Here is a 576,716-nt window from a genome sequence, read left to right as displayed (position 1 = left end):
TGCCCTGTGGAGCTGCCTCTGACCCTGCGGCCAGGCTGGTGGAGGACACATCCCTGCCACAGTCGGGAGTCGGACTTCCAGCAGGGGTGGCCACCTCAACAACTGCACCCCAGCTGGAGGAGGATGTGCAGGCAGCAAGAGCCAGGCCACGGGCAGAGGCACAGCAGCAGCAGCAGCAACAAGGTGGGAGCCATGATGGCTCGGGGCCTTTGTCATCGGAGAGGCAGGCATCGGCCAGAGGGCAGGGGGACCCAGGCCGGGAAGCGTCTTCCGTGTGGCAGCGGTTAGGCCATGCCATAGATGCGGAGCGGCAGCGGGCAGAAGAGGCACGGCTCACGATGGTCAGGGCGGAGAACTCCATGCGGAGGGCCCTGAGGCGGGCCGAGTGCCTCGAGGCAATTCGCAGGGAGTTGGAGGAGAACATGTCGTCCCTGCGTACCCTCGGGGCCATGGAAGAGGACCGCCTCCGGGACATTGAGCAGGAGTTCGATGATGCCCTGGCCCGGGAAATCCAAAAGTGAGCCGTCGGACTAGCCCGCTGCCCTTGTAAATAGTTAGTGTTAGGTTTCCTTTGGTTTTTTCTTTATTTTGGTTGTGCTTGGACAATGCACCACGTTTCTGTATATAGTTTTTCATTAGGTAGTATTTTTGATAGGTTTCATTTCTTTAGTTGGGATCATGGACCCTGGATTGTTCATCTGTATATAGTTCACTATTGAATTCATCTCTTTCTTTTGGATTTCCCCATGGAGCAATGGTTTTCACTTTTTTTTTTTTTTCCTTGGATTTGCTTTGTTGGACTGTGACTTTGGACACCTTTCCTTTGGATTATGATTTATTGTTTTTCATTATTTTAAAGACATTCAGCTTTTCTTTTTTTTATTCCCATTGTTTGTTTGATTTTAATTCCATTCATGTTGCGTTTAATACATTTGTTTTCTTCATACTTCGATGTGTGGTATTATCTCATTGGTTTCATGCATGTCATGATATGGGTTTTCACATTCACTTGCAACCATTGTGTGTGTGTGTGTGTGTGACGGACATGTGTTCATTTACATACTTGCCATTGGGGTTGTATCATGTAATTACCTTTTCTATGTGGGTGGATGCAATACTTGGTTGGGTCTTTGGGCTGGGGAGGCTGGTCATAAGGGCCATGATTGAGGATCGTCATGACCTGGGGCAGGGGGACATGAGTGGGGGCCTGCTGGCAAGTGCCCTGCACTGCTGGGGGGTGGGGGTGCTGGGGGACATGAGTGGGGGCCTGCTGGCAGGTGCCCTGCATTGCTGGGTGGTCGGGGTGCAAGTGGACAAGTTGCAGGCCTGCTGGTAGGTGCCCTGCACTGCTGGGGGGGTGGGGGTGCAAGGGACATGAGTGGGGGCCTGTTGGCAGGTGCCCTGCACTGCTAGGGGGTGGGGGTGCTGGGGGACATGAGTGGGGGCCTGCTGGCAGGTGCCCTGAACTGCTGGGGGTTGGGGGTCCTGGGGGGCATGAGTGGGGGCCTGCTGGCAGGTGCCCTGCACTGCTGGGGGTGGGGGTGCTGGGGGACATTAGTGGGGGCCTGCTGGCAGGTGCCCCTCAGTGGTGGGGGTGCTGGGGGACATGAGTGGGGGCCTGCTGGCAGGTGCCCCTCAGTGCTGGGGGGTAGGGGTGCTGGGGGACATGAGTGGGGGCCTGCTGGCAGGTGCCCTGCACTGCTGGGGGGTTGTGGTGCAAGGGGACATGAGTGGGACATGAGTGGGGGCCTGCTGGCAGGTGCCCCGCACTGCTGGGGGTGCAAGGGGACATGAGTGGGACATGAGTGGGGGCCTGCTGGCAGGTGCCCCTGACTGCTGGGGGTGCTGGGGGACATGTGTGGGACATGAATGGGGGCCTGCTGGCAGGTGCCCCTCAGTGCTGGGGGGTGGGGGTGCAATTGGACATGAGTGGGGGCCTGCTGGCAGGTGCCCCGCACTGCTGGGGGTGCAAGGGGACATGAGTGGGACATGAGTGGGGGCCTGCTGGCAGGTGCCCCTGACTGCTGGGGGACATGAGTGGGACATGAGTGGGGGCCTGCTGGCAGGTGCCCTGCACTGCTGGGGGGTGGGGGTGCTGGGAGACATGAGTGGGGGCCTGCTGGCAGGTGCCCTGCACTGCTGGGGGGTGGGGGTGCTGGGGGACATGAGTGGGGGCCTGCTGGCAGGTGCCCTGCATTGCTGGGGGGTGGGGGTGCAAGGGGACATGAGTGGGGGCCTGCTGGCAGGTGCCCCGCACTGCTGGGGGTTGGGGGTGCAAGAGGACATGAGTGGGACATGAGTGGGGGCCTGCTGGCAGGTGCCCCTCAGTGCTGGGGGGTGGGGGTGCTGGGGGACATGAGTGGGGGCCTGCTGGCAGGTTCCTTGCACTGCTGGGGGGTGGGGGTGCAAGGGGACATGAATGGGGGCCTGCTGTCAGGTGCCCCTGACTGCTGGGGGTGCAAGGGGACATGAGTGCGACATGAGTGGGGGCCTGCTGTCAGGTGCCCCTGACTGCTGGGGGTGCTGGGGGACATGTGTGGGACATGAGTGGGGGCCTGCTGGCAGGTGCCCCTGACTGCTGGGGGGTGTGGGTGCTAGGGGACATGTGTGGGACATGAGTGGGGGCCTGCTGGTAGGTGCCCTGCACTGCTGGGGGGTGGGGGTGCAAGAGGACATGAGTGGGGGCCTGCTGGCAGGTGCCCTGCACTGCTGGGGGGTGGGGGTGCAAGGGGACATGAGTGGGACATGAGCGGGGGCCTGCTGGCAGGTGCCCTGCACTGCTGGGGGGTGGGGGTGGTGGGGGACATGAGTGGGGGCCTGCTGACAGGTGCCCCTCAGTGCTGGGGGATGGGGGTGCTGGGGGACATGATTGGGGGCCTGCTGGCAGGTGCCCCTCAGTGCTGGAGGGTGGGGGTGCAAGGGGACATGAGTGGGACATGAGTGGGAGCCTGCTGGCAGGTGCCCCGCACTGCTGGGGGTTGGGGGTGCAAGAGGACATGAGTGGGGGCCTGCTGGCAGGTGCCCTGCACTGCTGGGGGTGGGGGTGCTGGGGGACATGAGTGGGGCATGAATGGGGGCCTGCTGGCAGGTGCCCCTCAGTGCTGGGGGGTGGGGGTGCAAGGGGACATGAGTGGGACATGAGTGGGGGCCTGCTGGCAGGTGCCCCGCACTGCTGGGGGTGCAAGGGGACATGAGTGGGACATGAGTGGGGGCCTGCTGGCAGGTGCCCCTGACTGCTTGGGGTGCTGGGGGACATGTGTGGGACATGAGTGGGGGCCTGCTGGCAGGTGCCCCTGACTGCTGGGGGACATGTGTGGGACATGAGTGGGGGCCTGCTGGCAGGTGCCCTGCACTGCTGGGGGGTGGGGGTGCAAGGGGACATGAGTGGGGGCCTGCTGGCAGGTGCCCTGCACTGCTGGGGGTGGGGGTGCAAGGGGACATTAGTGGGACATGAGTGGGGGACTGCTGGCAGGTGCCCTGCACTGCTGGGGGTGGGGGTGCTGGGAGACATGAGTTGGTCATCATATTGCAACGTGACATGTGGCTTGGCTGGGTGGCATGCCCATGGTGGATGGGCTGCCTGCGGGACATGACCAGGGGTACAGGGTAGTCCCCTGTGGTGTGGGCTGCCTGCAGGGGACGTGGAGGGGGTAGAGGGGACAACTGGGAGGATCCACACTGCCAATTCACGTGTAGGACTCCCCGCGCACCCCTGAAATACACGTACAGGCCAATCGCGTGTGAATCTTCCCGCGCACCCCTGAAATACACGTACCCAGGCCAATCGCGTGTAAAACTTCCCGTGAACCCCATACACGTACCCCACTCGCACAGGCCCTTGCGCTTGTGTAACTTCACGCGCACCCCAGTAATACACATTCCCGCTTGGCGTTTGCTGTTTGGCAGCCCTGTAAACTGGTCCAGGGTTAGCGCAGCCCTTTGCAATGAATTGGGAATTTTGATGGCTTTTCTTTGCGCGAGTGCGTTCTTGGTGGCGTAACTGGTGATGTTGCAGGGTCGCTGCGCCACGGCTGGTTTTGGAGGCTAAAATCCATGAATATGCTGTGCGCGGAAATCGATTTTAGCGCACGCGGCTGGCGCAGACATTCGCACGCGCACACTGTGCGCCAGCCGCGTGCGCCACTTTTTTGTGCGAAATTCTATGAATTATCCTGTCAATTTGGTGGGTCCAAGTCTTGAATCTGGATAGGAACTTTATTGTTTTGAGTTTCCTTGGGCAGATTTCCTTGTGTTTTACTCCATTCGTCTAGGTTTTTTTGGCTTGGTGTATTGGTGTCACCAGTGCTCCAGATAAGATTTTGAGGTGGGAGTATTTTACCCTCTATTTTTAAAATTTGAGAGTAAATGTGATTTTAAGAGAGTAAAAATGACTTTTCTCCTTCGCAAGAGAGTAAAATGTATGCGACATCCACCCGACGTGTGAAACTACTATATGGAAAATCATTACTATGCGGCAGCTTTCTGCATTGTGAGAGAATACACCTTTCATTATTTCTGGCCATTTGATCTCTCTGTATACATTTAAATTTTGAAAAACTTAGCCAATAATATAGTAAAGCATAAATGAATTGTATTCTGAGATTCAATAGCAGAATTGTCTTTTGATGTTTAATGAAAGTCCTAATTTCCTGGAGCTATTACTACCTAATGGTATGCCAATGTTATGATACAACAGTGTCATATGATATGTTATGATACAACAGTGCAGAGAGGCAAGGACTCCATGCTAAATACTATATGTAATCTAGTGGTCAAATGGTTATTTATATAGCTCTTTAGGCAAAGTGCTGTCCATAGAACATATTTATCACAATTACCACCAAACCAAAGTCAATACTCCTTTATCGACCTCGAAAGGATGAAAGGCTGAGTTGGACTTGCCGGGATTTGAACCCGCAACCCACAGATCACGCAGAGATTGCAGCAACAAGTGCTCAACTGGCTGAGCTATGTTATTGGCTAACATCCTTCAGAGGTTGGTTAACTGAGTATCGACTGAGGTATAATGATCACAGTACCTAGATGTATGACGAACCATTTATGAAGCGCTAAATAAAATTAAATACCTATCTGGATTATGACAGGGACAGGTTTTGCTGAGTTTCTCTTTCAATTACCAATGTAACTTTCATTTGTTTGTTTTTGAACAGTGCTTGCACTTTCTTGAGAGTCAGGTTTTGGATGTTTTATTTGTTCTCTTGAAGAGTTGAGAGGCTAGAACACCTGTGATCAGTGTAATGACAATTACTCACCCTTGTGCAAAGACTCTGCTGCCACTGACCATTTATAGTAATGTACCCCATTGACTGCAAGGTTGGATGGATGCAAACTAGCCTGTGCGTAGTCATCATTTTACACTGTTTTTATAATTAGATTGTAAATTAAATTAGTGTAAAAATGATCTGCCTTTGCATGATTATGCACACAGCACCGGAACTCTGAAAAATGCAATTGTGCAATACTGGTTTGCTTTCACTGGAAAAAAAGCATAACTTGTTAAACAAAAAAAAAGAAATTCTCAATTGCAACTTAGTTTTCCATCTTATTAATTATAAAATCCTAAAATTCTAGGAAAACATGCGCAGTGCTCTGAAGCTGAATGGAAAGAAACCTTTCCTTTTATCAGTGTGCAGGTTATTTTTTTGAAAGGCTTCTGAGAAATACATTCTGTTTCAGAGGTGGCTTGCAATTACATCCATGTAGATAAAAAATCACAAGAAACCTTCTGGTTTCTGTCATGTAACCTGACCTTCACACTGCCCTCTGCTATAAACCTGTGTCTAAATGTACCCAGGAAAATAATAAAGCTGGCGTTTTTACAAGATTTGCATGCGTAAAAAGGCCTGGTACACGCCTTATCTGGAGCCCTGGCTGTCACCCCCTGGATCTCTGGGCTGGTCTCCAAAATCAGGTGTTTGTGTTTTTCCCACCAGATCATTTTTGGCAGTATTGCCCCACTCCTGGGGTTTCCCAAAATGGCATCTGACCGGGGTCGATATATTTCTTCCTTTTGATTTATTGTGTTGGGCTACATTTTGCTGATTGTACTCCACCCCTTGTTTGTGATAGGTCGGCGGTTTCATTGGGGAAACTGTCGCTCCTTCAAGAATTTCTGCGTCCGACAACTCATGTGAGGATGTTGACATCTGTTTCGTATGTTTGTGGAAGAAGATGTCTAAGAGCCCAAGTATTATTCCAGGTGGTCTGGTGAATTTTGTCCGTTCGCAGAAGTTGCTAGACCCTGGGAAATATTCTTTACGCAAACTTGTTGAGGGTACAGAATTGGGCCCCTGGGCTTCTGCGGCCTTGCTCGATTTTGTTCGTTGACATAGGGTTTTAACGGTAAGGAGTTTGTTCTTCTTTTCCTTTTGGTGGCCCTCCCCGTCTTTAGACCTCTTTCTTTTTCAGCAGGTATGGGATATTTTGGCCAATGTCTCTGGGAAGGTAGGCTTTTACTGCGAGCACCGGAGGTTCCTCTTGTTGGCTAATTCCGGCCATAGAGGTATCGGTTTCATCTTCAGTGGAGTATTGACATAACCATTTCCCCCGTCGATACTGCCAAGTTGTTAAGTTCCTGGAGATGGATGTCCAAATCTGACATGGCCAAAACTGGGTGAATTTCAATTGAAGTTTGTGTTGACTTAAGAGATGAAGTTGAGTTTTTGGGACCCCCATGCTCCAGTGCAAGAGGAGGTTCCTGGCCATCTGTTCGTTTAGCTTCCTTGTCAAGAAGATGTAGTAGGGGTTGGGTCACGTCCCCTGCCGTTGTAAGCAGTGTTGAATTTCCCAAGCTGATATTTGTAGCTGGAGTTGGCCCGAGCGGCAGTGGGTTTTGCAGCGCTTCCTCCCGGAAAATAAATGTTTAAGCTTGGGTAAAGCTGTGAGGAGGGGCCGGAGTGGCCCTGTTATGCGGTGTATGGGCAATCTTATCTCTGTTTCCGGAGCTCGGATGTATTTTGTGCTCCCCCCACCCCTCTCCCCGTGTGTCACTTTATCACAGAGCGGTTTAGGGGGGGGGGGACGTTTGATCCACTACCGGGTTTGGTAGTGTTCCCGCTCGTGATCCCAAGGTGGGTGAAGCTGAGGCGGGTTCAGCCCACATCATTGCTCGCGGAGTGATTGTGGGCAATGAGGTGTCAACATCAAAGGTTTTGTGCAGATGGGTGGATTCCGTACCTTGGAGTTTGCAGCTGGTGTTTGCAGAAGGGCAGGTCTCCATGCGTGCAACGGTAAGTGGCGACGCACTTTCTAAACGTTCTGAATCCAGCTCCACTTTGTGTAAAGGGCCTGTCGCGTCTTTCCTCAATGGTCTGCTACGTAGTGGGCTCAGAGTCTCTTCCTCCTGTAGTAGATCCGAGACCGGGCCCACCATTGCCGTCATCGCCGCAGAGACTGCAATGACTACAGAACTCTGCAGCAACTCTGCGCCCACTCTGCGGCCTTGTGGGGTTTATGAAGGTGTCCGCCCACAGAAACAAAGCTAGTAGAGACTCACGTCCTCAGAGTCAGCTACCAGCACACTTTTTATATACTACCCTGTATCTACGACCAAAACAATATATCTGCCCTGTAAAATCACCTGTCTCAGTGACATGTATTGTCCACCAACACCAGTCAGTTACCACTACCTTGCCCACTTATGTGTGCCACCTAAGTTTCGATCGCTTCGTCGACTGTTTCTGTTTTGTACGTTTTCCTGATCAAAACACACTGTACTCTCAATAAATAAATACAAATGCATTCTGATACCCCATCTTGGGGAAGACATGGGGCTCTAGAACATATCAGTGAGGAGATTTTGAGGTTTTAAAATTATTGTACTTACAGGTGGTTTATATATATCACATATTGTATGTAGGTTGCTTTCCGGAACCTAAAGGGGAATGTAGAGGCATAGAGAATGTAATGGGTGGGACACAGTATTCAGAATTTTAAGGAGACAATGTTGCTTTCGTACTCCGTATGTTCCACCGTAAGTCTGGAAGACCACTTGGACTAGATGCCACTGAAGTAATTCAGACTTCCTTCCTGAGAGCACAGCTTGCATGGTAATAAAACCTGTCAGGCCAAGGGCTCAGGCAAAAAGGCAGAACGCACAGCGGAGCTAGAGTGAAGAAACAAACCAGGCAAATATTACATACCGTTTGTTGATGGCAAAAACCAACCCCTCTACACCCTCCGTGACCCACAAGCTTACCTGTGTATTCCTTTTTCCTGTGGAATACCTACTTGTGATAGAACACAAGACCGGATGTGGGCGAAGGTCAGATGGCAGCTTTAAGAGAGTGCCAAGGATAGTGTCACTGATGTCCCAAAATCCAATAAGTGATGCAAACAGCAGAGCGTCCCAAAATCCAATAAGTGATGCAAACAGCAGAGCGTCCCAAAATCCAATAAGTGATGCAAAGAGCAGAGTGTTCCAAAATCCAAGGAGTGATGCAAACAGCAGAGCGTCCCAAAAGCCAAAAATAAACCAAGCCAAAATGTCACCAGCTGTAAGCAGTCAGCACCGTTCTTCCAAGTGCAGAAAAACAGGTTTCAGGAAGAAAAGACGTGGTGTTTACTTTCTCAAACACCTGAATGCAGGGTATTTCCTTCTTTTTCGAAGAGCGGGTAGCCAGGAGCGGGTAAGGGATACAGGGTTAGGAATCAGAAAGGGAGCCGGGAGCCAGACATGAGAAGCGGAATCCCAAAGACAGTCCGGTACGAGTTCTGTGGTCGAGCAGGGGAAGGCAAATCAGACGAGCGCCAAAACAGAATCAGAAACCAGGCAACGGGGTCCAAAGGGTAAGCAGAAGTCAGCAACCAGGTACACAACAAATAGGAAAACTTCTTCCGAGAAGCGCTGCACGCGTAACACAACGGTTTAGGAGCACCGGCTTTCTGGGGGCGTGACTAGACATAGGAAGTGGATTCGAAGGAGGCGTGGAACTCAAGCAAAGGAAAAAGCGTTCCAAGGGTTCCTGCCAAGCGCAAGTCCCATTGGGAGATGTCGTTTTTACCGGCGATAACGCCGGCGTTGATGTAATTGCCAGGACAAGCACCACGGGCTTCCCCCATGGGTATGAGAATGCCGTAGGAATCTGGGGGGCATGACAGTACCCCACCTCAAAGATGGGCTTCCCCCGGGTCGCAATCCACGAGACCGGAGAAACGCCCGCAAAAGACGCAGAGCATGAATGTTGGAAGCAGGCTCCCAGGTACGGTCTTCCGGGCTGTAACCTTTCCTGTCTACTAGATAACGGCGAACACCCCGGACCACTCGTGTATCTAATATGGCCTGTACCTCGTATCCCTGTTCACCCTGAATCGTAATGGGAGCTGGATGATCGAATAGTCGCGTACCAACAATGTAAGGACGTAATAGGGAGACATGGAACACGGGGTGGATTTTCTATCTTGAAGGTATGCCCAAATGATAGGCGGCTGCGTTAATGCATTGCGTGATGGGATAGAGACCCACGTAACGAGGGTTTAGTTTACTTTTGCCCGGTATATGAAGATGCACAGTGGATAGCCAGACCTTATCCCCTGGACGATACTCCGGGGCTGACCGGCGGTGCCTATCAGCATGTTTTTTCATGTGATCCTGTGCTTGATGCAGATGTTGAAGCACAGTGGTGCGGATAGACAGCAAAGATTGGGCCGTTGCTTGAGCTGCGGGCACCTGTGCCACCGAAGGAAGGGCGGACGGTAAAACCCGCGGATGTTGGCCATACATGGCATAGAAGGGAGAACAGCCAACCGACGCGTGACAAGCATTGTTGTATGCGAATTCCACAGCCCCCAATACGGACAGCCAGTCCGACTGGTATTGTAGACACAAACATCGAAGGTACTGCTCCATGTTGGCATTAAGTCGTTCTGTCTGTCCGTCTGTCTGAGGATGGTATGATGATGACAGGCAAACGTCGATGCCAAGAAATCGGGTGAGAGTCAACCAAAAGCATGAGGTGAATTGGGATCCACGGTCTGAGATAAGAACCAAAGGAAGACCGAACAGACGAACCACCTGTTCGAAGAATAACTTGGCCAATGCGGGAGCAGAGGGGACGCCTTTACAAGGGACAAATCGAGCCATTCTGGTGAAAGTGTCTACGACCACCAAAATAGTGGTTAGCCCCTGGACCGGTGGAAGCTCTACCACGAAATCAAGTGACAGTGTGCCATGGGCGTGGCGGGATGGGCATTCTCTGGAGAAGCCCTACAGGTTTCCCAGGTTCCGATTTACATTGTGTGCATACGGCACATTTTGATACAAAATCTGGCACATCCCGTTTCATATTGGGCCACCAACACCATCGGAGGAGTAGTTCGAGTGTCTTGGTTTGCCCTGGGTGGGCGGCTAAACGAGTATCATGAGACCAGCTTAGGGCCTGCAACCGAGTCTGGACATCAGAGATATACAGGCGTTCCTGTACATATGGCAGTCCTTATATCAAACGTGCTTGCAACCCTTGAAGAATCGTTCCATGGTCCGCTGTCCAATGACGGATCCGTTCTAGTAAGGAACTGGTCGCAGCACAAACACACATAACAGTGTTTTTTGGCAAAACAGGAAGGACTGCCTCTTCAGGGGATGCATCAACTCCGATGCGAGAAAGCGCATCGGCTTTGCCATGCAAGGGGCCAGGCCAATAGGAGACGGTGAAATTGAACTGTGCAAAAAACAGATGCCACCTGATTTGTCTAGAGTTGGTACATTTCACCGTAGACAGGGCTTGAAGGTTACGGTGGTCCGTATAAACAGTAACAGGATGCCGTCCGCCCAGTAGGTGGTGTCGCCACTCCTTAAAGGCAGCTCGTATAGCCAGTAGCTCTCGTTCCATTATGGTATAATGCTTTTCCGGGGAAGTCAATTTTCTGGAAAAGAAGGCTACGGGGTGTAGTTGTCGAGTTGTGGGACATTTCTGAGACAAGATAGCCCCAAGGGCAATGGCAGAGGCATCAGCCTAAATGATGAAAGGCAATCGGGGATCTGGGTGTAACAGGACTGGGGCCGTAGTAAAAGCCTCTTTCAGGGTCTGGAAGGTGACCTGGGCCTGAGTGTCCCAACAAAAGGGAACTGAGGGGCTGGTAAGGCATGTCAACGGGGCTACAGTAGACGAAAATGATGCAATAAAACGTCTATAAAAGTTAGCAAATCCTAAGAAGGATTGCAAACTCTTAAGCGAGGTAGGAGTAGGCCAGTCAAGGACTGCTCGTATCTTTGCATCATGCATGTGAACGCCCTGAGATGATATCACGAAACCTAGAAATTCCACAGAGGAAGCGTGAAAGACACATTTTTCGGCCTTCGCAAACAAACCGTTTTCACGAAGACGGAATAATACCGCCCGTACTTGCTCCTCATGTTGCGATAATGTTTCGGAGAATATTAATATGTCATCCAGATATATCACAACAAAAACATCCAACAGGTCTCGGAAGATGTCGTTGACGAAGTGTTCGAATGTTGCGGGGGCATTACATAGGCCGAACGGTATCACTAGGTATTCGAAGAGGCCGTATTTGCACTTAAAGGCCGTCTTCCACTCGTCGCCTGCGCGCACCCTCGCCAGATTGTAGGCCCCCCTCAAATCCAATTTCGTAAAGATTTTGGCGGTGGTGAGGCGATCGAATAATTCCGAAATGAGGGGTAATGGATATTGATTTTTTTATGGTCACCGCGTTGAGTGCACGGTAATCCATACAAGGGCGGAGATCCCCCTCCTTTGGGACAAAAAAGATTGGGGATGCAGCTGGAGAACGGGAAGGTCTTATATGACCAAGTCTTAAAGACTTCTGAATGTAACCCTTTAAGTGTTCCTCCTCAGGTCGTGCCAAGGAATATATCCGACTGTGAGGGAGAATGGCATAGGGTACCAAATCAATCGGACAATCATATTCCCGGTGAGGCGGGAGTTGTTCAGACAAACCCTTGTCAAACACCTCAACCAAATCCCGATATACGAAAGGTATCTCAGGTGCCGCCTTAGTGGTTGTGTTAACAGTGTGCGTGCTTGATATTACAGCCATGCATGGAGAGGGGAGAGGCATCCCCTGAACAGGAAAGCAATCCCCCTTACACAAGGGAGAGGAAAAAAGTACTGTTTGTTTCACCCAATCAATGATGGGGTTATGTTTTTGCAACCAAGGGAGGCCCAAAATAATCCCAAATTGAGGTGCAGAGATGAGATCGAAAGACAGGTATTCAGTATGCCCTTCCGCCGTACTCATTTGCAAAGGTTGTGTTTGTTTGGTGACATGACCCGAAACCAGACAGGAGCCATCTACTGCATAAATAGCTTCTGGTTTATCTTTAGGGTCTACCGGGATACCATAGGTTACTGCCACTTGTTCGTCCATATAATTACCTGTTGCCCCGGAATCTATCATGACTGGACTAGAAAAGGTTTGAGAGTTGGGCAATAGAAAGGACGTATCCAAGTATATGTGTGTGGCAGCTGGACAGAGGAGTGAGCCATTGGAAGGCTGACCCGTCACATCGGCTCGATTTAGGGATGGGTCGTGGCGTTTCCCGCCCGTTTAGCAGGGCGTTTAGGACATACACGAATGAAATGTCCCGTCTGTCCACAATACAGACATAGATTGTTTTGTAGTCTTCTCTCTCTCTGCCTTTGAAAGGGGACCTTTCACTGTCCCAATCTGCATGGGTTCTATATCCCCAGGGACTGGGGAGGGTACCAGTTCAGGTTTACCAGGGCGTAGATCAGGATGTCGGCGTTCTCCACGCCTCTGTTGCAGACGGGCATCTACCTGCAACACCAAGTCAAGCAAATCAGAGAATACTGAAGGAACAGAGGGGACAGCAGATAATGCATCCTACATTTCGTCTGACAAACCCCTATAGAAGACCGCTGCCTTTTTCTGTTCAGGCCAAGAGGTTTCTGCAGCCAACTGATTGAACCGGGCTAAATACGCCAAGAGGGGTTGTTTACAATTGGGAAATGCCAAAGGACGGCACAGAAAATGTAGACGACATTGATTGATGAATGTCCTATACGTTTTGGGGTCTCCCGTGAAGCGTTCTGGTGGGGCCAATGGAAAGGGACCAGGTAGTACCACCGGAGCTAAACCGGCTTGGGGTGTCAGAGGAACGGGTGGCGGTGCAGGAGCGGGAGCATCCCAAACTCCTCGTCCGCAGGCAAGGGCTGCACAAAGCTTTGCATGACATCCATTTGTTGATGCAGAGAAGCGTGTGCTGCTGCCATGTCTGTGCGGAGCGTGGTAAAGGCCTGCATCATAGCAGCCATAGGATCTGCATTAGGATCCATCACAGACAGGCACCAATGTTAGGCTCCATCTGTCGTACTCCGTATGTTCCACCGTAAGTCTGGAAGACCACTTGGACTAGATGCCACTGAAGTAATTCAGACTTCCTTCCTGAGAGCACAACTTGCAGGGTAATAAAACCTGTCAGACCAAGGGCTCAGGCAAAAAGGCAGAACGCACAGCGGAGCTAGAGGGAAGAAACAAACAAGGAAAATATTACATACCGTTTGTTGATGGCAAAAAACCAACCCCTCTACACCCTTCGAGACCCACAAGCTTACCTGTGTATTCCTTTTTCCTGCGGAATACCTGCTTGTGATAGAACACAAGACCGGATGTGGGCGAAGGTCATAGCTTCGATCGGGCTATAAATGCACATATGCTTTTTACAACTCCTCTTACTACTTCTCAACTCAGACTATAGTCTTGCAAGGTGTGTTCATCGTCACAGTGCTTTGAGGCCAAACCAATGGCAGAAGGCGATATAAAACTGCCAACATAACATAACATAGCATAGCATAACATATATCGAATCCAGGTTTGGACAGGGTTGCCAGAAACAGTAGTCTTGTAAGTTTACATGATATATTTTGATACTTCTTTAAGTCCCCTTGCCATCCACTGCATACAAGAATGGAGAAAAGAACCACTTTAGTGTGCAACGCAATGCCTGTGGTTTACTACAAGAAGTATTGGCAAACAGCCTCACAATTACCCTAGGCAGATTGGAATACATGCTAGTGGATGTGTATTGGAAATAGTAGTGGCCAAGGAAGGTGACCCTCAAATAGGTGGTGTGAATATCTGTGCCTCGCAAGGACACTAAGTAGGGTGGAATACTTGCTGTTAAGAGATTACCAAAAGGTTTGTGGGCCACTATATCCCTGAGACTTTGCGATTTCCAAGAAGTGCTCTGGCTGTTCTGTGGCTGAGAATATGAGTTTCAAGATGCAAGCCAGGCATTTTAGCTTGTAAGAGGGATTGTTAAGACCTTCGGCTAGGGACCCTGGAAATAAATGAACAATATTCCCACAGTTTGAATCTAGAGACACTTTGAGTTGCCCAGCACATACACTTCACCTAGTGTCACAGCCGGGGGATCAACAGACAGCTCACAGCTCAGACAGCTCAAACCAAGGTCTTACGGTTACTTTCATTAAATACCAGAATTGCTAAGAGATCAGTGGCAAATGAAGCAGTGTTGTGGGAAATCAAAGTAACATAAGTAATCAATGGTCCGCCAGACATTCGTTCTGTTTCTTATTCTCTGCCAACTGGCGGTCAAACAGAAACTCGCATTCTTAAGTCCCCCAGAACAGCTGACTCGGTTATTGCTGTTTGATGCTTGGCTTCCGTTGTAGTTGCCAGGATGTTGTAACTCTCTGGAAATTGATCCAGTATCCCTACCCTTAGTGGTTTGAGATATCTGCATGCTGGCCAGGCAACAGACTGCTCTTGTTCAAGCCAATGATCGCAGTACAGATCACTGTGGACCCTGGGATCATCAGGCTAAACCCCATAGCTGCTGGTTGTAGACCCTGCCGCAGTCTTTACCATAATTTGGGTCTCTACCAACTTCTTAGCATATTTCCCCTTGGCTATTTCCCACTCCTTGGATCTGGTCTTTTCCTCCTTTCCCTTCTCGTGCTTCCCCCTCCACCTTTCCTTCTGATTGCTTTGCCAAACTCTGCTTGCCTTCTCTCACTCATTGATACTCACCTCTTCTCCTAAGCTTTCGTTGGTGTCACCTCAGGTTCTCCTCTCCTCTTAAGAATTCTTGCCACCACTTCCTTGCTCTTATATTTAACCTCTTCCTATTTCCGGCTCTGATATCTTCTTTCTACCTTCTCCTCCTCATGGATTCTCACACTTTACTCTCCACCCCTCCATCTCACTTCATGCTTAGGTATCCTTGAGATGGGACTATTTTTACTGACACAATCTGGGAACCCCTTTTGTATTTCCACGGAACTGTGCCGAGTTAGCAGGCCCTCTGCAATTAACTGAATATGTTGTGCGTTAAAATAATACATGCATTTGCTACAAGATAAGCAATTACCAAAACTGCATCTATTAAAAAACCGTCAAGTGGCTGTTTGCTGCACCAGACAATGTTTTGGTTACCTTTCCGAGGGGCCACTGGAAAACACAATTGAACTCTTATCAGATAATGTTATAAAAATTATAAAATGGTTCTAAAAGTCAAGAAATCTACGCTGACTTTTATGACTATGGGGAGAATTTGGCAGCCACTTTTAATTTTCCACATGGTTTTGCTAAGGTATCCATACTCTCCTATTCCAACAGTACAGCCAATTCCACTCTGTGTGCAGAAACCATCAGCATCGTATCACCTACATAGCACTCAAGTGGCCTTCGACCTGTGGCTATCCTAATTTCCAGTCAACAATGGGACATTTTTATCATGTGAACTGTGAAAATATCAGTACGACGTCCAATCAACTTCGTTTTTTGTTTTTTTTTAAATTTATTTTTTGCGGCCTTTGTTGCACCTGATTTTTTTTTTACTGCCAAGAAAACATTGACAATATGGGGTGGGTGTGTAGATGGATATAAGGTGTAGGTGGGTGCGGGGACTAAATTGTAAATGGGTTTGAAGGGGAGTTTGGGGGGTAACACTGGCCCAAAAAACAAAAAAAAAGTTTTTGTGGCAATAAATGCTGCGAAATAAAAACAGGTGATGGAATGACATGGAACCAAAATAAAGGCCGAGTCAATATTTACCTACTAAGTAAGACCTTATTTATACAGCCGGATGCCTTTCAAAGGGTTGTATTTGGAAATGCATGTACATGTCAATGGACCGTCAACATGGCAAAGATAGATTTCTCCTGAAAATGCATTTTCACTCTCTACCCTGTGCAAATCTCAAATAGGTTTAACTATATAAACGTTTACATAAGAAACCTTTACTCCTGTGTTAGCCTACAGCTGCGCACAGCTGAGTCTGCTGCTGCAGCTGTCTCTGCACTTACTGTATTCAAATGCCTGCATTGTGCTTGTTGGAAACATAGGAATCAGAGCAGAGGACTAGAGAGGGGACTTCTCCTCGCAGACACAGGCAGCCATTGCGGAATGGTACAGGTTTCACTACAACGACAACACAGGAATAAGAGATGTAGGTTTTCATTGTTCTTAAATTCATTTGCGTGGTTTGGGATTCTCCATGCTAAACCGACAGATTTCAGACACAACTAAATAGAGAACTGTATTTGAACAATGTATTTATCAATACATTTCACTTTCTTTGTATTTTTTTTTTTTTTTCAAATTGTTGTTTATTAGTTCGATCAACAAACTTTTACAACTTTCATGAATCAATCATTTTGTATATATATACAGTTAAAAAGAACATGAATTATTGCTATCATCTTTCCCGTTCATCAATCCACATTATTTTGGCATATACAATTTTATACAGATATGTGCACATTTAAACGATGGTTTCTTAAAATGCTCCTCTTGTAATAGATTCCAAGATCTATATTTTTACCAACTTCAATTTTCAATGTGCAACATAGATATGAGTGCTAGCACAATGTAGTTAAAGCTTCATATTTGGTTTTATATGAAGTTTTACAATTTGATACATTATTAAGCGTCATTAACTATGTTTTCTTTTTATAGCTCTTCGTCACATAACAAATGCAGAATCAAGAAGAATTATCATTGATGTGGTAAATTACATGCAGTTTTAATGATAATTGATATATCTGCTAGGCTACCACTGGTTCTTTTTGGTAAAGGTTCTCTAGTTCTTGATTTATACTTTGTAGGAATGTACATAAGGATAGTATGAAGCTCGTTCTAGTCCCCCACATACAAGCTAACCATATCCATTCCTTACCTGCCTCTCTGGAAGGACACATGTTTTTTCAATTGTTAGTGTTCGTGTTTTACTAAAATATGGGCAGACTGTAACCAAATGTTTTAGAGTTTCTTTGGTTGAACTATCTTTACAGAATCTGCATCCCAACTCCGCCACTGCTCTCCAATAAGAACTCCAACTTTCAATCCTTTCAAGTGTTAAGGATTGATTCAGTTTGAATCGTAAGTAAGTTTCCCTGGCTTTATCACAGGGAAACTGGATTATATAGGGTTTATGGGGACGTCTTGGGGAGCAAAAACAAGCTGCTTCTTTATATCCTTTTAGTTCCGCAATTTGAGCTAGAGTTTTACACCAGTCATTTTCCATCATACGTAATTTTACATGATTCGGTCTCAATTCTAAGTCTACTGGTTCAAGTGCTATTTCATCCAGTAGACTGATCATTTGTGAATAGTATGTTGTGAATGAGGATTTTTCGGATCTGATCATTAGTTTACCCAGATCTTCATACAAACAATTAGGAGGGTGGTATAGCATTTTTGCGAAGTTGGACAATAACCGCCAGTTTCGACGTGCGGATAGTGCGGTAAGGCCAAGTTCTTGTCTTAATACCGGGTTTGGAGTGGATTTGGCCAGACGCAAAGCCCCCTTCCACATACCACCTTGAAGTTGATCAAGATAGCTGTTAATGTTTACAATACAAGTGTCCAAGGTAAAGAGAATAACTGATTCCACTTTTAATAGATAGAATTGTAGCAGTGGCAACAATGAAAATTTACAAAATTTTAGATACACTATTCGCATTTGTGTGGCAAGAGGAGCCGCTTTCTTTTGTAGTGACTCTTTCCACATTATCAAGGATTCAGAATCGGATATAGTATATCCTAAATAACGGATAGCGGGCACTATTGATAATGGAAAATTTTCAATTGTCCAATTTCTAGTATAATTTTTCCTCTTAAGGTTTCTGAATATCACTATATTAGATTTTTCAACTTTGCATTTTAAGTTATGTGTGTGACAGTAAGAGGCAAATAGGTCTAGTTTGATTTGGAGGCCTTTGGGCGTGCGGTCAAAGATTACTATGTCGTCGGCACAGGCTAACCAGTGTATTTCTAGATGCCCCAGCCTTGCCGGATAAGATATCTGTTTGTGCCAGATGTCATTGAGACCACATAGATACAGATTGAAAAGCGTTGCCACCAAGTTACATCCTTGCTTCACCCCGACCTCAATTTTTATTGGATGCGTTGTAGAACCATCATTATTCACTCTTACCAAATAGGTGGTTTTTGTGTGCAGTTTGGAAATTAATTGTATTAGGTACCCAGGTATTTTCATATCGGCCATTTTATTCCAAAGAAGTGCACGTATTACGCAGTCAAATGCGGAGGTGAGATCAATTGATGCCATGTATAATGGTCCAGAGTCCCTTATTTTATGCTGAGCTAGCAGATGGGCCATAATAGTTGCATTCAACGGTGTACCCATTCTTGCACGAAAGCCAATTTGGTATTTTGACAAAACTCTAAGCTGCCTGATGACTACCTGTAGTTCTCCCAAGAGCAGACTGGCAAACACTTTCGCCGCAGTGTCAATTAATGCAATCGGGCGAAAGTTACCAGGCTCTGATCTTAGTCCTTTTTTATATATGGGGACAATGATGGAGTTTGGCCATGAGACGGGAATGATGGCAGTTTCTAGAATGTTGTCAAACAATTTCTTATAAATTTTGGCCCACAAGGCTGGATTTTGTTTAAGTACACATGGTGGGATGCCGTCCGGGCCAGCTGCTTTAGAGTATTTTAAGTTTAATATTGTGGACTCAATGCTCGAGATATCCCATCGCGCAAAAGAAGGCGCGGCTAAAGACAACCATTTATACTCGATTTTTGTGAAGGCTATGGGGAGAGCAAATTTGTTTTCAAAAAAAGTTCTCCAGACCTGTGAAGAGATCATTGTAGACTGACAGGTGGAAACTGTCAGTGTTCCAGCTCTAAGTAAGGCCCAAGTTGCTCGTCGGTCTCTGTGGCAAAGTGTGTTAAACATTTCTTGATTTAACTTGTTATGGGTAAAATGTTTATGATCTCTGCATTTATTCCGATAGGTGTTTAGAATTTTTTTTTTTTCACTCTGAAAAGCTTCCCACGTAAGAGGAGCTTTCCGGATTTCACGCAGAGCTGCGTGTTTTACTCTTTTAGCTTCATTTATGAATTTGGAGTATGGAGGGATAGATTCAACATGAGAGTGCAGCGTACGTGACGGCAATAAATTTAATACCCCTGTTATTAATCCCGGTAGGATCTCAAAATCAAGATTTGGAAAATTTCGATGTTGGTATGATGTATAATATAAGGAAAGGCGTGCAGAGATCATATCATTTACCTTATCGCACAATTTAGTTGCCCATCGAATAGACAAACCTGGACGATCCCCTTCCAAAAATTTTTGTTGGATGTTCTTATCTAGTGCAGTTAATTCTAGCTTTAGGTTTAGTTGTATCATGCAGTGATCACTCAACCCAGGATCATGTATTCTAATCTTGTCGGAGAGTACTTGCAAGCCCCGAGATGTTGCAAAATAATCAATGCAAGTCGCAGTGCCCCCTCTTCGCCAGGTAAAATACTGATCACTACTTTCAAAGGGAATAATATCCAGTTCCCATGATTCGAGAAATTCGTTCCACAATCGCCCTCGGTGTCGCGCTTGGTGGGAAAATCTACCATTAGGCACGTTGTCCTTAGCTTGTATACAATACGCATTGAAGTCCCCCCTACAACAATGTCACATGTGGGATAGAGTGTTAAAACTTCGTCAAATACTTTGTTTAACTCCTGAAACACAAGGGATTGGTTACACATTGCTGGATTGTGATATAAGCATACCATAAGAGTAGGAGCAAGCTGGAAACCCTTGAGCATGATGAGTGCAGCTAGAATTGCTGTGGCATTAAATACATGTAACACATCTACATTTAGATTAGTATTTAAGCAGATTGCAAGACCTCCATATGGTCTGCCACTTGTGCCTCGTTTTGCTTTTGATTGAATAACGGTGTATCCGTTCAAGAGAAGTTCATGCTCACACATTGTCTTTGTGGCATTGCTAAACCATGATTTTAAATTGCTGAAACCACATGAATTCCAAGACAAGATAGATATGAAAGAGGACGGGTTAATGGGGAGTGTTATTCATGGCGGGATTCAGCGTGTTTTGCAGGGCAGCTAGCCATGACCAGTCCTTGGAGGAATTTGATAAGCTCACTAATTGGGCAATTACCTCTGCATTCACCCCATTCTTAACAAGTTCAGGGGCTAAATTGGGCACTTGCTCCGACGGAGATATCAAAGGTGTTTCATTAAATGAGATGGCATCATCAATCGAATCGAATGGATATGGTATTAGGCCAATTGAGCGCAAATCTTCTGTGTATTGCAGAACAAGATTTGTAATAATAGCTGATTGCACCTTGCACACCATACGATGGTTTTGTATTGGCGGCAAGGTGATCCATTCGATATCAGTCGTGTGTAAGGTGCGTAGGCCTGGAATGCGATTAAATGCTTGTAATAAAGCCGATCGATTTAGTCGCTTAGTACCATTCTTAACCATAATTATTTCCCATCCTATAATTGTGGTGGACTGTTTATTCATGTCCCCGTCTCTTCGCTACGTTCTCTTGGTAGTTGTATAGCTATTTCATGATGATTAGGGTTTACAATGACTCCCTTACAGTCTTGCAGAGGTGAAAACTTCTTACAAGACTTTCTATCGTTGTCAAGATTTTGGAGCTGCTTAAACTCATCATTTGATGAGACAGCCGCAGGCGCAAGATTTTGGAGCTGCTTAAACTCATCATTTGATGAGACAGCCGCAGGAGCTGGGTCCAGATTCTGTTCTGACTCGTATGCAACAGAGGCTGTCTCTGATGTCCTTCCTTTTTGCGTGGACTTTTCATCAATGAGTTTAAAAAAATTGGGAAGTTGCGTCTGGGACGATGAGTGGATTTTTTCGTCAGTAGAGACATGCAACTTTTGTAATGGCAATTTTTTTAGGTGATTATTAGATAGAGTTCCTCTGGATTCAGATCCGTGTCAGGGATTATTAATAATTCTGGATTCGATGGAGGTATGGATGAATTACTCTTAACAGTTTTTTTCATAGTTTTGGGCTTTGGTTTGGGCTGGGTCAATGAGTCTTCTTGTACACCTTGGGAAGCTTTTTTCCGGTCAGCTTTTCTTTTCAAAGCACGGAAAAAGAGTCTTTTATCTTTCTGTGATATGAATGACCGCTGGGGAGGGGGGGATAAGATTTCATCATTTACATCTAGGGTATCAACCGGAGCAGAGACAGCATCATCGTTGTTTTCTAATAAGGCGGTCAGGGCTGAGGGACTGTTTGGATGTAGATCCTGCTCCCCCTCCATGCAACTAGCGGAAACCTCCACTTCTTTTTCCCCAGGTTCAGTTTGTATAAGCAGTAATAACTGTTCCAACTTGTCACCATGTGATGCAACTTCCATACATAATTGTGCATGCGTGAGTATTTGACAAGAGCTCGCGGGTTTTTGAGCAATATGTGTTTGCGCAAATGAAACCGGAAATGTGTATGTAGGACAAGGAATATTCTTGTTAGTAGGTTCAATTAGGGAATGATCTAAGTCATCCGTTTGTGTAGTCACAGAGCTATTTTTAAGCTCAGCAGTTTGAGTCTGCTTCTGTACCTCAGGTCCTCGTCTAAGAGTATCAGCAAGTATAAAGCCCTCCAGTTTAGAAATTTTTAGTAGAATTTCAGAGTGCTGATTTACAGTCCCTTAATTCATAATGTGTGTACTCGTGGCCACGATCTAATAGGTTGAGTATTCGTGTTAGTACTGGATAGGATGCTTCCAGCGATCGCATGTCTTCCGTGGGTTCTAAGATGTCAAAGCCTAATGGATGGTTCGATGTTTTTAAGTCGGGTGAATATGTGAGATCAATCACTGGTTCAATATTGCCACTTTGAGGATGGGTTGGAGACGATGGCCGGGAGCTAGAGACAGGGAAGATGGAGGGCTGAGAATCATGTGCCAGGGGTGGTGGTGAGCCGTTTATGTCCTTCCTATGTACCACATCTTTGCAATGTATATGGACATCAGCTTTTGCACAGGTGGAATAGGAGACAGGCGTGGAGGGCCCAACAGAGAGCCATACTCGTTTTTCAAGGGCGGCAAGGACTACTGGAGCTAATATAGAGTTATCAGATGGAGATGAGGGGAGATCCTCAATGGGAAGTTCCGGGTCAGGAGAAACAATGTCCATACGCATGCTCAAGAAGCTTTTGCGAGAAGGTTTGGGCACGGGCGTGCTAGGCAAAGATTCTATGCCTGCAAATGAAAGCTCATTGGAAGACTTTGCAGGAGCTTGAGCATGCGCATACGAAAATGGGACCTCATGTTTAATTAGGTCTTGATCAGTAATGGAGCTCCAGTGTGCCGCGAGACCAGTAGTTTCACTCGGCCCTGGAGTAACACTATTTGCGGTTTCCTTTACAGTTTGCATTTTTTAAATATTTTTTCTTTTTTTTTTTTTTTTTTTAAATTGAGATTTTTGGCTGGAGGCGAAATTAGAGGTCGACCGCTACGCAGGCATAAAACCATTAGAACCTTTTGTGCTCCGTTCTGAGGGAGAGCTCATTTCCAGCACCCCAAGAGGAGTAAATATTGATTCCCCCGAAATGGGACCTTACATATCCGAAACACACAACACACCACCTCACCGCCTAACAGCCCAACAGCACTTAGAAGGCACTTCGGATGCGCGCGCGTGATGCGCGCGCACCGGAGTAGTTATAGGAAGTGACGCAGGGTGAAGGGCGGGCTGGGAGGCGGCGAGTGGGTGGAGACTGTAAGTGCTGCAAAAGAGAGAAAGAAAGAATCCAAGTAAGTATAAAGGGGACGTGCTCTATACAGCACAGTGAGCCGCGGTGGAGCCGCGGCACCAAAATAACAGTCCCAAAGTCCAAATGAAGGAATTACTTGTGACTGAATCCAAGGTGATTGTAGCTGGTCAGTGTTGCGGCAACAGTGTTCTTCCTCTCGCGGACGGCGAGTTTTGCAGGGGACAGCTAGGCAGGCTTCCAGACAGCAGCCCAACACAGCCCAACAGCACTTAGAAGGCACTTTGGATGCGCGCGCGTGATGCGCGCGCACTGGAGTAGTTATAGGAAGTGACGCAGGGTGAAGGGCGGGCTGGGAGGCGGCGAGTGGGTGGAGACTGTAAGTGTTGTGACTGAATCCAAGGTGATTGTAGCTGGTCAGTGTTGCGGCAACAGTGTTCTTCCACTCGCGGACGGCGAGTTTTGCAGGGGACAGCTAGGCAGGCTTCCAGACAGCAGCCCAACACAGCCCAACAGCACTTAGAAGGCACTTCGGATGCGCCGAAGTGCCTTCTAAGTGCATTCTAATTGTATTTTCATAAACCTGCAGTATAAATGGTGCACTCTTACACAATTCAGAGAGTCTAGGTGGTTTGAAAGTTTTTATGGAAGTGGTATGTAATTTAAGGAATTTGAATCACGTTCATTTAAATTTACAGTATGAACTCAGAATGCATTTCACATACTCAATATTGACACCGATTTAGGGCGATTGGGGTATACAGTAGACATTTTAGGGAGACTGTACACTACCTAGTATCTCTGAAATGTCCACGAGTATACCACATTCCCTTAAATTGATTAACACATTTTGAATGTTTGATAGGTACATTTAAAGTAATGGATTGTTTTTATGTTTGTAATTACATTGCAGAATCATAATCTTGGAACGTGCTCATCCATAGCAATGGGGGCCTAGGCTTCAATGTTTTAACATGTAAAAGTATTGATTAGCATACCTTACAATGAATAATCAGTTTGTACTGGAATTAATATGATAGAAGCAGAGTTGCCGCCTGGCCCCCGGTTGGGCGTGGCACCTATTGCCAGCCGTGCCTTCAACCTTTTCATGCTAAGGCTAGAAATGCAATTCAATTAAACGCAGGTCCATAAATGTGCCAAGAAAGAAATGCTTGGCCAGATTATTTTTGGCCCATAGTGGCACACTCACGAAAGATCACAGATCGCTCAGATTCAAATATTGCGACAATAATACATTCATGCATTTTTCTGAAGCTATGGAATTACGTCAAGCATCTAGTGATCATGTGAGTGTGCCAGCTACAAATCTTTTGAAAAAAAGCCGAGTTCATTCCAGGGAGATGCGTTATTTTAATATTTTGATTGGTGACCAGATTCATTTTGTTAGTTACCGTTGCTATCATCGTACAGCTAGAAGCAGATGCAGACCATTTGGATGCAGGAACATTTCTATGTTGTTGCAATTTCTTTTGCCCGAACAGCCTTTAATCAACCTTTTAGAGATTCATGTGTTTTTGCTAATTGATATATTTGATTTATAGCGCGCCTATACACAAGTGTTTCAAGTATTAAGGTAGGATTTTAGATGATGTGTTCACTGAGCTTTTTAAGAGTGCATCATCTTTTTCTTTTTACTGTCCTATGAAAACGGATTTTTACATTATTCAGTGGTGGTTTGCAAATCATACTATGTTTTTACTGTTGCTTGAATATGGAATTTAAATATTGTGTATTGGCGGTAATACTGCCAAATAAATTAACTAACCCAGACATAGATTTCTAGTGGTAGTTATCACCAGGCCTAGACTGGTGCACCGGGACAAAGGGACTTTCCCCGTAGGCCTCGGGGACATATTGCCTCTTCTCTTGGGGGAAGGATACATAATCAAATCATGACATCCATCCAGGCCAGCCTGCGTGTGGTTCGCTCATCGCTGACTGCATGATTCTACCTGTGGTTTGGTTCTGCACATTGTGTGCGGCACTGGGCATCATTGAAAGTGCACGTGCCCTAGTGTGTTGGCATGCGCAGGTGCGGCCTGGGCTGTGCTGAAGTGCCAGCGCTCCGGTAACGACGACGAGGAGAGCTGCTGTTTGCATTGACCATTCGACACTGACTGCAGGCAGCAGGGTTCCGTTCCAGACAGTTACACAGAAAGGTAAGCAGTAACTTAAGTCTGGATGGATTGTACTATGCATTGCTCTGTGAGCGACTGCCCTTATACATAAGACAACTATCACTAATTGGGCCATTTGTGCAACAAAAAAAAAGCGTTTTCTCTCTAGCACCTGAGAGACATGTTGTCAACACTGTGAAGAGAGAGAAAACACAACTTACTGTTTGCTTAACCTGAGCGACTAGGTAACTGTCCCTAATCGGGCGTCACACACCGGACCAGGACCCTTGCCCTTAGCCTAGGATGTAGTGCTCAATTAGAATGTTTTTTCTTTATTTCCTAGAATTCAGATTGAGCTGGCACCCAATCCGTCTCTCACCCCTTTTTACAAATACCGCGGGTCACAATGGACCATGAACCAGGCCGGTTGTTGGGAATAACATATTTATTTATTTTAGATTCAAAGAAAAACACACAATTTTAATATTGGGCAGCAATCACCAATGGGGTGATAATTACAATGTAAACTGATGAAATACACTTGGTTGACCTTCTACTAGAACATATACAAAGCACAGATGAATAGGAGAAATTTTACTGTTCAGGTAGATAGCACCCGAGTTAAAATTTCCCCCTGCAATGCTCCCTCAAACCCCAAATAATCAAATTTTGAGTGGATAGAAAGGAGCAGTAAGAAGTCAGAGATACTAAGCAGCAAGCAGAATTAAAATACGACCTTCCCTCACGAAATAAGAGACAAAACGGACTTTAAAACCCTTTGCAGTTGCATAAAATGACACTCGAAAATTACTGAATATTTAATTTAATGTGCGATTGAATGAATGCGATAAATATGAGTTCTAACAGTATCAGGGATGTAAGAACACTAGCAACTACAGCCAAAATCAGATGCACAGAATTTGCATTTTCTAAATTATGCAGGTTTAAATGTCAAACGGTTTGAGAAATGGGTGAAATAGACACAATCGGAATGCGGTTTTTAGGCTGGGTGATAGATGCACATCACAGGGACAATATGGAAGTGAAAGAGTGACTCTAGCTGAATAATTGGATGAGATTTTCAAGGTGAAAGGAAATTCAGTTTAAAAAATAAAAGCAGTTAAAAGAGAAAATCGGTTTAAAACGAAAGAACAAGTTTCACTTAAACTAGATTTAGTGGCTAGATTGTTAAACTAGATTTAGTGGCTAGATTGTTAAAGAGAGACACGGTACGCTACAAGTTTAATTTGCAAGGTTAACCTTTTCACCCCGCGTTCAGCTCTATGTGAGAATTAATGAAATTATTCAAAATATGACTAAGGACTTAGACAAGACAGAAATGAATGAATGAAAGAATGGAGCTAACGCTTGGAGATCAAGGACAGGATGCACAGAGAATTCGAACAGTTTTAAAGTTATCAGGGTATTGATGGGATTACTAAGAGAGCGGAACAAAGACAAAGTATCAAATAGGGTATTGTATGTGTTGCTATGGGATGGGGAAATACAATCAGCGCTTGAGTTTGGGATTTGGGACAGCCAACCGGGTTTTTGGACTCAAAGGATCTGGTCACTGCGGCAGACTCTCCTGGCAGAAAACAGCTGGACAAAGGTCTGGTCACGGCACAGCGGCACCGGATGGAGCGGGTAGCAGGGCAAGCAGGTGGAACTGGAGAATCCCAAAGCGGGTTCAGCCACCTTTCCCCTTTCTCCCTGAATTTTGTTATGGGGTTTAGTTCTGAAGGGTGGTTCTGCCTGGATAGGAGGGCCTGAACCACCTATCACTTTCCTGGCAGTGGAGTCTGGAATCTGCAGGGTGGATCTGGAATGTCTGGATATGCAGGCACTGGAAATTTCAGAAGAGTGTGTCCTTAGTCTCTTTGAGCATCCTCCTTTTATAAGGCGGGTGACATCACAGGATATTCTGTGGGGCAGAACTAAGCTAGACCTACCTCTAAGAATTGGATAGGTCAGCCTATGTCATGTCACCTCCTCCTTAGAGGCAGATTGAAATGAAGGAGGGGACTGAGTTTTATGGGGTTTGTTTTATGAGGTACAGATCCATCCCACATTCACTTTTGCCAAAATCAGTTTAGGACATAAATAACACATTTCTACAGAAGTGGCGCTTCCATAAATCAAATAGGCAAATTATATATTCCACACAGAGCATAACATCCCAACTCCCAGGTCTGTATGACATTGTTTCGTCCTTCTAATAATTTTTCGCCATTTTTGGTGGGAAATATTTCACTTACAATTCTATAACTTTATACATGTGTACATATTATCATAGAGCATGTTTGCATTAAATTTTAGAAGTTTCACCATGGATACTTTGCCCATGAATTACATTTTTCCGCTGTTTGCATCCCATACATGCTATCGACAGCCACAATATCTTGTTTTAAAGCCACAAAAATTACATTTAAACTGTTAAACCTTTACATTGCTGCTTGGTCCGGTTGCAGAGATAAAAGTCTTAAAGTTTATTAATTAAAATAGTCTTTTGAGCCAGCTGCCCAGCATTATCTCCCAAATAAGGGCATAATTTCCAAGGCTGTTCTGGAGTTGGCTGTGAAGCCCCATAGTTAAAGTTGAGGGGAGGTGTTATTTGCAATTTCACACCTAAGTGTCCTGGAACTCTATTGTAAAAGGCTAGAGCCCAGACACAAAGTCTGACGAGCGTGTGATATACTTTCTCTTGGTCTATTCAGAGTTTCCAATGGGCTGGCTATTTGGGGGGCAGTAAATTCTGTTCCCAGAAAGCAAATGTCCTTTGAAGCCAAGGGCCTAAAAACCTGTTCCACTGGTCTCTAAGCCATTTATGTATTTACTTATTTATTTTTTCTGAACCAGAAGCAAGTCTATCGGAAATAAATATCCTACATATATTTAAACACAAACCCCCCTCACCTTTCTATGCAATGACAGGGCCTTAGTTCAACAATTTACTTTTAAACAGACATTTTCTTGTTGCAAAAACACATTTCACATTTGGGTTAATTCTGCTGGGATGTCATTTTCAAATGCAGCCTTCTTACATCCGTTTTCTGAATCTTTCCAAGGCCCCAGTGATGTTTCTAATACAGAGGAGTCTGGCCAAGTCAAGGGTCCAATTAAACTGATGTAAGCACAGAGAAATAGGGCTTCTTTTGAGAGTTCTGCTGTGATATTTGGCTGCGATGTGAAGCCTTTTTCCTGTAGGCTTGGAGTAAAGTTGTTTGAATTCACAGATTTTGCCTGACACAGCCTGACATTCAATGAGGAATGCCCCTTTTTCTTTGTTGGAGCACAACCTGAGTATGGATGGGCATAGCTGGGTCTCACTGGATCAGAACTATGTATTGTTCAACAGATGAAAAAGAGCATCAGGCTCCATCATTTTAATCCAAAATATTTCCTTTTTCATGGGAAATTTTGGAGCTAGCAGCCAAGCAGCGCTGCTTTTCAACTCTCTTCTTTGGTGCACATCAGGAAACACACTTGCAGCCTTTCTTGGTGTGTTCCCGGCTCCATCTTCCCCATATGTGCTTGGCAATGACAGCGCAGCCATTATTTTGGTGACTGCAAAACGCAGTTTTTAAGGCAAGGCGATAGTGCTCAACATTGCCAGCGCAGCAATTTTGCTGGTAACTGCTGAAGTGCAAATTGGTGACAGAGGGGAATTCTGCTGGGTGGGTAAATGTACCCCAACCCGTAAAAGCAGTAAATGTCCCTATGGTGCGAGTGTGCTTACCCTAGCCGGCGGTGGTGTGTCGCCAATCTAGGTGAAAGGATAGGAAGAGTAAGCTGTCCCTCTCTAATCTAACTTTCTTTTTTGAAATGTAATGTTTTTTTTAAAGAAAAACTAATACACACTTAGAAACACTATCATTTTTTCTAACTCTGCATTAGGTTTTCTTTTTAAAAAACATTGCTTTTCAAAAAGAAGGCTAGATTACAAAGGGACAGCTTTCTCTTTCTATCGTTTCGCCTTATACATAAATCATCAGACTGCGGTGCCCATGAATTCGCAGGTGCCTGTGGTAATGACTGAAGTTCCTTCCGACTCCGACTCCTTCTGTAATTTGACTGCAAAGGGAAAACGCACTGCAAGAATGGCACCTTATTACTGCCCATCTGCTTGTCCTTTAACACGCGGGCACACAATATCCTGGAGTTATGTTGTAATCTGCACATTGACATCAATCGGATGGCTAGGCCAGGTGGTGGCACTTAAACTGCTCTATGGGATGCATCCTCGTCCCCCAAAAAGCAGAAGACAGTGCTTTTTTGAAGCGTAACACAGAGGTCTGCCTCCTTGAAAATCTAACAAAAGTTTCTTTTCTTTTTTTTTAATACTGCAGGTTGACACTAACCGGGCTTTAAAGTATTATCAATCAGCCCCATTACGAGTTGGGCGGTAAGTGGTCAAATTGGTGGTAACTGAGTTTCTCAGAAAATCGGCAGAATTGGTCGAATTACTGCGGCGGTAATTCCGCTGCGGTAATTCTACAAAAAAGCCCCATCTGGTCCAATTGACCCAAAGTAAATGGGGAATTATACCGCCACCACTACTTGTAATCAAATTCCACTTGACCAAGTGGCAGTAACGCTAATTCCTTAGGGCAACTTTTTTGGCAGATTTACCGCTATATTTCTGCCTATTTCGTAATGGCGCCCTATGATGGTAAAAGCCATAGCTGAGCTTCACAGGCCCTAGGTCATTCCCCAAGTCTGCTTCTTTGATGTCTTATCTTTTGTTATTGGGCTGGAGCAGACATAAGTGTGAAATTGTGTGTACTAATGACCGCTTTCCCTGACAATGAAAAGAAAAGACCTTGGCCGTGAGGCCAGCGGTGCGGGCTGCACACCCTAATACCACAATGAAGTGGTGTAATTCAAACAATTAAAGTTCCTCAAAATTAGTTTCTTTTTCAAAGTTTTTAATTAGATGTTATTTGCAAAATATGCCAGTCTTGAAATTACTTCTTGTGGCAAAAATATCACATATACGGCCTACACTTTTCGGGTTGAAACCATTCCTCCGGGCCTATGATTAGACCTGCTTGTATGTTGATTGGTCACATTAACATCACACTGCAAATGCAAAACATTAATATCATCAAAAAAGGAATAAAAAAAATGGTAAAGTAACCGTACGATACAGCCGCATGGATGTTGCAACATTCACATTTCCAAAGCATATCAAAACAGTGCATAATACAGATGAAAAAGCACTTCTCCAGCATGGGGTCTGGCATGGATTCACGTGCTCATGAATATTCCCCGTCGTCAGGCTGGGAATCCTCGGTAAAGAAAAAATCATTATCAGTTTCGTTTCTGATCTGTCTTTCTTAGTAGTAACCAATCACTGAAATCTGGGTCATACTGCCCCCAGCCAATGACTGCCCTCTCCCTAAGCCCCGCCTCTGGCAGCCATCCTCAGATTTTTACCGCACGCTCAAGTGTTGGGAGTCCTCGTGCTTTAGCTCTTGAGTTTTTGCTGCGTTTACCCGCTGTTTCAGGAGATTTTCTAATTTTTTCGGTTTAATCGAGACTCAAGCTCCACCGTTTCTACTTCCGATAACGGGGACCCGTTTCGGAATTCTTCTACGCCCCTCAAGGGTGAAGTTTTCGTCGAGTTTACGCTTCTTGGAGGATTCCGGAAGATCTGCAGCCTACCTCAACGGACATGGCCCAGGACAAGGGAAGCTCGACGCCCGGATCCAAGCTGTTCAGGTGCTGCCCTGGATGCGGATTACAAAACGTTTTCAAGGAGGACGAGCATTCGCAATGCCTCTACTGCCTTCATGAGGACAAGACGCACGTGGAGAAGGACTGTGCGTTCTGCAAGAACCTTTCGGAACGGACCAAACAAGATCGTCGTTCCCCCCTCGCCGCCTGGCTGGAGAAGGGCACAGCAGGTGAGAAGGCGAAGAAAAAGTATGAGCAGGCTTCTAAGTCCTGTGAGGGCGCCCCGGCGACGGGGTCCCAACAGAAGGCCAAGCACTGCGAGTCCGCAGGCACCTGGAGCGCCGAAAAGTCAGGCTCTTTGGCTGCCAAGCAGGGCATGACTTCCCCGGCACGTTCCACCACGAGCCAGCGCTCTGGTTCGGGGAAGAGGAAGTCCGAGAACCCAGGTACACTGCTGGAGCGGCCCCGGTCGATCTGGAAAGGGGAGCGAGGCGCTGACCCTCCCCCCAAGGTGAAGGCCCAGGACGTACCTAAGGTGGTGAGGGCCTTGATCCAGCTGGCAAAGCCCTCTATGGTTGCTGCGACCCTGGCGAAGCCGGCTGAGACTACGCCAGTGGAAACGGCCACTGGGCCCAGAGTATCCCTGCCACCGTGGAGGGAATCCTCTTTCCAGCCCATCGTTAAGACCCCCGTGAAGTCCCCGGCGGAAAAAGAGGGGGGGGGGCAGTGGCCATTACAGACTCAGAATCAGCCTCTGAGGAGGAGCTGGTGGAAACCGAGAAGGGCCCCAACGAGAGGTTCATAGGCCTCAACGAGAGGTTCGAGAAGGTTCGATCCCAGGGGGCGGTCCCCGCTGACGTGATTGGCGACGAAGAGGGCCCAGTGGAGCGGCCATCCCGTCCGTCGCAGCCATTACCCGAGCCCCAGGATAGCTTGGTGGCCATTTTGTTGGCGATCCAATCCTTAATTACCGAGATAAGGACGAGATTACCACAGACCCCGACGGAGGATCCAGAACCAGGCCTGTCGGGAAACCCTCCGAACAAGCGGAGGAGGGTCCACCCCTCTCCGCCCTTCGTGCCCGCGAGGCCTGTGGACCCCTCATCCCCCTTGCCGGACCCTAGAGAGGATATGGCGACGGATACAGCGACGGGGACGGACGACGACGGCGGCGATGACACAGCGGACATCCCGTCACCACCCCCCTGCGGGCTTCTCCAGCCGACGAAATTGGCTCCTTCCACGCCATAATAACCAGGGCATCCGAGCTCTTCCAGCTCTGCCCAGAAGAACAAAAAAAGGAAGGGTTTCTTTACCAACGACGAGAGGCCAAGAGAAAGACTGTCCTCGCGGTGCCTTTGCTCGATGACATCTGGGACGAGGGGCTTGCTGTCCTCAAGAACCCTTCCACGACACCCGCCAAGAGGGACAGGTATGAGAAGAAGTACCGAGTCCCTGATGCCGCTCCTTTGTGCCTCAGGGCCCAGCCTACGCCGGACTCTGTCCTCTCGGCAGTGGCTAAGAAGAAAGCAGCGGGTGCGGCGGCTTCAACTTCCACTTCCCCGCCAGACAGCGAGGGCAAGAAGTTGGACTCCATGGGACGACGAGTCATCTCATCGGCGGCGATGACGATTAAGGCGGCCAATGCCTTAGCGATCATGGCCCGCTACGACAGGGAGCTCTGGTTCAAGGTAGCTCCCCTGCTAGACTTCCTACCTGATGACAAGAGGGCGGAGGCCCTAGAAATTCTGCAGGAAGGCGAGGTGGCATCGGATCACGCCATAACGGTGGCAATGGACATTGCCGATACCGGATTTCGCCAACTGGGCAACAGAGTTTGCCTCCGACGACGAGGATGGCTCAAGGCGACAGACTTTCGCCAGGACGTCTAGACCAGAGTGTTGGACATGCTGTTCGACGGCAACAACCTTTTTGGTAAGGCGGTGGACGAGTCTCTACAGGCCATGATGACCGACTCGGAGACGGCCCGGGCCCTAGGGGTGCTTCAACAGTTACGGCCCTTTCGGAGCTCTGGAGGCAGACAGGGTGCCTCCAAAGGATCCAGCGGTGGCTCCTCCACTTACCGCCAGGCGGCCTGCTCCTTTTCCCAGGAGACCTACAGAGGTCGCGGCAAGCAAGGGGGATCCCGCCGTTGTCACCAAGGAGGCCAAGGCGGCAAGGCCGCCTCCAAGCAAGACTGACCCGGCAGTGTCATCGGGCACCCACCGAAGCACCCCGGTGGGAGGCCGGCTGACTAAGTTCGTCAGCGTGTGGGAGTCCATCTCCACCGACCGTTGGGTGTTGGACACCCTGGCCAATGGGCACTTGCCTGAATTCCAAAAGAAGTGCCCTCGCATTCCTCCCGCGGCCAGGAAGGAGAATCACGTCCCTCAACTGCTGTTGGAGGTAAGGGCGATGCCCAAGAAAGGTGCCATCGAGCTCGTCCCCAGGAGGCTCCAGGGCTCCGGAGTGTACTCAAGGTACTTCCTCGTCAGAAAGAAGACAGGCTGTTGGTGCCCCATCCTGGACCTGCGTCGGTTAAACAAATAAATCAAGGCACAGAAATTCAGGATGGTCACCCTCCAGCACGTGCTGGGACAGCTGGAGGAAGGCGACTTCCTATCGTCGTTGGACCTGGAGGATGCTTACTTCCACATCCCCATTCTAAAAGGGCACAGGAAGTTTCTCAGGTTCGTGGTTCAGGGACGCCACTACCAATTCAGAGCCCTACCGTTCAGATTAAAGTCGGCACCCAGGATATTCACCAAGTGCCTATTCTACCCCTACCTGGACGACTGGCTAATCCGGGCAAGGACAAGGGAACTCGCCGTCGAACACACAGCGAGGACCGTCCGGTTGCTCACGGAACTGGGGTTCGCCATCAACTACCCCATATCCCACCTGGTTCCATCGCAAGTAGCACTGTTTCTGGGAGCGAAGCTCGATACAGTGGGGCAATTGGCCTCCCCGTCGGAGGAGAGGACCAAGACCATCCTGGGTAAGGTGCGGCGCCTGTTAGCCACGGACGTGGCCAGGGTGAGGTCCATCAAGTCCTTTCTCGGGATGATGTCCTCATGCATCTATCTTGTACCCCTTTGCAGACTTCGGATGCGTCCGCTACATGTGTTCCTCGACGCCCGCTGGTTTCAGGTGACGGGCTGCTTCGAGGACAGGATCCCTCTCGACGAGGAGTTCCGTCGGACGATCATATGGTGGGGAACCCGTGCTCACTTCACTACAGGCACGGACTTTCAAACCCCGGCGTTTCAGGAGACGGTGATGACGGACACCTCTCTGGAGGGTTGCGGGGCCCACACCGGAGATCTCCACGCAAGAGGCCTTTGGCTCCCGGAGGAGAGGTCTCTCCACATCAACATTCTGGAGCTCCGAGCAGTGTTCTGGGCGCTCAAGTCGTCCTTCCGTCCCTCAAGGACAAAGTGGTGAGGATCTTCACCGACAACACCACCACGATGTTCTACATACGGAAGCAAGGGGGCACCAGATCCCCAGCCCTATCCAAGGAGGCCCAGGATCTGTGGCACTGGGCTGTCAACCAGGGGATGTTTCTGGTTCCCTTCCACTTGGCAGGAATAAAAAACACCATCGCCAACTCACTCAGCAGGGAGCTGCGCTCGTGCCACGAGTGAGAACTACGCCAGGATCAAGTGGATCGGCTCTTCCAACGATGGGGTAAACCCCAGATCGACCTGTTTCGCGATGAACTCCAAGTGCCAGAAGTTTGCCAGCAGGTTCCCGCAGCCAAGGAGCATGGGCAATGCTTTCTCGTTCCCCTGGGACGGCCTGTTTCTTTACGCGTTCCCTCCGTTTCCGTTTCCGTTGCCGTCGCCTCATTGTCATGATCTCTGCTTCCAAAAGGTCAGGGTTTTCCCAACTCCCTTGGAAGCAGATCCATAACCCAGGTTCCGAGTGCCAACCAGTCCCAATTGGGACCTTTTGGACCCAGTCCTGGCGCCAGTGGCACCAGGCTCATAAATATGCCCAGTCCCAGCGCTGGAAGCGCCGGGCTCATAATGCTTGGGTGGACTTACCTTCAGCAGACCATGCTGCTTACTTGCCTGCCAGTTGAGCCTCTGATCCTCTTGTTTGGAACTACTTTTCCTGTTGGGTGGGGCTGGAGCCACTCCCTAGATTCAGAACACTGGAACTCTTCTGGAAGGCAGGAACTCTTTTCTTACCAGGAACTCTTTTCTTACTTAGGCGTGGCTGTGGAAGGAGACACCTAAGCACTACAGGAGGCTATTTAAACCACACCCGGTGGATGAATCTTGCTTTGCGTTATTCTGCAACCTCTGCAGCAGAACGCTCATCGTGTCTTCTGCATCCGGTCCTGGGCCTAAGGAAAAAGGCTTACCATCCTGAATCCAGTCTTCAGCAACACCTATAAAGACAAGAAAGAACAGGTTAGCATTCCGTCATCTGAAAGGCAAAGGCTTACCATCCTGAATCCAGTCTTCAGCAACACCTATAAAGACAAGAAAGAACAGGTTAGCATTCCGGCATCTGAAAGACAAAACAAGGTGCGTTTAAAGACATTGGGGAACTTTAATACTCACGTGCCATTACTCCTTTCCACATCTAATCCAGTGGGTATTCCGGCACCCTGCAGCCGCTCCGAACTCGTACCTGCAAAATAAAAAGACAGTTAGAGCGCATAGTGAAGCAGGCAACAAGCGCTTACTTACGTGCTTCCAGGCGCTTCTATTCATCACACGGGCTCCATCTTCAACTCACTTCAGCCCGTCATCCGCCATCGCCGGAACCCTGCAAAACAAGAGACATCATTACTAAAGACTTTAAAGACATTTGAATGACTCGAAACTTACCGTTCGTGCAGTAAACGACGGACAGCAGTCCTCTGAAGTCAAGAGGCCTGCGCTACCTATCCAGTGAAGAAACTGGTTACAGCACCCTGCCCCGAGGCAGATGGAAAGCTCGGCATTCACTTACCTAAGGTGAGAGCGTTAACCTTTGGGGGTCTACAGGAGAGGAGAAGAGGAAAGAGATAGGGACACCCCAATAACCCCAGTTCATTAACCCCATATTTTCTATCTGCAGACATCTTACTCTACACGTCAGGCATACAGTGCACAGAGGTCCAGCCCAAAGAGCCAACCGGGTGCTACACATCACCTTTGAAGATACGGTAGTCGCCCAGTCAAGACCGGCGCCTCTGCGAGAATCAGGTGAGCGTTACACTCATCAACCAGCTCAAGAAGTCCAGGTGCAGAATGATCCTCGTTGCACCGGCGTGGCCGAGGCAGATCTGGTTCCCGGACCTTCTGGACTTGTCAACGTCCCCACCAGTCAAGCTGGCGGTGGACGCGGATCTTCTCTCCAGAGAAGGAGGCGCCATTCTCCATCCCGACCCACAGTCGCTGAACTTGCAGGCCTGGCTCCTGCAGCACTAGAGATTGGAGGGTACGATATCCCGGCGGACTGATGAGAGGTTCTTGCAAAAGCCAGGGCGTCCTCAACTCTCAAGTGTTACGGTCATAGGTCGAAGAGGTTCTCTGTCTGGTGCCGTGCACAGAAGATTAACCGTCTGCGGATTACGGCCCCTCAAGTACTGCCGTACCTACTGTCGCTGGCCAAAGCTGGACTGGCTCACGCCTCCATCAAAATACATCTGGCTGCCATCTCCCGATATACAAGGTCTACGGGACGGGCGTCCTTATGGTCTCATCGCCTGGTGAAGGAATTTATGAAGGGACTATTCCGATCGTTCCCGCCGGTGAAGGCTCCTGCCCCGGCTTGGGAACTTAATGTGGTGCTGACCAGGCTCATGGGGGGGCCCCATTCGAGCCTATGCATTCGGCGCCTTTGAAGTTCCTGTCATGGAAGACAGCGTTCCTCGTGGCCATCACCTCCGCGCGACGAGTGGGAGAGATCCAGGCCCTATCTTGGAAGCCTCCATACTTGACTTTTCATGACACGAGGGTGGTGCTGAGGACGCACCCCTCCTTCATGCCCAAGGTGCCGTCGGACTTCCACCTCAACGAGCCCTTGTGGTTACCAGTTTTCTTCCCATCGCCTTGGACGCCGGCCGAGAGGACTTTGCACTCGCTGGATGTAGCTAGAGTGCTGAAGTTCTACCTGGACCGCACAAGGAGTTTTCGGAAGACGTCACAACTGTTTGTGAACTTTGGGTCTGTGAATCAAGGGAAGGCTCTCTCGAAGACTTCCATCTCCAGATGGCTCTCCGGCTGCATCATGCACTGTCACCGGCCATCCGAGAGCCCATTCGACCAGAGCGATCGCTGCTACCACGGCGTTCCTGTCTGGTGTGCCCCTGCTGGACATCTGCAGGGCTGCTACGTGGAGGTCGACACACACCTTCACAAGATTCTACTGCGTCGATCGGGACTCCAGGGCGGAGTCCAGGGTCGGCCAAGCAGTGCTGCGCAACCCGTTCGCCTAAGGTGAGCCTGGTGAGGAGGTAAGAATTGCTTAATGTTGAGTTTTGGATGTGATGCTTAATGTTGAGCCTTTGCCACCTCCCGTGGTTGCGCATGTGTATACTGCTATGTATTCTCTTATTCATGAGCATGTGAATCCATGCCAGACCCCATGCTGGAGAAGGAACAAGTTACTTACCTGTAACTGTTTTTCTCCAGCATGGGTCTGGCATGGATTCACATGCAAACCCTCCCACCTACCCCTCTGCGGCTCTTCACTTGGTCATACTGCCACTTTGTGTGCTACCAAATCTGAGGATGGCTGCCAGAGGTGGGGCTTAGGGAGAGGGCAGTCATTGGCTGGGGACAGTATGACCCAGAGTTCAGTGATTGGTTACTACTAAGAAAGACAGATCAGAAAAGAAACTGATACTGATTTTTTTCTTTACCGAGGATTCCCAGCCTGACGGGGAATATTCATGAGCATGTGAATCCATGCCAGACCCATGCTGGAGAACAACAGTTACAGGTAAGTAACTTGTTCCATGTATGTAATGAACATAATGTCATACGTTACCCCAGTTCCAGTCAAGTAACGTGTGCGACGCAAATCGCGTAGATATACGAAAATGAAAGTAGAAAAGAAAAAGAAAATGACAGAAAAAAGGTACAAAGAAAAATGAATGCAGTGTATAATTACATATTCCATTAGACACATCATTATAGATTCTTTGTCGCCAAACAATTGACTAGAGCTACATCACTAACCTGTAAATGGCACTGATGTTTAGACTAATGTAAAGTTTCTCTGGCGGTAAAAACCGCGTGACTACTGAGCGATCGGCTTGCGTATCTATAGGGAAATTAACCGTGTGTATTAGGCAAACGTATATCTTACCAATACGTTGTCAAAAAGCGATTGTGTGCTACTGCAACATTAGTTTTCGTGTAGACTTACTCGAACTCAGAATCCTTGGACCCGCTGATGCCGAGCGCGTTTGCGTGCATGCACAGCACAGTCCCTGCTATGTTGTCAGAGGGTAACCTAGGTAACCGTTGCTCAGTGAACGTCGGCCATATTGTAAAGTGTAAGCTCGGTGAGTAACTCAATGCTGATCGGACGGCCATGTTAGCATGGCACAAAGGTGAAAACAGTCCTGTTAACTGTAAATAAAAATTTGCTGTTTGTGTTGTGAACAGTACCGCATGTGCGAGTATGGCTAATGATTATGAAGGCACACAGGTTACAAAAGGGAGTCCTAGATTACCGAGACATCATGCCTTGGGTAACGCCAAAAATACAAAATGAGTGTCAATTCTAATCCAGAAAACCATAAAGGCGCGTACAAAAGGAAATGACAGGAGGATAAATTGAAATTCTATTAAGTACTTATTAAAAATAAATTATTGTAAATGCCACTAGATCAAGTGATTACTAAAAAAATATACAGTAAAATGAACTTAAAAAAACGAAATTACCAAAAACAACAAGCTGAAATTCACACTCCAAGTCATAGTGAAAGGGTAAAAGTACATCAGAACTTGACAATGTAATGTAGACAAACGGTTTGAAAACCAGTTGAAAGATTCAGAAAAAGCAACTCAGATCCAACTCCTCATTCATCCCTTCTGGAGCAATGGATCCCATTCTTTCAATCCACTGCGCTTCTCTCTGAGCTCTCAGTTTCTTCATATTGCAGGTTTGTCCTTTGGTTGGTATGACTTCTAGCACAGCAAATTTGAGTTGGGCAACTGTGTGCCCGTTGTCATGGAAGTGTCTGGCTACTGCTGATGTTTTGTTGTTCAGTCTGATGCAAGATTTGTGCTCATTCATATGGACTCTTACTTTGCGTGCGGTTTCTCCGACATAGTACTGGGCACAAGGACACTTAATGGCATAAATAACATTCTCTGATAAGCATGTAGCATGGTGTTTCAATTTGATTTGCTCTCCTGCTCTGGGGTGAGATATGTGAGGCCCTTTAATTAGATTGTTACAGTTCCCACAGCTCATGCACGGATACGTGCCTGGATGTTTATCTGATATTCTCTGCTTGCCAATTCTTTTGTTGTGTGTATCCACGAATAGATTCCGTAAATTGTTGCTTTTTTGATAATCTAACACCGGGGGGGTTGTAAACAGTTCTTTAGTTCCATTATCATTATGTAATATACCCCATCTTTTGAGGATGCTGTTTTTTTATTGTCGACTCTGTGTGGAATACTTGGTTACAAAGACCAAATCTGGACTTTCTTGTTTTTGTTTTGTGGTTAGCAATTGCGTACGGTCATGTGTGTCTATCTTAACTCTTGCTGCTTGAAGATCTTCCTCTGTGTAACCTCTTTCCTGTAATTTCTTATGGAGTTTGTTCAATTCAATGTCACATTCCACTGAGTCACTCACAATTCTTTTGATTCGCAACATTTGTCCAAGTGGTAGATTACACAGAATACTGGGTGGGTGAAAACTCATTCTATGGAGCAGATTGTTTCTATCGGTGGGTTTAGTGTATAATGTTGTAGAAATTCTTGAGTCTGTGATGATTATCTGTACATCAAGATAGTGAACATTGGGATTGCCTACTTCCATAGTAAATTGTAGTCGACTGTCGATGCTGTTCAAAAAGACCAAAACATTCTTAAGTTCTTCACGACTACTGACCACACGCCAAAAACTTCATCAATGTAACATATCCATTTTTTAAGGTGGTCCTTACATTGTGGATTGCTAATAATATGAGTAGTTTCAAAATCATACATGAAGCTATTTGCATATGATGGTGCCATGGTAACTCCCATGGCCGTACCTGAAAGTTGGTTGTAGTATGCGTATTCGAAACATGAGTGGGTTGCGATAAACTTCAAAAGTAACATCAGGAATTCTTTATTCGCTCCTATGGGTCCTGCTTGTAGCAGAAGTTTCTCAACTGACTAGCCATGTCTATAGTGAATAAAGGATCATCAGGTGTTAGTGTAATCTGGTCCAAAATTTGAAGAAAATAGGTAGTATCCTTTACATAGGTAGATGTTTGCTGTACCTGAGGCTTGACCTCTGAACTGTGGGCAATGCCTAATAAATATATGCTGCTGGTAAAAGTAATGGCTGGGGACATGGGTTTCGCAATTGTGAATGTGTACTGGAATCCGATTGCCATGTCGGACGAGTGCTTCTTCAATGACCTAAATTCAATTCTTGACCTGGTAGCGGTAGCACCAAATGTGAGAGCTTTGGTGCTGGCAGGCGATTTGAATTTAAATTGCCTGGGTGAGTTAAGCAACCGCAACAAAGGTAGATTTCGAAGATGGTCATCGTTGTTCAAAGCGAGGGGCTTGGTGGTTCTTAATGGGGCATTCAAATCTGATATCCCCCCCGGTCTCGACATGGCAAAAGGGTGAAAGTAACTCATAGACTACATTTATGTGAATGAAGGCCTGTGGCCCGCAATGACGAATTTTGAGGTTGTGAAATCTGATGCGAGTGATCCTAATATTCTTGTGGCAAAGTGGGCTTACAGTTCAACGCGCGGCCCTGTTATTGGGGCATCAATGAAAGGGAGCTGTGTGGTGAATGCGGGGGGAATAAACTTTGATGGTCGGAGACAGAAGTATGCCAGCTTGAGCGGTTGCTAAGACTAGTGCTGCTAGATTTTGACATACAGCCTGAGAATGTGGCAAACGTCCAGTCCGACGTGTTCCTAGTATTTCAACAGCAAAAAAAGTGTAAAGAAAGACCGGTGGGGGGTGTCTGTACTTCTGCTCTCTATATGGTAGAAGAGAGGCACAGAGGACCCCAGCCAAGATTCTCTAGTACGGTAGCAATGGTCGAGCAATCAAGGCCTAGCTTCTCAGGAGGTGATGCAGGCTGGTTCTTAAGTACAGTGTAGTCCCCAAGCCCCCACAAAGGAATGTCCACACACTGTATTGGTTAGAACACAGTCTTTATATAATCAATATTCAAGGTTATGTACACTTATCATAATAACTCACTTTGTACTTAGGAAAATCAACCATGGCAAATATATACAATTCTAAAGTGGTACCACCCTTTGTATTAGATCTCATTAAAGTGCATCAACAATACTGTAACAATGTCACACGGATCAATAGAGTGAAACCAGCAATAGAGAGAGGAGAGAAAATAAGATGGTTGAGCAATAGGCAGAATACTGGCCCCTACCACTAGACACAGTTCTGTGTGGAGATCCCCCCCACCTGGGCAACCTGTAAAATAAAGATATAGCACACCCCCAGTCCATATATTGTTCTGCAAGTCTTATTCCCTCCTATAATGTTTTTACCCCCCCAATGTACCTGGTGGAGTCGAGTTCTTCGAAGAGGCGTCGACAGATCTTTCTTGAGCGACCCACTTTCAAGCGGGAGTCACGATCGTCGAGAGGCGTCGAGAAGCGTCGAGGAACTCGGTGTTCGGCGACGGGGAATCGACGGCCCTTCTTGAATGCCTTCCCTTTCAAGCGGGAGACACGGGGCGTCGAACGTCCGTCGACAAACAGGGTAGAACGGCGTCGATGAGGCGGCAGCTTCGTCCGAGCGGTGCTCGTCGGCGTCGGAGCGCCGGCATCCTGCAAGGCAGAGGCGTGCGGGGCACCTCGGTGACAATAGTTCTGGGCCGCAAAGATTGTGGAGACAGAGGCCCAGCAAGGGCGTCGAGTCGTTCGAGTCTTTGTGGTCTTCGGGTGGCGGGAAACCCACCGGCAGGTTTCTCCTCGGCGCGTTGGTCGTCCTCGACTTTCTCCGGCAGGATAAAGCGGTCGACGGTGCGGACGAGGGAGTCCTTCGATTCGAATGTTCTTAGGCAAAGGAGCGGACGGCTCCGGTCGTCGGCGGCACGGCGTCAAGTGGTTCCCACGGCTGGGCAACACAACTTCGACGGGCCTCCAGCGGTTACACAAACCTGCGAACCCTGGTCGACGGCAATGGACTTCGACGGCGGCGATGTCCGGGTGCTTCACTTCGATCTCCTCGGCGGTCCCGTCTCGGGTCGGCAGCCTTTCGAGGGTCTGTCTTCCAGGGCGCTTCGGCAAAGATGGAGCGGTGCTCGATGGTCCCTCGGAGCACGGGAAGAGGGCGCCTTACCAGGTCCTCTCTCGGGTCAGTCTTCGACGATTTCGGCAGCCTTCGGATCGGTCGAAGCAAATGCAACAGCAAGTCTTCTTCTTCCAGCTGGGCGTAGAGGATCAGCAGTTCCAGTTACTCTTAGAGTGGAGACTCAGCTCCAGAACGCTTCTGAACGCTTCTGAACGTTCTCTGAACCTTCTGAACAGTGGTGAGAGGTCCCCAGATATACTATTCTGTCTCTCATCCACACTGCTGGCACACACTCAACAGCCAATCATACAGAAGGGCATTCATGCAGTCAGTCTTCCAATCAGGCACACAGTGCATTCAGGCCACACTCCTCCCTTTCAGACACTCACCACAAGGAATGTGGATTGGGACAAGTACCCAGCCATTCAACACTACACACTGCATTCAGGCCAGTTTCGGGCAGGGCTGTCTCAGTCTTTGTCTCTCATGCCAGAAACCAGACAACCACAACAAGGAGTGTATATTGGTCACACACTCCATTCACCCAGGTCCCACCCACAGGAGGTACCCACAACATACAGTCACTGGGAAGGCTCCAGTCAGTCTAGCTGGGCCTTCACAACAACACCATATATGGAACTTCCACCCAACAGCCAGTCAGGGGGAAGGGACAGAGTCAGGGCTTCCCAGGACTTTGGGAAAACAAGGTAACAGGCAATAGAGAGCAAGAGGCCACAGGGGCCATCTTGTTTCCTATCAGGAATCAACTGATCCCAATGGCAGGGCCTGGGTATCCCAAAATGGAGGACACCCAGAGCACCTGTCAAATTCAGCATGGAGCTGCCACCAGCCCATACCCTGCTCTGTGGGCCACCCACAGGTGCCCAAAAACATACACTAGGGGCACAGGGTTGTACCCCTACCCATGGGTGCCATAAGGGTATCCCATGGGTCTGTTCACCAAACCAAAAGAGAGAGCTGCACTGCCAGGAGTCCCACATGGACTCCTGGGCAGAAAACATGACAGAACACACGATAAAAAGCAGTAAAGGACAAGGATTCAGAGGCCCTGTCCCTCTGATGCATTTCCAGCATCACAGTAAGTCCTCGCTGCCCTCCCAACACCCCCATGTATAGAGTGTTAAAAGTAAAGAAATCACAGCCCCGTGCGGATTTGAGAAGAGCCCAAAAAGAACCTGCCCACCTGCGTAAACAGCTAGTCACTAAATTAAGAACCACCTATAGGAACTGGTCTAAACAAAATCGCTCTGCCTTGTACCAAGAGGATGGTGCAAACACGTTAAAGATCCTGGCCAGCACAAATATCGCAAAAATGCGGTTGTTGCTCCTCAATTGGCCCTACAGGCCAGTCCAGTCGCTACCCATTCTTGGGGGGTGTATTTTACTTCCCTGTATGCCTTACCTGTGACTACTTCTACCCAGGGGAGCTTGCGCTACTTGTTGGACTTTCATTTGAAGTTTGAGCTAGCGGATATTTTATATTTAATTAATACTGCTAGCAATTCAAGAGCAAGTGGCCCGATGGGCTATCTAATTTCACCCTCAAAGAATACCCGTAATTATGGGCGTCAAACCGGTTTAAAATCTTTTCACTTATAAATGTAACCCAGTCCTTACCAAGTTCATGGACCCAGGCAATCACTATCCCAATTTATAAAAAGGGGGATAGGCAAGCCCCGAGTAGTTACAGACCCATTTCGTTACTGGATGTCTCCTGTAAACTGTATTGTCAGTTAATCTTGGGAAGTTACAGTTATGGGAGAAGGCAAAAAACCTACTTGATCCCCTTCAATCGGGTTTTGTAAAGGGCCTCGGGACCATCCCTAATATAATCACCTTGAATATGTTACAGAGCCAACAGGCAGAGTGAAGGCAGCCACTATATATGGCGTTCAATAACTTTAGCGCTGCCTTCGACTCAGTTGATCGATCCTTATTGTATCAAAAACTACAAGCATATGAGTGCCCGCCGTCGCTTATGGCCTTAATAATCTTGTTTCACACTAAAACATCTATGAGAGTGCAGATTACTCTTGATGGTAAGCTTTCCCTGGAAATCCCAACGAAACGGGCTCTAAAGCAGGGTTGTGCCTTGGCGGCATTTTTATTTAATTTCTTTATTATTGACTTGGGCCATGAATTTATGAATTGTAATAACGATGCCCCAAGGATAGGTCTGCAGAAAATTCCGTATTTGTTATATGCAGAGGATCTTGTTCTGCTCTTACCGACCCCGCATGGCCTTCAACGTATGTTGTTCCGATTGGGTGATTATGTGGCTGCCAATAATCTGGTAATTAATATTTCGAAATCCCAAACTCTGAGCTGTACTGCCAGTGCCGGAGCCCGGGGTCATTGCCCCATCTATTCTTGGGTCTTGCATGATGCTAAGTTAGTAAATGTCACACAATATGAATATCTTGGGGTCACTATTAAAAACAGACAGGTTATGAGTGATGTTGAGGCAATAGCGCGGAACAAACTACAGCAACTAATCTCACAGTCCCGTATTTTGATGTATACATTTGGGAAATTCTCCCTGAAACATATCATACTATTCTATAAGATGAAGGTGATACCAATCATTTTATATGGTGCAGAGGGAAGAAAACTGGGGAAGCAGCAGTACTGGGATGCTTTGGAAGCAACATATCGGAGGCACGTCCTCGTCCTTCCAGCATCCCGATAGCGATCTTGAACTTGGCTTGGTTTCCCTTTATGCTCAGGGACAGTGGTGACAGTGCGCTTTTCTGCGTAAATGCATGGTGGGGTCAAAGAGTGGACATATCCTAGAAACAATAAGCTATAATCTGCTTAAATCAAGTAATAGCTTCCCAAAGACATGGAGAAAAGAAGCCGTGAATAGTCTGGCCGAAGCCGACATCCCATTAGATCTGTTAGTTCAAAATCCTAGCCGAGCGAAGGTGAAGATATATCAAGCTGACTGGTCCAGGAACTTATCAAGGTGCTCCCAATATAAAGACTTCAGTATCTGGCTGTTTGGTATGAAGCGTTATGGTTTGACATCACCATTTTTATTGAAATATCCATCATCAAAGGTCTGTTCTGATTACTTAAGACTGAGACTTCATCTGTGGAGTACGCGCAAGGTCCTCTGTAAATGGAAACTGTTGACAAGTGATCAAAACTACTGTAGATATTGTCAGGCTCCACAACAAAGGGAGACACTACAACATCTGGTAGTTGAATGTAGAGCCTTGATTGAAGTATGGGCGAGATGTTTTAACAAAGTGTTTTCGATTCATTCAGATCTTTAGAGCGATCAAATTTGGCAAATGCTGTTTGCAAATACACATGTGACGGTGCAGATTGCTCTAGTTCAATTTTTACGCATAATATTACCATGTATAAATGAAAATATTTACTCTAGAAAATGGAAATGTTTAGTATATACTAACCAAGATGGGTTATTTTGGTGTTTTATTTTGATTGGTATTCATTGTATTATGTAAGATATTAATGTCATTGTATGTATTTTGTATATTAATTTGAAAAGTTGTGCGCAACTAAATCAAATAAAAAAAAAAAATTATATTCGCTCCTATGGGTCCTGCTTGTAGCAGAAGTTTCTCAACTGCCTTCTGCCCTAAATCGTGTGGGATGCTAATATAAAGACTAGCCACGTCTATAGTGAATAAAGTATCATCAGGTGTTAGTGTAATCTGGTCCAAAATTTGAAGAAAATGGGTAGTATCCTTTACATAGGTAGATGTTTGCTGTATCAAAGGCTGAAGAAAATAATCTATATACGTCCCTAAAGGTTGTAGAATGCTTCCTGTAGCTGCTACGATGGATCTTCCTGGAGGATTATTGAGCTGTTTGTGTATTTCAGGTAAGGTATACAAATGTGGCATTTTGGAATAGGATGTCCATAGATAGGCCTTGGTCTTCTATTCTTTTATTGGCATTTGTAGCACCGTGGTATAGGCAGACATGAAGTGAGCTAGAGTAGTTGCTCTGGGGTGTGACAGTCCAGTTCGAATGCAAATAGTGAATGCGATATTATTCACGTTTTTGTGGTCTGCGTGCTGCAAAAGAACTGGAGTGAGTCTACAGAAATCAGCAAATGTGTTGTACAGCAGTGGCGTCAAAAGCGTGGCTCAGCTGGGAAAACGTGATCACAACATAGGTGTGCAAATGTTTAACACTCTTTCTATCAAGAAAGAGGCCACGCCGCTTACGAAATGCAAAGCAATACATGGGTGCATGAATATGTCAGTTGATTCGCCCAGGGCAATAATAATGTATGTGTACATTGCCTGGATAGGCGGTGGATGCCCAGTGACCACGCAGCCTGCTGGACCCCCCTGTGCCCCCAATGTTCCACAGGTGCCTTCTTCATGAACATAGGGACACAATCTGTCCAAAGCCAGCATGTGGCTTATAGGAGCATCCGTGAATATGCATACAGTTTTCATATGTTGGAAAACTTGTGTACAGTGAATTACAATATGGAAATTATTGGAGGCAAAAGCAAGGTGTGTACAGTGTATGTAAGACTGGACAAATTGCGCGGCGCAATGCAGTGCGAGTGACTAGCCTCATGCATAAGACATCAGACGGCGGTGCCCGTGACTTCGGTTCCCCATAAGCCTGGAAGTGTTTTTGTGCAGGGGAGTGGCATGCAGGTGACAGGTGTTGTGGATGACAAGTATGACATGACAGAAAAGACAGTAATGACAGTCACAGGAATGAGGAGACTGAAACCAGGATGTGAAGTGGAACAACTTTGGCCACAAGCTTTATTTTAGGACCAGCCATGGTGCAAAAGATCAGGTGAGCAGGGGGCTCTACTCCCAATTAGGGCCTGCTCGAGGTTGATCCCCGCCACCACCCTGAGGGGATGCTGACCAGCGTCCTCCGGTCCCCCTAAAATAGGAGCTATATTTTATGTACAGCCCCTGGCAGCCAGGGTCCAGAAAATTTTCCTGGTGAAGACATCCATGCCTTCAATGAACAGGTGGACCACGTCACTGCAGTTTATGGCCTGGTTGTGCACCGAAGTCCCATGTATAATGAATTTGAGGCCTGAGAAAATGCAGAAATTGGCCACTGCTTTATTCAGTTTGCACCTAGATATTTCCATGGCCTTGTTGCACTCTGCTCCATGCCAATGCTGGCGCGGGATGATTTCTGACATCATCACTTCTGTTCGAAGTCTTAGCATGTGAGCCAGGGATCTGAGGGAGGTGCAGATTTGGGCCAGGAGGAGCTTCCTGCCCAGTTGAGGCAAGTCATTGCCCCTGAGGTGGATGATGAGATACTCAGGGGTACGAGAGCATGCCCCCAGCAGGCCGGCCAGTTTGTCGTGGAGGTCTCCCCAGCGCATGCCAGGCTTGCCCCCACCAGTAAGTGATGGTGTCCTGGAAATGCATGCCAACCTGGGTTTCCTCCAGCCATCTGCTGGCCCTGGTGATGAACGAGTGGCCCACGATCCAAGTCGTCTGAGACGGGAGGTTGCCTGTGATCACAAGAGGGCAAGAGGGAAAGGGGGAGGGAACTATTAGATCAAGTCTTTCCAGATGTATCTTTTTGTAAGACCCTGATTTCCAGCCCCCGATTCCCTTTATTGCTTTTTCTTGCAACCCTCCCATCCAGGCTGAAGTGGCTGCTCCTATCCTAAAGGAGTGGGATCCAAACTCAGTAGGATTCCACCCTATAGCTATAATAGTCTTCTTGAGTACAGACCTCAACTGAAATCTACTGAGGGCAGACCCCTTTTTGTGTGAGAGCAATTGCCCTGCCCCCCGGCCGGGTCGCTTGCTCAAAAAAGCCCTTGTGGTGCAGATGGGGACGTATTCTGTTTCCTCAATGCAGTAAAGGTTGATGAGCCTCCCTTTTCCCACTTGGTCGGTTTTGGATCTACAGAGTTTCACTTCCATGGAGTCCTTCCCCAGGTGGATGTCGCCTACATCCAGCCCTTCCTCTGATCCTGTGTTTTTGGAGGCTATCTCGCTAATCCTGAAAGCCCCAAAGTAGTTGAGTGTGAAGGCTGCTCTAAATAGGGTGGTCTCGTAGGCATTGTTGAATACTGCAGGGAGGGTGTCTAGCAGGATTTTTAATTTTGCAAAATTGATGGGGCGCCTGGTGTCTGAGTTGACCCCTTCCAGCTTGGACCAACCCTTGAGTGCATATCTGGTTAGCATGCCGTGGGTGGGGTCGGGTGCCCCTACTAATCTAGTGTAATATGAAACTGCTGCCAGATGGGAAGAAGCCCATGCCTTCTTTTTGCTCTGTTTGAAAGCCCACTCCATAAAGTCATTGACGTGGCTCTCCTGGATATCCCTAATGTTGGCGACTTTTGTGATGTTTCCAAAATCCGTCAGGCACTTGTTCTACATTTTGGCTGTTTTCTGTGCCGGTGCCTTTTTGGCCAATTCCCCTAGGACACCTTTTGGCTCACCTGTTGGAGAGTGGTGCCGGGAAGGGCAACCCCCCCCTTGCCCGGGCCCGGGGGGCGGGGTCGAGCTGGAAGAGGGCATCTCATGGGAGAGCTGTGACTGGCTGGCTGTCGGGGGCTGACCTGGTTATTTCCATGATGGCCCAAACCTCTTCTGCAACTGCTGTCCTCATGGCTTCTGCCTGTGGGTTTAGTGCCCTGAAAGTGGAGAACTGAAAATGGGACAGAGCGTCAGCGGCCTTGTTATCTTTGCCTGCAATGTGCCGTCCAATTATTACAATGTTGTTTTTGAAGATGACTTTTGGCATTTCTCTCACTGCTTTTAGTAGCAGAGGGCAGGATGTAGAGCCCTTGTTTAAAACATGTATGACAGCCATGTTGTCTGACCATGTGACCAGTTCTGTGTTGGCCAACAGGTCCCCCCATAAATAGAGTGCCAGCCATATGGGGAATATCTCTAGCAGTGTGATGTTCCTGGTTCAGCCCCGCTTCTGCCAGCAGGGAGGCCAGTGGCCAGCGCACCACTTGTTAACAAAACATGTCCAAAAGCCCCTTCTGCCAGCCGCATCTGAGAACAAGGACCTTTTGTCTGCCTCATTCATGGGCTCGCGCCATATCACCTGGCCATTGAAATTGTTAAGAAATGAATCCCACATGGCCAGGTCTTGTGTTATTTCCTTGCCCAATCTGATGTGGTGGTGTGGCTTTGTAACCCCCCTCATTTTTAGTTCCAGGCTCCTGTGGAAGACCCGGCCTTGGGGCATGATTCTGGTAGCAAAATTGACCTTCCTGGAGAGGGATTGCATTTCCTGCAGGGTCGCCTTGTCCCTGCCTGTCATCAACCTTATTGTCTTTAACGGGTCCTTTATTTTATCTCTGGGTAAGCGGCATTCCCCCTTGGAAGAGTCAATCTCTATTCCTAGGAATGACAGGGTGGTGGTGGGTCCTAATGTCATCTCAGGCGCCAGTGGGACCCCTAATGCCTGCATGGTTTCACTGAATTTTTTGATGGATGTGCTGCATAGAGGAGACCATGCTGGGCCAGTGAAGAAGAAATCGTCCAGATAGTGTACCATTCTGTCTCTGGGCATGGCGTGTTGGAGTGCCCATGGTAGGAAAGAACTGAACTGTTCAAAGTAGGCACACACGATGGCGCAGCCCATGGGGAGGCATTTATCAAAGTAGAATTTGTTGTCAAAAAGCACAGCCACTGGTAGGTGCTCTTGTGCATGGGCAGCAGCCTGAATGCTGACTTAATGTCGGCTTTTGCCATGAGAGCGTGTCTACCTGACAGTTTTACTAGGTCAACCGTGTCCTGCACACAGCTGTAAGAGACAGCAGCCTCAGTGGCCGGGTTGCCTTTATTCAAGGAGCTCCTGGGTGGGTGTGATAAGTGGTGGATCATCCTAAACTCCCCCTGCTCTTTTTTGGGCACAAAGCCCAGGGGTGAGCATAAAAACTCTGTGAAGGGTGGGTGTTGGGAGGGTCCCTCTTTCCTACTCAGTTTTAGCTCTTTAACAATTTTTTCTCTTATTATGCGGGTTAGGGATGAGGCAGATTTTAGATTTATGTGTATGATGGGGGATCCAGGGCCCTTGAATGGGATCTGAAAACACTCTTTGAAGCCCTGACCCAAGAATATTCTAGCTGCTGGGTCGGGGTAGCTCTCTAACATTTTTAGTAGTTGGTCAATATTTATTGGTAAGGCCCCCATCTTATAACTAGTGGATGTTTTACCCTCTGTGACTTTAGGGCTGGGCCTGGAGGGAGAGGCTTTTGTGCAGTTATTGCTGCTGTGGCCTTCATTGCATGTGCTGCATTGGTTCTTGTATCTGCACTCAGTGCCCTTGTTGCAGGACCCTCTATTGAAGTACCAGCAGATCCCCGGGGTGCTCCCTTTGGCCCCACCAGTGCTGCGGTTGCTGAACTGCCCTTGAGTTTGAGCCATTTTCTGCCCCCCTAGGGGCGGTCTTCGAAAGGGGGGCTTGCTTTTGTTAGCATGTGCACTGTCCTGTTGGTGCCTGCGCTGGTTGTGCTGCCTGTTTCTACCCCTCCTGTTACTCTGATGCTCCTGGTCTTTATTACTCTGAGCACTCCGAGCTGAGTTTTCTTTTAAGACATGGAAAATGTACAGTTTTGGGTCTTCCTCCTCCCAGTCCAGATCAGGGAATCTCTGCATCTCCTTCCTGAACTCCCTATCGCAGTTCATCCATGATTCCCCCCCAAAAGTATTGTGAATCTCCAAAATTCGGTGGTTGTAGGCAATCGGTGCAGCACCCTCCTCTGGGAACTTCTCTAAAATGATTGTTGACAAGATTTGAAAAGAGGCCTCCCAGTTATGGATATTTTTTTCCAAGGTAGGCCTCTTCGCTCTCGCTTCCTCTTCCTCATCCTTTTTGGAAATACCAAAACCTAATTCTTCATATTCCAATAGGCAAAAAATATCAATGAATTGCTTCTTCCAAATCCTTTTCTTAATTTTGCGCTCAATGTGCCATGCAATAGTCTTTTTTTAAACTTCTATTCATGCTTTTGCCGGCTGTGCGCCTCCCATATTTAGTCATTTGTGGGCTTGGGGACACACTATCATTGCTAGGCCCAACCCATGCATTAAGGTGGCCATGGACATCCTCGCCCCCAGAATCAGACTCTGTATCCGTGCTGTCACTCTCGCTGCTGGAGCTGCTCGATTAATCCCCGTGCCTCTTCTTTCTCCCAGCACCCCCATCCTTGTGCCATTTTAAAAATTGTTCTAACATTGACCCCAAATCATTGCTTTTCACAGTATCTGATTTTGCTTTTCTTTTGGTGCCGGGGTGGGTGTCTGAAGAGGCGGGCATGCTGCAGACATCAAGGCGCTGCTTGTTCCTGGCCGGCTGTTATTTTTCTGCTGGCTCATCATCGCCGTAGTCCTCATCCTCAGGTGCATCTGCGTTGTCAGCGTTGAAACTAGTGGATGCGAGCTCCGCCATTCTTTCCTGCACCACGTCCATGTGATGGACTGCTTCTGCTGCTTTACCCCATTCCAAGAGTAGTGTTTCCTTCAGGGATACGGTGTCGGCCATCTCTTTCCTCTTTGGGCCTCTGTGTACTGGCTTGTATTAGGCAGTTCTTGTGTTGCCCACTCGTTGTGCTGTGTTCCTGCATGCTTTCAGTTCCCAAGACTGCCAGGGTTATTGTTCCACAATGTGATGGATGGCGCCTTTATTCTCCTAAAGGTACCTTTTGGTAGCTAAAATGATTGCTCAGTGTCTTCCTGCTTCCAACAATTTGCGCTTCTCCCCACGTTGCGCCCTGTAGGCGTTCTAATAACTGCCTGCCGGTGCCGTAGTTTTGGAAAAGCACAGCCCGTAAACTACACATTGGGCCTGCTCTGCGGTGGGGTCGCCTGGATGCAGGGGTATGTAAGGCTTTTCGCTCCCCTTAGTTTGGCTTGTTGTTTGTGCCCTACTCCACTCCTCCTGGAATGAAATGCTCACTTTCTGCTCAGCTGACTTTGGTAAAGTGATATTGTGCCAATGCAGAATGTTCTGTGTCACAAAAAGAATGCTTATTCACACTGGTCGAGTTTTTCCCCTCTCGAGGGTGCTCTGTGTTGACCTGCTTCCAAATTGGAGCCTTTTCGCTTTCTGCCTCTATCCGCGGGTTTGCCTGATTCCTTTTGTTTGGGCAGTGTCACCACGGTTGCCCGAGCGCTGCTGCCAGGCTTGCAGCGGTGTCGGAGGGGCCGGGGGGGGGGGTCAGTTTTTCCACTCTCCTCTGGGGCCGCACTTGGTTTTTATGCCGTCTGCTCGCTTCCTCTATTTCGGTCCGTTTCTTGAGTCGGACCGTTTGAGCCCCAGAATGTCCTTTTGTTCCTCGCACTGCGCAGCGGTAGTGTTAGCCGGTATTATTCTTTCTGCACCTGTGATCTCGCCTTGCAAAAGAAATTCCTGCCGGCGGAATGAAAAAGGTCGCTGGGGCTTAGTCCCCTCTTTCTCTACCTCTTCTCGTGCGTGCGCTGTCAGAGCTCGATCGCGTCTCCCTTAGCCAATCTTAGATCTGGCAGTAGCCGCCCTTTGACCTCCGTCTGCAGAACACTGTTCCTTGCTCCGTCGAGGCCTGCGGGGCTGGGAAGACTCAGGCACAGCAAGGATCCATTAATGCTGGTATTATGTTACCGAACAAAGTAAATTTGTCCTCTGCTGCCTGGAAACGTCTGCTGCTCCACTGCGTTCGGCGCACTGGTATTGAAATTGCTCCTACCTGTCTGCACAGTGCATTTTCAGCCCATACTGTGATTTTTTAATTTAGATGGACCCTGCTGCTATAATCGTTCCTAGATGTTTGCACATTGCATTTTTAGCCCAAACTGTGATTTTTTGTATTTAGATGGACCCTTGCTGCTAAAATTACCTCTGTGAGCACGTTGCCAGCGCTTCCCATATCATGCCCAGCTTGCCACACTCACGCACTTTACTTAGTTTATGTGTGCTAACATGTGCTGTCCCTTTGCCTGCATCATAGCGCTGCGACTATCGCGCCACTATCTGCTTGCCCTCCCTAAACACAGGCACTAGTGCCCATTCTGAGCTTAGTCCTTATATATGGTACCCCTACCATTAGCTAGCCCACCTCCACATAAATTATGTATCGGCCAGCTACTTATACAGTCCTACTGAGGACTATCCTACACTTACTCATCACAATAGATGTTAACATACCTCCCTCTCTGCCATCCTTAGCGTCTGCGACACCCCCGAACGATCCAAAAACTTAAATGAAATGATCACTAGACCATGCAATCTCTCCCAAAGAAACCTCAAGCTTCGTGCCAGACTCCCCAAAATTTAAAAACCCACAGCCAAATCTCTAGACCTCCTCTCTAATAACCTGTCTAGAAACCTAAGAATCGCCAGCCTAATACCAAAATATCTTCACACAACTCGACTAACACTCAGCACCCACTCCAGCTCAACAGCCGACTCTATGGAGACCCTACCACCTGCCAAACACCCCCCCGCAATACTGCGATACCACCCACTGAGCCCACACTGCCAGGTATAAGAGGAGCCTTAATAAATGCCCGGTCTCTGGTGGCACATGCTACAGAAATAGCCGACCTCATCACAACTGAAAAAATGGACTTCCTCGCCATCACAGAATCCTGGCTCCATTCAGCAGCCGGCCCAGCAATTATGCTAGCTACTCCTGAGGACTACAATCTCTTAAGAATAGACCGCACTTCCTCTCGAGGCGGTGGCCTAGCCATAATTGCAAAAACTAGCCTAGCACTTAGACTTGCTCCTTCACTAAAGGTAGACTCTTGCGAACACCTAACCGCCAAACTATCTACCTCGACTACTCAAACCATATCTATCCACCTTATCTACAGACCTCCAGGCCCACTAGGATCCTTTGAAGAAAATCTCACTAACATCCTTTCGGATAACCTCAAAAATACATCACCAAGTCTTCACCTAGGAGATTTTAATCTTGGCTACAAAGACCCCTCAGATCCTAATGCCACACAGATCAATGATTCCATTGAGGGATTAGGCTTCGCCCAAAAGGTAGCAAGCGCCACTCGCACTAAGTGCAGAACCCTTGATTGGATAACGGAACACCATTGTGTAACATCCATCAATGCCATAACACCCATGCCATTGTCTGACCACCACCTGATCTCTTTCGCCTTTGAAGTCACAGCCCCCCATCATACCATTAGTATAGCTCCTGCTATTCCCACAAGGAATAAAAAGAACATTACAGCTGACAAACTAATTCCTCTGATCATCCCTACCTTGAATTCTCTCCCTGACTCTGCCGACCCACTTACCTTGGTCGGAGACTACAATAAGGTAATGTTATCCGCTTTGGATACCATAGCACCCTTGAAAATCAGAAAATGCAAACAGAAAAAACATGTTAATTCATGGTTCTCTCCCCACCTAAAAGTCCTTAGACTTGAGAAACGTAAATGTGAACAGATATGGAGATTAAACCCTTATGAAACTAACAAAAACAACTTTACAAAACTAGCCTCCCTATACAAAAAAGAAATAATCCTTGCTAAACAAGAATTCTACAATTCACGTATCACCCAAGCTAACTCTAATACAAATGAACTATTCACAATTCTTAAAGAATTAGAAACACCTATCCAAGCACCTGACACCTGCCTTAAGAATCCCTCCTCCTCGCCTCCAACTCTAACAACATTACGGCCCCTGTGCCCTCTAACTCCTCACCCCTCACCCTGTCCGAACTACCTATACCCCTTTCAACTTTAAGAAAGTATCCATTCTAGAAGTTGAAAAAGTCATCTTCATAAAAGATGCTGCTAGGGACATCTCCCCTTTCATAACTAAACTTATAAATGCCTCATTCTCTTCCGGTACCATCCCTAACAATTTAAAACAGTCGTGGGTCCTCCCACTTCTAAAAAAACCAACACTTGACCCAACCATTCCCACTAATTATCGTCCCATTACGACAGTGCCATTCCTGCTTAAAATTCTGGACAAGGTAGCGTACCTCCAAATTCAACAATATTTGGAATGCAACCACCTCCTAGGAGTACGTCGGTCAGGTTTTAGACCGCAACACAGAACGGAAACTGCACTGATTGACCTTAAAGCACAAATACACCCTGAGAGACAATGGTAACACAGCACTACTTCTGCTGCTCGACCTCTCGGCGTCATTTGACTTGGTTGATCACAAGACTCTCTGCCACCACTTAGGCTGGATTCAATCCTTCTTAGATAATAGCACCATGCGGGTCTTCGCACCTTCAGCAGCCGCAGACCCTATTACTATCACTTGTGGTGTGCCTCAGGGCTCATGTGTTTCGCCTACTCTGTATAACATCTTCACAAAGCCCCTTTTTGATGATCTAGATGGCCTGGGTATCACCTACACTAACTATGCAGATGATACACAGATGATTATGCCAAGGATTTGGTCTTTGTGAACAGAGTATATCTCATCATCCAGGCATGGATGGCCTCTTATGGACTATGCCTGAGTGATGATAAAACGGAACTCCTCATTCTGGGCACCACGGCCAATCTCAATAAATTAGGCCATCTATATTCTAACTTCACCATAGACAACAACAACATCCCAGTAGCCAAGGAAGTGAAAACTCTTGGCTTCTACCTAGACTCCACTCTCACCTTCAAAAAACAAGTAAACTCCATGGCCTCGGCCACCGCTTACACGTGCAAGTTAATTAGAGCAGCTAAGCCATTCCTTACACCTAAGAACTGCGTTACTCTAGCAAGAGCCTTGGTATTATCTAAACTGGATTATTGCAATGCCCTATACATAGGCTGCAATAAATACATTACCAACAAGATCCACATCTTACAAAATAATGCTTTAAGAGCAGCCCTCAACATTCCCAAGAAAGGCCACATATCTGACTTTAGAAGATCTAACAACTGGCTATCTACTAAAGATAATATGGCCGGCCCCCAGTACCTGACTTCCAGATTCCGGAGACATTCTACTAATCGGCCTTCTAGAACAGCCAATACTAACCTACTTCAAGTGCCTAGATTCAAACGTTTGAAGACTGGTGGTAGTAGCTTCCCGGTCAAAGCTGCCCAAAACTGGATCCCACTCCCACTCCCACCCCCTTAATGAGAAGACCTGCCCTACCCATGCTTCAGATCTAACCTCATCCAATGGATTAAGGAGCATGACATTTGACCCTCGACCACACTGCCATACCACTGTCCACTACTGCGCATAATTGTATATATTGTACATAACTGTTGCTTGATGTTCTCTGCTACCTTTTGCTCATTTGTATGATATAAGCCAGCACTGTTTATCAATATTTTGTATTGCAACGCACAGCAATGTAACCGAAGCTGAAGAATCTTCTTTTCCTTCGTCTGCGCCCTAATACCATTGGGTCTGGTGCGCATTATAAATAAATAAATAACAAATAACCGTCCTTGCAGCCATCCTTGCTGCTGTCGCCGTAGATGGAGGGGGGAAAGAATGAGATGGGCTACCTTGCCCCTGCCAGATAAAGGCAAAATGTTGCCTGGGGGCAAGGCAGCCCCTCTTTGAAATTCAAATGTCCCCGCTCCACATCCGCCCAGATGGGAAGGGGGACCCTTGATGCGAGGTGACAGAGGGCAGGGACTACCTGTTGTCACCTGCCCCCTTCACCTCGCTTTCCTGCACTGGCGACTGGCAGTCTGGATCCCCTTTGTCTTGGGGACCCAGCTGCCCGCCCCCACCATGTGCATGCTAAGTGGGGCAGCACCTGAAAGGTGCTGCCCCACCAGACCTGGCACAAACCTCCCAGTTTACGGCCCCGGGCCTCCCATCCGGGGGGGGGCCGGATTTACTTGTGGCTTATAGGAGCTTGCGTGAATATACATACAGTTTTCATATGTTGGAAAACTCGTGTACAGTGAATTACAACATCGACATTATTGGAGGCAAAAGCAGGGTGTGTACAGTGTACGTAAGACTGGACGGATTGTGCCGCGCAATGCAGTGCGAGTGACTAGTCTCATGCATAAGACATCAGACGGTGGTGCCTGTGACTTCGCAGGCGCGTGCGTAATGACTGAGACGCTCCTTCCAGGTTCGACTATAATATGACCCTGCCACGGGTGCTGCGGCAGTTGAAATTCATGATGAGCCATAGATTGCGCCTTTTACAGCCTCTCTCTTAGCATACACGAGAAGGTGATGGGGGAGTAAACCACACTACAATAATGGCACCTTTATTACAGGCCCTTTGCTCGTCCTCCAACCCGCGGCCACACAATATCCTGGAATTATCTTCACAGTGACATCAGGCAGATAGCCAGGACTTCTCTCAGCAAGTCTTTGACGCAGGCGCCTTCCGATAGGTACAGCGGTCACGTTGAAACTGCTGTTATCACTTCAGGAAACAAACGGGAGAATAGTCGAGTAAAAATAATTATTCACCGAACCCTATTTATTAAAAAATGTAACAAATAAATGGACCCTTTCACCCTTAATATATTTAGCACTCGGTGAAAAATAGCCCTGGGCTGGTGGGGAAAAATATTTTCAAGGCTTTTTTGCTGCAGGGCAGATGACTACGACTAGGGCACACGTTACCCTTGTGCAAAAATGCCTTGAAAGAATGTTTCTGGGTGAAGAACTCAGTAGCGCCAAGATGCTTATCCTCGTTGAGTGTTCGTGCTTGATATGTTATACACATTATAAACAGCAGCGTGGATGTAGTTTATTCAATTATTCAAATATAAGTGAACTTTCGGCTGTCTTGTGTGGCTGTAAATGTATATTAGAAGCAAAGATTCAGAAGGTAGCAAGCTGAACTCTGTGCAATGTATTGACGTTGTTACGTACGAGGCAATCCGGTATTTGTTGCATTCTGAAATTCAAGATGGTTCTGCAGATATTTTTGGGCTTAGAGCTCTGCAAGTGGTAGTGTGCAAGTAAGTAAAATGCTTAACCCCAAAGGCTTAACCCCAAACCAGCCTTTTCTCTGTTGATATTTGATATGTTTGTTTTCCAACTAGGCGACACACGGCAGCATTCTGAAAAGGGTTAGGTATTTTATGAACAAAGCAGGGTGCTCAAAGTAAAGGACGTTTCTATTTTCAGGTTTGGGGTATAATGCTGCACTTACTGTACCTCCCACCCAGAATTCGACACTAGGGAAGATTCTTGCATAACAGACTTTCAAGTGGAATAAACACGTGTTTGATAGAGTTGTTTTACCTGGAGGGTTAGGGTAATGTATGGTAGAACCTCTAGGCGCCAGAAAAAAATTCTCAGTGAAACTCTCACTGAGATTTTGGAGACGCCTTATATGTAGTAAACACTACTGCATGTGTAAAACTTACATTTTCTATTTCTTTAGTTCAGTCTTAATCCAACCTGTTAGGTTGTATCCAAATAATGCTCTTCATCTGTTCTTTTGTATTTTTCAAGTAATAATTTTATTAGAACATGTTTTACTCTAACAGAGACCCCAGCCGATGCATTTCGGACATACTGTCCATCCTCAGGGCGGGTTCTAAATTGTATGAACAGACAACGGATTATATTCACCCTCAATACAAATTTAGTGAGTATCACACTGTACCACAGCTATTAAAAACTCATACCTGTGTTGACACTTTTCTTGGTCTAAGAAAACATACTCCTTTTACATTTCAAAAGGTCATGTGCAGTCATCTTGCTTTAACAGCGCTTTAGTTCACAATACCATTTTCAAAGAGTGTTCATCCCTTATGTGTTCCTAAAAATGGCTGCAATGTTAAAGAGAGCTTTATGTATATTTTGTATTTAGTACTCTTAAAATCACTTATAATTACTACTAGCATCATGAATTATAGTTGTTGTGTGTATGCAGTATACTAATGTGCTTAAAAGCATACCTTTCTTCAAGTGTGAATCACACTTCTCTGTTTGGTGCAGCACTGCAAGCGCGTGGTACACTGCTGGCGTGTTCTGAACTAGCGCAGGTTCTGTGATCGCAACGTGTCTGGCAACAGACCTGTAGGAGGAAGTGCTTGCAGTGAGATCAATATTCTTTTGAAGATTTAAAGGTTATTCAACATCTATATGCTCAAACGATCCTCATAGTGCCTACCTTCGTCTTTGTATGTCGTGCTCGTAAACTTCAGTTCTGCCGCGGCGTTCGTGTTGCCCATGGTTACACGTCGCTGGGAACTGACTTTCCTGTTTATACCTGCTATTCAATGCGTAGAATGTGATGACATATGCGGACATGTTTCTTTTCAATTCAATGTGTTTATGCATTGCGTTTGAGATGCAGTTGCCGCGTTCCCAAGGTTAGGCAACGCTGCAAGTGGTGTTTTGCTTTTTCTAGGTGTAACATCAGCACGTACAATCTTGATGACGTATGCAGAGTTGTCTGCTTTGCTATGTGATGTTACTAGCATTTATGGGTATCGTAATTACGGCTGCCAGATGACCACGAGATCATGTCCTGCCTACCGTGTGTACAAATGTATGTTAAGTATAACACATATACATTTCAATTTCTAATGTTGCAAAACAAATGTGTTTCATTCTGAATTAATTCTTGAAAAACATGGATTAATAAACGCAACCAGTTCCATTATCTTTCTGTCATACTCAGATACAGAAAAACCAATTATGATGCCTTTACCTCATACTTGCCAATAAATTCAACATTATGAAAGCATACTTTATCCTTTGAGTTATACCAAACCATCTGGGCATCATTTTTGAGCGTCAATTTTAAAGTGCATTTGTCCGCATTTCCTTTTCTTGCCTACAGATAGGAGTGATAATATTCTTTTCACAGACAAATTGCTGGACAAAAATGTTCATCATACTCAGTTTGATCCCAATTCCATTCAATATCGTGAACATGTCTTGGCTGTCTTTCTGTAAGTTATTCAACATTTTGAGACCAACACACCGTATCTTTAGGTGTACCTAACAGGTTATCTAAAACAAGACTTTCTTTAACGCTGCCATGAAAGTACACATGTGAAAAGCACTGTCGTATTTATATTGCTTCTGGTTTTAGACTTTGCGTGCTGATCAACGCATTTATTTGGGGTGGTATCAAATGTTATGATGGATTTGCTGCAGCGTCCGACAGCGTGTTATTATCCTTTGTTTTTATAGAAAGCTGTGTAGATTTAGTTCTTCGTTCAAACCCACTGGGGCTACAGAGTCTAGTCTGTGAATCCAATACGCTTCCCGTTGTTCCAATTGTGTGCCAATGCTCATTTGCAGATATTTACTGTGAACCACTTCCAGTACCTGAAAACGAATCTGCGATATTTGATGTTTGTGTAAGTTAAAGTGTCTAGCCACTGGTGAGTTCCTATTGTTAGTCCTTATACTGGACTTGTGCTCATTCCATCGTAAATTGACTTTGCGACTTGTTTGGCCAACGTAGGTGAGTGTACAGGGACACTTTATGATGTAGATACACTTTTGAGTGTCGCAGGTTGCATAGTCTTTTACTTAGATTTTTTTCTCCAGTTTTAGAATGCGTGATGATGTTTCCTTTGACATTATTCCAATTGTTACACGAGAGACAAGGATATGTTCCTGGGTGCTTACTTATTTGTCTTATTGTTGTCTCAGATAGTGTTTTGACAAGAAGATCCTTGATGTTCTGGCTTCTTTTGAATGCAAAGATTGGTTGCTCAATAAACTGATTTTGAAGTCTTGTGTCATTTGATAACATTGGCCAATGTTTCAACATTGATTTCTTTATCCTTGTAGTTTGCGTGCTGTATTTGGCTACAAAGATTCAAGGTTTTCTGGATTCAGGGCTTTAACAAACTTTTGCGTTCTTGTGTGCTTGCTTTCAATTTTGCTTTATTCAATTCTTCATCTTGGTAACCTCTAGATTTGTATTTTGTTGAGCATCGCTTCTGATTCAATCTCCCTCTAGGCACGCCACTAGGACAATTTTTGGCCTAGTGCTAAATGCACTTGCACAGTTGACCTTGCACAGGTGCAACATTTCAGTAATTCCTCTACAGTGTGATGTGTCTGCTTTAGGATACAATCTGGTGTCTTGTTTTAAGCACTGTGGTCTTGGGGATAAGCACTGTGCTTTTGGGCATCTGGACGGCCAGTTACGGGCCACACACAAGTTTAAACTACGAGGCTACTTTCTCTTGGGATTGGTGAGTGAAGAGACTTAGAGGCTGATTCACATAGCGTTTTCCAACGGGATAGTTCCATTATAAAATGCGTCTGTGAATCAGGCCCATAGGGCCTTCACATTTGGGGCATGCACCCCAAACTTCTTCACCTCCAGCCCTCCACATATACTCAATGTGCTCCCTCAGCCACACTGTTGCTGAAGCCATCCTTCAGCCACACTCGGTGCACCTTTACTAAATCCACTCACTCATCCACACTCATGCCCTCATTGAGGCGGTTACCATGTCACTCAGGGCAATCGCTGAACACAATGACAACAGTTCCCCTATCCAGCCCACAGTACTGGTTGTGGCCCTCCTCACACACGCATACGTCACTGCCCTTGCCTCTTTCCACGCTCACATGCTTTTGTCACTCGTTAGCCTCATGCGCTCTGAACCAATTATACAGCGTTTCATAAATAGCCCACCGCTTGGCTATCCGCCAGTGATTGACTTACCTTACTGATTTCCTGCGCTCATCCTCACCCACTCTCGTCATCAGTCCTGGCACAACGTCACCCTCTCAGTCATCATTAATATCTTTACTAGACATTTGTGCTGATTGACTATTTAAAAAAATGTGTTTCGTTTTTGAGAAGAAAGTATGTATTAATGCCAAAACAACAATGTAATCATGTACCGTGACTACACATCCACCCCAAGTTTTGATATTTTGGATGTATGGTGCTGAATGAGGCCCCAAACTCTTAATACGGATTTCAGGTTTTATTTTAATTTTCTTTATTGGTCATTTGTTAGGGGCTTGTACAATTAGCAACACTGTTTCAAAGTGCCCACAGGGTACAGACAAATATTGAGACTAACAGGGAGGGGAGACAAACCTACTATGCATTGTGAGTGTTCAGAACGTGCAAGTGCAGGAGTGAGGGGGGTAGGAGAGAGCCCTGTTTTTGTGCAGTTGTCCGCATAGATAAAAAGGCTATCGGTAAGGCATCTGGCCATTTCAGGTTACTATGTGCACAGAATTTGGCTATCTTATTCTTTAGTATGCCTTTATGGCGTTCAACAAGTCCGTCACTCTGAGCGTGTCTGGCTGAATGGAACCATTTATCAATCTGTAATCCCGCGCATACTTGCAGGATAACAGCAGCGATAAAATGTGGACCATTAGCAGACTATATGACTCTCGGCAAGCCAAACCTAGGAAAATATTCCTTAAGCATGACTTTCGCCGTTGGCATTGCTGTGGCATCTCTTAGAGGAAAAGCTTCGACCCATTTACTAAAGGCACAGATGATTACCAAAACATATTTATGATTCTGACAACGCTCCATTTCGATGAAGTCAAAATGTATGACCTCAAAAGGCATAGAAGGAGGACCAAAGCTACACTTTGGTGTCAGTGTTCCTTTACCAATATTATGCTGTAGGCATACCATGCAACTTTGGACAAAACGCTAAGCAGTCTTTGGAATATTTACATTAAACCAGACAGGTTCTAACAATTTACAAATCTTTTTGGCACATATGAGTTGGACCATGAGCCATTGTCACCATAGCAGTAAAATAAGCATTGTGCAGCATCCATTTTAGTTTTTCAGTGTCTACCCAACAACCCTAATCATCTAAACGTGCTGGACCCTCAGCCCACTGTTTAATTTCATCTGGAGTAGCATCAGCTTGAATTTCTTTTATGCAATCAATTCCTTAATTTATCACACAAGTGTTAGTGACCCCTTTTGTTGGGTCCAGCACATACATTTTAGAATGTAAGTCAATGTCAGTTTGTTTGGCTATTCTGTCAGCAAAAGCGTTTCCTTTTCCTACATCGTCTGTTGTTTTCTGGTGTGCAGTGCACTTCATTATTGCTAACTGTGTAGGAAGCGCAAGTGCTGAGAGTAGCTGAACTATCAAGGTGCCATGTTGTATCTTAGTTCCATGGGAGGTCAAGAAACCTCTCTCTGCCCATAGTCGACCAAAGTTGTGAACTACCCCAAAGGCATACTGGCTGTCCGTATATATGTTCACACTAAGCCCTTTGGAAAGTTCACAAGCCCTGGTCAACGCAATAATCTCTACAGCCTGTGCAGAATTTTGCAGAATTACAACTTGTCACTGCAAACAGTTTCTTGCGGAAGAGGCAATAGTTTGGCCGGATTTAATGAGCAACATCTCTTAATTTTAATATGCGGTGCAAATAGAATCAGCTTGTATCTTGTTAATCGTGCTGATGTGAGATCTTGCGTGTGCGTTCTGTTTAATAGAACGTCTACAGAGTGAGGTACCATCACGGTTAAGGAGTGACCCAGAACCATACCCTCACTTTGTTTTACAGATGCAGTGACAGCAGCAACAGCTCTCAAACATCTCGGCAAAGCGCATACAACAGGGTCCAACGTGAAGGAAAAATAACCGCACAGTGTATTCTTTCCCCCATGTTCCTGTGTCAACACAGCCAAAGCGCATCCATCACATTCATGCACATACAATACGAAGGCCTTTTCATAGTTTGGTGTGCCCAAAACCGGTGCTGAACACAACGCAGCCTTGAGCAGATCAAAAGCTTTCTGGCAATCCATATTCCACGGTAAAGGCAAAGAAATGCCCTTCTTTGTCAATGCCAACATAGGTTTTATCATTAATGAAAAGTTAGGGATCCACTGTCTACAGTATGAAGCCATGCCTATCGAGGCTCTGACCTCTTTCTGTGTATTTGGGGCAGGCATGCTAGAGATGCTTTGTATCCGTTCAGGTGTCAGTCTTCTCCCCTCCTTTGACAGGAGATAGTCTAGATAGGCGACCTCCGGTTGACAATATTGAAACTTTTTTAATGGCCCCTTATGCCCATGTTCTGCTAGATGTATAAGCAGCAACATGGTGCCCTCCTTGCAAGCAACTTCAGAATCCGCAGCTAGAAGAAGATCGTCGACATACTGCAACAACGTTCAGGTGGAAGGCAATTCAAGCATATCAAGCTGTTCCTTCAATGCTCTACTATAAATGCTTGGACTCTCAGTGTACCCTTGTGGCACACGAGTAAATGTAAACGAGCGTCCCCCTAAGGTGAGCGCGAACAAATATCTACTGTCAACATGTACAGGAATACTAAAGAAGGCGTTCTTTAAATCCACAACACTAAAATGAGTAGCTTTAGCTGGAATCATTGTCATTATTGTAGTCATAGCAGGTACAATCAGAAACTGTGGGGCAACAATCTTAATGGCACGCGAATCAATAATGAAGCAGTAAGGAATCGCATTATCCCCTTTCATATACACGGGTAAAATCGGACTATTACACACACTCCCTGCAATTTCCTCAATCACACCAATGTGTACAAAATCAGAGACAATACTCTTCAAAGCCTGCTCAGTTTCAACCGAAATCTTATATTGCGGAATACGTGGTAATTTAACACCAGGTTTCAACACAATTTTAACTGGTTCAATTTGTAAAATACCAACGTCATTGTCATTAACTGCCCATAGACATGTCAGAACTTTATCTAATTCAGATGGTAAAGCTCTAGACAAAAACTGTAAAACGAAAGTTTGTTGAGGTGAAATCGTTAAATGCATCCATCCGGAGAAAAATAAATTACAGCATTCAATTCTTTGAACAAATTTAACCCCAACAAATTTTTGCCACAATCTGTCGTCAAAAGAAATGGACACAAATCAGTCCCCAGTGCAATCGGCACCGGCTGAGAGACCAGACTAACCACTGGCGTACCAGAAAACCCTACATAAATGTTGTTCAGCCCTGACAGAGGAATATCTGGAATCCGTGAATGATCAATGGAACACTTCAGTGCTCCTGTATCTATCAAAAATTGATGCTTCCTATTCCCCACCTGCATCTCAACGTAGGGCCCTTTCTGATCAACGGGAATAGGTACTGGTTCCAGACTCTGCTTCAGACTGTCCTAGCGGAACAGTATGTCATCAAATGCGAGCTCCTCAGAAAAATAACCAGTCGAAGGATTATCAAAAATGTTCCCACTATTGACACTATGTTGCTGAATATCCTGTGAAGATGACTGTTGATTCTGAGTGAACTGACTTCTACTAGGACCCCCTATCCCAGGACGGCTTCTGGATCGTCTACCCATGGTACCATATGCGCTATTCGATCTCTGTGCTGAAGGATCGGGCACTGTGCTCGCCAATGACCTTCCTATCTACAATATGCACATTGGTTCATGTATATAGGACCCAGTTGTGCATTACTCTGTGGTGTAAACTGGCCTCTAAACTGTTTATTCCCACCTCTGGCCCCTCTAACAATCTGTTGCAACAGTACTTTAGTTTTCAAGTCTCCCTTCTTTTTCTCCACCCTTTCTTTCTCTGAATTAACTCTATTTTCATAATACTGAGCATATGTAATAGTTCAGATTGTGATTTTGCTTGCCAAGCGCTCTCAGAAGCCATAATTTGTGATTGGATTTCAGGCAACAATCCGCGCACAAACTTGTCTACAAACAGCCTTTTTCCTGACTCTGTACAAGTCTTGACCACTGAAGTCTGAAAATACTTGTTCAAATCAATTAAAACATTCAGTAGCACCTTCAGATTTCCCTTGGATGCAAGCTGTAAGCGTGTCCCAAGCTATTCTTCTTTCTGGAACCAAGGTTTTCAATTTAGCTACTGTTCCCTCTAGCAACATCAATATCACCTGTGGCGTTTTCTCACCAGCGTTCCTTTCCCCATCTATTCGCACCAAGTTAACCCATGTATCACCCATCCCTGCCTGATCATCTACAGTTCTAATCTGTTTCCATAAATCAGCAGGTAGGATGACCGGGAACATCAAATCTATATCACCTAGCGTGAAAACTGATGAATGCAAGACAGATTCAATTTCTTTATAAAATCCTGTTGGATTGTTCTTAATATCTGGAATTGTTTGTCTAATGGTATTCACTTCCTGTCTAGAAAATGGGACATGCACAAACTGTGAGACATAATGTGCTTCAATAGTAGTGGCTGCTGCACCCGTTGCGCCGTTAGCTGGAATTGTCGGAGGAATCTACCTCATTGGCAATTGTGAAGTAGGCAATTCTGAACGTTCATTAAGCAACAAAGCAAAATCAAGTGACAAAGTAGTCAAAGCAGTATCGGGCGAAAATGCTCTCTTATAAATTACCATCAAATCTGCGGGACAACAAACCTTTCTCCTCATAAACTCATCTTGTAGATACTCTACCATCACCTTTAACACTTTCCTTTGCATTGCCGGAGCATGCTGACTAAACGTGTCATGCACTTCAATGGTAGAAGTTGAAACATTCGAAATCCAACTAAGAGCGTCTCTTGTGCAAATGCGCTTTTCTTCACTCATTTGTTTCTGCACATATGAGGCTTCCAATCTATTTTACCATCTAATTCATCATTCTGTAACCGATCTAGCTCCCTTTTAAACTCAAAAACCTTCTCAACATGCTTATGTACTTTCTCTGCAGTGCCCCTTGAATGGGCAAGGGCTTTCAAATCCCTCAACCCCTGTGGGACATTCATGTCCGTCAAATCACTCCTAATATCAGCTAAGTGCGTTCCCATCCCGTCTGTCAAAATAGCCTGTTTGGGAATACTTTCTTGGACAGAAATCGCAACTAAAACAGCTGATTTCTCACTGTCTTCTATATATTTCTTAGCCCATGTATACAATTCTCTTTTTCTAGCTTTGGATATTGTGCTACGAGTTACTATTCTTGAATCAGCACTTGCTCCTTCAATCACTACAGGTGGAGCAGAACCACTTGGAAAAGAAAATTCAGACAAACCTTGTTCAATAGGTAGCGAAGACACTACCGCTGGTGGTGGAGACGGAATTAAGGGAACAGTAACTATCTGTAATGGTGGAGGTGCAGGAGGAGCAATAACAGGAAGAGGAACAACAGCAGGAAGAAGAGGAATGACAACAGGAGGAGGTGCAACAGCAGGAGGAGGCACATAAGGAGGAGGTGCAGTTGCAACAGTTCTACGTTCATTTAATAGCTTATTAATCAGCTCATCTGAGGTATGAAAATCCTGAGACGGATATATTTTCTGTACTCCAAGTTGAAAAGCCATATCCATACTTGTAATGGATTCTGACTGTTTCTGTTGATCGTACAATAATGCTTTTTCAGTAATGGACATGTGTCTACGTGCATGTTTTTCTTTAATCTTAAATTGCTGCATAGCTTCCTTTCTCCAATCTTTAATTACATCAAATGCTGCAGGCCTAGCCTTTTTCTTCAACAATACAGACTCTAAATACTCTGTTAACAATTTCAAAACTACCATAGACTGGCCACTGAAGTTCGGGAGCATGTCTAGTTTGTCTGTGCCAAATATCATTAAATACAATACTATTTAGGCTGTAGTTAAAGTACATTAAACAAGCCGGAGACCCAACGGGTGACGCCGGTTGACTTCGTCCCAAAGATTGTCTATCTCTGCGGAATAAAACCCTGAAACAGGAAGACCATTTCCCAGGCATGTCAGATTACTGGTGTTACCTGGTGTCGTTTGTACTTATAAGAACAAATCTGCAACCAATATCAGGATTCTTAGGAATCGGGGCACGACTTACCTGATTTCAAACAAAGGAGGTCCGATCGGATTACAAAGGATCGACCTGGCTGGCGATTTCGGCAAAAATACCAGCCACGATATGGGGACCCTCGTCAAGATGTCCTCTCGAACTGTTTGCTCACCGTTCAGGGATCGGATTGTGCAGTACTGTTGAGGTGTCGTGTCTCATACAAAAAGGGGACCCTTTTCACACTCCGATCCCGGTCCGGTAGCCACGTCCTTGCCCAGCGAGGTGACATCAATATTGAGGGTCCCTATTCGGGCACTATCTGATTGATCAGCAAGGAATATCAAGGCTTAGTACCACCAAAAATGAAATCCGCCAATCACAAAGTCAAAGTTATAAATATAACTTTTATTCTGTACAGATACAAATATGAAAGCAGATAGCTATCTGGCTCTCAAGCACCTCACAGTGTGTACCAGCAGACACCGTGAGGGGAGAGAGTCCTGAACATTACAAAGCATGCCTTATTTATACCCAGTCCCGGTCATTACCCAGCCCATCTCCAAACTAATAAGTTACAAAATAGGGTCCATGCCCAGTTCATATGGCACATTTGAATATTGGTTTACACTTTTGACATGTTGTCTTGCCCTTAAAGATACAATGCTGGCAAACTTTGTTGTAGTCAGATGTGTGGATCTTTCCTTGTTCACTGAGCTTCAGGGTAAGTCCTGTTCCAAGAGATGTGCACAAAGGATTCCTCCCAAAGCACACTGCTTTAGTTACTTTGCATTGTGTGCCATTGTTTGAAGGAGGATGAGGCTGTGGACACAGATAACACTTTGAATGGCAGTTAATCTTAATAACAAGGTGTCCTGGGGCAAGACTTGAGTCTCACTGTCATGGACCCAGTTAAGGGCCAGGGTCTAAGAGCAACAATGGACAAACAAACAAAAGACATAAGAACCAGAATCCACCCTTACAGGAGACTTCTGTGCCCTATTTGCAGGAAAGCAGCCTTAAAAACTACATCAACCAGACTTCCCTTGGCCAAGAACTACTTGGACAAGCCCAAAGGGTGCGGGGCTCGTGTGAATGTGTGCCCAAGAACATCCATAGCACAGGGCTTGTGCTTGAACTCTCGACTGGAGAGGACGTATTCCGGAGAGCTCTGTGTATGGTGATCAGCACGAGGGGCAATCTTCCATCCAGGCCCCTCACCTGAAACAGATAAGTAATACTTGCATTGGGGGGAATCCATCAGCATGGGGGAGAGTGCGCAATGCTGCAACGCAGCAATGGAAGACCAGAGCAATCACTGAAGGTGGCCTGGGGCACACGGAGGGGGGCACTGCCAATGTTCTACTGTCCCACGGCTCCAAGGAAGCTAAGTGAATCCGATATATCCCGGCACCGAGCATCAGCCTGGGCAAACCGCACGCATAACCCGCTTGGCATGGCATGGCATGAGCGCAAGAGCAGTGCATGTGTTTTGCATACAAATTAGCCATGTGGAGAAACTTGCATTTGTACAGTGCGGCTATGCCGCAATTCGTCACGTGCGACAGGCAGCATACATTTAAGCTCATAAGGAGCAGGATCGCTCAAGGGTCTGCGACATTGGTGTTTAACAATATATACTGGTGCTCTGAACTGCAGCTTGGAACGTGACTCTTGCTGGCACCATCTGAAAAGGGACCTTGGGCAGGCTTGGGGAGCACTGTTGCTCAGGATTACCTGTTAACTTTGGAGAGAAGTCTAAATCTGTTGCAAAATCCAGAGCCAGTGACATTAAGTCACTGCTAGGCATGCAGGACAAGAAGAAATATGCTTGGGAGATTCATGCGGAAGTCCATTCTCCCCTCTCAAAACAGCTCATCCAAGTCCTTCATTCACTAAGGAGGACCTTATGGAGATGTTACAATTGCAGAAGTCAGTAGTAACACAATATTGCAAGCCTGGATACAAGATGAAAATGGGAAAAGCATGATTCAGGGCCACCATGAGAAAGGGTGACGCACCGTGAATCAATGAAGTCCATAAAAGTCAAATCCAGCATTGGCCACAAGAATGTGATGGTGAAACCAGAATGTATCAGGACAGACTCCTGCAGAAGTAGGCTGTAGGGGACGAGGGGCAGCAGGGTAGAAGAATCGAGCAAAACAGGCAACGCCTGTGTGCGAGAAGGGGGGAGCACAAAAGAACGAACATTGCGGGGGGACCAGAGGGGGTGGGGATGGCCTGTGGGGAGTAAACACATGTTGGTGCATGCTTAACTGCTGTCTGAGCAGGTGTTCAGGCCATGGATCCTTCTGGTCCGAACAGGTCCAAACAGGAATTGCCCTTTTCTTTGTCTGCCCTTCGTTTTGGACGCCTGGTCGAGATACACACTTGATCTAAGAGCAGGAAGGAAGAGGCAGGGCGAAGAAGGTGGGTGGTGCTTAGGCCAGGTGACCTAGATCCACTTGCGCCTGCTCCCCATCTGCAAAGGAAAAGAGGCTGGAGGGCTCCTTAAGTAGGGAAAAAGAGTGGCAACCAGGAAGGCACCAGGTGGGCGGGGCTTGCTAAGTGGGGGAAAAAAGAGCGCCAACCAGGAAGGCACCAGGTCGGCGGGGCATAGGCCAGGTGACTTAGATCCACTTGCACCTGCTCCCCAACTGCAGCACTCGCTGATAGAGGCATGGTGCTTCTTCCACCCAGGGGTGAGAGATTATAATGTCTACTCTGCTGTTCATTAGAGCTTCTCTAGATTTGGTCTATCTTACCCTGCTGTATAGGCACCCCTGGAAGTTCAATGACTCTATACTGACGGATGTAGCTTTGAAAACACATATGGAAGAGCCTATAACAAACTATTTTTGGGATAATGATACCGGGGAACTAGATTTTCATACTATATGGGATGCTGGGAAGGCTGGGATTTTGGGGGGTCATTATAGGGCAGTCAGCAGCCTAAGGGAGGGTCCAAAAACAGCAACAGGTCACATTGCAAGGAATAGTCTAAGATAAGGAGGAAGAGCATATAACGACAGGGAGTCAGTAGTCCCGCAGAGAACTCTCTATAGCTCGGCAGGCCCTGGAGTAACATCTGACGGAGATGGCTGCTCAATCGATACTCCAGACAAAACAATACTTTTATTTCAGAGGTAATAAGGCTAACAAATTATTGGCAGCTAAATTAAAAAGCGTGGCCACTCACAACTACATTGGGGCCTTGAGGAATGCAGATGGGAAACAGTTTATTATAGAGGAGGAAAAGTTGAAGGTTATGGAGGATTTCTTTCGTAGGGCCTCAGCCCCACACCAAGGGAATCAAGCTCACATTCAAGATTTTATTAGCCAAGCACAAATTCCCCAGATCCCTGTGAGGGAAGCACTGGAAGGTGCCATAACTGTTCAGGAAGTAGCTCAAGCAATTCACACCCTCCCTACAGGTAAAGCCCCTGGCCCAGATGGTTTCACCAACAGATTTTATAAAACGTTTGCAGGCCCTCTGATTTCACAAGTCGGTAAGCTATTTAACTCATTTTCAAACTCGGAAGGTATCAGATTCCATGGCGAAATCAGCAACAACCTTGTTGCTGAAACCTGAGTAGGACCCAGAGGATTGTACACCATATTGCCCCTTAGCCCTCCTAAATACTGATGCAAAAGTATATAGTGCAATTATGGCTACCAGATTAGGAGAGGGTCCTCCCGCAGATAATTAACAGTAATCAGATTGGTTTTATTAGAAATAGGGGTGCCCATGACAATATTCGGTGGGTGGTGAATCTAATTGCCCTAGCCCCACGAATCCCAGGGAGACAATCCATCTGTTCCTTAGACACGCAACAGGCCTTTGACAGCATGTCATGGGACTTTCTAAAGGCTCTTTTGCCCGCATATGGATTTGGCCCATCCTTCACTAAGCCGGTCATGACAAACTTCCAAATCCCATCCACTAGCATTAAAGTCTACGCTCTCAGGTCATCATCACCTTCCCTGGACAGGGATGCGAAAAATGGCTGTCCCTTGTCCCCCTTTGTTTTTGGATTAGCGATGGAGCCTCTCCCACAGATGATACAAGGTAATTCCTGCATCTTGGGACCAATTTATGGGGGGGGACACACATAAGGTGGCAATATGTCGATAATATTATTTGCTTTCTCCAAAATCCGCTAGCCTCACTTCCAGCACTCCTTGAGCTACTGCAGGGATTCTCTTTGATATCAGGCTTTCCAATTAATCACAGGAAGTCAGTGGGGATGGCGATAATGGGACCTCCAGAAGTCCTTCAAACTTTACAATCCGCTTTCCCTTTTAGGTGAGCAGACAGGGAAATTACATATCTGGGAGTTCACATCACTAATACCTAAGGGGCCAACCTAGAGGCCAACATTCCTGCACCATGTAAGGAGAAAAAAGATATGCTCCAGCATTGGGAGGCAATCTCGGTGGTTGGGACAAATCAGTGCAGTCAAGATGACGATACTTCCGAGACTCCTGTAGACCTTCCAGGCCTTGCTAATGACTATCTCAGAGCAAGATTTATTAGCAATGCAGAAAGCGGTGGGTTGATTCATTTGGTGGGGCAAACCCCCTAGAATTCCTTGTAAAGTACTTCTTAGGTTTAGGGGGGCTTAGGGTTCCCATCTATTCAGCGTTATTTTTGGGCGGCTCAGGTTGCGCCGATGTTGGAAAGGACATCGGATGAAAGGTGGCCGAAATGGAAGACACTGGACCAGGTCAGCTCACCTTACCCTTTGGCCCACCTCCCGTTCCTCCCCAAATCTGCAAGGGGAACCCGGCAGAGCCTCTTGGAATCCACTAGCTCTAACTTGGGTCATTGGGATAAAGCTTGCTCTCAACTAAGTTTTAAATCGGAATTGGGTCACCTATCCCAGGTGTTGCAAAATCCAGAGTTCTCCCCAGGCTTTGAGAGGAGGGTATTCACACAATGAGTCAATTGTGGTTTTAAGGTTGAGAGATCTATACAAGGAGGGAATACCACTTACATTTACAGAATGTAAAGAGAAGTTTAACTTGTCTGAAGCAGAGCATTTCAGATATGTTCAACTCAGACACTCGGTGTCAAATAACTAGGTCAAACAAGCTGGTTGCCGACCGCCTACAGGAATAAAACTCAGGGCGCTGGAGGGCCAAGAATCATGTTGTTAGTGATTGCTAGAAAGTGCTTCTGTTGAAGATAAATTACCGTATATGGCACGCTGGGAGAGAGAATTGGGGATAGACATTTCAGAGGAATCCTGGCAAAAGATTTGGCCTCAAGCCCATAAAAGCTCCTGCTGCACCTTAATCAAGGAGGGGCCATTAAATTATGCTTTTGTTAGTATATGACCCCACAAAGGTTACATTTGATCCACCCAGACTACTCGGATAGCTGTTGGCAGGGGTGTGGGAAATTAGGGGACCTTGCACACATGTGATGGCACTGTCCAATCATGCAAACGTATTGGTAAGAGATTCGCTCAAGGATATAGGATATTACAGGTAGAGCGGATCTGATATCACATTTGTTAATGGCAGCAATGATAAACCGTGCACTCTTCTGGAAGACTGTGGAGGGCCCTTGTATCTCATATTAGTGGGTAAAGATGTGGGAGATCATAGCCATGGAAAAAACTGCCCACATTTCAGATTGAATGGCAAGATTTTCCCACACCTGGGCCCCCTTCTTTATTTTGTTCAAGGGAAAGAACATATGTTTTTTCGGCTGCATATCTTGAAACACCTATTTTTAGAATTAACTATGCAGCAGAGAGCCGGATGGTTTGTATAAGGTGGTGGGATGACTCTTTTGGGAGTGTTAAGAGACTGGGAGTGATGGTTCCTGGATGAGTCAGCGTTTCTTGGAGTTCACAAGGCGGACTTGGTTTACTCATGTGACTATAATATATGTTTTTTATTTTAATTATTTAAGTTATTATTCCTTATTTGCGGGCTCTCGTTACAAAATCTTAAATTAAATGTCTGTGTTTCTTTAATTTGACTTACGTTGTTATGGCATTGACATTATGACATGTTCATCGAGATTTCAATAAAAAGACAACTTGGGGGGGAAAAAAATATGTATTTTACCTGCGTGCCCTACCCAGCACAGGAATAGGATGAAATGTATTAGGGATGCATGTTGTCTGGGCACCCAGTGTAACATTGATAACGTAAATTTTCAAAAGGATAGAAAAGAATCAAGATGAAGGAGAATAAATTGATAAATTTAATAGTGGATGAATTAGTTTATCTCATGTGTAACGTCCCAGGCCCCTCTATCATTGAAGATCTACTTTGAGAGATCGTGAGCTTAATTAAAACATCATTTTAAGCCATATATGCTTAAAACATGTTTTAATGCACTCATTTTGACTAATTTTATTCAACATTTTCTTGGGGGGGGGATGCTCCCGATCCCCTCATGAAAGCTTGGGTTCACGCGCTGTGCTCGATCGTATTACGAAACATGGGCTACTTTGGAAAACATTCAAACTATTACATTTCTGTTTCACTATGTACATCTTTTTATCTTTAAGGTTTTTATTGTGCAAATTCCGATTTTGGAAAATGGTTCGCTGAAACCTCGCCCACATGACATGATTGGTGGGTAGAGGTAATGAGGTATAAGCCCCTCTTCCTAGCAGCTTCACACACATTAGATCTTCTCAGGCAGGCAGGAGGGGGTTTTGGAAGCTGATCTCTCAGAGTGCGATTGGATATTTCACACTGCATTCACTCTCATATTTTCCTAATGTGGCAGCCTTATTTTATATTGAATGTTAAATGTATGCAAAGGGGCCCCCAACATTAGCACTTAGGTGTCTTCTGCATGCAATTTTAAACATTCACAAGGCAGTGGTGAAATGGAAAGAGTAAAGTGAGGCAAGCTCTCTTTTGCACTTTCATTGTCCTCTCCATCTTGGGAAAAACTAAGCACTGACTGCAAAGTACGTTTTGCAGGTGGCATGGATGGATTTCTGCGGAATCTGCTTGATTTTCAGCAGGTGCTAAACCAACGCGTATTCCATAGGAATCCATTTGCTTCGCGCCTCCATGAAAATGCCATGCAGGCATGAAATGAAATACACTTATGAGATGGAGGAGGAATGCCCTTGCTTTTACGCCTCTATTTAACGTATCAATGGTTGTAAAATGAGGGAAAGGGTACTTTATCATTTTCTTCTCCTTCATCTTGATTCTTTTGCGAATTTACTTTATCAATGCTACGCTGGTTGTTTACGTATATAACGTTTTGTGCTTCGCGTTGTCTAGGATGCATAAATAGCACTATGATTAATGTAGCATTTTATGACACTTGGAGGTTTTTGGCTCTCCCCGATGCTCTTATTTGGTAATTTCAAATGATGGGGGAAAAACATAAAAATATAATGTCTGTGCATGATTGCATATAAACATACATATTTTTGATTTAGAAGAGCATTAAAATCGAGGTGTGTGTGTGTGAACATGTTTTTTCTGCTTACCTCAACTTGCTGAGCAGTCTGTTAGTCCTTTGTCACAGACATCTGGGCCCAGAATGTATTAGGAGGTGGTGTGGTATCTAGTATGTCTCGATGTGTCCACAAATGTGATAGGTATGTGGTTCTGTGCAGCAGCATAGCGGTCTGAGGGTATTATAGATGTGAATGCCATCATTATCCACGTGTAGTTAGGATGTTCATTAGCATATTATGTAGCTTCTTATTCCTCATTGTTCATGCATGGTAGTGTATCTTTTTGGACATGCCTGGGCAGCCTCAAACCATGCAATGTTGTCAGTGGGCATATCCTGCGGTCATTTTCAGTGGTAATTGACAAAGAACGTGTGCATTATCCATGTGAAGTGGGTGAAATGGATGGCTGCAGGTAACTGGGTAGAGGCTGAAGACATGTTCTCGGCAAATTGTCCATTTTGCATATCTGTAGGTTTGTTGATGTGTGCTATTACAAAATACACCCACAAATTCACTGTAGAATCTGTTTACGGGGCATTATGGGTACGTTTATCTTACTGAAACCTTTTACAATTCAGTAAAGTAACTTAATTTAAAGAGACTTTACGGTTACAGAACAAAAAAAACCCTGCAAAATTCCAGTGCACACAGGAAATTTGATAAATGTAGTCAATAGGACTCTATGGGAATGGGGATTAACAAAATTACCGGCGCGTGACTTCCCGACCGCCGGACTTGCAATAGCCCGGTGGCACCGGGAAGTCAGGCACTGGTAATATATATGTACAGGGCCTGCGGCAGTGGCCCTGTTTTTATATTTAAGTTGCTCATCCCATGGGAAGAGTACTGTTTGGGCGGCTTATAACTTCGCCCCCTCTGAACGAATCCTCCTGAAACTTTGCAAAATAAAGCATATGGCCACGTCCGATTGATCCTGTGAAGTTTAGTGAGGTTTCGTAATGGGGGGCTCAAAGTTATAGGAAGTTCCCAAATGTTTGGTTTTTCCCATAGACGCAATGGAAAAAATATACTGCTCACTCCTACAGCCCAAACTGCTGGACGGATTTTCACCAAATTTGTAAACCCGTCCACTCGTTTTATTTTTTTTAAACGACCAAAAAGTAGCTAAAAGAAATGTGTGATATCTGGGTTCGGTCTGCGGACTCACTTCCCTGTTCGATCTGCTGACGGCCTCCGATTGGCCTAGGGGACGATGTGAGGTCTGCGGACATCGGATGCACCCGCTGATTCGATGGCAAAAAGCGTGTAGTGCGTCTGGTTTTTGGGAACGCCCACCATGTTGGCTTCACAGACATCCACTAGTGTCTGCGAACATCGCAGTAAAAGCATAAAGAAAAACACAACATTGCACTTGTCAAACTTATCAAACAATCTTTTGGGAGGTGAGGGTTGATGAGGATGGGATGGGATATGGCCTTCATCAAAAAATCAGGTGCTTTTCTTCCTCGATATCTGCAAACAGCCCAGGACAGTCCTGTGATGGCTGCGGACATCTTGGATGTTTGGGGGCCTCTGTCTTATTTGTGCATTACGTAGTTGTTGAAAAGCAGGTTCAAATGACTTATAACTTTGGCGCCACTGAATGAAACAGTATGACATTTTGGAATTTCATTGTAGACCTGATTCTGGATGGTTTAGGAAAGTTCACCGTCCATCGAGTTACCAGGGCGTGGTAGTTGACTTGAACCATCTTTAAAAAAAACTCCTCCCAGGCCCATTTTCCCCATAACCTGAAACAAGGACCACTCCAACCGGTCATGCCTTTTCTGCGTCTAGTGATAGAAGGACCGATGGAGTGTCTGTCTTCTGGGCTTTTTCCACTAAGCGCGCCACCCTCCTGATGTAATCAGCCGGTCCTCCCAGTACGAATCCCGATTGATCCTGGTGGATCAATGTAGGTAAGTACTCCTCTAGACTATTTGTCAATAATTTAGTATTGATTTGTGCATCCACGTTATTAAGCGCTATGGGCCTCTATGAGGTGCATTCAGAGGGATCTTTTGTTGGGTTTAGGTATGAGGGTTATCTTAGCCACCGCCATGGAGGGGTGGAATGTCCTGTTGTTTTGAAGGTGTTGAAGAGTTGTGTTAATCGAGGAACTAGCAGCGTTGCATATGTTTTATAAAAAGCTGCAGTGTTCCCATCCGGACCCGGTGCCTTGTTTGCGGTTAGCTTCCCTATCGCCCTCTTCCTCTGTGATCTCCTGGCCTAATCATTCTTGAGTGTCTTCCCCAGTTTGTGCAATTGCATTCTCTCAAGGAAGTCCAACTGCTATTGGGTCAGAGGGTTCTTAGAGGAGTACAGGGCTTCATAGTATCTAGCTAGGCATTCTTTCATATCCTCAGTGCGTGTGTGCCGCTCCCCCCTCTTGTCTTTTATGGATGAAATTGCCTTCCTAGCCCCCAGTCCCTTCAGTAATCGAGCCAGCAGTGCGCCCGCCTTATTGGCTTTCTCCTAATATCTTTGTCTGACAAATAGTAGTGCCCCTTAAGATTTTTTAGTTCTGAGGATACTGAATTGCCCTACCGCCCGCCTGTAGGCCTTGAGTGCGTTTCTCGTGGGAGCTTCTCCCGCCCTTTTCCTTGCCTCCTCCACCTCTTCTAGCTGGACCTCTAGAGCCTTCATCTGCTTCTCCCTTTGTGCTCTTGCCGCTATGAGTTCCCCCCTCATGGTAGCTTTGAATTTGTCCCACCTGGTGCTCTCACCCGTGTCATCACTTTTATTAAGCTTGAATAATTCCTTGATCTTTCCTCGCAGCTCCTCCCGTATCACTGGCTCCCTCAACAGCTCTCCTGGCATTTTTCCACCCCCATACCTCTGCCATTCGTCGCTGCAGAACCATTCTCATGGATACTACCTTATGGTCTGCTATCCCCAGGGGGCACAGCTCCACTTCCTCTACCCTGCCCAATAGGGTAGCAGATACCCATATATAGTCAATCCCTGATTGTGTGCTGTGGACTCCCGATACAAAGGTGTATCCCTCCTCCTCCTCCTCCTCCTCCCCCTTAAATCCCCTCCACACGTCCCTTTGTTCCATCCTTTCTTGTAGTGTTGCCCCCTCCAGCTTCTCCCCGCCTGATCTATCTCTTTCCCTATGCAATGCCATGTTGAAGTCACCCATAAGTGTCCCTTTGCGAATTCCTCCAGCACCACTAAGATACTTCTCAGGAAAAACTCCTGCCCCAATGCTATGGTATAGCCTGTTCCCATGTGTTCCCCTCTTATTATTTTTATGTATCTTCCACCCTTGCCCCTTTTGATCACTTTGACCCTAAAGTCCAGGTTATTCCTCAGGGCCACTGCTACTCCCACAGTTTTAGTCGGGCCTGATGCACAGAATATTTGGTCAAAGCCCCTTAACTTCAAGCGTGACTGGTCCTTTTTCAGGAGGTGTGTTTCTTGTAAGGCCAGTACATCAGGCCCTATCTTCCTGGTGAATCTCTGTAATTCCTTCCTTTTAAACCCTCTTATATTACGAGTTAGCCATTTGAATTTGTGGCTAGGTGGGTTTCGCTCCTAGATTTCCTCTTGACCGCTTCCCATATTACCTCCTGCCGAGTACCCCGCCATTGCTATCTCCCTTGATATTCCTAGTACCTCACCCCCTGGGTCTTGTCCTTTGATTTTCTAACCTTACCGCCCCAGAAGTTTCTCCCCTGTCTGCCCCCTGTGGCCTCTCTTCCTCCCCAACCCCCAACAACCTCTACCCACTCCCATCTCCAACTTCTGGATGTAGACCTGTCCTCCTCTCCTGCTACTCCATACTCCCCGACCCTCTGGGCGTGTGCACCCTTCCTGACTCCATGATGTTTGATCTCCCCAGCTCCTGCACCCTTTTAAGGATTTCAATCGGGCAACACACACCTTGGTCTCGGCCTAGTATGCAGCGCACAACTGAAATGCTTATTTTTTTATATTGGATTCAATATTGAGATGGTACACCAGTCATATCACACCCTCTTTTCAAATACCCCGGGTCACAATGGACCATGAACCAGGCTGGTTGGTAAAATACAATATTTATTTATTTATTTTAAAATTCAAAAGAAATCCTACCATTTTTAATATGGGGCAGCAAACACCATTTGTGTGATAATAACAATAGGAATGTAAGCAATGCACTTAGTTTAACCTTCTATTGACAGATATACAAAACGCCAGGGAATAAAAGCACTTTTTTGATTTTAGGAAAGGTAGCACTCAAGTTAGGATTTCCCCCTGCAATGTTCCCTCAACCCACAAATAATCAATTCTGAATGGATATGAAGAAACAGCAGGATCAGAAATAAGAAGCTGAGAACGGAATTGAAATCCGACCTTCCCTCCTCAAATAAGAGTGAAAAATGGATTTGAAACCCTTGCAATGTTAAAAATGACACTCGGAAATGGATGAACAAAATTATGAATGTGTGTATAAACCTTGAAGCAGATACAATTCTTCACTAAAGCAACAATGTAAAGGTACAAACAATTGCAAGCAATGGATTAGCAAGAGCACACAGTTCGAAAAAAGAGTGGAAGATTTGAAACAGTTGTCAATTGAAATGACACTTTGGAAACTTTGCAAAGTTTTCCTTGCAAAAATACTAAAACAGTTTCTTTGAAAAACGGGTGAAATATTGCAAATATCGCTGCGGTTTTTAGGTAGGGAGATAGATACATATCACAGGTGTATTATAGAAATTAAGTCTCTAGCTGGTAAATTGAGTATGTTATGCAAGATCTAGAAAGGTGCACTTTGAGTCAAATCAAGGCGCGGAAATTGGAAAGGTAATCAGCTGTGGCAAGAACAGTTTTACTCTACACTAGAGTATTCAGGCTAGGCCACGAAACAGGGACACAGTAGCCACCTCAGCGCCCAACCCTGGCAGAACCAGTCCGATCACTCCAAATAGGACTAATGGCTTAGGACTACACAAGGCAAAATTACTAAATTACTAAAGAGATGGCGCTAGCACTAGAAATCAAAGGCAGGGTTGCAAGAGTGATTCTAACAGTTTGAACAAGTTTTCAGGATAAGGAAAGGATGACTTAGAGAGTGAGATAAGGACAAATACAAGATAGGCTACGGGTTTCTATTGATACTCACAGTCCACTTTAGTTTAGGATTTTTGGACCGTCAGCGTTCTGGTCACTACACAGATCTGCTCTAACAAAGGACAGCCGGACAAAATCAGTGGTACAGGATCAGCTGGGCAGGGACTGGATACTAAATGATAGTTCTGGTCATAGGATGGCACAGGTACTTCTGGATGCAGTTATTGCGCCGCAATTGGTGAACCGCAAGCCAGGCTTGTCTCAGGAAGCTTCCCACAAAAATACCACTGCTTCTCCCTTTGGGTATTGGGATTTTAGAATTGAGGCCTTTCTGGAAGGGTCAGCAGTGCTTGGCCTGGTAGTTGGATCTGGAATCTGGATCAGTGCAAGATGAAGGAAACAGGAACAGGACACCGTGCAGGAAGATAGCCTGGAGTCCTGTCAGGGACCCTTTATATAGAGCATAGTGACATCATTGACTATATTGCTGGGCTGGCTTAGCTAAGCATGCCTTTAAACAACTGGTCGGACAATCAATGTCGGTTGCCTCCCCTGGGTTGTACCCATCTTATGAGAGTGTATTTTATGATGGAAAAAGACTTCCCACAGACCTTTTTGCCAAAAATGTGTCATATCAGTATTTACCCTTTTGTACAATGGTGGCACCTTAATAAATTGCATAATCAGTTCACATCTTTTATGTAAAGGACAGCCGTCCAATCCTGCAATCTGTGAGACGTTATTTTGGACAGTTACTACTTTTTGATCATTTTAAGCGTTAAAAGTTCGGCCGAAAACTCCATAACTTTATACATATGTGGGATTGATCATAAGGTATGTAAGTATAAAAAAATTACATTTGGGACATGTATACTTTTCTGGTAATCTGCAATAATTTGTTGCTCTGTTCCCTATGCAGCAATGAAACCTATGATGTCTTAAAAGAAAGGCCATAAAATTACTTCTAAACAGTGAAATATTTACATTTTTCCAAAGTCCTGCTGCAGAGATAAAAGTCTTTAAAGTTTATTTGTGAAATAGTCTTTAGAAGCAAATGGGAGTCCTTTGTCTTGCCCTGGACCATTTCAGCTGCCCCCAACTGTCATTTCCTTCAAAGCAAGGTGGGGGTTTCTCAGCTTAATTGAAGGTTCTATTGCCCCTTCACTTGACAGGTTAGTGTCCCAGGACTGGAGCACAGACGAATGTCTGACGAGCTTGTGAACTTTCTTTGTCCTGGCCCATTCAAAGTATTTCAAGCTGGCAATTATCACTTTCATGTCCTGGAAGTTTATGGCATGCCTCCCTTAGGAAGATTCAGGGCTGGCACTTGAATAACTGGTTTTTTTTTTTTTTTTTTTTTTGGAATCTTGCCCATGTGCTTTAATCTTTATTTTCTTATTTTGAGTCTTGAATTAAAACAAACCTGTGGAATAAAAAAATAGCCTATTATTATCAGCCACAAACCCCTTCACATTTCTAGGTAATGGCAGGCTTTCCTTCAACAGTTTACTTTTTAAATAGGCAATTTCTTTTCTTCAGTCAGCAAAGCCCATTTTTACACGTGTTGAAAACTGGTAGCATTTCTTCCTTTAAATTCGGTTTGGCATCTGCCTTTCCAATATGGTTTACACAACAGTCTGGACAAGGCAAATTGACATGTGTACATACAGCTCCGATTCCTTTTCAAACAGTGATTTTGATGCTTTTTAGCCAAAGTTAAGCGCTTTTCCGTGTTTGATGCAGTACAGCTTTTGTTTGTTTTCAGGTTTTGGCTGGCACAGCCTGTCATTCTGGAATAATGCTTGTTTTTGCTGAGGGACAGTGGGGATATGCATGGGCATGGTAGGACTTAGTAATCACAGTGGCTTTAAGGAACAGTGGGAATTAGCGTCAAAGCTGCTTTTTTTTTTTAAAGGTGAAAAAGGGTTTCTTTTTAATGGATATTTAGGCTTTTGCAGCAAAGCAATGCTGCTTTTTCCACTTTCTTCCTTTTATTTATTTGTGGGAACCCACTGGCAATGTCCTTTAATGTGCCCCCTGGTTCCATCCTGCCCGATGTGTGCTTGGCAGGATGGTGCAGCCATTTTTGTTGTTGTTGCAAAACACAGTTTTGAGCCATGGCGCTCACAGGAGCCAGCACAACCATTTTGTGGTTGTTTCTGCGCAAATGCAGCTTAGTGATGTGGGGCAGTGCCATTGAGTGGGTCATATCCCACAACCCTATGTTAGTTATAAGTGTCCACCACCCCCTTAGTATAGATGCTAGTGGGCTGTTTTTGCCCCCCCCCAATCCTCCTTTGCCCAACCGCTTTTGGACTCCTCTCCTTCCCTGCGGCATCAGCCCTGCAGTGTCGTTCTTCTTCTACGCCTTTCTCCCACTGTAACCCCACTTTCACTGTCTAGGCGGCCTCATTCTGTTCTCGGCAGCTGGAGACCCTTCATCCTGCTGATCTTGACCCAAGTCCAACTGCAAAATATCTGCTTCCTCCTGGAGGATGAATATGCACTTTTGTACTTCTGCCCACTCGAATACTAGGCCGAAAGGGAAGGTCCACTTATACCTGATCCCCCGCTTGTTCAGGACTTTGGTTATGGGGCCCATTTGGTGTTGCTTGATTAGTGTACTGCTTGCCAGGTCTTGGTATAAGGCGATCTGTTGGCCCTTATATTTCACTGGCTCTTGTTGCCTTGCTGCTCTCAGGACCGCTTCCTTTTGTCCAATCCTTGCAAACGCTGCTAGGACATCCCGTGGTCTTGCGTTGGGATACTTGTTCTGTCATCCCACTCTATGGATCCAGTCTAGTTCTATTGTGTCCGGGTCGGTTCCTCCTAAAATATGTGAGATAATTCTCTGGGCTACTTCCTTTAGCTCCCCATCCCGTACTGTCTTGGGCAGGAGTTTCAGTCTGATAATGTTCCTCCGGGACCTGTTCCCCCATGTCCTCCATTTGTTCTGTGTTGTGTCATTTAGCCTTTCTATAGCCTTCCTGTTTAATGTTGTTTCGTTATCAACCTCCTGCAGTCCCCTTTCAATTAAGTCTGTCCTTTCCCCTAGCTGGGCCACTTCTTGTCTCATCTCTACCAGAGCTGAGTTAAGGTCCATGCACATTAGTTGAAATTGCTCTTGGAATGTCTTGGCTAGGGACGCCTGCAGGGTTAGCATTTCCCCATGGAAATCTTGCCTTTTGAAGGGTGCCACTGTCTCTGCCTCTGTGGGGTTGGTGCGGTCCATTGGGCAATCCTGGTTGTTTTTACCCAGCTCCCTGGGATTCAGGGGCGGCCGCATGGTTGGGAGTGTGCCCAGAGCTTCCCCTGTGCCAGTCCCTACTTTCCTGGCCCTGCTTTTTGCTTTGGTTGACATTGCACTCCTGCTGCTTGCTTTGTTCCCCTTATAATTTTAGGCATTGTGCTGTGGCCTATGGTATGTGCCCTAATGCTATATTCTGTTCCTCACTTATTGGGGTGGCACCACATACTGGGTTCTGCGCGCCTGCCTTGTTTGGTTCACTGAGAGTTTAAGCACTCCAGAGTGGCCCGGTTTGTCTGAACTTCGGGCCTTCTGCTCCTGATTGCCCCCAGGCCCTGGTGAGACCTTCTTTGCTCTCCTGTGGGTTGCAGCTGGGCGTGTGTGTATGCCACTGGTGCTCCGTGTCCCTCAGAGCTCTGGACATGCCTCCCCCAGCGATGGCTAGTCCTCGGTTCTCCCTTGCCTCCTCTGCTTTCCATCTGTACTTTTTATTATTTTGGTCTGCTCCTTGGGGCCTGTCTGGGGGCTCCGCTGTCCTGCGCAGCTCTCTCCCAGCCTCCCATGGGCCAGGGCTATGCAACGGACCTCTGGATGTATTGCATGGGTCCGGGTTTAAAGTTGGCTCCCCTTGGCTAAGCCTGTGACTTTCCACTCCTCCCGTGGTTGTGTCCGACCTCCGGAGGGGCCGTGGTCTGTGCTTCGCTGTTCCGCCCTTGGCTGTCGGCGACCTCTGGCGCTGCTTCGCTGGACTTCTGCTTTGGGGCGCGGTCCTCACCTTCCTCCACCGCCCTCTTTCTGTTGGACGTTCCTCTGTACCTCGGTAGTCCTCACTTCCCTCGAGGTCCGTTCTGCTCTTTGGCTGCTGGGGTGCCAGAGCCTTCCTCCGGGCTATACGGATCCTTTATCTGGCTTGGTTTTCTCTCCGGCCTGCTTAACTGTCTCCTCAGCCTCTATTCCCGTGCGCTCCTAGCTGTGCTCGGCTACCTGAGCTCGTGTTTCCTTCGTCACCAGCATCCTCCAGGGATGCTTGACCTGGGTACTCCTCATTTAGCCCTCCTGCCTTCAATTTGGGGTGATGGAATTGCTTTTTTATTCTTGCGTCAGCACTGCTAACTCGTGTCAGTGGCCATCTTGAAGTCTCAGCAATACGTTTCTAATTCCTGCAACCTTAAAAACGTCCTTGTAATGTTATGGAGCCAGAAGGGGTGGGGGGCATGGGGTGAAGGAGCGTAGTTTGCACAACTTCAGAATGAGTTTGCTGAAAGGGCAGAACCTGGTAAATATGTAGTCTGGCAGAGGTCATGCATGCACACATTTGGGTCTATGGCAGCAGAAAGATTAAATATGCCACTTATTGTTTGTAATGTCGGTGTATGATTATTGTTTGTGTAAAAAGGGAACATAAAAATTGTGTTGTCCCCTGTGTTTTGGGTGCTGCCACCTGCTTCCAGGTATGTCCATGTACACAGGATATAGTTTGCAGACCTTAATTTATGTTCAGAGAGGAATTATTAACAACTGCTATACACAGCTGTAACATTATGAAATATTTTGAATCATAAAAACCATTGCAATTCAGTGAAACTCGTTAAAGGGACATTGTCGTTACAAGTAAAATCCAAAAACCTAAGAAATTCACCAGCCACCACCATGCACTGCTAAGATTAACATCCAGGACATCAAAGATGACATCACAAACAGCATCATTGATGACATCACTGATGACATCAGATATCAAATCAATTCTGATGGAAAGTCCCTACAAGGGAATGTTGCTAGGTGGATCGGGAGACCTCTCATGAACTACTCCAAATATCAAAAAATGTAATAATTGAAACTAAAACATTATTTTGAAGTGTTTTTGTTAATGCACCAATCTAATAATACATACCCATAGGCAATTGCTGCAGAATCCACCATTGAAGTACAGGATATTTAATGTGGTAATATTGGACAGTAAATTCTTAAATCTAAGCCTATCAGAATCTTGACTAATGTTAAACTTGGAATAACAGCAAACAATACAAGACTTACTACACACATGTGTTCGTACAAACAATACGTATGAAGAGCATCAATGCATATACATTTGAGGCACATACAGGGAAACTCAAGTAAAGAGGAAAGAAACGCCATGACCAGGAAATAACAATAAGATTAGAGTTCATCATCATGTATAAAAATGAATTGTGTGTTTGGGGCCTGCTTATTGCCCCATGTATGTGCACCATGAGCTCAGGCCAAACCCTAAGGAACTTACCTTAAGAACATATGACAAGTTTAACGTCTAGATATATAGCACCTTTGAATTTTAAAATTCTCACTGTCACTGAACAAAAACAACCAGCCCGTATATGCAATGTCATCAGTGATATCATCAATGATGCCATTTTTTATGTCATCTTTGATGTCCTGGCTGTTAATCTTAGCAGTGCATGGTGGTGGCGTGAGTTATGGTTTCACAGCTTACCATAACTGGCGAATTTCCTGTTTTTTTCAATTTTACTTGTAAACACAACATCCCTTTAACAACGTTTTTTCTCTGAATTTGATAGGTTTTTATTAGTGGTTTTTATTAGTGAAACTTAACCATTACATCCCTTTATCAATATTTTTTCTGTGAATATATATAAATACCAAATACTTATTCTATAGCCCTTCATGTCCAATTCTGCCCACTTCTAAGAACTGTAATAAAAAGTGCCATTATTAGTCAATTTAATAATACCCAATTTGTCACTCAGATTATACTCAGTTTATCACTTGGAAGGATGAAGAGGTGAGTGGACTGGCCTAGAATTATAGCTTGTGATGTGCATTCCGGCCACACATCAAAGCCAAGTGCTTAACAGATGTGTTATCCCCCCGAAAACAGCAAAAACAGCCATGAATATTGACCAGACGAAATAAAGTCCGACCCGGAACTTCAGGATATATAAACCGGATCCTGCATTTTAGGATATGTACAAAACCTCTTAGTGAGCAGCTGGATCAAGTAGAAACCATAAAGAAATATTCAAGTTATGACAGGCAACCCTGCCAGAATGTAAAATACATGGGGCAGCAGAGGCCTATTACAGCAAGGGTGGGATATCTCAAGTGGTTGCACATCAGCTTATACTTAAAACTGTGGTGACATTCAGATTTCGAGACTCTGGCTATAGCTTTATATATGGGATAAAGTATCCCCTACTGTATGTTATAACAAGGAAAAATGCAGGTCACCAATGAGTTCCGTGATCGACTAGAGGAACATGGCCGAAGACTGAGTTCGTTTATAATGTTACGGGAACTCCGGCATAACTTGCAATATCCTTTCCATGTATGGTAGGGGATATTTTATTCCTTGTAATACATCACCATATACTGTTAAGCCCTTTAATTCTTGGCCTCTTGCTTAACGTAATGCAAGAGATCTTCCAGTTCCTGATTTATATAAACAATGTAGAATATGTTTGGATTGAAAAAATAACTAATATGAAGCTTCTAATGTGTTACTCAAAAATATTTTAAGCAGTTTAATAAACTGCCTCTGAAATAGCTGATAGCATGAAGATTCAACTGTCATCTGTTAACCTACAGCCCTGCCCAGAATAAATATACTACTTGACACAGTTTTTATCAGATGTCTGTAAAGTGTCCCAGAAAGCTATGTCACAAGAACGGAATTTGATAAGCTTGCCATGCTGTAATTAAGCGCTGTGGTGCAGTGACAGCGGGAATTCTACTCTCTGTTCGCTCAAACTGCAGGCATTGTGACATCACAACTTAGCTGTAATAACTGATACAGAGCAATAGTGATGTCACAATGGTCATTTAATAAGAGATATATTCAAAGGCATTTGTACTGGTATTGCACGCTTTCCTGTGTTGAATGGAGCTAAGTAACCACAATGAAAATGCAATTGATCCAATAAAGTCATTCCTTAAACTTCATTCATAGCAATTCATGAGATATGTGAAAACCCATAAGCCAGCAAATGGACCCAGCAGAATTTCATCAGATGTCCTGCTCATTAGCCAATTAGAAGAAAAAAAATCACTGTTTACATATATTTCACGTAGAGAAGCCTTCTTCTGTGGGTTAGTGCAGTCATGTTGCATTGAATTATACAATCTGTAAAAGTAATTTTCCATACACCATTTTTTAAACAAGAAATGTGAACTTTCGAACAAAGAAAGCATGGCCTTGAATTGCTCTACTCTGGATGCATTATGTGTTCCATCAAAATGTCACTTGGAAAAGATTTAATTGCTTTCATAGGGCTAAGATGCTGTTGCACTCCTTATGCACATTTTGATATGACTAGCCTAGAAGCAATATAAAACACAGCTTCATTCACCAGGCAAGTCAACATACAACACGTGCACGCCCCATTTGCAAGACATTTTTTGATTTAATAAGCAAATGGAGAGCTCTGTTTCTGTAATGCATCTTCTGATGCCCTCACAGACCATAAACGTGCTAAATCTCAATGACAGCATGAAGGAGCCAATGGTATGTCCTTCTGTGGCAAGGCCTCTCCATCCAGAAGGAGAGAAGCTTTATTTTTAGAAGAGTGTCAAAGAGCACTAAAATAAATCTTGTTTCCCCTGAAGAGTTGTTGGGAGTTTTGGAAGCTGCAATGTGTTGAACAATATGAAGTTGTGCAGAAATATTTATCAAGTGATCTTAACCCCAAAAAAAATTGTGGTTGTGAAATGCTTTCCGGACATGGGTGTATACCTGGACTGTAAACTGTTGGAGGAGCGGACCTGGCATGGTAGTCAACCAGGTGGAAGTTGAAGAAGTGCTTAAAAGGGGTACAGACAAATACATTATTTTGTGAATGCGGGGCTAAATATGTTTGTGGAAAATCACCCTGACCAAGACGCAATTTATGTTGGTTGTGATACTAAAGGTATACCAAATTGAGTTGGAACTTTCTATTAATCAGTTGAGATGTTAAAGGTATACCAAATTGAGAAAGAACTTTCTGTCGACAAGTTAAAGCTGCTAAAGGCATTTGTGGCAAATCATCCTGACCAGGACAATTATTGTTGCTATTGATGAACTGAAGAATTGTGCAAGGAAGGGAAAGAACTTTGTATTTACTGAGTTGAAACTTTCTGTTGACAAGTTGATGCTACACCAAATGGAGTTGGAACTTTCTGTTGACAAGTTGATGCTACACCAAATTGAGTTGGAACTTTCTATTGACAAGTTGAAGTAGAAACGAACTGTGGATGAACATTGTTGTAAATCAGGATTTCCTTGTTTTCTTTCCTTGAACTGTGAGAACGAATCACATTTGAACTTGGGGAAGTGGAATTTGCTCAGGTTACAAAGAGAGACGTGGTGATATTACAAATGCAGTCATTGTTTATTTAGAACGGTAGGTATTTCCTTGTTTATTTGCTGTATGTATAAGTGTGAGGGACAGATATCCTTTGTAGGAGCTTTTCCTTTACTTTATTTGAGGCAGGGAAATCCTTGTCAGGGTAGGCATAGTGAGGTGTTCATCCAACCTTATTTTATAATAAAATGGCATTTGTTGAGAAATCATCACAAAGTTGGCCGCCTCACATTTCTGACCCCACACAAGTGCAAACTATTCAAATTAGGCACCTGAGACAATGCATTAAACTGAATAATGTTTCTTCTAAAAGAATGTTCTCGATGCATTTTCACTAAGCCTTTCAATCAGACTTCATTACATGTCTGAGGATTCTAAGGATCTCTGTTCTCCCCTCTTTTGTAATATCATTGAACATCTATTGTCACAACTATGCTGATGACACAGAACTAATTTTAAAGCTTTCCAGCAATGCTCCACCTTCTGCCAATGTTACAAACTGCATCCAGAAATTAACCTCTGCATGGCACAAAACCACCTGCTACTTAACTCCTCTCTGGTAACATCTCTCTTTTCCCTGCCATTTAACAAGCACTCATAATTCCTCTTTAGCTCTCAACCCATCACCACGAGTACAAATTCTTTCCACCATAATATGGTTCGCCCCAGCCCTACAGATAAGGGGTCTAATAGCCAATTTTACTATATAAAAATAGGCAGTCGCCCCAAAAATAAAAATAGGAAGTAAAAATACTCTGAATAAAAAAAATGGGAAATGCACACCTTGGAGCTTGTGCCCCTGCATTCACCCAAACAGATTCATGGATGTGTTTGGCCCACTAGTTGCTGTAATACCACAGGAAGAAACGACTAGAATTATGGAAGAGGTCAAATGTATCTTTTAATATACATGAATAACTTGGTGCAAAGAAGTATTTCTCACAAAATATTTCTGTTTTGCAGTTGAACATATTTTAACTCGCTTATACAATGCTCCCATTGGGAACAGGAGTCATGTTTTTACTCCTAAAAAAATGTACTCCCAACTTTCAAAAATAGGGACTAAAATATTCCTACTTCAAAATCGTAACTGTAGCACTGGTTAGCCCTCATGTTAGACCCTGTAATCATTTTGTCACAGCATTTGAAAGTCAGAGAATAGAAGAATTCTTCCTTTCCTGGCACTTCCCCAGAAATACACTGTCAGCAGCGCCATTGTTATATTCAGACTAGACTATGCAAATATCTTGAGGCTCAGGCCTACCTAATTGCAAACTTCAGAGAGTCCACAACGCTGCAGGGCATACACTATGTCAACTTGAATAATGGTAGAAAATCTCTAGTCTTTTTCTCTTTGCATTGGTTCCCATTACATAGGAGAATTGGCTCTAACTTGCTTTCATCACTTTCGAATGGATACACAGAACTGGCTCTACATTTTTGCAGCTTAAATTTAAAAGACACAGACCTAATATAAAGCTTAGATCCCTCTCACGCTTGACACTTGTTCTCCGCGTAAGTTAAAAAGAAACTGTGAGGCTCATCCTTCTCCTGTTTAGCCACCAGCTTTGGCACATTCTCCCTAAGTACATCAGAGCCATCCCAGTTAACTCAAGCATTAAAAATAGCCGTAAAAGCCTGGGTGTTCCCATACGGCAGCGAGCGCACTCTCATGCAACTCATTCTTATCATGGTGTCCCTTCAGAATTGTCTCAGGATTAATGTTTTTTTCATCTTGCTTTGATGCTTAATCTTGGAACCTCCTATCTGCATTTACAGGCACACAATTGAATTTAGAGACCAATCTGAAAGCTCTGCACTTAATGATGGTGCACCTTTCTCTCTACTAGATTTTCTTTTTCTTTTTACCGTCACCTTTAGTTACTCCTCTCAGACTTAACAGGAGCTGGCCAATCAGAATCACTGGAACATGGGCATTCTCCAGTAATAAACGCTACTCGTACCAAGCCGCCATTTCTGTCTTTCAGCTAGTTCACTGGCTGCCTATTCCTGCCCTCTGCCATCCCCTCACACCTGAGTTCCACCACTCCCCCACTCGGACCCCAAGGATGTGGAAATCCTACTGCACGAGTATTATGATCTTGGGACAGAACTTTTCTTAACAAATTTTGTCCTAACAAGTAGACCATGAAGAGAAACCACTTCTATTGTTTGGGGCCTGCTACATGCTCTTCTGCCCACTACGTAGCTGCAGAGTGCCGCCTCGTTATTTTTTTTATTGAAGATAACCTTTGTGCTTTATATTACATTGTTTACATTTCCTATCATGATTACGTATTGGACTGACAAATGTGCCATTGTTTGATAATCCATTTGGTTACACTGATAACTTATTTTCAGGAAAGCAGAAGTGAATTAACAGCATTCATGGATCCTGCCAACAATATCTCATGTGGAGGAGGGGCGTGGCAGGTCAGACCTCAGTATAGAACAGCTTTCTGCTTGCATGACGCATGGGTTGCATTCTATCCTTTCTATGAAGAGCCCAGTTAGAGGATGGAATGTGGATCCGTGAGGTCTGAGGGGTTCAAAGACAAATACAGCGTGTGTCGGTTTTAGGTAGAATCCTGTGCGTGTCACACACTCCCTATAACTTGCCTCCACAACTGTGGAAATGTCTGCCTCAGTCCCATACAGGACGCCCAAACCCCCTATGCCACAGCTGGCACGTGCCAAAATCTTCTAGATTGATTTACCACAAGCTCTCTTAAAATGCCACAACAAAGAATCCCTAACGTTGCTATATGTCAGGATATGCACCCCCACTATTCCAGACAATTGTAGCCCAATCACTAACCTGCCTAGTCTGTCCAAACCTTGGGAAAAAGGACTTGGGTATCAACTACAGACTTTTATTGGGCTACAATCATTCAAACATCTTCACCACTCAATCTACTTTCTTTCCTAGTTATGGCACAAGCTTAGTTAGGTTTCAGGGACGATGCTTGAGCTATAGTTGCCAGGGGCATTGGGATTTAATTGTTCATGCTAAACCTTTTTTACTTCATGCCAAACCTTATTTACTTCATTTGACAACATGGATCATAATCTATTGCCTAACACTTGGACCAAGTGATCCATGGTTGGCGCTATCCATAACTGGATCAGTTATGTTATACGGTATGATTGAAGTAGAATGGAATCACAGAAGTCACACTTAAAAGTGTGATATCATTTTAAGCCTTTGTTTGGTTTACTGATGCAAAAATGTAGGCATTCTTAATAATAACCTGTTAGTTCTATCACACTTTACATAGTACATTTCTATATAAAATTATTACTACGCAAGAACCGAAATTAATACTTGTTGATTGACCTCAGAATGATGAAAGACTGAATTGATCTTTCCAGGACACAAACCTGCGACCTGCAGATCACACATAGGTATCAGCAGTGTGTACATAACTGTTTATGCTATTTTATCAGCTACTAGCAGAAGCACCCATTCTCTGAACGGGTTCTTTAGAAAGACATGTTAACACTCATCAATTGTTGAAAATGAATGATCCTGTAGGTCGCTGTTCATCCTCACCATGGCGTGGTGCATTTCCGGTTGAGAAATAATAATGTTTACTTCCCTTCCCAGTGAACATGGTTTACGGCTTCGTCGGCAGGCACAATCTCGTAAAAAATACTCCTACGTCCCGTCCCCTTTCCTCCATACTTTTGGGACATCTCTCTGTCCTGTGGGACGGGCCCGGAGCACTTTGTAAAAAGCATCCAAATTTTTCCCAAAATTTGTCCCTCTCTTTCCTGCGCGGGTACCGGCACGCGGCCGTAACCCCACCCACCTTGGCTCTGCCCCGCGCATCGCCCATCAGTCCTTTTCTCCGCACGATCAGGGCCGAACGCACTTGCATCCTCGGAAGATTTTCTTCCTTGTTTTGCTTTCTGGCTCTCGCTAGCGTTCGTTTACTATTCTGTCTATGGGGGTCATTCCGAGGTTGGAGGTAAGGAATTACCGGCACCGGTAAGGGTGCCGGTGCCGGGAATCCCTTACCTCCGTATTCCGAGGTCCCTTTGCGGGTCCTTCCTTACCTCCTGCTTTTAGCAGGAGTAAAGTACGGGACCCACAAAGGTACTTCGGAGGTAATTACGGTACCGTAATTTACGGTGCCGTAATTACCTCCTTCCCCATTCCCATTGAGCCCTATGGGGCAGAAATGGGAGAATGGACCGGTAATTACTCCATTCACCATGCCGGATTTGGGACGGTTTCGGAGGCAACCATGGAGCTAATTACTCCATGGTTAGCTCCAAACCCGGAATGAGGCCCATGTCTTTTTAAATTAGATTTTCCAGACTGTTCATCGTGTCACCGCCGCTTCGCAAGGGTGGATCCCCGTCCTCTTTGTTTAGAGTGTTTGGGTCCGGATCACCGTTGGGACTCCTGTTTTTACTGTGACTCCCTTTCGGTCTGGGCACTTCAACGTCGGTTGGAGCGGTGGGAGGAGGTGTTCCGACAAACTCCTCCTTCTCATTTTCAGACGTTCATCGACGAGAAGAAGAAACGCCCGGTAAGTTCTTTACTTTTCAGAGCACCCCGACCGGGGGATACCTTCCCAGGTTCCTCTCAGAGCACCCCGACGGGGGGATACCTTCCCAGGTTCCTCTCGGGCCGGGAGGGGCGTTGATCGCTCTGTTACCGGGGTTCGCCCTGAGGTGCCTGTCGGGCCTAATAATTCTACCAGAGTTTTCTCCGAAAGGGGCCTGTGTACACCGGCGTACGCTCCAAGGCCCCTCCTGTGGGGGCTGTTTGTAGGCCCAGTTCTACTGAGTCGTGGGGTACCGGAGCTTGCTCTGAGGCCTCTCTTTCGGCTTCTCTCAAAAACAAAACCAGGGTGCGCCCCGAGGCCTTGGCTGGGCTTGTGGTTACCGAACGGATGTTCGAGGCCCGTGCCGATAAGGCTATTACCGGGTCTAGGTCCCTCTTACAGAGGCTAAGGCTACCAACAGTTCTGAGGGGCCGGGCAAGGCCCTGTCGGTGAAAGCGGTTGCTCACCGTTCCCGCTCTTGTGGTGACACCAGATCTGTTGAGTGGGCAAAGAAGCAAGGTTCTTCGTTTACCGGCACTGCCGAGGCCCTTCCTTCAAAGGCTCAGTTGGCGGTTGGTATGTCGCAGAAACATTCCAGGCCTCATAGTACCGGCTCTGCCGAGGTTCCTTACGTTAAGGCTAAAATTAAGATCCCTGATCCATCGACGGGGACCCCTGCCTCACTTCCTCATGTGCCGCAGTTCCCCTCAGATGAGGGCAAAATGGCAGCCGTTCCCGCCACAACCACGGCAGCCATTTTAGGTACTACCCCTACAACTACGCCATCGGCCCCTGGTATAGGGTTCGGTCCTTTGGGTGAACCTAAGGTTCCTTGTGTGCATCCTTACCGTCCGGTTTATGATTGGAATGCCCGGATGCCTCTTCTGCACAATGTTTCGTTGCCCGTGGGGGCGGCTCCTTTGATTTATGTGGATACGCCGGTGGAGGGGCCAGTGTGGCACCCTTCTCCGTTACATCCCTGGATTTGTCCACCTCATGAGAGGCCTCCTCAGGTTCCGAAACAATCTCCTGAGGACGCCTTTTTCGGTAAATTTCAAGCGCTTATGCGCACCGAACCCATGAGGGAATATTTCAAAGGGCTTTTCAAGGAGATATGTCCACCTGCAGAAGGACGTTCTGGCCGAGGTCCAAAGAGTCTGGGAAAAGCCACACTTGGGACTTTTTGTCAATAAAAAAATTGACGCGAGGTACAGGCTGCATTCTTTGGAAGAAGTGGCCTTGTCATCTTGTCCGCCTCCCTCCTCCACAGTAGTGGCTGCGGCTACGTTGCAATCCAGACCTGCAGCATCCTCTTCCACGACGGCTACTCAGGTCTTGGGAAAGGAGGACAAGCTCCTGGACTCCCTAGGGAGGAAAATCTTTGCCAATTCGGCCTTGCAGCTCAGGCAGGCCAATGCAGAATTGATTTTGGCGGGAGCTAACATGCAGATGTGGAAAGGTCTGTGGGAGTTTGAGGAGCACATTCCGGTCGAGAAGTTGGAAGACTTCAGAGGTGGCCTTTCCGATGCCAGGGTCTTGGCCCAGGATCTCCTGGAGGCTGCGGCTCATCACGTAGACACCTCGGGTCGGGGCCTGATGCTTGGGGTTGATACCTCGCGGCAAGCGTGGCTGCATGCCACTAAGTTTTCGAAGGAAGTGCAAAACAAGGTACTGGACCTTCCATTCGATGGTAAGGAGCTTTTTCACTCTTCTACTGATGTAGAGCTCACCAAAACCAAGGATAGAACTCAGACGGCTAAATCATTGTCTGTTTTGGTCAAAGCTCTTTTCAAACCACAGAGACCGTTATCGCAGAGTCGTCCTTCTGGTTTCAGGGGCTTCCTCGACCGCAAGTCTCGCAAAGTGGATACTCCTGCGGGGAATGACCGCCGTAGACAACATGGTACGTGGTTTTTCTCCTGCTCCTCAGCCTCCTCCTCAGGTTCAGGTGGCACCGCCACCGATAAACCTGCCAAATGAGGGTTTCCCGTGCTCGCACGAGACCCCGGTGGGAGGGCGCATTGCGTCTCATTGGGAGGCGTGGCAGACCATCACAGAAGACAGATGGGTCTTGTCATTCACTCGAGCGGGCTTCCGCTTACCTTTACCCCCTACTCAACCCTCCTTTTCAGCTGTCGGGCTCACCCTCCCTCCACGCCGAGGTTCAGAAACTCCTGGACTTCAGGGCTGTGGAACCCGTTCCCCTTGGGGAGCGAGGGGAGGGATTCTACTCCCAGCTGTTTACGGTGCCCATACCCAACCAGGCTGGCCTGCGCACCATCCTAGACCTTTCCCAGTTCAATCTTTTCCTACCCCAAGAGAAATTCAAGATGATTACGCCCAGCCAGATACGCTCCTCTTTGCAGATGGGCGACTGGCTCAGCGTTGTGGATCTTCAGGACGCGTACATGCATACCTGATTTGGGCTCCACACAGGAGATACCTCCACTTCTCTTTGGGAGAGGAGCACTTCCAGTTTCGGGTGCTTCCTTTTGGCCTCAGTTCGGCGCTGCTTGTCTTCACGAAGGTGATTGCGGCCTATCTTCGTCTTCAGGCTATCCATGTGTATCCTTATTTGGACGACTGGCTTTTACGCAGCCCTTGCCAGTTGGCAGCAGCGGGCAATCTCCAGTCTCTCCTTCAGCTCCTGTTCCATCTGTTTCCATCTTGGGCTGTCAGTGAACTGGCGGAAATCCTCTAACGGTCTCTCAGGACCTGATCTTTCTGGGTTTTCGTTGGAACACGATCGACTGCAGAGTGTACCTGACCAGGGACAGAATGGCGGATCTGTTGGCCACGTGTCAGATGTTTGCGCAGTCGGAGAGCATGTCGGCCTGGTGGTTCCAGAGGCTTCTGGGCCTCATGGCTTCGTGTGTACTTCCTCTTACTCGTCTCAAAATGAGTTGGACCCAGATGGCCCTTCGGAATTCATGGCGTCAGGCAGTGGACCCGGACTATATGCGGATAATGATTCCGGATTCCATGAGAGTGGACCTGGATTGGTTCTCATCTCTCAGCAATCTGTCTGGGGGCGCGGAGTTTCAGGACCCGGTCCCTATGGTGACGATCACGACGGACTCCTCCCTCCTCCTTGCAGGTTACCGCGACGTTAGATCTCCTTCAGGTCTCGGACCTTTGGTCGCCTCAGGACAAGCTCCTGCACATAAATCATTTGGAGCTTCTGGCGATCTTCTTAGCGCTCAGGGCGTTCAGCCCGCAAATTGTCAACAAGGTGGTCCGCATAAGAACGGACAATGTGGTGTCAATGTATTACATAAACAAGCAAGGGGGAACAAAGTCCCCCCCCCCTCGTGGACCTGTCCATCCAGATTTGGGAGTGGGCCGTGCTTCATGGGGTCTGGCTGCTTGCAGTGCACATCCCTGGCCAGCTGAATGTCACAGCGGATGCCCTCAGCCGGCGGACAGTTGTCAGCTACGAGTGGGAGTTGAAGGCGGAGGTCCTCTAATGGATTTTCTCGCGTTGGGGCACACCAGAGGTGGACCTCTTCGCCACGGCGGTAAACAAGAAGCTTCCTCAGTATGCCTCCAGAGGGGGGCTCGGAGCCTCCTCTCTGGGGGATGCTCTCGAGATTCCATGGCACATAATGAGAGATTACGCCTTCCCGCCTCTGCCTCTAGTTCATCGAGCAATTTGGAAGTTGAAGAACTCTGTGAACTGTACTGTTCTCTTCTACTGATAGCCCCATGATGGCCGGTTTTGGTTCTCAGAACTTCAACACCTGTCGGTGTATCCACCGATCAGGTTACCAGTAACTCCCGATCTTCTTCACCAAGGGGAACAGCAGATGTGGCACCCCTCCCCACAATCGCTCAGCTTGGCGGCATGGTGCCTGAGTTCAAGTCTTTAGAGCATTTGAGTTTGTCTGCGGATAACATGCGCATTATCCAGGCAGCCAGGAAACCCTCGACCAGATCTCAATACAAGAGTAAATGGCTCAGGTTCTGTCATTGGTGTTTGGAGAAAGAGTTGGATCCGAGGGTGGCCACGATTGACACGGTGCTGTCCTTCGTATCCTCCCTAGCAGAGTCAGGGGTTCATGTTCTTTCTTGCAGGACTTATCTCTCAGCGGTTTCCGCTTACCTTTCTACAGACCTGTGTTCTTATTCTGTAACTAACCCGGTGGTGAAGAGACATTTTGCTGGCTTGACACGCCTCTACCCTCCGGTTTGTATTCCGCACCCGCCTTGGGATCTAAATGTAGTCCTGACGGCGCTGTGCCATAAACCCTTTGAGCCAATGGCTACGGTTGACCTCAAGTACGTGTCCTGGAAAGTGTCCTTTCTGGTCGCCGTTACGTCAGCGAGGAGAGTGAGTGAGCTCCAGGTATTGTCGTGGAGCATCCTTTCTTGGTCTTTCACAAGGACAAGGTAGTCCTTCGGACAAACCCGGCTTTCCTACCGAAGGTAATGACCGAATTCCATCTGAATCAATCGATCTCCCTTCCGGTCTTTTTTCCGAACCCTGCCTCAGAGGCTAAAAGGGTTTTACACTGTCTTGATGTCCGAAGAGCTCTTAAGTTCTACCTGGACAGGACTTCTGAGCTTCGGAGTTATTCTCAACTTTTTGTGACCTTCGGTAACCCTCAGGGCAAGCCGGCGTCTAAGGCATCTATTTCCAGATGGATTGCCGCCTGCATCACGAAGTCTTTCACCGTCCAAAAGCTGAAACCTCCTAAAGGTATTCATGCACACCTGGTGCGGGGCAAGGCAGCCGCGGTTGCTTTTCAGAAATATGTTCCCTGGGAGTCCATCGCTAAGGCAGATACTTGAGCCTCCCCATCTGCTTTCTGCAAACATTACTGCCTCGATATGAGCTCTAGAGCTGACGCTCAGTTTGGTCAGGCTGTGCTAAAGAACCTGTTTCAGTAAGGGGTATTTCCATCCACCCATAGTTCCTGTAAATAGTGCTTGGTAATCTCCCACAAGTATGGAGGAAAGGGGACGGGACGTAGGAGTATTACCAGGTTACTCACCGTAGTGATCACCTTACTCCTAGTCCATAGTCCCCTTTCCTCCATACGCCCGCCCGCCGTCCCCTCTATTAAGGTTCCTGTTATTGCTAATGGGTATTTGACCCTGCGATAGAAAAGGACTGATGGCCGATGCGCGGGGCGGAGCCAAGGTGGGTGGGGTTACGGCCGCGTGCCGGGCCCCACGCAGGAAAGAGAGGAGGGACACATTTTTGGAAAAATGTTGATGCTTTTTACAAAGTGCTCCAGTCCCGTCCCACAGGACGGAGAGTTGACCCACAAGTATGGAGGAAAGGGAACTATGGACTAGGAGTAAGGTGGTCACTACGGCGAGTAACCTGGTAATTTCACCTGATGAGGCAAAAATGTTTGTTTTCTTTCCCGTTCAACATGGTTTTCATCATTGTAAGCTTGTCTAGAAACAACATTTGTTGTTTCCCTTCCTGGTGAACATGGTTTACCGCTTCATTGGCAGGCACCATCGCACATAAATTCTCTGGAAAAGTAATTTCACCTGATGTAGCAAAAAAGTGGAAACTTATGAATGCTACCTGCCTTCACCTCTGCCTCGCAGGTTAATTTGCCTCTGAAACACTTTTTCTTTCCCTTCCCGGTGAACATGGTTTGCGGCTTTGTCAGCAGACACCAAACCGACAAACAAATTTAAATTTTTGCTGAAATCCGGTGAAAGGGGTGGGGTGTTCAAATGTCATGCAGCCATTAATGTCCGAAAGGTCCCAACAGGTAACTATGCAATATTTGGTTCAGATTGGTGAAACAGTGTGGAATTGTATAAGGAACAATGCTTCGTCCAGCCACAAACCACAACATTTTAACTTTTGGGGAAATCTGGGGAAATGGGTGGGATGTCCAATGGTCATGCAGTCAGTAATGTCCACTGGGCCCTAACAGGTAAGTATGCACAATTTGGTTCAGATTGGTGAAATTGTGTGGAATTGTATGAGGAACAACACTGCACCAATCTACAAGCCCACCAACCCATTTTGAATTGTGCTGCAATCCGGGGAACGGGGTGGGATGTCCAAATGTCATGTAACCAGTATTGTCCAGAGGGTCCCAACAGGTTATTATGCAATATTTGGTGCATTTTGGTGAAATGGTGTGGAATTGTATAAGGAACAATGCTTTGCTAAACCACAAACCCACAAATCCTGCCACAAACTCAAATGCACATTTTGACTGTTATATATAGAGATTGCTTCTTAAATGTGCATACCACCAGGGCCATCTTAAGTTTTTTTGGGGCCCTGGGCATGGACATCTTTGGGGCCCCTCTCAATCAAACCAAAGGAATTAAGTGATCAAGTATATCTGGCGCCCCCCACTCCCCACCGTGAGCAAAACCCTGCCTTGCAGCATTCCAAATAAGCATGTTTACTCCCTTTACGTCCCCTTAGCCTCTTCATTCTTGCTCTAATCATTTTGATAAACAAGTAGCATTTGAAGGCCAACATTAGCAATCTACACGAGGTTACTTCTGTTCTAGTATGGAAACAGGATACTTTTTATCAGTAGCATCCGGGAAGGTATGCAGCCTGTAGTATTAACGCAGGACTGCATGTAACCCAGTATAGGCAGAGAACTCAATTTAGCTGCCTCAGGGAATGCAAAAGTGTTCAAGCATGGATAGAGTAGACCAATTGTAAGGAAGGAGAAAGCTACACATACCATAGCATGGATAGCAGAGGCAGATTAGAAGCTACCAGGAAGGTGCCTCTATCCAGACAGACTGAGATTAGAAGTGGGACATGGTTTTCGAATAGTGTTGCCATTAGAGATCAAGGGAACACGTGCCTGTGGTGTGCAGTATATCAATGCTCACTATTATAGTGGAAGCAACCCTATAGCCAGTGAAACCAAGAGTGAGGCTTTTATGAAAATCATACCCTGAACAGGAAATCGCACTGAGGGGTTGACAATTTTGAAAGGTTTAGGGACTGGCAACACTGAGAGGTTAGGCAATACAAGATTAAATGAGATGCCCAGGATCACATATTGCTTAAGGGGTGAAGCTGGGATTTGTGCCAACTCTGTAATTTCTGCATTTGAACACTTTCTTTTCCAGCTCTTAACATGTACTAAAACAATCTTATTTCATAGACTGACTTGCAAAGTACACAAATCACATTTCCAAACCTGACAATTTTTAAAACCAAAATATTACAGAAGGGTGTTACACAAAATGGGAATGATTCTAGCTACATTCTATCCATCATCAAGGGAAGTATGCAAGTACCAGCATACCAATCGATATGATTTAACAGATTTGATATAGGTATGTCTTTTGTACTTTTAAGCTTTAAATACTTCCAAAACAATGGCTTGTGAAATTGTCATTCATAAACGTGCAGACAAATCTTTGACTTTTATACAAAAAGCAAAAAGTTGTTTGTCAAACAAACAGACCTTAAAATATGATTGCCCAATGCCTACACCATCTGGTCTGCTATCTCCTGTTTACCACCCCTTCCTCTCAAAGGGCCTACATAAGAAGAAAGATCAAGTAATGAGCTAAACGATGCCATCAGCATGCAAGAAGGCAAACCTCACATAAGACAGCACAGTAATGCAAGATATATATGATTTGATCAGGATCACTGTATCTCTGCTGGCAAAGCCAGGATACAAACATGAACACTTTGGTTTCACAGTTTTTATTCAGCTTTTGGACTAATCATTTATGATCATCTTTGGAGGGGATTGCCTAGGTTTTAGAACGCCCCATCTGAACAAACCAATTTCTAGACCTTCACCATATGAATGACATGTTAGTTTTTATATCAACCCCTATCTGGTGCAGGAACATTGCTTGTAATAGCATCTCTTATGCTGCAAAACCAAGTACATATGCAGGTATGTTTCTAAACTTCAGACATTGGAAAGGTTCAGCCAGCCTTGCTGCAATGTGCTCTTCTAATCTTTCATATGAACACACATCTCTGCAATGCGTGCTTAACACACTGAGCTAACGTCTGAACCATTGTGGCACTCAATTTATCAATATGGATTTCAACTTTGGCTATTGCACACGATCAACATAATTCCCACAAGAAGGAATGAATGCTACAGAAGTTGTGCAGTACGGAACACACAAACTATGTATTCCACAGTGAACACAGAAAGCATTACATGATTAATTGATCAAGGCAGAATGTACTTGTCAAAACAGACAAACAATAGGTTTAGCGCCTCAGGAGCATGCCATAAAATCTCCTGGCGTGTGCTATTTAAGTTTGGTGAACAATGGAATCTTACTTTCGATCAGGCAGCCTTGTGGGCTCCGCCTCCAAGGTGGGGGGCCTGGGCCAGTGCCTCTTTTGCCCTGCCATAAACACGTCTCTGCATACCACAGCATCTGGAACTGCCTTGACTCTGGGGGTTACATGTTTTATCAGTGTACCAATTACAGTGACAAGAGGTATGAGAAATATGACATGGTGCACTTGATAACATGTTTGGTAATAGCGATGTTACATTTTGTATTAAAAAAAGGGCTGAAGGTGACAGGAAAGGGTGCTGGGTAGATATTCTTATCTTTTGATCAAACAATATACTCTGTTGTGAGAGGGTAGCTGACCAATTTCAAAAGCTGAACTCTGACACACCTGTACATTTCAGGTTCAAATCTCAGCTGGGTTCATAAGCCCTTCATCCTTCTGAGGTTGATTAATGCAGTACCATTCAGTAACACCTATTTTTACAGTGCGTAGACACTGTTTCAGAAAGGTTTGCTTTGACTAATGAACAAAACAATAAGTATTAAAAGGTTAAAGAATGATCTGCGAGGGTCAGTCCGTTTGGATCAAAGAACCGCATTGAAAATGCTGAGGACTAATACAAGTATATAATGTTGTGATGGTTCCTCCCCTGACTAAAGGAAACTGCATGTAGTGTGTAAACCGGACTGCATTATAACTAGTTGCTGGGTTCAACGAGTGACCAACTATAGCATTCAGGGAGAGTTTCTCTTAGCTAATACTGAAATGTCCATATAAGAAAAGATTTCTCCAAGTCTTGCATGATTATTTTACTTTTAAAGAACTACTACCATTTGCCTTTTAGAAATAAGAACTTTCTTATTTGCCAGGCAGGGACATGGGTCGTGTGTGTGATATTGGAAGAAGATATCAAAGTGGGTCTGTCAAAAGACAAATGAAATTGCAACGTGAAAGGGCCTTAACAGAATGAAAAATAACTTGTATCTCCCAGGCTAAGGACCAGATACCAGAAAGTGATCAATCCCACGAGGGAGAAAGTATCCATAATGATGAAGTAAAAGAATGTGCAGTTGACGATCAGGACCCTCCATGTTCAACTCATGCTCTTTCATTGGGCCAATCATCCAAATGTCAATCCCATCGTCACTTACATCTTGACGGTAATACAGTAGACTATCTTAACAAAGTGGGTACAATCATGGAAAACAGCCACAAACATTTCTTCTGATCCAGGAATATGGAGAGAGATTCTAACAGATGGTGAAATTGACTTTCTCGTTAAAGAAGGCCCACCAGTGATTTAGGCTAGTGGTCTTTCAAGAGATGGTGATAGTCTTAAATCTGTACTTATCTGTGTTCTCTCCAATGGTCAACAATGTTTTCAAATCTATCCATGCTCGAGGGAGAAGAAACAAGCTTTATTTTGTGTTCCTTGTTGCTTGTTCTCAAAATAACATCCTACACAAAGATCAAGCTTGTGTCTTCCTATTGGATACATGGTTCGCAGATTTAGTGCTTATTCAAAATTCATGAAAACATAGAAATTCATGAGCAAAACTAACATCATTTGTTTTCATATCTGCGGTGGCAAAATAGAGCAGTTTAAAGGAAAAGGGCATTGACCGGGCAATGCAAACTGCAGTGATTGCTGAGGTCCAGTAATGGAAAGGATTGCGAGAGTGTAAACCTGGACATGACTCTCTTTGTACTTTGCAAGAACCTGTCATTCAGAGGCAGTAGTTGTCTCATTGGTAGTCTGGACAATGGAAACTGTCTTGGTCTTCTGGAACTTTTAGGCAAGTATGACAATTTCCTAGGAGACCATTTAAAAATAAATCAGCAATCTCAGGCAGCCGGAGAAAAGACAGTACATTTTCTTTCAGGCAAAAGGAATTTTTATCACTATGTAGCAAACAAGTCTACAGAGAAATCTGAAAAACAGTATAGAAAGCAAAGTATTATGCATTGAACTGTCATAGAGCAAACAACCATAATTTTGAGAAACACAGAATTTGACATGCCATCAAAAAGATGGACAATTTAAGAAATATTCATTAAGTTTCTGGAAAATGAAAACAAGACTGATTTTGACATTGCCTTATTATGATGCTCTGTTTTATAGAAACTCAACATTAGTCTTACAGACTGTAGAGCACAAAGCTGTTCAGGCTGAAATTCTTTGTAAAACAAAATGTGCTGTTTTCTCTCTTTGAACCTCTGTGGAGTCCATGCTGCCGAAATATCTTCTGAATGTGTGACGTATTTTGAAAGTATCAAAAAGCCATGTACACCTTTCAGTTGTAGTCCAGCTAGATGGACATTATTAATGAAGAAATGAAGATTACCTTCAAATCAGAATCTCAATCTAGGTGGAGGGAAAGACGTAATGCTGTAAATCCAGTTGCCAAATAATTGCCATCTGTTATTAAAGCACTTGCGAGAGTTCAGACAGCAGTCAATTTAACACAGATGAAAAGGCTGAAGCGAAATCATTGCAGTTTTACTTTTCTTCGTTTGTTTCAGTCTTGATGTCCTGTATAGGGTTTAAAATTCTTGTCTATAGATAACGTGAAGAGAGTATTACAGCAAAAGCAGTTCTCACTTTCCAAGTCATTGCATCTAGGTAAGCAACCTGTGTCTGATCTTCAAATTCTGTGAATCATAGCCAAAAATACTGTATGATGCAACATTAATTGCAACAAATTGAACCTTCCTAGCAGAATTTGCGCTTGACGGGTAAAGAAACAGAAAACAATGTCTGATGAAACACCAGAAAATCCATTACCTCCTGGAGACAAACTTGAAACACTGGAAGTAGCCACTTTCCGTAGAAATGTGTTTTACAGAGTGGTTGATAACTTGGCTGTAGAAATGAGCAAGTGCTCAAAGTCAGCAGAACAGATTTTGTGTGCTATGGAGCATTCACTAAATGAATCCAAAATCTGTTCACAGCGAAGCAAACAAGTTGCTAGAATTTTATAAGGAGGATATTTCAGAAAAACTCATAGATGAACTTAACCATCTGTGCAGTGTGGGGTAAATGCTTCTTAATCCCAAAGATTTTAAGAACCTGATCCTCTACGTTTATTGAACACAATTTACACAGAAAATGTATTTCCACAGGTCTTCAGCTTTTTCTCACAATACCAGTTTATGTTGCTAGAGGGGAACGTTCCTTTCACAAACTCGCATTAATCAAATGACATATGGTCAACAATGACCCAAGAGAAACTACATAGGCTGTCTATGCTGTCAAATGAAAATTCACTGGCTTCCAAAATGTACTATAAAAAATGATACCTTCATTTACACAGAAGGAATTTGGGGTCAAAACTGGTTGGGATGTGTACATATATGAAACTTTTGACATATATGGAGCTGTAATCAAAGTTACTTCGGAAAAACCCTATCAAAAATAATATGCATGCAAATATATATTTATGCATATGATACAAAACTAAGTCTGGAATAAACCTTTGTTGAGTAGAGAAACATGGATTTGCTTTAGTTGAATTGCAGTCATACTAATAAACCATATTCAGGTTCTTCCATAAATTCAAATGGAGATTTTTTGCTTCTCTTGTTTGCGGGGCTGCTGGCCAAGTGCAAAATATAAAGGGCCCTCACCAATTGTTTGCCCTGCGTCACCTCACCCTGTGACAGCTCTGCCACTCCCTCTTCTGGAACAGGTTGGCTGTATGTGTTTTTACGGAACACACTCTGTGACAATTTTTCTCACAATTTTTGTACCATTTTTTTTCCAGCAACAGCAGGGAAGATCCCCATAACCCATTCATCTAGACTTTTCTCCATGCAATATTGCCTTACCCGAAACTACTTTTTATGTTTTTTGAGGGACAGTGAAATAAACAAAGTGCAGTAAAAATGTTTGGTGATACGTATTCCGTAAACAGACTGGATACCGACAGGTTCATGTGTCTGGCTTCCAATGTTGGGTGATTCTTATTCGGTAAAAAGACAGGATTATGCGTGTGGCTTCTTTGTCCCATCAGCTTGGGGGTTCTGTGTTTGGCTGTTTAATCACCATTCCCCAATAACTGCTGCAGAGGCAGTTTCTTTCCTATGGTGCTGGCCACTCAGTTGGTGTCAGGGGGTGGGAAGGTGATACTGCGCCTTTCACCCAAATTATGGAATTGAATGGAGTTTATTGGAGCCAAAAGAGTTGCAAAGAAAATGTCGCCTGAGTGGAGTGACTGGGGTCGAAATGCAGCAATCTCCCAGGTAGAGTCAATATCCAAGAGGGTGCAGGTTCTTAACTGAAATCTACCCCCCGTTCTCACTACAGAGCTGATATGTCCTAAATATAACAGTCACAAAGATAATAGTTTTCGTGTTCACAGTTTTTAAATGTATAAGCAAACATGTTTTCTTTGCGTTATAACTGCAGGTTAGTGTTTACACAAACCATTAGTAATACACATAGTGAAAAGGGTTCAATGTGTTTTCCTTGTAGCCACTTTACCCATTTGCACTTTAAATGTGCAGTTTTCACTACATCCTTTTTCAATTATTTTCTTTAAAATGGGGGTTCACCCAAACCCCGTCTAACAGCCCTACTGCCCACCAACCCCAATCCCCTACCACAAACACACAACATATATATATATATATATATATATATATATTTGAAATTCTGCTAAAACAACTGCAGTGAAAACTGCAAGTTTAAAATGCAAACGTGCAAAGTGGCTGCGAAGGAAACATGGTATACGAGCGATAAGATGTACAGTGTACCCTTTTATAACGTGTTTTATTAATTTTGGGCGTCGGCAAACGCTAAGTTGTACACATGTTTAGAACTTTTAAAATAATTAATGTGTATGTTGGGCTTATGCAAGTAAGCATGAGGATTTTAGCAATGAGCAACGCTTTGAGGCCAGGTATGTGCAGGGTGGGAGAGTGAGCGGGTATGTGTTAGGGTGTGTTGGTGGGGCTAGGTTGGAGAAAGTTCTGGTGTGTCAGTTGGGGTAGACCTAGGCGAGCTAGGGTGTATAAGTTGGGGTAGGCTAGAGGTAGGTAGGGTGGCTCGGACTGAGCAGAGATTAGCTTGGGTTAGAGGAGGGGGGTAGGTCAGAGTGAGCAAGGGTGAGTTGGATGGTGGGGATTGCTGGGGCAAGCATCTAGGCCAAACTGTGCTAGAGTGAGTAAGGATAGGCCAAGAAGAGCTAGGGTGTTTGTTGGTAGGCTACAATGATCTAAGTAGGTTAGGGTGATCTAGGGTGGGTGGGTTTCAGTAGGCCAGGATGGCCTAATATATGTGGGTATGGGGTAGACCAGGTGAGCTATGGTGAGTGGGTGGGATAGGCAAGGCGGTGGGGTGGAAATAGGGTCTGGTGTTGGTATAGGCCAGTGTGAGATACGTTGACTGGGTTGGGGAAGCCTCAGTGAGCTAGTGTGGGTGGTAGGTAGTTTGAGTGTGTGGGTGGGTGGTCCTACGCTAGGGTGTGCTAGTGTAGATGTCTGAAGGCCACGCTTATATTGTTATTTTATGTTGATTTATGCCATGCATCACTGCCATTTGTATTGTCTCCAATCACTGTTTTGGTTCTGAAATGGAAAGTGGGATGGGGTGGTTGGGGGAGAAAGACGGGAAAAACAGGCATTGTGCTCAGCAGTTGTGTGTAGGACCAGGAGTAACTGGCGCCTGTGCAGGTGTGTTTTCCAGATGTTTTGTTGTGTACACCGGAAGCGTATTATTGCTATATGTGAGACATCCACTGTTTGATTTGTCATGTGGTTGAGTTTTTGGGGTGTTTGTGAGTTCATTCGAGAGAAGGGCAGTATTTTTTTTTTAAACAATTTTATTAGTTTTTCAAACAAACAATACAAACCAAACATGCAGTGCATATATCAACAGACCAATTGTACATTACCTAGTCCTGATCACTGCTTCCCTTATCCCACCCCCCATTCCAAGCCTATTACTTTCCCCATTCTGTTCTTGCATCTTGTGGTGGGGTCTCCCCTTCCATGGGTTCTGTCGGGTCTTGCATTGACCCAAACAACTCCGCTATTAATACTTTCCAGGCCATCAGGGTCTCTGTCTCCTCCTCCCCCCCAGCACTGCTCGCTTCTTGCCATACCATGGTTTCTGCCTCTGCCCATTTTTGCAGATCTTTCCACCACACCTCTACTTGTGGCTTGTGGCATGTCTTCCACCCCATAGCAATTCTCCTCTTTGCAAGCACATATGCTAGATCTTTTAATTTACCCACATGCTTAAGTTTCTGTGATCTGGAGAACCCCCCAACAAGCAGGCCCACACTGTGTCCACCACAATCTTGACCCCCCCCCTCTCCACTAGTTTTTGTGCGACTTCACTCCAGAAGCGCTCAATAACCGGGCATGACCAAAACGTGTACCATACCCGCCTTCTCCTTATCACATTTTGGGCATGCTTGCCGTCCTGCATTTTCAAACCTAGATATCCTCTGGGGTGTCATATACGCCCTATGCGTGACATACAGCTGTATCTGCTTTAACCTTGCATTCCTCGACATCTTCTTATGGTACCCCTGGGCTCGTTCCCACATCCTGTCCTCCATCGGGGCTCCTACTTCCGCTTCCCAGTCTTTTCTCAATTGTGTTACCTCCTTCCCAACTTTAGACATCATCATCTCGTATATTCTAGATATTTCATGTCCCCCCTCACTTATATCATATATTATATCTATGGTAGCATCCGGTTCTTCCTCCAGTACCACTTCGGGCCATGTTCTTTTAATTCTTTGCACCATTCTGTGATACGTAGTATACTGACCTGTGTGTAACCCGGTCTCCTCACCCAGCACCTCAAAATCTATGATAGACCCCTCACGCCAGATATCACCCATTGTTGCTAGCTCGACCGGTTCCCAGTGGTTCCTGATTATCATCCTGAGCTGCTTTTCTCCCCCTGTCAATGCAACTTCCATCCTAGTATCATCATCTTGGGACGCACTTCCATTTCTGTCTTGGGCAACCACATCATCTCTTTCAAGTAAAATGGGGCACAATCTTGGCCAAACAACCTGGATTCGGAGGTCACGTCATCTGAGAGCCATTTGGCAACATATTGCAGTTGGCTTGCTACATAATAGACCTCATAATTAGGCAGTTTTATCCCCCCTTTCTCATAAAAATTCTGTAGCTTCCATAGTGCCACCCTGTTTCGCGTGCCATGCCACAGGAAATCCCTACACACGCTATTCAGTTTAATGAAGAACTTCTTGGGTATCAGGTGTGGTATATTCCCTAAGTAGTGCAGGAGCCTAGGTAGGACCACTATCTTTAGCATTACCCCTCGTCCCATCATTGCTAAGGGCAGCTTCACCCAATATCTCATGCTATTTTCCATTTTTTTAATGGCTACCTCCGTGTTGTGCCTATGCTCCTCTTCCACTGTGTGGTATACATCTATCCCTAAATAAAGAAATGTACTAACTGCCCATGGTATCTGTAACACCGGTAACTGTTCCATTAGAATCCCCCTATATGCGCCCTGTGGGAACATGCTAGATTTCTGAGGGTTCACTGCTATACCGGACAACCTCGCATATCTCACCATCACTTCTAGAATGTATTGGAGATTTTCTTTTGGGTGCCGCAAGTACAGCAGCATGTCATCCGCATACAGGGAGATCAGATGTCGTTCCCCACCCACAGCAATGCCTATGATGTCATATTGTTGTCTCAAGTATATTGCTAGGGTTTCCAGGGCCAATATGTAAAGCATTAGAGACCACAGACATCCCTGTCTTGTACCTCTGCTAAGCTGCCGTCTTTCCGATATCAGTGCTCCCGTTTTAACTCTGGCCAGCGGTTCACTATAGAGCATTTTCGCCCACTGTATATATATCCTGGTCCCATCCCATAGCCCGCCAGGGCCGCCAGCAGCCATGGCCACTTGACCAAATCAAAGGCCTTTATTGCGTCCAGAGTCACAATTGCCATTTCACCCTCGCTCTCGCTCCCAAACTCAATAACTCGTTGGAGTTGTCTATGATTATTGGTTATGTTCCTATTCGGGACATAACCCGTCTGATCAGGGTGTATTAGTTTACCAATAACCCTCTTCAGTCTATTTGCCAAGACCGCCGTCAATATCTTGTTGTCTTGATTCAACATCGACAAGGGTCTATAGGAACCGCAGCTATTAGGTTTGGGAAGCAGTATTATGATCGCTTCTCTAAGTGACTCTGGCAATCTTCACAACTGGAACGCTTCGTTCAACATTTCTAACAGTGGGAGAAGCACTTCTTCTTTATATACTTTATAAAATTCACTTGAGAGTCCATCAGCCCCCGGTGTCTTACTAGTGGGCAACTGTCTCACCACCTCCTCTAGCTCCTCCAGGGTAATCGGTGCGTCCAGCTCCTCTCTTTCCTCTGCACTTATCTTGGGCAGTCCTATATCCTCCAATTTTTCTGTTATCGTCTCACGATCACTCTCCCCATCATCTCCATATAGTAGCCTATAATAGTCCACAAACTCCTGATTAACTCCCTCTTGGGTGTCAGCCACACTACCGTCTTCCCTCGTTATTGTTCTAATCGGGGGTCTGGGAGTTTCGCTCTTATATAACCACGCCAAAAGCCTTCCTGGCGTATCCCCTCCCGCATGCTGACTCTCTATATACTGACCCGCGCATTTCTGATGCAGCGCGAGTATCAATTCCATTTCTGCCTTAGTATTACTTCCTCCCCTCAGTGCCTTTTCCAGTTCCCCTTCTGTCTCCCAAAGGTCAGCCAGGATCCCCCTTTGCAGACCTTTAGATTTTGCTATGGCCATCCCTCTCATCACAACTTTAAAGGCTTCCCACAGTATGCCCGCCGAGTCCACACTGCCAGTATTCGTTTCAAAATAGTTTATAATTTCCTCCCTCATATCCTCCCTAAAAAAAGGGTCTTTCAGTGCTTCCGCTCGGAGGCGCCATGTCGGAATCCTTGCTCTCGAGGGGCGGTATTTCCATCCGAGGATCAGGGGCGAGTGGTCCGAAAGGACCCTTGCTTTATATTCTACTTGTGTACATTCTGTTATTACCTCTGATGTAGCAAAGATATAGTCCAAACTGGTGTGCAACTGCTGCGGGGCGGAATAATGCGAGTATTGCCTTTCCTGGGAGTGTTTCATCCTCCACCCATCTCCCAGACCAAAGTCATCTAGCAATGTCTGCAGCGCTTTAGCGGCTGGGGCGGGTCTATCCATCTTTCCATCCGATCTATCCACCCTAGGGTTTAGTACACAGTTAAAGTCCCCTCTCCAGATTACCGCACTCCCCATACACACGCTAAGATTTGTGCACATTGTTCTGAAATATGCTGCTGTATTCTGATTTGGGGCATATGTATTTACAATGCTTATCTCCCTGTTTTCCACCAATCCCCTCAGTATAACCATGCTCCCGTCCATCTCAGCTATCTCCTGCAACAGCTGAAACGGGACATGCGGCGCCACCCAGATAAGCACTCCCCTAGCATAGGCAGAATATGATGAGCCCACCACAACTCCCTTCCATTTCTTAGCAATCATCTCTGTCTTATCCCGTGTCAGATGGGTCTCCTGCAGTAGTGCAATGTCTATCTTTTGCCTCCACAGGTACAACATGACCTTGTTTCTCTTTAAATAGCTATTTAGCCCCCTGACATTCCAAGTAATTATTTTAAGGTCCCCCATGGCCTATTAGAGTTCCACCCCGCCCTCCACCGGTGCAGTCCAGATCTAAGTTCCATCTCAATCTATATAGGCTCGGTTCCCAATTTGAACTTCCCTCAACTAAAAACACACCAAACTCCTCACTCTCCCTCCCTCCCTTCCCATCCCCAACATCACCCCCCCGCCCTCCCCCAACTGTTGCCCAGCTCCATCCCTGGATCTCAGGCACCCCCGCATCTAGCTCTTTCTGGCAATAGCCTGTACTCGCAGTTCAGCAGGGTGAGGTCGCCCTAGTGGCTATCCTACTACTACTACTACTACTACTACTTGGGGGGCAGGGTGCCTTCGTCCTACTGCTCCTATCTTCTTCAATTCAACCAAGCATTGCTACTCAATTTAATTATGTGCTCAACATTCTATATTCCAGTCCATTAAGTTCAACAAAATCAAGGATATCATAGCATAGTTTCAACATTATCCGTCCGTGCCCCTCTATCATCCTCTCTATAATTGTCTCTACCGGGATACCCCGCTCTGTTGTCCAGTCATTATCTCGAAAACAAAATGTCGAATTACAATAATGTCGAAACAATAATGTCGAAAACAAAAATGTCGAATTGTTTTTTTTTTAATTTACATGTTTTTTTGGGGTTCCGGTGGTAAAAAAAAGGGGTAAAACATAAAAAAAAAATTAAAAAAGGGGGGTTGGGGGGGAACCCCCCCATTTCGAAAAAAAATCAACAAAAAAAAGAAATTCGACATTTTTGTTTTCGACTTTATTTTTTCAACATTATGACTTTCGACATATTTGTATTCGAGATTATGACTATAAACCCCCCGCTCTGTCATTTCAGTATGCATATAATATCCCCTTCACTTATTGTGCTCCTCATGGGCCTGCTCCGCATCTCGTTCCGGGCAGCCCTGTAGGTCCTGCCATGTTGCTGCGTCCTCTGGGGTGTCAAAAAAGAACATTCTGCTTTTGTGCAACACTTTCAATTTTGCAGGTTACAGCAGCATATATTTGATTCCAGCCGTGCGTAGCCTCCTTTTGACTGCCACATAGCTGTACCGTTGCCTCTGGACTAACATTGTGTAGTCAGGATACGCCATGATAGTGGCTGAAGCTCTTTCGATCGTTCCCCCTTTACGAAAGTACTCCAAAATCTTCTCGCAATCTTTATAGTTGAGTATCTTTGCAATTATTGCACAGGGAGGGGCCCCAGGCTTCGGTTTCCTCATGAGGGCTCTATGTGCGTGTTCCACTGTAAATCCTTGCGAGAGTTTGTCGGCCCCTATTTCTTGTAGGATCATGTTCTCCACATAGTCTGTAGGGTCTTGGCCTTCTTCCCCCTCTGGCAGGCCGACCACGCGGATGTTATTCCTTCTCGCCCTCCCTTCAGCTTCCTCCGCACGGTTCTCCAGGTTAGCTACCTGCTGCTTTAGTATGTGAACCTCCTTTGCATTATTGGTGCTGGTATCTGTGTTGGTTTTCACCGCACTCTCCAGGCTACACGTTCTGTCTGCCAGCGCACTGACATCTTGTCGCAGCAGGGTAACTTCTATGCCCACTGCATCTATTTTAGCCTCCAAGGAAGTTCGCAGGTCTGTCATCGCTATCCCCCATGAGTCTCTCAACTCCGTTATAGCCGTTAGTATTTGGCGGTTTTCAGTCGCCTGGGTACTCTCCGCGGATGCGGTCGCGCCACTGTGCGTCGTCGCTGCAGGAGACTGCTGTATCTTGGCAAATATTTCCATCGTGGATTGCTTGCTCTTGCTCTTGCTCCTCTCCCTGTCATCTTGCGATATTAGTTATGTGTCTGAGGTTACTTAACCGTGGTGTGGCAATTCTGCTTCTGCTTCTTCGTCTTACTGTGGCACCAGTGAGTCACTTCTGGCCTGGAGCCATTGTCCTTGATGAGCCCTTGTATAAGTTTGTGTGCGTTAAGTTATATCTTTGGGTGGGTTATGTCCTCTCAAGTTTCCAATTGTCCTTACTGCGGCTTGTAAACTGCTTCTGGCTCCCAGCAGGACTAACCGTTTCTCGGGCACATAGTATTCTGCGCTCCACTGTCTGCATTCACTGAGGTTACTCCAGTGTCATCAATAGCCTAACTCATCCTTGTAGAACATGCTCTCCAGTAATAACCCCCAGTGCCCAGCTCATTCACTCCTCAGGGCCGTTTGCTTGTTCTTTTTACCTCCTCCTCCGTCTGCAGCACATGCACTCCATTTTCCACAGATAATATCCAAGGCCAGCACCTTTGTTCCAGTATGTGCCCTTAAACAGATCAATAAGGCACTGTTCCCCAGCTAGTTGTGCATACAGGGCAATAATCCCCTCTGTTATTATGACAGGAAAGGAGAACACATGATTTTATTAGTTTTTACATTGAGGTGCTGTAGACCCATATTGTGCATCTCGCTCCAGTTCTTGCTCTGCCCTTTGTTCGTTTGGGCAGCGTTCTCGCCTCCCAAACCTTGTATCCGGGAGTGCAACAGTGTCTCGGCTACGGCTGCTCCAGCCCAGCAATTTCAAGTGGCTGGCAGCAGGAGGACTGCGCTGGTTTCCCAACACAGAACAGGGCCTGTGTTTTTATAACCATGTTTCCCATCCGCCGGCCGCTGGTTGTGCCGCAGCAGAGGCGCTCCACGCGGTCCGCTCTGGGTTCGCCTAAGCCTCACGGATCCCTGGTCGGCTCCATCATTGCTACAATTGTAGCCGCATGGAACACTTTGTTTCTTATTCAATGCCCGCCGCCGCTGCTCTCAGACCCCTTCGCATCGCAAACGTTGTGTTCACGGTGCCATGTACTTCCATTCCTAGTGTGGCAACGGGCTCTATAATGCGAGCGTGTATCTCCCCGCAGCCGGCCTCGCACAACACGATCCTCTCCTCCAGCCTTCACAGTTCACCGTTCGGGTCATCAAGCTTGTGTTCTTTGTTAGCTGCCATTTTGCGCCCCAGCCTTTCGGTGCAGCCGCCTTCGAACAATGCTTCTTTTTGTCCCTATTAAACCTCCGATTCGCTTGAAGTTTACAGTTGGTGTAGAGCACACGTTCCGACGTCCCTGCTTCTGTTTATGGATGCCGTGAGTCGTTTTTAAGCGTGTTTTTCAGCGGATCAATCTCGGATCACCAGGAGCAGCTCTGTGAGATACGTCCTACTGCATGGCTAGCTAGCCATGCCCCCCGAGAAGGGCAGTATTTGAACAGGTTTTCTCTAGCCTTCTGAGGCATGTATGGTCAGAGTGTGGTGAGTGAGGGTGGTTGAGTTGGAATTTGTCAGTCAGTTTTGGGTATCTAGTTGTAGTTAGCCACTGCACTCAGTTCAGTGATCAGATTTGTCATTCGTAGAGCTTCCACCTTCACACTGGTATGAGGAGCACGTAGTTTCAATAACATGAAGTGGCAAGGCTTGTCTGGGCATGGAGGGACAGGACATGGAAAGGCTGATGTTGCAAAGGCATTGTTTGTGCTGTTCATGTCTGTTTTGAGCCATGCTTGTGTCTAATCTCACTGGGATAGGGCTAGGCCTATTAGCATTTTATAAGTTCTCTCCATTCTCTATCATATGTGCTTCTGATTGACAGCTTCTGTGACTGGCTGGGCATTGTATGGCTAAGATATGAACACACTCCCAAAGAGTGGTGATTGATATCTGACTGTTATTAGTCAGCTTCTAGCCTGGAAGGTTAACAGGTGAGTTTTTAGTTGTATCTGGAAAGTCAGATGAACTTCAGTCATCCTGATTTCAATGCGAATCATGTTCCATGGTTTGGCTATGAGGTCAGAGAAGGCCGTTCCTCTGTATTTATTTTTCTCATAGGGCCTCATTACGAGTTTGGAGGCAGCCATGCCCTTAATAATGGCATGGCTGCCTCCAAGCTTGGGTCCGGGTTCCTTGAATGAGGAATTACCGGGCCATTCCAACCTTGGAGGACCCGGTAATTCCTCATTCAAAAAACCCATCCCCATTCCCATTGAGCCCCCATAGGGCTCAATGGGACTGGGGAGGGAGCTAATAATGGGCCCGTTAATAACGGCCCGTTATTAGCTCCCTGGTCCCCTTGCGGGACCCGCAAAGGAGGTATGGTCTGACCAGACATTCAGAGCGGGTCCCGCAAGGGAACCTCGTAATAGGGTGGAATGGGTTTAACGGCACCATTTTCGGTGCTGTTAAACCCATTCCGCCCACCTCGTAATGAGGCCCTTAGTGTCTTGTTTCTGTGACAAGATAGTGGTAGGTTGTTATTGGTCATCTGGGTGATTATCACATTTATTGAGAGCATTGTCGGAAGTTGGGTGTCTGCATACTTACTGTGAGCTTGGTAGACCAGGATTAGCTTGAGGATAGGGCCAGGTGAGCTTGAGCGGGCAGGGATCAAAGGCTTGGGTAGGTGGACATTGGCCAGAGTGAGCTACGGTAGGTCAGGGTGAATAGGTTGGTGGGCATAGGCCATGATGAGCTGGGTTTGTAGGCCAAGGTTTGCTAAATTTGCCGGGTGAGCTAGTAGGCAAGGGAGTTTTGAGTGTAAGTCAGGGAGATTTAGGGTAAGCAACAGCGAGCTTAGGAGGGCTGGTAATTGCCAGCTAGTGTTGGTGGGTGTAGCTTGAGGGGATTAGCAGGAAGGAGCTAGGGAGGATGGGGCCAACAGCAAGGGCATTTTGGCATGTATGCATGGAGTGCGTTACACATGCAAACCCGGGAGAAAACGTTTTGCTAGTCTGAAAGAGCTCACTGGGTTTATGCACCTGCTGAAGTGATCTTTATGGATTTTACAAATCACAGGTTTAAACTTTGGATGGGTAGCTGAGTAGTTTAACAAGCCTGCCACAGAGATCTCCACCACCTAAAAAAACAATACAGACACTGTTTCCTTGAAAGTGCAGGGTCACAAAATATGTTTATGCTCATCTTTAATTTCTGCACCATAGTACAAACCGACAACAAAACTATCAGCGCGTACCACGCCAGATTATGATGGCTAGCCGTATCATGTCACTTTGAGGACGTCAACAAAGAGATTGGGCGCCAGAAAATAAATGGTTTGCAGTCTGAAAAGCTGAGGCGTATAATACCGAGTGAGAAGGGCATACCCCTGGCAAGGATATTAGAATCCGGACGTCAAAGGGAACTCTACCACAGCAGGCCGGCCCGCATGGATCTACGTGATCCGACTGCGGCTAATTTTTCCGCAGCCTTAAAGTTTGCATGAGAAATGTGCTAACCACCAAAGGTTTGCACATTTCCCATGCGAACACACATACACAACCCCTACATACCCATACCCGCACCCACACCCACAACACACCCATGACCCACCCCCCACACACACCCCCAACATAAACATATGCTACTTACCTTTTTCTTCACACTGAGTCCCTGCAGCGGCAGTTCCCTTTCACTTCTGTGATCGGGAACCGGCGCCGCAGGGTCCTTTTCTTTTTCTTTTTTTTTACGGGGGCTGCAGGGGTTTCCCCCGCAACCCTACTGTAAAGTAAAGTGAGCGGGGTGTTGCGGGGGACACCCCCGCAGTCTTTTTTTTATACTTACCTACAATGTTACCACCAAAGGTTCGAACGTTTGGTGTTTGACCCTTTGGTGGTAGCATTTTTAGGTCTTTTTGTTCATGCAAACTTATAGGTATGATAAAAACGTACAATACCAGCCCACATGTGTACCACACTGCAGAAGCTCCAATTCCCTCCAACACCCACAATTGCTCAAATTTCCAGCCGCCCGCAACCCAGAAGGGAGGACAGGGAGCTGAAGAATGCCCCCACATCGTGGCCAAGAACACCAGGCCTGCATGACTGCTGTTGGAGTGGCGGGCAACGCCACAATAAGAGGAACTTCCCAGCACAAGGGGCCATGCATAGTGCATGTGGCCGCCTTGTTCACTACGCAAGGGTTTGCTGGTCATCAGGCCCACCAACTCAGAACAGAGCCCCAGCACCGGATGACAAGAAAAAGAAACATGCCAAAGCCTGCCGGATTGAGGCTGAAGACAGCTCCTCCTCCAGTTAATTGGAAGATGAAGGAGACAGAATTGCAGCAATGGTCGAAGTGAAGCACACCAAGAGAAGGGAGAAGGTCCACCTGTTATCTGCCTTTGAGCAAGGGAGAAGACTATCTAAGAAGAACAGGCCAAGATGCCTCGTACAAATTCACGGGCAAGACACATTAATGACCATCGACAAAGGGGCCTCGGTCAATGTCATTGTTACGCTCACCTGGTCTCTGCGGAGGCGTTGGGGCACGGTTGCAGCCCTCCCTGAACTTGAATCACCCCCTTCAGGCCTCTCCCTCAGTAGAAAAGCTGTGCGCGGTGGTATGTGGTAATACTGCTCTTGCTTGGAGATAAGTGTGTGAGTGCGCCAATCTGTGACTGTTGTACCTCTCAAACCCTTCACCCCAAAATACGGTTTCTGTGAGCATACGCCGGCCCATAAAGCTCACCTGTGAATTATGGAAGATAAGCTCTCTGTCATGCTACTTCTGGCAGGGGCGCATCGAATGGGATCTAGTTCCTTCACTGATCCCTGATAAGGATTAGTCCAGTCCAACTGCGACAATGCTTCTCCTTATGATTGGTAAGTCTTTCTTGAGCTATTGTGATACTGTTCGTTCTGTTTAATGTCTTTATATGCTGCTCCTATTTATGCCCGCAATAATGTCTCTCTTGTGTTTTCTTCCCTAAGATGGAAATGCGGCGTCAATGCAGCTGTGAGACGCGAGACACGGCCGGATGGAAGATGGATGCTACCGCAATGTTCGACAGCAGGTAAGTGATGGTTTAAGGAAAGCGCGAAGTATGTCGAAGCGCAACCTTAAACTGACTGTTTTTTTATGTCTAACCTTGTCTTCTGTTTTTCCTTGCAGGCACTGCTGTCGACGATGGAGCTTGTCGTGCTGCGGTGCCAAGATGAAGATATCGGTGTTCCGGAAAGTGGAAAGATGAATACTTGGTTCGCCGAAGAGATGTACAGGTAAGAACAGCTTTCCCCAGTTGATAAGTATGCTGGCAGGAAGCAGGATGTCCAGGAAGCAGCATCTTCAAAGGTAAGTCTGACCTCAGGCGACAGTGAGCGTTACGCTGCTTGCAACTGCATAATAAGCGAAGTGTCTGTCTTGAAGATCGGGGCAGCTTATATAGCTGAGATCGTGGGCACCCCCATTACGGCCAGTTTACCAGCCACACCCTGCCACTCCTAGAGAGTGAGCACGTGCAAAGACAATCCATTAGCAGCCACACCCAAGAATACACTTGGGGCTGCTTAATGGCTGGAATGTTCAAGGTTAATGCATCCTGCTTAATGGATGGAATGTTCAAGGTTAATGCATCTGAAGTGCTATGTCCATAACAAAAGCTTTTTGGTGTTAAATGGATGTTCTTGTTTACTTTTGTTCATTAGCCTGGTGCCAAAGGCACCAGGACAGTGTCCACCCAGGTCTTCTGTGCATGCGACCCCTGCATGCCTGTGCCCCTGTCTTCATGACCATGACAGTCATGCCGGTGGGGACATTCAAGCAGACTCACTATTATATGCCTATGGCTGCAAGCCACCTCTACCAGTCGTAGGGCCGTTTTATACAAGACCGGGCAGACAAGACATGAAGATCCAATCCAAAATCTACATTGTCAACGCCGGTATAGAGTGTTTACTCAGCTGGAACTTGGCAGAGAACCTGGGGTTAATTTGGTTCATCTATGATGTCACCGACTGAGACTACATAGAAGACCTACTAGCAAAGCACCCCAACCTACTCCATGGACTAGGGTGTCTGAAGGGGAATATCAACAAGCTAAATATTGACACAATGGGGCAACCTAAAGCACCGCGACACAGAAGAACGACTTTCCACATACTAGGCCTGGGTGTGAAGGAACTGCAAGAACTAGAGAAGGTGGACATTGTGGAAAAGGTGACTGGCCAACGGCGTGGGTCCCCCCAATGGTAGTCCACAAAAATGCTGAAGCAGCCAGGAAAGGTCTGCATGTGCATCGACATGCAGCTGCCGAAAGCGGCAGTCATCCACGAAAGGCCCATCAACCCTACTGTCAAAGTAAAAAATGCTGTGCTATTTAAACAAAACCGAGAGAATCGCAAAGACACAGGAATTGTATTATTTCAAAGCAAAATGCATCTTTATTCGGTGCATTGCAAAATGTCACTAATTACTGACAAGCAGCAAAAGCAATCACTTTCTAGCGTATGAGAGCTTCAGTAATCCCAACCCTCCTGGCTTCTCTCTAGCTATGATGTACTCCCACACAGCCGGTTCTCTAGCCCTAAGACTGTGATGAGTCTGCTCCCTTCTCTCTTAACCTCTGTGAGACAGCCTCCTAAACCTGAACCTACTGCATCTCTCTCCAAATCTACTGACCAGAGCAGCACAGGTATACAGAGCCACAACGCATTTATTGTGCAATTGTGTGCGTAGAAAGCATTTTATTTCAAACTGCGTGCATACTATATTATGTGCCTACTATGGCTACGTGTGCAAATTCTATAATTTCAGCATAGAAAGTATAATAGTACTGTACTAGTTCATGGTGACAAGTCTCTACATTATTCGAAGAACAGCACATTCCTGTCTCTTCGCACAGCAAGACGGTCTCATGCAGAAACATAAACCAGCATTTCTCCACAAATAGCAAGGTCGTCTCTAACAGTCTGCCAAGAATTACTTTTGTTATGAAAACATCTACACTGTGTGTTTGACATTTCTTTACGCACACAGCTAAAAGCATAATCGTCTGGACAAGACACATAGCAGAACTCAAGCGCCTAGAAACACACTACTATGTGCTATACATGACAAGTGTACATAATTCTTCATGGCTCTCAGCAAATATTGAACCATGATAGCTTAGAACAAAACTATAGTGCTTAAACATAGCATAATGCTAAATAGATGCCCATATGAATGCATGTATGAATGGATTAATACATGGATTAATAAATGTATTATCTCATGCTAAACTTATCAAAGATATATGCAGTTTAACACTACCGTGGAAGAGATTGTGGCAGACCTGATGGGATCAAAGGTCTTCTTGAAACTAGACTTAAATGCTGGGTACCACCAGCTAAAGCTGCATAAAAACTCAAGATACATTACCACTTTCTCATCGCACCTGGTGCTTAGAAGATGCAAAAGGATGAACTTTGGGATCTCGTCCATGGCGAAGATGTTCTAACAGACAATTTATTCAGTGCTCTAAGGCATCCCAGGGGTGCTAAATGTCGCTGATTGACATTTTGGTCCACACAAACAGCAAAGCGAAACATCTACACAGGCTAGCAGCTTTCCTGGACAGATTAGATGATAACGGACTGACCATCCACAAGGAGAAATGAGAATCCCTGTGGGAGAAGTTAAACTTTTCTGGCTATGTATTTAATAGCAAAGGGGTGACCGCCGACCCCCTCAAGGTTGCAGATGTCCAGGTGGCAACACCACCCACAACGCTTGCGGAAGTACAAAGTTTCTTGGGCATGGCCACTTATTGTGGCAGATTAATATACAATCTAGCCACAATATCTGAATCACTGAGAGAATCACCCACGCCAACCACCTAATGGAAGTGGTGGAGCCCCCTCTGTCAAGAGGCTTTTGAGCAGATCAAGGACTCGCTGTCTGCCAGCACTACCATGGCATGCTATGATACCACGATAAAGACAGAGTTATATGTTGATGCAAGTCCAGTCTGGCTGGGAGCAATCCTAATACAGATTTCCACACGGGTGAAACAAAGCCGATAGCATATGACTCTTGAACACTGATGCCCACAGAGCAAAGACACTCCCACATCAAGAAAGAGGCAATTTTTGTCCTATGGGGTGCATACATTTTCACCTTTACCTCTGTGACTGGAAATTCAAAGCCTACACCTACCTCAATCCCCTAAACCCCATTTTCACAGGCTGAGTACCACACCCACCCACAAGAATCAAAAAGTGGCGTTTACGCCTCCAGCAGTAGCTATTTGACCTCATCCATCAGGTTGGACCAGACAACCCAGGTCATTTTCTATTAAGGCACCCTTGTGCTGCAAGGGTGGTAGAGGTTAAAGAATTTACAGAGACGGAAGAGCACATCTGCCAGATCGTAAAAACACCATGGGCCTCATTACGACCCGGGCGGTAAGGGATTACCGGTAAGGGCACCAGTACTGGTAATCCCTTACTGCCCAATTCCGAGGTCCCTTTGCGGGACCCGCAAAGGGACTTTGGAGGTAAGAACGGTACTGCAATTTGCGGTACCGTAATTACTGCCTTCCCTATTCCCATTGAGCCCCTGGGGGCTCAAATGGGAATGGGGAAGGGCCATGGTGAATGGGGAATTACCGCCCTTGCAAACCTTGGAATGGGGCGGTAATTCTGCCATTCACCATGGCGGAATCGGTAGTTTACCGGTGGCAACCATGGCGCAAATCGCGCCATGGTTACCGCCCGGGTCATAATGAGGCCCCATGAAACTGAAAGCAGTCAGAATCGCGGACCAGAAGCGACCAACACTGACCCGTGTTGCAAACTAGTGAAGAACGCAATACTAACAGGGGAGTGGAACTCCTTTCTACAGAACAACCACAACCGCACAGCAGAAGACAAGGACTTTTTAGCAGGGGCATCACAGTCTGAAATGAGCTATCCATTACAACCGATGGCGTGATTCTGAGAGGCACACGCATCCATTTACCACTCAGCCTGCAGGACAGGATTGTTACTCTTACAGACGAGGGATACTCTGGCATCGTCGGGACCAAAGCCTGGATACAGAAGAGTGTGGTTCCCACAATTAGATGCGAAGGTGGAGAGAATTGTACTCTCGTGTCGCCCATGTCAGGTGACCAGTGCATCTCTGCAAGAATGGATTTCTAAACTTTGCTCTTGTGAACAGATTTTTAGGAGGCCACCCTTGTTTGTGAAAAAGTGGACACTTCTGGGAAGATAGACCAAATCGTGGTAGCTTGGAGCGCAGTCAAGGCTCAGTCTCAGGAGGAGTGAGGGTGATCAGAGGTCCCTGATGAGCGCATACAGTACGACACCAAAGCCTCATTCATCCATTCATAATTTGCTCACATGCATTCATTTTTCAGAGTACAAATTGAATCTTGACAAATCTGAATTTCTCCCTCTTGATAGCTCTATGAATTCTCATAATATAGATGCTTTTAGGATGTCATTATGCACTAAAAGTATCAAAATATTTTGGGATTATTGTTGCTAGTAGTATCCCATATGATGTGGATTTTGTGTTATCAACTATTGCAAATATGGTTACTAAGTGGTCTTACCTGGTGGGGCAGGCTTGACACTATTAAAATGATGGTTGCCCCAATCATTTTATACATGTTGTCTATGGGTCCCATTTCCTTCCCCAAAACATTTTATAAAAAGATTGATTCTAGTCTCCTTAAATGTTTATGGAACAAAAAGACACAGAAAATTACATTAAAAAAAAGTAAGCTCCCTTAAAACCTAGGAGCTGTTAAATTCCCAGACGTTTAATCCTACCACAAAGCTTTTGTTTTTGAACTATTTATTTTATATTTACACAATGAAGAAGAATCTATTGTCTCCCCAACCTGGTTCAAGATTGAGTTGGATTGGTTTTCTCCTTTCAGAATATTAGATGTTTTTTTAAGGTGGAGAGCTCCGGCTTGTACGAAATCCTTTTTATAAAATATCCTGCCAGAACCAACGCAGATATCTGCAAACTTCATAATATCGTGGCGGAAGGTGTAAGGTATAAACCCTGAAAAGGCGAGACGCCCAGAGTGCCGTACGACGAAGAAATCCATGTCGGACCCTGCAGCTGCTGTGGAGCTGCAGCGTGGCCACTCAAGAGCTCCACGCGTCTTCTACTCTGGCCTGGGCTCCTGAGGACAGCGTGCAGGCCGAGTGGGGGAGGGGCGCCAAGACCGTACCGGGGAGCCGCAGATCGGCTCGCTGCCACCCTCTCCTCTGAGGAAACACCCAAGACTGCCAGCCTCCCTCATGTAGGGGAGGCTCTGCGAGCCGCGGCGGATACATTTACGGCCCGGATCCTGCATTGGCGGCTAAAGGGCTGCCCAAAGACACAGACGGGCGGCGACACTCCACGCCTGCTGCAGACGGGTCCACATACACGGCGAACTCTTAAATTCAGTAGCGCCTTCCCGTGCGACTTGCACGCGATTGGACCCGTGGATCCCTGCGGCAGGAGAGGAGCAGAGGCAACACCACCAAGTGAATGCAATGCCGCGAGGGTGCACCCGACTCTGACATCCTGGTGCAGGCCTGCACTGCGACTGCGGGAGGGAGAGGCTGGACGGCTGGTGCCTTAAGGGTAACAAGAACCCTGCACCCCATGGAAGAGGGGAGGACATACAAATACACTGCCAGCACTGCCCGGATACGGCCATGAGGGCCAGGTGCAGTTATTCCCCTATGCTGCACGGCCACCTCGGGGGAGTGAAATTGGTGGCACCTTACCGACTGGTGGCTGGGCGACACACATTGCGGCCTCCACCAGCGACCCTCTGGAGGCAGTGGGAGTCCGCTTGCAGCGGCCCACAATCGAGTGCCGCTCACTGAAGCTAGCTGGGAGCCATATCTGATCTGTAACGCATCCTGCGCCACGTCAGGGGCGACGGCATTGCCCTCTTTATATACACCTACCTCTTACTGGGTACTAAGGTACTAGACTCCTAAATGTGGGAGAGCACAGTTCACGCCGAAGTGGTAATCGACACACATGGGCCACACCGAGAAGAAGGGTGCAGGAGGGAAAAAACGGCCCAATGGACTCCTTCGCTTGCTCCCAGCAACTAGGTGTGGCTGGAGGACCGCCACAGACATCCGACAACCTTGAGACAGATCCTGTAGATCGCCTGGCTACGGTGGTGCAAAATGGATTCATGTCGGTCAACGTCAAGCTGGACGACATAGTGGCGACAATTGGATCCTTGAAAGCGTGAGTGGAAAAAGAGAGTACGCGCATTACGGAAGCGGAGAATAGAATAAGCACGAAGAGGACACGATAACATAACATGGCCGCGATATAGCCCAACTCAAAACGGACCTGCGCAAAACACAAATCAAGTGCGAGGATTTGGAATCCAGATCACGCAGAAATAACATTCGGATAGTCGGGGTTTCGGAAACGTTTGGCAAAGGCTCCATGGAAAGACAGGTAGAAAATTTGCTTAAGACGGTCCTCGGGACGGAGTCCCTCTCAGACCACTTTCTTGTCGTGAGAGCTCACCGTACACCATTGTGGCAAGGCTCCTAAATTAAAGGGGCAGGGACACAATACTCCGATTATCCAGGGAGAAAGGATCGCTGCAATTCGAGGAAAACAAAATACACATATATCCAGACTTCTCGGCAAACCTACAAACACAGAAAAGGTCTTATGTGATGGTCAAGAAACAGCTGAGGTTATGTAATGTGCCATACGCCCTAATCTTCCCTGCAAAAATGCGAATTAAACACGGTGGAAGAGCCCACTTCTTTAAAAACCCCTCAGATGCAATGGCATATGTGGAGGCCTCCATCCCACTTCCTTCCGCTGATCGGGGGATAGACCAAAATGCGAGGCCAAGATATGGGGAGGAGAGAAGGGACCTGCGCAGGGAGATTATTTAAGGAACACTAACACTGTTGGTCTGGAATGAACTTCATTGTTTATCGAGCCGTGAAGCCCCCATTGAGGGCAGCCAGATGGCTACAGTAGCTGTCCCTCTGGAAAGGTCCAACAGCTCAGAAGTAAGCCCACTGGGCAGGTTATGAGTGTTATGGGGCTGCATCGTCAAGTTCGGGGAGATGGTGCAGGTGGGGGATCAGGGTATACGGAAATGCTTTACTATGTTGAGCTATGGGGCGAGGGAGGGGGGAAAAAGAGGGAAAGTTGCAAGCCGGCCTTGCAGTTGATGAAGCGAAGTTGCTCTGGTTTTGAGCTTGGTATGAAGGTTAAGTGGTCTCGCAGGTACGGTTGCTACTCCCGTCATATGAACACTGGAATTGGTTGATGCTATGGCTGGTAAAGACACTCATAGGACCTCTGGCACAGATGGGTTGAGAATACCACTCCTGTACTGGAATGTAAGAGGTCTAAACAACCCGATGAAGGCCAGGAAGGTTGGAAATGATGTTGCTAGACATTGCCCCCCAGATTGTGATGCTACAAGAAACTCATGCAATGGGTGCCGCAAAGATGAATATAATGCCCAAATGGGGAAAGACACGATATTATACAAACTATTCGTCTCAGTCAAGGGGAGTTATAATTCTCCTACACCCCTCATTAGGGTTCCAGGTGGCGGGACATAAGGTAGACTCGCTGGGAAGGTATGTGCTGGTATGGGGGGAGATAGCTGGTAAACAAATCACATTGGTTAACACATATGGCCCCAACATTGACGACCCAGACTTTTACTTAAATATATATGAAACCCTAAATAAACTCGACGCATCGTCCATAGTATGAGGGGGGGATTTCAATATGGCCCTTGACCCGTTGACAGATAGATCCAGCACGAAAATGAGGACACCAACCAAAATGGCACTAACACTGGGTCAACTACTTACACAAATGACATTGATAGATGCATGGCGCACATTACACCCAGATGATAGGCGATACACCTACTACTCATCCGTCCATGACAGTGAATCACGTATAGACTACTTCTTTGTGTCGCAGGGCCTGTCTGAGACATTGCATAGCTGCAACATCCTGCCCCGTACACTGTCTGATCACTCCCCTGTAATACTGGAGCTCAAGCTGAGAGACGTTCCCAGGCCTGCTAGGAGATGGAGAATGCTGAGTGGGATACTTGGTGACCCATGCGTAGTGGAGTCCCTACGGGAGGAAATAACAGAGTTTTTTACTAATAATATTGGGACGGTGGCACGGGCTCCACGGTATGGGAAACCTTCAAGGTCTGGGATAGGGTGGCACTTATCTCGAAATCCATGGGCCTCTTGAGGGGAGTAAGAAGAGAGCTTGAAGGAGTGGAAAACGGCTTGAATAGTCTTGAGGAAACTTATAGCCGCACACATGATAGGGCCATTCTGGCCGAGATTCACAAATCCATTAAAGACTTTGACGATCTAGCTGCCAGAGAAATACAATACATGGCAGCCCCGGCCAGGGCACGTAGATATGGCAAGGGCAATAAGGAATTTACCTAATTTTATCAATCACTATATTCAAACAGAGACAGGAAAACTACCGCTGAGATTAAGACGTACTTAGCAACACTGGGGCTCCCAAAACTACCGCTTGAAAACAAAATGGCTCTAGATCAACCGATCACTGCGGAAGATGTGAGCGAGGCTATCATGGGGCTAGCATCGGGCAAAGCGCCGGGCTCCGACGGGCTAGGGGCCGAATTCTACAAAGAGTTCAGTACGGAGCTAGTTCCCATAATGCTAGAGACATGGGAGGAAGCCCTAGAGGGAAACATGCTACCCCCGACAATGAGAGAAGCATTTATAAATGTGCTACCCAAGCCCCGACGCCCGCCTAACTACATGTCATCATACAGGCTCTTATCGCTCATTAATGTTGAAGCTAAGATATTTGCTAAGGTATTGGCGAACCGAATGCTGCGCCTGGTCTCCACATTAGTCCACCCTGATCAGAATGGTTTTATTCCCCTAAGATCTACTGCGCTGAACCTCCGTAGACTATTTGGTATTATGGCGCAGATAGATCCAGGCAGAAGCGCAGTCGCTGTGGCCCTAGACGCCGAGAAGGCATTCGACTCCGTTTCGTGGGTGTATCTCCTCACGGTGTTGGAAGCATTTGGGGTGGGACCCGCCTTCATTAGATTTGTCCGGCTACTCTACACCGCTCCAGGTGCCAGAGTATGCACCAACAGAACCATCTCCGACTTTTTCCAATTAGGTAGGGGTACACGGCAGGGGTGTCCCTTCTCGCCCATCTTGTTTGCCTTGACTATTGAGCCCATGGCAGCGGCTGTCAGACTGAGACATGGGGATAAGGGAATAAACATGAAAGGCTCCATCCAGCTAATTTCACTCTACGCTGACGATACACTCCTATATGTCCACGAACCAGAGAAAAATATAGCGCCCATTATGACCGATATACATGAGTTTGCAGAATACTCGGGATATGTCATCAACACATCTAAATCGGAAATATTATCGCTCACCCCCACCACTAAATTCCCAATAAGCACATGCAGACTCAAATGGTCGGAACAGCACATCAGATACCCTGGTGTGCTAGTATCTAGAACCAGACACACGCTTTATGCAGACAACCACGAACAGGCACTACAGACTTTGGGCACCAAGCTACAGATTTGGGCACACCTCCCCATATATGGCAGAATAGCACTACTCAAAATGATAGCCCTCCCAAAGCTACTATACTTCTTTGTAAATATACCCATATGGCCGGGCAGAGACTTCTTTTCAAGATTGCGGTCATTGGTAGTCGCCTTCCTATGAAACGGGAAAACGGCAAGAATCGGGTGGGAGAAAATGACAGAGCCCTATAACACCGGGAGTATAGCGGCCCCAGACTTTGAGCTCTACTATCTTGTCGCTCAGGCACAGTTTGCGAAGTACTGGTACGAAGAGTCAGATGAAACACCACACACGGGTAACACCACACACGGGTAGAAACACAAACTATATCTCCTGCAGACATCAGGTCAGTTATATTTAATCCACGACACAAAGACATATGCGATTATGACCCGGTCAGCTGCACGGTCTGGGCCTGGGGCGCGCTTTTTAAAAGATTAAAGCTGGACACTCCATATAATCCAGAGGTCCCCTTGTGGAACTTTCCGGGTATCCCCCCAACTTCTGATACGTGTATCCAGGAGGCCTGGGACCCTCATATGGAAATGAAGGTGGACAATATGTTCATAAATGGTAAATTCGCTACTAAAGAAGACTTCACGCGAGCAATGGGCGGTGGGCCCCTCAAAATACTACAATACTACAGGGTTAGAGCTGCGTTTCAGAAAAGGTGGGTGATGTTTCCAGATGAGCCCCCCCCAACACCCCTGTACACAACTTATCACCACGAAAGCTGGGCTGGGTATATCCAAATTATATGTGGCAATACAAACCCACAACCCTACAATAAACCGGTTCAAAGACAAATGGGAGGCAGACCTGCAAATGCCCATCCCCGAAGATAAATGGAACAGATACTGTGCACTCACGAAAAAAGTTTCTTTAAATGCGGGGCTACGCCTGATCCAATTCAAACTCCTTAATAGATTGCACTACACGCCAGCTAAGATGGTAAAATTTGTGGCGGAATACGGGGGGAATGCCCCAAGTGTGGGATCCAGAGTGCTGGCTCCTTTCATATGTACTGGGAGTGTCCTGCGCTGTTGAGATTCTGGGGAGAGGTGGTCGAGATACTGTCAGAAATCATGCAGATACCCCCACAGTTAACTCCCCAAAAATACTTATTTGGAGACATCGACAAGTGTTCGGAGAAAACTAGGAGATTATTTAATGTTTCATGTGCGGTGGCGAAGAAATATATCCTTCAAGCCTGGAAAACTGCTACACCACCAACCATGACCACTTTCCTCCGTGAACTGACAAATACCAATGAATGTGAAGAACAATATGTTTTGACATTGCCTGGGGCAAGCCGACCAAAAGACATATGGGGCCCCTTCCGCACGTATTTGTGTGAAATGCTCTCAGATGATGGAGTGTCCATGTAACACTAAATGTAAACGTTTTACCTGTTGACTTGTATGTATTGATGGGATTGGGTTGCTGTAACTGTTGAGACCACTGTTGAACAATAAAAAGAGTTTAAAAAAAAAAAAGAATATTAGATGTTTTTAACATGACTCTTGGCCCGGCTTAAAAAATGTCCCCACCTTGCACTATTTTAACATCACCTGGTTAAGCCTACTTGTCATTTCTTTTGACATTTTGGATCAAGACCAGGTTGGTCTATGGTTTTATAAGAGACCACATTTCAAAGTGGATTTTAATCTTATTTACAGGTGGTAGAGCAAAGGTATCTCTTGCATTCATACATATTTTACTAAAATACTCTGATCCCCTTCCAGACTCTAGCCTATATCTTAAAACTGGATGATTTAGATTAAACTTCCTATCAAGAGGCTGTTAAAGTAATTACCTTATGATTGGCAAGTCTGCCACAACGAACCTCTTCTATGCAACTTCAAAATCTTCCTGGATACGTTTCCACTGAGGCTGCAGAGTTGTATACATTTCTAATTTCTGATTCGAGCGTGTTGTCTGCTGATCACCTTGTCAAAAATGGATGGCTCAATGACCTCTCTGGTCAATATACTACCATGTTTTGTATTTTAAATAGGGCATACCTTACTCATCATGTTTTTTAGATTTTCTCGCAACTTGACAAACTTGTGCTGATCTTGCAAAGAATGTACTGCTGATTTCAAACACTGTATTTTTTATTGTAAATTTGTATTCTCAATGTGGGGGAAGATTTTGACAACAATACAAAAATGTTCCATTTTACTGCTCAATGCAATCTTGACAATTTAATTGCTAGATCACATCTTTACTCTGATTTAACCAATATTCTCTCTCCCAGGTTATTCCACTTTCTGGTCTGCATTGGTTTCCTTCTAATATCTTCTAATTGGAAAAGTTTTGATCACTTATACTATGCTACTTGGTGGAATTACATATGGTACATCCACAGATTGGAAACAGGTTGTGCCATCTCTCTATTTGATATCCAAACATGTGATCAAAAGTAGAATGCGTTGATTGAATATCTTAATGCCTCCTCAGCTGACTCTTTAATTTGTTACTTCAGTTTTCGTTTTGTTTGTTTTTCCCTCAGCTCTTGTGTCTTGTTTTGTCCTGTCGGTTTATTATTCTATTGTGTTCTTGCAGTCCTTTCAAGTTTATATCTCTCATCTATTGCTTAAATAAATTCTGATGTTACAGCTTTGCAAATTAATTTTTCTTGACATCATTAATTAGACGTTTACTTTCTTGCATTTATTGTAACCTTGATACACAACTTAATTGTCTTCTAATTGTTAACTCAATTTGCATATTTATCTTGGATTATTTGACTGCCAATTCTTATAATTGTTGTTAATTGCTGTATTCTGTATTTGTTCATTATAAACACTTAATAAAAATTACTTAACAAAAAGAAGAACTTGAGACCTGTCTCCTTCAAAGGTTCAAAAGGGCCCAACTAAAAAGAGGACAACACCACGGGGAGTTTCCAACATAGAGATGCCTCACATGCCAGAGGACGAAAGACAGAAAACTCCTAAGCCGGTTTTCCACAAGATGCTATCCCAATTTCTAAAGACCCAGTGTTCCCTAAATGCTCTAGGCCACCCACTGAGCCCAAGGGATGACTCTGCCAGCCCTTTGTCAAACCCATTGTATAGGAATTTCAACACAGAGGGAAAAACAAAACACACTCTAATGCTGATAAACCAAGCTGTTCACACCAGCCCCTGAAAGTATCCCAGTGCCTCTCATAACACTTGCGTGTAGCAGGCCGTCAATATATCTGTAATGGCCATTTCACTTGAACGGAAATACCAGGGTTCATGAACCCCTTCATCTGAATCTCCATATCGTCAAGTAAATTGCACTCCTCTGGAGCCCCCTACTGTCTGCTCAAGGTGGGAGACCAATAGGGAATTCTACACACTGTTGCCACTGCTAGTTCCAGAAGCACCAGAAGCCACCCTCTCTGTGGCTAATATAGTACCAACAGAATTATGTCTGCCTGACTTGACCCAATCTTCCCCAGTACCCTTGGATTCAGAGGAATTCTGGAAAATGCATTCAAAATCCACCTGGGCCATGCCAAACTCAGAACATCCAACCTCATACCACCGGGGACAGAAATCTGGGAAATATTCTCTAGCTGAGGTGTTTCTGTAGAGGCAAACAGATCCAAAATCAGAGTCCCAAACCTGTGGTATAATCTCTGGGATGACATGGCCTAAGGATGTCTCCTGGGAGCCTGGGAGCAAGCAAAAACACTGCTGAAATGGTCTTCCAATGTGCTGTACACCTCCCACCCTCTTACATGAGCCACATCTAAGACTGCTATGTGACCTTCTGCCCAAAGCCCAATCTCCACTGCCAACAACCTCAGACAACTGGATCCTGCACCTCCATGATGATTGATGTAAGCCACTGCAGTTTAATTGTCTGTTCTGATCAGAACAGTCCTGCTGGTCACCACCTCCGTAAACAACTGAAGGGCCCTGCCAATGGACGATTTTTCCCTCCATTTCCAGAGTGGGACTTCTCAATTGGCTCTCACTGCTACTGGTGCGCCAAATGTTGACGGGTAGCCCTCCAACCCAACCCAATAGTATTGGTAGCAACCATGATCCTGTCCACTAGACATAGACGTTAATCCCTTTCTTTCAACTGGAATTTACCAACCACCACCTGAGCTTGTTCATCGGCTCTTTCAAGATAGGAATCCGTTCCAGAAACTGAGAATATGTGAAACCCAGGGTTGTAGGTGCAATCTTGCGTAGGGCCCCAGAAACTCACAAGAGGCCATATTTCCTTGACCCGTACAAGATCCCTGGCCGAGGTTGACTCACACCAATTACTCCCTTGAGGCATTTCTGCAGATTCTCTGTTCTGACCTCTGGAAGGAACACCTTCCCCTCTCTTGCAGCGAAAATGGGCCCTACGAACGTCCGGTGCTGTCATGGTTCCAGGTGGGATTTGTTTAGAATTATCAGGAAACCCCATTCCTTCAGCACATGACAGGTCTTCACCAGCATTTGAAAAGTTGCCCTGGCTTCCGACCTGACTAGCGAGTAGTCTTAATTAGGGAACAATTGTATCCCTTCCAAAAGTAGCTAGGTGACTATTGGAGACAGGAACTTGGTGAATACCATTGGGGCAGATTTGAGACAAAAGGGTAGAACCTTGAGCTGAAAGTGCATCCCCATCACTGCAAATGGGAGGAATTTCTGATGAACCTCTCGGATTGGGACATGGCAATAGGCGTTTTGTAAGTAAGTCGATGGATGCCAGACAATCCTCTTTGGTAATGAATGACAAGATCTTCTGTAGAGTATCCATTTTGATCGGGGCCCTGCAAATACATTTTTTTAAGCCTTTTATGTCCACAATCATTCGTAATTTGGTCTTGTCCTTGGGCGCCAGAAAGATAATTGAGCAATACCCCTGCCTCTCTTCCTTTAAAGGCACACTCTGTATGGCCTCTTTCTCCAGCAGCCCCTGTATACCCTGGGTATGGATTCAGAATTTTTACTAGCTGTGTATTGTTATTCTTGATAAAAACCGTAGCTCCACAGACGAATTAGTACACAATCGAGCAAAGGTCAAGATACTTTTATATCAGCAGGGTTGGATCTCTACGTTGGAGTCTGTGCACTCCTACCCCTTGCTAAGTCACCTGACATTGTTTTTGTTGGAATCTGATTCTATCAAAGCAGATTTGGGATCAAGCATCATGTTACTTTTGCAACTTGGCCAGACAGTGTGAATCACTCAAACATTGGTTGACAACAGTGTAGTGTATTCTCAAACCTGAGCGTTTGTACTTAAAGAAACTTTTTAGATACAATACTGGAAGTGAGGACAATCAAGTGTGGTCTACGTGTTTGGCTGGGCAAACCACCTCAATTGTAATCGCAGTCACAGGATTCTTAAACGTGATGCATTTGTATGTATTTTCTTATGATTAAGGTTCAAGATGATATTTTATGATTTTAGTTCTTTTGAGTGTTTATGTTAATATTTGATGAAATGTGAAAATATGATGAATTTGATTAAGTTGACGGTGAAACGAAATGTTTTAGTCTTTTTAGGTATATGAAATTTCATGTTGGGCCATTTTATATTCTATACTTCAGTTTCTGTGTAATGCTTGTAATGTATGCTGGTATCTTCACTTTTTACTTGTATTGTGCAGTATTAAATGTTGAATCCATTTTCAACCATATAATTAAAAAAAACATTAAAAAAATAAAATACCCTGGGACAATGCCTTCCAAGTCTTGTTGCTGTACCATGAGGATGGTGACCATACTGTTCCTGAGGGTACTGGGGGCTGAGAAAATTCCAGTCTGTAATCCCATGTGACTGTCCTGATGGACCAGACGTCACAGGCAAACTCCTGCCATATATTTGCAAAATGTAGTAGTCTGCTCCCCACTGGCCCACAGTGGATGTCAGGACTTGTGTGGTCTGTGGGAATTTCCTCTTAACTTCGTTGAAACTAGGCCTGTCCGTGGACTTGTGACTTGCTCTCATCCTGTGCACTTCTCTCAATTTAGCCTTCGAGTATTGTGAGGATTTTGAGCCTCCTGATATATTCTCCTTTTTTCTGGAGCCTGTCTGCACCCTTGTTCACCTTCAATACCTTATGGACTTTATCTTTCCGGGTGGCGCCAAATAGCTTACTGCCTTCAAAGGAAAGCTTTAGTCCAATAGCCAGCTGTGACCCGTCAGTACACCAGTCCCTTATGTGCACATATCTTTGCCGAGAAATGGCAGAACCCATAGCCATAGCCGCTCCTCTGACCCCAACATAGGAGATGTCTGAAAGTAGCTCCACTTGCTTAGCATCTCCCTCAAATCGAGATCAAATTACTGCCTTCTTCAATAGCTTTGTAAAGCCTCTTTAACCCCGTTTAGCACTGTCCCTGTTGTGCAGGACACATAGGTATTGGCACTAAGGATCAAAAAGGCCCCTGAATGGTCCTTTTAGAATGCTGAATCTGCCTTTTTGTCCATAGGGTCCTGGACCACAGCCGCCTCTGCTGCCATCAATGACCTTCCACAAGACTAAAAAGGATCAAAACCAATCCTGCCGGTTCCGGCATTGACTTCACCTCGTCGCTTAATGGATACATTTTGGACATGAACCTTGGCATCTGAATGTGCTCCAGATCCTTCCGCTCATCCTGGATCTTCTCCCTGATGACTGAATCCAGGGGATGCCCCAATTTAGGGAGATGCTTGTATTAGCGAATCTGGTGATTTGCTGATGGACCGGGGACCTAGTGGCTCCAAAAAACCCCATGTATTCCAATACATGAAGAAGTATCTTGGCAACTTCCTCTCTGTCAATGTACTTCCCCGTAGGGTCTGGATCTATTTCTGATGAAGAAGATGCAGTGGATCTTGCGCTGGATGAGGATTTATTTATTTATTTATAACGCGCCAGAGCCTGCAGGCATCAGGGCGCACACCAACACCATGACAAAAATAGATAGGACAGAATCAAGCACGAGGTTAAGTCAGGATGAAGATGACGTGGAAGAGGGAATCCACCTCCTTCTGGCATGCCTCTTTTCCTGTAGAGCCTGCTTAACAACCAGCTTGACTTCCTTTTTGGATAAGCCCTTCCTCTTTTTTCTTATGGGGCTTCGAGCTTTTACTCCTCTTTGGAGGCGTTCCTTCCAGGGAAGAGAGGCCATCCTCTTGTTCCCTATGTCTCTTCTTTTCTTTCCTTTGCAATGAGTTCATTATGCCTTCAACAGTTATGAGCCATTGAAAAGTTGTCTCAAACTTTATAGTCCTCTGCAGGCTCACGCCTGAGCTGTCTAGCATTATGCCCCAACCAAGATAGCCACTGCCATCTGACAACAGGGGTGGATCCACTTCCTGGACCCGTCAATTCAATGTTCTGGCTCTGCATTGGGCCCAGGGAGTACTCCTTCCTCTCTCAGCCGATGCCCCGCCTCCTTACCGGTGCGCAGATCAGCTTTCCATCTCTGGACAGGGCTTGTTCTACTGCCAGGATCACTCTCGGCCTGAACCAGGAGAGGAGGGGACAGCAATCATTGACTTTGAAGACCAGGAGAAAGGAGGATCGCTGGAATATAAGGTACGTTTTATCCACCTTCTGGATCCTGTCCGGTGGACAGGAATTAAAAAAACTAGGGATTGTGGATAAACGGGAGGAGCATATACGTGGAGGAGCCGGGAGGGATAGGAGTAAAGAGTACAGATTCCATGCTGTTTAAAAACAAGCAAATACATTTGTGTTTGTGTATTTGCTTTTACCTTTAGTGCTCTGTGAGATTTTTTGTTAACTTAGATTTCCTGCCCGCGGCCGCTCCCATGATTTTGACTGTATTTACATGTTTTTATTGTTGTAACATTTTTTCTGTTCTTTGATGGGAATTTATATTTCCAAATAAAGATTTTATCATTCACTCTCCCACTCCCATACACATTCATGTTTTTTTACATGTAAATGCCTGGCGCAATGGCGCAATCACACACTCCTTGCTGTACAGACACACACACATTTATAATGCCTAGAATTGTCACCAGCCATCTTCTTGAGACGTGCTGGGTGGAGAGGATAACCCAGGGACAATACGTTTGTCTTGAAAGCAAAACAGCACCCAACACACGGTTCAAATCCTGTTTTCGTGCCTAGAGGTTGGTCTCCAGCACTAATGATACAAAAGATTAATTAATGAATCCCCTTGCTCGTCATAGTACTTACAAAGTGACATGGACCAGCTGTGGGACGGCTCTGCTGCTATACCCATGTGTTTTGTTTGCTAATAAACAAAGTAGGAGAATTCTGGCTAATCCAGCCGCTTGTTTACCTCATTTGGAGCGTGGCATGACAGACTCTGCAACAGTGTTTACATAGTTACCAACATGATCCATTCTAATCTGTAGGTGCTTATGCAGTCCTTGTTTCTTTGCATTCTGGGAGTTGTAGTCCGAGTTTTATAATGGGACCCCAGGAAATACAAGTCCCAGAATGCAAAGACAAAACAGCACTTACAGATTAGAGTGGGTCATGTTGGCAACTATGTGATTCCTGTCGGAAATGGGATCCTCCTCAGTTTCTAAGGACTGCGATGAGGAAGCTGGACTTAAAGGTAGTGTGCGTGATTAACTTAATGGAGCATGGGAAGAATGTGCTCTGTCAACTTTGGCTTCCAGTGACAGCTTTGCTCTAGTACTCGTTTATCTCTGGACTTAGTGGTAATGTGTGTTCTCAGCATTACTGAGGCAACGTTTTGAGTTTCTTTTGCTGTGGGACCCCCCCTTTATTTCGCTTGAAGCAAATATCCCCACAAGAATGTGAACAATATCAGCAATTGCCTATTTTGCAATAAAACGCATCAAAAAGATATTGGCAATTTGAAAAATACAGCTGCAAACTAGCCAGGTTGCAGATCTAATTTTGGTGATCTGTATTGCAATTATTAAATGGTGGCAATGCCAACAATTTAGGCTTTTGTGTTGGTATAGGAAAGGCACTTTCCAGGCACTGCAGCAATGGTATTAAATGGCCATTGATGGGAGCAGGTGCAAAATGGTGCGAGTACCTGGGCATTTTATAGTAGTGTCCAACAAATGCCTACTACTTGCACACAATCCAAAACTATTGGCTATGACAATGCTTGTTTTTAACAGGATTTCAATAAAGGATACTGCATAGTGCTCATAAATCGAGTGGCTGCTAGGCAGACCTGATTAAGCCATTTGTATTACACCAGTGGCGGGTTTAAAGCTCAAATTAAGTAATTAGCTCTCAGAAGACTGCTTTGACAAAACACTGGCAGGCACTTCCAGTGCAAAGTTTGATTAAAGCCATCTCAAAGAGTTCCCATGAGGAGTTATTTTGGGCAGGGGGGTTTGGGTGGGAATGGCCATAGAGATAGCATGGCCGTTGGCAGTCAATGGGTGTGCACATAACCAAACAACACGTTTAAGCTTTGGGTCTGATCTGACTGTAATGCAATAGTTTCAGCTTATTACCACCCAATAGCCAAAACTAAACAGGAGTAAAAACATGATGCTATTTTGGCAGAGAAAGTGCCAGCATAGAACTCAATTACTGTTTCCACCAGCCTCATAACCTCTCCATGCCAAAAAACATGCATTAGTGTGAGCGAGTGATGTTCGTGCTGGAATTAATGCACAGGATTCCCATGGAATCCACCTGTTTTCAGCACCTGTTGAAATCGGGCGGATTCCAAAAACAGCCATAATAAACGCTTCTCGCAAGTGTGCATTGTGGTAGGCATTTACACTTTTTGGACTCAGAAGAGCAAAAAAAGTAACCTGTTTCTGCCAGGTTTAACACGTTCTTTTTTTATACCTAGTAGTGCAAATGAACATAGTTTCCTGAAAGGGAACAAAGTGCACAGAAGTTCGTTTTAGGTGGACCTATCATGCAATTGACCATTTTTAGAAAATGAATGCAAAATGGAAGAAAAAGAAAACAAGAAAACAAACCAAGAAAACATGAAAAAATCCTATAATTTATGTGTAAAATGTGAAGTCCAAGTTGTTGTTATAGGGCCACATATCTGCAAATGGACCAGTTGTACACGCTTCAAAAACTAACACAAACAGTGATTTGCTCGGGATCACACATCGTGATCATGCTGAGAAACCACAAATGGAGCCGATGCATCCTGTATTCAGTTAACAATTTAGTAACCGACAACACATATATTTCTATAGTAACAATAACCCGGCCTAATCACATCCCTGACATTATCTGAGCCGTAGTATTACAAAAGCATTTATAAAGTTTGAAGACTCAATATAAAGTAATGTCCATTTGTATTGTGTGTGAAACGGTTACATAGCACCTTCCTCATTAGGGAAATCTTTACCCCCCATTACTCCTTACCTCTATATGATCGTTCCTTAACCTTTTAAAGTCCATAATACATGGACAGTCATATAGTGATCTTCACAGTTTAGGATCATTTAGTTTCCCTTTCGAAAATATTCGTAATGAGTGGCATACTAACCAAAGGGATGACAAATATCTATTAAAGATGCACACAGTATAAGCCATGAATTAATATGAAAGTGAGAAGACAACCAAATGGATCTATGAACAGTTGTGACTAATGGGATAGGTAGTTAATTTGGCGATTGTTTGTAATCACATTTCTCTGCCAAAATAGGCAGCGGGTGCGTAAGGGTAATACAAAAGGTGGGAGGTGGAAGTTGGGGCAGTGGGGGTCTCCCCTCACATATATTGGCAACAAAATGGATTAAAAGAACAAATACAGGACTCTCAATATGGCACCCGGCGTGAGAGGACGTGCTTGAGGTCTCTCCCAGCCGGGCCAACTAACAAAGCACCTCAACAAGCGATCCGGTAGCTGCAAAGCAGTAAAAGGAGGCCTCCCCCTATATGTCCGGTGTGGGACGCACCCACAGATATCTGGCCACTGACGACAGCCCCGGGAAGCAGTCCAACCGATGCGTGGTGCAGAGCGGAGCTGCACGGGCCTCACATCCAGGTGCTAGCGCTGTGCAGACATCTGAGGCGAAGCAGGCCGAGGGCGGTCGCCACACAAGCAGAGTCAGGAGAGGCAGCCGTTAGGAGAGAGGGCCGTCTCTGCGGCTTGGAACAGTGGATCCCGCCGGGGCTAAAATAGGCACCGGCGCTGCTGGCCCCCCCGAAACAGGATCCAGAGGGCGCCCTCCCCGGTGCATGAGAGACTGCGCAGACACAGAGCAGTACACCCCCAGTGGGGCCGCACAGGGACTTGGAGCGGTCGGATCGGGTGCGGCCCCTCCCCAGAGCCGGAGCACAAGCAGTCCCCACAGTGGCAGATGGGCATTGAGACCAGGGCCAGCGACGGGCTACACAGCGGTTTGAAAGCGAATCCTCAACCCCTGCCATGGTGCCACGACCGCAATAAGTAAGTCTACAGAAGCTCCCATTGCGCGGCAGCCAGCTACAGCACATACCTCCTGGCCCCCCAGGATAGAACGAAAGCAGATAATCCAGCTGCCATCCAGAGAGGCGCAGGGGGCACACCAGCGAGACCCTCAGAGCTTCCTTGTGGAGTTGTGTCCCCATTCTTCGCACTGGCAGCGGACTAACCACCAGGACACAAAAGGGCAAAGAGGGTGGCATTCCCCCTCCCCATTCACTGGGACGCAACAAGCTATTCGCTATTGCCTGCAGAAGGAAGGTTGGAGCCGTAGCAGGGGAACCAAGGGAACCACCCAACTTGGGACTGCGATCCCCACTGGAAGTGGGGGGGGGGGGCTGGTGCCCTCAGCCACGCGAGGGACTGAACAGAGGACCAAATCAATGACCACCATAGTCCATCCCGCATTGTATAGGTGATACATGAGCAGCGTGTTGTGGGGCACCCAGTGATAACCATAAAGAGACTCGGGGTGGGGGGGGGGGGGGTTAGGGGGTTGGTTACGGCGGACTTGCGTTCAACCAAACCAAAACAGGATACAGAGCTTCAACATAGCTTCAATGTCCAAAACTAGAACAAAGCCACCAAGTTTGACCCAACTGCCCCCTCCCACCCCCGCCATCCCCAAAGGAAACAGCTTTGGAGCACAGAGAAAACAGATACACTAAGCAGAGAAAAAGTGGATCCACAACAGACAAGAGATGGGGATGACACCATGACTAAGAAGGACATGCAATCCTGTTTCAAAGAACTGCAAGACCAATTCTTAATGTCCATACAAGAAGAATTTCACACCCTCAGAGAGAATATGAAACAATCCCTGCAAGAGGTGAAGGTGGATTTGGCGAAGGTTGAGGAGAGAACTGATACACTGGAAAGGACGGTCCAGAGATTGGAAGAGGAAACCAAGAAGTCAGATGAGACTCTAGAACAGCTGGCAAGGGCGACAAATAGCCTCAAGCTGGAATGTGAAGATCTTGAAAACAGGTCTCGAGGGTCTAATGTACAAATACACATTTTTATACAAAGAAACCATCGAGGACAAGGACCTTCAGGCGACAATCTCACAACTCTTCGCGGATGTACTAGGCGAAGATACCCAACCCCAGATAGGAATAGACAGAATTCACAGGGTGGGACCAAAATGCTCGCCAGAATCGGGGACGAGACCCAGAGATGTCTTGGTAGCGCTCTCGAACTACACCCAAAAGGAGCAAATACTGAGAAGGGCAAGATTATCTGCTCGAGTCACCGTCAACGGTCATGAGGTCCAGCTCTAACAAGACCTGGCACAAGTGACTCTCTTGAAAAGAAGGCAAATGGGTCCGGTGGTCCAGCACCTTATTACCAAGCAAGTCAAATACAAATGGACCATTCCATTTGGATTGCTGTTTATGTGGGAGGGGGTCCAATGTAGAATTGTGACGTGTGAGGAGGGGGATCAGCTGCTCGGAATACCGCAGGCACGAGGGGAGGAGCCACGACAAACGAAGGAGAGCTTAATAGGCCCGAAAAAACAGAACTGGAGGACCATCGAGAGGAAAAATAGGGGAAGGAAACGACAATAAGCATAGCTTGCCCGCTGCAGCTCAAGAATGCATTAAAAACCCAGTATCATGAGAAGAAACGGAAAGATACAGGATAGGAGGAAGAGAGAAGAAATAGACGGCAACCGGATTACAACCACACAGAAGAGTCCCGGGCAGGGCAGAAGTTGACCCATTGGGAGGTCTAGAGTGGGGTTTAGGAATCCCCACACATTACCTGAGATGTGCCAGGGGCGTGGAGCAAGGATCTGCACAATCCGACGCGATTAGTTACCAGGCCCCCACTCAGGTGGGAAGGGAGGGAGAATTTAGGGGGGACGAAAGGGAAAAAGACTCTGCGGGTGGCATGTTATTGAAATGGCAGTTCAAATTCCATCAGGCACCAACCAAAATAAAGGACATCACATGGACAGAACCAATGTAAGAGGGATCAAGATCCTGACGCATGACGTTAGGGGGATGAATACCCCAATCAAGCGGAAAAAAATTGAGAGGCAAGCATGGAGAGAGGACGCAAATATTCTACTGTACCAAGAAACCCCACATTAGGAAAAAAGATGAAGCCAAAATTAGGATCAGAGGCGCTTCACAAGTATATCAGGCGAATGCAGAAGAGAAAAGAGCCAGGGTCCTTTATAGCCTTACAGGACAGTCTTGGGGCAAAAGTTCAAAACAGCGTGGCGGATAAAGAAGGGCGGTTCCTGTTTCTGAATGTACAAATAGAGGGAACAGAACTCACCCTAGCGTTAGTTTATGCACCCAATACAGGCCAAGACAGTTTCCTAAGGGAAACCCTCGTAATACTGGAAAACTTCGTGACAGGTGAGATCAAAATGGCAGGAGATCTAAACATTGCTTGGAATCCGGCACAGGACAGGAGGCCAGGGGCAAGATCATATGCGCACTCCCCACCTAAAGCCCCGAGGACAATGATGGACACACTGGCGTTACATGTTGTCTGGCGCTCCAAGAGCGGGGATGCACAAGGATTCACTCACTACTCATGTCCACAACTCGCAATCAAGAATAGACTACGTCTGGACCTCCACAGGTCTGTTGGAGAAAATAGAGGACATAAATATGGGCCCAATTACACTGTCCGATCATGCACCAACTGTCATATCGCTTAAAATTAGAAACCAGAAGGGAAAAATGTGGGCATCGAAATTCCTGAGAGACATTCTACAAGATCACACAATGGTAGACAAAATCAGAAAAAGTAGAACTGTACTTCGCGGAGAATGACACAGGCGAGACCGGAAAAGCCATGGTGTGGGATGCCTTCAAGGCAGTACTAAGGGGGGAACTGATAGTGCCGAAAGCACTTAAGGATAAGCAGTGAAAAAAGTGGGAAGAGGACATAGAAGAGAAACTCAGTCACCCAAGCTGAGTTAACGATCCATCCGACTAGGAAGCTAAAGACATCCCTGAAACTCCTGCAAAAGCAGCATGCACTGATACAAAATAGGAAAGCCGAACTGGCGCTCCTGAAAGTGAAGCAGAGTTACTATATTAGCGCTAATAAAGCAGACAAATTGCTATCTGGACAGCTCCAGGACAAAACTTGCAGGATGATTGTCGCCCAACTAACGGATGAAAATGAGCACTTGACCAATGAAGAAATGGGAGGCATAATGTCAAGATACTATCAAGCTTTATACAAGTCAGAAAGGCCAGAAAAGCCAACGCAGCAGGGGTTCCTGAGCGGGATTACTCTCCCCCAAATCTCGGAGGCGGACAGAGACCTCCTGGACAGAGAAATTCAATTAGAAGAGGTCGTCCAAGCGATAAAAAAACTGCCAAAAGACAAAGCACCGGGTGCAGACGGGTACATGGACGCCTTTTATAAAAAAAAATTCAAGATCGTTGGCCCCCAAATTAATGGAACTCTTAGAATGGAAACAGGGGTGACAACCAAATCGATGAATGAAGCAAAACTAGTGGTATTTCCCAAACCAGGGAAAGATCTGGCTCAACCAGGATCCTATCGACCAATTGCATTAATGGATCTTGATGCTAATCTGTATACCAAAATCCTGGTGGATAGGCTATCTAGACTACTACCACTCCTGGTGGACACGGACCAGTCGGGTTTTGTCCCCAGGAGACAAACTGCTGACAACACCCGTAGGGTGAGCCATATCATAGAAAATGTCGAACACACCAAGACCCTGGCGCTCCTGGTCTCAATCGACACAGAAAAGGCATTCGGCAGGGTCGAATGGTCGCAGCTTTTCTCCACAATGCAACAAATGGGATTTGGACGCCAATATTTGAACATGGTAAAATCCAATTATAAGTGCCCTTCATTGAGAGTAGCATTGAATGGCGTTCTTTCAACACAGATCCCCCCTGACCAGAGGGACAAAGCAGGGGTGCCCTCCGTCCCCGCTATTATATGCTCTGTTCTTGGAGCCCATGTTAATCAAAATAAGGGAATCCCAACGAATAAGAGGAGTGATGATGGGAGGAGTGAAACACAAAATCATGGCATTTGCTGACGATATGCCTTTTGCCCTGAAAGTGCCAGGAATATCCTTCCCAGCCCTCCTCCAGGAATTGGACGAGTCTGGAAAGGCTTCGGTCCTAAAAATAAACAGGAACAAATCTGAGATATTGAATTTAACGGCTGATCCTACGCTAGTGAACAATCTGGCACAAGCAACTCGCCTGAAGATAGCTCACCAGGCCATCACCTATCTAGGGATTAAGCTGTGACCATCAATCAAACAATACTCCTACCTCCCGTCCCCTTTCCTCCATACTTATGGGATATCTCTCCGTCCTGTGGGACGGGACCGGAGCACTTGGTAAAAAGCATCCACATTTTTTTCAAAAATGTGTCCCTCCTCTCTTTCCTGCGCGGGGCCCGGCACGCGGACGTAACCCCGTCCACCTTGGCTCCGCCCCGCGCATCGCCCATCAGTCCTCTTCTCGGCACGATCGGGGCCAGACGCACTTGCATCCTCGGAAGACTTTCTTCCCTTTTTCCCTCTCTGGCTCTCGCTAGCGTTCGTTTACTAGTCTGTCTATGTCTTTTAAACTAGACTTTCCAGACTGTTCATCGTGTCACCGTCGCTTCGCGAGGGCGGATCCCCATCCTCTTTGTTTAGAGTGTTTGGGTCTGGAACACTGTTGGGATTCCTGTTTGTACTGTGACTCCCTTTCGGTCCGGGCACTTCAACGTCGGTTGGAGCGGTGGGAGGAGGTGTTCGGACGGACTCCTCCTTCGCATTTTCAGGGCTTCATCAACGAGAAGAAAAAACGCCCGGTAAGTTCTTTACTTTTCAGAGCACACCGGCCGGGGGATACCTTTCTGGGTTCCTCTCGAGCCGGGAGGGGCGTTGATCGCTCTGTTACCGGGGTTCGCCCTGAGGTGCCTGTCGGGCCTAATCATTCTACCAGAGTTTTCTCCTAGGGTCTCCGTAAGGGGCCTGTGTCCACCGGAGTACGCTCCGAGGCCCCTCCTGTGGAGGCTGTTTGTAGACCCAGTTCTACTGAGTCATGGGGTACCGGAGCTTGCTCTGAGGCCACTCTTTTGGCTTCCCTCAAAAACAAAACCGGGGTGCGCCCCGAAGTCTTGGCTGGGCTTGAGGTTACCGAATGGATGTTCGAGGCTCGTGCCGATAAGGCTTCTACCGGGCCTAGGTCCGAGGTCCCTCGTACAGAGGGTAAGGATACCACGAGTTCTGAGGGGCCGGGCAAGGCCCTGTCGGTAACAGCGCACCGTTCCCGCTCTTGTTGTGAAGCCAGATCTGTTGAGGGGGCAAAGAAGAAAGTTTCTTCTTTTACCGGCAGTGCCGAGGTCCTTCCTTCGAAGGCTCAGTTGGCGGTTGGTATGTCGCAGAAACATTCCAGGCCTCATAGTACCAGCTCTGCCGAGGTTCCTTACGTTAAGGCTAAAATTGAGACCCCTGACCCATCGACGGGGACCCCTGCCTCACTTCCTCACGTGCCGCAGTTCCCCTCAGATGAGGACAAAATGGCGGCCGTTCCCACCACGACCACGGCGGCCATTTTAGGTACTACCCCTACAACTACGTCATTGGCCCCTGGTGTAGGGTTCGGTCCTTAGGGTGAACCTAAGGTCCCTTGTGCGCATCCTTACCGGCCGGTTTATGATTGGAACGCCCGGATGCCTCTTCCGCACAATGTTTCGTTGCCCGCGGGGGCGGCTCCCTTGATTTATGTGGATTTGTCGGTGGAGGGGCCGGTGTGGCACCCTTCCCCGTTACGTCCCTGGATTTGTCTACCTCATGAGAGGCCTCCTCAGGTTCCGAAACAATCTCCTGAGGATGCTCTTTCGATAAATTTCAAGCGCTTATGCGCACCGACCCCATGAGGGAATATTTCAAGGGGCTTTTTAAGGAGATCTGTCCACCCGCGCCTCTGGCTCCACCCGTTCCGCCGGCGCCTCCCTTGCCCGTGGTGCCTCTCCCTGCACTTCCGCCTGTGCCACCATTGTCCCCAGTGGACAAGGCAGTGCCTGATACGGCTCAGCAGGATCCTGACCTGTCAGATGACCCTCAAGGCGATCAGGACAACAAGGACCTTCCCCGCTCTATCAGAGCTTTCCATGACCGGGTGCTGGACATGATGAGTTTCTTAGATGTTCCGGTGCCCGAGGCACCTGCTCTGCAGGAGGGCGTGCTTTCTGGGGCGTTCACCTTGTCTCCTTTGGAGCGTACCGGCCTGTTCTTGCAGAAGGACGTTCTGGCCGAGGTCCGAAGAGTTTGAGAAAAGCCACACTAGGGACTTTTTGTCAATAAAAAGATTGACGCGAGGTACAGTCTGCATTCTTCGGAAGAAGTGGCCTTGTCGTCTTGTCCGCCTCCCTCCTCCACAGTGGTGGCTGCGGCTACGTTGCAATCCAAGCCTGCTGCATCCTCCTCTGCGACGGCTACTCAGGTCTTGGGAAAGGAGGACAAGCTCCTGGACTCCCTAGGGAGGAAAATCTTTGCCAATTCGGCCTTACAGCTCAGGCAGGCCAATGCAGAATTGATTTTGGCGGGAGCTAACATGCAGATGTGGAGAGGTCTGTCAGAGTTTGAGGAGCACATTCAGGTCGAGAAGTTGGAGGATTTCAGAGGAGGCCTTTCCGATGCCAGGGTCTTGGCCCAGGATCTCCTGGAGGCTGCGGCTCATCACATAGACACCTCGGCTCGGGGTGTGATGCTTGGGGTTGATACCTCGCGGCAAGCATGGCTGCATGCCACTAAGTTCTTGAAGGAGGTGCAAGACAAGGTTCTGGACCTTCCATTTGATGGTAAGGAGCTTTTTCACTCTTCTACTGATGTAGAGCTCACCAAAACCAAAGATAGCACCGGGACGGCTAAATCATTGTCTGTTCTGGTTAAAGTTCCCTTCAAGTCTCAAAGGCCGTTGTCGCAAGGTCGACATTCCTCTGGTTTTAGGGGCTTCCTCGACCGCAAATCTCGCAGGGTGGATACTCCTGCGGGGAATAACCGCCGTAGACAACAGCGTACGCGGTTTCTCTCCCGCTCCTCAGCCTCCTCATCAGGTTCAGGTGGCACCGCCACAGATAAGCCTGCCAAATGAGGGTTTTCCACGCTCGCACGAGACCCCGGTGGGAGGACGCATTGCCTCTCAATAGGGAGGCGTGGCAGGCCATCACAGAAGACAGATGGTCTGGTCAGTCGCTCGAGCGGGTTTCCGCTTACCTTTACCCCCTACCCCACCCTTCAACCCTCCTTTTCAGCTGTCGGGCTCACCCTCCCTCAAGGCCGAGGTTCAGAAACCTCTGCACCTCAGGGCTGTGGAACCCGTTCCCCTTGGGGAGCGAGGGGAGGGATTCTACTCCCGGCTGTTTACGGTGCCCAAACCCAACCAGGCTGGCCTGCGCACCATCCTAGACCTTTCCCAGTTCAATATTTTACTACCCCAAGAGAAATTCAAGATGATCACGCCCAGCCAGATACGCTCCTCCTTGCAGATGGGCGATTGGCTCAGCGTTGTGGATCTTCAGGACGCGTACATGCATATCCTGATTTGGAACCCACAAAGGAGATATCTCTGCTTCTCTTTGGGAGAGGAGCACTTCCAGTTTCGAGTGCTTCCTTTTGGCCTCAGCTTGGCGCTGCGTGTCTTCACGAAGATGATGTCGGTGATTGCGGCCTAACTTCGTCTCCAGGGTATCCATGAGTATCCGTATTCGGACGACTGGCTCTTATGCCGGGGTGTGCCCCGAGGCCTTGGTGAGGCTTGGTGCTACCGAACGGATGTTCGAGGCCCATGCTAGTAAGGCTGTTACCGGACCTGGGTCCGAGGTCCCTCGTACAGAGGCTAAAGCTACCAACATTTCTGAGGGTCTGGCAAGGCCTTATCGGTGAAGGTTGTTTCTCACCGTTCCTGCTCTTGCGGCGACACCAGATCTGTTGAGGGGGCAAAGAAAGGAAATTCTTCTTTTACCGGCAGTGCCAAGGTCCTTCCTGAGAAGGCTAATTTGCCGGTTGGTATGTTGCAGAAACATTCCAGGCCTCATAGTACCGGCTCTGCCGAGGTTCCTTATGTTAAGGCTAAAGTTAAGACCCCTGATCCATCGACGGGGACCCCTGCTTCACTTCCTCACGTGCCACAGTTCCCCTCAGGTGATGACAAAATGGCGCCCGTTCCCGCCACGACCGCGGCGGCCATTTTGAACGCTACCCCTACAGCTGCGTCATCGGCCTCAGGTGTAGGGCGGGTTTCTCGGCCTTGTGCGCATCCTTATCGGTCAGTTTATGACCGGAATGCTCGGATACCCCTTCCGCACAATTTTTTGTTGCCTGCGGGGTGGGCCCCTTTGGTTGATCTGTCCATCCAGATATAGGAGTGGGCCATGCTTCACGGCGTCTGGCTGCTTGCGGTGCACATCCCGGGCCAGCTGAATGTCACAGCGGATGCCCTCAGCCGGCGGACAGTGGTCAGCTACGAGTGGGAGTTGAAGGCGGAGATCCTCTCATGGATTTTTTGCGTTGGGGGACACCAGAGGTGGACCTCCTCACTACGGCGGTGAACAAGAAGCTTCCCCAGTATACCTCCAGAGGGGGGCTGGGAGCCTCCTCTCTGGGAGATGCGCTCGAGATTCCATGGCACAACATGAGAGCTTACGCCTTCCCGTCTCTGCCTCTAGTTCATCGAGCAATTGGGAAGCTGAGGAATTCTGTGAACTGTTCCCTTCTGCTCATGGCCCCGTGGTGGCCGGCCAGTTTTTGGTTCTCAGAACTTCAACACCTGTCGGTGTTTCTGCTGATCAGGTTACCAGTAACCCCAGATCTTCCTCATCAAGGGGAACAGCAGATGTGGCACCCCTCCCCTCAATCGCTCAGCTTGGCAGCATGGTGCCTGAGTTCAAGTCTTGGAGCTTTTTAACTTGTCTATGGATAACATGCGTATTATCCAGGCAGCCAGGGAACCCTCGACCAGATCCCAGTACAGGAAGTAATGGCTCAGGTTCTGTCGTTGGTGTTTGGAAAAGCAGTTGGATCCAAGGGTGGCTACGATTGACAAGGTGCTGTCTTTCGTGACCTCCCTTGCAGAGTCGGGTGTTTATGTTCTGTCATGCAGAACTTAACTTTCAGCGGTTTCCGCTTATCTGGCTATAGACCAATGCTCTTATTCTCTGAGTAACCCAGTGGTTAAGAGGCATTTTGCAGGCTTGACACTCCTCTACCCTCAGGTTCGTAGTCCGCACCCGCCTTGGGACCTAAATGTAGCCCTGACGGCGCTGTGCAATAAACCCTTTGAGCCAATGGCTACGGTTGACCTTGTACGTGTCCTGGGAAGTGTCCTTTCTGGTAGCCGTTAGTCAGCGAGGAGAGTGGGTGAGCTCCAGGCATTGTCGGCGGAGCATCCTTTCTTGGTCTTTCACAAGGACAAGGTAGTCCTTCGGTAGAACCCTGTTTTCCTACCAAAGGTAGTGACCGGATTCCATCTGAATCAGTTGATTTCCCTTCCGGTCTTTTTTCCGAACGCTGCCTCGGAGGCGGAAAGGGTTCTACACTGCCTGGATGTCCGAAGAGCTCTTAGGTTCTACCTGGACAGGACTTCCGAGCTTCAGAGCTCTTCCCAGCTGTTTGTGACCTTCGGTAAGCCTCAGGGCAGGCCGGCGTCTAAGGCATCTAATTCCAGATGGATTACCGCCTGTATCACGGGATCTTTCACTGTCCAAAAGCTGAAACCTCCTAAAGGTATCCATGCACACCAGGTGCGAGGCAAGGCAGCTGCGGTTGCTTTTCAGAAGTATGTTCCCTGGGAGTCCATCGCTAAAGCGGCTACTTGGGCCTCCCCATCTGCTTTCTGTAAGCATTACTGCCTCGATATGAGCTCTAGAGCTGATGCTCAGTTCGGCCAGGCTGTGCTGAAGAACCTGTTTCAGTAAGTGGTATTTCCATCCACCCATATTTCCTGTAAGGAGTGCTTGGGAATCTCCCATAAGTATGGAGGAAAGGGGACGGGACGTAGGAGTATTACCAGGTTACTCACCGTAGTGATCACCTTACTCCTAGTCCATAGTCCCCTTTCCTCCATACGCCCGCCCGTCGTCCCCTCTAATAAGGTTCCTCTGTTATTGCTAATGGGTCTTTCACCCTGCGATAGAAAAGGATTGATGGGCGATGCGCGGGGTGGAGCCAAGGTGGGCGGGGTTACAGCCGCATGTCGGGCCCCGCGCAGGAAAGAGAGGAGGGACAAATTTTTGGAAAAAATGTGGATGCTTTTTACTAAGTGCTCCGGTCCCGTCCCACAGGACAGAGAGATGTCCCATAAGTATTGGGTAAAGGGGACTATGGACATGGAGTAAGGTGGTCACTACGGTGAGTAACCTGGTAAATCTACGGGGCCAACTACCCTCGACAACTCCGCCGCCTGAAGCAAGATCTGGCAAAATGGAACCCACTCAACATTTCATGGTGGGGTAGACAAATGGTGGTGAAGATGGCAGTCCTTCCAAAACTACTTTACCATTTTCAAACACTCCCAATACGGATCCCGAGAGCCTTCTTCAAAACGCTGAATAAGATGATGACATTTGTTTGGCAAAATAAGAGACCCCACGTGGCAATGGCGACCCTAACAGCCCACATACAAGAGGGCGGATTGGTGTTCCTGCATTTCAAGAGGTATTATGAGGCAGTGCAATTGAAGGTCATCAGGCAATGGGTAAACCAGTCCCCCCAGCTTGTGTGGGTATGCCAGGACTTTGCAGTGGCAGGAGCCCCCCTGTACAACCAATTGTGGAATCCTAGGAAGTACAGACATCCAAACACGTCTATCAGTGAAGTAAATGGAGCATTTCTGGAGGCCTGGGACGGGGCGCTTAAAAGGGGAGCCCTAACCACAATTCCATCCCTATTTACACCTATGTTTGGCAACCCAGAGTTTCCCCCCGGTCTGCACAGGCAGGCTTTTAATAGCTGGACGGAAGCAGGATGCACCATAATTAAAGATATGTACAAGTATCAGAAAGTGAGGACGTTCCAAGAATGTATGCAGGAATTGGGGTGCAAGCCTATGGAATACTTCCAATGCATGCAACTCCTGCACTGGCTTCAACTCCCCGACATCAGGGAAGCGGCTACTAGACAACTCACGAACTTTGAAACGTTTTTGACAACTGACCCAGGAACACAAAAACTGATTATCAACCTTGTACGCTCATCTGAATTCACATGGTGAAGAAGTGGTATGGCACTATATGAAGAAATGGGAAGTAACACTTGGGGAAACTATATTGAGACGGCAATGGCGAGACATGTTGAACAAACTTCCCCAAACGAACCCGCTCCATTCATCTGAGGGAAATGTGGCAGAAAGTAATACTCCAATGGCACTATATACCAACGAAACTTCATGCTATATTTCCCACCGTAAGTAGCTCCTGTTGGCGTGGATGCCGCGCAGCTGGATATTGGCATCATATGTGGTGGAGTTGCCCGAAGATCAAATCGTTCTGACAAGAAATAATAGAACAATTCAACGCAATGGTTCCAGGGGCGGATAACCTAAAGCCAAGGACATGGCTCCTGGGCATGTGGGATCTAAAACAAAGGGATTTTTCGAAAACCCAACAGAGAGGAATTATGGCTTTGGTAATAGCAGCTTGGACGATAGCCCAACATTGGAAGAAACCTCAACCACCAACAATATATGATTGGCTCACAAAAGTTTGGATGTTTGTGACGATGGAATAGGTGACTTATAAACTGCAAGGCAACCAAGAGGCTTTCCGAACGGAATAGGGCAGTGTTCTCACTTACATGCAGAGTGACTTTATGATTCAATGGTGTCCTCATAACATTAGTATTCTTGACATTTTGTAAGGAAAATAGAGGGATGGAAGCCCCGAATGTAAATAGTTGAAAGGAAGAGAAGAAATGTACAAGAACTGTCGTTGTTCACCTGAAGGGTCTTGGGGGAGGGGAGGGAGTAATGGGAGGGGAAGGGAATGTTATTTGAGGGAGTTGATGTATGCTGTTGAAAATCAATAAAAATATGGCAAAAAAGAACAAATACATTGTAGAATTTGTATTTGACAAATTCTACTTGATAAAATTACATAGAACTGTGCCTAATTTCAGTTAATAGAATACATTGAAGTCAATTAACAGCAACATCAGCGTTGATATATATGAATGATTATACTTCTATTATTGTCAATGCAGGAGTAATATGGATGGAGACAATCAATATTATTCACTGAAAAAACTTTGTTAAAGGGGCGTTATGGTTACAAGTAAAACCGAAAAACCTCAGAAATTCGCCCGTCATGGTAAGCTAAGCAACCATAACTTGAGCCACCAACGTGCACTGCTAAGACTAACACCTAGGACATCAAAGATGACATCACACAGGTCATTGATGACAGTTGTATGAAACCCGATAACTAGGTTCAGCAATCACTGTCATTCCAAGGAAGCAAGTCATGATGAAGTATCAGTCAAAATGCAATCTGACCAAAACAACTCCCATGCAGACTCGGAGCAGAAGAAACATGACCTGTCAGAGGAGAAACTGAGTCCAGTCCATTGCTTGTCAAAGTGGAAAGAAGAAAGTTGTTCAGCGACAGAGAGGGCCACATGCCAGGAATGCAGAGCAGTGAGGACTGAAGGCATCATCAGGCTGGACACCAAGTGAGAGAAAGATCACTGGAGAACAAAGTCACAAGTAAGTCTGCCGAGGGTAGTGGCTTTCCCACATTCCAAACATCCATGCCACAGAGTTCAATCCCAATTTTTTTCTAGCTGTACACTATGGGCCTAATTCATGGAATGTTTAGTGCTGTGCAAAGTGACTTTGCACAGCCAACAAACACCCTGATTCACAGAGTGGTGCAAAGTGTATTTGTGCAGTACAAAATCACTTTCCACTGCAAAAATACACATTGTACTGCTCTTTGAATCAGGGTGTTTGTTAGCAGTGCAAAATCACTTGGTACCAGTGCAAAGTCAGTTTGTAACGTGCTATAAATTCCATGAATCAGGTCCTATGTGTTTTTTTCCTGTTACCCTTTTTTTTACTGCTATGCTGCAGACTGCAGTGGTGGTGCATGTGTTTTTACCAGTCTACTTCATGGGAATTACTCTCCTTTTGTTCTTACTCACCAAATGTGTGCTTGACTGTCCATTCATGGAAAGACTTATAGTCCGAGAGAGACGAGGAAAATGAGGAGTGATTTAGTGGTGCGCAGGTTAACTGGTCCATGCTGGTCGTCGCTCTTACAAGGAACTGTGTTTCTATGACCTCAATTTACAAACACGTTTTTCAATGGGGGTTTACCATTGAAAAGGGCTGTTGTAAATCAGGCCATATGTCTTTTTAACCGAATGAGTGTTTACTTGATCATTGTGTGCAACTGTACCTGTAATTTATGTGAGAATGCATTATTGGAGCATATGCATGTTTGGGGGCGTCTTGTTCTTAAATATACTCTCTCCACTCTTCTGTTTCAACCCTTTGTGAACATCATACCTGGGACACTACTCTAGACCATCTGGGTAGGGGTTAGTGGGCTTAGGAAGAGTGATGTGCACTAGCTGGCACATGCAGCTCAAGATGCAGCTCTTGGCATCTGCTCTTGAAGTGTGTGTGCAGGTTCCTATCCTAGGAGGATTCCAGGAAATCCATTCTTAATGAATAGGTAAAAAGTAATAGCACAGGCGAGGCTTACCAAGCCAAATAATCAAAGCCATTCGAAGTTGCAAAACTAGAGTAGTGCAGCTGCTTCCTGATGCAAATTATTTAATTATTTGCATAGGCAGAAACAAATGTAAAACTCACACTTAAACCCTAAACATGTAAACAGTTTCCTTGTCTCTTACACAACACCTCGCACTGAAACCAGACTAATAAAATACTCGACAAATGGGATCTATACTTAAGAGTCTACAGTTAAATCTGTCCTCCTTACTTGCTGCAAACTGGCAGAGGCGGCATCTGGCAAGTGCAAAGAAAAGACTCGTACGTTCAGTAAAATATCTTGACTGAGCGCCTTTCAGATTTTCTTAAAGAACAGGGTAGCTTTTGATAGCAAAAAAGGGTAAATTCTCGTAATGACGGATGGTTGTCTCCAGATAACATAGACCGTAGCATCATATTATTTACGAGTTTGAAGGTGCAGTAGAAAAGGGACCGTAATTCTGTTACCGCCACTTTTTTATCCGTTCTGGAATTACTGATATTTTTACCCCACCGCCAATTTCCGAGTTTGACCTAGAAGAGGAGGATTTACCGCCAGCATCATGCTTGTGGTAGGGGAGCCCCGTGGTCAGAACCTCCCTGTAGGCGTGATTCCCCCGGCACACACAGTAGGCAGTGTATCTCGTCTGGGCTCCACGTGTACTTTCTTTGAGCCCACGTGATCTGCCTCTTTTGTTAGCAGCCGCACGCGACAGTTACATCACGCTGCCACATGCGCAACTTAAAAGAGGACACCACACTCCTCCTTTTTCATAACAAACAAATAACCCCACCACCTTCATCCGGCTCTTCGGCACACTCTGCCCGGGGACAAATCCAGCCGCGTGCTTTCTCCTACTCGTTTGAAAAAGCTGGCATTTCTGGTCACTGTTGTTTTCCCATCGGATTCCGTCACCATCAACCCATTCAGAGTGACCACGTCCATAGGGCTTGGTTCATATGTTAGTGACAGTTTCTCTTGGGGACGTCGATTCTTAACAATCACCTCATCTCCTGGGGGCCAACGGCTACTGCCGAAGCCCCCGTCTCATGCTCTTGCTCTCATTCAGGCACCTCCTCTCTTCTTTCACCTGAGCATCGTCAATAACAGCAGGCTCCCTGTCATTTGCATCGGGCAGCAGGCCCCTCGGGCCTCTCCTAAACATGGCTTCAACAGGGGCCATCCCAGTCGAGCAGTGTGGAGTCGCTCGATACTCCCGAAGGAACTGTTATAGTGCTCTTTGAAGGCATTGACCCTGTCCGTGGTCGTTTCAGAACACCTTGTTGAGCATTCTCATGAATTACGCCGCCTCGCTATTAGCACAGGGCCAGACTGGGTGACTTTCCTGTGGTGGACCCCATATTCTTTCAGGAACTCAGCAAAACTCTCGCCTTGAAAAGGCAGTCCATTGTCTGAGCACTAAGTATGCAGGAGGCCATTGGTCAAAAAGATTTTGTCAAATGCCACTGCCACGTCATCAAATGCCACTGACTCCACAAACTCCACTTCTAGGTACCTAGACCACTGGTCCACCAGGAAGTGGACATCTCGACCTGTGGATCCAAAGTCTGCGTGTGCTGCCTCCCATGGCTGTGATTCTCAAGGCATCGACTATTAGGGGACCTTCTGCACCGGGGAGGCTACCTGGCACCATACACAGACCGCCAAAACTCCTCCACTCTCCTCTCCAAGGCTGGGAACCAGACCATTAACCTTAGCCTGGCCTTCGTCTTGGTCATCCCCTGGTGAGCATGGTGCATGAGCTCAATTACCAGCTGTACCATGTGAGCGGGCACCACCATTTTGTCTCCTCGCAGTAGCAACCCAGAGTCAGTGAACGTTATCTTCTACAGATCCTGCATAGCTGTTCCAGCGTCATCTGAGCCTCCTGGGTCCTGTTACCTAGACTGTCCAGCACTGATTTTCACTCCCCTTTTTGCAGTGCGATCCAAAGGATCCTGAAACATTCGTCCCTTTCGGATGCCTTTTCGAGCTCCTGTATGGGCGTTGAGTTCCGGGTCGCCACCTCCACGACAAGCTGTACGTGCTCCTCGGCCTCTTGGGTACTGGACAGGTGTCCCTCTTCACTGAGGGTCTTGGAGTGGCGCGACAAATAGTCCTCTGCACTGTTCACCCCTGGGCAGTATATCGGGGAGATCCCATATTCGAGCAGCACCAGCATCCATCGCTCAATCGTGGCAGTTGACTTGGACGATGATCGTGCCATGATTGGTAGCAGGTGCTTGTGATTCATTATGACTGTCACCGGCCTTCTCAGTAGAGTCGGAAATGCCGGCACCCCCAGAGAACCGCCATGGCCTTGCGTGCAATCTGTGAATATCTCTGCTCGCTGTTGTCCGAGCGCGACTGATGTACGCTATGGGTCTTGCTTCCCCTTTGCCGTCTGTCTGCATGAGGACAGCTTCCAGGTCAAACGGGCTAGCGTCCACCACCACCTCTGACAGCACCACCACCTCTGACAGGAGTCCAGGGTCAAAAACGCCATAGTGTCCTCCACCGTAAGGGCCCCTTTCAAATCCTCAAAGTCTGCTTGCTCGAGGGGGCCCCATTGTCAAGTAGAGTCCTTCTTCGTCATGTTCCTCAGTCGCTCTGACCACGTGGCAAGGTTCTTAATGAATTGGCCACAGCAGGTGGTGACCTTCCTCATGTCGCTACGAACCTCTGTTATGTTCTCTGGGGCCCCTGCTTCCATGATGTCCCTGACCTTGCGGGGATCCGGAGACACCCCCCTTCCTTGAACATGAATCAGAAGAACTCGATGCTCTTTCGGAGGAACTTGCACTTTGCTCGATACAGCATCATACCCAGAGTCTGAATGAATCCTCACCAGCCGTGTCATATGCTCCACCTCAAATTTGGCAAAAACCAGGATATCGTCACTGATATTTAGGACACCTTCCAGGTCAGCCATATCAGGCTCTGAAAAACCTCAGTGGCTGATGACACACCGAAGCTGAGGTATCGATACAGCCCATGGTGTGTCATAAATGTCATGATGTAATGATATTCTGGATGTAGCACAACCTGGTGGTACCCCACCCGCAGGTCCAGATTCGAGAAGAATCTTGCACTTTTCAACTCTGCAATTATATCGTCAATAGTGGTGGTGAGGTGCCTCTCCTGCTTGCTGGGGAGGCGCATGTCGACGCAAATCCTGATGAAGTCCAGTTGTTTGGGCTTACCTGGCAATCATGATGGGCGACACCCATGACATCGGGCCTTCCACCTTCTTGATGATGTCCAGGTCTACAAGGTTGTCCAATTCCTTATCCACCAAGTCCCTTGAGGAATACCGGCTGAATGGACCCAACGATGTGTAGCCACACAGGCTCACCCACCATCTGTCCAATCCCTGTGAACACCTCCCCAAACCTCTCGAGGACTGCTTATCTATCCTCCACATACACATTGTAGGCAAAACTGACAATGCTAAGTGCTTCGGCCCCCGCACAGCTCAAAGGGGTATTGGTGCTCAGGTCCATCGCGAAGAAACGCGCCTTGATAGACGTGTTGCCATGCTTGACCTTCCATACAAAGGTCCCTACAAGCGGGATGGACCTGTCGCCCCCGAATGTGAATATGCACACCTTCGGACGCTGCAGGGTTGGGGTTTTTCTCAGCGACTAGTAGTGTACCCTGGCCATGACATTGACCGAAGCACCTGTGTCCACCAGCACTGGAACTGGCGACCCATCGACCTGCACCATGCACTTCGGCTGCCTCCTGGCCCTTGCGTTCTGGACACTCACACTAGAGATGAAGAAAATGTTTTCATCGTCCTCCTCCCCCAGGTCCTGGACGTTTCCACCCTCTTCCTGATCCACCAGCGCTACTTTTGGCCAACGTTGTTGTTGGAAAAATCCAGCCGGAACTGGCCCCCTCTGGATGACCACGGTCAGCAGGGCCCTGCACATGCAGGCATAATCGTTCATCGTGCCACATCACCCACACGCCTTGCCCTTAGCAGGGCACTCTACAAGATGCAGCAGATCATATCCGCACTTCAAGCATGATTTGTGCCCCCAGGTGACAGTGTCTCACTGCTGCGTAGCAGGCTGACACACCCCTCTTGCCCCTTGGCCACAGCCAATGGCACACACCTCTTAGGACCTAGCAGGGCAGAATTGCAACATCCATTCTTGACGCCTGCATCTCCGCCACCTCATGTCACCGTCCTAGCTCCAGAATACGGGGCAACTTGAGGACTGGCTCTCGAAGGACTTGACCTCAGAGTTTCCCTGACACAAAGCCCTGAATGAGTTGGTTCCGGATCATGACCTGCTCATTGTCCCACAAACATGCTATTGCCATCCGCCAGAGGCATCCATAAAACCCATCCAGAGATTCATCATCCTTTTACCTGGCACTGCACATTACAAATCTCCCGTAGTCCACATTTGCTAGAGGCGTAAAATGTTGCGTAGCGCATATTTCGTTACAGCATATGAAGCATCCACAGGCTCCAAGGACTGAAATATCTGGTGCACTGCCGACCAGCCGAGTACAAAAGCGTCACTACCTTACTGTCCTTATCAGTCTCTCCCGTGGCCATGAAGTAGATGTCCATCCGATCAATCCAGGACATCCAGCGTGGACCCAGGCTCGATTGTGCCCATGTGACGTCAAACTCAGGCATGGGTGTCAGCGCACCTTGTTGGCGTGGGACTCAGGCGCCCGCTGGCACAGCTGGCCGACCTTCCATAGGCCCTCCATCTGCCTGTGCTTCATCCCCCAGGCTGGTGGGCACACAAGCACCCCTTTGGAACATAATAGCTGGAGGCGGATAACCAGCACTGAAAATAGTGAACAGTCCAGAGTCAGCTCCACTGGAACCGTTCTTCCTTTTCACCTCCTTTTGCACATCCACCCTTCCACACAACAGAAAGGCTGTATTAAATATTGAGCACAACCAAGAGAGCAGGTCCTCCTCAACTGCACCCAGTGATTCACACAAAGTCACTTAAATCATCAGTGCCTCATCAGCACAGAGGAAGCAGTCACAGGGAAACTAATTAATTAAATGCTGGAGGGTGGCAAAGGGGAACACCAGCGCTGTGTGGTCCTTCTCCCTGCACTACCATCTGTTGTCCTATTTCTTTTTCTTTACTATGAACGCGGCCTTCAGATTCCCCTCACCAGTGATTCAGTATCCACGTGACCATGGGGTATCCAAAAATTGAGCGCAGGAAGCGCAAGTGTACTCCTTTCAAAGCTGCAACCTCCCGCACCACATGCAGCAAAATGATGGCAGAAACCTTTGTACACGCTGGCTCTGCGGCCTGAGAGGCTAGTAAGTGAACCGTTGCCTCCTTCTCACTGTCTGTGATAAACCTATTGGTAGGCATCCAGTTATTGTGCATACTGGCGGTGGCTCTGTCAATAACCGGCTGAACAGCCATACAAAGGGTTAATTCTAGCTTGCAGCCGTCAGGAAATGATTGATAGAAGTGGTGTCCAATCAGACTCTCTCTGACAATGTTATTCTGACTACAACTGTTTTCTCTTTGTTTTTTTTGGACGTGTGGTTGCTAGGACACGGAGGAGCTGGAGAGCCTGCATGACGGTTACGAATGGGCTTATTAAAGGAGTTGGAAAACAAAAAATGCCAAGTTGCGCCGTTGCGCTTTTATAAGGCTTTGTTCGTTTGAAGAGAGAGCGATTGTCTGTTTCACCAAGTTAAAAGAAGTTTTCTGTTGCCATTGTTCCGAAGAGGGGGGAGACGCGCTAGCAGTTATGCTGGAGAGAGAAACGCTCGAGAGGACAAGGCATTTCAAAGTAAGTCGGACTGTTGTGTATCCTGTCAGCTGTGACCACACTGACGAAAGTCTCCACGACGCCCCTTGACTCGCTGAACCAATACAGCGCAGCGTCGGGAGACCTAGGAAGAGAGAGTCCTTCAGACGGCGAGGCTGAGCCGCAACGACAGCTAAAGGTAGCGGAGTCCAAACGGTCCGCCCGAGAGCTGTAACAGCTGATCGTACGATCGCGTCGGGAAGACGCTGCACGCCCATTGCGTGTTAATCCTAAAGCAAGGAAGAAGAAGGTATGTTGAAAACTGAGGGCATACGTATGTGCATAGACTTTTAAAAAGAAATCTGTTGTTCAGCACAAACCAAAGAAAGGGAGTCTGTATAGATACTGAAGTGACAAAAGTGAAAGCTAATGCCTGACTCAATAAAAAATAGACTGATGTTATAGAGAAAACTGGAGACAGACTATTAATAATATAACAAGAACTCTGGTGAGGTAATGAAGAGCAGTTAATTAACAATATAGAAAAGACAAGGTGGAAGGAGATGTAGAGGCTACAAAGTGAAAACTGGAAAGGTCTGCCAAGAGCGAAGAGGGGAGATGAGGTTCAACTGAGGATATGTGTAACAGTGGGCAAGACTGTGCATAAAAGAGTTTCACAGAAGGAGTCATAGAGTCTGACGTCACTCAGAGACATTTATACTGAATTCAGAGAAGAATTAAAGAGAGAATGAAGACAACCCTCTGCCAACATAAAGAAACTGTCGAGAAATTGCAGAGACTTACCTGAGTGTGAGCCAAGTATAGGGCAGGAAGAATATAGCTGATCCAAGAAGTCTGAAGAGAAGAAAACATATCCTTTTTCCTAAGAGAAAAGAAACAAAGTTACAGTTAATAAAAGTTGTTTCTGAAACAAGTGACCACTTACTTTATGGCTCAGTGTGCTTATTCGTTATCTGAACAAGGTCAGTCCTCACACCGTCACATGGCCCAGCTGGTCCATATCAGGCTGTGCAACCACCTCGCTGCCAGTGTGGTAGGGGAGTCCTGTGGTCGGAATCTCCCTGTATGGGGTGAGCCCCCTGCATACAAAGACACAGTAGGCAGTGTATCTCGCCTGAGCTCCACGGGTGCTCTCTTTGAGCTCACATAATCTTCCCCTTTTATTCGTAGCCGCATGCGATGGAGTTACATCACTCAGCTCAGTGCGCAACTTAAAGGCGACACCACAATGCTGGAGATACATCCTCAACTTTAAGGCTAGAATTGGCGGAATTACTCCAGCGGAATTATTGTACTCAGTAATTCCACCAAAATTCCCCACGATTACTATGGAATCAAAAAACGGGGATTCACACTGCACTTCCACTGCTCGTAATCTTATGTTATGCCTGCGAGACCGGATGGTGGTAGTGGTAAATGAGTTTGCCAGTAATTAGGCAGATTTACTGCCTAATTATCTCCAAACTAGTATTGAGCCCCATTAATATGTGCCCACAAATCGGAAACACTCAAACTCACTGTTAGGCAGAATCATATGCAGTACCCTTTGGGAACACCACACACAATTAAGACTACAAGTGACAGTACAAATTCACCTTTGGTACAAACCTGTACTACACAGTAAAGTGGTACCAATGGCTGAGCAGCCAGACTTATCTCAAGAGTAAAGTGAGCAGTATTAATAGACACGCAAAGGACAATAATTACTATGGTTCAAACAATCACTGATTCAAGGTTTCTGAGTAAAAGACTATACATTTATTTACACATCAGTTGTAAAACAATTCACTAAAGTATGGCAGCAGAAAATCACAATCTTAATACACTACACCACACTCAATGAATTCTGGACAAGTTAAGCTCAAAAAGAAGTGTGAGCAAAATGGCACTCCAGCAATTTAAAAGGGAGGGAAAGTCAATGTTATACAATATTAAGCAGCACCATCAAGTAAGTAAGCAGGGCAATCTAGAAAAGGCTACTACAGTGAGGAAATCAAATCAAGAAGCCTGGGCCAAAGTTAATGGTTCGGAGTCTTTGCAGAGGATCACAGAGCTCAGAGTAGTTTGCGGTTCAGTCTTTGCCAAGAGTTCGGAATGAAGTTGGTCGGAAGAAAAGTTACTTTAAAGAATAGAGAAGGACAAGCCCTCGGATTGGCTAAAGATTTCAAACACTTTCACCGCGGTCGGATGGAACAAACTACTGGGTTAGCACAGTACCTTTAGAGCAGAAGAATGCTGTAGCTGAGGCAGACATTCCTTGCAGGTCCTGCAGGCTCACGGTCCCTGAAGAGACTGTTGGACTGACAAGAAGGACGAAGAGGAGGGTCCTGCACTGCCCAGGGAAGAAACCAGCAGCTGAGCAAAGCGGTGAATAAAAGGTGTGCTCCTTAAAACCCAAGCAGGGTCCGATCCTCCTGGCTACCCGGTTCACTGTAGCTGTGCACAGCAAATTTGACCAGAGGGAGGCCTGGCTTGCAGTTTGGCAAACTGGTTGGGGCCACCAGCTCAAGGGAGAAGATTCCTTGCAGATCTTCCCTGTCGTCGAAGTTTGGAGATTTGGACCCGCAGCAGGGCTTCACCGGGAGGTTCAGTTGTGGTAGAGGTCCTCTTCGGTTCTCTGGATCGAGTGGCGACGCTGCCTTCCTAGTCCCAATGCAGGTTTCCCCCATTCACAAAGCCTGGCTGTCAATCACACAGCAAGGTGGCTGCCCTGGTGGGACAGTCACCACAGCCAATCATACAAGTGCGACATGGGTCTCCAAGGAGACCTTGTGCAGGGAGTCTCAAACCCCTCCCTCACATCCTGTCGCCCTCAGATTTCAGGCGCCTAAGTAGGGCTTCTGTGCAGAAGCCTGCCAAAGGACGGCGAACAAAGGAACCAAACCTGGTTTGGCACGCAGAGAAAACACGAGAAAGACCTTTACAAAAAGAAATGCTGAATAAACCCAGCCGGAACCAAATAAAAGTAAATGGGGTCCAGCGGATTTGAGTTCGAGGCTACTAACTTAGCCTAAAACAGTACCAAGACTATTTAAATGGACCGCGGTAGAAAAAATAGGGTAGATACCACTGCCAACAGCCAAATCTTAAAGAAAGGGGAACAAAATAATGTTCCATTAGAGACAGACAAAAAGGGTCAACTATTACCCCTTTCCAGTACTCTATGGAAGATATTTTGTACTGGGTCTGTGAATTTAAACAGACTAATAAAGTCAATGGCAACTTTACATGTTCTGGGTGATGGTAGTCAGTCCCAGAAAATGGAGTTTAAAGTGGGAAGTGTGAAAGACAACCCTGTGTCACTGCACTAAAGGTGCTGTGTAACACACAGTAAAAGATAATGCCCATGGAGTAGGTGAGGCTCCACAGTCTATGAACGCAAAAATGTTAAACACACACAGCAAAACACATGTAAGAGTGGGAAAAAAGGCTCACATTCTTATCAGGTGAAAATAATAAATCCTAGACATCCAGCAAAGCTGCTGATAGACTCAGTAGGTAAGGGAAATTAGCCATTCTGGAGAATCCTCCTGAACACTCACCCATCAGATTCTTCAGCACCTTTAAAAGTCTTGTGTGTCAAGAAAGGATGTGTAGGTAGTTAAAATAATCACAAAAAGTGAAGTTATCTATACATTTGTCAGTGATTTACTCTCAAAGTGTTTTTTTAGGGAGATGGGTGGTCATTTTATTGTTTTACTGTGAGATATAGTTATATGTGGTGTAAACGAGCACAAGTGAGCTGTCTGGACAATTATGGGAACATTGGAGCTCATTAAGAGACTTGATGAAATCATCACATGAAAAATTCCATCTAGGAACAAGTTCAACTTACAAAGCTTTTCTGTTTGATTGAAGTACCTAATTCCCTGGTTGTGTAAGCAAAACCTGAGATTGTATCATCTGATCACATCGTCTGATCATATGGGGGAGCAGCAGAAGAAGAAATGTGGTAATGTTCCATCGTCTCTTTGGAATATGGATATAAGCTTGAATTATCTCACTATCGGGGGATATTGTTAGTAGCCTTGCACTTCTTTGATCTGAGGATACTCTCGGGATAAGAGCGCCATACAGCATTGCTCACAGGCCACCTCAGCTAGCTTCAGAGCGTATGCCTTTGTACATGTTGTAAGATCGGTATTACCCAAGTTGACTGAAAAAAATTGTTTGAATGAGACATTTGATTGCAGATTTGATCGAATACGATCATTGTGATGAAATCTCCAATTCGAACGGCATTAAAGCAAACAAGTGGAGCGGGGGCTGCGGGCAGTGTCCCCTGCACCCTTGTTCACTATAATGTCAGAGGGTTTTCCGGGGGTGTCCCCTGCACACGACCGTGTGAAAAATGTAACCAAAAATAATTGAAAAAGGGACCCTGCGGCATCAGATCTGACCCGCATTAGAGTGATCGATCCGATGCCGATGCTGCAGGGGTGCAGGAGGAGCGATGGAGGCGGCAAGGAGAAAAAAAGGTAGGGGAAGTGGTTGGGGGGGTTTGGGGTATGGCATGATTTGGGTTGTTTTGCCAGTCAATTCTGCTGCAAATCTTTACACTTCGGTCAAACAACCCAAATGCGTATGGTCAATGCCTCATACCATCAGAATTTTCCCATATGCTGGGAATCTTAAAGGCTGTGGTGAATTTGTTTGTTTTTATTCTGATGAAGTGAGCGACCATCCGAAATCCTTTGGAATTTCCATCAAAGCCCCATCATATATACTTTCATTGTAGGAAACCCAGCGTCAAAACCAATATTATCAGCAGTTTCAGAGCAGCCATAGATTCAGTTCTTGTTACACCCAATTGTAATTCAACTGGGAGAATGGGTGCAGAATTCGGTAATCCTAAAACCATCTTTAGGAATACATTTTCGGCAGTAACAAGTTTAGAGAGAAGCCAATGACTTCATATCCCTGCCCCATAGGCTGCTGCTTGACCTGCCTGCATTTTATAGACTAACAGAGTGGGGGAAATGTTCCCGTTCCCAAAGTTATTGGCAATTTTCACAACTGCAGATGTACTGCGTGTTAGGGATAGCTTACTTTTCTCAATATGTTATGTTAATGTTAAAGGATATTTATACCGTGCATTGTCACCACCGGAGTGGTCCACTGGTGCTCTGTAGACTCTGTAAGGTAATAGGGTAGGGTGGGTTAGTAGGGCATAGCGGGACAAAAGGTAGAGCAAGAGGTTTTTGATTTACTGTTGGCAGCTTCAGTTTGGTTAGCTCCGTTCACGGAGCATGGGTGTGGTTTACGGATCATTAGACTCCCATGTGCTGTTGTGCAAGACTGTTGTTGTTGCAGTGTGGTTAATTGCATGAGGATTGTTGTGCAAAGACGTGGTAGCATTTGTTTAGCGTTTGAGAGGTGTATGCAGAAAAGAGTGTTGAGGTTTAGGGGTTGGGATAGTGGGGCTTTTATTACCTTGTTGCTTTGAACATCCATCACTCGCCGAGTCTCTTATCATGTTCTGCGCATAATGCCGTTTCTCTGTAACTGTTTGGTTGGCTGCTGGTAGGAAGGTGTTTCCTGTTTTACTGGGTGCCAGTTAGTGCTCTTACGTCTGCTGCCTGAGTGTCTGACTTTAGGCAATGCCTACAGTAGGTGTTGGTTTGGGGTTGCATATATCCTAGGTTCCCTCCTTCCTCTGCTTCTTCTTGCATGCACGCTCAGTGTGGCTTATTTTATTTTCAGGGGTTGTCTTTGTTTTTCTACTCGTTCCTGTCTGATTGTGAGCTGAAGGGCCACGTTTTACGTGATTTTCGCAATCTTAGGTGATCCTTTGTATTACGTATTTCTTTCGGAAGGGTGTTCCATGTTTTGGCTGCCAGGTGGGAGAGTGAAGATCCTCCATGTTTTTTTCTTGTGTATGGTTTTGCTTCCAGGCGGATGTCAATGCTTGATCTGAGAGTTCTTGGCGGTAGGTAGATTGTTATTTTCTTTTGTAGGAGTTCTGTTCCTTCGCCGTGAATCACTCTGTGCGTTATACATATCGTTTTGAACGTAATTCACTGTTTGATTGGCAGCCAGCGCAACCTTTTTAGCGCTGGGGTGATGTGGTCCCTTCATGAGAGTTTGAGGAGAAGTCTGGCCGCTGCATTTTGGATACTTTGCAGTTTCTTCAGCAGGTGTTCCGGCATTCTGAGGTAAAGGCTGTTGGCATAGTCTATTCTAGACATTATCAGTGCAATGATGGTCAGTGCTTTATGAGCAAAGAAGAGGAATGGCAGGATTCTTTTTATTGTGTGTAGGAGAAAAAACAGTTCTTGATTATTGCATATACTTGTGGTTCTAGTGTAAGCACGTTGTCAATTAGGACTCCAAGGTTTTTGAGTATTTTCAATGGTGTGGGTGTTGTTCCTAGTTCTCTGGGCCATGGTATATAATGGTTATTTTTCTGTTTTTTTTAGATAACCATGAGTTCTGTTTTGCCAGGGTTGCGTTTGTGACTGTTTGTGTTCATCCAGTCATAGAGCTCTTTTAGACAGTCTTTTATAGATGATTTGTGTGTCATCTGCGTAGTTGTAGCAAGTAAGGCTGTGTTTTTTGATGAGCTTGATTAACAGACTCGGGTAGATGTTGAAGAGCAGTGGGGATAGGGACGATCCTTGTGGTACTCCACAGTCGGTGTCTCGTGGACAGGATTTGAAGGGTCTTACCCAGACAGTTTCCATTCTATCAGTTAGGAATTATTTAATCCAGAGTAGAGCTAGAATGGCTATTCCTATTTCTTCTAGTCTCTTGATGAGGATATCATGGCTGACTGTGTTGAACACTGCGGAAAGTCAAGTAGTATCAGGGCAGAGTTTGTGTCGGAATCTGCCTTTGTCTTTAGGTCATCCCAGATACATAGGAGTGCTGTCTCTGTCCCTCTCGTGGGTCTAAAGCCAACTTGTGCCTGGTCCAGCAGCTGTTTTTTTTTGGCATGTTCCTATGTTAGTTTGTGGACGTAGGTTTCTATAAATTTTGCTGGGTAGGGAATGTTTGAGATAGGTCTGTAGTAAGAGAGGTCTTCCACGTGGCCTGTCGTGTCCTTGAGGAGTGGTTTGATGTACGCTGATGTGACTGATCGTGGTACTTCCCCTGTTGTGAGTGACAGGTTAAAGAAGTTTCTGAAGTTTCCCAATGGTGTGCCCTGCGTGAGGATTGATTTGTAGATGGCTGCAGGGCATGGGTCTATGGGGGAGCATGCTTTATTGCTATGTCTTACTAGCTTGACTAATGTCTCTACTGATATTTGTGGGAAGTGTTGGAGGGGTGGGTTGTGCGTTTTGGTTGACTGTTCTGCTTTGTATGATAAGATTGATTTTGCTGATTTTATTCTTGAAGTGGTCTGCAAGGCCGTTGCATAGTTTTTGTGAATGTACCGGTGCGTTGTTGCAACCCAGTAGGTTCCTCGTTTTGTTTGTTAAACAGTTCTTTTTGGGTGTTGGTGGCTTTGGTGATTCGGTTGTCGCAGTATTTCTTTTTTGCTTTTTGAATTTCATTTTTGTAAGATCGGATTTGTCATTGGTAAAGTGATTTTTTTTGTCTGGTCGCATTCTTTCCTCCATTCTAGCTCGAGCTTCTTGTTGTTCCTTTTTATGGAACTGAGGAGGGGCGTAAACCATTTTGCCATTACTCTCTTTCGTGATGGGGTGAAAGGCTTTTCTGGGGAGATGCTATAGATTGTTTTGGTTGGCAATCCATCTAAACTGGCTCTATTTTTTTCATCAAGGTCATTTTCGTCTAGGGTAGTGGTCGATGCTTTGGTGAATTCAAGTTGTTCTGTTAAGTTGCTAGCTTTGATGATCTTCCAGTTTCTTTTTACGGTAGTTGGGAGTTTTTAGGGTTGTTCGGTTGCTTTAGTTGGTAGAGTAATCACAAATGCACTGACGAGGAGGTCGCTCCAGAGTATCTGTATCAGTGGTGCAGTGATTGCGTCATGCGTGTGCCCTGCTGTGTGTGTTGCTATTTTTTTTTTAACTTTGGTTTTATTAGCATTTTCTGAATACAACAAATGGGCCATGATGGACCCTTAAAAAAATTGAGAACCCAACTCCCTCATCCCCCACACCTCCCCACCCAACCCTGACCCTCCCCCCAAATAAATTGCCCCTTCAAACCAATAACTAAAAGAGCTTCCATAAGACGTCTTTTCCCTGGTGCTTGGGTGCTGAATTGTTTGTCGCCATCTCCGTCGGCTGTATAGCGTCTGCTGCGCCCCAGACCGTAGGTCACCCCTCCTAGAGTAGGCACCACACATTCCCCAACCTACCCCCCCCCCCGCACAGTAACATTAAATCTCCCATCCCCACGTCTGTTGCACCCCATACCAGTTTGCTTGGAATGCACTTAAGTCATTGTTAACCATGGCTGTCAATTTATCCATGAGGAACATGTTCTTTAATTCATTCAACCAATCGTCCTTGGAGCGGGTCACCGGGCTCTTCCATTTCTGCGCCAGGGCCACTCTACCCGCCCTCAACATTGTTTCCCACATTCTTGGGTACATGTGAATTTCGGCTTCCTCCGGGGGGAGGCCTTGCAGCATCGTCAGCGGATTTTGTGGTAATAGTTCCTCCGTCACCTCCGCCATCCAACCCCTCACATATTTCCAGAACTTCTGGACTACTGGACAGTGCCACCACATGTGGTCCCTTGACCCCACCTGTCCACATCCCCTTGGACATTTGGGAGACAGCCCTGGGAACATCTTTGACAGTTTCAATGGGTCCCTATGCCACCCTTGCAAAATCTTAAAGTTATGCTCCATGTCTGATGTAAATAAGTTCCCATGAAACGCTATTTTAAATATCCTTGCCGTCCTCCGAAAGGGTCTCTCCTATTAACTCATTCCAAAACTTGCGAAATCCCCCCCTCTCCACTAGATTATTGGTGTTCAGGATTTTGTACATCTTGGACACTGACCCCTTTCTCGTCGTAACTGTGTCCAGTAATATTAGGAGTCAGTTTTCTACTCAGATTCTGCCCCCATGACTGATCACAGAGAATGCCCTTCAGCCGGAGGTACTCGAAAATGGAAATTGATCCCCGCCCAAGAGCCTCCCTCATTTCCTCATACGAGAGAAATTCACCCTCTTTGAACATTTGCCCTGCCCATTCCAATCCCATGTCGGACCAGGATTGGGCATTTCGAAACCCCCTACTTCCGAGTTTAAAGGGGTGTCCCCAGAGTGAGGTAATCGGTGAGGGCCACAAGGTTAGGTGAGCAGTCAAGGGACTCTCTTTCCAGACCGCCCAGAGTACTCCAAGGGTTGGGTGGACCTTCAACCTACTCCGGATGAGCCTGCTGGGGACCCACAAGAGATTGCGTATTTTAAGGGGGTGGGCATCCATATCTTCCAGGTAAGACCAATAAGTTCTCATCCTTTCTTTCATGTGTTCCACCAGGACTCGCAATTGGGCGGCACGGTAATAGAGAGGAAAATCTGGTAACCCAAAACCCCCCTTTTCCCTGGGGAGAGTCAAAGTAGCCCACCCAATCCTCAGGGTTTTCCCCTGCCATATAAACTCTCGTACCACTTTCTGTAGGTCCCTAAAGGTTTGGTCGGGGACAATTGTTGGGAGAGCTATGAAGAGGTACAGCAACCTAGGCAAGATATTCATCTTTACCGCTGTCATGCGGCCATACCAGGACAAGATCATCCCTCCCCATTTCCTCAAATCTGATGTAACCCCTGCCATTGCGGGGCCATAGTTGGTTGGAGCTAACTTAGAAAGGTCCCTGGTAATGAGAACGCCCAGGCAGCGAACGGAGTCCTTCCCAACCATCACTCCCTTATACATGTTCAGGGGATCCAACCTCGGGTCCCTAGCCCTCATGGGAAGTATCACTGACTTTGCCATGTTAATTTTCAACCCCCGAAAATTGCCCAAAAGTGGTCATCAATGATAAGAGAGGGGAGACCGAGGAGTCAGGCTGCACCAGATATACCAGGATATCATCTGCAAACAAAGATAGCTTGAACTCCACCTCGTCTCTCTTAATCCCTTGGACATCTGGGTGGGCTCTCAACGCTATGGCCAGGGGTTCCAACGTAAGGACGTATAAGAAGGGGGAGAGCGGGCATCCCTGCCTCGTCCCCCACGAAAGGGAGAACGAGTCAGATAGCACACCATTCACTTGGACCCTCGCCTTTGGGGCCCTACATAGTGCGGCCACCCAGTTCCTAATGTTTACCCCAAAGCCCATTCTTTGGAGGAGTAATTCCAGGTATCTCCACTCCCCCCTATCGAAAGCTTTCTCTGAGTCTAAGGAAAGCAAACTCGACTCCAGGTCCGACTCTTGGGCATAGTGGATCAGATCTATCGTCTTACGGATATTGTCCGAACCTTGCCTCCCCCTGATGAAGCCCACTTGATCCCCGTGGACCAGTGTTGGCATTATCGCTTCCATCCGCTTCCCCACCACTTTGGCTAGGATCTTTACATCGATATTAAGAAGCGATATGGGCAGGTAAGAGGGGTATTCCGTCGGGTCTTTCCCTTCCTTAGGCAGCACCACTATTATAGCCCCCATCATGGATTCTGGCAGGATTCCCCCCTCTATCACCGCATTAAACACTCTCGCTAAATACAGAGCAAGGGTGGAGTGGAACCTTTTGTAAAAGTATACAGTGAAGCCATCCTCACCCGGTGAGGTCCCCCCCTTCATCCCGCTAATCGCTTGCTCCACCTCATCCTCCGTTACAGGCCCCTCCAAACCCTCCGCCACCTCCTCTGTCAGGGCCGGGACCTTAATGGTATTCAGAAACCCCTCAATCTGGGCGTCTTCCCCTTTATATGCAGACGAGTATAACTTTTCGTAGAATCGACTGAAGGCCTCACCTATACTTGGGGTGTCATAGACCATCGACCCCCTATCATTTTTCACTGCTTTTACCATTTTACTTCTCTGGACCTTTCTCAATTTCCAGGATAAAATAAGGCATCCCATAGTGTGTGCATGCCTACCTCGCCATTATCGTTCAATACGAAAAAATCCACTATGGCATCCAAGATCTCCTGAGCCAGAGCGTCATCCTTCAGCAGGGAGTCATTACATTTCCATCGCCCTTTACGAGGACCCCGCCATCCACCCACTATGGCAACCCGTACCATATCATGGTCAGACCAGGGGACAGGGTCGACCCTGTGGTCCGAGACGTAGGGGGACAGGAGCTCATCAACCAGGATGTAGTCTTTTCTAGAATACGATTCATGGGTTGCAGAATAGTATGTGAAAGAGGGATCTCCGGTCCTGGAACTCGGGATTGTGTCCGCCAGACCCAGTTCTGCATTAACCTTCTGGAAGGTTCGGGCCATGGCTTCATCCGCCGCCCTAGTAACCTGAGATCCTAGCCGTTTCCTGTCAGTGGATGGGTCCAGGACCATGTTAAAATCCCCCCCCCCACCACCACTGAGCCTTGTACAAATAACTTTAGCCGGGCCCCTATTTCCTCCCAAAATTGTGCCTGGCCTTCGTTTGAACTATACACCACAACAAGAGTCAGTGGGGAGCCCTGTAGAGACCCTCTAACCATTAAATACCGGCCTTCCGGATCCCTCATTATGGGCTCCTTGTCGAAGGCCATGTCCTTAGCTATTAAAATGGCTACCCCTCTCTTTTTAGTCCTGTGCGATGCGCAGAATACCACCCCAATTCCCCCCCCCCGCATTTTGGGTTCTTTTCCCCCGTGCGTCTCCTGTAAAAAAACAAAAAAGGTCAAGGTTGGCCCTTCTAAATTCTCTGCAAACCAAGGACCTCTTGGTAGGGGTGTTCAAGCCCTGCACGTTTAGGCAACCCATGCCCAGGGCCGGCAGACACTCAGCCATTGTCTAAGTTGCCTTTTCTCTCTATCCGCACCCTCACCGCACCTTTGTCTAACAGCTCTTGATGTTTTTCCCTGTGCCCCCGAACAACCCCCCTCCCTCCTCCCCAGGTGGGCCTTAAGCTTTTCCCCAACTGCCCCCCATTCCCAACCCCAAATTCAACAGCCCCAACTCCCTCCCATCCCCCCTCCCCACACCCTGGCGTCCAGCCAAGTAGTACCACCATCACAGGGGCTTGGCCGGACCACCAGTATACCCACCCCTGCTGGGCTATCATTGACGTGTTCACCACTGTGAGCCCCTCCACAAACCCGACGCCCCCTCCGAGATCCCCTTATACTTGCTGTTCAGGGAGACCTCGATCTTGCATGGACCCCCGGATCCTCTCCTCTTTTCCATTATTGGTCAGGACGGTATACCCTTCCTCCTCCATGGTCGTTCTTTGTCGGTGAGGGAGTATTCATTTTTTTAAAAATGTTCTTGAGCTTGTCTTTTTTCTTCTGTTTCCCGCAGATCAGGCACTACTCGCCCCCTCCGCAATCGACCCCATGGGTCCCCTCCGGGGGGCCGGCTCCGTTACATAGTCATGGATAGCTCCTTTTATATCTTCCTCGGTGACCAAAGTCGTACGCTGCCCCATATATTCGAATGAAAGGGAGAAGGGGTAGCCTCATCTATAGTCCACACCCTTCTCCTTCAGCAACTGTGTTAGGGGGCGGCACATTCTACGCTTAGCCAATGTGTACGCTGAGAGATCCTGGAAAATTGAAACTTGCGCGTTGTTATAGGTGATCTCCAGGGCCTTCCTAGCCTCCTCCAGCACCTTAGCCTTCTCCGTGTAGTAATGGAACCGGACCAATATGGATCGGGGGCCTCCCGCTCTGCCCCCCGCCCTATGAACCCGGTCAAACATCAGCTCCGTTGTCATCCCATCCGCGAAGAGTAGATTGATAATGTTTCTCACCACTCAGCCCAACTCTCTCTCCGTTTCACCCTCCGTTTCCGGGACCCCAGAAATTCGAAGGTTATTCCTTCTTTCCCTGTTTTCAAAATCGTCCAGTTGCCTGGCCCTTTCCTCATCCCTCTTCTCCAGGGCCTTCATCCTCAGGGCTATTTGCACTTCCTGAGTCACAGAAGTTTGATTAGTTTCCAATTGCAACAGTCTGCCCTCCACTTTGCTCACCCTCTGGTCCATTTGTTCCATTTTTTGGGCAATGTCTGATCTCATGTCCCTGATTTCCTGCAGGACTGCCTCAAAACCCCTTTCCATTGCATAGGCTGACTGTGACGTGGACTCCAACTGGGCCATTCCGCTATCTCGATCCAGGCCTTTACTGCAGCTGCTGCCCTCCCAATACCGATACCCAAAGGGTTTTACGCCAGCTCATCCGGCCACCTCCTGTGCCCCACTGCCGGATCTACCTCTGTCGAGGGGAAGCAGGAAGCAGACAGCTATCAACCAGCAGCTACCGTCGATGAGTCGGACCGTCCTCCGGGGTCACATCCATCCCTGGGCAGCCACCATCAACAGGCGGCGCCCACACACCCTGTACACACCACTGCAATATTCCAAGGTCCTCTGCGTACTCCGGGGGGGGAAGAACCTCTCACCTCCACCCGAGGGCGGGCACACGCCACACCAACCACGGGCGGGGGCCTCACGCCCTTTCCACACCACTGGGGGGATCCAGTGCCTTCTTCTTCCTCCGGGGGGAAAACCACCAGTCCGACCTCCCGGTCCTCGCCAGGGGAGAAGACACCCCCCCTCCGGCACTCTTGCGAGGGCGCTCGCTGCGGGCGCAGGCCCCGGGGCAATCACCCCCACGGAGTCAGCACACCCACTCTCCACACCCCCACTGAAGCCTTTTAATAGTCACAGGCCTCGTGGCCATCCAGGAGCCCCCCTTCACTCCCCAGGCCCCGACACCCCTCCCACGTCCCCAGTCCTTTCAAGCGTTCTCTCGCGTGAGGATCACCGGGTGAGGGACCACAGGGGGAGGGCCCGGAGGGCCTCCAATCTCCCGCTCCTCGGCAGTTGTACCTGCTTACCTTCAGGCCCCCCTCCCTGTCCAAGCTGATAGCCACCTCGGGGGGGGGCTTGCACTACTCTGCCGCCCCGCGGGGCCTTGTGTGCGCCGGGCCCGACACTCCACACGGCCGCCTCCTGGCTCTCGCGTCTGCGCTCTCCTGCCCGGCCCGGATGTCTCCTCCCGCCTCGGGTCCGGGCCGCCCAAAGCTGCTCTCCCCCGGACGGGGGGAGGCTCCGCTCCCGCTCCACCAGCAGGCCTTGGAAATGATCCTCCCAGCGAGGGGAGACTATCACGCCTGCGGGAGCCCGCCGCCCTGGGCTCGACCGGCTCCTCCTACGCCTCCTGGCTGCCGAGACTTCCACCGCCTCCCGCCAGGCCTAATGGCCACCAAGCTCTGGCTTCCAGGGGTCCCGGGGTACTGCTCTGGCAGTCGGGGGGGCCCCCGGAGGGGTTACGTCCCAGTCCCGCAGGCTTGCGCACGCTGTGGGATTCTCGGGGGGGCTCACACCCCTTTCTGGCCCAGCTTCAGCGTGAGCTCGGCAATCAGGCAGCCATAGCCTGTGCGCCCTCTGGTGGCCTCCATGTGTTGCTCTTTTAACTAACTGGCGTAGTTTCATTGTGGTGAGTTGCTCTGTTAGCAATTTTTGCTGGTTTGTGTTTTCTTCTTCAAACCAGATGTTGAAGTCACTGAGGATTATCAGATGATGTTCATGTTTGATGGCTAGGTTGGTGATGGCTTCTATAAAGGTGCAATGAATGCTGCATTGTATGTCATTGGTCTATAAATCAGTATTAATTTGCAGTTTGTTTTGGGGTTTACAGTCAAGTGAAAGATAAGGGATTCACAGCTCTTGATGTTCAGTGGTTCATCTGTTTTTAATATCAGGTGTTCCTTGTATGCTACTGCAAGCCCTCCTCTTTTTTTCTTTCCTGTTTGTTTGTGAGCACTTGAAATTGTCGGGTTGGCAGCTGTGAAGTGTTATTTTTGTAGTTGTCATCTAACCATGTTTCTGTGATGAATAGCATGTCAGTACCATCTTCGCAAGCAGGTCCTAGATCTCTGTGGTGTGCTTGGACATCGATCTTGCGTTGATTAGTTTGCAGTGGATTTTATGGGCGTGGTTTTGCTTATTTGTTAATATCAGCTTTGTCATGTGATTGCTGTGTTTGTATGCTCCCATGTTGGTCTCATGATGTGATGGTGGTTCTGTGGCGTCTGTTTCATCGTTGAGTAGGTCTGCTAGGTTGTGTGTTGGGTTCTTGATTTCTTCTGGTTCCTCTTCTATATTTTATTGTAATTGATGAAGGTGTCCCTGTGTTTTTGTGATGTATTGGGTGAGGGTGTTGATTTTGTTTTAATTCCTTCCGGGAGATTCTGGTCTTTTGCTGCGTGGTTCTGGTATATTATTGGTATGTCTAGCATTGTTGGTGTTATTGAGTTGGGAGGAACAGTGTTAGGTATTAAGACTTTTCTCTTCTCCTGATGTTTGTTATGTTGTCTACTGTGTTTGTGGGGGTGTGTTCTGCACTTGTGACTATGGGCCTCATCACGACCTCGGCGGTAACGCCGGCGGTATTAGCGCGGGGGCTATTAGCGAGACCGCCATAGCCCCCGGCGCTAATAGCACGGGATCATGAGTTGGGCGGACTTGGAATTCCCCATTCCCCATTGAGCCCATTCGGGAATGCTCCATTCCCCATTGCGCTCAATGGGGAAATTTCGCGCTCATACCGCCGGCGGATTTCCCGCCGGCAGTATGAGCGCGAATTCTCTGCGGATTTCACACCAGCTCAGAGCTGGGTTGAAATCCACCGAGGCACTGATTCGGCGGACCCTTAAATCCGGCGGTAATAGCGCTACCGCCGGATTTAAGGGGTACCGCCGAGATCGTGATGAGGCCCTATGTCTAGTTTAATGCGAGACGTGGTGTGATTCTGTTTTGGTTTATTCCTTCTCCTGTTTTTCTTTTACGTTTTCCTATTTTGTTTGGTGGCATATTGCAGTCTTTAGCGGTAAATTGGTTTAGATGTTTGTTTATGTTGCAGGGGCGGTGGCCACGTGCAACACCTTGCAGAGTTGGGGTTGTGACAGTCCTTTGCTTCCTTGCGTTTATGAATATAGTTATAACGGTGTGCTTCGAGTGGTCTTGTGGCTTGATTGGGAAAGTAGCGGGGGAGGAGCTACTGGGGAAGTCCTTAGCCTACATCTAAGTTGTCCTGGGAAAGTAAGGGGGAGGGTTCCAGGCTTGATAGGATTTTAGATTTGTTGTGGAGGCATCTAGCTAACTCAGTGGAGGGGTTCTGATTGTCAAGTACAGTATTTCGTGAGAACACACCTAGATTCGAGTTACCTGGATAGTGGTAAAAAGGCCTAAGTTTAAACTACAGTAACTAACAAGAACAATCTATATTTGAGTTACCTGGATGGTTGGGAAAACACCTATGTTTCAAAGTACAGTAGTTAACAAGAACACACCTAGATTTGAGTTGTCTGGATAGTGGGGAAAAAATGCCTGAGTTTCAAAGTACAGTAGCTAACGAGAACACACCTAGATTCGAGTCACCTGGATAGTTTGAAAAAGGCTTATGTTTCATAGTGCAGTAGCTAACAAGAACACACACAGAATAATGTTTCTTCCACAGGCGTCTAGTGTACAGGTATGGATGTATTAGAGTGGTGTGCTATGCGTTTTAGAGACATGGTCTTTGTGTTGAGAGATTAACAGATATAATTTGGAGGTTATGGGCTAGTGTGGTAGTTGGGATAGTTTCTTTGGAACTGAGTTGGCTGTTGCTTACCTTGTCAGTTGCTGCTGGTTGATAGCTGTCTGCTTCCTGCTTCCCCTGCTGACACTTGCAGACACTTCCTGGAGCTGCTTCTTTAGGTCCTGCCATTTGCATTGGGGCCCTTTGCCAGATGGGGCTTCAACAGGCAGGGGCTGCCCTACAGACGGTTGTGTTAAAGGCCTTTGTGCCAATCAGGGAGCGCGGTGGGTCGGGAGGCGGGAGCAAGGAAGGGAAACAAGGAAGAGGGACTGGGAGACAAACAAGGTGCTCAGTGCGCAGGGGCTGCTAAATTTAAAACAGTGGGTGCAGGCTCAAATTTATGTAAGAAGTGCCCAGGTGATTAGACTCACCTCCAGCCACCAGTGGAAATGGTGAGGTTGGCTTTGGCAGGCTAGTTACAGCCCGTGTTTGAATCCCACAATAGTGGCTGTCCAGTCAGGGAGCGAAGAGGGTCGGGAGGTGGGAGCAAGGGAGGGAAACAAGGAAGAGGGACCGGGAGACAAACTAAGGTCGACGGTGCGCAGGGGCTGCTAAATTTCTAAAAAAAACTGTGGATGCAGGCTCACATTTACTTAAGAAGTGCCCAGGAGCTTAGCCTTACCTCAAGCCACCAGTGGAAAATATGCAAACTCCATGTTCATCAGGTGGCAAACCTAATTCCCAGACAACCAAATGATGTTTAACATCTTTACTACTCCCCTCTTTAACATGCTGGCTAGTGAGGGCACCCTGTATGCTAACTATGCTGATGACACTCAGTGTCTGATCCGCCTTACTGGGCTCTAAACGCCAAGAAGACTGAGTTGATGATTGCTGGGACCGCTGGCCAGATAAGGAAACTTGAGGATGAATATAAGGTGTTTGACATCGCTGCCTGCATAATGAAGACAGTCAACAAAGTGAAGACCCTGCGGGTGGTACTGGATCAGGAGCTCTCCATGAAAGCACATATCAGTGGCCTGGTATCTAGCACAGGCTACTACTTGAAATTGTTGGCCCAAATTAGGCAGTTCCTTAGTAGACCCAATTGTGCGGCGATTGCGAGAGAAATTATTGAAGCCTGCATTGACTACTATTCTAGCCTTCTGCAGGGCGTTGGAAAAGGGGAACTGGCAAGCATCCAGGTCATTCAAAATAACGCAGTGAGAGTGGTGGAGGGTCTCAAACGATCGGACCATGTCTCTACTGCCTGAAAGAATCTCCACTGGCTCCCTGTGGAAAAGAGTGATCTTTCAAACACTCTGCATTACACACCAATGTCTCCACAGAAATGTCCCGAGATATCTCGCTCAGAAACTGGTCTGGCTGCCAGAAAGGAGGGTCTTGATCAAACAACTCAAACCTTCTGCTCATTCCCAAGGCAAGACTGACCATAGTCGCACAGAACTCCTTCGCCTACACAGCCCTGAGGCTATGGAATGGTCTTCCACATGACCTGAGGGCTTGTAGTAGCTTTCTGAAATTCAAACGGGTACCCAAGACACTGCTCTTCTGCTAGCTATCTCTGCCCAGACATACCCTGCCTTCTCGTCCTTATCTGTTTTGTTTTATATGTGTGCGCTCTTATGCCTACGGGCCCTGCAGATACGCAATACAAATAAAATAAATACATAAATAAATGTCACCTCTCCAATTACATCTTGTTTAATAGTTAATAATAATGTTTTGATCTTCCTTTTCCCATAAGAGCAAACCACAGATTTGATATAGATTATTTTCAGCCCTTTAACATTACAATATGCATTAGATGTATGACATTAACCAGGTATTAAGCTCTGCCCATGCTAAACTGTATATGCTTTTTTTGTGTATATTTTACCATTGCACACATACTCTTCATCTATAATCTCCAACTGTTCCTATTTTTTATTTATTTGGTATTTATAATGCACCTATACACACGTGTTATGAGGCGCAACAAGACGGGGTGGGGATGGCAAAAACTAAATGGTCCTACTAGGCCTTGTGACATTTGGGTCATGCAAGTGCAGTAGCAAGAAGTTCAGGGGAGAGGGGAAGGGGGAAATGCAGGTTAGGGCAGAAAGGGACCATGGGCTAAGCGAGTGCCAGGGCAGGCCAGGTGGACAGAGCCAGGGGAACGCAGAGAGTGCAGGGGAGGGAAGGTCCACATTCTAGGTGCGAGGTAGGGGGCTAGAAGGGCTCAAGTGGTGTAGGCACAACAAAGCAGGTGAGGGGGAGGGGGGCTAGAATGGCAAGTGCAAATTTGACAAGGTCAGGGGAGAACAAGTGCAAGGGTAGACTGGAGGAGGAGGGCCTGGTGCCCTGTAAGAATCTGAAGGAACTAGTCCGCCAGTCAAGCGGCAGAGGGGGACATTAGCAGGGGAGGGAGAGAGGGAAGGAGGAGAGGGAAGGAGGAAGAGAAAAGGAAGGTCTTGAGAAGCTTCCAGAATTTAAGAAGATCCGGCTCAAGTCTGAGAATGGCAGAGAGGCCATTCCAGAGGGAGACAAGTGGGAGACACCTGCAGGGGCAGGGAGGCCATTCCGGAAGGATGCACCTATGCTATGAATGTCCCCTTTAGCAAGTCCAGTTTTATCAGACAACAGTACTCTGCATGCACTACAGGAATGAATAGGCCAATGCTACATACGGGACGAATGAAACTGCATTTCCCAGACTTCAAATAAGTGTTGTCTAGAAAATCGAAACAGGCTTATGTGAAACATCAAGGCATGGTGGCAATTTTCTCATATTTAAAATCCAAGTGCCATTTGATTTTTGTCCTTTGGAAAAGTCACAGATTTTCAGCTGACTGGTGGAACTAGGGAACTATGGGAGCTGGGGTCTACCACTCACTATGGCCCTCATTACGACCCTGGCGGAATTCGGAAAACGATGGCGGAAATGCAATACCGCCATTGAATAGCGCTCGGTGCGACTATGACCCGTCACCGCAAAGTACGAAGCCATTAGCGACACCGTAGTGAACGCCAACGCTAACTGCACCAAGCACGCGCGCGCGCGCCATGCCAAACCGTAAACACCACCATGGCGCAAGGGTACGCTAATTCCGACCCTAGCGGACATGTACCTAACGCCATCAAGCATGGCGGAATGTACCATTCCGCCATGGTGAGAAGTACGGCATCGCGAATCAACCGTAAACGGCCCCACTGAGTGCCTGTACACCGCTCCCTGCCCACAAAGTACAACTCCCCGTAGGTGCAATGAAGTCACAATGCAACCATTGAAATGTACAAGTCACCCATGCATGCCATCGAACAAATGAAACACAAGAGGGGCCAATGGGAGCTGCAGGGCACAGATGGCACGAATACAGAAGCCATCCCAATGGACATGACCACAGTCCCCCACCAAGAAACGCACGCAAACACAGGCACCTGTGACCAGCAATATTCCGAAAATCACATCATTCCACCAGTCCACCTGGCTGACCGGCATCTGTTACACAAAACCCAATCCCCCGCCCCTGAGCATGACAACATTCAAACAGTCATATTGGCAGCCCCCATCCCTGACCTCACGGGCTTCGTAGGCAAACGCGCCCAGTACAGTACCACGCAACTAAACTCCGAAGCTGGAACCCAATGCAGATCTCCTCACAATACATCGCTCCCCAAATAGGAATATGCCACATCACTTGCAAAGAAGAACGCTACACGGGCCAAATCAGAATAGAAATTTAATGCACAACAAAATCACCAAGCCCATACAGCCATCAGGCCATGAACTCCAAAACACATTTCACCATTGTGGGCTGCATCCGCAAGAAATGACCAGCCACTACTTGTGTGACGCCCTGTTCCATCATGGTACACAGAGCCACATTCACGTACGAAAAGGCAACATGGAAGCGCACACAACCGCAGGGCCGTCCCAATGGGGAGGCACTAGTCCAGCTGAAAGGCCGAAATGTTGCTCCGAGCCACCAGTACTGCGTAAGGGCATGTGGCCCATTGGCGATCGTCCCATAAGATCGTAATGCTGCTCCACTGATTAACACGAAGCAGCAGGTGTCGGGAGTAAAACCCATCTGCAGGAGTGGCATACAGATGGCAGTGGCAAAAGGGGAGGAGATACCTGTCAACCAAAAGAAAAGAAAAAGAACAGAATGGCCATCAGAACTACATTCGAACAACTCACTTCAATGATCACACTAAATCCACAGCCATATGCATGCTAGCCCACTCCAAAGGTTCATCACCACCCAAAAACCACTTGCGACTCATAACTATCTATATCGAGGTGTAAACACCATCACAAACGAGTGTACCTGTGCATGCGTCTGTCAAAACAGAATCCATCAGATGGGATTGGTAACGTGCATGGACACAAGTGTCTGAGGGCGCGTCGAGACAGGGAGGGCTCAACAAGGCCAGATAGACGATGGTCCCACTATGGCAGCCCTGCATCACATAGCGTAGGGGAGGCGGATAGATTCCAAGAAGCCCTGTACATGGCAAACTCTGTATCAAATCACCTGCCCATGCATCATTCCCTCATCCCGGGATTAAAACGCCTGAATATTTACTCACATAACATTAGAAATATCCATTGAGTCTGTGCGTTATGCAGCCTGCAAAATCCACAGTGCCCCAGCCCGTAATTCCAGTGTTGAGAAGTAACATGTATTTGGGAACGTCCGGCCTCATCGCCCACGTCGCTATTGCGCATCCCAAACTATTCATATCAATCATTGCATCCTCGCCATGGCCCCTGTCTCAAGGACATTGAACAATAGTACGTTATATTTGCAGTCAGACCTGTGGGCATTTCCTCGCCGCTAGCTGAAAACCGAAAGCGCCGCCCTTCGAATTCCTCATTTGCAACATCACGTCGAAGAGGCATCTGTGGCCGTTTGAAATCACTAATTAATCCATCGAGTGCGGCTGTGTGTGAAAATGGCAACTGCCTTCACCCACAAATGGGACGCCCCGCCCGTCGTTGCAACTCGGTACAGTGATGCATGAGGGTCCACCGTTACTCGAGTACTACGTTCCACTGACCCTTCACAAGTCTGTTCGCGACTGCACAGATAGTATGTGAAACAATGGGACCACAGCAGAATGAACATATCAACCAATGTTACACGGCCATCGGGTACAAATACATGATTGCAATAGCAAGATGCCATTCCCCGAATTGCAGCGTTGTGTGCGGGACGTGCTCGGCCAAAGGGGAGAGCAGTTTGCACAGGTGGAATGAATCACCACAGGTGGAGGCCATACAGCCTGAAAACACATAAATTGCACAGCCAGTCTCCTCCCACAACCACACCGAAATGCTACCGGCAGGACTCGCGATGTTGGCCCTGGGGGACATGATAGCACTGCAAGTACTCCAACTCCAAGAAGAAGACGAACACCAACTACAACCGGCCGCACGGAGGAGACGCAGGAGGAGGAGGAGGGCAAGGCAGGGCCAGCAAGGGCCGCCAGCACAGCCACTACCACCACGCAGGCAGCCCGCAATCCCACGCCTCCGAGCACATCCGTTCAACCTCACTGATGAGCAGATCCACACCCTCTACCGTCTGGACCGGGACACCATAGCCGCCATTGTGGACATGACACAGGCTGACCTTGTCAGCATGATAGATAGCCCAACCGCCATCCCACCCCTACTGAAGGTGGTGTCTGTACTCCACTTCCTGGCCACAGGCACCTACCAGCACACAGTCGGACAGTTGCATGGCATTTCTCAGCCACTGTTCTCACGGACACTATTGCAAGTGCTCGATGCCCTCCTGCAGCACGCAGACGACTACATCTCCCTACCACGCTCGGAGCAGGAAATTGCCAACACAAAAGTGGGATTCCATGCACTTGCCGGCATACCGGGTTGCATTGGTGCCATCGACTGCACCCATGTGGAATTGGTCGTCCCACATGCCATGGAGGCCCAGTACCGCAACCGAAAACAATTTCATTCTCTGAATGTACAAATGGTGTGTGACTCCAACAGGATCATTACACATTGTTGTGCCAGATTCCCTGGATCAACCCATGATTCTATGGTCTTGAGGAACTCTACAATACCACGCTACATGGAGCGACACGCAGGGAACAGATCCTGGCTACTCGGTGAGTCTCATTACATGCATGATAATGTGGGGTATGTGATTCGGCAATGACCTGGCAGGAAGGGGGGGGGGGGTGTGCGTACGTAGCAATGGCATTCCACATCATACGTTTCTCGTCCACATACAGGTGATGCTGGATATCCACTGAAGAGATGGCTCCTCACACAAGTCCGGAACCCACGGGACCAGCATGAGGAGGACTACAACCATGCCCACTCACGTACCCGTGTAGTCATTGAACAGGCATTCGGCCTACTGAAGGGTCGTTTCCGCTGCCTCAGCAGGTCTGGCGGGGCACTCCTGTACCGCCATGTGAAGGTTGCAAAGATGGTGATGGCATGTGTCATGCTCCACAACATGTGCGTACGTAGAAATGTGCCCATGCCCCCTGACGCAGAACTGCAAGCACCTGATGATGGTCATGATGAGGGTGGGGTTGTGGCAGCACCTCAAGGAGTCTGCGAGGCACCGGAGGGCCGTGACATTCGTCAGCATCTCATTGATGTATGCTTCTAGCACTCACGCCTGGTGGCTGATACATGGACACGGGACTCGTGCGTGTGTGTCTGGGACATGCACAATATGGACTGTACGCCTATGATGGCCTAGTACACAAAGATCAATGTCCACACATCTCATTGGTTGATCATGCACTGTTTATGGCATATGTGATATCATGTTGTACACCCTATCGACCCGCCACCCAAGTGAGCCCAACACACCCCCTCCACCCTCCTACCTCCCCCCCGAACACCAGTGTCCACAGATGCTCATTGTCAGTGGGCAGTCGCTATTGCAAGCCCCCTCTGCGGGTATCAGGGGCACCCCTGCCTGTGGAGCGCAGGTTCCTCCCAGATCTACGTTGGGGGCTGCCCTGGACGGAACTTGCAACGGATGATGTCTCTGCCTGCTCACGTCCATGCATGTCCCTAAGGGTTTGCGAGAGCTCAGTGAGCACACGGCGCACTGCGGCAAGTTCGGCACATACGTCCTTGGACGTCGCATGCAGTTCCCCCCTCAGGCTCTCGGTGCTTCTCTCCATTTGGACTCCCAGGCTCTCGGTGCTTCTCTCCATTTGTGCCCTTAGTGTCTCTGTACCTCTCTCCATTTCTGCCCTGAGTGTCTCAGTTGATGTTTCTATGTCTGCCTTAGTGCCCCCACATTCATCGGCATGGTCCTTGAGGAGCGTGGCCAGTTGCAGCTGTTGCACGATTAACTGGTCGAGGGACTGTTGCCTCTGCTGGGCCATGGCCATTTGCGGGGGTGTCACAGAGGGGCTGTTGACCTCATGTTGCCTTGCCACAGGGCTTGTGGGGGATGGCCAGTCGTCGTCTTGTGGGTGCCCCTGCGTGGTATCCTCATGTTGTACGGGATGGGACAGACAGGGGGATTGGGACAGGTCATGGATGGATCTGACTTCGACATCCCCGTCTTCTGTGTCGGAGCATGCTGCCATCAATGGGGTGTCACCTATGGTGCTGCTGCCACCAGAGGCAGTGCCTTCTGTGGCATCCGTTGGGGGACCTGTGGTGGTGGTGTTGTGGGCATGCTGGCTGCTGGGGTGCCTGTTGATGTTCCCTCCTCTGTGCTGCCACCTGATTTGTGCTGCTGCCGTGTCTTGATGCGTGCAGCTGAGGTGGAGGGTCTTTGGCCGTTGGTCTTGGCCCTCTTTGCAGGTGTGCTGGTAGGGGTGTCCTGAAGCTCGTCGTTTGGATCGGACCCTGTGGTGGAGTAAAGGAGGGCGAGGGTTATTGATGGGTCTGTGGGAATTGGAATGGCATTGTATCACATGCATTGGGGTGGTACCTGAGGGTGATTTGGGTCGGGGCCTTGGAGGTGCTTTCATTTGTGTGTGGAGTGAGGGTGCAGTTGTTTGGCAGCCTGCAGTTAGGGTGTACCTGCTGCACGTGTAGTGCGTGTTTTAGGGTTTTTTAATTATTTATGTATTTATTGTGGGTTTTAACGTGCGCTATCAGGCCGATGTGTGTGGACGTTCTCCTGGACATGTGTTTCTGTTGCACTATGTGGACACATGGTACTTCACATGGATGGACTTTGTGGATTTGGCATTGTTTTATCTGGCCCACCTACCTGAATCTTCGGATGTCTGCACTCCTTTCTCCATCCCTCCGACTCCCTCTATGCTCTCCATTCCGATGGTGGAGGCACAGATTTCTTCCCAGGGGGTCAACTTGATGGGTGATTCAGGACCTCCCCCGGTGGCTGTGGCAATGTTGCGGTTGGCAGAGAGTATGCTGCGGACGCGTATCCGCAGGTCGTCCCATCGCTTTCGGCATTGCTGTGGGGTGCGGGGTGCGGTCCCCACCGCACTTACCCGCTGTGCCACCAGAGCCCATATGGCCTTCTTGTTTGCAAGTGCCGTCCTGGTCATTTGTGTGCAGAAGACGACGGCAGCATTCTCCTGGAGGGTCTCTGTTAGCACGGTGAGTTCCTCACGGGAGAAGTGGACCTGCCGCTTGCGGTCGCACGCTTTCTTCGCTACTTTTCCCATTTTTCTTGGTTTCGCTAGGGTGGATGACGGGTTGGGGTGTGTCTCAGGGTAGTGTTTTTAGTGGTTGTGTGGTTTTAGTGGTTTTATAGGTGTACGGCGGGATGTTTCCCGTTCCGGGCCCATGTTTTTACTTCCGTTTCCGTATATTTCCGGTCACCGTACTTTCCGGTAGGCGCACACTGCGGTGTCCGCTGTGATGGGTGGCGGTATTGCACCTAGGGCGCCGTACGGCGGCGGTGTGGGCCGTTTTGGGGTCATTTCCGCCATCGCGGACTTTGCACTTCCGCCATGCCGTGGTGCTCGTGCCCGATGGGTCGGAATGGGCCGCACTTTGCTCCTTCGTGCAATGGCGGAAACGCTATTTACGCTGTGGCGGTCCGGTCAGTCACTTTCCGCCAGGGTCGTAATGAGGGCCTATGTGATATTGGGCCTGGAGGAGGAAAAAGGTGGGTCCCCCATCTTGGTCATTTCACTAGCAGTCAGGGAAACAATATGCTGACATCTAAACCTAGGAGATATAAAAATCCCAGAGACAGAAGTCCTGACAGGGAAGGTCACCTGGGAAGGGGGGTCGATCATCAAAGAGTTTAAACAAGATGTAATGAAACACACTTTTGGCCCGTGCACAAGGAAAGAGCCTTTGGGAAGCATACAGTTTTTAGCCACCCCTAAATAATCCTTTTACTTCACTTATGTCTGCAAAAAGCCATGGTCTCCCAAATAAAAGATAGTTTTTCTGTTCACTTAAAAAAAATTGTAGTGGAACCAGTGATTGGTTGCACATCTCACCACTCCAAACCTCCTTTTAAAATACCTAAGCCAGCAGGCACAGTACAGGATAATGATCCACTGCACTGTATCAACCCTCATGTTTACAGCTCCAAGACATTTCTTTCACATCATTTTTATAACTGTGCTAATCAGCGGGCTATTGCGCAAGGGAAACGATGTATGACAACGCAACCCGTTGGCAAACCGCAACCACACTGTCCCATTGTCTGCAAATGGCTAGAATTCTGCAATGGTTGAACTTAAGAGAAATGTCGAGTCACGTTCCAGTTGGGTCAGGCGGGAGCCCAGTGTCAGGTTCTTCGCCCAGCCTTGACACGCGCAGAGGCAGCACAAGCTCCTACCTCTCCGTTCGGTCTTGGCACCGGGGATCTACAAAAACCAAAGGCCACCGCAACCCACCGGGGAAAGAGGGTTAGGGTCCGTTGGTTGGATAGGTTGACGGTTTCAAGGATATCCAGGAAGAGGGTTGTGGATGGGGAAGGGGCGTTTAGGTTAAACATGCTCCTCGGCTCCTGCTGCTGTTCTCCTGGGTGTGATGGTTGGTCTCTGCCCTTGCATTCATCTCATGCCACACTACGGGTGTCACGGTATTAGTTTTATGGCGGTACGATAACCTTCTTGCCAAATGACGGTATATCATGGTTATTGCGGTATAGCAGGTGGAGTTAACCAATCTTAACAAATATTTTCTAAAAGGTCATACATTGTCAGATTTATCATCACAAACAAAACCAGGCACCCAGTGTAACGCTCACCTGACTCCCACGGGGGCGCTGGCATGGTTCGCGCTGCTGTGACCTCGTCTAAGGTGATGCGCAGGGTTCGGAAGACGGACTGGACCGGGCCCCAGATCTGGCTTGTCTGAATCGCAGAAGTATCCTTCTGTAGGTGAGAATAGGGGGTTAACAGTCTGCGGGGTAATGCAATCGGCCTCCCACTTACCCCTCTCACCCTCCTCAAAACCCTTCTGTGCTTCCCCGTAGCGTCTCACCTTAGGGTCTGAAGCTCTCCATCCTGCTTCTGATGCAGGGGCGCGTTGGTATCCAGTTACGTCACTGGATTTTCGGATGGGTGAGAACCAAACTTGCTTGGCTTCCAGGTAAGTTTTTCTATAAGTGGTTCCCCTTGTGTTCATGCATTAATGTTCTAATGCTAGTGTCTTTTTCCCCATAGGGGCCGGGGTACGGAATGCCGGGGAACAGGCACCGACCCGAGGTGAGCGGTGAAATCCTTGTGGAAATCAGGTAAGTCTTTAATGAGTGTTTTGGTAATGTCTTTTCATTCACTCATTAACGCTGATGTCTTTTTCCCCTTAGGGGCGGGGGTCCGAAAATGCCTGGATGCGGCGCGGACCCGAAATGAAAAGGGAATGACCCAACAGGTAAATCTTGACATGGAGTTTTAGCTTCCCTTTTCCCTTCTTTCTCTCACCTTTGTTCTTGTCTTTTTCTCCCTAGGCGCGGGGGCGCGACTGCAAATCCGGATGGTCGCTGCTGAAAATGGAGGCGCCCTGTAAAGGTGAGTAGAATGCGGCGCTGCAGCGATCGATGCGATGTGCTTTTAAAAATAAATGTCTTCCTTTTCAGGATTGTCGGCAAAATGTCTCTGGGATGCAGATTTAGCAGGTGAGGCCTTTTCCTTCTTCTGTTCTCTTGTTCCCTTCGTTTGCAGGTGATTCAGGATGCTGGCAGGTGTGGCAGAAGTCAAGATGCAGGAGCAGACACGGTGAGCGTCCAGCTGCTAGATGCAGAACAACGCGAAGCACATGTGGCTGATCGGGTGTGGTTTAAATAGCCTTGGAAGAAGTTCCTAGAATGTGTCCTTCCTCCAATCAGGTATGTATCCTTCCCCGACCACGCCCGGGTGGTAAATGAGTCCCACAGGTAAAGTAGTTCCTTTCAGGCCTCAAGGACGCCAGGGTTCTGCAGCATGGTCTGCATCAGGTAAGTGCACCCAAACACTTTCATAATGAGCCTGGCGCCTATGGCGCCAGGACTGAAGTTTGCTATGAGCCTGGTGCCATAGGCGCCAGGATGCTGTCCAAAGGGCCCCTATAAGGGGTTGCTGGGACCTTCCCCGGGGACTTGATGTCTGCTTTCGGGGACGCAGGGCCTGAGCCGGCTCCCCGGGAGCGGGCATCGTGACACCCAGGGCCAGAAGTGGACTTTTCAACATACTTTCCACTGAAATGCCACCTCTTGCTTCCACCAAACACAAACACACGTGTGGAGAGGAGGAGGAGGAGGGGCTGCTGCGACTGGTAAAGCAAACTGAATAGCTTTTCTTAAGTGGTCATTTAGGCTTTTAGCTCCTCACTGGCTGCTGGTGAAGATGAACATGTTGCCATCTTTATAACCTGCATGCCACAGATCAATGGGTGCTGATGGTAGTATACGCTTGTGTGCATACACACGCACACTCTCTTTACGTTACAGCCTTTAGTTTACTTGCGGGCCAAAAGGTGTTCAGTAATCACGGACATCTTACCCTTTGGTATGGCAGCAGGGAATAACCACAGAGATGAGTGAATTTCGCAGTGTGACTTATATGTAAATTCAACATTAGAAACAGGGAAATCCCCCATTGTCATATGTTTAGCAAACATTATCCATTATAAATATATAAACCCCAAAGCAGCCAACCCAAAGTAAACCCTCTTTCCTTCTTGGTACGGTATTTATTCTTCCTATTGGTAACATACTGATTTTGTGTCTTGTCGGACACGTGTGGTGCTCCAACTGAAACTACTTGGCAGATGGCACATCCAACAGTGCAAGACCAAGACTGCACAGCAATTGCTTACTGCAGCCTTTCCAAATCAGATTGAAAGCACAGTTAACGGTATAAACGGTGTACCGGTATAAACACTGTGACGGTTATTATTGTTCATTTAAGTGGTTGACGGTATCTTTAACGGCATACACTTATACCGTTACATCCCTATGCCACACATGGTTGGTCTCAGCCCTTGCATTAATCTCATGCCACACATGGTTGGTCTCAGCCCTTGCATTAATCTCATGCCACACACACACAATAGCCCAGGGCTACACAGAAGCCTTTTACCTGGAGCTTCTAACCAGGTACTCTGCAAATGGGCAATACCCTCTAGAGGGCTTGAGGCTGAACTGAAGCCTTTGGGCCTCATCCCGAGTCTGGCGGTAACCCTGAAATGCGGCAGTAGCGCTATTACCGCTGCATTTAAGGGTCCGCCAGGATCATGGCTTTGGCGGATTTCCCCCCAGCTCCGAGCTGGAGGTAAATACGCTGCAAAATTGCTGATTTTCGGCACGATTACTGCAGGCGGGAAATCCGCCGGCGGTAATAGCGTGAATTTTCCCCATTGGGCCAATAGGGGAATGAGGAATTCTCAAATGGGCCCAATGTGAAATGGGCAATAACCCTTCTGCCAAACCCGTGATCCGGCGCTAATAGCACCGGGGGGGTTTGGCGGTAGGGCTATTAGCGCCGGCGCTAATAGCGCCGGCGTTACCGCCCACTCGTGATGAGGCAGCGTCTAACCAGATGCACAGTGGGCGGGCTGAACCCAAGGGTACACTGCCAAGACTGTGGTTCATGAGGGGGCGTGGCTTGATGGCTATGTGAGGGGACGTTCCTTGGAGGAGCTCCCGATGATCCGATTTTGATCCTGGTAAGAAGTGATGGTTTTCGGCAGACTTTCGAGTCCACGGTGCATCCAAGGGTGCATGAAAGTGGGGGGCACATGGTGAGTGCCCTCCCCACCAGCGAGACTGCATATCCACAGAACTGGACTGCGAAGAAGGTGGCGGTCGCGCAGTGGAAGGGCAGCACCCAAGATGGCCGCTCGTGGACAAAGGGCCATAAATGGTCCGTGGAGCTGAGGAAGACAGAGCCGGCCGGAGCGGGCCCAACTAGAGGGACGCATCGCATGCGTCTCTGACTGGTGGCAAGAACATAAGTGCGGGCCCCCACTGAGAAGGCCCTGGATTGTGGCGTGCCAGCAGAGCGAACCCGAGTTCAGCTGAGACTTGCTGAGGAGGGGCCGGCGAGCGGACCCCGCAAGGCGCTCCGCAGCGCCGGAGACACAGCTGGGCGCGTGTGCCCAACCAACACAGCAGGATGTCTTCCAAGGTGGTGCGACCCCGGATCAAGCAGCCCACGATGGGGGCCTACGCCAGGTCGCCCCCGGGCGCGGAAGGGGGTAAGAGCAAAGAGGCCCCTGCGGCGGCGACGGACCCACCGGGTACTATCCAGGAGGTGCTGGCAGCAATTGCCGACTTGAAGGTGCCTTGGGAAACAAAGTTGGGCCTGGCCATGAAAGAGCTGCAGGAGGGCCTAGACCTTAAGATCGGAGCGGTCCAAGAAGAGGTGAACCTGTAGCGACAGGACGTGCGAACGATCACGGAGCGCACTGGGGAACTGGAGAAAGAGTTGTCCCCGACCACGGAGGCGTGCAATGCACATGCTAAGGAGCTTCATGCCCTCGTGCAACGAGTGGGCAATCTGGAGGACAGAGCAGAGCAGGCAGAGGGGCGCGCCAGGCGCAACAACATTCGCATAGTGGGTGTTCCGGAAGGAATGGAAGGACCGAACCCCACGGAATACGTTGAAACCATGCTCTTGCAGGAGATTACAGGCGGGGAGCTGACCCAGGGGTTCGCGGTTGAAAGGGCGCATAGGGCCCTGACCAGGAGACCAGCCCCAGGAGCCCCCCCGCGGCCGTTGATCGCGAAGATCTTGAACTATCGTGACCGCGAAAAGGTTCTAGAATTTTTCCGGAAAGGAGGTACGATAGAAAGGGGGTCAGCGAAAATAACGGCGTATCCGGACTATACGCTGCTTGTACAGCGTAGTCGAATGAACTTTGGATCGGTGAAAAGGAGGCTTAGAGAAGCAGGCCATCGCTACATGTTGCTCTACCCCGCTAGGTTAAAGGTGTTTTATAAGAATAGATCCCTCTTCTTTGAGACGGACTGAAGCGATGGAGTGGCTGGATATGCAGTATCGACCTCAGGAACCGGATGTCTAGACAGAAGCGGCTGGAGATAAGTGGCACGTTGCTGAGGCACCCGCGAGGCCATAGTTATGACATTGGGACTGGAATATAGAACGATATTGTGCTTGTGGGGAGGAAGTCATGGTATCTGCCGGCGGGTCCCGTTGAATGCACTTCTCCTAAATAGATGACTCGGAGCTCCTAGGAAGCACCCTCTGAACCCAATAGTAGTACACTTAGTTAGGTCACTGTTAGATAGGTGACGCCCCGCGGGGTCCTTGTCCTCGGATACGAGACAGGTCCAGACGTGGGTAGGCCTGAGATCCAGGGATGGAGCTGGGCTATTGTTGGGGGTTGGTAGGGAGGGGGAAGGGGGGGAGTTGTGTGCAGTGGTGTGAAGTTGGGGGAGGCAGGGGGGTATTGTTTGTGAAAAGAAGGGAGAGAGCCAGAAAACGAACTAGCACGGGGAGCATTATGGGAAAGGATGCAATGGGGATAGTCCGACCAGATGGCATCGGGTAATCTCAGAATTTTGACCTGGAATGTACAGGGGCCTTAACAGCTACCTGAAAAGTGATTCTGTACTTAAAGAGGATGCGTGTAGACATAGCCCTGCTGCAGGAGATTCACCTTACTAGGGAAAGGCTGGAGGTGGTCTGGAGAAAATGGAAGGGCAATGTTGTGGGTGCGGCGTACTCGGCGTACGCTAGAGGGGTTATCACTTGGATGGCGCCGCATGTGCCGTTTCGGGTGCTTGAGTCTACGGTGGACCCGGAGGGTAGAATGGTGGTGGTAACGGGTCTCCTGGAAAACGGGGAAGTGCATATCATAAATTTGTACGCCCCCAATAACGACACAGCGGCTTACTTTAGGACCCTCTACAGGAAACTTGGCCCCCTGGCAGGGGGTACGGTTGTGTGGGGGGGACTTTAATTGTACCGCGAATCCCAGAATGGATAGGTCCAAGGACAGGGCAGGGAAAACGGCACCGGCGACCAAAGCGCTGGGTACCTTACTGAAAGACCTAGGCCTAGAGGATGTGTGGAGAAGGCTGCATCCCACGGATAGGCAGTATTCACACTTTGCAGCGCCACATGATTTGCACACAAGGCTAGATTACATGTTTGTAACAGCCGAGATAGTGAGAGACATAGAGGGAGATGAATACAAGGCCAGAGTACTATCTGACCACTCGCCCTTGCTGGTAGAATGGAGACACCAGCCCCCAAGACCGCGGATCCCTACATGGAGACTCAGGTCCGACGCTCTGCAAGACGAGTGGTTCCGGCAGGGTCTGAGGGATGCCATCGAAGAATGCTTTGATATAAATACGGGAAGCGTACGCTCTGTAGGCACACTGTGGGAAGCGTTTAAGGTGGTGGTGCGTGGGGTAGCCATTTCCAAAGCTAAGGGGCTACAGGGGGGTATGGAAAGGGAACTCCAAGAAGCGGAAAGGGAGCTAGAGGATCTCGCACGTTGTGAGAACACCGCTCATGATAACAGAACCAAAGTAAAGGAGCTACAGTTGTCCTGCAGTTTACTCTGGGATAGGCTATGCAGACTCAATTACAGGAAATATACGGAGAGGATACACGCAGGGGGCGACAAGCCGGGCAGACTGCTCGCTTGGCTGTATAAGAGTGAGACCCCCCGCCCGGTGATCAGTGAGATTAAGGATGAGAGAGGTTGCATCTGCAACACCCTGGAAGGGGTAAATGAGGATTTACTTAAGTTTTACAGACACTTGTATGAGGACACGGGGGAGGATATGTGTCAAGACATACTGGACACATTGGAGGACATAGAGCTGCCCACCCTGGATGACCTAGAATGCGCGGAGTTAGACGCACCTGCCACCTCGGATGAGCTGGAGGTGGTGATTCAGAATCTGCCCACTTGCAAGGCACCTGGTTCGGATGGGCTGCCTAGTGAGTTCTACAAAACATACAAGCGAGAGCTGCTTCAGCCACTGCTTGCCACTTTCAACGAGGCCTATGAGCAGGGGGAACTCCCATTGTCCCTCTGCGAGGCTGTGATCATCCCACTCTTGAAACCAGGCAAGCCGGCCGAGGAGTGCGGGTCTTACAGACCGTTGTCCATGCTTAACCAGGACAGCAAAATACTTACGGCAGTGCTGGCTCATAGACTGAAGAAGGTGATTGGGAAACTGATACACCCAGATCAGACGGGATATGTTCCAGGCAGGAACATCACCGATAACCACAGGAGGCTACACCATATCATTGACCAAACTGAGGAGGACACGCGCGAGTTGGCCATAGTGTCGTTAGACGCGGTCAAGGCCTTCGACTCGGTACGATGGCCCTGGCTGAAAGCGGTCCCGAAGGGGTACGGAATGGGACCTGGATACCTCAGATGGGTCCAGTTGTTTTACAGCACCCCGATGGCGAGAGTCAAAACGGGGTCCACAGTCTCAGATACCTGGCAACTTTGCAGGGGGACCAGACAGGGATGCCCCTGGTCACCCATGCTATATATACTGGCATTAGAGCCGCTGGCAATATGCCTGCGACAACAATATGGGGAGGTGGGCATAAGCGCTGTCAGTGGAGGGCACCTGATATCACTATATGCGGATGATATGCTCCTTTATTTGCGTTATCCAGAAGAAAATCTGCAGTATGTGCTGGAGGTAATAGAACGGTACACCACCCTTTCGGGCATATCGGTGAACCCTAGAAAGTCTAGTCTGTTTCCTTTGGGCAGATATAGAAATGTCCCGGTACAGAGGCTGCCTGTCCTGCCAATACCATGGCAGCCTGTGACATTTAGGTATTTGGGAATAAATATTTACCACAGGGTTGAGGCAGAACACAAGCATAACACGGAAAAAGCGATAGAGGGGATCAAGAACAGCATGGTATTTTGGTCTAGATTGCCCCTGGCCATGATGGGGAGGGCGGCCTTGCTCAAGATGGTGGTCCTGCCTAGACTCTTGCACTTTTTCGTGACTGTCCCGTTTTTGATACCTAGGAGCCTATTCGTGAAACTTCACAGCGTGTGTAGGGGTTTCGTGTGGGGCAACTCTAGGAATAGGGTTGCTCTGTGGAAGCTCCAGAACCCATGTGACAAGGGGGGGATAGGCTTGCCTAATTTTGAACTCTATTACCTGGCGGGGCAGCTGCTGTATGTGGCCAGGTGGCTTTCGGCTGAAGACTCGGCGGAAGCTAGGCTTCTGCGTGGAGACTCAGCCCCATACTTTCTGATGGAAGTGGTGTGGTTGCGCAGAGACAAACTGGTGAGCAGGGGGCGGCTACTGAGGCTGGGCTGGGAGAGCTGGCACAGGACATGGAAGGTTGGGGGGGATTCGGAGCCGTACTCCCAGCAGGCCCCTTTGGCGGTGCTGTGCGGGAGCGACTCTCAACTACTTGAATCGGATTGTAGACACTGGGAACAGGTAGGCCTGGCCACCCTCGGGGACATATGGCAGGAAGGGGAGGCATTGGACTTTCAGAGGTTGCAGGAAGAGACGGGGTTGCATGGTGGCCAATATATAACCTACGCTAGGCTTGTGAAAAAGACTAGGGAAAGATGGCCTGAGACAGTGCTAGCGGAAGACCCTGATGCCTCCCTGGAAACTATGTATGATGTATCGGAGGGCGGTCACAAAATATCGAGGATATACGAGCTCCTGCGAGTAAGGGCAGGGAAGGAGTTGCTTCAATTGAGACAAGATTGGGAAGAGGAGATGGGAGGACCCATGACAGACGGGCAATGGGAATGGGCCCAGAGGTACCATAAAAAGGTGTCCCGGAACGCGAGATTCCAACAACTTCAATTGTACGTTACCCACAGGGCTTATCTGACTCACGGGAAGATTGCAAAGTTTGGGGGACCAGCTACGCAGCAATGTCCCAGTTGTGGGGAGGTGAATGCGGGACTGCTACACATGTTTTGGGCTTGCCCGGAAGTGCACAGATTTTGGGATGAGGTTAAGACGAAACTGGCTGGTGGGGGGATGGTGCTGGATGTGGAATCGGCCTGGTCATGCATGCTTGGGTTTTTTCCTAGACCCTGACATTCAAAACACATAAGCAAGATGAAGGACTTGTCTTGTGTTTTGGCCAAGCGCAGGATTGCCATGGACTGGAAGGCGGCCCACAGACCTAGGGTGGAGCTATGGTGGGCGGACCTCTTGAGGTGGGCGGAAGCTGAATCTGTCGTCTGGTTTGAAGCGGTCACTAGGGGGGCCGAGGAGGAAGTAGGGCCCTTGCTGGCCTGGTGGCAATTGGTGGCCTCTATGGCAAACCCTCACCAGGGTAACAACGGAACAGAGGACTCGGATGATGACTGCTTAAGTATTGTGCTACCCGATGATGCTCCTGTAAATGACATGTGAGAACCGGCTCTAGTTCAAGTGGGGGGGCGGGAGTTGGGGAGTTCTAATGAAAATGTGTTGGTCTAATGATGCTTTTTATGTATTGAAACAGTTGTAGTGTGTTTGTTTGGCTTCAGAATAAAATAAAAATATTTAAAAAAAAAAAAAAGACTGTGGTTCGTAACTTGCCCTGCATTAATTAATGCCTTGTAGGTATGCCCAACAACAAGCTGAAATTGCATTAGACTTCACAGAGTTCGTGCAGTAGTTTACATTACAAAGAAAAGCTACTTAGCTGCATGTTTCTTTCCCACGACTTCAGGGGCAAGCTTGTGCTGGCAGGGAAATGTTCTGAGAGGGAGCCGCTGGAAAATACCCAAGAAATGGTGAGCATGCGCAGCGGAAGCGGTCCCGTTGAGCCTTTACTAAAGCTACGTTTGTTTTGCCTTTCATGCGATCACTCGATCATGTGTGCAATGGTTTGCTGCTTAGGGTTGCTATCACCATGAGCCTGCTGTTCATGGATTTCTGCTATCCTTACACTGCCTGCCCACATTAGACTCATGCAGGTTTCATGCAGTTTTAGTTTTCCCCAGTTTGGAACACTATGCTGACTGTAGCAGTCTTAGCCGTGTACGTTAAAACATACACACGCTGTTAGTTGTTAGTCTGCAATGACACGTGGCCAAAATGCATTTCGGTTTTACTTCTCCGTTTTGGTGAGCCGGGCCTGTGATCTGTCAGGCTGGTGAAAGCCCCACTGTGGCTTGCCTGCCAGAGCGCTTCAGAAGCAATCCTATCCCTCAGAGAGACAGTATTGCGTGTGGAGCCTCACGGACGGGGCTTGCGCATGCACATATTACAGGTTGTGGCATTCCCATTGCTGGCAGGCTGGTGTGCATTACTCAAGCATCAGTCTTTTATCTGTTTCATTTTGTACCTGGGTTGTTGCTGTGTTGTGATTTGCAGAAAAAATTGTGGCCATTTAACCAAGCCCTCCCAACCAAAATGGTTAAGTAAAGTCACCCCTCTTCTTAAAAATGTGCCTTCTAGTGACAATTGTCACATCTTCTCTCTGTGGCAAACTGAAATATCAGTTTTGCAAGAGATTTCTTGTGAGGCCCTCAGCATGAACAGCAAATAAAGCACCCTCTTAAAGGGTGACTTTTTGTATCCTGCTGGTTGAAAAGCACAGGTCTCCTCTCCAATCTATCACGTACAAAAAATAACCTGTATGTGTTTAACAGGAGAGCAATTCTCCCCTTGTTAAATCTACATAAAGCAATTTAATGCTGAATGGGGGCAGGCCAGTCTGAAATTATTTGGCACTCCAAAGATGCCCCAGCTGTGCCTTTGTCACAGATCAGTGGATGTGGTAGGGGTGAAAATGTTTATTTGCTTTTAATACATTACAACATTATAGCCATTCTATTTGAATATTAATGTTTTATCTCTGAATCATACAAAGAAATTGTTACTTAGTGAGTTTGTGGGCTTAACATTGAAATCTTTTCACTATAATTGAAAAGATGCTCTGGAGAATGTCTTTGATTTCTAGGATTTGCCCTCCAGCCCCTGTCAGGAAGGTGGGAGAGGTTGCAACATCATCCAGCTATGTGCCCACACACCCACTACTCCACAGCGCAGTGACCTTAATGGGCAATATAAGGGAAGGAAAGCACAATCTGTTTACATTTCTAGCACTTGGAAAAAGAAAAAAGGCCATGCTTCCCACTTGGAAAAATAAACAGCAATTTTTTTCACTTGCTCCAGATTCGGGGGGATACATCATATTGTAATCCCCCCTGCTTAAAATTGTCACCCTTGTCCCCCCATTTCCTACACCCATGGTGGGAAGGAAGTGGATGCTGATGCAGGCAGAACCTATCGGCAGAAAATTACAAAAATAAAATGCTAAATGCACAATAAATGCGCATTTGGCATGGTAAAAATACCAAATCCCATTGTATCGAACGGGGGTCGCGTGGGTGTCCCCCACTACCCATGTTCATTATAATGGGATTTGGGGCGGAGGGGGAGTCACCCGCATCATAAAGAAGGAATGCAGAGAGGAAAAATAAAGTAAAAAAGGAAAAGCATTCTACAACGGCAGTCACTATCCATTTTAGGGGATGGGACATATACGTTGCAGGGGGAAGTGTGAGAGGAGGATCAGATGGGGACTTATACGTTGCAGGGGGAGGTTTGAGAGGAGGATCATCTACAAGAGAAGGTAAGTGGCAACAACTAAGAAGTGTGGAGCGGAGGTCGCAGCTAGGTGGAAAGCATGAATCGATCATTTTGTTATGCAACATTTTCTGCTTTGCATAATTGCACTGCGTTCATTTGTGTTACGGTTATATCATATATATCTCAGGCAGAGAGACCAAGCGGGCATGGAAGCCTGATGAGCAGGACTAAATGACTGAAGTGGGAGTGTGAGGTGGTTAGAGTGTGCAAGTGGAAGAACAGTGCATATAGCCCTACAGAGCGACCCATATCTATTACTATGCCCTGATCCGGCAGTAAGAGATTTCCTGCTAAGGCTTCAAACAAACCAACTTCAGGTCCTCGCTATTACGGGTGTCCAACAGGGCTTAGTTTTAAATGATAGGACCTGCCGTATCTGTAAGAATCCAAGCACCCTGGAAACTGCCAGACATGTTCTTACCTCTTGCCCCAAATTGGGTCCACTATATATGAATTTATTGGGAAAACTTGTCCATAGTTATGAGAGTATCGTCGGGGATTCCTTTTGGGTCTACTTTCTTAACTCATCTACAATATCTTCCCAACTTGCCCTGTACAGAGTGTGGATTCAGGTTAGAAAAGTATTGCCACCAACTTAATTTAGTTTGGCTGAATCGACTAGACCTGTTTTACTGTTGTTGAAATTGATTTACATGGTAATGTGATAATGTGCTTTTTAGATATGTGTACACCAGTGTAATTGTATTAGAGATATTAGAGATTCCTATTTTATATATGTAATTTTTACATGTATTCTTGCAGTGTGAAGAAATATGAAGTTTTATACTTTTGTAACTTTGTATAATTATGAAAGATGTTTTTTTATTGTTCTGTTTTATTACCTTTTCTGGAACACTGTAATGTTCTGTGTAATGTTTTGTGTAAAGTTCTAATATTTGGACTAAATCACAATTTATTATCATTATTATTATTGTATGGTTACAATATCACTGTAATATGATATACATTTGGATCACCATATGTAGCGTTAATATCAGTTTGTATAGGTCCATATTACCAAATTACAATGCATGTAAGCATTTGCACTTACCTTGGCTTTCCTTCTGTTACGGTCATCTCGAGGTTCCGGACCAGGCAATACAAGCTGCTCATGCTTGTTGTTGGTTTACCCCGGCCGTCCTGCTCCCAGTCCTGTGTCAGAGCATGCATATGCCATTTCTCCCTATTTGTATTCTAATGCAATAAGTTCGGTTTAAGCTACTCAATAGCCCAAACTAATAATTGCACAAGTTGACAGACTGCAGTGCACAGAAGTGCACATGTCGTCCATCCACTCTATGCCAATAATCAATAGGGCTCCTAGTTAAACCCTGATCTACCCTGGAATGTCAAATAGTAAAAATAACAAATTGATCAGGGTGACCGAAAAAAACTAACACACTCTAGTATTCATTGAGTCATAAAGTAAAAGTCATTCCTTTTGGTTAAACGAATCAATGTTAGTTTTAACCATGTACATTTGTAGTAGGGCAAATTTCAACAGGACAAACAGTGGTGAAAGATCAGTGCCCATATATTATGGAGTGACATTTCAGTCCATACATTTTGTACTAGACGGGCATACAAAAAACAAGGTCCCATGTGACATTCTGGGATCAGATGATCTGGTTCATACAGAACAGTGTTGGTGTAAATCAATTTACAATAGTGACAGTGTTTATGTTAGACACTGAGAAGGATGTCGAAACAGAAGTGTTTCGGCCAATCGATAGCTGGTCTAATGTGCTGAGGAATGGATGGCCTTCATCAGTACAGAAGAAGGACTTTTAGAGATAGAGTCCTGTTTCTCTCTGAGGGGTTGTGCAAGAGTGTATATGTTCATTCGAATAGTGATTCATTAATTCAACAGGGCATTTATTTAATGCTAATTGCTGATAAAAGAGAGAAAAGGCCCCTCTATGTCAAGGGGTAGTTTTTCTTACCGTGTTTACATGATTTCACACAGTATTTGTCAAAATATCCACTTTGTAATGACTGGTAGATGAGAGGCTGTGTGCTTTGGTCTTCTTATTTCCCGGATCTCTATGGAGAGTTGGTGAAAGTAAGTTAGGGTGCATAGCTTCCTAATGGGAGGGAAATAACAACTGTGTCTTTGGTCTACAATGATATTGGATAGGAGAGCATTAATTATTCATCTACAGAATTAGAAAGTGACATAATCATGATCACTGACGAACCGAGATAGTCAGGACGCCTGTGCGTTTGTACTTCTTCTTGTAGTCTTTTTTGTCACACTAATAATGTGTGTGTCTAAATTCTTACCATATGTCCCAGACTCTGGGAGATATTGTGTTGACCATATGGTTTTGTTAAGTGACAAACAAATGCTGGGGTGGAATCTCCTGTCGTTGTAGTTCACTGTAATGAAGTAGAACACGTTATACAGGTAGGGCTGGGCCCATATTTCTGGTCTCACACACTCGATGTTGTGCTGTATCCTGTACGTGGTGACAGGGAGATTAGCCCATGACAAATATAGTGCCAATAATAGCAGACCTTTTTTTCCCTTTAGACACTCCCGAGTGTACTGACAGTGTCTGTACTGTGCATGGAAAATGGTGTACATTCCATGACAGGAGGTTTAGAAGGAACAAAAAGGAGGAACACAGATGGGAAAGATCTGGAAAACTAAGATAGCAGCAACGATTTAACATGGAGAGGAAAGGGAATTGTTGCAGTACAACAATGTAATGAGAGGACAGATTGGGAAGACTGATCATATGCGATGATGAGAAGAGAAATAAACATCCAGCGGAAAGAACCTGAGAAGGTTACAGAGATCAAGGGAGAAGATGGCTGTCTGGTTCTTGCGCAGGGGCAGCACAAACCCCTGCCTCCCCATAGGGTATTGGCACCTGCACTTTAACAGTTCACAGGCCACCAGAAACCGTTGCGGAAAGAGGGTTAGGGTCCGTTGGATTGGATAGGTATGGGGAATTAGGGTAACTGAAAATAGGGTTAGGGAGAGCAAATGGATGGGAAGGGGGAAGTGGGGTAAATGCTCTATGACTCCTTCTGCTTCTCCTCCAATGATTGCTGTAGAGCCTCTGTGCAGATGAGGCTATGAACTGTGCACATCACCCTCATTCAGTTGCTGCACCAAGTGCCAATCATAACCCATACTATGGTGAGAACAACCGACTTACATTACCTCATGCAAGATCCATTGAGTGTTGGGGAATACCTTGCATTACTTCATGCAAGATACATTGTGCATTGAGAAACTTGCCAGGAAATTGCATTACCTCATGCAACTATACATTGGTGTAAAACAACAGCAGGTCCTTGCTTTTCTCATGCAAGACACTTAAACACTGTGGGCAAATCGTTGCTCTACCTTATGCAAGGTACATGGGATTATGAGCATTTCAGTTTCTGTAAAACCTAACAAGAAAATCATGAACTGAACCTTGCATTGCCTCATGCAAGGCACGTCGATATGCCAGTGCGTTTACATGTAAATACAACATTGGGAGACAAGGCTACTTACTTAGCTGCCTCTGTCTCCTAGGTGATCAGAATTGTCCACTCTGTGTTGTCACAGCGTTCTGCAGCTTCTGCAGAGCTGCAAACAAGCTGTGTTCTGTGTGCAGCTTGTGCAGCAAACAAACTTTGGAAAACAAAACCTCTGATTAGTATTGGCTCCTGCTTATGCCAAAGAGTTAATGAGCTGAGGTACTCCACAGCGGATAACTCTATGAATGTGCACGCGCTCTTGAGTAAAGTTTGCCAAGTTATCATGCGACAAGAGCAGGGCGTTGAATATAAACTGGCACTTGAGGTTGCAAACATTAGGAAATCATGAAGCGGAAGGACTGTGTTGCTTATCTGTGTGACACGCGGGGCCTGGGATTGTTAGGCCTTGGCTTGGGCCCACGATTTAAAAAGGGAGCAGGCAAGGACCTGCAAAGTCAGCCTTTGTCCCTCTTATGCTGGTAATAACGGTTGCCTAGTCTCCAGCTGGTATTCTTGCCCACAAATCTCCAGATCCCTTGAAGGATTGAAATCTGGAGAAACTATATACACTGCAAGAGACCTCACATCCTGCAACAGTAGTACAAAGGTCAATGCCGACCAAGAAAGAAAAGCAGGGGACACGTGAAACCACTGACTGTGAGTGACTTTTCTTTGTTCTCCAGGAGAGAGAGTCCCAGTGAAATGAGTGACGGGATCACTGACTATGGTACGCATGCAAACTGGAATTGCTCGTTTTCAGTTTTCTTGTAACATCCTCTCAATCTTGTACCCTGTCGATGTCAAGCCATGTGTTAATTTTTGTTGCAATATAAACGTCTTTGAACCATATCCTGTGAGTTCCAAGTTGTCTGTTGAGAATCCTAGGTAGTAAATGGTGTTTGATATATTACTTATTTTTGGTTTGTCCATATTACTTTGTCTGTAGAGGAGCAGACTTATGCATGCACAGGAGATCCTACCCCCTACCTCCCCTGTATTGGAGACATGAGACTGTGCCCTTTCTAACACCATGTGTTGTGAAGGAATATGAGACCAAGCTAAGAAACTGAACTGATGACGGCATAAGAAAGTGTGCACAACGTCCTAAAATACTGAATGAAAAGGATGTATGGTTCCTAGAGGAGAAATGATGAAGTAATGAATCAAATGAACCTTACAAGTGTACAAAAAGATTACAAGTTAGAAAGTGCTGCAGAAATCAGAAGTATAACAAATGTAAATACGCTGAAACGCAAGATAGATCAAGTCATCATATAGGCTAGCTCTAAGTAGTAAATGAAATGCAGGGAGAGGCGACATTGTACAAAAACTGGGCATTTGTATCATGAAATATTTAAGCAAAAGATCTAAGGAAAGAAAATGGAAGGCTGTGTCTCAGTAGAATCGCAGGTTATTGGAGCTGGGTTGGGAGACTGTCTGGCCTAAATCAAGAACTGAGAAGTCAAGGTCAGCTATCTACGCTTAAGAGGAACGTGTGCGCGGAGGATGATTCTACTCACGTTAAGGTGCAAAAAAGAATACAGAAGTTGCCAAGTCTTAATTCATTAAAAAAATTGCATAATGAACAGAATCATTGTCTCTTGTCACTTGAGTCAAGGCTGGAAATAGGGCTTGAACTTGGAGTTCTAGACAAGATAGCGGGTGCCCTCACTCCCCGTTGCATTCCTAGGAAAAGAATACTTTTTAAGGCCAAGTACAAAGAGAATTTCATGGCAGAAGGCATGGGTGATAAGAGATGTTGGTCTAATTGTGTGGTAGCGCAACTCCATGGGCTATCTACTTGCACCTAGGTCTTGGTTTACGTGCTGCTAATTGAACCGAATGTTCCAGACATGGCACAAGCGTGCCATATTAATTCATATGACGAAGGACCTTTAAAGCTTGAGAAACCAATGAAACACTGTGTAACTGATTTCTCTTAGAATGACACGTTTGAAGAGGTAGTCACACCTGATATCGGACAGCCAATAACAAACCGAGCTCCATTATGATTGTATATGTAGAAGTGTCCCTTAACCGTGTGATATCATTCTGATGCACAAAGAGAGTATATAATTGTTTTTCAGATGGAAACCGCGGAGAATAAGTGAACGTCCGTTGATGTTAATTGTAAACTCCATGTTTTAGATAATTGCTAATAAAACAGCAACTTGCCATCTTCTTAAGTTTGTCCGGTTATTTGGACTCAGAAGTATTCTGGTGTAATCCCATCCAGTCACAGATGCACGTTCCAAGGGCCATAAGCTCATGTCTGCTGTAAATTAGCGGCTCAATGGACCATAAACTGCCTCTTATTTTATTGCATCTAGTCTGCTTCAGATTGGACCACTGCATCTTGGGTTTGCTGTCTGAGTCGGTCATTTGTTCTTTGTTCAGTGATTAGGGGAGATATTATGTTTACCATCAACCCATGAACCAAAAAAAGCACACACCAAAAAATTCCACCCAATTGAAAGACTGTCTTGGGGTGAGCGACATGGACCAATCACAATATAATGACCATTCCATTGCGTTATGCAATGATCAAGTCATTGCTGCCATTGCACTGGACAGGCAGCAATGCATGTGTCAAGCCAGACCCAATAATTGATCACTTGAATAAAGACTGGCTTGTGGATGCCCCTACACCAGGGCTCAACATCCACAGTGAAGCAGTTAGCAGTCTGCTTCCCGTACTTACTTACTCTGCCTCACTAGGACCTTCTGGTTGCAGATGGAAAACCGCCCTCCCATTTCGCCTCACTTATCCCCACACTCCTGTCACTTATGCCTGGTCTAACCCCTCACCCATTTCTTTGGTAGCTGCAGCATCTCCTAATCCTTACCATGCATCTCACTCTGGCCGTGGGGTAATGCTGAGATACTGATTAGTTCATAATTGACCCAGACATCCCTGTGTGGTTGCAACACTGATGCATCTGAGGAGTATTGCCTCGAAAGGGCCACACATATCCTGACATCTTTAAGAAGGCTTGTGAAAAATCATTACCAATCTGTTTGAACAGCATGCCAATGATGATGCGTACCCATTTGTGATACAGAGGAATGCAAAGACAAGAGGGAGAGGGGATTGGCGGAATCGAAGTTTGACCAGGATGATTATTTAGACTAAGAAGCCTCTGAAGGGGCCCCAGCCAAACATGGCTGTCGATTATGGGATGCTGGGGCACCCTGTGCAAATGACAGAGGAAAAAGGCTGCCTTCTCCTACCCAAGGCCCTACATAGGGGCTTCCGTGCAGTGCAGGTGAGTGGAAAGTGCCTTGATCCCTCTGGGACTTTAAAAAAATATTTCCTGGTGTTTTCTGTGAGCCCCCGGCTCCCCCACGTTGCTGCTGCGTCCTTCTGCTCTCCTCCCGCCTCCCCTCCTGCACACCTCCCCTGATTGGCTTCCCATTTCCTGGTTCCTACTAGGCCCCGGCAATTCACCGTGCACGCCACTTTTGCTTCCGGGCAGTGCAGGTGAGTGGAAAGTGCCTTGATCCCTCTGGGCCTTTTAAAAAATATTGCCTGGTGTTTTCTGTGAGCCCCCGGCTCCCTCCACATTGCTGCTGTGTCCTTCTGCTCTCCTCCTCCTGCCCACCTCCCCTGATTGGCTTTCCACCGAGGTCTTAAGTGACTTCTGCAGTGCAGCTCTCTGCCCAGCAGCCCCTGCAGCTATGGGCACCAAGGCAAAGGGCGGCTCCAACAGAGGCGGCTCCAGATCATGCCTTCTGGTGTCAGCAGGGAAGCCAGTGGCCAGCTGTCAACCAGCAGCTACTAGGACTAAGTATGGTAAGAGTGGCCTAGGTAGGGAGTAGAGCAATGACTCTACCCTGGAAGCCTAGCCGCTTAGCAAACCTATCTAAAACACTGTAATTATTTCCACTGCCCCCCTAGCTGCCACTCTGTCAATTCTAACTGCATTTAGTATTGTGCTCAACTGCTCTACTAGGCATAGGCCTCTTTCCCACTATACAGGACTCTCAAATCTAGCAGTGCTTAGTTTTGAACTCAATTGTTTGCTTAGTGTTGTACTCAACTGCTCTGCTAGACCTAGGCCTCTCGCCCACTATATTGGACTCTTAAATCTAGCTGTGCTTAGTATTGTACTTAATTGTTTTGCTTAGTGTTGTGCTCAACTTCTCTGCTAGGCCCAGGCCTCTCGCCCACTATACAGGACTCTCAAATCTAGCTTTTGTTAGTATTCTACTCAATTGTTCTGCTAGGCATAGGCCTCTCTCCCACTATACAGGACTCTCAAATTTAGCTGTGACTAGTGTTGTACTCAACTGCTCTGCTAGGCCTTGGCCTCTCTCCCACTATACGGGACTCTCAAATCTAGCTGTGTTTAGTAATGTACTCAATTGTTTTGCTTAGTGTTGTACTCAACTGCTCTGCTAGGGCTTGGCCTCTCTCCCACTATACAGGACTCTCAAATCTAGCTGTGCTTAGTATTGTACTCAATTGTTCTGCTAGGGATAAGTCTCTCTGCCACTCTACAGGACTCTCAAATCTAGCTGTGCTTAGTATTGTACTCATCTGCTCTGCTCTGCTAGGCCTCTCTCCCACTATACAGGACTCTCAAATCTAGCTGTGCTTAGTGTTGTACCCAATTGTTCTGCCTAGTGTTGTACTCTGCTCTGCTAGGCCTCTCTCCCACTATACATGACTCTCAAATCTAGCTGTGCTTAGTATTGTACTTACTTGTTCTGCTTAGTGTTGTACTCAACTGCTCTGCTAGGCCTAGGCCTCTCTCCCACTATACATGACTCTCAAATCCAGCTGTGCTTAGTGTTGTACTCAACTGCTCTGCTAGACCTAGGCCTCGCTCCCACTATATGGGATTCTCAAATCTAGCTGTGCTTAGTAGTATATTCAATTGTTATGCTTAATGTTGTACTTAACTGCTCTGCTAGGCCTCTCTCCCACTATATAGCGACTCTCAAATCTAGCTGTGCCTAGTGTTGTACTCAGCTGCTCTTCTAGGCATAGGTCTCTCTCCCACTATAAAGGACTCTCAAATCTAGCTGTGCTTAGTATTGTACTCGGTTGTTCTGCTTAGTGTTGTACTCATCTGCTCTGCTCTGCTAGGCCTAGGCCTCGCTCCAACTATACAGGACTCTAAAATCTAGCTGTGCTTAGTATTGTACTCAATTGTTCTGCTTAGTGTTGTACTCAACTGCTCTGCTAGGCCTAGGCCTCTCTCCCACTATACAGGACTCTCAAATCTAGCTTTGCTTAGTATTGTACTCAATTGTTCTGCTTAGTCTTGTACCCTACTGCTCTCCTAGGCCCAGTCCGCTCTCCCACTATACAGAACTCTCAAATCTAGCTGTGCTTAGTATTGTACTCAGTTGTTCTTGTTCTGCTTTGTGTTGTACTCTGCTAGGCATAGTCCTCTCTCCCACTATACAGGACTCTCAAATCTAGCTGTGCTTCGTATTGTACTCAATTGTTCTGCTAGGCATAGGCCTCTCTCCCACTATACTGGACTCTCAAATCTAGCTGTGCTTCGTATTGTACTCAATTGTTCTGCTGGCATAAGCCCCTCGCCCACTACACAGAACTCTCAAATCTAGCTGTGCCTAGTGTTGTACTCAACTCCTCCTCGAGGCATAAGCCTCTCTCCCACTATAAAGGACTTGCAAATCTAGCTGTGCTTAGTAGTATACTCAATTGTTATGCTTAGTATTGTACTCAACTGCTCTGCTAGGCCTAGGCCTCCCTCCCACTATATAGTGACTCTCAAATCTAGCTGTGCTTAGTAGTATACTCAATTGTTATGCTTAGTATTGTACTCAACTGCTCTGCTAGGCATAGGCCTCTCTCCCACTATACAGGACTCTCAAATCTAGCTGTGCTTCGTATTGTACTCAATTGTTCTGCTAGGCATAGGCCTCTCTCCCACTATACTGGACTCTCAAATCTAGCTGTGCTTAGTATTGTACTCAATTGTTCTTCTAGGCATAGGCCTCTCCCACTATACAGGACTCTCAAATCTAGCTGTGTTTCGTATTGTACTCAACTGCTCTGCTAGGCCTTGGCCTCTCTCCCACTAAGGACTCTCAAATCTAGCTGTGCTTAGTATTGCACTTACTTGTTCTGCTTAGTGTTGTACTCAACTGCTCTGCTAGGCCTAGGCCTCTCTCCCACTATACAAGACTCTCAAATCCAGCTGTGCTTAGTGTTGTACTCAACTGCTCTGCTAGGCCTAGGTCTCGCTCCCACTATATGGGATTCTCAAATCTAGCTGTGCTTAGTATTGTACTCAATTGTTCTGCTGGCATAAGCCCCTTGCCCACTAAACAGAACTCTCAAATCTAGCTCTGCCTAGTGTTGTACTCATCTCCTCTGCTAGGCATAAGCCTCTCTCCCACTATAAAGGACTCTGAAATCTAGCTGTGCTTAGTATTTTAGTATTGTACTCAGTTGTTCTGCTTAGTGTTGTACTCAACTGCTCTGCTAGGCCTAGGCCTCTCTCCAACTATACAGGACTCTCAAATCTAGCTGTGCTTAGTATTGTACTCAATTGTTTTGCTTATTGTTGTACACATCTGCTCTGCTCTGCTAGGCCTAGGCCTCTCTCCCACTATACAGGACTCTCAAATCTAGCTATGCTTAGTATTGTACTCAATTGTTCAGCTTAGTCTTGTACCCCACTGCTCTGCTAGGCCTAGGCCGCTCTCCCACTATACAAAACTCTCAAATCTAACTGTGCTTAGTATTGTACTCAGTTGTTCTTGTTCTGCTTTGTGTTGTACTCAACTACTCTGCTAGGCCTAGTCCTCTCTCCCACTATACAGGACTCTCACATCCAGCTGTGCTTAGCTTAGTATTGTACTCAACTGCTCTGCTAGGCCTAGGCCTTGCTCCCACTACACAGGACTCTCAAATCTAGCTGTGCTTAGTATTGTACCCAATTGTTCTGCCTAGTGTTGTACTCAACTGCTCTGCTAGGCCTAGGCCTCTCTCCCACTATACAGGACTCTCAAATCTAGCTGTGCTTAGTATTGTACTCAATTGTTCTTCTAGGCATAGGCCTCTCCCACTATACAGGACTCTCAAATCTAGCTGTGCTTTGTATTTTACTCAATTGTTCTGCTAGGCATAGGCCTCTCTCCCACTATACCGGACTCTCAAATCTAGCTGTGCTTAGTATTGTACTCAATTGTTCTCCTAGGTATAGGCCTCTCTCCCACTATACAGGACCCTTATATCCAGCTGTGTCTCAATCACCACCTGATGTCGGGCCCCCCCGCTGTCCAGTCACCTCAGTTCTGGGTGCTAAATTATTACTCCCTTAAACCCAGACCTCCTCTAGCTACCAGGGGTCCCAAAACCAGCCACTCGAACATCCGTCCGAGACTGTGTGAAACATGGCCCTCGCCCTCCCAAGCCCCATTGGAGCGATAAGCATGCCTTCCATTATTGATCAATCCACACCAGTGAAACCTAGTCCTAACTTCCCACCAACACCATGAGATTTATCGCTACTCACCGTAACTGAATCCTACACCACCCGACAGCCGAAAGCCCATCTCACCACGCCAGAAAAGGAAGACGAGATAGAGAGCAAGATCGTGTAACAATGGCCACGGACACACAAAGCCAACAGCACCCAGCAGAAGCAGCCTCAATTTCAGGAAACACCCCACCTTACATGGTCAGAACCAGAACAAACTACTTAAGGGAAAAATCCTTACATCTTACACCCTACCTCGCAACAACCACGGAACGTCGATACCTCAACAACACTGACACCTCGACACATACAAAGATTCCCCCAAAACACCTGGAAAAAATAAAGTAGCCCCCAATAAGAGAGTGGGATGATTCCAACCCCCTTACCCCATACATCACAAGATCAGAGAGGCACCATCGATATCCACAACATACCAGACAAGACAACGAAGCCCCGGTAACCAAAAACCCTACCATTAACCTAACAGACCGATTCAATGAAGAAGAAGCCATCGCGGATCTTCAATCAATCGTCATCACCGGAGAAGCACCACAATTGAACAGCCATGCCATCAACCTAGTGGACCGCTTCAATGAAGAAGCAGCTGTTGCCGTTCTTCATCTAATCAACATCAATACGAAACACCACGACGGAACAACTACAAACCGGAACAAGGAACGACCAATTAACAAAACCACACCAAGAAAATCCACTGTAATTTAATAAACGCACCGTCAATGTCCAAACATTAAACCGAAATATATGACCTCCTATCTGACGGAGGTATCGACATCCTATTTATCACTGAAACATGGCTAGACGACAATTACAAGATTACCTTCAACAACTGCCTGCCGGAAAACTTCAAATGCATCCAAGCAAACAGGAAAAATAAAAGAGGGGGGGGAATGGCAATCATCCACAAGGAACACCTCGCTATCAAACTGGAAGATCCACTAAATATCGATAAATGCTCATCTTTAATACTACCCCTATCGGTAAACCCCAAAATAAACCTGATATTCATACTGATTTATAGACCAACCTACGGTACAACCTTTGTAGACGCCTTCATGGAAGCAATCACCATCCTAGCCATCGAGCACAATCATCTGATCATCCTCGGAGATTTGAACATCTTGTTCGATGAAGAAACCACAACCACACAGAAATCTTTAACCGCCTAACTAGCAGCAATGAACCTACTACTAGTCAGAGGAGGGACATTCTCTGCAGGGCATACACTTGATGCAGCCTTCACCAATAAAAAACTCATTACCACGGCACCCCCAATTCAAATACTCTGGAGTGACCACCTCATCATTCTATTCATAATCACAATGGCCAATTCAATAAACAAGCAACAAGACAGACCATCAATCAACATGAAAAGAAACTGGAGAACCATACAAAATTCAAACCTAACCCAACTCCTGGAGCTCAGTAAACCACAAGCAACAATTATGGAAGAAGCTGGCCTGGACAAAAAAGTAGCTTTACTCCACACCTGGATTGCAACAACCCTAGACGACATCGCAAAAGTAAAACCTTCCACTGCCTCACATTAAAAAAAAACAATGGCAAAATGGTTCACCTCACTTCTCAGCGCCATGAAAAGGAAAAAACTGAAAACTAGAATCAGAATGGCGGATCAACAACAACGCTGAAAACAAACAGAAATTTCCGCAACAGATCCATTCATACAGAAAGGAAATGCACAAAACGAAGAGGAAACACTACGATAACCGAATCTTCAAAGCACCAAACACCCAAAAAGATCTCTTCCAAATCATAAATGAAATAAAAAACCCACCTGGATGCAGCAACACGCCAATTCCATCGACAAAACGTTGTAATGACCTAGGAGACCACTTCAAAAATAAAATCATTACCATCCAACAAACCATACAAAACAGACCACACGATCCCACTACAGACCCCACCTATCCTCACGAGGAACATCCGAACATACTATCAGACTTTCCAGAAATATCAATGGAGACTTTCGTCAAACTGTTAAATCAAAGCAACAAATCAGGCTCTCCCGAAGACCCAACCCCCCCGGACATATATACAAATCTAATCTCATACAAGGAACTCCCAAGGAATACCATAGGAATGTCCTCAACCTTTCGATCACAACAGGTAAAGTACCACAGGCCTTCAAATCGGCGTTCATCAGGCCGCTACACAAAGACCCAGCAGGAAATGTAGAGGACTTATCCAACTACAGACCCATCTTCAATATCCGGTACATATCCCAACTGCTAGAAACGTACGTTTACAAAACAACCCAAGAATTCATAGAAGAGCACTGCCTACTAGACCAGACACAAGTTGGCTTCAGGCCAATGAGAGGAACGGAATCGACTCTCCTCTTTATATGGGATGGCCTAAAAACAAACACAGACTCGGACAACAATACTGCCTTGATACTTCTAGACCTATCCACAGCATTCGACACAGTCAACCACAACATCCTCATAACGGGATTAGAAGGACTGGGAATAACAGACACCACCCTATTATGGATCAAATCGTTCCAAATAAACCAAACAGAAACCCTATGGATGAAACCTTTCAAGTCCAACCCAAGAGACTCCACATGTGGAGTATGCCAAGGATCATCTTTCTCCCCGCGCTTATTCAACATCTACCTATACCTATTAATCAAAATCAAAAGACACAGCCTCTCCTGCTACAACTACGACACACAAATAATATTCAAAATACAAGACTCCCAAGAAGAGAACACAACACTAGAGAACTGCCTTTGTGATATATTCTACTGGATGCACTTGAACCACCTCAAAATGAACCCAGGAAAAACAGAGATAAAGATTGTCACAAAAAAATAAGGAGACAACAACTACATCCCTTGGCCAAAAGAACTCGGTACGACCCCAGTACCATCATCGATTGTAAAAAAAACCTTGGGTTCCAGATGGACAACAAGCTCACTCTAGAGCCCCAAGTAATCGCTCTACTCAAGAAAGGCTTCTTTCTCCTGCGAGCGGCAAAAAGCATCAGCCCATTCCTATCATTCACCAACAAAACACTTGCCATCATAGCTCTCGTCATGTCCAGAGTAGATTATGCCAATAGCCTATACCTGGGTATGCCTGAATGACTACTAAGAAAACTACAATGCATACAAAATGCAGCAGCGAGACTCCTTCTCAAACTACCCCGAAGAGAACGCATCACACTGGCACTAAACATACTACACTGGCTACCAATAATACAAATAATACAATTCAAATCAATGTGCATCATGTACAGAGCAATACACAACCAAGGTGCTGAATTCCTCAGGGATAAATTACGCCTACATCAGCCAACAAGAACGCTCAGATCAAGCAACAACATCCGCTTGGAATTGAAACCCTACAACAAAAGAAAACTTGGAGGATCCTCTTTCTCTCACCAGGCTCTGAAAACTTGGAATAACTTACCAAAGGATATATGAAACACAAGAAACCACCTACTAGCCAGGAAACTGCTTAAATACTGGCTCTTCAATGCGTAACCAAAGACCACCCATAAGAACACACACACTGCTAAAACATCGATGGATGTAGAAACCAATCTCGGTTCCCAATAAGCAATCGAATACAAACAGATCCAAGGGAACGTATTCCACGACTCATCATACGGTACAATGAGAGATATGCACGAGAGGAGGACAGTGAATACTGAAGATCTGGTCAGAGCTGTGGAAACTCACAAGCGACACACTTGGAAATGTGAATGGTGGCATGTGCTATGTCTGGATGGGATTGTGGATGTAGGCTTGTGACGGATCTCAATTGGATGGTGGATGCTTTGGCATGTGCCACAACTGCATGGAGTTGTAAGGGTTGACAAGTGACACATTTAGAGTTATGAATGGTGGCATGTGCAGCATTGGATGGAATGTTGATTTTCCCTCTCCCCCATTAGGCAGGACTCCAAAGTCTGGATGTGCCTATGTCTGTCCGTTTTATGCTGAAGCCCACCCACTGTGGAGCCTAGACCTTTCTCCCACTATGCAGGACTGTCGTATCTAGGGATGGCCTTCGTCTTTGCATGCTGTATGATGAGTCTTAGTTTATTGTGAAGTCCAGACCTCTCCACGAAATAGCGGGGCACTCGAACCTAGGTGTGGTATACGCACCTGTTCATTGTATGCTGAAACTGAGCCTACTGTGGGACCAGGGCCTCTCAATGAAGGACGCGTGAAATCATGGCATTTAAGAATACTGTGAAGATTAGTTCCTAACTCACTCAAAAAGTCACACAACCACCTCTCGCACCGCAAGCCGCATGCACTTCACCACACCACAACACATAAGCCGCTCCAACAGCACACAAGGACTGAAATCGATCCGATACTCGCACCAGAGCTCAGCACATGGTGTATACCGAGTTGAAGCTGCTGACAGTACACCACCCCTCTCATTATCCTACTCCCTCTTTGCCTTACTAACCCATCCCGCCTTCTCTTTTGCAGATCCGCCAGAGCACCTGGGGACCAACTCTGTTGGTGACGGTGCGCGGTACAAATACATTTAACATTTAACATAGTCTCCAGCTTTACAGTGGTATATGCATTTTTGTATGATTTTTAAAGCACACTGTCACCTTACTGTTTAAAGGTGCTGAAGACCATAAGTACTAAAGCTTAGACCTTAGCTGGAAAAGGTAAGATGTATATGCTTTCCTGAAGGTGAGATGGTGAGTAATGGTTTAGGGTGGGGGGAGAAGGAAGGTAGTTGAAAAGTTGGGGTTCAGTCCCTGAGAAACAGAACCTTGCTGGCTTTTCCTATGGAAGGGTGGAATGTAAGAAGAGCAGGAGAGGAACGTAGAGCGTGTGAAAGAGCATAGTGACATTGTCAAAAAGAAAAGAAGGGTCTAATCTGTGGGTGATGCAAATTGATTTAAAAAAGACTCAGTTAGAGCAGAAGCCAGTAGCCTACTCTGGAAGATATTAGAGCTATAACTATGGTGATACAGTGTGAATTCGGATAGTGCTTTACGCAGAATACACAGTTGGTAGAAGCAAGATTTGTTCACTGCATTGATTTGGGAAAGCAAAGAAAGGGATTGGTCCATTTTGAAATAAGAGTTCTTCAATAAGGTGCAAGCATTGAGTTATGGGACCATAAGTGAGTCCAGAAATAAGCATTGTAGAGTTTTGGGAGGATAGCTCAGGGGCAACGTGCTAGCCTTGGAAGCAAAACGGCACGGAGCATCCACCACAGGTTCGATCCCTGGGTCCGCGCTTAGAAAACTCTGGGTATTAAGCACGTTTTATAAAACATTTTATTGCTTTTTTTAAAAAACAGGTAGCAAGATTAGTGCCAGCAAAACAACACCTCTGCCAAACATTAATATCACTTGATCGTCTAGATTCTAAGCATTAAATATATTTAGATGATCTCTTAACTGGCTTCATCCCATTTGTTTCAAATTTACTGGTATTTTGAGGTGCAGCCGCGTGTGTTGTATATTCCCTTTTCAAGTGACATACAACCGTCCACATCTGATAGACCATTTGTCGTATTTGGGATTTCCGGGTTTCCCACACATCATGGCAATATTGCGTTACATCAACATGGACAAGAATATTTTTTTGAATCTGTTATAAGCAATTTCACCCCCAAACCCTAACAGTAACAACTTCGGGTTGTAAGGTATGACTTCCCCCATGACTGTTGCCAATCTGTCAAGAGTTAATTTCTATAAGGGGCGTATGCATGGGCATTCCCATATTACGTGATAAAAAAGTGACATCCATAGGCTTACAGCGCAAACATTGCGGATGGGCAGCCCCTCCCACATTTGAAAAGCAACGTGCATGGGTAGTAAATTCTATATAGAATTTTAAAGTGGACCAGCCAAAGTCTAGACGAGATTGTTACCTCACGGGGGATCATCAGAGCCTCCTCCTACTCCTCAGAGTCCATGGAGCCAAAATCCCACTTCCATTTACCATCGTGATTGGACAGCTCCTGGGTCTTGAAAGATTTTATGGTTTGGTATAATATGGAGGTAACTTTTGAAGTTATCAGCTCTGGTATCATGTTCATCTCAAGGGGAGAGTGGGATATCCTGAATATTTTGCACCTGCTCGTGTAGAGCATGTGTGAGCTGAACGTAATGATACCACTCAGTATTGGGTAAGCCGTATATGTTTTGTAGATCGCAAAAAGAAATAAGGCTACCCTCCTTTAACATATTTTTTAGAGCCAGGATTTTGCAGAAGACCCACACTTTAAATATACCTATCTTTGTCATTTCAGGTAGCATCACATTTTTGCCACAGCGGTTGTGCCAATGTGATATTGCCAGCCCACCAGATACCTTTTAGTTACATCCCTCCATATCCATAGAAATTGTTGGTTATGTTGCAGCAATTTCACTTCCCCGGGCGTAAAGAACCTGGATCAACGTGGCTCCTTTCATCCATGCTCATTCCGCCTTAATATCTGGTAGTTGAGGGTCACCATGCAACCAATCGATAGCCGTCACCAATTGGCTAGCCCATTAATAATGTCAATACTCCTACGTCCCGTCCCCTTTCCTCCATACTTATGGGACATTCCTCCGTCCTGTGGGACGGGACCGGAGCACTTTGTAAAAGCATCATCATTTTACAAAATGTCTAGTCCTTCCTCTCTTTCTATGCGGGGTACGGCACGCGGCCGTAACCCCGCCCATCTTAGCTCTGCATCGCCCATCAGTCCTTTTCTCCGCCTGTTCGAGACTGGACGCACTTGCATCTGCGGAAGTTTTTCTTCCTTTTTTCCTCCTCTCGGTCTCTCGCTAGCGATCGTGTAGTAGTCTATGCCTTTTAAGCTAGACTTCCCGAATTGTTCTTCGTGTCAGCTGCGCTTTCGGTCCGGGCGCTTCAACGTCGATTGGAGTGGTGGGAGGAGGTGTTCCGACCCCATGAGAGAGTGTTTTAAGGGTCTCTTTAGGGAGATATGCCCGCCTGTGCCACCAGTTCCACCTGCGTCTCCGGTGGTTCCGCCGGTGCCGCCTTTGCCTGCAGAGCCTCCCCTTCTGCCCTTGCCTCCTTTGTCCCCGGTGGACAAGGTGGTGCCCGACTCGGTTCAGCAGGATCCTGACCTGTGGGATGATGTGCAGGGCGATCAGGACAGCGAAGACCAGCCCCGCTCTATCATAGCTTTTTACGACCGGGTGCTGGACATGATGTGTCTATTGGATGTCCCAGTGCCCGAGGCACCTGCTCCGCAGGAGGGCTTGCTTTCGGGGGCGTTCACTTTGTCTCCTTCCGAGCATACCGGCCTGTTCTTGCAGAAGGACGTTTTGGCCGAGGTCTGCAGAGTCTGGGAGAAGCCACACTCTGGACTTTTCTCAATAAGAAAATTGACCTGCGCTATAGGCTGCATTCTTAGGAAGAAGTGGCCCTAGCATCTTGTCCGCCCCCCCTCCTCCACGGTGGTGGCTGCGGCCACTTTGCAGTCCAAGCTTGCAGCATCTTCTTCTACGACGGCTACTCAGGTCCTGGGGAAAGATGACAAGCTTTTCGAGCAGCTACGGAAGGCCAATGCAGAACTGGTGTAAGCGGGGGCGAATATGAAGATGTGGAAAGGTCTGTCGGAGTTCTTGGAGTTCATTCCGGTCGAGAAACTGGAGGACTTTAAGGCGGGATTGTCGGATGCCAGGGTCTTAGCCAGGGTCTGCTGGAGGCCGCGGCCCATCACGTCGATACTTCGGCCCAGGGCCTTATGCTTGGAGTGGATACCACTCGGCAGACTTGGCTGCACGCCACCAAGTTCTCAAAGGAGGTGCAGGACAAAGTGTTGGACCTGCCGTTTGACGGCAAGGAGCTTTTTCGTTCCTCAACGGATGTGGAGCTGACCAAAACAAAGGACAGCTCCCAGACCGCCAAGTCCTTGTCCGTCCTGGTAAAACCCCCTTTTAGGACTCAGAGACCGTTGTCACAAAGCCGGACCCTCCTCTGGTTTCAGGTTGTTTCTAGACCAGAAATCCCATAGAGTGGATACCCCTTCAGGGAATTCCCGCCGGAGGCAGCAACAGACTCGGTTTTTCTCCTGCTCCTCAGCCTCCTCCTCAGGTTCAGGTGGCAACATCACCGAAAAACCTGCCAAAGGAGGGTTCTCCGCGCTCGCACAAGGCCCGGTTGGGAGGACGCATTGCGTCTCATTGGGAGGCGTGGCAGACCATCACTGAGGACCGGTGGGTCTTGTCAGTCGCTCTGGTGGGCTTCCGCATACATCTACCTGCTACCCCACCTTTCAACCCTCCTTTCCAGCAGTCGGGGTCGCCCTCCCTCAGAGCCGAGATTCAGAAATTGCTGGACCTCGGAGCAGTGGAACCCATTCCCCTAGGGGAACGAGGGGAGGGCTTCTACTCCCAACTCTTTACAGTGCCCAAACCCAACCATGCTGGCCTGCGCTCCATCCTAGACCTTTCCCAGTTCAATCTTTTCCTACCCCAAGAGAAATTCAAGATGATCACGCCCGGCCAGATTCGGTCCTCTTTGCAGATGGGCGATTGGCTCAGTGAGTTGGACCTTCAGGATGCATTTATGGAATCCACACAGGAAATATCTCTGTTTCTCTGTGGGAGAGGAGCATTTCCAGTTTCGAGTGCTTCCTTTTGGCCTCTGCCCAGCGCTGCGTCTCTTCACGAAGATGATGTCGGTGATTGCAGCTTTTCTTCGTCTGCAGGGTATCCATGTGTATCCGTATTTGGACGATTGGCTCTTATGCAGCCTTTGCCCGGTGAAGGCCGCGTGCAATCTGCAGTCTCTCCTCCAGCTCCTGTTCCATCTCGGGCTGTCGGTGAACTGGCGGAAGTCTTCCATGACGGTCTCTCAGGACTTTTCTGGGTTTTCGCTGGAACACGATCGACTGCAGAGTTTACCTGACCGGGGACAGAATGGAGGATCTGTTGGCCACGTGTCAGATGTTTGCGCAGTCGGAGAGCATGTTGGCCTGGTGGTTGCAGAGGCTTCTGGGCCTCATGGCTTCCTATGACTTGGCCTTACCTCTCGCTCGTCTCAAGATGAGGCGGACTCAGATGGCTCTTCGGAGTTCTTGGCGTCAGGCTGTGGATCCGGACTCCCAAGTTGATATTGATTCCGGCTTCCATGAGAGCGGACCTGGAGTGGTGGTTGTCTCTCAGCAACCTGTCGGTGGGTGTGGGTTTTCAGGACCCAGGCCCGATGCTAACGGTTACAACAGACTCCTCCCTTCTCGGGTGGGGTGCAACGTTGGATCTCCTTCAGGTCTCGGACCTTTGGTCGCCTCAGGACAAGATCCTGCACATAAATTATCTGGAGCTTCTGGCGATTTCCCTAGCGCTGAAGGCGTTCAGGCCGGTCATTGCCAACAAAGTGGTCCGTATCCACACGGACAATGTGGTGTCAATGTATTACATCAACAAGCAAGGGGGCACCAAGTCTCCCCCTCTTGTGGACCTGTCCATCCAGATTTGGGGATGGGCGGTTCGTCATGGTATCTGGCTGGTAGCTGTACACATCCCGGGCCAGCTGAACGTTACGGCAGACACCCTCAGTCATCAGACAATGGTCAGCTACGAATGGGAGCTGAAGGCGGAGATCCTCTCATGGAATTTCCAGCGTTGGGGCACGTCGGAGGTGGACCTCTTCGCAACATCGGCAAACAAGAAACTTCCTCTGTATGCCTCCAGAAATGATCTGGGAGCCTCCTCTGTGGGAGATGCTCTCGAGATTCCTTGGCACAACATGAGGGCCTATGCTTTCCCGCCTCTGCCTCTGATTCATCGGACGATTTGCAACCTGAAGAACACGATAAACTGTTCTCTTCTGCTCATAGCCCCTTGGTGGCCGGCCAGGTTCTGGTTCTCAGAACTTCAACACCTGTCGGTGTGTGCACCGATCAGGCTACCGGTGAGTCCCAATCTGCTTTACCACAGGGATCAACAGTTGTGGCACCCCTCCCCACAATCGTTCAGCTTGGCGGCATGGTGCCCGAGTTCAGGTCAGTACAACATCTCAACCTGTCTGCTGATAACATGTGCATTATACAAGCAGCCAGGAAACCCTCGACGAGGTCCCAGTATAGAAGCAAATGGCTTAGCTTCTGTCATTGGTGCTTAGACAAACAGCTGGACCCGAGGGCAGCTACGATTGACACTGTGCTGTCCTTCGTATCCCACCTAGCAGAGTCGGACATTCAGGTTCTGTCATGCAGAACTTATCTTTCGGCGGTAGCCGCCTACCTATCCACGGACCAATGCTCTTATTCTATGTCTAATCCAGTGATTAGGAGACATTTCGCGTGTTTGAAGCGCCTTTATCCCCCGGTTCGCAAACCGCACCCTACGTGGGATCTGAATGTGTTCCTTACAGCGTTGTGCCATAAACCGTTCGAACCAATGGCCACGTTAGACCTCAAGCACCTTTCATCTTTTTTGGTTGCCGTTACTTCAGCAAGGCGTGTGAGTGAGCTCCAAGCTTTGTCAGTGGAGCATCCCTTCTTGGTTTTCCACAAGGATAAGGTGTTCCTACGGACAAATCCTTCTTTTCTGCCAAATGTGGTCTCTGATTTCCATCTGAATCAGTCAGTCTCCCTGCCGGTCTTCTTTCTGAACCCTGCTTCAGAAGCGGAAAGGGTTCTGCATTGTTTGGATGTTAGAAGGGCTCTTAAGTTCTATCTAGATAGAACATCGTAATTTAGGAGCTCTTCTCAACTATTGGTGACCTTTGGTAATCCGCAAGGTAGACAAGCCTCTAAGGTGACTATCTCCAGGTGGATCGCTGCTTGCATTACAAAGTCTTACACTGTCCAAGGGTTGCAGCCTCCTAAAGGTATTCATGCACACCTGGTGCGGGGCAAGGCAGCTGCAGTTGCCTTTCAGAAGTATGTCCCCTGGAAGACCATCACAAAAGCGGCTACATGGGCCTCGCCATCGGCATTTTGTAAACATTATTGTCTTGACCTGAGCTCCAGATCCAGTACGGGGGAAAGGGGACTATGGACTAGGAGTAAGGTGGTCACTACGATGAGTAAACTGGTTATTATTGGGCAGTCTGATGCCCCCTTCACACACCGAGCACTGTAGTGTAGTTGGGGCAATTCAGGGCTGCAACCCCCCCCCCCCCCCCCCTCCACTGAAGCTCTCTGAGAGCCGTATTCACTTTATCAAATTCCGCATTAGGCACTAGCGCCTCATTACAAGTTATCTGGGGTGGTAATAACGTGCTGGTATTAATGTATACTGTTATATTACTGCACCGGCCAACTACGAGTTTGCCAGGAAGGTGGTGGATTGACCTCTAGCTAAGTGCTGGAGGTATTTCTGGCACCTTACTGGCAAAAATTCCTGGTATTACCGGCACCCATATTACTGGTGCCACCAATAGCGGCAAAATCCCCAATGGAGTGCCATTTGGGCTCCATGAAATGGGGATTTACACCGTCTACCACCACTCATAATCTGGCATTAATACTGCCGGACCGAGTGGTGGTAGCGGTATTTCCGTTTTCAGATATTCCAGCAGATTTATTGCCGGAATACCGGCAAAGGCATAATGAGGCTCTATGTGTAGAGAGTTTTGGGAAATCTGTGTATATCTAGCAAACATCAGCATTTTGAATAGAGCGGCTCTCGCTAGCAATGTGTTCGAAAAAGACTTGCAGTGTTTCACATCATGAGTGAATCCTTCCGTGACGGGATGTCGGTTAGGTGTGAGACAATGTGAGTGATCCCCACCTACTTATATATGCCCAAATATTTGAAACCGTCTTGCAAGTTATAATAGGGGTAATCTGTCATGGCCACCAACTCCACCTTGCAAACAAACACCCCCTCATGCAGTAGTCAGATGTTGCCTGGCCATTCTAAATCTAAAATCTATGGAGGCATAATAAGCTGGGGTCATGCGTGGAGCAAGTGGCATCTATCTCATAGTGCTTTGGAAAGTGGGAGGCTGGAGACTTACTAGTTCCCCCAAGATGGCAGTTAGATTAGCCAGAGAACCTAGATGTGCATCTTGGTCGAGTTGCTGAGAGTGGCTGGCCATGTAAGCCATGCCCAGCAAGAAATGTGTGCTTCGCGTTCTTCTGCCTTGGTAGGCACCGTGACGCTTATCGACGCGCCACCTGCAAGGGAGTAAAAGCATGGTTAGCAACTTTCATAGACCCGAAAACTGAACCTGGCCCCCCTGCGCTTATCTTAGAAGTCCCGGAGTTCATCTGGATCTGCCTCATCAGCACTTCCACATTGTTCAGCTTCCTCGTTCCTCTTCTTTCTCTTTTTTCAGGTAGTATATTGGCCAGGAATTGGAGTGCGCGCCTCTCCCCTCTTTTTTTACATGTAATTTGTGGAGATCCGGACACCAGAGGCTGCAGCACCGGGGACATTTTTCCCTACAGTGGAGAATCATAGTTATGGTTTTCCCCCTCCCCCTGCTAAGGGTAAGATGTGTGCTCCTGGAGGGGAGTCTTTCTTTGGTCACCTGAAATGAACTAATGATTTCACTACAGCTCCCATAATTCTTAGAGACTGCATTAGCAATTTAATTGGATTCACCTGAAGTGAAAGGCAACACAGCCTCCCTGAAGAGTGTTGGGACACGAAAGCGCTAGGAGGAGGAGAACAGCAGCCCAAATGCAGCATAAGGGATCCAGCCCTGTGAATATTTGAAGGAAGAGAACAGCAGTACCATGCAGCATAAGGGATTTAACCCTGTGAATATTTTTGCAACAATTGGGATCTAACCCTGTGAATATTTTTGCAACAATTGGGATCTAACCCAGTGAATTGGACACTTTGGGATTTAACCCATTTATTCTTTTTCTTTTTTCAGGTAGTATATTGGCCAGGAATTGGAGTGCGTGCCTCACCCCTCTCTTTTTTTTTTTTTTTACCTGTTATCCTACAAGATTCACTCCAGCACATGGAAACCTATGAACAGCAGCCTGCACATATTCAGATAATTATATGCTAGAACTGCACACCGTTAAGGCAGCATTCAAAAGACCGTTATCACATGCGTATCGAAACCACTCCATAAGGCATTACATTGTGCCATCAGCAGCCACACTGCTTCTGCTAATTTAAGGACTGCCACAGCCACTCTGCTGCAACTGCTTGAACTTACCATCACTACCCTAAAAGTAACACATTACGGCGCTGCAACGCCAACAGAAGACATTCTAGCTGCATTTTCCAAGCTGCAGCCGGCCTGGGCTTGGGCTGCACTCAAGTAACTGAGGCACAGCATATTCCTGCAAGATTTGGCACTCGTGCCGCAGTAGCAGGACGGAGAGCTTACCAGTTCAATACAACAGTTGAGCAGGATCCCAGAGGGACACGAAACCAGGGGGACTGAGGGAGGTGGGGAGGAGTGTAAGTGCAGGAGTTAACACCTGTTCCCATTCACTAGGTGCAGCTGCACATGCAATACAGATCCACGCCTGCTGCAACACAAGTCCCGAGGCTCCTGGCACTCCCACAGAGGCAAGGTAAGCATAACAATGCGAAGCCAAAAGTCAATTCCTCTGCCCGAGCGCCATGGAGACCTCAGACATGGACCAGTTGACCCAGCTGTTAGGGGAACTACAAGCCGAGGTACACTCAGCTCGAGCAGAGACAAATGCCCTACAAAGGGAATTAGTGGTCAATAGAGACTGTACCGAGGATCTCGCCTGACAGCTGCTACTTGCCCACATAGGACAGTCTCCACTGCCTGGTAGCAATCCTCAACTTCCTCCGGTAGCTCATGTTCAAGTGATAATGCCTATTACAGTTCCGTTGGCCCCTCCTGAACTCTTCTCTGGGGACCCCAACAAAATTGCCGTCTTCATGAATCAGTGTCACTTGCGTTTTCTCTGCTGGCCAGGGGTTTTCCCTACCGACCAATCGAAGGTAGCCTTCGTTTTCTCATATCTTGGTGGTTGGTGAACCGGGACGACCCCCTACTACGCAATTGTCTTGGATTCCTGCAGAACTTGTTCACCCGTCACACTCGAGGACACGCTTTGGATAACGAACTGCTGTCGCTCCGACAGGGTAATCAAGACCTTTTAGCTTGCATAGCTACCTTCAATAGGCTAGTCGCAGAAACCAATTGGCCTGATCAGAAGAGAACCACCTTATTTTACAGAGGCCTCCAGGGGGAGTTAAAGGATGTTTTGGGTCAAGTGGTCAACCCCCTTGAGTGTTGCGCAGAGTACATCGATCTGGCAGTGCAATTGGACCATCGGTTACAGGATCGCAAGGCTGATCGCGCACGTTCGGTGGGAAGAACGTCATATGTTTGTGCCAGAGAAAACCCAGCACGTCATCCCGAGAACCGTTCAGAACCAATGCAATTAGGAAGGGTCCGAAGTCTGCTTACAAAAGCGGAGAGGGAGAAAAGAAGGCAACAGTTGTGTTTATATTGCGGAAAAGCAGGTCATTTCTTGCATGACTGTCCAGTGAAACCACTGAGGAAGACGGTTGGAGCCTTGGAGAAGGAAGAAGGTGAAGGTTACTTGGAAAACTCCAACGCCCGCCAATTGTAGAGGTCAACTTGTCGAGCAAAGAGAAGGAGTCTTGGACCTTGCATCTAGTCGTTCTGTGATCCTGACTTGCCACCCGCAACCTTCCAGAATGCATGCCCTAGAAGCATACTTGGACAGCAGTGCAGTTGGCAACTATATGTATCACAACTTGACAAGACGGATTGGGGTTACTATTTGTTCCAAGCCGGTAACTGAGAATGTCACGGCTGTAGATGGGACCCAGTTGCCCTCTGGACCTGTGACTCAATGCACAGAAGAAGTCACGCCCCAGTTCCAGGTCATTCTCGGAATACAAGGAATTGCCATATCTCCACCTTGTATAGGAAATAATACAGATGTATTCTAGTACACACTGAGTCCACTATTCTTGAAGCATTTGCATTAATACAGGGCAGGAGAATGTTTTATTTCCCATAAATATAAATAGGCCATCCGCATATAGTGATAACTTTTCTTCATGTCTCGTTGGCTACCGGATTCCAGTCCATGTCGCATTCGATCTGAACAGTATCTCAAGCAGTTGGATAACCAAGGTGAACAGAAGAGGGGGAGAGCAGGCATCCCTGTCTGGTTCCTCACTCTAAGTGGAAGGATCTGGAGGTTGCCCTGTTAACTCTGACCTCTTCAACAGGTGTTACGTGGAGCAACTTAATCCATCGGAGGAAGGTATCCCTGAATCCCATTTGTTACATGACTTCCCATGGGCATCCCCATGAAACTGAGTGAAAAGCCTTCTCGAATTCAACAGAGGAGTGGAAGCGGCGCCTGGAGGGTAGAAGCTTGTTCGATCACCAAGTGGAGACACCGGATATTCATGCGACTGCACATTTCCAGTAAGAACCCATACTGATCTGAATGCACCAGCAATGAGATAATCTTTAGTAATTGATTGGCACACACCTTAGCCAGTACCTTGGTCTCCCCATTAATGAGGGAAATAGGTCTGAAGGAGGACCATAAGTTAGGGGGTTTGCCCTTTTAGGAATAACCACGATGCTGGCCCGATGTAGATCTGGGAATAGAACACCAACATCTCTACTATCACGGAAAAGCAGGAGTATAATCGTCCGGTTACCCGTTTCTTCCAGAATTCCATTGGAAACCCATTAGTGTCTGGAGTTTCATCAGAGTGAAGTTGTGAGATTGCATCTGTTATTTCCTCCTCTGTAATCTCGGTTTCTAGGTCCAGTCTCTTTTGGACAGAGAGTTGAGGGAACATTACATTATGTAGTAGGTCTGAGTGCACAAGCAGACCGGCTCGGTGGGGGCGCAATACAACCCCTTGTAGTAGTCTGAAAACACCTCAGCTATTCCGATGTCATCCAAGATCCGTTCACCCTCACCATCTGCAAGTTCCCTAATATGTCTACTTTCTTTGTCTCTTTTCAGAAATGCTAGCATTTTCCTTACCTTATCTCCCGCCTCATACATCCTACTTTGTTTATCCCAGTGGGCCTGTCGAGCGATGTCTAGAGAGAGATTGTGAAGTGTCTCTCTTGCTGCGAGAAGCAGCCTGTGCGTTGGGGGGGACCCCGATCTGAGAATTTCCTCCTCAATCCTTTTGGCATCACCCTCAACAAGTTGCATTTGCGTCTTATGTTTTGCCGCGATTAGAGATATTGCCTTCCCTCTAATTACCATCTTATACCCTTCCCAGACTGTCTTGGGGCAGTCGACAAGCCCATTATTAGGAGTAAAATATTCCTGTATTTTGGTAGTTATACTCTCTATTATATTGTGAAAGCTAAGATAACTATAAAGATGCCATTGTGACTTTTATGTATAGGTCTGCTACCCTTGAGTTCCATGAGAAGCGGTGAGTGGTCCGATATTCCTCTTGCTAGGAACCTAATCGATACCAGTCTATGAGTGTTTTTCCAGGGAATAAAGAAGTAGTCAATTCTAGACATGGATGAGATGGCTACGAGTGGAACGAGAAGCCTCTGTCTTGTGGATGCAAAGTCCTCCTTGCTTCAGTCAGACCCATTGCTGAGGTGAAAGTGTAAAGATCAGAGAGTGAACAAGAATTTCTACCTCAGAGGTGTATGCAATCTGTGAGGGGGTCCATAACATTGTTAAATTCTCCACCAAGGATCCATAGGTTCGCTTAGTGGGTGATTAGTACATTTTGGATATTGTCTTGGAGTTCTATTGACCATGGCGGAGGGGCATAAACGGCAATAGTGCCAAAAATGTCATGCCGTAGCTCTCCTTGCCATATGGGTCTCTTGAAGAAGCTCCACATCTGGTGTATATCTGTTGATGTTTTGTAATACAAGCCCCCTTTAAATGCTGCAGTTACACAAGCCTTTCAGATTCCGTGATGAGAGCTTTAAGTTTCTTCCTTTATTGTCATCCCCATCTAAGCGGCCTGGCAGCCATTTCATATAGGCATGTAATAGCCGGTTACAACCAGACACACCTCCAGAACCAACATTTTCCAGCAGAGGTAAAACTGGTCATATTGATTATATATGGACCTGGCTAGCTGGAAAGGGGCAAAAAACCTTCAAGTCTACACAAGAAGCGAAAGTAACCATAAAGATGTATGTCTGTCACTTATCACCCAAATCACAGGCACGTATGTCCTCTATTTTACCAACAACAGAAGGAGAGTAAAATGTGGGGACCCTGACATAAAACAAAATCTGACAAAAGAATACCAAGAAATCTCCCATTACTGGAAAAGGTGCTTAATTTGACCAGTGTGGACGATCAGAGCATTTTAGACCCAGCCTCAAAAATGTCTGTAGTATTAGCAGCGTATTTTATTAAATCTATAAAAGTTGTGGCAGAACTGCTGGTGATGAGAGAGATACCTGGTATGATGGGCAATGTAGGGACGCAAAGACCATGCTACTGCGGAAGGGATGGCAAGGTATAGAAAAGGATACAAGATCTTCCTTAACAAGAAGAAAACCAATCCAAATTGCTTGAGACCTGGGAAGCCCTTAACAAGGCAGCCCATGAGAAAAGCTCTAAAGATTTATGGAGGATAGTTTCTGAAGGAAATCGACCAAAGAAGAATCCAATTTAAGCAGCCATAACAGAGAACAGTTGGCTAGGGCATATTGTGGGTCTCTACTCAGATAATAGATCCTTTTCGATCAGCAGAAAGCACTAAATCTGGTCGATATCAATCCAGAGATAGCTCCATTCGAATTAACGATTGAGGAGGTATTGGAAGCCATAGGCATGCAATCTCAAGGTAAAAACCCTGGTTCTGACTCTTTTATTGGTAGATTTGTACATGAGTAAGCCTGGTGTATGGGCACCATATCGTCTACTCCACTTCATTAAAACCACCCTCCTGACAAGTAGTGGAGATAGTCCCACTTCTTTATAAAAGGGAACCCTGTTATACCTCAGAATTACAGGCCAATATCACTAGTGGATGCCAGCAGTAAATGGTTTGGTAAAATCTTCCAATCCAATTGAGAAAAATGGGCAATAGAAAGCAACGCCCTTAGTCATCCGCAGGCCTGTTTCACTAAGGGGGTGAGTACCATAAACCGGGCATTCTGATTATCCTTGATCTTGAAAAAATATGTGAACATTAATAGCGGCAATATGTATCTACTTTTCGTAGACCTAAAGGAGGCCTTCAACCGCATTCCAAGCACTCTATAATAATAACAGAGTCTCCCCATGGCTGCTAAATGTCATAATAGAGCTTTATGAGAAAACGTTAGCAAGAATAAGATGGGCATTAGGGGGAGAAAGCACTAAAACGTTCCTGGTTAGCAAGGGGGGTAAGACAGGATTGCATCCTGGCCCCCCACCTCTTTAAGTTCTTCCTTGATGGAGCGTTGAGGGAACTCCCATTTAACACATTGGATGTTCTCGTTCTTGGTAGTGACATAATTAGTATCATATTCCTTGCTGATGATGTTGTCATCATGTCTCATACACTTTTGGTCCGTGAAATATTGGCAGACCACTCTATCAACTTTTGTAAGTGGCAAGGCCTGGGAAGGAACACTAATAAAACAAAAATGATGAGATGTGGTAAAAAACATGAGCCCAGAACACAAGCAGATATTATCGTTCATGGTGAAAACATAGAAGAGGTCGCCCACATTGACTACTTGGCTGTCAGAATTTCACAGGGCGTGTTATGGAGGGATCACATCAATAAGGCAAACATGAGATTAGGCAGAAAGTGCAACTTTATATTAAACGTTTCCAAAATGTTTGGTAAACATCTATATTTTGAGTACACCTCTGGTTCTGTGACTCACTTATACAATTCAGGGTGGGTTTAAAATATTTTCTACCTTACTAGAATGTTCTTTCCTTCAAGTGGTTCAGACATGTTAAAATGCACCTGCTTTTACTCACTTTAGAGGATCTCTGGTTTTCACCTGAGGTCATTAATGGAAACACCAGATAAATTGTTATTGGTGCTCACAGGGACTTTTTATTAGGCAGATATGTAACCAAGTGTTTGTATTTATCCATGGACTACGGGTATCTATCAAACAGACTCATTTGATGGAAGATTACTTGGGTCTCATTGGCATTGTACAGATGGCCAAAGTCAAGGCCAGGTGGAAAAAGACACTGGCAGATACACGCACTTTTTGTCCTGGTAAATTAGAATCTGTGCCACACTCCCTTTTTTAGTCCCACAGACATAGAAACCTGACAAGCCAAGGTATTCCGTGCATGATTGAAGGGGAAGAATTGTGCAAAGGGCAAGTGCAATAGATATTATTGTTTCTGTTTCTATTTCGACAAGGCTTAGAAGATGAGAGAGAGATTAGTAACAATGGATCCGTAACATCACGCTGAGGCTGCAAAAGGTGGCAGATGTTAAGGTCCCTCCTCTACTGCTGCAGGAATTAATTATGAATGAAATAAGTGCTAGTACACAGGAAAACAATTCAGTGCAAATTCATTTTAAAATTATTACAATGTATCTGAACTTTATACGTTTTATAATGACTGTAATTTGTACACTGTATTGCGGAGGATTTGTCAATTTTAATCCCTATGCACAGTTTTTCTATATAGTAGTATGGTTATATACCGAAATAGAATAACTATAACCAGGGCTCAAGTCCTAAAAATTAAAGTGGGGGGACTCCTCAATAAATGCAATGGGATGTGACGTAGCCAGAAATTAGCATATTGAGGTGAAACATGCAATTTTATTGAATTGGCTTTGCATGACCACCCAAATTTCACAGGACGAATGGCATTTGCCTTTTCATAAAATCACCAGACACAAAACCAAGAGAGGATATTTTCTTCTAATAGTGTTTTTGAAAACGTAAAAAATGTGTTCATGTTTTAAACTGCAAGAACCAATACAAATGTTTTCCCTGGGACTTGCATTTCCGAAATAGAACGTTTTACCTTTTAGTTTGTTATTTTTCATCACGTTATATAGTGCAGTGGTGAAGTGTCTGGCCTACAAATCTGACGACTGTGCTTCGATACCGTGGTTGGCTTTAATGCATGAATTCAAAGATGACATTCAATGTTTCTCTTTTTAGCTGGGGGGGACTGAGTCCACCCTCTGAAAAAAGTGGGTGGACTCCGTCCCCCCGCGTGTACCCTCGACTTGAGCCCTGAAATAACTAACTAGTAATCAGAGGCAATATCAATAATGAAGCAAAAGTGTCTTGGGTCGCCTGGTGCAGAATAGGACTCCTTTGATGCATCAAACGCTGATTTCCATTGAACAGGGTTTTAGATGATAACATGGCAAACAATGCAGCTTTGCAAACTAATAAAGCTACAGCGTAACAGCTCATGTGCGTAAACAGTAGTATTTGCACTTCCCTTGTAATTGTTTATGCAGTTTATGAGAAGCCGGGGTTGCAGATTAAAAGGTGGAGGTCAGAGGGGAATTGGTCGAGATATGGCTGGGAGCAGTAAAGAGGTACTGATGGAGATAACAGAGGCAGAAATGGAGTGAAGAGAAATGCAAAGAAGGAAAATGCAGGAATGGTGGTAAGGGAAGGAGAGAGATAGTGACTGAAGTGAAACAATAATAGATGCTTGTTAGAGAATCATACTAGAGGGGAAATGGAAATTGGAAAAGATGGCCGTGAGAAGCAGAGAAGGTAAAGCCTGGGGTGGGAGAATGGGACACGAGGTAGAGATGAGTTGGGAGAAGTAGACATGACCATGTGAAATGGTCCATCAGTACCTGCTGTCTATTGCTCCAATATTGATATTTCCTGTGATTAGAGAACTTCATGTATCGGAAAGGAAACCTGTAGCACGTCCCCACTTCACAAATCTAATTACTGAGCGTCCATTGATTATGCGTTTTTCTCCTCAACTGCACATCCCCAAAATGGAAATGTGACCCTGCTTTATTTGACTGCACTACGAAAGGAAAAGGCGCCCGGTCACCATCTGCCAAATGCTTATCTTGATCGGCAATTCAGTCTTGCACTAGTAATAAAAATTATTGATATCTGTTTCCTCCTTGTTAGAGCTGCAATAAAATATATTACACAATTTACCACCCGCAGAACGATAGAGGGCCAAGTTGGTCCTGCCTGGCTTTATTTCTGTGTCTTGGAGACGGATTACAGACATCAGAGGCGAGTGCTGAACCCGCTGAGCAGTAATTGTTAACTGTAGGAAATCTGAATTCTAGGCGAAGCAGCCATTGCGGCGTAGCATGCATTGTTGCCGCTTCCCTTGCACTGGCCAGCTGTCGTAGCATCTGAAGTCAGGAGGCAGTGGCACAAAGGCAGTGCGAGTTGTTGAGCAGTGGGTGTTTCTCAGGGTAGCATTGCTGAACCACACATGATGGTTATTGACAACTTACTGAACACCTAACTCGACTAGATCATTCAGATGCCCTTTTTTCCCATGTGTTCATTTGTACAAATAAGGGAGTGTTTGGGGGCATTCAAAGGCGCATCCAGTATTCACGAATGGGATGGGCTCTTAAATTAAAGGAATTACCCAATTTGATCACTTTGAATTGATCGTATGGTACATGTGGACGAATTCGGCCAGTACTATTCGATCGATTCGAAACAATCAAATTGGGTAATCACTAACAAACATGGGGAGCGGGTGTTGCCGGGGTGTCCCTCGTTGTGCATGTTAGGAATTGATGGCCGTTGGGGCTAGCAGTGGTGTGTCCCGCTTCTGGAGGTTTGGAGGCATGCGTAGGAGGGACGGAACTGGCACCGCAGCATCAGAAGAAAACCGGGCAACAAAAGGTAAGTAAGGGGATGTATTGAGGGCTGTGGGGGGTTAAAGTTTGGCCGGATTTGGCCGCAGCAAAATTGTCTTTACCGCCGAATGGACCACCGTCAATTCGGCCGCGTAGAATTCTGCCATGGCGAAATCGTATACATCCCTCTTAAATGCCCTGAAACAAGGGCAGTGGTGGAAGTGTATGAAAAGAAGTAGTGGAACTATGTTCCCTGCTGATCTGCCCTGCTCCCCACAAACCCAATCACCACGGCCTATTCCACGTACAATCCACACCACCAAATAATCAAACCTGTTGTTTTAGGGAATGTTCAGTGCAGTGCACTGAATTGCAAGTTTAATCTTCTTCCTACACTTTTATTTTAGAACAAAACCATTCCAGAGCGGTTTCTTTTTAAAATAAAAGTATAGGAACAGCAAAACATAACATAGAAACACAGAGGAGCACTGCTCCCAACCGCTCACGCCCACTTCGACCACTGAGCAAGAGTTATCATCCAACATCTTTTGAAACAGGCGCAGGGGGAGGCGCAAATCATGAGAGGGTCATTTCTGACCTAGTAATGATTTTATTTTGATAACTGCGAGTCTCTGTGAAATATGCTCACAGCAACCACGTGGTTGCTGTGAGCTTGTCATAAATTAGTGTCGGGAGCGTATGGAAGGGAGCTGGACAGCGGATCTTTGTGCTACAGTCCAACCGCTCCAGAAATGCACAGGTCACCATTGTGAATAAGGTGACCAGAGCATACTCTGCACTCCTTTCATTTGTGCTGCTTTTTGAGAGTCTGGCCTTATATTTCTACGCCTCCTTCAGCTTTATAAAGTCGGCAAATGCGTGAATCTACTTGTACCTTTTCTAGAAACAATAATCTCTGTTGTCGGGAATACATTGAAACGAAAACACATGAATAGTCTTGCAACACCTCAGTTAGGGAATCTTTTAACATAGGCTTGACAAGAGCCAAATACCTGATATCATTTAACGTTTTTTAAATAGTAATTGTTAGTTAAGTGATCCTCATTACAACACCTGCCCAAGAAGGAGTCCTCCTTCAATTCTTTAATTCTGAAACTCTGCCAGGCCCGTTGTTCCTTAATCATGAGCTTAATTTATCATATACATAAAAGACAAACATCCCTTTCAAAATTTTGCACAGCACCCTTTCCTGTTAAAAAATAACAAGTCACGTATATGATATGTTATCGAACATTTATCCTGCGCCCATCACCACCGTAGTGGTTTTAGGGTTACTGGCGTTGTCCGAAAGGTGGCATATTGTGACCCTTTTAGGGTGCTGCCAGACTGTAGTTCGTAAAAAAGGAAGCAGAGGTTTGGGGAGGAGGTGATAGGAAAGAGAAACTAAGCAACACAATGAAAAAAAATGAGATGAAATACACACACCGATTCATGGAATAATTAGCGCGGCGCAAGTGGCCAAAAACGTGCGATTCGCAGTGGAATAGCGAAAATCGCAGTGCAAGTGCGAAAATCGCACGAAAAGCAGCGCACGTCGATTCATGGAAGTCCGTGCGCGAGAAAACCAGCGGATGTGCGATAAAAAAGTGCGCGGCGCACGTTGGCGCACAGGCCATCAAACAGCGTGCGCCAGGTCACAGCGAAAATCGCACAGGCCACAGCGAAAATCGCACATAGCGCGGCGCACGCAACAAAAGTAGGCGGAACACGGGGCGTACCACTCGGAATGGGGAACAACTTGCCAAAATGTGGGCGTCACGGGGGAAGCACAGGGTACAAGTGCGCGGAACGCCCACACGCTCGCCTACAACACGTATTCATGGAATAGAATAGGGCAAAAAAGCGCACGCTCAAACCAGCGCACAGGCACAAACACGACCGCCACAAGAAAGCAGGCGGTAGCGTCTCTGCGCCTGGAAGAAATGTGCGCCAAAAGGTGCGCCAACAAATAGCACCTATATACAGCCATGATGAATGCCCAATACTGTGGCCCTCCAGGACAAATGACGTGCAAAGGGGTACCCACAAACACAGACACGCGCTGACAGAAAAAAAACGTGTGCGTGTATACCGGGGTGCGCGGGAAGTCTCACACGCGAATTGGCCGGGTACGTGGATTACAGGGGTGCGTGGGAAGTACCACACGCGATTTGTCAGGGTACGTGGATTGCAGGGGTGCGCGGGAAGTTCCACATGCGATATGGCCGGGTACGTGGATTTCAGGGGTGCGCGGGAAGTTCCACACGCGATTAGGCAGGGTACGTGGATTTCAGGGGTGCGCGGGAAGTTCCACACGCGATTTGGCCGGGTACGTGGATTTCAGGGGTGCGCGGGAAGTTCCACACGCGATTAGGCAGGGTACGTGGATTGCAGGGGTGCGCGGGAAGTTCCACACGCGATTTGGCCGTGTACGTGGATTTCAGGGGTGCGCGGGAAGTACCACACGCGATTTGGCCGGGTACGTGGATTTCAGGGGTGCGCGGGAAGTTCCACACGCGATTAGGCAGGGTACGTGGATTGCAGGGGTGCGCGGGAAGTTCCACACGCGATTTGGCCGTGTACGTGGATTTCAGGGGTGCGCGGGAAGTACCACACGCGATTTTGCCGGGTACGTGGATTGCAGGGGTGCGCGGGAAGTTCCACACGCGATTAGGCAGGGTACGTGGATTGCAGGGGTGCGCGGGAAGTTCCACACGCGATTAGTCAGGGTACGTGGATTTCAGGGGTGCGCGGGAAGTACCACACGCGATTTGTCAGGGTACGTGGATTTCAGGGGTGCGCGGGAAGTTACACACGCGATTTGGCCGGGTACGTGGATTTCAGGGGTGCGCGGGAAGTTACACACGCGATTTGGCAGGGTACGTGGATTTCAGGGGTGCGCGGGAAGTTCCACACGCGATTAGGCAGGGTACGTGGATTGCAGGGGTGTGCGGGAAGTTACACACGCGATTTGGCTGTGTGCTCCCAGGTATTACCTCTACACCCTCCACGGCCCCTGCAGGCAGCACACACCACAGGGGACTACCCTGCACACCTGCTCATGTCACCCACCACCCCCACCCCCCAGCAGTGCAGGGGCATCCTCCACCAGGCCCCCACCCATGTCTCCCACCACCCCCACCCCCAGCCACCAGGGGCAGCCTCCACCAGGCCCCCACCCATGTCTCCCACCACCCCCACCCCCCAGCCACCAGGGGCACCCTCCACCAGGCCCCCACCCATGTCTCCCACCACCCCCACCCCCCAGCACTGTGGGGCACCTGCCAGCAGGCCCCCACCCATGTCACCCACCACCCCCACCCCCCAGCAGTGCAGGGGCATCCTCCACCAGGCCCCCACCCATGTCTCCCACCACCCCCACCCCCCAGCAGTGCAGGGGCATCCTCCACCAGGCCCCCACCCATGTCACCCACCACCCCCAGCCCCCAGCCACCAGGGGCAGCCTCCACCAGGCCCCCACCCATGTCTCCCACCACCCCCACCCCCCAGCAGTGCAGGGGCATCCTCCACCAGGCCCCCACCCATGTCTCCCACCCCCCCCACCCCCCAGCAGTGCAGGGGCATCCTCCACCAGGCCCCCACCCATGTCTCCCACCACCCCTACCCCCCAGCAGTGCAGGGGCATCCTCCACCAGGCCCCCACCCATGTCACCCACCACCCCCACCCCCCAGCCACCAGGGGCAGCCTCCACCAGGCCCCCACCCATGTCTCCCACCACCCCAACCCCCCAGCAGTGCAGGGGCATCCTCCACCAGGCCCCCACCCATGTCACCCACCACCCCCACCCCCCAGCAGTGCAGGGGCATCCTCCACCAGGCCCCCACCCATGTCACCCACCACCCCCACCCCCCCAGCCACCAGGGGCAGCCTCCACCAGGCCCCCACCCATGTCTCCCACCACCCCCACCCCCCAGCACTGTGGGGCACCTGCCAGCAGGCTCCCACCCATGTCACCCACCACCCCCACCCCCCAGCAGTGCAGGGGCATCCTCCACCAGGCCCCCACCCATGTCTCCCACCACCCCCACCCCCCAGCCACCAGGGGCAGCCTCCACCAGGCCCCCACCCATGTCACCCACCACCCCCACCCCCCAGCAGTGCAGGGGCATCCTCCACCAGGCCCCCACCCATGTCTCCCACCACCCCCACCCCCCAGCCACCAGGGGCAGCCTCCACCAGGCCCCCACCCATGTCTCCCACCACCCCCACCCCCCAGCAGTGCAGGGGCATCCTCCACCAGGCCCCCACCCATGTCACCCACCACCCCCACCCCCCAGCCACCAGGGGCAGCCTCCACCAGGCCCCCACCCATGTCTCCCACCACCCCACCCCCCAGCACTGTGGGGCACCTGCCAGCAGGCACCCCACCCATGTCACCCACCACCCCCACCCCCCAGCAGTGCAGGGGCATCCTCCACCAGGCCCCCACCCATGTCACCCACCACCCCCACCCCCCAGCAGTGCAGGGGCATCCTCCACCAGGCCCCCACCCATGTCTCCCACCACCCCCACCCCCCAGCAGTGCAGGGGCATCCTCCACCAGGCCCCCACCCATGTCACCCACCACCCCCACCCCCCAGCAGTGCAGGGGCATCCTCCACCAGGCCCCCACCCATGTCTCCCACCACCCCCACCCCCCAGCAGTGCAGGGGCAGCCTCCACCAGGCACCCACACATGTCCCCCTGCCTCCAGGTCCTGACGATACTCAATCATGGCAGTAATGGGCAGCATACCCAGCACAAACACCCAGGCAAGGATTGCATCCACCCACATAGTGAATGCAATTACATGATACAACCCCAATGGCAAGTCTGTAAATGAACACATGTCCGTCACACACACATACACAATGGGTGCAAGTGAATGTCAAAACCCATATCATGACATGTATGAAACCAATGAGAAAATACCACAAGTGAAAGTTAAAAAAAACATGTATTAAAGATGAAAAATAAGTAAACAAATCAAACATACAACAATGGGGATAACAAAATAAATGGTCCATGTCCGAGAACAAATGTAAAAATAAAAAAAACAAAGTAATCCAAAAACAAATGTTGTCCAAAGCAATATCATGTGGAAGGAAAATAATGAAAAACCATTTCCTCATGGTGAACACAATAATTAATAAAAAAAATGTTTCTTCAAAAAGCAAACTATATACACGAATATTCCAGGGTCCATGAGCCCAACACCATAAATGAAACCTACTACTACCTAATGAAAATAATATATACAAAAAAGTGGCCATTGTCCGAGCGGTCCAAAAAAATAAAAATTAATAAAGGAAACCTAACACTAACTAACTAAATAACTATATACAAAGGCAGCGGGCAAGTCCTGCGGCTCACTCGGTGATGTTGCTGGCCAGGGCATCATCGAACTCCATGTCGATGTCCTGGAGGCGGGACTCTGTCCTGGCCCCGAGGTCTCGCAGGGATAACCCCATGTCCAGCTCAAACTCCCTGCGAGCTTCCTCCAGGCACTCAGCCCGCCTCAACGCCCGACGCATGGAGAACTCCGCCCTGACCATGGTGAGCCGCTCCTCTTCCGCCCGCTGCCGCTCCGCACCTATCCGTTGGACCAACTGCTCCCACACGGAAGACACCACCATCCCAGGGTTGCCCTGCCCTCCGGCCGATGCCTGCCCCTCTGATCTTGATGGCCTCGAGCCATGATGCCTCCCACGTCGAGCCTGCTGCTGCCTCCGACGCCACTGCCTCTGCCAGCACGACGGCATCCAGGCTGATGGAAACCACCGACGCCGTCGTGCACATGCCCTGCCCGATGATGCTGTCACATCTTCCATCTGCTGGGGTGCAGTTGCTGTGTTGTCCACCCCTGCTGGACCTCCGACTCCCAACTGTGGCAGGGATGGGATCCCCACCGAGCTGGCTGCATTGGTCGGGGCAGGTCCACAGGGGGCCCTGGTGGCATCTGGGCTGGAAGACGGCAAGGAGAACGACTGGTGTATAGCCTGCACAGAGGAGGAGAGGGCCGCCAGATTGGCCAACACATGCAGGAAACCCCCGAACATGGCCGATCCCAATTGGGCCACGTCGGCACGGTGCACTTCGTGATGACGTGCGTGCTCCTCCTGGGAAGCACGCACGGCATCACGAATCACAGCCGTGCGCATCGCGACCCCAATCAGGACCTTCTCCACACGGCCAGGGGTTCCCACGTCCGCAGGTGGAGGGGAGTCAGGTGACATGGACATCCCCTCTACCTGCGGACGGGCCTGGGACGGGGCATCCCTGCTGGTGCATGGTGGTGCACTCACAGGGTCAGGGACAGCGACATGCATAGGCCCCTCCACGGTGACCTGTGCTGCCTCCTGCCCCTGGCCCTGGACTGCACCACTTGCACCAGCAGGGATGCCCCCACCAGGCCCCATGTGTGCCCCAGTGGCGGCCTCCTCCTCCTCTGTGCAAACCACCAACCTGGATGGCTCCTCACCGTCTCCCACCGTAGCAGGCCCCTGTGGGGGCTCACCCACCCCTTCCGCTGCAGCCGTGGGGGCATCCCTGCCGCCTTGCTCCACAGCGCCGTCTCCGCCCTCTTCTTCATTAGCCGCTGCGTAGAGGGAGACAAAGAACACAAGCATCAGGGCACTGTACAATGGTCCCCTAGACAGGAAGCAATAGCAGATGAGCACCACTGTCAAAGTAAACTTCCATCATGTCCCTCCACAACACATGGGTCAGTCCAGGCAAAACACACACAGTAACCGGCATGGTGCATGCCATGGACATTTCCATGCATGTCCAATGGACTCTTGAAACATTCAATGATATGTAACTCACATGCATCATGGCTATCACATGCACACACTTCACCTCAGTCACATCCATCTGGCCCCAAACACACCAAACACAGCGGATACAAGGGTAATTTGGCTGCTTCACTGAATCTGTGCATTGTTACACATGTGTCATGCATCCATGGCATGCACAAGTCACAGACACGCAGGTCAGACACACAGACATGGCTACCATATATGTACCTGGCATCAGCACCCATCCCTCACCCCCCCCATGTCCAGGTACAGAGACTGGCATGCTCTCATGTTCAAAATCTGCATAGGGCTCCCCATGCGGCATTTGAACACATGCAACAACCATGTGGGTCACACATCACTGGTCGCACATGCATTACCATGATGTCCCTGCACACATACATGCATACATGGCCTATGGCACACATACAGGCAAGTATCATAGAACCAGCACACCGCAACATGCCCTGTCTCACACAGTAATGCTTGGACACTTACCGCTCAACTCCAGACGGGCCTCCCTCTCAAGGATCTGGGCGTGGAGCGCTGGGCGTACGCGTTCCAGGACCCTCATATGGATGGAACTCATGCGGCCCCGGCCCCCCTCCACGAGGCGCCGGGCCTTCACAAGGGTCCTGGACCTCAAGTCCTCCCAGCGCTTCTTGATCTTCAGGACGTTGCGGGTTGCCACCCCCTCCGCGTTGATGGCAACCACACAGTCGGCCCAGATCCTCTCCCGTCCTTCCTTGCTGGCGCGTGACGATCCAAAGAGGGCATCATACTGCCCCAGGACATGCTCCACCAGGACACCAACTTCGGTGGCAGTGAAGCTGGTGCCCCTCTGCCCCTCTGGCCGGGGGTTGCCACTGGTGCCAGATGTGGAAGTGCCCGACATGGCAACCCCAGAGGCAGGTGTGGGTGGGCAACTGGGTCCTGGGGCTGGGCTGTGGAGCGATGTAATCCCAGTTGGGAGTCTTCAGCTCCAGCAGGGGTGGACACAGCAACTGGACCCCTGCAGATGGCTGATGTGCAGGCACCAAATGGCAGGGCACGGTGGCAGCAGGCAGGCAGGCAGGCAGCAGCAGATGGCACGTGGGAGGCTGCTCGGGGCACTGGGGGGCAGTAACTCGGCCTTCTGGGCAGGAGCGTGGTCTTCCGTGTGTTTTCGCGTGGCCAGCTTGATACGGAGTGATTTGGCACGTGAAAATCCTGCACGTCCACGTGAAATCCGAGGAAAGGCCCTTAGCGCGTAAGCGCGTCAGCACGCATACGCGATTCTATTGGACCAGAGTCCCTCAGCGCATAAGCGCGTCTGTGACGTGACCCGCACGGGTGTTCCCCACTCAGCACGTGATGACGGAGCACACGTGGAAATACTGCACGTCAGAGTGTCATCGCGTGTAATTGGACAAAAGTGCGCGTACATGCGATTGGCCTATGTACGCGTATTTCATGGGTGCGCGGGCACTTACACACGCAAGTACGTCAGCGCACCTGTATCCCGTGGTGCGTGGGAATTTCCACATGCTATTGGACTGGGAACTGGATTCCAGGGGTGCGCGGGTCACACGCTCGCCTAGAACACGCGCAAAGCATACATTTGCGCACTTTAACAATAACAAGCTCAGACGCCAGGATGAACATACCGTTCCTAGCAGCAGTGGCAGTGGGCTACCAAAGGAGGAGGAGGAGGATAGTCAGGGCCAGAATATTCACACCCAGAACCAGCCTTTTCGGGATGCCTGATGACCAGGTGTATGGGAGGTACAGGTTTCCACCACACATAATACTGGACCTGGTGAGTGAGTGGGAGGATGACCTCACATCACCCACCCTGTGCTCCCAAGCACTCAGCCCCCTGGAGAAGGTCCTCAATGTACTGCACTTCTTAGCCACTGGATCATTTCAGCGGACAAGTGCCATAGTGGGTGGGGTGTCACAGGCCACCCAGTCACGCTGCCTACACCAGGTCTTGAACATCATCACTGCACGCCCATCAGTCCGCAGGCACATATACCTGCCCAGAACACCTGCAGAAAGGCATGCTGCCGCCCTGGATTTTTACGGTGTGGCACGATTCCCCAAAGTGCTAGGTGCCATCGACTGCACCCATGTGGCTCTACGTCCCCCCAGGGCATCTGAGCACATATATAGGAACCGCAAGCACTGGCATTCCATCAACGTGCAGGTAGCATGTAATGCCAAGGGAATCATCACCTCAGTATATGCCAACTATCCCGGGTCCACCCACGACAGCTTCATTTACCGAATGTCCACCCTAAGCCGGGACCTAGAAGCTGGGCGGCATGGCGATACATGGCTGCTTGGTGAGTATGTATGCCACTGCACATGCATGCATGTTGGATACTGAGCAAGGTCACAACCCCACCAATGATACCAATCACCACCTCCACAGGGGACAGTGCCTACCCTCTCAGCCCCCACATGATGACGCCAATTCGGAACCCCACCACGCCACCCGAGGTAAGATATAACACAGCCCACATTACGACCCGGGGCATAGTGGAGCGCACATTCGGAGTGCTAAAGTCACGCTTTCGCTCCCTTGACCATTCTGGCGGGCAGCTGTTATACGCTCCCCCAGTAGTGTGCAGGATCATAGTGGCAGCATGTGTCCTGCACAACGTTGCAACACGCCGGGGCCTGGCCGTGGACATGGTGGTGGCCCCACATCCCCAACCACATGCACAGCCGCTGCGCATGGGAGGGGAAAGGGCACGGGGGAGGCAGCCCGTACACAGCTAGTGGCTAATTACTTCACATAGAAATCACACCCCTGTGGAGTGCACACTGCCCTGGCACATTCCATCTGACAATCAATGATGACTCAACCTGACACTGATCCTGAATGTCTGGAGAATGAACCGTGAATACCATATCAGCCTGAGATTGTTCACCTGGAAGTGTCACAATGTGTGCATCCCTACCCACACAGACACCACCAATGCAGTTTTGTGAAGTTACACATTCAAGCAGCTAAAATGAATACCCACTTGCAAAATGCAACAAGAGGACAGTGCCATGTCAGCCAACCCAACCCCAGCACCGCCACACGACACACCGTGCCATGTCATGCTATTTGCAGGTAAACAAAGTAATCCCCACAACATGACACTAGTGTCACTATGTACAGTGTCCCTATTAGAAACCTGCAACACCTGAAATGCTCACAGCAATGCCGGACCAACAACATACTTGAGCACGTACTACCATTAACATGACATCACAAATGTTACATATTAGTAGTCTCACCACCTGGAAATGCCTGCACTCCCACCACTACCAACTGTGCAGTGTTGGCGCCATGTAGAGTTGTAGGTGCACTGCTGCCAACATGGACCCCATCTCCAGACTAGAGGTCCTTGTGTAGACATGAGGAAGGGACCTGCAAATTGGGAGGTAGACACAGAAGATGAGTTACACATCAATGCAACATGCAGTGTACAACACAACAGCAATATGCACTAGGAATGTATACACAGTATTGACTACAGACTGCCCACACAGCTCATGGGAGTCCAACGTCACTGTGTAATTCACTGTCACTTGGGCACACCCTTTGCAAGCCCATGGAAACGGGAAGCAGGAGGGGTGTGTGTGACTCAAACCCAAGCATCTGAACCAAATACATTACAAGCCTGCATGTGCCCAGCCACAATGCAGCGTATGCCCACAGGAACCACGGAAGCCAACAAATCGTCCCAAAAAAATAGGGAATAAAATAAATAAAAATAAAAATAAGAAACAATCAAAAATGGCCATTGATGGGCCCGGGGGGGTTGGGGAGGCCACCCAGGAGGTCCGAGGACAGGATGCACACCAGAACCCACCTGCGTGGATCCTGGGAAAATAAAACACCTCCATGGGCTCATGGCCCACACGGCTACCCTGTTGTGGGAGTATCACTGCTGTCGCTATTGTCACCCTGTGCAGCTGCATCCGGAGGTGGTTGCACTATGGGAGGCAGCCCACGCAAGGCCCTAGTCTGCTCCTCCATGGCTGCAAGCATGCGGGTGTGGTAGGTCTGGTTCTGGAGGATGAGTGTGCGGAGGTCCCCATGCAACAACTCACGGGATGCCCGGACCTCCGCCCTCGTTGCCTGCATCTCAGCTGAGAGCGTACGGGTGAGACGCTCCAGCTGCTGTTCTGTCCTTTGGTGTGTTGAAGCCTCAAGCTCAACAAGAGTCGTCCTGAGGTGAAGGAGCTCCTGCCTCAGGGCTTCCCTGTGGCCCTGGGACTCAATGGAGATGGCCTCCTGCAGAGTCGCCAGTGCCGCCCGCCTGTCCCTGTTGGACCCCAACATGTCCTCCCTGTGTGACTGGCAGATGGAGTCGGTTGCCTGCTCTAGTCGCTCCATCAGCCTTTCTGGGGGGACAATGGAAGTGGCCACCCTATCCATGGCCTGAGCCATCATCTCGGATGATGCAGCCTGTTGGGTTGCCATACCGTAAATGGATTGCTCCCATGCGGTATTGCCAGGTGGCGTACGGCCACCACGTCGGCGGGCACCACACCTGTCTGGGGCAAGGCGAACTGCGCCTTGCTGTGCCGGCACTGCCTGAGGCTGCAGGACTGCATTCCCCCTCTGATCTGCTGGCCCAGGAACAGGATCAGATGTCGCGGAGTGTGACCCTGCATCCGTAACCACCAAAGGCGTAGCTGCCAACACTGACATCCCCATGGAGGGTTCTGACCCTGGTGCAGGTGGGTGAGACAGAACAGAATCCCTCCCTGGAACACTCACCTGCGACGGCACGTAGGTCTCATCCGAATCAACACCTGAGTACAGCTCGGGGGAGGTGCAGCCAGAGACACCCCTTGAGAGCACGACCTGCAGCACTTGTGGGTTCTCCCCCACCACCACACCACGTCCCTCACTGGTGGTTGGTCGGCCCTCGGACCCCTCCTGGGTCTGCACCATCTCCACAACCCCAGCAGTATCAGGTGCGTCTTCCCCTGCAAAGACATGAAAACAAAGAAATGGAAACAGGCATTAGCACCATGGCACACAATGAGGGCTGAGAAGCAAGAGAACCAGTACTTGATTGACACATGTCCCACATGACTAAAACCCTCCCATGCATGCACCCTCACTGCGTATGAAGTGCAGGCAAATGGCACACACTGATGACACCAAAATGGAAGATGAACACATTTTCTGCATGCTGCCTGGCAGTGGCATCACACATTGGCCTGTGATTGCCAGGTGAAACACACATGCCATCACACAGATGGCATGTACCATTGCTATTGAGTGAAGATGGAGAGGAGGGCAGCACCTATTCATTCAGTCCAGTTCCCGCATGTAATCGCTTTTCTAATTCTAACAGGTCAGATTTTTCACCTGGAGCTGCCAGTCTGAAATGGTCCGATTGCACAGGGACATGTGTGTACAAATGATATCCAGGTAACAAAGTCACTCCACTTTACCATAGCCATGTCAGACATGTGACTAGTGGACAGCGACATGCCTAGTAAAAGTGGGGGAATGCAAACAATCTGACTGAAAGAACAGTGAAAAATAAGCAACTATGTTGTGGCAAGGTGACACTTCAAGGGCAACTGGCGTGCAGTTGTGTCTACTGTTGGCAGAAGGGATACTGCTATGGCCAAATGCAGCTGCGCAGGAAGTATTGCATGAAGCACATGGCTGACCCATACGACTCAGGCGCACACACTCTCACCTGGCACACAAACAGAAGCCCTCACACACACACCATGCACATGGATGACACACACATGCATGTGCACTCACCGGACAATGCCTCGTAATCAGCCAGATCTCCCACGCCTTGGATCTGTTCCTCCGTGACGTAGGTCCCAGCGACTGACTCATGTGGAGTGAGTTCCATGTCTACTACTGGAGACCCACCTCCAGTCACTAGAGTTGCGGCATGACTTGAGGCCAGCTTACTCTTTGCCCTGCGCTTTAGGTCATTCCAGCGCTTATAGCAATCATTGGCTGTGCGCCTCACGATTCCAAGGGCACTTACGATGTCCGCAACGGTCTGCCAGTGTGCCTGGCGTTGTGCAGGTGTGGTCTTGGATCCTGCAACAATGACCATCTCGCTGTCATGTCCGGACACATACTCGACAAGTGCATTCAGTTCATCCGTGAAGCTGGGCTTCCTGGACGGGCCGGACTGTGTAGCCGTGTCTGGGGCATCAGCCTGTGCCGGACGAGCACTCTTCCTCTTCCGCTTGGAAGGTGGTGGTGATCCTGAGTGTCCTGCGCCGCTCTGGACACTAGGGGCAGGAGCCCTGGTGGACTCTGTATCAGGAGTGTGGGATTGCACACTCAGCATGGGAGTTGGTGCAGGCATTGGCTCTAGTGTGATGGTGTCAGGGGGAATGTCAGCAGCATGGACTAGGACCGACACTGTCCTGGCTGGGTGTGTGAGGGCTGGGGTGGATGGAGCCGCAGCTGCCCCTGCAGCCTCTCCGCCCTGCCTCCTTGGTGCAGCAGATGACCTTGCTGGCCCAGATGCACCTGGCATGGTGACATCAACGTGCACCAGCGCACGTGTCATAGGCCTGCTGACCTGGAAGTCAGCCATGGAGTCAGCCAGATCTGGTGCCACAATGGGCTGGTCCAACAAGGGCTGAGCATGGATGGTGTCAGCCACATCAGCCTCAACGGGAAGGGGGGGGGATTATGGGTGCCCTTGACTGGTCCTCCACACATGGGGGGACAGGCTCACCCTGCAAGTAACGACCACGTCCCCTACCGGATCCACCACGGCCACCACTTGTGGCTCTTCCACCTTTGCCACCCTTACGGAATCCTCGCCTCCCAGCCATGGCACTGATGTAAATGTGCGTATGGGAGTGGCTGTAAACTATTGTCCTGGGCAATTGGGGGTCAAAGGGGTTGGGTACCAGATGGTAATTGTACCCTAGTGCTCTAGCAAGGCTGAATGTAACCCCTGGGGAAAGATGACGGGTCACGCTACGCACAGGAGCCCCAAAAAAGGGAGATGACGTGCACGCAACCCCTCCTAGACCACGTGTGCAGAAAGAAAAACCTGCACTACGCTGTGGCACCCAGTAACACAAGAATGAACGTATGCGTGTCACACGCAGCCTAGAATGACCTCTGAAGGGGTAGGCTACACACGGGGCAAGCACAGATGTTAGATACGTGCGTGACTCACCGTCTGCCTGGTAAACGAGCGTGTAAAAGGAGCACGTTTGGTTGGCAACACCCCCGCCAAAAGAAGATTTGTACGCTGTCTGAGGAGACAGGACAACAGTAGAAGGGAACACTGTTTGAGGGAACAGGCCCAGGTAAACCAGTAAAAGCGAAAAAAGAGAAAAAGCTGTCAGAGGTAACAGGGAATACGAACTTGAAACACCGTGAAGTAAATCGCGTGTGAAACGACAAGAAGTACAGAATTCACCCACTCGCTCTCCACGAAAAGCACGTACAAGGAAAACGTGTTCTACACGTACCTTTTATACAGGCCCACACGTCCAGCGTCACTTACGCGGCGTGTATGCGCTAGGGCCATTTCCACCAATTACATGCTTTGTCACTTCTGCGTGTAGGGCCATTTCCACCAATCACACGCTTTGTCACTTCTGCGTGTAGGGCCATTTCCACCAATCACACGCTTTGTCACTTCTGCGTGTAGGGCCATTTCCACCAATCACACGCGATTACACTCTGACGTGCAGTCTTTCCACGTGTGCTCTGTCATCACGTGCTGTGTGGGAAACACCCGTGCGGGTCACGTCACAGACGCGCTTACGCGCTGAGGGCCTTTCCTCGGTTTTCACGCTGACGTGCAGGATTTTCACGTGCCAAATCACTCCGTACCAAGCTGGCCACGCGTACGCACACGGAATACCACGCTCCTGCCCGGAAGGCCGAACTACTGCCCCCCAGAGCCCCGAGCACGCTCCCACCTGCTGCTGCCTGACTGCCTGCTGCCCCTGCACTGCTGGGGGGTGGGGGTGGTGGGAGACATGGGTGGGGGCCTGGTGGAGGGTGCCCCTGGTGGCTGGGGGGTGGGGGTGATAGGGGACATGGATGGGGGCCTGGTGGAGGGTGCCCCTGCACTGCTGGGGGGTGGGGGTGGTGGGAGACATGGATGGGGGCCTGGTGGAGGGTGCCCCTGGTGGCTGGGGGGTGGGGGTGATAGGGGACATGAGTGGGGGCCTGGTGGAGGGTGCCCCTGCACTGCTGGGGGGTGGGGGTGATAGGGGACATGGGTGTGGGCCTGGTGGAGGGTGCCCCTGCACTGCTGGGGGGTGGGGGTGATAGGGGACATGAGTGGGGGCCTGGTGGAGGGTGCCCCTGGTGGCTGGGGGGTGGGGGTGGTGGGAGACATGAGTGGGGGCCTGGTGGAGGGTGCCCCTGGTGGCTGGGGGGTGGGGGTGGTGGGAGACATGAGTGGGGGCCTGGTGGAGGGTGCCCCTGGTGGCTGGGGGGTGGGGGTGGTGGGAGACATGGGTGGGGGCCTGGTGGAGGGTGCCCCTGGATGCTGGGGGGTGGGGGTGGTGGGAGACATGGGTGGGGGCCTGGTGGAGGGTGCCCCTGCACTGCTGGGGGGTGGGGGTGATAGGGGACATGAGTGGGGGCCTGGTGGAGGGTGCCCCTGCACTGCTGGGGGGTGGGGGTGATAGGGGACATGGGTGGGGGCCTGGTGGAGGGTGCCCCTGCACTGCTGGGGGGTGGGGGTGATAGGGGACATGAGTGGGGGCATGGTGGAGGGTGCCCCTGCACTGCTGGGGGGTGGGGGTGATAGGGGACATGGGTGGGGGCCTGGTGGAGGGTGCCCCTGCACTTCTGGGGGGTGGGGGTGGTGGGAGACATGAGTGGGGGCCTGATGGAGGGTGCCCCTGGTGGCTGGGGGGTGGGGGTGTTGGGAGACATGGGTGGGGGCCTGGTGGAGGGTGCCCCTGGTGGCTGGGGGGTGGGGGTGGTGGGAGACATGGGTGGGGGCCTGGTGGAGGGTGCCCCTGGTGGCTGGGGTGTGGGGGTGATAGGGGACATGGGTGGGGGCCTGGTGGAGGGTGCCCTGGTGGCTGGGGGGTGGGGGTGGTGGGAGACATGGGTGGGGGCCTGGTGGAGGGTGCCCCTGGTGGCTGGGGGGTGGGGGTGGTGGGAGACATGGGTGGGGGACTGGTGGAGGGTGCCCCTGGTGGCTGGGGAGTGGGGGTGATAGGGGACATGGGTGGGGGCCTGGTGGAGGGTGCCCCTGCACTGCTGGGGGGTGGGGGTGATAGGGGACATGAGTGGGGGCCTGGTGGAGGGTGCCCCTGCACTGCTGGGTGGTGGGAGACATGGATGGGGGCCTGGTGGAGGGTGCCCCTGGTGGCGGGGGGGGGTGGGGGTGATAGGGGACATGAGTGGGGGCCTGGTGGAGGCTGCCCCTGCACTGCTGGGGGGTGGGGGTGGTGGGAGACATGAGTGGGGGCCTGGTGGAGGGTGCCCCTGGTGGCTGGGGGGTGGGGGTGGTGGGAGACATGAGTGGGGGCCTGGTGGAGGGTGCCCCTGGTGGCTGGGGGGTGGGGGTGATAGGGGACATGGGTGGGGGCCTGGTGGAGGGTGCCCCTGCACTGCTGGGGGGTGGGGGTGATAGGGGACATGAGTGGGGGCCTGGTGGAGGGTGCCCCTGCACTGCTGGGGGGTGGGGCTGATAGGGGACATGGGTGGGGGCCTGGTGGAGGGTGCCCCTGCACTGCTGGGGGGTGGGGGTGGTGGGAGACATGGATGGGGGCCTGGTGGAGGGTGCCCCTGGTGGCTGGGGGGTGGGGCTGGTGGGAGACATGAGTGGGGGCCTGGTGGAGGCTGCCCCTGCACTGCTGGGGGGTGAGGGTGTTGGGAGACATGGGTGGGGTCCTGGTGGAGGCTGCCCCTGCACTGCTGGGGGTGCAGGGGGACATGAGCAGGTGTGCAGGGTAGTCCCCTGTTTTGTGGGCTGCCTGCAGGGGCCGTGGAGGGTGTACAGGGAACACCTGTGAGGACCCACCCAGCCTAATTGCGTGTGATAATTCCCGCACACCCCTGTAATACACGTACCTGGCCAAATCGCATGTGAGAATTCCCGCGCACCCCTGTAATACACGTACCCAGCCGAATCGCGTGTAGAACTTCCCGTGTACCCCTGTAATACACGTACCTGGCCAAATCGCGTGTGATAATTCCCACGTACCCCTGTAATACACGTACCTGGCCAAATCGCATGTGAGAATTCCCGCGCACCCCTGTAATACACGTACCCAGCCGAATCGCGTGTAGAACTTCCCTTGTACCCCTGTAATAGACGTACCCAGCCAAATCGCGTGTGATAATTCCCACGTACCCCTGTAATACACGTACCTGGCCAAATGCCATGTGAGAATTCCCGCGCACCCCTGTAATACACGTACCCAGCCGAATCGCGTGTAGAACTTCCCGTGTACCCCTGTAATACACGTACCCAGCCAAATCGCGTGTGATAATTCCCACGTACCCCTGTAATACACGTACCTGGCCAAATCGCATGTGAGAATTCCCGCGCACCCCTGTAATACACGTACCCAGCCGAATCGCGTGTAGAACTTCCCGTGTACCCCTGTAATACACGTACCCAGCCAAATCGCGTGTGATAATTCCCACGTACCCCTGTAATACACGTACCTGGCCAAATCGCATGTGAGAATTCCCGCGCACCCCTGTAATACACGTACCCAGCCGAATCGCGTGTAGAACTTCCCGTGTACCCCTGTAATACACGTACCCAGCCAAATCGCGTGTGATAATTCCCACGTACCCCTGTAATACACGTACCAGGCCAAATCGCATGTGAGAATTCCCGCGCACCCCTGTAATACACGTACCCAGCCGAATCGCGTGTAGAACTTCCCGTGTACCCCTGTAATACACGTACTCAGCCAAATCGCGTGTGATAATTCCCACGTACCCCTGTAATACACGTACCTGGCCAAATCGCATGTGAGAATTCCCGCGCACCCCTGTAATACACGTACCCAGCCGAATCGCGTGTAGAACTTCCCACGCACCCCTGTAATACACGTACCAAGCCAAATCGCGTGTGATAATTCCCGCGCACCCCTGTAATACACGTACCTGGCCAAATCGCATGTGAGAATTCCCGCGCACCCCTGTAATACACGTACCCAGCCAAATCGCGTGTAGAACTTCCCGTGTACCCCTGTAATACACGTACCCAGCCAAATCGCGTGTGATAATTCCTGCGTACCCCTGTGATACACGTGCCCTGGCTAATCGCGTGTTAAACTTCACGCGTACCCCTGTAATACACGTACCCTGGCCAATCGCGTGTAGAACTTCCCGCGTACCCCTGTAATACACGTACCCTGGCTAATTGCGTGTATAACTTCACGCGTACCCCTGATATGCACGTTACCCGCTTTGCGTTCCTTGTTTGGCAGCCCTGTAGACTGGTCCAGGGTTAGCGCAGCCCTTTGCGATGATTTAGCGATTTTGATGGCTTTTCCTTGCGCGAGGGCGTTCTTGGGGGCGTTACTGGCGCTGCTGCAGGGTCGCTGCGATACTCTGCGCCACGGCTGGTTTGGGAGCCTAAAATCCATGAATACGCTGTGCGCGGAAATCGGTTTTAGCGCACGTGCCTGGCGCAGACAATCGCACGCGGACACTCTGCGCCAGCCGCTTGCGACACTTTTCTGCGAAATTCTATGAATTACCCTGACAACAATTGGAATGAGTGGGAGCGAATATGGTTGTTAAAGTAGAGATGCATGTTTCTCAAATGTGTACGTTCTTGGTAAGCACGTGTTTAGGACTCAGGAGACTACAGCTCAGATTAGAGCATAGATGCAGTTAGATGGCAAGTGGTTGCGTAAGCAAAACATAATTTTCTATGGATCAACGTATCGTTAAAAATAATGTATTCTTAACATACCACCAGCATAAACGGAGCGAAGACCTCATTCTGAATTAATTACTTGGACAGGTAAGTAATGGATAAAATCTAAGAGATTTATCCATATTCAACCATATTACCATCTAACCTGGAATAGTCTTTCCAAAGGCATATCTCTATGCCCCGAGCATAGCTGGGATAATCTTCTACCTAAAATAAACAATTAGCGGCAAGCATGAAAAGCCATGCTATGCATTATTAAAGCTCTTTACTGTTAGCACTGATGCCATCATTTTGAGTTTAATTTTTTTGATAACATTGCAGATGATCTAAACTGCTATCACTTTGAAAATCTAAATCCTCCAGCATTGGATTTTTCTTAGATTCAAATGCTGTTTGAATGTTCCCCATCGTCAGGCTTGGAACCTCTGTAACATTAAGGCAGTTTACATTTAAATTGGAAAATGCAGTCACTTTAAAGTTCTCTTAGAGACGTTTCTGGTCATATTTTCCCAAGGCCAGTAGGCAGAGACACTGAGCCATCACTGCTTCTATTTTGCTGTAGTCACCCCGAGTGGGACGGGTATGCCCAGACGTGGGTCCCGTGCCTGCTGGGCCTAGAGACCCAAGCTACTCCTCGCTGATGAGGCGGAAGCATGTCTGGGGATGCTTGTGTTCTCGTGCAGAAGGGATGTGACCAAGCAGTTCAGGCTGGACTGTCCCTTTTGGGATGGGACCAAGCCTGATTTCCATATGGTCTTTTCCCTTTTGTAATGGCTTGGCAGGCAAAGAACAATGGTCTGGAGGGTTGCCCAGAGCAATGCCAGGGGTTAAGATTAATTCTAAACCATCCAGCCGTCACCTCTTTTGTTTTGCTTTTTTAATATTCCCTGTCGTCAGGCTGGGAATCCTCTGTAACATTAGGGCAGTTTACATTTAAATTTGAAACTGCAGTTACTTTAAAGTTCCCTTAAAATCATTGTGGGTCATATTTCCCAAGAGAAAATAGGCAGAGACTCTCTTAGGTCCATCTATGGAGGCCGTATTTAGATGTTTTCACATTCAATTTTGGGAAGCCCTGGTGGTTGGGATTGTTTTTACACCCATGGTGCTCCCCTGTTAGGCAAATGTTTGCTATCTCATTTCAAGTTCGAGGCATGTTGGAGGCTTCCCCTTCACTCCACCCTGGCTAATCCTAAACCAAGGGCTAAGAAAAGCCTTTATTGAAGGCAGGCTCGACCTGCCACTTCAAGAACATCTACGTGGAAGACCAGCATGTAGAGTTTATATACTGCCTGTGACCAGAACATGACGTCAATTTGTGTTCTAGCTACCATTCCTTCTCAAACAAGAACCTCCGGGATTGACATAGAAGGTTGGTGACTTGGATTGATGAGGGTTCTCTGGGCTCAGACTCTGCTTCCGTTTGGAGTCATGCTTCGCTCTGCCATAGCACGCTCCAGCACCATGCTCCCTCTTCTCAGAGGTTGAGGTCTCACAAGGAGGTTTCCTGTAGGAAGAGTTAAGTGAACATGCCACCCACACTCAATCTCCGCAGGATGAGGCAGTAAACTCACCTAAGCCACCACATAAACCTTAGCATACAAAGGCTGCAGTGACAGCTTTGTCGATGTTTCTGTTGACGATGCCCTTAGCATCTGTTACACTCATCTACGAAGACGACGTCTCGGTTGACGCTAACTTTGTAGGCAAAGCGCAGCAAGTCTGCATCCATTCCGTTTACATCCCCGTCCTCCACTAAGTTGACGGTCTCATTAGTGACTGTGTTGACCACAGCTTTGTCCACCACTACCTCATCGACGACCAAGACTTCCACCTTATAGACAACGAAAAGACCTTCATCAACGACAGTCACCACTTCACCGATCACAATCTTCTGCTATTTCTTTTTTCTGATGCCCGCCCAGAGGCGGCATCCATTTCCCCCAGCACTCCTCAACGTAAGCATCCTCGGTTTACCCTGGCTACTTATGTTCACCTGACCGTTCGCATGTGCCAAAAGAATTTCTAAAGGGGCCTGTGTTCAGTATTCAAAGGGTCAACACTAGCAAACACACCTAATAACTATATGGTGCAACACACTCCCATTCAAACAAAAATAGGAGATGAAGAATGAACTCTGAACTATGAAAATCCCTTTACAGACCCTGTAAAAATGGACAGGTTCGAGGAAAAATACAGAACCATAGCCTACACCTCAAAATATCTACAAACCTAGCCCAGCACGGATACTATGGACCCCGTAGCTGCTCGAACATGCACTGCCAACCCTTCTTCCTCATGTTCTGTTCCACCTGACAAAGAAAGGAGGCAGCTGGGTTCTTTTGGTAAGCACATTATTTTCACTGCAGCCATGGCGATTCAAGCTGCCAACTGCTTGGCCATTCTGTCCTACTATTCCAGGCAAGGATCTCTTAGGCAAAATGGTCGATGATACACTCCAGGCCATCAAAACTGACACTGCCTGATCTTCGGGCACCCTGCCAGCAGGCCTTTTATTCAGGAAAGTCTTGGTTTTTAAGATCCACAGAGACTTTAAACAGTCTTATCGATCGCAGTCTTATTGATCTAACAAATACCTATCCGGAGACACCTACAAGAACAAGTCCAGGCCCTACAGGGCAACCAACAGCGAAGCGAATCCTCTAAGAAAAGGGGTCAAGCTGATAATTAGGCCTGAACAGACAGCGAGCCCACCTCCAACTCTTAGCACCCTGCAAGAGGGTGTCTTTCCCAATTCTTCACTGAGTAGTCTGAAAACACCACAGACAAATAAGTACTATCCTCAATCCAGCATGGACACAATCTGGAATTTCAAAGCCAATCGTCCGACATTCCTCCAATGCGACATTCCTCCGACGAAAAAGGTGCAACACCATCTTTCTACTCTTCAACACAGAGTTCTCTCCAAAGGAGCCATAGAACGCGTTCCTTGCACCCAGTAGGGATACAGCGTGTATTCAGTATTGCGCCAGAATAGCAGGAAAGGAATGCTGAATGAGTGTTTTCAGCATATTTGGCATATGTAAAAAATGACAAATCCCAAAATGCTGAACTAGGTCAGCGGGGATTGCGGGGGCGTCCAGCGCTCTGCTATTTCAGTATTATGGGGTTTCGGGTTTGTGGGGTTGTCCCCTCCTACATTAACGGGAATGCAGGGGACAATTGAACACATTCCGAAAATATTTTGTAATTTTTCAAATTCAAGCTTTTTGGGATGCAGTTTTGTAACGTAGAACTGTTTATTCCAGATGTTTCCTGGTACAGAAGAAGTCAGGTCGTTGGAGACCAATTCCAAACCTTCATATATTGAACAAATTCACATGTTCACAGACTTTCAGGATGGTTACCCTTCAGCACATCATCACTCAACTTCAGCAGGGAGATTTCCTGTCTTCATTGGACTTGGAGGATGCATACTTCCACATTCCAATTCACCACGGCCACAGTAAATGTCTCTGGTTCACAGTAGCAGCCCGTAACTATCATTTTAAAGTGCTACCTTTCCGACTTAAGTCTGCCCGAGGGTTTTCAAGAAGTGCCTGGCCACTGCCCACCTTCATTGGGGAAGCATCCACATATAGCCGTACCTTGACAAGCGGTTGATTAGGGATACTTCTCTTCCTCAGGAAACATGTCATGCTACAACGATGATGCACTATTTGTCCTCTATTGGATTTCTGTCAAGTACTGCAAGTCCTGCTTTGCTCCATTCCACCAGATGGTCTTCCTGGGGTTAGAACTGGACACTGTTTCCTGCATGGCCACCTCGTCTCCAGACAGGATTGCGGCCCTCCTAGCAAAGACCATCTTGCTCTCTCGGAAGCAGGGGCCTCAGTCGTTAAAATCCCTCCTCGGGATGATGTCTACCTGCATCCCCTTGGTACAACACTGCCAGATCCAAATGAAACCTCTCCAAATAATTCCTGGACACCTGTTGGAAGCAAGTCTCTGGCAAATGGGACTCAGACGCCCCTTAACCCTCACCCTGGTGGTCAGTGCCTGCCAACCTCATCCGGGGTGCACCATTCCACCCTTCTGCACACTAGGTCACAGTTATCACCAACACTTCAATGGACGGCTGGAGAGCACCCAATGGCAGCCATCATGCCAGAGGCCCCTGGTGGTCTCCATCCGCCAACTCAACATTATTGAACTGAGAGCTGTGTTCTGGGTTCTGCACTCCTTTAACCTCCATCTTCAGGGGAAGGTGGTTCGGGTGTTCACGGACAATATCACCACAATGATTTACATACGTAAACAGGGCAGCATCCAATCACCTCTCGTCGAAGCATAAGCCTAGTTCTTCTCCACATGGGCCCTGGCCCACAGGATGTTTCTGTCCCATTTCATCTGCCAAGCACCCGCAACTCGATTGCCAACTCCATGAGCAGCGAACTGCTCTCCTGCCATGAGTGGGAGCTCCTCCAGAACCAGCTTCATCTCGTCTTTCAGAAGTGGGGTGTTCTAGAGATGGACCTCTTTGCCACCATGGAGAATGTCAAGTGCAGAGCATTTGCCAACAGGTCCCCCCAAGCGGGAAGCCTGGGGACGCCTTCACGTTGCGATGGATGGACAGGTTTCTCAACACATTCCCTCCATATCCTCTCATCCCGAAGGTCCTGCATGTTTTCAGCCAGCAGCAATGCTGACTGGTCCTGGTGGCCCAAGACTGGTGAGACAATTCTGGTGCTCGGAATGCCTCAGCATCTCATTGGCACCTCCAATCTGTCACCTTCCTGTCTTCAACTTCCTTTCCAGGGATAAGGGGGTGGTCCTGCGCCCTGACCTAGCGTCCCTCAACTTGATGATTTGGCTCCTGCTTTCCTAGAATTCGGGCCACAACTTTGCTGTTATGTTGTGGATAAGGCTTGCAGACCCTTCATGGGCTCTTGCTAGGACAAGTGGAAGCATTTCATGAATTTGTATATTGCCAATGAAGTAGACGCTTTTTGCTCCCTACCACAGGACATTTTACCATACCTTCTGTCCTTACCCCTCAGTGGTCTTTCGCATTCCTCCATTAAAGACATCTGGCGGCACAATCTCCAGTGTTGCCCGCACATCAGCCACACATATCTGCGGACCCATCGCTTTGTTATAGAAAGGTATTTCCCGGGCTTTCCCACCTGTGTGGATGCCAGACCCAGCATGGTAGCTGAACGTTTTTCCTTCCAAACTAATGGGTCCTCTCATCGAGCCCTTGCACGAGACAGATATCAAGTTCCTTTCCTGGAAGACTTATTATTTGGTCGCCATAACTTCTGCCAGAAGACTTGGGGAGATCTGGGCTTTATCCCACAACCCAACCTACCTGGTGTTCTTCTGCAAGGTTGTTCTGTGGACGAATCCTACTTTCATGCCTAAGGTGCCTAAAGTGCCTTTGTCTTTCCATCTTAATGTGTAAAAGCAAAAGAGAAATATCGAGGCTGAGTACCACAAAAGGAAATACACCAAACACAGGCTTATAAAGATTCTCAGATCTTTATTCAAATAACTGTACAGTTTACAAAGGAACAAAGTATCAGATAGCTATCTGGCCCTCAGTACATCACAACGAATACCAGCCCTTTCGGTGTGAGAAGTGAGAGGTACTGGACTTCTACATATCCTCATCTTTTATACAATTCTCAATCGCATTGTCCAGCCCCTCTGCAAGTTAATTATTTTTGGACTAGGGATCGTGCCGAGTTCGCCTATAGTTAGTCCAACTATATGCATGTGGATTACATCTAGTTTATAAAACAAGTCACAATGGCAACAGTGAATCTCAGAATTTGACATTAAGCCTTAGTACATGTTTTATACAATGTAGTTCACCAAGTGCTCACATTCAGTATTTAAACAACATTGTATTCAATGTATGCCCGCGGATCAGTCTTGTTGGCACGATTAATCCTTTGATCTTCAGGTCAAACATAGGACATGATCTTATTACACGAACCAAACATTTAGCCTACAGGCAGTTTAGGCATTAACCTGTTAAAGGTCAGGACAGCTAAAATTACGAGGAGGAGAACACTGTCCACCATTTTAGAATACAGAGTGACTTTGAGGTGGAAATCAAAATGGCGGATGTTCCCAAAATGGCGGCTAGGTCGATCTAAGGTCGGAACCTTGCAAAGCGGATTTCTTCGCAGAGCGACTGGGCTTAGGCCAATATATACAATAAAGGAGGCATAATATGATATCCCGTTTAACAAATGAACCCTTAATCCTGCCTGTCTTTTTTTTTTGCCTCTGGCAGACTGCTTGCTGGATTCGCTGGACTTCATGCAAGCTTTGAAGTATTATGTCACCTGCATCAAGCAACTTCTGAAGTCATCTTAATTGTTCATAGATTTTAGTCCCATCGCAAGGGCGAGCCACTGTCTAAGCCCCCCATCTCCCGATGGTTGTCATCTTGTATTTCCTACTGCCACTGCTTTGCTAACAGACCACTTCCTGGTCAGCATAGGGTATACTCCACAAGGGCCGTTTCTTTAACCTGTGCCTTCATCACTGGTGTCCCACTGTTGGAAATCTACAGAATGGCCCCGTGGCGGTCTTTCCAGACCTTCACAAGGTTCTACTGGGTCGACAGGGTTTCCAAGGAGTAGTTCAGGGTCAGACAAGCAGTGCTCAACATCTGTTCACGTGAGGTGAGTTTTCATGAAGGTGACCCTCTTGCCTTCAGCCAGTTTTTGCATGCTTATTCTATGGTTATACTACTTTATAATCTATTCAAAAACAGCATGTGAGTCGATGAAAGAACAAATGCTGGAGAAGGAACAAGTTACTTACCTTTAACTCCTGTTTTCCAGCATTGAAATCTTTCATAGATTCCCATGCAACCCTCCCGTCTACCCTGCTCATGGCCCTTTGTCCTTTGCTGTTCAGCTGGAGCTAGATGTCAACTGATGCAGATGAGACCAAAAGAAGAACTAAACAAAATAGAGGGGTTCAAATTCCACTCCACGTCCTCAGTGATTGCACCTATTGTCGACCCTGCCTTCTTTGTACAACACCCACAGGTTACCTACCACACAGAATGTAAAAACCTGGCTCTAAGATGTGTGCTGTCTGGTTTAAGTATTAATCAAAGGGTTTGGTGAGGGTGCACACAACTGTCCTGGATGCTGAGTGAAATTATTTGTTTGTTATGTTATCTTCGACTACATGTTTGGTTTCCACAGTACTCTGGATCGTAAAAGGGGTGGGAGAGGAGACTAGTCGGTTCATTCGGTAGCCCTTTCTGTTCCTCATGCCCCTACCCTTTTCATTCATCTCACCCAGTAGTATTCCTAGGAATGGGAGGAGGAAGAATCTGAACGAATTCTGTGCAGCAGGAAATTCACCAACCACACTATCCTGTGCTAAACATGTACCATGGGCTAGTTCCGTTTCTGTGTTTTATGTGTATGTTATTTACACTTAGCCCCTCAAGTGCTAAGGGCATATATTTTCATCCTGAATTACATAGGAAATCATTGTAAACCCTGGCCCCTCCCACACACACTAGAGGTGCCGCTATTTAAGTAACAGTTCATTTACGCTGTGTGGTTCACACTGACTTACTCTTGATTGAAACCTGGCGAGAGATATAACATGCAGAAAGTAGTCACAAAGAGCAACTCTAAATCACTCTTTATTTAGTTATTCGTAGAGTAGAATAGGCCACTTCAGTTAACCACACAAACCACAGCGCCACCTAGTTGCTATCCTTGGAAGTTCACCTCCAGTTCAGAGCCACAAAACAATGCTTTGCGGGCGTGCATGTTAGCTGAAAGCTTGCATTATTCACTCCATGTGAGCCAATTGTCATTACCTTATAGGACGTTGCTGTTTTATAGATAGCTGTAGCAACTCAAGAGATATAACATTGATGGTATTCAGTTACCCATCGTAACTCGCTGTGAATCAAGTAGGTCTCTTCAGGTTTAAGCAAAGGATGAGTCGGAAACACCTCTTTATGAATTGCCTCCCTTAAAGACTGCTGCGTCTGCTTCCACAGTGCTAATATGACTGCCCCTTCAGAGCTAGAGTAACTTATTTTATAAGTGCCGGACTTTAAATAAATATTTTTATTGCTGAGAGGAAGGGTATTTCCCAACAGTGCCTCAACAAGATATATAACTATTAAAAAAATGTAGCACAATGAGTAGAACCAAGGCCTTCTGCTTTATCCCTGCAGCAAGTGAAACCAGGGGCAGGATCAGGCGAGCGCCGGGCCACTTTTTGCTGGGGAGACCATCAACATATCACAACAATATGCATCCGGAAGCCATAAGGGGAACGAAGCTAATAGTGGCTCTGATGGTCCTCCTCACCTGCATCTCTCTGACATATTACAGTCTACAAACAAAGCACTTATTTTCAAAGGTATTTATGTGTTCACCTTATTTTGATTGTTGCTTGTATTTTGATGTAATTGTAATGTATTTGTGCACACATCGCCCATTCGCCAGCCTCCTTTCCTACTTTTTGTAAATGTTCCAAGGACTCCAAATTAAATAAGCCTCTTTATGGAATTCTGAAGCAGGGGCGAATTGTCAGTGCACTGGGCTGAACCTGGACCAGCGTTAATACACTATTCCAAATATGATGGCTTAATGCCAATTACCAGAAAAGAAAGCCACTGCTGTGCATGGTAAAAACATGAGGGCCGACTTCAAAGGGGTCAGAGTGCAGTTTGTAACTGCACCATCCCCATCTGACAAAGCGTTACCAATGTGACAGGGGGTTGTCGAACCTCCTTTGCTAGACTAGGCATCCTTGGTCTCATGAAGTCCTTCACTCCCTGCCTCTTGTGCTGTTTCTCAGTTTGACCAGCACAGCACATTGCTGATGACAGACTTTGGTGCTGGTATCACTACCAAGCCCCTGTTATGGAGTTGTGTGTTGAGTCTGTTAATTTCTGGGAGGGTCTACTTTCAAGTGTCTACTGTTGAAGCGTTATTAGAAGAGAACATAGAATGAATGAGTGGCTCAGCAGCTGAAGACTGCAGCTCGCTACTCCTACCAATCCCAGTTCCGCCACAGTCCTCATGGTCCCCAGGCTCGGATTAGCGTATAGGGAAATAGGGCAAATCTCGAACCAAAAATGCAAACTGCTAGTGTGTGGCAGTTTGTTTGGTCAAAGTGGGCCATTTTGATAAGTTCCTTCACCATGCAGCTAGTAGTTTGGACCAGTGTTACTGAATAAATATTCTTTAAAATGCACAATTTGCATCACATTTTATCAAAAAACTCCTCCATGGGTACTACTCAAATGGTCTTCCACAAAAGAAATGAATTGCCATTTGCCAATGTGGTGTACATTTTCATTGGTTCCCGAGACAATTGTATGCCCCAGTCCGACCCTGATGGTGCCTTGTCTTTTGCTAGTACTTTTCACTACTATCCTATGCTGATGAGTGTATTGTAATGTTTGCCTCACTCCTGGCCTCGACCACTCAACTCCTCCTCTTTGAAAACTTCAACATCCACCTGGATGCTTCCTGTCCCTCCTCTGGACTCTTTCGCGACCTCTGCGACTGTCTTTCTATTCTCCCTCTGGCCAGGCTTACTCTGCAGGGCACACATTGGATGTTCTGATCTCCTCAGACCTGCCCCTCTATAACTATCTACAACTCCTCTCTCCTGGAGTGATCACTTTCTCCTCTCATCTCTCTCTCTCTCTTCCTTAGGCCGAGCCAACACACACTCTGCCACCCACCTTCTCGGTTATTCGACCCATGAAGCATGTGTCAGTTGAGGCTTTCGCCACCACTTTCTCTGCCCCTCCTGCACCTCTGGCTGACTCACATCCTGTGACAGCCCTTTCCATGCTCCACTCCTCTATCTCTGACACTCTTGACGTACTTGCCTCGTCATGAGGATATGCTTGAAGCCCAAAGCCAAGTGCAACTCCTGGTACGACTCAGACCTCGTCACCCTTAAACCTGAGTGGAGGGTGGCTGAGAGGAAATTGCTGGCATTGTGTGCATCCACTGACAAACTGGCCTGACGCCTGCTCCAAAGGAAATATCAACTCTCGGTCCTCACTAAGCAGAGCGCTCACATCCAAGCCTGCGTCTCTGCTGCATCTAACAACAAATCAGCCGATTTCTTTAAAATCTGCAAGGAGCTGGCCAATCCTGCTGCAGTCTCTGCTTCTCCTGTCCCCTCCCACACCCTTTGCACGGCCCTGGCCTCTCATTTCATCTTGAAAACCCAGGACATCCTGTCCACCCTCTTGTCCTCTCCTCTCTCCTCTACCTCTGGACTCCCTGCGGCCACCTCTCTTCCTCCCTTCTCTGCCTTTCCTCAGTTCACCCCTCACAAGGTTTTTAGACAAGTCTGATCTATGAAAGTCTAATCGAACCAGGTTCTTCCCTTTTCTTCTAAAGCCATCATGGACCACTTTGACAACCTCGCTCCAGCCTTGGCCGATTTCTGCAATCACTCATTCGCCAGTGGAACCTTCTTTTCCCCCCCTGGAGCACTCTCTTGTGCACCCTCTTCTCAAGAAACTCTCAGTCGACCCCCCCAACCCTCCATCTGGCTAACTATCGCCCGATCTCCATCACTCCTTTCCTGGGCAAACTCTTGGAAAAGCTGGCAATCTCCCAGCTTAATCTTCACACTGAATCTGTTGGTTCTGTCCATGACCATCAGTCCAGCTTCAGAGAGCAGCCAGAAGCATGGAAACTGCTCTCCTGAAAATCCATGAAGACCTGCTCCCTAACCTTGATTCTAATCACCTCTCTGTCCTCATCTTACTCAATCTTTCATCTGCTTTTGACAAGGTCAACCATGCCATCCTGCTCAACTGGATCTCTGATAACCTTGGTATCACTGATCAGGCCCTGGCCTGGCTGACCTCTTTCCACTCGGACCTACCACTCCAGGTCCAACTCGAGTCCTTTCTCTCTCTTGCTCTCTCTAGATGTGGTGTTCCTCAGGGGTCTAACCTTTCTCCCTGGCTTTTCAACCAATACCTGTCACCTCTCGCCCCCACCACATTGCCGTTCTCTTCTCCAACTTTCAGTGCTATGCAAATGACGCTCAGCTAATTTCCAGGCTCCCCTCTGCCGCCTCTTCTCCCTCTCTCATCTCGGATTGCCTGTTTGCAATCCTGGAGTGGTGTGCCACCAGTGACCTCTGCCCGAATGCCAGCAAGAAGGAGATCCTCCTCATCGGCTCACCTGCACCTTCCTTTCCTGTCACTCTCTGGTCAGCCTCCATTGGCCCTCTTCCTGCTCCCACCTGTGAGGGTAAGAACCTCAGGGTCATCATTGACTCCACACTCTCTTTCTCTCCTCATATCTCTGACATCTCTAAGAAGTCTACCAGCTGCACCTCCTCAGAGGTATTCTTCCTTTCCTCACCGTCCCCCAGAAATTCACTGTCTCCAGAGCTCTGGTTCTCTCTGGGTTGGACTATTGCAACAGCCTTCTTTTAAATCTGGCTGCCTCTACTCTCTGCCTTCTGCGAATCATCCAGAACACGACTGCAAGACTTGTCCTTGGCCTCAAGCCCAGGGATCGTATCTTTTCAGCCCTGATATCTCTCCATTGACTCTCAGTGGCTGCAAGGAATAAGTTCAAGACCCTCTGTATTGTCGCCAAGGCCTTCTGGGGTCTGGGACCGCAGTACCTCCAACTCTCTCTGCAGAAATGTCTTCCTACTCGAGCTCTCCGATCCTCGACCTCCAACTCCTTGAGGGTCAGTCACTTTTCCAAGCAACAAGCTGGGGGTAGATCTTTCTTCGGCTGGCGCCTCTCTCTGGAACAGCCTCCCTGCCTCCCTGCCTCTCTGAAACTTGATGCAAACCATCTCTGGTTCCGGAAGCACCTCAAGACCTTCCTCCTTGCTTCTGCCTTCTCTCATCCTCTGCCCTGCTGATCGCCTGTCTGATTCTGCACTGGTCACCTGGCTGCGCTCTGAATTTGGTCCCAGGTCCCTGACCGCCCAGGTGCACACCCACGCTTCATCCTGGCAACCCCTGCACTTTGGTTCTGTATCTTTAACCCTACAGTCCCTTTATCTGCACTTATTTGACACCTGCTGTCGGCACATATTCTCGCACTTACCACCTGTTTGGCTGCACAATCTGTTATTTTTACCCTTTGTACTGCACTCTCCCATCCTCCTCCTCCTCCCCCAGCACTTTTCCCCTCCCCCCACCCTGCAATTATGCGATCTCAATGCCACTAGGCCTTGTAAGATTGTTGTCTTTTGTCCTCTCTCTGTTTCCCCTCCCTTTCCTCATCACGCCTTGAAACACTTGTGTATAGGCACGTTATAAATGCAATATCATATCATGATTGTCTGATAATAAATGACAATTTCCTGCTGTGGTGTGACAGTAAATCATAATGCTTAAGGATTTTGCATTCACCATTCACTGTTGTAAAAAGGGATGCAGTAAATTCTTCAAACAGTAATCTTTTTTTGTTTCTTAAAAAAAATGGTTTGAAAAACTGTTACTCATAATTCATAATCGATAGGAATAGGTTTTTTTTTAGGAGACTTATGGTACTTACTCATATCTTTATGGTGAAAATATGGCCTGACAACATTTGGAAAGTAGTAGAGGTAGCTATTAACCAAATGACATTGGACCTAATTATATTGACAATTGAAGAAGTAGATAACTCATTACAATAATGATATCAACAGATATCTTTTTCACAAACTAATTTAGCAATGTTAATGAATCACCAGGAATTATAGATTTCTTACATAGGATGTTTGAGAGTTAAGATATGGAAGTAGAGAATCAAAAAATCTGAAAATTCAGATGGGGCACTCTAGATTATAAAATGGACATATTATGCAGTTGATTTGAATACTACTAAAAAAATCAGAACAAGGGTAGACACCAATATATTTAAAAGGTACCACCTTATCTTTGGGTTGTACTTCTTCAGCTATCTTCAGCACTTTTTCAGATTAATTAAGCGAATCAGTGAAAAAACACTAGCCTTAACTAATTGTGGAAAATTAAATACAAAAAATAAATACAAAAAAATACAAGTAACGATGATCAGGAAGCCACTACAAGACTCGTTTTTACATCACAAGACAAATCAGACTAAGCAAGTAGAAATCCACCAATTAAGGGTGAGTGAACTTAAAGAGAAACTAGTAATTAATATGTCCCATGTTTTATTGGCATCTTTTCAGCTTCGCACCATGGGGAAAGGCTTATCATTTATACTACTCTAGAACATACAAGTTCATCTCTTATAGAGGAAATTGATTTATTCTAACTTTACCGAAAGTTGAAACTTAAAACATTCTTTTCCAGATTAGATTCAGATACACAGCAAATGTATGAGGACACATGATACAATGAGCCTAGAACCAAAAGTACATTTAAACCCAATAGGCAAACACATTGTCACATAGTGTTTTCACTAAGCCACTCTTAGTGATTTCAAATGAAGTATGCAAGAAATAAACCGACCCATTGATCACAAAAAGAGAGTGAATCTTAAAACAATTATGGTGTAATCATTCAATTATCATTAAACTAGCTAATAAAGGAGGAGCATTTGTCATTATGAATAACAATTATTTTTTTAATGAAGTATTAAGACAATTGGGTAGTGTAGATACATACATGAAACTTGAGGCTGCTCCAATAAGCTCTGTAAAAGAACTTACTGAGGAAACTTTAGAACAGATGATAATACATTGATCAACCGTACAACTAAACAATTTTCGATGACCTAATATAAATGAACCCCTATTTCTTACATTCTACCTAAGATACACAAACGTCTAATTAACCACTAGGAATGTCAATTATTGTAGCAAAAGAAAATATATTAGAACCTCTTTTGACACACATTAACACTATCATACAAACCATCATTCAAACAAGTGAAACATGTCTTGTAGATACAATCCATTTTTTTAACCAATGATTAAAGATGTACCCTTCAATCCAGATCAAGAAATTATGTTTACTATGAATATAGTTGGTCTGTATTCATCTATTCCACATCAGGAAGGTATTGAGTCAATGGGTGTCTGGTATTGAAAACCCAGCAAGTAGGGGCTAATACAATTTTCGTTTAAACACTACTAAAACATATTATGTTAACCAATATATTCTATTGCTAGCACCTAGTTTTCATGCTTATGATATAAGGGTATCCCTTATTGTCAATGTTTACATTATAAGAAAATTATCTCAGAAACACAGAAGTTACACTTGAAAAATATGAACATTAGTGCAGAATTGAGAGAATGAGGCTATAATGAACAATTATTACATTCTGCATTGGATAAAACTGAACAAATTAACTTATGCAAGAGGAAGTGATTCCCAGGTGAAGTCAAACAAAGTCTGGTCACCGCTCTCTGCAGCTTTCCGCGGTTGGAGGCTAATTATCTATCCTCTATTCTTTGCCTCTTCTCTTTATGTTCCTGTTCTCATTATTTCTAGCTCCAATGCGACGCTCAACAGCTGCTCCAACTTCCTTTGCCGCAGCACGCCTAGTTTACTCACTTGCTGGTTTATGCTTATTGACCATCATAATGCTTGCTCCATTATGCTTCTCCCATTTGATTGCTTCTGCCTCTCTGATACTGTTGACATGTCTGTTTTAAATTCTACTTCCTGTAGTACTCCCAAAGCTGTTTCTTATCTTTTTGTAATTATTCTAATCGTCTCTATCCTCTGCTCTAATTACCCTTGACCTGTTAATACTGCTCTTTGGAATGCTGGCTCCCCTTGCAACAAATCACACTCTGTTTTAGATACATTTCTCCATCTGAACCTATACTTTTTGTATATTAGTGAGACATGGGTCTTTTCTTATAATACTGCTATTCCTGCATCTCTTTCTACTCCCGACACAGTTTTCGTTCACACACCTCGGCCCTTGGCCCTTGGGGGTGTAACTGGTATTTGTTACTGCTCACCTTTTGTTTCTTTTTACTAGTTCATTGCCTTTCACTTACTTCTTTCTCTAAACCTAAACCTTTGACTTTTTCACTTGTCTATCGTTGTCCTAGTCCTGTGGGATCTTTCTGTGATCATATTGATATTTTGCTTTGTGCTATTTTACCCTATTCTACTCCATTTATACGTCTCTGTGTTTTTAATCTTCATCTTTTCATTTCCCACTCATTTCTTCTGTTTCTTTCCATTCTTGACTCATATTTTCTTTCTGCCCTCCCTACTCCTCCCTCTCATGTATCTTGCTCTTGTCTTGATCTTATTTTCATTTCATCTTTATTCACAAGGTATGTTTCTGTACATCCTGTTTACTTTTCTGATCATCATCATTCTTTTCAATTCTTACTTCTCTCCTCTCACCTACTTCTGCTTTTCTCTCTCTACATCTCTTCTCTTGCTGCTATCACTATGTCTTTTGGAATATCCTCTAATTTCTATCAGATGATATCCAGCTCCTTCTGTCTTTCTCCTCGTTCTCATCTTCTATTCATAATAACCTTACATCTTGTCTTCTAGCTATCAAATCATGCAGTTCTCTTTTTTCCCGCTAATACTATTGCCTCTCCTCCTGCTTTCTTTGTTTAATTTCCCCCCTCACAACTACCTATTTCATCTTCTGCTCATAATATTGGTCTTTATCTCAATACTGACTTATTCTTCCCTCATCATATTTCTATTTCCTCATATGCCTGTCGCTATCATCTATTCAACATTCGCAAATCCCACCCTTTTCTTATGTTTTTTTTGCCACTAAGCTTTTGATCTCCTCACTTTTCATGTTGATTTTATTGCTCTGCTACACTCTTTAGACTTCCAGCCTCAAGATTGGCTCCTCTAAAGTCTGCCTTCAATGCTTCCATGTGTCTCTTAAACCTTCTTTTCCCTTGTAATTCAATTTCTCTTGACATTTTCTTGGCTGGCTTTCTTTTCACTCTTGCCATAAATGTAACTCTCTCCCTTGTTTTCTAATCTCTCTATTTATTTATTTATTCATTTATTTATTACATTTATTATATGCCCAGATCCTGAGGTATCACGGCGTATTTACAGACACGAACAAAATACAATCTTGGTGATGAACACAGCATTGGAACAAGAGATACAATTTACATTTCTACATTATATACACTGGCGATACATTTATGTACAGTGGATGCGAGGAATGGGCCTGGGATGTGATGTGCTTGGGAGTATCTAATACTGGTTGAATAACCGCGTTTTAAGTAATTTTTTGAAGAGCGGGAAGGACGTTTCCTTCTTGATATTAATCGGTAGGGCATTCCAGTGCCTGGGAGCAAGTACTTTGAAGCTGCTGCCTCCTGCTTTTTCTCTTTTAATCCTTGGGATTTCAAGGTTTTCTCTGTTGTTAGATCTGAGGAGTCTTGTCTGGGTTTTTTTGGTGATAGTGTTAAGGATGTATTTGGGGGCTTTGTTGGCGATGCATTTATGGGAAATGCTGAGGGTTTTGAAGAGTATTCTGGCTTTGATGGGGAGCCAGTGATTTTTGTCTCCTAATATTAGAGATATGATCAGATTTTTTTATGCCTAAGGCAGCTCGGAGAGCTTTGTTCTGCATGAGTTGTAGTTTGGAAAGGTTAGTGTTGGAGGTGCCAAGGAAGAGGACGATGCAATAGTGAAGTTTAGATAGTATGAGCACTCTTGCTAGTGTAATGCAGTTTTCAGGTGTCAGGAATTTGCTACTGAGAGAGATAAGTTTGGCTGTGTAGGCGGTAGAGGACGCTAGGGTGTTTACTTGCTTGGACATGGTAAGTGTCGCATCCAGGTAAACCCTGAGTGTTTTCACTTGTTTTAGTACTGGGATTGTGGTGCCATCGATGCAGAATGTTGCATAAACAGGCTGTAAGGAGGCTATCTTGGAAGATGATCCTAGTATGAGCAGCTCTGTTTTATCGTCGTTGCGACATAGGGCCTCATTACGAGGCCGGCGGTAGCCGTGCCCTTCTTAAGGGCACGGCTACCGCCAGTAATGATTTTTTACCGGGCACATGGAATGGTCAATTACCGGGTCATGCCAACCTTGGCGGACCCGGTAATTGCCCATTCCATGGGCCCGGTAAAAATGAATCCCTATTTCCATTTGAGCCCCATAGGGCTCAAATGGGAATGGGGAGGGAGCTAACAACGGACCTGTTAACAACAGGCCCGTTGTTAGCTCCCTTATCCCCTTGCAGGACCCAGAAAGGACGTCTGGTTTTCCCAGACGTCCTTTCCGGGTCCCGCGAGGGAACCTCGTAATAGGGCCGAGTGGGTTTAACGGCACCGGCACCATTACCGGTGCCGTTAAATCCATTCCCCCCACCTCGTAATGAGGCCCATAGACTGTTGTTGGCCATCCAGTTTTGGATTATTGAGTAAATCTTATTGATGAGTATGGAGTCTTGCTCATGGTTACCTGTTAGGGGTATGAGGATTTGAGTGTCATCTGCGAAGTTTGTGTAGATGACACCCATGGCATCCAGTGCTGCGAAAGAGCAGCTTAGTGTAGGCATTGTACAGGGTAGGGGAAAGGCAAGAGCCTTGAGGGACACCTAATGGGACTGGTGTGGGATCTGCTGCTTCTTTACCAATGGCGACTCTTGAGGTTCTGTCTGCGATAAATGATTTAATCCAGTCTGTGGCATGATTGGATAGGTTAAAGTTATTGTTTAGGGTGGCACAGAGTTTGTCATGGTGGTCAACCAGCTCAAAGGCTGTGGAGAGGTCGAGGAGCATTAGTAGGCAGAGTTTGCCTGATTCTTTGGTGGCATCCATTTGTATCTTCAAGTCGAGTAGGGCTGTTTCCGTGCTATGGTTGCGACGGAACCCTGATTGTCGGTCTCCTAGTAGTTGATGGTGTTCTAAAGGGTTTTGAATTTGGGAGTAAGCTATTTTGCTGATGATTTTCAGGAGAAATGGGACGTGGTTATGGGTCGGTAGTTGGTAGGGATTGAGGGGTCCAGGGTCGGTTTTTTGGGGCGGGGTGTTAATCAGGCTTTTTTGATACTAGTGGGGACAGTGTTAGAGTTAAAGGAAGCATTGACAAATTCAGTTATGACTGGTGATAGGGTGTGGCACAGAGTTTGACTAGATGGGAAGGGAATTGGTCTTCTATGCAGTTGGAGGCTTTGAGTTTCGTTATGGTGTCTAGTAATTCTTTGTTGGTGACAGGGGTGAATTGAAAGGGGTTTCCAGTAGGAGTGATAGGACTGTTTGATGCAAAGGTAGGAGGCTTTTTTTTTCTTGCAAAGGAGCATTTTTTTGCTGTCTATTATTTTTTGTAGCGGTAAGATTTCGGAGGCTAGTGCATCTTGTATCGTGGTGCACCAGGTTTTGCTGGAGTTATGGGGTACTGTCACTTGGCATGGGTTCTCGAGGATGGAGAACAGTTCTTTGCTATCAGAGTTAGCATTGGTTATGCACTTGTTAAAAGCGTTAGCTTTCTGAGAGATTATGGCCGATTTTATATTTTTTGTTAGCTATTATGAACGCCTTTGCTGATTCGTTGGTATTGGTTTTTCTATGTAGATGTTCGAGTGATCTTTTAGTACGTCTCATGTTAGTCAGGTTTCTGGGATTTCGTGGTAATGGGAGCGAGTGCGTCAATAGTACGGGTGAGACATTGTTAATAGCAGTCTGCTAAGTAATCTGGATTGTTCGTATTGGGAGTGACATTGGCTAGGGCCAGGTGCAGAATGGGGGAGAGGTTTGCTGTGAGTTTTTTTGAGATTTCTGGTTTCGAAGGTGTCTGGTGCTTTAGGGCTGGTGGGGACAGTATTTTTAAATTCCAATGTGAACGTGATACTGAAGTGGTCCGACCATTCTACGGGAAGGATGGACTCAATGGTGACTTGAGAGTTGAGGGAAAGGATCCAGTCCAGCGTTCTGCCTTTGGAATGGGTTTATTTGTTTATCAGTTGGGTGAAGTTCATTTCTGACATGGCTGCATGAAAGGAGGCAGCGTCCATGTCAAGTGGGTCGTTATAGCCTAGATTGATGTCCCATAGGATAATGCACTTAGTCTTGGGTTTTATGAGGGGCGTGACCAGTAAGAGGATGTCTAGGTTAGGGTGACTAGCTTTATTAGGTGACCTGTATACTATTAGAAAGTTAGTGGTGGTTTTGGGGTTGGGGGAGAATTTAACTAGTAAGATTTCATAGCCCTGTATTTGCTCCAGTGGGCACTCTCTAACTTGTAGCGAGGTTCCGGCTATTAGAGCAACTCCACCTCCTTGGAGGTTGTTCCTGTCTGTTCTAAGGATACTGTCCCCGGGGGGGTATGGCGATGGCTAGAAGGGGGCCTGCGGCAGGGTGTAACCAGGTTTCGGTGACTGCTAGAATGTCATGTTGTTGATCTATGATGAGGTCGTGGATTTCTATGGCATGTGCCTCTAGGGATGGAACATTGATGTGAGCGCCTCTGATCGTAGGTGAGGGCACGAGGAGGGGTGTGCTTACTAGGTTCGGAGGTTGAGTCAGGGTTTTGAATTCTATGGATGATTTAGTTTGTTTTTTGGAGAAGTCTTTGAGTGATCTTTTATTTGGAATGACCATTGTTTTGGTGCCGGTGTCTTTGGTTACAGAGGGTCTGGGTATTTGATGGTAGGAGCTGGTTCTGGCTCTAAGTCTATTGCGTCTGGTGATCCCCAAGGAGAGTATAGTTTGACGGATGGTTTTATTTCAGTGGCTAGGAGAGATAGGCCCATCTAGATTGGTGTCATTGGTGCTAGCGATTTTGTGTACACTTCTAAGGGGAAATGGGGGGAGGTATGGTAGAAATGGGGTGGGGCAGGGAATGGGGTGGTGACGCTGACAACCTAGTTTAGCAAGGCCATCATTGACTGAGATGAAGAGTCGTCCTGTGCAGGGCACAGAGTGGGGCATTATACAAAATGGGAACATGATAGCGGTTAGGAATGATGACATTCTTGGTCGTGTGTAGTTGAAGGCAGGTGTATAGCAGAAATACGACAAATAAGTCTATTTTTTCACTTAGGTAGCACAAGACTTTGGTGGTGGCTTACTCAGTTGTACAGGCTTAAGGTGCAGGTGGCAGCTGGTGACATATGGTGAGGTGACAGACTTTAAGCAAGTGGCAGGTAGGGGTGAGGCAACAGTAGCTGGCAACTTACTAAGTTGAGGGCAGAGTCTGGGGTCAGAGTAGCCATAATAATGATCGCTATAAGGATTGTTAGCAACAGTATTTAGATAAGAACAGATAATTGATGTCAATACAACTCTAAACAATGGTGGTATGAGGTAATACTGAATATCTACACAACCTAGGTTGCAGCATTCATTAGTAAGTTAAAACAATTTAACATTCAGCATACGGAAGGCTAAACAACATGAATTCCACAGGAGGCTGTGGATAGGAGTTGGAGGTAACGTGGTGGTTGGTTTAGAGCTAGCTTGGACTAGGATCGCTCTTGAAGACAATGGGGCTGCTATAAGTGAGGCAGCGTGAAGCAGTCGGTTGTGGCATCAATAGGGCTTTCAGTGTGCAGGTCTGTGTTATAGTGTCAATCAGAGTTAGACAGGACAGGAATGAGCAGGAGGTTCAGGTTAAGAAATATGGCGCTTTCTGGAGTAGCTAATGGGCGGATTGTAATTAGCGCAGCAAATTGTTTACAGGTGTGTCTAGATGAGCGGGCAGCTTACCGGCATCTATGCAAACTAGTGGGTAGCTGGTGCTGGTAGGGCAGGGTTCGGCCTCGGCAGCCTCGAGACAGGCTCCAGACAGGCAGAGATCCTTATGGTGTTGACTGCTGGCGCGTGATTGGCCCGAAGTAGCTGGTATTGGCCAATGAAGTCACGCGTGCCGGTCATATGGTGAGAAGGAAGGCAATAAGGGTCCGGCAGCCATCTTGGATAGGGAATTCGATTTCGTACAACTCTTAAGACATAACTTCTTCACATAGAAAAACAACTATGATTACCTTTGTGTAGTTTTTAATCATGCACTTTATTGTACTGTAAAGTGTGTTCTCTGTTCAGCTTGTTGGCGTAAAGCGCTATGTAAGTCACAAATAAATACAAAAAAAATTAATTATTTTGTAGGAAGACAGATTAGAATTTCACCCGAAATGCGTTGGGCAAGGACAATCTCCAAATCCATTCTTAGAGAGATTACCAAGTACTTTATGTTTAACAGCTTTGATTTATAATGTTCAAATTTATAATGTTGTATTGATTCACTTTTGAGAACTATGAGTTCAGTTATATAAATGTATTTGTGAACACATGGAGAGATGTTTTTTCATAAGAACGGATTAATGAAACCAATGTTTAACTTTATATCTTTTCACTACATTGTATTGTTTGATTTAAATGTTTGATATGAGGAATGGTTACTGCACATTCAAAATGTATTTAATAATTCTACATTCATATATTAAGTGACATTCTTGTGGTTAGAAATGTATTTGTAATGGTTTATATTGAATAGAGTGCAACACATTTTGTTTGGATTTGTGATGTATAGTTCTTGGGACCTTCAATTCTAGGAGAACCTACTTCTTATCATCGGACTTGTCACCAAAGTGTGTATGTCATTTAGAAAACATACACTTTCTTGAATATTTCTGAATTATCTTTGAGACACTAGCTATGCACTTTGTCAACCATTACATTGAAAACCAAGTGCTACAAGTGCTACATGTTCAGCCATTTTGAACTTGCAAACATCCACTGCCATTGTGAATGCATTAGATATTCAACATTTCCATACATTCATAATTGTATCTTTCTTTTCCACCAAAGCTGCAAAATTTCAGGTATTTTTACAGAGATTGCGCAGAGGACCCTCAAGCGAAGGTGGAGGTAAAGATCGCCGTTACTGAAACTGACTTGGAAATTACTGAAATCTTTAATGAAATTAATAAGACGATAAGCAATGTCCCTTTTATCCATTTGAACCGCACGACAAGTGCCGAAAAGAGCAAGGTGACGATATTGGACCCCAAAGACAAGTATTGCATTGGTGATAACCTAACAGTTCAGATTGATGTCTATGATTTCTCTGGCAAGAGAAAAGAATATGGAGGAGACTTTATAAGAGCCAGAATTTACTCTCCAGAAGTCAAAGCAGGAGCATCTGGTATCATTGTGGACTTGAAGAATGGCTCGTACCATGTTCATTTTACTTTATTTTGGGAGGGTAAAGTTCGAGTGTCCCTGCTGCTAATGCATCCCAGTGAAGGGGTGTCGGCTCTCTGGAGGGCAAGGAACCAAGGTTATAAGAATGTGTATTGGATGGGAAAGTTTGTCAACGGAACACGTGATGTTCAAACTGAATGCGGATTAAAATTCCACACCATGGAAGAGTTGTGTGAATACCCAAACCACTGCGATGGCGAAATATTTTACTGCATAAAACCTGAGCATGTACCATGTAATGAGCTAAAAGCGATGGCAGCCAGAATACGGCTAAATTCCTACCTGACCGACTTGGAAAAAACCATCTTTGACAAGTAAGGAGACTGGTTAATGTGGTGGCTTTTGTGCAATGCCTTGTGGGTCCCATGAGGCTGGTGTATGATAATGGCACATAAATACTTAATTGAACTTTGTATACTCATATTAAACCTATTCTCACTGAGGAGACTGTTAATCACAGCAACATTTTTTCGAGGGGATTGGGTCCTCCGACGTATTCCATATCTCTGACATGTAATCACCACAGCTGTGCTGCTTCGGAAACTTTTTTCGGCGTCTGCGTCCTGCGTCAATGCGCCGTCGTCGAGGGCCTCCCCCGACGTCCGACGTCATCCGATGTGATAAGTAGGACGCACGACGCCCGTAGCCTCAGTTCCGTTTTTTCCGCGAACGTGTTGCTTCGTGATTCTCGGTTCACGCCTCGAATCTTTGGAGTTCTGTTCTTCGAACCTGTTAGTTTTGTGCAAATCCTTCGTGTGAAGATGTCTTCTACTTTGTCTTCGACCCCGCGTCCGGGTTTCAAGAAGTGCGGGGAGTGTGGGTCCAAGATGTCGGTGACGGACTCGCACGACACCTGCCTCTGGTGCCTCGGGGAGGCCCACGACACGGATGACTGTATCGACTGCCAGTCGCTCACGTCCAAAGCCTTACGCGAACGTAAGAAGAAGTTGTCGGTAGGTCGGGTGTCCAAGCCCAGGAAGTCGAAGTCTGCGGGGCTTTCGACGGATGATTCGAGGGGTGACTCTCCGCGTCATCGTCGGAAGTCTCGTGGGTCTCCTTCTAGGAGTCGGTCTCGCCACTCCTCAGCCTCTTCGAGGCGTTCTCGGAAGCGCCGACACCGGTCGTCTTCCAGGTCCTCCTCGGAGGACTCTGCCCGGCACGTCGCTTACCCCACCAGCCGTGCGACGCCGGAGGAATGGGCTTCCTTCGGGAAGAAAATGCTGGCGATTCTTGAGTCGCAGGGTACTAAGCCGTCCGCGCCCCCGAGTGGGGTCGGTCGTGTGAGGTCGAGAGACACCGCTCGCATGAGTGGTCGGCACGAGTCACGGGAGAGGTCCCGTTCGGACAAGGAGACTTGTTCTCGCCGTACCCGTTCCAGGTCCCGGTCCTCGACGCGTTCGAGACCGTGTGCACCTGTGAAGTCTTCGAGGAAGACATCGACGTCTGAGGCGTCGAGGGCGTCGACAGGCTTTCTCGAGGCTCCGGCTTCGAGGAAGTCGTCGAGGGACACGCTCGGGGCTCCGGCCTCGATGCTGGAGGCGCTGCGTCTGACGTCGACGCCGATTTCCTCGGCGCCGATCCTCTCGGCGCCGGCGCCGATTCGCTCGACGCCAGCGCCGATTCGCTCGACGCCATCGACGCCTTTCGTGTCGGAGGTACCCAGTGGCACGGGAGAACCCCCTAGGAAGGCTCTGGTTAAGAGCAAGCACTCTCGGGTGCCTTCTTTTCGCCACCTGGACTATATTTCAGAGGCGGATGAGGATTCTGATGGCCTGGTTCCTAGTCAGGTTCCAGATGAAAGTGTCTCGGGCCATAGTCAGTTTGACGATTTGAGACAGTCACTGCATGATGCCAGTGGACTGGACACCTCTCCGGAGGTGGAGTTTTGTAGACCTGAGCCTGGCTCTCATGCCGATTCCTCGTACCGGCGCCTTATGGCTAGGGTTTCTGAGTACTTGGGATGGTCTGCTCCCCCAGGGGAGTTTGTGCAGGATGATCTGACGGACATCCTTGATGTTGGTCCCCCAACTGACCCGGTACTGCCGTTCCATATGGCTTTACAGAGAAGGGTGGCGGCGGCTTGGACTGCTCCTGAGAGTCTCCCGGCGGTGGGCAGATCCTTGTCACGAAAATACCGTCCAGCCAGTAGCGACCCCTGCTACTTGACCAGGCACCCCACTCCGGAGAGTTTGGTGGTGCAGGCAGCCACGGCCCCGGCAAAGCAGGCGTCGTACCCTACCATCCCTCCTGATAGGGACGACAAACGTTTTGATGGCTGGGCGAAGAAAGTGTTTTCTTCTGGTGGTATGGCGCTTCAGGCGGCCAACTCCATTTGTGCCTTGTCTCGTTTCACACACACTCTGTGGAACTGTGTTGCGTTGGCGGCTGAACATATTCCCGAAGGGGACGAACGGGATGGTTTCCTTGCTATGGTCCAGGATGGTAAGGATGCCATGTGTGAATCTGTTCAGTCGGGTTTGGATTTAGCTGAATGCGTCAGTAGGTCCATGGCGGCGAGCACCGTGATACGCAGGTTTCCGTGGTTGCGGAAGTCGGGATTTGCTCCTGATGTGCAGTCCCGGCTCCTCAACATGCCCTTTGACGGTGAACACCTTTTTGGCAGCAAGGCTGATGAGAGCCTTGAGAGGTTGCAGACCTCAAAAGCTGCAGCGAAGTCGTTGGGCGCTGCAGTTCGCCAACCTCCGCCTTTTCGTCCTAGGGGACAGCAGTGGAGGGGTGGTTCCTTTCGCTATTACACATCCTTCAGTAAAGCGAGAGGAGCTGGCAGTCAAAGAGGCCACCGCAGGGGTACCAGAGGTGGACGACAGGGTACCCGTGGTGCCAAGGCCGCTCGGGCAGTTGCCTCTTTGCCCTCAGGTAACGCCGCAGCCGCTCCCACTCAGTCGTGAGGCCATGTCCCATGGTTCGCCGGTTGGGGGAAGGCTGGCGCAGCATCTTGTAGAGTGGCAAGCCATTACTTCAGATGTGTGGGTTCTGGAGATCATAACCCACGGCTACTGTCTTCCCTTTCGGCACAGGCCTCGCGACAATCCACCGGGGAACCTCTCTTTGCAGAGTCCGGATCCGCTCCTTGCGCAGGAAATTCAAGCCCTGCTGGAGAAAGGCGCCATAGAACTGGTGCCTGTAGCGGAGAGGAACAAGGGATGGTATTCCCCTTATTTTTTGATTTCGAAGAAAGACGGGGGATTGAGACCCATTATGGACTTGCGCGGTTTGAACAAACTCCTCAGGAAGGACAAGTTCAAGATGGTTACTCTCTCTCAAGTCCTCCAGGCCCTTCAGCTTCAGGACTGGTTGGTGTCACTCGACCTCAAGGATGCTTACTTCCATGTGCCGATCCATCCCAAGCACAAGAAGTACCTGAGGTTCGCGGTTGGCGACTCGCACTTTCAGTTTCGGGTCCTGCCGTTCGGATTGACCTCCGCCCCGAGGGTTTTCACCAAGCTCATGGTGGTGGTGGCAGCGCATCTCAGGCAAGGGGGGATTCACGTCTACCCCTACCTGGACGATTGGTTGATCAGGGGGAGCTCTCCCGAGCAAGTCCTGGATCATCTGTCCGTCACCTGCCGCTCCCTTCACAGGCTGGGCTTCTCCCTCCAATTTAAAGAAGTCCCATTTGACGCCAACACAGCGGCTCCAGTACATCGGAGCAGTGCTCGACACTTCCCTGGGGCAGTGTTTTCCTCCCCAGGTGAGGGCTCTTCACATTCAGCAGATGGTGCTCAAGTTTCAGCATGCCCAGACGCTCCCTGCCTTCGAGTTCTTGAGGTTGCTCGGCCTCATGGCATCCTGCATTCTTCTGGTGCCAGAGGCTCGCCTGCGGATGAGATCTTTGCAGTGGGCACTCAAGACGCAATGGTCGCAGTCCTCCGGCAGGATGTCGGACCCGGTTCAGGTGCCGCCCTCGGTCGCCCGGGATCTTCTGTGGTGGGCCGTCGAAGGCAACTTGATGAAGGGGGCTCCATTTTGGCTTCCCTGGCCGGAGGTGACGATCGTGACGGATGCATCCCTCACGGGATGGGGAGCTCATGCCAACGGGCTGACAGTCAGCGGTCGTTGGTCTCCGTCGGAGTCCAGACTCCATATCAATCTTTTGGAGCTGAGGGCCATCAGGCTAGCCCTGAAGGCTTTTCTGCCGACTGTGCGAGGAAAGAGTGTCCTGATCCTGACGGACAATACAGTGGCCATGCACTACCTCAACAAAAAGGGGGGGGCAGGGTCACTTCCTCTGTGCAGGGAGGCGATGCAGCTCGAGTTCTGGGCCATCCAGCAGGAAGTTTCGATCTCGGCAGTTCATCTGGCCGGAGACGAGAACGTGACGGCGGACACTCTGAGCAGGCAGAGCGCAATCTCTCACGAGTGGGAGGTGGCTCAGGAGATTCTCCTGGAGATCTTCGCCCTTTGGGGGACCCCTCAAGTGGATCTCTTCGCCTCCAGTGTCAACCGGAAGTGCGAAAGGTTTTGCTCGTGGGAATTTCCTCCAAAAGGAGCCTTAGGAGACGCGTTCGTGGTGGAGTGGTCATTCCCGCTGCTGTACTCGTTTCCTCCAGTCCCCGTCATCCCGCAAGTGCTGCGGAGGTTACGGAAGTTCGGTTCCCGGATGATCCTCATTGCCCCGGCGTGGGCTCGGAGGACGTGGTACCCGGACCTTCTCGACTTATCCATCTGCCCTCCACGTCGTCTTCCCTACCGAGACGATCTGCTCTCACGGGAGGGGGGTCAGGTTCTCTATCCAGAGGTCAGATCCCTCAACCTTCACGCTTGGCTTCTGAAAGGTTGAGGTATAAGGATTGGGACCTCCCGGAGGACGTGATGGAGGTGTTGCTTTCGGCCCGAAGGCCAGCAACAAAGTCTCTGTACCGTTGCCGTTGGCGTAAGTTCTGCGACTGGTGCAGAGTTCAGAATGTGGATCCTTTTGCATGTGACATCCCCATGGTTCTGTCCTTTTTGCTTTCTTTGGCCCACAGGGGCTTGCAAGTGGGTACCGTCAAAGGTTACCTGGCGGCGCTGTCCATCTTTAAGCGCTCGTCTGAAGAGTGTTCTTACTTTAAAATCCCTTTGATTTCACAGTTTCTGAAAGGGCTCACTAATGTGTTCCCTCCGTCACCTTTCCTGGTGCCCGGTTGGGATTTAAACCTTGTTCTTAAGTTTCTTATGGGTGCTCCGTTTGAGCCTTTACATTCTTGCCCTTTGAGGCTGTTAACTCTGAAAACTGTGTTTTTAGTTGCGGTTACTTCCGCTCGCAGAGTGAGTGAGTTACAGGCACTTTCAGTTAAGCCTCCCTTCACTGTATTTCACAAGGACAGGGTTGTCCTTAGAGTTCGTCCTTCTTTTCTTCCGAAGGTAGTGACGGAATTTCATTTGGCCCAGAAGGTTGTTCTTCCGCATTCTATCCTCCTCCGCATCCTGGTAAGGAAGAGGAGAGGCTCCATAGGCTTGATCCTAGGAGAGCTTAAAGCTTTTATGTTTCACGCATGTCAGAGTGGACGATCAACTCTTTATTGGTTACGCTGGAAAGCGTTTAGGGCAAGCTGTGACGAAACAGACTTTGTCTCGCTGGATTATTTTGGCCATCTCGGAGTGCTACCGCTTGGCGGGTAAGGACCCACCGGCTGGCTTGCGGGCCCATTCTACCAGGGGTATGGCTGCGTCTACTGCCCTGCAGAGGGGTGTTCCTATTCGCAACATCTGTGATGCAGCCACCTGGGCTTCAGTACATACATTTGTACGTCACTATTCCCTCGATTCCATCCGAGCACAGGATCTGGCCTTTGGCAAGGCGGTCCTTTGCTCTGCTATTTGATTGGCTATTCTAAATCTTGATTCTAAATTCTTTCCCTCCTCCTTGCTCTGGTACTGCTTTGGGAGTCTGTCATAGATATGGAATACGTCGGAGGACCCAATCCCCTCGAAGAACAAGTTACTTTCTTACCTGGTAACGTTCTTTCGATGGGATGGTCCGACGACGTATTCCATATCGCTCCCGCCCTGCCTTCCCCGCTGCAGAATTTCTTTTGCGATTGCAGCTTACGTTCCGCAAGGCTTTGTGTCTGACTGGCAGTTGACTAGTGTCACACGTTCTGGGGGAAAAAACTACAACTGAGGCTACGGGCGTCGTGCGTCCTACTTATCACATCGGACGACGTCGGACGAGGCCCTCGACGACGGCGCATCGACGTCATCGACGCAGGACGCAGACGCCGAAAAAAGTTTCCGAAGCAGCACAGCTGTGGTGATTACATGTCATAGATATGGAATACGTCGTCGGACCATCCCATCGAAAGAACGTTACCAGGTAAGAAAGTAACTTGTTCTTATTTCACTGCAGTTTTATTTTTACACAACATGTTAAGTGATGGGGCGATAATAGAAAGATAATGCTATTGTGGTTTGGGCCAATTTGGAAACTATCTACCATAGTTTTGGCAGCTCCATAAATACATGTTAGAGTTGCAAACAACTCTGCAATATACAATAAAGTGCATTGCAAGTTGGTAAATTCTACGTCCATGCGTACCAATCTGCTTGGACTATGCGTGGGATTATTGAAACTAAAGGGTTATTATGAGTATGGTGGTACATTGAAAAATAGGGACTATTTCAAATACTGCCATATTTTATTGACTCCTTATGGGTTTTGAGGTACTCACCTCATGAAATATATTTTGATCTCATTAGGAAAACAAACTCATGCCAGGGAAAGCCTTGATGAACCAACAAGCAGTGACCTGTGACTATTCACAGGCCACTGATCCAAAGGTTTGTTGGCATGTAGATTTTCATGAGTCATGTTTGGGGGCCAGCGACACCTGCCCCAAAAGAACCCCTGTACTCATGTCCCCGCACTCCACCCCAGGCCTCCCTTGCATCCCCAACGCCTTAAACATGTTAAACCTCTAAGATTTTCAGTGCAAGATTGATATAGATGTATGATGGGGTTTAACCTTCCCCAGTAATCAGTGGGGGGATGCTAGGCCCCATGTAGGACCATGGGGCATGCATAGGGCCCAGTGCGGGAAGGCAGTAGGGAAAACCTCAAATGTTTTTAGATGAATCTCTAGAAAATGGAAAGTTTATTGGACCTTGCACAAACTAAAATTCTAGTTGTTCGAGTTCCCTCTCAGCTACTTTGCCAAGTGCATTGAAATACTGATTACATATTAGAAGGATTTCCCTATAATTGTAACTCCTCCCGAAAGGATGAGGTTACAATGTGTTTGCCCACTTATGTGCCATAATAGATGCTTTAGTGCTCCCTTTTCCCTTTTGGGATATTCTCAAGGCACAAGGACCAGTATAGCAATAACATATGCCGTCGCTGTGATAACGTGAGTGTAGAGACACTGAGACATGTCCTGATTGAATGTCAAGATACTCGCTTTAACAGGATCAAAACGCTATCAAGATTTGCTGACAAAGCATTGTGACTGGAGACCCAATCTTTTTGTGACCCACAATGCTCTGGACATGAAAGACTTTTGACATGGGCAGTGATAATTCTTCTACGCAACCTCAGCCTCTTAAAGTGAGACTATGTATGAAGGGGTGAATCTTGGAAATTCATACCTTTCCTTGCTTATTGTGTGCCTGTTTCTTCTATCTTTTCTTCTTTTAGTATGATTTTATAGGACCTGTAGGCTTAAGCACACATTTTATGAATTGATATCTTTTTGTTTTAACGTAAAATTTGTTTTATTTGTCTTGACCGAAACACAATAATAACACATGTTTTAAAAAAGATAGAACAATGCAGGGGATGAACTAAGTGAGGGCATATGCCTCTATTATGCTCATATTCTCACCACCTTGGTGGAGGATGAAGCACAATGGGCAGAAAGGCATTTACTAACCCTCTACACATTTTCCGTCATACCTCACAAAGGGATACTCTGCTTTTGCAGGTCTCAGACCCAATCAAAATCTTGCCCTCTGAGTCAAAGATTCTTAAAAGTGAAAGAGTCAGGCAAATCATACTGATTCATGATGATCCTAACGATATGAACAATTTTCCGTCCTTTTTTATCCATGCCCCAAATTGCTATATCAATGGGAAGTATTTTGTACTATGTCTTCATTTCTAATGTCCAGGTACACAAAGCATTGGTATGAGTTTCCCGGAAACGCCCAGGTACACCCAACATTGGTGTGTGTGTGTGTGTGTGTGTGTGTGTGTGTGTGTGTGTGTGTGTGTGCATGTGTGCATGTGTGTGAGTGGTTGTGTAGGAGGGGGCAGGGTGGTGAGTGTTTCTGTGTGGGAAGGGCATGCAAGATTGTGTCAGTGGCATTAGTGTGTTTTGTCAATAAGTGTGCGATTGAGTGTGTGTAGGCAATATGTGTGGGCGGGCTGTGTTTGCAGGGTTACTGTGTGGGAGGACAATTGATGGGGCTGTGTGTGTGTTTATGAGAGCAGTACATGTGTGGGGGCAATGTGTGGATGCAGTGTTTGTGCGTAGGAAGTGCAGTGTTTGTATGCAAGTGCGTGTGTGGCCAGTATGTGTGTGGGGGCAGTCTGTTTGGGGGGAGCAGATTGTGATTGAGGGGGCAGTGTGCGTCCCCGCAGGAAGAAGTGTGTAAGTGGGCAGTTTATTTTGTGGCAGTGTGTGGGTGTAGTGTGTGGCAATGTTAGTGTATGTTGGCAGTGAATTTGAGTTAAGTGTGTGGATGTGTGGAGGTCAGTGCATGTGGGGGCAGTGTGCATGTGAGGGAAGTGTGTGTGGGTGTCTGGGGGCAGAGTTAGTTTGTAGGCACACTGTATAAGGGCAATGTGATTGGGCCATGTGTGTGGGACAAAAGGAACCAACGAAACCAAATGAAGCCCCACCAAAGGCAGAGGCCCCCGGCCGGACCGTACACGGAACTCCAGAAAATGATGGACTACATGTGGGAGGATTTCACTGCCCTCCATTCCAAACTCAACGATATGAGTGGAACATTAAGCTCTATTAAAGCCCGGATGGAGAAGACCGACACCAGAGTGATAGAGGTAGAAACCAGGGTCAGCCTGGCAAAGACCATATCGGTGTGCTCCGAGCTGAAGTGGCCACTCTTTCCAGACAGGTCCAAACGGTCAGCAAAAAGAATTACGACTTGGAATCACTGTACAGGTGTCCCTCAAGACAAAATAGACGGCCCTATGGAGGAATACGTGGAGCGCTACCTTCTCACTCTACTGGATTTCCCTAAACTCTCGCCTCAGTTTGCAATTGAATGGGCACACTGATCCCTGGATGCGAAGCCCAAGCCAGGTGCTCGCCGTCACCCCATCATCGCACGACTTCTAAATTACTGAGACAGGAATGCTTTGTTACGTGCTGCAAAAACCAAAGTCGAACTGCTGCTCGGCTCCGCCAGGATTTATCTATACCCGGACTCAGTAGCTATCCAGCAGGAGCGCTAAACCTTCCTAGCCATTAAGAAAAAACTACGGGAGCTGGGGGTCAAGTATTCCATGCTGTATCCTGCAGAACTGCGAATCAAGCACGCAGACTGAGTTTTCTTCTTCACTATCCCAGAGGAGGCTTCCAAACCCCTTGATGATCACTTCCCAGGCTGACAGAGGACTCGTGTCACCCCTGCAAACACTCCTGTTCTCTCCTATAGGGGGAATTCTCCTTCACTTGCCCATGTGACCGGCAATGAGCTTGTCCGCTTGTCTACTCTCTACAACAATTCAACCTTGTTGGAACAATTTGAGACTAGTTCCAGTTCCACCCACGGTCTCTACTAGCCTAATCCCTGTTTTTTGAATTGTACACCACACTTTGCTTAGTTCATGCTCGCTCTGGAGTAACGGCCGTTGTAGGTGCCTTTCCCAGGCTTACTACGTGTGAGAGAAAATAAAATAACCACCCCTGTCGGGGAAGGAGGCACTGAGACACGGCTGCAAGCGTTCAAAGGATGGTTTATTTCTCCAGCTAGGAAATAACCCCCAAAAAAACCCCTTCCAAACATTTACATCATACTTGTGTATATATATCAATTAAAGTAACTCTAACAAAAAATGCTAAATGGACCCGATTGGCCAGGCGGTGTGGTGCTGTAGGTGTGGGTGGCATATCTTCCTTCTGGTTGGATATCTTGTGCTCCACGCAGGTCAGGGTCCGGTCACTGTGGTCACTACCTAAGCTAATATGTTGCATTCGAAAAACACTAAATAACAAATTATCTAAAACATTTTATGCTACTTTTCATATTTCTACACAAGTTACACATAATAATTGTCAGTACAATTGGGTCATTCGGGGCTTTAATTAGAGGCCTTGACCTTTATTGTGCATGTAAAAGAATCAAGGTGTGTTTCACATATCTCCTAAACTTCAAACCTATTAATATGAGAAAAAATATATATTGTAGTAAAATGCTTAAGGTTAGTAGTGGGTGTGTTGGGTGGGTTTCGTAGCACAGGGGAGGGTCTGGCACTTGAAAGAAATACCTTACAGGGAGCGCAGGGTCAAGATGGCAATAAATTGTTCTAAATGGGGGTGGGTGGCTTGCACGTTTATGGGGGCGAACGAGCAGAAAGTGCCTAGCTCATCCTGGTTCACATGCTGGTTCTCATGCTAGCAGTGATCTCAGAGGAAGAAAACTGTATCATATTGGTTGTTGCAACTTTCTCCGGCTTCTGCGTGAGAATGGGAGCGCAAAGCTTTTCTTTGCAGGGGGAGTGCAAGGGTGGGGGCCAGCCAGCTGCCTGCGCACCTTGTGTGTGTGTGTCTCTGTCCTTGGCTGCTGCGGTGGAAGGGGAGCTGAGCATTGCTGTACTATCGCAGTGAGGCCTGTTTACCCAAGATGGAGTCGAAAGGGGGCACAAAAGATGGATGCCCCGTGTCCTGCTCAGTAGTCCCATCTATGTAGCAGTCAACCGTGGTTAACTTTACATAAGGGCAAGGGGCAATGCCACTACCGGAGGCACGTGGTCCAAGCCTCGTACTGAGGAGTGTACGGCACGAGGTGGCCTGGGGAACCCTCACTCCCATACATACCCCCCTTTTGTTACATCTAAAGTAACAAACTATTTATCTCGTTATTTCCGTTCTCCCTTCGGTAGTGCTCAGCCTCATCCCAAGCGGGTGTACCCTTTATTGGCATCCATGCTTTGCACACACTTTTCAAGCTGTTACCTCTTCTTGCGTATTCTTCTGGGGTGACCATTAAGTATATCCCAACATCCCTATCTAAATCTATCCAAACCTCGTCATACCACAGCAAGTTCTTTGGTTCTTTAATGATAGTGTGATGTAGATTATCGACCACGTCCCCATACTGCCTATAGATGGCAGTCATTCTATACTGCGGTGTGGTGTATTCTCCAGTTTGTACTTGGGCATCTATCATGGTAGCCACCGTTGTCTGTCAGCCCACTGTTACCATGATCATCGCTGAATTAGGCATATTATTTTCACAGCATCTAAGTCCCAGTTGGCACACACAGAATATTAGGAGAAGAAAGACAATAATGGGAATGAGTATCTTCGCTGCTATGTTCACCCATGAAGGTATCCAGCTGAACAGATTGTCGAACCACGTGTTGTTGTCTGCTCCACCTTCTGCTTTCATTCTTTCTCTTAAATTATGCAGTGCTGTTATCACGTGTGACAGTGTCCCGTTATCAGCATCTGAAGTAGGTACGAACGTGCAATACGCCCCCCAATTTTTTTTTCAAACACCACCGTCCACTGCTGTGATAAGATCTAAGACATATCTGTTTTGCATCGTCATCAGGCGCAGTGCACGGAGCTCTATTTTTATGATGTTGAATCCTTCTTCAGTGTCGTTAGCCAGCTGGATGAGCTCCCAGCGTGTTATCTGCAGCCATTTCGCGTTTGTCCTTGCTTGAACGCCTCGTGCTAAAAATGATGCAAAAAATGTCTCTGCAGATGAGAAAAGCTTGTACTGCTGCGGGATTTCAGCAAGGAGTTCTCACGATTTGGAGGTAATATAATTGGATCTTTTGCTGCGTGACAACTTAGTTCTCAATGCTTCCTCTGACAATAGTTTGTATGCTGGGGGCTCCGTGATTGTCTCATCGGGCGCTGTCGATGGTTCAGCCGATTGCCCTGCTGCCGATATGTCAGCCGATTGGCCTGCTGTCGAACTGTCAGCCGAAGGCCTTGCTGTAAACTGAACCTGGCTCTCTGGTATCACCATTAGTGCTGAGTGAAGTATGGCTAGGGCACAAGTTCCCCTCCAGGATGCTGGGAGATGCAGGTAAGCTCGATTGCCACAGATCCAGTATATGTCCTTTAATGCAGCAGTGCCTTTTTTCATATATGGTATTATTAAAGTCTTATTGCACTGCTGTGCTGTTCCCATATTCGCCTTCCCTTCTCCATGGAAGCAACGTTTGTGCGGTATTTCCCTTTGAATCTTTATGGGTCTCTCCAGGGGTGTGACCCATGTCAGCTTGGTGATATGCTGTGAGCAGATGGCGATGCACGTTTCTTTTGCCCACTCGTATGTTTCGTCTGGCAGCCCTCGTTGCCGTTCGGATTGACCTCCGCCCCGAGGGTTTTCACCAAGCTCATGGTGGTGGTGGCAGCGCATCTCAGGCAAGGGGGGATTCACGTCTACCCCTACCTGGACGATTGGTTGATCAGGGGGAGCTCTCCCGAGCAAGTCCTGGATCATCTGTCCGTCACCTGCCGCTCCCTTCACAGGCTGGGCTTCTCCCTCCAATTTAAAGAAGTCCCATTTGACGCCAACACAGCGGCTCCAGTACATCGGAGCAGTGCTCGACACTTCCCTGGGGCAGTGTTTTCCTCCCCAGGTGAGGGCTCTTCACATTCAGCAGATGGTGCTCAAGTTTCAGCATGCCCAGACGCTCCCTGCCTTCGAGTTCTTGAGGTTGCTCGGCCTCATGGCATCCTGCATTCTTCTGGTGCCAGAGGCTCGCCTGCGGATGAGATCTTTGCAGTGGGCACTCAAGACGCAATGGTCGCAGTCCTCCGGCAGGATGTCGGACCCGGTTCAGGTGCCGCCCTCGGTCGCCCGGGATCTTCTGTGGTGGGCCGTCGAAGGCAACTTGATGAAGGGGGCTCCATTTTGGCTTCCCTGGCCGGAGGTGACGATCGTGACGGATGCATCCCTCACGGGATGGGGAGCTCATGCCAACGGGCTGACAGTCAGCGGTCGTTGGTCTCCGTCGGAGTCCAGACTCCATATCAATCTTTTGGAGCTGAGGGCCATCAGGCTAGCCCTGAAGGCTTTTCTGCCGACTGTGCGAGGAAAGAGTGTCCTGATCCTGACGGACAATACAGTGGCCATGCACTACCTCAACAAAAAGGGGGGGGCAGGGTCACTTCCTCTGTGCAGGGAGGCGATGCAGCTCGAGTTCTGGGCCATCCAGCAGGAAGTTTCGATCTCGGCAGTTCATCTGGCCGGAGACGAGAACGTGACGGCGGACACTCTGAGCAGGCAGAGCGCAATCTCTCACGAGTGGGAGGTGGCTCAGGAGATTCTCCTGGAGATCTTCGCCCTTTGGGGGACCCCTCAAGTGGATCTCTTCGCCTCCAGTGTCAACCGGAAGTGCGAAAGGTTTTGCTCGTGGGAATTTCCTCCAAAAGGAGCCTTAGGAGACGCGTTCGTGGTGGAGTGGTCATTCCCGCTGCTGTACTCGTTTCCTCCAGTCCCCGTCATCCCGCAAGTGCTGCGGAGGTTACGGAAGTTCGGTTCCCGGATGATCCTCATTGCCCCGGCGTGGGCTCGGAGGACGTGGTACCCGGACCTTCTCGACTTATCCATCTGCCCTCCACGTCGTCTTCCCTACCGAGACGATCTGCTCTCACGGGAGGGGGGTCAGGTTCTCTATCCAGAGGTCAGATCCCTCAACCTTCACGCTTGGCTTCTGAAAGGTTGAGGTATAAGGATTGGGACCTCCCGGAGGACGTGATGGAGGTGTTGCTTTCGGCCCGAAGGCCAGCAACAAAGTCTCTGTACCGTTGCCGTTGGCGTAAGTTCTGCGACTGGTGCAGAGTTCAGAATGTGGATCCTTTTGCATGTGACATCCCCATGGTTCTGTCCTTTTTGCTTTCTTTGGCCCACAGGGGCTTGCAAGTGGGTACCGTCAAAGGTTACCTGGCGGCGCTGTCCATCTTTAAGCGCTCGTCTGAAGAGTGTTCTTACTTTAAAATCCCTTTGATTTCACAGTTTCTGAAAGGGCTCACTAATGTGTTCCCTCCGTCACCTTTCCTGGTGCCCGGTTGGGATTTAAACCTTGTTCTTAAGTTTCTTATGGGTGCTCCGTTTGAGCCTTTACATTCTTGCCCTTTGAGGCTGTTAACTCTGAAAACTGTGTTTTTAGTTGCGGTTACTTCCGCTCGCAGAGTGAGTGAGTTACAGGCACTTTCAGTTAAGCCTCCCTTCACTGTATTTCACAAGGACAGGGTTGTCCTTAGAGTTCGTCCTTCTTTTCTTCCGAAGGTAGTGACGGAATTTCATTTGGCCCAGAAGGTTGTTCTTCCGCATTCTATCCTCCTCCGCATCCTGGTAAGGAAGAGGAGAGGCTCCATAGGCTTGATCCTAGGAGAGCTTAAAGCTTTTATGTTTCACGCATGTCAGAGTGGACGATCAACTCTTTATTGGTTACGCTGGAAAGCGTTTAGGGCAAGCTGTGACGAAACAGACTTTGTCTCGCTGGATTATTTTGGCCATCTCGGAGTGCTACCGCTTGGCGGGTAAGGACCCACCGGCTGGCTTGCGGGCCCATTCTACCAGGGGTATGGCTGCGTCTACTGCCCTGCAGAGGGGTGTTCCTATTCGCAACATCTGTGATGCAGCCACCTGGGCTTCAGTACATACATTTGTACGTCACTATTCCCTCGATTCCATCCGAGCACAGGATCTGGCCTTTGGCAAGGCGGTCCTTTGCTCTGCTATTTGATTGGCTATTCTAAATCTTGATTCTAAATTCTTTCCCTCCTCCTTGCTCTGGTACTGCTTTGGGAGTCTGTCATAGATATGGAATACGTCGGAGGACCCAATCCCCTCGAAGAACAAGTTACTTTCTTACCTGGTAACGTTCTTTCGATGGGATGGTCCGACGACGTATTCCATATCGCTCCCGCCCTGCCTTCCCCGCTGCAGAATTTCTTTTGCGATTGCAGCTTACGTTCCGCAAGGCTTTGTGTCTGACTGGCAGTTGACTAGTGTCACACGTTCTGGGGGAAAAAACTACAACTGAGGCTACGGGCGTCGTGCGTCCTACTTATCACATCGGACGACGTCGGACGAGGCCCTCGACGACGGCGCATCGACGTCATCGACGCAGGACGCAGACGCCGAAAAAAGTTTCCGAAGCAGCACAGCTGTGGTGATTACATGTCATAGATATGGAATACGTCGTCGGACCATCCCATCGAAAGAACGTTACCAGGTAAGAAAGTAACTTGTTCTTATTTCACTGCAGTTTTATTTTTACACAACATGTTAAGTGATGGGGCGATAATAGAAAGATAATGCTATTGTGGTTTGGGCCAATTTGGAAACTATCTACCATAGTTTTGGCAGCTCCATAAATACATGTTAGAGTTGCAAACAACTCTGCAATATACAATAAAGTGCATTGCAAGTTGGTAAATTCTACGTCCATGCGTACCAATCTGCTTGGACTATGCGTGGGATTATTGAAACTAAAGGGTTATTATGAGTATGGTGGTACATTGAAAAATAGGGACTATTTCAAATACTGCCATATTTTATTGACTCCTTATGGGTTTTGAGGTACTCACCTCATGAAATATATTTTGATCTCATTAGGAAAACAAACTCATGCCAGGGAAAGCCTTGATGAACCAACAAGCAGTGACCTGTGACTATTCACAGGCCACTGATCCAAAGGTTTGTTGGCATGTAGATTTTCATGAGTCATGTTTGGGGGCCAGCGACACCTGCCCCAAAAGAACCCCTGTACTCATGTCCCCGCACTCCACCCCAGGCCTCCCTTGCATCCCCAACGCCTTAAACATGTTAAACCTCTAAGATTTTCAGTGCAAGATTGATATAGATGTATGATGGGGTTTAACCTTCCCCAGTAATCAGTGGGGGGATGCTAGGCCCCATGTAGGACCATGGGGCATGCATAGGGCCCAGTGCGGGAAGGCAGTAGGGAAAACCTCAAATGTTTTTAGATGAATCTCTAGAAAATGGAAAGTTTATTGGACCTTGCACAAACTAAAATTCTAGTTGTTCGAGTTCCCTCTCAGCTACTTTGCCAAGTGCATTGAAATACTGATTACATATTAGAAGGATTTCCCTATAATTGTAACTCCTCCCGAAAGGATGAGGTTACAATGTGTTTGCCCACTTATGTGCCATAATAGATGCTTTAGTGCTCCCTTTTCCCTTTTGGGATATTCTCAAGGCACAAGGACCAGTATAGCAATAACATATGCCGTCGCTGTGATAACGTGAGTGTAGAGACACTGAGACATGTCCTGATTGAATGTCAAGATACTCGCTTTAACAGGATCAAAACGCTATCAAGATTTGCTGACAAAGCATTGTGACTGGAGACCCAATCTTTTTGTGACCCACAATGCTCTGGACATGAAAGACTTTTGACATGGGCAGTGATAATTCTTCTACGCAACCTCAGCCTCTTAAAGTGAGACTATGTATGAAGGGGTGAATCTTGGAAATTCATACCTTTCCTTGCTTATTGTGTGCCTGTTTCTTCTATCTTTTCTTCTTTTAGTATGATTTTATAGGACCTGTAGGCTTAAGCACACATTTTATGAATTGATATCTTTTTGTTTTAACGTAAAATTTGTTTTATTTGTCTTGACCGAAACACAATAATAACACATGTTTTAAAAAAGATAGAACAATGCAGGGGATGAACTAAGTGAGGGCATATGCCTCTATTATGCTCATATTCTCACCACCTTGGTGGAGGATGAAGCACAATGGGCAGAAAGGCATTTACTAACCCTCTACACATTTTCCGTCATACCTCACAAAGGGATACTCTGCTTTTGCAGGTCTCAGACCCAATCAAAATCTTGCCCTCTGAGTCAAAGATTCTTAAAAGTGAAAGAGTCAGGCAAATCATACTGATTCATGATGATCCTAACGATATGAACAATTTTCCGTCCTTTTTTATCCATGCCCCAAATTGCTATATCAATGGGAAGTATTTTGTACTATGTCTTCATTTCTAATGTCCAGGTACACAAAGCATTGGTATGAGTTTCCCGGAAACGCCCAGGTACACCCAACATTGGTGTGTGTGTGTGTGTGTGTGTGTGTGTGTGTGTGCATGTGTGCATGTGTGTGAGTGGTTGTGTAGGAGGGGGCAGGGTGGTGAGTGTTTCTGTGTGGGAAGGGCATGCAAGATTGTGTCAGTGGCATTAGTGTGTTTTGTCAATAAGTGTGCGATTGAGTGTGTGTAGGCAATATGTGTGGGCGGGCTGTGTTTGCAGGGTTACTGTGTGGGAGGACAATTGATGGGGCTGTGTGTGTGTTTATGAGAGCAGTACATGTGTGGGGGCAATGTGTGGATGCAGTGTTTGTGCGTAGGAAGTGCAGTGTTTGTATGCAAGTGCGTGTGTGGCCAGTATGTGTGTGGGGGCAGTCTGTTTGGGGGGAGCAGATTGTGATTGAGGGGGCAGTGTGCGTCCCCGCAGGAAGAAGTGTGTAAGTGGGCAGTTTATTTTGTGGCAGTGTGTGGGTGTAGTGTGTGGCAATGTTAGTGTATGTTGGCAGTGAATTTGAGTTAAGTGTGTGGATGTGTGGAGGTCAGTGCATGTGGGGGCAGTGTGCATGTGAGGGAAGTGTGTGTGGGTGTCTGGGGGCAGAGTTAGTTTGTAGGCACACTGTATAAGGGCAATGTGATTGGGCCATGTGTGTGGGACAAAAGGAACCAACGAAACCAAATGAAGCCCCACCAAAGGCAGAGGCCCCCGGCCGGACCGTACACGGAACTCCAGAAAATGATGGACTACATGTGGGAGGATTTCACTGCCCTCCATTCCAAACTCAACGATATGAGTGGAACATTAAGCTCTATTAAAGCCCGGATGGAGAAGACCGACACCAGAGTGATAGAGGTAGAAACCAGGGTCAGCCTGGCAAAGACCATATCGGTGTGCTCCGAGCTGAAGTGGCCACTCTTTCCAGACAGGTCCAAACGGTCAGCAAAAAGAATTACGACTTGGAATCACTGTACAGGTGTCCCTCAAGACAAAATAGACGGCCCTATGGAGGAATACGTGGAGCGCTACCTTCTCACTCTACTGGATTTCCCTAAACTCTCGCCTCAGTTTGCAATTGAATGGGCACACTGATCCCTGGATGCGAAGCCCAAGCCAGGTGCTCGCCGTCACCCCATCATCGCACGACTTCTAAATTACTGAGACAGGTATGCTTTGTTACGTGCTGCAAAAACCAAAGTCGAACTGCTGCTCGGCTCCGCCAGGATTTATCTATACCCGGACTCAGTAGCTATCCAGCAGGAGCGCTAAACCTTCCTAGCCATTAAGAAAAAACTACGGGAGCTGGGGGTCAAGTATTCCATGCTGTATCCTGCAGAACTGCGAATCAAGCACGCAGACTGAGTTTTCTTCTTCACTATCCCAGAGGAGGCTTCCAAACCCCTTGATGATCACTTCCCAGGCTGACAGAGGACTCGTGTCACCCCTGCAAACACTCCTGTTCTCTCCTATAGGGGGAATTCTCCTTCACTTGCCCATGTGACCGGCAATGAGCTTGTCCGCTTGTCTACTCTCTACAACAATTCAACCTTGTTGGAACAATTTGAGACTAGTTCCAGTTCCACCCACGGTCTCTACTAGCCTAATCCCTGTTTTTTGAATTGTACACCACACTTTGCTTAGTTCATGCTCGCTCTGGAGTAACGGCCGTTGTAGGTGCCTTTCCCAGGCTTACTACGTGTGAGAGAAAATAAAATAACCACCCCTGTCGGGGAAGGAGGCACTGAGACCCGGCTGCAAGCGTTCAAAGGATGGTTTATTTCTCCAGCTAGGAAATAACCCCCAAAAAAACCCCTTCCAAACATTTACATCATACTTGTGTATATATATCAATTAAAGTAACTCTAACAAAAAATGCTAAATGGACCCGATTGGCCAGGCGGTGTGGTGCTGTAGGTGTGGGTGGCATATCTTCCTTCTGGTTGGATATCTTGTGCTCCACGCAGGTCAGGGTCCGGTCACTGTGGTCACTACCTAAGCTAATATGTTGCATTCGAAAAACACTAAATAACAAATTATCTAAAACATTTTATGCTACTTTTCATATTTCTACACAAGTTACACATAATAATTGTCAGTACAATTGGGTCATTCGGGGCTTTAATTAGAGGCCTTGACCTTTATTGTGCATGTAAAAGAATCAAGGTGTGTTTCACATATCTCCTAAACTTCAAACCTATTAATATGAGAAAAAATATATATTGTAGTAAAATGCTTAAGGTTAGTAGTGGGTGTGTTGGGTGGGTTTCGTAGCACAGGGGAGGGTCTGGCACTTGAAAGAAATACCTTACAGGGAGCGCAGGGTCAAGATGGCAATAAATTGTTCTAAATGGGGGTGGGTGGCTTGCACGTTTATGGGGGCGAACGAGCAGAAAGTGCCTAGCTCATCCTGGTTCACATGCTGGTTCTCATGCTAGCAGTGATCTCAGAGGAAGAAAACTGTATCATATTGGTTGTTGCAACTTTCTCCGGCTTCTGCGTGAGAATGGGAGCGCAAAGCTTTTCTTTGCAGGGGGAGTGCAAGGGTGGGGGCCAGCCAGCTGCCTGCGCACCTTGTGTGTGTGTGTCTCTGTCCTTGGCTGCTGCGGTGGAAGGGGAGCTGAGCATTGCTGTACTATCGCAGTGAGGCCTGTTTACCCAAGATGGAGTCGAAAGGGGGCACAAAAGATGGATGCCCCGTGTCCTGCTCAGTAGTCCCATCTATGTAGCAGTCAACCGTGGTTAACTTTACATAAGGGCAAGGGGCAATGCCACTACCGGAGGCACGTGGTCCAAGCCTCGTACTGAGGAGTGTACGGCACGAGGTGGCCTGGGGAACCCTCACTCCCATACATACCCCCCTTTTGTTACATCTAAAGTAACAAACTATTTATCTCGTTATTTCCGTTCTCCCTTCGGTAGTGCTCAGCCTCATCCCAAGCGGGTGTACCCTTTATTGGCATCCATGCTTTGCACACACTTTTCAAGCTGTTACCTCTTCTTGCGTATTCTTCTGGGGTGACCATTAAGTATATCCCAACATCCCTATCTAAATCTATCCAAACCTCGTCATACCACAGCAAGTTCTTTGGTTCTTTAATGATAGTGTGATGTAGATTATCGACCACGTCCCCATACTGCCTATAGATGGCAGTCATTCTATACTGCGGTGTGGTGTATTCTCCAGTTTGTACTTGGGCATCTATCATGGTAGCCACCGTTGTCTGTCAGCCCACTGTTACCATGATCATCGCTGAATTAGGCATATTATTTTCACAGCATCTAAGTCCCAGTTGGCACACACAGAATATTAGGAGAAGAAAGACAATAATGGGAATGAGTATCTTCGCTGCTATGTTCACCCATGAAGGTATCCAGCTGAACAGATTGTCGAACCACGTGTTGTTGTCTGCTCCACCTTCTGCTTTCATTCTTTCTCTTAAATTATGCAGTGCTGTTATCACGTGTGACAGTGTCCCGTTATCAGCATCTGAAGTAGGTACGAACGTGCAATACGCCCCCCAATTTTTTTTTCAAACACCACCGTCCACTGCTGTGATAAGATCTAAGACATATCTGTTTTGCATCGTCATCAGGCGCAGTGCACGGAGCTCTATTTTTATGATGTTGAATCCTTCTTCAGTGTCGTTAGCCAGCTGGATGAGCTCCCAGCGTGTTATCTGCAGCCATTTCGCGTTTGTCCTTGCTTGAACGCCTCGTGCTAAAAATGATGCAAAAAATGTCTCTGCAGATGAGAAAAGCTTGTACTGCTGCGGGATTTCAGCAAGGAGTTCTCACGATTTGGAGGTAATATAATTGGATCTTTTGCTGCGTGACAACTTAGTTCTCAATGCTTCCTCTGACAATAGTTTGTATGCTGGGGGCTCCGTGATTGTCTCATCGGGCGCTGTCGATGGTTCAGCCGATTGCCCTGCTGCCGATATGTCAGCCGATTGGCCTGCTGTCGAACTGTCAGCCGAAGGCCTTGCTGTAAACTGAACCTGGCTCTCTGGTATCACCATTAGTGCTGAGTGAAGTATGGCTAGGGCACAAGTTCCCCTCCAGGATGCTGGGAGATGCAGGTAAGCTCGATTGCCACAGATCCAGTATATGTCCATTAATGCAGCAGTGCCTTTTTTCATATATGGTATTATTAAAGTCTTATTGCACTGCTGTGCTGTTCCCATATTCGCCTTCCCTTCTCCATGGAAGCAACGTTTGTGCGGTATTTCCCTTTGAATCTTTATGGGTCTCTCCAGGGGTGTGACCCATGTCAGCTTGGTGATATGCTGTGAGCAGATGGCGATGCACGTTTCTTTTGCCCACTCGTATGTTTCGTCTGGCAGCCCTCGAAGCCCCTCAGCTTTGCATTTAATCGTTTCATCATGCCACTTGTCGTCTGCATAGCTTTTCCCTTTTATGATGAAAAATGGCTCTTGAAGGCAGATTACTCCTTGTCGTCTGCTGGTGCATGTTTGTTCGTTTTCCAGTTTTTCCATGGCGACTGTGTGTGCCTGAAATGTCTTTTTTATTCTACACAGCCAAACATTGGGCCTCAGACAAGGGTACTTTCTGTGGAACTAACATTTTTGGGGTTCCAGTTGCATGAGGAATAAGTGAGCACACGCAGCAACTTTCATTACTTGCTTGCTTTGCTGCGGCGCTCATGTCTGAATACCATTTATTTGATTGGTCAGGGTGTCGGGGGTCCTCTATTTCATCTAACCCCAGGTTATGATAAATATATCTGTTTTTTCCTGCCCCCCTTTTTCTCCTCCTTCTTTTGTTTTTTAATTGGGTACCAACTTGTTGATATTGCAGCGGGAATATTCTGGACCATGCATCATCAATGTTGTTCATGGTGACGTGTGTATTCAGTAGCGGTTTCTGGTGCCGTGTGTGTGTGTATGCTTGTATTTCTGGAGTTAGTCAACCAATAGTAATCGTCATTTACATTCCATCCAAGCTCTATTTCCTTAGCCATAGTATTACTCAACAATGGAATAGCAGTTTTGTTTATATGCAATTGTTCATAGGGTGACGTTGTATTTATACTATTCGATTCAACGTTATAAGTGTCCTTCAAAATGGTTGTTACTCCAGTCCATATTAGTTTAGACCCTGGTTTTGTCATATTAGCCCCGCTCCCCCCTTTGTTCATTTCATTTGCCACAAATAAAACAACATTATACCAAATAAAATAAAACATAATTATTGCAAATAATATGGCAGCATATTTTATAACGCATTCCACATTACTTAATCTACTGGCCCTAGTGGCATCCCTATTTCTATCTAACATTTCAGCCTGCTCAGCCGTTTCGTCGCATTAGCTCATGTTGAATCTATGTGGGCAAGACAAATTTGTTAAGTCATCATGAAAAGAAACATATTTGCAATTGTTCATTCTTTTTCATCTTTTTGCTGAATTAGGCATTTAACAATTTCTTTCCATTTATCATAAAAATAATGATGAAAAATAGAAAAAATAACACTATTCATATGAGATTTAAAAAGAAAAAAGAGAGAGAGAAAGACAGAATATATTTTAAAAAAATTGCTTTTTCGCTATTCTTTCCCTGTCTTAGTTGCAATTTTCATCATTTCAGACCGTGTTAATGATGCCATCCACACATTCTGTTTCATTTTGGGGGAGTGCGACACTGTGCGCCCTTCTCACATCTGAGAGGTCCACCCAGTATTTCAGTTCCTTCACTTTAACTGCAGTTGGGGTGCTGTACACCACTGTGTATGGACCATGAAATCTTGGTGAATTCCACCTTCTTACAAAACTTCTAACATAGATGTGTTCCCCTGGCATTAAAGGCCCCTCCGGGCTATCTGCTGCCGGCATGGAGGTGTCTGTTGCTACATCTTCAGTAAATGGCGGAGCAATTTGTCTTGCTATGCTGCGTACTGCGCGCGTTAGCTGTGCTAGGTATTCCTTAAACTCTTCCCCCAGCACTGTGGCAGCCCTGTGTGCATCAGACGCCCTCCTAACAGGAGAGAGCGGCATGTGCATTCTTTTCCCCGTCACAATTTCGTGCAGGCTTAAATGGTGATCCTTGCATGGTTGATTTCTGAGTTGGAACAGTGCTAGGGGCAGACAAAATACCCAATTTTTTTTCAACGTGCTGCATAATTTCGATAAATTGCTTTTGAGCAGCCTGTTGATCCTCTCTACAACTCCATTGGTCAATGGATGATGAATCGAACATAGTTTATGTTTCACTCCCAGAAGGGAGGTTACTTCTTTGAAGAGATCATTCACAAAGTGCGTGCCGTTGTCTGAACGGATCACGTCACATATTCCCCACCGCGAGAATACTTCTCGCACAAGGAACATGGCAGCACATTTTGTATCAGGATGGGGACAGGGGCCCGCTTCCACCCACCGTGAAAAAGGGCATACCACCACAATCAAGTATCTCGCTCCATTACATCTTTCTCCCATATTGGCGTAGTCGATATGTAGTTCTCTGAATGGACCTGTAGGGCGTGGCAAAGTGCCACGCAGGGTTCGTAATGTCATTCCTGAATTATAAGTTTGGCATGTAGTACATTCAATCACAAATTTAGACAAGTATTCGTGCAGATTGGGAACAAACCAATCCTCCTGAATGTCTGAGGCGATGTGTTGTTTTGCTACGTGAGCTGGGAAATGCAGTTGTTGGAACGCTACTTCTAATAATTCTACAGGCATCACTACCTTGCCTGTCGTTTCCTGTCTCCAAATGAGATCTGTGGCTGATTGTTTACATCCTCGTTTGCCCCACAACTCATGCTCTTCCGGTGGGGCTCTTCTCTAGAGTTCTATCAATTGTGCTATGGGCGTGTTACTGTATGCTTCTGCTGGTGGTTCTGCTGTGGCTGTTTTTACAACGTACTCTAATGTTGGTGTCTTATTGAAGTACGAGGCCTCCTTCGCTGCTGTGTCGGCTGCCGTGTTCCCCAATGAGACAGCGTCTGTGTTATTGGTATGGGCTTGGCATTTAACCACCGCCACTACCGATGGCTCTGCTAAAGATTCTATTAGTTCATTTAGTAACGTGGCATGTTGTACGGGGGAACCCTCTCCTTCGCCAGCGTGATAGCCCTGAGCGAACTGTGGTGGTGACGTAAACTGAGTCTGAATATATTGTTACGGCACAATCTTTGGCTGTGTAACGCACTGATTAGTGCAGTCAGTTCGGCTGCTTGTGCAGAGTAATGTGAGGGGAGGCGCTTTTGAACAATCACTTCGTATGTGTCTTCTTCCATGCGCACTACTGCCATCCCCACATGTTTCTCTCCTGTCTCTGAGTTTATGGATGCTGACCCGTCTATGAAATAGATTTCTCCTTCTGTAAGGGCATTTTCTCTTGCTTTGGGAATGTCATCGCCCTCTCCCTCATACGTGCTACAATCGTGTTCCTGTAAATCCTCAGTTGTGCATGGCTCTGTAATGAATGTGGCTGGGTTCACTGTCTTGCATCCGACCACATGTACATTTGGACTGGATATTATTATTTCATAAGCAGATGCTCTGTTTTGTGAGTGTAGATTTTGATCTTTCCAAGATAGCAAATAATGAGTGTTCCGCATATAGCGTCGCTGAACATCCCATTACGATCGTGGCACTTTTCTCAATGGCGAAGGCCACTGCAGCGAGGGCCTGTTCGCAAGCGAAATGTCCCTGCATTACTGGGTCTAATATTCCACTGTAGTACGCTAATGGTTTGTGGCCTAGCGATATCTTTTGTGTCAAATACTGCTGTCATCAATGTTCCATTGCTGTGTGAAAACAGGAAAAATTCCCTTTCATAATCTGGATTTGCAAGGACTGGGGCGTCTGCAATAAGGTCTTTTAATCGAGAGAATTGGGCAATTGTCTCAGGTGTCTATTTTATTGGAGCCTTGTTCTTCTGTGCTTCCTTCAGTGCTTGTAGCATTGGCCGTGTGTATGCTGCATAATCGAGAATCCATGCTCGGCAATAGTTACATATGCCAATAAATTTCTGCATGTCCTTCACTGTTTTTGGTATGATAGTGTGTCGAATGGCAGCAGCTCTGTCTGGTAGTATTCTTTTTCCATCTTTAGATATTTGCTGGCCGAGATATACAACATCTGCAAGGCAGTATTGTAACTTTCCTTTGTCCACCTTGTATCCCTTGGCAGCCAATACGTTAAGCAATGTTATCGAGTCTTCTCTACACTCTTCTGTTTTGCTGCAGACGAGTAAATCGTCTACGTACTGTATAATGTGCTCCCTACATCTATGTTGCCGATGTCTTCTCGTAGTACTCTGTTAAAAATGCTTTGGCTCTCGCAATACCCCTGTGGGAGTCTGCGGTGTTCATAGCTGCTGTTTCCTAATGTAAAGGCTGTAAGGTACTGCGACTCTGTTGCGAGTGGCACAGAGAAAAAGGCATTTTTCAGATCAATGACAGTGAAGCAAGTTGCCTCTTTTGGTATACTGCACAATATTGATGCCGGGTTAGGCACTAATGGGAACTCTTTTTGGATGACGTCATTGAGTGGGCGGAGGTCCTGGACCATTCTCCACGCCCCTCCTTTCGCTTTCTTAATCAGAGAAATCGCTGTGTTGCATGGGGAAGTTGATGGCACTAAGATACCTTGGCTTAGAAGTACATTCACTGTTTCTCTAATACCTTCCTCTGCTTCTTTGGATATTGGGTATTGTTTCACTCTGGGTGGGAGGGCACCTGGTTTCAGTTTTATCTTTAAGGGAGTCACCTCATGCAACAATCCCACATTGTGTGGCCCTGTAGTCCAAATTTCAGGTGCTACCCTGGCCATGTCTTCCTCAAATATTGTCAGTGGGGCCTTTATGTTAGCCATGAGTGGGTTGTGTATTTCTCTATATTGGATCATAATGTTACATGGTATGCTTATTTCCATTATTATTTCTCCATCCCCCTCATAATCGGTAAACAATTCTTCATCAATTATATCTTTTAGCATTATGTTCGGCTCTATGCATAGCACACTTCTCCATTCGCGTCCCTGCGCGTCCAGGCCTATGACCACTATGCGTTTGTTGGAAACTTGAACTGCCTCAATGTCTATAGATATAATTGTGCCTGGCACTACATCTGTTGGTGTGATTGGGCGGAATATGAAGTCTGATGGTATTCTCCACTCTTTTTGTGTTATTTCAGGCACTACTCTGGCTAATACCTGTATTCCATAGACGAACATGTCCATGTCAATGGGGATCCCTCTTACTGCAACTTCCTTTGTAATCGTGCTTATTATCAGGAGTGCTCGTACGGGGCATACCCCTGGCGTCGAGCACACTATCCCTCTTTCAGTAAAGGCTATGGTCATGTTTAACTTACTGAGCAAGTCTCGTCCCATCAAATTGATTAGCGCGTCTTTGTAATACAATAAGGGTGCTCGCGCGGTTTTTCCTCCTACTGTTACATCAAGATCTTTTGTGTAAGGAACTTTTAAAATAGCCCCAGAGAACCCCTGCGTCTCCAAATTTCTTCCCGAGAGCTGAAACCGCCCTTCTGTGAGACATGTTTTTTCTGCTCCAGAGTCTACCATAAAGATAAACTGCTTGTTTCCTATCTCTGCCGCCACTAGTGGTTCCTCATTTGCACTTTGTGTGGTGCATAGGACTGGACACGCGAGTGCTCCCTGTGGGCTGTCCTAGTCTTGGTATCTTTGCTGACCTGGCACTGAAAGAACGTTGTCACCTACGACCGTTACGCCACGGAATGGTGCAGGGGCACCGTTTGCAGCCGCTGCAAAAGGGTTATTATTTATGTTCCCTACTGAGTTTTGTCTTTGCCATGGGCTGTAGTGCGTTTTGCTGTTGTAGCTGCTGCTGCTGTTGTGGGGCTGGTTGTCTTTGTTGCATTTGGGGGTCATAGCAGTACTGATCTTGTTGTCCCCCTCTCCCAATTGGAGCTCCACAAGGGCTACCTGGGTGTGGGCAGCCCCACCCTTGTTCATTGTTCATGGGCTGCTGCTGCTGAAAATACCCTGAAGGTCACATTCTACAATCTCGTGAATAATGTCCCCATCTTCCACAATTCCAACATGACCCCTGTTGTCCTCCTCTTGGTCCTTGCCCACCATACCCTCTGTTTCCCATTCCTCCATATCCTCCCCTCTGCCCACGGTACCCACCTCTTCCTTGGGCCAACCTGTTCTGCCACTGTGATCCTTGGCATGGCTGTTCCTCTCCGTTCCACTGTCCTTGGTCCTCTCCAACCCACTGCGCTGCTATCCCAATGTGTCTTCCTCCCGCGTTTTCCTCTCCTTCGTTTCCTCTGTCTGCGGTTACGCTGGCAGTAAGGGCGGCAACCTTCACTAATTTCGTCGGCAATAATTTTGCTTCGTCTGCCAGCCTCTTTTGCGTGACCTCCTTTTCTTTCTCTTTTATCCTCCTCAAATGGTGTACAATTATGCTCTGAATTTCAGGCCACCCTTTGGCTTCGATCCCAGCTATTTTGTCCAAGGCCTTCTGCACCTCTTTCGGCAACCCCTTTTTAATGATAAAATAAAATAAAGCTGTTGGTTGATTCCATGCCGTACCAGTTTCGCTTCTCCATAAGTCTTGCACTCGCAAAATGAATTGCGCAGGGTCCTCGTTCTCCTCCATCGTGCACTGCATCACTGCATGTAAGTCTGGAACGTCTGGAAATGCACGCCGCAATGCATCCCACACTTGTGCTCTAACATTATTGAATGGTGATCCATCGTGGCGATCACAGCACATTGTTACTCCCGGGAACCCTGCCCTTTCCCAGATTGTGTCTGCTTGGTCCCCGATTGCTGATACTAATAAGCTTTTCACAACACCTATAGCTAACGGCACGCCTGCCATGTTTTTCTCAAATACATGTATCCACTTACCTGCTCCTCCCGTCAGCGGAGGAGGAGTTTTAACAGGTTGTTTTTGTCCATCTGGGCCCACGGAATATAGTTTGGCCTACCTGCCCCTTTATGAATCAGTGGCATTTGTAGTTTCTGTTTCTTTCCTGTTTTGCTCGTTCTCCCTTTTTTCGTTTTACTTACTAGTATGTTTCCTGTCCTCCCTGTTCGTTGTCTTAATCTACCTTGCCATAATGGTGGTGATAGTGTGTCTGTGTAACGGCAGTTTGGCAGTGGGGAACCTTCTGCGGCAGCTGCCTCTTCGTATTCATCTAAATCATCCCATACTTCTTCTATCTCTGACTCTAGCTCGTTATTATCCTCCCAGTTTTCCTTGGGTTCGCTTCCTTGTCTTTCACCCAGATCTCCACTTTGTTGATTCTCCGGTGTGTTTGGGCGTATAATTCTTACTGGCTTGTTATTCAATTGGAACAGGAACTGTCCTGACTGCCACTCTTGTTCTTGTCTTTGCTGTGATGACGTCCCTTGCGATGCTATAGATTGTCCTGATAACAAGGCTGCTGGGGTTGCATTGCTTACTGCCCCTATCGGGGGTACCTTCCCTCCCCATGGCAACATTTGCCCTTTGTCACATAGAGCTCTTAACCGCGTTATTTCCATTTGTGCGTGTGCTAGCTGGCGATTTAAATCGCCTGTTAAACATGCTATGTCCACAGGAGGCACACTTTTGGGGCCGTACAGGCCTCCTTTGTCATATGGTGGAGGCTCGGGGGCTGTTGCCCCGCCCTGAGCAGTGGGGGTGGGTGGAATATACAGAGGTTCACTAAACCCTACTGCTGGCCTGGTCATTAAGAGATAGATTTTTGTTACTTAGTTCTCGGTTGTAGTTGTTGAGCACTCCCCTTTTGGTGTCCCGCTTACTTCTTCAGGTATTTTCTGCTTTTCTATCATTCGGCTTGTACCTACCTCTGCCGTGGGGGTAACTTCCTCGAACATTCGCCATAAATCTAATACTTCTCTCCGGTTCTGTAACTGTTTCCCTTTGTATCGTGCTGGCAAATGTGTTGATACTAGGTCCAACACTCTTTTGTCGAATGACCCTCCTTCTGGCCAAATTGGTATAACCCCATCTCCTTTTATCTCAGTGATCCACTGATCGTGATACTTCTGCATCCTGTCACTATATAGTGGAAGGTGCTGGCAAATATGTGCCAGTGGCGTTACTCCCCCCATGGCAATGCTTCTTTTTCTTTCTTGTGTGTTCTGGTACCCTTGAGTCCCTTCCCACCTCTCACTTGATATGCCAGTTACAATATGTGAACAATACGTTCTTTATCAAAGCTTGCAATTATGGTATGTCACATTAGCTGTTCTTTCTGAGAGGTGTTACCTGGTCACCTCTCACAATTTATTTCTTTGCCTATTATTCATTAATCAAAAAAGTTACTTGTACTGAAATATTTTAGCGTGTTCAACGAAACATGTACACAAAGCAGACCGACAAACATATAATTATGCAACATAGACATGCACTGCCTGCGCGCTTTTGTTCTTTCCCTATTACCGTTACTGTCCCTGATTTTTCTTCTTCCCTATTCTACCTACTATTTCGCATTCACTCCCCACCTCTTTCACCTTTATTATGTCTCAAGATTTCTTACTTCCACGGAAAAAGAATATTCTAAAAACTACTCCGAGTCTACTCAATATACGAGACCCCTACTATTTTTCCTTTATCTCTATTCTGCACTTGGTCGGGACAAATGCTACGCAGCGCCGCCTTCTACCCTGTACAGGCTAGGATACCACTTCTCTTCTTCTCACTTCTTACAACACCTAATGGCCATATAAAGGATAGATCAGAAAAGCCTCACCGTCACTCACACAGACCCTATTCTTAACTACCTTCCTTTTGTTTGCTAATTCCCTTCTTCCGGTATTTCCCCTTACCTTCCTTTGGGGTCTTTGCAACCGGGACTCCACGTGTTCAGTCAGGTACTCCGAGGGTCGCCGCTCACGGCCGGACCTCGCTCAGGTCCGTCCCCCAACCAAGCCGTGGCCTGCCTTGGCGAGCAGCCTTTTCGATCGGGTATTCGTCAACCGGGAACCCTTGACCCTTTCTTCTTGGTGTGCACAGTCTGGTCAACCGCAGAGGCGATGGTTTTGCTGGGGGCACCCTGGATCTCGCTGCCGGGCGGTGCAGGCCTTGAGGCACCTCTCTAAATCACGTTGCGGGGTCACCAAAAATGTAGGTGCCTTTCCGCGGCTTACTACGTGTGAGAGAAAATAAAATAACCACCCCTGTCGGGGAAGGAGGCACTGAGACCCGGCTGCAAGAGTTCAAAGGATGGTTTATTTCTCCAGCTAGGAAATAACCCCAAAAAAAACCCCTTCCAAACATTTACATCATACTTGTATATATATCAATTAAAGTTACTCTAACAAAAAATGCTAAATGGACCCGATTGGCCAGGCGGTGTGGTGCTGTAGGTGTGGGTGGCATATCTTCCTTCTGGTTGGATATCTTGTGCTCCACGCAGGTCAGGTCCGGTCACTGTGGTCACTACCTAAGCTAATATGTTGCATTCGAAAAACACTAAATAACAAATTATCTAAAACATTTTATGCTACTTTTCATATTTCTACACAAGTTACACATAATAATTGTCAGTACAATTGGGTCATTCGGGGCTTTAATTAGAGGCATTGACCTTTATTGTGCATGTAAAAGAATCAAGGTGTGTTTCACATATCTCCTAAACTTCAAACCTATTAATATGAGAAAAAATATATATTGTAGTAAAATGCTTAAGGTTAGTAGTGGGTGTGTTGGGTGGGTTTCGTAGCACAGGCGAGGGTCTGGCACTTGAAAGAAATAGCTTACAGGGAGCGCAGGGTCAAGATGGCAATAAATTGTTCTAAATGGGGGTGGGTGGCTTGCACGTTTATGGGGGCGAACGAGCAGAAAGTGCTGAGCTCATTCTGGTTCACATGCTGGTTCTCATGCTAGCAGTGATCTCAGAGGAAGAAACTGTATCATATTTTTGTTGCAACTTTTCGGCTTCTGCATGAGAATGGGAGCGCAGAGCTTTCCTTCGCAGGGGGAGTGCAAGGGTGGGGGCCAGCCAGCTGCCTGCGTGCCTTGTGTGTGTGTGTCTCTGTTCTTGGCTGCTGCGGTGGAAGGGGAGCTGAGCATTGCTGTACTATCGCAGTGAGGCCTGTTTACCCAAGATGGAGTCGAAAGGGGGCACAAAAGATGGATGCCCCGTGTCCTTCTCAGTAGTCCCATCTATGTAGCGGTCAACCGTGGTTAACTTTACATAAGGGCAAGGGGCAATCCCACTACCGGAGGCACGTGGTCCAAGCCTCGTACTGAGGAGTGTACGGCGCGAGGGGGCCTGGGGACACCTCACTCCCATACACCGTCATCGGCTCACGCACAGGCCCCAGGCAGAGCTGCTGCAGTTGCAGTTGGGTTGATGTTCTCTTGAGGTTTCACCCGTCTGATTGAGAGAGGGGTGAGGGTGGGGGTTTGAGGGCAGGGTAAAACGATTTAAAAAACTGCTTGCCACGCGACCGAGGACTCGAGATCCAGTCCGTTTTCTGGATAACTATATTAGTATGTCATCCCTTTGTGTCTGGCTGATAACCAGCGAAGCATATTTCGACCTGGGCATGCTTTCACAGATATGAACCTACCGTCTTGATGGCGGATGAATGCATTGGTTTTATGAGCTGGAATATCAGGGGGCTGGGTAACCCGACTAAAATTCGTAAATTACAACTGTATGTGGAACGCCACAGGGTGAAGATACTTTTTCTACAAGAAACCCACTCATTGGCTAAAAGGTGCGAAGGGTTCGCTAGATCATGGGGTGCCCAGTGCTACTACACTCCCTAATCCATCCAAAACCAAGGGGTCATGACCCTTATCCACAGGTCCCTCAAATGTGTACACAAGGTAATGCATGCTGACACCATGGGATGCTATCTCTTGGTATTTGACTCTCTCCTCGGAAGAGAAGTGGTTCTCCTTATCCTCTATGGTTCCAATGTCCATGACCCCGAATTCTTTTCGCACCTTTCCCCCCTGTTGCTAGAGTTCCCCCTCATTCCCATTCTCTGGGGCAGAGACTGTAATACCATTGTCGACGTTGACCTAGATCGGTCCGGCACTAGGCCTCGCCAGCTCACCAGGGCCGCTAAAGCCATCATCGAGGTGCAGTCACAGCTGGTTTTGGTAGACGCATGGAGGCTGGCACACCCTGACTCTTGTGTCTTTTCCTTTTACTCCTCTGTTCACGACACACTCACTTATTAACAGATGGTTAGTCTCTAATATCATTATGAGAAGTATTGTCCAGATGACCATCCTTCCTAGACCCTTCTCAGATCATAATGCACCAATTCACAACTTGCACCTACTTAATTCTGCAACCTACTACTTCCTTGTGACCTTTACTTATAGCCATAGAGCTAGGGTCCTGCTCTGCACTAGCAGAAGTATCCAACCACTCTTGACTTATAATAGTAATTTCGACTTTAACCTGATTTGCTCTAGCATATCTGGTAGGCCATAGGCAGCCTATTTCTGCACAATATTAGCAATTTCGAATCCAGCCTATGCCTGCTTTGCTGTAGCATAACTGAAACTGCCTTTTTTGCATAATATTAGCAATTTCGAATCTAGCCTATGCCTGCTCTGCTGTAGCATAACTAAAACTGCCTATTTCCGCACAATATTAGCAATTTCAATTTTGGCCTACGCCTGCATTGCTCGACCAAATTGAATCTACCCTCCTCCTTTCCCTATTACCAAAACTGAAACTAGCTATCTATACCCATCTCTGCCAATTCACAGCTCTAGCCAAACCTGCTCACGCCCACACACCTGCAACTTTCTACTATGCCCAACCTATAGCCACCTAATCCGGCCTTAGCCCAGCAGCCCAGCCAACACGGCTCTCCTAACTATGCTCCCGTGGCTCATCCTCACCATGTTCCCTTTCTGTTTCATGAACAACAATATACCATGTAGCAGCAATAGCTACATACCTTACTATAATGGACCAGCTAAACTCGGCTGCCCAAGCACCACCCCATCCCCTGTCCCACACCCTTCCTACCCACCATACCACCTTTCCCACACACTGTTCACCAACACCACACTACTAAAATCAGCGCCACACCAGCTAACACCCTACCCAACACCACCAACCCCACTAAAGATGACTACACTGTTACCAACCCCAACCCTCCTAATCTACCAGGATACCGCCCCACAACCAACCCCACCTTCCCTGACCGCAATAACAGACGGGGCACTAGACTCCACACCACATCTAGCAAACTGCCCATAACACCTATGACCAAAGCCACCGACAAGAATAGTACGAATGCCCCAATACGGCATCTCTAAAAGGGGCACTACTCAATGTCAGATCCCTAGTTGCTCACCCCGCCGAAATTGCTGACATCATCCTTTCAGCAGATCTCGACTTCCTTGCTACTACAGAAACATGGCTACATGAAGCAGCAGGACCTTACCTAACTCTTACCATTCCCGACAACTACTCCATCCTTAGAGCTGACAGACCTAATGCTCGTGGAGGAGGTTTAGCAGTCATATTCAAATCCTCACTCGACATCAGATCCATCACTTCCCTCCCACTAAAATCATGCGAGCACCTCACCATTAAAATACAAACCACCCCTAAGAGCACAATTACTCTGCAACTAATATACAGACCCCCAGGTCCCATAGGTACCTTCGAGGAAGACATTACCTCCCTCATAGCCGAGAACTCTAAGCCCCACTCTCAAAATATCATTCTAGGAGACTTTAATCTAGGGTACAACGACCCTAAAGACACTCCTGCCGCCTCCCTGGCTAACGCCCTATCGGAGCATGACTTTACTCAAATTATCACTCTATCCACCCAACAGAAAGGCAGAACTATCGACTGGGTCGCGGCCCATAACTAATATCACCTGCAAAGCCCCACAACCTCTGGTATGGACTGACCATTCCCTCAAGCAGCGCCCCCACCCACTAGCCTGCATGACTAGAAACAAGCGCAACATTACTGCAGAGACCCTTACACCTCTGGTTCTCACCCTCCTAAACACGCTCCCAGCCACTGCTGACCTCAACCTTCTAGTCAACACCTACAATGACGCCATGACTAATGCCATTGACGCCGTTGCCCCACTAAAGCTACGCAAAGGTAAACCTAAAGCTCATCTAAACTCTTGGTACACACCTGAACTCAAAACACTCAGAAAAAATAAAGCCAAGATGGAAACCTTATGGAAAACAAGCCCCTCAGTAGAAAACAAAACCAATCTCATGACCATCTCCTCCCTTTACAAGAAAGAGATAATCCGCACCAAAAAGGAAGCTTATAATGTTAGAATAACTAATGAACTATCCTCTGCTAAAGAACTCTTCACCATGCACCAGCATCCAAAATGCCTTGGCCAACAAAATCACGGGTCTTCAAACCAAAATCGAGACTAAACAACTGCAACTCTCCAACAGTAACGACTCCACACCTAGCACATCCGCCCCGTCCAATATCACAACCAGTTTCACATTCAAAATGGTTACTATACCCGAACTCCAAAAAATTATAGCATCCCTCAAACCGTCTGATTGCAAAGGGGATAGTTGCCCTGCCCAGATCATCAAAGATGCGGCGGGAGACCTAGCCCCCTTCATCTCCAAACTTATAAACCTATCCTTCTCGACTAATTCTGTACCTAACAACTTGAAACAGTCATGGGTTCTCCCTATGCTAAAAAAACAAACCCTCGACCCTGCCATTCCCACTAATTATAGGCCTATCACCACGGTCCCCTTCCTGCTAAAAATCCTTGACAGAGTTGCCTACCTGCCAATTCAAGATTACTTAGAGTCCAATCAATTGCTTGACCTGCGTCAATCTGGCTTTAGTCCTCAACATGGAACAGAAACAGCCCTTGTTGACCTCAAAAGTCAGATTGACGACATCAAGGACAAAAGCAAAGCAGCTATCCTACTCCTCTTAGACCTCTCAGCATCCTTCGACCTGGTTGACCATAAAATACTCTGCAACCACCTCTCATCTGCTGCCCACCTTTCCCCTCTGCTGTCATGTGGATACAATCCTTCTTAGCCAACAGAACCATGAGGGTCTTTTCATCTGCGGCTGCAGCAGACCCCATCCCCATTAGCAGTGGTGTCCCACAAGGCTCTTGTGTCTCTCCCACCCTTTGCAACATCTTTACAAAGCCTCTCTTTGATGAACTGGACCATCTGGGTGTCACCTACACTAACTACGCAGATGACACCCAGATACTCCTCACCATCTCTGGCAACTACAAGATCGACGCCACTAGGATTAACAAAATCTTCTCTATCATTCAGGCATGAATGGCCACGCATGGCCTCTGCCTGAATGATGAGAAGACCGAGCTCCTCCTAGTCAGATCTCCCAACAACCTACAGAAACTTAGCCCCGACTACTCCAATTTCATCATCAATGGCAATATCATCCCAGTCGTTAAAAACATGAAAACTTTAGGCTTTTACCTTGACGCCAATACCAACCTCTCCAAACAAGTCAACATGACCGCCTCAGCCACCGCCTACACTGGGAAACTAATTAGGGCTGCAGACCTTTTCTATCTACGAGTAGTTGCCTCACACTGGCCAGGGCTCTCATTCAATCAAAGCTTGACTACTGCAACAGCCTCTACCTAGGTGCTAACCAAGACATAATCAATAAACTTCAGGTTCTCCAAAACAATGCGCTGCGAGCAGCACTAAACATCCCCAGGCGACAACACATCTCCTACATAAGAATGTCTTGCAAATGGCTATCCATTCAAAATTGACTTAAAAACCCTCTGCCTTACCCACAAAGCCCTAAACCACCTAGCTCCCCCCATCTCACTAACAAACTCACTCTGAAACCTAGCACTAGAATCACTAGATCCTGCAATACTCTCTGCCTCACTGTGCCCAGATTCACCACTAAAAGAGCTGGTGGCTCCAGTTTCTCGGTCCTTGCCCCTCAAATTTGGAACACCCTGCTGCTGAACATCAAAACGACCAATTCCTTCCAACTGTTCAGGAAATGAGTCATTAGTTGGTTACTGGATAATACCAATCCCAAGTTAGACTAAGCACAGTTCTAATTGTATATATTGTACATACCATACAAATGTTTAAACTGCATGCGCTAACTACCATTGCTTGTATATATTGTATACTGTATATTACCGCTTAACTGCATAACTTATATATATCGTACTTCTGTAACCTGTAATTTGAGCGCCCTTTTACTCCTGGGTCTGGTGCGCTATATAAAATAAATAAACAAACAAACTCACTCCTCGGTCACAGTCTCACTACAATGGAGTGAGGGCACTGGAGGTACGCGTACATGGCGACTGAAACCACATGCCCTGTTAGATACAGTATTCAAATCTGAACTTGGTTCCAGCATCAATGACTTCTTCACACTGAACACAAGGACTATAAAGACCCAGGCCACCCTCTGGGAGTCATTCAAATCCTACATTAGAGGTATCGCACTATCCAAGGAGGCGGGCATTCTTAAAGCGATCGGTAGGTCCATTGTAGCGAGCGAGGCGCGCCTTGCTGGGCTCGAGACCCATTACACTGAGATCCCCTCTGTGACCATGCTAGGTGAGATAGGCACAGGGCTGGATACCTTCCGGGAACAGGCCGAACTTGAACAAAAGTTCCTTGACGACCCCTGGTTCGCTCGGAATTATGGGGAAGGGGAACGCCCCGACCACCTCCTAGCCAGATTAATCCACCAAGAAAGGGAAGCGCCCCATATACCTGCCATTGAAAGAATGGACGGCTCCGTGGCTCTTTCATTTTAGGAAATCAACTACGAGTTTCGTTCCTTCTGCGAAGGGCTCTACACCAGTGCTGCCCCCACGGTAGACATCGAAACCGTCTTGGAGACTCTGCTGCTCTCGATGCTTTCTGTAGAGACCAGAGATACCCTGAACTGACGGTGGAGGAGTTGTCTAAGGCGATAAACTCTTTTATCATCCGTTAAGGCACCAAACCACTGAATTTTACAAATGCTATAAGGCTCACCAAGTTCCCCGATTACTTGATGTCTGGCAGGAGGCCTGTGAGGTTGGCAATTTCCCCACCGCCCCCCTGTATTGGAGAGGCGATCATCACAGTCTTACTTAAGCCCGGCAAGCCAGCTACACAATGCGGTTCCTACCGACCACTCTCCCTCATCAATTGTGACGTAAAAATATTTGCCTAAGTACTGGCCCTCCGGCTGGCACCCTACATGTCATTTGTAGTCCAACCAGATCAGTCCGGGTTTCATACTGGGGCGCTCCCCCTGCCTTAACCTATGCCGTCTGTTCAATATTCTTGCCTGAATCGACCCAGATACGCAGGCCGTGGCAGACTCATTAGATATGCAAAAGGCATTCGACTCAGTCTCTTGGTTGGTCCTGGAGAAATGCAACTTCGGCCCCCATTTCATCTCCTGGGTGAAACTATTATATGCGTCCACTATGGCTAGGGTCCGTACCGAAGATCGGTGTTCCACCCAGTTCGAGATGGCTGGAGGTACTAGCCAGGGTTGCCCCTTCTCACCTTTAATATTCGCATTGGCTATTGAGCCCCTGGCGGACCAGATCCGTCAGTTCCACGCTCACAGAGGTATAAGACTTTCTGGGGTTCCCAAGATTATCTCCCTCTACGCGGATGACGCTTTACTATACATCCGCTTGCCCGAGGATAATCTGGCCCCTATAATGAACAACGTCATCCTCTTCGGGGAGCTGTCCGGTTTAAAGGTGAACGGTGGCAAATCAGTACTGTTCCTGTTGACCGATTGCACCACTGCCTCTGTAGACCGTCATAGGTTTACATGATCCCAGGCAGAAATCACTTACCTTGGGGAAACGGTCACACGTCACCGGTTTCCTTTATACAACCACAATTTTGGGAATTATCTCACTTCTCTTTCCCGTAAGGCAGCCGACTGGGCCAAACTACCGATTACGCAAGCCGGGAGGGTAGCCGTTGTCAAAATGATCGTCTTACCACAACTCCTATTCAGATTTCAGAACATACCGCTTTTGCCAGGTCACAAGTTTTTCACATCACTGACCCGAACCATTGACGCTTTCCTGTGGCACTTCTGCGCTGTCTGCCTGAAACTCGAAACATTAGCTATCCCAATTGCGCTGGTTGGGTTTGGGGCCCCTGACGTTGAGGGATACTGGATTGCTGTGCAAGCTCACTTCTCAGCATTCTGGTTTGACTCTGAGGGAGTTCCCCCCCACATTAAGTTTGACGCCTGGCGGGTGGCGAGCTGGATGTCCGATCCTTGGTTCTCCCCTCCCTGAGCCTCAAACTAGACCCCATGGACCCCACAGGATCCACGATGGTTGCATGGAATAAACTCTGGAAAAGGACGGGCATCACACACCCGTTTCATGGTGACTTTGCCATGGATAACTATCTCCCTGGCTCCCCAAGTATGGAAGCCACAACAGTTCATCACTGGGTCATACTCCTACGTCCCATCCCCTTTCCTCCATACTTATGGGACCTCCCTCCGTCCTGTGGGACGGGACCGGAGCACTTTTGTAAAAAGCATCCAAAAAAATGTTTTTTTCAAACATTTGTCCTTCCTCTCTTTCTGCGCGGGGCCCGGCACGCGGCCGTTACCCAGACCACCTTGGCTCCGCCCCACGCACCGCCCATCAGTCCTTTTCTCTGCTCATTCAGGACTGGACGCACTTGCATCCTCGGAAGATTTTCTTCCCTTTTTTCCTCTCTGGCTCTCGCTAGCGATTGTGTACTAGTCTGTCGTTCAAACTAGACTTTCCAGATTGTTCATCGTGTCACTGTCGTTTCGCGAGGGCGGATCCCCATCCTCTTGGTTTAGAGTGCTTGGGTCTGGATCACCGTTGGAACTCCTGTTTTTACTGCGACTCCCTTTAGGTCCGGGCACTTCAACGTCGGATGGAGCGGTGGGAGGAGGTATTCCTCTTGGGCCGGGAGGGGCGTTGATCGCTCTGTCACCGGGGTTCGCCCTGAGGTGCCCGTTGGGCCTAATAATTGTACCAGAGTTTTCTCTGAGGGTCTCCGTAAGGGGCCTGTGGATACCGGAGCCCGCTCCGAGGCCCCCTGTGGGGGCTGTTTGTAGACCTAGTTCTACTGAATCGTGGGATACCGGAGCTCATTCTGAGGCCTCTCTGTCAGCTTCCCTCAAAAATAAGACCGCGGTGCGCCCCGAGGCGTTGGTGGGGCTTGCTGTTACCGAACGGATGTTCGAGGCCCGCGCGGATAAGGCTGTCACCGGACGTGGGTCCGAGGTCCCTCTTTCAGAGGCTAAAGTTACCAATGTTTCTTGGTGAAGGCTGTTTCTCACTGTTCCCGCTCTTGCAGCAATACCAGATCTGTTGAGGGGGCAAAGAAGGAAAGCTCTTCTTTTACCGGCAGTGCCGAGGTCCTTCCTGGGAAGGCTGATTTGGCGGTTGGTATGTCGCAGAAACATTCCAGACCTCATAGTACCGGCTCTGCCGAGGTTCCTTATGTTAAGGCTAAAGTTAAGACCCCTGATCTATTGACGGGGACCCCTGCCTCACTTCCTCACGTGCCGCAGTTCCCCTCAGGCGATGACAAAATGGCGCTGGTTCCCGACACGACCGCAGTGGCCACTTTGGGTGCTACCACTACAACTACGCCATCGGCCTCAGGTGTAGGGCTTGGTTCCTTGGGTGTACATAGAGTCCCTTGTGCGCATCCTTATCGGCCAGTTTACGATTGGAACGCCCGGATGCCTCTTCCACACAATGTTTCGTTGCCTGCGGGGTCGGCACCTTTGATTTATGTGGATACGTCGGTGGGGGGGCCTGTGTGGCATCCTTCCCCATTACGTCCCTGGATTTGTCCACCTCGTGAGAGGTCTCCTCAGATTCCGAAGCAGTCCCCGGAGGAGGCCTTTTTCGGTACTTTTCAAACGTTAATGCGTACCGAACCCATGAGGGAATATTTCAAAGGGCTTTTCAGGGAGATATGGCCACACGTGCCCCCGGCTCCACCCGTTCCAACGGTGGTTCCGCTGGTGCCCCCCTTGAGTGCGGTGCCTCCCCCAACCCTTCCGCCTTTGCCCCCATTGTCCCCTGTGGACGAGGCAGCGCCTGACACGGTTCAGCAGGACCCTGACCTGTCGGATGAAGCGCAGGGCGATCAGGACAACGAGGACCTGCCCCGCTCTATTAGAGTTTTTCATGACCGGGTACTGGACATGATGTGCTTCTTAGATGTTCCAGTGCCCGAGGAACCTGCTCCGCAGGAGGGTGTGGTTTCTGGGGCGTTCACCCTTGTCTCCTTCGGAGCGTACTGGCCTGTTCTTGCAGAAGGACGTTCTGGCTGAGGTCTGCAGGGTCTGGGAAAAGCCACACTCTGGACTTTTTGTCAATAAGAAAATTGATGCGAGATACAGGCTGCGTTCTTCGGAAGAAGTGGCCCTGTCGCCTTGTCTGCCCCCCTCCTCCACAGTGGTGGTAGTGGCCACTTTGCAATCCAGGCCTGCAGTTTCCTCTTCCACGACGGCTACTCAGGTTCTGGGAAAGCAGGACAAGCTCCTTGACTCCCTTGGGAAGAAAATCTTTCCCAACTCGGCTTTGCAGCTCATGTAGGCCAACGCCGAATTGGTTTTAGCGGGAGCTAATATGCGGATGTGGAAAGGTCTGTCGGAGTTTGCAGAATTTTATCCCGGTCGAGAAGCTGGAAGACTTTAAAGGGGGTTTATCCGACACCAGGGTCTTGGCCCAGGATCTCCTGGAGGCTGCGGCTTATCACGTAGACACCTCGGCTTGGGGCCTTATGCTGGTAGTTGATACCTCACGGCAGGCGTGGTTGCATGCAACTAAATTCTCAAAAGAAGTGCAGGACAAGGTGTTGGACCTTACGTTTGATGGGAAGGAGCTCTTTCATTCTACAACAGATGTAGAGCTCACCAAGACGAAGTATAGCACTCAGACAGCTAAGTCCTTGTTGTTACTTGTTAAGACTCCTTTCAAAACCCAGAGACCGTTGTCGCAAAGTCGACCTTCCTCTGGCTTTAAGGGCTTCCTCGACTGGAAATCTCGCAGAGTGGATACCCCGCGGGGAACAACCGCCGTAGGCAACAACGGACGTGGTTTTTCTCCCGCTCCTCAGCCTCCTCCTCAGGTTCAGGTGGCAACGCCACCGATAAACCTACTAAATTAGGGTTTTCCGCACTTGCACGAGACCCCGGTGGGAGAACGCATTGCGTCTCATTTGGAGGCGTGGCAGACCATCACAGAAGACAGATGGGTCTTGTCAGTCGCTCTGGCTGGCTTCTGCTTACCGCTACCCCCTACCCCACCCCTCGACTCTCCTTTTCAGCTGTCAGGCTCGCCCTCCCTCAAAGCCGAAGTTCAGAAACTTCTGGACCTCAGAGCTGTGGAGCCCGTTCCCCTTGGGGAGCGAGGGGAGGGCTTCTACTCCCGGCTGTTTACGGTGCCCAAACCCAACCAGCTGGCCTGCGCACCATCCTAGACCTCTCCCAGTTCAATCTTTTCCTACCCCAAGAGAAATTCAAGATGATCACACCCAGCCACATACGGTCCTCCTTGCAGATGGGCGATTGGCTCCGTGTCGTGGATCTTCAGGATGCGTACATGCATATCCTGATTTGGAACCCACACAGGAGATATCTCTGTTTCTCTTTGGGAGAGGAGCACTTCCAGTTTCGAGTGCTTCCTTTTGGCCTCAGCTCGGCGCCGCGTGTCTTCACGAAGATGTCGGTGATTGCGGCCTATCTTCGTCTACAGGGTATCCATGTGTATCCATATTTAGTCGACTGACTCTTAAGCAGCCCTTGTCCGCTAGCAGCAGAGGGCAATCTCCAGTCTCTCCTTCAGCTCCTGATCCATCTTGGGCTGTCGGTGAACTGGCGGAAATCTTCCATGACGGTCTTGCAGGACCTGATTTTCCTGGGTTTTCACTGGAACACGATCGACTGCAGAGTGTACCTGACCGGGGACAGAATGGTGCATCTGTTACCCACGTGTCAGATGTTTGCGCAGTCGGAGAGCATGTCGGCCTGGTGGTTCAAGAGGCTTCTGGGACTCATGGCCTCGTGTGTGCTGGCTCTTCCTCTTGCTCGTCTCAAGATGAGACGGACTCAGATCGCTCTTCGGAGTTCTTGGCGTCAGGCTGTGGACCCGGATTCCAACCTGATAATGATTCCGGCTTCCATGAGGGTGGACCTGGAATGGTGGTCATCTCTCAGCAACCTGTCGGTGGGTGCAGGGTTTCAGGACCCAGCTCCTATGGTGACGATCACGACGGACTCCTCCCTCCTGGGGTGGGGTGCGACGTTAGATCTTCTACAGGTCTCGGACCTCTGGTTGCCTCAGGACAAGCTCCTTCACGTAAATCATCTGGAGCTTCTGGCGATCTTCCTTGCGCTCAGGGCGTTCAGGCCGATCATTGCCAACAAGGTGGTCCGCATACGCACGGACAATGTGGTGTCAATGCATTACATCAACAAGCAAGGGGGAATGAAGTGTCCCCCCCTTGTGGACCTGTCCATCCAGATTTGGGAGTGGGCCGTGCTTCATGGGGTCTGGCTGCTTGCAGTGCACATCCCGGGCTAGCTGAATGTCACAGCGGATGCCCTCAGCCGGCCGACAGTTGTCAGCTACGAGTGGGAGTTGAAGGTGGAGGTCCTCTCATGGATCTTCTTGCATTGGGGCACACCGGAGGTGGATCTCTTTGCTACGGAGGTGAACAAGAAGCTTCCTCAGTATGCCTCAGAGAGAGGCTGGGAGCCTCCTCTCTGGGGGATGCTCTCGAGATTCCATGGCACAACATGAGAGTTTATATCTTCCCGCCTCTGCCTCTAGTCCATCGAGCAATTTGGAAGCTGAAGAACTCGGTGAACTGCTCCCTTCTACTCATAGCCCCCTGGTGGCCGGCCAGGTTTTAGTTCTCAGAACTTCAACAGCTGTCTGTGTATCCGCTGATCAGGTTACCAGTGACCCCCGATCTTCTTCATCAAGGGGAACAGCAGATGTGGCACCCCTCCCCACAATCGCTCAGCTTGGAGGCATGGTGCCTGTGTTCAGGTCTTTAGAGCATCTTAACTTGTCTACGGATAACATGCGTATTATCCAAGCAGACCGGAAACCCTCTACCAGATCCCAATACAGGAGTAAATGGCTCAGGTTCTGTCATTGGTGTTTGGAAAAGCAGTTGGACCCAAGGGTGGCTACGATTGACGCTGTGCTGTCCTTCGTGTCCTCCCTAGCAGAGTCGGGTGTTCACGTTCTGTCATGCAGAACTTACCTTTCAGCAGTCTCCGCTTAACTTTCTACAGACCAATGTTCCTACTCTCTGAGTAACCCCCAATGGTTAAGAGGCATTTTGCAGGCTTCACACGTCTCTACCCTCCAGTTCGTAGTGCGCACCCGCTGTGGGACCTAAATGTAGTCCGGACGGCGCTGTGCCATAAGCCTTTTGAACCAATCAATGGCCACGGTGGACCTCAAGTACCTAACCTGGAAAGTATCCTTTCTGTTTGCCGTCACGTCAGCGAGGCGGGTGCGTGAGCTCCAGGCCTTGTCAGTGGAGCATCCCTTCTTGGTCTTTCACAAGGACAAGGTAGTCCTACGGACAACCCGGCCTTTCTACCGAAGGTGGTAACTGAATTCCATCTGAATCATTCGATCCCCCTGCCGGTCTTTTTTCCGAACCCTACTTCAGAGGCAGAAAGGGTTCTGCACTGTCTTGATGTCAGAAGGGCTCTTAAGTTCTACCTTGACAGGACTTCCGAGCTTAGGTGTTCTTCTCAACTTTTTGTGACTTTTGGTAACCCTCAGGGTAAGCAGGCGTCTAAAGCGACTATTTCTCGGTGGATCGCCGCCTGCATTACAGAGTCTTTCACCGTCCAAGGGCTGAAACCTCCTAAATGTATTCATGCACACCTGGTGCAGGGCAAGGCAGCTGCGGTTGTTTTTCAGAAATATGTCCCCTGGGAGTCCATCGCTAGGGCAGCTACTTGGGCCTCCCCATCCGCTTTTTGTAAGCATTATTGTCTTGACATGAGCTCGAGAGCTGATGCTCAGTTTGGTCAGGCTGTGCTGAAGAACCTTTTTCAATAAGGGCTATTTCTATCCACCCATAGTTCCAGTTAGGAGTGCTTGGGAATCTCCCATAAGTATGGAGGAAAGGGGACGGGACGTAGGAGTATAACCAGGTTACTCACCGTAGTGACCACCTTACTCCTAGTCCATAGTCCCCTTTCCTCCATACGCCCGCCCGCTGTCCCCTCTAATAAGGTTCCTCTGTTATTGCTAATAGGTCTCTGACCTGGCGATAGAAAAGGACTGATGAGCGATGCGCGGGGCGGAGCCAAGGTGGGCAGGGTTAGGGCCACGTGCCGGGCCCCGCGCAGAAAGAGAGGAAGGACATATTTTTGAAAATATTTTTTTTTTGGATGCTTTTTACAAAAGTGCTCCGGTCCCGTCCCACAGGACGGAGAGATGTCCCATAAGTATGGAGGAAAGGGGACTATGGACTAGGAGTAAGGTGGTCACTACGATGAGTAACCTGGTTAATGAGGGCTTCACCACTGTCTGTGACACGTTCACCTTGGGGACCTTTACTGAGTGGCCAAACCTACCAGATTCCCTACGAGTATTGCCCTCCCATTGGCTTCACTATGCGGGTCTCTGCTGGGCCCTCACAAGCAGATGGCCGGAATTCCCCTCTATCCCCCCGATGATTCCTTCTTAGGTGAGATTATGTTGGGCACCTCCAACAGGAGGAGGGTCTCCAGACTGTACGGCCTCCTTCAAGACAGGAAGCTCCACTTGTGGGTGTGACTCGGAGAGGTGTGGAGTAGGGATCTAAGCATTGAAATAACAGGTCAACGTTGGGAGTACATGTGTGGCCGCACCCGGGAAGTATCTTTTAACTCTAGATCTAAACTAATCCAGTTTAAAATACTCCACAAATACCTTTATACTCCAGCTAGGTTACATCGCATGTCAGCTGATCACTCTCCTGGATGTCCCAGGTGCAAAGCAAATAAAGCAGTTGATTTTCTTCTAAATAATCATACCATTATAGAGACAAAGTTAAGGACATGCTTTAGTGTCTGCAATTGACCCATTTACTTTGTATTTGTATTTATTTGAAGAACAGGGATGTCAATTGTAATCCAAAATGACCTACATTAACACATTTACATATGGCAGAAGCATTCTCACAAAGGGTGCCTGTACAATAGCATAAAGATGCGAACAAGTAGTGAGCCAGTTTAGGATTATGTGATGTATGGATGACTTACACACTTGCAGGCAGAGCCCTGGGTGCTTTAGGCCCTGAGAGCTTTGTTTTGTAGGCAGGACCCCAGTGGGTGCATGGGGACATCTTCCAAAGCAGGATGTGAACAAGGGAACGAACCTCCAGACAGTCACATGTCCCTCTGGGAGCCAGTCACAGTGTTCAAAATGGTTTTCACACTTACAGGCAGACTCCTGGGTGTTGTAGGCCCAGGGAGCTTGGTTTTGTAGGAAGGGTCCTGAGATGGTGCACAGGGTCCTCTGGAAAAGCAGAATGTGGCAACTCATTTTGTAGTCAGAAATGGCTCCTATATATCGCTGTAACGTGACAGGAGATTTGATGACACATTGAATAGGCTACTGGTTATTTGTCTGGCATAGATGTAAACTTCCACAAATTCCATTACTTTTATTCATAATAAAATATGTTGGATACATAGCTGTGGATGAAGAAACAACTATGAAATGAAACCTTAAAAGTTGCAGACTACACTAAAACGGGGGTGAGGGGGACATTCCACTTAAAACACTGTAACATGGCTTGCCAAATTGTCATGGATCTCATCATTTCACTTTTTCTGGTGATGTTTTGTTCTATTGTTATCTTTTCATGTCAATTTGGCATATATATTGCATGGGAATTAAAAATGTATCCAGATAGAGGTTTCGTCCTGGGAATAATCTGATTTTATAGGAAACATTTTATTAACATGATAAAGGGCCTCATTACAAGTTTGGCAGTATTCCGGTGGTAAATCTGCCTGAATACCGCTAAATCGAAATACCTTAACTGCCACTGGGGCCAGATGATTTATCCCTGGATTACAAGTGAAGGCAAGCGTCCCCAACCAGCACGATCCTCCCCGCAATGAGAGACAATGAAGGACTCTCCCAAGTTGGGAATAAAGCCAAGACAGAGTGCGGGTGAGCTTAAATGGGAGTTTATCAATCAGAATAGGGCATGCAAAGAACTCTGCAAACTCCGAGAGCGCTCTGTCTGACAATAGCAAAGACAGGCGTATATATTTACAAAACACGTCATCAGAACCTACATACTATAAGGGGCACAAGTTCAATGGGATTGGGTGGTGATGACTAGCTATAGGCGCTGCTGCGATGTGGTTGGCCTTGGCTGGAGGACGTCACTGGTCAGCCTCGTGGGTTGGGCTGGGCCTGGCGGGTCGGCTGAGTTCATCCGGGCGGTGTTGTTGTGCCATTGTGGCCAGTGTCAGAGATGAATGTCTTTTCCTGACTTATTTGCCCTAGGCCATGCACACCGCAGTCATTCAGTCATTACAATATTATCTTCTTTAGTAAATCTTCCAATAGGTTATTCTACAGGTTAATGCAACACAGGAGGAATGCACCGTGTGAGGGGTCTGATGGTCATTCGTCAGGGCATGGTTACCAGTGTCCTGTTGACCGGTGCCATAGGTTGAGGGGCTAAGCTTCAGGGCATGGGACGGGCGGTACATGCCTTCCTGTCTTGTTAGATGTTGTTATGAATGTGCCGCTGTGTGTTGCCACAGTATTGGGTGTCCTGATTGCACAGGGCCATAAGTCTAAGATGATCTGGTGGGTTGTGGGGTTTACGAGGGGGCGCCTTTGGATTTGTGTATTCAGGCAGAGGTTTACTGCTGTGCTGTAAATAATGCAGGTGGCGGGCCGTGGCCTTGGGTGCTGCAGAGGGGACTACAAATCTTTGAAGCGGCTCCAGTCTGGTTGGGGGAGGTGGAGCAGCGCGGCGCGGGCCTCTGTTCTCTTGTTTGGCAGTCTTTGCAGGGTGGGAGGGGGAATGGCCTTGCACATATTCACAAAAGGTATCTTCCTCGTGTGTTGCCGACTTTAGGTAAAAACATCACAAACATTTGAACACTCTATAATACTTATTTGAATCACTCGGAAACGTACATTTCAATTTTACTAAATGTGTCTCAAATATATCCAGTCTGAGCACCTTATTCGTACACTATGTTTTACCAATCACAGCATTTAGTTATATGCATATACATTTTGCAGTAAGTGAGGTAGTAGCGAGGTTGGTGGAGCACATAGAAAATGGCTCGCCACCGTACGTGGCGGTAGTGGCACATAAGGGAGTTAGACATATACGCATGACAAGTGTATTTGCGCGCGTCCTTCACATGAGCCCTCTGTATGATTACATTCGCCTTCCCTTGTACTGTAGCAGCATTTGCTTCGGTTGATTGTGCGGGTCCACGGGGTGTAAACTTCTCATAAATGCACATAATGAACAATCCCCTGGAAGGCTTCTTAATTGTTAGCACCCAACTGCAGTGGTGGGGGTTCTTTATTGCTATCATCAGGTGAGCATGCATTCTACCATGTTTATATATTTTACAGGCATCCTTAATGGAAGAAGCTTTGTGGAGAAATACACACTTTACAAATAGTCCTGGCATTAATATTTGGGAATTTTCTGCTTTCATCCGATGACCATGTTACAGTTCTCTCCATCACCCAGGCCTTGCTGACCAGGTCATGCTGGGGGCAATGATGCACTGCGGAAGGTGAAATGTTACAATGTTAATGTCTTACGCTAGCTCATGTCCGTCTTGTTTGTGGGAACGGGCTCACAGCGGATCTGCCAGGGTGCTGCGGCAACAGGGATAACTGAAACTCTCCGAGGGTGGGGGCCGCGCTACAGTGCGCTAAGCTCACACCATCTTTATTAGACAAAATGGTTTCTGAGGCCTAGCTAAATTCAATACGTGTGGGCAATGTCTTCAGCAGGTGAGCCATCCACCACCTGGGCCCTGGTGGTATGGAGGGGACGCCCGATGAGCCATGGCCCTCACCTGGGATGGGGATGTAGGCAAGGGGGGGTCTTTTGGACCACTCCTCCCCTACATTTCCCCCCTTTCGTTACTTAAGTAACAAATACTTTAAGTCTTCCAGTCTCCTACATTCTGCTTCGTCCATCACTGCCTCATCCCATGCAGGTGTGCCTTTTATGGGCATCCATGCTCTGCACACCCCCCTTAAGCTCTCCCCTCTTCTGGCATACTCATCTGGGGTACAAGTCAGGTATATACATCCGCCATCTCCCGCCAAATCTACCCACACCTCCTGGTACCATTCTAGTACACGGGGCTCTCTAATGGTGGTGTGCCACGCCTTATCTATGATATCCTTGTCGTGATAGATAGGCACTAGCTGATATCTTGGTGTGTCATCTGTTCCTGTTTGTACATGCACTTCCTGCATGTTTTGCATGGTACCACGGGTGTTGCCCATTGTCACCATCATCATTGCACCATTCGGTACTGCGTTAGCACAACATCGAAGACCCACCTGGCACAGGCAAAAAATTAGAAGGAGGAATACCACAGCTGGCATCAAAAATTTCACAGTTGTTCCAAGCCATGAGGGGACCCAGGAGAAGATGTTATCGAACCACGTGCTGTCTTCTGCTCCACCTTCCATTTTCATTTTTTCTCCTAGGTTGTGGACTGCTTCGATCACATGGGACAGGGAGCCGTTCTCTGCGTCTTCAGAAGGTACGAAAGTGCAGCAGGCACTTCCGATTTTTCGGCAAACACCTCCATCCATTGCCGTCAACAGGTCCAAGACATACCTGTTTTGCATGGTCATCAGCCGCAAAGCTCTTAGTTCCACTTTGATTACGTTGAACCCTTCTTCAGTGTCATTTGCCAGCTGAATCAATTCCCAGCGTGTTATCTGGAGTCATTTTGCGTTTGCTCTTGCTTGGACACTTGAAATGAGTGAGGCAAAGAATGTTTCTGCGGAGCTAAATAATCGATATCTGTCTGGGATCTGAGCCAACAGTTCTGATGATGCCTTTGATATGTAGTTTGATGCTCGTCTGTTACGGGTCAGCACCTCTTCCTTGTTCCCGGAAGACAGGACATACATTTGTGACTCCGCAGTCGGTTGGGCCGCACTCTGTTGTATGCGTTCCTGTGTTCTTTTGCTCCCATTGATGTGGCTTTCTGGTATTACCATTAGGGCTGAGTGCAGAGTGGCCATTGAGCAGCTGCCACTCCATGACGGAGGGAGGTGCAGGTATGCCTGGTTACCGCATACCCAGTACGTGTCCATCAGGGCCGCTGTCCCTTTTTTCAGATCTGGGATGGTGAGGGTCTTGCTACAGTTCTTGTTTGTCCCCATGGAGGTTTTCCCCTCTCCTTTAAAACATAGTTCATAGTCTATTTCGTTCTGTAGTTTGAAGGGTTTTTCAATGGCGGTTACCCAAGTTAGTTTTGAAATGTGTTCCTTCCATACTGGTGTGCATGTTTCTTCTATCCATTGCAATTTCTCTGGTGCCACACCTCTCAGTGCTTCAGCTTTACACATTACTTCTTCATCCTTCCACTTGTTGTCCGAAAAAAGTGTCCCTTGTATTACAAAAAAGGGTTCCTCCAGACATACCACCCCTGCCGTCCTTGGATAGCAAGTTTTCTCGTTCTGCAGCATTCTAAAAGTAACTTCGTGTGCCTGGAAGGTGTTCTTAATCCTGCATAACGTGAGATGAAGGAGACATTGGGCGTCTATAATTGGCAACTCTTTGGGTAGCAATACTTTGGGTGTACCTGAAGCATGAGGAATGAGGGAGCAGACATAACAGCTCTCATTTGTTGTTTGTTTCGCTGTGGCACTCATATCCGAATACCATTTATTTGTCTGGTGGGGGTGTCGTGGGTCTTCCATTTTATCCAGTCCTAACCCATAGTACTCATCATACTTCCTCCTCCCTGCTTCCCTTTTTCGTCTGTTATTCTTGTTCCTCATGTACTTCCCAGCCTCCTGGGCGAGGGACAAAATAGATCCCCCTTTCTCATTCCCGCCCCCCTTGGCCCATGCATCATATAATATTTCGTGTGTTGCTAGCATCTTTTCCTTTTCGTCCTTGACGTTATCTTGCAGGTCGTTTAATATGGGGGCAGGTTGGCTGGTGGGGGCGTTATACAACCACGATATGGCAGACGGGTTTCGGTCATTTAAACTGCAAGCATTGTACTTAGACATCTTTGGCGGAGACACTGTGCTATTTTGCATTCCACACTGTAGCCCTTTCTTTTCTGATATGACAGCATTGGATGGTGTGGTATGATAACCCCATACAAGTTTAGTTCCGTCCCATACCAAAAAATCACCTTCCCTAGTATTGACACTTGCAGTTGTATTGGTCCCAATAGTGCTGTTAATCCCAGTGCTGTTAATCCCTCCCCCCTCGTTCATCTCGATAGAGATGAACGCTATAAACCAATATGTAACCAGGCCAAACATTATTATAAAAAACAACGTAATGCACACAGATAATCCACATTCATACGAATATCTGCATCTCTCATTTAATAATTCTCTCACTCTACTAAATCTATCCGTTGCAGGCTGCCCGTTAGATGCCCTGGTAGCTCCTGTTTGAGATATAAAAGTGCATTAAGTGCATGCATGTAAACATTTTGTTGGCACTATCAGTGCCAATATATATTGACAGGGAACGGAAGCGGGTAGGGTTTGTAGGGACCGGGATGCACAGACAAGGGTGTAAACACTTCATAATTTGATCACTTCATTAATTACATAAAAGTCCACAAGACAAAAAGGAAAAAAAACCTTTTTTTTTTCAGTAATATCTTAAAAATGCAAGTCTACTTATCAGCCATTTGCCCATTCGGGTGCATTACTGTCACACACACACACAAGTTCATATTCAGACATTCTGCACAGTTGCATTATTTGCTGTTGTCTGTGCCTCCTCATCTACCTCCTCCTGCACATTACTATATGCTTTTCGTACATCTGTCAAGTGTACCCAATATTTCAGGCCCTTTACTTTTACTGCCGTGGGCGTGCAGAACACTACCTCGTATGGGCCATGGAACCGTGGTGCATTCCATCGACGCACAAAACTCCTGACATAAATTAATTCGCCCGGCATCAGCTGTAGCTGTTGTTCAGGCTCCGTGACAGACCCTGTTATGTTTCCATCCTCTCTAGTGAAGGGTGGAGAGAGCTGCTTTGATATTGCGCGCGCTGCCCTTGTTAATTTCTTCAAATAGTCTGTGAACTCTTCTCCCAATATCGCGGCGCTCCTGTGTGCATCTGAGTGTTCGCGCAGTGGGGAGTGTGCTGTGTACATTCGTCTCCCAGTCACGATCTCGTGCGGGGACAAATGGTGGTCTTTGGTTGGCTGATTTCTCAGCTCAAATAGCGCAAGGGGCAGACAGTAAATCCAGTTCTTTTTCAATGAAAAGCATAGTTTTGATAACCTTCCTTTTAACAGTCCGTTCATCTTTTCCACTACGCCATTACTTTGAGGATGATAAATCGAACACAATTTATGTTTTATTCCCAATAATGTAGTAACTTCCTTGAAAAGCTCATTTACAAAGTGAGTGCCATTATACGAGCGAATCACGTCACAAATTCCCCAGCGCGGGAACACCTCCCTCACTAGGAATTTTGCAGCGCTTTTGGCATCAGGTCGTGCACATGGGCCTGCTTCTACCCACCTTGAGAACGGGCATACAACCACGATCATGTAACGTGCCCCATTACACCTTTCTCCCATGTCTGCGTAGTCAATATGTAGCTCTCTGAATGGGCCAATGGGTTTTGGAATTGTTCTCCGGAGCGTGCGTAATGTAATTCCTGAATTGTATATCTGACATGTTGTGCATTCCAGCGTCAATCGAGATACGTGCTCCTGGAGACAGGGCACGAACCATTCTTCCTGTATTTCTGCTGCGATGTGCTGTTTGGTATTGTGTGCAGGGCAGTGTAGTTGTTGAAACGCAATTTCCAATAACTTAATTGGCATTACCACTTTCCGTGAGTTGTTTTGTCGCCACAGTAAGTCTGTCGCCGACTTGCTGCACCCTCGTCTTGTCCACATCAATTTTTCGTCTGCACTAGCTCCTTCCTGTAATTCTAGTATTTGTGATATAGGCATCATGTTGTAGCCTTCTGGGAGCTCTTCGTTTGTCCCGTAGACAAGTGGTGGTAGGCTGTGTTAGTCCCTGTTTATGCTGCCCATAGGACTCCATGGAGATTGCGGCAGAATTACTACCAGTTGGAATTGTGACAATTTGGCCATTTTCTGGCAGTATGGCAGTGGAATTAGCTCAAGCATTTTGCTGGAGGTTTTTCCTCCACCTCACCATCAAAGTTGTAGTACATTGGCGCTGTAATACGCTGGTAATACGATGATCAGAAATGGCTCTTATAGATCATTGTAATGTGACAAAAGATTTGATGACAGATAGAATAGGCTACTGGTTATATGAATGGCATTAATGTAAACTTCCACAAATGCCATGACCCTTATTCATAATAAAATATGTTGGATGCATAGCTGTTGGTGAAGCAACAACTATAAGATAAAACCTGAAAAGTTGCAGACTGCACTAAGGCTGAGAGGACATTCCACTTGAAACACAGTAACATGGCTTGCCAAATTGTCCTAAATCTCATAATTTCACTTTTTCTGCTGATGTTTTGTTTTGTTGTTGATATCTTTTCATGTTAATTTGTATTATATATTGCATGGCAATTAAGCATTTATACAGTTAGAGGTTTCTTCCTGGGAATAATCAGATTTTATAGGTAATATTTTGTTTACATAACGGGCCTCATTACAAGTTTGGCAGTATTCCTGTGGTAAATATGCCAGAATACTGCCAAACTGAATTATTGTTACCACCAATTGGGCCAGATTTACTGCCAGATTGCAAGTGGTTGTAGGCGGTGTTAGTCCCCACTTATGGAGTTCATGGCACTCCATGGGGATTGCAGCGGAATTACCACCTCTGGCAATTCAGCTGATTTGGCTGTTTTTTGGCAGTAAAGTGGTGACATTAGCTCAAGCATTTTGCTGGAGGTTTTTCCTCCACCTCCCCACCAAAGATGTAGTACAGTGGTGCCGTAATGCAGTGGTAATGCAGTGGAAACTGAGTTAGCAATGCAATACTGCAGTATTTTCCTGTACCTCCGTACTCGTAATCAGTCGCAAAAATTCTATAAAATTGAGGAAAACAAGCCCAGTTAATGTGTAATTTACAGCTGTAAATCTTTTTAAAGTTTTCATGAAGGCCAGCAAAACATGCTCATATTAGGTCGCTTGATAACCAGGCACAGCAATAATATAACCATTTTATAAAGTGCATCACGCCATATTTATCCCCTTATGATAGGAGCATGTATTAACCAATGTAATCTTTCCAAAGTTTTGACTTTGGAAGGATAAAGTGCTGAGTAGGCCCTGGCAAGATTCAGTTTTGCGACTGTAAGCTACACACATATGCCCAATACTAATGCTTAACTAGATGAGCTATGCTTATCCATGGCGATGATGATCTCAGACTAATGCTTAACTAGATGAGCTATGCTTATCCATGGTGATGATGATCTCAGACTAATGCTTAACTAGATGAGCTATGCTTACGCACGTTGATGATGATTTCAGTGCACAGAATATGGTGCACCCTCAAAGAGGATAGTACCGATCATTGGTTTAAGTTGCGGTTGGCCTGTAATCAATGTGTCCTGTTGAAAGTTCTGCACAGAAGTGTGTTGTCACTAATATTATGGATTTGCTAATTTGATGCAAGGTCATCTGTGTTTTCTCATCATTATGAAGTTGTATTCGTTGTTGTTAGAATGCTCTCATTAAGAAAAGTTATTCTTATAGTATGGAGGAATGCTTTACGGCACCCAGATCTTCGGGTTTATTATTGCAGCACTGTGCATTATTTGATTAATACATGGTTACTCTTTGTCTGGACATAGCGCACAAAGTCCATGGGCCTCATTATAAGGCTGGCGCTCCCATAATGAAGGGGGCCGGTACGGGACCGGCCCCCTTCCTTCCGGGAGAGCCGATTACGAGCTTCCCATCGTGGGACACGGATAGCACGTCTGGTAAAACCAGGCGTGCTTTCTGGGTCCCGCTAGGGGAAGAGGGAGGCAATAACGGGCCAGATGTAATCTGCCCATTATTACCTCCCTCCCGATTCCCATTGAGCCCTATGGGGGCTCAAATGGGAATGGGGATGGGTTCCTGCAAGGAGGAATTACCTGGTCCTCCTATGACGGAGTAACCCGGTAAGTCCCCATTGCAGGAACCCGGTAATGGAGCCCGGAACGGAGGCAGCCATGGAGCTAACCGCTCCATGGCTACCTCCATTCTCGTAATGAGGCCCCATGACAATAATGTAGCGTTCAATACATGTAATCCAGGCCCAATCCTGCTGCATTGGTCACTGCATCAATTAGGCAATAACTACCTTGCGGTGGGTGATAACGAGTGGCAGCCACCCGCCAGCCCAAGCTAATGCCCCGAGTGAAACAAGGGTGATTTCCAAGGGCTGTGATTTGATTTCCAAGGGCTGTGGGACAGTTAGTTGCCGGTATGCTCCACCCGAAAGACATTATTGGCATTAGCATCCTGGTGAAATATTAGGGCAGCTAATTCTATTTTCCTGGTTTCTTTGGGTTCAAAGGTCCCTCCTCAGCAAAAAAATAAATTGCTGCAATGGAAAAGCACAAAGGGAGTTGGAAGGAATAGCACGTTCTCACTTTCCATGGTAGTCGCTGACAATGCAAGGACTGTGACGGACGGCAGACACTGGGATGTGAAAGATAAGTCAACACATCTTATTACTTAATGTGGTTAGGGAATGCAAAGTGAAGTTAAGGAAGCTCAGCTGGACAAGTGGCCACTATACCTGTGTCTGATTGGCATGGGCGGCCTCCGATATGCTAATGCACCGTGATAGGGATTTCATTTACGTTCTGGTTCATGCATAGTTGTTTTTATTTTGTTCGTGGTAGCTGTATAACGAGAACCTAGGCTAAATGAGTAATGGAGTACTTGACCTAATTACAGAGGTGTATTTAACAAAGAGGGATAGGTATATAATAACATGACAAATGCATTCCTCGTACATACAAGCCTTTGAACTGAAACCTGGTAACTGGTCTCTCACAAGCATTTGTCAGTATTATTGTATTCATTCATTTACTGTGATTCAGTACACATAGAACATTACACAAACCATTATAAAAGACAAATAATGCATTTTCAACCAAAATAAAAAAAAAACTAGTCAATTCTAAAAAAAATGGTTCAGACATAATTGATCTATACGTAAACATGATTAAACATCTTCTACAATATGTCAAACAATAAAAACAAGAGAATTTGTTTTTTTCCCCACATATTCGAAGTAATCTCTCCCATTTTCAAACTGACTTTCAACCATACTCTGTAAAGATGTAGGGTTCCACTATTAGAATTCGAACAATATAACCAGAAGTCACAGCCTTTTATTAATTCATATGAGTGAACACACGTTTCATAATTAGTCATGTAGGTATCCTAGGACATTCAGTCCTAACGTGGTTTGGAGCTTCTTGGATGTGCTTCAATTTGCATATCTGGCAATATCTCCTATTAGCCGGAACACTGCATCTTGAGGCAACAATACTGAGAACTGGCATGTGTTTAATCTGGAAAAGCAGTAGGAAATGCCGCAACTTCACGCAGACATAGACAAGCAAGTACCAAAGTAACCGGGACACCTAAAAGCCCAAAATAAAAACATGCGTGGACACGTCAGACCAGAATTTAATTCAAACTGCAGATCTGCCTGGGGAGGCGGCTCAGTCACCAATTACTTTCAGCTGCCCACTGGCAGGGTTACCATAGTAACAAGTGGAAAAACCATTCACATGGACAGGCAGCCCTCACACCAACACAGACATGAACAGGCTCGCTCTGCTGCTAGGCGCCCCGTTCCTCGTGCATTGAGCACCAAAGAGAACTTCCACCAGCTTTCTCATGCTCTACAGTTCAAGCTGGGACTGACTATAAAGAACTAGAGGCAAAATAACAGGGGAGTAAATGCAGGACTGAGGAAAGCCTTCAGGTCCAGTTACCTGCCAAATCTTTTCATTGAAGTAGGATGTAAAGCCCCAACCACATTTGGGCAGGATGAGGGATGAGATTGGGTTTTCACAGTAGCATTGGAGGCCTTACCACTCTGCTGTGGGAGGAGTCACTGCTAAAATATCACTCAACCCCTATGTCTGCCTGCCATTGATGCAACAGGGTACAGCACCCAAATTGGTACCCACATGGCAAGCACAGCAGACCTGTAAGAACCATGTCGGTTTCAAACATGAGATTAGGGAACCGCCAAACCCAAACACACAAAATACTAGAACATAAATGAGACATAGAAAATTGGACAGTGACCACGTCCACAGGCCTATCCTGCCCTAATGACTGTGACCGTAAGAGACTTAGAAAATTGGACAGTGACCACAGGCCTATCCTGCCCTAATGACTGTGACCGTAAGGCTCCCTGGAGAGGTGTTTGCAGTCCACACATCCAGATACAGTGCTCCTTCCATCAATATGGTGGGGTTAGAGAGACGGAAATATGGTTATCTGAGTACCCTCTGCACCGGTCTACCATGCTGAGGGAAGACTTCTCAAATGTTGCTCCCGCCTAAGCTATGCTCAAGCTGCCACTGATGCAATAGGGGGCAGTGCGACCAAGTGAGTGGGAAGTCCGCCAGAACCTACAATAAGCCATGTAAATTGTAAACCTGAAAGGGGGGAACCACCAGCCACCATACACAGAATACTGGCCATGTACATGAGATATAGCGAATAACACCATGACTGCAGTCCAATTCACTCACTCTGACCCTGATGCTCTTCGGGGGAAGTACTTTGGGGGGTGAGCATCTGCGAACCATACATTGTCATGCAGTTCTCCACGCTCTAATGACTTCTGATGACTTCTGCTGCTCAGTCCCAGTGCTATGTGCTTTGCAGACTCACGGAGAGTCAACTGCAGTCCCCTGCAAACCTGGGCACCACTGGTGCTCAGCCCAGAAGAGCCTTTTGCGGTCCATACACATCATGCTAGGGACTAACCGCCCCTTCCAAAATCCAAACACAGCAGGGACTGAATGGGAAATAAAACATATGCTCATACCTTCAACGCACACCAGTGGCTTCAGAGTTTCTGGAAGCAAGCGTCTCCGGAGCCGCCCATTAGCTTGGGCACCCCTTGTGCTCTGCCCAATGGAGCGTCCCATTGTGCACTTACTCACCAGACGTGCGGCTGCCCACCCCTCCAAAGGTCCAAGCCCAGCAGGGCATGAGAGGGCAATCACAAACAGCATTCCTAGACACACACAAGTCCAGCAATGGCGGGATCACAAGCTTCAGGAGTTCACTGTCCAGAAGAGCAGAAAGCAAAACAGGAGGATCATGGGACAGATTAGGTGCTTTACAACCCGGGTTATACACGTGAGAGGCTAAAAGAGAAAAATAAAATGGGAAAGGGTTCTGTCCAAAGGCAGAGAGCCTTGAGAGAGTAAGTAGTGTGATGCAGAAGAGGGTCGTGGAGATGATGCCATCTTCCTCAGCTTGTTTTTCATGATAGACATGCATGTACATTTTTCCATTCAATCACTGTTCAATATGTTATACCTAGAAAATGAGGCTTCAAACATGTGAAAACTGTGTGCGCATGATGTTGATGACTGATCCACACCTCAAGCATGTCTCCTATCTTTGACCATAACGCAGAGCAATGCAGATGCTGCTGCTCAGTGCATCTCAAAGCTGTTAGGGAGCAGGTCACCATTCCTCTTTAAGCTGCAAGCAAGAAAGGCATGTCAAAGAAATCTTTTAGCAGACACTCCTCTTTCTAACCAGTGCCAACAATTCTGTTTTAGCAGTGCCCCTCAAGATCACTGGGAAAAGGATAAGAAAACGAAGACTGTAAAACATCACTGTTGTATTGAATCCTCCTATTCCATGATACTCTTCTTGACCCACAAGGCATCACCATCATTCAAAGCACAGATTGAAAACGGAGGACTGTGCTCCACCATTGAATATTGACTTCAGGTGTGCCCAGACCTTCTTTCCACACGCCACCCTCTCCCCCATCGGATCATGAGACATTTAGCTTGGCCATTCTTAAAGTGTTTCATGAGACCATTGCTTTAGGGAAACCTCTGAAAAGTCCAGTTGCTCCCTCCAAGGAAAGCTCTGGCCATGGGAAGGCCACTACCGAATGCTCTATGGCTTGGATCCCAGTTCCCCCCCAAAATAGCAGCAGGCCACTGGAGCCTCGTACAGAAGCACCGGGTGCTTTCAAAATAGCATTGTGCAAACTGGCTTCTTCAATGTCGATGCCATCAGTTCTGCTACCTTCAGTTCCATCAGAGCTAGATTTTGATAATATATCTTGTCATGTTGTCATGGGTGCCCACGTTCTTTAAAAACTGCAGAAATAGTTTTGAGGAGTATAAGGAAGAAACTGAAGAGAATGAAAGTATCCCTTACAGGTTCAAGCCTGCCTCTTCGGGTATGGTAACAACTATTCCTGAAGAGTTTCCACAATTAGACATTCAAAAGAGTCACTTCTATAACGAGTCCACGACTCTGCAAGGTGTGTGCTCTTGAGACCTGTCCAGATTCTGAGATTGGGACCACAGACAACTCTTCTTTGCGGTTTGATTTTTACTCTTTTGGAGCAGCGGCCTCTAGATCTGTGTACACTCTGGGCCTGATTGCTCTTTCTGAGGAGGTGAAGTGAAGGCTTAAATCATCACTGATAGTAGGGCAGGCCCGCTCCTGTCCCAACTGTGAATAAGGATTTTACACAAAAATATAGAGTGCCTGCAGAGGACCCACTCTTTCCTAGCTTCTACCATACCACCAGGAAGCCTAACGGTTCGGATGGCAATCAAAGTGTCAAAGCCTAAGGCATTTACCACAAACACCGCCAGAAAGGTTGTCCACGAGTTTGGAAGCTTGGGGGAGAAAGGTGTTTGTTGCTGGAAGCCTGACGTTGTAGAGCCTTAATGCATCCGGCATCTGGAACAAATATTCTTGGCTATATGGGAAGCAGTTGAGGTGGGAGGCAAATATTTGGTATGGAGGGAAAGTCATGCTTTATTGATACCGAAAAAAAAGATTTAGAAAGACAGAGCAGACTTTCTAAATGTAACTGTCATGCCCCTGTCCCACACGAGTGTGAAGGGGCTGACAGGCGTGGCCAGGGCGGGCAGGGGAAGGCAGAAGTTGCCTGTCAGATTGGTGTTTGACGGTGTGTATTTTGTGGAGAAGTGTGGAGGGGTCTGGGGAGAAGGTGTCTGTGTGATTGTGTATATTTATATTCACTGAAAAAACTTTGTTAAAGGGACGTTATGTTAAGTTGGACTAATAAAAACCTATGAAATTCAAAGAAAAAACTTTGTTAAACGGATGTTATGGTTCCAAGTAAAACCGGAAAACCCCTGAAATTCGCCAGTTATGGTAAACTAAGCAACCATAACTCATGCCACCACCGTGCACTGCTAAGACTAACACCCAGGACATCAAAGATGACATCACAAATGTTATTGATGACATCACTGATGACATCACATACCTGGGCCCTTTGTTTTTGTTTATTGACATATATAGGCCAGGTGGTTTTTGTTCACTATCATACAGAATAATACAATTGAAAAAGGTGCTATATATCTAGACGTTAACCTTGTTATATGTTCTTTGACTACTTTCCTTAGGGTTTGGTCTCAGCTCATGGTGCACATACATGGGGAAACGAGCAGGCCTCAAACACACAATTCATTTGTATCCATGAAGATACACTTTAATGTCATTAACATTTTCTGATGATGCAGTTTCTTTCTTCTTTACTTTAGTCTCCCTGTATGTGTCTCTGACTTGTATGCATTGTGGTTCTTAAATGTATTGTTTGTACCAGCACAAGTGCTGTAAGTCTTGAATTGTTAGCTAGTTATTACATGTTTAACATCACTCAAAACTCTGATCCGGTAGCATTCATTATCGCACTATCCAAATTTCCAAGATTACAAATAGTGTACTTCTATGTTGCATTCTGCAGTCATTGCCTGTGTTTATATACGATTAGGTTTCTGTATTAACGACAACACTCCAATACAATGATATTAGATGAATACATTATTTAATAGACTAAGTAGTTCATGATAGGTATCCCGATCACCCCTGACATCTTGTTACCAACAATGTAAACAAATCTCCTTGTAGGGACTTTTCATCAAAATATATTTCACATGTGATGTCATCTTTGATGTCATCAATGACATTTGTGATGTCATCTTTGATGTCCTGGGTGTTAGTCCTAGCAGTGCACGGTGGTGGCGAGAGTTATGGTTGCTTTGCTTACCATAACTGGAAAATTTCAGGGGTTATTCTTAGTCCAACTTAACCATAACATCCCTTTTAACAAAGTTTTTTCAATTAATTTCATAGGTTTTTATTAGTGCAACTTAACCATAACGTTCCTTTAACAAAGTCTTTTCATTGAATTTCATAGGTTTTTACCAGTGCATGCTTTTTTCCTACAACTTACTAATATCATACTTACCCAATATAGGAATATTTGTGTCCAATTTCCAAAGTTTCACCTTAAAACTCTGCCATTTCACACCATCTGGAATAATTTTTAACACTTCTATACACTTCTTGCAACTATTTCAACTAGTTTTGCATCCGTAGAAGTCTACGAACATCTGACTTCTTAGCGGACCTTCCGGACAGTGTCCCATGACCATACGCTGGCGCGGGGCATGATGATGTGTCTGAGAACCCGTCCGCACTTCACGATAAGATCTCTGCTTGGCGGACAGTTCGGAACTGCATTTTCTACTGATCTAGGAACTTCCAACTTCAAAATTTCCCTTGCGCAGTTCCAACACCTATTCCTACTCATTATCCATTAACAAGCTAGTACACAGTACATACTTTTAGCAAAACTGCTATTTATCTTAAAATGGCATCAGCTAATGCCATCCCTCCTCCCCAAGAGCCACCACCACTGCTGTAAATAAGGAGCATGAGAAACAGTGCCCCCTAACTTAGAAATAACACACACGCAACATTTTCCCTTGTCCACCTACCCCTTCATATTAGTGTTTGGTTGCTCTTCCCTCATTTCCCTCCCCACCTTTTGTTCTCAGCTCTCCTGCCAAAAGAAATACACCCCAGAACAACAAACGACATATTCCTTTAGGAACCACGTTTCACAGTTAAAAAATAGAACTACAAAAAAAATGTATAGACACCATCTACTTTATATTTCTCAGTAAAGTACATAGACTAAATACGTTTTTCCAACATTTCCATTTGCATTTTGTGCTATGCTAATGGGAATATTGTGGCGTTCATCCTCTGTTCCAGGGACTGGAATGGTGGATACCAACCCAGCAGCCCAAGTTATCAGCCCAAGCAAAGCGAGGGTGGATAACAAGGTCTCTGGACTATTATCCCCCCATTCCAGCCACTGAAATGGAGGTTGAAGACAATTAGCACCCTAGGTTCCCAAAGCGGGAACCCGGGGTGCTAAAAAATAGGATTTTTCTTCCAACACCGGGACGCCTGCGGCATCCAGGTGTAGGAAGGAAAATCCTTTTCCAGGATGGCCACCATGGAAAGGGAAGGTGAGGGTTCCATACAGGGCCCCTCTTCGCTTTCAATAGCAGCCTGCAGAAGGCAAAAAGAGAAACCTATGACCATATTACCACAAGCACATTTTTCTTCCCTTTCAAATCTATCCTAATTTCGAATAATTTTACCACAAAGCCAGACCCAGGTGGACATGGCCACTTTAATCCTATGTTTTGTCCCTTGTGGTCATGGCCAGTAGCCAGATTGTCTGGATCATGACCTTATTCCATGACCCGGACCATCTGGCCACTGCCCATGGCCACAGGCTACCCCTCAGTCACTAAAGGTATACTGCTATTTTTTGTAGCTACATTAATGGAACTGCATGAAATTTTGCATGTATATTGCTGGGCTGATGAGTGTGTATGCAAGGTGTGGTGGGATTCTGTCAAGAGGGGGCAAAATTAGAGGGGGTCCCAAAATATTGTAAAGGCTTATAAATGAGGTGCCATATGACAAATCTACCCTTAAATTGGCAAACTGATAATAGATCTAGATTTACATTTTATTGTGACGTTTGGTAGGATTTTGTCAACAGGGGGCAAAATTAGAGGGGGGGTCCCAAAATATTGTAAAGGCTTATAAATGTGGTGCCATTTGACAAATCTACACAAAGGTTTGCAAAATGATTATAGATCTAGATATACATGTTTTTGCAAAGTTTGGTGGGGTTTTGTCAAAAGGAGGCAAAATTAGAGGGGGGTCCCAAAATATTGTAAAGGCTTATAAATGTGGTGCAATTTGACGAATCTACGCACAAGTTTGCAAAAACATTTGAAATCTAGATATAAATGTTTTTGCAAAGTCTATATGTATTTTGTGAAGTGGGGGCTAAAATATATGACTTGTATGTGCATACATTTGACACTTTTGAAAAAATAAAACATGGGTGGGTTTCCAGGAAACTTGTGTAAGGAGCAGCATGGTTTTGCAAAGGTGCCTGTGTTTTATTTTTTAACAAGTGTCATAATGTAGCTACAAAAAATTGTGATATACCTTTGGTGACTGAGGTGTAGCCTGTGGCCATAAGCAGTGGCCACATTTTCTGGGTTATGAAATAAGGTCATAATCCGGACAAACTGGCTACTGGCCATGACCACGAGGGACAACACATGTGGTTAATGTGGCCATGTCCACCTGGGACTGGCTTTGTGGTAAAGTTATTCGAAATTGTGATAGGTTTGAAAGGGAAGAAAAATGGGCTTGTGGTAATATGGTCATACGGTGTTACGCTCACCTGGTCTCAGCGGAAGCGTTGGGGCACGGTTGCAGCCCTCCCTGAACTTGAATCACCCCCTTCAGGCCTCTCCCTCAGTAGAAAAGGTGTGAGCGGTGGTACGTGGTGATGCTGCTCCTGCGTGGAGATAAGCGTGTGTGAGTGCGCCAATCTGTGATTGTTGTACCTCTTGAACCCTTCACCCCAAAGTACGGTTTCTGTGATCATACGCCGGCCCGTAAAGCTCACCTGTGAATTATGGAAGAAAAGCTCTCTGTCCTGCTACTTCTGGCAGGGGTGTGTCGAATGGGATCTAGTTCCTTCACTGATCCCTGATAAGGATAAGTCCAGTCCAGCTGTGACTATGCTTCTCCTTCTGATTGGTAAGTCTTTCTTGAGCTCTTGTGATGCTGTTGGTTCTGTTTAATGTCTTTATATGTTGCTCCTATTTATGCTCGTAATAATTTCTCTCTTCGGTTTTCTTCCCTTAGATGGAAATGCGGCCTCAATGCAGCTGTGAGACGCGAGACGCGGCTGGATGGAAGATGGATGCTATTGCAATGTTCGACAGCAGGTAAGTGGTAGTTTAAGGAAAAGCGCGAAGTATGGCAAAGCACAGCCTTAAACTGACTGTTTTTTGATGTCTAACATTGTCTTCTGTTTTTTCTTGAAGGCGCTGCTGTCGACTATGGAGCGTGTCGTGCTGCGGTGCCAAGATGAAGATTTCGGCGTTCCGAAAAGTGTAAAGATGAATACTTGTTTCGGAGAAGAGATGTACAGATAAGAACAGCTTCCCCCAGTTGGTAAATATGCTGACAGGAAGCAGGATGTCCAGGAATCCGGATCTTCAAAGGTAAATCTAACTTCAAGCGACGGTGAGCGTTACGCAGCTTACAAGTGCAGAATAACGCAAAGTGTCTGTCTTGAGGAACGGGGCAGCTTATATAGCTGAGATCGTGGGCACGCCCATTAGGGCCGGCTTACCAGCCACACATTGCCACTCCTAGAGAGTGAGCATGTGCAAAGGCAATCCATTAGCAGCCACACCCAAGAATACACTTGGGGCTGCTTAATGGATGGAATGTTCAAGGTTAATGCATCCTGCTTAATGGATGCAATGTTTAAGGTTAATGCATCTGAAGTGCTATGTCCATAATAAAAGCTTTTTGGTGTTAAATGGATGTTCTTGTTTACTTTTGTTCATGAACCTGGCACCAAAGGCGCCAGAACAGTGTCCACTCAGGTCTCCTGTGCATGCGACCCCTGCATGCCTGTGCCCCTGACTTCATGACCATGACATAGGGTTCTCTTTTCGTCTTCTGCAGGCTGCCATGGAAAGCGAAGAGGGGCCCTGAATGGAACCCCACCTTCCCTTTTCATGGTGGCCATCTTGGAAAAGGATTTCCTCCCTACACCGGGTCGCTCATGTCCACTGTACGTGTTCCTCTGATATGTTTCTTTTGGACCCACTAGGTGGCCACAGTCTTTGGCCGTACCTACTATACATGTCTTTCAGGCCCACTAGCTTTGGCTTTTAAAAAACTACCTGGCCAGTAGTCATAGCTTTCAGTGATGCAATCAGTGATGTCATATATGATGTAATTAGTGATGTCACCAGTAATGTAACCTATGATGTCATCATTGTGGTCATATGCTGTAGAGCAGGGGATCTGAATTTAAGGTGTCCTTGCCTGAATTATGTGCTGAAAATCAGGGGTTTTGTTGTTACATTTTCACCTTAATGTCCCTGTAACTAAGGTTTTTACCCTGAATTTCAAAGCGTTTGTAACAATGTATTGCTCAGGTTAATGTCCCTGCAACTACATTTTCTTCAGTCAATTTCAAAGTCTTTCTATGCCAATGTTTTTTTATTGGCCAGTAGACATGGTCTTCGTCCATGGCCAGGAGCCATTACTTTTGGCTGTGTCCACTATATATGTTCCCCCAATATGTTTATTTTGGACCTGAAAGGTGGCCACGGCCTTCGGCCATGTCTTCTGTGTATTTTGAAACACTACCAGGCTACTAGCCATGGCCTTCGGTCGTGTCCACCATACATGTTTCCACAAAAGGATTGCGAGTCAAGCTTCATGCCCAAGTTGTTTTGAACCTGGTCCACATCTGTCCAGTGATTTTCGATGTGCGCTGGAGTAAACATTTTCCTTTTTTGTCTATGGGGAGATGAATGGGGACGATGGTGAAAGTGAATTCTTTTGTTCTACAGCATGGGGTCTGGCATGGATTCACATGCTCATGAATATTCTACGTTGTCAGGCTGGGAATCCTCAGTAAAGAAAAAATCAGTTTCAGTTTTGTTTCTGAACTGTCTTTCTACTAATAACCAATCACTGGTCTCTGGGTCATACTGCCCGCCAGCCAATGACTGCCCTCTACCCAAGCCCCTCCTCTGGCAGCCATCTTCATATTTTTACCGCACGTTCAAGTGTTGGGAGTCCTCGTGCTAGCGCTCTCGAGCTTTTACTGCGTATTGTGTTTTTTCAAAGAATTTTGCTCTCATTTTTCGGTCCATTCGAGCCTCAAGCTCCACCGATTCTTCTTCCGATTAACAGGGACCCATTTCGGAATTTTCTACGTCCCCCCCAACGGCGAATTTTCATCGAGTTTTCACTTCTTGGAGGATTCCGGAAGATCTTTGAGGCCTACCCCGCGTTGTCATGGCCCAGGACAAAGGAGACATGACGCCTGTTGGATCCAAGCTTTTTAGGATCTGCCCTGGATGTGGATTACAGAATGTCTTCAAGGAAGAGGAGTACTCCCGGTGCCTCTACTGCCTTCACGATGACAAATCGCACGTGGAGAAGGACTGTGCGTTCTGTAAGAACATGTCCGTCCGGACAATGAAGGATCGTTGTACTCAGTTCACTAACTGGCTGGAGGGGAAGAGCCCAGCAGCAGGTGAGAAGAAGAGGTCCGAGCAGTCTTCTAAGACCTTTTGAGGTCGCTCCGGCGACTGGGGCCCAACAAAAGGCTAAGCACTACGAGTCCGCCAGCACCGGGAGCGCCGTTGGTTCGGGCTCCTTGGCTGCCAGGCAGGGCGCAATGTCACTGACGCCATCATTCAGGAGCCAGCACTCTGGCTCTGTGAAGAGGAAGTCGGAGAACCCGGGTAAGTTTTTGGGAGAAGACCTGGTCGATCCCGACAGACAGCAAAGAGGGGGGCTAGGCGGTGACCCTCCCCTTAAGGTGAAGGGCTCAGATGCGCCCAAGGCCCAGATTCACCCGGCGAAGGCCTCGATTGAAGGAGTCGTGGCGACCCTGGTGAAGCCTGCACAGGCTACCCCAGGGGAGACGACCTCCGGGCCTAGAGTTTCCCTACCACCCAGGAGGGAAACCTCTTTTCAGCCTATCGATAAGACCCCTGTGAAACCCCGGGATAAGAAAGAGGGGGGAGGGCACGGTTGCCCTAATGGGCACAGATACCACCTCCGAAGATGACCTGGTTGATGTCAAAAAGATCCTGGACAAGAAGTTCGAGGAGGCCAGGTCCTACAGGAGGGATCCCGACGAGGCAGACGTAGAGAGCAACGGTGGGGCCAATGAGGAACCGCGGACGAATCGGAGGACCCCGCGCCCCAGCCTTCGCTCCCGACGCAACCGATGTAACAAGACAATTCAGGAGCAACCTTGGTGGCTTTGCAGGCCCTGTGTATCGAGATAAGGACAAGGTTGCCCTTACCACCAGCGGACGATACAGCGGCGCCTGGACCGTCGGGGAGCCCACCGAACAAGCAGAGTCGAATCCATCCTCCACCTCCCTTCCAGCCTTCACCCCCATCCCCTCCTCCGAGAAACGGAATGGGGACGGAGACGGCGATGACGGGATGGACAACGACGATGGTGACGGGACGGATCTCCCATCACCCCCTGCCCGGGCCTACCCGCCTGACGAAATTGCCTCCTTTCACGCCATGATCACCAGGACATCGGAGCTTTTCCAGCTATGCCCCAAAGAGCAGAAGAAGGAATGGTTCCTCTACTAACGATGGGAGGCCAAGAGAAAGACCATCCTCTCAGTCCCCTTACTGGATGACATCTGGGACGAAGGACTGTCCCTTCTGAAGAACCTGTCCACGGCCCCTGCGAAGAGGGACTGGTACGAGAAGAAGTACCTGATCCCGAACTCCTCTCCTATTTCCCTTAGGGCACAGCCGTCCCCAGATTTGGTGGTCTCTGCATCGGCCAAGAAGAAATCAGCAGGGGCGACGGCATCAACTTCCACTGCCCCGCTGGACGCCGAGGGGAATAAGCTGGATGCCATGGGACGACCGGTCATCTCGTCGGCAGCCATGACCATCAAGGCGGCCAATGCCCTCGCAATCGTGGCACGCAATGACAGGGAGCTGTGGTTCAAGATCGCTCCCATCCTGGACTTCCTCCCAGATGACAGGAGGGCAGAAGCCCTTGAAATCCTGCAGGAAGGTGAGGTGGCGTCGGACCACGCCATCACACTGGTCACGGACATCGCCGACCAGGGCTTTCGCCAGATGGGCAACAGCGTTTGCCTTCGCCGGCGCAGTTGGCTCAGGGTCACTGATTTCCATCAGGATGTGCAGACCAGGGTATTGGACATGCCCTTCGACGGGAGCAACCTGTTCGGCAAGGTAGTGGATGGGTCACTGCAGGCAAGGCGGACACCGAGATGCCCCGGGCCCTGGGTTCTCTCCATCAGCAACAGCCGTTCTTTCGGACTTCCGGAGGCAAGTCTCAAGGTGCCTCCAAAGGATTCGGCGGCAGTTCCTTGTTGTACCGCCAGGCAGCCCGCTCCTCGTCACAGGAAGCCTACAGATGCTGTAACAAGACAGGAGGACACCGTTGGAGGCCAAGGTGGCAAGGCCTAGGCGAAACAAGACTGAACCGGCCGTGATGTCAAGCCCCCACCCGAGCACCCCAGTGGGGAGCCAGCTGGCGAAATTCGTCGGTGTGTGGGAGTCCATCTCCACCAACCGTTGGGTACTGGATGCCCTGGCCCACGGGCACTCCCTGGAGTTCCAAAGAAAGTGTCCCTGTTTCCCGCCTGTGGCCAGGAAAGAAAACCACATGCCACAGCTGCTTCTGGAGGTACAAGCAATGCTGAAAAATGGCGCAATAAAAATCGTCCCAAAGAGGCTGCAGGGCTGCGGTGTATACTCGTGGTACTTCCTCGTCTGAAAGAAGAGCGGCGGCTGGCGGCCCATTCTAGACCTTTGCTGCCTCAACATATACATCAAATCCCAGAAGTTCAGGATGGTCACCCTTCAGCACGTGCTTGGACAATTGGAGGAAGGCGACTTCCTGTCGTCGCAGGACTTGGAGGATGCTTACTTCCACATCCCCATATGCAAATGACATCGAAATTTCATACGATTCGTGGTCCAATGGCGGCACTACCAGTTCAAGGCACTGCCGTTCGGGTTGAAGTTGGCGGCAAGGGTCTTCAAGTGTCTGGCACCGGTGGTGGCGCGGCTGCGCCTGCAGGGGATCCACGTATACCCCTATCTGGACAATTGGCTCATCCGAGCAAGGTCAAGAGAACTCACCGTCGATCACACAGCGAAGACCGTCCGCCTGCTCACGGAACTGTGATTATCGATCAACTTGGCAAAGTCCCACTTGGTACCGTTGCAGGACGCCCTATTCCTGGGAGCCAGACTCAACACAGTGGCACTGTTGGCTTCACTGTCTGAGGAGAGGACGAAAGTCATCCTGGGCAAGGTACAACGGCTGTTGACCATGGAAGTGGCCAGGGTGAGGTCCATCAAGTCCCTGCTCGGCATGATGTCATTGTGCATCTACCTCGTAGGTCTGTGCAGGTTGCGGATGCGGCCACTACAGGGGTACCTGGATGCCCGTTGGATACAAGCGGCGGGCAGCTTCAAAGACAAGATCACCCTCAATGAGACTTTCCGCCAAGCGATCCGCTGATGGGGCACCCGCGCGCATCTAGCGGCGGGTATTGACTTCCAGCCCCTGGAACATCAGGAAACGGTGACGACGGACGCCTCCCTGAAGGTATGAGGGGCGCACACCGGAGATCTCCACGTAAGAGGCATTTGGCTCTTGGAGGAGAGGTCACTACACATCAACCATCAACGTCCTGGAGCTCCAAGCAGTGTTCTGGGCCCTCAGGTCTTTCCTCCCGTCCCTCAAGGGCAAGGTGGTGAGGGTCTTCACCGACAACACCACCACGATGTTCTACATCCGGAAGCAGGGGGGCACCAGATACCCAACCCTATCCAAGGAAGCACAGGATCGGTGGCACTGGGCCGTGGCCCAGGGGATGTTCCTGGTACTCTTCCATCTGGCAGGAATAAAGAACACCATCGCCGACTCGCTCAGCAGGGAGCTGCGCTTTTGCCACAAGTGGGAGCTTCGGCAGGATCAAGTGGATCTCCTATTTCAACGATGGGGCAATCCCCAGATCGATCTATTCACGACAGCGACGAACACGAAGTGCTGGGGGTTTGCCAGCAGGTGTCCCCAGCCAGAGAGCATGGGCGACACATTCTCATTCCTCTGGGACGGCCTGTTCCTGTATGTGTTCCTACCATTGCCGTTGCTGCTGCGACTCATCAGTCAACTCAGACAGTCCCGGTGCAGGATGATCTCGTTGCACCGGCGTGGCTGAGGCAGATCTAGTTTCCAGACCTTCTGGACATGTCAGCATTCCCTCCAGTCAAACTGCCGATGGACGCAGATCTTCTAGCCAGGGAAGGAGGAGCCATCCTACATCACGACCTGGGATCGCTGAACCTGCAGGCCTGGCTCCTGCAGCACCAGAGTTCAGAGGGTACGATATCCCGGGGGACTGCAAGGAGGTGCTTGCAAAGTCCAAAGGCCTCGACTCTTAAGTGCTATGGACACAAATGGAAGAGGTTCTCTGTCTGGTGGCGTGCACAGAAGATCAACCCTCTGAGGATTACGGCCCCTCAAGTGCTGCCGTACTTGCTGTTGCTGGCCAAGGCGGGGCTGGCTCACTCCTACATCAAAATCCATCTGACGGCGATCTCCCGCCACACCAGAACTCCGGGGCAGTCGTCTCTGTGGTCTCATCGCCTGGTGAAGGAGTTCATGAAAGGACTGTTGCGCTCGTTCCTGCCGGTGAAGGCTCTGGCCCCGGTGTGGGAGCTCAACATGGTGCTGACCAGGCTCATGGGTCCCCCATTCGAGCCCTTGCATTCGGCACCACTGAAGTTCCTATTGTGGAAGACCGCGTTTCTTATGGCCATCACCTCCGCACGACGAGTGGGAGAGATCCAGGTCCTCTCATGTAAACCCCCATACCTGACATTCCACGAGACAAGGGTGGGGCTGAGGACACACCCCTCCTTCATGCCCAAGGTGCCGTCTGACTTCGATCTCAACGAGCCCTTGTGTTACCTGTTTTCTTCCCGTCGCCTTCGTCGCCGGCTGAGAGAACTTTGCACTCGCTGGATGTGGCTAGAGCGCTGAAGTTCTACGTGGACCGCACAAAGAGTATTCAGAAGCCATCACAGCTGTTTGTGAACTTTGGACCTGTGAACCAATGGAAGGCCCTCTCAAAGGCTTCCGTTTCCAGATGGGTCTCCGGCTGCATCATGCACTGTCATCGTTTGGCAAACCGACCGTTGCCCGGCCATCCGAGAGCCCATTCAACCCAGCGATCGCTGCTACTACGGCATTCCTGTCTGTTGTGCCCCTGCTGGATATCTGCAGGGCTGCTACGTGCAGGTCGACACACACCTTCACGAGATTCTACTGTGTCGACCGGGATTTCAGGGAGGAGTCCAGAGACGGCCAGGCAGTGCTTCGCAACCTGTTCGCTTGAAGGTGAGCCTGGTGAGGAAGTAAGATGCTTAATGTTGAGTTGTTGAAATGCTTAATGTTGAGCCTTGCCACCTCCCTTGGTTGTGCATGTGTGTACTGCTATGTATTCTTGTATTCATGAGCATGTGAATCCCTGCTCGACCCCATGCTGAAGAAGGAACAAGTTACTTACCTATAGCTGTTGTTCTCCAGCATGGGTCTGGCATGGATTCACATGCGAACCCTCCTTCCAACCCCTCTGTGGCTCTTCTCTTCGTCCTACTGCCACTTTACATGCTACCAAATCTGAAAATGGCTGCCAGAGGAGGGGCTTGGGTAGAGGGCAGTCATTGGCTGGGGGAAGTATGACCCAGAGACCAGTGATTGGTTATTAGTAGAAAGACAGTTCAGAAACGAAACTGAAACTGATTTTTTCTTTACTGAGGATTCCCAGCCTGACGACAGGGAATATTCATGAGCATGTGAATCCATGGCGGACCCATGCTGGAGAACAACAGTTACAGGTAAGTAACTTGTTCCTTTTCTGTGATGTCATCATTGTGGCCATAGACTGCAACAGGGGGTGCAAAGTTAAGGTGGCTTTATCTGAATTTCAAGGGGTTTGGTGCGTTAAGTTTCTCACCTTAATTGCTCTTTAACTAAAGTATTTTCATTGAATTTCAAGGGTTTTGTTATTCCATACATTTTTTGGCCGCCTCTGGCCACGGGTTTTGGCCATGCCCCCATTATATTTTTGAACACTACCAGACCACTAGCCAATGCCTTTCGCCAGGGCCAATGCAGTATTTTTTAAAACACTAATAGGCCACTAGCCATGGCCTTCGGTGCATTCCCTTTGTTCTCCACCATAATGCCATATCCCCCATAATGCCATTTTGTAGGGCATTGTAAAGTCCTTTTCTTATAATATACATGTATGTGCTCTTGGGCTTTGAAACTGGAATGGGCCGAGTTAAGCTGGTCCTGAGTTTCCCAATGTGCTGAATTTCAAGGGTTTTGTTGTGTTATATTTACTAACCTTAACTGCATTTTAACTTTAGATTGTTCCTTGAATTTCAAGGGTTTTGTTATTCCATAGTTCTCTTCTGCCCCACTGTCCATGGCATTTGCCCATGGATATTATATATTTGAAAACACAAATGGACAGTACCCACTGTATAATTGAAAACGCAAATGGGCCACTAGGCATGCATGGCCACTAGGCATGCATGGCCAGTGGGCAAGGTCTTACACAAACGGGCCACTAGCCATGGCCCTCGACTGTGCCCACTGTATATTTTAAAACACTTGCAGCAGTTGTGGTAGTGCGGTATCTATGGGAAAATAAATGGGGATTAGGCCGATACTGTGTTTTTTTGTTTGTTTTCTTAATAACTTTTTTTTATTGTTCAACAAATCTTTCCAAATATGTGCAGTATGGGGGACCCCAGTGTATAAAATTGTCTGCAAAATTTGAACCATATTCATCGCACAAGTCGAAAGTAATTAGCAATTTATTTTTTTGGGTTCAAACTCACCTTAACTAAAATGTTTTTATAATGACTTTTTTTGCCATAGCCGCGGGTATAATTATATTAGGGTTTCCTGTTTTCAGTGCTTTTTTTTTTTTTACTTCAGGGTGTGTTTTTCTAGTGTTTTCAAACCTTTCTGAATGTGTGTTCATCAGTGTATTCCCATGTACCTCCTTCAAAGAATCATGGATAACTCTTTATTCCAGTATAAACACATCAATGTTATTTTATTGTTCCATTGTGTGCATAATTAGGGTAATAGCTATCATGACCAGTTCCAAGAATAACATATGCCCAGGTTTGAGAGGTTGACCTCGAAATCCACCCTAATGCAACAATCGATCAAAGACGTTCATCAATCACAGACAGATTTTGACCTGTTTTGACCGCAGTATTGTTATGTATAAAAGATGGCCGGTTTTGAGAACTCACAATTGTTTTGGGCAATGTGCAATGAGATGAAATTGTTTACTAAGGATCACACATTTCGGTTAAGCAGCGAGCTACAAGCCCCAGTCTCTTGGTGACTGTTGTGATACATCGCACAGCCCCAACTAACCGCAGTTAAGCATCACGGAAAAGGGGAAAATGACTGGCTTCAAGAATAACATATTCCCAGGTACTTAGTGCCCCCATTGCAAAAATCAAAAGCTGGCATCCATGAATATACACAGTAAGTGAGCATATATCTTAAAGAGAAATATCCAAATGTGGTTCAATTGCCCTTCCCTTTGGAAGAAAGTTTGCAAGAAAAAATAGCATTGGTATTTTTTTAAAAGTAATGAACACCAGAAAAATAACCTGAGAGAGGAAATTGTCAACAAATAAGCTTGCAAAATATAAAACATGCTCACCTTTTAAACCCAGCAATCTGTAGTGAAATATTCCCAGAGAACAAAATCGCAATACGAGACAAGTGCTTGTGGTCTTGTGACTAAGCATCTGCACTGGGAACATGACAACCTGAATAAAGGTTACGCTCTCCCCCCATATGTGTCCTTTACTCGTGCCCTGATAAGCAGCCACAATCAGGGGAAAATAACTAGACCAGTGTCCAGGATTTCAACCTGTCTTGCCACATTCTGGGTAATTACTCATGATTTATTTGCCCCCTCATAATTTCCCGTTCTCACCCCAATGGCTGGCTTTCAACAATAGTCTGCTTTATATAGATAACTTGAAAAAAGTACACATCATAGTGTCACTCAAATATATAAATCCTTATAGAACTAAGTTAGGCAAGAAGTGTACAACTGTGGCAGTATTCCCCCATTCTTGACTGGGAGAGTACAAATACCAGAAATCAATTCAGCAAAAGGCAAAATAATGGTCTCTGAGTGCAATACTTTCACAGACTGAAATTAGCACGTTAAAAAAAAAAATAGATGCTGTGTGTTTTCTTAGTGAGTCGTGAGATATTAAAAACTAAGAAAACACACAGCATTCGGAACTGTGGACTGTCCCATATCCATGCAGTGACCGGGACAGACCCTGTTTAGCTTCAAAGTGAACAAGGTGCCTGACCATTCAGACCACGTTGCCGTAAGTGGCCTTTTTACTTGTGCTCATTTGTTAGGCCATATGGCCTGAGGGTGCCATCCGCTACCTTGCATTGAAGCCAAGCAAGGTCAGTCGCGGTTACTCCCTGGATGCCTATTGGGCCAGTGAGTTTTCATAAGAAAATAAGTGGGCACCACTGGGTAGATACACTTACAGTCAGGTATCTATGTAAATCTTCATGCTTTAACAAAAATAAGAAGGAATCGGTAAAAACTCACAGGAGCTGGCTATGATGAGTCTGGAGACACCCTGACTCGAGAACAAGTGAAGCAGTAGACTAGATAAAAAACCTAGTCACACAGCCGCTCTCCGTTTACACCCAACCTGGGTCATATGTTTCCAAACAAGTTGATTCAATCATTTCGAGTACACTTCTCCAACTTTATCAATTGTGTGCAAGTTCAAATGAATTCAGAGTCTTGATTAGAGTAATGTATGTTTTATCAAAGAAATATCAAAAAAATGATCACTAATACAATCTTAGTGAGGACGTGGCTGACACATCTCAAAATATGAGTAGAGTGTTAAACTCCTTCTTCAGGGCAAGTCTTTGCTAGTGTGGGTAAATAATAATACGAAACATAGAATATGGCATAATGGTAGAATAGCATCCAGTGAGTAACATAAAGCAATCAACAATAACGCAGTCATTGAGTAAATCAATACATGGAAATGCATACAAAAGTGAAAAAATAATAATTACATACGTTTGCACGTCACACGTTCGAGCTCCAGGTCCTGGTGATATGTAAAATCTGACAGTATGTGCTAATGCTTAGTATTTATTCTTAAGATCTAGTATACAGATGTTGCAGTGTCGATTTTTTTCTTTCTTTAACTCAGTTTTGATTATTTAATTTCTCTGGGGTGTACGAGAGGGCTTTTGTAGGGCACAGAGTATTCAGCCTAGGCATAGAGGCTCACAATCCAGAAACAAAAAATTCATGCAAAAACGAGGCAAGACAATATAATGAGGTATGTTGCATTGTATATGAAAGTTGTTTGCAGTCAGAACATATATTTAGAAAACTTGTATAGTACAAGAATAATCCAATTATTTATTCATTTACAATCCCAAAATATTAATATTGTTAAAAAGCACATACAGATACATTTACTATTTCATCATATTTACATAATAACCACATGTTGCACAGGTTTCAGCATCTCTGCTCGTATTAGCTAACTCAACCCTTCCCTTCCTTATTCACAGACTAAATGAGTCACCACGACATGTTCTGTTTGAATAACATTTACTAATAAATTGCTTACTACACCCCTTCCTATAAATGGCATATATGGCTCATATCTACCCACAGTGTATATACATTGTACATTACACTTAACTATATATCGTCCAGAAAATAGTTCAACGTGACATGTTTCTTCTTCTGTAGGCACACACACGTGGAACGTTCCTCTGGAACAAATACCTATTAGATTGTTATTGACGAAGGTTTAACTTGCAAATGGCCATTCAACCATTTTAATCTGAACATAACAATACACATTGATATTATTTGTCACTCCTCTTATTCTGGGACATAGTTTCTTGATATTCTAACATGAATGAAATGTGTAACTAAGAGCATTCTTCGTTACCTTCTGATTAGGACTACCACTACTTAATACTTCAAGGAACTTTTTTCATTCCAAAAGATTTATACAAGTCTTATTTTCTGTGGACAGCAAACATTAATTATTTTGTTCAAAGTTCAGGTTGCATTGTAAGTTATACGCAACTGAAATATAGTATATAGTGATTGGAAGCAATCCAATGACATTTGCCGTAACATTTTGAATCTAAATTCCTATAAGTAGAACTATTCATACATTTTGTCTTATACAGTGAGAAGACTAGAGGCTAAGCTATCAGACAAAAGAATACCCCGCCTTATGCCATTAATTAGCAAACCTATTTAGGATAAACAAATGAGATTAACCATATGTGTTGCGGTATAGCAGTTGTGCGAACAAATTTTATGACTAAGTTGTGTCAGCACCATTATATTACATTTCTAATAGTTAACACGGCAGCATCGATGATTAGCATCAAAATCAAACATTTTGCCGCAGGGATTTAAGTACAAGTGATTTGAGTACATCTGAAAAACACATTTATTTAAGAATATTGCAAGTATTGCTCAGACCCTTATGCAAGCAATGTAAGTAACATTTGGAATTAAGCTAAGCATGATTGCCCGGAATTGAAAATTGGTGTAACCAGTAATGGAATGCTCTGTTTTCTAAGGAGATAGAATATGAACTTGTTGCAACTTTACTCAGCTAAATAGGAGTTTTAACTGTTTCTTACAAGTAATGACTTGAATACGTATTAATTGACTATTTTGTTTCCTCTCCTTCTAATCCTGCCGATCACAAACCCTAATTCTCTGTCTTTAACATTTTTGAACATCAAGCATTTTGTGCTATTACTATGATGACTTCTTTGAATCTTTTTTATTTATCTTAAAACATATATTTATGTTTATGCTTTGACTTTAGATTGATTTGAATGTGGAATTTACAATGATTACTTTATAGCAATGACAAATATACCCGGTTTTGAAAAAGGCCTAATGGTCGAAACACATGTAAACTAATAAGGGCACAACCAGTCAAATAAGGGTGGAATCAATACATTTGGTATAAAACCAATTTAATTGTGTGATAAATGTTTGGCACAATTTCAGGATACAACTGCATAAATCTTTCTAGATGAAGGAAGGGGTACTCCTTCAATGTACTCCTGAGTGCGAGTAACACCACCATTCATTTTTGGGTGATTACATTTTGGTGCAAGAAGTCAACCCCAAATAACCCAATTTTTTGGCAATAAGTAAGGGTTTTCATTCGGAAAGATCCATATTTGGTTTGTTGATCCGACCACCTTCTATGTTGGTATGTACTGCAACTCCTTTATTTATCTATATTTTATTTGCTTTATTGAATTGTTATAAGACTCCAGTCATGGGCAATGGCGTTTATAGGTGCCTAGTGAGTACCTTTCCTGACTCTTCACAATCTCAGACCTCTCCCCCATCATACAGTCTGAGTGGATAGTGGATCATGCAGTGCGCTCTTAACTTGTTATAAGGTTTTACCCAAAAAGAACAAAAATCACTATAAACTTGAGTCAAGCAGACTCTACAAAATTACTAATCTAAGAATTGCTGACTAAAACTAACAATATGCACAACATCTCAATTTAGTAGAAATGGCCAGGGCTCTGAATGTCATTGTGCTCAGTAAGGGTGCTTTGTATTTTAAGCAAAGCACCAGTCGTGACCTGTGCTCAGTGGCGTATTTAGGCTTTATGCTGCCCTATGCCTGAATAAGTGCATCCGCCGCCTCTGCCAGACTCTGCACCTTCACCAGATTCTGCCCTTTCAACAAACTCTGTCCCAAGTTGTCCAAACTACGCCCCTTCACCCCCATTGTGTCCCTCATTGTGGCTACATAACATTATAAACGTTTTAAGGTTTCAGGGATTATATTACAGATATATTGCTTCCTCTCTATTAATTCAAGCCTGTCATCTTCTATGTTATGTTAGTAGAAAGAATGTTTTCACATCTCTGCTGCCCAAGATTTAAAAAAGGCAGTGTGTTCTACAGTTGAGTGCACTAGAGGTAATTGTTGCGGATAATTGTCTACTTTCGGTTACGTCTGAAAAAAATCTTTTAGAGGAAGTGATAAGAACATAATCTGTCTGCCAACTGGATACAAGTGAGAGAAGGTTGGAACAAGGAATTTTGGTTTCAATGCTAATATCTGGTTTCTCTAACAAATTGCCTGCTGTCACCCTATGAGAAGCCCCTAGACTGATCGGTAATATCAATGTAACATAACTATATTTCTACATCCGGTCTTGTCAAAAGGTAACGTCTACATGTGAAACACCCTGCTCAACCATCTCTGTGATAACCTGGATATCACCGATCAGGCTCTGGCCTGGCTGACCTCTTTCCTCTCTGATCGACCCTTCCAGGTCATACTGGGGTCCTTCCTATCATCCATCTACCTCTCTGCCTGTGGTGTCCCCCAAGGGTCTAACCTCTCACCCTGGCTTTTCAACCAATACCTGGCAACTCTAGCCCACTGCATTGCCATTTTTTGCTCATATTTCCAGTGCTACACTGACAACACTCTACTCATTTTCAGGCTGCCCTCGGCCAACTCCTCTCCCTCTCTTACCTCTGATTGCCTGAATGCCAGCAAGATTGAGATCCTCCTCATCGGCACACCTTCTGCATCCTTTCCCCTCACCCTCTGACCGCCTCCCTTGGCCCTCCTCCTACCCCCACCTGCGAGGCTAAGAACCTTGGGGTCATCTTTGATTCCACACTTTCCTTCTACACCACATCTCCAATCTCTCTAAAAAGTCAAACTTCCTACTGCACCTCCACAGAGATATTCTGCCCTTCCTCTCCTTCCCCCAGAAGCTCACTGTCTCCCAAGCTCTGGTACTCTCTAGGTTGCACTATTGTAACAGCCTCTTTCTAAACCTGCCTGCCTCTACTGTCTGCCCTCTGCAACTAATCCAGAACAGGACTGCAAGACGTGTTCTTGGCCTCAAGCCCTGGGATTGTATCTCTCCAGCTATGAAATCTCTCAATTGGCTGCCAGTGGATGCAAGGATTAAATTAAAAAACCCTCTGCATTGTCCGCAAGGTTTTCTGGGGCCTGCGTCCAAAATACCTTCAGCTATCCCTCTGCAAATACCTCCCCTCTCGAGCTCTTCGCTCCTCTACCTCTAACTCCCTCAGTGTCAGTCGTTTTTCAAAGAAACAAGCTGGGAGTATATCTCTGTCTTCGGCTGGGACCTCCCTCAAGAACAGCCTCCCTGCCACTCTAAAACTTGAGGAGAACCATCTCCGGTTCTGGAAGCACCTCAAGACCTTCCTCTTTGCTTCTTCCTTCGCCCCCCTCTCCCGTGCGGATCTGTTCTCTCCTAGCACCGTGCACCTAGCCGCCCTTTGTCCTCCCGACCCAGGTTCCTGGTCACCCTACCACCCTCTCACACTGCCTCCGGGCCACCCCTTGCACTGAGGTCTGTATCTGCACCCATACAGCCCCCCCTTTTTCTTCCTGTACTTATCTGACCTACCCTGTCTGCTACCTTAAACTCAGCACTTGCCCCTTGCTGGCTGCACTACCGCTTTTGTTGCTTTTTTAAATTTATTTATTATTTATTCTGTTCTCCTTTTCCTGCGCACTTTCCACGTCTCCCCCTTCCTTGCATTTTTTGACCTCCCCCATGCACTTGCACGTTCTCAATGTCACTGGGCCTAGTAAGATCGTTGTTTTGATCTCCCCTGTTGCCCTCCCTTGCCTTTTTGCGCTCTGAAACACTTGTGTATGAGCGCAACAGAAATAAAATATCAATTCAATTTAATTCAATACAGACACTTTTAAAAATGTTGAATAAAAATAACTCCACCCCCTTCTCATGGTTACAGCTCTGGTGTTAGCAGGAGGCAAAATGGAAATGAAGCAAGTTTCCTGCTGCAGCCGATGCACCTCCAATCGCTTGGGCTGGAACACCATTAAAATGTGGCAAACTAAGTGACGTTTGCAAACTCTGCCTGGGCATAAAAACCTCAGTAGAGTAAAGACAGTTGGACACGGGTCTTGGATTCTTTGGCTGTTCATTCCCATGGTGGAGTAATGGATACCGGCGACACTGAACATTCATGTGTGGGAAGCAACAGCATTCAGAATTCCTCATAGCTGCACAATGAAGGCACCTTTAATAACAAATGAAGTGGGACATACTGTTTACATTATTACTGTTTGTGCAATTGTTCAAAATACCCAACTCTCCAAGAGTAAAAGTGAGCAATGAATCGCGAGTTCCAGCACAATATTACCTTTTTGGGTGTAGTTTTGGCCATGGGTCTTGCAAGCTTAACTTTAAGGTAATTTAAACTGTTCGTTAACTCTGTAGAGTTGGTTGGACTGTACGATACATAGGAACATTTTGAGATTTGTGGGTATAGACTTAGATGTCCTGCTTTCGTTTGAAGAACTGTTTCACGTTAAAAGTCCTACCTTTTATTTAAAATATAACTTATGTAAAGATGACTTATAAACATCACAGTTATGCATTGTGTGACATACCTTTCAGTTGGTTCTCCTGGTAGGAATGAGCGTGCAGCAGAATGACATCAAAGACACATAATAAACCCAGCAGGGATGCCATTTGCCTGCTTAGCACTAAGCAGCTTCTGTAAAGATGGCTGAATGGATATATTTAAGGGACACCTTTATAGCTGTGAAACAGTGTGTAACTTTGGTACACAGTTTTTGTTCTCACCCCTCTATGGCTGTGGGTATCCTTTCATAGGTTTCTTGATGTACTTGCGCTTTCAGATTTACTCTCTGCCATTTTTACGTCTCTGTGATGTATTTCATGCTTGCAATTTTTGTGCTGCCACAGACCTCTGAAATGTGGGGCTGGGGAGGGAAATTAGTACTTGCTTCTGAACATCATTTTAGTGCCACCTGTGGGAACTCTGTATTTCACACTCAAGCATGCGCGTGCGTTTAATATCTTTCAATGATGCATCGTTGTTAACCTTTACATTTCTGAAGGGGAACACCCTCATTTTTGCAACTGTTTAAAAAATGCATGTTGTGTATTTGAATATAAAAGTGATTGCTTAACAATGTGTATGTAAGTATTGATGTATTGATTGGAAAGAACTTCAAAAATAATGTGAACTGACATCAATAAAACTAATGAGGTTTTAACTGTTTTGCATGTTAAGAGCATTTTGGGAAGGATGACCAAAGAGCTTTATATCTGTCATATATGTCTGTGAGAGTTGCATGACGGAATCACTAAATACCTAAAGCATGCTGCGTTTGGTATGAGTTTCCTTTTTTAATTTTTAAAACTAAATCACCCTAACAATAAAGCTTTTGTAAATATCAAGCATATGTAAAAGTTTGGCCATCAAAAACATCAGGTCTCTGAATGGAATGACTGATAACGGCTGTGCATCAGCCAGACTCTGAGAAACAACATTGGCTTTATGTTTATGTTTAAAAAATGACAACCAGTTAATAAAAAATTAACTGCTATAAAATGCAACTCCTCTGGCAATCTGCTGCTCGGGGCCTGACCCTAGTCGACCTTGTTGTAAATACATCTATACCTGTGCTAGGCTAAATAGATGCATGAAAACTTGAATTATCTGAATGTTGGTTTTTATGCCGTTCTGAGAACTTTTTAACGTTTTTGTGAACTTTCCTGCAAATGTGTATTTTCTCTCACAAGGGCCCTACAAAAAGAGATGTCTCCTGCAATCCCCCACAGGGCCATATAACAGACACCAATGAAATACTGGGAACTGGTAGGCTTAAACCTGTTTTAAGGCCCAGAGAACCTAAGTATGAGTTGATTCACTTGTGATGAAAATAAAATAAAATAGATTTCTTCCCAAAGAGGACTCTCGACTTGAGTCTACACGGCACATAACATTCCCCCAAAGAGTAAACTAAATAAGGTCAGCAAAGAAGTGCTTTTGAGGTTGGACGGGGGATGGGTTGTGGGGCGGGCTAGTGTAACATACTTGCGTGCATGCTTTGGGGAAGGATCTTCACGACTACTTAGGAGGCCGATGAGAAGGAGAGGATTAGGAGTGCTGTGGGGGGAGTGAGTGGATCCAGAGTGGTGCTGTGAGTGAGCATTCTGTGTAGGGCCATAGTGGCACTTTGGGTGAATTGTTTTGGCCAAATGTGTCCCCCAGGAGTGACTCATGAATATTCACTGGTAAATGAAACGTCAAAGCAGTGACCCACAAATATTTGCTGGTCACTTCTGGGTGGGTTTGTTTGGGCTTATGTGGCAGTATTTGTTGCATCTCTTAATTATCATCCATAAAGAGAGAGTATGGCGCTTGATGCAAGAATAAAGTGAGCAATGGTGGCAAGGCATGTGGGTTTGGGGGCAAGGCTCTATAAACATTGTGTTTATGTTGATGAATTCTGTGCATTATTTTAACATGTTTGAACCTTTTTGTCTCCCTTTGCATATAAATCTGAAGCTCTAACAATGGAGTAGAAATTAAAAAGAAGTTTGAAATCATTGATGTTATAAATTGCAACAGTAAGTGCCTATTTTTCATTTTGTCAATTATTTTACCTGCAAAAACATGTTCACACACTAGTTGTTATTTTGAGTAAACCATGCAGTATAATTGTTAACATCTCACCATACTACCTAAGGCTATATAGATCACATCAAACGTATAACCCATACATGGTGATACTGTGCTTTGCTTTTTCAAAGATGCTGGATTACGGCACATGGTCCTGGATCGATCGCCGATTAAAAGCATTTCATGTGCTTTGTGCGGTTTCATCAAAGCAATATAACACTTAGTTCCTGAGTGTTAACTTTGCTTTGATGAAAAAATGTATCAAAGCACTGCGTGCCCCCCCAGGCACAGCTACTGTTGGCATGGCACCACCAGCCAGGAAGCCCCCGCTCGGCCCTCGGTCGGGCTGCGTACTGAAGACTGTGTGTCATTTGAACTAAGCCACAATAACATGAATGGTTTGGGGCTTGCCTGGCAGGGATGTGTGAGGAGCGGAGCTGGCTGAGCATGCTCGTGTCATACAACTTGTATTTTGCAAATTACGGCCCTGCCTCGGGAGGGGGCAGTCGCCTGCCTGACTCCTTGCGGAGCCAAGGGGCCTGTTGTTGCTAATGTAGCAGTGCCAGGCCAGGTCCGGCAAGCGGCAGCTAATCATGACACATCCCGCTCCCGCCGACCCAGCACTTGGCATGCCCGTCATGCGCATTGGGTGTGCCTCTGTGCTCGGTGCAGCCAGCTATCAAACCTAAGCACATGCTCGGAGATGCCAGAGGAAGTGGAAGTGTTGATGTCATGAGCACGAGGAGCAGAGAAGCACATGAGTGTGTGTGAGCAGCAGCAGGCCTAGTCAACATGGCACACATGCTGCAGTGCAAGGTGACAGACGAGTCGTTGATCAAGCCCTATTCGAGGAGCTGCTGCTGTTTGGCTCAGCCTGGCGAGGTGAGGAGACTGACTGTGGAGAGACAGACACACTAGAATTTGTGCATGTGGGCCGGCGTGCAGTAAAGTAAGTAAATGAAAAAAACATGTTTCATTTTATAATGTATACATTCTGTGTTGTGTAATCCCCCTCCCCATCTAATCCAGAAGAGACACATGATGATGCAGACTTCATTGCAACAAACTCAATTCTGTACTGCTTAACTACCCAGGGATTGTAGTGCTGCAGGAGGCAAATGTCTGTGTCCACATCCTGCAAGCCAGTCACAGTGAGGGTGGGGAAAAATTCGGGCACGTTCGTATTTCACTTTTAGTATTAGTCAGATGCACACATGCAGCCTGTAGCGTAATCCAGCTCCTCTACACAATTGACTTCCCTTCCAGGCCAGTGCCTTTCTGCTGGTTCCCACTTCCCAGGCCCTGGCATGGAGAGAGAGAGATCACCTCTTGTTTAGCCGATAGAGGAGATACTCCTCTTTTGAATGCCTCTTCTGCAGGCTCTCTGTCTTCCCGTGCCATTCCCTTACTGTGGCTACTATCTATCGGCCACCTGGTCAGATTTCTTCCTTCCTTTCTGAGTGGGCGGACCTCTCCTCCTCACTCCTGGCCTCAACCACTCAACTTCTCCTTTTTGGAGACTTCAACATCCACCTGGATGCCTCCTGTCCCCCCTCTGGACTCTTTCGCGACCACTGCGACTCTCTCTCACTCACCATTCTCCCCTCTTGCCCAACTCATTCTGCAGGGCACACTCTCGATGTTCTGATCTCCTCAGACCTTCCCCTCTCTGTCCCTCTCTCCACTCCTCTCTCCTGCAGTGATCACTTTCTCCTATCCTCCCACCTCACCCTCGCTACCCCTCAGGCCAAGTCACCTCCTGCACTGCCACCCACCTACTCGGTCATCCGACCCATGGAGCGTGTGTCAGTTGAGGCTTTCGCTGCCACCTTCTCACCCTCTCCTCCCCCTTTGGCTGACTCTCACCCTGACACAGCCCTCTCCATGCTCCACTCTTCTTTATCTGATACTCTTGATATCCTTTCCCCTGTCATGAGAATCCGCTGAAGCCCCAAGCCAAGTTTAACTCCTGGTATTACTCAGACCTCGTCACCCTAAAATGCAAGTGCAGGGTGGCCAAGAGGAAATGACGTGCTTCATGTTCATCCTCCGACAAACTGGCCTGCCGCCTGCTGCAAAGGCAATACCGGCTCTCCGTCCTCACCAAGAAGAGAGCTCATAATCAAGCCTGCATCTCTGCGGCATCTAACAACTCGGCTGAACTCTTTAAAATCTGAAAGGAACTGGCCATTCTCCAGCATTGGATCTTTCATGTATTCACATGCTTAGAATATTCCCCGTCGTCAGACTGGGAACCCTCGGTACACTTATAAAGCTATTTTCCATAGGAAAAACTTCGACACTTTTGTGTCCTATCTACATCGTTTTGGGCTGCTTACGCATGCCCCAATAGGATGTAGCAGTATAAATGCCCCGCCCCCGCAGCTCCCTTCAGATTTCAACCGCCTTCCAAAGTAGTGGGATCACCTCGTGTCTTCTACTAGGTTGTTTTGTTGTGTTTTTTTCCCAGTGTCTGGAAAAGCTTGTGCGCTACATGCGTGCTAAAGAAAGTGTATGAGGGAGATGGCCATATGGACTGTATATATTGTCTACACCCTCACCACTCGGCAGACAAGTGACATCTGTAAGGGCTTCTCCCAGAAGACTCTTAAAGACCGAAGTCGGCGGTTGGTGGCCTGGTTGAACGAGGGAGCAGGTGCGCACCCGCCTTCGGAGGTAGGCTCCACGCGTAGCTTGCCCTCGACAACAAAATCCTTGGGGGCCCCCCGCCGTTCAGCATCGGCTGAACCCCCGGTGAAGAAAGCACGCCCTGCGGAGAAAGGGTCTTCGGAAAAGTATTCCGCAAGAGAAGCTTCACTGAAGAAAACCTCATCGTCGTCCTCATCGAAAAAGGAGAGGAAGGAGAAGTCGAGATCCTCCTCAGGTGATCATCATAGATCATCCTCGAGTCAAGAGTCTGAGAAACAAAGGTCGAGTTCCAAAAAGGCGGGAACGCCTCCAGGAGCTGCGCAGATACCACCGTCGTCGACGGGAGGACGGTCGTGGTCTCCCTCATGACCAATGACACAGTTGGTTTCGTCTGCCGCTCTGCCGCAGGTGGTGGCTACGACGACTGGCCGAAATTTAGCCTCGTCGACGGAGGGTCCACAGGAGGCCTGGCGGCCGGAAGTATACAACCCGGTTTTGCCGGAATCCTTCCTGCAGTAGGAGGCGGCCTTGTCCATATCCTCTGTGGACGACGAGTGTGAGCGGGTAGCTGGACCTGCAGAGCTGGGGTTACAAGGGGTTAGCAAGCTAATTCTTTTGAGCGGGACAAGTATCCCGGTTACAACCCCGCTGCTTAACCCTCAGACCGTTCTATCTCTGGAGGTTCTGTTTACATTGCAGACCTTATTAAGGAAATTGGATGAGAAGTTACCTTAGGTACCAGCTCCGACGATACTGGGCATCGACGAGCCCGGTCCTTCCCATCGACCAGCTCCGACGGTGTTGACGGCAATACCGGCCCGTGAGGGCCTCCCATGTACACGCCCAGAGGAAGGAGAGCTGCTGGACTCAGAATCAGACAGGAGGTCCATATCGGATATTTCATTATCCCCCTCTAGGGATTCAACCTGGGAGTCGGAAGCGGAGTTCGAAGCTCCAAGGAGCCCAGCTCAACCGTCGCCCCCGGATGACATTGGTTCTTTCCATGCCATGATGAGTAAGGCTTGTACCGTATTCGGATTGGACCAGGAGGAGGAGAAAAAAGACTGTTTTCTGTTCGACCATATGGGGAAGAGAAGGAGGTCAGTGTTCTCAGTCGCCATCCTAGATCATGTGTGGCAGGAGGGTCTACAGACGATGCGTCATCCCTTCTCGGAGCCCACAATAAAAGGTAGACTGGAGAAGAAATTTAAGGCTCCAGAATCCACTCCCAAATGTTTATCCTCCCAACCAACCCCAGAGTCGGTGGTGTCAGCGGCTGCGGCGAGAAAAGCAAGGTCCCAGCACAAATGCACGACTCCCCCGGAGAACGAGGCCAGGAGACAAGATGCCTTTGGCAAGAAGGTGTTGTCGGTGGGTGCAATGACGGTGAAGGCGGCCAACTCTCTGGCTGTAATGGCCAGGTATGATAGAGGGATGTGGCACCAGTTGGCACCCATACTAGAACATCTCCCAGAAGAACACAGGAAGGCGGCGATGTTACTCGTCCGAGAGGGGGAATAGGCCTCTAATCATTCTATAAGTATCGCTGTGGACCTCGCAGAAACGGGGTTGTTCTACGGAGACAGGCGTGGCTTAAATGCACCAACTTAAGACCTGAGGTTCAATACAAGGTGCTGGATATGCCTTTTGAGGGAGACCTTTTTTTCGGCGAAAAGGTGGACAAGGCCTTAAAGGGCAAGAAGGAGGACTCTGACACGGCGCATTCTCTGGGTGCCCTCCAGAGTGGAAGAAATGTTTGTTTGTTTCGCCCCTTTAGAGGAGCATCAGGAAACTCCCGATTCTCAACATCAAGGGACCGGGCTTTCAATAGGCCGGCATACTCCTCGCAGGGCTACAGGTGGGCTTCTCAGACCACGAAAAGACGCCAAGACTATCAGGCCTCTAGGAAGAGGACGGGCTACTCCTCGTAGTCGAAAGATAAACAAGCCAAAGACCAGCAGTGACGGGCGTCAGAACGTCCTGAGAGGCAGGGTATTGTATTGTGTTGACGAATGGGAACAAATAACTACGGACCAGTGGGTTTTGGACACTGTAAAGTTCGGGCATTCCCTGCAATTCAAAAGCAACCCCCTGCATGTTCCACCAGCTTTTTCGGCTCAACCCTACCTGAGCGTGTTGAAACAGGAGGTAGTGCTTATGCTACAAAAAGGGGCGATAGAATTGGTACCTGAATCACAGAGGGGTCAAGGTGTGTATTCCCGATACTTCGTAGTGAAAAAGCGCAACGGAAAATGGCATCCCATTCTCGACCTTCGAGACCACAGCAAAACGTTGAAAAACCTAAAATTCAAGATGCTCACTCTTCAGGAAGTGATCCGATCTATTCAAGAAGGGTACTTTCTGGCGTCGCTGGACCTTCAAGAAGCATACTTCCACATACCAATGCGTCGACGACACAGAAAGTTCCTAAGATTTGTGGTCGGGCGGATTCACTGCCAGTTCACAGTGCTTCCTTTTGGACTAAAATCCTCCCTCAGGACGTTCACAAAATGTTTAGCTCCATTTGCAGCATGGTTGAGGAAGCAAGGGCATCACGTTTACCCGTATCTCGACGACTGGTTGGTGAGGGGATCGTCCCTATGGCAACTCAAGCAAGTTTACAGGCCACCATGCAGCTTTTACGACGACTAGGATTTGCAGTAAACTTCGAGAAGTCCTCGTTGATTCCGTCGAGAAGCTTGGTGTTCTTGGGTGCACAGTTCGAAACCCAGTCAGGGTTGGTAAGACCATCCGTCGATCGAATCCACAGACTCAATCAGCTGGAAAAACAATGGAGGGTCAATACCAAAGTATCGGTGAGGAGATATATGTCGATACTGGGCGCTATGGCGTCGTGCATCCCTTTGGTGAACAACTGCTGTCTTTTCATGAGGCCAATTCAAGAGTTCCTGGCGGACCGATGGACCCAGATCCAGGGACTTCTGCAGGCTCTCTGTCTTCCCTTGCCATTCCCTTACTGTGGCTACTATCTATCGGCCACCTGGTCAGATTTCTTCCTTCCTCTCTGAGTGGGCGGAACTCTCCTCCTCACTCCTGGCCTCAACCACTCAACTCCTCCTTTTTGGAGACTTCAACATCCGCCTGGATGCCTCCTGTCCCCCCTCTGGACTCTTTCGCGACCACTGCGACTCTCTCACTCATCATTCTCCCCCCTCTTGCCCAACTAATTCTGCAGGGCACACTCTCGATGTTCTGATCTCCTCAGACCTTCCCCTCTCTGTCCCTCTCTCCGCTCCTCTCTCCTGGAGTGATCACTTTCTCCTATCCTCCCACCTCACCCTCGCTACACCTCAGGCCAAGTCACCTCCTGCACTGCCACCCACCTACTCGGTCATCCGACCCATGAAGCATGTGTCAGTTGAGGCTTTCGCTGCCACCTTCTCACCCTCTCCTCCCCCTTTGGCTAACTCTCACCCTGACACAGCCATCTCCATGCTCCACTCTTCTATACCTGATACTCTTGATATCCTTGCCCCTGTCATGAGAATCCGCCTGAAGCTCAAAGCCAAGTTTAACTCCTGGTATGACTCAGACCTCGTCACCCTAAAATGCAAGTGCAGTGTGGCCGAGAGGAAATGACGTGCTTCATGTTCATCCTCTGACAAACTGGCCTGCCGCCTGCTGCAAAGGCAATACCGGCTCTCCGTCCTCACCAAGAAGAGAGCTCATATCCAAGCCTGCATCTCGCGGCATCTAACAACTCGGCTGAACTCTTTAAAATCTGCAAGGAACTGGCCAATCCTGCCGCAGTCTCTACCTCTCCTGTCCCTTCCCAGGCCCTCTGCACGGCACTGGCTTCTCACTAAAACTCAGGACATCATGTCCTCACTCTCCTCCTATCGCCTCCCTCCCTCCATTCCCTGTTCTTCCTCTGGCCCTCTGCAGCCACCCCCCTCTCTCCTTCTCTGCCTTTCCCCTTTTCTCTGCAGACAAGGCTAGACAAGTCCGATCTATGAAAGTCTTGTCGATTCTCCAAGCAACGAGTTGTTGGCCGATCACTCTCTTCGGCAGGGGCCTCCCTCTGGAACAGCCTTCCTGCCTCCCTGAAACTTGAGGAGAACCATCTCCGGTTCCAGAAGTACCTCAAAACCTTCCTCTTTGCTTCTGCTTTCTCTACCCCTCTCCCCTGCTGAATTCCTGGCTGAAACTGCACTGGACACCTGGCCACCCTTCTGATCTCGGGCCCAGACCCATCCAGTTGCACACCTGCACTGCCTCCCTGGCAACCCCTGCACCTGGGGACTGTTTTCTGTATCCCTACAGTCCCTCTACCAGCACCTATATCTGCACTTAACTTGCACTCGCCACCAGCTGGCCGCTTTTTATTTTTCTTATTTATTCTACTATCCCATGTACTGCACTTCCTCTCTCCCTTCCCCCACACACTTTTCCCTTTCCCCTTCTCTTGCACTTGTGTGATCTGAAGACACCTGGCCTAGTAAGTACATTTCTGAGGAATCGTTCCCAGCATCTGGATCCTCTGTGTATAATCTCACCCGTGCTCCCTTCAGGTGCCTGTAAAACAACAGATATTCCGGTTTCATTTCCCCATATCTTGTAACTTTGCCATTATTTGCTGTTTGGGCATCATGCTGTTTCCGACTCGTCCCATGCACAGGGAAGTTAGTGCCCCTTTCTTTATCCAGTGAATGAAAGTACGATCCGTCATGTATGCAGTTATCGTGACAGGACATTTCACTGCATGGCAGGCACATTGGAGCGCAGAGCTTTGGGGTTAAGTGGTTTTCCCAAAACAGGCAGGTAGATTTTGGGCTTTCCTTAAATGGGTGGAAAGTTTGAGCATTGACTCGTACTCATTAACTAATTGCAGTGAAGCGATTTGTCACTTTGTTTTTCTGTTTCACAAGAAACAGTGTGTGCAGCCGAAGTATGGATAACAATTAACAAACACCCCTGGGATGGTTGCATTTCCAAGGGTATTCTGGTGGTACTTGAAAATGGATGGCCTAAATCACATACTGGCCCCATGTTCCTTCCTCAGAGGCATATAGTGTGTGCAACATATCCTCAGTTGTGGTCCCGAGTATCAAAATGGTTTCTTCAAGTAGTTTCACACCAATCATAGACCAAATAACCAGAAATGTAGGAATTTTCATAAAATAGCAAATGTGTTGCAGGTCCACAGATGATTTCCTTGGAATATAAATACGATTTGGAAGATCAGGACGTCTGACTAAAGAAAATACGTGCACGTGCATATTAATCCTCTTAACGCTGGAATGTGCATGTGTTTCCCCTTTCAGCATTGTTTACAACTTATTTTGGTGGAATTAAAAAGGCTGGAATGTATTTGTTATTTACAACAAGATCAGCACTAGATGATCATCAGTCTGCATGACTGCAGAATATAACCAATTTAAATTCCAAAGCAATGCCTCCAATCATTTAACAAGCTTTTCAATAGCTTTTTAACAACTCCTTGACCTTTCCTGGGCCTTTATATGACCTCACTCGGGGTGCCGTGATCCACTCTACTTCAAAATGCCAGTAGCTGGAAGCTGCGGGTCTGCAAAAAAACATGACCTTCGTGCCACTGCCGTCCCAGGCCTCTGAAGGGGCTAAAAGCATATGTATTTGTGCATATTGCATTTCAAAAGGTCATTCTTTCACACTGCCTGATCGTCAGTGTGACCGCCATGGCAAAACAGGTTTATTTTGCCTCTTTGCAGCCCCCACCGTAAAATATGCTTTCAATTAAATCCCCTTTAAATCATGGTGTTCTCATATCTCCCCAATGTTTAACAGCTGCCCCCAACTATGTGATAGCACAGTATGGCAAACTGTAAGTGATTTCAACACAGCACTCCAACTAAGTCAATGCCTAGCGTGAGATGCCCAGCTGGAACACTTAATTATATATTTTTATGTCTAAAGTTCTTTTATTTCTGAACGGTGTACCCTTATATGACGCCCCTCTCTTTGAATCCCCCCCGGTCTCACTGAACCAAGAAGTAGGTTGTTTTGCAAAGTTAAAAGATTTATTTGATGGATTGAACAATATATATATATCACACTTTTATGAATTTGAACAATATCTAGATATCACGCTATTAATATTTATATAATGATCAGCGTTGGGTGATATTACAATAATCAACAATCTTTAATCAATAGGAGTATGGATGATAAGAATAATGTAGCATAGAATAAAACTTTGTGTGGGTTCAATGAAATGCAATGATAGGAATTAATGCAGCACAGAAATAATACTTTTGTGTGTTCAATCAAAGCAATGTAATCACTCTTTCCCCCTGATAATACTCAATCCCCCCTAATATGCAATATAGAGATGGAAGGAGAGAAAACAGGTTTCAGGAATAAATACACTCAACAAATGCAAGTTCAATCCCAATTCCCCCCCAGCAAACATATGGAGAAAAACAAATGATTTTAAAACAGGTCAATTGCTTTTGAATGTGATTTTAAATGAATGGGAAAAATGCTAAAAATGGATTTAATTCTCTAAAAATGGATTCAGAACTCGTGGGAGCCGCTTTGTATAGGTTCAGGTAGACACTAGCAATGATGATTGAATGACTGGCAGATTGGAAACTGAATTCAGAGGTTGAATGCAAAGAAATAACTGTTTTACATGTGGTGAAATTGAGCCCAATCGCGGCAACTTTTTCCGCATGCGTTAAGCGCGATTGCGGCAAAACTATAAGGAGTTCGAATGCGGTTTTGGATTCGTTTGAAAGCTGCGGATGATTTTGTTTCTAGCATGTACGGTTCAAAAATTAGAGGTTTTAGTAAAGGTCGATTTTTCTCAAAAAGAGTCAAGATTTCAAATGAGAGATGCGCTGTTGAAGATTACAAACAAGGAATTCTTAACACTAAGGGAGGCTATGAAGATGCGAGATATCAACGGTACAGCCACCAGTCCAGAGGTCTGATCTTTGCCCGCTGCGACACTTGCCTTTCTTCAGCAAATATATATTAGCGCAAAGATGATTTATCACTACAATTATCACAGGATTATATGCATGAAAGAAGGATTCAGGACAAACAAGAGAGGTTCTACAATGCAGTCTGGATATGATAGAATGGGTTGGATAGGATTACTTAAGGATAAGAAATTGGCTATGGACAATTCTATGCTAAATACTCACAACTATGGTTTTGGAATAGGCCCGTGAAAGATCTGGTCAAGGGTTTTGGACTGGAATCTGCTCGCCACCGGACAGGATTCAGGGCACCTAGTTCTGCTTTCAGCACGGCACTCTCTCTGCACGGCCTCTTGGACTGGATCTGACGGGTTGGGTCTGGATTACAGCTCTGCTGTACTGGTTTGGATCTCTGGGTTCTAGCAAGAGTTCTTGACAAGAAGCAGAAAAACAGCACAGCCCGGGTGTTGAATTGGTTGTGCTCCTTGGAAGTTTTGGGGTTAAAATCAGGTTGCAAGATTTTAAAGGCCAGCTGAGAAGGGTTCAGCTTTGGATTGGGCCTTCTGCTTCAGAGTTCTGGAGTCTTGATCTGGGTTCTGGAGTCTTGATCTGGGTTCTTCCTGCAGAGCGCTTCACCAGTAAATCAGTTGATGGGTGAATGTGTGTCTCTCTAGGTCCTCAACAGTCCCTATTTATGTATTTCCCACAGGGGTAGGTAGGCTGATTATACTATGCCCAACCCTCTAAGAAGCCTACTGGTTAAAGTCTTCCCTCTCTCCTGATTTGAGAAGGAAACAGTGTGTCATAATGTCTCATAGTGATGTTGCAATTTACAATCCAGGGAAAAACCTCCCCTTTGTTCCTACACAGAAAATCTGTTTTTCATATGAAACATATTTCCAATATCACCAACTTGCTAATAATACATATTTACATTACAGATTAAATCAGGCACGTATCTGTCCAAGTCCCATCTTCCTAAGAGTTTCGGTTCACAAATGACAGTTTCTCATGCTTTCGGTTGGTTACCCAGTGTCAGATCTGTACAAATTCTTCCAGATACAAGCACATAACATCTGGGCATACTCCTGTGGAGTTTCATATTTTTAGCATTATCACAACTGCTACAAAGTCAACATTTTCGTGGTTCAGTCTCTGAATGTCGCACAGATTCCAGAGTAGTTTTAAAACATGAGCAGAAATTTCATTTTTAACACTATATTTACAGATCTATACCAATTCTGTTCAATTTTCTATGAGTCTTTATCAAAAAGATATTGTCTGTGCTCTCCGAATAAACAAAACTGTCTCCGCCAAAAGGTTTTGGCTGGGCCAGAGCAGTCCCAGGCTTCTTCCTGCCAGCAGTTGTTTTCTGTCACACCCAAATTTGCATTTCCTTTCTTTCAAGGAAGTCTTTTGTTTCTTGTCAGAGCAACAGGCTAAAGTCCCCTCTCATTTCCTTTCACACCTTTCTGCCAGTTCTTCAGCAGAGAGCAGGAGGAAGATTCCTTTGTTTGGGGAGAAACTGTGGAATGTCTTTGAAGCTCAGTGTGGCTGGCTTTAACTTACTTTTAAAACAATGTTTAAAATAGTCTTCCTCTAAAATACAATTTACATTTTTACAAATATAGCCACAAATCTCTTAATTCCAGCCTTTTTAAAACATAGAGATTGAATTGTCACCCTATTGCTTTTGATGGGAAGTCTCTTCTATTCCACACTTTGATTTTAAGGTACAAGTTTAAATGACAGTATAAGTAAATGCCGGCTTCTGACACAGGCGAGCGGCGGTACTGCACCCATTTTTAACATATTTTTCCAAGCAAGCATCTTTGAATGTGGATTTTCTTCTGATAAAATATGTTTCTGCTGACATTGTGCTTAGTTGACTTCTTTAAAGTGATGTTTAACACCCAACAAGGATGTTGGATCTTTTGTGATGTTTGGGAACCATGATTTTTGCACTTTCCACAGTCATGGAAAAACAGATTTTTAAAGCATTTCTGGGTTTTCCTTTGCAATGCAGCACTGCTTTTTCAAGTAGTTTCATTTTCCTCTGTGGGCAGCCAAATGATAGGTTTTTGCAGTGTCTTCTGTGTTGCCACTGACATAGGCAAAATGGATTGGTGGCCTATTTTTCAGGTTTTCCTGCACACTTTCAGAGATTTTTAGCGCAAAGATCTTTTTGGCAGCCATCCTGTTGTTTTGATGAACACAGCACACAGTGATGTTGCAGGGCATAGACTAGTGGGATTAAACATCCCACAAGCCCCCCTCTTGCGATTTGGTGTTGACCGTCCATCAATGGGAAATCGCAAGACTGGGATGTCAGTCTCATTTCTTTTGGTTCCAAAATGGCAAAGTTCATCATCTTTTCTTCCATCAGGGGTGGATCGACCAGTTCTCCTCAACCAGTCCTGATGTGAGTATTGAGCGATACTCGGGCCCCTTGGATCTTTCCTTCCGGTCCCTGGGTAGTCCTCTTTGGTCTTAGTTTTCATGGTTTCCAATCCTAGGATGACAAAGTAAAAAGCATATTTGTAGACATTTCCACACCACTATTAATGTAGTGGGGCGGACACATACATTTTGACAAATCAGGACACATTTTTCTATCGTAAGTTATGGACTATATATGGAATATTTTATAGTTGGATTCTAGGGAGCTGGTGTGACCCCCTCTGGGGTTCCAGAAGACTCCTCCAGTTGCTGCAGAGTGTGCCTAGGATGGCAACACTTTAGTTGGTTAATATGGACCCACTGATCTCCCCCCTCTGCCGAATTGCCTTTGGGGATGCAGATTTTGTAGGCTACTGATGAGATTTTGTCTACAATTTCAAAAGGACCCGTCTAGCTAGGCAAAAAATTGCGCTGTTTGGTCTGGTTCCTTTGGAAATTGTATAAGTAGACCCAGTCACCTACATTGTATTCTTTTCTAGTAGTCTTTAAGTTATAGTGGGTCTTCATGCTGTCTGCAGATCTCTCTAGATTTTGCTGAGCATAGGCAAAAGCACGTTGAAGGTGTTTTCTTAGATTTTCAACATACTCATGAGTTGTGGAGGCATTGATCAGTGTCTGCTCTGGGGTTCTGTAGAGCAGATGCTGGGGAAGCACTATCCTGCTTCCAGTCATCAGCTCAAATGGTGACATTTTAGTTGCAGATGAAGGGGTAGATCTGATGGCCATTAGGACAAGAGGTAAACGAATATCCCAACTTGGCCCAGAATCTGCCACAAACTTTTTTAATATGCTCACAATTGTTTTATTGTATCTCTCCACTGCACCACTAGAGGCTTGCCGTTAAGCAATGTGTAGCTTCCTTTTGACCCCAAGTATCTCCCACATCTTTGTCATTACTTTGCTGGTGAAGTGGCTACCTCGGTCTGACACGATCCTTTGGGGTAGTCCAAAACGCGAAAAGATGTGGTTGATCATCAGGGCAGCTGCTGTTTCTGCCTTGCAGTTTGGGGCCGGGAGACATTCCACCCATTTAGTAAACAAGCATGTCACGGTCAACATGTACTTGTTCCCCCTAGAGGAGCGAATCACAGGCCCAATATAGTCGACTTGTAAATTTGACCAAGGCAGTGTCACCCCCCTCTTTTGGAGAGGCGCACTGTGTTTGAGGGATGTTGGCTGAAATTATGCACACACAAGACACCCCTTCAAATATTGGTCAAGGTCCTGCCCCATGTGTGGCCAGTATGCAACCTCTCTTAAGATTTCAAGTGTTGCATGAAACCCCCTATGACCAGCTGTGGCCGCATCATGGGCGTGACCTAACATCAGGCTTCGGAATAAGGTAGGGACCAACCACTGATCATGGCCAGCTAGGGATCTCCTTACCAACAAACCGTCTTGGCTTCGGAACATTTTTGGACATTTCATCAACACTCTGAGATCCTCTTTCCCTATGTAATCGGTATCCGTCAGGGAAAAGTTCTCAGGGTCCTCAATGTGTTGATAAAGCTTAACCAATTATTGGATCCCCTTTTTGAGCTGTAATCAAATCAGCATCTGGGGTCTCCTTACGCCACTGTGCAGTTGAGAGTTCATTGTGAGCATTTGTCTGGGACCTAGAGATAGCAGTGACCTGGATTTCTCCCAACAGGGACTTGATCTCTAGTAGATCCCCTTGGATGGCTCTGGTTTTGGCCAGCTGATCAGCTAAGTCATTTCCAGTTTTGTCTGGTCCCTCTACTTTGGAATGACCCTTGATCTTTTTCCAGCAGATGTTTATCCCATTCGAGGTGACCAGATCAATATTTTGAATTAATTTGCCATGTTTCAAGGGTTTATTATTAGCACATAGCATGCATCTGGTTTTCCAGTTAACCAGGTGGTCCACAAACCTGTTGCGTACATAATCAGAATCTGTGATTATGACCAGTTTGTGGAGTTGATGTTGGACAGCAGTGAGGTTGGCATGATGCACAGCCATCAACTCTGCCACTTGACTACTTTGGGGACCAACCTTGTACCCAGCGGACGGTTCTGGGGTCTCATTCACCCATGCATTCCCTACTCCGGCCACAAGTTATTTTTCCCCGTTGTTGTCAACATGGTAAGAGCATCCATCCACATAAACACTGGGCATTCCTCACACTTGTCTTCTTCAGAGACTTTGTGTGGGGAATTGAGGTATGCCTCCATGTTGTCCTTGATTTTTAGACTCTCGTCCTCGAGGCAGTTTTCTGTGGCACAATCATGCAAGTCAGCCAGACCTTGCGCGAGGGGACTCTTCTTGTTTTGGCCATATCTGACCTCCACAGGAAAGCCTTGCATTGACAGAATCCAGGAAGTAATTTGGGAATTACTCACATTTCCGGCCCGGATTCTCTCACTTTGGAGATATTGCAGAGGCTGGTGTGAAGTCTCCACTATGATGTTTTCCCCCTGGATAAACGGGCGTAATTCTTCAATGCCCACACCGTTGCCTGCAGTGCCTTCTCACAATCGTTGAATTTTTCCTCCACAGAGGATAAAGTTTTGCTCGCATAAGAGATTACTTTATTGACCTTGTCATGCTTTTGGTATAATACTGCCGTCAAGCATGTATTAGAGAACCCTGTCTCCAAGAAGAACTCCTTGTTTTTGACAGGGTAAGCTAGGCAAGGCGCTTGTGAGAGGCTTCTTTTGAGTTGTCTTACTGCCTCGGCTTGTTCTGGACCCCACTCCCCTTGACCCCCCCCTTCAAAAGAAGAATCAGGGGTCTTGTGATCTCTGCGTAGTCCTCAAGGAACTTTCTACTGTAATTAGTCAGTCCAAGGAGGCTGCTTAGTTCCTGCAGAGTTGTAGGGTCTTTCAATTTCTGGAGTGCTTCCACTTTCTTTTCCTGGGGACAGAGACCCTGAGGAGTAATCTCATGCCCCAAGAAATTTACATGGGTTCTACCCCACTGTGCCTTTTGAAAGGAAAGTTTTGCTCCAGCTGCCCTCAACTGGGTCAGAACATAACAGATCTCCGCTATGTGTTCCTCCACAGTCGATCTTTTGATGAGAACATCATCTACATAGGCCAAGTTACCGCTTTCACCCAATTCGGGCATGGCCTTATGCAAAAAGATATTGAATTAATTGACGGAGGTGATGTACCCAAAGGGAGTCCGGGTCCATGTGTACTGCTGCCCCCGAAAGGTAAAGGCCAGCTTGTATTGTTCCTCCCTACTGACAGGTACAGTCTGGAATCCACTGGCCAGGTCTATTGCAGTGAATACCTGTGACCCCTGGATCTGGGCCAGCCCTTGGTCAATGTAGGGAAGAGAGCTATCGGGAAGTATGGACCCGTTTGTTAAGCTCCCTAAGGTCTGCGCAGAGTCTCCACTGGTCGTTTGGCTTCAATATCCCCAGCACCGGATTATTGAAGGTGCTATGGACTGGACGGATTATCCCACGGGACTCAAGGGGCCTCATTACGACCCAGGCAGAGGACCATGGTGCTATTGGCACCATGGTCCATGGCGGTGTCCGCCATGGCGGAATGGGGGATTACCACCCTATTCCGAGGTTGGTGGGGCGGTAATTCCCCATGCAGCCATGGCCCTTCCCCGTTCCTTTTTTTGCCCCATAGGGCTCAATGGGAATGTGGAAGGCGCTAATAACGGTACCGCAAATTGCGTACCGTTATTAGCACCAAAGTCCCTTTGCGGGTCCCTACTTTAACGGCTGGAAAAACCAGCCGTTAAGGTCGGATCCCGCAAAGGGACCTCGTAATCGGGCGTTAAGGGTTTAACGGCGCCAACACCTTTTACAGTGCCGTTAAACCCAACGCCAGGGTCGTAATGAGGCCCAAGGTTCTTAATTATTTCAGTAAGGGACTCCATTGATGCGAGAGGCAAGCGATATTGCTCCACAAAGACTGGAGTCATGCCAGGGTCCGTGGGAATTGTTGTGTGGATGTCGTTGCGACCACAGTCATATGAGTCCACCGCAAAGAGATCTTGAAAATCCAAGAAAACTTGTTTAAATTTTTGCCTTTGCTCCAGAGTCTCACAGGCATCAGCTAGGTTGACTCTCTCTTCAACCATCTGGATGAAGCCTGGAAAGACTTCTGGTTTTGCTATCTCAGCGGCCTCCTCCAGCTGGGTGGAGAAGTCCCTGGTCAAAGTGCTGATTTGGACTGGTGGCTTCAGGTGGGGAAAATCACCTCATCCCTCCTGAAGTCACAGGTCATATCCTCCTTACCACAAGGGCAGGAAGTGTACACCAGGAAGTTCTCCCCATGCCGGGTAAAGATCCTGTCTGGTGTTGTGTTGTCATCACACTCACTGTTAAAACAGTCCTTGGGGATTGGTCCTAACAGTTCTTTGCCTAAATCTATGGAAAAATGTCGGTCATCAGTCGCCATTCCAATAATGGTGCCTGCGGCTAGAGTGATACTCTTTAAGTCGCTGTTATCCACCTCTACCTCTATTGGAATGGTGTCATGTTCTATATTGACTAGTGATGTTGGGTTTACCTCCACCCCTTGCTGTTGGAGAGAAGCATTTAGATGAACCTGTCCTCTTTTAACTTTCACTTCCAGGGAGAATTGTCGGGTCCTTTCTGGGATGGTGACTTCCTCTCCAATCTGAATTTCAACTGCAGAAGGCAGCAATTGAGCTGACCTAAATGCTTTCTCCGGGTCATCAAACCCAATGGGATTATCCGCTAATCGGGACCAAGCTTTGAAGTTTATTAGGTCCAAACTAATGGCAAAGCGATTGAGAATGTCACTGCCTAAGTAAAAGGCGGCAGTGACGTCTCGCACAACCCAACAATTATGGACTATGCTCTTGTTGCCTATGAAGATTTTGAGCATACACCTGCTTGGCAGGAGATGTTTGGAATTGGGTGTTTCCAGATCCATTTCCCATTTGTCTATCAGTTTGAATGTGGGAATGGCTGGATCTTTTGGGAGTTTGCGGAACATGGCTTCGCTGATGAAGCTCTTAACGTTGTTCACACACACTCGGGCAAGAACAGAGCCCTTCCCTTCATTTAACTGAACAGGGATGAACAACTGCTCCCCAATTTGCTGAATATCAGCCAGGCTCTGAGCTGATTTCTCATCTTTCTGGACTATAGGAGTGGGAATGCCTGATTGTGGATTGGTAAAGAATTTCAGAGTGTTTCCTTCCAGTGTGGAATGCCACCTTAAACTGGAAGGAAGGTTGATTTTCAGAAATAGAGAGGACCCCCCATCACCAGTTTGTTGTCCTACTGCTATTACTGTCACATCTGGTATTTGGTTGTTCTGGAAGTGAAATTCTACTTGGTCAGATTTTTGTTCAACCATGTGGCAGGTGCCGTTTAAACTAACATGGTTGACACTGTTTTAATTTTATGGGTCGGCTAGTCTCGGTCCAGAGGACCTTGTTTACACAATCTATTAGGGGTGACACCCTTTGCATGAGGCCATTCCCGAGTAAACAAGGGGTGTCCTCTGGAGTTACAACTATGACCGGGTGCTTCACCGTTTCGCCCAATTTTAATGTCCAAATCCTCAGTCCCCTCGACGGGAATTTCCTTCCCGTCAAAGTTCTGAAGTTGTCCAGGAAGAGTGGTGAGAGGAATTTGGTATTTCTCCCCCTTACTGAATTCAGTTTATCTAAGGCCCTTTTGGACAGGAGGGTAGCTTGGGATCCAGTGTCCACCAGTGCCGAAATTGTACCCTGCCCCTGTATTTGGACTGGGGCATAGAATCCTCCCTCCTCTCTGCAAGGGGGCACAGATAATGTACATTTTTGGACAACTGGTGGGTTAGTTTTATAGTTTTGGACACTGATACAGAAGAGAGTTGGGCAGAATTTTGTTTGGAGTTGTGGGAATCTGCAAAGAAAAGGTGGCAACTAGATATGGGAGAAGTTATGGGTTCACCTGGTTCTGGTTCTGGGCCGCCCCCCACCCCCTTTTTGGAGGCAGTCACCAGGATGGGTTTCAACCAGGAGATTTTGATGTTGTTGGTTCTGGGGTAGGATGATGGGCGGCGCTAGCTCAGTCCCCACATCTACCCAGTCTGGATTTGAATCCTTTGGGACCCATTTTTCTTTGGGAGAAGTTCCCCCATCTCTGAAGGAGAAGATCCTTTTCCCAGGATCCTATGAGGACCCCTCTCCTTCAAATTGGAAGACTTGTACCTCCTCCTCAAAATGGGTCTGTGTGGGTTCTTTGTTTTTCCTACTCCCCCTCTGCTCCTTGGGTTGCAGACCTTCAGGGGCAGGAGATTTTGGTTCCTGTTCCTGGGTTTCCAGGGGCTTTTTACAAGTGGGGAAGGAACCTTCCTCCAAGGCTTTACACCCCCCTTCCCCTTGTGCCTCCTCCCTGGGAACTGGTGGGTTGTCTGGGTTCTACCCCCGTCATTGCTCTGGAGCACCAGGTCCGGAGTTTGGGGCATTCTGCACTGGCATGCTCATCTGAGGGTTCTGTTGAGCCCTCAGCATGTGACCCAGATCCTCTGCCATGTTTCGGACCTGGTGCTCTAGCTGTGACACCCACTCAGGCTGATACAGGGTTCTGTTGTCTCCCATGGGCTGATCCTGGGAAGGGTAGCTATCCCTTCTCTGAAAATACCCTGGGTTGGGAAGATTTGGGTACCCCTCCACCCTTGGCCTCCCCTCTCCCGGATTAGGTTGTCTGGGCTCAGGAAAGTGGGGAAAGAAGGATGGATGACTTTGGGGTTGAAAGTTTTGTGGGTACCTGGGGAAAAAGTTCTGTCCAGGATTTGGGGAATTCCTGCCCTCCTGGGGGAAGTGAGGAGGGAAGTTCCCTGGGTTAGGTGCTGTTTGGTTGGATCCCCCCCTTGGGCTGGAGGGTTCCACACATAACCCAGAATGGGTCTGTTCCCCTTGTTGCAGTGACTACTATAGTCAGGGGAGTGAGGGATCCCATTTGTGGGACTACCTCCTTGGCTCCCTGTCTGTGACTGGCCCGAGGGCCTTCTGGGTTTGGGATTGCTCTGATTTTGTGCAGGTGGGTTCTTAGCCCCCCCCCCCCATCTCCAAATCTAAAATGGGGGCCTAAAATTGGTTGTTTTGGGGCTTTTAGCATTATTCTTGTTTTCTATGGGCTTTTGCACCTCATAAATTCGGGTCACCTGTTCAATGACCCAGTCTAGTGATCTTTTCTCATGAAAATCTCTCACTAGCTGGGTCATGATGTACTTTGGTAGAGCGTGGAAAAAAGTATTGACAAATTCTTTGCTGTTCGTGCGCACCCTTCTGGTGGTCTGCGCAAAGGCATGCTTTAATTCCTGCACAAATTCTTGTGGGGCCTGATCCTCCCCACATTGCAAGTTGTAGGCTGCCTTGCGAGCCTCCTCAGGATTTCTGTGTACGGAAAAATGCTTCAAGATGGCCGCCCTATAGGTGGACCATCTAGAATGATTTTGGTCCTCCAGCCTCGCAAAGAAGCGGGAGTATTCTGGTGAGAAGGTCCATTTCACATACTGAATACAGCTACTGCTGTCCTTCAGATGGAAAGTTTCCATCATCTGCTTAAAGAGCTCTAAGTGCTCCCAAACAGAATACTTAGCGTTCTTATGATAGGGCGTGATGACGCTCCTTATCGCCTTGATTTGCTTTAAGGGGTCCTTAAGCAAGGATCTTTTTGCCTTATTGGCCTTCTTAGTTCGGGTAACCCTGGTCCATTCCTCCTCTGGCTAAGAGACACTGCTCCCAGAGGTGCCCGTCTGGTCTTCTAGGTTCTACCGGATTCTGCGCGCCTGGGAATGGATGGCAGAAAGTGGGGACCTAGTCTCCTGTGTTCTGGGGTGCTCAGAGGAGTCTTCTGATTTCTCCTTGCTCCCAGGATATGCTGAGTACCCACCCCCGCCCCCACTGTCCTAGCTGGGCAAAGGTTTTCAGGATTCCCTTAGTGGGCCTACTCTCATGGAGTTCCCCACTAAATTTCACCATACTTCGGTACCCATACCCAGATGCCCGCCCATCCAATCCTGGGAGGTGCTGTTCTATGAGCCCCATATTTCTGATTGGATTGAAATCTGCCATCCCCGTGGCCCTTGGCTCATGTGCGCAAGTGGACACGGGGTGGCAGAATCCAGGGACTGAAAGAGGTGAAGGCCTCTGGTACTAGGGTTCCTGAGGTTATGCTCAGGTGTTTCCCTTTCCCAGCAAACCTCATCTCTATCAGCCCCTGCTCCCTGTTGCCATGCCAGAACCTGAGCTTTCTGTTTCTCAATCAAGGCCTTACTAGTTTCTATCAGTCTCTCTTGCATGGCTACCTGCCCGTGGAGCCTGTCATTGTTCTCACACAGAGCCTCATTTTCTCTCTGTGCTTCATGGGTTGTTTTTGAGTACTGGGCCAGTCTTTGCTGCAGGAGGGTTACCTCCTGAGTCCTGTCCATACTGGCCTGTTCCTTCCTTGCCAGAGCCTCTTCCACTCTGCTGGTTTGTTCTAACAATCTTTCATGCTCTTTTTGGAGGTCACCCAGTCCCTGAAGGGCCAGATGATTTTCTTCTACTTTCTCTTTTTAATGGCAGACCTCCTGGCTTAAGGTGTCCCTTTCCTGAATAAGAGCCTGCCTCTGTGCCGTCAGGTCGTCCCTCTTTCTTTGAAGCACACCAGCTTTCTGGCGCTCTTCATCAAATTCTGTCTGGGTGTCCAGGTCTTTCAGAATTAATTTATTGCTCTCCTCTTTCTCTCTGTTAGGTTGGCTTTGCAGGGTGGCTACCTGCTGTGTGCATGCCCTGTTGAAATGTATTTGTTGCTCCAGCTTTTTCTGGCTCTGCAGTAGAGAGTCCAAACTTTCTTAGTACTCCTTCCAGAATTCTGGATCCTGTTCTGCCTCTTCCTGCTGCAGGATACCCAGGTCCTCTTTTATTTTGACTATATACTGCCTACTATCATTTTCTGACTCTTGACTCCTCTGTAGCCTCTGCTCAGCAGAGTCCAGGTTAGTTTGGGCCTTTCCTAATGCCTGTAATTGTTTACTTACCAGATCTTGGCCTTCAGCACATTTATCTTGTATGGCTCCAATATATAAGTATAGATATGCTGCTATTCTGACAATCTTGTTTTGCTCATCCTTTGCCTTAGGGGCCATATATAGTTCACTCAGGGTCATACGTAAGGGACCCTGATCCTGCCATATATCTAACCCTGTGGCAGTGATTTGTTGTGTGATTGCCTGCAACCACACATTCTGATCCTGTTCTGTCCATTCACCTCTCGCAAATAACTTATGCAATAGGTGTTCTCTAGCCATATTGCTCTCTACCAATGTCGCAATTCTGGAAATATTAATTTCCTTCTTGACTTACAGAAGTTTTCTTTTATTTTTGCAAAACAGACCGTTTCCTTAAAGCGTTCCCTTTTGAGGGGTGCTTTTCACAGTGTAACACAGCGTGGTAGCCCAACAGGATTTATGTACCCTGCCAGCACACTGTATTAAGCTATCAAAAGTGGTATATCTTATCCAGAAATCCCGCTACGAGCCCCCAATCTGTAAGTGATTTCAACCCAGCACTCCAACTAAGTCAATGCCTAGCGTGAGATGCCCAGCTGGAACCCTTAATTATATATTTTTATGTCTAAAGTTCTTTTATTTCTGAACGATGTACCCTTATATCACGCCCCACTCTTTGAATCGCACCCGGTCTCACTGAACCAAGAAGTAGGTTGTTTTGCAAAGTTAAAAGATTTATTTGATGGATTGAACAATGTATATATCACACTTTTATGAATTTGAACAATATCTAGATATCACACTATTAATATATATGTAATGATCAGCGCTGGGTGATATTACAATAATCAACAATCTCTTTAATCAATAGGAGTATGGATGGGAAGCATAATGTAGCATAGAATAAAGCTTTCTGTGGGTTCAATGAAATGCAATGATAGGAATTAATGCAGCACAGAAATAATACTTTTGTGTGTTCAATCAAAGTAGTGTAATCACTCTTTCCCCCTGATACTACTCAGTCCCCCCTAATATGCAATATAGAGATGGAAGGAGAGAAAACAGGTTTCAGGAATAAACACACTCAACAAATGCAAGTTCAACCCCAATTTCCCCCAGCAAGCATAGAGAGAAACAGGAATGATTTTAAAACAGGTCAATTGCTTTTGAATGTGATTTTAAATTAATGGGAACAATGCTAAAAATGGTTTTAATTCTCTAAAAATGGATTAAGAACTAGTGGGAGCCGCTTTTTATAGGTTCACGTAGACACTAGCAATGATGATGATGATTCAGAGGTTGAATGCAAAGAAATAGCTATTTTACATGTGTTGAAATTGAGCCAAATGCAGAATTGCAGCAACTTTTTCTGTTCGCGTTAAGCGCGATTGGAGCTAAACTATAAGGAGTTTGAATGCGGTTTTGGATTTGTTTGAAAGGTGAGGATGATTTTGTTTCTAGCATGTTCGGTTCAAAAGTTACAGAGGTTTTAGTAAAGGTCGATTTTTCTCAAAAAGAGTCAAGATTTCAAATGAGAGATGCGCTGTTGAAGATTACAAACAAGGATTTCTTAACACTAAGGGAGGCTATGAAGATGTGAGATACCAACGGTACAGCCACCAGTCCAGAGGTCTGATCTGTCTGATCTTTGCCCGCTGCGACACTTGCCTTTCTTCAGCAAATATATATTAGCGCAAAGATGATTTATCACTACAATTATCACAGGATTATATGGATGAAAGAAGGATTCAGGACAAACAAAAGAGGTTCTACAATGCAGTCTGGATATGATAGAGTGGGTTGGATAGGATTACTTAAGGATTAGAGATTGGCTAAGGACAATTCTATGCTAAATACTCACAACTATGGTTTTGGAATAGGCCCGTGAAAGATCTGGTCAAGGGTTTTGGACTGGAATCTGCTCGCCACCGGACAGGATTCAGGGCACCAAGTTCTGCTCTCAGCAAGGCACGCTGTCTCTGCACAGCTTCTTGGACTGGATCTGACGGGTTGGTTCTGGGTTACAGCTCTGCTCTACTGGTTTGGATCTATGGGTTCTAGCAATAGTTCTTGACAAGAAGCAGAAAAACAGCACAGCCCGGCTGTTGAATTGGTTGTGCCCCTTGGAAGTTTTGGGGTTAAAATCAGGTTGCAAGATTTTAAAGGCCAGCTGAGAAGGGTTCAGCTTTGGATTGGGCCTTCTGCTTCAGAGTTCTGGAGTCTTGATCTGGGTTCTTCCTGTAGAGTGCTTCGCCAGTAAATCAGTTGATGGTTGAATGTGTGTCTCTCTAGGTCCTCAACAGTCCCTATTTATGTATTTCCCACAGGGGTGGGTAGGCTGATTATACTATGCCCAACCCTCTAAGAAGCCTATTGGTTAAAGTCTTCCCTTTCTCCTGATTTGAGAAGGAAACAGTGTGTCATAATGTGTCATAGTGATGCTACAATTTACAATCCAGGGAAAAACCTCTCCTTTGTTCCTACACAGAAAATCTGTTTTTCATATAAAACATATTTCCAATATCACCAACTTGCTAATAATACATATTTACATTACAGATTAAATCAGGCAAGTATCTGTCCAAGTCCCATCTTCCTAAGAGTTTTGGTTCCTAAATGACAGTTTTTCGCGCTTTTGGTTGGTTACCCAGTGTCAGATCTGTACACATTTTTCCAGATACATGCACATAACATCTGGGCATACTCCTGTGGAGTTTCATATTTTTAGCATTATCACAACTGCTACAAAGTCAACATTTTCGTGGTTCAGTCTCTGAATGTCGCACAGATTCCAGAGTAGTTTTAAAATGTGAGCAGACATTTCATTTTAACAACACTATATTTACAGATTTTTACCAATTCTGTTCAATTTTCTATGAGAGTTTTTCAAAAAGATATTTTCTGTGCTCTCCGAATAAACAAAACTGTCTGTCTCCGCCCCCAAAGTTTTGGCTGGGCCAGAGCAGTCCCAGGCTTCTTCCTGCCAGCAGTTGTTTTCTGTCACACCCAAATTTGCATTTCCTTTCATTCAAGGGAGTCTTTTGTTTCTTGTCAGAGCAACAGGCCAAAGTCCCCTCCCATTTCCTTTCAAACCTCCCTGCCAGTTCTTCAGCAGAGAGCAGGGGGGAAGATTCCTTTGTTTGGGGAGAAACTGGAATGTCTTTGAAGCTCAGTGTGGCTGGCTTTAACATACTTTTAAAACAATGCTTAAAATAGCCTTCCTCTAAAATACAATTTACATTTTTACAAATATAGCCACAAATCTCTTAATTCCAGCCTTTCTAAAACATAGAGATTGAATTGTCACCCTATTGCTTTTGATGGGAAGTCACTTCTTTTCCACACTTTGATTTTAAGGTACAAGTTTAAATAACAGTATAAGTAAATGCCGCCTTCTGACAAAGACAAGCGGCGGTACTGCGCCCAATTTTAACATATTTTTCCAAGCAAACTTCTTTGAATGTGGATTTTCTTCTGATAAAATATGTTTCTGCTGACATTGTGCTTAGGTGACTTCTTTAAATAAAGTGATGTTTAACACCCAACAAGGATGTTGGATCTTTTGTGATGTTTGGGAACCATGATTTTTGCACTTTCCACAGCCAAGGAAAAACACATTTTTAAAGCAGTTCTGGGGTTTCCTTTGCAATGCAAGCACTGCTTTTCCAAGTGGTTTACTTTTCCTCTGTGGGCAGCCAATTGATAGGTTTTGGCAGTGGTCTTCTGGGTTACCACTGACATAGGCAAAATGGATTGGCGGCCTATTTTTCAGGTTTTCCTGCGCACTTTCAGAGATTTTTAGAGCAAGGATCTTTTTGGCGACCATCTGTTGTTTTGATGACACAGCACACAGTGATGTTGCAGAGCATAGACTAGTGGGTTAAAACAACCCACAAGCCCTGACAGGGTTGTGCAGTTTAGTTTCAAGCCTCGGAGGAAGAAGCCACGTCCGAGGAAGAAGAAAATGCTATCAGGATTTATTTCTGGCACTTTCAACCTAAACCTCTAACGGGAGCAACAAAGTGACACTCCCAAACCTAATCTGAACAAATTATTGTTTAGCCTAATGATTTGCTCATAGCACTATGTTAGGACAGGAATGATTCTGTCTCACTCCTGCTGCTATCATGACTTTATGTTTTTTTTCCTTTTTTCAATTTCCTTCTATGCATGCTTCCCCTTCAACCCCACACCACCGCCCTAATTTGAAACCTACATGTCGTATGATTAAGGAATATGAATGTATAAAAAGGTGTGTGTCTTTTCCTCATTTGTTTTTCATTTTTTATGCCTTTAATGATTACAAACAATTTTCTGTTTTGATGCTTTTATGTTGCTAATACAGTACTCATTTGTACTTTTTTACATAGACTGTGTGACTGTCTCTTTTTTCTTAACGCCAGGTATCCCACTTGTTTAGTCAATAGGACTGGAGGTGACATTAATCGAAGCATTGATTGCAACAATGTTGGGTTAACTAAGGGTAGGACCTGGAATAATATTTACCCACCCGTTTTTCCCAAAATACAAACCTATGGCACAGCAACACTCTCAATTCTATGATTTATTGTGCAGTTTAGTTGCCAAGCCTGCAGTCCTATGTCACCATAGCTAGAGTTGCTGTGCCTGTTGGGAAGTACACCTTGTTCCGAACTGAACTAATTTTTCTGTTGGGTTGGGCTGCAGAGTTGTCCCCACTTCGGGTGTTCCACTCATTACAACTCCCGGCAACTCCCAAATTGCTATCATCAGGGGGGGGCACAATGATCGCTTGTTAGCAGAATTTGCAACCATCACGGCTTTCTTTCTCAGATTGTAGAAATCGTCGGTCCGAGCCCAGGCTTGGAGGGGATATCAGCTCTCTGCTCCCATGCCAACGTCCTCCCAGAGCTTCAGGCCCAGCCTTAAATTAACAGAGGCTTGGCCAGGAGGCACCAGCCACTTGACCTCCAAGGCAGATTTAAAATACTGCAGTCCCTGCGCAAATGGTGCACATTGACAATAACCAATCAGGGCCTCCAGTTTAGTATAAAAGAAGGTGCCAAAATACTACTTCTTTAATACTGAATCTGCACTTCATGTTCTCAATCTGGGCTGCAATTATACCATGAGAGAGACTGTTGTCTCTGAAATACCCATAGGACTGAGGAAATGTCAGCCAGCCTTGGATAAGGACGGGCTGTCTGCAAAGGGCATCCTATCAGCGTAGATTAACTCACCTCTACACAGAGTGACAGGATGCATGTATTTCCAAATATTCATCATGTGATAGTCTAGCCCTGGCGACATTGTATCAATAGGTATGTAGAAAGAAATGAGCACACCTAGACCACCTGTGTGGGCCATATGACAGATAGGAGATTTCATAAGAAATACCTTGAACAAACAGGGGCCAGCATGTTTTGCCCCAGAGGGCGGGTTATTGACAGTTTCTGGGGTGGTGGGTTCAGGAAAGTGTCTGGGCCTGAAAAATATCATGAATCCTAGTCAAGTGCGTGGATTGTCTCATTATGATTAGGCTCAAAAGCCTTGAAAGTGCCTGCCAACCGGATACATTTGTTAAATTCATCTGGCCCATCTCCTCACCAAGTCCAGCAAAAGCGAGGAAGTTCCTGTCACACTACCACACATTCAATGAGGAAACTTGGAAGGAAAAAAAGTCCTAAAGACAAAACTTCGCAAACTGAAGAGGCTGAACTTGGGTCTTGAGTCTTATAGAATAGAGGCTAAGAAATAGATCTCTGAATATAAATCTTGGTCAACAAGTCGCAAAATGGCACGCATTCAACGGGATGGAGAGTTGATGTTGAGTACATTAGGTATAAATAACTCGAAACTTTTGGTCAATTATCAATCAACTAGAAACACAGCCTAATAGTGTCCAGTGTAATCTTGTGGCAGAGACCAAATGGATTGAATCCTTTCAATAAATCTATAGCCAGAAGCTTTAAGGGCCCATGGCAGTTAGACTTTGATGAACAAGACATTATTGAATTCCTATCCAAATCATCCCCTTTCATAGCGGCTAGCTCTAATGGGCTGAGATATCGAGTGTTAAAACACAACACTGTCCCATGGTCTAAATTGTTAAATTGCCTCTTTAAAGACATTCTTAGGAGGCAATTGTTCCCTCCATCATGGATAACTGCAATAGTCATTCCGTTTTTCAAGGCGTGGCGATCGGTTATCTCTGGCAAATTACCACCCCATCGCCATCCTTGACATCGAGAGCATGTTCGAGAAACTGTTGCTAAGAGATCTGGAAGCCTGAGTAGAGAGAGCACATATTCTATCCAAATTCCAGACTGACTTCAGGAGAGGCCTATTCACTGCCCTGAATGGATTGGTTCTGAACATCATTAGCGAGAAAGATGTGAGGAGAGCCAATACTGCATGGGGCGTAGGTGGAACTCTCAAAAACTTTTGATCATGTAAACAGGGACCGTCTTTGGGTGAAGCTCCGTAGGTGGGGGATCCCAGAAAACATCTTGGCAATGTTAGTAGAACTGCTTAGGGACACAACATTAAGAGTGACACTCGATGGTCAAGGGCCTTTGTAAGAGCTTATTAAGGTGGAGAGAAGTGTAAGACAGGGTTGTTTGGGGGCTCCGCTTTTTTTAATCTATACCTAGCAGATATAGGAACATCCCTAGAACCATTAGCGTTGGCCAGTCCAGTTTTGAATGGTAGTAAGATCTTTTGGCTGGCCTACGCTGGTGATATTGTCTTGTTGGACAAAACAGCAGTGGGGCTGCAGCGTCTCTTGAATAAGTTGGGGGACTATGCCAAATTAAATGGTCTTTCCATTAACACAGACAAATCAAAAATAGTTGTCTTCAGACACACCAGAAGGCAGGTACAGTACTTTCAATGGCTCTTGGAAGGTAAAGTGATACCAAGAGTCGAGGAAGTAGTCGACTTGGCCTATGTGATGTATGCATCCCCATCGATAGACCGGGTGGAAGTGCCTGGGAATGGTAAAATTACACAGCTGATACCTCAAATGAAAAAGGTCTACTTTAAGTACTGTACATTTTCATTAGTTCCACTGATCAAATAATATGTGGCCAAGGCGGTGCCTGTGATTCTTTATAGGCTAGAGGCCAAGCGCCCACTTTTGAAGACCAACTGGCAAAGATTGGAGGGTCTTATTTGGAAAAATGTCCTCGGTCTACTAGGGGCCTCCCAACCTCTTGCCTTAGATTTGAGTTGAGGTTTAAATTAAGTTCCTTGGCAGACTGGAAACTGTTCTCCCTTTATCTGCTGATTATAACTGCACAGCCCCACAGCACACCAATGTATTCAGATATAAAGGGCTATCTGGAGTGCTCCAAGTCAATGGTTCTATCTGACTTGGAGGCTAGGGAGTCCAGACATCGAGACACTTTCTGCAAACCCCACTAAAGCTAAAAAGGCTTTAAAAAAGATGGACTGGATTATAATAATTAACATGCGTAGTTAAGCCTCCTCAAACCAATTCTTAGTGGTTGACAAGAAATTGGGGTGTCTCCCAAGATACCTAGTGAAATTCCCTTACTGGAAAGCTAGGAACAACTTCCTTAGAATTCAGTTGAACCTGGTCCACACTGCAGAAGTTCTTACCAGATGGGAGCAGGTGGAGTATGTCCACACATTGTGCGAGATATGTAAGAATCCAGCAAAAACAAACCCTAAAACATCTTCTGATGGATTGTGAGAGGACCTGGCTGCTAAGAGCAGATATGTTACCCAGATTTGTGGTCAGGATTGATGGCATACTTTCATATAAATTCTGGGATAGACTGATCTCGTGGTATGAAACAGCACTGAAAATAAAGGGGGTACAGGTACTAGAAAGAAGTAACATTACTACTTGAATGTAGCTCCCCTCTCTCTTCTTTCTAGCCTGCGTTTGTAGTGTTCCCCCTTTTTTCTGCCCTCATTTGCTTAAATGGAATTTATAGGTTTGCATGGGAATTGTGGAAGTTTTCTTCTTTTACTTTTTAACTTTTCCTCTTTGTTCCTATATTAGGAGGTTATTTAATATTTTGTCATATTTTGTCACTACAAATGAATAATAGTTTGTGTATATATATATATATATTTGTTTTTATTCTTTGTTTGTAAAGGTTTTCGTATAGCCATATACAATAAAAAGAAATAAAAAAAATTAGGCATTTTGCCAGGCACTGCTAGGATATGCCCAGATACATACACCATTCTGCAATTCCAACCAAGGTACGTTCCGGGGTCATCATTTGGCTGTACTGCTTATTAAATGCAACTCGATTATCATTACAAGTGGCAACTGGGAGACCTCCCTTGAGTCTGGTTCTGCAAAATAAGTATAGGATTTAGCTATGCGATGATGATGTTTTTTTTCTCAAGCGTTTACACAAAACAATACATGCAACAAACACCACTAACTCTCCATAAGTAGCATTTTCTGTAAAGTCGTGAATTGACGCGATTCACGGATGATGGTTTGAGGGCCACTTTTTTGGGGATGATGGGTGGGCCACTTTTCTTAGGTTCCCAGGCCTATTTCTTGTCCGAGTCCAACCCTGGTGACAACGCTTGTCTGTCTGTAGCAGGCCTATACAAAACACAAAACAGAGGGCTTTGACAGTACTTGTTGGCCTTTACCAGACCTTTACAAAACCCTAAACTGTTCATTTTGACAGTACTATGCATTCACAAGAACCATGAAAAAGCACAACCCCTTTGCTCTGAAAAAGCGGTTAGAATTCACCAAACCTATACAAAAGCCCAAACCGCTGGCTTTCACAAAGCGTGTTTCTGTTTCAATAATGAAATCAACTCACATTATTAAACTTTGTGTCCCCCAGGCCTAGCATGCTTACACAAAAGCAGGTGTAGATCGGATGCGCAGCTGTGGGGCATGTCTGTTGGACGGCCTTGGATTATAGCACATTTAAAAACGTGGGTATTTCGCTGTTGCAAACCCTCCAAAGTGGTTTCAGAAGTAAAATAAAGTTCCATATACTGCGCTGCCTATAAAAGTATTTGTAAAATCTTAATTAAAATAAATGCAGATGTGATGGAATTAAAGGCATTATTTTGCCCCCGTGGTGATTCTCTTAGGCTACAAGTCAACCCACGGCCCGTTCTCCTGTCATGACCAGGGGGTTTAAGCAGGCATTTAAATGGGCAGGGGGAATTGAGAGTGTCACGCGAGCCTCCCCAGAGTATCGCATGCTCACAACACACAATTTAAGAAGACAATATCAAACTTTTAAAATTACAGGGTATTCACGGTATCGCCCCAGGGCCCTGCACCTCTGTTTCATGTCACAACCAGGTCTTGAAACAATCATCTGAATAGGTCTGGCGAATTGGCAATTTCGCTAGTCCCACAGCTGAGGATTGCACACTCATAACACACAATTGAGGGAGACAATATGCAACATTTAAAATTACGTAGTGCTAATGGGGCCGGCTGGGGGCATTGTGGGTCAAAACAAATACAAAGCCCCCTGTCAAATGCAAAAGTATGTGCTATGTTTGTGTCATGAGAGCATTGAAACTTAACTTGCTCGTGTGTGCCACTGTTACCGCAAGATTGTTGTGGCAATCACTGCTGGACACATTGCTGAAGGCATGCAGATGAATGTGATGCATCATAGAAAACACCTTTACAATTCATTATTATGAGCTGTGGAGTGTGTACCCTTATTGAGAAACAGTGAGAGGGCTTCCCCTTACTATTTAATAAATGCACCCGCTGGTCACTTGGTGTTTGCTCAACACTGAAACACTAATATCTAGGCATACAGATTACGAATAACCTAACAGACTATGTGCCCAAGAACCTGCACCCAATAACGGCGAGATTCAAGGAAGACGTCCGTCGCTGGATGTCCTTGCCACTAACACTATTAGGTAGAGATGCACTTTTTAAGATGCTGGCGCTCCCCCGCTTTCTCTACATATTACAAAACGCACCACTACCTATAGTGCCCAGCGAATTCCACAAAATAGACCAGACACTAAGGAAATTGCTATGGAATGGGGGTCACCCTCGTTTGGCACTCACCACACTACAAAGATCCATATGGGAACACAAGACCCCAACCAACAAGAAAGACCTATTATGAAACACCTCTACTGCAAAAAAGTCCAGTCTGCTACCCCATCCATGATGGCACACATAACTCGCATATGGACAGATACACACAAATACTTAGGCTGGGACAAAAAGCTAACTCCAGTACAACCACTGTGGAACAATAAACACCTCCCGGAAGTGAATAGACTACCGAAATGGCACTCTTGGGCCCAATTAGGCATTACCAAAATTGGGGACGTAGTGAAAGAAAACGAAATAATATCATTCACAGACTTAGCCACTGTCTTTGCACTCCCACCAAATGAGCAGTATCACTACACCCAACTTAAACATGCGCTACAGGCCCATCTCCCCGAAATGGTTGACATGCCTGACTATACCCCGCTAGAACGCAACCTATTCCCGGAAATGATTAAGCACAAAGTTACTTCCACCATGTACAATGCCATAACCTCCTTTGCTACTTGGGAACTGTCGGGTCTGAAAACCAAATGGGAAAGGGACACGGGTGCCATACTCCCAGAGGAATGGGTAACGGCTTTGATCTTCCCCAGAGAATCAGCTATCTCTTCTAGGCTCAGACTAATCCAACTGAAGATATTGCATAGAATGTATTACCCAAGGGTAGCATTATTTAACTGGGGCAAAACCACTGACTCATCCTGTCTGAGATGCAAAAGGGAAGAGGGCTCTTATTATCACATACTATGGGAATGTACCGTAATTCAACATTACTGGCAGCAGTGCTGCAATTAACTCTCAAGGGTCATTGGCAAGACGATTCACAGAAGCGCGAAACATCTACGGTTGGGGATAGAAGAGGAAGACGAGCTATCACATTATGAAAAACTGTTTTTATCTACCACTACTGCACTAATCAAAAGAAACATAGCACAACTCTGGGTTCTGAGATGACAAGTAGCTACGCGTAATGGCCAACGGACGTGGACAGCTGCATTGCAATGGAAAAAGTCTACACAGCTAGGGGATGTCCTGAGAAAGTCCAGAAAATATGGTAAAACTGGGAAGACGCACCCTGAGAGGTAATCGACATCAGTAGACCGAGCCAGCACCCAAACATATTGCACAGGCAACTAGAATTACGAGATACTAGCGCGACAAACGCAACAAGATGTGTTTAGAGACTCCATCGCATTGGCCCATGGTGTGAAGTTGTTGTTGGGTGGCAAAGGGAAATAAGCATTACCTCGCCGCGTGAGGCTGTATGTTTTTATGTTTTCAAAAAACAATAAAATGTTTGATTACTTTTTTTAAAAAAACACTGAAACACTACCATCAACAACCCCTCTTTTGTAAGCAGAACACTTAGTACCTGGCAAACTCTTCACCTGCCCCTCTGCAACCACGTCACTTCCTTGGGGAAAAAGTTAGGATGTCCCTTTGTTTCTGTGGATACATCATTTCAAGACCATAGCACCATGACACTGACAAGCGACAGACATCAAATGAAAAGTGGTGTGTTGATACATTCATGTGGCAATCTCATATTTTCTACATTTTAAAAACCCATACAAATTTTGCACTTGCAGCACGAATTATTTTTTATTTTTATGCATCAAGTATTGCAAGATCACAACGTTTACATATTTCAGTTCCACAATGAACATTATTATGGTTTAGCATGCTGCCGTACACCAAACAACATTCATTTGTTCTCCATGAACTGTAAAGAGATAAACATAGGAGAAGAAATGTCAATGTCGCTTAGCAATGTCTGTAGTTATAGGCAGAACAAAATATTCAAATTGGTTTTTAGCACGACTGGTGCTTGAGTTTGGAGGGATGCAGATCGTGTGTCATTGAAACACTGAGCAATCCATGCCACACCTATACCGCTCCATGTACAGACATCTAGCACACCAGATTCTCGTTTTCAAGTATTTGGAGTATCACCAGATTCCAGTGGCCCTTGGCGAATCACAAAAACTCTCAGCTCTGCTGCATGCCCCAGGCAGAACCAAATAAAACATTTGGAAGTACTATTTTTTTATTTTTGTTATTTTACTTTTGGCTAATGAAAGCCTTTTGCATTACATGACATAAACAATTACAATACACAATACAACAATCAATAATTAAAAAGCTATCTTAAAACTCCTTTACAATTACAAATAGTAAACCATCCATCAATTAAGACGTATTACTTCATTCAATACCCCATAACTGACATGCCGTTGCAACCACTACACATGGTTCCACCGAGTAAAGCATCGCCCAAAACTGATAAACTGATCAGATTGATAGCCCCCACAATTTTCTGTGAATCGGTCATAACCTTTCACATACATCATTTTTAGTTCAGGACATTAATTCAAAATGTGTCTGCTTGCCTCAATCTCCACCCCCTCCCCCCAAATGCGACACAATCTCAGATCTTAAGCTCATTGTTCCAAGCCCCTATGACCTCACACACTGGCAATATATTCAGTCTCAAGTGCTGTACGAAGCGGCATAGGGGTAGACTACATATTTCATGAGCTCGCTGCGATGTTTACCCCAGGGAAATCCCTGCTTGACAAATTCAGCATGACGTGTACGCAACATCAGTATCTCAATAGTCATGACTCGATCCCACAGCAAATATCGAATAGTTAGTTCACACAAGAATACGCCAGGCTGTAACATATCTTCTTCTGCTCAGAGGCCAATGGGCCTCATCACAAGTTGGATGGTAGCCCTTAAATGCAGTGGTAATGGTGTTACCGGTGCATTTACCACTCTGCCCAATCTCGAGCCTTGCGAGTTTACCCCCAGCTCAGAGCTTGGGGTAAACACGCCAGAAACATTTCACATTTTTGGCACAATTGCTGCCGGCGGTATTACCATGTGGGAATTGCACCGACAATTCCCAATTGGGTCCCACAGACCCAATGGGGAATGGGGAGTTATGTTTAGTGCCCAACCCATGATCTGGCATTAATACTGTCAGATGGGGTTGGGCAGTATCCCACTCGGGAGACTGCCCAACCCGTGATGAGGCCCAATGTCTTTAAGATGCCCAAAGACAATAATAATCGGACTACGATTTGCAGTATTATCAGGTCTGAATTTACCATGTGCCCCCAAAACCAACAAAAAATGGATTAGAAGTTGCACCATACTCTGTTTCCATGATCTTAATTAGTAATCTGATGCATCTTATCTTCCAGCACGTGGCAAGTGAAATCAGCACCAACTCCATTCGTTGGACTTCCACCAAGACCGTTTGGATAACCCCAACAATGACCTCAAGAAACTCCCCTCGATTTTGTTCAGGCATATTGATCTGACACTCATCATAGGTTTGATGCCATATAACAATGTTGGGATGGCAGATTTAGTGTAGACAACGAGGCTAGACTCTCTTCCCCTTTTATGAAGTTTCTCAAAACCTGGCACTTGCACATAAGCCTGGCAGTCACAGGGTCCCCAACAATTGACAAGAAAGGTATTTAAGGAAATGGACATCAGAGATAGATATAATTCTTTACTTGATTCAGCGTAATACCTACCCTCTAGCCACCAGTGGTACCATTTAGAAATGTTTTGCTTGGGCTGAACGTGTAAAATCTTGTTTTTGTGTTGGTTAATTACCATCCTATTTTCTTTAGCATGCAGCTTAAGGGTGCTCAGCGAATGTTGTAGCCCCTGCGGTGTGTGGTTTTATATTACAATGTCTTCCGCATAGCCTATCCAAGAGATGGGTAAGCTCCCTAATCTTGAGGGGTGATTACCACATTGTGCCAAAGACACCCCCAAATCCGTCACATAGAGGTTAAATAGAAGGGGTGCTAAAACACACCCCGGCTTCAATCCTCTATTAGTGGCGACAGGAGCAGTTACGGCACCCTCCTAGGAGACTCGCACTGAAACAAATGTGTCTGTGTACAAAAGGCCTATAAGATATAATAACTGTGGAGCAATATGCCAAGCGGTTAATTTGTTCCACAGGCATTCTCTATCACCTGACTCGAATGCCGCTGAGTAGACGACAAAGCAAATGTATAGGCACCCATCAGTTCCATTGTGGACATCAGCAAATAGCAACTGCAGAGCCCACACAGCTATAACTGTAGAGCCCCCTTTCCTTAAACCAAGTTTTTGATTCTGGAGGACATGATGTTTATTGGTGCATTCTTCAAATAGATTATGTAATATGGTGGCAAATACTTTGCTACTTAAGTTTAGCATCACTAGTAAATGATAATTCCGTGGTTCATTATATGAACCCTTGTTGTGTACAAGAATTATAGTAGATAACCGCCAGCTTTCTGGCATGTTACTATTAAACCGAATTTCCCTAAACATTACATGGAGGACTTCTGCCCAAAACTGGATATTGGATTTCAGTAGCACAATGGGCAGTCCATCCAGACCAGGGGCATGGGATGATTTAATTCCCATAATTGCAGTGGCCACATTTTCACTACTCATATTACCTCTTATATTCCTCTCTATTTGGATTGGGGTTTATAACCATATTACTGTTTCCTGGGCCATCCCAGTAGGTTTGTTAGATTTTGTACCCAACACAATTCACTGATCCCACAAAGAATTATCCTTGGTTATGCACATGAACATTTACACCCGCCACATCCTCAGTGCCTGGGAGCCATGCCATCCACCAACTGGTCTCCCAGGGGAAACATATATCTGCAGTATCAGCATCTGCTAAATGCCGGGTAGCCCAGCTCAGCTAGAGAGTGTCTGCCGGTTACGCAAGCCGCCTGTTAGAGTTTGTGGTGTGTCTAAAATACAAAGAAAAAATTGAATCAGAATAGGACCTCTTCTACACCACACCCATCACCATATTGTGATATTCAGCTACATTGTTAAATAAGTTTCATTTTCAAACATTAACAGACACTGTGTTGCCGTTCCCTTTTCCCAATAGTAAACAAAATAAGAACATCAACATTTCAAGCAGTGTGCATGAAAGAACCCCAGGTACAGCGCTTACCCAAAATGTATGATATTTGTATATCTTCTTCGAAATATGGCTTCAGAGGCTGTATAAAGCCCCTAACCCCCCACTGTGTATCATATGCAACATACTTTTAAATGCTGTAATGAATCATCCGTCATATGACTGCTCGACCCCTGGCCTCTTCAAGACATTGCTTCACACTTAGAAACTGTAGTGTCCAACATCACATCCTATAGAACTGGTTAGGGGTGTCAACATCAGAACCTACAGCGTTCCATGCTTGTTGGCTCCCCAGTACAGTTGATGCTTGCTGGCTCCCAAAATAGAATGGGGCACCTTGAGCCGATACACAAATCTCCATAAATTCATCAGCTGCATAGTTCCACAGCACGCACCCAGAGTGCCTGCCTGCTGCACAATTCAGTTGTTGGAATACATGGCGTCTCTAAATAAAAACAAAGAGAATATAGAGTCAGAATAGGACATCTTTTACACATCACCAGTCACATCTTTGAAATCTTCAGATGCAATTCCTCATCCGCAGCAATACATAACATATTGTCATGGCAGTTCCCTCCAGCATCTTAAGCTCGTTCTAACACATTGCACTCGTTCCCAATAAAAATTCAACAATTCCATAATTTTGTGTGAAAGAATATCGGCTACCCCGCTTCATCAACAAAAACACAAATCACCCATGTCTAGCCTGCCAAAATTGGGGGTTCACAAAGCCCCTTAGCTTTTGGGTTTGTCAGTATTGTGTGAGACACGTTTGGAGTTCCAGCTGTATTTTAAAAAAGCTATCACATGGTATCTCACTTCTATCTCACAATTAATTGATAAAAGAGCTGTGCACTACAGCAAGCCATTTTAGCTTCCACATGTAAAAAGATGAACCCTAACACTCTGCGCTTCCCTTGCACACAGTGAATAGAACACATGCTTTTCAGTGCTTTGCTCACCCCAAGTCATATAACGTGTACTCCTTTGTGCACACAACACAAAACAATGTAATTTGTAAAGCCTACTTGGAAATACAAAATGAATCCATCACGTGCTAAAGCATTCATTGGTACATTCATTGGAACTTGAAAGCTGTTGGCTTTTGCACATCGTCAGTCACCTCTTTGAAAAGTTCTATGACAATTCCCCATTCATATCGATATATACCATCTTACATAGCATCTCAAGATCAATGTAACGACCTTGCACTTGACCCCTTTTAAAATCAACAATTTGTTCACTTTGTATGAAAAAAACTCAGCTGCACCACTTCATCAACATGTGTGATCTCGGGGAAATACTGAATCCCCGCCTTGTAAGGGCGGCCATAGTCAAGGGAACTCTTATTGTGGTCTGGGTTCATGAACATTCATGCTTTGTTCATAATTAAAAACAACTGTTTAGTTGTGTTCTGTTTCATTATCAGATCACCTATGCGTGCCTAACACATTTTAGTTTAAAATCATTGAAAAACAGTTTACCCCATATCAATCATTGGTTAAAAGGTGATGCTGGAATTTGCCCCGACTCTGCAATTTCTGCACTTTAACATTATATTTTCTAGTCCTTACTCTAAATTAAAACAATTTCTAGACCTGCACCACGTTGATACTGAAAATTACATGTTGTATTACAAAACAAAGTATACAAAAAAAAGTACATCTAGACTCTGGTTTATCAACTTCAAACCTAGGAAAATTGAGTCAGCTTTACTGTATTTTTTTATTGTAATCCTGCATATGAACAAAGCTTTCTGCAGTGAGTGTTTAACACACTGCACTATCGTCTGAACCAGCACCGCACTTACATTTATCAATCTGCATTTCTACTTTGTATATTTCACAGGCTCGGTACACCCCACAGAAAGGCAAAAACATACAGCAGTACGGGACAAAATGATCAGAGCAGAATGTACTTGTCAACACCAGACAGGTGATCGGTTTAGAGCCGCAGCGGCAAGCCATAAAATATCCTGCTGTGTGCTGTTTAAGTTTGGTGAAGACTGCAAACTGACTTCTATAGCACGGACAGCCTTGTGGTGCCCTCTTTATGGTGATGGCCTGGGGCAGGTAGCCCCTTTCCCCTCCCATAAAGATGTCTCTTGCTACAGATAGCTTCAACACCCCCTACAAGAAATCGCTAAAGCTCTAAAAGTACTAGCTTTCAAATACTGCATCGCTGAACTGATATACAGAACTGTAGAGTACATTGCAGCTATTTAAAATAAAATATTCTCACACTCATCGCTTGAAAACAATTACACAGTATACGGTCACTGGCTAGTAATTAACTCTGTCCCAGAGCATCTTGCAAAAGCCTCTACAACCTTAAAACCTTGCAAGGCCAATAGCAGCACACAGGTCTTTGCATTGCAAATGTCACGCTCGTGGTCTGGAGATATCTTTCGCACAGTGGTAAATTGTCAGTACCACCTAACACCTGGGGCTTTAAAAGGTGCAGTCTCAAGAGTTCATATTTATTCAGAAACGCCACAGCGATAACGCTATAAAGTGGCTAGGCCTAACACTGAGCTTTTACATTTTAAAAACACATTGCATAGTTGTCAAAAGCACAGTTTGAAACTGTATACACATAACCTGAAATATTGACCCCTAGACAATGTTGTGCTAAAGTGTACCTTGTTCACACTGAATAGGACAAAACGTTGGTGGTCCCCTGTCAGCGGTGTCCTGCACTGAGGTGCAACCCCAGGGCTGTGTGTTCCTGCAGCAGCTGAAAAATCCTGCTTCAGATTAGATCTCCAAAGTACTCGAGCGCCTGGCCTCTTGCACTTGGCACTGGACCTGTAAACCTCTCCTGCTGTGAATTGAGCCTGGAAGGGGCTGTCCATGTTAGCTAATCACCTGCGCATGGTCACCGCCCGTGTACATCACACGGCCTCAGTTATGCAATCCATGCGCTGTAGCAAACGGGGCATCTGAACCCTCTTTTATAAGCCATGTTACACATTTTTTCAAAGGGTTTTTTGTAGTACTTTTGACCCATGGTACCCTCAGCCGATCCCATTAGGGCTACGCCATTTTAAATGTTACATATTGTCTCCCTAAATTGTGTGTTATGAGCACACGATACTCAGCCGTGGGTCTTATGACATTGCCAATGTGTCACACCGGTTGAAATGACTGTTTAAAGCCCTGCCCATGACAGGAAACATGGGGGTACAGGGTACTAGGGCAATACCATAAATGCCCCATCATTTAAACATGTGATATTGTCTCCTGGGGGGCGATGCCGAGCACCGGGAGTGATGGCCGCCTAAGAGTTCAGCTCTGTCTCAACTTTATTACAAATACGCACTAAGTATATATATTTTTTCTTTAAACTTACCTTTCCTGCATGTTCCATCCTCGGCAGCTGTTCCGCGACGCTGGTGGAATCCCTGCTGCGGTCCCCTTCGAGAAAGAAGCATTTTGAAGAGTAGCGCAGCGTCCCATCGTCGGGCTCCAGGAGTCAAGCGGAGACGCGCCACCCCTTGTGTGGAGAGGTGCAGCGTCGCGTCCCAAGTGACGTGCCGGTCTTTGGCCTTGCTTCGCGGGCCCCGTATCCCGAACGGCACCACCTGTGGCGAACTGAAAAAGGAACTTAAAAAAAGAATTATACAAAATTAGTAGCTTTACTAAAACGACAAAAGAAGAACCACAGGAGCTGGCACAAGTAAGGACTAAAAAACAATTAAATCAAAATAAACAAAAAGGGGTGAGAGGAAAAGAAGGAGGAAGTGGAAAGGGGGACTGATGAGAAACCGCTCAAGGAGAAATAACAATATATATTATGTGAAAAAAACTGAAGAGATATAGTTTAATAGAAAGAAGTCTATAAATGCATAACAAATACCAATAACTCCTAACCACCTTGTCTACTCACTTACAGTATTAATAACTCTCACCTCAACATTTTATTCTTCATATATCTGTCAAGTGCTCCTTTCCTTAACATATATTGTGTTGGCTGGCTGCTTCTGGATACCAAAAATCTGAAATAAATATTAGTTCTCCTCACACTTTCAAGTTTCCATAGTTGGTGCCTTATTATTCTCTGCTCATCTGAGGCTCCTATTGCCAGAGTATGACAGTATAAATAATATGGATGTAATAATTGCAGATTATGAATAAATATAACTAAATAGAGATCTAAGAGGTGTTCACACAACTAAACTTAAGTTGTATAGTGCCCTGACATACACCTGATTATATCTGCCTCAGTCACTTTTCCAACAAATCTTTGCCAATAACTGTCAGCAATGGCTGCTAAGAAAGCAAATAAAAAATGCATCCTCAACAAAGGATGCCACTTCCTCTTCAACAAATCTTAAAAGACTTAAAAGTGACTTACCACCTCCACTAGGCATCTCTGATCCAGCTGTTGAAGCGATTCTTGTGGGAATAAGAGCACTTAAACCCTTTATTGAAACTACAAATGCTAAGCAACAGCAATTAGATGACAGATGGATGGGTGTTAACAACAGAGTGGAGGAACTAGAAAAAAATAGTAGGAGTTACTGAAGCTCTATCACCTAGAATAATACAACTAGAAAAATCTATCAAAGACCTCCAAAGGCATAATGAGGTTTGGAAAATCGCAGCAGGCACATCAAGCTACGCATATCAGGCCTGCCAGAAGGGTCTGAAGGCACTGACCCCATTGCTTTTCTACAATAATTCCTACCAGCCATCCTACATTTGCCCTTGGAGACAACATTCAGCATACAGAGAGCTCCCAGAATAGGCCAAACCCCAGCATCTAGCACTTCAACTTTGTTACCCAGAACTCTCATACTGTATCTACTCACAACTACAACTTATTATATCTACAGCTAGAGAGCGCAAATCCCTCATGTGGCATGGCAGTAAGCTAATAATCTCACAGCATGTGGCCAGAACCACAGCTCAACAAAGACATGTTTTCCTATCCTTTCGTCCAGCTCTAAAGCAGCTAAATATCTGGTACGGATTATACCATCCATGCTCCTTTAAGGTAACAAGGATGTACAGCTGTATTTGATTATCCAGCAGATCTAAGGGCCTTTATACAATCCATAAAAAAATGATGGCATGGATACATCCGCTCCTGCACATGCATCAACATCAACTGCTACTTGACTCATGGATCTCAAAACATTTATAGGTTTTCTTCCTTTTATTTTATTATTTACTTAATGCTATTACTATCAAATTACATTAATAGGTTGAGGCGGATGCTCTTATGGTGTCCCTCTTCCACTGTTGGTCATTCTCTCTCCTTTTGATTATTATTGAATTATTGGTTTTTCATGGCTCAAACTACATCATTCTAAGATCAAACTTCCTTCGCCCTTCCCTGATCCTCAATGTGTTATCCTTATATGTCTCAGTTTGGGTATATATTTTTCAAACCACATTATTATTAATCCAGTTCTGGTGTTTCACTACAGCTATATGATGCATGTTTATCATTATATATATATATGTCTAAATGATTTTCAAGTGTATTACATGGAACATCAAAGAATGTAAGAATCCCATCAAAAGATGCAAAATTATATCTCACTTAAACAAATTTAAGCCATCAGTAGCTTGTCTACAAGAAACCCATTTATACATCAAAGAAACAATGAAACTTAAATCCCTTTGGGCAAAGGAGGTTATTTCTAGTCTGGCTATAGCCCAAAAAAAATGGAGTGGCCATATTAATAAGTAAAAAACAATCCTATAAAATTTTAGATCACGATGCTGACACCAATGGTAGATGGGTATGGGTAAAACTTTCAATTGACTCTACTCCAGTCTCAATCCTTAACATCTATGGTCCCACCTTACCAGATCCCTCCTTTTGGGTCTCAATCAAACAAATGATACTCGAAAACAACTTTATTAACTTGATATTATGTGGAGACGTCAACCAGGTTCTCGATCCATTTTTAGACTGAAAATCTAGTTGTATGTTTAAATCAAATAAAACCCATAAATCCTTTTTAAGTTGCCTAGCAGAAACAGGACTAATTGATACATGGAGACTGTCCCATCCTACACACTCAGACTACACCTTTCATTCAACTCCGCACAATACACTATCACGTCTGGATTATATTTTTGCAACTAAGATCCCTTTCTGGATCCATTGTAGATTCTAAAATTTCTAATATTATTATATCAGATCATACACCTGTTATTGCATCCTTCTCCCTTACAGAAGCAAATAAAACTGCTAGAAGATGGAAACGTAATAATTTCCTCCTACAAGACCCACACAGATTGTTGAATCCATTAAAGTATTTATCCAACAATATTTTATTAATAATGAAGACAGTGATACTTCTGTTGTTAACGCGTTCAAAGCAGCTTTAAGAGGTCACATCATGGCCCTTTCGGGTAGGAACAAGAAGCTAACGAAAAAACACTTAGATGACCTTTATACCCAACTTACCCAAGCAGAACAACGCTACTATTCAGATTCTAGTTTGATGAACCATCAGCAGGAGATAAAATTATGTTTCATAATCAATAAAGAAATAACACAACTAGCAGCAGGAACAATTCTAAAATACAAAACTAAGATATATCATACATCAAATAAAGCGGGAAAAATACTTCCCCCTTAAAAATGAAAAAGTAAAGATTTCATATATCCCATATTAAGGATAGTCAGGGTAAATCTTATCTTCGCTCTGAAGAAATACTGGATTGTTTCAGAAAATTCTATAATGATCTTTATACCCCAGAATGTTCTATTCTTATCGTGAATATTGATTCCTTTCTTAATAATATCAATCGGACGTCATATCCTTGAACAGACCTTTCTCACTTTCATAAGGATATAACATTCTCAGAGATTACAAAGGCCATCCACGGCCTTGGTAAAGGGAAAGCACCCAGCCCGACGGACTTTCCACAGAATTCTATACCAATTTATCTGAAGAGTTAACCCCAAAACTTAAAGCATTATTTTCACACTTTATTGCCCAAAAATCTTCTTCTGGATCATTCTTAGCTTTACTTATTATTTTCCCTAAACCAGACAAAGACCCAACACTTCCCGGTAACTATCGACCCATTTCCCTAATTAATATCTAAAGTAAAATTTCGCAAAAATACTTCCTAATAGAATTGAATCCTCACTTCCAACTCTGGTGAAGGCAGATCAAACAGGATATGTGAAGGGTCGCAACATATCCTCTAACTCTAGACTGTTACTCAATGCCATAAACCTAGCAGCCAAAGATAAAAAAGATAGACAAGGCAATGCTGCTATTGCTTTGGATGTGTGTCGATTGGAACTTTATGTCTCAAACCCTACGCTGGCACGGATGTGGGGATAAATTCATATCATTGGTTGAACTCCTTTATTCTCCCCCCCAAATCCTCAATATATTTAAATGGCCAAACATCCTCCTTCTTTCCGCTAATTTATATTCTTTCATTGGAACCGTTATTGGAATTAATTAGATCTAACAAAAATATCCCAGGGATTTAAGTAGGAGTTTCTTGTATCAAAATAGCAGCATATGCAGATGTTATCCTTATTCCAATGAAAAACCCCAAACATCATCTACCCAATCTCCTCAATGCTTTATCAGAGTTTGGTCAAGTATCAGGATACAAATTAAATAGACAGAAATCATGCCCTTGAATCCCTACTGCCTCAAACATGACAATGGTATTTTCGCCCTTAAATGGTGTAGTATTTGCATTAAATATTTGGGTATTTGGTTTGCCCCTACAATTATTGATACCATCAAGCTTAACACTAAGATATTGCTGGACACTCTTAAAGACCTAACATCCAAATGGTCCCCCCTTTACCTCTCTTGGCGGGGGCGATTGGATACGATAAAAATTATGTTGTGCCCTATTGTACTATACTACCTTCAGCTACTCTCTGTTCCACCATCTCTTTCCTTCTTCAAATCTATATATTCTATTCTACTAAACTTTCTTTGGGGAGCTAGAAAAAGTAAAAGAATTGCGCTAACCAAACTTAAAACACTGTATGAAATGGGTGGTGTTAGATTCCCAGACTTTAAGTTATATCACTCCGCATTTCTTATAAAACAATCTCGCCACTGGTTCGCAGATCCTGAAATCTCAGATACTGCCACTTGGTGCACATTAGAAAAAACTCAGTTCACCCATATAACATTACAGATCACATATATATTTTTAAACATACCTCTATGAACATTTTAAACCCTATAAAAGCATCTGTAACAGCCCTACAATCCTTCCTCTTCTCCTATACCAAAACCCCCAATAAGTACCTTTCCCCTTATCTATGGCACAACAAGAATATACTGATTAACAGCAGGATCGTTAATTGCAAGTCATGGATTAAAAAAGGAATTAGATTTATCCAACACATTATAGATGGTTCTTCCATTTTTTCCTTTCAACAATTCTCATCCAAATTCGCCGTTCCCAAAGCTGATTTTCAGTACTATAATCAGTTAATTTACTCTTGCCTAGATGCACCTGCTCACTTCTCTAGTGAAATGCTTTCTCCTAATGCCCTTAGATTATTACAGCTCACCATGACCTGCGAAGTCATAGCTTCAGAAATGTATACCATGCTCACTTCAACATTTGATGTTTGCTCAATTCGTCTTAAATGGGAAATTGATTTAAGATGTAGGCTTGAAGATCAAATCTGGCTCTGTTTGTTTTCTAAAATTAAACTTATCGGTTTCAGCTAACATAACACAACATAATTATTTTTTCATTCATAGAGCATTTATTACTCCAACAAAATTAGGAAAGGCCAACCCTAGTCACGATGCTAAATGTTGGTCATGTGGCATATCTCCTGCCTCATATATGCATATGTTCTACGAATGTTCATATCTCATTAGATTTTGGCAGGACATCTGGAAGTTCATTATGCTTATTTTTTCTGTTGATGTTCCCGCTGTCCTCTATTAATGTTTTCTTAGGAAGTCTAGCAATAACTACATATATCTCTCCTGAGTCAACTAGATTATATGATTTATTCATTTATATTGCTCTGAAATGTATCACAGCCAACTGGAAAGACTTCCAATCTCTTTCTACCAGAGGATGGTGGAACTCCATTTGTCATATTCAAAAAATTGAATTTTGCATGGCAAATAATCACAATACTATTCCTAAATATAATGCTAAATAGTATTTTTCATCCGCTTTCTAAATTGGCTCAATGCAACTGCTCATGGTGTACTTATACCTATTTTTTTAGCTAGGCCATATTTCTTTTATTCGAATGTCTGTCATGTATTTTGATAACAGTGGTAAGAAAAGTTTGATCAAATAATGCATTATACTCATCCTCCCCCCCTACCTTCCTTCCCTCTTTCTCTTGTCTGTCTTTGTCCAATTGTTTGTCTCCCTAAATGTCCACTCTTATTTCCCCTGATCTACTATTTGCAGACTGGTTACTATATTCAATGTTTAGTTTATATAAGTTAAAATATGTAACATGATACAATCTGTTTAATGCATGATCTTTGTATTAATTGACATCGTTCTTGGTTAAAATGATCAACTTCTGTTTATTTTCTATTTTGGCATAAACTCCTCTCTAAGTCTGTAATTGCTAAAATATGTACTATCTCTATTACCTTAACAATAGAAAATTATTAAAATTAAAAAAGCTATTGTCTCCTGAAATTGTGTTGTGAGCACGCAATATTCTGGGGAGGCTCGCGTGAGACTCTATATTCTCCCCACCTATTCAAATGCCCTCTTAGAGCCCCTGGTCATAACAGGAGCACAAGGCCATGGGTTGACCCGCTGCCTAAGCGAAAACTGCACACAGGGCAATATTATGCCTTTAAACTCAGCACATCTGCATTTATTTTAATTAAGCTTTTACAAATACGTTTAAAGGCAGCTCAGCACGTGGAACTTTTTTTTTTTCTGAAGCTACTTTGGCACGTTTAAATACTTCAAAAGCCGCATGCTGCAACAGCAAAACCCTGAGTTTTTAAATGTGCTATAATCCGAGGCTGGCAGACATGCACCACAGCCAGTCGGTCGAGTGGCATCTTTGTAAAGATGATTCACGGTTAATCATCAGCGGTGAAGCCCCTCGTGCATTCCTTCAAGGACCAGCATTGGCAGAACCAACCATTCAAACTTTTATATAGACATGGTAAAGTTTCATGGCAGTGCTTTTATAGGGTGCTGCCCAAGTCTGATGGCTGTGTTTTTGTCTAAGCATGCTGAAGGACATTGTGTATTTTCTAATTAAGGGTAATTGAGATCCAAAAATGCGATTTTCTACAAATACAGTGTGTAGCTTGACTGAGCAAGACTGGCATTGTCAAAACTAACTGGCTTCAATTTTGTATCAGCGTGCAGCTGTTAAAGTCTGATGACTGGACCTTTGTATGGTGCTGACAAAGTTTCACGACTGTGCTTTTATAGGGTGCTGACAAAGGCTTTGGCTGTGCTTTTGCCTAGGACTGAGGGGGGATCACAATTTTAATGATGCAAGTTGTTATTATTAAAAATATTCACCACAGTCTGGCGAATGCACACAGGCTTTGTCAAAGCTAACAGTTTGTGCTTTTCCATGGTTCTGATGAAGGCATACTTTCATGTTAGCATCAAAACCAGCAGTTTAGGGTTTTGTATAGGTCTGGTAAAGGTCACCAAGTACTGTTAAAGCCCTCAGTTTGGTGTTTTGTGTAGGCCTGCTACAGACAGACAAGCGTTGTCAGAGGCAACGGTTTGTGATTTTGTATAGGTCTGGTGGAGACCCAGTTTGATGTTGCCGTAAAATCCAACCTTTGCATAGGCGTGGGAATGGCATTTCCAGTATAAGCTCACTGTTATCAGTGGTTTAATTATTTCATGTTGGCATCTTTTTATATTGCGTTTATATCCCTGCCAGAGGGGCGGAGTCGCTCTGTAGCTTCATAGCCGCATTACTCTGCACAACTCTATATTCATAGTCACTTTCTTCAGAGCTCACTTTGCTCGTGGATGCCTGACCATGATCTATGGCCAAGGCTGCTCCAGAAATGTATATCAAATTTATAGCCAATTGATATAAAATGCATATGAAATGGCTATAAGAAAATGTGGGGGTCATTGTAGGTGTTTTCATAAAAAATGTTGGGGCTCTAATCAAATTGATATACATTTTATATCAAACATTTTAGAGTTCTTATCAAATTGATATCAAAAGGGGGTAGGGCTTAAGTCACAAAAGGGACGTGGTCACCTGTCAAAATTAACAATGATGTGGAAGTGGGCCCCTAGTACTACTAGTGAATAGCTTTTCTTTTGCCTGTTTATGCTAGTAATATTCATATTTACAATTCTGTGCAGGTTAAAGGTGGCTCAAAATAATACATGAGTTGAGTGTTTTGTTTATTCATAGGTTATTAATTAGTCTGTAATTCATTACACTTCTTCAGCATGGGGTCTGGCATGGATTCACATGCTCATGAATATTCCCCGTCGTCAGGCTGGGAATCCTCGGTAAAGAAAAAATCTGTATCAGTTTCGTTTCTGATCTGTCTTTCTTAGTAGTAACCAATCACTGGTCTCTGGGTCATACTGCCCCCAGCCAATGACTGCCCTCTCCCTAAGCCCCGCCCCTGGCAGCCATCCTCAGATTTTTACCGCACGTTCAAGTATTGGGAGTCCTTGTGCTATAGCCCTCGAGCTTTTGCTGTGTTTTCGCGCTTGTTTCAAAGAGATTTTCTCATTTTTCGGTTAAATCGTGACTCAAGCACCACCGTTCTACTTCCGATCAATGGGGACCCGTTTCAGAATTTTCTATGCCCCTCAAGGGTGAAGTTTTCGTCGAGTTCTTGGAGGATTCCAGAAGATCTGAGGCCTACCATGGACATGGCCCAGGACAAGGGAAGCTTGACGCCCGGATCCAAGATGTTCAGGAACTGCCCTGGATGCGGGTTACAGAATTTTTTCAAGGAGGACGAGCATTCGAGATGTCTCTACTGCCTTCATGAGGACAAGACGCACGTCGAGAAGGACTGTGCATTCTGCAAGAACCTATCGGAACAGACCATGAGGGATCGTTGTTCCCGCCTCACCAGCTGGCTGGAGAAGGGCCCAGCAGGTGAGAAGAAGAAAAGGTCAGAGCGGTCTTATAAGTCCTGTGAGGGCGCCCCGGCGATGGGGGCCCTACAGAAGGCTAAGCACCGTGAGTCCGCGGGCACCGGGAGCGCCGAATGGTCGGGCTCTTCGTCTGCCAGATAGGGCGCGCCTTCCCCGGCACCATCAACCACGAGCCAACGCTCTGGTTCAGGGAAGAGCAAATCCGAGAACCCGGGTAAGCTTCTGGAGAGGCCCCGGTCGATCTCAAAGAATTCGGCCAGGTGGGAGCGAAGCAGTGACCCTCCCCCCAAGGTGAAGGCCTCAAGCGCGCCCAAGGTGGCGAAGGCCTTGATTCACCCGGCTAAGGCCTCTATCGAGTGAGTCACGGCAGCCCTGGCGAAGCCTGGGGAGGCTACACCAGTGGAGGCGATCTCGGGGCCCAGAGTTTCCCTGCCACCGCAGAGGGAATCCTCTTTCCACCCCATCGACAAGACCCCCGTGAAGACCTTGGTGGAAAAGGGGGTTGGGGCTGGTGGCCATTACGGACATGGATTCAGCCTCTGAGGAGGACCTGGTGGAAACCGTGAAGAACCTCAACGAGAGGTTCGAGAAGGTACAATCCCACGGGAGGGATCCCGAAGAGGTGGTCGAAGAAAGCGATGGTGGCGCCGAAGAGCCCCAGTGGAGGAGCAGCCAACCTTCCCGTTGCAGCCATTGCCCGAGCCTCAGGACAACTCGGCGGCCATTTTGATGGCAATCCAAACCTTATGCACGGAGATAAGGACGAGATTACCACAAACCCCGGCGGACGATCCAGAACCGGGCCCGTCGGGAAGCCCTCCGAACAAGCAGAGTAGAGTTCATCCCCCCTGCCCTTCATGCCCTCACGACCCGTGGAGCCCTCATCCCCCTCACCGGACCCCAGGGATGACACAGCGACGGATACGACGATGGGGACGGGTGACGACGGGACGGATCTTCCATCACCACTCCCTTGGGCTTCCGCGCCCAACGAAATTGGCTCCTTTCATGCCATGATCGCCAGGGCATCCAAGCTCTTCCAGCTCTGCCAGGAGGAACAGAAGAAGGAGGGTTTCCTCTATCAACGGCGAGAGGCCAAGAGAAAGACGGTCCTCGTGGTACCGTTACTCGACGATATCTGGGACGAGGGACTTGCAATCCTGAAGAACCAGTCCACAACGCCTGCCAAGAGGGACAGGTACGAGAAGAAGTACCGGGTCCCCGACACCGCCCCTTTGTGCCTCAGGGCTCAACCTACGCTGGATTCGGTCGTCTCAGCGGCGGCCAAGAAGAAGGCAGCGGGGACAGCCTCAACCTCTACTTGCCCACCTGACAGCGAGGGTAAGAAATTGGACGCCATGGGACGACGGGTCATCTCATCGGCGGCGACAACAATTAAGGCGGCCAACGCCTTAGCGATTGTAACCCGTTACAACAGGGAGCTATGGTAGAAGATAGCTCCCCTACTGGACTTCCTACCAGATGACAAGAGGGCAGAGGCCCTGGAGATTCTGCAGGAAGGTGAGGTGGCGTCGGACCACGCAGTAACAGTGCCACTGGACATTGCCAACACTGGGTTTCGCCAGTTAGGCAACAGTGTTTGCCTTTGACGACAAGGCTGGCTCAAGGCGACAGACTTCCGCCAGGACATGCAGACCAGGGTTTTGGACATGCCGTTCGACGGCAACAACCTGTTTGGGAAAACGGTGGATGAGTCGCTGCAGGCCATCAAGACCGACACAGAGACGGCCCGAGCCCTGGGAGTCCTTCAGCAACGACAGCCCTTTCGGAGCGCCGGAGGCAGGCAGGGGGCCTCCAAGGGATGAGGCGGTGGCTCCTCTACATACCGCCAGACGGCCCTCTCCTTGTCCCAGGCGGCTTACAGAGGTCGTGGCAAGCAAGGAGGATCTCAGCGTCGCCGCCAAGGAGGCCAAGGCGGCAAGGCCTCCTCCAAGCAAGATTGAACCGGCGGTAGCGTCGGGCCCCCACTGAAGCACCCCGGTGGGAGGCCGGCTGGAAAAGTTTGTCAGCGTGTGGGAGTCCATCTCCACAGACCGTTGGGTGCTGGATGCCCTGGCCCATGGCACACTTTCGAATTCCAAAAGAAGTGTCCCCGCATTCCTCCCGTAGCCAGGAAGGAAAATCACATCCCTCAACTGCTGTTGGAGGTAGAGGCGATGCTCAAGAAAAGGGGCCATCAACCTCGTTCCCAAGAGGCTCTGGGGCTCCGGAGTATACTTCCTCGTCAGAAAGAAAACAGGCGGTTGGCGCCCCATCCTGGACCTACGTCGGTTGAACAAATACATCAAGGCACAGAAGTTCAGGATGGTCACTCTCCAGCACGTGCTGGAACAGCTGGAGGAGGGCGACTTCCTATCTTCGTTGGACTTGGAGGATGCTTACTTCCACATCCCCATCCTAAAAGGACACCGAAAATTCCTCAGATTTGTAGTCCAAGAACGCCACTACCAATTCAGAGCTCTGCCATTCAGATTGAAGTCGGCACCCAGGGTGTTCACCAAGTGCCTAGCACCAGTCGCGGTGCGGCTGCGCCTGCAGGGGATCCACTTCTGCCCCTACCTGGACGACTGGCTCATCCGTGCAAGGACAAGAGAACTCGCTGTCGAGCACACGGCGAAGACCGTCCGCTTACTCACGGAGCTGGGTTTCTCCATCAACTACCCGAAATCCCATTTGGTTCTGTTGCAGGTGGCACTGTTTCTGGGAGCGAAGCTCGATACAGTGGAACGATTGGCATCTCCGTTGGAGGAAAGGATGACGGCCATTTTAGGCAAGGTGCAGTGCCTGCTAGCCACAGACATGGCCAGGGTGAGATCCATCAAGTCCCTCCTCGGAATGATGTCCTCATGCATCTATCTAGTGCGACTGTGCAGGCTATGGATGCGTCCTCTACAGGAGTTCCTCGACGCCTGCTGGATGCAAGCAGCGGGCAGCTAAGAAGACAAGATCCCGCGCACCAAGGTTTTCCGTCGGGCGATTCAGTGGTGGGGCACCCGTGCACACCTCACGGCGGGCACGGACTTCCAGACCCCGGCACATCAGGAGACGGTGACGACGGACGCCTCCCAGGAGGACTGGGGTGCGCACACCGAAGATCTCCATGCAAGAGGCCTTTGGCTCCCGGAGGAGAGGTCTCTCCACATCAACATCTTGGAGCTCCGCGCCATGTTCTGGGCGCTCAAGTCGTTCCTCCCGTCCCTCAAGGGCAAGGTCGGGAGGGTCTTCACCGACAACACCACCACGATGTTCTACATCCGGAAGCAGGGAGGCACCAGATCCCCAGCCCTATCCAAGGAGACCCAGGATCTGTGGCACTGGGCCGTCGCCTAGGGGATGTTTCTGGTTCCCTTCCAACTGGCAGGAATAAAAAACAACATCGCCGACTCACTCAGCAGGGAGCTGCGCTCGTGCCATGAGTGGGAACTACGCCAGGATCAAGTGGATCGGCTCTTCCAACGATGGGGCAAACCCCAGATCGACCTGTTCGCGACAATGACGAACTCCAAGTGCCAGAGGTTCGCCAGCAGGTTTCCCCAGCCGAGGAGCATGGGCGATGCTTTCTCGTTCCCCTGGGATGGCCTGTTCCTGTATGCGTTTCCTCCTTTGCCGCTGCTGCTTCCATTCATCAGCCCACTCAAGAGGTCCCAGTGCAGGATGATCCTCGTCGCACCGGCTTCGCCGAGACAGATCTGGTTCCCGGACCTTCTGGACCTCTCAGCGTCCCCACCAGTCAAGCTGTTGACTGATGCAGATCTTCTCTCCAGAGAGGGAGGCGCCATTCTTCATCTTGACCCGGAGTCGCTGAACTTGCAGGCCTGGCTCCTGCAGCACTAGAGTTTCGAGGGTACGATATCCCGGCTGACTGCAGAGAGGTTCTTGCAAAGGCCAGGGCGTCCTCAACTCTCAAGTGCCACACACATAAGTGGAAGAGGTTCTCTGTCTGGTGCCGTGCACAGAAGATCAACCCTCTATGGATTACGGCACCTGAAGTGCTACCATACCTACTGTCGCTGGCCAAAGCTGGACTAGCTCACGCTTCCATCAAGATACATCGGGCAGTGATCTCCCGATACACCAGAACTGCAGGACGGCCGTCCTTGTGGCCTCATCGACTGGTGAAGGAATTTATGAAGGGACTGTTTCGATCGTTCCCGCCGGTGAAGGCTCCAGCCCCGGCGTGGGAGCTCAAAGTGGTGCTGACCAGGCTCATGGGGCCGCCATTCGAGCCTTTGCATTCTGCTCCGTTGAAGTTCCTGTCGTGGAAGACAGCGTTCCTTGTGGCCATCACCGCCGTATAATGCGTGGGAGAGATTCTGGCCCTATCCTGCAAGCCTCCATACTTGACTTTTCACGATACAAGGGTGGTGCTGAGGACGCACCGTTCTTTCATGCCCAAGGTGCCATCGGACTTCCATCTTAACGAACCCTTGGTGTTGCCAGTTTTCTTTCCGTCGCCTTTGTCGCTGGCTGAGAAGACTTTGCACTCGCTGGATGGAGCTAGATCGCTGATGTTCTACGTGGACCGAACAAAGAGTTTTCGGAAGACTTCACAGCTGTTTGTGAACTTTGGACCTGTGCACCAAGGGAAGGCTCTCTCGAAGGCTTCCATTTCCAGATGGCTCTCCGGCTGCATCATGCACTGTCATCGGTTGGCAAACCGACCGTTGCCCGGCTGTCCGAGAGCTCATTCTACCAGAGCGATCGCTGCTACCACAGCATTCCTGTCTGGTGTGCCCCTGCTGGACATCTGCAGGGCTGCTACGTGGAGGTCGATGCACACCTTCACGAGATTCTACTGCGTCGACCGGGATTTCAGGGAGGAGTCCAGAGTCGGCCAAGCAGTGCTGCGCAACCTGTTCGCCTGAAGGTGGGCCTGGTGAGGAGGTAAGAGTTGCTTAATGTTGAGTTTATGTAATGCTTGATGTTGAGCCTTGCCACTTCCCGTGGTTGTGCATGTGTGTACTGCTTTGTATTCTTATATTCATGAGCATGTGAATCCATGCCAGACCCCGTGCTGGAGAAGGAACAAGTTACTTACCTGTAACTGTTGTTCTCCGGCATGGGTCTGGCATGGATTCACATGCAAACCCTCCCTCCTACCCCTCTGCGGCTCTTCACTTGGTCATAATGCCACTTTTTACGTGCTACCAAATCTAAGGATGGCTTCCGGGGGTGGGGCTTAGGGAGAGGGCAGTCATTGGCTGGGGGCAGTATGACCCAGAGACCAGTGATTGGTTACTACTAAGAAAGACAGATGATACTGATTTTTTCTTTACTGAGGATTCCCAGCCTGACGACGGGGAATATTCATGAGCATGTGAATCCATGCCAGACCCATGCTGGAGAACAACAGTTACTGGTAAGTAACTTGTTCCTTTCTACACATTCACAATAAGAGTTCTTTTGTTCTACATTACAAGTGTTCTGCTTATTCTTAGACGTCTGATAGTTTGTGATATTACACAATATCATTATCTCATTCATATACTTGCATGTAACATTACCAGTGTCCAGCTTATTGGCATGTTTTTCACTATGAGTTTTCTTTAGTTCTGCATTCTGAATTTTCAGCGTATTTGTATTCTTTTGATTGTTCATAGTGTAAAACATTACCATTATTTGTTTATTCATTTGCTTCTGCGTGTAACATTACAAGTGTTGAGCTTGTTCATATACTTTCCACTATAGAGTTCTTTTGTTCTGCATTGCAATTTTTCTATGTATTCTTATGTTTCCGATTGGTTTTAAAATTCCACATTACAATTCATTCTGCTTTATTGTGTGCTTCTCGTTGTAACATGTGTTTTGCTTACTCCTGTGATTCTCAGTATGAAAGTTTATCTGTTCTGCACTACTAGTATCCCACTATTTGTATGCTTTTGTAAGTAGCATTACACACTGTAATTTGTTCTATGTTTTCATATGCCTTTCCGTGTAACATTACAAGTGTTTAGCTTACCCTTATGCCTCTCAGAATACACTGTTTTGGGAGTATCCTGGTCTTCAATGGTCCTGGTCTTCAATGGTCTATTCAATCACCATATAGTGAGTGCTAAATGATACAAGCGTAGCCTTTAAGTGTTTGTACCAACATAAGCATTGTTACATGCCTAGTATTAGTCATAACCGACACAAATAGTGTTGCATCTGATGTGTTAAGTTTCAAGTGTTGGTGTAGAACATAAAGTAGTTTTACTTCAAACCCAATTTACATACTTTGCACATATTACAAGTAAAACATCCCATCAGTGTGTTTGCTTTAGTTAGCTAATTGCATTTTTGTTTTTTTCTTGGTCAAAATTGCTTGGAGATAGAAGGTCCTTAATAGGAGTACACTTTTAAAATATATCAACATTCTCATCATAAATATCCATGAGCTACATTGGGTTCTTATTTGAGAATGGGCAATGGCATATTTGATCTGATTTGATGTGATTGCCAGTGAATTGTATGTTAAATCTTAAAGATGCTTTCAAGTCACATTCATTCTCTAGTGCCTTCGTGTTTGTATTTAACAAGTTCTCTCAAGGATGATGAATACGTTTTATGGCTCATTAATCATTGATGGTGGCCCCTTTCTGAAAATTGATGTCCTTATTATTGCTTCAGAGATAAAGTCCTGATGAGTGCTATAACTGCATCTTAAATGCTGAAACTCACTAATGGGATACTGTCTGAGAGGGAGTTGATTACTTGTACTATTGTGTAGGAGGGAGTTAACAGTGATGGTCTTACAATGTAACTTGATATTAAATTCTTTCCCAACCGCAAATAGTTCTAGCTCTAAAAACAGCAGACCTTTCTTGCTACGTCATGTTTAATTGTAAAATAACACCATTGGTATTTATACTATAAACACACTTCTTCATATTTTGTTTGGTTCCATTCCAAGTTAACAGAGGGCATCTATATAGTCAAACCTCAGGATAAAAATGTCGTAATTATGGATCTAGGATTTCATACCCGGCTAGGGATCCAATCACTAACATGAAGAATTTAGAATAGGTTGGTGCAAAGAAGCAGCCCGTGGCCAAGCCTTTCGTTTGCTTATAATAATCCCCTGAATAAGTGAAAATATTAATATTACAGAAATATAGTGTTCATATCTGAATGCCCGTTAACAGTAAAACAATGTTTATTCTAAGAAACATTAACAAGCTTTTAAACAAACTTCATGCAGAATTGAAGTGTACAATTACACCACACCCAACGTTGCTGTCAGATAATCATATTTCAAGTGTAAGTTGTCCATGTTTGTGTTACATGCATAAGAGTTAAATTCAATACAAAAAATTGAAGAAAATGATCAATGAATTTTGAAGTAGCTTCCAATAAGTACTCATTGCTTAAAACTTTGGGTTTTTGTGAAGATCTGTACACTCTTATATATCTTAGGTAGGGGACAGAAGATGGGAACCCAAGAGAGGGGCAAGAGAGAAAACCTATGCTTCTGATAACTATTGCAAAGTGAGTAAAAGCTTCGTGGCATACTTGCATGTCAGGCAGCGTTTAGTTTTTGTTTTTGGTAAAAAAAGAATGATTCCCTCCCCGACATGCAAGCAGATCGAGGAGGGTTTGATTTGAACTGGGAACACTGCTTACCATGCTCATATGGTAAGCAGGGTTTCCCATTGAAATGAAACCCTCCCTGACATTCAGGCATGTCGGGGAGGCGTTAATTGTAATTGTACACGTAGCAGGGCATGGAGCATGTACAATGGATCCCTGTGGGGACTGCCTTCTTTATGCAGCTGAATAAAGGAGGCGGACCCCAGAGGGCTCTCCAGCATTTGCACTGGCATGAAAATCCATGCTAGCGCAGATGGTGGAGAGGAAGGAAGGCGGGGAACACAAGTTGTGTTCCGCCCTTCCTCTCCACAATACATATAATTGAAAATGAGCTGTGGCATGATTGAAAGGCATTCACGCCTTACGTAAGGCTTTTATGTCTTTCAATCAAGTTGCGCCTCTCAGGAACGCGACACAAACGTGGACTATTCAGAGCTATATTAACATCTGTGCCCAGATGCAGCTGAGTCTGCTAGGTTTTCAGCATTATATAAATCAAATCAAAGGAACATGAGCTCCCCAGTGGTGTCACTGAATTTAGTATTGATGCCTAATTGTACATGAATGCAAGTGCTGTTGGAACAAATACTATTCTCCTGAATACTGTTAGTATCGGAGTCCATAGTGTCCATTGCATTTAATCTGTAGCTTCTCTAATGCATGGAGGATCGGGAGGAATGCTTTGGTGTTGCTTAAGGATCAGAAGACACTTGTTTGGGCAAACATAATTTTAAGTTTAAACTTCCTTATTCATTTGTGCAAATCAATTCTGGTGTCAGTTAGATTGAAATGACATGCTGGTACAAAGAACATACCCAAATAATATTATAGTTCTTTATCTAAAAATACCAAACCTTGCTTGCTACCCTATCTTTACTGGTAAATTGTCCAGTGTGATCTAAAATGTTTTTACCGTTCTCTGATGTTATTCTTTTGTTGCCCTCCTTCCCTTGTCGTTTTCCTTTCTGCCAGATCTCACTGAATTCCCCTGTGATGTTATGTCTCTTCCAGAGACATGCCTGCTAAGGTTCCTCTTCCTTTTGGCCAACCTCTTGATTGGGTCGGGGTTACAATGTCTTCATTCTATATGAAGCATCTTGAAAACATCTTGAAAACTTGAACTCCTCCAGAAAAAGTAATATGAGTTATATCATTTGTGATGTCAGGTATGTGGCCATTGGCTGACGTTTCGTGTACAGAGGGGGCTGAGAGTTAAGGTGGTTTAGCTTACAACGTCTACCGAATTTTGCAGGTTTATTACCATAAACTGGAACCTTCACATCACTCTAAAGTTTAAGTTTTGTTATGCTGTATCTCCGAGCACCGCTCCTACTATACTTGTTTCATATTTGATCTTAAGTGCTGATAACACTGATGTCACCTACATTGATACCAGTGTGTATATAAGAAACATAAGAGGGGGTTTCAAGTAAACATTAAATACCTCACAGTGTAAATATTCCCCACACTAAAGCACATCACAAGGTTTAGAAAAGGGTTTAATAATATGTTACTCAGCAGGAGGTTTTGGTTGAAAGATGCTTATCTGATTATTCTAATTCCCTGAACAATATTCAGTGTACCATACAGTAGTCTTAATATCCACTCCTTTTTTTGGAGGGGTCAAATAAACCCAGCAAACTTTTTCAAACTTTCCAAATATTTTTTTAAATATCATACACACTGAACGATCTTCAGTTGAGTATTTCCTCCTCAAGTTCTCTTAAAATTACCTGGTAGACATCGATGTATTCATCAGGTGAAGAGCTGCTATCTCCTTTGTCCCCTTCATCATCCTCTACAAACTGCAGAAAACAAAAGAAAAAGTTGAAGAACAGCCATAAAAATATAAAAATAAACACAAGAAACATGCCTGCAGGACAATCTGTACAAAACAAAAGAAAACATGGGTAGGATGGTCAAAAATGATATTTATATTTATTTACATTTATATACTGTGAGGAACAAAGCTCTGTTGATCACAGAAGAATGTGCAATAGATATCAGATTTGACGGGGAGCATTGAGCATCTTACAATGGGGTGTGTTTGAGTGATGTTCTGACCAGGTTATGAAGGGGAGTAAATGGAACAGAGTCGAGTGACATGATTGGTTGTCCTTAATCTATGTATGATTGGACTTACATCGATAAAGGACAACCAACAGTAGACATTTTTATGTGTAGATAGGCTGTGCTAGGGATGTGACCATGATGGATGATGTGCGAGAGTGGAGGCAGAGACAGTGGGGGACAGGAGCGGGTTAGAGGTGAAGGAAAAATGCTAGCTAGAAGGCAGATGATAGGTAGGTTATGATAGTAACTCAGAGGTGAGGAGGTAGGCTTTTAGTTTGGATTTGAAGAAATCGGTGTGGACTATTTGATGGATCTGGCAATATTATCAATTCTTTCCCTGGGAAAGTCTCTCCCCGTGTGGCCAGGGAAAGGCAGAAGCTACCTGATCGTGACCCTGAGAGTGGCTATCTGCAGGAGGACCACATGAGGGGCAACATACCTCCTGGAAGTGGAGGGGACTGCCCAGGTGAAACACGGTATCCCTGCTCATCATTTTATCCTAGAACCCCTTCCTGCAAACCTAAGCACAACCACTTTACTAATAGGCTCACAAGTAGTTGTCATCTTAGCATTCACCTAGAAACTACTGAGACAAGGAAGAGACCAACCAACTCCTTAGGAGGTTCCCATCTCTGTACTGGGAGGAAGAAGAGACCAACTGACTCCATGGGAGTTCTGATGTTCAGTACTGAGACGAGGAGAAGGTGCAGAGTTCTGAAGAATACTCCTAGGAACCACAATGAGCAGTCTAGTTGTTGCCGACTGCTCATTGCCCAATGGAAGGTAGAAAAGGAAGACCGACTGAGGAAGAGATTGTCTATTCCTACATGGAGGAGCTGCAGAAGCCAGCACAGTGAAGGAAGGTGGAAGGAAGCTGACCAGGACGTGAAGGGGGGAGCTGGAAGGACCAGGCCCAATCCAGAGTGGAAGGACCAGACGACAAGCTGGCAGGGCGAAGCTTCTGGTGTCCCTGAAGCGTGTGAAGGGAAGATCACGCTTCCCAGAGGGAGATTGGGACTGCAGCATTCCTGAGCAGACCAGAGCCCACATCAAACCTTCGTAGAGGTAGGGGAAGCTCTTGGGCTGGCATGTGGGAAACTGAGAAGTTGTAGTCCGCATCTTCATAGTCACAGTACCTGGCAGGCAAGTGAACCAGGTCTGTCCCGCAACAAAAGAATATTAAGGGTATGGGACCCACCAAACAGAAGGAGCACAAGTCATCTTCCTCATGAGGGTACTTGGAAGGAGAGGGCTCCAAGTACCTGCACGCAAAGAAGAGGGGTCTGGGACCCACCACTGTATGATAACAACACACGCCATCTTTCTTGTGGCGGTACTTGGGAGGAAAGGAGTATAGCTGTCCCCTTGGCCCTTGCCAGGGTTCTCACAAACAACACCAAGGGGAATGACTTCCTTTCGCTGGTTCCTAGGTCCCAGACCTCTGCTTCTGCCTCTTTCTGCTACCTGAGATAGAGGCACATGAGTCATCTTCCTCGTGGGGGTACTTGGGAGAAGAGGGCTCCAAATACCTGGGCATAAAGCAGAAGGGTCTGGGACCCATTGCCATGAGATGAAGGGAAACCACAGCAACTTTTACTTATGACCATACTTATCAAGGAAGTGAACCAAGTTTGCCCAAGCAGAAAGAGGCAGAAGCAGAGGTCTGGGACCTACGAACCAGGGAAAGGAAGTCATTCCCCTTGGTGTTGTTTGTGAGAACCCTGACAAGGGCCAAGGGAACAGCTATACTCCTTGGCATTGTGAACTTTGGGAAAGCCTGAGAAGGGCCAAGGGAAGAGCCATACCCCTTTGCATTGTGACTTGTGAAAGTCTGAGGAAGGTCAGGCGTTAGAGCCATACCCTTTGGCATTGAATACTGTGGAGCCAAGATGACTCATCCTCTTAGCTTGTGAAGAAGTGGAGAAAAGACCAGGGGCACGGAGTCATCACCTTTGCAGCATGTGAAAGTCAAGTGAAGAATTATACCCCTTTGTATTGTGAATTGTGAACAGTGTGAAAAGCTATGGATATCTAAGGGAAGGCCAACTACCCTTGAGATTGTGGACATTGTAGAAACAGAAGAAACCTGTTGGATGTGTTGACCCACTTTGCTATACTATGCGGCCTCACTCTGCTATCTATGGTGTGAGAAACATCAAAGTGGTGGCAAGACCCTTGTGCGTGCCAAATCCTCCTAAACTGCGTTTTTTTCAACACACAAAAAGATGGCTGGACAACCTGCCACCCATGGTCCATGTGTGATGGAGCAGAGCACATGCTGCATAAAAAGTGCCAGTGGGCTCCATAACAAGTAAACATGGAGTACAGACGGAGAAGCAGCACTTTGCAAGTGATATTCCAGCTTGTAAATGACATTTACTTTGCTTCTGAAACTTCAAAATGCCTGTACAAATCTTGCTTGGCGCTAAAATTCAGTCAATCTAATGAAGCACTCTGAATTTACAAAGTCCTGAAATGTTAAGAGCAAAACATTTTCTCAGCAAAACTGGATTGCCTGTGAATGACAATTCCTGTCAAAAATCTGTGTGCAGCCACACTGGGCTACCTGTGAGTGACAGTCCTGTCAAATGGGCTCTCCTGATTAAACTTTAAAGTTGTCTAAAACTAAAGATCCACCCTATTAGCAAACATAAAAGGACTGTTGCTGAAAGGAACACAGATCTCAGTTGTTTTGATCCCACAGGTTTAAACGTAAGAATGTAATTTATCTATGTCATTTGATGCAAGTGTGATAAAAGTGTGTTTTATGCTGGATTTCAAGTCAAGAAATTAAAAATTAACTTAGGCTCTTAGGCTGGCTGGGCCTGCAAGAGGTTGAAAAACAGGTTTCCACCCACGGGGAGGGCATTGATCTCAGCAGATGCTCACTGACACATGATAATTGTGGGGTAGGCCAGACTTTTGCCTGCTACCAAGGACTGAACAATGGCAGATTCTCCAGGCAGGGAAATGGAAGTATCAAGAGGTTGTCAACTAGGCTTGAAGAAGGAAATCCCAAAGGTGGGGGCAGCTCCTTGCCTCCAGAGACAGACAAAAGGCTGACCGTTTGCTGCTAAGAATATGTAATGAACATTTTTTTAGAGACTTATAAACTCGCTATCAGAAGTGGTGAAAAATATAAAAAGGGCAGATTTGTTAATCTAATTTTTGGCCCTTTTTTTCAAAACATGGAACTGTGTAGCATATTCTGAACAGGAATGGCAATATGTGTGGTTTTATGGGAACTGTATTTATGCTAGAATTAAACTTTGCACACACATTCCTATGGTAAACACTCATATTTGTGGAAATTTGAAGAAAGTTTGGAAAATGTGTTCATGGCGAAATTGACAAAATGCTGCAAAAAGGCGAAACAAGGTCTCGCAGCTTTGGGATTTTTATGAACAGATACTCCATGAAATATGTAATCCTTGTATGTGATTTTTGTAGAGGTTACACATGTATAAATATGTATTTAGGACAAAATCCGATTTTGATACTAGTGGCTAGGGGAGGTTTCTAAGTATTGTAAAAACGAAACCATAAACTTGACATCATCTGTCTTTGATCCAATCACTCGGATGCAAGGCAGAGATGAGGCTCTGATCCAATCCCAGTTCACAGGGGTGAGTTTAGTTAAGCCAGCCCATACACCCATTTTTGTGATGTCATTTTAAAGGATAAATGGAGACATCTGACAACACATACAGACTCTCTCTTCTGATTCCAGCGTAGCACTCTGATCAAATATTCAACATCCAGCCTTTAGCATCCTTCCAGATCCAGATGACAATCATCAGGCCAAGCAGTAGCTGAACCATTTTCAGCTAGGCCTCAATCCTCAATTAATCCTCAACTAATCCTTACAACCCAGTGAAGCACTGTGGTGTGGGGAAGCATCCTGAAATGAACTGGCTTGCTACCATAACACTTGCCTAATGAACTTGCCATTGCGCTGATCTGAAATATCCAGAAACAAGAAGGGCAGATCCCATGCAGTTCCGGTGATCTGCCTAGCTGATGTGCTGTCCTTCCCTGATAGACCCGATCCATTGACCAGAATCTTGACGGGCCAAAAATCTTAAATCCGAGTGGACTGTATTAACAGGGCGCTAGAGAACGATTGTATAACTTGCCTTATCTTGTTCCACCCTAATATCTGAACTATCCTTACTTTCATAACCAGTGACAGTGTCAAAATCTTTAGTGCTATTTTAGTCTGTCTATTTGCTAAAGCATCATTTCATAGTCATTTTTATTTGTGTAACTCTGATCCAAAAATCCCTCTTCGAGTGTTTGGACTCGTTCCCCCGGGGAAGGCACTGGGGATCTGCTACTGAAGTCATGAATCAGTCTCAGAGCTTACTTCGTCCCTGGATGCTCTAGTCTGGAGTAAAAGCATAATCCATAATTTCTGGTTTTAAACTGAAGTTCTTGGCCAAATTTGTGTCTTTATTTTCGAAAAACATCTCCCACTTAAACCTCTGTAACTCCCTCAGTTTTAAAGATAGAAACGTAATTTCAACTCCCACTGATACCTAAAATCATCAGCTACACCCACACCCGCATTGCGAAACAGTCTAATTGACCCGATTTTATAAAAAATCCCATATTAAATGTTTGCTGCAAATTTACATTTTGCAAAAGTTTTACACGTGTGAATTGTCTTTAAATTATTTCCCACTTTGCCTTTGAGATTCCAATAGTTTTCCTTTGATTAAATCATTGCTTTTGATTGCTTGCATCTGTTCAAAGCGGCTCCCGTAGAAATGTATAATAATTTAAGCATTTCTGACCACAATTAGTGTTTTTGCTCAGCCAGTTTCAAAGCCATCCTGACAGTTGAAAAGTCAAACCCGTTTTTCTCTTGTGTTTAAGTGGGGAAGATGGGGGTGATAGTCTGTTTGGTCTGGAATAGTCCTGATTTCCTGCTCTCTCCTCACATCTATTTAAATTGCCTATTGCTGGGTCGAGGGGTGTCACAGGGGAACCTGAAAACCACAGTAATATCTGTTCCAAACAATCCAAAAGACTTATTTTCTTGCTGAATTCTTTTTGTATTCATTACCTAATTCCCAGTGCATTAAAGAGATTATTCATTGCCCTTGTCACCCCTTGGTGATTGTTGTTACCTATTAAAAATATATTGTGTTTTAAATTCTCAATCCATAAATAAATATTTACTGTTATAAACTAGCCTGATTCCTAGTTCAATGTGACTGTGGGGTATTTTGAGAAGGGTGTGATATGAGTGGTATATCATTCAGAATATTGAATTTATAGACAAAAATAAATAAGGGTTTCCTTTGCGCACTACATGCTGGGCGAGACTTGGGTGTGTGCCCGATTGAAATCCCTTACAGCTTGGGGCCTCGTGTCCAGGGTCCAGAATTTGACCTACCACTCGTGACAGTCTAACACAGCATACTAGCCCGCAGGGAACATACACCTTGTTGGGTTGGCATACTGTGCTACACTGTACAAACACCCCTCAAAATAAATACTCAATGGGCATGTTTGCAAAAGTAAATTAACCCTGTGATAAGTCAGAAGGAAATTTCTGAGATGGCGACCCCAGTGGAAATTATTATTACTAGGGAACACTTCCTCTGTCAGGGGTGAGTGGCCAGAACAGGATGAACAGGTATGGCTGCAGGAAATAAAACAACATATCACTGAAATTGACCTTGGTACCTGGCAGGACAAGGGTCCATTACATCAAGCGTTTAGCGGAATGTACATGGCCCCAAAAATAAGAGGAACAGTGTAAAATTGCCAAAATAGTGGCCTACCTGTACCTCCACATAGGAGGAATCATACAGGAAAAGCATGCAGACAATATAGATTTGGCCAAGAGGCAAGGGGAAGCACTGCAGAAAATCCAGACCGATCTGGACTCTGCAGAGCAGAGGCTCCAGGATAGTCAAGAATCTGAAACGGAGGCTAGGCAGTATATTACCAAACTCCCAAGAAGATCTGGCTCTCTTGCATCCAAAGAATGTAGAACAAGATCTCAAATTACAGATACTGCATAGAGTCAACAGAAACTGGAGCATCGATTGAATTATAATAGAGTCTGTGCAGAACAGATAGTCTCCTTACAAAACCGCCTAGAATCCTTGAAAGAGGAAAATAATAAATTAATTATTAAAAACATCCACTCTTAAGAGGAATTTGATGAGGAGCACCAGAAATCTAGTGCAATTAAAAAACAGAGGGATGACCTGGCTGCAACGAGGGGCACTCTAACTCAGGAGAGGGACGTTTTAGGCCAGGAAGTCAGCCAATTAAAAACTAAGTTAGAGGAAAGAAAGTTGGCCCTTCAGGAGTTTAGTGAAATTAAAACTGATCATGGAAAGCTGTTAGAGCACACCAAATGGGTGGAGGATGCTCTTGCAAAGAACACTCAGACCAATAAGTACCAAACTCAGCAGGTGAGTCTCCTGCAGCAAAAATTGGCCCAATGTTTCCAATCCAGTCAGGAAGCACAGAGAGACAATGAGGCTCTCTGTGAAAAGAATGACAGCCTCCACAAACAGATAGCCGTGGAGGAGCAAATCATTCAGACCAGTAAGGCCTTAATAGAAGAGCAAAAGGGTCTGATATGGGCATGTCATCAGGGAATAGGGGCTGAAAGAGATGAGATAAGAAGGGACAGAGAAACCCCTGAGTATAACCTCAGGACCCCTGTCATCAGGGACTTTAATCCCTTCAGTTCCTTGGACTCTGCCACCCTCATGTCCACTGGCTCACATGAACCAAGGGCCATGGGGATGGTAGACTTCAGCACAGTGGGAAATATGGGACTGACAGATCAACGCCTCCCAGAAATGGATAGGCGGATATCGCTGTACAGATTCCCAAATGCCAAATGTGAGGTCTAGCCTCTCTGATCAGGAAGACTCCAGTGAGGGGAGAATCCGAGGGTTGGATCCTCAAAAATATCGCCTACCAGGGGATCAGTCTGTCGAATATGGTGGGGAACTCCATGAAACTAGACCCGCCAAGAGTATCTTAAAAACCTCTTCCCAACTAGGGCAGTGGGTGGGGGGGGACTCAGCCAATCCTCGGAGCAAGGGATAGTCAGAAGACTCTTATGAGCACCACAGGTCTCAAGAGACTAGGCCCCCACATTCTGCAAGCCATTCCCAAGCCTGCAGAATTAGGGAGAGCCTAGATGATCAGATAGCCACCTCCTGCAGCAGTGCCTCTGAGTCAGTGGATGAGTGGACAAGGGTGATAAAGACAAAAAAGGCCAGCAAAATTAAGAGGGCCCTACTGAAAGATCCCCTGAAACAAATCTATGCCCTTAGGAGCGTCATAGCTCCCTATCATAAAAATGCCAAATATTCAGTTTGGGAGCACCTCGAGTTGTATGAGGAAATGATGGATACTTTCCACCTGAAGGATAGCCAACGTTGCATTCAATATGTAAAGTGGACATGTTCCCCGGAATACTCCAGCTTCTTTTTGGGGCTGGAGGATCAGAACCACTCAAAATGGTCCACCTATAGGGCGGCCATCTAAAAACATTTCTCCATGCATAGGAACCCTCAAGAGGCCCGCAAGGCAGCCTGCAATCTGCATTGTGGGGAAGATCAGGCCCCACAAGAATTTGTACAAGAGTTAAAATGTGTCTTTGTGCACACCACCATAAGGGTGCGCACAGACAGTAGGGAGTTCATTAATACTTTCTTTCATGCACTCCCTAAATACATCATGACCCAGCTGGTGAGGGACTTTCATGAGAAGAGATCACTACACTGGGTCATTGAACAGGCAACTCACATTTATGAAGTGTAGAAATTGGTAGAAAATATAAGTACAACAAAAAACCCCAAACCAACCAACAGCCCTGCTGCTGCTAAGGTGGACGGAGGTGAAGGTTACCCCTGTTTTAGATCTGGAGATGGGGAAGTCCTCTCTATTTCTGAATATCAACCTTCCTTCCAGTCTCAAGTGGCATTCAACACTGGAAGAGAATACTTTGAAATTCTATACCAATTCACAATCAGAAAATCCCACTCCTATAGTCCAAAATGATGAGAAATCAGCTCAAAGCTTGGCTTATCTTCAGAAAATTTGAGAACAATTGTTCATCCCCATTCAGTTAAATGGGGGGAAAGACTCTGTACTCGCCAGAGTGTGCGTGAACAATGGTAAGAGCTTCATCATGTTCCAAAAACTCCCAAAAGATCCAGCCATTCCCACATTTAAATTGATAGACAAATGGGAAATGAACCTGGAAACACCCAAATACAAACATCTCCTGCCTAGCAGGTGTATGCTCAAAAATCTCAATAGGCAACAAGAGAATAGTTCATAATTGTTGGGTCATGTGAGATGTCCCTGCTGCATTTTATTTAGGTAGTGACATTCTCAATCGCTTTGCTATAAGTTTGGACCTAATAAACTTCAAAGCCTGGTCCCGATTAACGGGTAATCCTATGGACTTTGACCCAGAGAAAGCATTTCGGTCAGCTCAATTACTGCCATATGCAGTTGAAATTCAGATTGGAGAGGAAGTCACCATCCCAGAACGGATCCAACAATTCACACTTAAAGTAAAAATTGAAAGAGAACAGAAACTGCAAAATCCTGACGCTTATGTTCACCTCAATGCCCAATTCCAACAGCAAGGGTTGGGGTGAAACCCAACACCACTAGCCAATACAGAACACAAAGCCATTCAAATAGTGGTGGATAACAGCGTCCTTAGGAGTATTACTCTCAGCACAAGCACCATTATTGGAATGGCGGTTGATGACCAACATTTTTCTATAGATTTAGGTAAGGAACTGGTAGGACCAATCCCCAACGACTGTTTTGACAGTGATAGCGACAGTGATACGACACCAGACAGGATCTTCACCCGGCAATGGGGGAATTTCCTGGTGTACTCTTCCTGCCCTTATGGTAAGGAAGAGGAGACCTGTGCCTTCAGGAGGGATGAGTTCATCTTTCATGTCCACCAGGATTGCCTTCGCCATCTGACGCCATCAGTCCAAGTAAGTATTTTAACAAGGGTCTTCTCCACCCAGCTGCAGGAGGCCTTAGATAGCCAAACCAGAAGTCTTTCCGGACTTCAGGCAAATGGTTGAAGAGAGAGTCAACCTAGCTGATGCCTGTGAGACTCTGGAGCAAAAGCAAAAGTTGAAACAAGTTTTCTTAGATTTTCAAGATCTCTTTGCGGTGGACTCTCTATGACTGTGGTCACACCAAAATCCATACAGCATTTTCATGGACCCTGGCGTGACTCCAATGTTTGTGAAGCAATATCGCTTGCCTCTTGGATCAATGTAGTCCCTTACAGAAATAATTAAGAACCTTGAGTCCCCTGGCATAATTCTTCCAGTTCACAGCACCTTCAATAATCCGGTGCTGGGGAATTTGAAACCAAACGGCCAGTGGAGACTCTGTGATGACCTAAGGGAGCTCAACAAATGGGTCCACACTTCCCGATGGCCTCTACCCTACATTGGCCAAGGGCTGGCCCAGATCCAGGGGTGAAAGGTATACACTGCCATTGACCTGACCAATGGGTATTGGACTGTACCTGTCAGTAGGGAGGACCAATGCAAGGTGGCCTTTACCTTCGGGGGACAGCAGTACACTTAGACCCGGACTCCCTTTGGATACATCAACTCCGGCAATGTATTCAATATCTTTTTGCATAAGGCCATGCCCGAATTGGGTGAAAGGGGTAACCTGGCCTATGTAAACAATGTTCTAATCAAAAGTTCAACTGTGGAGCAACACATAGCGGAGATCCGTTATGTTCTGACACAGTTGAGGGCTGCCGGAGCAAAACTCTTTCCAAAAGGCACAGTGGTGCAGGACCCCTGTCAATTTCTTTGGGCATGAGATAACTCCTGAGGGTCTCTGCCCCAGGAAAAGAAAGTAGAAGCACTCCAGAAATTAAATGACCCCACAACTCTGCGTGACTGACTAATTACTGTTGAAGGTTCATTGAGGATTATGCAGAAATCACAAGTCCCCTGATCCATCTGTTGAAGGGGGGGTGTCAATTTGGAGTGGGGTCCAGAACAATCCAAGACAGTAAGACAACTCAAAAGAAGCCTCTCAAAAGCACCTTGCCTAGCTTACCGTGTCAAAAACAAGGAGTTCTTCTTGGAGACAGGGTTCTCAAATACATGCTTGACTTCAGTATTATACCAAAAGCATCACAAGGTCAATAAAGTAATCTCCTATGCGAGTAATACTTTATCCTCTGTGGAGCAAAAATTCACTGATTGTGAGAAGGCACTCCTGGCAACGTTTTGGGCATTGAAAAATTACTGCCCGTTTATCTAGGGTGAACACATCATAGTGGAGACTCCACACCAGCCTCTGCAATATTTTCAAAGTGACAGAATCCGGGCCGGAAATGTGAGTAATTCCCGAATTACTTCCTGGATTCTGTCAATGCAAGGCTTTCCTGTGGAGGTCAGATATGGCCAAAACAAAAAGAGTCCCCTTGCGCAAGGTCTGGCTGACTTGCATGATTGTGCCAGAGAAAACTGTCTCGAGGGCGAAAGTCTCAATCAAGGACAACATGGAGGCATACCTTAATTCCCCACACAGTCTATGAAGAAGACAAGTGTGAGGGAATGCCCACTGTCTATGTGGATGGGTGCTCCTACCATGTTGACAACAACGGGGAAAAGGAACTTGTGGCCTGCATGGGGAATGCAGGGGTGAATGATGCCCCAGAACCCTCCGCTGGGTACGAAATCGGTCCCCGTAGTAGTCAAGTGGCAGAGCTGATGGCTGGGCATCAAGTCATCCTCATTGCTGTCCAACACCAACTTCACAAACTGGTCATAATCACTGATTCAGATTATGTACGGAACGGGTTCGTGCAACACCTGGTTAACTGGGAAACCAGAGGCATGCTATGAGCTAACAAACCACTAAAATACAGAAAATTAATACAGAATATTGATGATTTGGTCACCTCGAATGGGATGACCTACTGGAAAAAGATCAAGGGTCATTCTAAAGAGGTACCAGACAAAACTGGAAATGACCTAGCTGATCAGCTGGTCAAAACCGGAGTCATCTAAGGGGATCTACTTGAGATCGAGTCCCTGTTGGGGGAAATCCAGGTCACTGCTATCACTAGGTCCCAGACAAATGCTCACAATGAACTCTCAACTGCACAATGGAGGAAGGAGACCTCAGATGCTGATTTGATTACGGCTCAAAAAGGGGCTCCAATAATTGGTACATTTTATCAACACATTGATGACCCTGAGAACTTTCCCCTGATGGATACCGATTGCATTGGGAAAGAGGACCTCAGAGTGTTGATGAAATGTCCAAAAATGTTCCGAATCCAAGACAGTTTGTTGGTGAGGAGATCCATATCTGGCCATGACCAGTGGGTGGTCCCTACCTCATTCCGAAGCCTGATGCTAAGTCACGCCCATGATGCGGCCACAGCCTGTCATCGGGGGTTTCATACGACATTAAAAATCTTGCAAGAGGTGGCATACTGGCCACACATGGGGCAGGACCTCAACCAATAATTGAAGGGGTGTTTTGTGTGTGCACAATTTCATCCAACATCACTCACACACCGTGCTCCCCTCCAAAAGAGGGGGATGACACTGCCTTGGTCAGATTTTCAAGTCGATTTTATCATGCCTGTGATTCGCTCCTCTAGGGGAAACAAGTACATGTTGACTGTAACGTGCTTGTTTATAAAATGGTTGGAATATCTACCGGCATCAAATTATAAGGCAGAAACAGCAGCTGCCATGATGATCAATCACATCTTCTTGCGTTTTGGACTACCCCAAAGGATTGAGTCAAACTGAGGTAGCCACTTCACTAGCGAAGTGATGACAAAGATGTGGGAGATACTTGGGGTAAAAAGGAAACTACACATTACCTACCGGCAGTCCTCTAGTGGTGGAGTTGAGAGGTGCAATAAAACAAATGTGAGCATATTTAAAAAATTTGTGGCAGATGCTAGGTCAAGTTGGGACATTCGATTACTCCTTGTCCTGATGGCCATCAGATCTACCCCTTCATCTGCAACAAAAATGTCTCCATTTGAGCTGATGACTGGACGAAGGATGGTGCTACTCCAGCATCTACTCTACAGAACCCAAGAACAGACCTTGATAAATGCCTCCACAACTCATGAGTATTTTGAGAATCTGAGAAAACACCTTCGACATGCTTTTGCGTATGCTCAGCGGGATCTAGAAAGTTCTGCAGACAGTAGGAAGACCCACTATGACCTTAAGACAATTAAAAAGGAATATCAAGTAGGAGATCCGGTCTACTTGTACAATTTCCAAAGGAACCAAGCCAAAGAGTGCAAATTCCTCCCAAGTTTGCGGGCCCTTTTGAAATTGTGGACAGAATCTTACTAGTCACCTACAGAATCTGCATCCTCAAGGGCAGTTTGACAGAAGGGGAAGACAAGTGGGTCCACATAAACCAGCTAAAGAGTTGCCACCCCAGGCATACTTTTCAGCAGATAGAAGAGCTCACCTTAAACCCAGAGGAGAAAAATCCGGACAGCTAGAAAAATGATTAAATATTCATTGATTACACCTGAGAAAATGGGCAAATTATCACTGAATAATAGAAGGGGAATATTACCAATTGTTAGGGAAGGCAAGTGTCTTTCCCACTGCTGAGATCCCCCGAAGATATGTGGGCACAGTAGTGAGAAAGTTTTCATAACCGTGTTATGTTCTGTTTTCTAGTATTGGCACTAAATCCCAAGAATCACAAAGGAGGATCACTCGGAGACCGGGAGGAAAAACCCAAGGAATCCAGAGTATCGTCCCATCCTAACCTGAACTGGTGAGGAGAGCATGCCGCCTCAATCGCTGACGGGAGAAGCAACTGAATTTCTCCACTTGGACAGAAAAGAACATCCCACTCGCCTGACTCCCTCTCGACCAGCAGTCAAAACGAAGTCGGGAGGGGGAATATGTGGGATGTATTGACCCACTCTGCTATACTATGCGGCCTCACTCTGCTATCTATGGTGCGAGAAACCACAAAATGGCGGCAAAACCCTTGTGCGCGCCAAAACTGTGTTTTTTTTTAAATACACACAAAGATGGCTGCACAACATGCCACCCATGGCGCATGTGTGGTGGAACAGAGCACACGCTGCAGAAAAAGTGCCCATGGGCTCCATGACAAGTAAACAGAGGGAGAAGCAACGCTTTGCAAGTGAAATTCCAAAATTTGCCTGTAAATGACATTTACTTTGCTGCTGAAACTTCAAAATGTCTGTACATAACACTTTCCAAAACTCAAAGTCTTGCTTGGCGCTAAAATTAAGTTAATCTAATGAAGCCCTGTGAATTTACAAAGTCCTGAAATGTTAAGAGCAAAACATTTTCTCAGCAAAACGGGATTGCCTGTGAATGACAATTCCTGTCAAAAATCTGTGTGCAGCCACACTGGGCTACCTGTGAGTGACAGCCCATGTCAAATGGGCTCTACTGATTAAACTTTAAAGTTGTCTAAAACTAAAAGTCTGCCGGATTAGCAAATACAAAAGGACTGTTGCGGAAAGGAACACGGACCTCAGTTGTTTTGATCCCACGGGTTTAAACCTAAGAATGTCATTTATCTATGTCATCTGATGCAACAAGATTGTTTTATGCTGGATTTCAAGTCAAGAAATTAAAAATGTACTTAAGCTGGCTGGGCCATTTCAAGAGGTTGAAAAACAGGTTTCCACCCAAGGGGAGGGCATTGATCTCAGCAGATGCTCACTGACACATGATGATTGTGGGGTAGGCCAGACTTGTGTCTGCTACCAAGGACTGAACAATGTCAGATTCTCCAGGCCAGGAAATGGACGTGTGAAGATGTCGTAAACTAGGCTTGCAGAAGGAAATGCCAAAGGTGGGGGCTGTTCCTTGCCTCCAGAGACAGTCAAAAGGCTGACCATTTGCTGCTAAGAATATGTAATGAAAATTCTTTAGAGACATAAACTCGCTATCAGAGGTGGTGAAAAATATAAAGGGCAGATTTGTTAATCTAATTTTTGGCCCTATATTTCAAAAACGTGGTGGAACTGTGTGGCATATTCTCAACAGGAATGGCAATCTCTGTGGTTTTATGGGAACTTTATTTATGCTAGAATTGTTAAACTTTGCACACACATTCCTATGGTAAACACGGATATTTGTGGAAATTGGGAGAAAGTTTGTAAAATGTGTTCATGGTGAAATTGACAAAATTCTGCAAAAAAGCGAAACAAGGGCTCACAGCTGTGGGATTTTGATGAACAGATACTCCATAAAATATGTAATCCTTGTATGTGATTTTCGTAGATGTTACAAATGTATAAATATGTATTTAGGACAAAATTCGATTTATTAGTGGCTAGGGGAGATTTCTGTGGATTGTTAAAACTAAACCATAAACTTGACATCATCTGTCTTTGATCCAGTCACTCAGATGCAAGGTGGAGATGAGGCTCTGATCCAATCCCAGTTCACAGGGGAGAGTTTAGTTAAGCCGGCCCATACACCCATTTTTCTGATGCCATTTGAAAGGATAAATAGAGACATCTGACAGCACATTCAGACTCTCTCTTCTGATTCCAGTGAAGCGCTCTGATCCAGCATTTAACATCCAGCCTTTAACATCCTTCCAGATCCAGATGCCAATCACCAGGGCAAGCAGTAGCTGAACGATTTTCAGCTAGGACTCAATCCTCAATCCTCAACTAATCTTTACAACCCAGTGAAACGCTATGGTGTGGTGAAGCATCCTGAAACTATATGGCTTGCTACCATAAAGCTTGCCTCGCCATCCCACTGATCTGAAATATCCAGAAACAAGAAGGGCAGATCCTGTGCAGTTCCGTTGACCGGCGTAGCTGATCCTAGCTGGTGTGCTGTCCTTCCCTGATAGACCCGATCCATTGACCAGAATCTTGACAGGCCAAACATCGTAAATCCCAATGGATTGTGAGTATTAACAGGACGCTAGAGAACTATTGTATACCTTACCTTATCTAGTTCCACCCTAATATCTGAACTATCCTTACTTTCATAACCAGTGACAGTGAAAAAATCTTTAGTGCCATCTTATTCTGTCTATTTGCTAAAGTGTCATTTTCATAGTCATTTTTATTTGTGTAACTCTGATCCAAAAATCCCACTTCAAGTGTTTGGACTGCTTCCGTTGGGGAAGGCATTGGGGATCTGTTACTGAAGTCATGAATCATTCTCAGAGCTTACTTTGTCCCAACCTTGTTGTCTAGCCTGCATGCTCTAGTCTTCAGTAAAAGCATAATCCATAATTTCTGGTTTTAAACTGAAGCTCTTGTCCAAATTTGTGTCTTTATTTTCAAAAAACATCTCCCACTAAAACCTCTGGAACTCCCTCAGTTTTAAAGATAGAAACGTAATTTCAACTCCCACTGATACCTAAAATCCTCAGCTACATCCACAACCGCATTGTGAAACAGTGTAATTGACCCGTTTTTATCCAGAATCGCATAGTAAAAGTTTGCCGCAAATTTACATTTTGCAAACGTTTTACACGTGTGAATTGTCTTTAAATTATTTCCCACTTTTCCTTTGAGATTCTAATTGTTTTCTTTTGATTAAATTATTTGTTTTGATTGCTTGCATCTGTTCAAAGCGGCCCCCGTAGAAATTTATAATAATTTAAGCATTTTTGAACAGCCAGTTTCAAAGCCATCCTGACAGTTGAAAAGTCAAATCCGTTTTTCTCTTGTGTTTAAGGGAGGGAAGGTGGGGGGTGATATTCTGTTTGGTCTGTATTATTCCTGAGTACCTGCTATTTCCTCACATCTATTTAAATTGCCTGTTGGGTGGTCGAGGGGTGTCGCAGGGGGAACCTCTACCCACAGTGCTATCTGTTCCAAACAAATCCAAGTATTATTTCTTCGATGCATTCTTTTTGTGTTCATTACCTAATTCACAGTGCATTAAAGAGATTATTCATTGTCCTTGTCACCCCTTTGTGATTGTTGTTACCTATTAAAAATATATTGTGTTTTATTCACAATTCATAAATATTTACTGTTACAAACTAGCCTGATTTCTGGTTCATGTGAGCCGGGGTATTTTGAGAAGGGTGTGCTATAAGTAGTATATCATTCTGAATATTGAACTTATAGACAAAAATAAATAAGGGTTTCCTTTGCGCACTAAATGCTGGGCGAGACTTGGTTGTGTGCCTGATTGAAATCCCTTAGAACCCCGATTGAAATCCCTTAGAACCCCCAGGGGAAGGAAAGCTTCCCCTTTTCTCAGACTTGTGGAACAATGTTTGCTTTTCACTCTTTTTGATTTATGTTGGAACTTTGAATAGCGAGCTGCAAGCCAGCATCTGAGAGACATATCCCCTTTCATGTTATATTTAGTTTTAGCATGTAAGGGTCAGGATCGGATTTGGACACAAGATGGAGAACTTTACTTTTGACCTTGTGACAACAACAGACTCATTAGGTAGTTTTGTTTAGGCAGGGAAACCCCTCTTACTTAGGGACAGAGCAGCACTTTCCAATCACCGTCTCACTCCTGATCCTTCACAACTGTTTCTTGGATGTCTGGGGGAAGAGCATTCCATGCAAGTGGAGCAAGAAGAGTGAATGAGTGGAAGGAATCACAGGGAGGGTGAGGTGCCACAAGGGTAGTCGAGGAGATAGAGCTGAGATTACGAGAAGGCTTGAGGAGTAGGATAGAGAAGGATGGATATGGTGATGCCTTAGCGTTGATAGATTTGTGAACCAGGAGAAGAAATGTAAATATGGTCCTGTTTTGCATTCTCAGCCATCTAGCCTTGTGACAATATGAAGTATGAGGATGTAGGGGTAAAGTGAGGGAGTTCAAAGAGAGTCCAGGCAGTGAAGTCAATCTTGTCAAGAGGACAGAAAGCATAGTTGGGGAGACCAAAAAGGATGCTTCACAGTAGTCTAGTCTAGTGAAGACAAGAATGGTTAAGAGATGATTGGTGGTGTTGAAAGGAAGGGGCTGCCTGATTTTCCTAATATTCAGGAGTTTTAGGTGAACATGTTTGAAGATGAAAATAGAGAAGCATGAGAATGGTCAAAGATGATGCCGAGGTTTCTAAGAAGAGTTGGGGTGAGTGTCAGGTGGGAGCTGGATAAGCAGGGCAGCACAGGAGAGAGAGTATTTGACAGTGAATAAGAGCACCTCTGTTTTTTGAAAAATGATGCAACAGCAAAAAAATCACACTTCAGAGACTGGAAGAAATTCCATACAATAGGTTATTTGAACCATGTTCGTCCTCAGTAGAGGAGCTCCCACACTCTTGTAACATTTCTAATTTGTTGGGTTTCACCCTAAGTCAGTAAGGGTAATACAAATGTGGACCCCTTGCTCAATGTGCTTTAGAGATGCTCAGCTTCACCTGAGTAAAGAGGCCCAACAAGGTTGAAACACGTGCCTGACATTTGTGGTGGGTCAGTAGAAGGACGCTGACTCTAATATTTCATTTTTACAGATTGAATTATTATAGAAAAGGATAACTGTCTATCTTTCCTTATACTATGAGGCGTCCCTACCTAACAAAAAACTAAGGTGCTTGTTAGTCATCAGTCAAATGTCTCATAAGAATCTGTCCACCGTCCACACTAACCATATCTGACCCTTGCACTAACCTAACAATTAAGAACAGGAGAATGACTTGCTTCTTCTGGTGTGCTTGCTTCTTGTGAACGTCAGTTCAATAGCTTATCTTCAAATAGTCTCTGGTGACTGCTTTCATCAATTCACACAGTTCATTCAGTACTTCTGGGGTTTTCCTCTCCCTCCTGTTTGGTTATAGACTTTTCTTGTTTTTCTTTTGACTTTCTTTATCAACGGTGCGTTCGATCTTGTCCTGTGGTAAGGGTATCAAATATTTGCAAGACTCTCCTTTGATAGCTTCTCTGGTTCTGGGTCTTTCTACTTTGCTTACTCTTTCTTGCTTGATATGGGTATAAACCTTCCAATACTTATTGTAATTCCCTCTTTGGAGCATTAATGTGATATCTTCCTTTCTCTCTCACTGGGACGAGTATAAGCATTCCAGTAATGATGCTCATTTACTTTTCTTAACATCAATGTTATATACTCTTTTCCTTTACTGGGACGAGTTTGAGCATTCCAATAATCATTCTTGCTTATTTCATGGGTTGTAATGTCACAGTCTCTATCGCTACTGAGACATTCCATTACTGATTCTGGTCTGCGTCACAGGCTATTAAGGTTATCATCTATTTATCTCTACTGAGACAAGTATGAACATTCCAATACGGATTCTTGTTTGCTTCACAGGCTTTTAAGGTTATCATCTCTTTATCTCTACTGAGGCGAGTATGATCATTCCCATAATGATTCCTATTTTCACAGGATTTTTAGGTGTATAGTTTCTTTACCTGTACAGGGATGCGTTTGAGCATTCCAATAATGGTTTTCCGTTCCCCTCCCCAGTCCCCCTCCTGACAAATTCACGCGAATCATCACAGGTTGCTGATGGTACTCTTGGTCAGAGGAGAATTGCTTAGCAGTTTGGAGCTGAACTGCTCATCAGGGTGGAACCTGACAGACATGCAAATGGATCTTTCTCCTAGTATACTTTATTTTGTTAATGTCATGAACATAATAAGCTAGTAATATTATTTTCAGTGAAGGCAAGATTCATAATGAGCACTGTGTAATAGCACATTTATTAAACAACGTTGGAACTAGACTTACCATTTTCCTGACAGTGTTTCTAGAAGCAGTCAAAAATACCCAAAAGGGTGCAGTAGCAGAAGCTAATTTTAAAGGAAGTTCATTTTTTGTCAAACTTATTCCAAAAGGCACAAATAATGAAGGTGGAACCTGAAAGTGAAACCTAGTCCATAGTAGGAACTCTGCTACATTTGCTGAGAATAGAATGGTTTACGAGACAACAAAACAAAGGATTTCAGAAGGGTGGAACCACTGCAAATGTACATTGTTTACACCCCTTTGACCACTTTTGAATTATTGTAAACATTTTCAATAAACATCCTTTTTTTGTTTTTATCTTATTGCAATGAAAATAGCATTACACTCTCTTAACCAGCAGCGAACCAATTTTCATGCATGACTAAAGTAGCTCCTCAGCTACAACTGGGCAACGTACACACTATGAAAATACCCATTTCAACTCCATAAAGCCACTGCTATCTGCCAAATTCTTCAAAATAATTGTATGTGTTGCAAACAACGAAAATGTCGACTTCCACAGCTACTGCTAGTACACTTGCATATTAATGTGGGAACTTTTCATAAAGTAGACCGAATAGTACATTTTAGAATTTACTGGAACATCTTCAACATTCTGGTTCCAGTATAAGAAAGTAAGCATTCATGAAATCTCTAGGCAAACAAAGCTTGAATGAAAGAAAGAATCATTGCACACAATCCATTTACCTTTTTTTTGCAGTCAGGTTGTACAATGTCCAGTTTAGATGCTGACTCCATGGAATACAATTCCAATGGTTTAAAACGTCCTCCTGAACTTGTTCAAAGTTAAAAATGTTTATATTGATCTTTCACCCATCAGCTGGTATCATATGAACTTCAGTATCACATAATGTTGAGAGTTCAAATCCCATAATGAGGACTGCAGATGAGCACAAGCTGGAGTCCAGGTCTTGATAGGCATTAGTAAACAAGTGAAAAAACTGCAAACTTCCATGGTCATGTACCAAAATATGTATAAACAGTTCTGAAGGCTCCGTCTGATGGTTGCAACCTTTGCAAACTGAAGATATTTATTGGACACTGCAATGAAAGAGCTGGTATATGTTGTTTTTCCAGCATTTCACACTTTGTCATGATAAATTCATGATTATCCTGCTGTGGGTATTTGGAAATATAGGCACATTGAGAGCCTACGGCAACCAGATCATGAATTGTGGATGCACTATGCACCACATCTGGTTCTGGCTCAGTCACTACAGAGAGTATGCCATGCACTGTTCGCATCAGAAATGTAATTTGAAAAACGCAAATTCGGGCATGACTCGCAATAGCATTCAACACCAGACATATTGCTAAATACATATTGGACATGCATATGCAATCCGTTGGCCCATTTCTGCATATAAACAAGTAGAAATGGTATCATCGAGTAGTCATTTCTTTAAAGGTATCTGCACGCTTACTTCTTTAGACCTGTGTGCAGCTTCCCACTTTCTGTGGCAAAATATTCTTTCAGGCGCAGTTTGCATATTTAGATGGCAGCATACAGCAGTCACAGCCGGGTGTACTCTGCAACACAATGTTTGACTCCTCAATGCAATGATGTGCAAACCTGGCAAACCTTGTGCATGGGACAAGGCCACGTAAGACATGCCTTTCTTAAAGACAGAACACCTAATCTACAACAACCACTGCCACAGATATACTCAAGCCATGAGATTTTGAGACTGTAATTACATAGGGAGAACACAAAGCAAGCTGCACTTATCACAAATATTTCTTTAAAAATCTGGAAACGTGCTGAATTCCTGGCTATAAAGTAAGGATCACTAATGTTGCAATACTTGATGAGAACAAACTAAATGGCAGGACTCTGGACATCAGTTACAAATTCAACCACTCTTCCAAAAGAACCATTCACAAGTCTGAACTCTACATTCATGTTGTGTCACAACATTACTTGACAGTTGACAGATGACACACTCTCAGAACAGACAATTATAAAGGCAATACTTGTCAATCTTAAAGGTCAAAGGACTTCAATGTTATTTTCATATTGTCTGCCTATATTTTCAGAATTCAATATTTCACGTTCTGCAACAGTAAACAAGAATTGAACACTTCAAGTTTTTTGTAGCAAGTACACATTAACCTCTGCACTCACACTGTCACCCGGTACACCTACTCTACTCTAATCCCTTTTTAACATCCCTGCATATTGAAAATATGCATATAGTCTCACTTTGACAGTTATCTTTGATACTGAAAATGGAGTTCGAAGCATCTTTTTTACTGAGCGTCTGAAACACTGGATGATCTTTCACATGAGTCAACTGTTGGAGATCAGCAAAAACAATTGCATGTTTTCCTTGAAACAGTTCATTATTGCCTATCTTCTTCCCCCCCAACATTTTCCAATGTTCAAAGGCTAGCATGACATTGGATTCCATACTAACTTCATCAAACATGGGAACATTCATTTTTCAGAGTACATGACCTACATTATGTGGTGACTCTCCAGGCAGTTTCCTGGATTACAATTTGCTGTCATGCTCATCTTGTAGAATCAATACATGGTACGGTCATGATCTACATCAAATGCTGCCAAATATATGAAGTCATTAACCGCAGAAGATTCAGTGCAGCGAATCTCCTTCTTCCCAATATATGCTTGTCCATTAGCATACTGCAGCAATACACGATACTCTTTGCAAGAGCTCATTTGGTTGACGTTTCCAACCAGCTTGTTGTAAACTGTCATCTGCTCTTCATTAGAGATTAAGCTTGCTAATTCAACATCTGAATCCTTTGTTTGCTGCTTAATAATGTCTACTTTCTCAATGGCAAATTCACAATTGTCTTGTATATGAGGGCCTCTAAGGCATTCTGTGAGACTCCTGTTTTCCAACTGGACTTTCCTTTTCAGTGTCTGCTGCCATTTCCTCTTCCTGTCTTCCTGCAAATTGTATTCTTCTATCATTTGCAAATATGTTTCAAATGTGAGACAAACATAGTTCCATTTAACATGTTCAAAAATCCATTTGTTAGGTTTCATAAGTACCTAGTTGCTATTTAGGTGGACATCTTCATTTAATTGATGAGAGATGGATTGCTATGGCTCACCAGGCAATCACACAACATAAAAAATCATTCTTTTGCATCACTTACCAAACTGCGGTACGAGTGGTGCACTGCTACTCTGTACCAGCAGAGGTCCTTAATGGAAATATATCTTTTGGGATAATTAATGTCAGTGAACATATTTCTGAGGATCCCTTTAATGTCAGGCATCCTCCCATCTATTTTCATGGAGTGGTCCGAGCACCTGTTTTCTAGCTACTGCAGGACCAAGGCTCCCCACACTATGTTGTTTCCTTTGCCCTAAAGAGGACTGATAGTTAATCTATCGGAAGCCTCACAGGCACCACACTCTCTGTGAGGGGTATCTAGTTGCCAAAATTGAACACTGTTTGACTCAAACACGTATCCTCTGAACAGTCAGCCTAAGCCTCATTTGCTCTGTCCTTTTCTAATTTAGTCAGATATGCTGTAACATACCATGCATCTGCTGTAATTTTGTCCATCACAAATTGAACATCTATATTTGCATTCCAAAACTTGTCAATGATAGGCTTGTAATCATTCATGTACTGAGATTCTTAATCTCATCTGAGGTTGCATGTATTTTAGGGGGTTTGCTAACAGGATTTCGTTGATTGGAAGACATAGCTCAGTTTGCACAAATGACCCTCAGAAATCCAAACATACACTTTAGGTACAATTTCCTCTTATTGTTATACTTTCTGTGGCAGTATATGCCTAACTTGCACGTCTCAAAATGTGAAACCTCCATCCTTATTTCTGCAATAGTAGCTCTGTTGGGTTGAGTGGTGTAGTATCCATGCATGTTGTTAGCCTCCACTACAGAAATACACTGTAACTGTCCTTGCCTAATGGATTCTACAGCAGCAACACCAACAAGTGGGAAGTCCTGTCAATTCTATAAACCAGCATAGTATTCATTCTGAGCTGACAAGTACTCTAAAACTGTAGTAGCAGAACTATTCACTAATACCAGAAAGGAATCCTCAATCTATCAATGAACACACAGACTCTGAATATCTCTTTCAATTGCAGTTGCAAATAAAAAAGTGTTACTTCATTCACTGCTTAAGTTATTTACATGACAGCCTAGAAGACGGTGGTGTCTCAAACCTCACTATAACCTCAAATGTTTGAATTGTTTGCAGGTCCGTTACTTTAATCATATTGAGCATCTTGAAAGCAGTCCCATTCCATTCAAAATGTTTCTTTCAGGCCCTGGACCTTTTTTGAAGCTGCTCGAACAATACTTGCAGATCATTTGAGCTTCAGTGAAGTCAAACCACTCCTGAACAAGCCAGTACAATAACAGTGTTTTCCATGCCTCATTTTATTTTTATTTTTTCCTGGAATATCCATATTCTATACTTGTGACATTTACAACATGTAGCGACAAGAAAACTTTGTCCGGTTTTAACTGGCAAATGAAATTAAAAAAACACAACTTTTGAAATCCTTTGAAAGCATGGCTTTATATGCCTTGCTCCAATATTTGAATCACCATCAAAAGTCTCTTCCTTAACAGACTATATATTTATTGATCTGCAATTATGGGACAAGGTGGCCATCTTTGAAGTATCCACACAAGTTGAAAGTGACCAGAGTTCATTAATTGCTCTCTTAAGTTTCACAGTTGCAGTAGAAGCTATTGTTCTGGAAACTGAAAAGGAACGGGTTGACCCACTCGAGATAAAGCAAGCGGAAAGCAAATCCTACATGATGAAATCATACAAGCTGCTCTCCCTGAGATTGAGAATATTGGTTTATTTGACCAGTATTTGTTCTTAGTGGAGAAAGTATCCACCAAATGTTCCAAAGCAATTTGCAAATGTCTGCACTATAGCCCCTGGCCAATCCTAGCCGCAAAGACAGTATGGTTTGACAAAGACTGTTTACTACTAAAAAAAGAATTCTTGAAGGCACTGATAAACCCTAATAAGTGTACCAAAAGCAGATAGATAAAGGAGTGATCCTAACCCTATTATTTAATTGCATCAAGACTAATGTCATTGTTCAACCTCTGTGGAAATCTGCTGAAATCATTCCATTATTCAAAAAGGCAACAAGACCTCCCTAGTCTGCTATTTGCAAATATTGTTAATTGACAACCACACTAGGATATTCCTATGGGTGATATTTAACAGATTAATGGCTTGGGTAAAGACAGATAACATCATCAGTCCATGACAGCTCAGGTTCTAGGAGAAAATAAGTACTGTAAATCAGTTCCTCACATTACATCTTTTAATTTGCAAACCTAAAGAACTGAAAAAAGAGAAATGATATCTGACCTATTTAAATCTATCTTCGCTCTAGTCAGTCGTAGCAAACGTTGGCACAATCTAGACCTAATCAAGATCTCTATGGATCTTTTAGCCTATATAGTGAAACTATGCAGGACTAATGAGACATGGGTCAGGTTTGTCCAGAGAACTAAACCATTCAACATCTGTAGGGGAGTAAAAAGGGGTCATGTCCTTGGACCTCTGCTGTTTACATTCTACATCATTGCACTGGACACAATCTTAAGAATGGTGACACTGGACATCCCCAAAATAGGAAACCGATCAAGCCCATTACTTCCCTTCACCGATGATGCATTGATTATGGCAAAACTGAGATAGCACCATGCAGATGACTAGACACAATCAACATTTTCTATGAAATGTTTCAGATTTAAATATAAATGTATCTAAAGCTAAAATCATGATTCTTGTATGGAAACCAAAACTAAAATGTGCTTTCAGCTAAACAACATAAGTATCGAAACATTTTAGGTTATCAATTAGTTGTGGGTCTGCTTTGCTGATAACAATTGGACATACCATAAAAAAGGATTTTAATATGCATGCAACAGACATCGTGAAGTACTCTTTCCTTCTACAGAAACTGCTCATACTCATCTACCAAGTCAGCTTTAATGGTGCACAGCACCAAAGCAATCTCACAAGTGAAGTTTGAGGTCTTCATTCTCTGGATGATTAAATACAGACTGAACATCTCTTATTTAAAAAAGGTACTTGGAGTACCATAATCAATACATAACTGGATTGTGTACTATCAACTGAATACCTTTTGTTCTTCATGACTTGACCATGATAACATTTCTGAAATTCTGAACCAAAATCTGGTTGGATGAAACTGAGTCTTCATTGAATGTTCTGATCAGAGAAATTTGATCCTAGCATTGTACCCAAAATATCTCCTGGTTTATAATCCTGAAATGTAGGCTGGCTGATGCTGGAAGACTAGCATGTTACTCCAGAAGAACTCGGCAGGCATTTGGTGTCCAGCCTTAACGAAAGCCTAATGCCAAAGAAGGTTCATGAGAGATGTATTGATTTGGTAGGCACTCTGGGCCTCATTACAAGTAGGGCGCAAAGGGATACCGGGCACCGGTAATGACACTGGTGTCGGTAATCCCTTTGTTTGTTTGTTTGTTTATTTATTTATATAGCGCTCTTGACCCGGGGGTATATATGCGCTTTGAACATCAGGTTACAGGTAAAAGACAATAGTACAGTATTGATAGGGCATAGATAATAGTATTCAAACAGTATACATAAAATTGGACATTCGGAGTGCATACATATGTGGTAGGACAGTTATTTGTTGGTTAACCAGGAAATGACCTTGGTTCTGAAGGGTTGGAAAGTAGGTGTGGATTTAATATCCAGTGGGATGGAATTCCAGAGTTGTGATGCCAAGGTTGGGAAGCTGGATCCTCCAGCTCTTTTGAGGGAGTATTTGGGAACTGTTAGTTGTAATGAGTTGGACGATCTGGTGGTTCTAGTGTTCTGTCTTAGTGTAAATTTGTTCGAGAGGTAGGGTGGGGCAAGATGATTGAGGGCTTTGTAAGTAAGGCATATGGTTTTCAAATCAATTTTCTGTTGGATGGACAACCATTTGCAGGCAGTTCTGGTGGCGGAGATGTGTTCCCTTCTAGGAATATTGAGGGCGGCACGGAGTGCGTTATTTTGTAAAACTTGCAATTTATTGATTACTGTTTTGTTGGCACCTACATAGAGGCTATTACAGTAATCCAGTTTAGATTGAATGAGTGCTCTGGCTAGGATGAGACAGTTGCTAGGGGAGATCAGTGGTCTGCAGGCCCTGATAAGTTTACCGGTGTAGGCAGTGGCTGAGGCGGTCATGTTGATTTGTTTAGCTAGGTTGATGTTCGTGTCTAGGTAGAAACCGAGGGTTTTTACGCTCTTGGCAATGGGTATGGTATTACCGTCAATAGTGAAGCTAGTGTAGCCGGGACAGAGTTTACTGATAGTGTTCGGTGAGCCGACAAGAAGCAATTCAGTCTTGTCATCATTCAGGCATAGGCCATGTGTGGCCATCCATGCCTGAATGATGGAAAAGACTTCATTGATCCATTTGGCGTCCTTGTTGTAGTTGCCTGATAAGGTGAGGAGTATCTGGGTGTCATCTGCGTAGTTAGTATAGGTGACACCCAGATTGTCCAGCTTGTCGAATAAGGGCTTAGTGAAAATATTGTAAAGGGTAGGTGAGACACAGGATCCTTGTGGGACACCGCAGGTGATGGGGATGGGGTCAGCCGCTGCTAGGGGGGAGAAGACCCGCATGGTTCTGTTGTCCAGGAAAGATTGGATCCATGTGACTGCAGAGTGGGAGAAGTGTGCTGCCAGAGATAAATGGTTGCACAGGATTTTATGGTCGACCAGGTCAAAGGCAGCGGAGAGGTCAAGGAGTAGAAGGATGGCAGCCTTGTTTTTGTCTTTGAGTTCGTCTATCTGGCATTTGAGATCAACAAGGGCCGTTTCTGTCCCGTGTTGAGGTCGAAAGCCAGATTGGCGAGTTCCTAGTAGGTGATTGGCCTCAAGGTAGTCCTGGATTTGTAAATAAGCCACTCTATCCAAGATTTTTAGTAGGAATGGGACGGTGGTAATGGGTCTGTAATTCGTGGGGATGTCAGGGTTGAGAGTAGTTTTTTTTAGTAGCGGTAGGACCCAGGACTGTTTCAGATTGCTGGGGACCATGTTGTTGGCGAAGGACAGGTTTATTAATTTGGTGATAAATGGGGAGAGATCCCTAGCTGCATCTTTTATGATCTGTGCGGGGCAGCTGTCCCCCTTGCAATTCGATGGTTTAAGGGATGCTATAATTTTCTGAACCTCCAATATGGATACCTTTTTGAAGGTGAAGCCTGAATTAGTGGCAGTAGGTGGAGGGGGCGTGGGGAAGGAGGTGGGATCGAGAGTGAGTTGTTGTCGTTTGTTGTTGATTTTAGTTTGGAGCCCTGAGATTTTGTTAGCTAGGGCATTCTGGATCCCTGTGCACCAGGGTTTATCCTTAGTGCAAGAGTCAGTGGGGGTAATGGGGTTTTCTAATTCCTTTAGTATGTTAAAGAGCTCCTTAGTACTGGAGCTTGCCTGGGAGATCCTAGTGTTGAGAGATTCTTTCTTGGCCCGTATAATCTCATTTTTGTAGAGGGTGGAGATGTTGGTGAGATTGGTTCTGTTATTTATAGAAGGCACTAATTTCCAGAGTGCTTCAAGTTTGTTTTTTTGTTGACGCAGGGTTTTGAGCTCAGGGGTGAACCATGTGTTCAGGTGCGCTTTGGGTATTCCTTTGCGCAGTTTCAGTGGGGCAATGATGTCAATGGCTTTGGCCATGGACTCATTGTAGGCGTTGACCAGTTGGTTCAAGTCCGTTGTGGCGGGTAGTGCGTTTAAAGTAGGGATCACCAGAGGTATTAGGGCTTCCGCTGTGATATTGCTCTTTTTCCTAGTAGGGCAGGCAGGTGCCATGATAGGCCTTTTATGTGCTGAGTTGCTGGTAAGAATGTCAAACTGGAGGAGGTGGTGGTCAGTCCAGATAAGTTGTGTGGGATCTTTCGTAGTAATGTTGCAGTTAAGGGTAGTTATCCAGTCAAGGATTCTGCCTTTCGAGTGGGTAGGTTTGGAGCAAAGTTGTTGGAGGCCATGCTCCTCTAATGCCATGGCCAGGGCAGTGGCTGGGGTGTCTAGGGGGTCGTTAAACCCAAGGTTAAAGTCTCCGAGTATAATCAATTGTGCTGATGGTTTGGAACTTTCAGCAACTAGTGAAGTGATGTCTTCCTCAAATGAGCCAGGAGGGCCCGGGGGTCGGTAAATTAAGTGCAGCGTAATAGTACTTTTAGGGGAAGTTTGAAATTTGACTGTAATGTGTTCACAGGATTTGAGTGGGGGAGCAGAGGATAGTCTGATGTCAAGCGTGGACTTAAAGATGAAAGCTACGCCGCCACCTCGAGCGTTCGGTCTATCTGCTCTAAGGATGGTGTAGTTATCAGGTATGGCTAGGGTAAGAGATGGACCTGCAGCATCGTGCAGCCATGTTTCGGTTACCGCAAGGAAGTCCAGGTTGTTTGTTAGAATAATGTCAGCGACTTCTGAGGCATGGGCGATTAATGATCTGACATTTAGGAGAGCTCCTTTGAGACTGGGATGGATAGTGTTGATGGGTGTTACAGTGTGAGGGTTGATCTTATTGAGTGATTTGGTAGGGCCTTTGCTAGGTCTGTGGTGGGTTCTGGCGCCAAGTCTAGAATTCCGATCGGACGGGATGAGGGTAGTGTTACGGGAGTTGGTTGGGTTAGCTAATGTAGAGGTGTTGTAGTCAATGGTAGGGCAAGATGCTCTCGTGTTGATGGGGTTCTGCTTATAGACAGCTAGGTGTGTGTTAGCTGCGACATGCGGAACGTGTGCATGTCTATGGGTGGGAAGGGCGGACTTGGTATCCGGGGGGAAGGCTGGTGTGGTGGGCAGGAATGGTGTAGGGCAGGTGATCGGGTGGTGTCTTGGGCAGGCGGGTCTGACTAAACCATTATTATAGGCTAGGTAACTGTTGCCAGTGCAGGGTATGTTACTTTGCATGACACAGAAAGGGAACATGATCGCAGTCAGGCAGAGTAGCATGCTGGGGCTAAGGTAATATACAGGGGAGTGGCGTGAGGGGGGCATAGGCGTTATAGGTAGGGCACAACACAATGCGAATGAGGTCAGGGCGACCATAGGGCACAGCACAATGCAAGTGGGGTCTAGGCGACCATAGGGCACAACACAATGCAAGTGGGGTCTAGGCGACCATAGGGCACAACACAATGCGAATGATGTCTAGGCGACCATAGGGCACAACACAGTGCAGGTGGGGTCTAGGCGACCATAGGGCACAACACAATGCAGGTGGGGTCTAGGCGACCAAGGGGCACAACACAATGCAAGTGGGGTCAGGGCGACCATAGGGCACAACACAATGCAAGTGGGGTCAGGGCGACCATAGGGCACAACACAATGCAAGTGGGGTCAGGGCGACCATAGGGCACAACACAATGCAAGTGGGGTCAGGGCGACCATAGGGCACAATACAATGCAAGTAAGGTCTAAGCGACCATAGGGCACAACACAATGCAAGTATGGTCTAAGCGACCATAGGGCACAACACAATGCAAGTGGGGTCTAGGCGACCATGGGGCACAACACAATGCAGGTGGGGTCTAGGCGACCAAGGGGCACATCACAATGCAAGTGGGGTCTGGGCGACCATAGGGCACAACACAATGCAAGTGGGGTCTAGGCGACCATAGGGCACAACACAATGCAAGTGGGGTCTGGGCGACCATAGGGCACAACACAATGCAAGTGGGGTCTAGGCGACCATAGGGCACAACACAATGCAAGTGGGGTCTGGGTGACCATAGGGCACAACACAATGCAAGTGGGGTCTGGGCGACCATAGGGCACAACACAATGCAAGTGGGGTCTGGGCGACCATAGGGCACAACACAATGCAAGTGGGGTCTGGGCGACCATAGGGCACAACACAATGCAAGTGGGGTCTAGGCGACCATAGGGCACAACACAGTTGCGGTGGTACGTTAGCGACCATAGGGCACGGCCAAATGGCAGTCATGAGGCATGGAGCATTAAGGGCTAAGGAAGCCTGTACTATTAAAGAGGTGGCAGCAGTAATGCATAGAGGCGGCGGCGTTGGAAGCATGAGCATATGTAGCAAACAGTTAAAGAAACCGAGTTCAAATGTTTATGGGTGCGGAGTAGCAGAGGGCATACCAGAAAGCACAATAGTATAGACTGAGGGTATTCCCACTACTCACAAAAGAATAAAGGTCCGCGGCCCCTGGCTCCTGATGCTCCAAACAGGCTCTCAACAGGCCTTAGAGTGGCCTTGGAGCTGGCCGCCGGCGTGATCCGCCTGCCGGCGGTTACCGCTGATGAAAATGAGGCTCAGCCTCGGTTTCAGCCCGCGCTGCGCCCGGCATGGGCGAGTCAGGCGCCGTGTGGGGACAGGGTCAGGCAGGCCCTGTCCTGTTCCCCGCTGTCGCGTGGTTCCTCTGCTGGGCTGGGGGTGCTGGGGGGGCTCCTGCCCTCGCCCCACGATGAGGAAGAGTGGAGTGAGGGGGTAACAGGCTCTCAACAGGCCTTAGAGTGGCCTTGGAGCTGGCCGCCGGCGTGATCCGCCTGCCGGCGGTTACCGCTGATGAAAATGAGGCTCAGCCTCGGTTTCAGCCCGCGCTGCGCCCGGCATGGGCGAGTCAGGCGCCGTGTGGGGACAGGGTCAGGCAGGCCCTGTCCTGTTCCCCGCTGTCGCGTGGTTCCTCTGCTGGGCTGGGGGTGCTGGGGGGGCTCCTGCCCTCGCCCCACGATGAGGAAGAGTGGAGTGAGGGGGTAACAGGCTCTCAACAGGCCTTAGAGTGGCCTTGGAGCTGGCCGCCGGCGTGATCCGCCTGCCGGCGGTTACCGCTGATGAAAATGAGGCTCAGCCTCGGTTTCAGCCCGCGCTGCGCCCAGCATGGGCGAGTCAGGCGCCGTGTGGGGACAGGGTCAGGCAGGCCCTGTCCTGTTCCCCGCTGTCGCGTGGTTCCTCTGCTGGGCTGGGGGCGCTGGGGGGGCTCCTGCCCTCGCCCCACGATGAGGAAGAGTGGAGTGAGGGGGTAACAGGCTCTCAACAGGCCTTAGAGTGGCCTTGGAGCTGGCCGCCGGCGTGATCCGCCTGCCGGCTGCGCCCTACTACGAGTTCCCTTTGCGGGTCCTTCCTTAACACCTGATTTTAGCAGGCGTTAAGGACGTAACCCGCAAAGGGACACAGGGGTCAATAACGGTACCATAATTTACGGTACCGTTATTGCCGCCTTCCCATTCAGCCCTATAGGGGCTCAAATGGCAATGGGGAATGGTTCCCGGAATGGGGACTTACCGGTCCCGCAAAGGTCGGAATGACATGGTAAGTCCCCATTCCGGGAACACGGACCCGGAATGCGGTAAGGGGGTAGCCATGGCACTAATAGCGCCATGGCTACCTCCTACCTTGTAATGAGGCCCTCTGTTACTGAATATTCAAATATGACTAAGGGGGTCATTACGAGGTTGGAGGTAAAGGATTACCGCACCGGTCAGGACACCGGTGCCGGTAATCCCTTACCACCCTATTCCGAGGTCCCTTAGCGGGTCCCTTCCTTAACGCCTGGTTGGCTCGAATGGGAATGGGGAATGTTTCCCGGAATGGGGACTTACCGGGTCCTCCAAGGTTGGAATGACCCGGTAAGTCCCTATTTCGGGAAGTAATGACCCCCTAAGTATCTTCTCAATCACTGTGTTCTCTACCTCATACCATTGATTCATGACGATTGAGATACTGTGGAATGAGAAGTTAGACACGAAAGGATGAAAGGACATTGGCTATGCGTTTGCACTTAATTACAGTATTTAATGGTAACATTGTGCAATCCACATATTGGATTGGCTGACTTTTAGATATCTAAGGCTATTTACGATAAGGGTCAGACATGGTTCTGTTTTATATAAAATTAGTATTTTCTAGTAACATGATTATTTGTTGCTTTCTTTTGCAGTGATGAATATGTTTGCATGCTACATTTATGATGCACTTATATTTTACTTTTGTTTGAAGTGTATTGTATATTATCTTATCTGGTTTTATCAGTATCTCTACAAAATAACGAGTCACAAAACACTGAGCTACAAAACAACAAATTATTTTAATCGCATTTTTTCACTGTTTTGCAAAAAAATCGAGGTGATGTTGAGGTATTAATTAAAATGAGTGGATGGTGGGGGGTGGGGTGATCTGCGGGATCTCCCTCATTTATTTCGATGAACTGTGACATTAAATTTAATACATTAGTTGTTTTTTTGACTCGCTGTAAAATGTTAGTTATTTTAACGTAGAACCGTTTTATCACCTATGATGTAATATCAACGCTGTATTATGTTGCATCAGGTTTTATGGGCGCTAACCCAAAATAACCAGTTTTCTTACTAAAAACATGCCTGACCTGAAATATGTCTGCACTACAAAATCCAAACCATTGTTCAGGTTGATCACATGTCTAGAAATTAACACTTTATTTAAAATGGCAAGTGAGACAGCTGTTGTTTTGTAAAAAATATAATTCCTTCAAAAGAAGACACATTCTAATCCGATGGAGAGGCAACGTACAGATACAGTTGAACACAATGCTATCGGTAAGTACTGATTTTCCTATGCTGCGGGGTCAGGAGATTTGCCTGTTCCCAGCTACACTAACTGGAACTGTGCAAAGTGTATTATTGCAGTGCAAAGTCAGTGCAAAGTCATTTTTGCAGTACAAAATGAACTTTGCATTGACTTTGCACTGCAAAAATACACATTTAACAGGTCAATGAATCAGGGTTTGTGTAGGCAGTGCAAAGTCACTTTTCAGCAGTGCAAAGCCACTTTGAACCGTGCATAAAATTCCATGAATCGGGCCCTAGATGTCTGAAATTTTACTTGGCCAAGTGTTATGTGATGTCTGTGTCCTGAACCTCCGTTAAAGCCCCTCGGTTTGTACTGGATGCCCAGATTCTTCCATGCTGCTTTCCTTTTGCTTATCTGGGGTTGATATTCAATAGTAACTTAAATTGGGGTGACCATATTGTTAAGCAGACGCTTAAAATGCAACAAGTAGTTGGTGGCATCTTTAGATTTGCAGGATATAAAACATAGCTCACATACTTACTTACGCTTTAATAGGGCAAAGAAATTCCTGCAGGCGGCCATGGATGCACCATCTGGGGCTACTACAGTGGGACCATTTGCATAAACTGTATTTAATTATTTATGTACAGGGAGGAACAATGCTCTTTTGATCACAAAATAACATACAATAGATATGAAATTGTATTTGATGGAAAGCAGTGAACTTCTTACAATGTTGTGAGCTTGAGAGACTTTCTTACCAGGTTGTGGATGAGAGTAAATGGTACAGTCACCAGGGAGGATACATAAGTGGGCATACATAGATTGAGGACAACCAAGATTGGACATTTTGAAGTGTAGGTAGGCGGTACGGTCAGCTGGATTTGACCATGATGGGTGAAGTGCTAGGCAGAAAAAGTGAGGGACAAAGGCAGGTTACAAACATTTTGTATGAGTATAAGGCTTGTGAATGCCTAACGGTGGGTTGACTCACCTTCGCACCACACATAGCTGCGAAATATGTAATTTACATAAGCCACACATGCATGCTTCCATATATACATACCATCTAAATTATTCACAGTGAGCAAAAAGGGTATTATTAGCCCAATTTTGATCCTCGACAAGTAACAGCATTGGATCTCAATCTCATCACAGGAATGTCAACCATCCACATCATTGCACTTGAGGCACACATACTTGCAACGCAGACGTATTGGAGCTTTTAGGAATTTATGCACTTTGTATTTTTCGATGCCCAGGTATCATTACCTAAATGGTACCATTTACATAATTGAAAAAGCCTATTGAAAGGTAACGTCTGTACATATACAGTGCATTCAATATGGTCCACATCACTGTGTGTGATGTCATCAAGCAACATGCGTGAATGACGTTCACAACATATACAAGCTGTTTCAAAATGGCAGAGGCTCGCACTGCACTGGGAATGCTGCTGCCACCGCTTTGAAACAATATTGCTCCACAACATTAGGTACGTTTCTAGTATATCCAATGGAAAGTCATTTTAGCTGAACCAATGGGCATATTTTAGTGCCTCATTAATGCATCCACAATACATTACATCTTGTTCCAAGTAATTAATATTGAACTGTTGATAAAGAAGAGTCACAAAGGGATCTCAAAGAGAAAGACCAGAGGATTTGTTTGTAAAGAAAATATGTAGCATTAGAACATAAACCCCGGTAAATAGAAGACAGTATGTACTGAATGTGAATGATCATTTAAAATATAACAATATAGATAAAACCTAGCCTCCCATTGCTCCCCTTCGTAGTGTACCTTTATGGACATTGAAAAACTAAGGAGTGATAATCACTTAACAAAACCAGATAACTAGATTGACCAGAGGAATTGTCCCTCACAACATATACTCATTGGACTAGAACTGAAAGGTAAATACTTCATCATTTCTTTCTGAGCAATGACAAATTATATGCATGGAATATCATAATATTCCTTCAAATATTGTGTTTGTTGCTTTCAGAAATTGGGGTACTACGACCCAGAGATGCTAACTATCACAGAGTAAGAGGTTTGACCATTGTATATCTCAGATTAATGAGACAAGACAGAGAAATAACACTCGATACAGGCAACACTAATAGGTAATCACTTTATGCTTACATTTTAGGTGATAATTTTAATTGACACATGGGTACTTGTGGCCATGGGACCACATATGATGTGGTGCATGGTGGGTATGAACCTACGTCAGTGCACCGCTCTCTTGAGCAAGGGGGGCTTTTCATGTCATGCGTCTCACTACCTGAACAATCAGGTAAAAGTGTACATAGAGATTAATGTCTCCAATTGATTCATTCCTTGTTAAAAGAAATGTAGTTCAATAACTTGTCTATTTTCTCATTTTGTCTATTCTGTTTTCTTCTTCCCTTTCTTTGTTTTTTTCAATGATTTTGTGCAGGTGGAGCACAAAAGTTAATGTTCACCATTCGTTTTTCCACAATGTATAGACAGATGTCACATTATGAAAAATATTGATAAGTATTTTGAAATGTAACAAATGCATTACAGAAAGTAATGTACATAGCCTAGATAAAGCCTATAGATTGACAAAACATTGGCATGTGCACCAATGGGTAAGTGCTGGCTAATGGAGGACTAAGTGACCTAAGGGAAAATGTAAAAATAAACACTTTTCTCGTAACAACATTCTGTATGTAGAGTTTTAGATTAGCGTAACCATAACTGTGCACACTGAGGTCAGGGGGAGTATTCTTCTTGATATATCTTGTGGATGAACAGTGTTTTTATTTGCCAAGAAGTGTTTGTACTAATTGATATGTGAGGTGTTTTTTCTGGTTTTAAAATGTTTAGAATGTTTTGGCAATATTTTATTGACTGTTTTATGGATTGTAATCTGAAATAAACTTGATGATGATGATCAGATGCTGTGAATTATGATAGCTTTCTTTGTTGAAGAAACTTTCAGTATTTTATGTATTTTATATATATTTGTTTGGCTCACGTCCACCAAAAGGCATCTTGGCGATATAAACATGACAGATACAACCAGGACCCAAAACATAATGGGCCTCATTCCGAGGCTGGCGCTATCCATGGAGTAAATAGCACCATGGTAAGCAACCATGGAGCTATTTACTCCATGGAAATCCGGCATGGTGAATGGAGTAATTACCGGTCCATTCCAAGGTTGGAGGGACCTGTAATTCCCCATTCACCATACCGGTTCTCCATCCCCATTCCTGCCCCCATAGGGCTCAATGGGAATGGGGAAGGAGTAAATTACGGCACCGTAAATTACGGTGCCGTAATTTACTCCAAGGTCCCTTTGCGGGTTGGGTTTTTAACGCCTGCTAAAAGCAGGCGTTAAATGCCAACCCGCAAAAGGGAACTCGGAATATGGTGGTAAGTGTTAACGGTCACCGTTGCCATTAACGGTGACCGTTAACCCTTACCTCCAGCCTCGGAATGAGGCCCAATGGCTTGAAAAGAAGATCTTCAGGAGCGCCTAAACTGAAAGTGATCTTCAGTAGTCCTGAGAGAAAGAGGCAGAGAATTCCAGATTTTAGCCTCAGCATTAGAAAAAGATTGGCCGCCAGTCTTGGTTAGCCGGAAACGATGAACAGAAATGAAGCGAGCGTCCTGGCAGCGTAGGAGCACCCAGAAAGGTACGGTGAAAACATGGATTGCAAGTATTCTGCACCCTGACCGTAAAGCACGCAGAAATTAAATTGAATCCATTTGGAGACAGTAAACCGGTATAGGGAGCGGAGCACTGAAGAAATGTGAGAGCCATGAGGGGTGTCAATAACGACATGAGCTGCGAGATTTCGCAAAATCTGAAGACGGTGAGTAAGGTACAAAGGTTGAGCAAGAAAATAAGAATTGCAATAATCACTGCGATCTAAGAACCAGCGAGCCCATGACTGGTGCACAGAGATATAAAGGGAGAAAGAGAAGAACTGTGTGGAAGTCTTTTAGTTGGAAATATTGAGCTTGACAAATGGAGCTGACCTGCACATCGGTAGAGAGAGAGGACGAGAATTTGAAACTCAAGCTTTTCACAACAGATACAGGAGTGGAGAAAGGGTCCAAATCTGAAGGCCAAAACAAAGAAGTCCACAGAGAAGTTGAGGCAGACGATGAAGGGGAGCCAACCACCAGTACCACTGTCTTGTCCTAGTTCAATTTAAGCCAATCTTTGCTCATCTAACCTCCCACCGCCACCAGGTAACCCCTGGGCCGAGATGCTGTATCAGTCTGGGTGGAATTAAACTGTACAATGATCTGACTATCGTCAGTGTAGGAGTGAATATAGATATTAAATATTAAATGAGGTAGGGGACAAGGCGGAGCCCTGAGGGACCCCACAAGACCGAGTGCAAGGCTGAGAATGAAATGAAGACAAAGCAAGGTTGGCCCTTGTCTGCTAGGAAAGTGGAAAACCAAGCCATTAGTGAACCAGAGGGTCTAGCCAGTGTCAAGCAGACTAGCAGGAGGGACTAGCAGGAAGGAGTGGTTGAAGTATGGACAAACTTCTCACCAAAAACAATTAACACATTCCTCAGGCCTCCTTTTTGAAGGAGCTTTCCAACTAAGTTACACAAGCACATCATTTGATTCAAAATAAAAATGATTTCTCATTTTCAAACCAAGGCTTTTTCTATAATGCTCACCATTTGCAACTTCTGTCTCAAACGTACATGATATACATGGTTATGCTTTGCAGTAAAACCTTCTCTCGTGCTCACCTTTTGATCAGTCTACATTCCTACCACTATATTTCTCACCAGAGACCACCAGAATGAAAAATTGACATTGACTTGAATCCCTTTTTTTAATGACTACTCTGCTTTAGCTGAGATTCCACACATTTCCCTTTCTAATGACTTCCTTCATATACTGATTCATTTATGCTCAATTGATTCTACTGTTGACAACACAACTTTTCTGTTAGTTAGAAGCACAATAATGTGCTGCCCGTATCGATCACATCTCTTCTGTTTTCTCCATTGGTCTGTCGTCAGCATTTTCTCACAACTGTTCATCAAAAAAATCAATGTTAATTCGTACATCTTTACGAAACATACAATATAATGTGCAATGATAACAGCTCTAGGCAGTTGTCAAAGGATCCACAGCACTCCAAACAATTATGGAAATAGTCCATCATCTCTTTCCAAGGAAAGTCAACTTTTGTATCACAGACAACCACTGCACGTACACTGTATTGAGCACAAATGCAGCACTGCTTGACACTGAAATAAAGGTAATGTCCAGTTTCAAAAGAACAGACATATGGTATTACAGTTATCCAACATGCTGTCAGGATTAGTCCTGCGAATACTAAGGCAGCGAATATGGCAAGGGAAATGTGCACATAGGAACAACGACTCATGTATGCTAGAAGCCAGGAGTGCAAACAGAGTGTGATATTAAACCCAATATGTGAAAAGGGATGTGGGGTAAGCACCTGACCGCGAGGAAAGTCGGCAAGCGCCTTACCCCCAATTGCTGTTACAGGTACTGACAGCGCTAAACCCACGTAGAGGGCAAGCAATGACAGGATCTGTGAACTAACACTCTGATGGTATCAAATAAGGGAACTAAAGAACTGTACTCACAAGGACGAGAATAAACCTCTTGAACGTCAGCTAGCCCATGAATCCTGTTGATGAACTGGGACCCCGAGAGGCTAGAACAGCAATGGGAGACGTAGGAAGGTCCAGAGGGAACGGGTTGTAGGTTGCCAGGGAGAGGTAGACTGTAGAACAGGGGGCCCAAGAGGACAAGGGCTGAAGGCAGCCGGAGCGAGGCAGGCTGCAGGGCAGGGAGCCCAGAGGACAAGGGCGGAGGCTGGAATGCAGCAGAGCGTGAATCCGCTGTTAAGTGGGGAGCCCGACAGGGCAAGGGTGAAGGCTGGAAGGCAGCCTAGAGTGATCCGCTGCAGAAAACTAAATACCTAAGTTGAAATAGTGATAACAAATAGTGAGGAAAACATAAGCATTCACACAGGAGCTAGCTAACAACCGCACACCACACCTAAAATCAAATGGGAAAATAAATGCAGAAGTGCTAAGGAAAACCTGGAATGGATCCCAAAAGAAGTAAGGATCAGGAGCAGGGAAAAAGCTAAATAACCAATGCAAACTTCTCCCTATCCTTCCAAGGAAAAGACAGGAAGCAAAAGAGGAAGGCTAAGGCATACGGGTTAACAGCAGCAAAGGACAGAGTCAAAGAAATACCAACTGGGCTGCATTTGAAAAGGGAAGGCACTGAGAAATGCTGCCTGTAAACAGAGGAAGGAAAAAAGGGAAACAAGGGAGCAGAAATCAATTAGAGCATGAATCAGAGATTCAGGGCGGAGGGAACAAGAAAACAGGAACCAGGACCTAGGTAAAAGGGCAAGGAACAGTGAACAAGGGACTAGTCAAAAACAGGAACACTGCAAACGATGACCAGCGCTGGACTGAAGTGAGACTGTGGCTTTTAAAGCTGCTAAACGAGCACACGCCTCAGGTGTGCTGACTGCTGCACCTGCAGCCACAGGTGTTGCTTATCCTCCACCCAACCTAGTCCTGCAAGGGTGGAGGTGGAGCAGGGGGCCAGGCATTCTGGGAAACACAGTCATTTGGTTAAAGAAGCATGCTGGCTGCCAAAGACCTGGAATGGATCCGGAAGGGAAGTAGTTTGGAAAATAGGGATTTTGCGCTCCCAATTCATTACAGCACTGTGGCATTAGGTTCGGAGGAAATGTCCAGCAAGGAATAAGCCCCAAAACATGCCCCCAAGTGGCGGGAACGGGAGCGAAGGGAGCGAGTCGTGACACATGCCAACAGAAGTGAGGTTGATTAGGAAGACTTAGAAAAGGTCTACACAGTTCAGTCACAGGTCAACCACATTGAGGTCATGTTCCTGCACTAAAATACATTTGGCACAGACTCCATTGATATTATTACTCTAAAAAAATCTATAATTATTGACTTCAAAATTAGAAACAAAATCTGCTGACCGTTTTTTCCCGTAACAATTACAAATATACTGAGAGAAGATGGCCACCACCATTAAAACCCTGCTACTTCACTGAAATAGTCCCAGTTTCTTAACACGGTCACCAACAACTAATGCCATACAAAAAAGGACCAATCACATTTTTGCCTACAATTTATATGTCCATCTAGATCTTTTAGAATAAAATTAACAAAACTGAAGAAATTTACAACATCAATCCACTGATTGAATTGTTCTCAATTCATATCTGTCATCACAAATGATAAAGTACTGACAGAAAATCAGCATGGTTAGTGGGTTATTCCTGGATCCGTTAGCTAATGCTGGGTTCTACATGCTTTCAAATACTTATTTTTGAAACTCTTCATTTTGGTTGGACATTTTTGGTCGACTTGAATTGAACCTGTTTCTTTTAATGGGTGGTCACCCTTTCCCTTCCCAGTCGCACCTACACCCTTTCACCCCACACATATATGTGTATCCAATTGGTCAAAACACATATCATATTGATGTTTCAGCAGTGTTACAATATTGACTCAGTTTTGGGTATTTCAAATTTTAAAATGATTAGGTATTGCCTGCATGGTGGGTTTTGACAAAACTTTGCTTCAGGAGAAGGGTGAAACGTCCTGAAGTGATTGCAATTTCCTGTAGAGGCAATTACTTTGACATGCTACGAGGACAGGACTGTATCCATCACTGTCAGTGAAGCATGGCTTAAAAAAACTAATGGATATGCACACAGAAGCAAATTATTTTCTCAAATATGATTCAAAGCAAAACTATAAGTGGTCCAAACAATTGTGATCCAGAATTGAAAAGTGACAAAGAAATGCAAAGAAAGTGGAGTTTTTATTTCTCACTGACCATGAATGGACGTGGAGTTCCAACAACACGTAATTCCACGTTACTCCACTAGAGCATGGATATGGAGTCTATTGGATTAATGCTTGCAATGCTGTGTTCTGCAACAATATCCAGTCAATTATACAACACATTAAAACATGGTCTGAAACAGCATTATAACTGCACAGTCCATTCATGACTATCCAATTGTATTTACAAACCAGATTTTTTAAATCTGCTTTTGCATGTAAAGAAAAACACAACTTCTGCAGGTTTTGACAAAGGTTTATGGAACGTGATTGCATTTGTAACAATACACTTACAGCTTCAAAGTTCATAATTTTCACTCTGAAGGTGGCTTTGAAAAAACTATAAGGTTATAATGCCAATGGAAACTAGTGTGCGTTTTGTATTACTTCAGAAAACCTACAATGGCCGATACATTCCATTGGGTATTACTAGATGCAAATGTTGTAAATATCTGGCAAAACTCCTATTTGGTATACCACACCAGCTACTTCTCACCAAAATAAAAATAAACTCTTCTACCACTGAGATAGATAATCTGTCTCCAGCTCTACTTGTCTATCAGCTCATGCACACCATACGTAAGGCCTCATTCCAGGTTTGGCAGTGTGGGAAAGGAAGTGACAGTAATTCTGCTACTGCCACTTTTTTGTGGTAAAGGAATTCCTATAATTGTTCCTGCAAAATTATAAGTGTTGGTGGAATAACCTCTGTTGGAATTACCAGGTGATAAATCCACCAGTTTGCAGAGGAAAAATAGTAGATTCAGATCCAGCTTGTTGCTGCGAGGTAAATAGTCCAACCTACCGCCACAAACCAGCAACATTTTCGAAATTACCGCTGGAAGAATTACCACTGGCAGTAATTCCACCGAAATTCCCAAGAGGATTTACACCTAACAGTAACCTAGTTTGGCAGTAATTTACTGCCAAATTACTGCCAAACTTGTAATGAGGCCCACAGTGTGGTCCTAAAACAAACAAAAAACTTGTCATTCATTGACATACATCATAGCCCATACCTCTACATATAAACATATTATACACTACTGTAAAAAATTACTTTTTAAAAAACACACAAAATATATTTAGCTGTTTGTGAAAAATAGCATACGCATCATTTTTTCAAAAATGATCCATGTTACTGACTGTTTTAGTGAACTGAATATATCTGAGACACTCTCATGAAAAGTATGCACAGTTTACAGAAACATCATTCTACTTATTGAAACTGGAAAACCTGTTTTTTTTTGCACACCCTTAAAAACTTTGCAAGGTTGGAGGAAATTATATATAATTGAAATGTTTCTGAAGCATCTACACATTCCAGCCATACATGAATTCTCCTCTGCCCCCCTCCTCACCTCTTCCCTTAGTTCCAACCTACCCCTTGTCACCTTTCACTATGATTTCTGTCTTGTTTTTATTCTTACCCCGTGAACCTTTAGATGTTCAACATCAACCTTGAAAAGTCCGATTAATTACCCAAGTGCATTTGGAGACTCCCAATTACATACAATATGATAAGTATGTATGTGCATAACAGTACATATTATTACTGGAAAAGGCCTTGTTTCATACATTTAAAAAAACAGGACCAAGAAAAACGTTTGGACCAATTTTTTTTAAAAAGAACCTTCACAGGTGATACTCATTCACTTTCCGCACATCCTCCCTGGAGTCCAAAATATACTTATCCCCGCTTTTGATGATTTGAATCTCTTTTTATTTTTTCATGGAAAATTCACACTGCTGTCAAAAACCTTGCAGGATTAGCAACTCTCCAACAATTCAACTGCTCAACCAGTCAGTTATCACATTGCTTCAGAGGAACCTTGTAGTTTCATTGTTAGACCTCATGAAGTGTCACCGTACTGTTGGCAATAAAACCTCCTGGAATCCAATCCAATCGAAGCACAGTGAACATACTTGCAGGGAGTGCCCGCGTTTCCACTGTACAGTTGAATAAACAAACATCATACAATTACATGTTTGCACCTTATTTAATTATTCCATTTCTCTCTAAATCTTGCAAATGTTTTAAATACATTTATAACACAATCTGCTAAATTATATAAGGGGTGTGTACTAAATTCCCTTAAAATATTTGTGGCCCCCCATATTTAGGGTTATGCTCATTAAGAAGGCAATCCTCTGTTTATTGATATTGGAATTAATATATTTCTTAAAGCGATCGACGAAGTTCAGAAGGCAACCTCACTAAGCAAGATGCAAAAAAATAACGTTTCCAAGCCACCTACAAACTGCAAACATCCTATAAATATCCCCACCAAATCCTTGAAAACATACCCATACCCTTGTCCCGGTCTTGTTTAATTTTTAACTCTTGAAGTTTTGTTAAAACCTTACAAACCAAGATGCTGTATTTTAACTTTTGAAAAGTCACAGCTCTTGCAAAGCATTATATGCGATAAAAAAAAATTGCTGTGACAGGGGGTGCCACGCACTGTGATTTATTTTTAAAAAAATATTGGACAGATTTCTACCAAAATAAAAAAGCACTTATTCCCATGCAGTCCCCACGCACAAGACAAATTATAAAAATCTGTTCAGTGGTTTGGGTTATGCGCGCCAGCGACATTTGGGCATGTTTCCCTATGAAAAAAACTATGCAAAAAGTACAAAGCACAGCAACATTTGACAGTCTGCATGTTGATTCATCAAATAGATCAAAGTTTATAAGCAATGGAATTTTGTGAAAGTGAAGGCAAGTGTCCCCAGCCAGCACGATCCTCCCCTCAATGAGAGACAATGAAGGACTCTCCCAAGTCAGGAATAAAGCCAAGACAGAGTGCGGGTGAGCTTAAATGGGGGTTTATCAATCAGAATAGGGCATGCAAAGAACCCTGCAAACTCCGAGAGCGCTCTGTCCGACAATAGCAAAGACAGGCGTATATATTTACAAAAAAGTCATAAGAACCTACATACTATAGGGGGCACAAGTTCGATGGGATTGGGTGGCGATGACTAGCTATAGGTGCTGCTGCGATGTGGTTGGCCTTGGCTGGAGGACGTCACTGGTCATCCTCGTGGGTTGGGCTGGGCCTGGCAGGTCAGCTGAGTTCATCTGGGCGGTGTTGTTGTGCCATTGTGGCCAGTGTCAGAGATGAATGTCTTTTCCTGACTTGTTTGCCCTATGCCATGCACACCGCAGTCATTCAGTCATTGCAATATTATCTTCTTTAGTAAATCTTTCAATAGGTTATTCTACAGGTTAATGCAACACAGGAGGAATGCACCTTGTGAGGGGTCACCTCCTTCTCCCTTTCCTTTATTCGCTTACAATGGTGCACTATTATGCTCTGAATCTCAGGCCATCCCTTCGCTTCAATACCTGCTATCTTGTCGAGCGCCTTTTGCACTTCCTTTGGGAGCCCTCTTTTTATAATAAAGTAAAATAGAGATTTCGATTGATACCAGGGCGTACCCGTTTCTGCTCTCCACATCTCTTGGACTCGGAAAATGTAATCCATAGCATCTTCCCCGTCATTCATTGTACACTGCATTACTGACTGTAAGTCTGGTGTATCTGGAAACGTTTCCTGTAAAGCATCCCACACCCTTGCGCGTACTGTGTTGAAGGAAGCCCCATCGTGGCGGTCGCAGCCTAATGTTACTCCTGGGAAACCAGCCTTAACCCATACCCTGTCGGCCTGATCACCCACTGCTGATACAAGCAAACTTTTCACATCACCTATTGCTAGGGGTACCCCAGCGGTGTGTTTCTCAAAGGCGTATATCCATTTACTTGCCCCTCCCGATAACGGGGGCAATAACTTTAATAAATTTGCTTTATCCATCTGAGCCCATGGGATATAATTCGGTCTCCCTCCTCCCCTATGTATCAATGGGAGCTGTAGCCTTCCTTTTGTCGTTGCATCTGCACCCGTTTTGGCTGCTGATGTTCCCAGTGATGCCATTTTCCCCACCCTATTTCTCAATCGTCCCGTCCACTCATCGTCCAGTCTTTCCATCGAATATGCACCATCTAACCTCTCGCTTTCCCCTCCTATTGCCATATTCAACCTGTCGCTTTCTTCCAGATCGCCCCTCATATCACATAGTAATTCCTCTCTGTCCCCTATAGGCCTTTCTTCATTATCAATACATCCCTCTTGTGTCCCTACTTCTATTATTCGTGTTGGTTCTTCCTCAATTCTGAACAGTATTTCACCTTTTTTCCACCCATCTTCAAGTGTTCTACTCTCACTTGGTGCTCTAGACGTGCGCCCTGATCTTGCTGCATTACGGGCTGTTCGTTCACATATGTCTTTTATCCTTGAGAGCTCATCTTTCGCTATTGACAGTCTTGATTCTAAATCATCTGTTAGTTTTTCTATGTCCACCCTCTGGGTACTTGCCTGGGCTCGCTCCCTCGTACTTTCATACGGCGCGGGTGCCGTTGGCCGGTGGGGTGTAGTAGTTGTCAGGGGAGGCACATAAGTGGGGTCATTGTACCCTTCTGCGGGCACAGGCTTGTTTAGTATCGGGTATAAGCTTATTACCTCTATAGGTGGCTCTACATTTGGTGATTCCTTAACATCTTTCTGTATCATCAGTGGATTGTCAGTGGTGGATGGTAGGTCAGCATTTAATGCTGGTGCTTTAGGCGGGGGTATCTCTTCAAATAACCTCCAGAGATCTAATATTTCCCTCCTATTGTGCAACTGTTTCCCCTTGTATTTCAAACAAATGCATGTGGCCACCATATCCAGAACACTTTTGTCAAATGATCCCCCCTCGGGCCATATCTGGGGTAACCCCTCTCCCTTCAGCTCTGTTATCTATTGGCCATGATATTTCTTAATTCGTTCCGCGTACCCTGGTAAGTTCTTACAAATTTGTGATAAGGGTGTTTCTGCCCCCATTTTTGTGCCCTCCTAGTACTTGTGTCTCTCTGTATGTCCGCAATTATAATGTAGACGTATTACCAATATGATTTTTCGTCTTCTATTTCACATTCAATAATGGGCTCCTTTATGTTCTTCCTTGCCTGCACAATACAAAACTGGCTGTACACAGTCTCTATTCTATTCTCTTTGGGGGTACATACAAGAGCAAACCATCAGTGATTTCGACAACATTAACCCGGAAATCAAAAAGGTACACACTCACTTCACCTTGTCATTTTTGTCTTCAAGAAGCTCTATCCGGCCACACTTACCATGACCATTCAATTACTATACATTTATAGCCACTTTACACACTCACAGCACCAAATTGTCTTCTGACGCATACGAGGTGCACACACCTCTCTGTAACACTCTATTCACAATTGAAGCTGCCCTCCCTTTCCTCCCTAGCCGGCTGTCCCTGTCCATCTTATTCAGATATATGGATGCGCATATATATATATATATTGGTCTGCTCTTCCCTCTTCTAATAGAACTCTCTCTCTCTCACTTTCTCCCTAACGTTTTGTACTGATCTGACTTTTATTGTCCCCCCAACCCTAAAGAAAAGAATAGAAAAAAGAAATAGCAGTCACTAATATATTCTCTATGTCCCCCTTTGCCAGACACTTTTATCTTATTATCCACTTCTTCATATATTCCCAGTACTAGTCAAGATAGCACTATGCGGCGCCGCCTTCCACCCCCTTTCGGAGCTAGGTTCCCGTCACTTTTATCTCTTATTCACCTCTTAATCCTAATGGCCATATGCAAAGAAAAAGCAAAGAATGTTTAAGATGATCCTTAGTAGATCTGCGTACCCCCTTCTCTACCCCTCTTCGTTCTCTGTCCTAGATTTCTTCCTCCATTCCCTTTACGATCGCTCGCACTCAATACTCACATGCCCGTCTTGAACCAATAGTCTCCGAAACTGGGTCCGTCCAGGCAGTGTTGCCGTCCGCTCAACAGTCAGCCCCGGCTCCGGCGAGCGGTACTCAAAGGGGATTTTTCAACCGGGATCCCGTACCCTCTCTCTCTTGAGTGGGCACTTTTAGTGTACCGGTCGCCGTTGGCGGGCAGCCTCCCCGAGCCGGCTCACCGTGCGTATCCCTTTTCGACCGGAGATTCTCGTGCCAAAAGGGGACGATAATAATAGGTCGGGAAAAAATAATAATAATCACCACTGAAGGCAAGCGTCCCCAGCCAGCACGATCCTCCCCGCAATGAGAGACAATGAAAGACTCTCCCAAGTCGGGAATAAAGCCAAGACAGAGTGAGGGTGAGCTTAAATGGGAGTTTATCAATCAGAATAGGGCATGCAAAGAACTCTGCAAACTCCGAGAGCGCTCTGTCCGACAATAGCAAAGACAGGCGTATATATTTACAAAAAACGTCATAAGAACCTACATACTATAGGGGGCACAAGTTCGATGGGATTGGGTGGCGATGACTAGCTATAGGTGCTGCTGCGATGTGGTTGGCCTTGGCTGGAGGACGTCACTGGTCAGCCTCGTGGGTTGGGCTGGGCCTGGCAGGTCAGCTGAGTTCATCTGGGCGGTGTTGTTGTGCCATTGTGGCCAGTGTCAGAGATGAATGTCTTTTCCTGACTTGTTTGCCCTATGCCATGCACACCGCAGTCATTCAGTCATTGCAATATTATCTTCTTTAGTAAATCTTTCAATAGGTTATTCTACAGGTTAATGCAACACAGGAGGAATGCACCTTGTGAGGGGTCTGATGGTCATTCGTCAGGGCATGGTTACCAGTGTCCTGTTGACCGGATCCATAGGTTGAGGGGCTAAGCTTCAGGGCATGGGACGGGCGGTACATGCCTTCCTGTCTTGTTAGATGTTGTTATGAATGTGCCGCTGTGTGTTGCCACAGTATTGGGTGTCCTGATTGCACAGGGCCATAAGTCTAAGATGATCCGGTGGGTTGTGGGCTTTACGAGGGGGCGCCTTTGGAAGTGTGTATTCAGGCAGAGGTTTACTGCTGTGCTGTAAATAATGCAGGTGGCGGGCCGTGGCCTTGGGTGCTGCAGAGGGGGCTACAAATCTTTGAAGCGGCTCCAGTCTGGTTGGGGGAGGTGGAGCAGCGCGGCGCGGGCCTCTGCTCTCATGTTTGGCAGTCTTCGCAGGGTGGGAGGGGAAATGGCCTTGCACATATTCACAAAGGTATCTTCCTCGTGTGTTGCCGGCTTTTAGAGGTGAAAACATCACAATCATTTGAACACTTTATAATATTTGTTTGAATCACTTGAAAACATACATTTCAACTTTGCTGGATGTGTCTCGATTATATCCAGTCTGAGCACCTTATTCGTACACTATGTTTTAACAACTACAGTATTTAGTTATATGCATATACATTTGCATTAAGTGAGGTAGTAATGAGGTTTGTGGAGTACATAGAAAATGACCCGCCACCGTACGTGACGGTGGTGGCACATAAGGGGCTTAGACATACACGCATGACAAGTGCATTCTCGCGCATCCTTCACATGAGCCCTCTGTATGGTTACATTCGTTTTCTCGTGTACTCTAGCAGCATTAGTTTGGTTATGGCGCAGAACCATGGAGTGTAAGTTTTCCAGTGATACATATAACAAATAGACCCCTGGAACGCTCTTTCATTGTTAGTACCCAACTGCAGTGGTGTGGGCTCGTCATTGCTAATATCATGGAAGCATGCTTTCTATCAAGGTTATACATTTTACAGGTTTTTGTAATAGAAGAGATTTTGTGGAGAAATGCACACTTTGCAAGTGATCTTTGCATTAATATGTGGGGACTTTCTGCCATCTGATGACCATTTTACCGTTCTTTTCATCGCCCAGGTCCGCTGGCCGGGTCATGCTGGGAGCGATGATACACTGCGGAAGGTGAAATGTTACAATGTTAATATATTACGCTAGCTCATGTCCGTCTTGTTCGTGGGTACGGGCTCGCAGCGGATCTGCCAGGGCGCTGCGGCAACAGGGATAACTGAAACTCTCCGAAGGTGGGGGCCGCGCTACAGTGCGCCAAGCTCACACCATCTTTATTAGACAAAATGGTTTCTAAGGCCTAGCTAAATTCAATACGTGTGGGCAATGTCTTCAGCAGGTGAGCCATCTACCACCTGGGCCCTGGTGGTAAGGAGGGGACGCCCGATGAGCCATGGCCCTCACCTGGGGTGGGGATGTAGGCAAGGGGGGTCTTTTGGACCACTCCTCCCCTACAAAAGTCAACAAACCAAGGTTTCCTGTAAAATACAGGATGACCCGATCCTCACACAGGAATATTAAAACGTGATTTGCTCTGTAACATTTGTTCCCATGGTTGTTGTGAGAAATAAAGGTGGAACCCTCTTTTTTGTGAGGGGGCCTGACTCTAGAGGGTTAGAAAGTATAATCAAACAAAGGGGGTAGAGTCAAAGGCTACCCTACTCATGGACGTGACTGGAGGTCACCGAATGGTAGCAGCGGAGCTAGATGGCTGCTAGCTCAAAAGAGATCACCGTGAGATAAAAGAATATCAAAAAAGGAAGTTTTATTCAGATTAACACACACTAATTACAGTCACTTTGTGAATCACAGATGTCTTTTCAGAATTATTTGTTCACCAAGAGTGATGTGAAACACTCCTTTTAATCAAATCATCATCTGAAACCCTAATTATATATATGGTACGTTCTTCTGAACATATACACATGGTTAGGCCTTGCTTCTGTTTTTTACCATAATGCACACACAATATTAAGGCAGAAAGTCGGTGGAATTAACATACCATACAATTTTAGAGGCATCATCTTAAAATTGCTTATTGTGAAGAACAGTTTCTGTGGAGGTGGGGTTAGAATAGAAGGGTCTATGTCACTTGCCCAGTATGCATGATTCTGACTTGAAGTTTAGTGTGTATATTCTACCAATTTCCCCTCCCTTTTTTTCCCCATCTCCCCTTTATTGGTGGGTCCTTCATAGCAATGTTCTTACCCCAGCCAAATTTCTTTCCCCCACTCTTCCACTCACCTACCCCCAAAACAATAACATTAATTAACTGCATTTTTGGGAACATATGGCCACAAACTGTAATTTTCTCACATTAGTTATTTAAAACCACATTGTCTTGAGAAAGGTGCAACTACCATAATCGTATAACATTACAATGATCAAACTCAAGTGAAAACATGGCTCGACAGCTCATCATAAGGTATTGTACAAAACAAAATAATGTTAGTGTCTTGTCTGTTTATCCTCTTAAACTAAGGATATTGAAGCCAGTTGATTTGTCCCTAAGAATTCCTAAAGCCTTCCTATAATGATTCCATGTGGAATGGGATAGGGCCGGTCAGCTGGAACAGTAGATGTTTGGAAATTATTCTCGATAAATGGGAGGTGCTTCAGAATACAATGCAATCCAACTTATGAGTACTTTCATCCCTTGGGGCTAATTAATTTTGCTTAAATATATATCACATACAGTTCACAAACAAATACTTTTTATCCTTAATTCATTTTCTATTAATTTTGTTTGTAATTTTCTAACAGGAACTTTGATATTTGGGAAAGAAAAGTGTAAGACTGGGATGAGCTCCACTTTCCCCAGTGGCTACTACTTTAAGAATACATGGAGGCCAATTTTCTGCAATGTGCCTTGTTATGACACAGAGGAGCTTCTGAACCCGTGCATCCAGGGGAAGCTCATCTACCTCATGGGAGACTCCACTCTGCGTCAGTGGATCCTGCACTTCCCCAAATTTGCAAATGGTAAGGGCTTTCTAAGCTATTACAATTTATTAGATGGCCAGGAATGGTTATGAAGTCTGTGGCTCAAATAATGATGGTTAGAGCATGTATTGTTATAATTCATTCGATTCATACACAATTTGTAAACTTTATATCTGAATTAGCACACAACTCATCTTTCAGATTTAGAGTTTACCTTTTATTCTAGACCTCATAATTCATTTTCCAAATCCATGTCCAGCCTCCTATTAGATACTAACATAGATTGTATCAGTTCATATTAAACTTGAAATTGCACACAATGATCACAAATGAAATAGCTGGAGATTTAATACTGCCTTGTTGAAGGATGAATTGTTCACACCTTTCCGATTGAAGCACATTATAGTTTATTAAGAGTGAAGATCCTTCTATTGTAAATAATTGGGATTGTTATAAAGCTGTACTTAGAGTGCAAATCATCTCATATATTGCTAGGAAAAAAAGAAATAAAGACAAGAGTCAGAAACTATTCTGAACAAACTAAACATTCTTGAAAAGCTATATACCCAGAATGCAATTCCGAATATCCTCAATAATATTATACAACTTACAATTAAATATAATAAAATAACTCATGTGGTATGTTATTAAAATACAAAGCAAAATGATATCAATTTTCCAACAAAAAAACCAAATCAGTCGCTTCATATCTTAAGATTAAAAAAGAAAGAACAAGAGTTGTAGATGTTAAGGATGCAGTAGGCAGTCGAACATTTCTGGACAATTATATTATTGACATTTTCTCTACATTTTATCAAAAATGATATCTGTCAGCAAAATAAGATTTCATTAAGCACTTATCTCACTCCACTTACCCCAGGCACGATCTTAGTTTGTTAGATAGTCTTAACACTCAAAGTGAAATCCATAAAGCAATTCATGACCTTAAAGTCTGGACGACTTCTCGTTGGATTTCTATGCACATTTTAATGATTTATTACTACCCAAACTGGATGACCTCTTTACTCATTTTCTTGTACAGAGTAAATCTGAAGGAACCTTCTCAGAAGCCATGCTAATTGTATTTCCAATGCCTAATAAGACCCTGAGCTCCCTTACAGCTACAGACCAATCCCCCCTAATAAATGCTGACTGGACATTTTTGCTATGGTTTGGCCAATCAGCTTCTTCCATTTTTACCCAATTTAATAAAAAATGATCAGGTGGTCCATTTGAAAGATTGTCTGTTTTCTGGTAACATAAGCATATGTTTACATATTGTTGATAAATCAAAAATTAGCTATGCAGCAGTAGCTCTTCATGTGGAAATGCATTTGATAGGGTGAAGTGGGATTTTATTTTTGATGCACTTAAAGGGGCCTGGCCAGGGTAACTCATTCTTATGCATGATTAAGTTCTTATACTCAAACCAAAAAACTGCTATTTTCATTAACGAATGTATTTCATCATATTTCCCCCTGTTTAGAGTTACCAGACAAAACTGTCCCTTATCATTTAAATTAGCCATAGAACCTTTTTTTGGAAACTGTTACAGTTGACATGACAATTCAAGGCATTAACTTCGAGGATGAACAAATAAAATTAGCCGCCTATACAGATGATGTTCTTCTGCTCTTCAAAAATCCCTATACTAGTTTTCAAAGCCTTCTGGCTATCAACACACATTTCCTGTTAGCTTCTGGTTATAAATTAAACACGTATAAATCCGAAATATTACAAATCAATGTCTACTGCTCTAAACATCACATTCAAGCTTATGGTATGCATTGGTGTACAAAAGGGATTAAATATTTAGGCATGCATATTTCCTCTTCTACTAAAGGCATTTAGGAAAACAAAATTATATTGTCTAGAATTAGAGAACTAAGTCATTCATGCTGGGGGCGTGGCTAAGCAGCCATGGAGTTAGGATGTGTTCCCAGCTGCTCCTGCCAATCCAGAATGATCCTTGCCTAAAACACTGGCCCTACCACGTGTAGGATCTTGTCAACACACCTTTAGATGTGTGAAGTCTGCTGGCACACATGTAGCTGGCAGGAACAGTAAGGTGCAGGAATTGAGGCAAACAAGCGTGTGGAACAATGCAGCACTGAAGCGGCATTGAATCCAAGATGGTGGGGGATGAGTCGCTGTAATCCGCTTCAACACTGAGGCAGCATGGTGCTGCGAAATAGCAACAAGGTGACCGGAGGATCATAACGACTCGTCCTGCTCCTGCGCAAAGACTGTTTGAGTATGGAGATTTGAAGGGCTGTGCTAAATTGGGTGTGCCGGATGCCAGACAGAAAGAGGCTGCACAGCGTGGGACTGGGCAGAAGAGCCAATCAAGAGGTGTTCAGTACAGCAGACACCTCTCCAGCAACAGTGCAGACCGCTGAAGAAACCGCGGTGCATGGCGGTGAGTCGGGGGGGTGGCTGTAGCTCCGAAGTCACCCACTGGTGGTTTAACAGTGGGCGCCAGGTAGTGCTGGGTGCAGGTTATGCCCTGGTTAATTAAGGAGGTCCTAGCTACACTTGCAAAGACACTGGGCTGCAGTATTTGAATCCCACCTCCACCCCTCCTCCGGGACCCTTGTGCTTGAGCACACCAGCAGTCCGGAGTGTGGCAAGTCATTGAGTTGCTGGAGCTGGCAGGGCACTCATAGTGCAATCCTACATCCCTACAGATACGGCCTGGACGTCCGGCTGCATGCAAGAGACGCTGATGCCAGTATAAACAAGCAACTCCTATTGGAGTGCTGCCCAGCTACATTCAGGTCCTGATCACACACCAAATTCCGGACTATAACAAGGAGCTCTGATAGGTAAAGATATGCTCCCAAACAGTCATGGGATTCCAGGGAGTGGAGGCTGCCTGGCCACAGAAAGTGAACTGCCAGACAATCTGAGGGGTCACACGAAAGCAGGCTCCAATGGAAAAAATAAAAGGGGAGAATCTTTTCACATTAAGCCCAAGTTCATGGCACCAAAGGGGGCCTACCTGACACTGCCAGACCTTCAACAGATGGTTGAGGCTTCCATGATGGGTGAGTAATACAGAATGTGCGCCTGGGCGTAAGCGCATGCAGCCAGCAGGTGCCCGTATTGTGCGCACAAGGTCGCAGATCACGGTGCGAAGTCACAGGCATGTAGGACTGTGGCACAATGCAAGGGGGAAAACATCTTTAGGAGATGACCAAAGCTGCAGCACTGTATGTGGTTTGAGAGCCACCAGTAAACATATGAGTGTGGTGATCGGAGCTGAGGTGTGCTCAGTAGACCACACAGTCACGTGAGTGTACACCAGAAATCTACAATTCACCCAGATCGGAAGATACCAGACATTAAAACGGGAACAACACACGTACATGCAGGTGGCTACCTCCCAAAATGACACACTGGTACTAGCTGTTGAGGCTTGGATTGAAGACATCGCTCTTTGCTGTGCACATTGGGGGCACTAAGGCTCCAATTTTGAAAGACTTGGAGCTACTTCCTGTATTCCATCAGAAATGGGCTAGCGATCAGCAGCACACATAAGAGGCAAGGGTGGAACCACTGTGGGGGAGAACAACCCAGCACCGAGGGACCCAGACATGGCGTCTAAGTCAAATAAAAACTGATGTATACTAATTGACCTTTTCACAATTGACCTCAGAATCGACCTCAGGAGAATTGACCTAATTTAAAAGGTCAATTAGGACATATATGTGGGGAGTAACCCCCCGCCCAATCCCCTTATATTATTTATAATCCAAAACCAACCCAATACATATATAAAATAACTAAAGTAATATAAAGGTCAATTGTGCAGAAGGTCAATTAGGACCACTATAATAAGGTCAATTGGGACAAAAGGTCAATTGTAAAAAGTCAATTTGGGTTATAACATAAAAACAAGTTAAAACAGCCCACGTTGGACACGTTCGCTAAACCCACAAATCTAACAGAGAGCACTACGCCATGGACCTCATCGCCACAAGGTGAGCAGGACCACACAAAGGGAGACCAACAGGTCCTAGCTGCTAGTAGCTCTGAAGATTGCATTAGAATCCAAAATGAATGGCATCAGTCTTGATGTGAATCTCCTGAGGCAGGACGTTTGTTCACTTGCAGAACATACCGGAGCCCTTGAAAAGGTAGCTGCAGTAAACACAGTCAGCCTGAAAGACACTTCAAGAGATGAGCGATACTTCAGCAACAATTGCGAAACCTGGAGGGAAGAGTTGAAGACACAGAAGGGTGGGCCAGATGCCATAACGCGAGAATAATCAGTCTCCCAGAGGGAAAAGAAGGTGCAAACCCTACCAACTACATAGAGAACATGCTGCTGCAAGGAATTGTTACGCAGGGCTTTACAGTAGAAAGGGTGCACAGGTCCCTGATGAGGGAACCACCGCCAGGAGCCCTGCTACAGCACATAATTGCCTGGATATTGAGAAAAGATCTGTGAACACTTCCAGAGAGGTCGCACGATACAGCAAGCATCAGCCAACATCAGTGCATACCCAGACTACACAATGCAGGTGCAAAAACAAAGACTGAACTTCACATCGGTTCAAGAGGAGGCTGCAGTTGGCAAGCCTCAATTACATCCTGCTATACCCAGCAAGGCTGAAAGTCATAAGCAAGGGCTGAGCCATCTTTTTCGACACCCCTGATGACGCACTTAAATGGATGGACACGGAAAACTTGCCAACAAGCGCATATAATCAGATGACATGCAAGATGGATACGTGATGAACGACCATTAGGGGGATCTGCAAGGATGTTGCCGACACTATCGACCGACTGCAACGGTACGCAAACTCTTTGCAAGTGTCCATCTTAGATTTGACTTGTTTTTAGATACTAGCTGTTACCTATCCGTCTGCTGCACCCCAGACACCAGGTCAAACAACTGCCTGAGGACAATTTATTGAGCTGGGCAATTGTTGGGGGGTGGGTAGGGAAGTTGGGGTAGTTACTTGGGACTTAGCCTATAGATCCACACAAGTTCTATACAAGATGTACATTGGACTGACGAGTTTTGTAGCAGTTTGTAGCAGTTCTCATTTGGGATGGGTGAACTCCGAATAGCTTCCTGGAATGTTAGGGGGCTCAATAGTTATATCGAACCGAATAGAATAATTACATATCTGCGACGCCAGAAAATTGACATAGCACTCCTCCAAGAAACCCACCTCACAGGGGAGAAATTAGCCATTCTCCCCAGAAAATGGAGTGGCACAAGTCTAGGCTCACCATATTCAGCATATACTCGAGGGGTCTTGATATGGGTTGTGCCGTCAGTGCCATTTAGGGCCCTCAAGACTTTTAAGGATAAAGATGGCAGGATGGTTACAGCACAGGGATTTTTGGAGCTATGCATCATCAACACTTATGCACCAAACCATGACACAGCGACCTACTTTCGCTTGCTATACCCCGGAATTAGCCCATATAGAGATGGTTCATTAGTATGGGGTGGTGAATTTTATTTCGCATTAAACCCGGAACTTGACGGATCAGATGATAAATTAATGCAACCAGCAACTTCAGCCAATGCTTTGCACACACTGTTGCGAACATTCACATTGTCCGACATATGGAGGGACCTACACCCGCAAGTCAAGGGGTATTCACATTATACAGCCCCCAAAGATTTATACACCAGACTAGACTATATCTTCACAGGTGAAGAAACCCTTGGTGAATACAAAGCACAACTACTTTCAGACCATGCACCTTTGGTGGTCATATGGCAGATCGTCCCTTCTAGGGCATGCATCCCGACCTGGAAGCTTAGAGGCGAATCCCTGAGCGATGCAGTGTTTCGCGAACATCAGCAAGAGGTTGTTTAGGACTACTTCAAAAACAACACAAGGAGTGTACAATCAGCCGGGGCTTATGGGAAGCAATAGCCAAAACAAAGGAGATGCAAGCCACAATAGAAAGAGATTTACGCAAGGCAGAAACCAAACTAGAAGCCACAGACTACTTGGGAGTCACGTCCAGGCAACAGGCCCAAGAAGTTATCCGTCCGAAGCAGGAATGCATGAAACACTGAGATAGATTGGACATGCTGAGCTATAGGAAATACGTGGAACGGCAACGCGCTGAAGGGGATAAGCCAGGACGCTTGCTGACCTGGCTATACAGAAGTGAATCCAAACGGATATGATACAGGAGATTGTAAAGGAAAATGGGGAAGTTTGTAGGACGCAAGAAGGCATATATAAAAGTTTTCACAATTATTATAAGGAGTTATATGCAGAGACATCGGTAACGCAGTTGTCTGAGATAGATGAGGCCTTAGCACATACAGATCTCCCGAAACTTGGTACAGAGGAAGCTGACAGATTAGAGGCTCCCATAACCATAGAAGAACTAGAAACCACAATAAGAGGGTTACCTACTGGGAAAGCCCAAGGTGCAGATGGATTGCCAACCAAATTTTACAAGGAATTCATGGCGGATGTTGTGCCTCCGCTGTTGGCAATGCTAAATTAAGCGCTAGATACAGGCAATTTACTAATGTCTCTGAGAGAGTCAATCCTCATCCCGCTACTGAAGTCCAGTAAGCCTGATACTGATTGTTGATCTTACAGGCCTCTCTCGTTGTTTAACCAGGATGGGTAAATACTCACAGCACTATTAGCCAACAGGCTCAAGCCGGTAATATGCAAGGTTATACACCCGGACCAGTCGGGATACTTTCCGGATAGTAATGTTACATGCAACCTGAGGAGGTTATAACATATCATTGATTACACACATGGCAGCACACATGATTACCCTGTGGCCTCGCTTGACGCGGTCAAGAGCGTCAGTGGTCATTATCCAGGTTGACTCTTCTTCTGCCACTAGGACAAATACCTGGTAGATATAGCCACTGTAACTGCTGCTACTATCTGCTACCAAGTCACCCTGTAAATGTGTAAATGCGTACCAAATATGTAATCTACTGTGGAAAAACATCTCCTTGAATTATTGTAAGCCTTTAACAATCTTCTTAAGTATCAGCACCTAGTTGCCTTTGTGCTTTGAACGCTTTATACATCAATCAATAAATAAAGGCATTTGATTCAGTTAGATGGCCTTGGTTGCTCACGGTGCTGCAGCGTTTCGGCATTGGGCCCACGTACATTAAATGGGCACGGCTGCTATATAGCAGTCCAGTAGTGTGAGTCAATACGGGCAGTTATATCTTGGATCAATGGCTGCTAGGTAAAGGGTTGTCCTTGGTCCCCTATACTGGCCTTAGAACACAATGGCGGTGTATCTCCGGAAGGAATATCAAGATTCAGGCATAGTTACATGAGGTAATAGGAACTTTATCTCCCTATTCGCGGATGACATGCTTTTTTACCTGTAACATCCCGAGACCAACTTACAATACGTCCTAGATGTGTTTGACCGCTACGCAGACCTATCTGGTATCATGATTAGTGCACAGAAATTGTGCATGTTCCCCTTAGCAGGGTATAGAGGGAAACCCCTGAACGCATTGCTAGTGCTACCGATTAAGTGAGAAGTCAACACATTTAGATACATGGGAGTAGATATTTTCCACAACCCCTAGACAGAACACATACAGAATACGCAAAAAGTGGTGGATAAAATGGAGAAATCCATGACTTTCTGGGCCAGACTACTGCTCTCACTGATGGGTAGGGCCGTTTTGTTAAAGATGGTGGTGCTCCTTAGGCTCCTTCACTTGTTCACTTACCTCCCGTACAACATACCTAAAGGCTTTTTTAAGAAAGCTTTTTTTGGCACAAATCGAGATGCTGGCACAATTCCAGATGCAGAATGGCACTGATGAAATTGCAGAGCCCATAAGACCAAGTGGGTATAAAGGTACCCACTTTTGAAGCAGATTTCGTAGCAAGCCAACTTCAATTCATCACAAACTGGCTGTCAGATGAACAATCCCAGGACACCTTGTTGCTACAGCCAGCATGCGCCCCATTCTATTTGAAGAGGTGATATGGTTGGAAGCACTACGCGACCTGAAACCTCTGCTGTTGCTTACGCTGGGCAGAATGACATGGCACAGGGCTTGTCATTTTCTAGAGACGGAATCACCCTACTCCCCTCCGATCCCCTTGGTGGAGGACCCACAGCTCAGACTAAATGTGAGGAAGTATTGGGAACCCATGGGGGTGGTGACGGTGGGAGACTTATTACGAGAGGGGAAGCCAATAGACTTCAGTACACCCAACTCAGAAACAGGCTTACATGAAGGTCAACACATAATGCATGCTGCACTCTTCTGTAAGCTAAATCACACATGTCTGTAAAGAAATGGGGAACAGCAGGAGTATGGAAGGAGAGAAACAATCTATGATATCTCAGAAGGAGGGCACGCAAAATCGAGAATATATAAGTTATTAATGTGAAGGGCGGGGGACATGCTTTCGCAGACCAGGTGTAGCTTGGAAGAAGATCTGCAGGAACAGCTGACAGACAAAGGCTTGGGTAGAGCGATAGCGTACCATAAAGTGTCCAGAAAAGCAAGGCTTAAGCTGATCTAGTTGTACGTAACTCATAGAGCACATATAACCCTCAAGAAAATTGACAAATTTAGTAAGGCGACTGAGCAAACCTGCCCAAAATGGGGACTGGTTAATGCAGACCTTGTACACATGTTCTGGGCTTCCACAAAGATCTGACCGTACTGGAAAGATGTAGCTCAGGTTTTAGCCAAGGCAGGCATAATGTTGGACACCAAATCTCCCAAAGCCTGTTTGCTAGACATTTGTGCAAGGCCAAAGAAGGCAAGACATGTCAATAAGCTGAAAGACTTAGAATACATCTTGGTGAAACGTAGGATAGCGATGGGTTGGAAAACGCACATGGGTCCAGAAGTAAAATTGTGATGTAGTGATCTTCAAAAATGAATGTGGACAGAAACCTCAGTGTGGCAAGAGGCAGCCCGTTGAGGCCAAGGAGAACAAAATATAGACCTGGACTCATGGAGGCATATGTTGCAGGAATTTATGGCCTCAGCACACAATGACACCCAAAGGATAATAAATGCTGCGTCATAATTGACGGATTAGCAGTATATATATTCTTGGCACATTCAGATGTAATGTGATGTAGATGACGAATGTGGAATAGGCTGGTAAACTTAAAGATCCACTCAGAATGGGGGGGAGCAGGGATTCTGGATTTTAGAAATATCACTCCCCGAAACCTTGACAATAACCATCTCTCTTCCCTTATCCTCCTCGATCTCTCTTCTGCTTATGCTACTGTCAACCATGCCATCCTGCTCAACCAGCCTGGCTGACTTCCTTTCTCTCTGACTGACCCTCCCAGGTCCAACTTGGGTCATTCTTCCCTTCTATCTCTCTCTCTCTACCGTTGGTGGTCTCCAGGGGTCTAATCTTTCTCCTTGTCTGTTTAACAGCTGGCACCTCTCGCCCACTGCATAGCTGCTCTCTTCTCCAACTTCTAGTGCTATGCGGATTATACTCAGCTCGGTTTCAGGCTCCCCTCAGCCGTCTCTTCTCCCTCTCTCATCCCGGACATTCTGGCCGCAGTCCAGGAGTGATATGCCACCAATGATCTCTGCCTTAATGCCAGTAAGACGGAGATCCTTCTCATCGGATCACCAGTTCCCTCCTTTCCTCTCACTCTCTGTCTGCCCACCCTGGGCCCTCTTCCTGCTCAGAACCTCAGGATCATCTTCAACTCCACACTCTCCTTCTCTTCTCACATCTCTGACGTCTATAAGAAGTCAAACTACCAGGTGCACCTCCTCAGAGGTATTCTTCCTTTGCTCACTTCCCCCAGAAGCTCACTGTCTGAAGAGCTCTGGTCCTCTCTAGGCTGGACAGATGAAACAGCCTCTTTCTAAATCTGCCTGCTTCTACTCTACGTCCTCTACAACTCATCTAGAAAAGGACTATGAGACTTGTCCTTGGCCTCAAGCCCAGGGATCGTATCTCCCCAGCACTGAAATCTCTTAATTGGCTCCCAGTGGTGGCAAGGATCAAGTTCAAGACCCCCTGCATTGTAAACGAGGCTTTCTGGGGGCAGGGACTGCAATACCTCCAACTCACTCTACCGAGATATCTTCCTACTCGGGCCCTCAGCTCCTCCACCTCTTACTCCCTTAGAGTCAGTTGCTTTTCCAAGCAACGAGTTGGGGGCAGACCTCTTTCTTCGACTGTCACCTCCCTCTGCAACAGCCTCCCTGCCTTTCTGAAACTTGAGCAGAACCATCTCCGGTTCTGGAAGCACCTCAAGACCTTCTTCTTTGCTTCTGCCTTCTCTCTTTTTCTCCCCTGCTGGTCTCCTGTCTGATCCACCGGCTGGGCACCTGGCTACCCTCTGACTTTGGGCCCAGGTCCCTGCCTGTCCTGCTGCAAATCTGCACTGCTTCTTGGCACACCCTGCACTTGTGGTCTGCATCTGCAACCCTACGCTGTCTTCACATCGGAGCACCTGCAATGCCACCCGTTGGCTGAAATACTTGTTTCCATTTTCCTTGTCCTGCACTTTTCCATCCTCCCAACCCTTCCCCAGCCCGGAACTTCTCCCCTCCCTGTTCCCTTGCACTTGCGCAATCTGAATGTCACTAGGTCTAGTAAGATCATTGTTTTTTGTCCTCCCTCTGTTTCCACTCCCCTCTATTGCCTTGTCGCGCCTTGAAACATTTGTGTACAGGCACGTTATAAATGCCCTATCGTATCATATCATATAATTTGTGTTGAGATAGGCTTAGATGTGGTTTGCAACTGTAGATTATAATAATGCACCTGCATGGTTAGGTTTAACTTATGGCCTGCTATGCGCTCAAAGGGAAAAACAGATAAATTAAATGTTACAAATGTTATAATCTTGGCCCATCATATTAAAATGTATTCATATCCATTTATTGTAAATCCATCTCAATTTGTCTCGGACTATCTTTGGTTTAATGACTTGACACGTCTGTCTTCTGGAGAACATGGCTTTACAAAGGTATTAAATATGTTTACCAATTACTAACCTAGGGAATTCCACTTACCTTTAATGAATCTAGAGAGAAATGTTCTATGCCCTTATCATAATGGCATTAATATGCTATTATTATAAATGTTTTTATGTATGATATTGAATCCTTAATGTCTAGTATATCTTCTCGGGAAGACAGACTACAACATATGCATTATCTTGATTTTACTGCCTCAATGTTTTATAAAAAACCTTTCTGCTGAACAAGCCATTGATCCACAGTAGGTGTCACAGACAGCGTGGCAACAAGCCTGTGATTTAAGTAATGAAGAGAAATATTTGCCTCTTGTTTGGTAGAACATTTCTTGGGTTACCATATCAGCCAGTTTGACTCAAACTGTCTGCTTTTGTAACATAGAGTCTTTATTACTCCCACCAACCTCTTTAAATGTAAGATTGGACACAATGACAGATGTTGGAGTTGTTTGAAATATTGGGAACATGTTTGGGATACTCTGAAGTGTATTTGTAAGGTACAATATGATTTTAATTGCAAATTTCTTTTATTAGGGAATACACTTCTTCAAGATACATTCAAGATTAATGCTTGTCATTTGTGTGATTTTTTTTTTTATTTTAGTTGCTATCCAAACTATTACTGCCAGTTGGAAAAATCTTGCTCGAATTAATTACAAAATTTGGTGGAAATCCTCCCCATGTCTAGTTCGCATACATGAATTGAAGTGGAACATGTTTCTTGGTTACCTATCCACTGTTGTCCCAACTTTATAATACTAACTTCTTCTTATTATATTATCCTGTATCTTCGCTTCCTCTTTTTTGTTTGTGCCTGTTTTGTTCATCTCTTGTTTTTCGTCTAAAATTTGATATTCCTATTATTTTGTACACACATGCTTTGTTTCATATAGTATCCTTCTGATATTCTGCTTCAATCTCAATTGACTTGATACATGACTGCTAATGAAAACTTCTGTTATACTGCTATGTATTACTATTCTAAAATACAATTGATCTATAGTGATTCAAATCATTTATAGATGAATAGGTGGTTATAAAGCTATCACTTAAGTCTTCTTCAATGTAGATGTATACTGTATGGAAGGAAGGTGACCACAAAGACTTGACGTTCTCTTTTAGTGTAATTTCACTTTAAATCAGATGACATACATATATTACTTACATCAGCAGTATAATCATATGATTTCTTTTAATATATACATATATTACTTACATCAGCAGTATAATCATATGATTTCTTTTAATATATTTTTGATCCATTTTTTAGGTCTGAAGTTTGTTGACCTGCATGACGGAAGTGACTGGCACAGAAACTACCTGGCTCTTGATATGGACAGGAACCTAAGAATTCAGTGGAAAAAGCATGGACATCCCTTTATTACTATGACTTTCTTCCCCATTCCCAATGATGCGTGCATAACTAATCAGATCAATGAGCTTGTGGGCAATTCTTACACAGCAATTGTCATAACACTCGACCATCACTTTAGGTCCCTCCCCCTTGAGTTCTTCCTCAGACGAGCCATAAATATCCGCAAAGCAGTGGAACGCTTACTGCGGCGGAGTCCTGAGTCCAAGGTTGTGATAAAGATGGGAAACACCAGAGAGCTACACCCTGAGGGGCATGTCAGTGACTTCCATGGCTACGTGCATTACCTTGCCATGCACCGTATCTTCAAGGGCCTCAATGTTGGAATAGTTGATGCCTGGGACATGACCATTGCTGCTGCTTCACAAAATGGTCATCCATCAGATGACGTAGTACATAATGAGATTAACATGTTCTTAGCATATATGTGTTAATCGTTAGTCACAGGATGAAGATAATCTATCCTGGTAATTTCTTTTTTTTTTAATTCAATTTTTATTGGTTTTCAAAGGCAACAAACAAGCTTATGCATATAGATTACACTGGGCACATGCCCATAGCAACTTCAGAACATAACAGAGTCATAAGTCTCTGGTGCTTTCATCTCCTCCCCCCACCCCTCTGTTCTCGGGACTTAGTGACCACATTTCAAGCTTCTTCTCTTTAGGCAGCACCAGCAGGGCCCATAGTCGTCGATGTGTAAACGACTCTCATACGTCCTGTGCAATGGACTCCATGCACGAGAGTAGTTTCGGGCCAGGTGGAGAATTTTGGTTACCCTCCGTCCTCTGAATTGACAAACGCCTTCATGAATTGTAGCCATTCGGTTTCTATCTGCACGCTGGAGCCCTGTATCGCGGCCGTCAGTCTGTCCATAAAGTAGATGTCCTTGGCCACTACCACCCATTATTTCTTTGTTGGGTGGGCTGTTCTTTTCCAGGTCCTGGCTCGTGCCGCTCTAGCTGCCAGCAATAGTGAATGTGTCAAATCCGGTAACTTCTCCCAGTGCTCATCCCTTTGTTGTAGGCCAAAAATCACCAGGATGGGGTCTAACACGTAGTCCCCCTCCCCCGCCTCTTTAATCCAACTGAGCACCTCTGACCAGTAGGTCTGGACTTTGAGACATGCCCACCACATATGCCAATAGTCGGCTTTTCTCCCGCATCCATGCCAACACACTGGGGCAACGTCGGGGAACATCCTAGAGAGAGTGATCGGGTCGCACTGCCACCTGTGAAGGAGCTTAATGGCGTGGGTCTTGTATTATAATAATAATTTGTCAGATCGACGTCTTGAATGCCCTAGTACAAAATTTACCCCAGAGACCATCCCCGATGGCACAGCCTAGATCCCTTTCCCATTTCCTTCTGAGGCTCCTGGTGGTTCCCTCCCAGGGGGTCAGGAGGGCTAAGTAAAGGAGGGAAATAAGACCCTTCATTTCCGTATGGGAGTCCAGAATGTTTTCCACTGGGGTGAGCCTCCTCTGCATGCATTCCTTTTTGGCTGCATTAGAATTCCCTTGAGTCTAAGGTATTGGAGTGGTGAGAGTCTGCCAATACCCAGCGCCTCCTCGAGTTCCTGGATAGATATGAAGGAATCCACCCTCACCAGTTGGCCCACCCTCCAGAGCCCTGCTTCGAACCAGGATTGATAATGTTCGTGGCCTGGAATCTCTTCCAGAACTGGTGTGGACCATATGTGACTTAGTGGGGAGGGCCATGTAGTAACTCTTTACTTATATCCCTTCCCTGCTAGTGCCTTCCACATAGTACCTAAGATCGGGTGGTCCCTAATTCTTTTCGCGTGCTTTTTTCGTCACCTACAGTAACTGGACTTAAGAAGGAGTTCTCAATGTAGACCCATTGCTTGTTGGGATCTTCTCTAAGGTGGGGGGCCAGCACCCTGAGATGGGCAGCCCTATGGTATGTAGCAAGATCCGGGAGGGAAACTCCCCCTCTTTCTTTGGGAAGGGTGAGGGTCTCGCACCCTATACGGGGTTTCTGGCCTTGCCATATAGACTTCACTATGCTCCTCCTGGCTTCCCCAAGGTATACCGCAGGAGCCTCCAATGGAAGCATCTGGAAGAGATACAGCACTCTAGGGAGCAGGTTCATCTTTATCACGTTTATTCTGCCCATCCACGAGATTTGTCCCTTCCCCCAGCCTTGCTTATCCCAGAACAATTTCTCGAAGGGGGTGGTAGTTTGCCAGGCTCAAGTCCTTACTAGGTTTTACAATGTTAATCCCCAGGTATTTTATCCCATCTGCGCAGTCCTAAAGGCCCAAAGGGGCCAATTCAGCTATGCATCTATCGGCATCTGAAGCAAATGGAAAAATCATCGACTTGCCCACGTTAACCTTGAAGCCTGAAAAAAGGCCAAACAGTTCAATTATCTGTAGGGCAGCCGGGTCTGATGCCGTGGGTTCTCTCAGGTGAAGCAGGATGTCATCAGCGTAAAGGCCAAGCTTAAAAGTGCGGTCTCTCACCACTATGCCCCGCACCATAAGGGAACCTCTGATGTATTCTGCGAGTAGCTCCATAGTCATGGCGAAGAGAATGGGGTAAAGGGGACAACCCTGCCTCGTCCCTCTTTGGAGGCTGAAAATACGCGACAGGGAACCGTTAACTCTCACTCTAGCTGATGGTGCCTCATACAAGGCCTTAATGGCCTACGTGATCCCCATTCCGAAACCCAACTTCCTTAGAACCCCGTGCAGGAACCCTTAGTCGACCCGATTGAACGCTTTTTCGGCATCGATGGATACCAAGAATGGGTTCTCACCCTTAGGAGCTGCGATCCGAATAAGGTGGAGGGTTTTACACAGGGTGTCAGCCCCTTGTCTCCTCTGTATGAACCCCACCTGGTCTGAGTGGATTAGGTTTGGCATATGGCCATCCAACCTTGTCGCAATGCTCCTCGTGAATAGCTTGGCGTCCACATTGAGGAGGGAGATTGGTCTATACGAGCGGCAATCTGCTGGGTCTTTCCCCTCCTTTGGAATCACTGTTATCAGGGCTTTGCCGAAGGATGGACGTGCCCTCCCTGTCTGCATTATATTTGAGAAAAGGCCTGCTAAGAATCCCACCAATAAGCCCGAGAAGGCCTTGTAAAAGCCTGCGGTAAATCCATCTTCCCCTGGGGCCTTGCCCAACTTCAGCCCAGAAATTGCTTTCAGCACCTCCTCCTCTGTTATGGGGCGTCCAGTGCCGCACACTCTAGCGTTCCAAGGGTCGAGAGGGAAACCCCCTCGAGATATACCTCCCATGCTTCCTTATCCCCTTCCCCCTCCCGAACGTATAGGGTCTCATAAAACTAGCAAATTTCTCTGCTATGCCTTCCGAGTCAGTGCTCTCCCCCTCTGCGTCGTTCCCAATTAGTTTGACCCACCTGTCCGTTCTTTGGCCTCTGAGTTTGGCTGCCAGCATGGCTCGGCCTTGTCCCCTTTTTCATAGTACCCCTGACGCAGGTGTTGGAGTCCCGCTAGTATTTTACCCATCTCTAATTCCTTGAGTTCCTGCCTCTTCTCTCTCGCCAAGCCTAGGTCGCTCTCTTTCTCTCCTTCCCCCTTCCCCTCGGATCTTTCCAGGGAGAGTATCTCTGACCTTAACCTGTGTGTTAGGAGGAACCTTATCCTCTTTTTAGAGCTCCTTCACTTATAAGCCTACCTCTCCAGGTTGCCTTCGCCGCCTCCCATACCAGTTCCTGATCCACCACTCCCGTATCATTTAGCTCAAAGAATTCTCTAATTGCGGATGACATTTCCTCTCTGAAGATGGTGTCCCTCAATAGAAAGTCATTACACCTCCATAAGGATTACCTTGCTTTCAGACCTGAGATACATAGGGGTAACCTGTAAAAAGATAATCTATTCTTGTCCTGGTTCCATAGGCTGCTGAATGAAAGGTGTATCCCTTTGCCCTTGGGTGACGTTTCCTCCAAATGTCCACCAGCCCCTTTTCCCACATCAGGTCCCCGAGCCCCCATTTTGACTTCCCCCTACACTGCCTAGCTGGGTGGCCCTCCCACTATGGTCCATGTCCCGGTCAGCCCACATGTTGAAGTCCCCACCCAGTAACAGGAGACCTTCCGACCTGAGCATCACCTCGCCCATGATTTCCTGGATAAATTCCTTCTGACCCACGTTGGTGCAGTATATAGCCACTAGGGTGACCCTGGAGTTGTGGAGGTTGCCAGACACAATCAAGACCCTCCCATCTCCCAATGGAAGACCTCAGTTAATTGTTGGTGTCTATGGAGCAGGATCCCGACCCCTGCTTTCTTAGAAGTGCTGGACGCCCGGAATACCTGGCCCATATGCGATCCGGGGATGGCCCTCTCTTCCCCCCTCACCAATCTAGTCTCCTGCACAAAGAGAACATCCTCCCCTGCATTCTTCATTTCTCTCCCCAGAAGGAAGCGCTTAGTTGGGGAGTTAAGCCCCTTGACGTTAAGTGAGCCTATTCTGATCGTCTCGAACCGGCCCTTTCTTTCATTGTCTGCCATTACTTCTGTACGTAGAGTTCACTGCTTTCCCGAACCAGCGGGAGCTGCCCAGTGCCCCATTGAAGCTGGTTCTGCGGGGAGTCCGAGAATCCCCTCCCTCCCCCACCCTTCCTCCCCCCCTTCCCCTATGTTTGACGCCTGCCAAAGGGCATGCCGCCAGAGACAAAGCATGATTGTGCACCACAGTTCTCAAGGTCGAAAGTCATGTCCCTGGCTGGGGTTGACCCACTGAGGTCCCCATGTCCCCCAAGGGACCATCTTAATTCCTCTATTCCCCCCAGCTTCCGATGGCAGGGTGTTAGGTTTTTTGAATTTTCTCCTGCCCTTTGTTTTCTTCTTTGTCGACCAGGGGCCCTCAGGTAGCCTCCCAGCTTCTGCCCCAGTCCGGGTACCCGCTCCATCTAGCTCCTCCTGAGGGTCTCCCCTGAGGGACTGAAGCACCTTTGTAGCCTCCTTACCACTGATCACCCTGTAATCCACCCCAGCTCGTTCAAAGGATAAGGCGAACGGGAAGGACCATCTGTATGTTATGTGCTGGCTTGTTAGCCACTGTGTGAGCGGGCGGCATCCTCTTCTGCGGGTGAGCGTGAGGGTCGATAGGTCCTGATGTATCTTGATAGTATCTCCTTCAAAGATGAAGCTCCCCAGCCTTTTTGCCTTCTCCAAGACTTCCATTTTCTCCCTGTAACAGAGAAACCTCACCACGATGGACCTTGGGCCCCCTCCCATGCCTCCTCCACCTCGATGTGCTCTTTCCAGCTGGACCTCCTTGCCCCCTTCGAGTGTGAAAAGTTGGTTGATCAGGCCCTGGACTTTTCTCCCCACATCCTCAGCCGTCTCCCCTCTCTCCTGCACCACCCCCATGATGCGCAGGCTGTTTCGACGTTCTCTGTTCTCTAAGTCGTCAATCTTGAGAAGCATGTCCTCCTCTCTTATCTCTAAGTCAGTTATCCTAGCCTCATACCTCATATCTAGGAGGTCTACCTGGAGGTGGTTGTTTTCCATCCCCTCCATTTTATCCTCCAGGGTGTCAACTCCACCCTTGAGGACCACGATGTAGGCCTGTATGTCTGTGCGGATTGCCTTTATCTCCTGGAGGTTATCCTTGAGGTGATCCTTGGTGAGCGTGGCCGGGGGTGGGTTGCCCACGACAGGCATGACGGTTCCGGGGGCCTCGGTCTGAGCCAGGGGTCTGTCAATTAAACCGCTGCAATGAACTGATCGCTCTGGGGGGTGAAGTCTGCTCCAGGATCTGGGTGAGGTAGGCCGCCTTGGGGGCGGTGCCTCTATACAGGTTTTCCTTGTAATGACCAGGAGGGTTCAGATCGGGGCACCTGCCCTCTTTATTTTGTTAAGGTAACACGTTTCCCTTTGCTTTGGTGAATTAAGTCCCCGTGGAAGTACGGGAGTTCTGGGTCCAGGGCGGGGCCCACGAGGGTGGGGGACCCCGGGATGTGTGGCCAGTCCCTGGGTTTGTGAGCCAGGATGAGGTCGGGGGGCGGCCCCCACCACTGGGCCTCCTGTGTTCTGCTTCTCCCCCGCCGCCTCCTCTCCCTCACAACTCCACCGACACTCTGGAAGTCCTCAGTGAGTGTGTGCCATCGCTCGGGGGTAAGGCGCAGTGTAGCGCTGGGGAGGTCAGGTTGAGGGCGGGTGGGCTCCTGCCACCACTACTCAATGGATCTGCTTTCCCCCCTCCAGCTCCTCACCTTGTCCTGGCAGTTTTCTTCTGGTCGGGTCCCTCTGTTCGGCTGACGTGGGCTGGAGCGAATCCTCTCACACGCACCGCTGGATCCTCCATTTTCCAGACGCCTGAGCGCTCCCACGCGGGGGGTGAAGCAAGGATCCACCGATGGGGCTCAGACAAGGCATAGTTAGCCTGGCTTGGGGCGGGCACCTCCTCTCCCCTGCTCATGAGAGCTGGTCCTCGCTGTGGGACCGGGATGGCCTCTCCCTCTCTTCACTCGGCGTGGGCCCCTGGATTCAGGCCGTTGGCACCTGGTGGCACCTCACACTTCATGCCGAGGGTGTTGGGGTCCCCCCTCAGAGTTCAGCTTCCACGCTGTTTTGGTGGGTGTGGGGGGCGGCTCCTACGGTCCTCCGGAGGGCCCGCGGGGCGAAGGCGCGAAAATTGTCTCCACGGCCCTGGGCACGGGTTGAGTTATTCAGGCTGCGTCTCTGCCACCAGTCGTCCCCCAGCGACTCTCTCCGGGGGGGGCTGGTTTCACGGCCCACTGCACTAGTGGGGCTGTCCACGCAGACCCAGATCTCTTTCGGGGGCACGAGAAAATCCCAGCCGGGGATCTTAAAAGCACGCTAGGCCCTGCGGTGCAGACGGAACTCAAGCTGGTAATTTCTTTTGTGGTCATCTTCCATCTCAGTACTTCAGGCACAGTCTTCAATTGATGGTCTTCCTCTCCTCCAATTGTGACATTCTCGTCTAAGGCACTGTTGTGAGGCAAAGATATATCCGCCTTTCCATATGCATACAAGACTTGGTAGATTTCCAAGTAACCTATGCACACACCTTAACACACTGTTTGTTTCACTAGATTTTTATGCCAAGACATCACTCCGGGAGAACAGCTTCACAGTATGACTGATATGACATGAGGGAACTGAATGTAAAGTAGCAAATAGTTTGTTGACAAAGCTTAACCAGCTGTATCAGTGCTGGTTGTTTCAATCTCAGCAGTCTTCATCTAAAGGTGTAGCTAATGTCTATTTCTTAAATTGTTTTGCATCTTGCCAAGCCATCTTCCAAAAGGAAATATTTGTTACAGACATCTAACAATAGCTTGGACCTGGTTTTGAAAACTATTCAAGAAGCCAATGTCCCTTTTGTTCTTTTAACAACATACAAGCTTATTACAGAAGGGTGCAGAGGAGTCGGTATCCAGCCAAGATGTCTTTTTGCAGATATTTTCCAGTTTCGATTATTCCATGTAATAAAGGTAACAACGCATGTGCTAATAAGCATGGATTCAGAGAAGGTCAGAGTTGAACAAATTTTGTGTGCTGCGACCAGCTTATACCACACACAATCCCAGAATTTGCAATGGGGGGATTTTAAATTCTCTGTGACATTGTGCAGCTTCTACGTATACAAGCTGAGGCTATAATGCACATGGCGTTGAAATTAAAAGCAATTGCCACATGTGTGCAGCCACACATGGGAGGAGCTGAAGAGATCATCTGGAAGAAATAGAAAAGGTTAGGGCCTCATCGCGTGTTTGGCAGTAATTGGTAGTAAATCTGCAGAATTACTGCCAAACACATTTATTGTTACTGCCACTTGTCCCGTGGCAATACCACAGGATCACGAGTGGTAGCAAGGCGGTGTAAATTGCCATTTTTGGTATCCATTGGAGTCCACTGGGATTTTAAATGGATTTCCAGTGAACCTTATTACCATGTGGTAAATCCACTACGTTTTCAGGGTGAAGCGTGGGATTTGTCTGCAGCAAAATGATGGAGGCACTTCATGTAATTTACAGCCAAACAGTATAGAGTTGCAGTAATGCAGCGGAAAAGTGGCAGTAACATAGTTACTGCCAGTTTACCACAGTTTCTACCATACTTGTAAAGAGGCCCTTAGACTAAATACATTTAGTCTGATTTAGAAAATAAGGTAGTAATTCTTACTCTTGACTTGATTGATTTACAAATAGATAAATGGGAGTAACTCTGACTTCGTTGTGATTTAATCCTGTACAGAAAAGTTTATGTCAGGATTAAGTAAATTGTAATAACGTCTTTGTGAATCAAATAGTCTCACTCCAGGAGATATATACTCAGATATTCTACTGATTACAGTTTTGCCAAAAGTCATCAACGGATTACAGTTTGTAATCATTCAGACTTCTAGCAACTAAAAGCTGCCTTATCATTTCTCTGTGCAATTATTTTGTGGTCTGGCTAAAGTTTGAGTTATCAATGCCTGTCAACTCCTACATCTCTGCTTAAGAAATCTTAGACTTTCCTAGGCAAAATAAAAACCGAACACAGCACACAGTTTTTTTCTTGCAAATGTAATGTTACAAACGTTTAAAGTTTTTTCTAACTTCTATTTCTTGTTTGTGTTTGAAAATGTTCCTTGGCATATATCATGCATTAAGAGCTGTTGCTCACTGTACATCGATTATCACTTGCACAGGATGTAACAATAGCTAATGATAACATAAAAAAATATTTAGCAGCTGTGCCAAATAGATTTTTAATTAAGGTGCAGGGTGAAGCTAAGATTTGTCTGCAGCAAAATGATGGAGGCACTTCATGTAATTTACAGCCAAACAGTATAGTTTTGCAGTAATGCAGCGGAAAAGTGGCAGTAACATAATTACCTCCAGTTTACCACAGTTTCTACCATACTTTTAAAGAGGCCCTTAGACTAATACATTTAGTCTGATTTAGAAAAAAAGGTAGTAATTCTTACTCTTGACTTGATTGATTTACAAATAGATAAATGGGAGTAACTCTGACTTCGTTGTGATTTAATCCTGTAGAGAAAAGTGTATGTCAGGTTTAAGTAAATTGTAATAACGTCTTTGTGAATCAAATAGTCTCACCCCAGGAGATATATACTCAGATATTCTACTGATAACAGTTTTTTCAAAAGTCGTCAATGGGTTACAGTTTGTAATCATTGAGACTTCTAGCAACTAAAAGCTGCCTTATCATTTCTCTGCGCAATTATTTTGTGTTCTGGCTAAAGTTTGAGTTATCAATGCCCGTCAACTCCTACATCTCTGCTTAAGAAATCTTAGACTTTCCTAGGCAAAATGAAAACAGAACACAGCACAGTTTTTTTCTTGCAAATGTAATGTTTCAAATTTTTAAAGTTTTTTGGAACCTCTATTTCTTGTTTATGTTTGAAAAACTACCTTGCATATATCATGCATTAAGAGCAGTTGCTCACTGTAAAACGATTATCACTTGCACAGGATGTAACACTAGCTAATGATAACATTAAAAAAAAATTGCAGCTGTGCCAAATAGATTTTTAATTAAGGTACATTAAAGGAAGTTGGCCTTTTTATTTCTTGGATTCTAAGGAAATAAGTGCAAGTCAGAACATTGCATATGTATTTTAGAAGTGTGTTTTAGGTTTTTGCAAACCTCCATATATTGACACTTACTGTGTTTTTATTTTCATTTATAAATGTACAGAACTTTCAAAGTATTGTAATCTCACTAGACCTGCACAGCGAGTTCCTTAGTTTGAATACTTGACCTAAGAGAAATGCACCATCTCTATTGTGATGAGTGACAACGTATTTACCAGTGCTTTCTGTAAAATGCGAATGCCACCTTCAGCACACTTCCTATTTAGTCCAATGCTGCCATCCAAAAGTCAGCCATGCACAGAGAATCATTGATTTGCAATGTACTGCAAGCAAAGTTAATTTGGAGTATATCTTAAATAATAAACGGTTCACACATCCCCATACTCACCAGCAACATTGATTAGCATGCACATGGCTCTCATGCTTAATGAAATCTCCCTGCCAACGCGAGTGGTATATTACATTTTGCAAGCCCTGAATTTGTGCGAAAGCTCCCAAGAATAGCTTTTGATGGCTGTAGACTAATAATCAGTTACACTACTTTCAACATTAGTCAGTTACCACATTAAAAAAAAACAACAATAATGGGCCACATTACAAGTCCGGCAGTAATCCTGCCGCCGCTGGACTTGCAATATTTACCAGCATCTGGCTTGCTGGCAACACTGGGGAATTACAACCCCAGCGTTTCGGGAAGTCAGGCGTCGGTAATTATAAATCCCCATTCCCATTTGAGTCCCATAGGACCACGGAAACACCAGCACTGTGAAACTATGCGGGCGGATGCCATTTTGCCCGCCAGGTCTGACCCTGGTGGGCGGGACAGCAGACACCCACAGTCAGAATGTGTCGGTCCGCAAACACTGGTGCCGCTAGTCTTACCTGCACCAGTGTTTCCAGACTGGCACAGTTGTAATGAGGCCCAATGTAACAGTGATACCATAGTATGGAAATGAATGTAAGGAAGTTCGCCAGTTGGCTTCTTGTTGAAATGTAAGACATTTCAGAGAGGCATATATCAGGGTTGGTGGTGTACTATTGGAGAGAAGAAGTTGGGGGGAGACGACTTCACAGGATAGAGTTGATGCATTACACATTATTACCAATAATATAATACAGAGTTTCACATATTATAACTAAATGTCATAGAAAGGTTGCTGCTAAATATACAGGTTTTTGTGTCGTACAATGATTTTTTCAATAATTAACAATTCAGAGATGACATGTGTCACTAACGCAGAATGCAAATGGCAAAATTGAAAACGAGCATAGTTTTTTGGCTAAGTTCATACAGGTGCTCCTATCTGGTCATAACTTACATCTCAAAACTGTATTTACAAAGAAATCACTTACCACAGGCAGAAATCCATGCACCTTACACCTAATTCACAAAAAGGCACATTTGGCTCATTCGAGTGAGTGCATCTCGGTGAGTGCTGTTTCGCTCCTCTGCCTTACTGCCTAGATTGTTTCCTGCTGTCAACCCGCCCCCTTTTACCCGGCATACTTATCAGCAAGGGGGCACGCGCATTTGCGCACACGTATTCGAGTGAGTGCATCTCGGCAAGTGCTTTTTCGCTCCTCTGCCTTACTGCCCGCATCATTTCCTGCTGTGAACCAGACTTCACTTTTCTCCTGTTAAAGAAAAGCTGCAACTTGCATTGGACTTGAAGCTATGGTATATATTAGAGCTTGTTATTCTGGACCCTAAAAAGTTGCAATGGCAAGATTGTGGACCCTAAAACTACCTTTCTTTTAATTTAAGTGTATAAGTCATGCTCCCTTTTACCTGGTGTGCTTATAAGCAAGGGGATGCGCGCATTCCCACATGCCCGTATTCGACTGAGAGCATCTTGGCGAGTGCTGTTTTGCTGTTCCGTGGTACAGCAGTGCTGCATGCACTCAACTTCTCCGACTGTTGTACATTTTTCAAATTGTGTTGCCTTTTGAAACCTTTTGGCGCCTGCTGTTAAAGCCACGAACCAGAGATATGGCTGCCTATACTCTGACGTCCAACATCCCGTGGAAATCAGCCATTGTTCCGTGTCGAGTTGATTTGACTAAACCTCCTCCCTCGGCAAAGGTAATACTGTTATAGTCAAAAACTCCTCCATGAAACAATCATGCGTCCAAACATTACAACCCAAATCAGGAGGGCCATACATCTGCCAGTTTTTCTGCACAACTAAGAGCGGTATTAACTCTCTGATGACTGGCACAGTGCAAGACCTGATTGTAACTCAAATACCCTAACAGAGTGCTAGTGTTTCCTCAAACTCTGTAAATGTAGAATCTTTGAATGCAAGCATGCTACAGCCACTGACTGATACTGCCATGTTGACTTGTGCTACCCCAATGCCGATGGTCAATGAACAAGAACTGTATCTAACTCCTGAGGCTGTAACTCCAGTGGGTGTCCATGATCCTTCTGCCCCACTGGTCCATGCAGTTGACCCGTCCTCAATCCCATTATTGTACTCCCAAGCCGTGCAAGCAGCATCACCATTGCAAACGCTTGTGCCTCCTCCACTTTTTTTTATCCTTCCCCTTCTGTTCCAGTGCTGTTGCAGTCTGATGTTGTTAGTTTATTGCAATCTCCTCTCTTGGGGTATAATACAGTAATTAGAACGCAGATGGACAATGCAGTTAGTAAACCTCTCTAAAATCTTACAAACTCTCCTCTATTGTACCCGGAAACAGGTAATCAACCAATAGTGAACTCATCTTCTTCATCCTCATCGTCAGCAGCCTCATTTGCGAAGCCAACACTGTGTCCGTCTTTTGGCTTTACTCATCCACCCCATTTACTACATGAGTCGGTTTTGTCCGCTATTAATACTAGCCTGTATAGCCTGGTTAAACTACACGAGAATATGGATAAAAAATGGACACCCATCATACATTATTGTCTCTACTGTCTGCTAAAGTTGACTGGGTGGCTTCAGAACTAACTTCTCTCTTAGTACATCAAAATTGTCAAGTCCCTGTTACTCTTAACACAATGATGGGTCTTCAGAGAAACAATGCCTTAACGTCAAAGATCGAAATTGATGAGATTCCTCTGCCGATTGAATTGAGTGATGACTTGAATGTGACACATACGACCTTGAAGGATAGTGCTCCTTCTGTTGAATTCCTATCCTCTGGAGGTGAGCAGCCCTTCCCAGGGCCTCCTCCGTAAATCATAGAGGAATTGGCCTCCTCGGAGGTGTTCAAACTCTTTCATCCAGCTCCACGCTCGAAGAAAGCAAAAAAATTAAATATTATTGGACGATCAAAAAATAAAAAAAATAAATAAAAATCAAGCAATTCCAAAAAAATCTGCCATCCCAAAAACTAAGAGATTTATCAATTGTTTGACAACTCTGTTAAAACACAGGGCTTATTATTTGTATGCTCTGCTAATGCAGGTAATAAGGTTTTCGTCTGCCCATGGCACTTTATCTCGATCACCTGAGAGGTCACTGACTCGACTAAAGTCAGCTTCATCTCAACAGCCCGATACACTTCTGGGTGGAGCTGCATCAAGGAGTTCCAGTAGACAGATGCCAATAGACAACCAGATAGATATTGCAGAGGATGACATTATGCATTTTTCTACATACTCGATTTCATCTCTTCCACAACTGGAGCCTATTGTTGAAAGTCTTCATTATCCCCGCCCCCCAGATGCTGCTGGGGGAAGCTGAAGTGGAAGATGAATAGAAACTGAAGTGGAAGATGAATAGCCTAATTTTCTAACCTTGGATCAAAAGAGAAACCTCTTATTACAAAAATTGCTCTTGACTAAGAAACGACAAGAGCAGCAGTCTTCTAATCACTAGGCGATGTCGCAACCATCCAAATCCATGGCCGCGAGGCAAAGTCATTCAAGTCACTCTAGCATAAAATCTAAAGTGAAGTCCACCACGGGCCCGCACCTATTTATTCTAACTATGGTGGACCGAAATAGATAGGGCCCTTTCCTGAATCTCAGTACACTGCTGACAGCCTTTAGAGCCATAGATAATTTACACTATATTCGATCAAATGACATCGAGACAATTAGGTACATAGATAGCTCTAGGTATGACTCAGTCGAGCTTGTGATTCCCTCGCACATTTTTGTGGACTTGCTCTGGTACTTAAAAAGTTACCTGTTACAGGCTGTATTTATTTTAAACAGGCTAACTTCAAAGGACACTGCTAGATCAGGCACTATTGCAAACAAAAGAACATTTAATACATTCTCCACTGACCATGGTCATAGACATTTAACTCCAAATCAAAATATAAAAATCCAAGAAAAAGTATTGAATTTCCAGCCTCTGAAAATTAAATCTGCCAGACTTCCAGGCTTCTCAACATGCCAGGTGCACTTCAAACCTAGCCCCACTCCATCAACTCAATCTAATGGTTGTGGCTCACTAAAGCTATCTCTCAAGACAATCTGAAAAATGATTATTAATGCCAAACAACTAAAATCTATCTCTTGTCTATGGCCATGTGAAACACGAGAGGCTTCTCATATGTATTAAGACCTAATTCCAGTAACTTAGCCTCTTACAATGTAATAGTGCACCACGAGACGTGGCTAACATGTCAACCAACATGGCCTGATTATCAAATCACCTGCTTACTGGCTATTAAACAAAGCAAAGGCTGTCTGGGCTACTCATTGCAATGAAATTGGAGACTGGCATGTCTCTTACACCCTTGAGTTCCCTCTACCCTGCAATCCAATTAAGCAGGCTAACCACAACTTACATGCATCACCCACTGTATCCCCAAGCAGCTCTGGTAAATGTATACTGGAATCCAGTTGCTATAGCTGACCAAACATTTTTCAAACATATAGAACAAGTTCTAGATTTAATTATGTTGGATGGCTTGTCATATGTAGCATTTATAGTGGGTGACTTAAATATTAGGTGTATACCTAATGAGACGACTTTGCCTTCACAGCAGGCAAAGAGGTGGATGCCCCTAATGAAGGTTTGCAATTTTACTATGTTGAATGTCTCCATTCCTGGGGAGGTACCTCGGCACCTTAATGGTCCAGAGGAAAATCCACAGCAATTTTAGATTATGCTTATATCACGATCAATGCCATGAAAAAAAAATTCAAACTTTTACAATTAGACCATCTGATGCGAGTGACCATAACATAATAGAAGTAAAATGGTCATTTATATCCTTGAAAACCTGTACAGTATTTACTGGCAATTTGAAACTAAATTCTGGTAGAAAGCGTATAAGATGTTCACCATCTAAATTATACAAAATGAAATCTATCATTGCAGTCCGTGTTAATGTAGATCCTCCTTCCAAGCAAGTGAAGTACGTAGACACATTGATGTTAATCAAGGAGACTACAACTCATCTCAATCGCCCGCTACTTAAACACTGTTTCCCTTATAATCCAACTATCCAAGTGCTGAAAACTGCACAGCGTCATGAATTTAGACATTGCTCCAATACTAATCAGCATAAAGCCAGGTCTCATATTTGTTCCCAAATTGGGACCGTATCAAAGGAATCTACTGTAAAAAATCTCTACTTTGTCCAAGAGTATACAGTAGTTATCCTTCGATATGAATTGGCCACGATGGTAGCATGGCAAGCTTTAGCCCTTTCCAGAAAGTGTTTTAGAAACCCTACCCAGGCTAAAAACTGTGCTGCCTCTCTTAACCACTGTTCTGAATGAAAATGAAATAAGTTCACTCTATGATTGGGAAACCTATTGTAAAAAATGTCTGCTAAATGCTGATATCTCTATCCAAACGTTGATCCTGATAAAGCGAACGCTAAGCTTTGGGTTTGGGACTGGTGTATGACATGGAACAAATGTTTAACTTATTCATGTTTTAATATTGATGATTTTGCCTTAAAATCCCTGCATACGATCCCTTCATATCTAAAATAATTTCCTGACAGTAGATATGCTGCTACTATATTGAGGCTGCAAATAAACTTATGGGCCACCAAACTACAGTCTGCTGTGTGCTCAAAAACGCCTAATTCAGATGCCTCTTGTCATTTTTGTAAAAATAAAAATCAAGATGAAACTTTAAAGCATTTAATTGTTGCATGCCCGAATCTAGCCAAAACATGAAGAGATGTGTTTTTCTAAGTATTTTAGTCAATACAAGATTTTAACAGGATATTTTATGGGCGAAGATTTTTAATGCTGAATCGGTCTCTGTAAATATTATTACAGGTTAGTTTTTATTGGCTTTGAAAATTCATGAGGATGTACATTGTTTTAGCTAATGATTTATAATCATTGTGATGAATTGAGATTTGTGTGCATTGAATCTGTACTACACATACTGAATTTTATTCCATCTTGATTTTATTGTGAAGATAGTATTTAAATTGTATCTTCCTAACTGGCTTATTATTGTGAATGGCAGCTGTAGAAAATGGTATGATATAATGTTTGTTCTTATGTGTTCTTTATTGCTCAGAGATATGGATATTTGAAAAGTTGTATTGAACAACTAAAACATATAAATAGAATAAATAAACATTTGAAAAAATGGTTTCCATAAGATAGTGATTGATTGATTAATTGATTTTGTTTTGGTTAGATAAACCATAAAAACACATGATGCATTCAAAAATAAATTTTTCAAAACAAGATGCATATCTATCAAAACATTAAGCATTGATAAAAAAAACTATCAGAAAAAAAGATAGTGTAACATGTGCTGAAGTACCGTAATCTAGGTCAGATAGGAAAGATTTTTTGTAAATGTGTACATATTTGTCTACATTGTATCCTTTCAACCTAAACGCATCTCTCACATTTGCATACACCATCAATCACTTGCACAACTCACATCCATACTTACACCTAGAAGATTCAGCTGTAACCTAAATGTGCTCTCAGACTTTTCCAAGGCAATGTTGATATTTTTTGATTATCTGCAAACTTAAAATGATTGTGGGTGTTGTGATGAGGTCACCAGCTCGGCCCTTTCAGAAGAGCTTGTGGTGGCCAAAGTGGGTGTGGGTGGTGCAGAGATGATTTTCTAACCTATGAATCGAAGCGTTGGTAGTTTCCCAGAGACTTGTCCAGTAGAGCAAGAAGGTGCTACTTTCCCTTTCAGTGGAACTCCAGACATGGGCATTAGAGTTGGAGCACAGGTAACCCTGCATTACAAACATTCCCAATCTGGCCACATGGCACCTTGTATTCAACACCCGTTGAGTATAAATCTCTCCAGGAAAGTCATGAACAATCAGACATTCAAGTATCCCAGTGTTGTGGGGTTCGGCAAAGCAGGTATGCAGCCTCTCACATTCAGACACTGTAGCAGTGTGGCATCTCCAAAAATACAGGCAGCAATTCCGCAACTCATCTTTTCTATCCTTTAGATTAGGTCTCTATGTAACAGTGGCTGTGGGAGAGGAAGCTCTGAGGAGGAAATAACAAAGCATCCTCTACATGAGCAGTCTCTTTTGCACCACCCAAGTAGTGTGATGAATCATGTGGAGTAATCACTAGACACCAATATCAATAATAAAGGGGTTACCTGTGTTTAATCCCTGACTCCTCAGGTATATAAAGCAGAAAATATGTAGCAGTAATGGCCAGCAAATGGAGGATGTCAGGATTATCTCATTCAACTTGTTATGAAAAAATTTTATTAATCACAATACAAAAATATATGCATAAAAATGTGTGTATAAGAATCTCTCAATTCTACTAACCAATGAGTTTATCATAAACTCAAATACACATACAATTTCTGCTCACACTATATTGTTTCTCTGTCATTCATTCATACCCATACTTGTACTCCAGATATTAATGAAACTGGTATGTTTTATCTCTCCTTGCCCTCCCGCACGAGGCAAATGTTATAGTGACTTCATTGTAAACATTCTGGGATCTGCTTCTCCAGCTGTATCAAATTTTAGTAGTTTCTATGGTTTCAAATAAAAACAAATTCTTAATTTTTTCACATTCAATCTGCATCCATTCCACGTAGCAACCATTTCCACATAGCGTCTCGCGTCTGCAAAAAACATAACAAGTTGAATGAGATAATCCTGTCATCTTCCATCTGCTGGTTCATACAGTTACATATTATCACTAGACACCAGGCTGAGATCGCCTCCCGTGTGGCTAGGGAAGGCAACCACTACCTGATCCTACCTGATCCTAATGTTGGGTGGTATCATGAGGGAGGATCACATGGGAGGAGATTACTGTCAAGGGGTAGTGGTTACTCCTTTGGGAGAGATGTGGTATTCACCTTATTATGAGTACATGATCCCCAAATATTGAATGGCATGCTGTCATTGCACAAGTCCCAACTATGAACATACCCAAAGAACATATTGTGAAAGGTTGTCCAACCAGAATAAGGTGTATACTTTGTGGGTTCAGGAATTAAATGCAAGATCCTCTAATTGTTATGATTATGTCTTAAATAGAGGTTAAAAACCCACTGTTAAAACACAAACCTTTTATGCAAATTTCCCTAACTCTGACAATGCTCATTTCACAAAGCAATCCAAAATAATTGAACATTAAAACACTAAAACCATTCTGGACTTCGGGAACCACAATACCCTTGGTACTGGGGCAAAGAAGAGGGGCCCAGAGTTAGTAAGGATCAACAATGTCATTAACCAAAATGTGCGGTCTAGCTGTTATAGACCACAACACCTGAGTGCAACATTTAAAATCAGTTGCAGGTGAAGGAGGACTCTGAAGGAGTATCTGAGGCAGAGGCAGACCAGAATGCTGGGCGAGTTGCAGAAGCAGACAGAAGAACACTAGCTGATGCTGACGTGAGATGTGAAGGCCGGTGGCGTGGCAGAGTAAGAGCAGAGAGAAGCAGTATCACGAAGAGAAGCCCAGCTGAGAGAGAGATGTGCCCCTAACCCCATGAGCAGCGATTCAGAATGCCGGAGGACTGGCAGAGCTCTCAGAGCTCTGGGAAGAAGCTGTGCATACGCCTGGAGTTATGCGGGAACTGACAGGAAAGAAGGAAGAAGATAGAAGGCCCAACGCAGCAACAGCAAGGGAAAAGGAGCCCCAACAAATTCCAGTGATTGGCCTAAACCTAAAGGTAGCACAGGGGCGCTCCAAATATAACATTTAGCAGGAACCACTACTTTTGAATACCAAAGAAAGAAAGCAATAAAAGGGCACAATTCCCTTTATATGGGGCACTAATTAGGGGAAGCCTGTAACTTGCATTGCAACAGCCAAGAGGCTGTAAAGGAGCCGAAGAAAGGCAACAAGGGTGCAAATTCACTTATCTGGGACACCAACTGGGTGAGACCAGTAACCTGCATTACCAAGAGTGAAGACACTATAAAAAGAGGCTGGCATTGTGTATCCATCCCCCCCAAAGTATACTGGTATGGAGAATCTTGGAACAAATACTGCCACAAGGTATAATTGTAGTTGTAGGAATTTTACATCCTGGCAGGTGAGTAAAACCAGGAAAAGGACCAGTAGTAGTTAGTCCTGGCAGGTGAGTAGACCAGGAAAGAAGAAGGTGTTTTGGTGGCAAAGAGCTGTAATGAAACAAACTTGTTAACATGATTTCCTTTGAAGAACCAGTATGGCATTACCAGAAGTAGTTGCTGTTCTATACTGACAAAAGTATTTTCATTTGAAGAAGAAATGTGATGTGCTGATAATTGCTTTGATTTATGAATTTGTGTTCTGCGAGAAAGAAATGGTTGCTTTATTAAGAAGGATATTGGGAAAGACAACCATTGCTTTGATTTGTGGAACAAGTGTTTATGAAAGAGACATTTACTTTAACAAGCAAAAGGTTGCATTTGAAGGAAATTATCGTTTGTATTGAACTGAATAGAACATTTACTTTAATAAGCGGATGGTTGAATATTAAGGAAATATGTTTTATATTGAACTGCATAGAACTTTGTTGAATCAGAACTTCTCTAAAGGTATTCCTGTATTGATTCAGCTGAAGGAAATCCAACCCTTGTTACAAGGAGTACTTACACAAACCTATTGGTTGGAACTTTTTCTTTATTGTGTTTAATTGAAGACAGCCAAATATTCCTTGTATTATTTTGCTGTATGTATTAGTGTGAGGGTCAGATATTTTTGGACACTAGATCATCCTCTTTAGTTAAGTTTGCTAGTTAGGGACATCCTCATGAGGATAGGGAAAGATAGGTGTTTATCTCACGCTTTTTCATGTAATAAATGGCAAACCTTGAGAAAACTTTACCTTTGTGTCTGTCTTGCATTTCTTATCCCTAACATATGGTGTTAGTAGTGGGATCAGATTCAGCTGAAACAAACTGGAGAACCTACATGAGTATGGTAGACACTAACAACACATACATTAGGCCACAGTAAGACGGGCATGGGCACACTGCCTCCCTTGACAGGTCATATGCCTAAACACCTGACCTTGGCTCTATCACGTCTGTAACTGTGGAAGAAGAAACTTCTGAAAATGTTTCCATCAGAGGAAAGGGAACATTAAGACGCGATTATGGAAATTGTTGGTCTTCTTATATTAATGTAGGTGCAATCTTTCAAAAACTTTCTAGTCAAGACATTGCTCCCATTAGGAAGTCTGTAGAGGGCAATGTATATCATCTATTCTGTCCTCAGGATTATATAATCCCCAGAAAGGACAACATCCTAAAATCACTTCAATTAAAGACAGAATATCCTGTAAATGTATCTGCTACATTATGCCATCTCAAGAAAAAAAGACTGAAAATCTTTCTTCTTATGGCTCCATGTAATAATGTCCCTGCAAAGATGTTGCCTGGCAAAAAAGTCACCAAAAACTGGCTGTTTTTTATAGAGACATTATTACATTTAACATGCAGGGGACACCCCCACAATCCCAAATCCAACCCCCGTTCTCATGACCCCCTATATATGGTCACCATATATAATGCCATCACAATCTTTTCCCGGCAACATTATGTGTGGTGACCATATATATGGGAATTAACAAGGGGGGTTCCTGGGAGTCCCTCTGCCAGACATTAGTCCTGGTTAAGTGAGACTTACCCAGAGTCCCAGGAATCCTTAAAACTTAAAGATCAAAGCTCTGAAGCCTCACATCTTGAGAGATTAGATTGTTCTTGGGAAGGGCCTTGATTCTTTGGGAACCTTTCTCCCATAGATTTTGGGAGCCTTAAACATTTTCTGCATCAATGTCTGTCACATCATCAACAAATCCTTAATAAATCCGAAAGACGGAAAAGGATATATTTAAGGCTCTTTTGTGAGAACTCTAGGTATTTTCAGTCCAGGAAAGCAATGTTGTTTGAGAACCCTGATGTTATGCTGTGCACAGGGGAGAAGAGTCGGTGTCGAATTCCAGTAAAAGTACTGGGATATGCTATGCCACAAAAGCAGATTTCTTCCTCCAGATTGGAAACCCACGAAACAGAGAACTGTATGTTGTGTTCATGGACAAACAAAAGGACAAGCATTAACTCAGCTTTATGTAACCATAATGGGAAATGAGGTATTGTTGTTTGTGGCAGCAATGTCTGACCTTCTAACTCAATTGGTTTTAGGTAGTGAAATTCCCTATTCTGAACCTGGAGTGGGAGGCTGGGCCTTTAGGAGAAAGGTAGGTGATCGATCCTGCAGAGTCATCACTAGACCCTGGCCTGAGATATCCTTCCATGTGTCTAGGAGAAGGCGGCTGCTACCTGATCCTAACCGTGGGGGTGGTATCATTAGAGAGGATCACATGGCTATCAGGGGGAAGTGGAATCCTATGAGGCTGAGATCTCCAAATATTTAATGGCATGCTGTCAGTGTACAAGTCCCTGCTATGCAAATACCCAAAGAACATGTTGTGAAAAGACATCTAACGAGTATAAGGTGTTTACTTTGGGGGTTCAGGAATGAAATGCAACAACCTCAAATTGTCATGATCATGTCTTAAATAGTTGAAAACCCAATGGTAAAACACAAACCTTTTATAGAAATGTCCCTAACTCTGACAATGATAATTTCACAAAGCAATCCAAAAGTAATTGAACATCAACAACTCAAAACCATTATGTACTTCAGGATATATAATTATTTTTGTTGTAATAAGGCTTGTAGCAGTGTGTTTTAGAGCAGCAGCAAACAGCAGCAAACAGCAGTGGAGTCTGTCTTTACTCACCACTGATCTAGCTGGAAGGAGGCCCCTTTCCTTTAAATGCTTACACACTGCAGAGAGGTGAGGCTGCTCTGCTGGAGATTGCCACTTCAAAGCCGCTCTGTTTATTACTAAACTGATGTGACTGTTTTAAATTAAATATCACTGGTGATCTTAGAGTTATTTCACCTACTAGGTCGCTGCATTATTTTAAAATTGTGTACCAAGTGCTGTTATAGTTTGTATTAATCCACCAGGACTACACTTTCCGGTTAGTCCTCTTTCTTTATCTTGCAAAGGGGCAGGCTTCTTCTCTCTCTCCCCTCTGCGACTCAGCATTTAGTGCCGCAGTCCAGGCTACGCTTACTGAGAGGTGAGGCCGCTCTGCTAGAGCTTGCCGTTTTAAAGCCACTCTGTTTATTACTAAATTGATGTGAATGTATTAAATGATATATTACTGGTGATCTTAATTTTATTTTACCTGCTAGGTCGCTGCATTATTTTTAAAAATTCTGTACCAAGTGCTGTTATAGTTCGTATTAGGGATCCACCAGGACGCCACTTTCCGGTGAGCCATCTTTCTTCATCTTGCAAAGGGGCGGGCTCCTGCTCTCTCCCCTCTGCAAATCGGCATGTATGTGCCTTAGCTCTCACCCAGCCAGTGGACAGACTCAGCGGGCAAGCCATCAGCGCGCTTAAGGCAAGCCTGTCTGTGGCCATCCGTGCCGAGGATGGATATAGGCACTATTCTAGAGAATGTTTACAGGTGCTTGCATCCACAGGCACTGTATTTCCGCCTCGTTGGAGTCACACTGCTATTGCTGCTAGGACAGTTCTGTTGCAGCAATGGTCAACCGGGTGGAAAATAATTCTCCTTTATCTCTACTGCTACTCAACACTCAGTCATTACTGGCACATGCAGAGGGAATCTGCTGTCTGCTGTCTGATTGCCACCCTGCCTTACGGAGACATGGCTACAGGCAAGCTTTGCACCTGCCCTTGTCCAGGCTATTCCCCCTGATTACTGTATCATCCAACTGGACCGCCAGCCGCCCCAGGACAGGGGAGGTATCGCGGTTATTTTTAAGTCAGAGCTTACTGTCACCCAGCTTAACTGCCCCCATTGCTTGGCTATGGATGCCCTAACTTTTAGATGTGCAATCTCACCTGCTTTTGCATGCCCTTTTTTACTGATCTATTGCTTCCTTGGCCCACATGGACATTTTCTGGACCATTTTACGGATCTTTTAGCAGATCTCCAACTACGATATTCACATTTGGTAGTACTTGGGGATTTTAACTTGAAATATAACCACCCTAGGCCCCCAGCTCTGAATCTCTTCTTTGACTGTTTGTTAGACTTGGAGCTGCACCAACATGTGGTAGGACTGTAAAGATACCGGTGGGGGGTGCCTGTACTTCCGCTCTCTATATGGTAGAGGAGAGGCACAGAGGAACCCAGCCAAGATTCTCTATAAGGTAGCAATGGACGAGCAATCAAGGCCTAGCTTCTCAGGAGGTGATGCAGGCTGGTTCTTAAGTACTGTGTAGTCCCCGAACCCCCACAAAGGAATATCCACACACTGTATTACTGAAAACACAGTCTTTATATAATTAATATTCAAAGATATGTACACTATTACAATAACGCACTTTGTACTCAGAAATCCACAATGGTAAATATATACAATTCTAAAGTGGTACCACCAATATCATCAGATCTCATTAAAGTGCATCAACTATACTGTTAGAATGTCACACAGATCAATAACAAGGAAAGCAGCAATAGAGATAGGAAGGAAAGCAAGATGGTTGACACAATTGGCAGAATACTGGCCCCTACCACTAGACACAGTTCTGTGTGGAGATCCCCCAACCTGCGCAACCTGTAAGATATAAAGATATATAGCACAAGCCCAGTCCATATATTGCTCAATAGTCTTGTTCTCTCCTATAATGTTTTTACCCCCCCCCATTGTACCTGGTGGAGTAGAGTTCTTCGAAGAAGCGTCAACTGATCCTTCTTGAGTGACCCCCCTTTCAAGCAGGAGCCACAGATCGTCGAGAGGCATCGAAGAAGGTGAACTTGGCGTCAACAGCGTTGATGAGAAGTTCGAGGGTGCCGAGACCACAACGTCGATCCAGGCGGTGCTCGTCGGCGACGTCCTGCGAGGATGAGGTGTGCGAAGCACCTCAGCGAGTAATTGTTCAGGACCGCAAAGAGTTTCAGAAGAACGGTGGCCAGCAAGGGCTTTGAGTCGTCGAAGTCTTTGTGGCCTTCAGGTGGTGGGAAACCCACTGGCGTATTCTCCTTGGCACGTCGGCGGCCTTAACTCTCTCCGGCAGCATAAAGCAGTCGTCGGTGCGGACAAAGGAGTCCTTCGATTCAAATGTTCTTAGGCAAAGGAGCGGGCGGCTCCGGTCGTCGACGGCACGGCGTCAAGCGGTCCCCGCGTCTGGGCAACACAACTTCAATGGGCCTTCAGCGGTTACACAAACCTGTGAACCCTGGTCGACGGCAATGGACCTCGACATCGGCGAAGTCCGGGTGCTTCACATCGTTCTCCTCAGCGGTCCCGTCTCGGGTCGGCAGCCTTTTAAGGGTCTGACTTCCAGGGAGCTTCGGCGAAGGTTAGCAGTGCTCAATGGTCCCTCGGAGCACGAGAAGAGGGCGCCTTACCAGGTCCTTCTCGGATCAGTCTTCGACGAATTCGGCAGCTTTCAGATCAGGTCGAAGCAAATGCAACAGCAAGTCTTCTTCTTCCATCTGGGCATCGAGGATCAGCAGTTCCAGTTACTCTTCAAGTGTAGACACAGCTTCTGAACAATTTCCAGTGGTGAGAGGTCCCCAGATATACTATCCTGTCTCTCATCCACACTGCTGGGTCACTCCCAGCAGCCAATCATACAGAAGGGCATTCATGCAGTCAATCAGCCAATCAGGCACACAGTGCATTCAGGCCATCCTCCTCCCTCTCAGACACTCACAACAAGGAATGTGGATTGGGACAAGTACCCAGCCATTCAACACTATACACTGCATTCAGGCCAGTTTCGGACAGGGCTGTCTCAGTCTTTGTCTCTCATACCAGAAACCAGACAACCATAACAAGAGGTGCATATTAGTCACACACTCCATTCACCCAGGTCCCACCCACAGGGTGTACCCACAACATACAGTCACTGAGAAGGCTCCAGCCAGTCTGGACTGGACTTCACAACAACACCATATATGGAACTTTCACCCAACAGCCAGTCAGGGGGAAGGGACAGAGTCAGGGCTTCCCAGGACTTTGGGAAAACAAGGTAAAAGGCAATAGAAAGCAAGAGGCCACAGGGACCATTTTGTTTTATATCAGGAATCAACGGATTCCAATGGCAGGGCCTGGATATCCCAAAATGGAGGATACTCAGAGCACCTGTCAAATTCAGCATGCAGCTGCCACCAGCCCATACCCTGCTCTGCGGGCCACCCACAGGTGCCCAAAAACATACACTAGGGGCACAGGGTTGTACCCCCACCCATGGGTGCCGTAAGGGTATCCCATGGGTCTGTTCACCAAACCAAAAGAGAGAGAGCTAAACCGCCAGGAGTCCCGCATATACTCCTGCGTGGAAAACACGACAGAACACACAATAAAAAGGCAGTAAAGGACAAGGATACGGAGGCCCTGTCCCTCCGATGCATTTCCAGCATCACAGTAACCCCCCTAGACTGAGGTGGAGGGTGCCTAATCTCCCACGGGTGGACACCCTCATCCAGAGGGTCAACATACATCTGGAAAGGCCATCTGCATTATCGTGACTCTTCCCTGGTCTGTGCTCTATGGTGAAGTCTAGCCTTGCAGGGTAATGGACCACCTCTGCAGTTTTGGGTTTTCACCCTTCATCCGCATAAGCCACTTCAGGGGCTTATGATCTGTTTGGACCTTGAAGGTAGACCCCATAAGGTGGGGCCTAAAACTCCTAAGGCTCCAAACTATACTGAAACATTCCTTCTCCACAGTAGCCCACCTAAGTTATCTACCCTTGAGTTGTCTACTGATGAAGATGATAGGATGTTCCCTCCCTTTGTCATCTAACTGGGAGAAGACAGCTCCACAGGCATCCGTCTGGACGATAACGGGTCAGCTGTAGTCAGTTGCACACAACACAGGTGCCCTACACAGATTTTCTTTCAAGCTATCAAAGTCCCTCTGACAGTCTTCGGTCCAATTAACCTTCCTAGGCTGTTTGGGTGATGTTAGGGCTGTCAGGGGTGCAGCTATGGTTCCATAGTCTGCCATGAAATTGCGATAGTACCCAGTGAGGCCCAAAAAGGCTCTCACCTGGGTTTGAGTAGTGGGAGTCTCCCAGTCCTGTACATCCTGTACCTTACTGGGGAGAGGTTGGATTTGACCCCCTCCTACCTCATGACCAGGATATGTGACTTTCCCTGAGCTATCTGGCACTTGGTGGCCTTGCTAGTAGATTAGCCCTTTTCAAGGCATGCAACACCTTACCCAGATGTGTCAAATGCTCTTCCCAAGTGGAACTGTAGACGGCAATGTTGTCTAAGTAAGCCACACAAAAGGATTCCAGCCCACTGAGCGCATGGTTGACCATTCTCTGGAAGGTGGCAGGGGCATTCTTCAACCCAAAAGGCATGACCCTAAACTCGTAGCGTCCCTCTTGTGTTGAGAACGCCGTCTTTTCCTTTGCATGATCCATCAGAGCTATTTGCCAATAGCCTGAGCTGAGGTCAAAGGTGCTCATAAATTTGGCAGCACCTATGGTGTCCACGAGATCATCAGCCCTGGGCAATGGGTGTGCGTCAGTTTTGGTGACGGCATTGACTCCTCTGTAGTCCACACAGAACCTCCAATCCTTGGTACCTGCCTGGGAACTTGCCTTGGGGACAAGGACCACGGGACTGGAACTGGGGCTGGTTGAGGGTTCAATAACACCCAGATCCATCATCTTGGTGACCTCAGCCTGGATGTGGTTCTTAACAGTATCCGACAATGGTAGCTCCTGCTTTTGACAGCCACACTGTCCCCAGTGTCAATCTTGTGCTTACACCACGGCGTAAGGCCTGGCGTCAGTAAAAACAGAGAGCAGAGAGGCATACTGCTGGAGCAAAGTCCTGCAGGCCCTCTGCTGCTCTGTTGTCAAATCTGGGGAGAGATGCACTCCCTCCACTGAGCCATCCTGAGGGTTGCTATGCAGCAAGTCAGGAAGGGGCTCACTCTCATCCTCTTCTTGCTTGGAAGCTAGCAAGAGACCTGAGACTTCTGCTCGCCTGTGGAAAGGCTTGAGCCTATTAACATGGAATACCTGAGGGGCTACCCCTGGGATTCACATGTCAACCAGATAATTGACCTCGCCCATCTTGGAGATTATCCTGAAGGGTCCAGTCCATTTATCTGCCAATGGCCGAGATTTGGTAGGCTCCATCGCGAGGACCTCCTGTCCCGGAGTCCAATCCACTTGCGATGCTTTAAGGTCATGCCAGTACTTGTTCAATTCCTGGCTGGCCTTGGGATTCACTGTTGCCTGACCCATCATCTGTGTCATCCTCCGTCTGAGGCCTAACACATAGTCCCCCACTTGTTTGGCGGGACCTTGAGGGGTGGCTTCCAAACCTTCTCTGATCAAGGCAAGGGGCCCCCTCACGGGATTCCAAAGAGTAACTCAAAGGGGCTGAAACCAACACCCTCTTGAGGTACCTCTCTGTAAGCAAACAGCAGGCATGGCAGGAGGAGATCCCATTTCCTCCTTAGGGGCTCTTCCAAAGCACCTATCATGCCCTTGAGAGTTTTATTAAATCTCTCAACTAGACCATTGGTCTGGGGATGGTAAGAGGTGGAGAACTTGTAGGTTACTTCGCACTCTTTCCACATGGTTTTCATGTAACTAGACATGAAGTTGGATCCTCTGTCAGAGACAACCTCCTTCAGGAATCCAACACGGGTGAAAATGCCCAGGAGAGCCCTGGCAACCACCTTGGCAGTTACAGTCCGAAGGGGTATAGCCTCGGGGTACTTGGTGGCATGATCTACCAAGACCAGGAAGAACCGATGTCCATCTGAAGTGGGAGGGTCCAGGGGGCTGACAATGTCGATGCCCACCCTCTCAAATGGAGTGCCAACCACTGGCAATGGCTGCAGTGGGGCAATGACACTACCTCCAGTCTTGCCAGACAACTGACAAGTTGGGAAGGTCCTGCAGTGGGACTCCACTTCTACTCCCATCCAAGGCCAGTAGAAATGGGCAGAGAGCCTCTGCTTAGTCTTCTTGGTACCAAGATGACCAGCTAAGGGCACCTCATGCGCCAACTGCAGTAGGAAGGGCCTGTAAACCTGGGGTACCACCAACCTCTTGAGGGCACCAGGTTCAGGCTTAGTGGGCTCACTAACAAGGAGCTCACCCTCCCAATAAATCCGGAATGTCCTAGGCACTTCTCCTTGTGCCTGGGACAGGGCCTGCCTGCTTCCACAGACCCTCGAGAGAGTGGCACTCTCTCTGTCCCTTACAGAAGTCTGCCCAGTAGGGTCCCCCTTCAGCTAACAAGCATTGAAGATCGGGATGATCCTCCGGGTTGAGAACCTCTCCTACAGGAGAGTCTTCTGGCTCTTCTCCCACAGGAGTTGAGACGGGTTTACCACTGGACCCAGCCGTCCGGAGCATGGATCCCAATGGGTGCTGTAGGAACAGCAGGAAGAGAAGGGGCCCCTGGCACAGAGGTTGCCTTCTTGTTCTTCCTTCGTCTTGCCTTAAGACGCGCCTTTGGCTCAGGTACCTGACTCACAGCCAGACCCGGTGTCACCTGTGACCTAGCGACTGCAGCAACAGTCATGGGAAGACCATCCGAGATCAACCCCAACTCTACTAGATCATTACCTAACAGAATGTTAACGGGGACATTGTCCTGATCCAGGACAGGAAGCTTTGCTGTCTTGTCTCCAATTACGAGTGTGACTAAGGCTACAGGTGATAATTTGGGAGGCCCACCAGCTAACCTGGAGGTTCTCAGAGGAGCTCCTACATAGTCCTCTGGCTTGAGCAGGGTCCTGTCCACCACTATCATGCTTGCCCCAGTGTCTCTTAAACCAGTAGAAGGCTCGCCATTCAAGAGGACACTTCTCAAAAATCTATCGGTGTTCTGTGGGATAGTCACCAGTACTTCCGCGTACTGGTCCCAGGCCTCAAGGGACACTAAGGAAATCTCTACAGGAGCACCAAATGTGATCCCTGTAGAGGAGGGGAGGACAGTGGCCTCCACCTCAGACATGAGGAAAGGGTTGGTCAGGTTGACACTGTAACGCTCACCTGGTTCCCTCGGAGGCGCGGGTCTCGGCTGGGCGGTGAAACCGTCTTCAATGTTAGGCGTAGGGTTTGTTTGGCTCCCTGGTTTGGCCCCCTTCTCACCGAAAGCTTGACTTGGAGGGTGAGATGTCTACAAGTGGAAAAATCAGGGGATTAGTAGCTGGAAGGTTGGATGAAGTCTCTACCCCCACACTCTCTCCTCCCGTGGTACTCGGTTGCTAACTGTGCTCACCTTAAATAGGTGAATGCTGGGCTCTCCATCCTGCATCTTGTGCAGGGGCTCTGGTCCAGTTACTTCACTGGATTTGGGATCAGCCTCTTGATTGCAGAGGGTAAGTAGAGAGTGATGCCGCCGTTAATTGCACAAGCGTATTTTGCATATATCAAAGTCCTTAATGTTCTCTTTTAACGTCCCTTTTCTGCAGGGTTCAATGAGAAGAAATGATGGCGAAAGAATGCCAAAGTTCGTGGAGGCACGTAAGTAGAATGAATGCCACAGTACTTTAATGCGCACCTTAATGTCTTTTCCTTTCAGATGGAGAATGATGAAGGCGCCGGAGATGATGCCCAGGTTTGTGCCGAAGAGTGAACAAGATGATGGAGCATATGAAGGCACGTAAGTAGAAAGTCTGTTCTAGGCCTTTAAACGCACCTTAATGTCTCTCTTTTGCCTTGCAGGTGGCGGAGTGCGGTGCGATCTGACTTTGGAGCGTACGTCGCAGAGGTAAGCCGTTCAGAAACAGAACGTTACTAACCAATGTTCTTTTGTCTTTGCAGGGCTCGATGGCGGAGAAAGGATGCGGCAAATACCTTAAACACTCCGGTGGATCTGGTAAGTTGAAGCGCTGACCTTGACTTTGCTAATCTGTGTTTTTGTTGTTTTGCAGATGCTGCTGAAGACTGAAGATTGGATTCTCATCAGGTAAACCCGGAGATTTCGCGTTCACAGGAGCCGGAATGGAAGATTCCCTGGAGCTGACACGGTGAGCGTCCTGCTGCTGATGCAGAATAACGCGAAGCACGTTGCACCAATCGGGTGTGGTTTAAATAGTGCACAGGAGTGCTTAGGCGTCTTCTTCCACAGCCTCGCCCAGGTAAGAAAAAGAGTTCCAGTTTCCAGAAGAGTTCCAGTCCTAGGGAGTGGTGCCAGCCCCACCCAGAGGAAAAGTAGTTCCTGCCAGAAGAGGATGAAGACATCATCTTGTCGGTAAGGAAGCAGCATGGTCTGCTGCAGGTAGGTCCACCCAAGCACTTCTGTATTTGCTATGAGCCCGGCGCTTCTTGTGCCGGGACCAGCCACCGGTGCCAGGACAAGGCCCAAAAGGTCCCTAAAAGACTTGCTGGCGTCTGCAATGAATGTTGTGAGTCTGCTTCCAAGGGCGTTGGGCTGCTCCTGACTCCTTGGAAGCAGTGGTCATGACAGCTCCCCCCCCTCAAGGCCCCTCCCAAGTTCGTCTTCTCTGGGGGTCTTGGTTTGTCGGGAAAAGTTGACCAGACGGGGTGCATGCACATGTTCCGATGGTTCCCAAGACCGTTCCTGGGGGCCATAACCTTTCCAGTCAATCAGATAGTATAGCTTTGATTTGGAAATCTTGGAGTCTAGGATGTTCTGAATTTCGAACTCCAGTTCTCCATCCACTAGGATAGGGTCTGGAGATTTTGTCAAACGGGTTCCAGGTTGCATGGGTTTTAGTAAGGAAACGTGGAAGATGGGATGAACTTTCAGATGAGTAGGTAGGCCCAATTTAACTGCCACTGGATTTATTATGGCAGTGATTGGGTAAGGTCCCAGGTATCGTGGATTGAAAGTATGTGGTCCTTTTAAGGGTAAATGTTTGGTGGACAGCCAAACTTGATCTCCCACTTGATATTGGGGAGCTCCCTTGCGATGTTGGTCTGCACCCTTCTTGTAATGTTCCTTGGCTTGCTGAAGATGAGCAGTGGCTTCCTTAAAGGCTTGAGTGATTGTAGAGTGCAGGTGATCTACAGCAGGTGTTCCAAGAGTCTGAGGTGGATCGAGATTTGAGGTGCAAGGGTGGATTCCATACAAGAGGAAAAAAGGGGTTTTTCCAGTTCCAGAATGGACTGAATTATTATAAGCGTACTCCGCAATCCAGAGGATTTCTTTCCAAGTGCCTTCTGCTTGCTGCAACATGCAGCGTAGATATTGTTCCAGAGTTTGGTTGGTCCTCTCGGTCTGCCTGTCGGTCTGGGGATGATGGCTGGTTGAAAGCCTTACGTCAATTTGGGCTAAGCGACAGCAACTCCGCCTGAAGTGGGAAATAAACTGACTTCCTCTATCCGAGATTAGAACTGAAGAAAAACCGTGCAACCGAACGATGTTCTCGAGGAATTCCCGGGCTAGAATTGAAGCTGTGGGTAACCCCTTCAATGGAATAAAATGAGCCATGTTAGAAAATAGGTCCATAATTACTAAGATCGTATTATATCCGGAGCATGGTGGTAAATCCGTGATGAAATCCATGGAGAGAGTATGCCACGGGTGAGGAGGAATGTCTATTGGATGTAAGAGGCCTGATGGTTTCTCCTTCTGACTTTTGTTTTGAGCGCACACACCACAGGAGATTACAAAATCTTTAATGTCCTTCCTCCAAGATGGCCACCAGAAATGTCTTTTTACTTTTTCAGACGTTTTAGCAATGCCGGGATGCCCTCCCATTAAGGAGTCATGGTAACATGAGATGACCTGTGATTGTAAATCCGTACATGGCAAATTTAATCTACCTTGAAAGTATGGTAAGTCTTTTTCTGTTGTAAAATCTTTCCCCTTGAGTTTCCAATCTTTTATTTCTGCTGGAGTTATACGTTTTTTTAACTTTCGCTTCAATATCTTCAAGGGATTGTGTGTTAATTAAACCCAGGATTCTTTGTTCCGGAATTATTGGTACGGTTTCAGGACTAGTCGTGAGTTCATCTACTCCCACTCGGGAGAGGGCATCTGCTTTTCCATTCTTGTTGCCTGGTCGGTAAGTAATTACAAAGTCGAATTCGGCGAAAAATAAAGCCCAACGGAGTTGTCTAGAGGATTGAGCTTTGGCTGATTTCAAGTATTGTAAATTGCGATGATCCGTAATGACTTTGACTGTGTGTCGGGCTCCCAGGAGATAGTGCCGCCAGGCCTTAAAGGCAGACTTAATAGCTAAAAGTTCTTTATCGGTAATGGTATAGTTGATTTCGGGAGCCGAAAATTTGCGGGACCAAAAGGCCACAGGGTGCAACTGGTTTGTTTCTGGGTCCCTCTACGAAAGCACTGCTCCCATCGCGAGTCTGGAGGCATCGGTCTCAACAATATAGGGAAGTTCCGGGCGGGGATGTTTTAAAACCGGAGCTGAGATTAATTTAATTTTCAGTTCTTGAAAGGCTTGTTCAGCCTCTGTAGACCATTCGAAACATTTGTTTTTTCTGAGAAGGGCTGTAATGGGTTGAACTATTCGAGAGAAGTCTGGAATAAACCTACGATAAAAGTTGGCGAAGCCCAACATGCTTTGGACTCCTTTTACTGAGGTTGGTGAGGGCCACTTAAGAATAGCGTCCACTTTTCTTGAGTCCATGTGAACTCTGTTAGGTGACAAAATGAATCCCAAAAATTCGACCTCAGTAACGTGAAAAACGCATTTCTCCAGCTTGGCAAAAAGTCTGTGTTGACGGAGCCTCTCCAGTACCGCTGTGACGTGTTTTCGATGATCGGCCTCAGAGGCCGAGTAGACCAGAATATCATCAATATAGACAACTACACACACATCAATGAGTTCTCTGAGGACGTCATTCATAAAGTACTGAAAAGCGGCCAGTGCATTGCATAATCCAAATGGCATTACTTGATACTCGAATAATCCATACTTAGTACGAAAGGCCGTCTTCCATTCATCGCCCTCTTTTATTCGTACCAAATGGTAAGCTCCTCTGAGGTCCAACTTAGTATAAATACAGGCACTTTTAACTTGGTCTAGTAGTTCTGGGATCAATGGTAACAGATATCTGTTCTTGATTGTTATCTGATTCAGGGCACGGTAATCTATACATGTTCTCAGGTCTCCCTCCTTTTTTGGAACGAAGAACAGAGCTGAAGAGGGTGGGGACTTTGAAGGACGGATAAATCAATTAGCCAGGTATTGGTCCAAATATTGCCTTAGGTGAAGATTTTCTGGTTCGGTAAGGGCATAAATTCGACTGCACGGAGGAGTGGATCCCGGAATCAGGTCTATCTGACAGTCGTATGACCTGTGAGGAGGCAGGGTGTTAGCTTGATCTTTCCGAAAGACATCATGATATTCCCGGTAATCAGGAGGCAATTGTGGAGTCTCAGAGGAGGTTGCTGCCAGCTTGTTGGGAGGCTGAGGATAACAGGTGGGAGCGCATTCTGGAAACCGAATTGTCTTGGCTCGCCAGTCGATTTGAGGATTGTGCTTCTCCAACCAAGGGATTCCCAGAATAACTTGAAACTGCGGGGCCTTGATCACGTCAAACACGATCTTCTCTTGATGTCCATCTTGGCCTACCAACGTCACTTCCAAGGTGGTGTGAGTTACTGGTCCGGAAGCTATTTCCGTACCGTCCACGGTGGTAATGACGTCTCTCACCGTCTTAGGACAAAGAGGTAGATTCATCCTGGCGGCCATTTCACAATCCACGTAATTGCCGATCGCGCCACTATCAATGTATGCTTTTATTTTATGGCATGCATACGATTAGGCTGCTCTGGACTCACGAGGACCATAGGCATGACGAAATGCGAGGTCAAAGAACTGGTTTTAACGCTCGGCAAGCGGACCTCTACACTTGTCGGGCGAGGTCGTTTTCCGACTCAGAACCTTCGGCACCTTTATCGGATGCTCCTACCATCTTCTTCTTTGGTTTCACCGGGCAATCTCGAAGAAAGTGTCCTGAATTTCCGTAATAGAGGCATAATTGCAATTGTCTTCTCCTTTCCCGTTCCTTTTGGTTTAGGGGTCCTTTCACGACCCCAATTTGCATGGGTTCCACAGAATCATTTCCTTTAGCGGAGCTCTGTGGTCTTGAAAAAACACGAGATTCAAATCTGGAACGATCGGCCTTCCGATTCTGTAGCCTGTGATCTAATTGAACCACCAGATCGATATATTCAGAACAGTCTTGTGGCGGATTTACCACCTGGGCCAGAACGTCTTTAAGTTCCCCTCGCAGGCCTCTGTAGAAAAGCGTGATTCTCTTATCTTCCGGCCATCCGGTTTCCACCACTAGTCTGTTAAATGACGCAATGTAAGCCAAGAGGTCTTGATTACCCTGTCGTAGTGAAAGAAGTTCATTATCCAAGGCCTGACCCTGGGAGTGTCGTGCGAACAATCTCTCCATACTAGCTTGAAAGTCTTGGAAGTTATGAAGAACAGGGTCATCCTGAGTCACTAAAGGTATAGACCAATCTGCGGCACTGCCACTAAAATATGAGAGCACGAAGGCCACCTTGGCCTGGTCCGTTGGGAATGCGGCGGGTCTACACAAAAAGTGCAAGCGACACTCATTGAAGAATACAGCGAATCTCTTCGGATCACCAGAAAAACGCTGGGGCGGGGCCAAAGGTACATTTCCTGGTAGATTAATCTGCACCGGATTAGTGGAAGTCGTTGGCGCATGGCTCCCTCCCGAGGCAGGCAGAGGAGTTTGTCCCGCTTGGGCTTGTAACAACTGTCTGGGAAGATCATCAGTTCGCTCCTTAGAAACAACTAACTCTCTCCTTAAGGCATTCGTTTCCTGGCGTGCTGCGTGTACTTCTGCCCTCAACTCCCCAAGCAACTGGGCCAATTGGTCTGTGTCTGAGGTTTCCATTGCGCCTGGGCGGGAAATATGCGGTAAGGCTTTGCGTTCTGTAACGCTCACCTGGTTCCCTCGGAGGCGCGGGTCTCGGCTGGGCGGTGAAACCGTCTTCAATGTTAGGCGTAGGGTTCGTTTGGCTCCCTGGTTTGGCCCCCTTCTCACCGAAAGCTTGACTTGGAGGGTGAGATGTCTACAAGTGGAAAAATCAGGGGATTAGTAGCTGGAAGGTTGGATGAAGTCTCTACCCCCACACTCTCTCCTTCCGTGGTACTCGGTTGCTAACTGTGCTCACCTTAAATAGGTGAATGCCGGGCTCTCCATCCTGCGTCTTGTGCAGGGGCTCTGGGTCCAGTTACTTCACTGGATTTGAGATCAGCCTCTTGATTGCAGAGGGTAAGTAGAGAGCGATGTCGCCGTTAATTGCACGAGCGTATTTTGCATATATCAAAGTCCTTGATGTTCTCTTTTAACGTCCCTTTTCTGCAGGGTTCACTGAGAAGAAATGATGGCGAAAGAATGCCAAAGTTCGTGGAGGCACGTAAGTAGAATGAATGCCACAGTACTTTAATGCGCACCTTAATGTCTTTTCCTTTCAGATGGAGAATGATGAAGGCGCCGGAGATGATGTCCAGGTTTGTGCCGAAGAGTGAACAAGATGATGGAGCATATGAAGGCACGTAAGTAGAAAGTCTGTTCTAGGCCTTTAAACGCACCTTAATGTCTCTCTTTTGCCTTGCAGGTGGCGGAGTGCGGTGCGATCTGACTTTGGAGCGTACGTCGCAGAGGTAAGCCGTTCAGAAACAGAACGTTACTAACCAATGTTCTTTTGTCTTTGCAGGGCTCGATGGCAGAGAAAGAATGCGGCAAATACCTTAAACACTCCGGTGGATCGGGTAAGTTGAAGCGCTGACCTTGACTTTGCTAATCTGTGTTTTTGTTGTTTTGCAGATGCTGCTGAAGACTGAAGATTGGATTCTCATCAGGTAAATCCGGAGATTTCGCGTTCACAGGAGCCGGAATGGAAGATTCCCTGGAGCTGACACGGTGAGCGTCCTGCTGCTGATGCAGAATAACGCGAAGCACGTTGCACCAATCGGGTGTGGTTTAAATAGTGCACAGGAGTGCTTAGGCGTCTTCTTCCACAGCCTCGCCCAGGTAAGAAAAAGAGTTCCAGTTTCCAGAAGAGTTCCAGTCCTAGGGAGTGGTGCCAGCCCCACCCAGAGGAAAAGTAGTTCCTGCCAGAAGAGGATGAAGACATCATCTTGTCGGTAAGGAAGCAGCATGGTCTGCTGCAGGTAGGTCCACCCAAGCACTTCTGTATTTGCTATGAGCCCGGCGCTTCTTGTGCCGGGACCAGCCACCGGTGCCAGGACAAGGCCCAAAAGGTCCCTAAAAGACTTGCTGGCGTCTGCAATGAATGTTGTGAGTCTGCTTCCAAGGGCGTTGGGCTGCTCCTGACTCCTTGGAAGCAGTGGTCATGACAGCACCCCCCCTCAAGGCCCCTCCCAAGTTCGTCTTCTCTGGGGGTCTTGGTTTGTCGGGAAAAGTTGACCAGACGGGGTGCATGCACATGTTCCGATGGTTCCCAAGACCGTTCCTGGGGGCCATAACCTTTCCAGTCAATCAGATAGTATAGCTTTGATTTGGAAATCTTGGAGTCTAGGATGTTATGAATTTCGAACTCCAGTTCTCCATCCACTAGGATAGGGTCTGGAGATTTTGTCAAACGGGTTCCAGGTTGCATGGGTTTTAGTAAGGAAACGTGGAAGATGGGATGAACTTTCAGATGAGTAGGTAGGCCCAATTTAACTGCCACTGGATTTATTATGGCAGTGATTGGGTAAGGTCCCAGGTATCGTGGATTGAAAGTATGTGGTCCTTTTAAGGGTAAATGTTTGGTGGACAGCCAGACTTGATCTCCCACTTGATATTGGGGAGCTCCCTTGCGATGTTGGTCTGCACCCTTCTTGTAATGTTCCTTGGCTTGCTGAAGATGAGCAGTGGCTTCCTTAAAGGCTTGAGTGATTGTAGAGTGCAGGTGATCTACAGCAGGTGTTCCAAGAGTCTGAGGTGGATCGAGATTTGAGGTGCAAGGGTGGATTCCATACAAGAGGAAAAAAGGGGTTTTTCCAGTTCCAGAATGGACTGAATTATTATAAGCGTACTCCGCAATCCAGAGGATTTCTTTCCAAGTGCCTTCTGCTTGCTGCAACATGCAGCGTAGATATTGTTCCAGAGTTTGGTTGGTCCTCTCGGTCTGCCTGTCGGTCTGGGGATGATGGCTGGTTGAAAGCCTTACGTCAATTTGGGCTAAGCGACAGCAACTCCGCCTGAAGTGGGAAATAAACTGACTTCCTCTATCCGAGATTAGAACTGAAGGAAAACCGTGCAACCGAACGATGTTCTCGAGGAATTCCCGGGCTAGAATTGAAGCTGTGGGTAACCCCTTCAATGGAATAAAATGAGCCATGTTAGAAAATAGGTCCATAATTACTAAGATCGTATTATATCCGGAGCATGGTGGTAAATCCGTGATGAAATCCATGGAGAGAGTATGCCACGGGTGAGGAGGAATGTCTATTGGATGTAAGAGGCCTGATGGTTTCTCCTTCTGACTTTTGTTTTGAGCGCACACACCACAGGAGATTACAAAATCTTTAATGTCCTTCCTCCAAGATGGCCACCAGAAATGTCTTTTTACTTTTTCAGACGTTTTAGCAATGCCGGGATGCCCTCCCATTAAGGAGTCATGGTAACATGAGATGACCTGTGATTGTAAATCCGTACATGGAAAATTTAATCTACCTTGAAAGTATGGTAAGTCTTTTTCTGTTGTAAAATCTTTCCCCTTGAGTTTCCAATCTTTTATTTCTGCTGGAGTTATAAGTTTTTTTAACTTTCGCTTCAATATCTTCAAGGGATTGTGTGTTAATTAAACCCAGGATTCTTTGTTCCGGAATTATTGGTACGGTTTCAGGACTAGTCGTGAGTTCATCTACTCCCACTCGGGAGAGGGCATCTGCTTTTCCATTCTTGTTGCCTGGTCGGTAAGTAATTACAAAGTCGAATTCGGCGAAAAATAAAGCCCAACGGAGTTGTCTAGAGGATTGAGCTTTGGCTGATTTCAAGTATTGTAAATTGCGATGATCCGTAATGACTTTGACTGTGTGTCGGGCTCCCAGGAGATAGTGCCTCCAGGCCTTAAAGGCAGACTTAATAGCTAAAAGTTCTTTATCGGTAATGGTATAGTTGATTTCGGGAGCCGAAAATTTGCGGGACCAAAAGGCCACAGGGTGCAACTGGTTTGTTTCTGGGTCCCTCTACGAAAGCACTGCTCCCATCGCGAGTCTGGAGGCATCGGTCTCAACAATATAGGGAAGTTCCGGGCGGGGATGTTTTAAAACCGGAGCTGAGATTAATTTAATTTTCAGTTCTTGAAAGGCTTGTTCAGCCTCTGTAGACCATTCGAAACATTTGTTTTTTCTGAGAAGGGCTGTAATGGGTTGAACTATTCGAGAGAAGTCTGGAATAAACCTACGATAAAAGTTGGCGAAGCCCAACATGCTTTTGGACTCCTTTTACTGAGGTTGGTGAGGGCCACTTAAGAATAGCGTCCACTTTTCTTGAGTCCATGTGAACTCTGTTAGGTGACAAAATGAATCCCAAAAATTCGACCTCAGTAACGTGAAAAACGCATTTCTCCAGCTTGGCAAAAAGTCTGTGTTGACGGAGCCTCTCCAGTACCGCTGTGACGTGTTTTCGATGATCGGCCTCAGAGGCCGAGTAGACCAGAATATCATCAATATAGACAACTACACACACATCAATGAGTTCTCTGAGGACGTCATTCATAAAGTACTGAAAAGCGGCCAGTGCATTGCATAATCCAAATGGCATTACTTGATACTCGAATAATCCATACTTAGTACGAAAGGCCGTCTTCCATTCATCGCCCTCTTTTATTCGTACCAAATGGTAAGCTCCTCTGAGGTCCAACTTAGTATAAATACAGGCACTTTTAACTTGGTCTAGTAGTTCTGGGATCAATGGTAACAGATATCTGTTCTTGATTGTTATCTGATTCAGGGCACGGTAATCTATACATGTTCTCAGGTCTCCCTCCTTTTTTGGAACGAAGAACAGAGCTGAAGAGGGTGGGGACTTTGAAGGACGGATAAATCAATTAGCCAGGTATTGGTCCAAATATTGCCTTAGGTGAAGATTTTCTGGTTCGGTAAGGGCATAAATTCGACTGCACGGAGGAGTGGATCCCGGAATCAGGTCTATCTGACAGTCGTATGACCTGTGAGGAGGCAGGGTGTTAGCTTGATCTTTCCGAAAGACATCATGATATTCCCGGTAATCAGGAGGCAATTGTGGAGTCTCAGAGGAGGTTGCTGCCAGCTTGTTGGGAGGCTGAGGATAACAGGTGGGAGCGCATTCTGGAAACCGAATTGTCTTTGCTCGCCAGTCGATTTGAGGATTGTGCTTCTCCAACCAAGGGATTCCCAGAATAACTTGAAACTGCGGGGCCTTGATCACATCAAACACGATCTTCTCTTGATGTCCATCTTGGCCTACCAACGTCACTTCCAAGGTGGTGTGAGTTACTGGTCCGGAAGCTATTTCCGTACCATCCACGGTGGTAATGACGTCTCTCACCGTCTTAGGACAAAGAGGTAGATTCATCCTGGCGGCCATTTCACAATCCACGTAATTGCCGATCGCGCCACTATCAATGTATGCTTTTATTTTATGGCATGCATACGATTAGGCTGCTCTGGACTCACGAGGACCATAGGCATGACGAAATGCGAGGTCAAAGAACTGGTTTTAACGCTCGGCAAGCGGACCTCTACACTTGTCGGGCGAGGTCGTTTTCCGACTCAGAACCTTCGGCATCTTTATCGGATGCTCCTACCATCTTCTTCTTTGGTTTCACCGGGCAATCTCGAAGAAAGTGTCCTGAATTTCCGTAATAGAGGCATAATTGCAATTGTCTTCTCCTTTCCCGTTCCTTTTGGTTTAGGGGTCCTTTCACGACCCCAATTTGCATGGGTTCCACAGAATCATTTCCTTTAGCGGAGCTCTGTGGTCTTGAAAAAACACGAGATTCAAATCTGGAACGATCGGCCTTCCGATTCTGTAGCCTGTGATCTAATTGAACCACCAGATCGATATATTCAGAACAGTCTTGTGGCGGATTTACCACCTGGGCCAGAACGTCTTTAAGTTCCCCTCGCAGGCCTCTGTAGAAAAGCGTGATTCTCTTATCTTCCGGCCATCCGGTTTCCACCACTAGTCTGTTAAATGACGCAATGTAAGCCAAGAGGTCTTGATTACCCTGTCGTAGTGAAAGAAGTTCATTATCCAAGGCCTGACCCTGGGAGTGTCGTGCGAACAATCTCTCCATACTAGCTTGAAAGTCTTGGAAGTTATGAAGAACAGGGTCATCCTGAGTCACTAAAGGTATAGACCAATCTGCGGCACTGCCACTAAAATATGAGAGCACGAAGGCCACCTTGGCCTGGTCCGTTGGGAATGCGGCGGGTCTACACAAAAAGTGCAAGCGACACTCATTGAAGAATACAGCGAATCTCTTCGGATCACCAGAAAAACGCTGGGGCGGGGCCAAAGGTACATTTCCTGGTAGATTAATCTGCACCGGATTAGTGGAAGTCGTTGGCGCATGGCTCCCTCCCGAGGCAGGCAGAGGAGTTTGTCCCGCTTGGGCTTGTAACAACTGTCTGGGAAGATCATCAGTTCGCTCCTTAGAAACAACTAACTCTCTCCTTAAGGCATTCGTTTCCTGGCGTGCTGCGTGTACTTCTGCCCTCAACTCCCCAAGCAACTGGGCCAATTGGTCTGTGTCTGAGGTTTCCATTGCGCCTGGGCGGGAAATATGCGGTAAGGCTTTGCGTTCTGTAACGCTCACCTGGTTCCCTCGGAGGCGCGGGTCTCGGCTGGGCGGTGAAACCGTCTTCAATGTTAGGCGTAGGGTTCGTTTGGCTCCCTGGTTTGGCCCCCTTCTCACCGAAAGCTTGACTTGGAGGGTGAGAAGTCTACAAGTGGAAAAATCAGGGGATTAGTAGCTGGAAGGTTGGATGAAGTCTCTACCCCCACACTCTCTCCTCCCGTGGTACTCGGTTGCTAACTGTGCTCACCTTAAATAGGTGAATGCCGGGCTCTCCATCCTGCGTCTTGTGCAGGGGCTCTGGGTCCAGTTACTTCACTGGATTTGAGATCAGCCTCTTGATTGCAGAGGGTAAGTAGAGAGCGATGTCGCCGTTAATTGCACGAGCGTATTTTGCATATATCAAAGTCCTTGATGTTCTCTTTTAACGTCCCTTTTCTGCAGGGTTCACTGAGAAGAAATGATGGCGAAAGAATGCCAAAGTTCGTGGAGGCACGTAAGTAGAATGAATGCCACAGTACTTTAATGCGCACCTTAATGTCTTTTCCTTTCAGATGGAGAATGATGAAGGCGCCGGAGATGATGTCCAGGTTTGTGCCGAAGAGTGAACAAGATGATGGAGCATATGAAGGCACGTAAGTAGAAAGTCTGTTCTAGGCCTTTAAACGCACCTTAATGTCTCTCTTTTGCCTTGCAGGTGGCGGAGTGCGGTGCGATCTGACTTTGGAGCGTACGTCGCACAGGTAAGCCGTTCAGAAACAGAACGTTACTAACCAATGTTCTTTTGTCTTTGCAGGGCTCGATGGCAGAGAAAGAATGCGGCAAATACCTTAAACACTCCGGTGGATCGGGTAAGTTGAAGCGCTGACCTTGACTTTGCTAATCTGTGTTTTTGTTGTTTTGCAGATGCTGCTGAAGACTGAAGATTGGATTCTCATCAGGTAAATCCGGAGATTTCGCGTTCACAGGAGCCGGAATGGAAGATTCCCTGGAGCTGACACGGTGAGCGTCCTGCTGCTGATGCAGAATAACGCGAAGCACGTTGCACCAATCGGGTGTGGTTTAAATAGTGCACAGGAGTGCTTAGGCGTCTTCTTCCACAGCCTCGCCCAGGTAAGAAAAAGAGTTCCAGTTTCCAGAAGAGTTCCAGTCCTAGGGAGTGGTGCCAGCCCCACCCAGAGGAAAAGTAGTTCCTGCCAGAAGAGGATGAAGACATCATCTTGTCGGTAAGGAAGCAGCATGGTCTGCTGCAGGTAGGTCCACCCAAGCACTTCTGTATTTGCTATGAGCCCGGCGCTTCTTGTGCCGGGACCAGTCCCCACAATGAGCCTGGCACCACCGGTGCCAGGACAAGGCCCAAAAGGTCCCTAAAGGGACTTACTGGCGTCTGCAATGAATGTTGTGAGCCTGCTTCGAAGGGCGTTGGGCTGCTCCTGACTCCTTGGAAGCAGTGGTCATGACAGACACCCTGTACCCCAAGTGCCTTACCTTTACACTTGGAGTCACCCAACTTGTGGTCCGGAGCCCCACAATCCCAACAAGTGCGGGGTACTGTACCTGAACCACTGGGAGCCTGCTTTGCAGCAAGTGGATCACTACTCTTATTCCCATCCACAGATGACTTATCCCCACTAGATTTTTGGGCCTTAGGGGGGGGGGGTTTAGGTTTACCCGACTGTGACTGCTTTTGGGCCTCCTCGGCTTTCTGAGAGGTCCCATTTTCTTTGTCCTTGTCCTTCCCACTGAGAAGAGAGAGAGCTGCACAGCCAGGAGTCCCACATGAACTCCTGCGCGGAAAACATGACAGAACACACAATAAAAAGACAGTAAAGGACAAGGAACGGTTCCCTGTCCCTCCGATGCATTTCAAGCATCACAAGGACCTACTCATAAGCAGGGTAACACACTAGATTTGATTCTGGCTAGAAAAAACCTACTGACCTTTCAGTAAGCGGAACCCGTATTATGGACAGACCACTGTTTGGTATCCTGCGTGTTTGAAGCAATAGGCCCCCAGCCTAAAATTCCAGCGAGCAAAATCTGGCAGCGCTCATGGCGTACTGCTGATATTCATGGTATGGTCACCTCAGTCACTGCTAAGTGTAAGATGGTTCCCGCTACCTCCCTCTCACTACTCTCTCGGGCACTGCATAAGGCAACAGATAGGGCTGCCCCTCTGCATCTTATTCAACCCCGCCGATTGCCCTCCAAAACCTGGTTTTCCGACTCATTGAGGGCTGCATGGATTAAATTGAGACAGGCAGAGCGCAAATGGCGCTAGGCGTATGACCCAATTCTTAAGGCTCAGTACAAGATCTGCTCTGCAGCATACTCGCTAGCCATTAAAGCTGCCAAAACACTACTTTACTAATAAGATCGAATCTTCATTATGCCAACCTAAGGCTCCTTTTTTGGCAGTTAAATATCCCTCCTCAACAACTAGACTCATTCCTAATATTACCCCGACTCAGGAACTGTGTGACGCCTTATCAAAATACTTTGTCACCAAGATTGATACCATCCATGCTAATATATCCACAGTGGTGAACACTTATTCTATCAGTGAAAATAACATGCCTGAATCGGCGGACCCGGCCGATCCCACGACATGGTCATCTTTCCCCAGGTTCTCTGAAGAGACAGTGCTGGCTGCCATTCATAGGATTAAGTCCTGCTCTTCATTGGACGCTCCCTCTAAATATAATGAAAAAGTTCTCTCCTGATCTTCTTAGGTCATCCCAGCTGCTATTAATGATTCCTGTCAATTAGGGCTGGTAACGCCAGAGCTCAAAGCTGCTAGGGTCATCCATCTTTTGAAAAAGCCCTCACTGGACACTTCAGTTCTGTTTAATTTTCGCTCCATCTCTCTCCTTCCCTTTTTCACAAAGCTCCTCGAATCTCTGTTGTCCCCTCTGCTCTCTTCATTTCTTGAATCTTCTCAACTTCTGGATTCAGCTCATCAATCTTGCTTTAGGCCTGGCAGGGGTACAGAGAGTGTCTTGGTTTCTGTCCAGGACGATATGACCTGGCTAGTGGACTCAGGTGGTGTAGGTGCCCTGATTTTATTAGACCTATCAGCGGCATTCAACACGGTCGACCTCCCCATTGTGTTGTCCCGTTTTGCCCAGATGGGTATATCTGGTCAAGTACTGGCCTGGTTCACTTCGATCCTGGCAGACCGCACTCAAACCCTTGCCATGCCTCCTTTCCTCTCTGCCCTGTGTCAGCTCAGCTGTGGGGTGCCGCATGGCTCCTCCTTGTCTCCGATGCTATTTAATATTTACAACTGGGCACTTGTGTGTCTCATCCACTGCTTTGGCGTCAGGTGCTACTCCTATGCAGATGACACCCAGATCCTGATCTGTTTAGATCTTGATTGGACTGAGGTGTTGTGCTTGTGGAAGTGCCTGCTGACGTGGAGGATTGGAAGAACCACAACTGGCTAAAATTGAACGGAGACAAGACTGAGGTTCTGGTGGTTGGCTATCCTCCTGATCCCTCACTCTGGATGTCCTCCTTTTGGCCTTCTGCTCTCTTTCCCCTTCTGGTTCCGGCGGCAAAGGTGAAAAACCTGGGTGTATTCTTTCTGCATCTTTGTCTATGGACAATCAAGTAGCAGCTGTTTGTCAATCAGGTCACTTTCAGCTGAAATTGCTAAAGAAAGTGTTTACCATTATTCCTGCCTCTCTTCGACCACTGGCGGTGGCAGCCATGGTGCTATCCCGGCTGGACTACTGTAACTCTCTATACCTGGCTCAGCTGAGGAGGTTGATCCAGCGGCTTCAGCACCTACAAAACCTTGCAGCCCACGTGGCAACAGGCACGCCCTATGGGGCCCACATTTCTCCAGTGCTCCCTTTGCTCCACTGGCTCCCGTTTGCTCAACGTATGAGATTCAAAGCGGTGTGCATTTTTCATCAGGCGATGCAGGACCAGGGGGCAGAATTTCTCAGAGTAATGTTTTCTCGCTATTGTCCTGTGCGTTGTCTGCCTCTGCTTCTGCTGATCGGCTGTGTGTGCCCACCTACCAACGCTTGCAGCCCGGAGGCCATGCTTTTTCTGTAGCAGCAGCTCTGCTTTGGAATGAGCTCCCTTTAGCTATAAAAAAAGCCACCTAACCACCTGGTCTTTAGGAAGGCCGTAAAGTTAATTTGTTCTAAACAGAACATTTTTTGTTGTGGCTTGCCTTGTCCTCTAGCGACAAGATACGTTCAGGGTGACCGTGCGCTGTAGAAGTTTCTTTAACATAACATTACATAACTGCGCAGAGTGCAGCGGTGCGTAGCAGTGTGTATTGGGGAAGCAACAAACGGCCAGAAACAGCCGTGGAGATTGTCTTTACTCGCCACTGACCTAGCTGGAAAAAGGCACCTTTTCTTTAAATGCTTACACACCCTGCAGATAACAGCAGTGTGTGGCAGCATGTTTTGTGTTTGATGCACGGTGCCGGGGCAGCGGTGGTGAGACCCATGGTGAAGGAAAGGTAAGAGGCGAGGAATTCTGCAGTCTACATCAATGCTATTAAGGCAAACATGTCTTTTTTTTACTCCCAGTTGGTATTTCTGGCTTATTACTGTTGCTCCCGTTCTGTGTACTTTAACGTTCTGATGCCTGCCATGGCTTCTGTTCATTGGATGCACATATTTAGATAGCTCGCTTTCATTGTGAGTTCCGTGAAAGCTGCTTGGGAGTCATTTAGAATTGCAGTCACTTGGACACGTCACTCATGGAGAGCTGCTTTGCTTCAATCTGTGTGTAAGAGGGAATAAGGCGCCCATTTTGTGATTAACATTGGACGAGTGGCTTCAGGTGTGGCTGTCCAGCCATGATAGCTCCCCTCCTTACTACACAAACTTGCTAAGACTGCAAAGCCTTGGGTAGCAATATGCATTCCTCTGCTTAGATGTGCTTTATCTGGCTAACGTGGACAACAGAGCTTATTGAATTAACCGCCCCATCCATTTTGTTTTTTTAAAGTACATGACTTAAGACCCATTCGTGATAATTACTTGCTTTATGAATATAGGATATTTGAGTAATTGGTCGTTTTGACACTGTGAAAGTGCAATTGGCATACAATCTTGGCGCATTGGGTAAGAGGTACGACCTTAAAAGTGGTAAATCGGCAATGCCTCAACAACAGAAACGGACCTACATCTCAGACGCAGAGATGCGCGTCCCCTGACCACGCTTCTTCCTTGGGACCTCAATTAGAAGTGGATAACACATTGGATAATGCTAGAGACATTAAGTCTACTGGTATTCTGAATAGCAGTGGTCATGTAGCACTCAAGGTAAAAACCCTGCCTATGAAGATTACAGATTGTTTTCAACCAAAGCCCAAGCCAGTTGAGGAAGAACGTTCTGTTGATATTTCCTTGGTGGCTGACATGAACGGAGTAGGGGCAAATAGTCAAAACTCTGTAATAGTTGATTCTACTACATCATGTGGGAGAGCTGAAATCCCCTTTCACCCCCTCCGATCCCCCGGTTGGGGTGACAAAAACTCCTCAGCCTCCTAGTATACTGCTTAACAAGGTTAGTTTTATGGACACACCACCGGCAATGGGGGAAAGGTATGTGCCAGATTTTGTCTAATCACTCTCCTCAATTGACTCACCTCCACCCTTTGCTCCTTTGAGGAGAATCTCTTCACATGTTCCAGACTTAAACTGTAATAAAGAGAGTTTGCCCGAACAAACTATCCCTGAAATAAATCGGGTCCTCTGTATTTTCGTATCACTAGACGAGAACCTGAAAATAGAGGTGAAATCAAATTCACTTCTTCTGGAATCACTGATATGTCAATTTGAGAATGTAAAACTTCATGTTGCTGCTAAAGGGTATTTTAATCAGACTGCGGGGGGTTATGTGGTACAGAATCACAAATGAAGACTAATTGTGGGATGTTAAATAATGACAATGTGATTCTACACAAGGAACTATCCATGCAAACGTCTGTCCACTCTAACCCTGTCTTAAACCCGGATGGCAAAAGAGGGGAGAGAATTGTGGTGTATACTAATCGTGCAAACACAAGGAAAGAGGGTGTTTCTTCCTCCACTGTTGCTGTGAACATCTCTGATGGATTAACCCCCAATTAAGATCTTACTAGCGTGGATTTGGGTCAGGAAGCTGTAGAACTATGTGGTGGCTCATAGGTTATTCTTATTGAGGAAGAACCGTCTCAGACAAGCAAATTGGGTTGCCCTGTATATGGATAAAAAGAAGTGCACAGATTATAAAAAGAAGAATCATCATCTTCCAAAAAGAAACAATCAAGTTTCTAAAGGTTTTTGAGGAAACTGTTTTTGCAGCAGAATGTTCAAGCCCTTCTTTTGAAACCTACTACGGGGTACCCAATGCAGGACCATCTAATGTCGTGGTGGTAGACTCCAACAGGGCTGTTAATGCACCACCTGCCCCTCATTTAGAGAACCTTCCTCCAATTGTACATTTGACCACTGTTAGTGCAGTAGAATGCCCTGTTTGTCATATGCAGACATCAACTCAGGCAGTTTCCTCTACTAATCTTGGAACATTTGTAAATGCTGTTAAAGATCTTTAGCCTCAGTGTCTCTGATAATGAAGGCTGACGGGTCGGTAAATAACTGTAATGGAGACAATCACATTGTTGTAGCTCAACAAATGAGGTCACAACCAATTGAAAATGCAATGCGGTGAGCAGGTACTTTAAGATTTTTAGGTATGAATGGTGTGATTAGATTTGACATTTTTCAGAGTAATCATACTAACGTGAGGGGTCAAGGTGATCAGTTCTATTCTGGGGTATGCCAGGACATAGACAAACAGATGAATAGTGGATCGTCTGCTTACTCGCCAAAGTCTAAAATATGTTAGCTTTATCCCCTTAGGTATTCTGACAAAGTCTGTATCACTTTACTCAGCTCCAGTGTCACTGAAGCTTTCAATTGCAACTAATGTCATACTTGATGTCAAGAAAGTAACTGTTCAAATTTGAAAAGGATTTATTCTTGTATTGTGTTAACACCAGGCTATTAACTGGACAGAATTTCAATTTCTCACAAAAAGCAAACACACAGGCAAGTTTCAGTTTGCAGCAGAGGCTTGCTGCCCTTGCCCAGGCCCATCTGAGGATGTGTTGGCACCAACTTCAACATAATGGTTCTGTACCCCCCTTGCTTAGAGCGGAAAACAGTTAAAGGCACCTTTGAGGTGCATATACTAAAAAAGTCACAGATATACAGCTGGGGGTTAATAGTCACCGATTATCACAAGATGGGCAGCCAGAACGGAGCTGAAACACACAATACCCACTGAAAAGCTCTACGTCCTTCTATGTCAGCAAGTGCCTGCTATGGAGGAACCGATGCAAAAAGGCAATGAGGTGATAACACTTCTGTATTCCCTGACGGGAAGTGACGGGTGCAAGGGCTCCCGCAAATGCTGCTTGTAACGCAGTGCTGCAAAGAGCACATTTAAAGCCCTAGTACGAGAGTAATATAGAGAAAAATGTGTTGCTGTGCTAGAAGACTGCTAACCTGAGGCACGAAACAGAAGCGCACAGTGAAGAACGAAGAGTGCGCGCAGTCCTTTGTTTCTGCAGTGTTTTCCCTCACCGGGGACCGGCAGATGTTTAGTGCATGATTCCCTCTTTTAAATAAAGTATTCAAGAAACCCTGAACATGTGCATTTACTTCTTTGAGACCTTCACAAGCGATCTGTTCTCAAAATGTGGTGGACAGTTTAATGAACAGGCCCTGTGCCCAAGGATTACAGCCAGACACAGAATGGAGCTTTGTACCTTATCCGGGCTGCTCTTCACACATCAATTGTCAAACATTTTAAAAAATAACTGACATAGCTACCTCAGACATTGGAGACATTTGTTTTCGGCTGTCTGTGTACAGCACAATGACAGACACTGGGAAGTTCAGAAGAATTTCTGCAGTGAGACGGAGCCCGGCTCGGATTGTCTTATAGGGCAATAGGCCCATGGCCAAACCAAAGACGCAAAATGCCTATGTGGGCAAGTTTATTGGGTCAAAGCAGGGCACTTTTTTAGCCACACATGTGGGCCAGTTTGCTGAGTTATTTCACTATGCAGCTAATGGTTTTGACCAGTGGCAGTGTTGCTGTAAATATTTTTTTAAATGTACAATTTGCATCACATTTTATCACCCCCCCCCCCCACACACCGCCATCCCACTTGTGTACTATTCAAACAGCGTCACAAAAGGAATGAATTCCCTTTTGCAACTGTGGGACACTTTTTCTTTGGTTCCCGAGACAATTGTATTCCCGAGTCCGACCCTGGACTGAGCTATGAACAAACAGTATCCACGATGAGCACAGACAGGCAGCTGTGAGAGGCACGGGATGTGTGTGGAGTCACGCAGACGCTTTGACACTTGCCTGGACCTCATGGTGCACAGGACAGAGAGTGTCTATTTCAGGTGGGTCATGGCCAGCAGCATGTCAACATCAATGAAATGAATGGGCCATTAAAACGTCCACCTTCCAATACACATGGAGGAGCTACTCTTTGCTCACGCTGGGCTGGCTGGGCCTCAGGCAGCCAGGCTGGAGCCATAAATTGGTAGGTTTTGACTAATAAATCTGTAGGCAGTAGAACTGCTTAAAAGCAGTAGTCTACTGCCAGCATTTGTAGGGTTGGCAAGTATGCGACTGCCCGAACGGAGCTAGCAAACACTCTCTTCTTGAGCGGGTTTCTGGGGCTTCAATTTCCAGCCTGGAAAACTGATAATGGTGCTTTTCATCCGCCCCCTGAGCTCATCACTTCCAGACCGGCTCTCAGAGCAACAACCAATAGGAAGGCTCGCCCACTGGACCACTGTGCTGAGTGTGCAGTTGAGGGCAAATATACAGGCTCTTCTATAAATGCTGTGAAATAAATCGATATTGCAGAAGAGGATGTGTCATGATCAGAGACCAAGAAAAATGTACACATTTACGGAGAATGTTGTTGGAGTGAACATTGTCATTGGGCCTCATTACCATTTAGCCTGTCCAGATTTAACGGTGCCGGTAAAGCCGTAACGGCACCGTTTCTGTACCCGCTAACTACGAGTCCTTCAGGTGGATGTGGAAACACCGGCACCATTACCGCATGGTGCCGGTGTTTCCACGGCCCCCATTTCTGTGGAGTCTTATGGGACTCCACGAGAATGGGGAGTAACGGAATGCCGGCTCCGGAATTACCGGACCACCAGGGCTGTAATGCACCGGTAATTCCGGCAATCCCAGAGCCGGTAATTCATTCCAAGTCTGGCAGCCACCTGCTGGTTTTTCTGGCTCAGTTACCGCCGGACATGGAATGAGGCCCATTGTAATTTTGGAGGGAGGTGAGAAATGATACAACTATAATATGGTGATTGTTGCTATGGACACATTGAAAGTTCCAGTGGGGAAGGAGACCATTCTTCGTGATGTGATGCAAAAGAAAAGTTCTAAGAAGGAATCGCATGTCCACAAGATTTTCTGAATATTTGCTAAACTAACCTTTAGGTCTGTTAATGTTTTCTTAGTAAAGGAGGGCTTAGCGATCCGCTGGAGGAGGCATTGCAATTGGATGAGGTGCAGGCTTTGACAGGTGATTATAGCCTGTATTTCCGTCATCCTGATTGGCTGGCATCAATGCCTCGGGGGCTAATAAGCTGGTGACTCGGATTCCTGATCCAGTGTAACCATTGGCAGTGCAATAGCAGGGTCATGAGGGCTTTACGCCTTTACCAATGAAAGGCTTTGCAACGTATTGAAAGGCACATCTTAATTGCTGCTGAATACTAGGACCAAAGGAGCAGAAGCATAAAGCTCTCTCCAGACTCACTTACAGAAGCTAAGGAAGTTGAACAACAGTGTTAACCAGATTGGGAACGAAAGCAAAAGGGCGCTGTTTATATCAGCCTTAAACCAGACTGGCACAGCAGAATATTCATAGGTCAATGTTCCAGTGTACTTGCTAGCTGGAAAAGTGCAGGACTCAAGCTTGGGATAAATTGGAACTCTGTTGTGAGTTGAATCACACCTTATCCCAGGGGTCTAGTCGTGTGATTGTGTGTCTTCAACTCGAAGGCTTTCGCAAGCCGACATCCTCTTCCAAAGGCACAATATGTTGAACACCATAACCATTGATCCACGGTGCAGACGCTTATTCAATAAATGAAGCTAAATTGACAAATGGCATTGCTGAATGCCATGCAAGGTGGACGAGAGCCATGCACCAAGACCTACACCAGACAGAGAGCCAATCAGACAGGCTAGATTAAGCAAGCACTGACGTTTCCAGGAAGCAAGTCATGAGGTAGCAATAAAGTCAAATTGCAAGATGACTGAGACAACAACTCCCGGCAGAAGGAACAGGACCTGTGAGAAGAGAAGCTGAGACCAGCCCATTACTTTGCAAAGAGAAACGAAGAACGAAGAAAGTTATACAGCAACAGAGAGGACCGGGTGCTGGGTCTCAGAACAGTGTGAGCTTAAGGGATCATCGGCTGGTTTCATGCAGTGACCACCAAGCGAGAGGAAGATCACTGAAAAAGAAAGTCACAAGTAAGGCTGCCCAGAGTGGCAGTGCCCCTGATACCCCCATGATCGATGCCAGAGACTTTAACCATGCCTGTGTTTTCTGTTTGCCTATTTTAATTTCCTGGCCCCTGTGCCACAGACTGCGGATGCAGATGGTCTTCTTTTACCAGTTAATTTGTTCTGAATTACACTGCCCTTTCGTTCTTGCTCACCACATTGGTTCTAGAATGCCTTTTCATGGATGGACTGATATTAAGAGAGCAGCAGGGATACTGAGGGTGGGTTTTGTGCTGCACAGATTGTCTGGTTCATGCCGGTTGTTGCTCGACGCTTACAAGGAATTCTGTTGCAGGTCTTTATCCCTTAATAAGTCTTTACTTGATCATTGAAACCAATTGCACCGGCAACTTATTGTTGTTTATTATTAAGTCATGGACATTAATTAGTGTGAATACGTTATCACAGTAAATGCATAGTTGGGGGTGTCCTATTCTTGAAAATTCAATTGGAGAGACATGCCGCTGCTTCCGTGGTCAGGTGCCCAACGATTCATATTGTCTACCCTTCGCAAGATACCTTTGCCGCTCTTTTGTTATATTTCTTTCAGAGCATCATAGCTGGGCGCCCTTCCCTAGACCATGCTGCAGGAGTGGGGAGGGGCTTGGGGGGTTTTCTGGCACGTGCAGCTATAGAAGTAGTCCTGCGGAACCTGCTCCCGAAGAGTGTGTGCTACTTGCTTTTCCCATTGTCCTTTCCTAGGAGGAGTCCAGGCAATCCATTCCTCCTTCCCAGGTCAATCCCGCGTATAGCACAGCGGGGGCTGACAAAGCCACTTAATCATAACCAGTCGATGCCCCAGAACCATGGCAGGCAAGTGCTTCACGCAAAAAGTGTATTTGATCAGTTACACCGGCAGGAACAATCTCACCTCAGAGCCGAACATCAAACAGGTACATTCTTTCCAGATCGTGTACACCTCGCCCTAAAACCAGCCCAAAAAAATATTAGAGTACTGGACTCTATTATTAAGAGACTACAATTAAAGGTTTCCTCATTACGTGCTGTAAACAAGGTTGAATCAGGCAAGGACAAATACCTTTAAGTTCAGTAAAGCATCTCAAGATAGCACCTTTTAAGATGTCTTAAGAAAAACAGGTTGACGTTTGTTTGCGAAAAAGAGGAAAACAGTCTTGTAATGGCAGATGATCGTCTCCAGAGTCTATGAGCCTATTTGAAGGCCAATATGTGACCAAAAGTGGGACAGGCTCAAATGATGCCCTGAAAGAAGAGGATGTGAAAGGGTACTTTTTAAAGGAGCAGAGCACTGCACACAAATGCATTTAAAAACAGGGTTTCGGTATATTGTGTGACAGGACAGGAAGTCTAACTCGTCAACATAATCTCTTCCACAACTGGAGAAATTATCATCTATAAATATGTCGGGGCGCTTTACTGTCACAGTAGTTTCATAAGGGAGATGTGGGGTCCTTGTATTGTTATTCTAGGAGCTATTGTGGGTATGTCTTGAAAATGAGAACCCCTGACCTGGCCAGACTCCTTTGGGAACATTGGAAGTCAAAATTAGACTTTCCATGGAGTCTGAATCCAGTACCTCTCTAGTCCGTCACGCCCAGGTGATGCCAAAGGTATAATCATCCATAACCATTTGAGATGTCTGATCATACTTGGATCCGCCAATCTTGAATTGAGGAAGACTGCGGGAGCTGCTGTGGTGCTTTTGGTGGATGAAAGCCAAACAAAAAGATGGCGTACATCTCTTACTCATTCGATTGGTCTTTGGTGATTTTTTTCTTAAGTGTCCCTCAGAACTTCGAATCAGTGCTTTAAATGGACAGGTATTTCCTATATGTAGGTTTATTATTACGCCAACTGGCATTTCTATTTAAGAACAACACTATCTTGGAGGTAGAAACCCTTGCCCTGCATTATCAGGGTGTATTGGGAAGAGGAAGACATACATGTTGGATGGCAGTAATATGACCCACCGTGCCTTCGACCCATTCATGTTTTGTTTTTTTAGGAATAGGCACTTTGCATCTTGGGTCCTATGAGCTTATGCAAAGACAAGGAAACAAACTAAACTTCAAGTCCCAGTATGCAAAGTAGTGTTAAAAGATAAGCTAATCATTTCTTAAAGTATCCTCTATGCCACAATGCTAATCGAAAGGTGTGTCGTTTCTTTTAAGGTGGACACTTGGTTTGCTCATTGAAAACCACTGGAGGTTCTGAGGTTGCGAGATAAGGTTAGTTCCAATATCAAACGTGTTCTGCTCATGCTAAACCATGGATGACTTTTTGTGTGTCATGATATGTTATGTTAAGAGGGAGATGGGTGAGGTTAGTGGGGATAATGGAAGATATCTTCGGTGTTGAGTTGATGCATGCCGACCAAGTGTACCCACAGCTCTGCGTGAATATGTTAAGACTGTGCACTTACTGCTCGTCATCCTGTCTCCAGCCGCTCCTATTTAATGACTGTCATTTTCAACCAGTCATGTTGCACCAGACAAAGGAGCTCTGCATGCACTGCAGCCAGGTGTAGGCCTGCATTACTAATGGGAGCCTTGAAACTACACATCGCAGAGTCCAAAGTGGCGTTGTCTAAAAAGTCAGAACTAGCTGATGGGAATCCTTATGACATGGCAGTCATATGTTCCTCTTTCTCGTGCTAATCTCCTATTTAAGATGAAGTCCTTTTTTTGCTATTTTCTATTTATATCCTGAGTGAAAGTCACAGTTATGGGCAGACTGAATGGCCTGGATGAACCATGGGTGCTCGGGGCTTCCACCTACTACGTGAAATTGGGCACAGAGGAGTAAACGAGTGGGTGTGCACGGCTCACCATCCCATCAGCTGCCATGAACATAACTTGCTGACCTGTGAACCCAGGTAACCCCAAAAGCCAGAGATAGGAGTACTGATAGTTAAGGCGACTTGGGAGGGCCATGACCAAGGAGTTCAAACTAGATCTAAACGGTGGGCATTTTTGGTACAAGTGCAAGGTGCGAGCCCATGGGAGCCATACCCAGTCACCCCTTTCTATTACTTTAGGTTTCCAGAATCCCAGGGTCTGCCAAATCAGACACAGTACCCCTGTTCAGTTTATAATGGACTAGGACCAGTGATGGGTTGCTTATCTCATCCCTCTGGACTTCCCCGTAAAACTCCAAAGACAAGAGACACAGTGCAATACTGCTCTATGTGAAATATCAGTAATTGGAGAAGTCCACAAGAACCACCATGACCTTTGTTAACTTGCATGTCTGAAACACCAAGAAAAGTGTTGTTACATCATTTGTTTTAACTGTGATAACCTTTAACAAATGTATGTAAGAGGCCTGATGGTTTCTCCTTCTGACTTTTGTTTTGAGCGCACACACCACAGGAGATTACAAAATCTTTAATGTCCTTCCTCCAAGATGGCCACCAGAAATGTCTTTTTACTTTTTCAGACGTTTTAGCAATGCCGGGATGCCCTTCCATTAAGGAGTCATGGTAACATGAGATGACCTGTGATTGTAAATCCGTACATGGCAGATTTAATCTACCTTGAAAGTATGGTAAGTCTTTTTCCGTTGTAAAATCTTTCCCCTTGAGTTTCCAATCTTTTATTTCTGCTGGAGTTATAAGTTTTTTAACTTTCGCTTCAATATCTTCAAGGGATTGTGTGTTAATTAAACCCAGGATTCTTTGTTCCGGAATTATTGGTACGGGTTCAGGACTAGTCGTGAGTTCATCTACTCCCACTCGGGAGAGGGCATCTGTTTTTCCATTCTTGTTGCCTGGTCGGTAAGTAATTACAAAGTCGAATTCGGCGAAAAATAAAGCCCAACGGAGTTGTCTAGAGGATTGAGCTGTGGCTGATTTCAAGTATTGCAAATTGCGATGATCCGTAATGACGGTGACTGTGTGTCGGGCTCCCAGGAGATAGTGCCGCCAGGCCTTAAAGGCGGACTTAATAGCTAAAAGTTCTTTATCGGTAATGGTATAGTTGATTTCGGGAGCCGAAAATTTGCGGGACCAAAAGGCCACAGGGTGCAACTGGTTTGTTTCTGGGTCGCTCTGCGAAAGCACTGCTCCCATCGCGAGACTGGAGGCATCCGTCTCAACAATATAGGGAAGTTCCGGGCGGGGATGTTTTAAAACCGGAGCTGAGATGAATTTAGTTTTCAGTTCTTGAAAGGCTTGTTCGGCCTCCGTAGACCATTCGAAACGTTTGTTTTTTCCGAGAAGGGCTGTAATGGGTTGAACTATTCGAGAGAAGTCTGGAATAAACCTACGATAAAAGTTGGCGAAGCCCAACATGCTTTGGACTCCTTTTACTGAGGTTGGTGAGGGCCACTTAAGAATAGCGTCCACTTTTCTTGAGTCCATGTGAACTCTGTTAGGTGACAAAATGAATCCCAAAAATTCGACCTCAGTAACGTGAAAAACGCATTTCTCCAGCTTGGCAAAAAGTCTGTGTTGACGGAGCCTCTCCAGTACCGCTGTGACGTGTTTTCGATGATCAGCCTCAGAGGCCGAGTAGACCAGAATATCATCAATATAGACAACTACACACACATCAATGAGTTCTCTGAGGACGTCATTCATAAAGTACTGAAAAGCGGCCAGTGCATTGCATAATCCAAAGGGCATTACTTGATACTCAAATAATCCATACTTAGTACGAAAGGCCGTCTTCCATTCATCGCCCTCTTTTATTCGTACCAAATGGTAAGCTCCTCTGAGGTCCAACTTAGTATAAATACAGGTACTTTTAACTTGGTCTAGTAGTTCTGGGATCAATGGTAACGGATATCTGTTCTTGATTGTTATCTGATTCAGGGCACGGTAATCTATACATGTTCTCAGGTCTCCCTCCTTTTTTGGAACGAAGAACAGAGCTGAAGAGGCTGGGGACTTTGAAGGACGGATAAATCCATTAGCCAGGGATTGGTCCAAATATTGCCTTAGGTGAAGATTTTCTGGTTCGGTAAGGGCATAAATTCGACTGCACGGAGGAGTGGATCCCGGAATCAGGTCTATCTGACAGTCGTATGACCTGTGAGGAGGCAGGGTGTTAGCTTGATCTTTCCGAAAGACATCATGATATTCCCGGTATTCAGGAGGCAATTGTGGAGTCTCAGAGGAGGTTGCTGCCAGCTTGTTGGGAGGCTGAGGATCACAGCTGGGAGCGCATTCTGGAAACCGAATTGTCTTTGCTCGCCAGTCGATTTGAGGATTGTGCTTCTCCAACCAAGGGATTCCCAGAATAACTTGAAACTGCGGGGCCTTGATCACGTCAAACACGATCTTCTCTTGATGTCCATCTTGGCCTACCAACGTCACTTCCAAGGTGGTGTGAGTTTCTGGTCCGGAAGCTATTTCCGTACCATCCATGGTGGTAATGACGTCTCTCACCGTCTTAGGACAAAGAGGTAGATTCATCCTGGCGGCCATTTCACAATCCACGTAATTGCCGATCGCGCCACTATCAATGTATGCTTTTATTTTATGGCATGCATACGATTAGGCTGCTCTGGACTCACGAGGACCATAGGCATGACGAAATGCGAGGTCAAAGAACTGGTTTTAACGCTCGGCAAGCAGACCTCTACACTTGTCGGGCGAGGTCGTTTTCCGACTGAGAACCTTCGGCACCTTTATCGGATGCTCCTACCATCTTCTTCTTTGGTTTCACCGGGCAATCTCGAAGAAAGTGTCCTGAATTTCCGCAATAGAGGCATAATTGCAATTGTCTTCTCCTTTCCCGTTCCTTTTGGGTTAGGGGTCCTTTCACGACCCCAATTTGCATGGGTTCCACGGAATCATTTCCTTTAGCGGAGCTCTGTGGTCTTGAAAAAACACGAGATTCAAATCTGGAACGATCGGCCTTCCGATTCTGTAGCCTGTGATCTAATTGAACCACCAGATCGATATATTCAGAACAGTCTTGTGGCGGATTTACCACCTGGGCCAGAACGTCTTTAAGTTCCCCTCGCAGGCCTCTGTAGAAAAGCGTGATTCTCTTATCTTCTGGCCATCCGGTTTCCACCACTAGTCTGTTAAATGACGCAATGTAAGCCAAGAGGTCTTGATTACCCTGTCGTAGTGACAGAAGTTCATTATCCAAGGCCTGACCCTGGGAGTGTTGTGCGAACAATCTCTCCATACTAGCTTGAAAGTCTTGGAAGTTATGAAGATCAGGGTCATCATGAGTCACTAAAGGAATAGACCAATCTGCGGCACTGCCACTAAGATATGAGAGCACGAAGGCCACCTTGGCCTGGTCCGTTGGGAATGCGGCGGGTCTACACAAAAAGTGCAAGCGACACTGATTGAAGAATACAGCGAATCTCTTCGGATCACCAGAAAAACGCTCGGGCGGGGCCAAAGGTACATTTCCTGGTAGATTAATCTGCACCGGATTAGTGGAAGTCGTTGGAGCATGGCTCCCTCCCGAGGCAGGCAGAGGAGTTTGTCCCGCTTGGGCTTGTAACAACTGTCTGGCAAGATCATCAGTTCGCTCCTTAGAAACAACTAACTCTCTCCTTAAGGCATTCGTTTCCTGGCGTGCTGCGTGTACTTCTGCCCTCAACTCCCCAAGCAACTGGGCCAATTGGTCTGTGTCTGAGGTTTCCATTGCGCCTGGGCGGGAAATATGCGGTAAGGCTTCGCGTTCTGTAACGCTCACCTGGTTCCCTCGGAGGTGCGGGTCTCGGCTGGGCGGTGAAACCGTCTTCAATGTTAGGCGTAGGGTTCGTTTGGCTCCCTGGTTTGGCCCCCTTCTCACCGAAAGCTTGACTTGGAAGGTGAGATGTCTACAATTGGAAAAATCAGGGGATTAGTAGCTGGAAGGTTGGATGAAGTCTCTACCCCCACACTCTCTCCTCCCGTGGTACTCGGTTGCTAACTGTGCTCACCTTAAATAGGTGAATGCCGGGCTCTCCATCCTGCGTCTTGTGCAGGGGCTCTGGGTCCAGTTACTACACTGGATTTGGGATCAGCCTCTTGATTGCAGAGGGTAAGTAGAGAGCGATGCCGCCGTTAATTGCACAAGCGTATTTTGCATATATCAAAGTCCTTAATGTTCTCTTTTAACGTCCCTTTTCTGCAGGGTTCACTGAGAAGAAATGATGGCGAAAGAATGCCAAAGTTCGTGGAGGCACGTAAGTAGAATGAATGCCACAGTACTTTAATGCGCACCTTAATGTCTTTTCCTTTCAGATGGAGAATGATGAAGGCGCCGGAGATGATGCCCAGGTTTGTGCCGAAGAGTGAACAAGATGATGGAGCATATGAAGGCACGTAAGTAGAAAGTCTGTTCTAGGCCTTTAAACGCACCTTAATGTCTCTCTTTTGCCTTGCAGGTGGCGGAGTGCGGTGCGATCTGACTTTGGAGCGTACGTCGCACAGGTAAGCCGTTCAGAAACAGAACGTTACTAACCAATGTTCTTTTGTCTTTGCAGGGCTCGATGGCAGAGAAAGAATGCGGCAAATACCTTAAACACTCCGGTGGATCGGGTAAGTTGAAGCGCTGACCTTGACTTTGCTAATCTGTGTTTTTGTTGTTTTGCAGATGCTGCTGAAGACTGAAGATTGGATTCTCATCAGGTAAATCCGGAGATTTCGCGTTCACAGGAGCCGGAATGGAAGATTCCCTGGAGCTGACACTGTGAGCGTCCTGCTGCTGATGCAGAATAACGCGAAGCATGTTGCACCAATCGGGTGTGGTTTAAATAGTGCACAGGAGTGCTTAGGCGTCTTCTTCCACAGCCTCGCCCAGGTAAGAAAAAGAGTTCCAGTTTCCAGAAGAGTTCCAGTCCTAGGGAGTGGTGCCAGCCCCACCCAGAGGAAAAGTAGTTCCTGCCAGAAGAGGATGAAGACATCATCTTGTCGGTAAGGAAGCAGCATGGTCTGCTGCAGGTAGGTCCACCCAAGCACTTCTGTATTTGCTATGAGCCCGGCGCTTCTTGTGCCGGGACCAGTCCCCACAATGAGCCTGGCACCACCGGTGCCAGGACAAGGCCCAAAAGGTCACTAAAGGGACTTGCTGGCGTCTGCAATGAATGTTGTGAGCCTGCTTCCAAGGGCGTTGGGCTGCTCCTGACTCCTTGGAAGCAGTGGTCATGACAGACACCCTGTACCCCAAGTGCCTTACCTTTACACTTGGAGTCACCCAACTTGTGGTCCGGAGCCCCACAATCCCAACAAGTGCGGGGTACTGTACCTGAACCACTGGGAGCCTGCTTTGCAGCAAGTGGATCACTACTCTTATTCCCACCCACAGATGACTTATCCCCACTAGATTTTTGGATCTTAGGGGGGGAGGGTTTAGGTTTACCCGACTGTGACTGCTTTTGGGCCTCCTCAGCTTTCTGAGAGGTCCCCTTTTCTTTGTCCTTGTCCTTCCCACTGAGAAGAGAGAGAGCTGCACAGCCAGGAGTCCCACATGAACTCCTGCGCGGAAAACATGACAGAACACACAATAAAAAGACAGTAAAGGACAAGGAAACGGTTCCCTGTCCCTCCGATGCATTTCAAGCATCACAAGGACCTACTCATAAGCAGGGTAACACACTAGATTTGATTCTGGCTAGAAAAAACCTACTGACCTTTCAGTCAGCGGAACCCGTATTATGGACAGACCACTGTTTGGTATCCTGCGTGTTTGAAGCAATAGGCCCCCAGCCTAAAATTCCAGCGAGCAAAATCTGGCAGCGCTCATGGCGTACTGCTGATATTCATGGTATGGTCACCTCAGTCACTGCTAAGTGTAAGATTGTTCCCGCTACCTCCCTCTCACTACTCTCTCGGGCACTGCATAAGGCAACAGATAGGGCTGCCCCTCTGCATCTTATTCAACCCCGCCGATTGCCCTCCAAAACCTGGTTTTCCGACTCATTGAGGGCTGCATGGATTAAATTGAGACAGGCAGAGCGCAAATGGCGCTAGGCGTATGACCCAATTCTTAAGGGTCAGTACAAGATCTGCTCTGCAGCATACTCGCTAGCCATTAAAGCTGCCAAAACACTGTACATTACTAATAAGATCGAATCTTCATTATGCCAACCTAAGGCTCCTTTTTTGGCAGTTAAATATCCCTCCTCAACAACTAGACTCATTCCTAATATTACCCCGACCCAGGAACTGTGTGACGCCTTATCAAAATACTTTGTCACCAAGATTGATACCATCCATGCTAATATATCCACAGTGGTGAACACTTATTCTATCAGTGAAAATAACATGCCTGAATCGGCGGACCCGGCCGATCCCACGACATGGTCATCTTTCCCCAGGTTCTCTGAAGAGACAGTGCTGGCTGCCATTCATAGGATTAAGTCCTGCTCTTCATTGGACGCTCCCTCTAAATATAATGAAAAAGTTCTCTCCTGATCTTCTTAGGTCATCCCAGCTGCTATTAATGATTCCTGTCAATTAGGGCTGGTAACGCCAGAGCTCAAAGCTGCTAGGGTCATCCATCTTTTGAAAAAGCCCTCACTGGACCCTTCAGTTCTGTTTAATTTTCGCTCCATCTCTCTCCTTCCCTTTTTCACGAAGCTCCTCGAATCTCTGTTGTCCCCTCTGCTCTCTTCATTTCTTGAATCTTCTCATCTTCTGGATTCAGCTCATCAATCTTGCTTTAGGCCTGGCAGGGGTACAGAGAGTGTCTTGGTTTCTGTCCAGGACGATATGACCTGGCTAGTGGACTCAGGTGGTGTGGGTGCCCTGATTTTATTAGACCTATCAGCGGCATTCAACACGGTCGACCACCCCATTGTGTTCTCCCGTTTTGCCCAGATGGGTATATCTGGTCAAGTACTGGCCTGGTTCACTTCGATCCTGGCAGACCGCACTCAAACCCTTGCCATGCCTCCTTTCTTCTCTGTCCTGTGTCAGCTCAGCTGTGGGGTGCCGCATGGCTCCTCCTTGTCTCCGAAGCTATTTAATATTTACATCTGGGCACTTGTGTGTCTCATCCACTGCTTTGGCGTCAGGTGCTACTCCTATGCAGATGACACCCAGATCCTGATCTGTTTAGATCTTGATTGGACTGAGGTGTTGTTGTGCTTGTGGAAGTGCCTGCTGACGTGGGGGATTGGAAGAACCACAACTGGCTAAAATTGAACGGAGACAAGACTGAGGTTCTGGTGGTTGGCTATCCTCCTGATCCCTCACTCTGGATGTCCTCCTTTTGGCCTTCTGCTCTCTTTCCCCTTCTGGTTCCGGCGGCAAAGGTGAAAAACCTGGGTGTATTCTTTCTGCATCTTTGTCTATGGACAATCAAGAAGCAGCTGTTTGTCAATCAGGTCACTTTCAGCTGAAATTGCTAAAGAAAGTATTTACCATTATTCCTGCCTCTCTTCGACCACTGGCGGTGGCAGCCATGGTGCTATCCCGGCTGGACTACTGTAACTCTCTATACCTGGCTCAGCTGAAGAGGTTGATCCAGCAGCTTCAGCACCTACAAAACCTTGCAGCCCACGTGGCAACAGGCACGCCCTATGGGGCCCACATTTCTCCAGTGCTCCCTTTGCTCCACTGGCTCCCGTTTGCTCAACGTATAAGATTCAAAGCGGTGTACATTTTTCATCAGGCGATGCAGGACCAGGGGGCAGAATTTCTCAGAGTAATGTTTACTCGCTATTGTCCTGCGCGTTGTCTGCCTCTGCTTCTGCTGATCGGCTGTGTGTGCCCACCTACCAACGCTTGCAGCCCGGAGGCCATGCTTTTTCTGTAGCAGCAGCTCTGCTTTGGAATGAGCTCCCTTTAGCTATAAAAAAGCCACCTAACCATCTGGTCTTTAGGAAGGCCGTAAAGTTAATTTGTTCTAAACAGAACATTTTTTGTTGTGGCTTGCCTTGTCCTCTAGCGACAAGATACGTTCAGGGTGACCGTGCGCTGTAGAAGTTTCTTTAACATAACATTACATAACTGCGCAGAGTGCAGCGGTGCGTAGCAGTGTGTATTGGGGAAGCAACAAACAGCCAGAAACAGCCGTGGAGATTGTCTTTACTCTCCACTGACCTAGCTGGAAGAAGGCGCCTTTTCTTTAAATGCTTACACACCCTGCAGATAACAGCAGTGTGTGGCAGCATGTTTTGTGTTTGATGCACGGTGCCGGGGCAGCGGTGGTGAGACCCATGGTGAAGGAAAGGTAAGAGGCGAGGAATTCTGCAGTCTACATCAATGCTATTAAGGCAAACATGCCTTTTTTTACTCCCAGTTGGTATTTCTGGCTTATTACTGTTGCTCCCGTTCTGTGTACTTTAACGTTCTGATGCCTGCCATGGCTTCTGTTCATTGGATGCACATATTTAGATAGCTCGCTTTCATTGTGAGTTCGTGAAAGCTGCTTGGGAATCATTTAGAATTGCAGTCACTTGGACACGTCACTCATGGAGAGCTGCCTTGCTTCAATCTGTGTGTAAGAGGGAATAAGGCGCCCATTTTGTGATTAACATTGGACGAGTGGCTTCAGGTGTGGCTGTCCAGCCATGATAGCTCCCCTCCTTACTACACAAACTTGCTAAGACTGCAAAGCCTTGTGTAGCAATATGCATTCCTCTGCTTAGATGTGCTTTATCTGGCTAACGTGGACAACAGAGCTTATTGAATTAACCGCCCCTCCATTTTGTTTTTTTAAAGTACATGACTTAAGACCCATTCGTGATAATTACTCGCTTTATGAATATAGGATATTTGAGTAATTGGTCGTTTTGACACTGTGAAAGTGCAATTGGCATACAATCTTGGCGCATTGGGTAAGAGGTACGACCTTAAAAGTGGTAAATCGGCAATGCCTCAACAACAGAAACGGACCTACATCTCAGATGCAGAGATGCGTGTCCCCCTGACCACGCTTCTTCCTTGGGACCTCAATTAGAAGTGGATAACACATTGGATAATGCTAAAGACATTAAGTCTACTGGTATTCTGATTAGCAGTGGTCATGTAGCACTCAAGGTAAAAACCCTGCCTATGAAGATTACAGATTGTTTTCAAACAAAGCCCAAGCCAGTTGAGGAAGAACGTTCTGTTGATATTTCCTTGGTGGCTGACATGAACGGAGTAGGGGCAAATAGTCAAAACTCTGTAATAGTGATTCTACTACATCATGTGGGAGAGCTGAAATCCCCTTCCACCCCCTCCGATCCCCCGGTTGGGGTGACAATAACTCCTCAGCCTCCTAGTATACTGCTTAATAAGGTTAGTTTTATGGACACACCACCGGCAATGGGGGAAAGGTATGTGCCAGATTTTGTCTAATCACTCTCCTCAATTGACTCACCTCCACCCTTTGCTCCTTTGAGGAGAATCTCTTCACATGTTCCAGACTTAATCTGTAATAAAGAGAGTTTGCCCGAACAAACTATCCCTGAAATAAATCGGGTCCTCTGTATTTTCGTATCACTAGACGAGAACCTAAAAATAGAGGTGAAATCAAATTCACTTCTTCTGGAATCACTGATATGTCAATTTGAGAATGTAAAACTTCATGTTGCTGCTAAAGGGTATTTTAATCAGACTGCGGGGGGTTATGTGGTACAGAATCACAAATGAAGACTAATTGTGGGATGTTAAATAATGACAATGTGATTCTACACAAGGAACTATCCATGCAAACGTCTGTCCACTCTAACCCTGTCTTAAACCCCGATGGCAATAGAGGGGAGAGAACTGTGGTGTATACTAATCGTGCAAACACAAGGAAAGAGGGTGTTTCTTCCTCCACTGTTGCTGTGAACATCTCTGATGGATTAACCCCAAATTAAGATCTTACTAGCGTGGATTTGGGTCAGGAAGCTGTAGAACTATGTGGTGGCTCATAGGTATTCTTATTGAGGAAGAACCGTCTCAGACAAGCAAATTGGGTTGCCCTGTATATGGATAAAAAGAAGTGCACAGATTATAAAAAGAAGAATCATCATCTTTCAAAAAGAAACAATCAAGTTTCTAAAGGTTTTTGAGGAAACTGTTTTTGCAGCAGAATGTTCAAGCCCTTCTTTTGAAACCTACTACGGGTACCCAATGCAGGACCATCTAATGTCGTGGTGGTAGACTCCAACAGGGTTGTTAATGCACCACCTGCCCCTCATTTAGAGAACCTTCCTCCAATTGTACATTTGACCACTATTAGTGCAGTAGAATGCCCTGTTTGTCATATGCAGACATCAACTCAGGCAATTTCCTCTACTAATCTTGGAACATTTGTAAATGCAGTTAAAGATCTTTAGCCTCAGTGTCTCTGATAATGAAGGCTGACGGGTCGGTAAATAACTGTAATGGAGACAATCACATTGTTGTAGCTCAACAAATGCGGTCACAACCAATTGAAAATGCAATGCGGTGCGCAGGTACTTTAAGATTTTTAGGTATGAATGGTGTGATTAGATTTGACATTTTTCAGAGTAATCATACTAACGTGAGGGGTCAAGGTGATCAGTTCTATTCTGGGGTATGCCAGGACATAGACAAACAGATGAATAGTGGATCGTCTGCTTACTCGCCAAAGTCTAAAATATGTTAACTTTATCCCCTTAGGTATTCTGACAAAGTCTGTATCACTTTACTCAGCTCCAGTGTCACTGAAGCTTTCAATTGCAACTAATGTCATACTTGATGTCAAGAAAGTAACTGTTCAAATTTGAAAAGGATTTATTCTTGTATTGTGTTAACACCAGGCTATTAACTGGACAGAATTTCAATTTCTCACAAAAAGAAAACACACAGGCAAGTTTCAGTTTGCAGCAGAGGCTTGCTGCCCTTGCCCAGGCCCATCTGAGGATGTGTTGGCACCAACTTCAACATAATGGTTCTGTACCCCCCTTGCTTAGAGCGGAAAACAGTTAAAGGCACCTTTGAGGTGCATACACTAAAAAAGTCACAGATATACAGCTGGGGGTTAATAGTCACCGATTATCACAAGATGGGCAGCCAGAAGGGAACTGAAACACACAATACCCACTGAAAAGCTCTACGTCCTTCTATGTCAGCAAGTGCCTGCTATGGAGGAACCAATGCAAAAAGGCAATGAGGTGATAACACTTCTGTATTCCCTGACGGGAAGTGACGGGTGCAAGGGCTCCCGCAAATGCTGCTTGTAACGCAGTGCTGCAAAGCGCACATTTAAAGCCCTAGTACGAGAGTAATATAGAGAAAAATGTGTTGCTGTGCTAGAAGACTGCTAACCTGAGGCACGAAACAGAAGCGCACAGTGAAGAACGAAGAGTGCGCGCAGGCCTTTGTTTCTGCAGTGTTTTCCCTCACCGGGGACCGGCAGATGTTTGGTGCATGATTCCCTCTTTTAAATTAAGTATTCAAGAAACCCTGAACATGTGCATTTACTTCTTTGAGACCTTCACAAGCGATCTGTTCTCAAAATGTGGTGGACAGTTTAATGAACAGGCCCTGTGCCCAAGGATTACAGCCAGACACAGAATGGAGCTTTGTACCTTATCCGGGCTGCTCTTCACACATCAATTGTCAAACATTTTAAAAAATAACTGACATAGCTACCTCAGACATTGGAGACATTTGTTTTCGGCTGTCTGTGTACAGCACAATGACAGACACTGGGAAGTTCAGAAGAATTTCTGCAGTGAGACAGAGCCCGGCTCGGATTGGCTTATAGGGCAATAGGCCCATGGCCAAACCAAAGACGCAAAATGCCTATGTGGGCAAGTTTATTGGGTCAAAGCGGGGCACTTTTTTGGCCACACATGTGGGCCAGTTTGCTGAGTTATTTCACTATGCAGCTAATGGTTTTGACCAGTGGCAGTGTTGCTGTAAATATTTTTTTAAATGTACAATTTGCATCACATTTTATCACCCCCCCCCCACACCGCCTTCCCACTTGTGTACTATTCAAACAGCGTCACAAAAGGAATGAATTCCCTTTTGCAACTGTGGGACACTTTTTCTTTGGTTCCCGAGACAATTGTATTCCCGAGTCCGACCCTGGACTGAGCTATGAACAAACAGTATCCACGATGAGCACAGACAGGCAGCTGTGAGAGGCACGGGATGTGTGTGGAGTCACGCAGACGCTTTGACACTTGCCTGGACCTCAGCAGCATGTCAACATCAATGAAATGAATGGGCCATTAAAACGTCCACCTTCCAATACACATGGAGGAGCTACTCTTTGCTCACGCTGGGCTGGCTGGGCCTCAGGCAGCCAGGCTGGAGCCATAAATTGGTAGGTTTTGACTAATAAATCTGTAGGCAGTAGAACTGCTTAAAAGCAGTAGTCTACTGCCAGAATTTGTAGGGTTGGCAAGTATGCGACTGCTCGAACGGAGCTAGCAAACACTCTCTTCTTGAGCGGGTTTCTCGGGCTTCAATTTCCAGCCTGGAAAACTGATAATGGTGCTTTTCATCCGCCCCCTGAGCTCATCACTTCCAGACCGGCTCTCAGAGCAACAACCAATAGGAAGGCTCGCCCACTGGACCACTGTGCTGAGTGTGAAGTTGAGGGCAAATATACAGGCTCTTCTATAAATGCTGTGAAATAAATCGATATTGCAGAAGAGGATGTGTCATGATCAGAGACCAAGAAAAATGTACACATTTACGGAGAATGTTGTTGGAGTGAACATTGTCATTGGGCCTCATTACCATTTAGCCTGTCCAGATTTAACGGTGCCGGTAAAACCGTACCGGCACCGTTTCTGTACCGGCTAACTACGAGTTCTGCAAGTGGACGTGGAAACACCGGCACCATTACCGCATGGTGCCGGTGTTTCCACGGCCCCCATTTCTGTGGAGTTTTATGGGACTCCATGAGAATGGGGAGTAACGGAATGCCGGCTCCGGAATTACCGGACCACCAGGGCTGTAATGCACCGGTAATTCCGGCAATCCCAGAGCTGGTAATTCATTCCAAGTCTGGCAGCCACCTGCTGGTTTTTCTGGCTCAGTTACCGCCGGACATGGAATGAGGCCCATTGTAATTTTGGAGGGAGGTGAGAAATGATACAACTATAATATGGTGATTGTTGCTATGGACACATTGAAAGTTCCAGTGGGGAAGGAGACCATTCTTCGTGATGTGATGCAAAAGAAAAGTTCTAAGAAGGAATCGCATATCCACAAGATTTTCTGAATATTTGCTAAACTAACCTTTAGGTCTGTTAATGTTTTCTTAGTAAAGGAGGGCTTAGCGATCCGCTGGAGGAGGCATTGCAATTGGATGAGGTGCAGGCTTTGACAGGTGATTATAGCCTGTATTTCCGTCATCCTGATTGGCTGGCATCAATGCCTCGGGGGCTAATAAGCTGGTGACTCGGATTCCTGATCCAGTGTAACGATTGGCAGTGCAATAGCAGGGTCATGAGGGCTTTACGCCTTTACCAATGAAAGGCTTCGCAACGTATTGAAAGGCACATCTTAATTGCTGCTGAATACTAGGACCAAAGGAGCAGAAGCATAAAGCTCTCTCCAGATTCACTTACAGAAGCTAAGGAAGTTGAACAACAGTGTTAACCAGATTGGGAACGAAAGCAAAAGGGCGCTGTTTATATCAGCCTTAAACCAGACTGGCACAGCAGAATATTCATAGGTCAATGTTCCAGTGTACTTGCTAGCTGGAAAAGTGCAGGACTCAAGCTTGGGATAAATTGGAACTCTGTTGTGAGTTGAATCACACCTTATCCCAGGGGTCTAGTAGTGTGATTGTGTGTCTTCAACTCGAAGGCTTTCGCAAGCCGACATCCTCTTCCAAAGGCACAATATGTTGAACACCATAACCATTGATCCACGGTGCAAACGCTAATTCAATAAATGAAGCTAAATTGTCAAATGGCATTGCTGAATGCCATGCAAGGTGGACGAGAGCCATGCACCAAGACCTACACCAGACAGAGAGCCAATCAGACAGGCTAGATTAAGCAAGCACTGACGTTTCCAGGAAGCAAGTCATGAGGTAGCAATAAAGTCAAATTGCAAGATGACTGAGACAACAACTCCCGGCAGAAGGAACAGGACCTGTGAGAAGAGAAGCTGAGACCAGCCCATTACTTTGCAAAGAGGAACGAAGAAAGTTATACAGCAACAGAGAGGACCGGGTGCTGGGTCTCAGAACAGTGTGAGCTTAAGGGATCATCGGCTGGTTTCATGCAGTGACCACCAAGCGAGAGGAAGATCACTGAAGAAGAAAGTCACAAGTAAGGCTGCCCAGAGTGGCAATGCCCCTGCTACCCCCATGATCGATGCCAGAGACTTTAACCATGCCTGTGTTTTCTGTTTGCCTATTTTAATTTCCTGGCCCCTGTGCCACAGACTGCGGATGCAGATGGTCTTCTTTTACCAGTTAATTTGTTCTGAATTACACTGCCCTTTCGTTCTTGCTCACCACATTGGTTCTAGAATGCCTTTTCATGGATGGACTGATATTAAGAGAGCAGCAGGGATACTGAGGGTGGGTTTTGTGCTGCACAGATTGTCTGGTTCATGCCGGTTGTTGCTCGACGCTTACAAGGAATTCTGTTGCAGGTCTTTATCCCTTAATAAGTCTTTACTTGATCATTGAAACCAATTGCACCGGCAACTTATTGTTGTTTATTATTAAGTCATGGACATTAATTAGTGTGAATACGTTATCACAGTAAATGCATAGTTGGGGGTGTCCTATTCTTGAAAATTCAATTGGAGAGACATGCCGCTGCTTCCGTGGTCAGGTGCCCAACGATTCATATTGTCTACCCTTCGCAAGATACCTTTGCCGCTCTTTTGTTATATTTCTTTCAGAGCATCATAGCTGGGCGCCCTTCCCTAGACCATGCTGCAGGAGTGGGGAGGGGCTTGGGGGGTTTTCTGGCACGTGCAGCTATAGAAGTAGTCCTGCGGAACCTGCTCCCGAAGAGTGTGTGCTACTTGCTTTTCCCATTGTCCTTTCCTAGGAGGAGTCCAGGCAATCCATTCCTCCTTCCCAGGTCAATCTCGCGTATAGCACAGCGGGGGCTGACAAAGCCACTTAATCATAACCAGTCGATGCCCCAGAACCATGGCAGGCAAGTGCTTCACGCAAAAAGTGTATTTGATCAGTTACACCGGCAGGAACAATCTCACCTCAGAGCCGAACATCAAACAGGTACATTCTTTCCAGATCGTGTACACCTCGCCCTGAAACCAGCCCAATAAAATATTAGAGTACTGGACTCTATTATTAAGAGACTACAATTAAAGGTTTCCTCATTACGTGCTGTAAACAAGGTTGAATCAGGCAAGGACAAATACCTTTAAGTTCAGTAAAGCATCTCAAGATAGCACCTTTTAAGATGTCTTAAGAAAAACAGGTTGACGTTTGTTTGCGAAAAAGAGGAAAACAGTCTTGTAATGGCAGATGATCGTCTCCAGAGTCTATGAGCCTATTTGAAGGCCAATATGTGACCAAAAGTGGGACAGGCTCAAATGATGCCCTGAAACAAGAGGATGTGAAAGGGTACTTTTTAAAGGAGCAGAGCACTGCACACAAATGCATTTAAAAACAGGGTTTCGGTATATTGTGTGACAGGACAGGAAGTCTAACTCGTCAACATAATCTCTTCCACAACTGGAGAAATTATCATCTATAAATATGTCGGGGCGCTTTACTGTCACAGTAGTTTCATAAGGGAGATGTGGGGTCCTTGTATTGTTATTCTAGGAGCTATTGTGGGTATGTCTTGAAAATGAGAACCCCTGACCTGGCCAGACTCCTTTGGGAACATTGGAAGTCAAAATTAGACTTTCCATGGAGTCTGAATCCAGTACCTCTCTAGTCCGTCACGCCCAGGTGATGCCAAAGGTATAATCATCCATAACCATTTGAGATGTCCGATCATACTTGGATCCGCCAATCTTGAATTGAGGAAGACTGCGGGAGCTGCTGTGGTGCTTTTGGTGGATGAAAGCCAAACAAAAAGATGGCGTACATCTCTTACTCATTCGATTGGTCTTTGGTGATTTTTTTCTTAAGTGTCCCTCAGAACTTCGAATCAGTGCTTTAAATGGACAGGTATTTCCTATATGTAGGTTTATTATTACGCCAACTGGCATTTCTATTTAAGAAAAACACTATCTTGGAGGTAGAAACCCTTGCCCTGCATTATCAGGGTGTATTGGGAAGAGGAAGACATACATGTTGGATGGCAGTAATATGACCCACCGTGCCTTCGACCCATTCATGTTTTGTTTTTTTAGGAATAGGCACTTTGCATCTTGGGTCATATGAGCTTATGCAAAGACAAGGAAACAAACTAAACTTCAAGTCCCAGTATGCAAAGTAGTGTTAAAAGATAAGCTAATCATTTCTTAAAGTATCCTCTATGCCACAATGCTAATCGAAAGGTGTGTCGTTTCTTTTAAGGTGGACACTTGGTTTGCTCATTGAAAACCACTGGAGGTTCTGAGGTTGCGAGATAAGGTTAGTTCCAATATCAAACGTGTTCTGCTCATGCTAAACCATGGATGACTTTTTGTGTGTCATGATATGTTATGTTAAGAGGGAGATGGGTGAGGTTAGTGGGGATAATGGAAGATATCTTCGGTGTTGAGTTGATGCATGCAGACCAAGTGTACCCACAGCTCTGCGTGAATATGTTAAGACTGTGCACTTACTGCTCGTCATCCTGTCTCCAGCCGCTCCTATTTAATGACTGTCATTTTCAACCAGTCATGTTGCACCAGACAAAGGAGCTCTGCATGCACTGCAGCCAGGTGTAGGCCTGCATTACTAATGGGAGCCTTGAAACTACACATTGCAGAGTCCAAAGTGGTGTTGTCTAAAAAGTCAGAACTAGCTGATGGGAATCCTTATGCCATGGCAGTCATATGTTCCTCTTTCTCGTGCTAATCTCCTATTTAAGATGAAGTCCTTTTTTTGCTATTTTCTATTTATATCCTGAGTGAAAGTCACAGTTATGGGCAGACTGAATGGCCTGGATGAACCATGGGTGCTCGGGGCTTTCACCTACTACGTGAAATTGGGCACAGAGGAGTAAACAAGTGGGTGTGCACGGCTCACCATCCCATCAGCTGCCATGAACATAACTTGCTGACCTGTGAACCCAGGTAACCCCAAAAGCCAGAGATAGGAGTACTGATAGTTAAGGCGACTTGGGAGGGCCATGACCAAGGAGTTCAAACTAGATCTAAACGGTGGGCATGTTTGGTACAAGTGCAAGGTGCGAGCCCATGGGAGCCATACCCAGTCACCCCTTTCTATTACTTTAGGTTTCCAGAATCCCAGGGTCTGCCAAATCAGACACAGTACCCCTGTTCAGTTTATAATGGACTAGGACCAGTGATGGGTTGCTTATCTCATCCCTCTGGACTTCCCCGTAAAACTCCAAAGACAAGAGACACAGTGCAATACTGCTCTATGTGAAATATCAGTAATTGGAGAAGTCCACAAGAACCGCCATGACCTTTGTTAACTTGCATGTCTGAAACACCAAGAAAAGTGTTGTTACATCATTTGTTTTAACTGTGATAACCTTTAACAAAAGTAAAACAAACTATACATAATAAGAAAGCAAAATAATATTACATGGTCAAGGAGAAAAGACCATGTACACTATAAACAGATCATCTTAACAAAGTAAACAGCAATAAAACATCAATTCATTATCATTCCATGGACAATGACGACTTAAAACTAAAATAAAAATGAGCCAAAGGAAGTAGTTGCAGCATGTTACAGGGGAACCTTGTGTCCTCACGTAATAGGCGAGTCCTCCTCTCTTCTGAATGCTTTAAGAACTGTAACAACATCAATTACTGTTGAGGTAGCGTGGCCTGATAAGCAAGTGGCCCAAGAGGCCTCCATAATCACAATGTCCCTGTTTCTTAAAGGTTTACTGAGGTGCTTTGACCTCAGTTGAGAGACTGCTGGTAAAGCCACAAATATGTTTTTCAGGTTTCACAAATAGACACATTTTCACAGAAATGACAAGCCATCAGATTCCTGCTCACCTGACCCCTTCGGGCCATGATTTGCTTAGTGGGGATCAAATTCCAACGGAATCTTAGAAAGACCCTTCAAGCCCATTTTGCAGGATATATGGATAAAAATGGAGCCAAACATCCCACTTTCTTATGATCATACCTCAAATGATCAAGAGAGGGGGAACAATACATTTTTTCCATTGTTGAGACCCAGCCCAACCAATATAGGCATTTTTTTACACTGTCAGCATTATCACACAATTCGATTAAAGAGCTGTTCACATGTTTTAGAATTGTACAAGCATGCTCATAAATACCATTCAGTCATGTACTCCTTTTTCCCCTCAAGTGTGTCCTTCAGATCCAATAATAGGGAGCTCCCCACCGGACAGAACATTTTTCTCACCAGTAGCAAGCACTTCCAATTGGCACGGGCCTGAAGAGATGTCACACCCAGGTCGTACCTAATAGCGTCCATTGGGACCACATTAGGCATTCCCAAAACCCTTCACCAAACCAAAACTTCTAGACAGGGCAGAATGTCCATGAGTATTAACAAATAGATGTACATGCCATACAGAATTTGGACACCAGCTTTCCTTCATAATATTTAACTGTTGATTTCAAAGTGTATTTCCCATAACACCCATCAACTCTAACAAGTTTTTTTGCAAGTAGCATGGTACGTTCTTTCACCCAGTCTATTAACCCAGTCCGACTTGGAGTTGCCTGGATGTAAAACCCCAGGTATACCAACAACTTAACATTCACCATAGCTTTCTTCCCGGTATGCCATTTGGGGTAGATCTTGCTTCTGCAGCACAGATTCTTTGCTTTGGATGCATTCATCTTTATTTACAAATTCTGTCAAAAGTTGCTGCATTCCCACTGGTGTAAAATCGAAAAGGAAGAAGTCATCCGCATAGGATAGCTAATATGGCCTCAGCTGATCTATGGCTGGTCTATTGCAGGACTGAGCAGTACCGCAGGAGCTAGGTATTCGCCACATCCGACCGGTAGAGCCTAGAGGAACAGGGTGCCAAAACCAAACCTGCCTAACCCCCTACCCATTGGAATGCTGCGAGAAAGTCCTCCTGCACCATTCATCTGAACCTGGACCTCTGAATTCTCATGGAGGCCCACCAGGAGTCTTAAAAGACCCCCTGGGATCCCCCACCTCTTGTGCTTATTCCACAGAAGTTGGTGATCCATGGCATCAAACGGTGCGGTCAGATCTATGGAGGCCATGTAAGCTGTCTTATATTTACCATCCCAGGCAAGATGCTGAATCATTTTGACAATAGATCCATTCAGGACTGTACCAAGACCTCTCTGAAAGCCGGTCTGCCACTTTGTCAATCTTCCAGCAGACACGGCCCACTCCTCCAGGTGGGACAGCAAGATGGATGCAAACACCTTGCTGTCCGCATCTAGGAGGGCGATAGGTCGATAATTCAGAGGGCTTGTTCTCACACCCCTCTTAAATATAAGACGATAAGAGCCTTACACCAAGATAATGGGAGTTGCTCAAGGGTCACCACCTTTTTGAACAGGGTGCTCAATACCTTTGCCCAAACAGTTGGTTCCGCTTAAAGAGATAGTTTGATAGCTTATTGGGACCGGGGGCCCTCGATGATCTTAGCTTCTTAATCACATCCAAAATGATGTCTGCATAGAAAACTACAAGGTTCATCTTTTCACCAATGATAGGAGAAAGGCAAGGGGTTACTCATTGGGCGTTGCATACAACGCAGAGAAGTGGCAGAAACAATCATTTTCAGATTCTGCCTTTATCTATTTTTCCACCTGACAAGAGGCTAGTGAGTTCATATGTCCCCAAAATGCCCTGGAGTTCTTATTCTGCAAAGTTTGCAAAAAGCTCCTCTGCGTCTTCCTGATATCTCCTCACGGTGCTACTGTGCAGCCACTTACAATAAGTTTGCCTTAGACACCTGCTCAACTCAGTTGCTATATCTGGAGCCAGATCATGTTTATGTCGTAGGGATCTCAGCTCTATTCTAAGTCGGTTTTTCTTACCCACAACTACTTTATCATAGGCGTGTACATGATTTCCCTGTTTCTTGGGCACCCCAACCCTTTGGAAGGCATCTGAGAGTGAATCAGATCTACCGCAAACTTAGCACAGTGCCAATAACTTCCATTCTTGTGTTGAGCTCTCAAGCACCTGCATCAAGGAACCATTAACCCTCTTTGCAAGCGATTAATTCCAAGATAAACAAATTCCAGCAGTGTTAATGGTCAAATTGGTCAAGCTCAGATTGGCCACATGGTGTTGTGAGTGACACAAGCAAAAACCCGCCACCAGCCTAGAGTGGTCAGTCAAAGGAGTTTGTGAAATAGGGCCTCATTCCGTGGTGGGCACAAAGGGACACCGGGCACCGTTAAGGATATTGGTGCCATTAATCCCTTTGCGCCCTATTCCGAGGTCCCTTAGCGGGTCCCGCAAAGGGCGCCTGGTTTTACCAGGAGCCCTTAGCGGGAGCTGCTAAGGGACCAGAGAGCTAATAATGTCCCCATTGAACCAGGTCAGACCCGGACCGGGTATGGGAGGTAGTCATGGCGCATACTCGGAATGAGGCCCATAGAGAGTATGTCACACTTTTCAAAAAGCCGATCAGTCACAAACACATAGTTGTTGGTTGAATATGATGAACCATTGGACCAAGTAGACTGATACCGAATGTCTCCCTGCACCTCACCATTAAGGCGTTGTAAACCTATCCCCCCACATCCACATATTTCAACCTTTAGGGTCCCATTAAATATTCTAGGGTCAGCTCTATATTGGCCCATAGAGCCCCTGTAATACCCTGTTATCATCAAATTGGAGTTGAGGTCCCCGGTCAGTATTACTTGCCCACCCATGTTCAAAGCACACCACTCATTGCCCAGGCCTGATGGGTGAAGGAGAAAGATGGATAGGTCCAACACTTCCTCATGCCAATACACATTGAGGATTAATAGATGGGTATCTCTTCAACCAACTCAACATGGGTCTGCAGGATGCCGTAGACATATTTAACCGTGTCAATCACTCTGACCCTATCGTCTGAATGAACCAGTGTTAGAAGGCCTCCATAAGGTCTACCACGGTCCCCTTTCTTGATGGACTGGGCACTGATAACGCATCCATCCAGAACAGGGGGGTCAATTGTCAGGTTTCTTGTAAACACAACACCCAATGTGCCCTAAATTCCCACCCAACCTCTTGATTGTGTGATATTCCCGAGTGACCCCGGGTGTACCATGATAGAATAGAGAATGCATCCATAATTCCTGAACTGGATGGGGCACCTAATAGTTGTTAATGCTGTATATTTCTTATTAGCCATGACCAATCATTCAAAGCTTCAGAGGCCTTCATTTTTGTTTTCAGCAAATTAATGTTCACTTTTAATTGCTCCTCTGGCCCTGCAGAATTATGGGTACACTCAACTAAGCAAGCATCCACAAGCTCATTCACATCAAACCCAAAGATTCTAATGGCTTCTCTTTCCTAGAGCATGTGGGATGTTTTACCCATGCATCCGAGCCCTACCACAAAAACTGTGCAGTACTGGCATGGAAAACATCATGATGGCCAGAACGTCCCAGAAAATGCACAGGGAAATGCATGAAGAATAGGCTTGCACCTATTTTTGCATATGTTGTGATCACAGAAGGGCACAGGGCCTAAAACCATTGTAAAAGGGGCAATGCTGATTGCCAAAAGCAACACATAACTGGTGGGAATTCGTTTTCTTCAGGTCAAACATGGCTAATTTATGGGCACAAAATTATTTTACTGCAGAACTACACCAATGCCATTTGTTGAACCTGGACAATATACTTCCATGTAATATGTCTTGTTTGAAATTCTTGAATTCAAGACTGATCCAAAAAAATTGCATGCAATACCCGCTTTTGACTGAGAGTGGCGCTAGCGGTCTAAACTCTGACAGGGAAACTGCATGTCAGGAGTTGCAGGAGAGGCCTTTACATCAAAGGCTGGGAGTTAATTAAAATCTTAACCACATGCTGTTCCCAGAAGACAATCTGATTTAATTAACAGGCAAAAGGCTGGGAAACCTCTCACCTCCAGAGATTCACACCAGGAGTTAGAATCTCACATGACCTCTTGATTGATAGAAGGCAGACTGGCTGGGAGCCTCCTGGAGACCACACAATAGGCTCTTGCACTTGAATAGAATATGTTGATTTTGACTGTTTCCTGTCAACAAAGGCCTGCCTGCCAGAAGACACATGTGATCACTGACCCACCCAAGTCTTGGAGGCGGACTCCAACACTCTGAGAACTGAATTGAAAGCAAAATATATATTTTACAGAAACACTGATAACTCTTTGTAATCAAATGACAGGAATGTATAACTTTGAGAGCCTTCATTTAAAAAATGTACCTTCGATTCAAGCCCAAACTTCAATTTGTGTGATGTTCTGGGGCAAAACCCTGCTATTTATGTATACTACAGACTCTGTGTTTAAGCTAGAGACATGGGAATTTACTGGAGTATGTATGGACAGGCCGTGTATATGTGTATAATTTTTAATGAAAAACCAATATTGCAAAACCAGTTAAAAAACGCAAAATGTTGCCGTTTCTGAATGCAAGCTCTTAGAAACATCAGAGTTTGAATAGAGTATACCTCATGTGATACGTGATGGGTGCATGTAATTTCAAACCACTGTGTATCTATGAAATATGTCTTTAGGTCAAATATAGATTTGTGGGCAAACTGGCCAGGGGAGGATCCTCTGACCCATAAACCTACAGCATCACCATGACGCACATTTCTTTCCCCCAATCAAAGCAGTGTTGAAAGCTTGACCAATGGGCAGTTGAAAGAGGGGCTGGCTAGTGATGCTGCACACACACCCACTTTCAAAAGACATAAAAAGAGCCACTGGAAGCTAGAGAGGACATTCAAAACCAGTTGCTGCAACGCGCTCTGCCGGACCATACAACATCCAGAAAATACCAGATTCAACACTTAGACTTTAAAACTCCAAAGAACTTGATTCAGAACTCAAAGCAAGGGCCTAAACCCACAAACTGAGAACTCTTCTCAGTAGGCCTCAGCATCCAGCAAACCTAACAGCGGTAGCAGCATCCAGGAGCCGTGCAGATCAGCGCTGGGTCCAGAGAAAGCTGTGCAGAAAGATCCAGAAGCAGTGCTGTACCCAGAGAAAGCAGAGCAGTATCCAGAACCAGAGGCCAGAGATCCAGAGTGACCCAGACCGCTGTTAGCAGAACCAGAGAGCTGACCCAGATCACTGTGAAGTGCCGACACCAGAACCGGAGTCCAGTCCAAAACCTGACCAGATCCGTGGGGAGGCCTATTTCAAAATATATTGTGAGTACCTAGCAGAACTGTGTAGAACCAATCTCTTAGTTAAAATAATATAATTCAATCTATTTTAATCTAACCAGAACTGCCTCCTAACTGTCATCTGTCATTTGCAAAGCTGTCACCTGTCATTTTCTAGCTGCAAGCTGTAACCTGTCACTTTGAACTGTTAAAATTTCAAATCCGAAAAACTACCTTTATTTAATCGTCCGTATCTCTGGGACCGTTTGTGCTAGGAACTTGGTTTAACTTTCATCTGAAAGCTTAGAATCTCAGCTTTACAACAAGCTTAGACTTGCTACTCCTTATACTTTTGCCGTAATCACGATTCTTGCACTCGTGAATTTTGCCGCGATTTGCGATTTGGCCCGATTTCTTTACTTGTAAAAAGATAGCTGCTTTTGCCTGAACTGCTAAATTTCGTTTGCCTCTTAAGAACCATCCCTCAATCATTGCTAGAGTGAGCCTGAACTCATATTAACGAGATACCACTCACCCTGAACCTCCTGAAGGGAATTAAAAGCATTTTCAGCATATTTCTCACTGCATTGTCATCATATTCAAAGCCTTTTGCCTGTGTTTCAAACTTCTGTAGTCTAAGCTTGCTGAATTGAACTGAATTCTATTTGCTTGCATTCCTAAGAACTGTGTCATCTTCATCTTCATCTCCTTACATTGCATAAAAGGGGGGGGGGTGAATTGTCCAAGAAAGTGATTACATTGTCTTTTGCTGAAACCCTATCAAGTTTTTTTTCTGTACTGCATTTTCATTCCACCTTGCATCCATTTGAAACCATAAAAGTATTGTTGCTATCTTATCCATCCTATAACCACTCATCATTGATTATAAAGAAGTGTGCTAGTGCCAGACTATCCATTATTGATTACTGCTCAGATTAAGTGTGATATTCAATTATTAATTTATTATAAAGTGTGATATATATATATATTGTTTAAATTCTCAAATAAACCTTTTAACTTGCAAAACAGAACTACTTCTTGGCTCAGTGGGGTCAGGGGGATTCCAAGAGAGGGGTGTTATATAGGGGTAGTCATCCAGAACTCATGAACTGGACATAAAGATATATCAATAAGGGTTTCCATTCAGTATCCCAGACTAGGCATTGACTTAGCTGAAGTGTTGAATTGAATCCTCTTACAAAGTGGGGGCTCGAGCCGGACGTTTGGTTTAGATCTATCACTTGTGCAGAATTATACAGTGTGCCACCTGACCAGATACACTTATCCGGTCGGATCACCACGCTGTGTTACGCTGTAAAGCACTCCTCAAAGGAACGCTCTAAGGAAAAGGTCGTTTTTGCAAAAATAAAATACAAACTTCTGTAAGTCAGGAAGGAACTCAAATTCCAGAATGACGACCTTGGTAGATATGAAAATAGCCAGAGAACAATTCTTACATAAGCTATTTGTGAGAGGTGAGTGGACTCATCAGGACCAAACGGTCTGGTTGCAGGCAATCGCGCAACAGGTCACTGAAACAGGGTCAGATATATGGGGAGATCAGGGTCCCCTACATGTGGCCCTGAGTGAACTATATATGGCCCCTAAGGCCAAGGATGAGCACCACAAGATTGCCAGGGTAGCAGCATATTTATATTTACATATGGGAGCCATGCAGGACAAATGTGCTGAAGGCCAAGATCTGGCAAGTAGGCAACTGCTGGCACTACAGAAGGCCCAATCTGATCTGGACTCTTCTGAGCAGAGGCTGCTCAGGAGCCAGGAGTCAGAAAATGACAGCAGACGGTACATCACTAAAATAAAGGAGGATCTGGATGTGCTGCAACAGGAAAAGGTGGACCAGGATATCAGATTTCTGGCCTTGTAGAAGGAGTACCAAGAAGGTTTGGACTCCCTACTGCAGAGCCAGAAAAAGCTGGAGCAACAGTTAGACTTCAATAGGGCATGTGCTGAGCAGGTAGTCACCCTGCAAAGCCACCTAGATAGGGAGAAGGCAGAGAGCAATAAACTGATTTTGAAAGACCTGGATTCCCAGGCAGAGTTTGACCAGGAGCACCAGAAAGCTGGTGCCTTCCAAAGGCAAAATGACGACCTGGCGGCACAGATGCAGGCTCTTAGTCAGGAAAGGGATACCTTAGGCCAGGAAGTCTGCCACTTAAAAAGAAAAATGGAAGAAAATCACCTGGCCCACCAGGGACTGGGTGACCTCCAAAAAGAACACCAGGACTTGCTAGAGCACAGCAGGAGGGTGGAGGAGGCTCTGGCAAGACAGGAGCAGGCCAATAGGGACACAGCTCAGGAGGTAACCCTCCTGCAGCAGAGACTGGCCCAGTACTCCAGGACCAAACAGGAGGCACAGAGAGAAAATGAGGCTCTCTGTCAGCACAATGATAGGCTCCAACAACAGGTAGCGATGCAGGAGCAACTGATAGAGTCTAGTAAGGCCTTAACTGAGGAACTGAAAGCGCAGGCTCTTGCATTGCAACAGGGAGCAGGGGCGGATAGAGACCAGGTTCGCTGGGAAAGGGAAACTCCTGAGCATAACCTCAGGAGCCCTAGTTCCAGAGGCCTTTATCTATCTCAGTCCCTGGACTCTGCCACCCCCATGTCCCCTGGCGCACATGAGCACCGGGCCACAGGGATGGCAGATTACTATCCAGCCAGAAGCATGGGGCTCATAGGCCAGTACCACCCAGGTATGGAGGGGCGGGCATCTGGGTATGGGCACCCAAGCACAGTGCAATTAAGTGGGGAACCCCAGGAGAGCAGCCCCATTAAGGGCATCCTGAAACCTCTGCCCAGTTAGGTCAGTGTGGGGGGTACCCATCAAATCCTGGCAGCAAGGAGGGATCTGAAGACTCCTCTGAGCGGTACAGGACACAGGAGACCAAGTCCCCACATTCTGCCAGCCACTCCCAGGCTCGCAGAATCCGGGAAAACCTGGAAGATCAGACAGGAACCTCTGGGAGCAGTGCCTCTGAGTCAGAGGATGAATGGACCAGGGTTGCCTGAACCAAAAAGGCCAATAAGGCAAAAAGGGCCTTGCTTAAGGACCTATTGAAACAGATTAAGGCAATCAGGAGTGTCATCACGCCTTATCATAAGAGCGCCAAGTACTCTGTTTGGGAACACTCGGAGCTCTATGAGCAAATGATGGAGACTTTTCATTTGAAGGACAGCCAAAGCTGTATCCAATATGTAAAGTGGACATTCTCCCCAGAGTACTCCAGTTTCTTTGCGGGGCTGGAGGACCAAAATCATTCAAGGTGGTCCACCTATAGGGCGGCCATATTAAAACATTTTTCTGTTCACAGAAATCCCCAAGAGGCTCGCAAGGCAGCCTACAATTTGCAATGTGGGGAGGATCAGGCCCCACAAGAATTTGTGCAAGAAATGAAACATGCCTTTGCGCAGACCACCAGAAGGGTGCGCACAGACAGCAGAGAATTTGTCAATACATTTTTCCATGCCTTGCCCAAATACATCATGACCCAGCTCGTGAGAGATTTTCACGAGAAAAGATCTTTAGACTGGGTCATTGAACAGGCTACCCGGATCTATGAGGTGCAGAAGCCCATAGAAAATAAAAATAATGCGCCCAAAAACCCCAAAACCAACAGCACCCCTGCTGCTGCCAAGGTGGCAGAGGTAAAGGTTGCCCCCGTTTTAGACTTGGAGATGGGGGGGCCTAAAAACCTACCTGCACCTAATAATCCTAAGCCCAGAAATCCCTCGGGCCAGTCACAGACAGGGAGTCGAGGAGGTAGTCCCACAAATGGGATTCGCCGCTCCCCTGACTATGTAAGTTCCCGCTACAAGGGAAACCGACCAATCCTGGGTTATGTGTGGACTCCTCCAGCCCAAGGGGGGGATCCAGCCAAGCACCTGACCCGGGGAACTTCCCTCCTAACTTCCCCCAGGAGGGCAGAAATTCTCCAAATCCTGGGCAGAACTTTTCCCCAGGTATCCACCCAATTTCCAGCCCCAAAATCATCCATCCTTCTTTCCCCAATTCCCTGAGCCCAGACAACCTAATCCGGGAGAGGGGAGGCCAAGGGTGGAGGGGTACCCAAATCTTCCCAACCAGGGGTACTACCAGAGAAGGGATAGCTACCCTTCCCGGGATCAGCCCAGGAGAGAAAATAGAGCCCCGTATCAGCCTGAGCGGGTTTCACAACTTGAGCGCCAGGTCCAAAATATGGCACGGGATCTGGGTCACATACTGAGGGCTCAACAGAACCCTCAGATGAGCATGCCACCGCAGAATGCCCCAAACTCTGGACCTGGTGCTCCAGAACAATGACGGGGGCAGCACCCCGATAACACACCGGTTCCCAGGGAGGAGGCACAAGGGGAAGGGGGGTGTAAAGCCTTGGAGGAAGCTTCCTTCCCAACTTGTAAACAGCCCCTGGAAAACCAGGAACCAGAAACAAAATCTCCTACCCCTGAAAGCCTGCCTCCCAAGGAGCAGAGGGGGGGTAGGAGAAACAAAGGACTCAAACAGACCCACTTTGTGGAGGAGGTACAGATCTTCCAATTTGAGGGAGAGGGATCCTCAGAGGATCCTGGGGAAAGGACCTTCTCCTTCAGAGATGGGGGAACTCCTCCCAAAGAAAAATGGGTCCCAAGCGATTCCAATCCAGAGTGGGGAGATATGGAGACTGAGCTACCGCCGCCCATCATCTCATCCCAGAACCCACAATACCAAAATCCCCTGGTTCAAACCCATCCTGGTGACTGCCTCCAAAAAGGGGGGGGCGGCCCAGAACCAGGGGAACCCACAATGGCTCTGATCTCCAGTTGCCAACTTTTTCTTTCAGATTCCCAGGGCTCTCCACAGAATTCTGCCCAAATCTCTTCTCTCGCCATGTCCAAAACCAGAAAGTTAGCCCACCAGTTGTCCAAAAATGTGCATTATCTGTGCCCCCTTGAGGAGAAGAGGGAAGATACTATGCCCCGGTACAAGTACAGGGGCAGGGTACAATTTTGGCACTGGTGGACACTGGATCCCAAGCTACCCTTCTGTCCAAAAGGGCCTTTGATGAACTAAATGCAGGAAGGGGGGAGAATTACCGTATTCCTCTCACCTCTCTTCCTGGACAACTGCAGAACTTTGACGTGAAGGAAATTTCCGTTGAGGGGACTGCAGACTTGGACATTAAAATTGGGCGACACAAGGTGAAACACCCGGTCATAGTAGTGACTCCAGAGGGCACCCCTTCTTTACTAGGGAATGACCGCCTGAGAAGGTTGTCACCCCTAATAGATTGTGTAAACAAGGTCCTCTGGACCCAGACTAGCCGACCAATAAAATTAAAACAGAGTGTCAACCATGTTAGTTTAAACGGCACCTGCCACATGGTTGAACAAAAATCTGACCAAGTAGAATTTCACTTCCAGAACAACCAAACTCCCGACGTGACAGTAATAGCAGTAGGACAACAGACTGGTGATGGGGGGTCCTCTCTATTTCTGAAAATCAACCTTCCTTCCAGTTTAAGGTGGTATTCCATACTGGAAGGAAACACTCTGAAATTCTTCACCAATCCACAATCAGAAACTCCCACTCCTATAGTCCAGAAAGATGTGAAATCAGCTCAGAGCCTGGCTGATATTCAGCAAATTGGAGAGCAGTTGTTCATCCCTGTTCAGTTAAATGATGGGAAGGACTCTGTTCTCGCTCGAGTGTGTGTGAACAACGGTAAGAGCTTCATCAGCGAAGCCATGTTCCGCCAACTCCCAAAAGATCCAGCCATTCCCACATTCAAACTGATAGACAAATGGGAAATGGACCTGGAAGCACCCAATGCCAAACATCTCCTGCCAAACAGGTGTATGCTCAAAATCTCCATTGGCAACAAGAGCATAGTCCACAATTGTTGGGTCGTGCGAGACGACACTGCCGCTTTTTACTTAGGCAGTGACATTCTCAATCGCTTTGCCATTAGTTTGGACCTAATAAACTTCAAAGCTTGGTCCCGATTAGTGGATAATCCCATGGGCTTTGATGATCCAGAAAAAGCATTTAGGTCAGCTCAATTGCTACCTTATGCAGTTGAAATTCAGATTAAAGAGGAAATCACCATCCCAGAAAGGACCCGACAATTCTCCCTGGAAGTGAAAGTTAAAAGAGGACAATATTTGCAAAACCCTGATGCTTATATACATCTAAATGCTTCTCTCCAACAGCAAGGGTTGGGGGTAAACCCAACTCCATTAGTCAACATAGAACATGACACCATTCCAATAGAGGTGGATAACAGCGACTTAAAGAGTATTACTCTAGCCGCAGGCACCATTATTGGAATGGCGGTTGATGACCTACATTTTTCCATTGATCTAGGAAATGAACTGTTAGGACCAATCCCGAAGGACTGTTTTGACAGTGACAGTGAGGACAATAAAACACCAGACAGGATTTTTACCCGGCATGGGGGGAACTTCCTGGTGTACACTTCCTGCCCCTATGGTAAGGAAGATGTGACTTGTGACTTCAGGAGGGATGAGGTGATTTTCCAGGTCCATGAGGGTTGCCTTTCCCACCTGAGGCCTCCAGTCCATATCAGCACTCTGACCAGGGACTTCTCCACGCAGCTGGAGGAGGCCGCTGAGATAGCCATACCAGAAGTCTTTCCAGGCTTCAGGCAGATGGTGGAAGAGAGAGTCAACCTAGCTGATGCCTGTGTGACTCTGGAACAGAAGCAAAAGTTGAAACAAGTTTTCTTGGATTTCCAAGATCTCTTTGCGTTAGACTCATATGACTGTGGCCGCACCGACATCCACACAACAACAATCCCCACAGACCCTGGCATGACTCCAGTGTTTGTGAAGCAATATCGCTTGCCTCTCGCATCAATGGAGTCCCTTACTGAAATAATTAAGAACCTTGAGTCCCGGGGAATAATCCGTCCAATACACAGTACCTTCAATAATCCGGTGCTGGGAATATTGAAGCCAAACGGCCAGTGGAGACTCTGCGCCGACTTTAGGGAGCTCAACAAACGGGTCCATACTTCCCGATGGCCTCTGCCCTACATTAACCAAGGGCTGGCCTAGATCCAGGGGTCACAGGTATTCACTGAAATAGACCTGACCAATGGATACTGGACCGTGCCTGTCAGTAGGGAGGACCAATACAAACTGGCTTTTACCTTTGGGGGCCAGCAGTACACATGGACCCGGATTCCCTTCGGATACCTCAACTCCGGCAATGAATTCAACATTTTCCTACACAAGGCCATGCCCAACCTGGGTGCAAGGGGTAACCTGGCTTATGTAGATGATGTCCTCATCAAAAGTTCATCTGTGGAGGAACACATAGCGGAGATCCGTTATGTTCTGACCCAGTTGGGGGCCGCCGGAGCAAAACTTTCCTTTCAGAAAGCACAGTGGTGTAGAACCCTTGTTAATTTCTTGGGGCATGAGATTATTCCTCAGGGTCTCTGTCCCCAGGAAAAGAAAGTGGAAGCACTTCAGAAACTGAAAGACCCCACAACTCTGCGGGAACTAAGGAGCCTCCTTGGACTGACTAATTACAGCAGAAAGTTCATTGAGGGCTACGCAGAGATCACCAGACCCCTGATTCATCTCCTGAAGGGGGGGGGTCAAGTGGGAATGGGGTCCAGAACAAGCTGAGGCGGTAAAACAAATCAAAAGAAGCCTCTCACAAGCGCCTTGCCTAGCTTACCCTGTCAGAAACAAGGAGTTCTTCCTGAAGACGGGGTTCTCTAATACGTGCTTGACGGCAGTATTATACCAAAAGCATGACAAGGTCAATAAAGTAATCTCCTATGCGAGCAAAACTTTATCCTCTGCGGAGGAAAAATTCAACGATTGTGAGAAGGCACTCCTGGCAACGGTGTGGGCATTGAAGAATTACCGCCCGTTTATCCAGGGGGAACACATCATAGTGGAGACTCCACACCAGCCTCTGCAATATCTCCAAAGTGATAGAATCCGGGCCGGAAATGTGAGTAATTCCCGAATGACTTCCTGGATTCTGTCAATGCAAGGCTTTCCTGTGGAGGTCAGATATGGCCAAAACAAGAAGAGTCCCCTCGCGCAAGGTCTGGCTGACTTGCATGATTGTGCCAGAGAAAACTGTCTCGAGGACGAAAGTCTAAAAATCAAGCACAACACGGAGGCATACCTTAATTCCCCACACAAAGTCTTTGAAGAGGACAAGTGTGAGGGAATGCCCACTGTCTATGTGGATGGATGCTCTTACCATGTTGACAATGATGGGGAGAAAGAACTGGTGGCTGGCGTAGGGAATGCATGGGTGAAGGAGTTCCCAGAACCCTCCGCTGGATACAAAATTGGTCCCTGAAGTAGTCAGGTGGCAGAATTGATGGCTGTGCATCAAGCCATCCTCACTGCTGTCCAGCATCAACTCCACAAACTGGTCATAATCACAGATTCTGATTATGTACGGAACGGGTTCGTGGAGCACCTGGTTAATTGGAAAACCAGAGGCATGTTATGTGCTAACAACAAACCCTTGAAACATGGGAAGTTGATCCAAAACATTGATGATCTGGTCACATCGAATGGGATGACCATCAACTGGAAAAAGATCAAGGGCCATTCCAAAGTAGAGGGACCAGACAAAACTGGAAATGACTTAGCTGATCAGCTGGCCAAAACCGGGGCCATCCAAGGGGATCTAATTGAGATTGAGTCCCTGTTGGGGGAAATCCAGGTCACTGCTATTACTAGGTCCCAGACAAATGCTCACAATGATCTTTCAACTGCCCAATGGAGCAAGGAGACCCCTGATGCTGATTTGATTACAGCTCAGAAGGGGGATCCAATTATCGGTAAGTTTTACCAACACCTTGAGGACCCTGAGAACTTTCCCCTGACGGATACCGATTACATTGGGAAAGAGGACCTAAGAGTGTTGATGAAATGTCCAAAAATGTTCCGAATCCAAGACGGTTTGCTGGTAAGGAAATCCAAAGCTGGCCACGATCAGTGGGTGGTTCCTACCTCATTCCGAAGCCTGATGTTAAGTCACGCCCATGATGCGGCCACCGCCGTTCATAGGGGGTTTCACACAACACTGGAAATCTTAAGAGAGGTTGCATACTGGCCACACATGGACCAGGACCTCAACCAATATTTGAAGGGTTGTCTTGTGTGTGCACAATTTCAGCCAACATCCCTCACACACCGGGCGCCTCTCCAAAAGAGGGGAATGACACTGCCATGGTCAGATTTGCAAATCGACTTTGTAGGCCCTGTGATTCGCTCGTCTAGAGGAAACAAGTACATGTTGACCGTTACATGCTTGTTTACCAAGTGGGTGGAATGTCTCCCAGCCCCAAACTGCAAGGCAGAAACTGCAGCTGCCCTGATGATTATCCACATTTTTTCCCGTTTTGGTCTACCTCAAAGGATTGAGTCAGACAGGGGTAGCCACTTCACCAGTGAAGTAATGACAAAGATGTGGGAGATACTGGGGGTCAAGAGGAAGTTACATATTGCTTACCGGCCAGCTTCTTCTGGGGCAGCAGAGAGATATAACCGAACCATTGTGAGCATATTAAAGAAGTTTGTGGCAGATTCTGGGCCAAGTTGGGATATCCGATTTCCTCTGGTCCTAATGGCCATCAGATCTACCCCGTCATCTGCAACCAAAATGTCACCATTCGAGTTGATGACTGGACGCAAGATGCTGCTTCCGCAGCATTTGCTCTACAGGACCCAAGAGCAGACACTAATAAATGCCTCCACAACTCATGAGTATGTGGAGAATTTAAGGAAACACCTTCAACATGCTTTTGCCTATGCTCAGCAGAATCTAGAAAGATCAGCTGAGTTTATGAAGACCCACTATGACCTGAAAACTTCCAGGAAGGAATATCAGGTGGGGGACCGGGTCTATTTATACAATTTCCAAAGGAACCAGGCCAAACAGCGAAAATGTTTGCCTACATGGAAGGGACCGTTTGAGATTATAGACAAGATCTCCCATGTGGCCTACAAGATCCGCATCCCCAAAGGCGGTTTGGCAGAGGGGGAAGACAAGTGGGTCCACATCAACCAGTTGAAGTGTTGCCATCCCAGGCACACTCTGTAACAACTGGAGGAGTCCTCTGCAATCCCAGAGGGTACCGCTCCAGAGTAATTCAATTCCAACCCTAAAAGATCCTACATATAGCCTATCAAATTCTGTGTTTCTCAAGTTTATGTGTTCCTGTCTCTTAATTTAAAAAAATGTGCATGTTCATATCTGTTGAGTTCTAAAATATATATGCCACCCCACTATATCAATGGTGGGGGAGAAATGTCCATGAATAGGTATTGCCGCTCTTCCTTTGTCGTCCTAGGAGAAAGAAAACCTGGAGACTGGCCAAGGAGGACGATCGGAGACCGGGAGCAGAGACGCAAGGGGCCCGGGGTACCGCCCAATATTCCCATCAGGACCGGCGAGGAGAACAGATCGATCAGTACCGGATGGAGGAAAAGATGCTGTACTGTGCCATCTACCGGAAGAAGATGAGGAGAACATCCCAGATCTTGCGAGTTCCATCAGTGAAACAGAATGGCCATCGCAAGAGGGGGGCTTGTGGGATGTTTTTACCCATGCATCCGAGCCCTACCACAAAAACTGTGCAGTACTGGCATGGAAAACATCATGATGGCCAGAACTTCCCAGAAAATGCACAGAGAAATGCATGAAGAATAGGCTGCCGCCTATTTTTGCCTATGTTGTGAGCACAGAAGGGCACAGAGCCTAAAACCATTGTAAAAGGGGCAATGCTGATTGCCAAAAGCAACCCATAACTGCTGGGAATTTGTTTTCTTCAGGTCAAACATGGCTAATTTATGGGCACAAAATTATTTTACTGCAGAACTACACCAATGCCATTTGTTGAACCTGGACAATATACTTCCATGTAATATCTCTTGTTTGAAATGCTTGAATTCAAGACTGATCCAAAAAAATTGCATGCAGTACCCGCTTTTGACTGAGGGCGGCGCTAGTGGTCTAAACTCTGACAGGGAAACTGCATGTCAGGAGTTGCAGGAGAGGCCTTTACATCAAAGGCTGGGAGTTAATTAAAATCTTAACCACATGCTGTTCCCAGAAGACAATCTGATTTAATTAACAGGCCAAAGGCTGGGAAACCTCTCACCACCAGTGATTCACACCAGGAGTTAGAATCTCACATGACCTCTTGATTGATAGAAGGCAGACTGGCTGGGAGCCTCCTGGAGACCACACAATAGGCTCTTGCACTTGAATAGAATATGTTGATTTTGACTGTTTCTTGTCAACAAAGGCCTGCCTGCCAGAAGACACATGTGATCACTTACCCACCCAAATCTTGGAGGCGGACTCCAACACTCTGAGAACTGATTGAAAGCAAAATATATATTTTACAGAAACACTGATAACTCTTTGTAATCAAATGACAGGAATGTATAACTTTGAGAGCCTTCATTTAAAAAATGTACCTTCGATTCAAGCCCAAACTGCAATTTGTGTGATGTTCTGGGGCAAAACCCTGCTATTTATGTATACTACAGACTCTGTGTTTAAGCTAGAGACATGGGAATTTACTGGAGTATGTATGGACAGGCCGTGTATATGTGTATAATTTTTAATGAAAAACCAATATTGCAAAACCAGTTAAAAAACGCAAAATGTTGCCGTTTCTGAATGCAAGCTCTTAGAAACATCAGTTTGAACAGAGTATACCTCATGTGATACGTGATGGGTGCATGTAATTTCAAACCACTGTGTATCTATGAAATATGTCTTTAGGTCAAATATAGATTTGTGGGCAAACTGACCAGGGGAGGATCCTCTGACCCATAAAACCTACAGCATCACCATGACACACATTTCCTTCCACCAATCAAAGCAGTGCGGAAAGCTTGACCAATGGGCAGTTGAAAGAGGGGCTGGCTAGTGATGCTGCACACACACCCACTTTCAAAAGACATAAAAAGAGCCACTGGAAGCTAGAGAGGACATTCAAAACCAGTTGCTGCAACGCGCTCTGCCGGACCATACAACATCCAGAAGATACCAGATTCAACACTTAGACTTTAAAACTCCAAAGAACTTGATTCAGAACTCAAAGCAAGGGCCTAAACCCACAAACTGAGAACTCTTCTCAGTAGGCCTCAGCATCCAGCAAACCTAACAGCAGTAGCAGCATCCAGGAGCCGTGCAGATCAGCGCTGGGTCCAGAGAAAACTGTGCAGAAAGATCCAGAAGCAGTGCTGTACCCAGAGAAAGCAGAGCAGAATCCAGAACCAGAGGCCAGAGATCCAGAGTGACCCAGACCGCTGTTAGCAGAACCAGAGAGCTGACCCAGATCACTGTGAAGTGCCAAGACCAGAACCGGAGTCCAGTCCAAAACCTGACCAGATCCGTGGGGAGGCCTATTTCAAAATATATTGTGAGTACCTAGCAGAACTGTGCAGAACCAATCTCTTAGTTAAAATAATATAATTCAATCTATTTTAATCTAACCAGAACTGCCTCCTAACTGTCACCTGTCATTTGCAAAGCTGTCACCTGTCATTTTCTAGCTGCAAGCTGTAACCTGTTGCTTTGAACTGTTAAAATTTCAAATCCGAAAAACTACCTTTATTTAATCGTCCGTATCTCTGGGACCGTTTGTGCTAGGAACTTGGTTTAACTTTCCTCTGAAACTTAGAATCTCATCTTTTCAACAAGCTTAGAACCGACTTGCTACTCCTTATACTTTTGCCGTAATCACGATTCTCGCACTCGCAAATTTTGCCGCGATTTGCGATTTGGCCCGATTTCTTTACTTGTAAAAAGATAGCTGCTTTTGCCTGAACTGCTAAATTTCGTTTGCCTCTTAAGAACCATCCCTGAATCATTGCTAGAGTGAGCCTGAACTCATATTAACTAGATACCACTCACCCTGAACCTCCTGAAGGGAATTAAAAGCATTTTCAGCATATTTCTCACTGCATTGTCATCATATTCAAAGTCTTTTGCCTGTGTTTCAAACTTCTGTAATCTAAGCTTGCTGAATTGAACTGAATTCTATTTGATTGCATTCCTAAGAACTGTGTCATCTTCATCTTCATCTCCTTACATTGCATAAAAGGGGGGGGTGAATTGTCCAAGAAAGTGATTACATTGTCTTTTGCTGAAACCCTATCAAGTTTTTTTCTGTACAGCATTTTCATTCCACCTTGCATCCATTTGAAACCATAAAAGTATTGTTGCTATCTTATCCATCCTATAACCACTCATCATTGATTATAAAGAAGTGTGCTAGTGCCAGACTATCCATTATTGATTACTGCTCAGATTAAGTGTGATATTCAATTATTAATTTATGATAAAGTGTGATATATATATATATATTGTTTAAATTCTCAAATAAACCTTTTAACTTGCAAAACAGAACTACTTCTTGGCTCAGTGGGGTCAGGGGGATTCCAAGAGAGGGGTGTTATATAGGGCTAGTCATCCAGAACTCATGAACTGGGCATAAAGATATATCAATAAGGGTTTCCATTCAGTATCCCAGACTAGGCATTGACTTAGCTGTAGTGTTGAATTGAATCCTCTTACAAGCACTAGCTCAGAAATCAGCTTTGAATTGAAGTAGATCACAGGTCGATCAATGTGCTGTCTCACTGGGAAATAAACTCTTTTGATGTCAGATGTGGAAATCCCTTTCAGATTGGCAGCCTCTGAAAGCAAACCTAAGACATTAGAGTGATTTAAGGTAATAGCCATATTTTCGGGGATGACACTTTCAATTAAAATACCTGTGCCTTTATTCACATCAGACACTGGTCTTACCCTTTTCAATCCAAAATCTCGGTGGTGGCTAGGTAAACTCTAACAAGTCAGAGCTCAGTCAGCCCGCCTCCACCCATTACTCCTCCCACTTTCATTCACATGCACAAATTGCTGCACACTTCCCGTCCAACAACTTCCCCCAGGGGTCTCCCTTGGCACCACCATGTTTCCCACCTGGTGGGTTCTCATGCCCGGGGGAGTTACGGGCTTAGCTGGCCAAGCTCGCTGTTGAGTGACAACTTTAATTGGTTCCCTACTCTAGGTGGAAGGTCACTAGAAACCAGGGGAGCAGAAACATTTACATCATCAGGCGGTGGCACCATATCTATTTAGACACCTGATTTCAACTGCTCAAGTTCCTTGCCCACATTCAGCTGGGGCAACAGTGACCACAAAAGAAATCGAGAAGCCTCAGAGTTTAGATTTACAGCTGATCGCTTTTTAGATTTCATCTTTGAAGCACCTTAACTGTGATAATCAGCAGGCTTGTCCACCAGGAAAATGATTTATTGCAACAGTGCACGCGGAGAAAGTCATGGCCGCTGGGTCTCATTGACCACTAATATTCTGCAATGGTTTACTGCCAGAAAAACTGTGAGTTATTTTCTGGTTGGGTTAGACCAGAGCCCAGGAAGACCATCTGCATAGTTAAACAAGCCATTAAGGGAGCATTGCGAAGGGCAAGATGGCAATTGCTCAGGCCATTTAGCTGCATTACCAGTTGAGGTCCTACAAAATCCACCTCTGAGCTAAAGTTTCGCTGCCAAATTATTGCACAGAGGTCGATCAGACACAAATGTTGATGGGAATGTAGTATTCTTAGCCCTCTGCACTGGTGCCCAGGAGGATAAAAACTCCCTGCAGATGGTGGCTGGCATTGGACAGAAAGTAGTCATGTCTGAGAGAGGCAGAGAGAGCGAGTGACGATTGAGGCATGCTGAGGGGGAGCAGATGCTGGAAGTGGGGAGAATGAGGCAGATCGAGCGTACGCTTAGGGGTTGAGCCCACAGACCTCAGGTACGTTAATAAATCTTGGCACAGCTTTAAATACCTCTTTTAATGAAGTGTTCATTGAACAATGTGGACAGCCAACACTTTCAGTCTGTGCAGTTGGGTTCCTGCGGTGCAATTTTCACCACTTCCAAACAACATGTTTTCAAATTAAATCCATTGAAAAAATAAAGATTACATTTGGGATATTCCCTCTGCCCCCGAAACACACTACCTACATGTGTCCTTGAGCCTTGAGTTATTTTCTGGATTCAGTGTTTAAGAATGTGGAGCTGCACCTAACTAGGCTTTGAAGACCACAAGTTCCATCTAAATCGCATAATCTTTCCCTAATAGAATCCCTGCCGCAAAACATCGCCCTTGTGCAGTCCCAGTGGCAGTGCCAGTGCACTCTAATAGGGACTAAGAACCTACTTCATTTCGGAGCTGACAGTCATATCTTTCCCATATTCTCCTAGATGGATTTTAAACCATGTAGAAAGGCTACGTTTGTGGTGCTTTTTTCTATAGTGCCCCAGCAGTGCAAAAGGGCACTCTTTCAATTGATGTTTTCACAGTATAAGCACTAGGGATACCTTTGCCCTGGGGTAAAACTGCATTAAAATAATATATTTGTCGCTATATAATTTAAAATGTTGTTGTTGTTGTTTAAAATGTACCGTGCACCAATGCAAAGATTTTGTAATGAAGCCCTAGTGTTACATGGTTTAATAGTCTCCACAGTGTAGCTTCATATAGAATTATAACATTAATACGTTTGTGCACATTGTAAGCAGAATTGTCTCTCTCTGTCCAGGCAGGGCAACGTCACTTGTGAGATCGGGGTCTCATTATACTTTTGCCAGTATCCTGGTGGTAAATTCGGCTAGGATACTGGCAAATGGTAATACTGATACCGGCACTCGGTCCGGCGGAATTACTGCCAGATTATGAGTGCTGGTAAGGGTTGTAAAACCCCATCCATTGGAGTTCCAGACGGGGGATTTGATGGTATTACCGGTTCCAGCAATTCCGGTGCTGGTAATACCGGCTAGTTTTGCCCGAATGGGTGGTGGAATTACCCCCTGCTGTAGCTGGAGGTAATTACGCACCACACTGGCAAATTTGAACTTTGCTGGTGTGGAAACATGCTGGTATATGGTAATTTGTAATGAAGCCCATAGTTTTCTTCATATAAACGAGAAATAAATTACATATTACAGAGGCTAACTGCACATGTATTGTAGCTTTATGTATGCTTACAGACACATATTCTACTCTCTGAGGTCATGTCCATCCTAACAGTGCGCCACTAGAGACATGATATGATGGGTTATTTATAACTCGCTTAATACCCAGAGGTTTCTAAGCACGGACCTGGGGATCGAACCTGTGTTGCTCTGTGTTGTCTTGCTACCAAGGCGAGCACGTTGCCCCTGATGGGGCTACACACAGATTGCTTTCCTTTATCCATACTTATTTCATTAATTTCACTAGGCTTATGAAGTATTATTACGTGCTCGGAAGTGCATTTGAATTCCATTGCTTTTTATCGCTTTTTTTGTATAAGGCGCTTCATACGGAGAACAGTCTCTAAGCGCGGGACCGGTATTCAAACCTTTTTTCAAGGCCTCTCTGTGTTTCCTCTTGTTTCATGCTTGTGAATCAGGAATCAGGAAGCATATCATATCCCAAATGCTCTCCAGCATCTCCTCATTTGCTCCCGTGCAAATATTTGTGAATTAGCCCTTATGTCTAATGGGCGAGAGGGCAAGTTGCGGGAGAAGCACAGCAGTAACTAACCATTCTAGAAAGCTCATTTCAGGGTGTCCTTTTGTGTTTCTATATAATTACAACCTTATACAGTAATGATTCATAGAAATGCAGTTTTATGAGTGTATGACGTTTAATGAGCATTCCCTGAATGAAACTTATTTTGAGTGACTGGCTGATTTATTATAGGGCGTTTGTTTAAGGTAGGAGTTTTTATTTGCCATTTAATAAGGATGCCTTCTTGGGTCTGGCTGCATCAGACTGACTGAAAGCGCACTCCCTAGAACCTTAGTGCATGACGAGTCAGCAGCCACACCATGCAGCTAAAGATGTGTATGGTGAAGTGGATGGGGTGGCAGAAGGGTAATTCCACTCTGCACTCCGCTCTTCCATGCTTATCAATGAATATATGGCAGAACATAAAAAGTATGCATGGATGTTTTATTCTTGCCTTTTACACATGATGTGTACGCTACACCACAATGGAAATTGCTCTCAATGTCTTCTTACAGTGGTAATACCAGCCTTATTGAGCACAACCAATGTTACTGTGAACTTACAGTGGCAATAGTGCCATATATTGGCACACCTAGCATGACAGTATTGTCTGATGGTGGTCATACTGGCATTGGCACAGCAACCAGGCATGTGTTCATATAATGTTAATACTGGCACACATCTGCTCAATAAGCATAACAATACCTTCTTACAGTGACAATATTGGTATTATTGGACACAGCCAAAAATAGTGCAGTCTCACAATGACAATAATGGCCTATATTACCACAGCCATCATTAACATGTTTTCTTTTAATGGTACAATCCTGCCATATTGTATATCTGAGCATAGGCATCATGAAAGTGCTTTACAGTGGCGGTGCTAGCACATGTACTCTACAACTACTATGGTTGTGATTTGGTGCAGTCTAAAATCCTTGAAACCTGAGATAACACAAAATATAACATGTACACAGGCATCATGAAACTTTGTAGGAAAATGATCCTTTGAACTATTGGATGGATACCTGGAAATTATTGTATGTTTTCATGTATTACCCTACTGAACTGATTATAAATTTAATAGGTTTTTACCCAATATTTCTTTTAAAGATGTGCTGTAAAATGTCTCATATTGTCATGCTGGTTGTGCCAATAGGGGCTGGGAGGATACCGCAGGGGTCAGGGGAAATGCACTTGTCTTGAAAACACGACAGCTCTGGGCAGTACAGGTTTGATTCCTTAGATTGCAGGAAGCACGTTATAATACATATACCAGTATTACCACATTAAGGGCATACTTATGTTTGCTGTGCCTAATAATGCCAATATTGCCTCTTCAACAAACGTTATGCTGGAAATGGCAAAATATTATCGTACCCTGTGACACCTTGAATTGCAATCAAAATATGGCAGGATTGTCATATACAACACACTGCCGGTACCTTACTGTGCCCACCTCCATGCAGGCACCACATACACTCACACACCTACACAGGCACACAAACGCTTTTCCACCAGCTATCAGACTCTTGATCAGGATTTCACACTCGCATGCAGAAAACAGGCAGCTCCACACCTCTTCCGTAGTTCTGCCCATGAGCTAGAGCCAGGAATGCGGCATGCTGTGCAGTTCTCAATCACAGGTATGAACAAAAGTGCATCCTGTGAGGAAGGTATGGTATCAACAGTTAGAGAGACACAAGTGAGGTAAGTTTAAAAAAATGTTATTCATATCTTCAGAAAGGTTGGAGACTTCCTATCTGGCCCTATAGCTAAGATGGGAGTAATCTCAACCATCAACTAAAAGAAAACAGTCCTAGTCAGTCTTGTCAAAACAAAAAGGGGCCTATATCAAAGAAACCTAACCTTGCCCTCATTCGCAATATGTAAGTGTGAAAAGGGATGTTTGTAAAGGAAAATAGTGTTTCAAAAAAGAAATGTTAGAATGTCTTCTGTGAACTGGCTATATCTCCCTTTCCCACTTTCAAGGCACAGTGCTTGGGATTTGTGGTAAGGATAGGTGAGCGACACTGTCTTTTAGGGTGCCACACTTTGGATTGCTGGTACGTTTTAGGAGCGTGTGTCAGGTCTTTCAGCAGCTTACAGTTCAATTAAATCCATTGGGTCTCTCTCTTCTTTCACAATCAGACTTCCCACAGGTGGTTTTGAGTCTGTCCTTTTCTTAAATATCACAGTCTGTAGGTCTTTCTCATGTATCACAGTTTACAATGAAGACTTCTCTCTGTCAGGCTCGAGGCTCCTCTTTCTTGGGGTGCCCTTCCACAAGTTTTTACACAAATCAAGTATACAGTTCAATTACAGGCTTCCCTCTGCCGGGCTTGAACCTGTCTCAAATATCACGGTCCAAATACAGGCTTCCCTCTGCTGGGCTTGAACCTGTCCGTTCTCTTGGGGTTCCCTTCCCCGAGCTTTTACACAAAACACACCACTAGACTTCCCTCAGTCGGGCTCGACCCTGCTCAGTTAAACACATACGTCAAAGACTTTCGAAACTGCTGAGGATTTTGCTAGAACTCTGCATGGCCACTTCGACCAACTCAGTTCCACTCTAGGCTTCCCTCTGACGGGCTCAAGCCTGTCTTGAGAACTACCTTTTCGGGTATTGTTAGGTTTACTTTCTATCAACCTTCCATTTGGCTTTGCATTTCTCATGAGCAAATTCAAGTTCAGAAACACTTAAGCTTTTCAGGATCACGGTTCACTTTCTTGAAACCTCCCACTTTGATTTACTTTCATTGCCTTCACTTTAAAGTTCATAAACACTTCTCTTTACCGCGAGATACTTTTCATAATTCACACAAGCTTTCTGCATTGCGCTTCGTTTTGCAGGACCACTCTGCTAACTTGTACCACTTCAGAACAATTGTCTCTTTCTCTTCTTGTTTTTACTTCAGATGTGTAACCTTGCTTTTTACTGATGTTATCACACGCTCCTTTCGGAAACCGGGCTCTCGCTACATTCAAGAACTCACCGGCTGTGTTCGGCTTTAGCGTCTTTTCCTTCTTGTCTTTTCAAGGTTGGGCCTCCACCAATGGTTTTGGTTCCTCCCCAAGACTCCTGTTGTCAGGGGAGGGAAGCTGGCAACTTTCAAGCACATCAAAGGAATATTCCCTTCAGCTCGTTTGCCTCTTATGGCAAACCTCTCAGGCACTTTGGAAACATGGATATCTCGCCTGGCTTCTTCTGGCTCTCTGTCGCAGTCGAACGGCCCTTGGCCTTCCGTTCTCCACAGCTTGGTTCCCCACAGCCCTGGCTGGGCCACACCTTCTCGTAGCTCACCTTGCTTACACTGTGTCTTTGCGTTCCACCTTTTATCATCAATGTGACTGTAAATGTATGGCAGGCGTATGTAATTAAGCCTAAGTGCCCAACGCTGCCTGTCCTCAGTAGTGGGACAGGGCCATTGTAAAGTGCTAGAGTTTGCCTTTCTAGTCTCAGTCCTCATCCTCATTGTCTCAGTATTTCTGTCAGCATAGTGGGCATATGGATCATGGGAGTTGTAGTGTCCTTGGGGAATTCTGGCAATGTTATATTGGGTCTCGAGAAAATAAGGGGGACCTATATTTTGTTGAGAGGGAGCTGATTTTCTCTGCTGTGTCTCACTTCGATCAATTAGAATTACCTCTTCTTCTAAAGAGAGGTGGGACAATTATGAGTTTTCCATTTTAACATAGACTCTGCCCATCTACGAGGTCTTCCCCTTTTAAAACGGACATATTGGAACAGAGAAGGAATGGGGTAATAATGTCCCATGAATATCGAGGAATTCTCATCCAGAGCTGTAGAAAAAGAGGGGTACCATGTCTTGCCCAAAGACGTTCCCCTTACAGTCCCCAAGGATGCCCCACCCAGGTGATCCTCCCTCGCTTGTCTGCCCCCAGGTTTGGGATCCAAAAACTATGGCCTTTCCCTGGCCACCTGAGCAAAGGATCCCCGGGGTTCAACAGTGAGACCGTCTTCAGGTTTCTCACACTCTTTTAAAAAATTGGCCTGCAATACCACAGCCAATATGTATAATGGGACATTCAAGGGTAGAGAAGCAAAATGGCCCCTGTCTTGCACAATTAGTAATGTGTGCGCTGGCCTTACTGGATGCAAAGGAGATACCAAGGATCTCACAACATTGGTTAAAATAGGAGCGCTCTGTTAGCTTTACAATGCAACTTTGGAAGTACTTAGGATCTTCTGGTGCCCACCTTTATGGATGAGCCACCACTGAATGATGTTGATGGTAAGCCATGCACTGTAGATGTGGTTGGGCTTTGTGTAAGTCAGATTTATGGAGCTCGAAGGGCTACGAGGTGCAGCATACACAGAGATGGATAGTGCACCTCTTGTCAAGGTTACTATAAAAATATTCTAACTGGCACAGAATAGTTAACAATATTACTTGTGCATGATGTATCCCTCTGCTGCAATGGAGGATGCCTTTCTGGTGGCCAGGAGGACCTGCTAGTGCACCTCCCATTTGAAGGGGCAACGCTTTTGAGCCCACAGCGGGAGGATCTGAGGAAAAGGTTGGTGGGGAAGAGGAAAATAATGTAGCCCATCAAGCAGATTTACTGTGGGCTTGCCCTCCTAGTACGCCTAAAGGATCCATCACTGTACAGCAGAATATGTAGTCCTTTCAAGGAAGGCCCTGGGATTGGTGGGGACTCATTTTCAGATCATTCCCAACCCAGTACAGCACAATCATCTACCTCCCATCTCAAATCTTAGCCGCTGAAGGCAGGACTACTGGCACAGTCCTCATGACCAAGTACTGGTGAGGTAGGGCACATTAAACTTTTTGCTTAAAGATAGCAGCAGATCATGTAAGATCAGCAGCTCTGCTTGTGGCTCAGAGAGGATACCTTTAGGCTGCATATTTGCAAATCCTGGTTCTGTTGGTACATCATAGGTTCCTGCACTTCTTTTTCAGGGTTCAGCATTTTTCAGTTCAATGTCCTAACTTTTGGACTGGCTTCAGCTCCACAAGTCATTGCAAAGCTCTTGGCACTTCTAGAGATAATAACGGGAAGCTGTTTGCAAAATCTCTATTGTCGAATGTCAATCTATTGGCCACCAAAACAAAGTTGTTGCAAAATGTCAGAGTGGATTTGTGAAAGTGGGCAGATCTACATATTGTGGGGTGTAATCAAAGGCCCCAAACCAACGGAACTGAAGAGCCCACTGGGGAAATGACCTGCCAGCATTCAGAAACGTGCATGCAGAAGATGGGCCTATTTAGGCAGAATATGTGGGTGTCTTTCTGCTGTTGAAATCCAGAGAAAGCTAAAACAAAAATATTATCCAACTGCAGATTGGAAAAGCACATCACATTACCGGCTGATAAATAAATGCAGCATTTTCACTGAAACTGCCACCCATCAAAAGGTGGTGCACTGTGATAATTCAGACCCACTTTTTAGCAGAAAGACAGCAGATAATTACAAGTGTATTTTATTAATGAGTGAAAGAAACAGCCCTGTACTTTCAGCGCAAAAGCAAAGTTAACCCTGATCAGTAAAACACACTGTGGGCCTCATTACGACTCAGGCGGTAAGGGTTTTACGGCGGCGTAAACAGCGCCAACCCTTACCCCCTGAGTACGAGGTCCCTTAGCGCCATGGCGGACTTAACACCTGCTTTTAGCAGGTGTTAAAATCCATGGCGCTAAGGGACCATGGAGTTAATTACGCCACCGTAATTTACGGTGGCGTAATTAACGCCTTCCCCACTCCCATTATGCCCTATGGGGCAAAAATGGGAATGGGGAAGGGTAAATGGGGATTGGGGACTTACCGCCCCGCCAAGGTCGGAATGGGGCGGTAAGTCCGCCAACCACCATGGCGTAAACGTAGTTTACGCCATGGTGGTAAAGTCACGGCCCAGGCGGTAACTTACCGCCTGGGTCGTAATGAGGCCCTGTATGTCAAAGAATCAAGGCCAGTGTTAGAAATTGCAACATGTGAGTTCCTTTCAGCCAAGGACAAATAGTGGGCCTCTGGGTAAAATACACAAAGGGCTCCTCTCCTGAAAGCTTGTCTTGCATCCCAACTATTTACAACTGCAATAAAATGTGGCCTACATGAAGGGTGTTGAAACCTAGGTTTCCCTAGACTTCCTGTTTCTGAAGGCAGTTCTGTACAGGCCAAATGTTCTAGCCGGTACATGACCGCAATGTATGATTTGGGGGTGTCCAATCAGGGGCTGCAATCAAGGCTGAACTCTGAATTCAAAGAACAAAGAGGCTAATCATTTTAATTTAAACTCTGACCACAGGCTGGCTAAGAGTGACAAATGGCATGGAGGAAGGGAAGCTCATATTTGCATATATGAAGATTCCCTTTGTTTAAATGGACTGTCACAATTGTTGCTTTTTCCCAGAAACCACAAGTCACACTGATTACATGTATGTTTCATTTGTTAGATAATTTCCTGGTGATTATGTTGAAATTAAATTCATCCACCTACGACTTAGGGAATTTTAATGACCAGCTGAAAAGTGTTCCTAGTTGATCTGAACATGTTCCGAATTTGAGAGTGGGAAAACCAGTAGAGGGTAAAATTAGGAATGTGGGGAATACATTGCATGCTCCTAATGCTTATGCTTTTTATAAAAACAGCAGAAAAGTTCCCAGCTGTTGTTTTATTAAATTCCCCATGATTAGCTGAAGTGGAATATATATACGGTAGTGGCCTTGTAGTTATGGTTAAGTTGCTGTTTCCATAGGAAGAACACTTTTTGGGCAGTTTATAACTCCGCTCCCCCTGGACGAATCCTTACCAAACTTTGCAAAAAGAAGTATATGGGCCACTCTGAATTTTTTTGCAAAGTTTGGTGAGGTTTGGGCTGGAGGGGAATTACAAGGGGGGTCCCAAAACTTCTTTTTTCCCCATAGACTGAATGGGGGAAAAACTTTCTGCACGCCTACAGCCGAAACCGCTGAACAGATTTTCACCAAATTTGCGGCAGGAGCAGGGGCTTGGTCCTGAAAGTGTGCTTTTGTAAATTTGGTGAAAATCCATCCAGTAGTTTTCTTTAAAACGATCAAAAAGTAGGTCTAAAAAAATGAGTGATATCTATTTCCGCTCCGCGGAGACACTTCCCTCTTCGCTCCGCGGGCAGGACACTGATTGGCTAATGGGCTCGCGCCATGGCCGCGGACACGCAACATGTCCGTCGATTGGCTGGAGTGAGGCATGATGTGTGTCAGATTGTTCGGATGCGCACGCCATCTTGGATCCGCCGACAGCGCGGCGGCGAACAGAGGTGAAATGCAGTTTTGGGGAGTGTTTTGGTGTGTCAGAGTGCTTGGGGAGGTTTAGGGAGTAAGAGATGGGTGAAATACTGTATTTGTTTAGATGGCAGGTGCCGCTGATGTATTCGCCATGTCCGCACTGTCCGGGATGTTTGTAATTACTGAAAATGAGGGGTATCGTAGGACAGTATTTCCATCCGTGCTGTGCGCAGGCAAGTTGAAACTGTTCTAAGGACACGCGTGGTGTCAGCGGACATTAAAATTGAGTATATGCCGCAGTTAAAATGTTTGATTCTATGGGTGTGATACTGAGTTATAAGCCACCATGGGTGTGATATGCTGCGCTGGTTGTGGCCAGGGCCTAGAGTCTTGGGTACATGCCTGCAGGCCGTAGGCCGTAGGCCATACACCCAAGACTCTAGGCCCTGGCCACAACCACCGCAGCATATCAAACCCATAGAATTGAATATGTATCAAGTGGTTGTGGGCATGGCCTAGGGTGTTGGGGGCAAATTGAATATATTGCGCAGTTAACATTTTTGATTCTATGGGTGTGATACTGAGTTATAAGCCACCATGGGTGTGATATGCTGCGGTGGTTGTGGCCAACTTTGGTCTTGGGTGCATGGCCTTTGGCCGTATACCCAAGACTCTGGGCCCTGGCCACAACCACTGCAGCATATCACAGCCATAGATACACCCATAGTATCGTATATCTACCAGGTGGCTGTAGGGAGGGCCTAGAGTCTTGGGTGCATGGCCAAAGGCCATGCACCCAAGACCAAAGTTATAAGTACTGATGTTATAAGCCACAATGGGTGTGATATGCTGTGGTGGTTGTGGCCAGGACCTAGAGTCTTGGGTGCATGGCCGAAGGACATGCACCCAAGACCAAAGTTATAAGTACTGAAGTTATAAGCCACTATGGATTTCATATACTGCAGTGGTTGTGGCCATGCACCCAAGACCAAAGTAATAAGTACTGAAGTTATAAGCCACTATGGGTGTGATATGTTATAAGCAGTGAAGTTATAAGCCACCATGGTTTTGATATACTGTGGTGGTTGTGGCCAGGACGTAGAGTCTCCAAAACCAAAGTTATAAGTACTGAAGTTATAAGGTAGTATGGGTGTGATATGGTGCAGTGGTTGTGATATGCTGCAGTGGTTGTGGCCAGGGCTTAGAGTCTTAGGTGCGTGGCCACAGGCCATAGGCCGTAGGCTATACACCCATGACTGTAGGGCCTGGCCACAACCACTGTATCATAATATAGTCATAGATCACTTCTACAGATTCGAATATTTATCAAATGTTTGAAATTATACTTACTGTTTGATTTGTTGAGATTTGATATATTTTTTACATGACTTTGGTACCTGGAGGAAATATTCTTTTTCAATTTATGTGATAAAAGAAAAAAGCATGTTAGTGTGTGTATTTTATAATGACTTATTACATTGAATAATAGACATTTCAGCTATTTTTTGGACTCTCATATTTGGTTTACAAACCAGTGTACTGTGCATTTAACTCAGTTTCTGTGTTTGTTTTTCAAATCATTGGGTTTGTGGGGAAAAAAATCCTTGTCGGATATGTTACAGTCTATTTGTTTGTTTCCTTTCAGTGTTCACTTGTTGTTTCTGGTTTATGTTCCATCTGTTGGCTTGTTGCAGATTTCTGAAGCAGTTAGATACCTGTTGGCTTATTCTAACCGTCTATTTTTTGTTCTAATTTAGTGATATTCATTTATCTGTTCGGTTGTTATAGAATCTTGGGCCAGTTAGATACATGTTGGCGTATTCTAATTGTTTATAGTTTTTTATTTGAATTTTTGTTAATGTTGAAGTACAGATTAATTCTAAAATTTTGGTTTTAAAAAGATTAAATAGGCATTTGTAAGATTTGCTGGTAATCTCTGTGTTAGATTAATGGTACTATCATTACATTCTAATCATCCACATTTCTTTTTAATATATGCAGTGTAGTGCCCTGCATTGGTTGTGGCTCCTGTGGTAGATTATACCTATTGTTGTGAAGGTTTTCTTACCAAGTGATACTTGACCGTGTGTGAATCCAGTCAGCTTGCAGTTGTTTTCGGTACCATCTGCATTGTAACGTAGAAGCATTAGTATTACATAGTTACTATGTGTTTGTGTTAGTAAGGTGGAGCGTTTATCTGAATTGCAGGTAGTACATAATCGGCCATGGTTTGCATTTTGTACCAGTTGTTGAAATGGAATGGATTCACAATTAGGTATGGATACATACATGAAGCGCTCATTAGGGATTTGTTCCTGTGTCACATTGTTGCAGAGAGTGCATATATGTTTCCACGTGTATGAAATCTGGAAGATTTCATTTATAGGTATGTTTTTGTTTTCCAGTACTTGTAGTAAGTACATTAGAAATTCTTGTGGATCTTCTTGTGAGATTTGCAGTCCAATCCTGTTGCCTTTCAGTTTGAGTTACTTTTCTTTTACAACGTTTTCCTTTCTGTGGAACAGGCTATGATTTTAGATGGGGCGTGTATAGTGAACGTAGTCTATTGTATTCTAAAATGCAAGGAATATCAGCGTTTACTTTATTTGCATCAAAGATGATTAGAAATAGACCCTCAAGTGTACGTAAACGTGATAGTGCTACATAGCTCATGCCTTCTTTAAAGACTGTGTTACCAATATCTATCAATGCTTTGTCTAGGTTAAGATCTTGGGATTTATGAATGGTGACTGCATATGCAAGGGTTAGAGAAAATTGTTCTCTGCGTACATACATGTCTTTGAAGAGAAGGAATTTAGCTGTTGAACGCCCTATCCTTTTTACTTCTAAAAGTTTGTCAAAGAGAATATTGACAAACTGAATGTTGTTGTCACGTGGGTATGTTTGAAAGCCAACAACTGTACCCAGTGCTCCATTAACTAGTCCTTGCTCCACGTCAAGGTTACGTTTAAGCATTACTCTACAGTTTAAAGATAATTTTAATATTTTCTCCAACCCAGCTGTGTTGGAGATAGAATTTTCTAAGGTATTTAGTCTTGTTGTGGCTTGTTGACACATGGGTAATGTCATACCATCTACGTCCAGTTTGTCTGTGGAGCAAATTTCAATTATTGGTTGCATTTCTTTTTTCAACATTGTTTCATTGAATTTGGAACAGCTTGCAAGAGTTGGCATTAAGGCCATACAATTGACATTTTTGTGTGCTAATTGTTCCATAACATCAGTAGTCTATGCGTTATCAACATAAAGTGCATGGATGTGCCGGGTTTTCAATATTGCTTGTGCTTCTTGAGATAGTACACCAACTGTAATACTTTTTAAAATGTTGGCGTAAGTGAGGTTAATTCTCTGTATTGGAAATGTTGCCAAAGGTTGACATTTTCTATGCTGCCAACAGTTTTACGGCAGAGTTGTGTCGTAAGGTTTTAAAAATAGGTTCACCTTTCACTGGTGTCAATTGCAGAAGATCTCCGAAAACATTAATGTGTTTTCCTCCAAAGAATTCTTCATAGTTTGTTTTAAGTACTTCTTGCAATCTGAGGTGAATCAAAGCTAACATTAGCTTGGAGACCATGCTCACTTCATCTATTAGTAGCATTTTCATTTGTTTTAATACTCTGCGTAGTTCCATTGCTGCTTCTGTAGAAAGTTTGCAATAGTATAATTTGTTTTGGT

General features: G+C 46.3%; 1 protein-coding gene across 2 annotated transcripts; it reads left to right on the top strand.

Annotated features, from left to right (window-relative positions):
- Positions 1 to 130,041: 130,041 nt before the first annotated feature.
- LOC138487889 (NXPE family member 1-like) lies at positions 130,042 to 472,536 on the top strand. Of its 2 annotated transcripts, XM_069614508.1 has the most exons (6): positions 130,042 to 130,159; positions 255,703 to 255,890; positions 269,227 to 269,936; positions 351,721 to 351,782; positions 459,155 to 459,373; positions 471,573 to 472,536. In XM_069614508.1, exons 2-6 carry the CDS (start codon positions 255,780 to 255,782, stop codon positions 472,106 to 472,108), a joined length of 1,638 nt encoding a protein of 545 aa, XP_069470609.1. In that variant the 5' UTR covers positions 130,042 to 130,159; positions 255,703 to 255,779; the 3' UTR covers positions 472,109 to 472,536. The 2 variants fall into 2 exon arrangements, with proteins under 2 accessions (XP_069470609.1, XP_069470610.1); XM_069614509.1 differs by lacking the exon at positions 459,155 to 459,373.
- The last annotated feature ends 104,180 nt before the right edge of the window (positions 472,537 to 576,716 follow it).

This window comes from Ambystoma mexicanum, chromosome 9, assembly GCF_040938575.1.
Source record: "Ambystoma mexicanum isolate Mex_15411 chromosome 9, UKY_AmexF1_1, whole genome shotgun sequence".
Lineage (NCBI taxonomy): Eukaryota > Metazoa > Chordata > Amphibia > Caudata > Ambystomatidae > Ambystoma > Ambystoma mexicanum.
Note: the sequence above shows the minus strand (reverse complement) of the source record. Positions and strands in the feature narration are given on the sequence as shown.

Coding starts and splice junctions, on each gene's coding strand:
- LOC138487889 (XM_069614508.1), top strand. CDS start 255,780: ATGCATCCGGAAGCCATAAGGGGAACGAAGCTAATAGTGGCTCTGATG. Junction 269,937..351,720: donor GAAAAAACCATCTTTGACAA/GTAAGGAGACTG, acceptor ATAAATCTGAAG/CTCTAACAATGGAGTAGAAA. Junction 459,374..471,572: donor CTTCCCCAAATTTGCAAATG/GTAAGGGCTTTC, acceptor TCCATTTTTTAG/GTCTGAAGTTTGTTGACCTG.